The 576,716-nt window shown below is 41.8% G+C and overlaps 8 protein-coding genes and 1 pseudogene across 26 annotated transcripts; 6 read left to right on the top strand and 3 right to left on the bottom strand.

Annotated features, from left to right (window-relative positions):
• Window positions 1-147,516: 147,516 nt before the first annotated feature.
• On the bottom strand, window positions 147,517-155,432 carry S1PR1 (sphingosine-1-phosphate receptor 1). The gene is made up of 2 exons (XM_061633851.1): window positions 154,777-155,432; window positions 147,517-150,565 (listed from the first exon to the last, which is right to left on the bottom strand). The coding sequence occupies exon 2, from the start codon at window positions 150,419-150,421 to the stop codon at window positions 149,291-149,293; it is 1,131 nt and encodes a 376-aa protein (XP_061489835.1). The 5' UTR covers window positions 150,422-150,565; window positions 154,777-155,432; the 3' UTR covers window positions 147,517-149,290.
• A 7,195-nt stretch (window positions 155,433-162,627) lies between these two features.
• LOC133387939 (glyoxal reductase-like) lies at window positions 162,628-255,794 on the bottom strand. Of its 4 annotated transcripts, none has more exons than XM_061633841.1 (8): window positions 255,434-255,793; window positions 220,585-220,833; window positions 209,099-209,200; window positions 189,887-189,978; window positions 185,887-186,069; window positions 184,791-184,850; window positions 178,255-178,373; window positions 163,105-163,193 (listed from the first exon to the last, which is right to left on the bottom strand). In XM_061633841.1, the coding sequence occupies exons 1-7, from the start codon at window positions 255,741-255,743 to the stop codon at window positions 178,278-178,280; spliced, it is 1,092 nt and encodes a 363-aa protein (XP_061489825.1). In that variant the 5' UTR covers window positions 255,744-255,793; the 3' UTR covers window positions 163,105-163,193; window positions 178,255-178,277. The 4 variants fall into 4 exon arrangements, with proteins under 4 accessions (XP_061489823.1, XP_061489825.1, XP_061489826.1 ...); XM_061633842.1 differs by having other exon boundaries at window positions 163,107-163,193; window positions 178,270-178,373; XM_061633840.1 differs by lacking the exon at window positions 163,105-163,193 and adding an exon at window positions 169,207-169,251 and having other exon boundaries at window positions 255,434-255,794.
• DPH5 (diphthamide biosynthesis 5) lies at window positions 255,118-285,669 on the top strand. Of its 4 annotated transcripts, none has more exons than XM_061633847.1 (8): window positions 255,118-255,789; window positions 258,866-259,061; window positions 259,143-259,267; window positions 268,063-268,171; window positions 274,660-274,780; window positions 279,426-279,465; window positions 281,717-281,820; window positions 282,945-285,668. In XM_061633847.1, exons 2-8 carry the CDS (start codon window positions 258,927-258,929, stop codon window positions 283,154-283,156), a joined length of 846 nt encoding a protein of 281 aa, XP_061489831.1. In that variant the 5' UTR covers window positions 255,118-255,789; window positions 258,866-258,926; the 3' UTR covers window positions 283,157-285,668. The 4 variants fall into 4 exon arrangements, with proteins under 4 accessions (XP_061489831.1, XP_061489832.1, XP_061489833.1 ...); XM_061633848.1 differs by lacking the exon at window positions 255,118-255,789 and adding an exon at window positions 255,799-255,944 and having other exon boundaries at window positions 282,945-285,669; XM_061633849.1 differs by lacking the exon at window positions 255,118-255,789 and adding an exon at window positions 255,952-256,114 and having other exon boundaries at window positions 282,945-285,669.
• Window positions 283,246-329,857, bottom strand: SLC30A7 (solute carrier family 30 member 7). 3 transcript variants are annotated; one of them, XM_061633837.1, is made up of 12 exons: window positions 329,843-329,857; window positions 326,886-327,138; window positions 325,813-325,914; window positions 317,528-317,641; window positions 314,952-315,039; window positions 311,927-312,053; window positions 309,638-309,793; window positions 308,083-308,133; window positions 304,918-305,053; window positions 293,475-293,565; window positions 292,210-292,359; window positions 283,246-287,381 (listed from the first exon to the last, which is right to left on the bottom strand). In XM_061633837.1, exons 2-12 carry the CDS (start codon window positions 326,963-326,965, stop codon window positions 287,334-287,336), a joined length of 1,143 nt encoding a protein of 380 aa, XP_061489821.1. In that variant the 5' UTR covers window positions 326,966-327,138; window positions 329,843-329,857; the 3' UTR covers window positions 283,246-287,333. The 3 variants fall into 3 exon arrangements, with proteins under 3 accessions (XP_061489821.1, XP_061489820.1, XP_061489822.1); XM_061633836.1 differs by lacking the exon at window positions 329,843-329,857 and having other exon boundaries at window positions 326,886-327,172; XM_061633838.1 differs by lacking the exons at window positions 326,886-327,138; window positions 329,843-329,857 and adding an exon at window positions 326,109-326,215.
• On the top strand, window positions 327,235-339,871 carry EXTL2 (exostosin like glycosyltransferase 2). Of its 3 annotated transcripts, XM_061633845.1 has the most exons (6): window positions 327,235-327,423; window positions 329,997-330,124; window positions 331,769-331,842; window positions 335,088-335,515; window positions 337,324-337,394; window positions 338,966-339,871. In XM_061633845.1, the coding sequence occupies exons 3-6, from the start codon at window positions 331,838-331,840 to the stop codon at window positions 339,455-339,457; spliced, it is 996 nt and encodes a 331-aa protein (XP_061489829.1). In that variant the 5' UTR covers window positions 327,235-327,423; window positions 329,997-330,124; window positions 331,769-331,837; the 3' UTR covers window positions 339,458-339,871. The 3 variants fall into 3 exon arrangements, with proteins under 3 accessions (XP_061489829.1, XP_061489830.1, XP_061489827.1); XM_061633846.1 differs by lacking the exon at window positions 329,997-330,124; XM_061633843.1 differs by lacking the exon at window positions 327,235-327,423 and having other exon boundaries at window positions 329,934-330,124.
• Window positions 339,872-351,233: 11,362 nt separating this feature from the next.
• Window positions 351,234-510,670, top strand: CDC14A (cell division cycle 14A). 6 transcript variants are annotated; one of them, XM_061633832.1, is made up of 16 exons: window positions 351,234-351,335; window positions 352,757-352,847; window positions 371,627-371,702; window positions 378,469-378,561; window positions 386,552-386,631; window positions 405,802-405,868; window positions 409,773-409,835; window positions 416,033-416,120; window positions 418,646-418,876; window positions 420,473-420,611; window positions 432,326-432,488; window positions 433,857-433,972; window positions 434,470-434,517; window positions 436,798-436,926; window positions 437,599-437,923; window positions 443,179-445,289. In XM_061633832.1, exons 1-16 carry the CDS (start codon window positions 351,311-351,313, stop codon window positions 443,206-443,208), a joined length of 1,764 nt encoding a protein of 587 aa, XP_061489816.1. In that variant the 5' UTR covers window positions 351,234-351,310; the 3' UTR covers window positions 443,209-445,289. The 6 variants fall into 6 exon arrangements, with proteins under 6 accessions (XP_061489816.1, XP_061489813.1, XP_061489814.1 ...); XM_061633830.1 differs by lacking the exon at window positions 351,234-351,335 and adding an exon at window positions 351,702-352,152 and having other exon boundaries at window positions 443,179-445,282; XM_061633831.1 differs by lacking the exon at window positions 351,234-351,335 and adding an exon at window positions 352,333-352,517 and having other exon boundaries at window positions 443,179-445,290.
• On the top strand, window positions 462,168-463,271 carry GPR88 (G protein-coupled receptor 88). The gene has a single exon (XM_061630555.1). The coding sequence runs from the start codon at window positions 462,168-462,170 to the stop codon at window positions 463,269-463,271; it is 1,104 nt and encodes a 367-aa protein (XP_061486539.1).
• LOC133386471 (vascular endothelial zinc finger 1-like) lies at window positions 481,508-501,791 on the top strand (annotated as a pseudogene).
• A 24,372-nt stretch (window positions 510,671-535,042) lies between the features above and the next one.
• On the top strand, window positions 535,043-551,425 carry VCAM1 (vascular cell adhesion molecule 1). 4 transcript variants are annotated; one of them, XM_061630552.1, is made up of 9 exons: window positions 536,352-536,462; window positions 537,192-537,278; window positions 538,575-538,737; window positions 541,635-541,910; window positions 543,928-544,245; window positions 545,404-545,676; window positions 547,170-547,436; window positions 547,625-548,023; window positions 549,894-551,425. In XM_061630552.1, exons 3-9 carry the CDS (start codon window positions 538,683-538,685, stop codon window positions 550,052-550,054), a joined length of 1,749 nt encoding a protein of 582 aa, XP_061486536.1. In that variant the 5' UTR covers window positions 536,352-536,462; window positions 537,192-537,278; window positions 538,575-538,682; the 3' UTR covers window positions 550,055-551,425. The 4 variants fall into 4 exon arrangements, with proteins under 4 accessions (XP_061486537.1, XP_061486538.1, XP_061486536.1 ...); XM_061630553.1 differs by lacking the exons at window positions 536,352-536,462; window positions 537,192-537,278 and adding an exon at window positions 535,043-535,107; XM_061630554.1 differs by lacking the exons at window positions 536,352-536,462; window positions 537,192-537,278 and adding an exon at window positions 536,175-536,225.
• Window positions 551,426-576,716: the final 25,291 nt, after the last annotated feature.

Genomic DNA, 576,716 nt, shown 5'->3' with positions numbered 1-576,716 from the left:
AATAACAACCAATTCCAACCTCCTCTTTCCCCTGCTCTCTGAAGGGAGAATTGCAAACTCAAGGCTAGGAGTAAAAGCAACCCCTCCTTTCTCTAGTCCGTTTTAAAAACAGTATGGCTATAGACTTTTTTTTTTCAATTCATTCTGAAGAACATTTGAGTATACAGATTGAAACACATTTTTCATGCTTTTAGCTAGCCCAACCATTTCAGTTTACCATTTCTTCTGGTGATATTTAAATTTACTAACTGTGCTAATTCTTTTCAGCCAAAAAGTCATGACCAACGAAAATATTTGGTTCTGTAGATGCCTTATTATAAGGTTTTGTTTGCTTGTCTGTTATGTAGTAAAAATGTTTTACACCGGTGATGGGGGATTTCCCTCCCTCCTTTCTCGGCATTTTGAAGAGGGAGGCATAATTTTTGAAGTATTTTTGTTTTGTTTTGTTGTTGTTTATCCTTTACGTTTTATTTTACAAACTTTCTGGAGCTCTTTTTTTCATTTTAGTTTTTGTCTTAACTTTGAACCTGACTAAGACAGCTTCTTCCTGCTCGAGGCACAGGAGGTCCCATGTTTTTCCCTATTAAGCAATTACATCAAAATGCCTTACATCAAATCAGATACTGCCTTTTGCTGCTAGCTTTATCTGCTTTGTAATGTGACCATGCTTATGGACCAGTATAGCCTTTTCCTTATCATCCTTTTCCTGGGCCCACAACGATTTTCTGATTCAGGGTGCAGCCCAACATAATAGAACTGGAGGACATCTCTCTGCAGAATGCTGTCACCACCTTTGGCACAACAAACACCTCCTTTTTTCAGAACATTAACACCCCAAGTTGTGAGGATCTCTGTAAGGCAGCCTTATTGATGTTTCTGTTGTCTGATTTTTCTCTTATCTACTTTTCTTCAGCCAGCGTTCTTTCACCCCTTCTCCTTTTCTAGCCACCTAATTGCCATGAATATTGGCTTTCGACTAATCTTATTCCTTTAATGTGTATATGTTCTGCATCTTTATGTTAAAATATGCTGTTTTGCCATGGGAAAGGGGGGATAGGTAGGCATGTATAGGGTAGGTAGGCATGTACAAGTATATGGTATGTACAGGTATGTACACAATTCAATGGCAAAACAACATTGCAACTTAGAGTTTGTTTATATGAGAACACACAAAGAGAAGGTGTTGTATTGTAGACAATTTAAGAGAGACATCAGAGATCAGTCTTCATCTTCTTTATTCCAGCCACATTCTGCTCCACCCGTTCAAACTCCTCCCCTTCCTGTTATATATCTCCCAGCCTTATTTTACTACCAATCCCAATATGCAATTCCCTTAGCACAATATCACATATCCCCTTTATCTAAGAAAACTACTTCCTAACACCCTACCAAACATATATGTAACACAGCAAACAATAACCAACCTAGTAACCTTCTTTGCTTTAGAAATTACATGACATAGTCTTTAGCCCACACTGGTGGTCGCCTGCTGCATGGCAACTGTTGATCAAGCGGGAGTTCTGGTTGGCAATTTTGTGCATGAGGCAATCCATTAGAGTAATCAGTGTGAACTAGGTTATCAGTAATATTATTCGCTGGATCACCACAATCAGGGGCCAGATGCGTAGCCTGCCCGATTTGGTCAGATGAAGTTGGGTCATGCTGAATAGGGGCCAGATGGCGGGCATTCCATATACGGCCGTCTGACAGTTTATAGGTGTATTTCGCTACTCTGGCAAGTACCTTGAAGGGGAGCGTAAATTGTGGTTCCCCTTTCCGCAGGATGCCTTGTTTCCTGACCCATACAAATGAACCACATCGTATCCCTGGTTCCTTAGCTCCATTTTGGCAATCTGCATACCTCTTATACTTTTGTTGGTTTTGGTGTACTATTTGTTTCATGCCTGGCTGTAAAGAAGCATCTAACTTAGGCATGAGTAGTCCAGCAACATTCAGCTTTGTGCACATCTCCCGTCCATGTAACAATTCAGCTGGGGACTTTTGTGTTGTGGCATGCCGGGTAGATCTATAAACTTGTAAGAAATCGGTGACAAAGGGTTTCCACACTTTACCTTCTAGTTCAGCCATTTGTAGACTTTGTTTCAAACTCCTATTAAAATGTTCCATCTCACCATTTGCCTGCGGATAGTAAATTGATGAGCGCCTGTGGCGAATATTTCTTTCTGACAGGAAAGTTTCAAATTCTACTGAGGTAAACTGGGTGCCATTGTCAGAAATCAGTTCCGTTGGATCTCCTTCTTGACTGAAAACTGCAGAAAGGAAGGTGATAACAGCAGCAGAAGTAGTGTGGGAAGTAAAAGCCAGGCCACTTACTAAAATAGTCTATAAGGGTAATGGCATAATGACAATCAGCACGTGACCTCTCAAATGGGCCCACAATATCAATGGCCAACTTCTCCCAAGCTGAATCAGGAAGTGGTACAGGCTGCAATGGTGGCACATGTGTGATTGCAGTCTTGTCATGACACTGGCAAGTCACACAAGATTTAATAGTATCTTCAACCTGCTTATCCATACCAGGCCACCAATATAAATCACGCAATCATTGCTTTGTTCGTACAATCCCTTGGTGTGTCTCATGGGCCAATTGTATCAATTTCGCTTGTAACTCTGGTGGGGCAATGAGACAATGAGTACCACGGATTACAAGACCATCATGTAGAGACAGCTCATTGCATATTTTAAAGAAAGGCAACAGAGTCTGATCCTCATTACGCATGTGGCGTGGCCATTTCCCTTCAAGGAAGTCCCGCAACTTGCCGTGTATTGGACAGGCCAAACAAGCAGCTGTAAACTGCTCTTTGGAAATGGCTGTCAGGGCAGGTGCAATGAGAGCAACCACTTCTGCATCATCTTCATGCTCACTGTCTGTTGACAGCAGAGGTAGGCCAGATAAACAGTCTGCTGTTACATTCTCAGTCCCAAGCCTGCACTCCATCCTGTATGTGAAAGCCAACAGCTTAGCTGACCACCTAGCAATTCTCATTCCAGCTCTCCCTAAACCTTTAGATGTCAGTAAGGTTGTCAAAGGGCTGTGGTCAGTGTGTAATGTGAATGTGCGACCCCACAGATATGTGCGCCATTTCTCTGTGGCCCAGACACATGCAAGTGCCTCTTTCTCAACTGTAGAGTATGACCTTTCTGCCCCTTGTAATGTCCTGGATGCAAATGCAACTGTCCTTTCTTGTTTGTCTCCATGAACTTGAGTTAGAACAGCCCCAAGCCCATAATAAGAGGCATCAGTAGTCACAATAGTAGGTAATGCTGGATCAAATAAGGCTAGCGCCAGGCTATGTACAATCAAAGACTTCAATGTGTCAAAACTGGTTTGTGCATCTGATGTCCAAGCCCAGGTTGTAGATTCATGGAGCAGCAGAAGTAGAGGTTCCACTATAGATGCGTAATCAGGCACAAATTTTGCATACCAAGATGTAAGACCCAAGAAGGAGCATAGTGTTTGTACATCTTTAGCTGGTGGGGCCTCTGTAACTGCTCTAACATGGTCTGGATCAGGTTTTAACCCATCTTGTGATATAATATGTCCCAAAAAAGGTAGCTCAGTCCATCTGAACACGCATTTAGAAAGGTTCAACTTTAATCCTGCATCAGCTATACACTGTAAAACGGCATGTAGTCATTCATCATGCTCTGCTGGCTTCTGTCCCACCACAATGATGTCATCCAAATAACACTGTACTCCTGATTGGTTCTTAAGGATGAGCAACATCATCTTTTGAAAAGCACTGGGGGGCGATGCTAAACCATATGGGACACACTTAAAATGAAACAACCCATCATGGGTGATGAATGCTGTGAGGTCCCTACTATCTTTATGCAATAAAACTTGATGATAAGCACTTTTCAAGTCAAGAGTAGAGAACACTGTGCCTCCCCCCTCAGTTCAGTGAAGACGTCCTCTATATGAGGGAGTGGGTGGCTATCAATTACCACTGCCTTGTTTGGCTCCCTCAAATCCACACAGAGACGAATACTTCCTGGGGTTTTTTTTGTATTACCACAATTGGAGAAACCCACTCAGAAGAATCAATTGCCTCAATGATGTCATTCTGCACTAATTTTTTAAGTTCCTGTGATACAGCCTCTCTCACAACAAATGGCAACCGGCGCAGCCTCTGTTGTACTGGCTTCACATTATCTCTAATTTTAACTCTGTGAATGAACCCCTTTGCACAGCCCACAGGTTCCTCCCCTCTGTGAGTGATTATAGTTGCAAGTGATGCTGGCTCCATAGTACTGTTGGAAGGTATTGAAGTGATAGTCCCATTCAGTACTTGCATATGCAATGCAACAAACAGGTCTCTGCCCAGAATGGGAGTTCCCTCTGGTACCACATAGAATTCAGCTGCCACAGCATTTTTCTCAAATGCTACTGTTGCTGCTAGACAACCAAGAACTGCAATTGGATTCCTTGAATAACTTATGAGACGCAGTTTAGGTGCTGTAAGTGGTGAGTTACAAAAGTATTGCATGTAAACTGACTTGGGTAGTATGGAAACTGCAGAGCCTGTGTCTAACATCAACTCAATATCCTGAGAAGTGTTTTCTGCAAGGGCAGACACTGTTACAATGCATGTTAATCTATCCACTATAGAGGCCTGAGCAAGATCATCCATGCTCAAAACAGTAACTTCTGGTACAGCAACTTCATTTGTAGGTTGCAAGGACTGGGTACTCTGGCAGACCTGTACAAAATGTCCTTTCTTTTTGCACTGTCTGCATTGAGCTTCCTTTGCAGGGCAGTTGTCATAGTTTGCTGCATGTTGTATTGAACCACAGCGGTAACATTGTACACATTTTGCAGGTTGCAAAGTTTTATTTGCACCATCTTTAACATTGCCCAAAGATCTTTTTGTTTTCTGCAGTTGCAAAGGCTGCACAGCCTGTACAGGTTCTGTCATGCTTTGACCCATTAACTTTGCTTCTGCCACTGCAGTTTCTATCTGGCTAGCAATTGTCATGGCTTTCTGCAGGGTAAGGTCAGGTTCTAGCAAGAGGCGTTCCCTGATGTGAGGCATCCCTGTCTTCTCTATCAACTGATCACAAATCATTTCCTCTGCCATATTTCCAAAATTGCAAGTAACAGCTAATTCTCTTAAAGCAGCAATATATTGATCTGTCTTTTCTCCATGCTTCTGTCCCCGCTGGTGAAATTTATAGCGTTCTGCCACAATATTGACTCTAGGCACAAAGAAATTCCTTAAAGCAGTCAAAGCTGTCTCATATTTATCATCCACAATAGGCAGAAGATTCTCTGAGCTTCTGCTCCCAAACAATGAATAAGTAATGCAAGCTTTCTTGCCTCTGGAAGTTCCTCATCATGAATGGCTAGTACATATGTATCAAACATTCTAATCCAAGAAGTAAATGGAATCACAGGCTCACCCGGGGTTTGAAGGAAAGGTGGTGGGGGAGACAAAGGCAAAAGCACCATCCCACCTTCATCACCAAAATTGTTGTATAGTAGACAATTTAAGAGAGACATCAGAGATCAGTCTTCATCCTCTTTTTTCCAGCCACATTCTGCTCCACCTGTTCAAACACCTCCCCTTCCTGTTCTATATCTCCCAGCCTTATTTTACTACCAATCCCAATATGCAATTCCCTTAGCACAATATCACAGAAGGCAAAATGATTGGTTGTATATTGGGAATGTTAACGATACCCATATGCCCTGGTTTTTGTCCTTTCTTACAATGGAACTCCAGAATCCCATAGATCTTAATCGGCATTCCATATTTCAGATTACACGGCTATAAAACAGACCACATAGCGATCAGGAGAACTCGTGCTGAAGTGGCCATGAGAAGAACACCAAACATGTCCCCCCTATGTTTAGAAACCCTTTCTGCATGTAAGGGTAGAGACACCCTTACTGTTGTGCCAGTTCCAGTGAGTCTCCACCTCTCCAGGTTTGGGCAATGGAAACAGTTTGCAGAAGGCTCAGGCATAGTCAGTGATTGGCCCAATGCTTTGCTTTTCTGTGGGTGGTCCAACTCTCTTTTCTGAAAATGGGGGCATAGTCACACTACAACCATTTTTACTTTAAAACTGGTTGGATCAGCTCAAGTGCATTTTCTAAAAATGCAGCTTCAGGCAGATTTTGCAACTGCTTGTAGATCAATCCCAGGGCAGATCGCAACAATAAAAACACATCATAAAATCAAATTGTAAAAAGAAAATAAACAGCATTAACATTGTCTAGTTCATGTCATCTGTTCCTTCCCAATACAGATACAGTCTGGGATAAAAATCTCCACTTAAAAGACTTGTTGAAAAAGGAAGATCTTCAATAGACGCTGAAAAGACAATAGAGGCAGTGCCAGCCTAATATGTTACAGGAGGGCAGGTGCTGCCATACTAAAGGCCCGATGGATCATATGGAACGGACCTACTGGTGAGATGGTATTATTCAAGAGGTGATGCCATTCAGTCAAGGATCACATTGGCAGTATCATAATGCCATGTCATTGCATAGCTGAAGCAGTGATCTCACCCTGAATAGGCTGCCCAGTGATGCTACATAGCCATGAAAATATCCCCCGTTCTATAATTAGCAACAAGAAAAAGCACCCATTGGTGCCAATGGGAGTTTCCCCCCCATCATTAATTGCAATGCAGGGGGCAATATTCATCAAGTTCATGCACTGGGAAGGGTTAAACCTCCTCTTCCTGCATACTGCAATTCTAATAAGTATTACCTCCCATCTTTAATATTAAACAAACAAAAAACACTGATGTGGATGACCAGCTATGCATTGAGCGGCCCATAGATGACATAGATGCAGATCACAGGTGGCACAGAGAGAAAGAGAATGTATTAATTATATAGAAATTTTTCATACAGAGCCACTTTGCTTCAAAGAGGCATACATAAGAAAAGATCACTGAAGGCACACTGTATTAGTATCTTGGCAAGTAAATTGCCATTATCACTCTGGACTGAATGGGATGCTGCTCAAAGTTCATTATTAAAAACTAAGTTAATAAATCATGAGACTCCTCCAAAACTCACACGCACAATGCCCAGCTTTCAGACAACAATAAGGCACAATTAAGCTGTGCCGGTGCCAACAATGCAAGCCACAATGATGGCCTTTAAACCCCATTAGACATATATCAGAGATTAAAACTGTCCTCATTTCATGGGTAATTATTTTATAGACTTTAATTAGGAGAGAGAAACAACACCATTGTGTAGCTAAAGTCCATTAACCAACACCACAGACTTGAAGACTGCCAGCATTTACGCTAATGTTGGCCCTCAAGAGAGATGTACTGTCCACATTAACATGACGAACATACCTTCATCCAGTCTCAGGATCACTTATTTAACACTGGCTCTTCTTGATCTAGCTGTTGCACAATGAGGTTAACATACCTTGGGGCCAATTGTCACAACCATTTGGTCTGTGGAAGGCTGCGTTGTGGATTTCTGCCTATATTACATTTCTTTTTCATGTTTCTGCCCCCAGCCCCAGGTAGAGTATCATACCCCCAACTAAGTAAGTCCATGCTTTCCCATTTTTCCCCCCATTGACCAATTGAACATTGCTTCAGAACTTGGGTTAATGATTTTTCTGCCTGTTGGTTGGAGGAATTAGAATGCACTGGGCTAGGTGCTGTATGATTTTGAATGGTATTCATATTGCTTCTTGTGTTTCTTATGTTGTATTTTACAGTATAACAATCTGCAGTCCATAGAATACAAATACAGTTAAAAATAAAAATGAATGAAGTTTGTGTACCACTGGTGGTCCACAGACCACAGTTTAGGAAACTAGGTTATCATCTAACTAGGCCAGAACCCCAGGCCTATGGGCCAAATGCAGCTCTCCATAACTCTTTGTCTGGCCATTGTAACTCTCCTCAGGCCTCACCCTTCACTGGCCCCGCTTTGCACCTTGCTTTGCTTGTGCCTGGTTTGAATGTACCCTTGAACTCAGATAATGCCTCTTGTAGGTCTGGATGGAGGAGAGTGAGCGGTGGGTGAATGTGTGTAGAAAGTAGCTCATGGTACAACAGTAAAATTTCCATTTGTTGCTCTGCTCACTTTTGCCTCTGGCCCAGCCCACCACTGACATGTGGCCCTCATAAGCTTGCCTGGAAGGGAATGCAGCCCTCAGGATGGAAACAGTTCCCCACTCCTGTAGTAGGCAATATAAGATCTCCCATGAAGATAGTGTACCTGTCTATCCTTCAGTGTGGGTTCTGACAGGATTTACACAGACCAAAGAAGAAAAAAATAAAAGGGGAAAGTCTTGAGAAAAGATCTTCATAAAATCTTGTTTACTTCAAACCACCAAACAATATTTACATGTTAACATGTAAAGGTCAGGGCCAGGAGCCATGAAAGCCTGGCTGCCCTTGGGCAGCAGATCTGCTGCCGGTGGGGTCGCCCCTTGGGGAGTCTCAAGGGCAAGGGCACTACCCCTTCTATTTTTTTTAACCAATCTAGAGGAGATTGATAGCAGGGAGGGCATATGGCACATGTGTAGTTCCTATGCAGGGTGAGAGTCACTGCAGTGAACTGAACAATAAGAGAAAGTTGCCACATGCCTTCAGAGTGAGAGTGCAACTGGCAGTAGTCTGGCCTGCCCTGAGTGTGAGACGGGTGGGGGGAGGAGATGTACCCTGCATGAAAGATTTTGAGTGGGTCTGACTGTTTCCAATTTTCTTGCAGTCCTACTGGAATAACTGGTTCAGGTAGGTATTGTTGGCAGGCTCTTGTTGTGTCCATATCAGGTGTTTAGGAGCAGTCTTAGTGAAGAGGAACATGGATGATGCCACCCCAATTTCAGTGATCATGCGTAGAGTAAGGTGGTAAACTACCATAGAAGACAAGGGCAAGGCTATCTACACCTTGTACCTTGCTCCCACTCCTCTCATGGACAGGTTCCTCGTTGCTCATCTGCATGCCCACTGGCCTGTGTGTGTTGTTGTTTAATGCCAGATCGGTACACAATAAGACTACACTCATCCATGATTTGATTGTGGATGAAGGTGCTGATTTGGTGTGCATTACCGATACCTGGGTGGGTGAGCTGGGAGGAGTTGATTTGACCCAGTTTTCCCCACCTGGATACTCAATGCAACACCAACACAGGCTGCAGGGACAGAGAGGAGAAGTTGCTGTGGTCTACAGAACTTTCATCTCTGTCACCAGGAAACCATACTGTCTTGAAGCTGGCTGTGAGGGCCTGCACCTGGCATTGGGCCAAGGAGACAGGAAACTAGGGTTGCTGCTGGTGTACTCTCCACCCTGCTGCCCGGCAGCGTCTCTGACCAAGTTGGCAGAGGCCATCTCGGCTGTGGTATTGGAAGGGCCCAGAATGATAGTCTTGGGTGATTTCAATGTCCATGCTGAGTTCCGGCTCGGAACTTCATGGCATCCATGACGACCATGGGGCTGTCTCAAGTTCTAATGCTCTGGCTCAGAACTCTAGTGTTCTGGCTTGGAACTTCATGGCCTCCATGACGACTATGGGACTGTCTCAAGCTGTCACCAGCCCAATGCATAGGGCAGGGCACATTCTCAATTTGGATTTGCTCCAGATGGAGGAAAGTGTGGTTTGAAGATCGGGGGGTGGATGTCACCCCGTTGTCATGGTCAGATCACTTCCTGGTGAAGTTTAGACTTATGGCTCTGATCCTCCCCTGCAGGGGTGGTAGACAGATTAAGATGGTCCACCTCAGGAGACTAATGGAATCCACAAGATTCCTGAATGCCTTAGGGGAGTTTCCAGTAGATAGAGCAGGTGACCCTGTCGAAGCCCTTGTCATGCTGTGGAACAGAGAGGCACATCAGGCTCTTGATACGGTTGCCCCTGAATGCCTTCTCCAGCATTGTGGAGCCCCGTTTCCACCTTGGTACACCAGTGAGCTAAGGGCAATGAAACAGGCTGGACGACGGCAAGAGTGCAAGAGACGAAAAACGTGCTGTGAGGCGGGTCGGGCATGAGTAAAACATCATAACCATGCCTACTGTGCAGCAATGAGGGCAGTACAGAAGGCCCACTTCTCTGCCACCATCTCATCCTCAAGTAGCCATCTAGTTCAGCTTTTCCATATTGTCAGGGGTCTATGGACATCAGCTCCAAGAAATGGAGTTTTAGACACTTCAGAGGCCCACTGTGAATTGTTTGCAAGGCACATTGAGGGTAAAGTTGCTTGCCTCCATAGCAATCTTGATGCCCCATCCACATCTACTGCAGGCCCCAGTGAGGTGTCCAGTGCAACACCTGCTGCAGATTCTTGGGAACAGTTTGAGTTGATGCGGCCTGATGATGTGGACAAGTGCTTGCAATGATGCAACCAGCAACGTGTCCTCTCGACCCATGCCCTTCTTAGCTAATTAAAGCTTGCCGGGGGGTTTGACTGAGTGGATCCAGGGTGTGGTCAATGCGTCATTGCAGGAGGGAGTGGTTCCAGCCACCCTGAAAGAGGCAGTGATCCAACCCCTTCTGGAAAAGCCCACCTTGGACCCATTGGTTTGTGACAACTACTACCAGGTCACAAATACCCCCTTCTTAGGGAAGGTGATTGAGAAGGTTGTGGCACAACAATTGCAAGTACTCTTGGATGAAACTGATTGTCTTGACCCATTCCAGTCTGTGTTCAGACCTGGTTATGCGAATGAATTGGCCCTGGTCATCATGATGGATGACCTTTATTAAGAGTAGGATAGGGAGAGTGACCTCTTGGCGGCTTTTGATACCATTGATCATGGTATCCTTCTGGGCCGACTTGGTGAGATAGGTATTGTAGGCACTGTTTTACAGTGCTTCTGATCCTACCTCCAGGGTCGTTTTCAGAGAATAGCATTGGGTGATTGTCTTTTGGGCCCCTGGCAATTGTGCTGTGGGGTGCTGCAGGGTATCATCCAGTCCCCCATACTGTTTAACATCTATATGAAGACTTGGGAGCAGTCATCAGGTGACTTGGGTCAAGGTGTCAGCAGTACGCTGACAATACCCAGCTCTGTAACATCTGAATCAAAAGAGACTGTGCAAGCCCTGAACTGCTGCCTGGATTTAATGGTGGGCTAGATGAGGGCCAATAAACTGAGTGTGAATCCTAGCAAGACAGAGACGCTGTGGGTTGGTGGTTCCCGAATCCGTATAATTGGTCAGTTGTCTGCTTTGGAATGGGATTGTACTTAGGGTTGCCAGGTCTCCGGTTTTCACCCAGAGACTCCAGTTTTGGGGTGTCCTCTCAGGGTCTCCGTGTGGGTCACCTTAATCTCCAGACTCGTAGCTTTCATCTAAAAAGAAAAGTTAGTCTGGTTCAAAAGATATAAACCAAAATGTCAGGCTCCAGCCCACAACTTCTGTTAGTACCATCCACTCTAATCCCTGCCCTTTCAGGTTTTTAGCCAATAAGTGAAGTCAGGGTTGTGATTGACAAGATTTCTTGACCCCAGGCAGTATCTAAACTCACAGTTTCCTTTTCCTGCTTGTCTCACATCAGGAATTCAATAAATATATAGCTTTCAGCAACATAAAGAGTACTTTCTGTGTACAGAATTGGGACTTGCTTCTGAGTAAACATGCATAGGATTGCACTACAACAGAAGATCACAGCAGGCAGGCATAAAAGTGTACATGCAGGGGGGGGTTAATTACTTGCAAAAATGGCATATTATACATTTTACCTGTCAAATAATTTTTGAACAGAAGTTTTAAAAATTGTACATGCTACAGTGTTATACTTTTCTAATTAAGGAATCAAACCAGTTTAAATTTTACTGGACTGTTGAAGAGGGCAGTTTATTTGTCTTATTCATAACCTGTTTTGAATACCTTCCCAATATGAAATTTTTCAGGGAGTAAAGCTGCAATGCTAATTCCACATACCTGGGAGCTAACCCCATTGAATTCAGTAAGACACTTTTGAATTGACATGGTTAGGATTGTGCTGTAAATCAATGGAACTTTTGAGTGAACATAGAAAATAATTGTATTGTAAATCTTTCTCCCCCTCCGATCCTTTTTTTTTAAGCAGTTAGGCAGGGCTTAGGTGTCACTGCTTTTATTTGGCAGGAAACTAATACTTATTTTTTAAAAAAATGTTCTGCAATGGCCAACTGGTTTTGACAATAAATTATTATATGGGATGTGTGTATTTTTACATATCCAGTTTATGTGTATAAGGAATATTTCCAACAGCCCTGTGAGATAGGGTTGGAAACTAAGGCAGCTCACAAGAAGAAATAAATCCTTTTAAAATTCAATAACCATAAAACAAGTCTAAAATAGTTGTGAAACAGCTTAAAGTGGCATGATTCTGAATTTTGGATTGGGTGAGTGAAGTTCCTTATCACTGAATTGCACTCATGTGCATGCTTCCCTGTCTAAGTAAGCCCCATTGAATACATTGGGATTTGCTTCTGAGTAAACATGCATAAAATTGCACTATAAATATCTTTACAGGTTGTGTAAAGAATAAACATCTTTGACATTCATGCTTATTTAAATATTTATTCTTAGTATGTCTTGATATGTATCTGATTTCACACTATGATTCTAAATTATTATTTACAAATTATTATTTCCTCTACATTGTAAATGTGCCCTTCTTATGGTTCCCTTCTGTTGTTTTCACCCTGAGGGGCAAATTAGGCTTAGAGATGATGCATAGCCCATGGTTACCCAGTAAACTTTGTAGCTTATTTCCATTTTAAAATTTAATTCAAATTATTTATATGCAGGCAAAGTTTATAAGTAATGCAGATCCAAATAATACATTTAAAGCACATCCAACACACATTTAAAGTACATGACTTCCCCCAAAGAATCCTGGGAAGTATAGTTTCCCCCTCACAGTTTCAGTTCCCACCACCCTTAACAAACTGCAGTTCCCAGGATTCTGTGGTGGGATTCATGTTTTTCAAATGTATTTTGAATGTGCTTTAAATGCATGGTGTGGATCTGCCCAAGCATGCTGTGCATTCATTTGTGAATTGACAAGAACAATGTAAAAGATACCTTTCAAACAGGGCCTGTAGTTCAGTGGTAGGGTACATGCTTTGCATGCGAAGGTCCAAAATTCAATCTCTGGAAAAGACTATTGCCTGGAATCCTGGAGAGCCAATGCTATCCCAGGTCATTAGTACATTAGTACCAAATGCCAGGACTCAGTATAAAAGAGAAAAGAAACCCAAGGGCCGCAGTGACTCTGAAATTTATTTATGTATTTTATTTACAACATTTATATACTGCTTTGTTGTAAAAAAAAAAACTCAAAGCGGTTTAGAGAAGGAATTAAAACAATAATTGGCAAAAACATTTAGACAGGTATTTTAAAACATTAAAAATAATAAAACCAACAATGAGTTAAAAACAGATAAAAAACATAATAGCTTCTACATGTCTGGGTAGGCTTGCCTAAACAAAAATGTTTTTAGCAGGTGCCAAAATGAGTACAATGAACGCTCCAGCCTAATGTCAATAGGCAAGGAGTTCCAAAGCGTAAGTACTGCCACACTAAAGGATTGATTTCTTACAAGAGCAAAACAAGTACTATGTGGAACCTGTAACATGGAAAGCACACCTTGAACTTGGCCTAGTAGCAAATCATGCAGATTTCATAGCAGAGGTATTATGTGCTGATAGAGTCTCACTCATGTCAGCAATCATGTTGCAACATTCTGTACTATTTGCAACCCCTGGGCCAGGTTGTGCTGCCTGGGGATTTCTGTGACCTTAGCTGACTGGCTGTCAGGATTTTTTTAGTTTTGGTTTTTGGTCAGGACCCCTGACTGGTTGTGGGATGCTGAGTTTTCTGTCTTACTCATAGGAATCATCTTGTAGTTGGTATGATATTGCATTTAGGAAATCATCACTGTATTTTGTTTTTGTTTTTCTATTTGCATTTCATTTACCTTTAACCTCACTCCCTTACATCCATAGAAGCAGCAACAGTGGTTCCATGCGCTCAGCTCAACTCCCTTAAACCCACCGATGATGCACCTTGTTGGTTGCATGACAGCTTGTTTCTTGCCCAATAGTGGTAAAGGAGAATTCATATACTGGGAAGTGTGGCTGCAATTGTTGTTCCTAAGCTGCTGCGTGTGAAGGTAGACCAAACCATGTGTTTTTTCTGTCTGTCAATTACTCACTGGAATTGTGTTGGCTGTCAAATTGAGTTTATAGCAGCCCACGGGGAGCCAGAAAGGGGTAGAGAATCTTCATACTCTGACTCATTTCTCAGACCACTTTCTGTTGTGAAGGGTCAAATCTGTAAAGAAATTTGGAGCAGCCTGTGATGTTCCTGTATGTGAATGTAATGTAAATATGGTAAGTGCAGGTTTATTATAGGAAATATGGTAAGTGGAGTGAGTGAGAAGGAGGAGTACATGGGCTGTAGAATGCTGGATGATGATTGGCTGTGTGTTTGAATGGCTGAAGGTATAACTGAGAGGATGACAGTTGAGTTGGGGTGGGGGGTTGGACAGGGAGGTTGTGGACAGGGAGGTTGATGTGGAGAGTAAGAGGTGGCTTTTGAGATATTGGATTGGGAGTTCTGAGGCAAATAGTAGGAATTAGGAACATAAGAGAAACATATATGAAACCATATGCTTGTCAATGAAATCTATAAGTAATCTTGTTATTCTTAGTGTTATCAATAAATATTTTCTTGGTTTACTTAAAGCCTTATTCCTCAGCTGGGGGGGGCACAGACCAGAGGGGAGGCAGAGTAACCAAGGCTGAAGAAGAAATAGTATTGAATGGTGGCAGCAGTGAAGGAAGAGATATTGTATCAACATCCAGTACCACAGAGCAACCCAGAGCTGTGAGGTTCATAGGCAAGAGGCTTCAGGGGGATTGGGAATTACCTATACACACAGACACAAGGTATCAAAATAACCAGGAAGAGACTAAGGCACAGTCTAGAGGTTATATTGGATACACAGAGTGTTGGGTAGTGTGGCCTAGCAGGGGGATCTTTTGAGATCTTTGCTAGAGCGGAGAGAGGTAAAAATAAACATGATGATCATGACTGCTGGTAGCCACGAGTGAGAGCAACACAGGTGGTGCCAGGGAAGGACGTCACATATGGTGGCTGTAGCGGTGGGATACGTACAACAGAGAGTCGCTAAAAGTGGTGTGGTTAAAAGGAATAACAGATAAAGATTACTTGAGAGTGACTGACAAAGAGTGCATGAGCTCCAAAAAACATGGCTGAATAAATGAAAATGAAAAGACAGGAGCTGATGGATAAATGCATAACGTTCGATTTACCTCACAAGGGTAAAGGGGTAGATGAATTGCAGGTAGCACTGATAACATTTGCATCAATCCAACACAAAGAACCTGTCAGAGAAGAGACCCTAGAAGGGTACTCAAGTAATCCTGCTTATATAGAGTATTTAAGAGAAAGGTTAAGATGGGAACGTGAGGAAAAAGATAAGGATAGAGAGATTGCAACGGTGAAAGTGAGAATGGAGGCTGAGGAGAAGGAAAAGCAACGTGAGTTGGAGATTGAAAGAATGAGAATGGATACTGAAAGAATGAGAATGGATGCTGAAAGAGTAAGAATGGATGCTGAGATACAAGTGGAAAGGTTAAAATTAGAAAGAGAGAAGTTTCATTCTGATGAAACAAGAAAAGAGAAAGATGGATCAAAAATAAAAGTCACTCCAAAAGACTTTGCTGTATATGAGCCTGGACAAGACCCACAAATTTACCTCAACACATTTGAAAAGGCAGCTCAGATGTGGGGGCTACCGGAAGATAAATATATGCAATATTTATCCAATCTAATCAAAGGGGAATTGGCAGAGATATACCAATATTTCCCCTCAGACAGGCCAGTAACATATGCCGAATTTAAAGAGGCAGTGTGGACTTGGACCTGACTACTTTAGGAAGTTATTTAGAAACTGCCAGATCCGAACAGGGAGGTCTTTTGTAGAATTGGGAGCAAACTCGATGGACATATTTGGAAAGTGGATGGGGAGTGCGAAGGCTCAGTCAGTGGAAGAGGTGAAAAGCCTCATGATACTGGACCAACTATACCATCAGTTACCACCAGAAATAAGGCTCCTGGTTAAAGACCGTTCCCCTAAGTCGGTGCAGGAGGCAGCAGAGTTGGCAGATCACCTTGCCTCAAATAGAACTGGCTGGGTGGGAAAAACATCAAGAGAGTTTAAACCCAGACCAAGTAATAATGGCAGAAGGGATGTGGTACCACAGCGAGTGAGCCCTCCAATAAAATCAGAAGGGCACAGGACACCTCAGAGTGGGTCTGTGTACCCCAAAATGGAGGAAAAACTGCTATAAATGTGCTAGGCCAGGACATCTCCGCTTCCAATGTGAAGTCGCCAACCCTATTGGTAATCCTGCTCAGGGAAGAGCAGTGAAAACAGAACCAAGAGAGGGAGAAACAAAGAAAGTTCAGTTCTGTCAGATAAACTGGACAAATGTACAGGACTTTGATTCAATTCTGAGAGAGGAAGTGAGTGTGCAGGGGGCAAAATATTGGGCTTTGCTGGATACTGGTGCCGCTCAGACTTTATTGAGGCCAGATTTGGTAAAATCTGAGGAAATTTTACCTCAGGAAAAGGTGATAATCCAAGGAGTGAGGGGTGAACCAGAAAGCATTCCAATGGCCCTTATAAAATTAAAATGGAGAGGAAAGGAGGAGACCTGTAAAGTGGGTATCAATGCCCAGCAACAAGAACCAGTGATACTGGGAAGAGATGTCATGGGAGCACAAGGAAAAATATATGTTGTGACCCGAAATCAACTGAGCAAGGGAACTGAAGCCATTTTAGCTGGCTCTGAGCAAAACAGGGTGGAATCTGTGGCTGAGCCTGAGGTCGCCATAGCACCCCCTAGTGAGCCCGATATGAGTGAGACATTGTTTCAAATGGTTTCTACTGCTGAGGCACAACAGTTCAGAAAAGAGCTGGAGAATGATGAAAGTTTAAAGCAAATAAAGGAACAAGCCCTTCCACAAAGAATCCCCTTTACGGAAAATCTGAGGGATCAAATAGTGTGTGAGAATGAGGTACTGTACAGACTGTGGTTGCCTGCTGAGAGAGAGAACTGCTGTGAACCTGTCAAACAGTTGTTAGTGCCTAGCACATATAGACCTAGATTGCTGGATATGGCACATGATGTTCCTTGTTCAGGGCACCTTGGAATAAAAAAGACGAAGAAAAGGCTGACAACACATTATTATTGGCCGAATATTTCCAACGATGTAAAACAGTATTGTTCCTCTTGTCTCATTTGTCAAAAAGTGGGAAAAAGTAGGGTAAAAACAAAAGCACCCTTGAAGCCCCTTCCCATAATAGGACAGCCATTCTATCGAGTGGAAATAGATTTGGTGGGTTCTTTCTCAAAACCTACGAGACATGGCAGGAAATATATACTAGTAGTGTTGGATTTTGCCACTAGATACCCTGATGTTGAAGCCCTAAGATCGGTGGAAGCCCCTGTAGTGGCAAATTAACTGTTTTAATTGCTCTTTGAACTGTTATGCTTTTTAATGGGCTTGCTTTATTGTATATTTTAAATATGGGTGCTTTTAATGTTTTGATGGAATTGTTTTCTGGGGAATTTTCATTATGTATGGAATTTGTAACTGAATTTACACTGCTAAGTAAACTGCTTAGAAGCCATTCTGGCATGTGAACAGTATATAAATCTAATGATGATGATGGATGATGATGATAAGTGGGCAAAAAGTGTTGACACTGACAAAAAGACTGCATAGGTAAAAACTGAATGAAATGGGCAGAGGGTTTTTTTTTTTAAATCATGAGGCTGAATCAAGCTTCATGGTGATAATAAATCTATCCTATCTTTGTATACTTTCTTTAACTTTGTACTATCAGAGATACCCAAACAATAGGAACACAAACAGTTTACACATCCCAAGTCTTATAGGTGCAAGATACTACCATGGGAATAAGCAAGAGAGTGCAAAGGCTTCTGGAACAAAATGAACCCATCTTTCTTCAATATCCAAGACAGCCTGTTTGCCACTGGCAAAGTGAGTGTGAAACACTTTTAAACCATAACTGACTGCAGAAAGTTTGTTGTGGCATATATTCAGTCATGCTTTAAATCCTAGAGGGATCATCTAAGGCAGGTGTGGGGAACCTTTGGCCCTCCAGATGTTGCTGAGCTACAACTCCTATCATCCCTGGCCATTGGCCATGCTGGCTGGGGCTAATGGGAGTTGTAGTTCAGCAACATCTGAAGGGCCAAAGGTTCCCCACATCTGATTTAAGATCACTAAAACCCTCTGACAAAGAAAGAGGATCACACCAAGGCAAAGCAGTCGTAAGAATCAGTTGTTCTTCAGCCTCTGTCAAACACACTTCAAAAAGATATTGAGCCTCTCATATATCAGCTTTCCTCTAACTTGGTGCTCTCCAGATGTTTTTGGACTCCAACTCCCATCATCCCAGACCATTGACCATTCCAGCTGGGGCTGAATCTGAAGGGCACTAAGTTGAGAAAGGCTACCCTATATGCTTTGCAGGCATTATTTGTGTGTAAAAGGTATGTGTGGAGAAGAGGGAGTGGTTGGCTCCTGGGGCCCCACAACTCCAGGTATGTGTTACAGGTTGGCCTGACGTGTGTTCCAGGGAGTCCCACAGCCCTGAAGATACATTTCAGGACTTCACCCTTAAAGGTGCTGACAGGTGCTCACCAAACCTGAACTACCTGACAACTTCCCACAACTGAAAACACCCACCCACCCAGCCACACCCACACCCACACCCACACCCACACACAGGGCTTAGCAAGTAAACATGTGACATAAATAAAGGTGAAACCTGTTGCAGCTGTTTTTCATGATAAATTAGGGAGGGTAACTTGGTGATTTGTTACCAAGGCTGCATTTCCTCAGAGCTCTTCATCTTGTCCTTCTCTCAGAACATGCTGAAGTACTTCTGACACTGCCAGCCAACAGCATATTTTATGCCCACAGATGGTAGAAAGATTTACTAGGAAACTGAGGGGACTGTGGTAGTTTATTGAAAAGCCAAACGGAGAGAAAAGGGCAGAGACCTCTGACGCTGAAGATTGTATTATATGTTATATTAAATATATGTTTTTCCAGTGATACTGCCACACTTTGAAATTAGTCTGTTCGTAAATTAAATTTATGGTGTTCATAATTCTCAGTTGTATTATGAGCCCTGACTTTGATCCAATCCAATATTTTTATAATTCAAACCAAGACTGATTACAAATCAATATATATTCCCTGCATGGTCTGCATGGTTGGCGTGACTCAGCAGCCACACCCTACCATCTTTGTGCATGCTCAGTTGTTTGTGGTTGTAACCCTTTACATTCCAAAAGAAATGCCCCATTTGCAATTGTTTTACTTTAACCCTTTAGGCTGCAATCCAATACACACTTACCTGGGAGTAAGTCCCATTGAATTCAGTGGAACTTACTTCTGAGTAGACATGTATTGGATTGCAACCTTAGTCTCCTTCTTGACAGCATCAGCAAAAAGGCAAGTCCTGCAACAAACAGGCTTTTTTGTGGCTGAATATTAGTCTGCTTCCACAGCTGCTGCTGCTACTACCCGTGGCTCCCTCTCCATGTTTGGCTGCTGTTGTAAACAAAGGAAATCTGATAACAGCCAATCAGCAGAGTCTGCATCATGAAGCATGACATCAGGGTATACAGGCCAGAAAAGAACATTGTATTATACAGCCACGAGAGTGGCTGTATACTATAGTCAGCGGGGATTTTTCGCATTCCGCAATGTTAAATGGAAAATACCTCCCATGCCATTCTGATGCTTCCCATAAGCTCATTTCAAAACATTCCGCAATGTTAAATGGAAAATACCCCCCATGCCATTCTGATGCTTCCCATAAGCTCATTTCAAAACAAAACCTTACATAACTTATAGTCCTGAACTCAGAAACGCTTGCTTAACAACCCTGTCAATTTTCATGGCGATACACAAAACAGTCAGAGAGAATAGACAGTTCAAAGTGTAAAAAGAGAGAGAGAAACCTCAGAGTCCTTTTGGACTTTTTTCTCTGAGAGTTATAATCTGTTGTCATTCATTAAAAATCAGCCATGTTCACAGAGTACCTGTAATCCTAATACTGACGTTGCCCCATACTCTGACCTTCATCTGCTGCAGTTTAAAAGTTTAAAAAATGCCTGGCTGATTTTTAATTAATTTAATAAATTTTGGCTGGGACCCAATCATAGAGCGGATCATGCTCAGTAAGGACCAGCTGTCAGTGTTCTAAAAGCCTCACAGCTGCTGGGCTTGGCTAATAAGAGGGCCACACCCACACCAGACTTGATTTCACTTGAGACAGTCATGGCTTCCCTCAAAGACTCCTGGGAAGTGTAGTTTGTGAAAGGTGCTGAGAGGAGACTCCTATTCCCCTGAGAGAATGGTTTAACAGTCAGCCACTCTGACTGAAGGTCTGTGAGACAAACAGGGCATCTCCTAGCAACTCTCAGCACCCTTCACTAACTACACTTCCCAGGATTCTTTGAGAGAAGCCATGATTGGCTTTGAGCCATGGCTTTGAGAGAAGCCATGATAAATTGTTTTAAATTGTTTTTAAAAGATGTGTTTTTAAATTTGTATATTTGTTTTTAATATTTTTAGTTATTGTAAACCGCCCAGAGAGCTTCGGCTATGGGACGGTATATAAATACACTAAATAAATAGATAAATAAATAATGATTGTCCAAAGTGTAATAGAGGCCTGGTGTGGATGTGGCCAGGGACAGCTTTGTTTTAAATTTGGGTGGGAGGTAGGGTTGCCGGGTTCAGGGCCTGAGACTGATCCTGTATCTTTAGGAGAAGAGAAAGTCAGCCAAGTGCCGGTGTTCTTGCAACATTGTAATGGGAAAAACCACAAGGTAGAATTGTCCCTTACCCCTGCCCAACTGATGTCTTGGTTGGCAGGCCCAGCCTGGTCAGTTTTACCTGTCCTAATCATGATTGCATAGGAGTATATCCGATTCAACTCAATAATCATACAAATGATGAGACCTGCCTTTTCCCTCCTTCCCCTTTCCTCTCCCTTTCTCCTCCCCTCTTCCTTCTTCCGCTTCCCTGCCCACTCCAGCACTCCCCCAGTCAGTTTTACCTATCCTAAGCATGATTGCACGGGAGTAAATCCCACTGAACTCAATAATCAATAAACATGCAAACAACCACATCTATCCTTCTCCCCTCCCCCTCCTGCCTGCTCCCCTCCCAGTCCTCCCCTCTGCCTTTCCACCCCTCCCAGTCCTCCCTCTCCTCCCTTCCCCATCCCCTGTGGTCAGTTTCACCTATCCTAAGCATGATTGCCTGGTGTGTGTGTGTAAATCCCACTTAACTCAATAAGCATGCAAATGATCAATCCATTCTCAGCAAACTTGCACAGGATCCCATTTCTTACCTCCCGGATTAAAAAGCAGGAAAATTCACTAATAGGCAAAAAACCTTGCGGTTTAAGAATGTACCTATAGCCCACAGATATTTCTACCAAACTTTAAAAAGCAGGGAAATTGGGCAGCTATAGTGAATGCACCAGGGGAGCAGGAGACCTGGACTCCTTTCTGAGATATTGTACTGCTCCCCCCTTCAACTTGGTTTGAATTTTAGCTTCCCATCTCATATGTCTTATTTAGAACAGCTAAACTTTTCACAATATAGGTTCCTGTTCTCCAGAGCAAGATTCAACTGCCTACCCTCTGCCCTGCTTACAGGCCACTTTCAAGGAATCCCTTATGTTAAACGCTACTGTATTTGTAATGCTAATACCCCCGAAACCCTAGATCACGTTCTTCTCAAATGTGAGCTATATAAGGATTTAAGAGCTAAAATTATCTCACCACTTACTTTTGGACTCTGTAATAAACAACCAGAACGGATAGTTTTCCATCTCTTGTCTGATAAAAATAAATCCACAACCGAAGCAGTTGCTAAATTCCTATGTATAGCGCAGGTGCTGCGGAATAGACATGTGCAATGCGTTTAATGCTGTTGACACTCTTATTTTATAATTGATATTTTAATCATGTATTTGCATTTGTACGCACAGTATTTGGTAACATGTGCCTCTGAGCATATGGTGAGTGGTGGCAACACCTGTAATCAGCCCAAATAATAGAAGATACATCCCGTGCTGATCTTGTTTTAGCCGGGAGGAAGCAACATTATTAAGACAGTTGATAGAGTTCAGATGGTCACTTTAAATATGTCTGATTTACTTTGCAATTTTAGTGAAGTTTTCTATAGGAAATCATTTTCTTTTGCTTTTGTTTCTATGAATATGTGAAGTACAGCAACACTTTGCAAAATTTATACTAAAAAAACTCCAAACATAATTGTGGAATAATGGCACTGACGTCTGCAAAATAATCTCCAGTGGACCTCAGAAGTGTCTCAATTTGCACAAGATAAAACAGTGGGAGGTGAAATATATTCTAGCAAAATTCTAGGTGTGCTCTATGTTTTTAATTGATCATGCCCACCATGAAGTGGTTTAAACATAGCAGGCTGAAAACATGCATCCTCTTTTTTCCAACAACTAGAGCCATTGCTAAAATAGCAGCATATTGGAATCAGTCTGATTTTACATTAAACTGCAGTTTCAGGTCCAAAACAGAAATAGACCATAACCTCCAGTTTGAAACAAAAAAGGCTGTCTTCACCATCATATGACATTAACCAATAAAAAGGCTTTGAAATTAATAAAAATAAATTTGACACAGATTTCTGGGATGAATAATGAGGGAAATAAAATTTTCTAGTTTAGATTCTCTGTAGAAACATTAGTACCACAGGAAAGAAGCAAAGTAAGAACACCAACAAACATACAAAAATATAATTCTCCATCTTTGGAGATGGCAGGTGTTGCCACCACTCACCATATGCTCAGAGGCACATGTTACCAAATTCTTCCAAGCTACACAGGAAGTGAATTGGACTGTGAAAGACCAACCCAAATGGTGTTTGCATTTTGACAACTTTGTAGGGCAGTACAATATCTCATAGAGGAGTCCAGGTCTCCTGCTCCACTGGTGCATTCACTATAGCTGCCCAATTTCCCTGCTTTTTAAAGTTTGGTAGAAATATCTGTGGGCTATAGGTACATTCTTAAACCGCAAGGTTTTTTGCCTATTAGTGAATTATATATGCCACATTCCCAATATATACTGACAGATGTGTTCCAAAGTACACTCTACGTTCTCTCAGGGTGACTTGGAGGCACAAATGTCCCATATGAGAGTCCACCAAGATTGTGTCCTGTTAGAGGAATCAAATATTGGGGATTTTTAATCTTTGATTCATCTCAGTGAACCAGAGTTTGGAAAGCCGCCAACAGCAAGGATTCCTGGGAGACAGCCCCTCTGTGACCTCTGAGTACATATCTTGCAAACCTGAAGGTATAGATTTCCTGACTCCTATGGAAATTTGGGGAATGTCACCCAGTAAGAACAGGTTCTCCTTTCAAACAAAGGAAATGTTTATGATTTTATTTATTTATTTATTTATTTTATTAGATTTCTAAACCGCCCTATAGCTTTCTAGCTCTCAGGGCGGTGTACAAAAGGTAAAAACAGATTAAAATACAATAAACATGATAACAATACACTGTAAAATATAGAAACAAAATCAAGACAAAGACAAATTAAATAAAATTAAATTAAAATGCCTGAGCAAAGAGGTAGGTCTTTACCTGGCGCCGAAAGGATAACAAAGAAGGCACCAGGCGTATCTCATCAGGGAGGGCGTTCCATAGCTCGGGGACCACCACTGAGAAGGCCCTAGTTCTGGTTATTACTCTCCGGGCCTCCATATGCGTTGGAACCCGGAGAAGGGCTTTCGATGTCAAACGTAGTGAACGGGCAGGTATATAGCGGGAGAGGCGTTCCACCAGGTATTGCGGTCCAATGCCGTTAAGGGCTTTATAGGTAAGAACCAACACTTTGAATCTGGCCCGGAAACATATTGGTAGCCAGTGCAGCTGGGCCAGGACAGGGGTTATATGATCATATTTTTTAATCCCAGTAAGAACTCTGGTCGCAGCATTCTGCACCAGCTGAAGTTTCCGAACCGTCTTCAGAGGTAACCCTACGTAGAGTGCATTACAGTAGTCCAATCTAGAGGTTACCAGAGCATGGATAACTGTGGCAAGGTTCTCCCTGTCCAGATAGGGTCGTAGTTATTTATTTATTTATTTATTTATTGCACTTTTTGACCGCCCTATAGCGACAAGCTCTCAGGGCGGTGTACAACAAAATAAAAACATATTAAAATACAGGTGGGTGTGGGTACAGTACATTATAGAAAACATATGTAAAAACAAAATTAAGACAAAAAATTAACATTAAAATAGATTAACTTTAAATGGTTGGGCTACCAGCCAAAGCTGGTAGAACGCGTTCCGTGCCACCGAGGCTACCTGAGCCTCCAGAGACAGGAGCGGATCTAATAAGACCCCCAAACTACGTACCTGCTCCTTTAGGGGGAGTGTAACCCCATCTAGGGCAGGTCGGACATCAGCCATCTGGGCAGAGAGCTCCCCCACCAACAGCATCTCAATCTTGTCAGGATTGAGTCTCAGTTTATTAGCTCTCATCCAGTCCATTATCACGGCCAGGCAGTGATTTAGATGATAATCTAAAGCCTTTGATTATATGGCCATGTCTAAGACAACATAGTAGAAACCTACTTTGAATTTCTGCTTTGGATCTTGCAGTGCCTCTTCTTGGGCCTCATACTCAAACTGCTGTTTCTTTCTCCTTTTTCTAACCTGTTCCGTCTCAAAGCTTGGTAGTATTTCTAGCTTCTTTGCAATCTCGTAGCATCTATCAAAACTTGTTGAAAACCCTCATCACACCTGCAGCCCACAAGGCAATTTCACTTTTTATGTGTGAAAATAATTCTAATGTATGAATTACTTCAAAAATGATAAAATTCTTCAAAATATAAAATGAAAGTAAAATATTATCAGAAATTTATGATATAACAAAAATTACACAAAAATTGCCCAAACACACCGTTACTCACTCAATGAGGATTGATGGCATGAGTCACATAGCATAACGTATCCAGCTGTAAACACATGTTGCCAACTAAGAAGAATAAGAGATTTTTTTCTTAGCCAAAAATATCACTACATTTCAAAAATAAAAATAAAAATACATATAAAAAGGATAAATAAACAGAATATAGAAATTTTTCATAAGACTTTATAATTAATTATATTCCATACCACTGTTGTGGTATTTATCTGAAAATAAAAAATATATAGTTGCATTTTTTACAAGTGTTGAAAAAACTAATCTGTATAAAACTGTGCCCCTCAAAGGTCAGTACTGCACCCCTCTGAGGTCTGCGCCTTAGGCGGCTGCCTAGTTGACCTAATGATAGCACCGGCCCTGCACTTAGTTCAATGGGGCTTACTCACAGGTAAGTGGAGTTAGGATTGCCTAAAAAAAGCAAGTGTTCTGTCAGAAGCTAGAGCTAGGCAAGGACTGTTTACATTGTTAATTTTTACAAAATTAAGTTTGATTACATTCCTAGTACAATCCTAACCCCATGCCTACTCTAAAGTAAATTCCATTCAGTTTGGTGGGACTTACTCCCAGGTAAAAGGATTAGGATTCCAGCCCCTTAGAAGAAACAGTTGGGGGGGCAGAGAAAGGGGGGAGTTTGCCTCTGTGTCTGCTCACAGTCCAGTCCAGTCCTAGCCATGTTTACTCAGAAGTGAGTCCCAGTGAGCTCAGTGGAACTTACTCCCAGATAAGTGGGGTTGGGATAGGACTGCAGCATCACTTTGAGGGGAATGTAGGAAGAGGTGAAAGAACAACAGAGAGGTAATGAAGAGAGAAAAGGCTTGTTGGGGGGGACCCTAAGACTCTGAAGCAGAACTTGTGTGACCCCTGTGGGCTCAGACAAGTGAAAATTGCTATCTTGAGAGAAGGTGGGAGGATGTACCAGTAATCTAGTAAAGGGGATGAGGAGAAGGACTTAGGAATCTGAAGTTACAGTACAGTCTCAGCCATGTTTATTCAGAAGTAAGTTCCACTGAGTTTAATGGGGCTTACTCTTGAAGTGAAACTGAATATAGAATTATAGCCTTTAACTTCTAAATTCAATCCTTTCCTTTAAATACTAGGTGATTTATCAATAAATATTATAAAATTTATAATGTCTGTTAAATGTTCAATGTGTCATCATGTGACTTATTGTTGCTTGTTACGAGTAGTACACCTACTTTTCAGGATAGTGCCACAAAGATTCCAAAACTTGCTCCAAGCCCCCTGTGCAGGTAATGAATAATAGCTGCTATCACAACTGCAATAATAAAATAACTTAATGGCTAGGTACCACATTGCTCAGAAATGATAGTTATCAATAAATAATAGAAATTTTGGGTAATAGTTATCCCTTGTATCTTAACAACATAATCCCAAGCAGGTTTATCGAAAGTAACTTTCACAGTTCAATGGAGCTTACTCTCAAGTAATTGTGCAAAGGATTGTAGCCTTAATCTTATTTAATGCCTTATTTCCTTTACGTCTGAGGTTTTCGGAAGATGGCGGGCGAGGTCGGTAAGCAACTTGAGCCGCTCCACAATGTTTTCTTTTTTAGACTTCTATAGACTATTTTAAATCATTTTAATTATACTATCTGAGCCTGTTTCTCAGATGGTAATTCTTAACGTGCAGCCTGGTAAAAACCAAAGGCTGCCTCGCCCTGCAATAGCCCTTATCTCTGATATTTCCCTTGCAAGGACCTGGCGTGCTGCCCAGAAGGTTGTTTGAGTGAGCCGGCAGTGAATCCAACCTTGGCTGGGTTCTCTGTGCTTGTTTTTAAGCTGCCTCAGTTTATCTTATGACGTTTTTTATTTATTTATTTATTTGTTTCTCTACTCACCCCTAAGCTGGTATTTGACGCTTTGTCATACAATTTATTTGAAGAGGATATGGTTTTAACGCGGTCGGATTACAAGGCCCAGGGTTTGGCTCTAACAGAGCCGACCAGAAACTCAGCAAAATTTAGACAGACAAAGCTGGAATCTTTTTTTGGACCTAAACTGAAGGAAATGGAATCGGAAATAGAGCAGGAACATAAAAGCCTAGTGGGTAGCGAGTGTATCAAAATCGCTACAGGCAGTTCCTTATCCCCAGAAAAGAGGAGAGCGAGAAGCAGTGCTCATACTATATCAGTGCATTTATTAACCCCTTCAGTTCAGACTCCTCAAGTACAGCCGGAGTCCTCTCAGTCCACTTCTCCCCTAGACTGGTCACTAGACCTAAAGGGACTGCTACATCAGAAAAGTATTAATACATCTCAAGTTAATCTGGCTTCTGAGCTAGAAGAGGCAGAGCTACATTCCAAGTTAACTCTTTTATTATCGGCATCTGAACATCAAACTGCCGAGCTTAGGCAGCATCCACCTTCAAGCTCCTTTATTAGCCTGTCTACTCCCAGAAGCGGCCCCCTTAAAATAAGTTATCCTTCTCCAAATCCTCCTGAATCTGATAACAGCTTACCTCACTCTAAAGACGTTCCGCTTGAGTGCTGGCTTTTGATGCTGGTTAAAGACTTTGAATATATGAAGACCTTTCTGGCGGAAACAAATTCTCTTCTTTCCATTCTAACAGAGACAGCCATCCAGTTCTCCCGGCAATCGGACTTTGTATCCAGGGGATCTCAAATGGTTTCAAAGCAACAAAGGGCTAGAGATGGCCTGGGCAAAAAGCGAAAAAGTGTCCCTAAGGGGCAAATAAAAGCTAAGAAGGCTCCTTTTACTAAGAAACCTAAAAACATCAAGTGCTTAAAATGCAACCGATCCAGCAAGATGAATTTTTCTAAGCTCTGCAAACGGCTGGACGAAATTTATGCGCCCCAAAAAGGCGAGAGACAGAAGCCTCGTGCTCCTCAAGAAAAGAGGGGGAAAGATACTCCACCTACTTTAGCCTCAAGTGAAGAAAAAAAGTCTACATCGCAACCAAGGAAGGAAAACACTACTCCATCCATTCTAACTTCATATGAGGATAAAAGGTTTCCATCACTACCCTTCCATGCTTCACATAATTCTGGGCAGAGCCAGATGCAAGGCGTGCAAGTTCATCACACCCTCAATCTAAAAAAAGTAAAGTCGCATCCAAGGTGGCCTTCTGCTTCCAATGGTTATTAGTACTAAATCGACATAAACTTGTTTTTTATAATTATTGCAAACCAGTTGGACGTTTCTCTCCCCATGAACGCAAAACTTACTTTTTGAGATCCCTGGAAAAGGCCTTACCGGACCTTCTAGCAACTGGAGACATCAGCCAAGCTGAATACTTAGATGAGAACTCCCTTTTTGATCGGATTCTTGTGACTTTTAAATCGGCTCGGAAAACATCACTGTTACTTAACAGGAGATTGATCCTGTCTTCTATGGGCATTTTGACATCAAGATTTTTTGACAATGTTGCTCCTCCTCAACCCTTATGCAATTTTCATTCCTTTTCTTCCACGAAACCGCAGATACCATCTGTTCAGGGCTCTGTTGAGAATTTAAATTCACTCGAAGTTGTCTCTGTGCTCCCTTCTGATCAGCTACTGGATCCGTCCGGGGTCAAGTCATCCGAATTCTTCATTGGAAGTTCGTGTCAATTACAACTTATGGTGCTGTATCGATAAGGACGATCTTTGTAAAGAAGAAATGGAACTGTTTGAAGTTTATAATCTATTGTCCCCCCAGGATCAAGCTGAGATAGTTTATAGCTTACAAAAATTAATCCTGCAATTAAAGCAACTATCAGGTGGCGGCTTGGGTCCCAACCCTCAGGGAGCTAATGCGAGTGAGGGGGAGAGGGCAACTCCATTTACCGCTATGCCGCTGCTTGGGGCCCCGGTAAACAACTTCCATGGCCCTCTCTCAATCACAGCTGAAATTAATATTCCATCTCTGAATACAGCTGAAATTCAGAGCCCTTTAAATATGGGAAACCCTTTCTTTGGGTCTACGAGAAAGCAAGTGAATGTACCTCAGAAAGCTCCTTCTTCTAATGCCCACTCTACCCCCCCTTCTAGGCCTCACATCTCTAATGTTAGTCGAATGGACCCAAATTTAGATTTAATAGACACTTTATGGACTGAATGCCCTCCTTCCGCTGTTACTCATAAAAACCGAAATCCTTTAGTTATAGGCCAGCCCTCCTCCAACCCTTGACTAGAATCTTTAGGTGGGATATCTCAGTTGAGATTCCTTTCCTGGAACATTGCTGGTTGGAGAGCAAAGGAATCAGACCCTTCATTTAAGAAGTATTTGAACAATTACGATATTATTCTCCTCCAGGAAACCTGGAGTCGGGATAATTTGGAATTAGATGGATTTTCAGCCCATTCGATGGCCGCTATCCCAAGTGCTAAAGGGGGGCGCCGTAAGGGAGGCCTGGCGATAATGATTGCTCTAAACCTAGGAATTTGTACCACTGCTTTGGCCATTCTTCCTGGTTTAGCCATGTCCCTCGCCCTTAAGTTCCCCAGTTTTTCTATGATAATAATAAATGTGTATCTCCCCCCTCTACGACAAAAAAAGCTCATAGGCAAAATGTTTGGCGAGCTAGAGGAATACATAGATAAACAAACCCTGCTATACCCTGAGGCAAAAGTTGTTATAGCAGGGGATTTTAATGCAAGACTTGGATTAAATGATAATGCCCTATATGCCCATTTTCATGAAGCTCCTCCTCTCTTAGAAGCATCTCTAGATTTTCCCTCCCGCTGCTCCAAGGATACTGGTATTAATTTTGCTGGTTTGTGCCTTAAGCAATCCCTTTTTAAATTTAATCTTATTTTACTGAATGGTTCTGCTAATGGAGATCTTAACGGTGAATATCCTTATCTCTCTGGGATAGGTGCATCCACAATAGATTTCTTTATCATCTCTCCTGACCAAATCAGCAACCTTGTTTCCTGTTCGGTAGATCATCGCCTTGATAGCGACCATTTGCCGCTGCTACTTCTTCTGAATTGTGACCACTCTTTTTATCTGGAACGTCCTGTTTTAATGCAACTAGATCCTGGCTCCAGTAGTACTCGTATTAGGTGGTCACTTAAATTAGAAATGGATTTGAAGATATCTCTCTGTTCCAAACGGCTTCTTAGCTGTCGTGATCTCCTTTTAGAGTCGGTACAGGGTGAACCTATGTTGGTAGCTTTTCAAAATCTGATCTATGAAGTCCAGTCTTGCCTAGTGTCCCATCTACCGGTAAAGCAATTTGCCTGACCGAACTTATCAAAAACTTGGTATGACAAGGAGTGTGTCACCTTAAAAAAAAGCTAATTCAGAAATACAAGGAATATAGAGGACAAGATCTACCAGCTTTGCTTTCTGAATGCCTCACATTAAAAAGAAATTACAAGCAACTGATTAAACAAAAAAAAAGAATTGCTCAGACCCAACTCTGGCACGCATTGATAGTTGCTTCTAAGTCAAATGACACATCTGCCTTTTGGAAGCTTGTGGCCGGGGGTTGGCCAACTACTCCAAATGTAGTGGATCATCATATTCCAGTCCATACATGGGAAACCTATTTCCATAATATCTTTAATTTAGGGCAAACCAATCTAATTAGGATTCACCCTCCTATAGAAAACCTCCCTCCTTGGTCGCCCGTACCTGTAAAGGAGATAAAATCCCTTATAGCTGGATTAAAACCGCATAAAGCACCCGGGCCGGATAACATTATTCCCGAAGTTCTTAAAGCTAATCCAGAATGGTGGGCCCCAGTCCTGGCTGCTTTATTTACTAGTATAGATCAATCCCTATGTATCCCAGAAGATTGGGGTTGTGCCATCATTATTCCGATCTTTAAAAAGGGCTCGCAAAAGGATCCCGCTAATTATAGGCCTATTTCTCTTTTAAACATTATAAGCAAATTATATGCAGGGCATTTATTGTCCAGGCTACAAGATTGGATGGAACAGGAGTCTATCCTAGAAGAGGAAAAGGCTGGATTTAGGGCATCGCGCTCCTCCTTGGATCATATTGTTGTACTTCAACATCTAGTAGATAAATACATGGTTAGGCCGGGTGGTGCTCTTTTTGCCGCCTTCATCGACTTCAAGGCGGCTTTTGATTCAATTTCAAGAGATATCCTTTGGTCTAAGTTGGAGGCTTCCACTATTGATAGACGTCTGCTTGCCCTGATCCGTGGGTTGCACCATAACACATACGTTCAAATTAGATGCAACCGCGAGGGGATCCTTACCAAATCCATCCCCACGTATAAGGGAGTCAAACAGGGTTGTATATTGGCCCCATCCTTACTTAACCTATATATCAACTCCTTGACTCAGAAGTTGAGACAATGCCCTGCTCACCCTCCCACCTTAGCTAATAAACCTATATCAGTATTATTATACGCCGATGACGTGGTCTTGCTATCGCTATCACCCGTTGGATTGAAACGTCTGTTAAGAGTCCTTGCTTGCAACTGTATAGAAGACCAGCTAGTGATTAACCACAGCAAATCTAAGGTTATAGTGTTTTCTAGAAAGAGAAGGAAGTATCGTTGGCAAGTTAATGGCACCCCCATCGACCAAGTTCCATCCTACAGATACTTGGGAATACTATTTCATAAGTCAGGTCTCTGGAGCTCACAGGTGGAGAGTGCCAGAGCGATGGCCTTAAGATCATCAAAAGCCCTTTTATCCTTTTTTTGCTCAAAAGGTGGTCACTATGTACCATCTGCGATCAGGGTTTTCACGGCCAAGGTAATCTCAAAATTATTATATGGTGCCCAAGTGAGTAACTACAGTTCACACTTACCCTTTGAGATTATTCAAACTAAATTTCTTAGAAGTATTTTAGCCGTCCCCCCTTGCGTTTCAAATGCCAAACTGAGATATATAACAGGTATGCCCTCCATAGAATCGTGGGTCTGGATTCTTAAATTTCGCTACTGGATGAAACTGATTTTTGAGCCAGTTGGTCTTTCCCCCCTTATATTAATTGACAACTTTCAATCCAAATGGAAAAAATCCCTTTTCTTGCAGCTTACTTCTCTTGGCTTTTCTATCCCTTATGTTATATCATTGGGGCGCTCAAAAGCGCTGTTAGCCATCACCCAGAGGATTCTGGATGTGGATTTCCAAAATGTACTATCCTGTCTCGGCCCTAGGTTCGCAAGCTCGCCATCCCTAAAACCATTCATTTCTGCTCAATTTCTTTATCACCTATCTATTCCTAGGTTAAGGAAGGCCTTAAGTTGGCCAAATTTGACATTTTGCCCTCAGCTCTACTAGAGGGCAATTCAATAGAATCCCTCGGACCGAACGTTACTGTCTTTGCGACAGTGGTGCCATTGAGACAGCAGGACACGTATTACTGGGGTGCAGATTTTATACCAGCCTTCGCAGCCATTTTATTATTCCTCTCTTCCAGAAATTTCCAGGCAGAGATAAAAAAATTTTTGCACAATATCTATTAGCGGATATTAATTCCCCCATAACCCGTAAAGTCGCGAATTTTTCCGCAGCAGCCATTGATACACGTAGAGACCTGATGAGTAAGGAACCTTTGACCTAATCGATCCATTGCCTCATGAAATAATTAACTTACCTGTACTATTTTGTAGTGTTTTTGAATATGTTTTAGTGTATTTTTTCTACTGAATTTCTCTGGCTGGTCAATTGACCGTAATAAATCTAATGAATGAATTTACGTCTGAACTTTCTTGCAAAGAGCTCAGTGTGGCATACGTAGTCCTGCACCTCACAAATATATCCTCAGAATAGCCCTATGAGGTAGTTTAGGCTGAGAAGGTGACTAGCCCAAAAGTCACTCAGTGAGTTTCGTGGCTGAATGAGGGTTTGAATCCAGGTCTCCCAGGCCGTAGCCCAGTACTCTTAGCACTACACCACACTGGCTTTTGCAGAACTTGTACACTACAGTACCTCTATAAATCCAATATAAATTACCCACTATACTTCCTTGGTCTTTTAAAACTTATTGAAATCAATGGTAAGGTAAATTCTGTTGTGTGCTTTCTATTTCCTCCTAAAGGTCAAGAAAGAGAAATATAGCCAAAATTCTTCCAATAATTTTATGACATAGGTCAGCAGTGATACATGGGGGGGGGGGAAATGGCAGTGGCACAGAGATGGCAAGGTTGGGGTACTTTGATGGTGTGTGCCCACCTGCTGCAGGATGGTGGTGCCACCAGCCCTGAACTTACAGGCACCTTGCCCCATTCAGTGAGTGACAATGCTGCCATTACTGAGAGAGCACTGCTATTGCAGAGTCTGGGATCCACCCTGTGTTTTACTAGAACCTCAAGAACCACCAACTGCAGCCAGCTGCAAAAGGCATACGTCTAGTATGAAAGGACATGGTGTCTGTGAAGCTGGTGAGCACAGGGTTATCAGAACTGAGATGAGCTCATAGTCTTTCCACACATAGATCTATTCCTACTTTCCACAAGTATTCTTAATTTCAGTTGTCAGATTTCCAAACAGACGTGTGTCCTTTTGTTGCTATTGTTAAACAACTGGAAGCCAGAAGTGCTTGCCAATTGACTACAAATCTCCCAGGGATCTACCAATAGATTACAGTCTATCTTCTGGCCATCCCTGCACTAAATCATTTGTATGACCTACTTGCAGGGTTGTTGTAGCATGGTTCAAAGCAGTGCTTGCAAGAATGAAACTACAATAGCAGAGGTAAGACTCTTCAAAACGTTGCCAAAGAAGGCATTTTTTAAAAAGCAATGTTACCTTCCTACTGTGTATCTAGAAACTGAGACGAGAAAAACTGTGGGTTTGCTCATCTCTCTGCAGCACTTACATTCTATGTAAAGTGTCATACATCAAAATTAAACACACCTGACAGTCAAACACATGATAATGGCTGCCTCCATTAGAAACTGCTGTCAGAAGTAGCTGCATCACATGGTTTTAGGATAACAAAAACCTGCCTTGTAGGATTGTAATGTTTTGTTTATTTATTTATTTATTTATTTATTTATTATTTTATTTATATCCTGCCCTTCCTCCTAGCAGGAGCCCAGGGTGGCAAATACTCTATGGTTAGGATGGTTAGACTTCATGGTTAGACTAGATCAGGATCTAATACTCTAGATCAGGATGGTTAGACTTCAGGTTTTTTGTATTGATTATTATTATTATTATTATTATTATTATTATTACAAAAACCCAAGATCCACCAACCAGAGCAAGCCACAAAATATATGCACTTAGAGTAAAATTCTTAGCCCAGGAATTTGTTTTGAGTTCAAAAATTGAACTGAGCTCACAGTATTTCCACACAAAAATCCACTCAGATTACCCCCCACTTTCTTCATTTCAGCAGTATAATGGCGGGGTGGTCATTTTCTTGTTTTCATTGTGAAACAGGAATCTGAAATCCTCACTGATCTTCTGTGAGCAGGGGCGTCACTACCGGGGTGCGGAGGGTGCGGCCCGCACCCGGGTGTCACCATGAGGGGGGTGACACCCAGAGCCGCCCCGCCCCGCACTGTTGCCCGGCAAGGCTGCTCCAACTCCTCCTCAGAGGCGGTCGGGTGGGCGAGACCAGGAGCAGCGTCGGCGGGGCGAGGGAGGCACGCTGGTGTTCCCAGGCCTTCTCCAGCTGGGTGCCCCTCTGGCGTGTGCCCTCCCAGGGGCATGGATGGGGAAGCTGGCCTTGAGTGCGCGTGCATGAAGCAATCCAGAGGGGGCCGCGAACAGTAAAGAAATTAATTATTTTTTTTTTAAAGTCTTCACTCCCTGGACACTGTCTGCTCCCCACTGCCTCTGCAGATGACACCTCCTTGCTCCAAATGAGAGGGGAGGACTTTTGCTGAAGTGCAAGAGCATCTTTCAGGCGCACCAAAGGCAGGCATCTGCCTATAAAATACATGACACCCAAGGAGGCTGAGGGTGGAGCTACCAGAAAGAAGAGGGAATTACTACCACTGACTGCCGTCTCCTCACACTACCACTGCTGATGATGCCTTTACTCAGAATGAGAGGGCTTTTAGTGAAGCAAAAAGAAGCAAGGCTGCAAGGAAAGGATGCTTTTCCCCTTCCTTCCTGGCAGCCAAGCTGCCTTCCTGGAGGGAGGAGGTCACAAAAAATTTTGAGCTTATACTGTAAAGGGGGTCCCATACTCATAAAGGTTGGGAACCACTGACATAGATCATAAAAAGAGATACTGATGATCACTTTTTGATACTGAGCTACAAACATTTCTACTGAAAAACCATAAAAACCACAGCCCAGAGCTTTCCTGTTTCCCAAATACCAGGGAAGGCTTTCTAGGGGACAGAGTATGTTACAGTGGGAGCAGTAGGCTGGAAAGCCCAATTGATAAATAATTTCCCCCACATTTATATTTTGAGTTCAGTTTTGTGTATTAAAATGCATGATATCCTCAAGAAAGAATCAGGTGTACCATGTTGGAAGAATAGTTTCAGTTCATAATCTTTTAAGCAGCTTGTTTTTGTTGCAGCCCCCTCCTCCTCAAAATATTTTCATATATAAATATTCAATATATTTAGGTCTGCGCTTTCACAGATTAATCTATGAGTAAGTCCTATTAATCTTATAGGACTGTATAGACATGTATAGGATTGTTCCATGAAAACCTACATCAAAAACCATACATACTCCAATAACAGGCAATGAAAAATGCAATATTTCAATAGCTATAATTATGATAGTTACAGGCTGGTATTTTCTTTTTAAAAGTTGATGTTTTGATTTTAAAAACTTAAGAATCTGCAGGAAAAATGAAAAGAGTAAAACTACATTCCTGTTTCTGCCAAAACTCTTTCTATTGAATGTACCCCTTGACAGGAAACAGTTTCAGGAAGTATAACAGACCCAGCATGTCTTGCCTTGATGCCAGTAAAAGGCAATTGCTTCAATGGCACATTTAATAAGTGTCATTGAAGCCATTTTCTTTCCCTGGCAGCAAATGTGTATATAGCAAATTGTACACTCGTTACATGTGAATAACTGTATGAGTGTACAGCCCAGCTACTTGTGTACCTAGGTACATAGACTGTACACTCGTTGAATGTTACATGTGAAGAACTGTACGAGTGTACAGCCCAACTACTTGTGTACCCAGGTACACAGACTGTACACTCATTGACTGTAACGTGTGAACAGGGCCTCTGTGCTGGGGGGACCTTTAGAAAAATGCCCTCTGGTGGGCCCATTCCTGCATTGGTGGTTCCTAGGAGGCTTATCTGGTGACAGCAGCTCTCCAATCAGCACCAGGTAACTGAGTCTGGGAATCCCCATTTTAATTTCCCACAAAGCACCTGATGATACATTGTTCTAGTATAGGGCATTATGAGAAATTTAAATGGTGGTTGCCAGACCTAGTAAACATAATAAAGTAAACATCAGACTCCATCTATACGTACAAAGTAGGGTTGCCAGGCTCAGGACCTCAGAATGCTTCTGTATCTTTAAGAGAAGAGAAAATGCAGCCAAGTGCAGGTTTTCTTGCAACCCTGTAATGGGAAAAACCACAAGGTGAAATTCTCCCTTCCCCCTGCACAACTTTTAAAGATACTGAAGACCTCTTGGAGGCCAGGCAGTTGTGCAGGGGGAAGGGAGAATTCCACTTTGTGGTTTTTCCCATTACAATGTTGCAAGAAAACCTGCACTTGGGTGAAGTTTCTCTTCTCTTAAAGATACAGAAGCATTCTCAGGCCCTGAGCCTGGCAACCCTACTACAAAGACATTCAATTAATGAGAAAGAAATATACTCAAATAAAAATGTTAAAAATAATGATTCAGGCATAATGAAAGTTTTATTATTTTATTTCAAGTTTTATTATTTATTATTTTATTTTCAAGTTAAACACTGGAGAGTTTTCCTACTGGTTTTTATTAGCACTAGGTATCTAAATTTAAGTGCTGTGTTGACCCAGAGCGTTTTAGTCAGGCCCTATCACACACACTGGTTGTTTTTTTTAACTCAGTGGCTTCAGGCTATAAATATGGATTGCAGCAACCTAGACATACTTTTCAGAGAGCAATCTTTGAAACCAAGTGAAGAGTCATAATAGAACTGATGTTAACTAGTACTCAGGAAGCATCTCTGTTGAGAGCAGAATCATGAAACATTATCTGCAGCCTCTGATGAAACTGTTTGTCTGACAAGAGGAGAAGGCAAATTATCCAAACAGATCTGGTTCACACCATTCACTCTCTCTCCGCTCCATCAGTGTATTTGCCACTTTTAAGTGAGGAAAGCAGCATGGCAAAATAACTACAATTTCCAGTTCCTAACTACATCTCTGCTGACACAGACATTATCTTCTGATGTGGTTTAAAGAAAGAAAGGAAAAATCAAATGGAAGTTTTAAAAAAAATCAGTAAAAAGATATACTTTCGAATCATCTCTCCTATGATTACAAGAATGATACAAATAGCAATTGATGATTCCTATTTTCTTCCTGTAAGAATAGATAGAAAGTATCTTTTATGGTTTGCTGGTTTGCTCAATCATATACTGTTGATGCAAGGGCATTCTGGGATAGGCCAATTGTTCCTTATAATGTACCTACACTGAAGTGAAAGTTTTGCTTCATAGGGGACTCAGAATTACACCACAAAATAGTTTTGAAAAACTCATTGAGAAAATAATAAAGGCAACGGTAAAGACACATTGTGAAACTCAATAAATATTCAATAAAAGTGGTGACCCATTCAGCTTTGTCTCCAGCCCAAGGATGGTATTCAGTGCTAGTCCTACTCAGAATAGAACTGTTGAAGCGACTGAGGTTCATTAATTTCAATGGGTTTACTCCAAGTAGGACTTAGTTAAATACAACCCCAACAACACAATCCTATGCATGCCTACCCAGATGTAAGCACCAAAGAGTTCAATGGGCCTCACTCTCAGGAAGGTATGTATAAGATTGCAGCCCAAGCCTCTCATTCTCTGCACTTAAGGTTGTATGCAATGTTAGTTCTAGTAAGAGTAAACCATTAAAATTAATGAACATGACTAACTTAGGTACATTAACTTTAGTAGGTCTACTCTGAGTTGAACTTAGTTGGATACAAGCCATATTTATTAAGATTATATATATACCGCTTAATATTTTTAGGAAAATTTCTAAGTTGTTTACAAGTGTCATAAAATATTACAAATAAAAATCAGAAAATAAAAAATGCTTGATTTTTTAAAAAATGCATTAATTAAAAACAACATTATCACCAGCTGAAGAGGATAGCCCTCCTAAACATCAGGGAAGCCCTGAGCAGTTTCTAAGCATGGAGAGTGGGCGTGGTAGGGCTGTATTGCTGGCTAGGGTTGCCAGGTTCAGGGTCTGAGACTGATCCTGTATCTTTAGGAGAAGAGAAAGCCAGCCAAGTGCAGGTGTTCTTGCAACACTGTAATAGAAAAAACCACAAGGCGGAATTCTCTCTTCCCCCTGCACAACTTTTAAAGATACAGAAGTCCTCTTGGAGGCTGGGCCTGGCAACCAAGAGGTCTTTTGTATCTTTAAAAGTTGTGCAGGTGGAAGGGAAAATTCCACCTTGTGGTTTTTCCCACTACAGTGTTGCAAGAACACCTGCACTTGGCTGACTTTCTCTTCTCCTAAAGATACAGGATCAGTCTCTGGCCCTGAGCCTGGCAACCCTATTGCTGGCCCTGCCATGACATCATGCATAGAACTGGCCACACCCCTTGAATGTCTGCATATTAGCAGGGATGTCCAAGGGGCAGGGCCAAAGGTATGCAGGATGTCAGGGCTCCTGCTGCCACCTTCACATGTAGAAGCTTCATGTAGAGAAGAAGTCATCAAGGCTTCTGTCCTCCATTTTTCATATGAAAGGCTCATCCCCTCCATTTATTATGCACCTCGGGTATCTTCATGATGGGACACACACACTGGGAAGGAGGGCAGTGGGTTCTCCACCAAAAAACAACCCCACCTTCTACATGGCTTTGTCGGCTGGCTAGCAGTAAAGGTGATAGGGAAGAACGCCCAAGCTTCCGGTAATCAGAAACATGCATTTATGTAAAATGGAATTAACAGAGGCAGTGCTGCTAACCACAGCCACCATTTATTCTAGAAGTGTACAGCAACCACATGATTTGCCTTGTAACCATAGCATTTGGAAGCAGCCCGATCTTTTTCAGGTTCTCTTTGTGTCATTCCAGTTTCATTCATCATTCAAGTCTGAATCTGATCTGTTAAATCCAAAGCTCTGTTTCACCTCTGACTATAATGCAGAATCTAAGAATGGCTATAACTTTTTCCCTTTTCACATAAATGAATGAAATTTGCAGGCAAAGGATCCCCTCCAGATTGAGTTAAACCTGCCAAATATCTGTCAGATCCATCCAGGGTTTTCTGTGTGTGTGCAGAGAAACTTTTTAAAAAAATTAAATCTCCAAAGTTTTTATTTTCTGTCAGAATTCAATTCAAATTGCATGCACAGTCACACCTTCTGAGGAAATGAAGCTTACCAATTTTCAGAAAGATAGGTGCAGCGGTTCTCCTGCAAGGGCAGACTTTACCATTTTGGATGGGGAAATAGAAAGCAGGTTCCCGCCCTAGTTTAAAAACTGGGGGCATGAGGGAGATGTTCCTGGGTAAGAAACCTGCCAAAGTTCAGATAAATAGATCGAAGGGTATTGTGTTAGGTGATTTGACCTTGTTATAAAAACTTGAAAAGTCACTACTTTATCTCATTATCCTCTCTCCTTCCTGAAAGTACTTTCCATGAAGAAAAAAGAGAGAGCGCTATGATCTTTGCTTTTTATTATTGTTGTTGTTGTTGTTGTTGTTATATTAATGAGGAGAATGATGCCCCACATGAAGAACAACTATCTACTTCAATACTCCTCTCCCAAATTACTGTGCTTGGAGTGGGGGGGAAATCACTCTGATGAAAAACTAGCCCAATTAAAAGCTAGACCTGTCTGTCAGAACGAAAGATCCATCCCATTTCTCCATCCCCTTACCTCTCAAGTTCTAAGTGTTTTTCTGGTCAGCTTGGTTTCATTTTGGGGGTGGGGGGTAGGGAGAGACAACAAATGTGTATATTTTGGAGAACTGAAGTCACAGAGCCATTTGGAAGCTTATTTATTTATTTTATTCAGCTTATATCCCGCCCGACTAGCAAACAGCTCTCTGGGCGGCAAACATAGAAACATATACAATAATAAAATTACAAGATCAATATAACAAATATAAAAGTACATCATCTAAAATACCAATTACAACATTTACATAAATAACTTAGATTAAAATGCCTCAGAGAAGAGAAAGGTTTTAACCTGGCGCCGAAAAGATAATAGTGTCGGCGCCAGGCGTACCTCCTCGGGGAGACTATTCCACAATTCGGGGGCCACCACTGAGAAGGCCCTAGATCTTGTTACTACCCTCCGGGCCTCCCTATGGGTCGGGACCCGGAGGAGGGCCTTCGTAGTAGACCGTAGTGTACGAGCCGGTTCATAACGGGAGAGGCATTCCTGCAGGTATCGTGGTCCCGCACCGTATAAGGCTTTATAGGTTAATACCAACACTTTGAATCTGGCCCGGTAGCATATTGGAAGCCAGTGCAGGCGAGCCAGAACAGGTGTTATATGCTCAGACTGCTTAGTTCTTGTTAGCAGTCTGGCCGCTGTATTTTGTATGTAGCTTCCGAACCGTCTTCAGAGGTAGCCCTACGTAGAGCGCGTTGCAGTAGTCCAAACGTGAGGTTACCAGAGCATGAACCACTGATGTAAGGTCCTCCTTACTCAGATAGGGACGTAGCTGGGCTACCAACCGAAGTTGGTAAAACGCATTCCGTGCCACCGAGGCTACATGGGCCTCGAGTGATAGGGAAGAGTCTAAAACGACTCCCAAACTATGAACCTGATCCTTTAGGGGGAGTGTAACCCCGTCCAGGACAGGGTATGTATCCACCATCTGACCAGAGAAACCATCCACCAGCAGCATCTCAGTCTTATCCGGATTGAGTCTCAGTTTGTTAGTTCTCATCCAGTCCATTGTCGCGTCCAGACAACGGTTCAGCACATCGACTGCCTCACCTGAAGAAGATGAAAAGGAGAAGTAGAGCTGCGTGTCATCAGCGTACTGATGACAACGCACTCCAAAACTCCGGATGACTGCACCCAACGGCTTCATATAGATATTAAAGAGCATGGGAGACAAGACCGAACCCTTAGGGACCCCATATTGGAGAACCCACAGGGTCAAGCAATGTTCCCCAAGTATTATCTTCTGGAGACGGCCCGCGAAGTAGGAGTGGAACCACTGCCAAGCAGTGCCTCCAACACCCAACTCCGCAAGTCTCTCCAGAAGGATACCATGGTCGATGGTATCAAAAGCCGCTGAGAGATCAAGGAGAATCAACAGAGTTACACTCCCTCTGTCTCTCTCCCGATATAGGTCATCACACAGGGCGACCAAGGCCGTCTCAGTGCCAAAACCAGGTCTGAAACCCGACTGAAATGGATCTAGATAATCGGTTTCATCCAATAGCGCCTGGAGCTGGTCAGCAACCACTCGTTCCAAGACCTTGCCCAAGAATGGAACATTTGCCACCGGTCTATAATTGTTAAAGTCCTCTGGGTCCAAGGAAGGTTTTTTCAGGAGTGGTCTCACCACCACTTCTTTCAGACAGCCAGGGACCACTCCCTCTCGTAAAGAGGCATTTATCACTTCCTTGGCCCAGCCAGCTGTTCCATCCTTGCTAGTTTTTATAAGCCAAGTGGGGCAAGGATCAAGTACCGAAGTGGTTGCACATACCTGTCCAAGCACCTTGTCCACGTCCTCGAACTGAACCGACTGAAACTCATCCAACAAAACATGACTAGACTGTGTTCCAGACACCTCATTAGGACTAACTGTCATAAAATGGGAATCTAGGTCCCGACGAATGCATAAGATCTTATGCTGGAAGTGCTTAGCAAACTCATTACAGCGGGCTACCGATGTATCTACCAAGTCCTGTGGGCCAGGGTGGAGTAGCCCTTGGACAACTCTAAAAAGCTCTGCTGGGCGGGAGAGAGATGACTTAATAGTGGCGGCGAAATGTTGTTTCTTCGCCGCCCTCACCGCACCTACATACCGCTCGGTAGAAGCACAAACCAGCGCATAATTGCATTCGTCGGGAGTTCGTCTCCAACTCCGCTCAAGCCGTCTCCTATCTTGCTTCATCGCTCTTAGCTCCGGAGTATACCAAGCTCTACAAAGGAGAGGGCGCGCAGGAGCGATCGTGTCCACTGCCCAGGTCATCTCTGCATTCCACAGATTAGCCAGGGCTTCGACAGGAGCGCCAGTCCTATCAGCCGGAAAATCCCCCAGAGGCTTAGAGGGTCCCTGATCCACCTTCCATTTAGAGATGCCTTGTTAAGAGTGCAGTCCAACTTGGAACCTTGAGAACCAATCACCTCGTAACTTTAGCTATTCACATGATGCACACCCATAATCTATTGTGCCATTCCTTGCTGGAGAAACTGTAACCATCATCATGAAGTCTAGAAGTCAATGTTTTGGAACTGCATTTGAAACAAGTGGATTAGGTTATAGAAACCCTTTTCATTGAATCATAGAGCAGTAGAGTTGGAAGGGGCCTAATAAGGCCATCAAGTCCAACCCCCTGCTCAATGTAGGAATCCATCTTAAAGCATACCCAACAGGTGGCTATCCAGCTGCCTCTTGAACGCCTTTAATTATTATGCTCTGATACAAACAGAAATTTGTTTTTGCATTTTCCTTCCCCAGCATTCCATGTACAGCTGTGGACAATCTGTGACATCTCAACAGCTTATTTTCCCCTCTCAAGTGATAGTAAAAGGTTACATATTGAATAATGAATAAAACGTTTTAACTCAGGCACTGAGCAACACTGAGACATCAAATACTGGATGTGTTCTCTAGCCCTTCCCTCCACCCCTGAAAATGTTGTCTCCTGGGTTTGATTCTCATATACAGAGGGTATCAATCACATCTCACTCTTACAAGTCATATTAACTTGGCTGCCTTCTGCAGAGTGACTCCCAATTTGCAATGGTGCAATAAGAGCATGGAACTGAGCCCCAGATCTCTGAAGAGAAAATAGCATTGGGCGTCCATTGAAATATTACCCCTCATGTTTGCAAAGATTGCTTCCTCTAGCAGTGCAGGACCACCAGAATGTTGTTTGGTAAAATAAATACATAATACCATTATAGTTTATGGATTATTGATGTACTGTAGTCCCTCTTCTACGTAAGCGAACGGCTGCAAAAGCTAACTGGAATTCACAGATGAAGCCATTAGCAATGGCCCAGTACAGATCTTTCTTTTCTGAAAGCAACTACGTGGAATAGATGTAGGGCTGCCGGCAGGTTTGCAAAGCAGTTGGGATCACATGGTGGCACCAGCTGAACAAACTGGTGCCGCCATGTCGGAGATGCACAACATAGCCACTATGATGTGCCCCTTGTTTATTTTTGTTTATTTTTATTTATAAATAGATTTGCAACAAATAAAAAATATAGTAAAAACCATTAAAAATACAGTATAAAGACAAAGCTCAGCTATTGCAAAAACACATCTTAACTGCTAGCATAAGCCTGGTGGAACAGAAAGGTTTTCAGCAGGCGTTTAAAGGTTAAAACAGAAGTTGCCTGCTGAATCTCTGTTAGCAGAGCATTCCAGAGAACTGGGCCAATGACACTGAAGGCTCAATTTCATATAGATGTTAAATGAACCTCATCAAGTTGTGATGTGCTGTGATCACAAAAATCTAGTAAGTGTACATAGGTATGCAGCTTTAGAACTTTAGAACTCTGCAGATAAAATAGGTCATGCCTCAAAGACCCAGTACATTATTCATTCATTCATATTGTGCATTTTTATAATATTTGTGGTAGCTGTTTTACTTTTCTGTATACCACTTAGAGATCTTTTTATATATTAGCAGTGTAGAAGTAGTCTAAATAAATCAATAAATTCTCCTTACAACCTTGTACTTACTACCTTTTCATCCTACCTATCTTCCAAGTTGCTCAGGGCAGCATACACAGCATCCTCCTCTGCCTCATTTTAACCCTCACAACAACCCTTGCTGAGCAAGATTGATTGGCCCAGGTCAGCCAGTAAACATATCTGAATGAGAATTTGAACATAGTTCTCTCCAGTCTAAACCCCACACTCTAACCCCTGCACCATACCAGCACTCAACAGCAGCAGCGCGTTCAATGTTCCAATAAGGTTTACAAACCACGCGGTGGCCTGGCTGTTTAGTTAATTGCCTTTTGTACTCCTTAATTTGGCTAATTTTCCTGAAGTCACTCATCCTTGCTGTTTGGCATATACAGACCAAAACTGGCTTAAGAACAACCCTTCATCTTTATTACACAAGCCAAATGTAGGGATGTGCAATTTACTTGTTTAGCTTTGTGACTCCTGTCATGAACTATAAAGGCAAATTATTTCTTTTTCCCTGAAGAGTAGCAGTAATCAAGAATACAACTAGGTCAACCAAAAACAAGGGCAGACGGCAATGGCTGCCTGTGATGTCGGCAGAGGTCTTGATCCAGCAAGTTTGCAGCTGGAGAGGGGTGCAACTGCTATGCACCAGGGAAACTGAGTATATACTGTAGCTCCTGCATGGGTGCAAAGACAGTTAAGTGCAATGCAGCGGTAAATAACTGGTCTAATAAATTCTTCATACAGTTGAATCAAGATGAGGAGAGAAGTTTTAAAACTTCTCAGCATTCAAACTCTATCCCTAATATTTACACAGTGAACAACATTATTTGAATGGGGTGCAGTTTCAGAACATTATTGATCTGAATAACAATTGGTTAATTGAGGATATTTATATGAGACTAAACAGTTCTTTAGCACATTAATCCTGGGTATTCACCATATAAAGTGACAAAATAATGCCCCATGCCCTCATTGTGGTGGGGTTGCCAAATGGTAAAGGACTTTTGGGAACTAGTCTCTGACATCTCAAATATTTTGAATGGATTGTCAATGCTTGACCCTTAAAACTTGCTTTGAAGGACATAGCAAGGACATTTTGTACAAGGAACTAGTTGTTATTCTCCCAGGTGAGATGAGAATGGAAATTGCCAGGCCTAGAAGTCCTCAGTTCAGCCCACTACAGAACAATGGCACCAAAGAGTATGGCACACATTACTACTGGAAAAACAAATGCTGCAGCTCTAATCAGTTAGGGAACAAAGGATCGAGAACTCCTTTTATGTGGTTTGGGGCATATCTCTCAACACATGAGTACGGATAGTGACCAAAAATGATAATCACCTGCTCAAATCTCCTTCTGGTAAAACGTGAGATAGCAGGCTTAACAAATGTTACCCATCCACTCCCAGAAACATTATTGCACATCAATGTTGTCTGTTGACTGAACAATCTGATTGTGTAAAAAAGATGCACTATCTGATTGTTCCATCTGAATTCCTTTTTGTTCTTTTGAAATTATGTAATAAAGGATTACATCTGGATGGCCCCAGATTGGGAAGGCTGCTCTACCCTAACCTCTCGGCTTTATCAGTTTGCTTTGCATCCTTGTCTTCATAACTGGATGACCCAGTGAGTTGTCTATAGTCCTGATCACCTGAAGCTCTTGCTGCACTTCTGCCACTGCAGATTCCAAATTGCAACGGGAGCCAAATTCTGTGACAACTAAACCCCACTGTAACTTTATAATATTGGGAGAGACAAATTAACTGAACTTGTCTAAATTTGCCAGATGTCCATAAGTTATTTCAATTAAACCAGTATACTTGGTTTGTGTTATTGTAGAACCAGAACCTGGGATTTCCATCTTTCCAAAGACTCTGAAGATACTCAGGTATGGACAGCAAATGGGCTCATGCTTCTAGCAGGGAGAGGCAAATTATCCTGAGTGACAATTTATGGAGTAAACAAGTAATCAAGAGCCAGATACTGTGTCTGGAGTTCAGCAATAGTCACGGACCATATATACACCATACATTTATGCCACTATTATTCCACTTTAAACAGTCATGGATTTCCCGAAAGATTCTAGGAAGTGTAGTTTGTGAAGGGTGCTGAGAGTTGTGAGGAGACCCCTCTTCCTCTCACAGAGCTACAATTCTCAGAATTCCCTGGGAAGTGGGGTTGATTGCCAACTGCTCTGACAATTGTAGCTATGTGAAGATCATAGGAGTCTTCTCACAATTCTCAGCACCCTTTACAAACTACCCTTCCCAGGATTCTTTAGGAGAAACCATGAATGTTTATAGTGGAGTAATAGCGGAGTAAATGTATGGTGTGAATATGGCCTTTCCAGAACCAAAAGCCAAGAAGGATGATCTGCTCAGCTACTGGGCCTGCTAGCAAATAATAATTAAAGTGGTTGAAGGTCTCTAGTTCATGTCTAGGTCTAGTTCAGGGGCAGCCAACATGCTGCATCCAGATATTGTGGACTACAACTCCCATCAGTTCTAGTCAGAATGGCCAGTTATCAGAGATGATGGGAGTTGTTGTCCACTTGGCATTACTTGGCTGTTGTGCTAACAGCAGAATGCAGAATCACAGAGTGCAGCAGAGTCCCTTGGAAAATTTGCAAATATTCATCTCTATTAAAAGAAAGAAAGAAAAAGAAACAAAACAGAGGCATAGATCTGAAAAATAATGAAGCTTTCCTAAAATCTAATTGGAGCCAATTGGAATGGTGATCTCAGCAGTAGCTAAACAAAAACGATCTGGTCCACAAGATAACCAGATCACAGCAACTGATTTAAGTGGTTGAACAATTATTAAAATAATGTAGTAGAGGATTAAAGCATTCAGTTGCACACGGCTACATATTATAGTCATGAGAGTGGCTGTATATTCTAGCCAGCGTGGATTTTAAAGATACAAAAGACCTGATGGTTGCCAGGCCCAGCCTCCAAGTGGTCTTTTGTATCTTTAAAAGTTGTGCAGAGGGAAGGGAGAATTGCACCTGGTGGTTTTTCCCATTACACAGTTGCAAGAACCCCTGCACTTGGCTGACTTTCTTTTCTCCTAAAGATACAGGATCAGTCTCAGGGATTGAACCTGGCAACCCCAGTCAGCCCCTCTTCTGGGGATTGCTGCTCTGTGAGGGGAACAGGGCATCTCCTACCAACTCTCAGCATCCTTCACAAACTACACTTCCCAGGATTCTTTAGGGGATGTCATGACTGTCTAAAGTGAAATAAAGGTCTGGTGTGGATGTGGCCAGGGACAGCTTTAGTTTAAATTTGGGTGGGAGACTGCATGTCCCTGCTGTCAGACCCCCACACTGGTTATTTCTGAAAGAAAAAAAGTGCACTCAAGGACAAACTATATGATTAATGTCATGTGTAGATTAAATTGGCCCCCAGTGGCTCTTTCTGCCTGCTTGTCTTGTGCCTGGTTGAGGCAGGTGACTGGGTTCAAATGCCTTATCTCTTGATATTTGTCCAAGGACCTCCTTAGCCACACATCAGGAAGAGTGCAAGACCTGAAATCTAAGAGCTGTGATATACAGGAACAGTGCCACCATTAGGCAGAAGGAGGTAGCCATCTTAGGTGGCAGATGCTGAGGGAATGGGCAAGGTGCTGGAGGACAGAGCACTGCGTGCCACATGGCCTGCTCTGTGTCCCCTCAGCCGGCCTGCTGCAGTGAGTTGTGATGGAGGATGATGTCCTGTAGCAAGTATTGGAAGCAAGATTCAATAGAACGCTTGTTCAGTACTGGTGGCACGTAATGACTGTAAAAAGACATCCCTTGTCTGACGTGCTCTTTGAGCATCTTGTTCTTTTGAGACATAACAGAAACGTATTGTAAAAGCAGCATTTCAACTGTAAAATTTGATTTCAAGTGTTGGGGTATCATCATTGCTGGGGAGGGTGGGGGGATGTGAGATTCTCTTATGCCATTCTGTTAATCTTATGGATAAAAAAAATATTCTACTACCCTCTGTGTGTGTGTGTTTATTTTTAATGTTGTTTTAGGCTACTTAGACGTGCAGCAGTCAAGGCCAGCACCTTGTAGGTGTTTTTTTTTTAAAAAAAGTAACTGAAATGTAACTGTAGTGATTACTTTTGAGAAAAAGTACTTTCAGAGCAATTGTAATTGTAACAGTAATTACTACTTTTTTGGGCCATGTAATTGTAACTGTAATTTATTACTTTTTTAAAGTAATCTTCCAAGCTCTGTACAATCTAATGTATATAAGTAAATATCTCTAGCCCTACTGAACCAGGAATTAACTATTTTCATAGTTCTTGAAGTACTTAAGTGTCTTTTGTCACAAAATTGTTGCCTCCGCCCACCCCACGGATAGGCCACTCTCTGCCTTTGCTTTTATCCATTTTACTTCTGAGTCACCCATATTCCACTCTGGCAACATTTTTTTCTTAATTTCACAAAACAGTTTTAAGGCCCATAGTCTTGCAGGAAAAAAAAGACCCTTTGCCACGGTAACAAATTCTGAAATATTTTCCTAACTAGCATTTAAAACAAGAGCAGAAGTTCCTGAAACCCAAAAAGGAGATGGCAAGCAGCATTTCTTCTTTTGTTCATATAATTTTCTCCCGGCATTGTCTACTGAACAGCATTAAAAAAAAAAAAAACTTCAATTATCTCCCTAAGCGACCTTCTTTCCTCCTCTGTTGACTGTACAAAAGAGACAGCAGATTTTATTGTGACACAAGAAGACACAAAAAACCCTGATGCACTAAATATTATGTTCACAGCTAATAATTCCTTCAGAGATGTTATCATTTGTGCTGTTAGCTTCTTGGATTTCAAAAGAAATCAAAACACTTCCTTTAAACATTCATTTCTCTGGCCAAAATAAAAATAGCATTTTACGCAGAATGCTTTGAGAACTGCATTCTCTTGTTGATAAAGAGACACACCGACAAGACTCTCAGATGACTGTATCCATTGTCAGACCGGGCTCCTCTCCACCTAGGGGCAAGGACTGAATGAGGCAGCCTGCAGTCAGTAGGAATCATTCTGAACAGTGAGACCCAGAGGTTTTAATAGGGATCAGGGATATCATCAGACTCACTCTAGTCTATTGGTAAAAGGATTCTTTCTTGGCTTCTGTGGATAATCTTCTTATAATTCGCTCCTTTGATCAGAGGTGGGTGGGTGAGTATAATGTGTACAAAGGCTCAAGTCCTGCTTCGCATCCCTCAGATCACCAGTTCAAGACATGCTACAGGTGAAGAGTAATCGGTGTCTGTCATAATCTCTGTTAATTTCCAGTCTGCCTGAAGCTTTGCCTTTCATTGTGGTTAATATGTTACTGCCCCTTTAATTAAAACCAGGAGGAATTCCAGGTAAAGTGAAAGAAAGGGACAAAATCCAGTGTAGTTGAGTGGGTGATCAATGACTGTCATACACTATTTAGGTCTCTGTTGAATTACTGGAGTGGTTCAGTAGCAATTAACTTTTGATTTGTTCACACCACTCTGCAGGGCCGGTGCCAGAGGGTGGCCAGGTCGGGCCCTGGCCGAGCTACCCTGAGTCCCAAAGGGCCCCTGAAGGACCCCTCTTTAGGGTGGGTGGGTAGCGGTAGCTTCCACAATTCATGCAACCGATTGTGGGAGGGAGTTCCAAGGTAACCCCCACTGCCATGCAGATCCGCAACGGCTGCCTGCAACATGCACCTCCTACCTCTCGAAGTAAATACTGGTCACCAGGGCAGCACCAGGCATGCTGGGGCCCATGGAGCTGCAGGTGCAAGTCTGCCATCAACCAAGATGACGGACGAGGTTTCCCTAAGAGACTGATGCCTCCACCACCATCTTGACTGATGGAAGGGATGTGCGCACATAGCACACATGCGTGCCATCAACCAAGATAGCGGCAGAGGCATCAGGCCCTTAGGGAAACCTCAGCCGCCATCTTGGTTGATGGCAGACTTGCGCCTGCAGCGTGTCAGGCCCCAGCATGCCTGGCGCCACCTTGGTGAGAAACATTTACTTTGAGAGGTGGGCGGAGCATGTTGCAGGCAGCCATCGCAGGCATGCGTGGCAGTGGGAGGGGGTGCCTCGGAACCCTCTCCCGCAATCCACACTGTGGATCGCGGAAGCTACTGCTACCCACCCACCCACACTAAGGAGGGGCCCTTCAGAGAGAGGTAGGTGGGACAGGTGGGCAGACAGGCATGTGCCGGGACAGGCTGGTGCCCAAGGGCCCTGGCATGCCTGGTGGTGGCCCTGCCTCTCTCGACTAGAGTATTAGACAAGCATCAGACAGCATCATGGTTGGGGAACCCCAGGCCCACAGTCAAATGCAGCCCTCCAGTCCTCTCTGTCCGGCCCTTGAGACTTTCCCCGTGTGTGTGTGTGTGTGTGTGTGTGTGTGTGTGTGTGTGTGTGTTGTGTAATGTAGCCAACTGTTCAAAGGTCACATCTGTTGCTCTTCTCAATTTTTCCCCTGGCCCACCCACCACTGGCATGTGGCCCCCAGATGATCACCCATGAGGAAATTTCAGCCTCTGGGCTGAAAACATTTCCTCACCCATGTCCTACACAAAACACAGCCATAACTAGCTAAGCTAATCCAACACAGAACCAAATAGTTATGTGTTCTTGGTTGCTCTTTAATGTTATAGGCAGCATCAATTAGGTAATCTCTCATACAAGTATATACAATCTACCTACTCTCTGTGTATGCTAACTATAATTTATCACTGAACTGATACACAATTTATGACAGGAGCAAAGAAGCCTTGTATGACTTAACATCTATATTCAATTTCTGGGGTCCACAGTCTCTCCAACTTTTCATGTCTTTGTCTTCCACCATGTGTACTTATGAATGTCTTATTAAACCACTCATTCACAGAAAATACAGCAGGAAGGCACTATTTAGCAAAGCAATTGAAAATGTTGCCACTGTTACTTAAGTTCCATACCAGATCAAAATGTTTAAGCCAAACGGTGTTTGTTTTCTGTGTTTGTTTTAAAAATCTGAGCAATACATAAAGAGGTTTTTATTATAAGGAATATCCCATCATTTTGCTTATATTGGAATATCTGAAGACTGGGGTGAGGCTTTTAAACATCTTTGCTTCCCCAGGACTGCCATGCATTTGTCACCAGAGCTAGAAGCTGCGAGAGACATTAGCAGCAGTCCTGTGAGGGACTTAATATCCAGTTGCTTCAGCAGTCATTTCCAGGCCAGGAGATTCAGCTATAGAGCAGCAGTTTAGAACACTGGAGAATTTGGGGGGGAGGGGACACTGACCTTTGCCCAGTGTTGGCTGCTGGTGCCCATTGGGACTGGTGGGGTGGATGGTAGGGAGGCCAACCATAGATGGAGCCAGATCCAATGACAACAGAGCCAACTAATTCTGGTTTTGTCCCCATCCTCTTCCCTACTGTGTTCTACTACGGCAACACTGAGACTGAGGAGGAGGAAGCCAACCACCAAAGGCCACCCCCTGATGTGGTTTCAAGGGAGAAGGCAAGCAGGTGGAGGCTGGCTGAGGGCAGGCTGAGGTTGGTAGGCAGTGCCCCATTTGCACTAATGGACTAACCTCCACTGCCTTTGCCCATCTATGATCACATTACTTTTAATTGTACTTTATATTGAAGCCACCTCGAGAACTGTGGTTAGTAGGCATATAAATAAATACAATCAATATTCTGCATGCCAGTTTCTCTCTTCTTCTTATGAAATACCTGTCATGAAATACCACAGTGTTCATCCCTTCCTGTACCACCTTTAGACTGCCACTGGGTGATACATACTCTCCGTGTGTGGTGTGTGGTGTGTGTGTGTGGTGTGTGTGGTGTGTGGGGGGGTGTGGGGGGGGGTGTGTGGTGTGTGGGGGGGGTGTAGGTAGTGTCTGTGGGGGGTGTCTGTGGGGTGTGTGTGGGGTGTGTGTGTGTGTGTGTGTGTGTGTGTGTGTTTTAAAAGCCTGCAAGTCAAAAGCCATAATGTGAGAAAAATATATGGAAAATATACAAAGATGTGACCTTCCACCCCTTCCATTCTTGAAAAACTGTATCCTAGACAACCACCCATGGTCTCTACTTTTACTATTTATTCCACAGCTAACACCAGATGCAGTAGAACCACCAAGGATATGGTTTGTAATTTATTGTTGCTTTGGTACATTTGGAGCCTACCTTTTTTCTGTCATGGAACTCAAGATCATTTACATAGGGTTTCCACAGAGTCTCCCATCCCGGCACTGATCAGATCCAAACTTGCTTTGCTTCAGCAAAATAGCTGCATCATCTACCCTCAGACCATGCCCTGGGACGTGGCATTTATCAACTGCAGAAAAAATCCATTGAGTGGATTCCTCACTCAGTTTAGCTCTGTTTCAGCTTCTCTACTTACTACTCTTTCGATTTCTTTTGCTGTGGGCCAAAGGTCATAGACTACAATAATGACAACAAATCAACAGCACTAATTTCCAATAACTTTAAAATATAAATGTGGCAACACAAAACTACATTTTCTCCCTCACCTCCCCCCCCCCAAAAAGGAACAAGCAGTAAAAATCCAAATGCAAGGCTTTATCAGCCCAATTGCATGAGTCTACAGAGGTCTGAGCACCAGCTGTTTTGTTTTCATAGGAGCAGCATCAAAACACCCCAATGTTTCTGATAAAAATACACATTAACTCTGTGGTAAGCCCACTTACCACTCCCTTATTGGCCCGTTCTTCTGGTCTTAAATCAAGTAATCTTGGATTTGGCTGGAATACATTAATACAAAAGAGAAAGAGGCCAGGTTCACATGGGAGCTAAACTCCAGATTGAATATGAAGTTTTTTCCATCAAGATAGAGTTCCACGGTTCACACACAACTGTCCTCTCTACCTTCCAATTTGCTGTTTTGCTGTTTTACATTCACAGATGTTTGCATGTATTAGTATCACTGTTTCCTTGTGGCCCCACCCCCAAATTTACATATTAACTCCCTCTGGAACATCCCCATCGCTAATTGAGAAGGAGAGGGGTTTTCTGTCAATTTCACGCTAAGCCGGAGACAGTGGGGGGGGTGCAACTGACATGAAATTACTTTTTTGTTGTCAGTTTCATTTCCTCTACACACAGCCCTTTTTTGTGAAGAACAAATAAAATGTTTATAGTGCGCAGTGTGTATATTTTTGTGTTTGTGTGTGTGTGCATGTGCACGCATGCCTTCATCACCGGCGATTGTGAGATATGAGGGCCAAGCAGGGGCTCCTCCACCGCCGCCACCTCTGGGGGCCACCTCCTCCTCCTGAGGGGCCATGAATGAAAGAAGCAGTGGCAGTGGCAGCAACAGCAACAGCGATGCCTGCCTGCTGTGGCCCTTGCCTTGTAGCAGCCGGTGTGTGATAGTGTCAGCCTCCTGGGCAAAGCCGCTGCAGTAAAGGGCACCCAGCAGGGCCGGGAAGGAGGAGGGCGACAAGGATGTCAGCATACGTCTAAGCATAACATACAAAAATACATGTTGAGAGAAGTAAAAATAGCGAGTAAACAGAGCTTCTCACTGGTTTAAAGGACTGAGGGAGGGAACTTGTTTGGGGGGGAAAGTGAGGTAAAGGAAGGCTAGAGCGACCGGAAGTTTGTTCGTCAGCAGAAGGAAACAAAATGATGTCCATAGACAGTGTAGGGGGCAGAGAAAGTGAGGATGTAAAATGGCAAACAACCCCTGCAGCCAAAAACAGTGGAGAAAAGCAATTACACGGCAGGTGGGCACCGAAGCAGGTGCAGATTTTCAAACAAATTTTGGATTTTTATTGCATTGAATTAATCCAGATTTAAAGGCAATAGCAGCTGAATGCACTAGGGTTGGCAAAACGTCGTGTAAATGGTCCAAATTAAAAGGATCTGCAAAAAGCACCAGATCCACGCTAAACCTGCATGTGAACGGGGCCAGAGAAAGAATGTTGCATGAAAAGTCTGCTGCAAGACAGTTTCCAGATCCCAGCCTGAAAGAAATCCTTGTACTTTACAGTTTTGCAGTGAGGAAAGCTCTGTTACCAAGTGCTGGTATAGTTTAGTGTCCATCTAGATCAAAAGCAGTGCTGTAGTATCAGTGCCAGGGAAGTTTCTTTTGTAATGGCTGCTATTATTATTTATTAAATTTATTAGTTGCTTTTCTTCATAAAAATCAAACCAAAGCAATGTACAATAAAAAGATTAAAACTAATATAAAACTAATACAATGAAAATGTTTTTTAAAAACTCAATACATGGAAAAGACGGTGGAACAACTCACTCCTAAAAGAAGCTACAACTTCAAAAACCTTTCAAAAACCCTCCAAAAATGAAGAGCCAAATGCCTGGGAATAGAGGGATGTTTTTGCCTGGTGCCTAAAGATAGATAATGATAGTGCCAGGTGTGCATCTCTGGGGAGAGAGTTCTATAAGAGGGGGGCCACCACTGAGAAAGCACATTCTTGTGTCACCACTCTCCATACCTTCCCTGGAGGGGGCACACAAAGAAGGCCTCAGTTGCTGAATGAAGGGTTCAGCTTGGTTCATGTGGAGACAGTCCTTGAGGTACTGGAGTCATATAAGCCTTTATAGGAAAAAAAACAGCACTTTGAATTGAGCCCAGAAACACATTGGTAGCCAGTGCAGTTGTTCCAAAATGGGTGTTATGTGCTCAATTTGTCTTGCACCAGTGAGCAATCTGGCTGCTGAGTTCTACACCAGCTGTAATTTCCTAACTGCCTTCAAAGGCAGCCCCAAATATAAAGCATTGCAGTAATCTAACTTAGAAGTTACCAGAGCATAGACAACAGAAGTCAGGCTATCCCTGTCATAAGTGGGCCACCAACTGAAGCTGCTGGAATGCACTCCTCACTATTGAGGCCACTTGAGCCTCAAGCAACAGTAATGGATTCAGAAGTACCCCAAAACTATGCACCTTCTCCTTGGGGCAGTATAACCCCATCAAGAGCAGGCCACTTCTCCTCCATCCAGTCTAAGGAACCACCCACTAACAGTGCCTCAGTCTTGTCTGGATTGAGGTTCCGTTTATTGGCACTCATCCAGTCCATTACCAATGTCAAGAATAGCTAAGTTTGAGTTAAAGTTGGTCAAGCTAAAATGGTTCAACCAGAGGGAATTCTGGGAGATTTGTTGATCCCTGGGATACTCTGCTGGAGAAGTCCAAGGCTTTAGTGCCAGACAGGCAATTTGCTAATGTCAAGAAGATGCAACTGAACCTTATCTGTTATCTCTTATCTGCTTCCTGAGATCAAAGTCAGGGAGAGTGGGTATTGCAGATCAGGACCGCTGGGTGGGACTGTCTACCCCCCCTTTATCTTCAAAGTAGTAGTAGTAGTTTATCTTCAAAGAAGGTGATCACAGAAGGGGCACCTAGGATGGCTAATTGGCCCCCTCCCTGTTGCCAGCTAAACCCCATAAAAATGAAGGGTGATCCTTCAGTTACTTGTTCCCATTCCCTTATTCCAACTACTTTGACCTGCCTGACAACGCTGTTGGGAACCAGGCATTTACTGAAGTGAGTATAGCTTGGTTAGGTTTGTTGGGTTATATGTTTGAATCTCTCACAGTATTATGCAAATTATCTCTTGTTTAGCCCAGTTGAGGGCAATCAACTTTAAAGGCAATATATGCTGCTCTCTTTTTGTACCTTTCTTTTCTTTTAAATAAACTACCCTTTTATTAATGGTGTGTATTGCTTGGGGCTTATGACTCAAAATTCAAACCTTGATCACTGGACACTACTGACTACCGTCAATTAGTGTGGGTTAATGCCCTAGAGCAGAGGGTGTAACAATAGATCTGCTCTAGGATCTCTGTTAGTGCTCTGAATTCCCCTTATTCAGAGTGAAAGCTAATAAAGGGGTGGTGGCAGCATACCCCTTCCAGGTTTGGTATTTGGGTGTAACTAATCTTGGGAAGGTAAGAGTTTGCCTGGGAAGCAGGGACCCCAGGGAATTGGGGCTGTTCTCCAAAGCAAAGAACCCCCTTGGGGTGCTGAGGTCAAGGGACCCCTGTGGGGCAATCTTTGACAGCTGAGGCAAGACATTGGTCTAGCAAATCCACTGCCGCACCTGGAGATGTAAAGGAGAGATAGAGTTGTGTGTTGTCAGCATATTGCTGACAATGCACCCCCCATCTCCAGATGACCCCGCTCAGTGGCTTCATGTAGATGTTAAATAGCAAGGGGGATAAAACAAACTCTGAGGAACCCCGCCTGAAGGCTCTACAAGAGTGAATAATACTCTCCAAGGACCACCCTCTGAGTGTGACCATCCAAGTAGGACCAGAACCACTGCAAAGCCATCCACTCTCAAGTCTAGTGGGCTAAGGGCAACTAGGCAGAGTAGTCAGCTCAACCAAGTCCCAAACTAGGTATCATACCTGGCCAGCAGGGAAGGCTTGAAGAATGAATCCCTAACTTCATGATCTATCTGTGTTCTAGACATCGTTTGCTGCAAATGTGCAAGTTTCTTTACTCCCCAACTGCTGAGGAAGATGAAGGTGGATATCCCATTGAATTGCTGACAAAAGGTGGTAGCGATGAAAAATTAGGTTTGCCAAACATACGGTAGACCTATACCATAAAACCCAAATTCTACATGCATAGCTTTCAACATCAAGTGACTAAGGAGAATACATTTCATAGTAGATGAATTCTATTAATTCATCTGTTGACTCAATGCATTTCAGATCTTTTGACTAGTGTGACTAGGTTTTATCCATGTCGCTCGTTTCAACTACTTTTGACTTGTACTATCCAATGGACAAGATCCACATTTTACATAACAACTGTTGACCATCTGAGCAGATCTCTTCACATGCAATCAAGTGCTCTAGCTACCTGACTATCAGTATTTGACAATCTAGATTAGTTACTAATACACTTTCATTCCTATCTTGAACATTAGATGGATACTGCCTAATAACAGCTAAAGGGAAGTTTAACGAGGCAATGCTCTTTAAATAAATACAATATAAAAACCTTAATTAGTCACACTGCAAAACAAAAGTCCTGGGTTTATATTCTCTTTCTTTTCACAGGAAAGGGTCTCATGTGTACACAGTAGACTTTTTTAATATAGCCAATGAACTATTCCCCAGTTAAGAATCAGTCCCATAAAAATACACTTTTCAGAGGAAAGAACTCTTTCTCACCCATCACTAAATTCTACAGAGGCAAAATATCACTTTCTTGGTGAGATAACAGCAACACTAGACCCAGTGTGGGAGTGGGGGAATAAAACTCTTTTACAGAAGAGCTCTGAAACTTCCATACACTTAATGAACTTTGTCCCTGAAAAGATCAATATGAAGAAACTGCTGCAGAAGAAAAAGGATCAATAGCTGAGTGCCTGGTAAATCAGAGGAACCTTTCAAGCATGTGTAAGGTGAACATTTCCAGAGGAGGCAAAAAAAAAAAAAGCAGTAGGGGATATATTAACTTGGAGGAATGTGAAGTGGGAACTTAAATGGATTTTGCCTATGAACTTTTGCTCAGCCACATAGAGTAACAATTCCTTACTCGCTTGAGAAGAACTAGTGACATTTCAAGCAATCATCACACATACTGCTGTTTGCTCAATGGCAAAGAGATGCATCAGGAGCAATCACCATCCATGGAGAAGGGGTGTGTGGAAGAGTCCAGTATAGGGTTGCCAGGTTCAATCCCTGAGACTGATCCTGTATCTTTAGGAGAAGAGAAAGTCAGCCAAGTGCAGGTGTTCTTGCAACCCTGTAATAGGAAAAACCACAAGGTGGGATTCTCCCTTCCCCCTGCACAACTTTTAAAGATACAAAAGACCTCTTGGTTTCCAGGCCCAGCCTCCAAGAGGTCTTTTGTATCTTTAAAAGTTGTGCAGAGGGAAGGGAGAATTCCACCTTGTGGTTTTGCTCATTACAGTGTTGCAAGAACACCTGCACTTGGCTGACTTTCTCGTCTCCTAAAGATACAGGATCAGCCTCAGGGATTGAACCTGGCAACCCTAGTCCAGTATCACCTTAAATGCTAACAAATTTATTATACCATAAGCTGTCATGGACTAGAGAAGGAGAAGGATGTTCTCTGATGGCATCACATTTGCTAATACTTTTTCAGGGATTCAATAACTGGCTTAGCTAAAAGAGAGCTTTGGTTTAACTCCCTTATACGGCATTCTATCTGAAAATGTGCTGAAATAGTGGGATGAAATGTGGCACATGTTCCTACGTTTCAGGGTTAAAGCCCAGCTCAACACACACACCTGCTTTCAAGAACGCCAGGAAAGATGTAACATATTAACATGATATTTCCCCTTTGAGCAATGCAATCTCCCATTAAAATATTTATATTTACAACAAGTCTCCAAACAACATGCATATTTATGTATACATGCAACAATTCTTCATTTGAACATCAAATGCCAGCCAACTCCTGTGCTATTTTTAAGGGTGGGACTGGAAAGATGCAAAACACATTATAGTGTTCTATCTGAAGCAAGGCCTCTTGAACATTGTGCTTGACTAGTGTTGCAGTGTGAATGATGCACTGCACGCTCGTCTAGTATGTGGAGTTTATTCTCATCAAAAAGGGTGTCCCAAACTATTTTTTTTCACAAAACAGTTCTCCACAACAATGCCATAGCTTCATGAAATCACTATGTAGCAAGACAGTAAAGCTTGCAACCTCCTGCCAGCCATCTGAACAGGAGAAGAGGGGGGCAATGTAATTAAAAGTATGAAGACACACATGATGGAAAAGTAAAGGTTAGATTGTAACAGAAACTATAAAGTAGGCAACAGATGATCTTGCTGCCAGGGAAAGCAAATCTCCTTCCAAAGAGAATGATTCTGTAAAACAGGGCCATTGGAAAATATTTGTGGTGATGGCTCCAGATTTCAACCCCAGGGTCACTTTCAAAGCAAAAACCATTGCGGTTGCAATATTTTTAGACAGAGAACATATTTAAAGGTTTACTTTAGCTGGAAGTAAATATATGTACTAGTTGTGACCAGCTTCTAAAGCCTGATTAGGAAGTGAATCTGCCAGACAATGCCTTTCAGCACTCATTTCCCCCATCTCAGAAAATAAATGTGTCTGTCACTCAGTAGATATTGCCTTAGCAGGATCTCTCCCTTTCCATGCTCAAACAGAGCCCTGCTTTGACATTAACCAGACAAGGACAAAGTTAGGCTCATCTCATCTAATAGAGGTATATCTCATTCCCAAAAGTAATTTCATCACTGCCAACTATCATAACTTATTACACAGGTCAATAGTGACCTAGAAAAGCTATTCAGAAGATAGGGGTCTAGCAAGATGATAGGTTTGAGCCTGGATGCTCCAATTCCTTCCATCACACACACACACCAAATTTCCCAGTTGCCTACATAACACTAGCATGCATCCCAAGCTCAAGAGACTGTGACCATGGGGTGTTAGTACATAATGAATAGATTAGCATTTTAGGAATTTTGTACTGTACACTATTTTTCTTTCTTTTTTTAATTAGGCTTTTTATTGATATTACCTGTTGTAATCTAGCCATTAAGTGACTTTGAGTTTTTTATGAAGTGACTAACACATGTAATAACTATTATTATTGTTGTTGTTGTTATTATTATTATTATTATTTTATTATAGGCTAATGTAGAATAGGAATGCAAAGCCATATAGATCAGGCAACTAGAAATAAAAGTGTTTTTAAAAATGTAAGTATGTAAATAATAGCTATTGACAGAAGACTGCTAAGCAGATCAAGCAAGCTTAAATTAAGTTCATGTCACTCTATTCCAGTAGTCTAGTCAGAGGTAGGCCTTCAGCGCCATGCTTAGCTCCCAGATTCTGCTTGCCTCATTTTTATATGAGATCCTCCTAAAGAAGTAAAAGAGTTGCTTTTTATAATCATGGTGTATAGCCAGCCCTAGCCTTCACTCCCCAGATTCCCAAGACTGTTATTTTCCATGTGAATTCAAGACCCACCCAATCAGTTGTTGTTCTCTGAAGGTTACTCACCTGTGGAATATTTTTGATAAGTCTGTGCATGTATGGAGGACTTTACAGAGCCATTTCCCCCATGGAAATGGCACAAATGGCATCAGTTTCCCACCAAGGACTATGGATTTGGTAGTCCTCTCCCTGGCAGGGAACACAAGCTTCACTAGGGCTATGAAAACATCCACCATCTCTGCCGCCAGGGAAGGGAAGGTGGCAGAGGAAGTGAATGTAGATGCTTTTCAAGTGAGCCTTTTCAAGTGTTCAGACCAAGTTCTCTCAAAAGCTCGGTCTCTTTTGATGTGAGCAATGAGATGCTTGTGCATTGCTCAGGACACTATCATGGCACAACCATCTAGAGCCTGACACTTAAAAACTTGTGTGGTGGGGCTATGATTGTTTGCAGGGAATGATTTTGTGAATCAGTTTGTCCGCATGGATCTGTACACAAGAGGGCCATGATCTTTCCAAAGATAGTACTTTCCAATAGTTTCACCATTGCAAAAATCATGGCCAACTCTCATGCAGCTTCCAGATGGAAGGCACAGTTTATGCAATCTTCCCCCACCATGAATCCAATGGCACCTTATCACGCTACAACAAAAGCCAGTGTGGTGCAGTTGTTAGAGTGCCATATAAGCACCAGTGAGACCTGAGTTCTAATCCCTCTTTAGCTATGAAGGCTATTAGGTCACCATGAACCAGACACTCTCTCCCTCAGCCTTGCCTCTCTCACAGGGTTGTTCATAGGATAAAGGCTGGAGAAACCATTCATGCTTCTCTAAACTCCTTGGAGGAAGCGATATGTAATTAATACTAGTGAAAATTTAACAGATAATTGTTAAGAGAGAAGGCTGGTTCATTAGGGTAAATGGGGCATTGTCCCACCAACCTCAGTCTGCCCTCAACCAGCCCCCAACACCAGCCTTCTTACTTACAACCAGACAGGGGGTGGCTCTGCCTATCCTTGGCATCTCCCTGCCTTTCACCCTACCAGTACCAATAGGCAGAGCTTGGAAAAGTTACTTTTTTGAACTACAACTCCCATCAGCCCCAGCCAGCATGGCCACTGGATTGGGCTGATGGGAGTTGTAGTTCAAAAAAGTAACTTTTCCAAGCTCTGCCAATAGGCAGCAACCACCAACAAGTGCTAAACACAAATTTTTCTTTAGCCTGTTTTTATCTAACACTCACGTACAACCTCTTTGTATGTATTCATTTGCTTTATATCCCACTTCCCAAAATTACTCCCAAAGTGGCAATTTTGAGACTGCTAAATGAAGCCCCAAACATTCAGCAAGTCAAACATAAGCAACCACAAACAGGAGTTTCATATTGTTGCATCTCACACTTGTCAAAATAACAACCTTATTATAAAATCTTATACTTAAAACCACACAAAAGTTGCTATATTTAGTATCGCTTTGTGCATGCCACCGCCCCCCCAGCCCTGATGTCAAGCCAGCATTTACAGCAACTTGTCACATTTGTCAGTATAACTTGTTCATTTGTTGTTTGACACCATATAGGCAATGGAGTTTCTATAACAAGCATCATTTCTGTGAAGGTCATCACAGAAAAGGCAGGAAGGATCAGAATGAGAATGGCATAGCTGCAAATCCCATTATCAGTCCAAGTAGATAGAGTGCCCTTTGAGGGTATTAATGATGGTGGTATAGGGAAGAGCGATAGCACTGTGAATATATCAACACTGGAAAGCTAGGAAGTTTTCCTTTTAAAAAAGCTATTGTTGCTTAACTTATTTCCCAACCCGGGTCTTCTTCAGACTCAGTACATTTTAAGGCAGCTCCCATACAAGACGGTTACTACTAAGTAGTAGTATCTGGCACCACAGCAGCTCAATAGTAGGCTTCCCTCACAGTTCTACAAGTTTTTTTTAGTTTTTATTTATGATTTTCCAATGTTACAATATATAACCTGAATACATAAGAGTCAATACAAAACCCCAAAACCCCTTCCCCCCTATCTTTATGACTATCAAAGATAACAGCCTTGGGCTGCTCCTCTGTACAGCTACTTTCTCAGGTACTTCGCTGCCACCATTGATGCTATTTCTCCCTTTTTGTTTATGTTTTGCCACCCTTGCATTCTTGTAATAGCTGTCCAAGAACCAGATGTGTTTAAAAAGGACAAATAAGTTTATTTGTTTAACAGATGTTTCTTAAGCAAGATTGTTTACTTTTCTATTACTATTATTAATTATTATTATTATTATTATATCCCACCCTTCCTCCCAGTAGGAGCCCAGGGCAGCAAACAAAAACACTAAAACATTCTAAAACATCATAAAAAACATCAGAATATATTAAAACAAAACATGTTTAAAAACATATTAAAACAAAACAACTTTAAAAACATCTTTGTAAAAAAAAGCTTTTAAAACATCTTAAAAAGAAATTCCAGCACAGACACAGACAGGGATAAGATCTCTACTTAAAAGGCTTGTTGAAAGAGGAAGGTCTTCAGTAGGCACCGAAAAGATAACAGAGATGGCGCCTGTCTAATATTTAGGGGGAGGGAATTCCACAGGGTACGTGCCACTACACTAAAGGTTGTTATGAATGGACCTTGGACTTCCTCATGAGCATAGCTCACTAGAAATGCAAGTTCCCCTGTTGCGAGGGTAGCAAGACTTTTGCTGGAGTTAATCCTCACGTCATCCCTAAAGTGTGTATAAATCTATCCTTAGCCCAATAACACACATAGAAAGTAAAATAAAGAGTGGTTTTATAAAGAGAAGAAACAAGGAAAAAATTGCAGTGTACAATTACAGTTAATATTTGAACAGCATCTACCTATTCATTCATGCTTTTGGTAATGCTAGATAGACTAAAGCAAAGAAACTAAACCCTACACACACTTCCAAGTCAAGTTCATCCACACAGAAAGAAAAGAAAGAAAGAAACCCAGAAGTTGTATATACCTTTCCTGGAGAGTTGCTGCGAGTCTAAGGCTAAGACAGAGACCAAGGCTCCGCCCTCATGTAACCAGCACTAGATTTGAAAGATCTCACCCAAATCCTTAGCTCTGAAGCTCTGTGTTTGTCTGGATGATGCTGGGGAGCATTGGTAAGTAAGGCAGCCATTGGAGCCCTTCAGAAGAGGAACTGCCGATCCCTTCAAACCCCTTAAACCAGAACTATCACTAGAAGCTAAAATTATGAAACTGAGATTATCATACTTTGGACACATAATGAGAAGACATGATTCACTAGAAAAGACAATAATGCTGGGAAAAACAGAAGGGAGTAGAAAAAGAGGAAGGCCAAACAAGAGATGGATTGATTCCATAAAGGAAGCCATAGACCTGAACTGATGGAGAATTTTTCTCCATGGGATCTTTTGCTGGGGGTCCTTAAAAAAATAATATTTGAGGACACAGGCTTGAAGCAAAAAGGTAGGCCTTATTCTTTACAATCAGGGTCAGCCTCCCAGAAACATCCAGGAGAGACTGCACTGAGACACTGTGTGCAAGCTCTTTTATAGAGTACAGTTACAGCATGTGACAGTGATTCACCAATCTCATGAGTTTCTGCCCACCCAACATCACAGTTCCTCCTCTCTACAATCGTTCCAAACCAATCAGAAAGCATTAGGTAATCCTGCTCCTGATTCCAAAATCCTGTCCATCTTGTTAATATGACCATTGTTCTGCTGTCCACCTTGACTAATGAATTTTCAGGCCAGTAACATTGTGAATGTGCTTTCAAGCATCCCTGTACTTTCATTGTTCTCATTGTTCTGATCGGCCACGCTGACCCAGGTACACCTGGAGATATTTGAACAGGTTCCTTGAGTTATGTTTGCCTCAACTTAGGGTGTTTGGGAATGTATGAGCACCCCCAGTTCTATTCCTTTGCCATAGGGATTCTTATGTCCTTATACTTTCTCAGAAATCCCATTTCCTTACTTATAAAATACATAGCTCAAGAGAGGGGATTATTTAAACACTTGAGCTTCATTTTGAAGTCACACAGACTAAGGAACAGACTGGGTGACTCTGGATAACTAGTATCTTTCAGCCTCAGGGATAAAGAGCAGGCAGGCCACCCCAGAGTACGTTTTTCTTAATGAAAGCACACTTATAAAGTTGTAAATATAATATAACACACTGGGTTATTTTAAAATTATTGTAAAATCTCACTATTTCTCTTCATTAAAACTTCTAATACATTTCATATTTTTCCCTAGATGGCATTCTTGCTCTACACAAGAAACCTATCTCTTTGGATTAAAACCAATATCATATTAATCATTGCTTACCAGTTATATGCTTGCTTGAATTAGAACAATAGACCAATTAATATATGTCAGTCATGCATCAGCCGAGTCTTGGCACCAGCCGAATTTGGCAAGGAAACAGGAGATTGCTGTGACCGTTGCCATTGCGACAGGTTTTGCTTACAGCTCTGAATTAAATGCTAAGATTCAGGGTTCTCTGTCAGCCTGAATCTCAGGGCCTAATAGGCCTGAAGTTCAATGCTTAACTCCTTATGATTATAAAAAAATATGCCTTCTTAATATCTATGATTATGTATGTGTGGATATATAAAATTCCCCATTATTTACAAGATCTGAACAGGGTGGTTCAGGACAGATGCTATTGGAAGTCGCACTAATGAGAGAGAACTGTGAAAAGAAACTCTAGGAACCCTGAGCCCTTTTTACCTTCAAGAGCAATTCCTCTCATACATGCCCCTCATTTCCCTGAGACCGGATGGAAAGGTTCTGCTCCAAGGACTTAAATTCAGCAAATGACATCTCCGGGGGGTGGGGGGTGGGGGGTGGGGGGTGGTTCAGCACTAGATTCAGATATTTTTATTTTAAAAATATCCTAAGCTAGGGGCAGTCAGTGTGGTGCCCTCCAGATGTTTTGGACTACAACATCCATCAGCCTCAACCAGAATGGTCAGTGGTTAGGGATGATAGGAGTTGTAGTTCAAAATATCAGGATAACACCTGTACTAAGCTTTTCATTGTTATTAATGGCTAGGTTATAATTTACAATAGACTGTCTGGGTATAGTGGCTTCATGTTGGGTTTTTAGGCCATTGTGTTGATCCTTGCCTCATTGTCTTATTTCCTCTTTGTTTTATGGATTGCTTTGGATTTTTTATTTGTTGAAGAAAAGTAGTTCATGAATTTTAACTGAATAAAATAAAAGTGAACGTTGCACAACCAGCTGCTATGCTGAAACATATCTTCCCTGATGCCGTGATTATCGTTAGAATTTAGAGTCATTCTCCCCTACAAGTAATTACCTCCTCTAGAGATATTTCAGCAGAGCAGCCCTAATCAAGCTGCAATAGCAGGATATGTTATTAAAATAATAGAAACTACAGCTGTGGATCTTGTTTTCCCTGTATTAAACTTGTGGTTTTTTTTCATGCATGGTTGTATTTACTGGAGTGTAGCATTAACTGGGTGGAGTAAGATGGTCTGTCCCCCTGTTTCATCTGATGGAAAGGCTTCAACCAAAATTGTGCCTGGTAAGTGCACCCTTTGTAAATAATATAAGTTTAGAAACAGCAACCTAATAATTAGGTAGCAGCACTGCTGTACCTCAGTATTTCATTTTACAAGTAAAATGTTCGCTGAGCCTGTCACATTTCACTGTATTCTACACTAAGGTTATGGTGTGAAGGCACATGATGCCACAACCTTCCTACAGGTCTGGGCCTGGTCAGTGCCTGTACAACAGACCACCTAGGAGAAAGGTGTTGCAAACAAGCATTCTCTGCTCTTTGTCAACTACACAGCCTTCCTGCCATCTAACAAGGGGGCAGCTATGATGCTTCTGAAATGCAGGAGATCTTAAAACCGCATAAGAGCCATCCCTGCTGGACTGCAGATATCATCGATCACGGGTGGGGAATCTGCATCCTGATATCAATGGGGGGGGAGAATGGGATGACCTGTCTATCACCAGCTCCAGCCCTGCCTAGAGGAGGTATGTGGCCCTCCAAAAGATTATTCCTGAGGGAATGAGGCCCTTGAGAGAAAAAAATCCCCGCACACACCACAGTAGACAATTGCATCACTGTATAAGCCTCATTGTATGCCCTGCTCTTTCCAGAGAATAACTGGATTTGGAGTGCATTTTAAATGGCAAGAGGAGATGGCCAGGGAAAAATTTGGAGCAGGCAATGGAGCACTAGGCAGGGGGGAGGGGAAGAGAAGGCCTAGCTTATAGGAGTTGCAGTAATTGCAGGATAAAAAGCAATAAGTTGCAGACAGCTCAAGGACAGTCATTAATGAGAGAGGGGTGCTTGGAATAGAGACAGCAAGCCCAGATCCCCCAATATAGACCTCTCCTGAGATCAAGCAAAATTCTTCTATCATCTTCAGAAAACTTCCAGGTTCAGGAAATTCTTGTTTATAATTGATAGGCAGCAAGTTATGCTTAATCCATAAAGGAACCCAAGTGAAGCCTTTGTTAATAACTGGCAGTTTCCAAATTATCCCCAGAAACTATTCAGCAGTCACTGCCAGCAATGAGAAACATCAACGCCATATTTGCAAGGGACTCAATAACCAAGGCAAGGAAAGAGTTCTAATTCATGATTAATATTATTCATAACACACACAAAAAGCATGCAACCACTCCTTGTTAGCGAGATGCAATCATCCACATTGTGCAAACCTTGCTACTCACAGCAGAGTCAAAATGACAAGCTCTCAGCACATTGAGCAACTTGCAGGTGGTGACTTTGCAATAAGTGCACTTTACTTTGATTCAGCCACAGTTTGGCCAAGAGCCTTCGCTGGTGTAAAGTAGCCTTACTCAGCAGACTAAAACAAATCTCTGCCTTTCTTCAACCTCTAAAGAGCTAGCCCTGGGCTCACTCTCTCATTTGAAGGACCTCACACTTGCTAAGGAAAGGACCAGTGGCGTTACCAAAAGGGTTGGGGATTTTTGGAATTCTACTCCCTGCCACATAGGAGCTGATATTCATCCAGAACAAATGGCCATGCGTTGTATAGCATGAAAAACCAGAGTCGGCCATGATGTATGCTTCTATCCATGGGAGTTCTTTTTGGGATGACTGCCACAGAGAACTACACATGAAAAAAGGTTGAGTTGCAATTGGATTTTTCAAGGCAGTATGTGACCCAGAGGAGGAAAAAGCTCCACAGGTGATAAGTGAAGAACTGTTAACCTAGAAAGCAATTGCTCAAAGTTGTCACACCACGCAAGAGTTGCAAGAATCAAAACTGAAGAAGCTTTTTCCCTGCAACTTTAAAAATGTCATAGAAAACAGCCTTTGGGTCTTAACAAGTCCAATTTTTTTTTTAAAAAGAATGACTGAACTTTCTCCATCAGCTTATTCAAACAAGATTGTCAATCTTCTGATGGAACACCCCTGTGATTTTGAAAGGCAGAGTTTTCCCCTATAAGTATTTTCAAGTTTTCCCATCCCCTGTCTCATCTCTATTCAGCATTAAAGCACTCAAATGCTCTGCTTTGTAGTCAGCTCCTTCCCCCAGAACAGCTCATTCCCACTTCTACCCCCAGAATGTGTTGCCCTTGGCCACATAAATTATAGAAGATGACCAACTCTCTAGGCTTTTTATAAATAGCTTTCAGCTAAAGATGCCTGCTCAGTAAGTAATGATACAGCTTTTTATGACTCAGTAGTTACTAGACATAATTATAGTTTTGAATGGAGATAGTAAATAAAACAAAAATTTGACTTTTCAGAGGTGGCAAGCAAGGTGGAAGCAATATACACTGTTGCTTTGGGGGAACTTCAAAGATGAGAGCAGTCTAAGTCAGGATAGGGCCAGCAAAATACCGATTGGACCAATTGGGCCCCACGGTTAGCGGGGGGGCTGTGCTTGTGGGGGAATTGCGCCTTTTTTAACCCTCAAGCTGCAGTGCTTGTTTCCGTTTCCGCTGCTTTGTGAAAATTGGCGCCCACCATAAGGTTCCCAATGGGGCCCTGCATTTGCAAACGCCAGCCCTGAGTCAGGGAGAGCCAATGTGATGTCCTCTAGCTGTTTCTGGACTTCAAGGTCTAGCAACCTCAGCCTGCACGATCAGAGATTACAGAAGCTGTAGTTCAACAGTATTGGACAGCACCACATTGGCTACCCCTGGCTTAGATGCTTGCCTGAGCAACATGTATATTTGCAAGTCACCAGGTACAAATAAATAAATGCTAGAAGTCTCTGGGACTTTCTCCTCAGGCTTCACCCCAAATGTTAAAAAGCATGAGAAAAAAAATATTTATTTATTATAACATAATAGCACAAGGTGGCATACGAACATGACTTTTATCCTCACAACAACCCTGTGAGGTACGTTAGGCTAAGAGACAGTAACTGGCCCAAGTGGAGATTTGAACCCTGGTCCCCAGATTCCGGTCCACTCCAACCACTACACCACATTGGCTCACTTTAGATGGAAATAGCTAAAATATTTAAAATATCTTTAGATAGGATACTCTTCTGTTACAACAGGACCTGATCTTATAAAAGTCCTTGCAAGTCACAAATAGACTCCCATACAAATGTCAAGATAAGCAATAACATTATTTCCCAAGTAATGAAATTGCCACTGCTTCAGCACTGATTTATCACATTTATCGCCTTTCTGTGAAAAAGTAGTCCCCCAAAGCAAAATGCCATCACCTAAGCAGCCAACAATAAAATGAACTCAATAAAAACCAGATTAAAACCATTGACCACATAAATGTATGATAATCATCTGAGTTCCAATTTCTAAAAGTGTAGCAAATGCTTCTCACAGATTTTCCCCATGTGAACTAGAAAACCTTGCTCAGACTCCTAGGATTTTACAGCATGAGTTCCTATGCTGTGAAAGACAGGTTAGACATCCTTTAGCATTACTAACTTATATCCATTGATTACAATAGGTCTACTCTGAGTTTGACTTAAGTGGATCCTGCCCAACAAATCAGGGGTGGGGAACATTTGACCCTCCAGATGTTGCTGAGCTACAACTCCCATCATCCCTGGCCATTGACCATGCTGGCTGGGGCTGATGGGAGTTGTAGTTCAGCAACATCTAAAGGGCCACAGGTTCCCCACACCTGCAATAGGTTTTGGTCATGTATTTGCTTCTATTGGCACTAGGGTTGCCAGGCTCAGGGCCTAAGAATGATTCTGTATCTTTAAAAGTTGTGCGGGGGGGGAGAATTTCACCTTGTGGTTTTTCCCATTACAGTGTTGCAAGAACACCTGCACTTGGCTGGCTTTCTCTTCTCCTAAAGATACAGGATCAGTCTCAGGCCCTGAACCTGGCAACCCTATTCACACTGCATGAAAAACAGCACTGTAAATACCATGTAAAAGAACTGAGGAACTAGACCTCCGAGGAACCTGAAGGAATTTTCTCCAAACACAAATACCCTAAAGAACAATGTAGCCAATAGATTGGCATAATCTTTAAACTATGTGGACTTCAGCAACCTTTGCAGTGCTAGAACATTTACTGATTTATCATTCTTGACAAGCTAGAACATTTCCCCTAATGCCGATTGACACATTGTGGTTGCATCTTTGCATTCCTAGGCTTCCTACTCAATTACCTATTTGTCTGCTTAAATCAAGGGGAAATGGAGGATTATTCTCAACAGTTTTGTTGCTGCATACTGAATAACTAACAGCTGGTTCACATGTTAATGGGGCACCATTTTACAGAAGCCTCCTTGTCTTTGCAGTTGTTCTAGTTTCTGGATCTGCAAGCCAGTACAGGAATCCAGAGCTAGAGAGGCTCCTGCTAGTCCATGCTTTGCCTTGCTCCTGGCAATCCAAGAACTTTCATCTCTACCTCATTCACCAATGGCAGTGTCCTCACACACCCTCAGAGCAGCCCAGCTTCCTCCTCCTCCTCCTCTTCTTTGCAACCGTTCCCTTCCAAAGAGAAAAATTAAAAAACAGAAGATTTTGAACTTCCTGTCATGTTCTGGCAAGGATGCAGAAAATGCCTGGAGTAGACCACTAGTGGCCACAAGCATCTAGTTCTAGATAACCAAGGCTAAATTAGGCAAGGCAGGGCAGCTTCAAGTTCCAACATCCAAGAGAGATATAGAACCAAACTAGACATTATATCATTCATGCAGTTTGCAATAGTGTGAATGGTTGATGTTGTTTTTAGAGTAAATAGCAGATAGCAGAGCCTCTGATCTTGATTAGCAGCCTGGAAGAGGGTGGGTGGGTTTGACCCTTTAGCCCCTGATATGGGTTTGGTATCTACTATTGCATATTGGTGTGGATGGAAGCTTTCTTGCAATGCAAATAACAGGTATAGGGAGGCCAATCTGGACAGGGAGGGACCACAGAAGATGAAATCCTTTCTGCCAGAGTCCTCATTCAGATACAACCACTATCTTCTCTGACAAGGCCTTAGGTGGTGAGCAAGGGGTTTGGGGCAATTAAGGGTGTTACAGAGCATTAATCAGGGGGCAGGACTAGATAATTCCTGAATCAGAGTCCTAAATGAGCTATATCAACAGAGGTGCTCTCTGTCTCAAGAATCACTGTCTGAGGAATCTAGAACTTGACAGAGTCCTCCTCTTATGATCCTGAATTAGTCACATTTTCCTGATGCACATGAGTGAGCAGGTGACAGAACCTTTCTTGTTCACACTGCAGAGGAAGGCTTTAAAGAGCCTTTTGCTTTCATCTTAGTTCAAGGAAAAGCGGATAAGTAATATGGGGTCTTTGAAAACAGAAACATTTACTAAATTGTATTGATGTATGTTTTTCAGATTGTGCTTGTGTATTTTTACATATACATACATACATACATACATACATATCTGTTGTAAGCTGCCTTGATTATTTTATAGAAAGGATATACATTTTGATAATGATGTTGATGCTTGACGTTGACCCATGACAGGGCCTTCTTGATAGCAGTTTCCCCTTTGTGGAATGCCCTTCCTGATGAGGTATGTCGGTCTCCCTCATTATTAACTTTCAGTCATTTGATGGCTGAAAGAGACTGTTCCCAACAACCTTAAAATTATTTAACTGTGAGAGTATGGGATTGTTTTTCATGTTTTAGGTGTTTTTAGACATTTTTAATTGTTTTAAATATGTTTTTATTTTATTTTTAATAATATTATTTTGTCACTTTTGTGTTTGCTGTCTTGAAATCCTTTGCTGTCCTGGGTGAGCTATAAATTGAATGAATGAATGAATGAATATTATGATTATATACCACCATAGGTAGCGTAAAGAAAGTTTGTGGGTCCAAATTGGTCATTTAAACACAAGTCACTTATCTTGGGCATAGGGGCATCTATGGAAATAACAGTGATTAGAAGATCCAGCCTGGTTGGGCAGGTAGGCTATATGACATTTTGATTCCCTCTAATTCTTTGCCTCTGTTATAAAACTGGCAGGTTGTTAAAGTTGGTTTCATATTTTTTTATAAAAACTACAAAGCAGTTCCTTTAAACTTTGTATTGCATTTTAGCACTGAAAGACTGCCTTTAATCTTGCACATAACCAAGTTTGATTGGAGTCTAATGTGGTTTGGCCTTTCCCAATACACTTTTTAAATGAATTTGCTTCCTGATGTCTATCCCTTCATCATTACCTGGGGTACGGTGAGCAAACTGGCAACAATAAGCTGGGAGTGCTCAAGCTCCATAAAAGTATTAGCACCACTTGACACCTTAAATCTGTTTGAGGTCAATGCAATTAAGAAAGAGCAACGCTTTCCTATACCGTATTTGGGAAATGACAAATTGTCTGTAGACTTGGTTCTGGCTCATCAATTCAGGAGCAGTTTATAAGCAAGTGCTTGTAATTTAAAAGAAATTATGGTTTAGTTCATGTTTGATTACACACACTCACGCGCAATAGGGAGATTTGACTTAGACTTTTGCCAATTTTAAGATAGATGGCTCCAAAAGCGGGTTTTGTGTTTTTTTGTTGTTTTTGTAAAGAATACTCTCCAAACACAATGTATTATGCTTCCCTTCTCTCTCTCACACACACATATACACACACTCATGTATTGAGAGACACTGCTGCTTGACAGATATGCCTAATTGTTGACCTGTGGCCAGGGCTGGCCCTACCATTAGACAAAGTAAAGCAGCCACCTCTGGCAGCAGGTGCTGAAGGGAAAGCAGTGGCAGCCCCCTGGCTGTTCTTCCTGGGCCCCTGGACATTCCGCTCTGTTGGAGGATGGAGTGGTGTGTATTCCATGGCCTATCCTGCCCCTCCTCCAATAAGCTAGGCTGCTGCCTCAAGTGCAGCAGGGGATGCTATCCCATCATCAGTGCTGAAGGCCCTACCCTACCTGCTTGATACAATTAAAGCAGTATTGTACCACTTTAAATAGTCATGGCTTCCTCCAAAGAATCCTGGGAGCTGTAATTTGTTAAAGGTACTAAGAGCTGTTAGGAAACCCCCGTTCCCCTCACAGAGCTACAATTCCCACAGTGGTTTTATTATTTATTTATTTATTAGATTTATATCTTGCCCTTCCTCCCAGTAAGTTTAATGATCAACCCCTCTTTCCCAGGGAACTTTGTCACCCTGTGAGGGAAATAGGGGTCTCCTAACAATGTTCAGGACCCTTTATAAGCTATAGTCCCCAGAATCCTTTGGGGAAAGCCATGACTGTTAAAGTGGTATAACTTTATAAAGTGGTATATATGGTGCAGATGTGACCCACGATTCAGCTGCCAGTCCAGTCAGCTTTTGCATGTGGAATGGGAGTGGGGTACCATCTTGTCCTTTACCTCAGGCAGAAAATGTCTTGGGCTGGCCCTGCCTGTGGCAACCATTTTTGATCCTCGTTTTACATATTAAGTGCATAGGAATTGTTCTGATAGTTTCCTGGAGGGAAACACTGTACCAGACAGAGAAAGTCTTATGAATGAGAGAAAATTGGAAATGGATAAAGAAAAATACATGGAGTCTGGAGAGAGAAACAAACTTTGTGGTTGCCTGGCAACTTTTTCACAGCTTCCTGTTCCTTTAAAGCCCAGCACAGAGAAATTACCTAGCGATGCATTTCCTTTTTTCTTCCCCAGACCACTTTTCTTCACACAGCTACATTTCTGGAGTCGCATCAGATTAAAAAGAAAGAAAAAGGCAGCAAACCTATTAGTACCACAGAGGCACTGAAGAAGCAAGAGAAGGACTGGTAACAATAACAGCTTCAATCAAACAGCCAGGGATAACTGGACACAGTCAGGCTGTGGGGAGAGAGGAAGTAAGGGTACAAAGAACCCCAAATCTAGGACCAGGCCTCATAATGCATCCTATAATGGCACACTCCGTGATGTGGGATGTCACATATTATGTTCAATCAAAGCTGACTTGTTTGTATGAACAATATTTTGGAAGATAGAGTCAGCATGTCAAGCAGGCAAATGAACTTTGTTTATCCGTTAAGTGCATTTCATAAGCTCAGACAATGCTGTTTCAGCATCGGCTTGAAAGTTTTTGCTGATTTACTACCAGAAACCAATGTGTCAGCAGAATAAAGTCATTTAACTTTTTTTTTGTTCCTAACACCACTAACGCTCCTGTTCCAATTTGGTTAGAGGACAGATATCACAAACGAGTCTTCAGTTTGGGGTGTTCTGAATCATGGTGAAACACACAGTAATTGCTAGTGTTTGGGCATGCTCATTACTTCCACTGTTCCCGACTCTATCATTTGCTTTAAAAATTAAAATTGGATAATTGCTATATAATTCTTCTCCCTGCTCTGAATCTGTGCAAATCAGAGTAGCTCCAAAGGAGTAGGTGGAAGAGGAGCTTGTCCAAAGTATAGCTCTCAAGAACACAGAATAGACAGTGGGACAGGACAGGGGGAAAAACACTGGACTCAACACTGTAGCCTTATCCAAGCATTGAAATCTGTGCAATTAAAATGTTGTGAGGGGAAGATCAGGGACAAAAATGTGAGGTCCTCTCCTTCCATAACAGGGCCTTTCACCCTCCACAAGTTGGAGAGCTGAATCTTTGCAGCAGGAAGCTTCCTATATTACCCACATAGGAACATAAGAGGCTGTCTCATACCAAGTCAGACCACTGGTATATCTCGCTCATTATTGTCTACACCAGGGCTATGACCTCAAGCCCAGGCTCTGAATTTGGCTTTCTAGTCCTCTCTGTCTGGCCCTCAGAACTCTCCCCAGGCCATGCTCTTCACTGGCCCTGCTTTGCACCCTCTGAGAATTTTTGCCTGGCAGGAATGTGTCCTTGAATTCTGATATTGCCTCTTGCTTGCTTAGATTGAGGATACAGAGGAGTGAGAGAGTGTGCATAGAAAGTAGCCTACAAATGTTAAATTTACATTCATTGCTCCACCCTCTTTTGCCTCCACGCGCCCACCATTGGCAGGTGGCCCTTAGAAGGGTGCCCAGATGGGAACGGGCCCTCGAGCTGAAAAAGGCTGTCCACTCCAGGCTTCAGGCAAGGGACATCCCCAACCTTCCCTGCAAGACACTCTATCACTGAGCCATGGCCCTCTCCCTGATCTTCCAGGATTCAAAATTTCATGGGGAACCTCCAGGAATAAAGAAAGGTCCCTACTACAGAAATTTGCCTTCCCAGCACATGGGAGGTGATGAACTTTGTGACGGAGATGTGCTGGAGCGGCAGGGACAATGGTTTTGTCCTCCCTCTCCCTCCCATTGAATGAGTATTGAACATCCAAAGACGGCTTGTGATGGGATAGGAGAAGTTGTACCTGTGGAACTTCACAGTCTGCTATCAGAAAGCAAAAGCCCCTGATGGAAAACGAAAACTCTGTCTACTTCCCATACTGGGCCAGTCCTTGAAGGAGGCCCAGCGGACAATGTCAGGGCCTTAGCTCTAGATTGTCCTATACCATCTCACTCTATCATGGTTAGGGATGGGTGAGAATTTCGATTCAGTTAGCATTTCAAGCAGCATTTATCAAATTCACAATTTCCAAAATATGAGAACCGAAACACAGCCATCCTTCGAAATTCACATTTATTAAAATTTTGGGATGTAGTTCGCCAACTAAACAACATTTACAAAAATGCATATATTAAGGGAAAGTGTGCATAAAAATGAATACATGAGTGAAAATAACATGCAAAAAGGCATGAAATGATGATAAATAGCTTGCATAAATGTGTACCTTTGTCAAAACTGCCTACAAAAATGTGTTTATTTGGAGAAATTTGCACAAAAATCTTGGAGAATTTTCATGAGGATTTTTTTTAAAAAAAATTGCAAATTGCTGTAGGAATGTAGAGAACTGAATTTAACATTGGAAAAATGAGAAACTGAGAGAACTGAAACAGACAGATCTTTCCATCCCTAATCATAGTAGGGGTCAAAAGGAACAGTGGCACACCTCTGGACTGAAACAGATTGGGGAAATGGTAAGATGAATGAAATGCCCAGTGCGTCGGGGCCAGGGGCCTGGTAAAGTTATTAATTCACACAGAGACAGTCCCAAGGGATGATGTTGGATTGAGGGCTTCCCATGGGCCTCTGATTGGAGAACAGAGTGTCAGACTACATGGGCCTTTGATCTGATCCAGCAGGGCTCTTCCTATGTCCTTGAGAGGGAGAGCACAGTGGGAGAGCTTTAGAAGGCAAACTGGGCTGAAAAGGAAGTATAGGGAGCTTATGGGGCAAATAGGAGGTGGTTGTAGCCTTCTCCCTGACAGCTGCATTTGAATGCACAGAGAGTTTGTCATATAGGAAGCTGCTTTATACAGTCAGTCCAGCCAACTCTGGCAGTGATTCTTCCAGGTCTCAGGCAGAGGGTGATATTCAATGCTAGTCCTACTCAAAGTAGGCCTGTTGAAGTTAATAGACATAGCTAACTTTGGTTCCATAATTTCCATGGGTTTACTCTTAGTAGGACTTAGTTGAATATAACCCAGAGAGGTTTTTCCATCCCCTGCGACTTTATTTTTTTAACTGGAGATGCCTAGGATTGTACCTGGGACATTCCACATGCAAAGCGTGTGCACTGCCACTGAGCTATGGCCCTTTCCACATCATGAATTTTCTCCCATGAGCATCTAATTCTGTCACATACAAGTGGCACAGCAATACATACATCATGTTAAGCTGCTGATGGTATATTTGGTCTTTTTGTGTGCAAAAAAGAGAAGAAGCCCTTCCTTGCTTGCCTTGAAGATGAGTGAGCTAAAGATTATGGATCATCATCAAAAGGATTACTGTTTTAAAAGGCTATTTTTGTTTTCAATACTCATGCTATCACTGCATTCTTTTTTATTTTAACAGGCTTGGAAGGGACTCCTCAAGAAAGCTGTGTCTCACAATAAAGTGGGATTCTAGATTGGCCTGTGAAACAGAACTGCTTTTGCTTGAGAAAATCTCTTTTCATGCCTAGCCTTCTTTCTGTTGTCAGCATTGGAGGGGGCAGAAGTTGTAAAAAGGGAAAGAGAAAAAGGTTTTGGTTCATCTCTCGCTCTTTGCTTCCTTTTTCTTTTTTTCCCTTTTTTTTGTAGAAAAGAGCTCTCTGCTGCACTCTAAACCAGAACGAATAAGATTTCTGAAAAGGAGACAATTTCATGGAGGATACACTTTAAAGCCAATTACAGCTATAGTTCAGCTTGGGTCTCCAAATTCCTCCAAGTTGAATAACTCCTCACTGATGTCTTGGAGAAAGCTCAATCTCTACCCTTCCTCCCTTGTACTCCTCCCCCCCTCCACTTCTTCTTCTTCATTTGGAGGCCAGTAGTTGTCAAAATTGTGACAGAAATGAAAGTTTCAAAGGCCATTTACTTGCAAGTGGTCCCATTCAAAAACAGATCTCACAAGTTAAATTATTTCTCTTTTATTGTCTGTACGTTGAGCAGGTTTTTTAAAAAAAAGTTTGTGCAATTCATGTGAATCAACTTAGATAGTTCAGATTTATTCCAATGTGAAAGGAATAGTAATTTGGTGTCAACCTACCGTTGGACAGAGTGGACATTTGACCAAGACTCCAAATGCTCATATATAGTTCAGCCAGCTATATGGCTTCCATACTCACTGTCTTACTCCAGTATTTCAGTCTCAGTCTTTAGCCAGTCTGTCCTGTGTACAGAAAGAAGCAGTTTGTGGTTGTGTCTAGTACTTGGTAGGAAGTCACAGCTATCTTCTTCACTGCCTCTTCCCTGTTTCCCCACATCAACCAAACAGCCAGCAGTTGAAGCAGAGCTACAGTTCTCCAAATTTTGCAATGCAGTTCTCCAGTTAAGTGTACAGAAATGCATGAATCAGTGAAAATAATATACAAAAATGTGCTATATTAGGGAAAATTGCTTTGCAAAAATAAATGTTAGGCAAAATTGTATGCTTCCCTTTTTTCCCACTTCAGACATTTTTCATAAACCTCTCAAATGAACCACCCCAAGTTCACGCTACTTTATATTCCCTGAATATAAACTTTTTCTACTAGCCTCCTGCTGCAACAATGGTTGTCTTACAGCTGAAAAGGAAAATCTTTATTGACTGTATACACCTGGTTTGATTTTCTGTCCACTCATCTTAGGCTTTGAAAGCATTGATCTATGTCTATTTATTTTTATTTTTTAAAAAACTAATTGAAAGTAAAATGTAATCCATCTATTATATCCTTAAAACAGCAGGGAACTTTAAAAATTATTTTGAATACTTTTATTGTGTTTTGAGCTGGACCTTCACTGCTTATATATATGGTGACCCAAATATGACCTAACAGACTTGAGTTGCTTAGTAACAGCCACAGAGGGTAGATGTTTTTAAGTACTACCAAAGAAATGCGAGTATTTTTTGTACTGAGTGTGTCTACAGCATTACAACTTTCTTTGAAAGGCTGTGATCTGAGCATCTGAAGAGATGCAGCAGGAGTGAACATCAAGTATTCCCCTCAGATGACTATTAGAGAACATAAGTTTGCAGTGGGACTTGTATCAGAGACCATTCTCACCTTTCCACACAACTCTTAAGTCTTCTGTTTCTTCCACTATTTAAACACACCCTTCAGTATAATGCTGGAACTGACCTGGATGGACCCGCAGAATATATTGCAGCAGCCTCAGTTATGTCCAAAGTCTGCAGCAACACACACAAAACATGTATCCTCAACCATAATCTTGGCAGATCACCTATACCGCTGGTGAGCAGATATTTTTCTCCAGCCTTCCCTGATTTTTAGTTTGCCACATATGAAAAATTACAGCCAAACTAATTGAGACAATGGAATTCCATAATCAGATCTCCAATCTCCTTAAATCAAGGGTAGGGAACTGCCAGCCCTTAGGCCACCAGGCCCATGGTGTCTTCCAATCCTGTCCATGACTTCTCCTCCATTTGCCCAGACTCCTTCTCCTCAGCCCCAGCATGATTTCATCTAGCCCACATCCATCCAGCCACTATAACGGGGAGGGAGGGAGAGAGAGAGACAGGCAGGCCCATGCACGAGCTCAGAGGTCCAAAGCATGGAATATAACACTTAGAGCAGAGTAACATCCTTCAGAAAGATGGTGTAGCATCCAGGCTCCATGGCTGGACTTCCAAGAGCACACATATGGCTGCCTGGCAGTCTCTCTTGCTTTTTTTCCCCATCCCACCCCCAAGAAAGAGGTAAAGGGGGAGAAGGAAGATGTCAACCAGGAAAAGGAGCACAGAGTGAAAGGATGAACAGTATGGAAAGAGCTAGGGCTGCAGAACCAGAAGGGGAGTACAAAAGAATGGGGCTAGAAGAGAGAATCAGGAGGCACAGAGAAGCCCACATGGGTGCAATAAAAACAGATGTGAGTGGATGAGGGGAATGGTTGGTGGGGAGTGGTATGTGTGAGGCAGAGAGAGATACAGAGGTGGGGGTTAACTCTGGCTCTGTGTGAGAAAGAAAGAGTGTGGGTGATGATGATCTTAAGATCACCACACACACAAACAAACAGACCTATGTTCTCTCTCTCTCTCTCTCTCTCTCTCTCCCCTGCTTTCTTAAGTTTCTTGAGAGAGAGAGATGGAGAGTGTGGTAGTGATGATCTAAAGGAAGAGGGGGAGTGTGGAGTGGTTCTGACTCCCCCCTCTGCCAACATGTGGCTTGAGGGAAACATTCACCCAAGGGAATGCCACCTTTAGCAGAAAAAAAAGTTCCTCATCCCTGCTTAAATATTTTCAGAAAGAAACCACAAGGGTGTGTGATTTGGACTGGCGCTATGGGGAAGAAGGGGGTGTGATGGACAGAGCTAGGTTCTGCCCTTTTCCATCATTGACCAATCATGAAATTGGAATGTTGAGAAGGGGGAGAATGTAAAAAGAGCACTTGGAGAAACACTGAGACACACTTCACTCATTTATTTTACTACTCCTGCTTTAGGGCAGTCACCTCATGGGCTGTCAGTAACTTTCAAAAGGGTTACAAAAGACAGGTGAGGTGAGACAACCAACTCCAGTGAGGGAAGCATTTAACTAGGGGAGTGGACCTGCTTATACTCACTTAGGGCTTGGAAAAAGGCTGTCACAGGAGGTTACATCTGGACCATTCCCCTCACATGGCTACAATTCCTAGAGTTCTCTGGGAAGAGGAATTGACTGTTAAACCACTCTGAGTGTTGTGGCTCTGTGGGGGAAATAGCAATTCTCAGCACCCTTAACTACAGTTCCCAGGCTTCTCTAGAGGAAGCCATTACTGTTAAAGTGATACGGTAGTGCTTTAAATATGTGGTGTGGATATGACCTAGGTGTCTGTATATGAAAAGAACAATAAACTGTGATATGAGCCAGAGGGGGGCAGATTTTTGCTCTGTAAGTTAACAGCATTTGAGGATGGATGCCTTGCCTTGACATGGTGAGGGGGTTTGAGAGTGCTGAAGATGCTAAGTGCAATGCTGTCAGGAGTCTACACCAAGAGGCTGGACTCCTACCAGGGGCACCTAAGGCGGAATGGTCAAGGCTGAGACACCAGACTAAGATGCATCCAGACTCAGAGGAAGGCAGTGGTAAACCACCTCTGAATACCTCTTACCACAAAAACCCTATGAACAGAGTATCCAAAATGCAACACGAGATAGTGCTGGAAGATGAGACCCCCAGGTCAGATGGCACACAAAGAGCTACTGGGGAAGAACAAAGGACAAGTACGAGTAGAGCTGTGACTAATCACCCCACTGGGTCAAAGCTGAATGGAAGCCCAGAGGCTGATGTGCACAGATGCGAAAGGAGAGTCCGGAGTTGTACAACGTACACTATAGGAACATGGAATGTGAGAAGCATGAACCAGGGAAAGTTAGAAATTGTCAAGCAAGAAACAGAAAGAATCAAGATTACAACATGAGTGAATTAAAATGGACTAATTAAAAGTGAATTGAAATGCACTTTCCATCAGGCAACTACAAAATATTTTATGCATGAAATGAGAAATTAAAAAAAACGAGGTTGCTGTAATAGTGAGAAGTGATGTAGCAAAAGCAATTAGGAGCCAGGTCTGAGCGAGTGATATCAATGAGATTAAACAGGAAACCTATTAACATAACCATCATCCAAGTCTACACTCCAACAACAAAATGCAGAAAAAGAGGAATTGGAGAGATTTTACACAGAAGTACAGGAACAAATTGATCACATACCAAAACAAGATGTGCTGATAATCATGGGGAACTAGAATGCAAAAGTAGGGAACAGAGAAGAACTAGGAATTGTGGGGAAATGGGGATTAGGAGATAGCAATGAAGCAGATGAAAGACTTACTGAATTCTGTGAAGCCAATAATTTGTTTCTTGCAAACACATTTTTTGAGCAACCGAAAAGACGATTGTACACGTGGACATCACCCAATATAGGAATCAAATTGATTATATAATTAGAAGCAGAAGATGGAGACGTTCCATACTTTCTGCGAAAACAAGACCAGCAGCAGACTGTGGTACAGATCATGAACTGGTAATATTGAAAATCAGAGTAAAGCTAAAGAAGAACAGAGCAATCATAATGCCAAAATACAATTTAAATAACATTGCAGAAGAATATAAAGATCAAATAAGGAACAGGTTTGAGGTGTTAAACTTAATTGACAGAGAATCAGAAGACTATGGAGTGAAGTCAGAGACATTATTGTTATTATTGTTTATTGCTGACATTGTATTATTAAAAGATGTTATTGAAAGATGTTGCTGTTGCTTTTTAAACAATGTTAATATTTTGTTATTTAAATTTTTGTACACTGTATTGTTCTTTTCTGATGTGTATTTTGTATTTGTGTTTATTTTTTTGTGAGCTGCCTTGAGGGCCTTTTTGGCCAAGAGGCGGCATAGAAATAAACTGGAACAAAACATAACATTATCAGGGAAGAATGCAAAAAGACAATACCTCTAGTTAAAAAGAGAGAAAGACTGAAGAAACTCTTAAAATGGTTAAAGAGAAAAGGAAAGCAAAAGCAAAAGGAGATAGAAACACGGTCAGAACCCTAAATGCAACAATACAGCGACTAGTACATAGGGACAAAGCGAACTATTACAATAGTTATTATATAGAAATAGAAGAGGACAACAAAAAGGGTAGAACAAGAGCCTTATTCCAAAAGATTAGAAAAATAAAAGGGAAATTTAAACCAAGAGTAGGGATGCTGAATAATCAACAGGGGAACACACTGACTGACAGAGATGAAATAAAAGGAAGATGGAAGCAATACACTGAAGAACTCTATAAAAGAGATGCCAGGATGACAGATTCATTCATGGACGAACTATTATGAAGAACCAGAAATGTTAGAATGTGAGGTGAAAGCTGCTCTTAAAATACTGGGAGGAAACAAATCACCAGGAACAGATGGCATACCAAGAGAGTTGCTACAAGCTAGTGAGACTAAAGCTGTCCAAATTTTGACATAAAATTGTCAACAAATATGGAAAACTAAACAATGGCCCACAGACTGGAAGAGTTCAATATACATCCCAATTCCAAAGAAAGGGGATCCAAGGGAATGCAGTAATTATTGAACTATTGCCTTACTATCCCATGCAAGTACAGTAATGCTCAAGATTCTACAACAAAGGCTGTTACCATATATGGAGCGAGAAATGCCAGATGTCCAAGCTGGATTTAGAAAGGGAAAAGGCACCAGAGATTGTATTGCAAGCATACGTTGGATAATGGAACAGACCAAGAAATTTCAGAAGGAAATCACCCTGTACTTTATAGATTACAGCAAAGCCTTTGATTGCATAAATCATGAAAAACTATGGAATGCTTTAAAAGAAATGGGGGTGCCACAGCATCTGATTGTCCTGATGTGCAACCTATACTCTGGACAAGAGGCTACTGTAAGGACAGAATATGGAGAAACCGACTGGTTCCCCATCGGAAAGGGTGTGCGACAGGGGTATATTTTAATCTATATGTAGAACATATCATACGGAAAGCAAGACTGGACGAAGATGAAGGAGGTGTGAAAATTGGAGGGAGAAATATCAATAATTTAAGATATGTAGACAATACCATACTACTAGCAGAAACCAGTAATGATTTGAAACAAATGGTAATGAAAGTTAAAGAGGAAAGCACAAAAGCAGGACTACAGATGAACATAAAGATAAAGAAGACTGAAATAATGACAACAGAAAATTTATATAACTTTAAAGTTGACAACGGGGACATTGAACTTGTCAAGGATTATCAATACCTTGGCACAGTCATTAACCAAAATGGAGACAAGTCAAGAAATTAGAAGAAGGCTAGGACTGGGGAGGGCAGCTATGAGAGAACTAGAAAAGGTCCTCAAATGCAAAGATGTATCACTGAACACTAAAGTCAGGATCATTCAGAGCATGGTATTCCCAATATGTATGGATGTGAAAGTTGGACAGTGAAAAAGGCGGATAAGAGAAAAATCAACTCATTTGAAATGTGGTGTTGGAGGAGAGCTTTATGCATACCATGCACTGTGAAAAAGACAAATAATTGGATGTTAGAACAAATTAAACCAGAACTATCACTAGAAGCTAAAATGATGAAACTGAGGTTATCATACTTTGGACACATAGTGAGAAGACATGATTCACTAGGAAAGACAATAATGCTGGGAAAAACAGAAGGAAGTAGAAAAAGAGGAAGGCCAAACAAGAGATGGATCAATTCCTTAAAGGAAACCACAGACCTGAACTTACAAGATCTGCACAGGGTGGTTCATGACAGATGCTGTTGGAGGTCACTGATTCATAGGGTCGCCATAAGATGTAATCAACTGGAAGGCACATAACAACAACAAGCTTCTCTGAAGATCTGGGGGAGTGGATTTAGCTGTCTGTTGAAACATTTAAGCTGTGCTTCCATCTGTGCTCAACCCATATATTTGTAACCAAATGCAAAGTCCGAAATTCCAATTACAAATTGCCTATAAGCCTCCAGTGACCTCCTGGCAAAGGAAACCAAACCTGGGTACCAAGCACTGTCCTTGTGGAATTTCTCACTGTTTGAAGAAGCAAGCTGAGTGTTTATCTATATTATATTTTTGTAAGCATCACGTGGGCAAGGCCCGGAGTGGCACTGGTGGGCCTGCAGTGGGGGCAGGCGAGGCCTAGAGCAGCAGGGGTGGTGGGGGTGAGCAAGACCCAGAGCAGTGGCAGCAGGCCTTTGTCGGGGCAGGTGGGGCCTAGAGTGGCAGCAGCAGCAGGCAAGGCCCAGAGCGGTGGCTGTGGTGGGTCAGTGGCAGCAGGCCTGCAGCAGCAGCCACCAATGCCCAGACCAGGGGTGAGGCCGAAGCAGTAGTGGCAAGCACGGCTGGAGAGACATTTCATCCAGTATTTTTAGCTGTCAGTTCAGATTTGGGAAGAGAAATGGATAAGGAATAGCTCTTCTGCACACGATTTAACATCTGACAAGAAGGCCCTGTTGGGTTTTACCATCATCACACAAAGTCTGGGCTACTGGAACATGTGACAGAGCTTTCTTAGTGGTGACACCTCAGCTATAAAAACTATTTTCCCCAAAGCTAGGCTGGTACCAACATTAACTAGTTTCTGAAACCAAGCAAAAATATTTCTTTTCCACAGGCTTTTGAGTGAACAACACTGAGTAAATAATATGGGCCAGGGCACTTAACACATGCAATGAATTTTATGATCAGTTGTTTTGGAATTGTTTTATTTGTGAGGTTCTTCCCCTGTATGTTGTAACCCACACTGAGATCAATTCATGATGAAGGGCAGGATATACATTTTAAAAATAAACAAACACTTAAATTGAAAAAAAGAATGGAATGTACTTGGACTGGAAGCGGTAGTAGCCTCATTATACAAGTATCTTCTGTTTGCTCTTTGTTCAGGGATTTACCAGAACTTAAAAGAACTCACACAACCTTCCGCAACATGGTAGAGAATTGCAATTTGTGAACAAATATGCAAATACTCTCAAAGTTGCCTTTGTCCTCAGGATTAGCATACTTAGATCCTCTTAAGAAAACATGCCAACCCTGTGTCCGTATGTGACCTTGCATCATGGTTAAGCCCCAAATAAGGGACCCTTTAAATTGGAAGTGAGCTGGAAAGATTGAATATATATATATATGCTGAAGAAGGAAAAAATGCCATCATCATATTAGTTACATGGGAGCCTTCACATTTTTTGCAATACTGCCAATTGAGATAGATTTAAAGGAAAATATGCGCCCAGACAATTAAGTATATCTGCAGGAGGAACAGATGCATCAGTGTCCCAATTATGGATAATCCAAGAACTAATGCACTTCCATTATTTTTGATGTTTTATTGGATGAAAAATACCTGTGGTACCAAACACATGCTTCTTTAATTGAGGATAATTACACTGATGACTGTAATAGTCATCAAGAAGAATCCATTTGTGCATAGTTTATCATTACTCCCGAGTCCATTTCAGTGTTGCAGCAATCTAGTAAATTGGTCCATTTCTGCCACTGGAAACCAGTGACGGCTGGTGGCTCCATGTCAGTGGTGCAGTGGAATTTGCTCCGGGTTTTAGTCCAAGGAGCAGATTCCACCATCGTACTGACAGGGAGCCACCAGCGCCACTCCTGGAAGTGCTTTCCTCAACTATTCTGTGTTTGTTTTGCAATGGTCCTTCGCATTTCCAATGCTTTATAGTAACAAATTCCATGACAATGAAGAGAGGGAGAAATGAAACAACACATGTATGGAAGGAAAAACAACTCACCAGTCAAATTTAGGAGTAGCAGTCACCTGGACAAGCTTTATTGCAATAAAGAAAAATTACTGATGTACATCAGGAGAGAGTCAAAGAGTCTTCCTCTCGAACCATGCTTATATATTTTACATATGTCACAGCAAAAAGCACATCTTATAACCATATATAGCAATATCTTACACCCCTTTATGGGTGGTCATCTTACACATTTGTTGCCCCGCCCATCCATGTGCCAGGTAATTGGTACCCACCCCTATCCAAAACCTTGCCATTCTAAAGACCAGCTTGTACCATCTTAAAACACAGCTCATACCAGCTGCTCATGGCTTGACATTTAAACTGACACTCTTTGTGAAATCTTTCGCTTGACTACAACTTCTTGTTTTTCTTATCTTGGTTCAGTTCCAAGCTGCCAACTGGCATCACACAGAACTTTCTCATTTCCTTTGTCTGCAAAATGTACCTTAAGATGTGATAGAAAGCCTCCCAGATAAGCAAATATGAACATATTGATTATAGAATCCTACTTATCAGAAAGGTCAAAGTTCATTATTCTTTCACACATGAAACATGCTGTTTTGAGAACATGCTTAACCTGGGAACTTTTATTTTGCTGGTGCTCTGCAAAAGAATTGTTACCAGTTGCTATTTGCAGAGACCATTTCTGGTGAAAAACAGGCAAAAGGCCCACATCTGGACTGGCACACATGCAACTGCTCTGCTTTTTAAAAAAAGTGGCCATTTTAAGCATGCTTTTTTAAAAGCATAGTTAATGTAAAATCTAGCCTGCACCAGCATTTCAAGAGGAGTCCTGTGCTCTCCCCACAGAATCCTTACAACACGGTTTGCAGACTTCAGATGGTACAGAATGCAGCCACCCAGATATGGATATTGCACCCGCTGCACAGGCTACCAGGGAGTCCAATTTGGCCCATGAGGCCATTTCACCCCAAAGCACACTCACTCGTCCATTAGCTGACATCACTGGGCAACATCAGATGATGCGTGGGGTTCAGTCCTGCTGTGGGGCATGCACTGGCAAAGCAGCCCCCTGCAAACACAAGAATTGAAGTTTCCACTCATCAGCTGGGGAGCAGAGCATTCAATCCTGCTTGGTGGTACTTTGGCAATGTGTGAGGAACATGCTGGCAAAGCAAACTCTTCCCTCCCCCCGGGTGAACTGTGAATCAGTCACCAGACATCATCATGATATCAAATGATGGACAGGTGGGTGACCCCACCCACCTGTCAACGTTGGCCCATGGGGTGGGGGGAGATAAAGATCAGGCCCACAAGGCTTAAAATTTCCTCACTCCTGCTCTACCCTGACAGGCAGTGGCTCTCCAGGGTTTTAGACAAGTGAATTTCCCCAGCCAGAGATTGAACCTGGGACCTTCTACACATCTTGGGCTGCTTTGGAGGAAGATGCGGGATATAAATTTAATAATATAAATAAATAAAATACAAAGCAATTGTTCTAATGCAGAGCCGCAGCCTTTCCCCAAAGTGTCTGATCAGGTTACATTTTTAAAGGTTTTTTAGCCATCTTAATTGTGACATATCTTCCTCAGTGGTTCATTGGTAGGTGTTGCCTCCACACCAGCCCCCAGAGATGTGCAGTGTCCATTTATATGACAGTTACTAAAGGCTCCTGCTTAAGGACCATGGGATCAAGTGGACCACACAAAACAGACAATGAAAATCCCTATCAACATCCTAAGGGAGGTACTGCTGATCCTGCAAAACAAAACAAAAAAGCTGAAGGCTTCACTGAATCATCTGACAGAAAGTTCTTTAAGATTAATTACATGCTATACATAAGAAATACACATACAAGAATAGAAGAAAAATTCAGAACAAAGCACATGAAATATTGTATGTCTCCCAATCCACAGCATTTGCTGTTCCCTCCACATTGTATTACACAGCTGAACATCCATTGTGCTGCCCAGTCTTCAGAAATGAAAATGCCATCTGTTGTCATAGAAGCAACAGAAATTTGTGTGAGGGATACGTAAGGAGTATTAGTGTCTGGCCACATTCCAGTCCTTTAGATCGAGAAATACTGAAGGCTTAAAAGCAACTGAATGCCTGCCAAAGAACCAGATCTACTGCTTCCACAAGCATTTTCAAATATTTGCCAAATGGGGCATTGTTTATTTATATATTGCATGTGTGAATCACCCTTCCTCCAGAAGAAGCCTGGGGCAAAAAAACAATAAAAGACAAACTAACAAGATACATCAGTAAATAAAGTTAAAAAAAAACACAGAGAGAGATCCATAAATGTCTACAAAATAACAACAATAATTAAAACACAGAGATCACTTGTAGCTGTTTAAAACAACAAAGCATGAATCCGTAAAGGCCTTGGTGAACAGGAATATCTTCAGCTGATGTCTGAATGTAGAATGTTAGTTCTGAAGACTCTTGGTTGTGGGAATTCTTGAAGGCAGGTCATAATTCTTTCTGTCCCCCAACCTCCAAATATATATGCCATTCAGATGTTCAAAATGCTTGTATTCATTCCTTACTACTTTTGCTCCTTTCCCCCTCCCTCTTTCCCAACACACTCTGTTAAAATTTAGATTGCAAAAAGCTTTGAAAAGGGACTTGTCTTTTGCTCTGTGAAGTGTCATGTATTTCAGGGGTTGTGGGCCTCCAGATGTTGTTGGACTGCAACTTCCATCATCCCTGACTTGTTGGTCATGTTGTCTGGGGCTGATGGAAGTTGGAATCTGTGGATGTGGAGGGAAGGGGGGTATTTACTTACTTACTCAACAATAATGAAACCCAACTCCCACCCCAATGGTTCTCCTAAATCCATGCTGCTACCACCATTCAGTCTCATTCCCTCTGAAACCTTAATTTATTACTGTTTTATTCACATGTAGCCTGCCTTTTTCCCAGAACTGGGACGCAAGGAGGCTTACAAAAATGTAAACAAAAACAGCTAAAAAAAAGTGATAATTAAAATGTAAAACTATATTTAGAATTTACTTACCAATAACCTACCTGTGGGATACAACTGTGGCACAAAGCCAGTCAGATACAGATATTATGTTTAACAAAGGTGTTTACATTTATTTATTACAAGGTGATTAAGTGCACAAGCTTATCTGGTTACTTTAAAATAGTACTGTATCTTTAAATGAGCATACACTCATTTGTGAGTGTGAACTTGTTACTCTAACTTTAAATACCAATAGCTTATATTCAGCTATTCATGTTATACTAAGACAGCTTTAAGGGAGCAGTTGGTTAGCCTATTAAAACCCTTCAGCCAAATTGTCCTTTTGTTTTCTTCACCCTCATACTGTAACTGAGAAATCTTGTCAGAAGCTTCTTTTGCCAGCCTTTGCTGACCTATTGAAGCACAGGTTTGTCTTGCTGTGTTGTCCTGGAAATCTTTCCTATGGTACTCCTGCCAGTCACCAGAAACCAACATTCCATGCTGCCCTTTCTTTTCTGCTCAGTTCTGCAGAGAAGTTCTCCCCGGTTCTCTTCAGCCTAAGCCAAGTGATTCAGCCGTTTCCAATAAATCCTCAGCCACCAAGCTACTCCATCTGCCTCTCAGGTCGTCTTCTTCCCCAGTCCTCTTCCTCTGCTGCTTTCTTCTGGCTGACTCCACAAGCACCATCAACTCTAACTCCCTCTGCTGAACAGCGCCAGGACACAATCTACTGGCTCCTTTAAGCCAGCCCCAGCCAATCACACTAACTGAAAATTCTAAACCTGCACCCACCAATTGAAATGTGCACACCTTCCACCCTTCTTTTGCTTACTGAGAATTCTAACACCAAACCTTCCTCACAGTTGTCCATTAAGCAACAATTAAACTAACGTTCACTGGGCTAGACAAAAAACTTCTCATACAATAGCTAAACTAACTTTCAACAGACCAAACAGAAAACTTCCCACATCAAATACATGACAATGTACATAACGATACATGTCAGAACTTGGTACACAACACCCATTAAAATTTAATTCAAATAAAAAGGATTTCTTCACAGACTCCAACAACATCTGGAGGGCCACAAGTTTCCCAATCCCTCATGCATACTGATGATGGTATATATATAATGATGGTGATCATAAAAATAACAATAGTGAAGAAATAGTGGAAAGACTGTAAAATAAAGTAAGTATTGAAAGCACAGGCTATGCTATGCCTGAAAAGGAATTCTTAAAAACTGAGCACATTCTTTCAACTCTCACATATAAAAGAAATGTTTCTTGTCTGTTTTCTAAAACCTATAATTAACTCTGTAGTTGAGGCAAGCACTGGAAATAGACGTCCCCACAAGAAAACCAGTTGCCAAGACCCACCACTCCCTGAAGCAGAAGTCAAAGTACTTAAGACTTACCCTTTGATTTATGGCTGCTTTATGACTTCCATAAAATAGATTTCCATATAAATCACTAAGATAACTTGAAATAGTGACCTAAAGCTGATAATGATCAGATTAAATAGCTACTATTGCTATTGATGGCTTTGATAATAGAGAAGGTTTATGTCTGGCAAACCTTTGCTGCCTCAAAGGTGCAGAATAAGTCCAAGGATCATATGAGGTTGCTGACTAGTTTCGCAGGAGATCATTAATGTTGGAGCTTATCTGTTTATATGCTTTGTACAGGTCCATTCTTTTGCCATCCACCTCTAATGCTCTATCTCTAGCTACAGTTTTTACAACAGCATGCAGTTTCCCTCCTCATCTTCTTCAATTAGGTGAGGCAATAAAAACTGAGTAAACTACTAATACTCTGGCTGTGTGGACACAGTTGAAAATGTGTGTGATGCACATTAAAAAAATTAGCCAAAAGTGCTCTAATTTATGTAGTACTGATTGAAGGCACTGCCATGGGGAAGGTGGTAGATTATATGCTTTGCACACAGAAGGTCCCAGATTCAATACTCAGCATCTCCAGTAGCACTAGGAAAGACTCCCCATCTGAAATTCTGGAGAGCCACTGCCAGTCTGTGTAGACAATATTGAGCTAGACGGATCAATGGTCTGACTTTGTATAAAGCAGCTTCCTATGCCTCATCTCACCACAACATTTTTCAGGTAAGAGTTATGGTAGAACTAGACATAATGCTGATTGTAAAACTGCCACTGGGGGGGGAAAGAGCAGCCTCATACTTAGGTCAACTTTGGAATGGTGGTGGACAGGGTAGGGTAGACCCATACAACATTGTGACCCAGCCACTCTCCCATCATGTATTGTGGCCTGCTAGGTGCTTGAAAGCAATCTCAGGCAAGCAGCAAAAAACTAGAGATTTATTGAACCCCCAGTGAACTGCCAAATATGACTGGTGGGCCACAAGTGGTGGAGGGTCACAAGTTGTGCAGGCCTATTTCAGGGTATTGGCCTTCCAAGCATGGAGCAGGGCTGTCTAGGGAGGGAAGAAAGGGTTGCATTTCTTTGAGCCATCTCTCAGGGAAGATTCATCCAGTAATTTTCCTCTATAACAGGGATGGTGAACCTCTGAGCATCCAGCCCCAGCCAGCAATAGTCAAACATGATGGGAACTGTAAACCAACAACATCTGGAGGGTCACAGGTTACCCATTCCTCTACAAGGGCAGCCCTAAACAGTCCGAAAATCATAGGAGTTCCCTGCCCACATTTTAATGAATGTAAGAAGGTTGGGGTGGAGACTTCTGCTGCCTATGGTACTCTTAGAGCCAGACTTTGAGATATAAGGTGGTCACTGTTGGCTTACTGGTGTTTTGTAATTTTTGTGTTTATTTACAAATATACAGGTTGAGCATAGGTACAGCTTAAACACTCCAACAGACAACCAAAGTCCACTGAGCACGGTAACAAAAACCATAGGAATTCCTTCTAGGTAGGAAGGCAGAGAGCACCCTAAGATGCTTACAGAGCCCAAACTCAACTCTCTGTGTTCTGTCAGTCTCCATACTCAAACCACAGCCTGTTGCTCTTTCCACACACAAGCCCCTCATCTTGGCTGGAGCAATGAGAGGAATCTGGATAAGCCATCCCTGGCCATCACCTAGATTCTGGGGCCATCTTAACTCCCATGGAGACACATCAACTAAATATTATGGGCCATCAACACACGTCAAGTCTAAGGTTTCTTCCAAAAGACCTACTCATTGAGCATTATTCCTGATTTATTAATTTATTACATTTATACCCTGCCTTTCTTTTCATGATAGAAACCCAAGGCGGCTTACGTATGGTTCCCAGGCGGTTTCCCATCCAGGCACTGACCAGACCTGACCCTTCTTAGCTTCAGCAGGGCGCTGGCCTCATGTGCCTTTAAACCATAGCCTGGGACCATTTATTGACTCAAAGTTTACATAGTTAAACAATGTCAGCTATTTATTGAGCATTCATTCTGATTGTTTGCAGAGAGGCTAGTTGACATTGCATCACTATTATTCCATGCTTTTCCTGTGAATTTCCCTGTCACTTTCCTTATTGCAAAAATTCTGATTTGGGAGTGGGGGGAGCAGGTTTGTTGTACAAGAGCTCCACATTGACTTTAATTACACATCCTGAAGTTGCTGGTGCGCAATTGAATCCCACCACAAATAGTGACAATCTCAAAGCACCTTACGAGGCTGGCCAGGTATTGCCTCAGGGCAACCCACACCACTGCTCACAGAAATCTGATCCAAAGCCATGTCAAACAGGTTTTATGGGCAGAACTAGAAAGCACACTGATTTGGTTTGTTTATTCATGTGAATGGACTATCAGTTGTGTGTTGGCAGGGCAGACAGGAGTAGAATGTTGTACTCGGGCCAAGAAATGTGTGCTAAAAAATGGACAGAATCTGGATGATATGGAGGGAGAATTAGTTTTCTGTAGCAACAGCTGATACTTGCATACTCTGAAAATAGAGTATCGAGTCACATTGTATGGGCATTATTAAGTGTCATTTGTCATAAGCTACTTTGAGCCACTGTGAGAAAAGCATGGTATGAGTATTCTAAAATGATCTGTTTTTCACACCTAGGCTGCTTTCACACTGCACTTTATTCCATTATTCTGATGATTTCTTACCTGGTAATTTGCACATTATATTTGATCTTTCACACGACGCACAAGCTAGCTCCAGAATTCTAGTGGAAAGTAGTGGAAGTTTAGTGCTAATTTCCGTGATAAATGATAACAGAAATAATCCGTTAGCAAGGCTGGGAACCTGGAAGATTGCAGGAGTTTATTGCTAGCTACAGCCGCTCATGTGACAGGCATCCCAGCATGCAGTGCGTTCCCGCCCTTTAATCATGCGGGGATTTTTTGCCTGATGAATGTCGTACCAGTATTCCAGCATTGGTGCAGATAGCAGCAGCATTTCCCACACACACCCCTGTCTTGATACAACGAAAACAATTTAAAAAGTCAGATCCTAAAGGGAGATGGCTTTCACGGCGACAGGACGAGATCTTAGACCTCCTACACAGTGAGGAACAGTGTGCGTGGGTGAGGGACGAAAACAAGTTGTTTGAAAGACAGTTGTGCAAAATGTCAGTATATTGGCTGAAAAAGCTGTTGTTCCTTAACGCAACAGGTACTGCAGTGTGAAAGAGATTTTAGAAATCAGGACAGAAGTGCTGCCTTTTTAATCCGTTAAACTAACGCAATCAGTCCCATGTGTGAAAACAGCCCTACACTCTGTTCCTAAGTTTCCATTTATGACAATACTCTTTGCAGATACTTTGTTTCTATTGTACCTGAATATGTATTAAAAACATAAACAGGAATCATAGAAAGGGTTATGATACAACAGAGGAATCAGGGAAGTTAAATAGGTCTGTTTCTGCAATAAAAGCTAGCCAGGTGTGTGCATGCCATTCTCCCCCCCCCCTTTTAGAGCACAGAAAATGTTCTTCACTTGAATGAAAGCCAAATAAACTACCCATATGCCAACCATAGTTGTTTTTACTGCAGCTGCCTAGCTAAAATCTGGGCTGTCAGTTGAGAAATCTGGGTTTAAGGCTTCCCTGCGGTGTTAGGTTTATAATTGCTGGAAGGGAAGCATCCAGTGCAATCCTATACATGTCTACTCAGAAGTAAGTCCCATTGAATTGAATGAGACTTACTCCCTGGTAAGTGTGTGCATGGTAAGAGCTATATCATAGCTATTTACATTTCACTTCTGCAGGCTCTAAAGGCAAAACTGACAATAACGGTGCAGCTCTGCCTTCCAACAGAGAAAGGGGTGTCTTGCTGTGTTATACAAAAAACAGATTTTGCAAAAAATCATGTAGGGTTACCAGATGCAGCAGAGAACAGAGTCTCCTGTATATTTAATACATGGATGGGAAACCTGTGGCCCTCCAGATGTTGCTAGACTGCAACTCCCATCAAGGCGGACCCCTGGCCAAGGTTGGGAGAGTCCCAAAGGCCAGACCAAGAAGCCTGAAGGGCCACATATGGCCCCTGGGCCAGGGTCTCATCTCTGTTTTAGGCCATCTACTCAAACCCCCTATTTGATGCAGAGAATCCAGTGCTGGTGCATAGCTGGATGTCCAACCTCCAGCAAGGTAAAGCCCACCGCCCTTTGCGGTAGTTAATCCCATTGTCCTTATGAAGTTTCTCCTAATGTTCAACCGAAATCTGCCCTCCTGTAACTGAAGCCCATTAGACCCACTCCTGCCTCTGGGACAGCAGAGAACAAAGCTTGCCCTCTTCAGCGCAACAGCCCGGTATTTGCAAGGTGCATTCATTGTCCCCCTTCATTCTATTATTCCTCAGGCTATTACACCTTCATCCAAGTCAGGGAAGATGAAACCATACAAACAGAAGATTTTCTTCTCATTGCAAGAGGAGGAGGACGGTCCTAGAAGGTGAGCCAAACTGAAGACATGACACACGTGTATGTTTCATTGCGTAAGTGCTAAAATACCAGAGACCCTACTAAAAGCAACAGCCAGCAAGAGAAAAAGAGCTGATGTCAGGGCTCAGATATATCAAAAGAGCAAACAGACTGCAAACCAACAGCGCGATGTCAAATGAATTGCCGACAGTGCAAGGTTTGGGTTCCTCTTTAAGAACTGTTTTTATACAAGAAGGGTTGGATGTTTCTCTCTCTCTCTCTTTTTTTTTTTTTTTACTGCTTTTATTGTTGCAATATATAACATTTGCTGCTACGAGGTTATTTCTTATTTTAAACTGTGGCATTCAGCTTTGGAATTACTTATAGCTGTCAGGAAAGAGGAAAGAGCACCCTCTGCTGGGAAAAAAACCCCGGTAATTCATTTATTCCATAGACTTAATTTTCCTGTGCGTATGGACGAATTAATAAATTTTATTGCATGTAACCAAAGGCCTTTGCAAAAAGAACCCATCACATCTTGTTCATACATAATCTTTAGCCGTTAACAGAATATAATGTATATTTATGATATCTGTAAAATCTATCATAATTAAAATCCTTTTTAAAAAAAATTCCATGTAATTTTCTAGCTGCTGTGGCAAACTGTGCCACCTTGTAGGTAATGTAATATCAGTTATCTATTACCTATTCTATCAGAATATGCTGAGGCATCTTACCCAAGCACTGTCAAAGAATACTAATAAAAATGTCTCCCTATTCATGAAAATGGAAATGGACTGCCTTCAAGTTGATCCCGACTTATGTGACCCTATGAATAGGGTTTTCATGGTAAGCGGTATTCAGAGGGGGTTTACCATTGCCTTCCTCTGAGGCTGAGAGGCAGTGACTGGCCCAAGGTCACCCAGTGAGCTTCATGGCTGATTGGGGATTCGAACCCCGGTCTCCCAAGTCGTAGTCCACTAACCACTATGCCACACTTGCTCTCTCCCTATTCATAGGGTTGCCATAAGTTGGGATCGACTTGAAGGCAGTCCATTTCCATTTTGATTCAGCATATACTGTAAGGGACACAACAATAAACACTGTACAATATCTTCAACATGCTCACATCCAAACACACATTTTTGCTCCTACCATGGTATACCTTTATGCTTCTCTTCAAGAAATGTGAAAGGCATTACTTGGAAGTTGGAACCTAAGGTGTGGTGAAAGATTTGAAAGATTCTGATGATGCCTCACATCATGAGCTTTCAACTGGAGTGCAATGCTGAGGTCATGCTTGAGAAAGGGACTTTAAGTCTTATAATTGTGAACTGAGTAGAACTCTGGATGATCCTTTTCAAGAAGAATGATCACTGCAGCCTAAGGGAATAGAGAAGCCAATGCTTGCCAAATTTTCTGTTATGAATGTCATGCTACCTTTCAACTTGGATTATATTGTTATGGGTTTGGGGGTTGAGATAAATGATTTCTGTGAGTCCCCTTCCAGCCTCTGATTCGGAACCCTGAAGGTGGGCTCTGCAGCTGAGAAATCTGCTCCACTGATCAAATGAGTCTCTCGTGTTAATCTGATAGAGGGCCAGATGGGCTAATGGGTCTGCCAAGTGTCCATTAACTGGCGAATGGGCCAGGGAGATCCTTGAGGAAGTGGACAAGGTGCTTGGAATGGTGCGGGCGACCACGTCTGCTCTAGATCCTTGTCCATCTTGGCTGGTCAAGGCTAGCAGGACTGGTACCACCGGCTGGGCCAAGGAAGTGATAAATGCCTCCTTGAGTGAGGGAGTAGTCCCTAGTAGCCTCAAGGAGGCAGTAGTGAGACCTCTTTTGAAGAAACCTTCCTTAGACCCAGATAACTTGAACAATTATAGACCTGTGGCAAATATCCCCTTTTGGGGCAAGGTTCTGGAGCAGGTGGTTGCCAATCAGCTCCAGGTGCTCTTGGATGAGACTGATTATCTGGATCCGTTTCAATCCGGTTTTAGGCCTGGTTTTGGCACTGAAACAGCCTTGGTCGCCCTGTACGATGACCTCTGTCGGGAGAGGGACAGAGGGAGTGTGACTCTGTTGATTCTCCTTGATCTCTCAGCGGCGTTTGATACCATCGACCATGGTATCCTTCTGGGGAGACTCGCGGAGTTGGGAGTTGGAGGCACTGCTTGGCAGTGGTTCCGCTCCTACTTGGCGGATCGTCGCCAGAAGGTAGTACTTGGGGAACATTGCTCGACACCTTGGACTCTCCATTGTGGAGTTCCTCAGGGGTCGATTTTGTCCCCCATGCTTTTTAACATCTACATGCAGCCTCTGGGTGCCGTCATCAGGAGTTTTGGAGTGCGTTGCCACCAGTACGCTGATGACACGCAGCTCTATTTCTCCTTTTCATCTTCTACAGGTGAGTCTGTGGATGTGCTGAATCACTGCCTGACCGCGATAATGGACTGGATGAGAGCTAATAAACTGAGACTCAATCCAGACAAGACTGAGACACTGTTGGTGAGTGCCTCCCCTGCCCAGATGGTGGATGTTCACCCTGTTCACACTCCCCTTGAAGGAACAGGTTCGTAGTCTGGGAGTTCTTTTCGATCCTTCCTTGTCTCTTGAGGCGCAAGTGGCCTCGGTGGCAAGGAATGCATTCTACCATCTTCGGTTGGTAGCCCAGCTACGCCCCTATCTGGACAGGGATGACCTCGCCTCAGTTGTTCATGCTCTGGTAACTTCTAGGCTGGATTACTGTAATGCGCTCTATGTAGGGCTGCCCTTGAAGACAGTTCGGAAGCTTCAGCTAGTGGAAAACGCAGCAGCCAGACTGCTGATGAGGACCAGCCAGTCAGCACATATAACACCTGTTCTGGCCCGTTTGCACTGGCTACCTATTTGTTTCCGAGCCAGATTCAAGGTGCTGGTTTTGACCTATAAAGCCTTACACGCCGTGGGACCGCAATATCTTGTGGAACGCCTCTCCCGCTATGAACCTACCCGGTCACTTCGCTCAGCATCTAAGGCCCTCCTCCGGGTACCAACCCATCGAGAAGCCCGGAGGACAGTTACTCGATCTAGGGCCTTTTCTGTAGTGGCCCCTGAACTGTGGAACAGCCTCCCCGAAGAAGTACGCCTGGCGCCTATGCTTCTATCTTTTCGGCGCCAGGTTAAGACCTGGCTATGCTCCCAGGCATTTTAAGCGTTTATGTTATAATTTAATTTTTTTATTTTTTATTTTTTTCTTTAGTTGCTGCTTGTGTTTATTGTTTGTTGTCTGATTTTATTGTTGATATTTTGTATTTTAACCTTTTTGTACACCGCCCAGAGAGCCACTCGCTATGGGCGGTCTATAAATGAAACAAATAAAAATAAATAAATAAAAATCCTATTATTATTGAAACTCTTCAGGACAGCCCCCCCCCCCGCCAAAGAGAAGCTTGTATTTTTAGTTGAGTCTGAGGAAAGGCTGGGAACTAGAGACACGCAGAGAGGCCTGTTCCCTGCACCATGGCTTCAGGATGCCTCCTATAAGCCTTATGGAAAAGCAAAATCTATTGGACTGCTGATGCTTTGAACCCCTCCATCTTATGCTCAGGCTGTGAATGTGTGTAAATAAACCATATTTTATAAAGACACCATAGACTCCACTGGTCTTCTTTCCAAGGAGACCAAACCCTGGGCAAGTGCAGTCTCACCACTCAAAGACTGGAGTGGCATGCACAATATAAAATAGCAGGATCATGACCATCATATAGTAATCAAAGCATGGGCCAGCATATAGCAATCAAAGCATCTTCAAGAGATTAGAGGAGCATCTGTCAGATATAGATTAAGTCTATGTTTGCAACTTGGAATTACGTGCCACTGGGCCAAACCTAGACCATATTGGCAACCACCTAGTCTGTCCATGAGGGAAGCAAATTCCTCCCCCCCCCTTTTTCTTTTTTGGCTAGTGATTCTGCTCCTTTCTTTTCCATGCATACTTCATGCATACTTCAGCTGATCCTGTTAGTCTAGACTCAGGAATTAGCAAGATCAACATTGAATTAGCATGATCAACAGTCCAAATGGAAATTAGTAAAGGCATTCTGGCACAAATACCAATGCTTTCCATGCTTTAGTTTACTGATAAATTGTACAACCAGCAGTGGAGGGAGTTGCCATCCAGATGAGCAACTGATTTCCCATGAAACTGGAGCACTAACTTGATATCAGGTAGAATATTGGGGCCAAACTCTAACCTTGGCATGCAACCTTTCCATCTACAGACCCTTTTTACTTGGAGAAGCATTCAGCTACATGATGCTTCACCTGCATTCTAAAGTAGTGTGGCCCATGAGGACTGTACCATATGGTTTTTATGATTGTTCATGTAATCTTTTCGACTTCCAGAAGAAAAGTGCACTTGGGCAAAATATGTTGATCTAATTACAATTCATTTGTTTCTTTAGAAAAAATTAATGCAAGTTTTCTTTAAAAATGAAACATGTAAGAACATAAAAGGACAAAGATCCATCTGGTCCAGCATCCTATTCTCAGAGTGGCCAACTACATGACTATGGGAAGTCCACAAGCAACATCTGAGTGCACATTATAACATTTTAATTGAGTGACTCAGTCGCCAGTTCCATTTTACCTTTCATACTGACTGGAAGAGCCTTAAACCAGTATGGAAGAACACTGCACGTAAATCCAGTTGAGAAGAAAACTGAACTGATATGCTAGGGCAAACAGGGCTTTGTGGGGCTCTAAAAATGTCAAGTCTTATTTAGCTTCTCAAGTGTGTCCTTATCTGATCTCCCACTCCAAAGTCCCCTCAGGCAAGAAGTGAATCCCAAACAGCATTTTGGTGCTTTTTCGGGTTGCTTTCAACTTTGCTGTAAATTTGTGTTACGTTAATCCCACTCTCCAATCTTCTAGTCAAGTTGAATGGCTTCTCACAGGTAATATAGTAACTCATATTTTCATACGTATAAATGCACAAGTACGTTACTTCTCATCATACCAATTCATTATTTCTGGCCTCGGTTTCATACGTGTGTTCCATTTCCCATTTAGATCAATTCCTTTCTCAATTGTTGAAGAAAAAAACTGCCCTTCCAGGAGAACAATTTGGGAGCAATCCTATCCCCATCTAGAGGGTGTAAACTGAGACACACATCATCAACTTATTTATTGGTTCCCTATAACTCTTGACCATCTTCTTCCTCCATATGGCTCTTGTTCTTTATCCCAGGTAAGTCCTGTCCAGTGGTGAACAGGGTGCATGTACCTTTAGGTGGAATGATCATACCTTTAGGTGGAATGACACACACACGCAAGCAAACAAACTCCCAAAACCCAAACAAGGGGAAAACGGCAGTTACTAGGATTTGATAATGCTTGACAGGAGAAAGAAGATGGTGCTAATTTCCTCCTTTGAGCTCTGCCCTCCCATAAGACTCAGCTTATTGACAGAGGGTAGAGACACACTTACTGTTGTGGCGGTTCCAGTGCATCTCTACCTGTCTTTTCTCAAAATGGGGCCAAACAACGCTAGCCAATCTCATTGGATCAGTTCCAGGGCATTTTTTAAAATTCAGCTTCAGGGAAGTTTCGCAACTGATTGGTAGATTGACCCCTTTGTCTTTCAGGTGTGGCCAATGGAAATGTTTTGTTGCGGGCTCAGGCAGAGACAATGATTGGTCCAACGCTTTGCTATGGGCGGTCTTGAAAGGTCTTGAAGGCAGCAGTGGAGAAGGGTGGTGTGGCCAGCAGAGGGCAGTGTCACTTCAAAAAGCAGCCAGAAAAATCATTCTGGCTGCTTTTTGGCCGGTGTGCCCACAGCCTGAATTGCCTCATACAGATTTCACTTTCATAAATAAACCCATGTTAACAGAAACACAGGACAGTAAAGCCTTGCTCAATAAAACATGAGACTTTGCCATGCTCTCCTGCTTCCCACGATGTTATTGCTAATTCATTTTTAATCAAACCTCTTTTCCTAGCCCATATCTCCAGATATATTTCTTTCCTTAAATGCACCCTTATCCACCAATAAAAGTGTCTCTAAAAGAACAATTTAAACCCTCCCACAGTGCAGGTCCTCAGATACTCTCTTGCTCATCACTAACAGCAGATTTTCAGCCACCCAACTCATCCAATAGGAGAACAGAAGGGCATGTTTGTTTTTGTTTGTTTGTTTGTTTGTTATCTGGGTCAACCATCATCATTGTGATGTCCACCCACCTGTCAAAATGGCCCGTGGAGAGGCGTGGAGGGGTCAAGATCCAGCCAGCAGGCCAGATCCTGTTTCCTATCCCTGATTTACATACACCCTGTCCTACCATCCCTTCCCTTCATGGTGAATGGGCCAGCTGACTTCAAATCTAGTATGTAACATAGCCCCAGATTACCAGAATGGAGACCAGATGGTATTGCCATATAGTGAGCCTTCAGACAGAGGAATGCTGTGATATATGGAAGGTAAAGGTAAAAGGTATCATTTGGCCAATGATCACAGGCTTTCCTCTTTTAGTATTGCTGTTAACCTGAGATGTTAACAGTAATTTTTATGGTAAGCCCTCAAAAGCCACATAACGTACACAGCTCTTGCCTTTTCTGAGGCCTTGTGATAACTCATAGTTCTTACAAAGCAGCTGGGGCAAATGCAGAGCTTGGAAGTAACTAGTTACAAGTAACAAATTACTTGTAATTCATTACTTTTTTGAGTAACGAGTGGGTAATTTCTTTACATTTTGATTGTAATAGAACTAGGAGTAATTTTACTACTTTTGTAGAGAAATTGTAACATTTCCAGAATTACTTTTGGGCATTACTTGGGGGGGAGCAAGGGAAGTCTTCTGCTCCTCTGATTTGTGGATGAAAATCATGTGCCTCCAACTGGACTTCTGCGCAGTGTTGCTCTTTCCTCATGCACTGTGGATGGGTAGGAGGCGACGAGGGAGGAGGCGGAGAGTGAGACGGAGTGGAGTGGAGAAAACAATTATTTTAAAAAATGGATAGTGGTGGTGAAGAATGGAGTGGACGGGGAAAGGATCCGGAGGTCAAGAACATGGATAAAGGAAAAGGAGGCAGCAGCAGAATGGAGATAAAGAACTGTGGAGGTGAAAGATGACGTGTGTGTGTGTCTGTGTGTGTGTGTCTGTGTATGTACACACTGTGTTTGCACTTGGCACACAAAGTGGCCTCCAACACCCTCTCTAGCTACTGTGCTGCATTTGCAGTATTTTAAATTGTTTGCATCTCAGGGGAAAATGTGTGTTTGGGTGAGTGTCCCTTAGTTGGTGGCAGGGCAGGGTCTGGGAGGTGGTTAAGTGAGAGAGATTATGCTGGCTGGCTGAGTGGGGGGGTACACTTGGTTTGACATGCAAAGATCTGAGTAGTGGCCTCAGCCTCCCTCCCCACCACCCTTACCAGCAGAGAGACCACCATTGCTATCTTATGAATAAAAATAATTATTCTACTATCTCTGTATGTGTTTGTTTATTTTTAATGTTGTTTTAGGCTACTTAGATGTGCAGCAGCCAAGGCCAGCACCTTGTAGGCATTTTTTTAAAGTAACTGAAATGTAATTGCAGTGATTACTTTGGAGGAAAAATAAAGTAATCAGTTACTTTCACAGCAATTGTAATTGTAACGGTAATTACTACTTTTTGGGCCATGTAACTGTAACTGTAGTTTATTACTTTTTAAAAGTAATCTTCCAAGCTCTGGGCAAATGTACTTACATGGCTCTCTCTTCCCTTAGGTAAAGTACCAAATGCCCATCTTTCGCAAGAGATTGCTGCGTGCTTTGTTTAGGGTATTAACTATTTCTCTTGAAAATTATTAGCATGGAGCTATCATTAGTGGTAGATCACTCATTCTTTACAAATATAATAGTAATGGAATTGATTATAAAACTGAAGTCCGTTTCATGCATTATACAGTGGTGAGGTCAGATTTGCTGCCATGTATATGCTTGCCCAAGAGCTGCAGCCAATCCCAGCTGCCTCGACATATGGATCTGTGCATACAGTTGTTGCATTCACACTTTACATTTTTAGATATACACTTAAAAGTTGGGAATGAAAATTGTTCAGATTATTATTGACTACATTAGTATCTCAGCCTTTCTCCAAGGAAGCTCCAGTTCTAAGCCTAAGCGTGCAATGATATTCCTGAGGTCTTCCTCTGGCTTCCATGAAGCCTCAGAACACACATGAACAGGCACACACACACACCAACTCACTGCCCCCTTTGTCATAAGATGGTGAGAGTGTTTACCTTTTTCTCCCTTCAAAACGTGCACAGAGCTAGAGAGAGAGAAAGGAGGAAGTTGGAAGAGTGATGCCCTTTCCCACTTCCTCTTCCTGCTCTAAGTTTTTTTCAAGTCTCAGATTGATTCTACTGGACCTGCCACTTACCCAGATCCCATGAAAAAGCAAAGTATGTGTGCACTTACTTTCTTTCTGTCTCTTGGGGGAGGGAATAATCCAAGGGAGTGGGGATAGAAGTGATTGGGGGGGGTGCCCACAGCACTTACTCAAAGATCCAAATTGTCCATGGGTCTAAAAAGGTTGTTAACCCCTGGTTTAGAAGGTTCTCTCCCTCTCCATTTTATCTGCACAACAACCCTGTGTGGCGGGTTAGGCTGAGCGACTCATTTAATGAGTTTATAGTGGAGAAAGTATTTGAATCCAATTGTAGTCATACATTCTGGGCACTGCCCCATTAACTCTCTCCCCAGAAGAATCTCTGTGGTATGAATGTAAAACAGATTTGTTGTTAAGTGAACTGTAATGTAATTCGCTAATAGGCAAAAAAACGTTGTGGTTCAAGAATGTACCTATAGCCCACAGATATTTCTATCAAACTTTAAAAAGCAGGGAAATTGGGTGGCTATAGTGAATGCACCAGGGGAGCAGGAGACCTGACCTCCTCTCTGAGATATTGGACTGCCCTACAAATTTGTCAAAATGCAAACACAATTTGGGTTGGTCTTTCACAGTCCAATCCACTTCCTGTGTCGCCTGGAAGAATTTGGTAACATGTGCCTCTAAGCATATGGTGAGTGGTGGCAACACCTGCAATCAGGACTGCATCTCCAAAGATGGAAAATTACATTTTTTATGTTTGTTGGTGTTCTTCTTACTTTGCTTCTTTCCTGTGTTACTACTATTTTAACAGAGAATCTAACCTAGAAAATGATATTTGTTCTCATTATTCATCCTAGAAATCTGTGTCAATTTTATTTTTATTAATTTCAAAGTCTTTTTATTCGTCAATGTCATATGATGGTGAAGACAGCCTTTGTGTTTCAAACTGGAGGTGATGTTGTATTTCTATTTTGAGTGCATTAATAGTTGAATCTGTAGTTTGATGTAAAATCAGACAGATTACAATATGTTGCTACTTAAGCAATGAATCTAGCTGTTAAAAAAACAGACTTGACCTGCCCAGGATACATGTGCTCAGCCTGCTATCCTTAAACCAATCCACTTAAGAAAGAGTGGGGAGTGGCCAATTAAAACCATAAAGCACACCTAGAAATTTGCTACAATATATTTCACCTCCCACTAGGGTTGCCAGGTCAGAAGCATCCCAAACCCTGTGATTTCAGGGGTGGCCCCCTGTGATGTCACAGGGGTAGGCACCTGTGATGTCATGGGACAGTCTCTAATGATATCATGGGGCGGGCCCCAGTAATGTCATGGGGTGGGCCCCAGTGATGTCATTAATTATCAACCATGGTTGCTTAGAGCATACCACTCAAACGAAAAAAATTCTCTGATTGGAAATTAAGATAGAAATCTTAGCTAAATTAGGGTGTTCCCAATTCCAGCTGAAGTGATGGGATCATTCCTTCTCATCTGCTGTATGGGAAATTGACCTGAAAAATTGGTGAGGAGACAGAATGACCCGTGACAATTGTTACTTCATGTCTGACTTTCTGACCCTCTGACTCAGAATTTAGCAGCCAGGACCTTTAGGAGATTGCAAACTTTTGAGGCTTAATTGGATATTTTCTCAAAGAGATTGTAAGCTTGTTAGCTTAATTAGCTGTTTTCTTTAAAGTAGCAATCTGCACAGGGTGGTACAACCTTGAAGTTTGGGAGAAGTCCTTATCTGTTTAGGTTGGATAGTTGATGTTCTTGGCTCATCTGTGAAAATATAAACATTGATCCAGGTTGGGAACGTGCAACTAAATGCAACTTAGCTGCAATTAATTAAATTGGTTCAATTAAGTGCAACCAATTAATTTGGTATAAACTTCAAAAAAGGTGCTTAACATGCCATGATAAAACCAAGAACATGACTATCACAACAGATGCAAGTAATGAAGTTGTTGCTGAGAATTATCACATAGCCTTTGGGGCTTTTAATTATATAAGTCCCCAAGATTTTTGCCCAAGTGAACTTCGATGCAGACCTGGACCGGTGAGGTGCTGCGTACTGGCCAACAGCTGGGGTCTTTCCATTGTCATTCCCTTGGAGTTCCTGACAACTGAATGGAGATAGTAAACTCAGTAGATTTTGCTGTCTGTATCATTTTGTCTGCTACCAAATAAAATCTTTGACTTCCACCTACCTGAACGTTTATTGCCTCGGAATCCAGAAGAACCCTTGCCACTTGGCAAGATACCTGCTTAGGAAGCCTGGGTAGGGAACATATAATGTAGCCTACTTTCTTCTGGCAAGAAAGGTTAAGTGCCCTCAGGCCAGACCAGTCACCAGAAGGCCATTGTAGGAAAAAGGGAGCCTAGTGGTGTGGAGATGTTAGATGGGAGCACTCAGGAGTAAAGATGGACACCCCTGAAGGCTGCAATTCTAAGTACATTTACTAAGGAACTAAGCCCAATAAAGCTCAACAGGACTTACTTCTGGGTACATATGGTTAGGACTGTGCTGCTGGTAAGGCTTGACTAGGGATCCTCTGAAAATATATTGATATGAAAGCAGGGTTGGCAACCCAAAATTCAGAACCATGCCACTTTAAGCTGTTTTGCAACTGTTTTGTATTTGTTTTATATGGACTTTAAATGGATTTATTTCTTGTTGTGAGCTGCTTTGGTTTCCAACCCTACCTCACAGGATTGTTGGAAAGATTCTATATACACACACACTGGAGATGTAAAAATGCATACACCCCATATAACAGTTTATTGTTAAAACCAGTTGGTCATTGCAGAACATTTTTTAAAAAATAAATGGGTATTAGTTTCCTACAAAATAAAAGCAATGACACCTAAGTAAGCCCTGCCTAATTGCTTAAAAATAGGATTCAAGAGGGAGAAAAATATTTACAACACAAACACAATCGTTTGCTATGTTCACTCAAAAGTCCCATTACTTTACAGCACAGTCCTAACCATGTCTACTCAAACGTAAGTCCTATTGAATTCAATGGGGTTTACTCCTGGTTTGTGGGGTTAGCATTGCAGCTTTATTTCGAGAAATGTATGTAAAGGATTAAAGCTTCATATTGAGAAGGTTTTCAAACAGGCTATGAATTAGACAAATGAACTGCCCTCTTCCACAGCGCAGGAAAATTTAAGCTTGTTTAACTCCTCATAATTAGAAAAGCATAAACTTATGAGATTTTCAGATAACCAGGAAAAAGCAACAGTTTTCTGGATTTGCAATGAGTTCTAGCCTGAAGGTCAACAAATCCCTTGTCAATCACAACCCTGACTTCACTTATTGGCTACAAATCTGAAAGGGTGGATTTAGAACAGCCAGCTATGATCTCATTTAACAGAAGTTGCACGGGGAGCAGCTGACATTTTTGTGTATATCTCTTCAACCAGACCACCTAGAAACTTTTTTTAAAAAAAGCGGAGAGTCCAGAGATTAAGGTGACTCACCCAGACACCCGGAGAGGACCCAAAAAATCTGGAGTCTGGGCAAAAACCAGAGACCTGGCAACCCTACCTCACACTGTTGTATTTTGTGCAAACTGAAACATTCCTCATGTCCGTTAGAGACTATTCTACAGAATAGCCAGTGCCATTATTCCACAATTGTTTTTGGAGTTTTTTAGTGTAAATTATGCAAAGTAATGCTGTACTTCACATATTCACAGGAATGGAAACAAAAGAAAATGATTTATTATAGGAAAATTCACTAAAATTGCAAAGTAAGTCAAACATATTTAAAGTGACTATCGGAACTACATCAACTGTTTTAATATTTTTGCTTCCTCCCTGCTAAAACAAAATCAGCATAGCCCATCTCTTGTTTCTGTTATTTGGACTGATTGCAGGTGTTGCCAGCACTCATCATATGCTCAGAGGCACATGTCACGAAATTCTTCCAAGCTACACAGGAAGTGGATTGGACTGTGAAAGACCAACCCAAATTGTGTTTGCATTTTTACACATTTACAGGGTAGTACAATATCTCAGAGAAGAAGTCAGGTCTCCTGCTCTCCTGGTGTATTCACTATAGCCACCCAATTTCCCTGCTTTTTAAAACTTGGATAGAAATATCTGTTGGCTAGAGGTATGTTCTTAAACCGCAAGGGTTTTTTTGGCTATTAATGAATTTCTCTGCTTTTTAATCCACGAGGTAAGAAATGGGATCCTGTGCAAGTTTGCTGAGAACGGATGAATCATTTGCATGCTTATTGAGTTCGATGGGATTTACTCCCCTGCAATCATGCTTAGGATAGGTGAAATTGACCAAGGGGAGGGGCAAGAGAGGAGGTGGGAGGGGAGAGGGAGGGGAGAGGAAGGGGAGGGAGGGGAGTAGAAAATGCAGAGGAGAAGAGGGGTAGGGCTGAAGGAGGGCAGGATTAATCATTTGCATGCTTATAGAATTCAGTGGGATTTACTCCTGTGCAATCATGCTTAGGATAGGTGAAACTGACCACAGAGGAGAAGGAGAAGAGGGAGGGGGGACTGGAGTGGGCAGGGGAAGAGAAAGAAGAAAGAGGGGAGGGGAAGGGACAGGATGGGGGAGGGGAAGGAGAGGAGGGGGGGAAGGCAGGACTTATCACTTGCATGCTTATTAAGTTCAAAGGGATTTACTCCCATGCAGTCATGCTTAGGAAAAGTAAAACTGACCATGGGAGAGGGGGAGAGGGGAGGTAAGGGAAGGAGGGGGAAGGGGGAAAGGATTGGAAGAGGAGGGGGAGGGGGAGGAGATAGAGGAGTGAAGGAAGGGGAAGGAAGGGGCAAAACAGAGGGAACGGGAGGGAGGAGGAGGGGAGGGCAAGTTTGATCATTTGCGTGCTTTTGGAGTTACTCCTGTACAGTTATGCTTAGGATAGGTGAAACTGGGGAGGGGGAGAGAAAGGGAGGGATAGGGAGGAATTTGGAGGGGAGAGGGGGGAAGAGGCAGGGAGAAGAGGAAATTGGGTGGGTGGGCACTGGGCAGAAGGAAGGCCCCTTTCCTTTCCAAAAGGAAAACATTGTGAACAGTATCACTGCTTTTCAGGGTTTCCCCCACCTTTTTATTCTACAGCAGGCACATATATCCTCCCACCCAAATTTAACCAAAGCCACAATCACACCAAACCTTTATTCCATTTTAAACAGCCATGGCATCCCCCTAAGAATCCTGGGAAGTGGAGTTTGTGAACTAGTAGCCACTGAAAGCCTTGTCCTCAATAAATTTGTTGAATCCCCTTACAAAGCCATCATAAGTTGGCAGCCATTATCACATTTTGTAGCAGCAAATTCTCCTTTGTTATGAAGCTCCTAACGGGGGAAGAAAGGGGGCGGGGGAATAAGCAAGGCCACAGAAAGGTACCATCCTCAGCCCTCCAGTATGACACATGAGAAGCTGGCTCGTAGTGAGTCAGACCATTGTCAATACTGACTGGCAGTGACTTTCCAGGGTTTCAGACAGGGGATATTCCCAGCCCTATCTGGAGATGGCAGGGAGTGAGGCTGGGACCTTCTGCATGCAAAGCAGATGCTCTACCACTGAGCTACGACCTGTAGTTATTCTAATTACTTCTGTGTGGAATTCTACCTTCACCTTCTTTTGTTCTCTGCAGGCCACCCACTGAAGAGTATCTCCTTATCATGTCACTGAAAGTCCATTCTTGGCAGCAGAAATCATCCTTACAGTCCAGTCATATCATAGTCTCTTCTTGCAGCGTCATGTCTTTGCTAGCTGAAATGTGGCATCTCAAGCCATTGTGATACCCCAGCATGGCAGGAAAGTCGTGACTTTGCCCCTCCACTCTTTCGGAGGTTTGAAAACAAAGCCTGGTTCAGTGGCTTGGATTGTAAGATAAATGAAATAAAAGGAAGCTCACGGAAGGAAAGTTTCCTGTTCCCTCCTCCTGCCTCTTGCAGCCAGCTACCCCTGCAAAACAAAAGCTTATGTGGAAGGCTAGGGGGTCCTCCTGAATAATGTGGGATGAGGTATGGGTGGCTCCTAAAGAGAGGAGGAGACCAGAAACTTTCTTTTCATGAACTTCCTTAAGTTAACTTAGGAACCAAACCCAATTTGGGATCATTCCCCCTCCACGACCCATCCTACATCTGGTGGAAGCTGGTGGCTCCGATTTCAGTGGGGCAGTGAATCCCCTCTGGGTTTTAGTCAGAACTTTCAAGGAGCCTACATCGTTCAGACCTCCCCCCAACTGTCTAAAGGTGCTTTTCAGGAGGGACAGGGAACTAAAGGGGGAGGAGGAGAGATGAAACTTTCCTTTAATGAACATCCTTAAATTCCCTTACCTGAAGATCCAAGCCCATTACTCTGTTTAAACGTGCACCAAAAATCAATATTGTGCCTCAGACCAGGTTTTATGTGCCTACTAGGAATGGGGGAGAAATTCCATTCTGTTTGTGTTGCGATTCAAACTTCCCAAAATAATATGTGAATCAAAACACAGCTATCCTTCAAAAACCACACTTCTCCAAATGTTGTGGTGCAGTTCCCCAACCAAGTAATGTATTTAAAAATGTGTCTATTAGGGGAAACTGTGCATGAAAAATGCATATATTGGTGAAAATAACTTACAAAAATGCACTCTGTTAGGAGAAATTGCTGTGCAAAAGTGTGTATAGTAAGCAAAATGCATACTAAAATATTCATGGATTTTTTAGAGCATTTTTTTTAAAAAAATAAAAATCACAAACTGCCACCCTGGGCTCTTACTGGGAGGAAGGGAGGGATATAAATCTAATAAATTAAATAAATAAATAAATAAACTGATGTGGAAATGTGGAGAACTGAACTTAATATTGGAAAAATGAGAAACTAGAAGAAACCAGAATGGACAGATTCATCCATCCCTAGTGCCTACCACCTTCTCAGTTGATGAGCTTATACAAAGAAGTCAGTGGAGAATTAGCACCCTAAATCTCCAGGGTGTCATGTTATTTTTCAATCAAGCCACTGGATTGAAGGCTGTCTGGCTGGTCGATTCCTTATTATTCCCGGTAGGTCAGAATCTTACCTGACGGGGAGAGGAGAGTTGCTCAGAATATTTTGTGGGTTTTTTTCCACTTATTTGCTTTTGTTACAATTCCAGCCTTATAAAAATGCCACAGCTTCATACGCTACATGGATTTGGACCAACCAAGATATCACAAAATGGTGAATAAGCTTCCGAATTCTCCAGAACATTTCTTTAGTCTGGATGTTAAACAAAATTGGGCAAGGGGTAGGTTGGGGCACCAACTTACCAGGCCTGACATACATTTCCCCATCCCAGGGGTGGGGATACAATGGATCCAAACCCTCCCCTGATCTGTTCCCGGAACACCCTCTTTTTGCCATTGCCACCATCAGATCACCAACAGTGGATCAGCAAAGGCTGTCAAGGTTTCCATGTTCACTGTTATATTGATCAGGATGAGACCGAGGATAAAACAGAGCTTCTTTATTTCATAATTCTTAAACAGTAAAACATCTGAACTTGTTCTGTGCTAGGTTTCACCCAGCTCCCCCTAGGTTGTGTAATACCCTCTAGAGAAAGTTAACTGTTTCTTTGCTGTGCATCTAACTTATTTTGTGTGTGTTTTTCTATCGGCAAACATTGTGTAGAATAACATTTAGTCTCTATAATGTTCTGGTTTTCTAATATTAGTCTCTATAATATTCTAGGGACTGGCTGTAATGTGAAAAAAGTCATATTTCCTCTAGATGTCACTCTGTTCAGACTCTCAAGAGATAGGCTCTCTTTGGCAAGTGAAGCTTGCTCACAGGAATTTGTCAGTTCTTTGTTCTCAGCCTTTTGAGATTGTTCTGGCAATACTGCTCTTCTGGTATTTTTCCTGTACTTTTCCTGATTGATAGCTTTATTTGTGTTAGATCCACACATATGCATACTGTTCTGTCCTTTTTTGGTACTAGAACCATTGGCGCACACCAGTCAGTAGGTTCTGTGGTAGGTTCTATGACTCCACAGCAAACCATTATATCCAGTTCTGCCTTTATTTTGGGTAGCAATGGAACCGATATTGTTCTGGCAGTGTGAATAGCATAAGGTACAGCCCCTTCTTTGAGCCTTATCTGTAGTGGTGGTGTCTTCAACATTCCAACTGTACAGGCGGGCCCCGCTTATATGGCAGGTTCCGTTCCAGACCCCCGCCGTAAAGCAGAAATCACCGTAAAGCAGAACCCCATTGAGTATAATGGGACGCATCGTGCAAAAATGCCGCAAAAATGCCGCAAAAATGCCGCAAAAGCGCAAAAATCGGCTTTAAAACGGGGAATGAAAGCCGCCACATTAGCAGAACGCCGGGAAACAAAGCGCCAGGAAGCGGGGACCTACTGTATCAGGAATTTCTGTGGAAAGTTAATCTAAACGTTGCACTAACCCCAACATAGTTGCAACATCTCAGTTTAGGAAGTTATTAGGCTTGGAACAGATCACATAGACATTAAAGTCATAGTCATTGCCTCTATAGCAGGTTCTTGCTGTGAAGTATCCCATGCAATTTAGATTCTGTCCTCTAGGACCAGTTAAAACTACTGCTGTTTGCTGGAGACTAGGTGGGTTAGAAAAAGACTTGCAAACAGACTCAGAAATTATGCTGACATCTGCACCAGTGTCTATTTTAAACTTTATTGAGAGCCCACTGATTTGCAGTGATACTTCCCAAGGATCTGTGGAGTTTTCCACCTGTGTGACAGGACCCAGAAAAAAAATGTTCTTGACTTTTCTGCTGCTCCACAGTTTCACTCACCATTCTAGTGTGGCACACAGCAGCAAAATGACCCAGCTTCTTACATTTGTGGCATTCTGCAGCCTTTGCAGGACAGACTGCTCTTTGTGTATGCCCTTTCCCACATCTTGTGCATCTAGGGGCTTTTATTTGAGCATTAGATGTTTGGCTGTATATTTGTTTCTGGTATTTTGGATTTTGTGGTTTCCATTTCTTCAGGGGTTTCTTAGCTATTTCTTGCAGCCCTTTTAAAGCACCCTGGTCTTGGACCTGTCTTTTTATAAGCTCTGAGTTTCTTATTATCTCCACAGCCATCTCCAAAGTGAGATTGGATTCCATCTGCAGCTGCTGGGACAGGTCTTTATCCAAAATTCCCAATACCAATCGGTCTGAGCATTTCACTCCTGGTGTCCCCAAATGCACATTCATCAGCTTTCTCATGCAGCCATCTTATGTAGGCCTCTGCATGTTCCCCTGGTTTCTGATGTCTCTGGTGAAAGCATGCCCTCTCATGAGTGAGATTTTTCTTTGGCACAAAATATTCATCAAATTTCCCCAGGACTAGGAGATAGTCATTCTGGTCCTCTGCAGTAGCAAACTCAAATGATTTAAATATCTGCTCTGCTTGCTGGCCCATGGCATAAATCAAGGAGCACACCTGAATTTGTTCCTTCTCTTCATTCAGTTTTGTAGCAATGCAGTATCTGGAAAACCTCTGCTTCCAATCTGGCCATGCTGCAGGCCTGGTGAAATCAAAGGCCTCTGGTGGGGAAAACTTTGCCGTTGCTTTCCTTTGTTTTGTTTTTTTCAGTTGTCCCAGGAGCTCTGCTACTCTGGAGACACTATGAGGATTTCTTAACTTCTGACACCATGTTATATTGATCAGGATGAGACCGAGGATAAAATAGAGATTCTTTATTTAATAACTCTTAAACAGTAAAACATCTGAGCTTGTTCTGTGCGAGGCCTCACCCAACACCACAACACTGACTAACTTCAGTAACTAAATCAGTCTAGCTCCCCATAGGGTGTGTAATACCCTCTAGAGAAAGTTAAGTCTTTCTTTGCTGTGCATCTAACTTAAAGACACATTTCACTACATTCACTACATGGGAGATCTTCTGTGTCTATGGACCTTCCTCTCTATGGGCAGAGGGAGAGATCCATCTATCCTATGCCTTCTAGTTGTCCCTGGCAGATTTTGCTGATATTGGTGGTTTGGGTTTTGCAATATTGGATTCATTTTATGCATTGTATGAAGTTTGTATTCCGTGACATGCCTGCCATTCACTTTGTGAAGAAACTGAGAAATATGTTACTAAAATAAAATAAAAAACAAAAACAAGGCAACTACTAAAATATTAGGATGCCTCCATATGGGTGTTTTATTGCGGGTGTATGCAGCAACAAGCATTTTACACTTTCTTTATGGACTTGTAAAGGATTTGCACTGGGCCATCTGCTTCTCCTCCTGCTACATGGAACATTCTAAAGCCTCCTGTGACACATTTGCTAAACACTTTGCCGATAAAATCGAGCGCCTGAAGAGCATGATTCCATACGCCGTGGACACAGGAAGTGGACAAGAGATGGCCAGTGGCATACCAGTCCAGTGGGATCGATTTCAGCCTCTCCTCGCTGAGGAAGTGGACAAGGTGCTCTGTACTGTGAAACCAACCACTTGTCTGCTGGATCCTTGCCCTTCATGGCTCATTATGAGCTGTAAAGAAAGACTGGGCAAAGGGATCAAGGCAGTGGTAAATGCATCCTTGGAAGAGGGTGCAATGCCATCAGCCCTCAAGGAGGCAGTGATAAAGCCCATCTTGAAAAAGTCCTCCTTGGATCCCCAAGAGTTGAACAACTTTCACCCAGTCTCTAACTTACCATTCTTGGGCAAGGTGATAGAGCGGGTGGTGGCCAAACAGTTACAGGCTCACTTGGATGAAGCAGATTATTTAGATCCATTCCAATCGGGCTTCAGGACTGGACATGGAACTGAAACAGCCTTGGTCGCTCTGGTGGATTATATGAGGAGGGCGTTGGATAGGGGAGAATATACCTTCCTCATCCTCCTGGACCTCTCAGCGGCCTTCGATACCGTTGACCATGGTATCTTGTTAAACTGCCTAGAGGGATTGGGAATGGGGGGCACTGTTTTACGGTGGTTCCATTCCTATCTCTCGGGTGGCATTGGGGGATGAGGTTTCAGACCCTTGGCCTCTTAATTGTGGAGTGCCACAGGGTTCTATCCTCTCCCCCATGCTTTTTAACATCTATGTGAAGCCGCTGGGAGCCATCATTAGGAGTTTTGGGCTGCAGTGTCATCAATATGCAGATGACACTCAGCTTTATCTCTCTTTTAAATCCTCACCAGAGTTGGCTGTGCAGACCATGTCCAAGTGCCTGGAGTCCGTGAGTGGATGGATGGGCGAGAACAGGCTGAAGCTAAACCCCGACAAGACCAAGGTGTTGCTTGTGGGTGACAAAAGAAGGCTGGGAGACTTCGACTTGGTGCTTAATGGGGTGAAATTACCCCTGAAGGACCAGGTCCGCAGCCTGGGGGTCATTCTCGACTCCCAGCTGTCCATGGAGGCTCACGTTTCGGCAGTGAGCCGGGCGGCTTGGTATCAATTACATCTGATACAGAGGCTGCGACCCTACCTTCCTATACATCTGCTCCCACAGGTGATACATGTGGGGTTACCCTTGAAAACGGTCCAGAAACTGCAGCTGGTACAGAATGCGGCGGCACACTTAATTAAGCATAGCCGTCGCCGGGATCATATCACCCCAGTGTTAATAGACCTACACTGGCTACCAGTGGTTTACCGAGCCCAATTCAAGGTGTTGGTACTGACCTTTAAAACCCTATACGGTTTCGGCCCAGTTTATCTGAAGGACTGCCTCCAGTATCACCAATTAGGCCGCCTCACAAGATCAGCCACACAGGACCTCCTCTCGGTCCCACCAGTCAAAACAGCTAGGCTGGTGCGGACCAGGGAGAGGGCGTTCTCAGTTGTGGCCCCCACCCTCTGGAACTCTCTCCCTTATGGTCTTCGACATGCCTCCTCCCTGATGGGTTTCCGCCAAGCTCTAAAAACCTGGCTATTCAGGCAGGCCTACAAGAATTTTGGGGTAGATTAGCTTTTTGATATATTAATTGATGTTTTTGATGTTAGATTAATTGATGATTGTGTTTTTAGATTGTATATTGTATTTTATTATTATGTGGTTGTAAGTCGCCTAGAGTGTTCATAGTTCATAGTTTATTTATATACCACTTTTTGGCCAAAAGGCCCCCAAAGTGGTGAACAACATATTAAAACATATTACCAAAAAAAAAAAATTACATAAGAAATAACCAGTAAAAAAATACAGTAAAATTACAATGCAACAAGAACAAAGTAAAAAAAAAACAATTGCAACAAAAACAATGTGTTCTTTGTTTTCAAATGATGCACACAATTAACACAGCAGACATGGTTTTAGGAGAGACATTCCTTCTTTCTCGGAAACTTAATCTGTTAATTCAGACAGATAGGCGACTAACAAATAAAATTTATTATTATTATTATTATTATAAACGTTCTTCATCAGTCCAACATTATTGACTCTGCACTGGCCATTGTTTCCATCCCTGTTCTCTGCCCTCCCCCTTTTTTTAACAGCAGAAGTTAGTTGCACTATGATCCCATGCTGCCATGCCACCTGCTCTTTCCCCCAACAGTCTGCTCTCAGCCAGCCCCTACTTGCCTGCCTCCTTGCTTGCAACAAATCAGGGAGTGGCTTTGCCTGTCACTGGCTCCGGCTCCACTACTACTGTATTGATCTCCTTGCCTTCCACCCTACCATTCCCAATGGGCACCAGCCACCACTGAGTCCTTGCAACTGCAGTTCTTGCCAGCCTCAGCAGTAGCAGCATGGTTGCTGCTCTTCTATCTCCTTCATCTGCAGCAAGAAATCTGCTCACTTCTCCCATCCCTCCCTGCGCCCCATGGTCTGACACAGATGCAGCCCCTGGAAGGAAGCGGGTAGGAAAGAAGGGAGATCCACCTATCAGGTGGGTCCATAGTTGGCTTAGGAATGGTACTGAAAGAGTGCTTATCAATGTTTCCTTCTTGAATTGGGGGGAGGTAACGAGCAGGGTACCACAGGGCCCAGTACTGGGCCCAGTGGTCTTCCACATTTTTATTAATGACTTGGATGAGGAGGTGCAGGGAATGCTCATCCAATTTGCAGATAATACAAAATAGGGAGGGAAAACTAATACCTGGAACACAGAAACAAAATTCAAGGGGATCTTGATAGGCTGGCACATTGGGTTGAAAACAATAGAATGAAATTTAGCAGAGATAGTGCAAAGTTCTACGTCTAGGACAGAGCTTGGAAAAGTTACTTTTTTGAAATACAACTCCCATCAGCCCCAGCCAGCATGGCCACTGGATTGGGCTGATGGGAGTTGTAGTTCAAAAAAGTAACTTTTCCAAGCTCTGGTCTAGGAAAAAGAAACCATATGCACAGTTACAAGATGGGGGATACTTGACTCAGCAATACTACATGTGAGAAGGATCTTGGAATTGTTGTTGATCACAAGCTGAATATGAGCCAACAGTGTAATGTGGCTGCAAAAAAGGCAAATGCTACTTTAGGCTGAATTAGCAGAAATATAGTTTCCAAATTGTGTGAAGTACTAGTTTCCCTCTATTCAACTCTGGTTAGGCCTCATCTTGAGTTTTGTGTTCAGTTCTGGGCACCACACTTTAAGAAGGATGCACACAAACTGGAACAGTTTCAGAGGAGGGCAACAAGGATGATTGGGGACTGGAAACAAAGCCTTATGAGGAGAGAGTGAAAGAACTGGGCATGTTTAGCCTTGAGAAGAGAAGACTGAGGGAAGATATGATAGCACTCTTCAAATACTTGAAAGGTTGCCACCAGAGGAGGGCCGGGATCTCTTCTTGATCGTCCCATAGTGGAGGACATGCAATAACGGGCTCAAGTTACAAGAAGCCAAATTTCGGCTGAACATCAGGAAAAACTTCCTAACTGTTAGAGCAGTATGACAATGGAACCAATTACCTAGGGAGGTTGTGGGATCTCCAACACTGAAGGCATTCAAGAGGCAGCTAGACAACCACCTGTCTGGTATGCTTTTAGTTGGATTCCCACATTGAGCAGGGGGTTGGACTCGATTGCCTTATAGACCTCTTCCGAGTCTACTATTCTATGATTCCATGACAGAGGGAGGAAGAGCTCTAGCTGGTCCCTGCTACTCAGGTGCTTCTGTACCCCCACCAACATACACACCACTAGGAATGGGCAAGAAATTTGATTCTCTTCACATTTCAAGCCAAATCTATCAATTTTTCACTTTATGAAACAAAATAAAGACTGAAACACAGCTATCTTTCAAAATTCGCACCTATTTGAATTTTGCAATGCAGTTCGCCAACCAACCAATGTTTACAAACATGCATATGTTACGGGAAAGTGAGCATAAAAATTAATATATGAATTAAAACCATACAAAATGCATTATATGATGAGAAATTGCTTGCAAAAATGTGTACATTAGTTAAAACTGCCTTCAAAAATGTGTTTGTTAGGAGCAATTCACAGTAAAATGATGAGAATTTTCATGAGGATTATTTTTTTTAAAAAATCGCAATTGCTGCAGAAATGTGGAGAACTGGATTTAAGATTGGAAAAATAAGAAACTGAGACAACAGAAACTGACAGATCTTTCCATCCCTACTTACCACCCTCGTTTTTCTCTCTCCATACATACAGCCCTTCCCTCGCTGCATGTGTGTGTGGGGGGGGCATCCTGTGTTTGGGCTCCCTCCACTTTCATGCAAAAACATATCCCTGAGCAAAACAAAACTGTAAGTGGCTCAGCCACCTGCAAATTTTCTCCTTAACCTTCCTGACACAAGCAAGGCCTCTGGAGCCAGTACCAAGCAGCAAAAGAGAGCGGGCCTGCAGCCATTTTATCTCCCTTTTCAAAATTTAAGCATAACTTAGTCACACTGTGATACCCGGCAGCACCATATTTTCACCTTTGTAGTTTTTATGTTCTGGCTGTGATTGCTGTGCTAAACCATCGCTGGTTCTACAAAAACAGCATCTACAGGATATGGACATGGCTACAAAGAAACAACTTCTGTTCAGCACTGCCATAGTGCCAAGGCGTCACAGCACATCAAAGGCGGTAGTAAAAAAAAATCTGGAACATTTATGGTATGAAAAGTTTCGGAATATTTGTTGGAAGCCATGAACCACATACATATTGCTACTTATGCCATATGACTGTCCCAAAAGACAGGAAGTTGCAAGTGAACTTGAATGTAGGAGCGTGTGTGACTATCCCAATCCCATTAACAGCACAAATAATAATTAATGCACAATAAAAAGGTCGTCCTCAGGGGCCCTTAGTTATGCTATTTCTTGAGTCACAGTGACTTATCCTAGCCACTAGATGGCCTCCTTGTCTTGTGAACTAGATGTTCATTCTTGTGCTAAAACCTTGATCAGACACCAACCTGTTATTTTCCAACAAAATCTACTTTTCTAACTCTAATTATGCATTAATTATGCTGGAGTGCAATTAGTTAAGCACAACAATATTAGACAAGCTTTCTTTGGTCAGTTAATTGCTAGTGTACCATCAATCCATTTGGGACATTTTGTCTAATCTAGCCATTTATTTATTTGTGAGATCTCTTGTAGGTTTTCTAGAACAGAAAAGAGCTAACTGTTTTTCACTGTCTTTCTGCAGAGATGAACTAATAGCTTAGCAGTGCTACTAAGGCATGTGATTTGAATACAAGAGATGAAAAGTTTGATCCCTGGTGTCTCCAGTTATTCTTTAATTCATTTGAATATTTACAGTCTGCTTTTCAGTTCATATGACTTCTCAAAGAAGAAAACAATCATATTAAAAATGCAATTGAAAGCAGCTAAGCAATAATAAAATGGCAATAAATAAAACAGCAGCTTATATCGAAGCTAGAAGCCCTTTATCGAGCATTCTCCCCTCATGCAATCAAAGTTTCTTGTGAGGGGAGAGTGGGGCCATGCTCGCTGGCCATGCCCCCATGTTCTTCCTCCCTCCACTCCACAGTGCCCAATCATTAAGTGGTTCAGAAGCAGGGAGCCTGCACACATTTAGCCTCCCCATGTGATTTAAAACCCTGGCACTCACATAGTGCAGAGACCCTACTTGCCTACAGGAAGAGCCCCACTTCACATGAACCCTCAGCCCTATAGCCAGTCTTGTTAGTAGGGGCAGCCACATTTCTAGGTGGGGCATTAGGGTGCGATAGGCAGGGCCGGCTCCAGGCATGCGGGGGCCCTTGGACATCGCTTGCCCTGGCCCCTCAGTGGGTGAGTGGGTGTGCACATGCATGCATATCAGCCCCCCATGGCCCCCCTACCTGTCTAGTCTTTACCATTGACCTTAATGAAGATGGTGGCCGCGGTTTCCCTAAGGGGAATGAAGCCTCCACCGCCATCTTTGTTGATGGCACAAGTGCGTGCTACGCGCACACATCTCTGCCATCAACTAAGATGGCAGCAGCGGCTTCAGTACCTTAGGGAAGCTGCGGCCGCCATCTTCATTAAGGGCAATGCTAAAAAGCTGGCTGACAGGTAAGTGGGGGGGGCGCGGATCGCAGAAGGGGAGCAGAGGGCCCCTCAGAGGCCTCTCAGGGGCTCCTGTAGCTCCGGGGCCCTCGGGCCAGTGCCCAACCTGGCCACCCTTTAGAACCGGCCCTGGGGATAGGCATATAGTGCCAGCCAATCCCTTTCCCCCCCCACTGGTGAAAAGAATGTAAGGGCCAGGCCAGGGAAATGGAAAGACAGTGACGTTCCCTGTCATTCGTCCTCCATCCAGAGAGTGTTAACTTACATGAATGAAATTTAATCTGCTGAATTGTCTCACCCTTTTTTGAGACATCCCCAGAAATACCAGACTCAAAAGCCTCACTCTGTCTCTGTGTTCTGATTCTTCATGTACTGAACTTTTTTTGTAATGACAGTGACCTTCTGAGCTTGGCTTTGATGCTGCATTAGATATCTTCATTTTAGTTTTCACCTAAAAACAAAATTGTCCATACTGCAAGTTTAGGGAAGGGCAGAGGGAAAATAAATACTTTAGGATGTGTTAACAAACTCCTCCTTGAGAGTTCCTCCTACTAGTCTTGTTCCTGGCCTTTCCTTCCTGGCGGACAATCAAGGGAAAAAAATTTAACTGGCTGCTATGTAAAGGACTAAATAAGTAATTGGAAACTGTGGAATGCAACCAGACTTTTTTACTGGTTGCTGGGTTGATTTTTCTGTACAGAATAGGGTTGCCAGGTCAGAAGCATCCCAAACCCTGAGATTTCAGGGGTGGGCCCTAGTGATGTCACAGGGGTGGGCCCAGTGATCCCATTAAGCATGATATCTTAAGCATCAGTCACAGTTGCTTGGAGCATACCACTCAAACAAAAAAAGTCTGATTGGAAATTAAGGTCCAGCTGAAGTGATGGGATCATTTCTTCTTACCTACTTAGGGAGCCTGGGTAGGGAACATTTAATCTAGCTTACTTGCTGCTGGCAAGAAGGGTTTAAGTGCCTTCAGGCCAGGGCAGTCACCAGAAGGCCAATGTAGGAAGAAAGGAGCTTAGTGTTGTGCAGTGGCGTCACTAGGGTTGGTGTCACCCAGTGCGGTAACTCATGGTGTCACACTCATGGACCTCCTCCCGTACCAGACCATACAGAATCCTTAGTAATGTTTTTTGTACTAATGTTACTCATAAATTGTAGTTCCCGTATATCACTGAATGTAATGGCAATAGTAGTGACATAAACAACTAGCAAAATTAAAATTACACCTTTAAATTACAATATCATACGCACAGCCTAAATGTATTTACACTTACATAGTTTCATGTGGTTAAAGTGAAAATTTGGTAAGAAAACAATAGAATTCGAAGTAAAAACGATTAAGAACTACATCAAAATTGATAATATCGCAAGATTAGAAAGCCTTGACTGTCCCATGGTAGATCACAAATAGTTCTTTATAAGTTCTTTATAAGTTTCAGCTTTGAAAAGCTCCTCTCACAAGAAGTTGGAAAGACTACACACACACACACATAAAAATACACCCAACACAATAGTTTATTGTCAAACCAGTTGGTCATTGCAGAACTGCCTAATTGTTTTAAAAATAGGATTGGAGAAGAAGGGAAAGATTTACAACACAAACACAATTCTTTGTTATGTTTACTCAGAAGTCCCATTAATTTACAACACAATCCTAACCATGTCTACTCAAAAGTAAGTCCTAATGAATTCAATGGGGTTTACTCCAGGTACATGGGATCAGCATTCCTTTACTCCCAGAAAAGCAAGTATTGGATTAAAGCTTTCATATTGGAAAGGTTTTCAAAGCACTGCCCTCTCCAACAGCCCAGGGTCTGACTGCTACACACAAGAGAAAAAAAACTTTAACCCATATTCTTACTTACTCAAACTGAAGACCTCAAAACCACCATTTTGACGTTGTAATGAAGCGTAAGCACTGCCTGGGTCAACAGATCACAAGCCTGGCTCCCCTTATTGGCTACAATCCTGAAAGGGCAGGATTAGAGGCCAGAGCTTGGAAAAGTTTTTTTTGGAACTATAACTCCCATCAGCCCAATCCATTGGCCATGCTGGCTGGGGCTGATGGGAGCTGTAGTTTAAAAAAGTAACTTTTCCAAGCTCTGGCTAAAAGCGCTATATAGATTGGTTAAAAAACAGATTAAACAGTCGCGGGGGGGCCTAACGTTTTGGTGTATATCTCAGGAACCAGACGACCTAGAAACTTAAGTGTTTTTTTTTAAATTGAAGCTGAGAGTCTGGAGATTAAGGTAAGTTAGCTGGGGAGCCGGAGGGGACCTCCCAAAACTGGAAACTCCAGCCAAAAATCGGACACCTGGTAACCCTACTCCTGGGAAGCCACTCAGGCACGCAGCCCAAGAGCAGGCAGGGGATTCAAACCTCCCGCCTAAAATTCACAGCTGATGAGCAGGCAGGCCAGGCAGAATGGGGGGGGGGAACCGCTCTGCAGCCGAAGAGCGGGAGATTCCCCAAGAGGGAAGTGGCTGGTGAGATGGCTGCTGCAGGGCCGGTGCCTTGGGGCGGCTCTGGGTATCACCCCCTCTGATGGTGTCACCCGGTGCAGTCCGCACCCCCGCAGCACCCTAGTGACGCCGCTGGTGTTGTGGAGATGTTAGATGAGAGCATTCAGGAGTAGAGTTGCCAGGTGTTCAGTTTTTGCTCGGAGACTCTGGTTTTTAGGGGTTCTCTCCAGTTCTCCGGGTGACTCACCTTAGTCTCTAAACTCTTAACTTTCCTTTAAAAGAACAATTAAGCTTCTAGGTGGTCTGGTTCAAAAGATATAAACCAAAATGTCAGCACCCACAACTTCTTTTACTACCAGCTGCTCTAATCCCAGCCCTCTCAGGTTTTTAGCCAAAAAGTGAAGTCAGGGTTATGATTGACAAGATTTGTTGCCAAAAGCTAAACTCACACCTTCCTTTTCCTGTTTGTCCCACATCAGGAATTCAGTAAATATATAGCTTTCAGCAGCATAAAGAGTACTTTCTCTGTACAGGATTGGGACTTGCTTCTGAGTCAACATGTATAGGATTGCACTACAACAGAAGATCACAGTAGGATCTTGGTAGGCATAAAAGTGTACATGCAGAGTTTTTTTAATTACTTGCAAAAATGGCATATTATACATTTTATCTTTCAAAGATAAAATTATATTTGCAATTCTAAGCACACTTGCTAAGGAACTAAGTCCCATAGAACTCAACAGGATTTACTTCTGAGTAGATATGGTTAGGATTGTGCTGTTGGTAAGGCTTGACTAGGGATCCTCTGCAAAGATATTCATATCAAAGCAGGGTTGACAGCCTGGAATGCCCTGCCTGCCCTTTTAATCTGGCTTCTTTACAGATTTACAGGATGCATATAAGCCCACTGCCCCATCATACAAGTTCCCATCCTTAGGTGATTCAGCAAAAAAAAAGAAAGCTACTCTAAGGCTGCAAGCCTAAAAACACTTACTAGTTTTTTTACACTTACACCGTGAGACTTACTTCGAAGCACAGAACTGTATTTTATGACACTCACTGTGGCCGGCAGACTAAATTCACCTATCAAGTTTTATTATGTTTAACTCGTACTGATGAATAATTTTTCTATTTCTCGCAGGTTTGAAAGGTTGAATACAACTAATTTTCTTAGACTGCAGCCAAATGAACTCATTTATTTCTGAGGCTGGCAGGCAGGAGCCTGCATGGGATGGCTTTACCACCTCATTCTCACATGAGGAGCTGTTTCTGCAAAATAGCTGCTCTTTCAAATGTTTCTTCTCGTCTGGTAATACTTCAGCTTCACATAGAAACTTTGCACTTTCTCACAGTTCTTTCTTTTCTCCATGTGAAAATGAAGTCACAAATCTAAGAGTATGAATTTTAACCACTTTGGAAATAAATCTGTACACTATCAGCCCCGGGAGAGTGGGGGGAGGTAACCTTTTCTGCTAGGCCTCATAGAATCACCATCTCAAGCAACTTGAATGTTGACCCTTTGCTTAAACCGGTTACATGTTTGGTAGCTGGATTCTCTCTGCGTTCAGAGGACAGATCCAAACATTCAACATGAACTGTTCAAAATCTCAGTAAGGAACATGTGTGAGATACCCATCAAACTGCAAATGCACGATGTGTTAGGGGAAAGTTAATGTGACTGGGGAACATCAGTCTTTTTTTGTTACAGCAGTTATTTTGATGAAAGTACAGCTCTGCATTCACCGATATGCACAGCTTTGGGTATTCTGACATATGCCCACTAATATGGAATATGGAATATGGAATACCATGAAGATGTTCTTTTCTGGGGACTTCTTTCTTTCTTCCTTCCTTATATAGTTACTATCCCTCATGGTTGCTCAGGAGATTAGAAATGCACTGGCAGAACCCAGTGAGTGTTCCAAAACTATTGGGCAGGACTCTCAGTCATCCAATGACTATTGTTTTATACATTTCTGCATCTCCTGCTCACCACTCTCCTCTCTGCAGGACCTTCTCTCCCTCCATTTGCCTGTCCTCCTCAGCCTCTGCTGATCCCACAGCTTAAACCAAAATGTTTGTTTACAAGTGGGAATCTTGGAACTAAAATGATTTTTTCATTAATTACTCCATATATTCTAATTCATTTAGTTTGTATAACTGACTGAAGGCACAAAACCTAATGTTCTGAGTGTGGTATCTATATTCCCCTATCAGCAGCTATTCTATCAGGCTGCAGCAAAGGAAGAGAAAGCTATTCCATCAACTCTGCTGAGAGACTGCTATCATTGGCTCTCCCTCAACTGCAATCTAGCAGCGGCCATTCCATCAGACTGCAGCATTGCAGAGGAAAAGACAAGAAGCAGGTTTATTTCATCCACCCTGAGAGATCAGTTAGCTTAGGTTCTCTCTCAATTGTCACCTAGCAGCAGCAGCAATTGCAATCAGACTGTAGCAAAGGGAAAGAAAGGAAGCAGGGCCTATCCCATCAGGTCTTCTGAGAGATCAGCTATCTTTTGCTCTTCTTCTCCCTCATTTGTCACCTAGCAATGACCATTCCATCAGGATAACTGAACTATTTCTATCCACACTGGATGTTACAGAAAGTGTAACTTTAGGAACTGGTACCCGAGTTTGCTTTTTTCCCCTTCCCTCCCCATCTCTTTTTCCTTTTGTGTGATGTCTTTTAGATTGTAAGGCAGATAGCAGGGCATGTCTTGTTTTTTATTGATCTGTAAGTCACTCTGGAAAACTTCAGCTGAAGAGTATGGTAAAAATGTTTTTAAAAATATCCAGGATTGAATGTCAATATGTTATACAACGACTCAGTGCCACAGATTTTCATCTTGGTGAGTGCAGAAAACAATCAAGATACATTAGGATAGGTACTGCATTTCAGCATGAAATCATATGGATTGCAAAGAGAAATGAGCAGCCTGACGTGAACTCACTTGTCAGATGTTATGGTAATTGTGCTACATTAGAGATTTGACAAAATGTGTTGCATGATGTTGACAAGCAGGGAAAAATACAAAGTGATTGTTCATTTTCCATCTGTGTGCCTGTTGCTTTTCAGGATTTGGGACAATTTCCTTGTTTTTTATTTAGTTGTTTTATTGCAAATGTAATCACGTATTACCACAGTTCCGGTTGCAGTCAGTTACTACATCTGCTGCCGTTTGGAAGCTATTAATCTTTTTTTAAAAAAAAAAATGGGAAAGCAGCAATTTAATTACATTTCCTAATTGCCTTCCTGCCCTGAATGTATGACTAGAAAAATTCTGGCACAGCCTGGAATATCAGTGTCACGCTTTTGCATCAGCTGTGGCTAGGCCACATGGCAGAGTTCCGAAACTCCCCTATGACGTAAGCACTTCAATTACCTCTCAAACTCCTTTTTAATAGAATCTTTGTGCCTCTTTATACATCTGAAAGCCCCAATGCACTTTCTTTTAGAAGTGCACCAGAGCAGCACAGTCCCATAGCTGGGAGGTGTTTTCATATGGGCACCAATTCTATGAGTCAGCAGCTCCACATAGAGATTTGCTTATATGCAAACTGCTTTGCTTGGGAGAAAAGGCTACTGTAACTTCACAAGGCATGACAGTTGTGTGGACAGTCCTTACACAGAAGAGAGGACTGATATAACTCTCCAGTTCTATGAGTAGAGTCATACCTCTGGCAATTCCCACCAGTCACTTTCAGGGACATGTGGGGGTACTGTTGGGCTCACAGCTAGGAGACATTCACACGGCAGCAAAATGGGGAATGCCCATCCAATTGTCATAATTTAAACAAACACAGTGGACTTCTTTTTTAAAGCCTCCACAATTGCCCAGATAGCAATGTCTCTTGACAAGCACCCACATGGTGTTGTCTTCTTGGCTATCACTCGTGACCAAGTAAGATTGTCTTCCAAAATATAGTCTTTAACAATGGATCCGTCTGAATCTGTATCCACCGCCAATGTACCAGACCATGACTAGGGGCTTCTAGATTTCACAGTTCTGCCCCTGTCGCCATTTGCCAAACGCCATGGGACTTTTGTTAGGGAAGACGCCTGTGCATGAATTTGTTTTATGTGGGGAGATCGGTGCACCACGATCAACACACAATCTTCACAGAAAAAGGCTTTGATCCAATGGCATGGGTACCATGACAATTGGAAGTCCTTTATCTGCTGCAGCCTTCATCCGTCTTCACAGCAGTTGTAACGTACACATTGTTATCCTCTGCCTGTTCTGCCGTTGAGGGATCATTCTTTGTATGGTCCCTCTCCCTTGACCTTACCGCCATGGGTGACCCTACTGGGAGTACGTGACTCCCAATGGCATCACTCACAGGGTTCACTGGAACACACACACACACACCGGGGGGCCAGGGCAAGCTGATGCCCAAGAGCCCCCGTATGCCTGGAGCCAGCCCTGGCAACACCTGCAATCAGCCCAAATAATAGGAAGAAGACATGTGCTGCGCTAATTATGTTTTAGCAGGGAGGAAGCAACATTATTAAGACAGTTGACAGAGTTCAGATGGTCACTTTAAATATGTCTGATTTGCTTTGCAATTTTAGTGAAGTTTCCTATAGGAAATCTTTTTCTTTTGTTTCTGTTTCTCTGAATATGTGAATTACAGCAACACTTTGCAAAATTTACACTAAAAATCTCCAAAGATAATTGTGGAATAATGGCACTGACTATTCTGCAGAATAGTCTCCAGTGGACATCAGGAGTGTCTCAGTTTGCACAAGATAAAACAGTGGGAGGTGAAATATATTCTAGCAAAATTCTAGGTGTGCTCTATGTTTTTAATTGACCGTGCCCAGCTTGCCTTAAATGAAGTGGTTTAAACTTAGCAGGCTGAAAACATGCATCCTCTTTTTTCCAACAGCTAGAGTCATTGCTGAAGTAGCAACATATTGTAATCAGTCTGATTTTACATCAAACTGGTTTCAGATTCAACTGTTAATGCACCCACAATAGAAATAGAACATAACCTCCAATTTGAAACACAAAAGGCTGTCTTCACTATCATATGAGATTGACCAATAAAAAGGATTTGAAATTAATAAAAATAAATTTGACACAGATTTCTAGGATGAATAATGAGGGAAATGAAATTTTCTAGATTAGATTCTCTGTAGAAACATTAGTAACACAGGAAAGAAGCAAAGTAAGAAGAACACCAACAAACATACCAGAAATGTAATTTTCCCTCTTTGGAGATGCAGTCCTGATTGCAGGTGTTGCCACCACTCACCATATGCTCAGAGGCACATGTTACCAAATTCTTCCAAGCTACACAGGAAGTGCATTGGACTGTGAAAGACCAACTGAAATGGTGTTTGCATTTTGACAAATTTGTAGGGCAGTCCAATATCTCAGAGAGGAGGTCAGGTCTCCTGCTCCCCTGGTGCATTCACTATAGCTGCCCAATTTCCCTGTTTTTTAAAGTTTGATAGAAATATCTGTGGGCTATAGGTATGTTCTTAAACCGCAAGGTTTTTTGCCTATTAGTGAATATATATATAGAGAGAGAGAGCCAGATTACCCTTCAACTAACGTAGGGGAGGGCTACATAGATTAGAGGCCATCTCCTTGTCCCAATGCAATCAAGAACGGACGACTGCATCTTCATTGCATCAGAAGCAGAGATGAGGGCTTAAGGTGTTGGACTATGACCTGGGAGACCAGGGTTCAAATCCCCACACAGCCATGAAGCTCACTGGGTGACCTTGGGCCAGTCACTGCCTCTCAGCCTCAGAGGGAGGCAATGGTAAACCCCTTCTGAATGCAGCTTACCACAAAAACCCTATTCACAGGGTCGCCATAAGTCGGAATCGACTTGAAGGCAGTCCATTTCCATTTTCATTGTTACCTGCAGCCTCTGGAACTGTCTGCTTCTGGAGGTTTGCTATAGGACAGACGTGAGCATCTGTTAGTGGCATTCACCTCTTTAATTGTGGAGGCCATTTTACTGTGAAATATGGCAACATTTTATTTTGTTATCCTTCTTTTAAATAAAAAACATTAATTTTTCTTGTGCCCCAAGAAGAGGGAAGAATGGCTGAGCATCTGTTGGCAATTGTGCCTCTGCATCAGGAATGGGGAATCTGTGGCCCTCTGGGGGTTAGATGTCAGCTCACTCAGCCCCAGGCAATATGGCCAATAGTCAGGGATGATGGGAGCATCGTGGTCAGTCCAGAAACATCTGGAGGGCCACAGGTTTCCCCATCCCTTTTCTACATGAAAGCAAAATAAAACTGTACCAACAACAGAAAGGCATGACATTAATATGAGACTTCAAATTTGCCAAGAATCTGAGTCTGCTCTCTTGAGCCCTTAGCAATATTTAAGATTAAGGCTCTTCACTATGCCTCAAATCGCAAATCACAAATACTGATTGCCTTAGGGTTATCTTGGATATAATCCAGAAATGACAAGAAAGGAAGCATAAGTGATTCATGCTTCCAGGTGACATTCAAGCCAAGGGAAGTGTGCACCTCCCCCATGGAGAGATGTGCATTCCCCTGACACATCAAGCAGGGAATGCACACATTTCTGCTTCCACTATGATGCAGGTAAAGATAAAGTCACTCACACTGCCTGTCATTACTTCTGGAGAACCTCTAAAGTGGCCCAACTCAATATCTCACAGAGCTTCAAAAGTGTCCCATTCACAGCAAAGGGATAACTGAGGGAAATCTACGGGATGGAGCCCCATACTGAACCATGTACAGAAGGAAGTAATTTCATTGGCTAAACTGGAATCCCTTCAAGGCCAGACACCAATCTATTTATATTATTGTTTCGTCTGCTCTTAACACAGGGGAAACGACAAAATTATATATTCTGCGCAATATTTTAGCCAGCGGCTCTGGAGCAGAGCAGTAGCCCTTAGTAAGCAGCAGCACCCTGCAGTGATTTATCCTTTCTGTGGAAGTTGTCCCTTTTGGTGTGACTGATAAATTCACTCATCTCTTTCTGCCTCTGCTGCAACAGCAGTAACCAGCAAACGTTTTATAGAGTTCTTTAAACCTCACAAAAAAGCTTCACCCACCCCCCAAGTCCCCATGCTTTTGTTAGAGAGAGAGAGAGAGAGAGAGAGAAATGTGCTTTGGTAAATGCTCCTGTCTGGATGAAAAGCTTTGCCATGCAAGAGACACACCAGCAGACTCTGCACTCCCACCTCCCAGCGGTACAAGGGCACAATTGTAATCGGTGAATTCCACTAGGTTGCTGCGAACACAGCAAAACAAACACTTCAAAGGAACATGTTCTCTGTGATTCAGAGATCGGAATTCCAAGAGGATTCTCTTCTGCCAGCACAAGAGGAGGGACCTGAATGGCGGTTGGTGGGGAGTGGACGGGGTCGGAGAGGGCAAAGCGGGTGAGGGGGAGAGAGTGACGATAACAGAATACAAGAAAAAGCAAAGGGAAGTAGAAAAATAAACGGCCAAGCCTGGGAAGAAAGGAGGCAAGAGGTGGGGACAAAAAAAAAGGGCAGAAACAGGAGAGACAGGATGGTAGAACTGCTCTTGAGAGGATAGACAATTTGGCCTACATGCTTTGTTTTACACAAATGGGATGAGCTGATTTCCACTCAACCTGAAAATATTTTACTCCATTTCCTGGTTTCTTTCCATAAAATTGGGGGCCAAGCTACACCTTATGTTAGTCCCACTTAAAAAAAAACTATTTTTTTAGCACTTGCAGTTTCTTCCTGTCCTTGTGCCCCCCCCCAGTACATGGAACAGCTGTACCCACACCATGAGGTACATGCAAACATACATACATACATGCATTTATTTTTAACCTTGAAGGACTTACCAGACCAACGAGCTCATGGCTTTGAGGAACCTTACTGATGTTTTTGTTCTCTCTCTCACTTTCTTTCTCCTTCATGACTGACAGTTTCAAAACTCAGCTGGAACTAATTAGTGTCTTAACAATGTTTTGTCTGCTGCTGCACTAGCATTTCACTATTTTAAATTAAGGAGCTCTTGTGTTTTAGCCATGTAATTTAATGGAAGCTGCTTTGAGAACTCCACTTGTGCCTCAGAGACATGCCTTACAACATTTCACAAATGAAAACAGGGACTTGCTTGCAATAGTGTAGTGGGGAATTCAGAAGTGCAGGGTCCCTTCATGACAGTCATAGTCAAGGCCATGTCCCCCTTTTTTGTTGCTAGGTTGAGAATGAGATCCTGTTAATGCCTTCTCCCACAACAACAGGCATCCCTAGGAGCCAATAAGCATGAAAAAGGAGGGTGTTAGCTACTGAAAAGAGTCTTCTCAGTTGCGGACTCACCTCGTTGCACTCTTATTAGCTCCAATCAGCAGGAAAAGACAAGGAAGCATGTTAGAAGACTCTTCTCAGTGGCTAACACTCCCATTTCATGCAGATTGGCTCATAGGATGCTGGAGATAGAGGGTTCCTGCTGGGACCCTGCTTCCAAAAAAGTAAGGGGTAAGACCCCCCAAGACCCCAGACAACTACACCCCTGCTTGCTTGCAATGCCCCAATTATTACACCAAGGATTGCTGGCCAACCCATCCACACACACAGACATTGCTAATGTTTCTGGTCCACCTTCTGTATCACTGTACTCATTTACTCTCCAACTGCCTACCTTCCATCAATTTAAAAGCTAGGAGGATATTTGTTCTTTAGGTCAAATGTATACTAGAGAAAACATTATTGTCCTCACAAGTGATGACCAGCAGTTCAAAATATACATGAGCAGCTGCAGTATGCAAAATGGCAGGCTGTGCACTACCTGGTGTGTTAAGATTCATGTGCATGCTTTTACATCCATGTGCAATTTGAAGCAAGATGTATCTGCTCCTTAACTCTGAGATGTAACTTCTCAAGACACTGCAAAGAGAACTGAAACTGGAAGAATGACAAGCTTTGTAACATGTACCAAGCATCCTTAAAACAGGAACAGTGGTTTACTAGTACCTTTTAAAGAAAGAGACAGAACTGGAACATATGTAAAGATGGAAAGTAGATTTTAAAAGATAAATATATAAAATTAAATAAATAGATCTCTAGATGAAAGTTTTTGGGCCAAGCTCGAGTACTGTATATTTTCATTGCTTGGGATGACAAAATGTAAAAACCCAAATAAATAAAACATGTTTTCATTTAAAATAATGATGATGAAGCAACAGATACTTTTTAATTTTGTATCATCTGCTTCACAGAGTCTAAGATTCCAGCCTGGAATCCTGAATGATGCTATTCCTTTCAGTATTCCCTCCCCATCTCTCTTCCCATAAGTCACCACCACACACAAACCCTCTCCCTCACACACACACACACTTGCCTTCTTCTAGCTAGCAGTCAGAGCACAGCTCCTCTGAAATCTCTTGAAGTTGGTGGGAAAAGGCTCCACTCACTGAGCCTTTTATGTTAGTTCATCCCATTAAAGCTCTTGTGCTTTATTGTCCTTCTCTGAACCCTCTTCGGGGCCTCAGCGGGTGTTGTGTTTTTTCCCCAACAAGTTTAGTGACAAGCTAAACTCTGTGTTGTTTTATTAATGAAGCTTAACTAGAATGATGTTTGCTAGAAGTTTATTTCAGTTTCCAGGGGCAGGGAGAGCCCGTATTATCCAAAATTGGGGGGAGTTATTTATCTGCCCGCTGTACTTCCTGATCTGTTGCATAATTATTGCCCCAAATGGGAGAATGTTGACAGAAGATGGGATTTGAGAGCTGCAGAATGCAAAGGTTAATGGTAAAGGGTTCCATTTAAAACCCTGCATTTGTGACATATTAAAAAAATAACATCCAAGCACAATCTATCCGAGACGTGGGAACTGTGTAATTTATCAAAATGTGTGGAATGGATTTATTATACAAGAATTAACGTCAATAAAAAGTCATTGTCAGATTATAAACTTCCAATATAATATGATAATATGAATCATTTGAGTTTTGCCAGTACATTATGAATGTCTTATCACAGTTGGATGATAAGTTACTCACAGTTGCTTCAGGACATAACAGAATATTACAGCACTAATGGAAGATAGCTGAGCAAGTTTTATAATCTCAGTTCAAATCTTTTGAACAAAAATTGGCAATAACCTTAAAGAAACCAAGAAGGATTTGGAAAGTACATTAAACAATACTGAAATATGTTTGTTAGGCATTGAGGAGACTGAAGACAAAAATTGGCCCAAAGTTGAAACATTGGTAGTATTCTACAAAAAGATCAAGAAATACTGAAGAACAAATTGAATAAGCAAAACCTTCTATAGAAAGTAATAAGCAGTCTCTAATGTAGGAAATGAATTTAAAGTGCAGAAGAAAAAGTGGACACTTCAATAAAAAGAGTAGATGCAATAATATCAACTTTAGAGATTTAATAGTATCCAACAGTGTCCGTCTGCTGAAGAAAGGACTGCGTTCCTCTGGGAGGAAGGGTGGGGTATTAAACAATTAAATAAACAAGTAAATAATCAGAACAATGAAGAAAGGTAATTTTCAGTGATTCCCTCTCCTCCTTAAAGGCAATTCACTTATACCCATCCCAAGCCTGCTCCAGAGGGTCAGCCAACCCTCCAGGGAGACTGCTGGTGAAAGGAAGAATCCCTCAAATGTCAAGATGTTGAAACTTGACTACTAAATGCAGTCTCCATGCAGGTACTAGAAACGTAACTGGTTTAAAACCAGTTGTTTGTTACTGGGGCAAAGGGGAATGTATTTCTTTTTCAAAGTTATTAGTTAAGAAAGGAATTTGAGGTACATAAAGGAGCAGAGACCTGGAGGAGAATTTTAAGAAAGCATACCTATGGCTAGATTAGGAGTGAGAAACCTGTGTCCTTCCAGATGTTGTTGGACTACAACTCCCACCAGACACGAGGGTCAAGGGTCAGAGTTGACGGGAGCTGGAATCCAACAACTTCTGAAGAGCCACAGGTTTCCCATCCCTGGGCTACACAATATAGGTTTGTATCCAACAAAATCATATTTGCTTAAGTTAGTCATGACTACTCTGCGTATTACATAGTTGAATACAACCCATAAAGTTTTACCATTAAAATTTAAGGGACTTGATCACCCTATTAAAAGGAGCAGGATTACAAAGTCCACAATGAAAGCAACCTGGATATTTTATTGCTCCAGGAAATTCATCATAAACAAATGTCATAGCTCTTCTTAAAAATCTAATTGGGTCGTGCCTTAGTATGTCACCACTGGCTCACGAAAAGCAAGAGGCATCACAGTGCTGGTGTCTAAAAATCTCCCCTTTGTTACAGTAGACAGAAAAAGAGAACCAAAAAGAAGATGCATATTATTAAAAGGGACTCTTGTGGACTTTCATTTGACAATCTGCTCAATCAACACCCCCCATTTCTGGCCAGGTTGTACCTTCTGTAGATACCATGTAGACATTTGACAAATTAGGGGTGGGCTGCTGGATTATTGAGGGTGATTTTAGTTATGTGGTAAATACTGAGATTAAAAGAGTCAAATATCCACATTCTGTCAGATCAAACGACTTTCAGTTGCAGAACTGGTATCAGCGCTATAGCCTGAAAGGTGTGTAGTGTGAACAGCAGCCTAAAATGAGAAATTATAACCCACCCACTAGTACAAAGATCTTATCCTACTGTAGAATAGACTAGTTACAGCTTCTGCATCCATGATAGGCATACTTCAAGGTTTGAAGATAGGACAGTGTGTGTGTGCACATGCGTGTGTGCATGCGTACGTGTGTCCGTGTGTCCGTGTCGAGATCCTACTCGGTGTCCTATAATACTCAATCAAATGTCTGATGGCAATGGATATGATTGGAGATTTACCTACCCTGTTCCTGTGCCTTAAACACATCCTGTAAAAAATTAGCAGGTGAAACACTGTAGCTCAGTGGTAGAGCATTCGCCTTGCATGCAGATGGTCCCAAGTTCAATCCTCGGCATCTCCAGGTAGGGCTGGGAGAGTCTCCTACCTGAAACCCTGCAGAGTCTCTGCCCATCTATGTAAACCAACAGCGGGGAACCTCTGACCCTTGGGCCATAGTTGGCCTGCCAGACCTCCGCACTTGGCCTGCAAGACCATTTTGGGAAAACCATGCCCGCCCACCCTACACCTGATGTCATTCATGACATCAAGTGTGGGGCAGATAAGGGCAGAACTTCAAAGGAACAATTAGAAGTGTAAAGTCAGCTTCTGGTTGTGCCTTTGCTGGGGCAAGGCATACTCCCAATTGCCAATCAGCTGATAAGTGACAGGAGCACACCTTGTTCAAGGAGGGGGAATCTGTTTCCATACTATAGAAACTGCTTCTCTCTCTCAGTGCTGTTCTTTGAAGCCACTCCGCAAGACTCCTTTCCATCTCTGACAACAGAAGTGGAAAGGAAAATCACAGGGAAGAAATTGCACTGAAATTGCTTGAAGAAATATCTGGCCACAACTCTTCTCCCACCCTATTCAAGTGTTCTTCACTCCCGTGTTGAACAATATGGAGGCAAGGAGAAAAGCCATGCCGACCAGGGCTGCCCTTCATGTTGCACAGTCCTCTCACAACATCAACATATACAGAACAAACAACTGTAGGAAGGGAGCCTTTGTGCATATAGCTGTATGTGCAAAGACTTCCTTGGTATCTGGAACCCTTTGCACATACAACTATACATGTGAGGGCCCCCTCCCTACAGATATTCCTGCTGTATGTGCAGACTTGGGAGAGGAACACACAATGTCAGGGGCTGCTTAGTGCAGTGCCACTGTTTGCTCCCATGTTGTTCAACACAGGAACAAACAGCACCTGAATAGGGCTATGGTGCTGTCCTAACAGTACCTTGCTGAGGGGGGAAAGTGCACTTCACCAACAGATCAGTGTTTTTAAAATAATAAAAACTACAACTAAAAGAAAGAATAAGTACCAAAGATGTAAGAAACTTTTTTTTATTAAATTAAAGCTGATAGTCCGACTCCAGAGATAAAGGTAACTCACCCAAATAGAGGACCCCCAAAAGCTAGAGTATCCGGCCAAAATCCAGACACATGGTAACCCTACCCACAAAAGCCATCTAAAGAGGAGCAGGGGTGAGTCAGGCAAATAATGCAGATATAAAATGGTCGCTGTAAAAATCCCACAGCAAAACCTGCTCTTTGAAATGTCATCATGACCTTCAAATAAGAATACATTTTACAAGCCTTGAATTAGTGTGTGTGTGTATGTTTTCAAATTTAAAAACCCACTTGACAAACAACTTTTGCTTTTGAGTCCATCAGCTGCCATTTTTATAGGAAATTTGTATGCTTCTGAAGGCCAAATTAGATGAAATGCTGGAGATCCACAGTTGGAGCTCTAGCTGTTTTCCTTGTCTTCTTCAAAACAGTCATTGGAAGGCAAAAGGATGGGAACTCAGTTCTGGAAGAGTGCATCCTTTCCTTTATGACATTTTCCCAATCTGAATCTCACCACCATTACCAAAAAAAAAAAAAAATGTATTTGCCTTGCAGCATTGTGTGAAAAACATTTAACTATTGGACTGATCCAATTCTACTTGCAATCCACCATTGCTGTTTTGAAGAAGTAAAAGGTAACTTCAGGAAATCACAGTTCTCTCACATCTCCCTCACAGATCTCTCACTTCCAGCAGAGATGTGCAGGCATCCCCACATTTATTCAAATTGTGGTTTTTGAAAAGAAGGTAAATCATTTTTGTAAAAAAAATAAAGAAACAAACGGGGAGATGCAAACTAGCCCATTTGAAATATGTGCTTTTAAAAACAGCTTTACAAGAGCTTTATTTTTAAACTTTGGCTCATTTGTCTTTGGATGTCACTTTTTCATTTAGGTAGTAGTTTGACCTGATTTTCAAAGAGGTTTCGCTACAGTGAAAATGAATATTTCCTCTTTTTATATTCTCATGCCTTGTTAAACTAATGCCAAATTATGTGTGGGTAATATTCTGATAAAGGCTGCAATTCTATACATGCTAGGAAGTGTCCCATTTAACTAAATGGGATTTACTTCTGAACCTATTTGCCTAGGATGGTGAGCAAAGTCATATATTCCCTAATGAGAATACTCAATAGGGAAGCAGTGCATGATGGAACTAAAAATGGTAAAAGGTACAGAATTGCCCTTTAAAAAGATGGCATAAAGTCTTTTACTTTCATTCTTTGAATTCTGCTTCCCATTTTCCTTCCTTCTCTTTCCCTTTAAATCCCAGCCCCCTTTCCTTCATTCCTAATCTCAATCTCCTCCCCCCCCGTCTCTCCCTTCCTAATCCCAACACCCTTTTCTTCCTCCCTCACTTCCTATTTAAGTGCCAAGCAGAGCTTGGAAAAGTTACTTTTTTGAACTACAACTCCCATCAGCCCCAGCCAGTATGACCACTGGACTGGGTTGATGGGCGTTGTAGTTCAAAAAAGTAACTTTTCCAAGCCTCCACTCCCAACATACTGTATTCTAGGCAGAAGGCCATTGATCTATGGAAGAGTACATGGCATACAGGTTGACGTTTCCAGGTTCAATCCCAAACACTGGGAAAGACCCCTGTTTTAAAGCCTGGAGAGTGTAGACTAGGGATAGCCAAGGGGCATCATGCCTTCCAGATGCTGTTGGACTATGTTGGGTATGGAAATATTACTGACTTGATATAAAGTAGATATCGGTTTATTTCCCGATGACCTGACCCCAAACATTCCAGTGGCTAATTGAATAAAAGCCTGATTGAACTGGAAATGTGCTCCCCTCCCATTTTCTTGTGCATATCTATACTCAATGTCTTATATGATGTTACCAACTGTATCACAAAAGAATGCCTATGCTTCATTTACATGGTTGTAGACCTTGACACGCATACTCTTACAAATGTAGAAGATGTAACCTGAGTATTTTCTTAGCTTAATGATTCCACTTGTAACCGAACCTCCCCTGCTCCTATCTATCCTTTTGTTCCTTTGACTCTGAGTGCTTATCTCAAGGTCGTATAAACTATGCAAGCCTATGTCTGAAAGAAGGCAAGATGTTCCTGGCTTTTGTTATCCTAAGCACCCCTTTTACATATCTTAGATATTACTATGTCTAACAATGTTTTCTATTCTTTATGACGTCTGCTCCCCATTTTTGTAACCATTGGGGAAACTATATAAATCTTGTGTGTATCAATAAACGGGGTTCCCACTTCTGAAAGGCAGCTTGCTGGCAGGTTTTGGGACCCCTTTGCAAAGGTAATATTGTGTGTTATTTCCTGGCCTCTGGCAATAGATTCTTGCTCTCAACTCCGCACCTTCCCGGGTGTATGTGAGCTGAGTAGACAGTGACAGCTTGCGTGTTGGGTTTGGACCTAACAAGTACAACTCCCAGCATTCCTGAACATTGGCTGGGCCTGGTGGGGCTGATGTGAGTTGTAGTTCAACAACATCTAGAGGACACTATGTTGCGTATCCCTGGTGTTGACAATACAGAGCTACGTAGACAAGTAGACTTAGTATACGGCAAGTTCCTGTGTACTCCAATTCTGGCTCATACACACCTCTGCCCCCACTAACTTGGCTGCTCAGTGGGCTAGAAAGCTGCTACTGGGCTCAAAATGTGATGCAGGTAGGTGGCCACACAAGCTGCTGCTGAAACATTGCTTCTGTTCTTCTCACTAGGTGGGCAAGAACACTGTGCTGTGCCCCCCTACCTCCTCCTATTTGACTTTGAGAAAGTGAGATCATGAGGGGAACTCCTCAAGAAAAAAGATCGCTGCCTTATACTGAGTCAGTCTATTGGTCCATCTAGCGTATTGTCTATGCTGACTGGCAGCAATTCTCCAGAAGAGTGTATATTCTCAGCTATACCTGGAGATGCTGAGGTCCTTCTACAAGCAAAGCAGATTCTCTGCCACTGAGTTGTGGAGGTACAGGGCTCTGGGGGCAATTTCTGTTTTGCCTGTAAGTTATGCTCAAAACTGGCCTAATCACAAGTTGTGCTGTTAGGCCCCTCCTTAAGAGGCAAATTAAAGGATGCAATTTAGAGACAGCAGATTTAGGGCAAAGGTTTAGCAAAATATGGCACCTCACTAGTTTCTGCTTCTTATGTCACATCCACGCCATACATTTGAAGCACATATCTACCACTTTAACAGTTATGGCTTCCCTCAAAGAATCCTAGGAACTGTAGTTTACCCTCCACAGAGCTACAATTCCCAGTACCCTTAACACATTGCAGTTTCCAGGATTCTTTTGGGGGAAGCCCGGTGCTTTAAATGTATGGTGTGACTCCATTTTAGCCCTATGCATGGACATTGCATTCAGGTTTCAGAGAGCAGAGGCTTTCGGGTGGCATGTCTTGTTTAATATGGTCATAGCCCTTGCCACATTACACACGTCCCCTTGCCAGGACAAGAATAAGCAGCAAATCTGGTCACTTAACTGGAGGACTGTGGAGAACATCTGAGAAGGAGGACCCTCATTAGAGGGCAGTCACCTCAGGTGGTAAAGTAGCAGGCAGTGGTTCCCAACCTTTATGAGCACAGGACCCCCTTTATAAGCTGAAAAAAATTCATGACCCCCTCCCCCCAGGGAGGTAGGCTGGCTGCCAGGAAGGAAGGAAGAAAGGGGGAAAGCAGCCTTTCTTTGCAGGCTTGCTTCTTTTTGCTTCACAAAAAGCCCTCTCCTCTCATTCTAAGTAAGGGCGCTGTCAGTAGCGGCAGTGCAAGGAGACGGGAATCAGTGATAGTAATCCCCTCTTCTTCCTGGTAGCTCCACCCTCAGCCTGCTTTGGCATCTGCCATGTATTTTATAGGCAGATGCCTGCCCTTAGTGCGTCTGAAAGACGCTCTGGCGCTTCAGCAAAAGGCCTCCCCTCTTTTTTGGAGCAAGGGGGAGGTGTCATCTGCAGCGCCAGTGGGAAGCATGCAGTATCGAGGGAGTGAAGACTTCTTTAAAAAATAATAATAAACAATTCATTTCTTTACTGTTCACAGCCCCCCCTGGATTAGTTCGCGGCCCCCCTGGGGGTCCCAGCCCCCAGGTTGGGAACCACTGAGCTAAGGCTATCCTGTCTGTGCTTAATAGCAAATAAAACAATTGCTGTCTGTGAGAGTTGGGGTAGGGGGTGGGGGGAAAGTGTTCAAAAGGAGCAGGAAGCTGCAGAATAGGATGTGCATTCCGGACAGCCAGTGGGGTGGGGTGGCTAGAGCATTGGACTAGCATCTGGAAGACAGAGTTCAAATCTCCACTCAGTGGCAAAGTTTACAGGGCAACCTTGGGCCAATCACTGTCTCTCATCCTAAACTACTTCATAGGGTTGTTGTGAGGAGAACCATGACCATACACCATACATTTATTCCACTATTATTCCATTTTAAATGGTCATGGCTTCCGCCAAAGAATCCTGGGAAGTGTAGTTTGTGAAGGGTGCTGAGAGTTATTAGGAGACCCCCTATTCCCCTCACAGAGCTACAATTGTTAGAGTGGCTTAACAGTCACTGTAGCTCTATGAGGGGCATAAGGGTCTCCTAACAAGCACCCTTCACAAACGACAGTTTGTAGTTTGCAGCAGCACCACTCACAGCACCCTTCACAAAGTACACTTCCCAGGATTCTTTGGGAGAAGCCATGACTGTTTAAAGTGGAATAATAGTGGAATAAATGCATTGTGCGAATGTGGCCCAAGTATGCCACCTGGATCTCCTTGGAAGAAAGTGAGATATAAATGTAGGAAATAAAGAAAATCAGTGTGTAGAGAAGTCATGTTTTCAAGGTCCACTATGAATGTGCAAATTATGCTATTTACATGTAACCTATGCCCCCTTGCATGCAGTGAAGATAGATAGGAATACTTTATAAGAACATAAGAAGAGCCTGCTGGATCAGGCCAGTGGCCCATCTAGTCCAGCATCCTGTTCTCACAGTGGCCAACCAGGTGCCTGGGGGAAGCCCGCAAGCAGGACCCGAGTGCAAGAACACTCTCCCCTCCTGAGGCTTCCGGCAACTGGTTTTCAGAAGCATGCTGCCTCTGACTAGGGTGGCAGAGCACAGCCATCATGGCTAGTAGCCATTGATAGCCCTGCCCTCCATAAATTTGTCTTTTAAAGCCATCCAAGCTGGTGGCCATTACTGCATCTTGTGGGAGCAAATTCCATAGTTTAACTATGCGCTGAGTAAAGAAGTACTTCCTTTTGTCTGTCCTGAATCTTCCAACATTCAGCTTCTTTGAATGTCCACGAGTTCTAGTATTATGAGAGAGGGAGAACTTTTCTCTATCCACTTTCTCAATGCCATGCATAATTTTATACACTTCTATCATGTCTCCTCTGACCCGCCTTTTCTCTAAACTAAAAAGCCCCAAATGCTGCAACCTTTCCTCGTAAGGGAGTCGCTCCATCCCCTTGATCATTCTGGTTGCCCTCTTCTGAACCTTTTCCAACTCTATAATATCCTTTTTGAGATGAGGCAACCAGAACTGTACACAGTATTCCAAATGCGGCCGCACCATAGATTTATACAACGGCATTATGATATCGGCTGTTTTATTTTCAATACCTTTCCTAATTATTGCTAGCATGGAATTTGCCTTTTTCACAGCTGCCGCACACTGGGTCGACATTTTCATCGTGCTGTCCACTACAACCCCGAGGTCTCTCTCCTGGTCGGTCACCGCCAGTTCAGACCCCATGAGCGTATATGTGAAATTCAGATTTTTTGCTCCAATATGCATAATTTTACACTTGTTTATATTGAATTGCATTTGCCATTTTTTCCGCCCATTCACTCAGTTTGGAGAGGTCTTTTTGGAGCTCTTCGCAATCCCTTTTTGTTTTAACAACCCTGAACAATTTAGTGTCGTCAGCAAACTTGGCCACCTCACTGCTCACTCCTAATTCTAGGTCATTAATGAACAAGTTGAAAAGTACAGGTCCCAATACCGATCCTTGAGGGACTCCACTTTCTACAGCCCTCCACTGGGAGAACTGTCCGTTTATTCCTACTCTCTGCTTTCTGCTTCTTAATCAATTCCTTATCCACAAGAGGACCTCTTATTCCATGACTGCTAAGCTTCCTCAGAAGCCTTTGGTGAGGTACCTTGTCAAACGCTTTTTGAAAGTCTAAGTACACTATGTCCACTGGATCACCTCTATCTATATGCTTGTTGACACTCTCAAAGAATTCTAATAGGTTACTGAGACAGGACTTTCCCTTGCAGAAGCCATGCTGGCTCTGCTTCAGCAAGGCTTGTTCTTCTATGTGCTTAGTTAATCTAGCTTTAATAATACTTTCTACCAGTTTTCCAGGGACAGAAGTTAAGCTAACTGGCCTGTAATTTCCGGGATCCCCTCTGGATCCCTTTCTGAAGATTGGCGTTACATTTGCCACTTTCCAGTCCTCAGGCACGGAGGAGGACCCGAGGGACAAGTTACATATTTTAGTTAGCAGATCAGCAATTTCACCTTTGAGTTCTTTGAGAACTCTTGGGTGGATGCCATCCGGGCCCGGTGATTTGTCAGTTTTTATATTGTCCATTAAGCTTAGAACTTCCTCTCTCGTTACCACTATTTGTCTCAGTTCCTCAGAATCCCTTCCTGCAAATGTTAGTTCAGGTTCAGGGATCTGCCCTATATCTTCCACTGTGAAGACAGATGCAAAGAATTCATTTAGCTTCTCTGCAATCTCCTTATCGTTCTTTAGTACACCTTTGACTCCCTTATCATCCAAGGCTCCAATTGTCTCCCTAGATGGTCTCCTGCTTTGAATGTATTTATAGAATTTTTTGTTGTTGGTTTTTATGTTCTTAGCAATGTGCTCCTCAAATTCTTTTTTAGCATCCCTTATTGTCTTCTTGCATTTCTTTTGCCAGAGTTTGTGTTCTTTTTTATTTTCTTCATTCGGACAAGACTTCCATTTTCTGAAGGAAGACTTTTTGCCTCGAAGAGCTTCCTTGACTTTGCTCGTTAACCATGCTGGCACCTTCTTGGCCCTGGCGGTACCTTTTCTGATCTGCGGTATGCACTCCAGTTGAGCTTCTAATATAGTGTTTTTAAACAACTTCCAAGCATTTTCGAGTGATGTGACCCTCTGGACTTTGTTGTTCAGCTTTCTTTTTACCAATCCCCTCATTTTTGTGAAGTTTCCTCTTTTGAAGTCAAATGTGACCGTGTTGGATTTTCTTGGCAATTGGCCAGTTACATGTATGTTTAATTTAATAGCACTGTGGTCACTGCTCCCAATCGGTTCAACAACACTTACATCTCGCACCAGGTCCCGGTCCCCACTGAGGATTAAGTCCAGGGTTGCCGTCCCTCTGGTCGGTTCCATGACCAACTGGTCTAGGGAATAGTCATTTAGAATATCTAGAAACTTTGCTTATGCATTTTGTGGCACAGCACTTTCATGGATTTTTTTTTCTTACAGAGAGGGTCTCTCTTTCATAGTCAGCCCAGCCCACCATCCATCCATGCAAAGAGTACAGGAAGCCTGAGACAATTGCAAAGAGAGCTCACAAACACACACGCTATCCAGTTTGCTGGAATGCAATACCACCTCTCTGAGCTTGTGACCTATCAGGATTTTTGAGTATCCCAGCAACTTTCCCACAAAAGACTATGATGTAAGGGAAGCTGCAACCAATAGCACTTGGTTTCCAGTAAAACACATAACTGCTGAGTGATTCATGCAGTTTGATGGGATACTCTAATAATCCCGACACACACATCCTATCCCTGCTCCTGGCCTGAAGAATAGAAACCTCAAAGCTATGTGGTAAACATCCCGGCAAACTGGAGCTACAGCGGTTTAGAAAGGAAGAACTGCAGGCTGCTGCTGTGTCCAGAACAAAAATCAGGGGCTGAGATCAGAGCAGGAGGGTTGCCCTGCTAGAACAGACCAAGGTTCTATCTAACCCAGTATCCTGTCTTCAACAGCGGCAAGCCAAATGCCTGAGGATGCTCACAGGCAGAACATGCACCTTGGAGGGTGGGGCTGGGCATGTTCGGTAGAAAGAGATTCACCTGGGGCTCCCCCCCATCTCTGCCACCTCCCTAACATACTGTATTTAAAGGCTTGTACCTGGCAAGGGTGCAAGCCAGAGGGTGCTCAGCCAGAGCCTGAGATGAAAGAGGGGACACAGGCAATGTCCGGAGCTACCCAAGGAAGACCACAGACATGCAGGGCTAGTGCCTTGGATGATTGCCCTTGAGCAGATACTGGGGGAAGGACAGCATTTTGGGGTAGTCTTCTGATGAATCTGGGTTAAGGTACTGAAGCCTGTTCTGCTGAGGATAGCAAGAACAGCAGTTGGAATATATTATTGTTCTTAATATTTTTGTGTTAAATATGTAATTTTAGTATCTTTTATTGAATTTTATATTTTACATTGACTTCAGTATTTTACATCATTGTATAGTCTATTTTTGTTTTGTATTGCAAGCTACTTTGAGTAGTATTTTAATCGAAAAGCAGTGTATAAATATTGAATCAAATTGTGTAATAGTAATGCCCTGCTTTTCCTTAGCACTCAAAGGTACACTGTTTCTAAAATAAGGGGAAAGTTTTAATTCAAAGTTCAACAAAGACAAGCTGAAAACGATCACAGACCATAAGGCTGGAGGGGGTGGTGTATGTCTGAAGAGAACTGAAAACAAAACCAGAAGGAAATAGCTGGGGCATAGCTCTGCAGGGGAAAAAATCCCATACTGATACAGGAGAGGAAAGAACCATTCTGAGCCTGTTTCTTTGCAGCGGCCTATAGATGTGAATCCAGGGGCATGGGATTGTTCCATCTCTATTCCTGTCATTTGAGAGCGCTCACACAAAAAATAAACTCCACAGAAACTCCACACAGGAAAAAAAGGGGGCTGTCCCTGTGTTATATCACATCATAATGTTGTAACAAGAGATTCAGCGGTTGTCTCTGGCGTCCCCCAAGAACAGACACTGCTTCTTATGAAGGAACTTGCACTGTTTATTTTATGAGAAAAACAAGTGAGGCTCGGAGCCTCTAACTAAAGTCAGCCATCTTAACAGCAAGGGTTCTTCTTCCCACACTGTTCCTGGGAGGGGGACAGCCACATTTCCAAATATTAACTTGCCACTTTACCACACTTAGCAGTTAAGAAAAGTAACAGAAGAGCGGTGGGCAGGGAGAGATGGCTGTCTAAGGAATTTCAATTTGATATACAGCTCCAGACTTTGCAATTCTACCATATCTGTGCCTCAGGTATGATTTAGTCATTCCTGAGAGCAGAGCAGCCCAAGACGTTTTGCTGCCTGAGGCAGAGCAGTCAATGGTGACCCCCAATACACACCCACCCACCTGTGAAGATGCAAAGTACTCAAGGCCAGCCAAATTATTTTGTCATTCAAGACAGAAAATCCTACAAAAACCTCTTTTTCCCTCCTTGGTAGTAAATATATAATACTAACTTACAAATTTCTGCTTTTTCATGACAGCCAAAAACAGCTGCCTCAGGCCTCTGCTCCACTAAAGCATAGATGCAACAGAATTACCGACTACAGTTTGGCTACCTGTTGCATCTCTGCATAAGTCACACTGCAATGGGGTTGGCAGTAGGCCCAGGAGGGAACAGGTGGGATAGTCCAGTGGTTTCCCCTTTAACAAGAGAGTTTTCAAGCGTCTACTTAGTATCTATGTTACAAAGAGGCAACCCTAATTCCTTTGCCTTCTAGCTACTTGTATATTACTTATATATAGCTATGTATATTGTGGAGGTTTTTTTCTTCACATCTTTGAAAAATAGGCAAATGATGAGGTCACCCTTCCAGTTAAGACCCACTGCCTCAGTTCACCTTGAGGGGAGAACAGAAGTCTAAGAAATAAAATAATTCATAAAGGCCTAAGATAAGAAAGCATTTTGCAGATACAGACCTGACACTTCCCTCCCCACAAACCTTTGTTAAGGATACCAACTAAAAGAAAAGGAAGTGATCAGACATGAAATCATTGCTTCCGTACAGGCAGACAGATGGAGAGAAATCTCAGTCTGTTTCCACTTTTTGTCTTCAGGGCATTTTTGGAATTTCCTTCAGGAAGTAAAAGGTTGCGACCTAAAAAACCTCTTTCAGTCAGGCAGCTCTGTTTCCCACCATGAACTTTATAGAAAAATGACACAGAGCCTAAGAAGGTGCAGATTATCTTTGCAACCCAACTGCATCCTGTACGTTTCAGTAAAATTCCAAGGCATTACCTAGAGAGAGGGAAGTTGGCAGAGGAGGGGGAGAGGAAGAAGCAACATATGGGAGAGATACAGGATCACACCATCGAAGTCCAACTTTCTGAATCCCTGAACAATGCAACTGTAACAGATGCATTTTAGATAGTTTGACATCCGTTGGAAAGTGTGCTTTGAATTGAGATCATATTGAGAAGCACAAAGTATAAACGTTGCAGAAGCATTTTGTTAAAAAAACCAAACAATCAGGCTCTCAGAAACTGCTCAAGTTACCCAATTAATCCAGACTACTGTATATTGCTCTGGGAAAACCTCTACAATTTGCAAACAGGGTAACAATTTTAATAAAATTCTGTCCCTCATTTCACATCTATACTTCTAAAGGTTGTGCAGGGAAGTTGCCACTGTACCTTCCACCTTGTTCTTTCCCAAATCCAGCGTGGTGAAATGGTTAGAGTGTTGGACTATGACCTGGAAGATCAGGGTTCAATTTCCCACTTAGCCATGAAGCTCCCTTAGGTCAGTCACTGTCTCTTAGACTAACCTACTGTACTTTGCCCAGTTGTTGTGAAGATGAAATGGAGAGGGGGAGAGCCATGTACACCACTTTGAGCTCCTTGGTATAAAAAAAATCCTGCCATTCAACCTCTTTCTCTGACTGCTGGGAGTCAAAACTGAATAGTCCCATTTGTTTCATCAGATGTGAGAAGACTGGAGATGGCACTCTCTCCTGTTGCATGTGCAAGGGAAACATGCGGTCACTAGGTTGCAATGGGATAACAATAACAAAGGGGAGGACTGCTGCTCCTTCCTCCCGACACTGGGCAACATGAACTCACCTTAAAGGCAAAAGTAGACACAATGGGGGCAAGCTGGTATCTTTAAACACGAGTTTGCCCAAGTCATGTGTGAAGCAGGGTTAGTGCTGAACTTGGCCCCTGCTGCCCACCCCACAGCCACCCCACCGCCACCCCACCCACCCAGGCCTCAGTGTTACAAGCATGAGGGCTGTAGAGAGCATTTGCCCACCTCTTGTGCTTTAATGTGAACCACAAACACACCCACACACCTTTCCAGCTTCACACATGGTTGAGGCTGAGCCATATTTAACAACATAGGTCTGGCACTGTCCTGTATAGCTTGATCTTAATTGTTGTGAATTTATTTATTTATTTATTTATTTATAGATTTATATTTATTTTATTTATTAGTTAATTTGTATCCCGCCCTTCCTCCCAGCAGCCCAGGGCAGCAAACAAAGCACTAAAAACACTTTAAAACATCATAAAAACAGATCTTAAAATGCATTAAAACAAAACAGCGTTAACATTTTTTAAAAAACAACTTCAAAAAAGGGTTAAAACATTATTACAAAAACATATTAAGCAATTCTAACACAGATGCAGACTGGGATAAGTTTCAACCTAAAAGGCTTGTTGAAAGAGGAAAGTCTTCAAAAGGCACCAAAAAGATAGCAGAGATGGCGCCTGCCTAATATTCAATGGGAGGGAATTCCACAGGGTAGGTGCCGCCACACTAAAGGTCCATTTCCTATATTGTGCAGAACGAACCTCCTGATAAGATGGTATCTGCAGGAGGCCCTCACCTGCAGAGCGCAGTGATCAACTGGGTATATAAGGGGTAAGACGGTCTTTCAGGTATCCTGTTCCAAGCTGTATAGGGCTTTGTACACCAAAACTAGAACCTTGAACTTGGCCCGGTAGCAAATGGGCAGCCAGTGCAATTCTTTCAGCAGTGGGGTGACATGTTGGTGATACCCTGCCCCAGTGAGCAGTCTCGCCACTGCATTTTGTACCAGCTGCAGCTTCCGGACCAACCTCAAGGGCAGCCCCACATAGAGCGCATTATAGTAATCCAGCATGGAGGTTACCAGTGCGTGGACAACAGTGGTCAGGCTAACCCGATCCAGAAACGGCCGCAGGTGTCTCACCAGCCGAAGCTGGTAAAAGGCACTCCTAGCCTTTTACCCTCCTTATATCTCACCCTTCCTCCCAGTAGGAGCCCAGTAAATTACTACTGGAATAAGAGTTTAATTGTTCGGATAGGTACTGGTTCTGGTTTGAATGCTGCCTCGTTGAACAGGTGAGCAAAATTAGACATTCTTGATACGACCTTTTATCCATGTGTTCTGTTTTCCACACAAATATTGATCTGCCCCTTCTGACTATAGAAATAATGTGAATGTTTTCACATGTTTCTGCAAGACCTGCTCCCTGCATTTCTGGCTGATTTCCACCTGACCTGGAAGGGTGGGGCCCTGTCTCTCTCCAGCTACAAAAGCAGCAACTGCTGAAGGGGCCAGAGACCATCTACCTGTGTGAGTTTCTGCAAGACCTGCTCCCTGCATTTCTGGCTGATTTCCACCTGGCCTGGAAGGGTGGGGCCCTGTCTCTCTCCAGCTACAAAAGCAGCAACTGCTGAAGGGGCCAGAAACCATCTACCTGTGTGAGTTTCTGCAAGACCTGCTCCCTGCATTTCTGGCTGATTTCCACCTGGCCTGGAAGGGTGGGGCCCTGTCTCTCTCCAGCTACAAAAGCAGCAACTGCTGAAGGGGCCAGAAACCATCTACCTGTGTGAGTTTCTGCAAGACCTGCTCCCTGCATTTCTGGCTGATTTCCACCTGGCCTGGAAGGGTGGGGCCCTGTCTCTCTCCAGCTACAAAAGCAGCAACTGCTGAAGGGGCCAGAGACCGTGTGTGTGTATGTACCTGCTACTCGGGATGTCTATAGACTACTGGGGTTAGTTGTTTTTTAGTTTTTTGGGGGGTCAAGATTTAATTTTGGAGATTCATTTTTGCTGTTATTTGGACTATAGCATATTTTTGTTAAACACTGTTGTGAAGTGTGTGGGGATTGTTTAATTGTATATTTATTGAGATGTTCTCATTAGTTTGTTGTTTATTATTATTGTTTGGCTACTTATATACTGTGTATATTTATATGTTAAAAATAAAAATGCTACTTATTTGCTGAGAAATTGAAGATTTTTATCTAGGCCTTTTTATAAAGCGTTTGGTTCTCTTATTGTGACACATTTAAATGTTTTTTCTTTTCTTTTAATAATGTTATTTGTTATTTAATTTTGAGAATTGCATTATTGTATTCATGCTTTATGATGTGTTATATTCATGTTTTTGTAAGCCGCCTTGAGGGCCTTTTGGCCATAAGGCGGGATATAAATTTAATAAATAAATAAATAAAATAAATTGTGCTGGTAGCTGGTCATAACTATAGGTATGAAAGAAAAAGGACAGAAGGAATAGCCACAGAAGAACTCGTAGAAAACCCCCAGTTTATTAATGTTTAGAGGTCAATGAAGCTATGTGCAAATTGTACAACCAGTCAGAAACATTTTAAATATTTTTTAAAAAAATTGCACTAGAAATACTAGAAGGCCAACAGTCTTATAAAAACCCCACTTATAAATTCAACCAATATTTGTACATGAATCAGCTGTCCAATACATTACCACAGTAATGCTCTAGGTCACTAGTCTTCAACTGGTGGATCAGGGACCACATGTGGCTCATGCTAATGGAGACCTTACTGTTAACTTCTTTTCAATGTTTAGGTTTGGAATATCCTGCATAAAAAACATGTGCTCTACAACTCAATTATGGCTCCTCCCCAAAGGAGGATGAAAGTTCCTGTGACTTTAACAGTTGGGGAGTAATTTTGTGCTAATATTTTGGGTCTCTCTTCCCCGCACTTTCATGGCAAGTTTAATCTGCTGAAATTTTCTCTCCTACAACTGGACTGAAGTAGTCCTGCTATCCTCATTTTTGCAACTAGTCACTCCTAAGGAAAAAAGAAAAAAGACTGAGACATGCACAAAATAATTAAAACTGGGTCCCACATTGCAGGCTGAGATTAAAGGTAGGGTCCAAAGTCTTGATAAAATTGAAGACGACAGCCACTATGCTTGTTAGCATTATACACATTCAACCCGATGAATTCGGGTTAGAATATATACACACACACACACACTAACAGTTGATGCTGTAACAAATTACATTCAATTAAACACAAATACTTTCTGTGGACATTGAAAAATGATAAACACCTGTCAAAATCATGAATGTTCTGGGATATAAAAAGATCTGGAGCGTGATCCAGTGGAATGTAGACCATTGCCTTGTAGAGAAGACAAACCTTATCCAACTTTAAATGCTTCAAATGCCCCTAAAAGTCATCTCTCAGACTAAGCTATGATAGTATTATGGTGAGGATAAATGAGACAATAGTTGTTGTATAGCACTTCATATACTGAGGCACTATAGAAATTGCCAATAATAAATGTACTTTGTTATTGAGTAGCTCATTTATCAAATCCAGTTCCAAGGTTCAGATGACATTTCCTCAGTTCCAAACAGCCCCAACCTAACTCAAGTGCAGTCCCATTGAATGCAGGGAGATTCAGCTACAGCACATGGTGGGCGGCTGTGTTCTTCAGACTAACCCACTGCAGTCTTCAGTGTTCCAGTTCCCACCGACTTTCAGATGAAAGTCAAGTGCCAGAGTGTCACTTGCACCTTGGCCAATATGTTGAGGCAAAACCCTTAGATTCTCTTTACATTTACCCAGAAAGAATCTGCTGACACATTTGCTGCCCTTGCTGCTCAGTAAGGAGGGGAGGGTGGTAATTCAAAAACAGCATGATCTTTGTTTCATGGGTTCACATTTTTCTTGAGAGGAAAAGAATATTTGACTATACCTTTTCCCTCTGCCCACCCACACCCCTACTCACACTCTCATTCAACAGGCGTTGCTTTACCAAGGTTTCAGTCTTCAGAGTTATGTAGGACATAAACACTTTCAACAACCTTAAGTGGCCTTGGTGCAAACCTGACACCACACAACAAGCTTCCAGGGAGTGAATGTTTTCAAGTGGAAGCCATCCACTTCACCCCTAGTTAAGTGCCCCCACTTTCCCCTTCAGACCTATCTCTTCTCACATATCCTTTCTCTCTTCTTGGCTGGAGACAAGTGAGCAGAACCATTCCATGTGTCAGCCTTCGGCGGGCTCATGCCTCCTCCTCATGAAAGCTCCTAAGATGAGGAGGTGACATTACCCGAAGACACAACAGTCTCTGGAGAGTCGCCCTCATCTTTCTGCGGATGGGAGGAATTGTCAGACCTGCTTCGACTGAACTCAATTCCCCCAATGATTGGCCTCTTGAATTTGGTTCCAGAGTCTGTGGTGGGGCACTTACAGCATGACATAATCTTGACAAAGGCCCTCCGCATCTCCTTGTTGGTTAGCGTATAGATGATGGGATTTGTAGCCGAGTTGAGAACTGCCAGTACTAAGAAATATTCAGCTTTGAGGAGGACTGGGCAAGACCTGACTTTGCATCTCACATCCAGCAAGAGAAGGATAAACAAAGGAGACCAGCAGACAATGAATACACTTAAAACAATGATCACTGTCTTGAGCAGAGCCAGAGACTTCTCGGAACTCCTGGTGGCTTTGGCAGCATTCTTTCGAAAAGTCAGCCTACGGCTCCTTGTCCTTACCAAGATGTAGATCCTGCAGTAAAGAACTACTATAGACAACAAGAGGCCAGTGAACACTGTGGTGCAGAACAGGATATAATGCTTATGGTAGAGGGGCAGTACAGTGGAACAGCTTGGTAGGAGTTTGATGCAGTTCCAGCCCATAATTGGGAGACCTCCTAGTATCACAGAGATGACCCAGCAGGCACTGATCAACAGGAAAGAACGGGAACTGTTGCTGCCATTATGGAGTTTCATCTTAAGCATTGTAATGTATCTCTCAATGGCAATGGCCAGGAGGCTGAACACTGAAGCAGACAATGCCACAAACATGCTCCCTTCTCTAAGAAACCACTGGGCAGGGGTGAGGGTGTAGGTCTTGTGTCCAGATAATAAGAGGTTGGCAACATAAGCTACCCCAGCTAGCAAATCAGAGAGTGCCAAGTTACCAATGAAGTAGTACATAGGCCTGTGGAACTTCTTGGTTTTCCAGATAGTCAGAAGGACAAATATGTTCTCTAGGATGATGAAGCAGCAAATGATGATAAAGACCACTGAAGATACTTTGATCCCAGTGTCCACTTTCTCATTTAGCTTCCCTGTGAAGTTGTAATGCTCAATGATGATTCCATAGTTGACATAATCACTATAGACCTTCATATGGGACCCTGTGGTAGAGTCCATGGTTCCAGCCTGGATCGCAGTTCTCCAGACAGCTGCCAAGAGGTGCTGTGGAGCAGAAATTTCACCAGCTGCCCTGATTGCAATGTCCAAATGTCTGCTGCTCCGATGTCTAGCACCTTCTGGGTAACCTCAGAAACCACAGTCCTGAAAAGCAGGAGACACAGGCAAAAACAGAATTAGTTTAAAATAAACTGTTTTAGGTTATTGCAAGTCAAAAGTCAATGATGTATATTATTCAGATTGTTTTTGGTTAAATAAACCTCATCCAGCATCAGCAGCAGTAAGAACAACTCATATGAAACATTGATACCTATATTAGGTTAGGTGTTATGTTTTAACGCCACAGTAGCAAAGGGGAAGGTAATGCGTAGGACAAACCACCCCAACCTCATATAATTTCAGAGCCTTTGGCACATGTTGCCATCATACATTAATGGTTTATGCTTATAACCATGAAGTCTAGAGAAACTCACTCTCATTTTTCATAAAAGATAATGAGATTTCTGCAGTAAAAACCAAATTATAGAGTTTGCAATCAATCACAGCAGCAAAATTAAACCTTCTGTCCTTGCTTAAAAGGCTCAACACTACGTGACTGAACTAATTAAAAAACAGCCTGTTGACCTAATTTGGGGGGGGGGGAATGCTAGAGACAGCAAACCTGACTTTTGAAATAAGTAAATGGCAGAAAATGGGAATTGCACAGGATTTCTACATTTTATCTGCTGCAAAAGGTTCCCATATAGTTCCACAGAAAGTTCAGTGTACAGCCTTATAGTGCAGTCCTACACATGTCTACTCAGAAGTAAGTCCTATTGAGATCAATGAGGCTTACTCCCAACTAAGCATGCTAAGAATTGCAGCCTAGCCATCTTGGGTTCTTAATGCTCTACCTTAGTTAGATGCCTCAAGTTGTAGAAAGAAAATAGCTTTTGTCGGTTCTGTATATGCCAAAAGTTATAAATGTCCATGAGAACAGGTTGGTAGAAAAGGTTTAAAGGAAGATGTAATTCAGGAGCAGGGAACCTGTTGCCTTCCAGAAGACTGTTAACTTTCAGCAGTCATTGGAAAAAGCTATCACTCAGGGATAGAATATCTGCTTTGCATGCAAAGGTCCCAGGTTCAACCCCCAGCATCTCCAGGTAGGGCTGGAAAATACCCTTGTCTGAAACCCTGGAGAGCCACGGCCAGTCGGTGTAGGCAATATTGGCTAGATAGACCAGGGGTCTGACACAGGATAAGGTAGCTTCCTATGTTCCAGCCCCAGCCAGCTTGGCCAAGGGTCAGGGCTGATGGGAGCTGTAGTCCAGCAACATCTGGAGGACCACCCGGTTCCTCATCCCTGGTGTTAACTAGTAAAAATGGGGAAGTTGCCCTCTATCACCAATAAGAACTGGAGCAAATATGTCAGCAAAAACAAATATCAGTAAAGCTAGAACAAAATTAAGAGAGAAGAGGAAAGCCTCCTGAACATTTCTAATTGGGAGTGGGAGAAAGAGAACAGAATGGCCTTTGGCTACCCTCCTGCAGGCAGCTTGGAGATTCCTGTCCCATTGATTTAAGTAGCCTAACTTGTATGTGTGCAGGATTTGCAATCTACAATTGAATTAGCATAGGAATGCCCTATAAGCTAATCAGGGAAGGGGAAAGTGAAGCTTGTTCTATTCATTTCGTACCATCCATTCAAAGCTGAACTATACTCACTTTCCAACACAGTGAGCTTCATAACAGAGGGCCAGTTCACACATAGAGCTTAAGTGCCCCCCCCCCACACACACACACACAAAGCCTTATCATTAAGCCTGGAATCAATGACTGCAAAGTGATCAGACCTTCAGTTCTGTGTTTATTGAAACCATTCTACAGGCACTGCATCATTTAAACTTGAACACTTTTTGGGGCAACGTTTCAAAAGTTGGGTCAGGCTTGGAACCCAAGTGGATCTTCACCTCCAAAACCATCAATTATCCACCACTATAGCACACTGGCATGGTTGTAAAAAAAGGGAAAGGTGTCGTCGCACTTACGTCTTGCGACGTTTACTAGGCAGACCATATATGTGGGGTGGGATTGCCAGTTCCTTCCCCGGCCTTTCTTTACCCCCCAGCATATGCTGGGTACTCATTTTACCGACCACGGATGGATGGAAGGCTGAGTGGACCTCGACCCCTTTTACCGGAGATTCGACTTCCTCCTTTCTTTGGAATCGAACTCCAGCCGTGAGCAGAGCTTCGGCTGTGTTACAGCCGCTTACCACTTCAAGAATTTAAGAGAACTGGGCTCTTACATAAGCCCTGTACAAATAGTGAGTGAGCGCATGCAAGGAGGAGAGGGGATTGTACCTTCTGTATCTTTTTCAAACCCTAAACATTCTGCTTAAGTTCTAAACCAAACCTATGCGCATACTAATTGTATGCACAATCGGGTGTAGCTGCCTTCTGTAGAGTTCCTAAGCAAGTAGAGTGCACTTATGTGCACATAGCCCATCCATGTTTGCACTCTGCTCAGGCTGGGAAAGTTGGGAACTATGATAGTGAGCACAACTGGAATGTCCCCACTTCCCACATTTATAGCAAGCATCTGTATAGGGACATGAACACTATATAACAGAAAGAGCCCTGAAGAGCATCAGGTCTAGTTGACTATAAAGTGATCTTTCTGAGTCAAACCCTTTTAATAGATCATTAGCCCATACGATTGAAGGTGAGAGCCAAAAAGACCATGAAGGACTTTTGACAGAGCTTTGGATTGGCAAAAGCATTTAAGCAAGCTAGATGATCCCACATACCAAAAGGAAAAAAAGAAACCAAGGACATCAGCCAAAATGAACTGGGTAAAAATTGCTCCTGTCCCCATATGTGGCAAGTTTTTAAACTCTGAGGATAACAAAGCTTCCATTTGTTGGATCCTCCAATAAATGTATTAGTTCTATTCCTTCAACATTCATTCTCATGTTTTGCCTACCTCTAATTCCTCAAAAAAAGGAAGAAAATGTTTTTTAAAAGGAACACCCCCCATTACATACAGAATACCCCGAAGTACTTCGGAGGTGATGGTCCACTTGGGTTCCAAGCCTGACTTAGATTCATACTACTGAAACTTTGGTCCAAAAAGTGCCCCAGTGCCACTGAACTATCCAGTCACTGCCTCCTTCTTGGATTCTGTCATCCTTAACTCTGCTCACAGCCAGAGTTCGATTCCAATGAAAGGAGGAAGTCGAATCTCCGGTAAAAGGGGTCGAGGTCCACTCAGCCTTCCATCCATCCGTGGTCGGTAAAATGAGTACCTGGCATATGCTGGGGGGTAAAGAAAGGCCGGGGAAGGAACTGGCAATCCCACCCCATATATACAGTCTGCCAAGATGTCACCCTAAGAGTCGGAAATGACTCGCACTACAAGTGCGGGGACACCTTTACCTTTACTTTTTAACTTGACACCAAGCACATTGGGCAAGCTTTCTAATCATTACACAGAGCTCAGATGCGAAAGGTCTGCCTGGAAAGCTTGCATGCTTCTCAGCAGAGGAACATAAGAAGAGTCCTGGCAGACCAGACCAGAGGTATTTTGCATATTCAGTTGCTGGGCAGTAAGTATGGAGAAAGTCAAGAGATGAGGCTGCCAAGTGTGTACACCCACTATATACCACAGCATTCCAGGGGAGTTTGCTGCTCCTGATTAACACAGCTTATTCCTGAGCAACTTTCTGCCCCCACCGATTCCTGGTGGGAGGCTGAGTTTTCCTGGCTTACTCCCAGCAAACAGATCCAGGCCACATTCCTCCCCAAAGCCGTTTCCCATGTAATTTGGTAGGCCAATGCCAAGCAGAGGGCGGAAGGCTGCAATCCTGTGCACTTTCCTAGACGTAAGCCCTGCTGAACACAATGGGACTTACTTCCAAGTAAACATGCATAGGATTGCATGGCATGTGTGTTTGAAAAGGCAGAGCCAGTTTCACAAGTGATCCCTTAAGTCCCGTCCATTTCCCACATTAGAAGGATGCAAAGCTCAGTTTGCCAGCGAGCGTGCACACTCAACAGGGAGCTCACAGGTTGTTGTTAATGTTGCATTTAGAAATTGTTGCAACCCACCTTGGGACCTTTGGGTGAAATTAATCATCATCACCACCACCACCACCACAGCAGCAGCTCCCAGCCAAGTGTACTTGCAAGCATTTGCAAACACGTTCTTACCACATTTACACACACACACACACCAAAGCGTCCGTCTAAATTCCAGAGCACCTTACTTAAGAGTACAACCATGCGCCAAGTGGACTTCAGTCCAAATCCTCCCTGGCCACCCCGTCATCCTTTCGCTGCCATCCCACGCCCGCGAGAACCTAGCCCGACTCTTACCTCGCTCAGGAAGGGCACTGGTCTCTCCGGAGGCGGCTGCATCGCCTGCGCTTCGCATCGCGCCTCTTCCATACGCTGCTCCACTTGCATAACAAAAGCCGGGGCTGCCTCCCTAGGTCATTCAAAAAAGCTTCCTTTTTGCAAAGTGGTTCCCACCCCTTCGAGTTTCCTATTATTATTTGGCTGTCCCCTCCCCTTTCCCTACAGAGGAGACTTAAGCTGCTCTCGTTCACTTTAACTCTTGACGAACCTTGCAAAGCACCAGCCAGGGAAAGACAAGCGCTTCTGCGCGGCACCCGCTTGTCTCCTTGGCTGGGTTGATTCCTAGGCGGCAGCCCTTAGCCGGGCGTGGCTGCGGAAGGGTTAACACCTATTTCCTTCCTGCCCGCTGGCTGCTTCCAAAAAGTTTACGTCTGGGTGGAGCGGTTGCTGGCGGGGCTCGTACTCAGGGGTGTCTGCATGGAAGAGGTGGAAGGGGGGGGCGGCGGCGGCGGCCCGGCTTTAAAACCGCGGAGCGGGGTGGCTGGAAGAAGCACCCGAAAGAAGAGTTATCTGAGGAGGAGCACTCCAACCACCGTCTGGCCCCGTCGGGTCTGCAATAAAGCGGAGTCATCCCAAGCAGTCCAGGCTGATTCCTCAGAGGGCTCTTCCCCACGGCAGGGTTGCCCGTGTGTGTTTGTTGTAACGGGACACTGCTCCTGTGCCTTTAACAGCAGCTGGATCCGCAAAACTGTAGGAGTTGATAATGTTAATCTCCATGCTCTCCTTTCTGAGAGTTACACTGCTTTAAAAACCAAGAGCCGGCTTCCCCTTGCTCTCCAGTTGGGATACAACTAACGTTGGGCAGATTTTGTCTATTTGTTTTTATTTAATCAATGTATCGCTTAGCATATAAAAAGTCTAAGCGGTTTCCAGCAATATCAGCAGGGATACACGGGGAAATTAAGACAGGATCAGCGCCACAGGTCAATTATAAGCCATCACTAGTTGGGGCTGAGTGCCAGGTGTACTTCTTCGATGCACTGTCCTGTAAATAAATCTCTCTCTCTGGTCTCATCCAGACCATACATTTAAAGCACATGGCTTCCCCCAAAGAATCCTGGGGACTGTACCCCCAGCTACAATTCCTAACACCCATAACAAACTACAGTTCCCAGGATTCTGAAGCCATGTGCTTCAAATGTATGGTATGGATGTGACTTGTGACCTCTCTCGCTGTCTGACACACACACAGTTGTACAGCGTGGTAATGCAGAGTTTACCTCCCTGGGTTTGATCCTTTTCAACATTCCCTCCCAAGTCTCAAAACCCAAGGACTCGTTGAATTTCTTGAGGGTTACAAACCCTGGTACCACTCTGTTCTCATTCTTATCTAGAACTCTGCTCTTCATCTGCACCCTCCTCCTCATCTGGACCCTCCTCCTCACTAACTTTGGCAGCTTTTTCATTAGACTCCTCATCTTGCTCATCATTTCCAAAGGCATCATTCCTCCTTTCCTACATGGTCTATGACTTGATCCATCATCTACAGGAAGACCTTTAGGGAGGTGACGTGGTGTGTAGTTTCGCTGCTTTCATCCTGACAATGATCTCAGTATGTGAAGAGTCACTTCCATAAGGTATCTTCCATTTCCTTCAGTTTCTTGTACTGCGTCATCTGGATGGTTTTCTTAGGTTGCTAGTGCATTTTCCTGTCACTTTCCTTATTGCAAAAAGTCTGGGGGGGGTTTAGAAGTGTATTTGTTGTACAATAGCTCCAAGTCAACTTTCATTACGCATTCTGAATTTGCAGGTATGTTCTTTGAATCCCACCTGACAATAGTGACAGTCTCGAAGTGGCCTTAATATTCTCTTCGTTTTCATGCAAGATCTGGTGGGGGGTCTCAAATTCTGTGGAAAAGTCATTTAAGCTATCTTCAGTGCAACTGACTAGCTCTCCAACTGCTGTTAAAGGCACAAGAGCAGAGGTGAGTTGAAAAGTTGGCACACCCACATCCAAGGAAAGGACATGTGCCTGAGAATGCCAAGGGGCCTGCCAGTACTTTCTATGCCATTCACAAAAGGTCTCAGTAAATATCCCTTCAAAAATTCTCTTTAACTTTCATCAGCATTTGTTTCAAATCATTACTGGTTTCTGCTAGTATGGTATCATCTGCATATCTTAAATTATTGATATTTCTCCCTCCAGTTTTCACACCTCCTTCATCTTGGTCTAATCTTCCTTTCTATATGATATGTTGGGCGTATAAAATACACCCGTCTCACACCCTTTCCGATTGGGAACCAGTCAGTTTCTCCATATTCTGTCCTTACAGTAGCCTCTTGTCCAGAGTATAAGTTGCACATCAGGACAATCAGATGCTGTGGTACCCCCATTTCTTTTAAAGCATTCCATAGTTTTTCATGATCTACACAGCCAAAGGCTTTGCTGTAATCTATAAAGCACAGAGTGATTTTCTTCTGAAATTCCTTGCTCCGTTCCATTATCCAACGTATGTTTGCGATATGATCTCTGGTGCCTCTTCCCTTTCTAAATCCAGCTTGACGTCTGGCATTTCTCACTCCATATATGGTAACAGCCTTTGTTGTAGAATCTTGAACATTACTTGCATGGGATATTAAGGCAATATTTCAATAATTATTGCATTCCCTGGGATCCCCTTTCTTTGGAATTGGGATGTATATTGAACACTTCCAGTCTGTGGGCGATTGTTTAGTTTTCCATATTTCTTGACAGATTTTTGTCAAAATTTGGACAGATTCAGTCTCAGCAGCTAGTAGCAGCTCTATTGATATGCCAGCTATTCCTGGTGATTTGTTTCTTCCAAGTATTTTAAGAGCAGCTTTTACCTCACGTTCTAAAATTTCTGGTTCTTCATCATATGGTTCCTCCATGAATGAATCTGTTGTCCTGGCGTCTCTTTTATAGAGTTCTTCAGTGTGTTGCTTCCATCTTCCTTTTATTTCATTTTGGTCAGTCAGTGTGTTCCCGCTGATTATTCAACATCCCTACTCTTGGTTTAAATTTCCCTTTCATTTCTCTAATCTTTTGGAATAGGGCCCTTGTTCTTCCCTTTTTGTTGTCCTCTTCTGTTTCTATACAATAACTATTGTAATAGTTCTCTTTGTCCCTACATACTAGCTGCTGTATTGTTGCATTTAGTGTTCTGACCGTGTTTCTATCTCCTCTTGCTTTTGCTTTCCTTCTGTCTTTAACCATTTTAAGAGTTTCGTCAGTCATCCATTGAGGTCTTTCTCTTTTTAACTAGAGGTGTTTTCTTTTTGCATTCTTCCTTGATAATGTCTCTGACTTCACTCCATAGTTCTTCTGGTTCTCTGTCAACTAAGTTTAAACCCTTAAACCTATTCCTTATTTGATCTTTATATTCTTCTGGGATGTTATTTAAATTGTATTTTGGCTTTATGATTGCTTTATTGTTCTTCTTTAACTTTACTCTGATTTTTCGATACATGATCTGTACCGCAGTCTGCTCCTAGACTTGTTTTTGCCAAATGTATAGAACTTCTCCATCTTCTGCTACCAATTATATAATCAATTTGATTCTATATTGACCATTTGGTGAAGTCCACGTGTACGGTTGTCTTTTCGGTTGCTCAAAAAATGTGTTTGCAAGAAACAAATCACTGGCTTCACAGAATTCAATCAGTCTTTCTCCTGCTTCATTTCTGTCTCCTAAGCCCCATTTCCCCACAATTCCTAGTTCTTTTCTGTTCCCTGCTTTTGCATTCCAGTCCCCCATGATCATCAGCACATCTTGTTTTGGTGTGTGATCAATTTCTTCCTGTACTTCTGCGTAAAATCTCTCCAATTCCTCTTCTTCTGCATTTGCCTTTGTAGCAATGCCTTGAGGATGGAGGGGTGTTTGTGTGCATGAATGCAAGCATGTACAAACCTCTGCATTTTGTTGTATAGCTCAGCCTTTGGGTCCCCAGATGTTGCTGGGCTACAATTCCCATCAGCCCCAGGCCAGCATGGCCAATGGTCAGGGTCCAGCAACATCTGGGGACCCAAAGCTTAGGAAAGGCTGGTGCAGCCCACTGTACAAAGTAAGAGTCACATCTGTTGTTCCTCCCATTTTGATTTTGGGCTCCACCAACACCATGTGGCCCCTGGACAGCTGTCCATGAGGGAATGTGACCCTTGGGCTGAAAGTTTCCCCTTCCCTGATATATAATAATTTAGAAAGGAAGTGCTATCTCTTTGCTTAGCATAACTGACAAACATGGTCAGTAACCACAAGATGCTAATATCATACATCTTAGCATCTTAGTATTTTAATATTTTAGTAGTATTTATTCTAACAGGCATTCCAGTATGTGTATAAATATGTTTTAAGTTTTTTAGATTATTAATGTATGTTAAATGGCTGGATATGTGGTTTTAACTGTATCTTGATGTTTTTATTTGTTGTGCACCGCCCAGAGAGCTTCGGCTGTGGGCGGTATATAAATTTAATTAATAAATATAAATACAGGAGGAAATTCCTGTTCTGTTAACTTAAATGGAAAGCTGTCGTGGGCATCCTTTTTGGTAGTTACAACTATCATAGAACAGAATAGCATTCATGCATTTATTTTTTGCAAACCATCAGTTTCAATTGTCCCACACCTCTTTCTGAATGACTCAGATAAAACTACTCTGTCAATTCCAGCAGCAATGGAACCATCCACACTCATGGTTTGGGCTGTTATACATAAGATATAACAAGAGAACCGTTAAATTGCAACTGTCAGAGAGAAGACTAAGAGAATAATTTGAGGAAATCCCTTTGCAACTGCCTCACAATGACAGGCTGGACATATTTTGCTAATTTAGAGAGACAACTGAAAGGAAGTGAGCTAACTGATTGAAAACAAAAAGTATGTTCCTTTCTTTGTGAAACGTGTTCTTGTGTATCCTACTTGGAGGGATTAATATGTCAGAGTGGCATTCCATAATTGAGGGGATGAACTGACTCATAATATGTGGTAATAGGATATAAAGGTTTCATTTTTAGATAATGTCAGAATTGAAATTCTTCTGACGTCTGGACAGAAAAAAGCATCTGAGGCTGTTTTCATGTGAACAAAGGCAAACAACAGCTTTAGATCATCCTGCAGGAGTCACCGGAAAAGAAGTGAGTGTGCCTACTCAGAAGCAAGCCCCATTGATTTCAATGGGGGTTACTCCCAGGTTTTCCTAGGAGTCTCTTCTTGCTGTTTACGCAAACTACTACTTAAATAGAACCACACTTTAAATCCTACCCTTAATTTCTGCACTTTAGAATTTAAATTGAAGAAAGAACTAGAGGATGGGCTATACACCATTTCAGGATTTGTCTGTCCCATCAGAGAGCATATGGCTGTATGACAAAAGGCAGAACCAAGGAAAATCTCTTGGATGTCCACAGTAAACATGACTTCAATAGACATTCTCCTAGGAGGAAGGGGAAGTGGGGTTAGATAACTTCTCTTCAACCTACACATGATAAAGTCAGAGCTCCGATTGACGAATGAGTTGTTTGGACATCAGGCAATAGGGAGCCCTGGCATCCTAGCATTTCCCCCTCCCCTTTAGTGCACTTTTCCTGCTTCTGTTTTACTTCTAGCCCTTGGAATCTCCATAGTTTGTCCTTCCTTTTTCTGTAGCAACCAGGATGTATCTTTCCTGTGGTGGGTTTGTCAGAGATCTGCAAATACTATTTTCTGCAGATAGTATTACATAATAAGTAGATTAAAAAATCTCTTCTCCTCTCCCAGCCCCCACTGGCAAATGCAAAATGTGAGAACTGCAAAGAGGCTTAGGCATGTCTCTCGCTGTGCAAGAACTAAAGAGGCACTAATTAAGAATTCACTATATCGTTAATTTACAGTACGACAGTATACATGTCTGCTGAGAAGTAAATTTCTTTGAGTTTAATGGGGCAACTCCCAGGTCAGGGGGTACAGGATTGGAGCCTAGGCTTTGGTTAGCATTGCAGGGGCAGGGGGAATCAAGGTTAAAGGAACAGCTGTGTGGTAGGCAGAAATCCAGCAGGTGAAGCCTTTTCTAGTATGGAAATAAATTATGGGAAAGACTGATTGAAGCCTTAGAGCTAATTTACGGGGGGACACGACACGTATCCTTATTTAGTACAAAGATGTGTAAATCTAGTTAAAGGAAGTAGGAACTGATGCCTATAACACAAGCACTAAGTGCCTTTTGCAGCTATCTTATACCTCCTTCTATAGCATTATATATAAAGTTAGGCTGAGAACTGGTGATTGGCCCAAGGCAGGAAGTGAGCAAAACCAATCATAAGAGTTTAAAATGTGGAATTTCACATGTTCAGAGTATATGTCAAAGGTGGCAAACTGATTTGTTTGTTTTGCTTGCAGTAAAAAAAACCAGGAGTGGAATGTAGGTGGGAAACTGCCTGTTTTCCTGGGTTTTTTTTTTTAATTATTTCTAGTGTTTCATTACCTCTTTTTTGCCTGTGAATGCTATGCTACAAAGGATACAGTTACAGATGTTTTTAGCAGAGCTTGGAAAAGTTACTTTTTTAAACTACAACTCCCATCAGCCCCAGCCAGCATCCCGTTGGCTGGGGCTGATGGGAGTTGTAGTTCAAAAAAGTAACTTTTCCAAGCTCTGGTTTTTAGTATGTATCAGATGGTCCAAAGGGTTTTTTGCTGTTTTTATTCTAACACGTCAAGAATGTAGCAGTGGAATGGTGGAGAGAAATGTTCACTGTGTGCTTCATAACTGGAGTGTTATCTCTTGGCGTGCTGGTTTTTTTCTAGGGAAATGCAGCAGTGTGTGTGTGGGCTCTAGCAGCAATATGGAGGGGGGTGATTAGTTGCTTTCTCACCTGTTGGGAGAAATATGGGGAGGGTTGGTTGTTGCTGCTGGTATAAACACTTAAAGGATATTTATTATTATTACATTTATATCCTACCTTTCCTTCAAGGAGCTCAAGAGGGTATACACTGTTCCCCCCTTTCCTTTTATCCTCACAACAAGCCTGTGAAGTAGGATAGGTTGAGGACTGTGACTGGCCCAAGGTCATCCATTGTGCTTTACGCCTAAATGGGGTTTTCAAATCATGTTTGCTCGAAAAAGGGAAAATTGCTATAGCTATTTTGAGATTAATAAATAGCCACAACAAATTAATACTCTGCTTGCTTTTTAACAATTTAAACCTTGAATTTATCCAAGCATGAGCATATGAGTTGTTGTAAATCTTAAATCACTTTTGACCCCTTCCACCAGAAATACACCTGGTCTTGCAGTGAATGTAGTATTGCCAGCCTAAGATCGGCTGAAGAAAGGCCTACAATAACATAACTTGCATACAACTCATGAAATTTGAGATATTTGCATGGTTTAGGTTTGGCATTGGAGGAGAGCAGGGCTCTCATGCCTTTAACAGGTGTGTCACAGGCAGAAATTAAACAAGGAACAGCTTTTCTAGTATGGCACTATAATTAGGGGGAAAGCTTCACGTGTTGACATTCTGTCTGTCAGACATTTTATTATTTGTGTGACCCGATTTATTTTTGGGTGCTCCACCTCCATAAGGGTACAAATCTGCATATGACACAACATCAAGTGTATATGCAAATATATGTCTTCTTTTGTAATTGCAATAGAGGGCCCAATCCACATACAGTTCACTGGGCCCAGACTATCCTGTTAGAACCCCTGCTTGGGTACAACTGCCTATTGTTGCCTTTGCAGTCTATGGAACCTCTACAAGCAGAGGAAGGCTTTTTTTCTTCATGCTGCCTTATCTGAACCTTAACTAAGAGGAGGATCTGTTACTTATAAGACATTTGAATTAAAAGAGCGTTCGGGAAGCAAGATTACTATATGTTTAAATATTTTTATTGCCAGCAAATAAAAGACTGTGATGATGTAATAGTAGCATCTGGTTCTGATTTAGTTACTTTTATGCAAAACTGTGTAGATGTTCATTACATTAACCAGACCAGCTAATTTGCACTAGCATCCAATGGCAAACTCCATTTGTCTCACACATGGCTAAAATCACAGGGCTGTATCTCTCTTCAGCAATGCCATTTTAGTTAGATCTAGCTGGGCTTAAGAATGACTCACAGTTTCCCAAAAAAGTATTTCAGTGAGATTGGATGATAGGAACATTGGGTTACTTGAAATAATTTTATAAGAAGACAGGTTCACTGCTTGCAGTTTTCAACGTGTGTCATTCACAGCAGCTCAGGATGCATTAGGCAAAACGGCAGCGACAGGCTTGGGGCAGTTCTGATATTATCATATTTTGAGCCACTGCAATCTGCAACAATCTTGTTTAAGATTATCCTTTCCATAATGGGTAGGTAAGGTGAATCAGTTTTCTGTTAATATTCATGGAGTTTAAAAATTCCATATCTTCTTTTTTCAGACTAAAATCGAAGACCTGGGGAGAACAACAAAAACAAAAAGTAGAATGTTAGCCCATAAAGCTATAATGCTCTTGGTATAGTGCTGTTAATGAAGCCATAGTAAATTCAACCCTAGTCCTGCTTTCTACAGTCTACTACTTAGGCTAAAGAAAGAGAATACTTTTTCAGACTTGAAGGAAGTTCAAAAGAAAGATAGCTGTTCATAGCGTGTATACTCACCACACTTTCACCTCTGGAAAACAGGTTTTTGCAAGGTTTCAAAAACCTGCAAAACAAATTTGACCAAGAGTGAAAGTTGGATGCAAAACACCTCTCAAATCACTTTCAGCTCTCTTAATTACAATGGTCTATCTCCAGCTTTGGTTTGAAGTAACCTTGAATGCCTATTGGCAGAATGGCCCAATATACACACATAAAGTCAATTTCATTTTAGCACAGACACTGTGAGAGCTTAACAAGGTTTCAGACTATAATTGCAAAGGCCATTATTTGGAAACAAATTAGATACCTTTGAAAAAAAACATAGGCCAGCACAAGTGGAAGCCTTCCTTTTGCAAAAGAATGCTAGTTAGTGGTGTCACTACCTCCTCCAAAGCCAACAGACACACAGATAAGGAGATAACAGTGCTGCTAAGTTGCCTGGATGAATTCATAGGCACCCTCCAACAGCCTCTAAGATCTCTTTACCAGTACTTGCCCAAGTGACATTATAGCTTCAGCCATTGGGGGAGGGAGCCTTAGAAATCTTCTCCCTAGAAGCAGGAACAATGTGGTGTGTACTGGCATCATACCTACCAGTGCACAAACTGCATTAGGTGCGCATTACAATGGGTATTGGACATAGTGCAGATGGGCTTAGTTCTCATGGAGGTTGTCAAGCATATGCAACTCCCTCCAAAATGCTGATCAGAACCCAATTCATGTTACCTTGCAGTACAGTTTTTGGCAGCAGCCACACCCCAAAGCTAACAAATTAATGGGTATCACAGTAATATACCTAGATAGCAGTAAAAAGACAGATCCTTAGAAAGAGGGGGGGGGAAGTGCGAGTGTGTAGGTGTGTCCCATTTAAACATCCCTTTAAAGACTTTGCCCTTAAAGAGATTTGTCTCTGGTTTGATAGAAGTATTAGTTGACTCACAAGATGGAAAGCATGGCTTCAGAAGCAAACTATTCAGATGAATCAACTGAAAAATAATCTTGGTAAGTTGAGCAACCATCAACTCTGCAAAACAGCAACAGGAAAACAGCAAAAGAAAAACAAAACAGCAACAGGGAAATAGTAAAACCAACACAAAAAATCCCAGAGAGATGCTCCATCAATAGAGAAGGATGTGTAGCAGAAGCAGATGAAGTGATCCTACAGTTACAGAATGAAAATAGAGGCAATGTTTATAGAATTCCCTCAACCTGGAATTGCATTATTGTCTAATTATGGCCCTCTTTTGATACCTCCAAGACCTTTGTGACTGAGCTCCCTTTTTAAAAATCATAGAATCAATATGCACTACATCAAGAGAAACAACACACAGCCTCTTGAGATATATATAATGAACCACAAGATTTAGTTCAGACGCTGATTTGGCAGTTAAGAAAAGCCCACCTCGATCCAAGGTGCTTGGTAGGCTGCCTAATTTGGTTTGTGGTCTGTTCACTTCATTTTATTCTCTTTTACTACTGGGAAATCAAAACACAGCTACAGTGTTTTTTCCTTTTGACAAAAGTGGATGAAATTTGCAGATATATAAGCCCTTCTAGAGTGGACAAACATCTTCAGTCCACAAACTACATGAGGCAGCCAAGGGGCATAATAGAAATAAAGAGTCTTAAATGTGTAATGTGAATTAATTTTTTTCCTCTTGGACCACTGCATTCCCCCCCCCCAAGTCCACAAATCATGGATGGATGTGAGAGATCTGTGATGAGATGTGAGAGATCTGTGATTCTCTTGACATTTTCATCTTTTGCCTAAAAGCTGCTGCTGGGTGTGGGCTCCAAATTTGATCAGAACAGCAGTGCTTGAAAGGAAGGAGCTTCTCCCTTTCTTCCTGCACACTGCTTCCCAAACAGACCTAACACATTTGTTCCGTTAGCACAAGGATTTCCATTTGTGCAAGACATACCCTGCACCTTCCCCCCAAATCTGCTCTAGAGGATTGGGGAAACCTCCAAAACAGATTGGGGGGCATGCAAGGAAAGGAAGGGGAAGTCCCATTGCACAGCCAAAACTCCTACCATTGATGGAACAAATGTGTCCTGTATGTTTTTCCATTGTGAGGCTAATAGGAGCTTGGGAAGTGGGATTTAGATTGGGGGAAAGGAAGGGTCCTGTCTCCCTCAGTGCTGAGTAGTGCCACTTCCCCCATACCCCAAATAAGTTACTTTTAGGCAAGAAAGAAAATGTTGGGAGATCCAACATTTTCAGACCCACCAGCCCAGCCCCATGTCTTTTTCATCCTAGCACTTTAGAACCAATTCCAGCTTTGCTTTGCCATTGTTCATAATTTAATGAGTTTTTTATATATTTCAAAGGCCAAATGTTGAGAGAAATATTTTATGTTGGGCAAACTCCTATTAGGAAGCTGTACAGGAATACCAAATCTCTCTAAGCTCAACTCCTTACAAACTTGAAGCCTTATCTCAAAACCACAATCTCTTTGGAGGGATATTTCTTATACTTCGATGTACACTGAAAACCAAGCCTTAAATTGTCTTGCATTAAGCCTTAAATTGTCTTGCATTATGTAGTGCAGGAATGAGAGAAAACGAAGTTGTATAAAGATGGGTAAAGCAAGCTTTCCCCCAAAATGTAACAAGATCTCACCAGCCAGTTATGCCCACAAATTCACATTCTCTCTCAGAGGTGCAGAATTTTCTAGAAGCCCCTCTTCTAACACTTGGGCTATGTGCACTAAATTAATGCTGTCCTCATATGGGATAAACACAGAAATGTTGCCCTCCTGTGTCACCCCTCAAGTAAGATTTCTTTGTAAGGACAGAATTCTGTTCTATTCAAGAAGGAAGGACGTGTTTGCTTCCACTCAGTCAGCCTTTTCCTGGTGGTATCCCTTAGTTAAAACATCTTTTGGGTTTGAACAATATTTCGTCTATCTGACCTCCACTGCTTTAAGAAAGGTCTTTACGGCCTTACGCTTTCAAACTATGCCCTCCGCCTTTTTGGAGGGGAGATACGCAAAACGCCCTATTCATCAAAGACTCTATATTTGTGAATTTCCTGAAGTGGAGGACATCGCGCACTATTTACTACAATGTGCGCTGTATACTGAGCCTAGAAGGAAATTCCTTGCCGCCATTTTATACTCCTGGAGATACAGACCACCTTTGGAGCAAACGTGTCCTCTTCTTGCTCCCTCTGATCCATGGGTAATACTTCAAGTGGCAAAATTTGCCTTGGCGGCAGGGAAATTGAGAGCTGGTCATTTAGCAACTGTGGGTATGCGTCTGGAGCCCGCCCCTGACTAGTCTATTTTAACTATAAGCCCCTTGGCTTGTTTTTCTTTTAATGCATTTTAGGTATTGTGTGTGATCTCTTGTAATAGGAGTCTTTTACAGTTTATATGGTTTTATTCGCCTTTTCCTATTTGATTGGTTGTACTATATTGTGATGGCCACTGGCTACAAACAATAAAATTTCCTCTTCCACATTCTCTCTCAGAGGTGCAGAATTTTCTAGAAGCCCGAGAAGTGTGCTCAGTAAGATAGGCTTTCCAAACCAAAGTCTTTATTAGAGCCATTAAGGGTCCTGTTCAACTTCCATAGGACATTTAAAAGAACCAGGGTTGTATTCCACCAATCCTGAAGAGATCTGACAACTTGTAAGCTTTGTTCACATCAGTAAGAGAACTTTCATCCAAGAGAAGAGCTTTGAAAAGACAGAGCTCATGTCACTAGCTTTTCTGTCAGAGTAACACTATGGTATCACTTTAAAGGGAAACAGGCTGATGTTTACCACAGTTTATCAGGCCCATAGTACACATATTTCAACTCTGAGGCTTCTGAACTTATAATTTCTGCAGCTGTTTACTGCCTATATAGCAGCGACATAATTATCTTCTAGCATAAGTTGTGGTCAGGGAAAGGAGCCATAGCATCTTCAGTTCTCTGCAATCAAATGTACAGCTTGGTCAGAAATGCTTTATACATGCATTTTACAGCTGCCATTGGCATTTCTCAACTAGAGAGTCTGAGCTGCTTCAAGCTGCAGTCAAGAAAAAAAGACTGAACAAAACGTGATTAAAAAACAGACTCTACCCTCAGGAAAATCAGACAGGAAACTCTCTAGCTGGGCAGAAAGGGCCTCACCCTTCCCCTTCAACTTTTTGATTTTCTTCTTTATTATTTCAAAGTGGTTTCCATTCCTCTGATGATCAGAGTGGTCTAGCAAAAGATGCTATGTTATGGCCAAAGATTTCAGCTTATCAGGGCCTCTGGCCAGGTGCAAAGCCCCATTAAGTGGGATTTTCCCTGAAACCTAATTTTCACTTATCTGCATAAATAACTCTCAATTTCACTCCTGTTCCAAGGAGAGTTGTGATTATGCAGATCATTTTCTATCATTTCCTCATGAGCAAAAATTTAACTAGAGGCCCCAATGTAGCATCCTAAAGTCATGGTGCCCCACAGAAAAAGAGTTCTGAGCACGCAGTTCTCATGGGAGAATTTCTGTTTTGAAATTGGGGGCATATAAATAATTGTTCCCTGAAATCAGGAGTTAGTTTGGGGGAAGGATAATGTTATTAAAAAAATTCACCGCAGGTGGGGATTGGGCAGGGCTTACTTGTTGTTGCATTATCTTCCCCCCTTCTTGTTTTTTAAAAAATATGTCTAATTCTGCCATCACAGGGAGTGACAGTCGACCTCCTCTCAGCAGCTGCCAACTGTAGTTCCCTATTCCCCACTCCCATCCTCAAATGTTCTGGAAGAGGAGCAGCCAACACAGTGCCCCTCCAGGTGCAGTTAGACTCCAGCTCCCATCAGCCCCAGCCAGCATGATGCAAGGTCAGGGAAGATGGGAATACCAGCGAACCGGCAGGGGACCCTCTCCTCATGGTCCTGCCAATAGATGTAGCCCGTTTGGCAGGGATGGGGGTTCAGGCTTTCTCTGTGGTGACCCCTGGATTATGACAGTCCCTTTCCATACAGCTGCATGTGTCTCCTGCACTGGCATTTTTTTGCCACAAACTGAAAACACACTTGGTTGTCTGAGCTTTAGGGGGGGAAAGTGATAGGGGTATATTATTATTATTTTCTGCTTGCTGGAAGGTACCATAGTTTCACTGCAGCTTTTACAGGAATGTTGTTAATGTTTTACTCTGTTATTAGATTGGATTGTGTATATGCTGCCCTGGTCCCCTTTGGAGGAAGGACAAGGTAAAAATGTAACAAATAAACAAACCAATAAAAATCTTCATCCACTTTTGCCATCACCATGAGCACCTATTGGATATTACATCAAACATCATCTCAGGAACTGACTGGGATGTTTCAGATACAGAGTGAGGGAAGAAGCATGAGTACTTCTTACCATGTTTCCAGGTCTTGATGGAAGGGAGACACACAAACACATCTCCTATGGGAGGATGCACATGGGGATAATGTGCGTCTGTGGAGACATGTGCATATCTATCCTTCGGGCAAGACCCAAATGTACAGTGAGATCCATTCCCATCTCCCTGCCTCTTTGGAACACTGAAAGGAGCTTGAAGAATACAGTTAACTCTAAAGTGCACCACTCTTGAATATTGATCACAGAACACAGAATGAGTACAAAAGCTTTTTTAAAATTGAACCATATGTTCCTACCAACACACCTCTTTAATCTTATTTAAAGGGAACAGTTAGACAGCGCACTTTGCACTTGTGAAAACAACGTTATAGTGCCATCCTATGAATCTTTACTCAGAAAGTCCTATTTATTTTATTGATATTAACATTTCCAGGCATTTTAGGACAGTCTTCAAAGCTGAAATTTAGTTCCATGGGACTTACTTGCAAAGAGGTATGCACAGGGTTGCAGCCTTAACCTGCTTCAGGATGAGAATCAGCATACAACTGATGGATGCATAAGGAAATAATGAGGGGAAGTTACCAAGCAAAGAGAAATGAGATATTTTATATTGGTTCTAATAGATATTATCTTTGGCACGAATTGTAAACACACTCTTCACTTCTGGAAGCCCTCTTTAGCATTGTATTAAGATGACACATGAGGTAGAGCTTCATTTTCCATTTGCACATCTCAAATTCTCTTTTAAAAGCTTTTGGCAAAATGTTTCTGCTTCTAACACAAAAAGGATATGCATGAGTGGTATTGAAATCCTGACAGTGGCACCTTCTGACACTCCTAACACAGCTGAGGAGCTCCTTCTTCCTCTTTTTTTAAAAAATGTCCTCTTTCAGGTTATATAGAACATAAATAGTTGAACTGCTTTATTGCTTTTTAAAAAAAAATATTATATAGGCAGCCTTAAAACACCCATTAGCCTGGGAGCATGATGAGTCAGAAGTGCTTCCAAGTGAACCACACAAGGAAGTTCTACAAATTGGAAGAGAGTTGGTTCTTCCCAGCCACCCACTCCACCCGCAACAGATGTGCCACAAGGCAGGAATGGATAAGCAGGCCTGTAAGCATTTCAGCAGGCTAGTAACTCTAGAAGACATTTGCAAGGCTGATATCATGCTTTAAGGGATGTAAACTGCTTACAGCATTATGTAGTTTTAAGGTTGCCAACCTTTTTTTTATTGCTGCTGCATATTTAAGACGTTAAACAAGTGAAACATTTCAATGCATTCATCATACCAGGAAAAAGTTTAACCTGATCTGCGTGTCCAACGTAAGAACAGAGCCAGTAGAGAGAAATGTTGGCAACTCTAAATTGACAAATCTAAGTTAAGGTTAGAGGTTGGGTCAGTATTATTTGTCAGATGTTGAACTGAAATAGAAAGCCTTTCCCCAAACCATCCTGTGAGCCTAAGCATTTGAACAGACTTAAAATGTGAACCCAGAGCCAAGCCCAACATACTGTTAGAAAGACCACACCAGGGATATGCTGATACAAACTCATTCTTTCTCCCCATCTCTATGAAAAAGTGCTGAAACAATCTTCAAATGCAAATAATTATATCTTTTCAAAGTTAGCTAAAAATATAAAGCTCCGTAAGCCAAAGTAAGTCCTGGTCAAAAGAACCATCAGCAGCATGTCCTTGAAATTCAGCAGCATGACAGAAAGCTTGAGAAAACTTATTTACAAGGTAACAGAAAACCACAGTTTCGCCTCTGGCGAATGTTCCGTTCCTGGGCAAGGTTCTGGAACGGGTGGTGGCCGGCCAGCTCCAGGGACTCTTGGATGACACTGATTATCTTGATCCGTTTCAATCCGGTTTTAGGCCTGGGTTTGGTACCGAAACAGCCTTGGTCACCCTGTATGATGACCTTTGTCGGGAGAGGGACAGGGGGAGTGTGACCCTGTTGATTCTCCTTGATCTCTCAGCTGCTTTTGATACCATCGACCATGGTATCCTTCTGGGAAGGCTCACGGAGTTGGGAGTTGGGAGTTGGGGGTATGCTTGGCAGTGGCTCCGCTCCTACTTGGTGGGTCGTCAACAGAAGGTAGTGCTTGAGGAACACTGCTCGATACCCTGGACTCTCCATTGTGGAGTCCCACAGGGATCGGTACTGTCCCCCATGCTTTTCAACATCTATATGAAGCCGCTGGGTACGGTCATCAGGAGTTTTGGAGTGCGTTGTCACCAGTACGCTGATGACACGCAACTCTATTTCTCCTTTGCATCTTCCTCAGGTGAGGCTGTTAACGTACTAAACCGTTGCCTGGCCGCGATAATGGATTGGATGGGAGCTAACAGACTGAAACTTAATCCAGACAAGACCGAGACGCTGTTAGTGAGTGCCTTCTCTGCCCAGATGGTGGATGTTCACCCTGTTCTGGATGGGGTTACACTCCCCTTGAAAGAACAGGTTCGTAGCTTGGGAGTTCTTTTCAACCCTTTCCTGTCTCTTGAGGCTCAGGTAGCCTCAGTGGCACGGAATGCTTTTTACCATCTCCGATTGGTAGCCCAGCTACGTCCCTATCTGGACAGTGATGACCTCGCCTCAGTCGTTCATGCTCTGGTAACTTCTAGATTGGACTACTGCAATGCGCTCTACGTTGGGCTGCCCTTGAAGATAGTTCGGAAACTACAGTTAGTCCAGAATGCAGCGGCCAGATTGTTGACGCGGACCAGAAGGTCCGCTCATATAACACCTGTTTTGGCCTGTCTGCACTGGCTTCCTATTTGTTTCCGGGCTAAATTCAAAGTGCTGGTTTTGACCTATAAAGCCTTACACGGCATGGGACCGCAATACCTGGTGGAGCGCCTCTCCCAATATGAAACTACCCGTACACTGCGCTCAACATCTAAGGCCCTCCTCCGAGTACCATCCCATCAAGAAGCTCGGAGGATGGTGACTAGAAATAGGGCCTTTTCGGTTGTGGCTCCCGAACTGTGGAATGGTCTTCCCGATGAGGTGCGCCTGGCGCCGACGCTGTTATCTTTTCGGCGCCAGGTGAAAACCTTTTTATACTCCCAGGCATTTTAAAGTGTATTTTTACAGTATTTTATTACTATGTTGTATTCTGGATGTTGTTTGGTTCTCGTATTGTTTGTGTGTTTTTGTTTTTTTGAGTTATTATATTTATTGTATTTATATATTGTGCCTGCTTTTACCTTTTATGTACACCGCCCAGAGAGCCTTCGGGCTTAGGGCGGTATATAAATTAAATAAAATAAATAAATAAATAAAAATAAATTCTCCCTCAGGAAGCAAGGTTTTCTGATTAGCATATCACATAATGTCTGTAAAGAAGGTGTCATGGGCCAAGTTGGGATTTCAACATACTCACCACCTATCAAATTTGCCAGCAAATGCTAAAGGAGACAGCGAAGCAGGGGAAGGGGAAGCAAAAAGCAAAGATTGAAAAGACAATGTTGGGGGAAGAGAGGAGAAAAAATGGCAACCTAAAAATATCAACAAGCAAGAGTCATCAATATGAAATTGACACCGCCTCCTCATATGATTTCCAATATGCATATCACTTCTGTACAGGAAACCCAATGCAGATTGTATGCACACTGTCACAATTGAAGAGAGCACATACATCTATTTTGCCAGATGTACATACATTGTCAAGCCAATAAATAATTGGCTGCAGGTTTCTGGGGCAAGTACACAAGGTGAAGAAGATGTATACACTCAGCATGTGTGATTACATGAAAACACAGCCCATGGAAGGCAAACCTGTGTAGGAAATCAATCATATGTGAAATGGCCCCCACCAATCACTTTTCTAAACAGCTCCACCACCATTCTAAATTATTTGTGAAAGATAGACTTGATTATATTTTCCTTTGTTAGATAAGAAAAATAGATTGTCATCAGCTTGCCACTGCCTCTTTTAATTCTGTTGAACAAATGCAAGATTTGCTAGGGCATAACATCATACTGTATGACTTATTATGCTGGTACTAGCATTGGTATGTCCCTTCATGGCACAGCAAGTCTTCAGATCTTGCTGTAAGCATCTCATGGTTTCTGCCTAGCACCCTATTTCTATGGATCTGCTTAACCTGCAGTGGTAACTTGTACAGCCACAGCAGAAGCTTGCTCATATCCCTTGCATTCCTGTTGCCAATGGGCAGTGCAGTTTTACCCTAACCTCCATGGCTCATTTACCCCCTCCCTAAACTTTGGGTGCAAGAGCTGTCATGTGCTACACAAAAACCGGAAGGAAGCACTTGGCACAGCTAGTTGCTGCTGGTTGCGCAGGGAACTAGACCTTAAATGCCAGCATGAGAGAGGCAAGCTTCCCCATGTATAAATGCTTAAATTACACACAATCTCATGAGGCATATTCTTGATGCAACAATGGATCAAGCTGACAGTTATGTTAGAGAAGGCTTGGCCTCATTTTTTCTTGCTTTTGGTAGTTTAACTCAAGAGTTGCCCCCACCCTGCACTGTGAGGAAGTCAGAGAAATAGCTGTTTGAAGGCAGTGATGGTGGTAGGGAGCTTTAAAAAAATCAGAGCATAACTGTTACTTTCAGTAACTGTTCTTTGAAAGGAAGTGTGTTAGAGAAGGAGCCTCTTTCACATAATTTCCATGTGCCAGTAGCACCTGCCATTACATCCTCCCCATGTGCCCAAATCAGCCTTTTAACTTAGAAGATCAAGTTCTGTGGTGAGCTAGATCCAGTTTTCAGCTAACTCAGGCTTGCCCTACAGATGTTTGGTACTAGAAGTTCAGAGAACCTTCCACACTGTTGCAGTAACTGCACTGGTAAACAGGGCAAAACAGTAAACACAAAATCCCTCTTAAGATGCTTACCCTGGCCAAAGACCCCATTTTTATGACAGGCGTGCCTCAGGCTCACTAGTGGAACATGCAACACAAAACACTGTGTGAGTGTGTGTGAATCACAGGAGTCTTCTCCCTTAAGAAAGAGGGGGAGGCAGAAAGCCAAACAGCAGGAACTTTCCACCCTCCATGCTGACATAGACAGGCATCTATAGGGAGCACCTGCACTGTTACGTTGCAAGAATTTGGTGGGCAGGATCATGACTGCCCTCTCCTCCACCATGGGAACAAGATTTTAGGTCCAGATAAGCTTCTAAGTATGAAGGGCATGCACAGGCTCCCTGGTGAATACAGTGGGGAGATGGGGTTAAGAGTTCCACAGTTCATGTCAGGCATTTAGCAATGTACATCTGTCCTTCACACTGTGTGTGTTTATTGCAGGAAACGTTGGGGTTGCCACAGAAAACAAAACAGACACGAAAAAAAAAATTAGCTCTCACTCTACAAAGAGAATCCAAGAACCTCTTCACAAATTACATGTTTTAGATGTACATCTAAAAATCTACAATAAATGTATGTTTGGAAGTACTTTTATCAACAGCTTATCAATCAGTTAGGATCTGCAGCTCACTCTTGAGTATACACTCCAATTCAAACCTTAGTTTGCAGTCATATAGTGTGTGAAGCAGCCCAAGCTTTACAAGAAGTGAGAGATGGACAAACTGAACTCAATAGCAAAAGTGCCTCTTAAAAGCATGACACAAAACTTAGGAACCTTGCGGTATTCCTTCAAAATGCTTTCAGAATCTTCCAGAGATTCCCTCGAGAGTTGTAATCAAGGGGAGAAACTTTGTCTCCAATCAAAGTGTTAGCAACAAAACTTCAGGGACAAACAACAATGCCAGTTCGTCACAAGCTAGGATAAAAAGTGAGGAACTTTATTTTGTGATATGATTAAAACAGCACAGCAGTGGGAAAACTGCTCCAGGAAGTCCTAAAACAATATAAATCACAGTCATACTTTCCATACCCTTCTAGACACAGGAACTCCTAAAATATCAGACCAGCATGACTGCATACCAAATGCAGGCTGATAATCAAGTGGGCCTGCAGAGGCTGTGCCTAAAACATATCTCTACGCTATATAGACTTCAATGTGTGTGTTTAATAATAGGCTCCAATAACAGTGTAGGATATCACAACTCATTTACCACAAAAGCCAACCTAGATGAAAGCTAAACAAACTTGGAGTAAAACTGCAACAAACCCGGGAATCAAAACATTACTGGTCATTCCCACAGCAGAACCTCAGGAAGAGACAACACAGGTAGGCATCTACCAAAACTTGAAAATCTCCAGTGCAGACTCATTTTGGATGTACCACATAATTTCACTACTGAAGAGCTTTTTCATTAGAACTTGTTCACCCTCTTCAGGTAAAAAATTGCTCTGGTGTCTCTTGACTTTTTTAGGATGACAAAGATGACAGACACCTGACACTTGTTCTATAGCCCTTATTAGATGTTTGATGGTCATGCCAATTCAGGTACACTTTTCTGGGGTTGCTTAAGTACAGGGAGAGGAAGAATGAATTGGAAGGAACACAAGAGAACTCAAATAAGTAGCTGTCCTTCACTGTTTGCAGAGTCTACTGATCTGAAGTTGTTTCTCTCCTGCAAATGTTGGAAGGTTAGCCCACACTGGGGTCAAGGATTCTGGATGACTCTTTCAGTCAGAAGGAGTGTGGGCTTCTTAACTGAAGTCTCTACAGGTTTCTTTTGGTTTAGAAGAAGACTTTCACTTTGGTTTGGTGTCCATCCTGTGATGGCAGGCATGGAAGGGATGACAGGGTGTAAGGAATGATTAATGCCGGATGGCTGTTTCTTGGGAAGACTATGGAAGAGTTTTTTTAACTTTATTCCAATAATTAATTATTTTTAAAAGATAGTGCTGGATGCAGCACAAAAGGACAAAATTTGGAAAAATTAGGGGGAGAAAACTGACACAGAAGAAAAAGAAAAGAGAAGGATCAAAGATAACATCCAAACTCTAAGTTGTTGAGGAGATTGAAGAGTGATGTTGTCAAACTGAAAGAGGAAAAATATGGGAGAAGGGAGGGCTGGGAGGGGAAATACTGTAAGTTCTACCTTTTGCTTATTGAGAAAACTATCCAACATCCAGGTAGATCAACTACATGAACATGAAAAGAAGGTGAGAAGGATGAAACAGAAATATAGAGCAGAATATTGTCAACCTAATTATGATACTATAACCCAGAAAAAGAAGTCAGGTTGCCAATACTGTGTGGAAAAAATCCCCAAATTTCTGACTGGCAAAGGAGATGCTCATCAGCTTTGGAACAGATGTCCATTTCCCAGTGATGTAGCCACTTATTACATCAAGTCATGACATTGGAAGTCAGGAATTAGGATCTACCACAAAGGCTACACAGCTAAAATAATAAATCTGAGGCCAACTTTGACCAATTTGGGAACCTCCACCAGGAAGGCAAACTCATAAGAAGAGCCCTGACAGGTCAGGTCAAAGGCCCAACTAGTCCAGCATCCAGTTTCACAATGGTCAACCAGATGCCTATGAGAAGCCCAAAAGTAGGACCTGAGTGCAACAATGCTGTCCTCACTTGCAATTCCCACCAATTGGTACTGAGAGGCATACTTTTTATTGCTTGACAGGCTCTTGCTGCTGATATGCTTAGTTAATATTGTTTTTATCATGCTAATTTTAATTTTTATATGGGATTGTTCTTTGCTCTTTGCTTTTTGTTCGCCGCTCTGAGTCTCCGGAGATAGAGCGGGTTATAAATGTTTTAAATAAATCAATCAATCAATAAATACTGCTGCTGACAGTGGAGGGAGCTATCATGACTACTAACAAACTGATAGCCTTATTCTTCACTGGCTCCCAGTTGCCATAAACTCACATAGTAGAAATAATACTAAACTAAATGAGCCAAGGATCTGGCTTGGTATGACGCAGCTGCCTGTGTTGGTAGCAGAGCAGCAATGGTTTGAATAGCACACGGGCAACCAGTTTACTAACTGCCAATAAGCGTGCCAGCATTCTCAGAGCCCCTCACTCACAAACATGTGCTACTCTAAACAGCTGATGTAAGAATCACTGACGTAATATATGTTTGTTGGAACATTTAGAAGCACTATCTGACTACTTGATATTATAGATATTTTTATGCTCCTCCCTTTGGGTGAGGAGTAGGACTATATTATTGATAGTATTAAATTTTCCTTTTTTTCTTACTGCTTTGTTAGCCTCTCAGAGAACATACATTTGTGGTGGTGTGGGATATATAGGTTATGTAAATAAATAAACATTGTAGGACAGCCACTTGCCTCCTAGTGGTGTCTGCTTAGTGGAATGGACTGGAGATATTCTGTTTTGAAGTTGTCAGGCTCTCTGGGTCTGAATGTATATTATAACAAACAAGTAAAAAGTTCCAGTTCTCCCTACTCTGTAGATGTCTTTCCTGGAAAGCTGAAGAACGGCCCTAAAAACACATTCCAGTATGTAATTTTCTGGGAGGGAAGGTGAAACAGAAGCTGGCTGCTTTAAGATGGTTGCTGGAAAGGGAGGTGTGGTGGTGTTTACTAGTTCATTTGTACATTTCATTGTCTTAACAGCCTCCATGGGGCATCTTATGGGGGAGGTGTCATTTTTTAGAGGGTTGCTGTCCTTCCATTGGGGGAGGGGAGGTCTTTCCTAGATCTCCCGTTGCAAGGCTGTATTTTTATGGTCCAAACAACAGCATCCTTTCTGCAGAAAAGAAGCTCTGGAACAGTATTCTATCATTTGATACTGGGTTCAGCCATGCAAGTGGTTCTGTTGTCTTCAGTAGAAGTACATGTGTGTGTCAGGCAGGGAAGAGTTGGAGTCAAAATGAAGCCTAACATTTATGTATCCAGCTAAACATAAATTATTCAGTCCAAGATGTTGTTTGTGGTCCAGCATGCATGTAAGATTTCCCCATCCACTTCAGTGGAGGGAGCAGTTCTACATGTGCTTTTCTTTCCATATACACAGTTGCCCTCTCCAGTGAAGTGAATGAAAAAACTTTTGCCTTCTGCCCCCTCATCAAATTGGTGAGTAAGAGACTTGCAGAAATTGGGGAAGAAATTTGTTTTTCTGTGAAACTTACTGTATGCCACTATTAAATACAGATGAAAGTTTTAAAGGTTGTCCTATTTGTATTGTGTCTCTATCACTTGCTTAGTGTGTGCAAAGGCTGCCTTTGTTGACCGTCAGATCTCATTCCCCCTTATTCACCAGTTCAACTTAGCTGCCGCGCTACCACGCAGAGAGGCACTGTGCATCAATTAGATGCCATTTTCTCATCCCTATTTTTTGTATCTGGGACTAGAGATTCAAAAGCTGCCATGACCTGGACAGCCTGTCAGCACCAAAAAAGTCTTCCAAGAGATGCCTGAAAGTCTCAACCGGCACCTTAGTTTAGTATTATTTCTGCTACGCGAGTTTATGGTGACTGGGAATTTTCTAAAAAGAAAACAGAATGAAGCTAACCATATCCCTTGCTTCTCAAGCAGTGGTGGGAATGTATCCCAACCCTAAAGGAGCCACTATAATTATACCCAAATAAGTTGTGCAGCTAATCATCAAGGCAATATTTCATTTGATTTCACATTACGCCTTCAGATACTATGGAACTTACAACAAAAATCCAAACCTTGGCATCTAAACAATTGAGGTTGGGTCCCAGGAAACATGTCTCCCATCATGCATTCCATTTAGAATTGCAACATCGTCTTCTGCTAGTGAAAAATCAAAGACCTAAGGGGAATGTATAAGTGGTTAGTTGAACCCATACAAATGCAACACTAGAAACTACCTGTCTGCTTTTCACATGCTCCAGCATCCTAAATTGTTATTTCATTCATAATTTTGTATCTAGAACCTGTGTGGTACAATAGGTAGAATGTCAAATTTCTGCTTAACGTGGAAGATGTTTGACTTCCTTTGTATAATGTATCTAGGTTCACATGCTTGATCAATTTTGATTTCTTGTCCATCAATGTTTGTTCCCACACTCTCATTCTAATAGAAACTGGGTATGGTTTAATTTCTGGTAGGCTATGCAATTGGACGTGATGAAATTTCTGCCACAGCTATTAATTCCAAAAGCATCTTCAAAATGTAGGGATGTCCATGAATACCTTCTGCCCCTCTCCCCCTATGTAAATCATCACTAATGATTCAGGAGGAATAACACTGAGAAAGAAAACAAAAATGAAATAAGTAATTTAGACTTTAGGACTATTTCATGAAAAAGCTTTATCAGAAAAGACAGAGCTACTACACATAGAATGTTGATGAGACTAGAGATTCTGAGCGAGAGGGGATTCCCTGGCTGGAGATAAAAAAACTTTCCCTCTTCTCCAGGCCAGACAGTCATCTCTCCTGGTAAATACTCTTTCTGAGAAGCACATGTTTAACTCCTGGAACACACCAGTTGGCACGTAAAATTGGTAGAATTGTTCCTTGGGGAGGATAGACTCAGACTACAAGAAGGACTTTTTCATAGAGCTTACTAAGTTCAAGCAGAGACACAGGAGGGGAGTACACGTCATATATGGTGAAAGGCCATTTCCTTGCCTGCCTCCCCCTTCCTTCGGCTGGTTCCCTGAACTGGGAATTCCTGTAAGCTGCGTGCATGGATGCAGGCAGAGCCAGCAATATCAGATCTGCAGCTGCTGTGCCATGCACCTGGCATCTTCTCAAGAAGCCCTTCTATTCCCTTGGTCGTCTCAGAAGCAATAAATCCCCCAGATCACCTTGTGTGTGATTTTAGCACAGATTCAACAGTGGGGATCATAAGCACTGAGTTATTTAATTGGTAGCTTAATCAACTAAAGTGCTGGTTGAATATTTAATTGGCAAGGACCAATTTTAATCAGTGGGACTAAGAGTTCAGGGCACATTTTGCCAGTCCACTACTTTCCAATGTTTTCTGTGTTGTCTTCCCCCATGCCCCGAGAACTGATTTGTGCCGATTTAAAACACACACACACTTAAAAACCAGGTTGTCTAGTGTGAACTGGCAAAGAACTACTGAAGCTTCTCAAGGCTAATTAGAACCTTTGTCCTTGCAGCTTCTGCCTTTAATTGCTTCCTGTTCCGTGTAGCATGGCATTACTGAACACCAATTTTAGTTGCTTTTATCTGCTGCACTTGTCTTCATTTCATCTGTTTCTTTATGCTCATATGTAGATTGTATGGCGCTATTGGTTCATTTTTTGTTAGCTGCCCTGTGTGATGCAAAATGCATTGGAAGGGTGGAATATACATTTTCTAACATAAAAATGCAAGTAATGAGTTGTTTCTTGATTGACCCCCAACAACTGGTATTCAGAGGTACACTGCCTCTAAACAAAGAGGTTCCATTTAGCTATCAAGGCTAATAGTTGTGGCTGACAGACTTACATAAATTAGCTAAATCCTTTTTAAAGCTATCTAAGCTAGTGGCCATCATCACATCTTGTGGCAATGATCCTATGTGTGCTTACCTCACATCCCACTGTATACAATGGGCCGTATATGCATAGGACTGTAGCCTTAGTTCTTCAGATGCCCTTTCTGAACAAGTGGTTCAGGAGTATCTGCTCAACATCTCCCACCTTGAAGACCAATACTACATTAGTTCTTAGCTTCCCTGCAATCTCTCTACCCTCCTTCAGTAACACTTTCAAATCTTTGTCATCGAACAGACCAACTGCCTCTCTGGCTGATTTCCTGCTTCTGATATATTTAAAGAAATGTGTATTTGTTTTAATGTTTTTAGTAATGTGCTCTTCAATTTGCTTGCCTTATCATCAACTGACATTTGTTTTGCCAGAGTTTGTGCCCCTTTTTATTTTCTTCACTTGGCTGAGACTTCCACTTTTTAAAGGAAGCCTTCTTGCTTTTTATTACCTCCTTGACTTGCTCACCAACCACACTTGAATCCTCTTGGACTTGTTTGTACTTTTCCTATTCTGTAGTATACGTTTTATCTGAACTTCAATTATTCTGACTTTAAATAACTTCCAATTGTCCTGAAGAGATTTGACTCTTTGACTGTCCCTTTTAACTTGCCTTCAACCTAATCATTTTTTAGATGTTTTCTCTTTAGAAGTTAAATGGGGGATGGTGGCCTGGGAGAGGGCATTCTCTGAGGCAGCCCCCAAGTTGTGGGATTCCTTCCCCACAGTGGTGTGTCTGGCATCTTCGCTGTACAGTTTTCGGCAAATGCTGAAAATGCACTTCTTTACCCTGGCCTTTTACACTTGAGGTGCATGTTTCCAGGGCCCACCCTATTCCTATGATTATAATCTGTTTTAATTGCTTTAATACTGAATTCTAAATTGTTGTAACCTGCCCTAGGACCTGCTGATGAAGGGTGGGTGAAAATGAAATGGACTGCCCAAGTTGATTCCGACTTATGGTGACCTTATGAAGAGGGTTTTCATTGTAAGCAGTATTCAGAGGGGGTTTACCATTGCCTTCCTCTGAGGCTGAGAGGCAGTGACTGGCCCAAGGTCACCCAGCGAGCTTCATGGCTGTGTGGGGATTCAAACCCTGGTCTCCCAGGTTGTAGTCCAGCACCTTAACCACTATACTACACTGGCTCTTGAAGGGTGGGTAGTAATAATAATAATAATGAGGAGGAGGAGGAATTGATAGTACTGTGGCCAGTGTTACTAAGGAGTTCATCAACACTTAGGGAGCTTCCAGACTGTCACTTTTTTGTGGGTGGGATTCAGTTGCATACCAGCAAATTCAGGTTGTGCAATTAGATATGGCAGTCCTGGGCAACAAACCCACTTCAAAACAACAACAGACTTTTTACAGTAAGGAAAGTGATGGGAAGATGCACTAGAACGTGTGGAATAAAATTGCTTCACATGATATCATATAAACCTCCCCACAAACAAATCAGAATGAATGCTCATTAAACAGCTGATGTCATATAACCTCCCTACAAACTTTATGCAAAACAAAAAGGATGAATGCTCAATAAACAGCTTTCTGAATGTGACCTTAAGCCTTGGTAAAAGATCCTGGACACTATTCAGGGTGAAGTACAGGACTGCCTCAAGTGCAGTCAGACACAATCATTTACTGCAGCATTGTACCATATACCATGATCACTGACTCCACTCCCACCTACCTCTATCAGACTATCTACACAGTACACAATGTTCACAACCTTTATACCAGTCAGTCAAGTCACTTCGTGGTCAACATACCCATTACAAACCCACCTCTTTAAGTTCCTAATTATCCAGACCCTCATTCCCACCCCTGTTGGCAAATCCTCAGGATGAAAGAATATTAGTGCATTACCAAAGAAACTAGTCCCTGCTATCAGATCATTTCTCTTGTCCTCAGTATAACACCTTCCTGTTCCAAGATCCTTAGGGCCAAAACAGACGTTATGTTTATTATATAGTTTGCCCTTGTGTAGTTGATTTTTCTTTAACAAATAGCACTCCCCTATGTGGCAGCTGAGTTTGATTGGTACAATGGAGTGAGGTAAAAGAGAATGGTGTAATTGGAGAAAGAAACTGGGGGGTGGGGGTGGAGGGCTTTAACACTTTGCCCCTGGCATTGCCCTGATCAGAGTCTGCCCCCGTGCCTGCTTTTACAGTGGCAATATTCTTTAACAAACTACTTGCAAGGAGGGAGGGTGATGTGTGAGAGAACTATAGAATGGGGTAAAATCTGATCAAGATCACCAGAAGGGGCAAAGGACCTCCCCCACTCTGCCCCTGATTTGGCTCACTACACTTCTCTACACAAGGGCACATGACAAACAAGTTGTTTAGTTTTGCCCTTAATCTCCATAATTGTCCCCTTTTAAGCTTGGCCAAATCTACACTTGAATGTTAAATATCTTATATTCTTTGGCATTTCAGGGACTAAAGCTAAACTGTGTTCTAACTTTGGTAAGCTAAATCTCCATTTTAGCCATCTCATTTTTAAAATGACAATATCTTTTCTAAATTTAGTTTTAGGTTTAACAGCTCCAGAACAGCAACGAGGCTGGGAACTACTACAGAATTCTTTCATTAAGATTCAACTCTTAGCCCATCATGCGCTTGATATAGTGCACTACGTTTCCTTAAATAACATTCACTAATAAGCAAAAAAACTTGCGGTTTAAGAACATACCTATAGCTACAGATATTTCTATCAAGCTTTAAGAAGCAGGGAAACTGGGCAGCTATAATGAATGCACCAGGGGAGCAGGAGACCTGACCTCCTCTCTGAGATATTGGACTGCCCTACAAAGTTGTCAAAATGCAAACACAATTTGGTTGGTCTTTCACAGTCCAATTCACTTCCTGTGTAGCTTGGAAGAATTTGGTAACATGTGCCTCTGACCTTGGGGGAGGAAGAAGAGTAGGGGAGAGGAGAGAGAAGGAAAAAGGGAGGGGAGAGGAAAGCAGAAGGAGGGGGAGGGGGAAGGAGGGGATTGGAAGGAGAGGGGCAAAGGAAGAGGAAGGGAAAGGGCAAAAGGGAGGTGATGGGAGGAACCAGGAGGGGAGGGCAGGTTTGATCATTTCATACTTATTGAGTTCAATGGGATTTACTCCTGTGCAATCATGCTTAAGATAGGTAAAACTGACCATGGGGGGGAGGAGGAGGGGGAAGGACGGAATCAGAAGGGGATGGAGATGGGAAGGGAGGGGCAAAGGAAGGGTGAAGGGAGGGGCAAAGGAAGGGTGAAGGGAGGGGCAAAGGAAGGGTGAAGGGAGGGGCAAAGGAAGGGTGAAGGAGGGGCAAAGGAAGGGCGAGGGAAGGGGCAAGAGGGAGGGGATAGGAGGGAGGAGAAGGGAGCGTGGATCTGATCATTTGCATACCTTTTGAGTTCAATGGGATTTCTTTCTATGCAATCATGTTTAGGATAGGTGAAACTGACCTGGAGAAAGGGCAGGGAGGGGAGGGGATTGGGTGGGTGGGCACTGGGCAGAGGGGAAGCCCCTTTTCTTTCCAAAAGGAAAACATTGTGAACAGTATCATTGCTTTTCAGGGTTTCCCTCAGCTTTTTATTCTACAGCAGGCACATGTAGCCTTCCAAACCAAAGCTTTCCATGGCAACATCCACACCAGACCTTTATTTCACTTTACACAATCATGTCTTCTCCCAAAGAATCCTGGGAAGTGTAGTTAGTGAAGGGTGCTGAGAGTTGCTAGGAGATGTCCTGTTCCCCTCACAGAACTTCAGTCAGAGTGGCTGACTGTTAAACCACTCTGGTCACTGGAGCTTTGTCAATAGAATAGGAGTCTCCTCTCAGTACCCTTCACAAACTACACTTCCCAGGATTCTTTGGGGGAAGCCATGACTGCTTCAAGTAAAATAAAGGTCTGGTGTGGGTGTGGCCCCCTGATTAGGCAAGTCCAGCAGCTGTGAGTCTGGCTTTTAGAAACTAACAGTTGGTTCTTACTGAGCATGCCCAATGTTATCATTGAGTTCAAGGCAACATTTCTTAAATTAATTAAAAATCAGCCAGGCATTTTAAAAAATTTTAAACTGTAGAAGATGAAGGCCAGAATATGGAGCAACGTCAGTAATAGGATTGCAGGTACTCAGTGAACATGGCTGATTTTTAATTAATTTCAACAGATTATGAGAACTTTGACAGAAAAAAGTCCAAAAAGGGTCTGGGTTTTTCTCTCTCTCTCTTTACACTTTGAACTCTCGATTCTCTCTGATTGTTCTTTGTATTGCCATGAAAATTGAAAGGGTTGTTAAGCAAGCATTTCTGAGTTCAGGACTATACGTTTTGTAACATTTTGTTTTGAAATGAGTTTATGGGAAGCATTAGAATGGCATGTGGGGGTATTTTCAATGTAACATTGTGGAATGCGAAAAATCCACACTGGCTATAGTATACAGCCACTCTTGTGGCTGTATAATAAGAGATTATAATTTTGTTCTCCTCACAACGGTGCCTCCCTCACCTGGCTCCTTACCATTTTCTCTAAGCTTTGTCACTGGGGATGTGACACTTGGGATCAATCAGCTTCTTCTTCTAATTGATTTCTTACACTTGTGTCTTCCAAAGTTCTGGTTCATTCCCAAGTTATGCTAAAGTAATTATGTTAATAGAAATAGACTGGCATAAGAGTAGTGTAAAATAATAAAAAGTCACATCCAAAGTACTAGAATGTATGTACATCTGGAATAAGACAAAGTGTTCTTACCTGACAGTTTTCCTTGACCCTTTCTGGTTTTGTAGACTTTGGAATAGTGACAATGCCATTCTAGAATAAAAAATAAACACAATTTATATTCCTAAAGCTCTGTTTAAAAAAAAACAGAGGGAGGGAGTGGAGGAATGAATTAGAATATCTCACTGAAGTCAATGTATCTAATTAGTGGAAGTTGACAGTGAATCATATCTTTATAATCACTAACCCAAAATTTCAGACTAGTTCTTACAAACAGGCCATGAGATGGTAAACCTCTCTTCTTGACTGTACCAGGTAGGGAAAGCACACTGTTGAAAGCTCTCCCATGCAAAAGTCCCTGCACATAGAAAACTAGATGTCAGAGAGAAGAATTCTAGCCCACCCTTCTCCCCAATGGACTAGTTTTCTATGTCATGTAAGCCCCTATCTGCAATATGAAGTGGCACAAGTGAAGACACAGGTTTATCCTCCCCATCTGCAGTTAGGAAGAGCTAGGCCAGAAAACCAAGTATATCATGTGTCATCACTTTGGTATACTATGCATCACTGAATATAACTGTTTTAGTACTTCCTATATGCAGCTCTAATATTGAAATGACTTGAAGGTATATATATCCAAGGGAGGGATTAGCAGAATCATTCATTCATTGCACATGATTTTGGAAGTCAAGTTTGGGCTTAGTGAAATTAACAAGAAATGCATCACACTACATGCTACTTTGATCATGCCACTGTTTCAGCAGCCAGTAGTGCTACATTGATAGGAAGAAGAGGGTGCCCAGTTTTTGGATACCTCCATGAAGAGACTCCTTGTACCACACTGGCAGGAACAGACACTGTCACACAAAATTGGTCCCAAGACCAAGGTACTTTCAATCTCTCTACCCAACAATAATCAGAACTTCAAGCCTATTACTTTAAATAGAATCAGCTACTGAACAACCTTGAAATATCCAATGTCTGGTGTACTTACAGCACTAAGAGACACTAAGGGGTATGCTTACTATTCTTGGGCAAGTTTTACATGGATGGACAGAAAACTGGCTACGTTACAGACAAGTTATTTTACAGGGGTGGGAACAACAATGCTGGAAACTTTAGAACTTACCTGTATGCTCCAGCGTATACAGATTTGTGCAGGAGTTTTGCCATATTTCTTTGCAAGCTGAACTATGTTAGGATGGCTAAGGGCTTCACCTTTAGCAAGTGGGCAGTAGCCTTCAAAAACAATGTTCCTGTTTCGGCAATAATCCACTAATTCTTGAGGCCTATGGAAAGGGTGGTATTCAACCTTTTATAAAAGAGAAGAAACTTTGCAGTTAAAACCCTCATCAGCTTTTAATCTATTACAACTCAAAGGTCAAGCAACTGAAGTGTTACTTCTGGTCTGGCAGATTGCTATCAGTCCAAAACATATTTTATTGACATTTTCCCCCTCCAAAAAGACAGCAGAATTCTCTTGGGTGGAAACACAGTACTCTGGAAAATTTGTACATTGGTTGCCAATATCTTCAGAACTTACAGAGATGCTACATATTCACCAACTCTTTATAATAATGTTTGAAACAATTTCCTGGATGCATTAGAACCCTGCTCCAAGAGGCAATTACTGCTTCCTCCTCCCCTATCATGTCATATCTACAAGAAACTGAATTACATCTTGTTCTTAAAAAAAGATAAGAAAAAGAGTAGCACAACCATATATGACCTTTTTCTTTCAGAGATCCCACCATACAAGGTACCAGTCTTCGCTTCCTTTGTAAAATTCCAGCTCTTTTCTTGTCAGGTTCACACAAGTGTTATTCTACCACCATGAGGTGATTTCTTCAAGACAGCCTGTGGTGAGATCTATGTGGAGTTAGATCTTGCAAAATAGTCTGATGTGTATTCAACCAATACATTTGATCATATTTGACCTCATCTGTAAGGCTTTCAATCAAACCTTCCATTGGATTAGTTTTGTATAAATCTTAACACAGAGTTACTGGAAGAAAAAAAATCCGCAAGGGGTAGGAGTAACATGTTATTGTGAATGAATGCTAACTTACAGACAACTTAGGGAAACAAACATGCTTGACAACACACACACAACATGGTTGAGTTCTCCTTGAAATAGAAAATTCCATTACTTTTTAAATTTATTTATTCCTATTGGAAGTTTCTTATTTAGCAACTTAACTAGTTCTCAGGTATATTTTTTAGACAAGGTATATGTGTCTCATCTCTTGTATGGACTGATTTATATGGACACACATAGCGCCATCAATGTAAACACTCTGTTAATTGTATAGTGTAAAGCAAACAAAAAAAGCCAGGCCCTTGCCCCAATGGCCTTACACAATCTAAATTTTGGGAGACCAAAGGGAAAGAAGTGAAGGGAGGAGAGGAAGAAGCAAGAGTACTGGAAGATGAACGTAGCAAGCTCTAGAGGACAAAAAAAGTAGGCCAGATGCTGAACCCAACAAGAGGCTCACGGGGGGGGGGGGGGAGTACAATATAGTCTTTGATTTCCCATTAGTCTCAACTAGGCTTGTTTTTGGCTGCTTTGGCACACTTACACTTAGTGTGACTTTTTAAACACACGCACCCTTTTAAATGCATAGTTATAGTGAAATCTTCACTGGTGACTGTGAATAAGAATCCTTAGTGTTAGTAGGGATCAGTGCAGAACTGCAGAATATAAACATTTAATCTTTCACAGGTAAATCAAGAGGTTGGGAGACAGAGGTGGCACATTGTTTCTGGTCAATGCTGGCATTGGAAATCTGTCCTTTAGTTACACCATGGGTCAGGGAAAGGTGACGTTTATTTAAAAGTGGGATGAGGAGAGAGAGTTTGTCATACAGCTTAGCTTGTTTGCACGAATAATCTGCACAGAGGACTTTGGTGGTTTGCTCTGATTGTGTGCCCTGCCCATACCATCCCTTCCTGGTTACAGAGGCTCACTGATGGTGTCCTGCCTCTCAAAATCTATAGTCACTCTCAGGTGGAATATGAGCACAGGAGAAGGTAACAAGCTAGAGTGACAGGTAAGAGGAACAGGTAACAAATATGTGTGAATAAGAGATGAATATAAGTTTACTGATATAGGGCAATTCTATAGCAAAGCTTGGGAAAATGCGAACTATCCTGATGTTACCCTTCCCTGTCACTTAAACACAGAACATTAAGCAAATCAAAAACCTGACATGATTCCTGGATAGAAAAACGCAACTGTCTGCATGTGCACGAATCAGTATAAATTCTCTGATAAAGCTGGTTTACGGACAGCAACACACTTGCAAATGAAATAGCTGTTACACTTCTTCCAGTCACCTAACTGTTTTGCGTACGTTTAATGAAGAAGAAATGATACATTAGTTTAGCCCAATGACATCAACACAGGGAATGTGGAAAATTTCATTCACCCCATGGAGAATGAAGGGCTGCTTCCTGTTTCTCATCTTTAGTACATGTTGTCTTTTCAGGCAACAATAGTCAGGAACAATAGCCTGGCATCTGGTCAATACCGCCTCTTAAAAACCCAAGCTCTCGAAGGCTAGGCTGAGTAAGCCTAAGCCCACTGTGATCAAAAATGACTAGTTGGATGGGAGACAAGGTTCAAGCAGCAGACATATCCAGCTCTTCAACCAGTGACATTTCTTGACCTCTCTGTGGCCTTCTGCACCACATGTTTACATTTGCAGATACACTGTGGAGATCACTCATTTGCTTGCACCTGGCAGGCAGCAGAACATGTCCAGTATTCACTATCAAAAACTTTGAGGAAGAGAAGAGAAGCAATAACTCCAGGTGAAGCTTTCAAATTCACTTAATGGCAAAGAACTAACACTGGGTATTACCTACAGAAGAGAAATGCTGGAAAAGGTATAGAAAAGGTCAACCAAAAAGTGTTGGGAGTACTCTCGGGCTTTTTTTAAAAAGTAGAAAAACAATTATTATGGAGAAGGCATGGTAGAGATATATAAAATTATGCACGATGGGGAGAAAGGGGATCAAGAAGTTTTTCTCTCTCTTATAATATTGTAACAGAATCCCTAGCTCAGGTTTATCCAATGAAACTGACTGGCAGGAGGTTCAGGACAGCTAAAAGAAAGTATTTATTCACACAATGCATATTTAGTTTATGGTAATTGTTTACAAGACAGCTCCCATGGTGTTTGCCCCCAGCATTCAGAGCTTCACTGCCTTTGAACATGGAGGCTCCCATTTAGCTAGCATTTGTTTGTTATTTGATTGTATTTGTTTATCCTGAATCTATTGCCCACCAATCTGATTTGGAAAGCCAGATTTTGTAACAATGTGAGCATTATGTTCAAAGCCTCTCTGTAGCAGGGCACCATGACCTTCAGAGACATCCAACCATGGCATAAAGACATATACACAGATACTGTTTTATATCCCAGTGTAGTGTTTTACAATGCATCATTTACATACAATATTTTTTCCAATTATTATTAGTATTATTGTTGTTGTTGTTGTTGTTATTATATCCCACCCTTTGTCCCAGTAGAAGCCCAGGGAGGCAAACAAAAACCCTAAAAACACTATAAAGCATCAGACATAAAAACAGACATTCAAATTAAAACAAAACATCTTGAAAAACAATTCCAACACAGACGCAGACCGGGCTTGTTGAAAGAGGAAGGTATTCAGTAGGCACTGAAAAGATAACAGAGATGGTGCCTGTCTAATATTTAAGGGGAGGAAATTCCAAAGGGTAGGTGTCACTCTACTAAAGGTCCACTTCCGATGATGTGCAGAACGGACCTCCTGATAAGATGGTATCTGCAGGAGGCCTTCACCTGCAGAGTGCAGTGACTGACTGGGTATATAAGGGGTAAGAAGATATGTCAGGTATCCTGGTCGTGAGCTGTATAAGGCTTTGTACACCAAAACCAGAACCTTGAACTCCCCCATCACTTCCCATCCCAGAGAGAAGATGATACGTGGAGGGAACAGCAGCTGTTGCCATGGGATTTGCCATGACTCTGGATGGGTGAGGTTGGATTCTGACTCTCCCACCCCCTCTATCAACTTAAAGTGTGACTTTAGTAAACCAGTTTGCCTTGTCACAGCCTTCTACCCACTATGCATAAAATACTCACCTGATTAACATGTGGGGTTATCTGGCAGTCTTCCCTTAGTTGCTCCAAATGACCAATAAGAAAATTGCTTACTCCAATAGACCGGCATAAACCTGAACAAAACCAAAAAGGCACTACTTGTTTATAACATTCTGCCATGGGGGCAGGGGCATGGTGCTCTGATTTTAACCAAGTGGCCCAGCTGAAAAGAGAGTTGCATTTACAGGGGATTTAAATTCCACAGACTGACAGAGGATAGATCCGTATATTACAAATTCAAACTCAGGGAACAAAAAGCAAAGCACCCATTTTGAATGGCACACAAGTACTTCAGTGTGTCAAACATGAAAGCAGAGGCCCACTCCTCACCCAATTACAATTTCTGTAATAACTCTGGGAAACCCTGCCATTTAAAAACACACAGGGTCCCATAGACAATTGTCAATATCATATGCCAGCATCATATGCCATGTTAATTTGAATGCTTTTTGTATTCAAGTTTAAGTAGTGAAACATGCCTTGGATGTATCTGAATGGCCCTGGGCAAATCAGCATTAGTCAGCTTTGTTATGGCAAACTCTCAGGACAGCATGGGGTATAAACATAAATAAATACATTTCAAGAAAGAGGAAGTTGTCATCAAGTAAGGGGGAAGATTGCACTTATACCAATTTCTGTGTAACAAAAGTACTGAAGAACATCATAGGGTAAAAAGAAGGAGTGAGCTAAACATCCAGTTGACAGCATTATCTAAGGACACCATTCAATCAAGATCCCTTTAGGAAGCAGTTTTATAATCTAAACACATTGGGGGCTCCCTAGTGGATTCAAGCTCCAGGCTAAATTCTGGGAAAAGCTGATGTAGTGTAAGCAAAGAACAATTGGACTTCACCAGGTTGAAAAGGAGGAAATGGTGTTCTGAACACCCTGCCAAAAAGCTAAAGAAAAGTGGAACATGGGTAGAAGACTAATAGGGTGTGAGTAAGAAAACACAGGGACAAACAGTACAAACCGACTTCTGCTTACAGGCTACTGTTGCAATGAAGTCATTCTGTAAAAACACCGAAACTATACTTAAAAAGTCAGGAATTAAGAGCATGGATTTACAGTGGGCTCTTGCATTTTCTAACAATGCCTGCCATAACAGTGTCATAATTACCTACCTGCAGCTCAGCATACTTTCACAAAATTGAAGTGTATGTAAATCTGAACTACACTGGCAGTCCTAGAAACAACTAAAAAGAAAGGCCCCAGTTTGCTAAAATAATGTGAGAGTAGTGTAAGTGGTTTCATTTGCTAAAGGACAACTGATATAATCCAGAAGGTTAAGGCCCTCTTTTTTCTGAATCCATATCATACCTTTATTGGAAGGGGTGGCAAGCTTTCAAACTGCACAGAACTCTTCTTTCAGAATGGAAATATTATATGGTGCACTTATCAGCCAGATCAACATTTTCAAGCTTCACGGCAGTGCTGGATAAATTGTAATCCTGTGTATTCTACACTACAAAATACCACAATGGATAAGTGTGTGGTCATCTTGCTCCCCTGAATAGTGGGGATAAGGTGATTCCTCCCTTCTCCAGAATATTGAGAAAAAATGTATTGATCAAGAAAAATTTAAAACATGGGTAAAAAGACATGGAAACTGTTTGGACATTTCAGGCGCAGTATACGAGGCTCATGCGGACAGTAACTGAGTGGGGGAAATAAGAACTTTAAAGTTATCAAAATGTTGGGGCTCTGCACTAGTTTTGATTTCGTTTGTAAAGGGTTACATAAGTGACATTGTGGTAAAAGTGCTGGTCCCCTACCCTACCAGTATAACAAAAATAATGTTTCTAAAACAGTTCCAGCACTGTATGTCTCCAACCTTCAATTTGTTTCACCCTCAAATAAAAACATCCCATGCCAGTTCTGAAAAGTGTTCAGGCTTCTCCTTTTGGAGAATTCCTGGGAGACAAAAGTTTTCTTTCTTTCTTTCTGTCTCCCCCTCCCTCCGAAAGGCTTCAGATGAACAACAGGAGGTGGATATCTCCATCACTCCCTAGTTGTGACCTTCCCTAGAGTATCAGACACTGTTGGAACAGCCTGCTGGACTGGATGGAGCTTTCATCTGATGCAGCAAAGATATGAACAGCCAGAGACAGACCATTGGTTCCGAAAGTGCTCATAACTCACTCTTCCCTGAAAGCTCAGGGCACACAACAATATTTTACTTAAACAACAACTCTGTTGTAACAAATATTATAAATATTTTTAAACATGGTAAAAAAATTAGTTTAAAACTGCTATCTCTGGTAGCAACAACAACAACAGGTTTCTTTGTTTTTGGAAAGCCTTAGGAGCCAAAGCAAACAACTGAAGGCCACAGGAAACCTGTCTGAATTCAAATCCTAAAAGATACCTGTAGCAATGTCATTGCATTAAAAAAAAAAGCTATATACTCATACAGAGGCTGAGAGACTTTATCCAGTGAATTCGTGCCAGTGGCAAGATTTGAATAGGGAACTTTCTGGATCACAACAACTTAGTCTCTGAGCACTATACACATTGAGCTGCAAGAGCTGATGTGCTGGATTGTGACTAGTCAGACACAATCTTTTCATTGCTCTTAGAGACTGTGACAGGATATAAAAAAGGAGTCAATCTTATGGTATGATGGTCTTAAGACTAGCAGTACTTTATAGGTGAAGATCAGCACTTTAATGTGCTACTGCATGGAAGCTTGAGGGAGCCAGTAATGCTCCCAGAACACAGAGGTAACATAAGCTCTGTATTCTCTCACTCGTGAAAAGGTGAACAAAGAACAGAAACAAGTTCATCTGAAAAATACAGCATGAGACAATTTAGAAAGGATTATTAGCATACTAATGAATTGGCACACAGCCACTCTATGCTCAGAATCACCACTGATTTGTCTTGTCACAGGAATCGTACATAAATGGAAAAGCTAGAGAGAAGGAACTCCTTGTCCATCTCAAACAGCTGTGTTGTCAAACCCAGCATGCTCACATAATTCCTATTAATGCTAATGGCATTCAGGAATGTGTAATGGGGTGGACACCTACCTTGATCCAGGATTTAAATATAAATTTATATTAACATAAAAGAAAGATTTGCAATTCAGATACATCACTCACTATATAATTTGCATACTAGAAAGGAGCAGCAATATGGCAATGCTTCAATTTTGCTCGTTATATCTGAGTTGCACACACTCATACGCAAATGCAGCAATATACAGCTCATTTAAATCAGTAGTTATCTTACACTGAATGTCCTGAAACCTGGAAAATGTTGACAAATGAAACAAATTTTCTGAATGTCAGTATTCACTATGCCCAACCAACAAGACCCACAAATGCATGAACATACCTGTAACATATTTCAATGAACAATCACATAAAAACATTATTCATTGAAGTATATTACAAGTACATTAATATATTTGTGGTTTGATTGTCGGTTGCTCATGTTACAGGGACTTGTATTTGCATATTGTACAGCATTCACTATGGTCCTATTGAGACATATACTGGTGAATGCCAAAAGTCTCATTCAGGTGACTGTCAACATTTGCTGCTTATCTTTGAGTGTTTAAAAATTCACAAATTTCATCTGGGATTGCCAACACGCACTTGTAGGCATTCATCCTTTCACTGGAACAGATAGATTTTAGACACAACTGCATGCACTCACTGGCACTCCAATTTCTAAGATAAGCAAACAATATTTCAGTAGATATATTGGAAACCTTTGTAATGTAGGTTTTATACAGTTGTGTTAACTTTTAACTACATTGCACATTACAGGTTTCTGTCCAAAGGAGCTTATTATAATCTAAACTGAAAGTCAATTTTGCATCAATCCTAGCAACACCAATAGCCAATCTACAGTGTTTTTAGAGGAAGGGGCAGGTTGAAAGAGAATTATGTACAGAATGCAGGTGGGGACAGACATGAAGATGTCCCAATTCTTGACTTCCAAAAAGTGTCTGAGAATAGCTGTGTTAATCTTGAGCACCAAACTGTCTGACAGGTTCATTTAAAGTAATGATTATGTGATCAATGTGTCCTGTTAATTGGGTTATGACCCTCAACACAGCAGTTTGCATAATTTGAATTTAATCTGCTAGGAAAGGTCAAACTCCTAGAGTTCAAGCCTTCAGTAGAAGAAAAAAAAATTTACTATGATCTGCAACTAATAAACCCATATTCCAAAAGAAGCCTGGACAAAATGTTATTTTAAATTTGAAAGGGAATGGAGCAATGTTGTTCCACTTTGTACTGAAAATCTTAATTGACATTGACTTGAATGACTTATAAGAAGAATCAAAGAAGATACAAATGTATTTAAAATGTAGATTGCTGGTAGATCATTCTCCTGTTATAAGATCACGATCTGATTCCCAGAAGTAGATTTTTCAGTGTTCTGCTCACTTTAGTTTTAGGTGGTGGAACTGGTCCAGCCAAAAGGCTATGGCACGACTACGGGGCGGGTCAAGCAAGTGAGGAGGCACTGGGCAGGCTGTAGCACTGAGTCCCAGTTGAATGCAGCCCAAGGCCCACTGTTTGAGAAACACTGCTGTAGACAAAGCTAATATAGTGATTTAGGACACAGATGATATAAACATCTAATTAGCTATTAAGGCTATTTTACTTATTATGTGTTAAAGAAGACAGGATTATATTTAATAAAACAGATAATTTTCTTTTCACAAAACATCTAAGAATACTGGCAATTTAAATATGTATCCCAAAATACATACACCTAAGCTGTATACTACCAGAGAGATCTATCATTTTGAGTTGAAGATCCATTTTGGAATCTCTAAATATTTAGATTTTTAAAAAAATCATTTCGCTATTTAGATTTTAAAAGTTTGTACACCCATCTTATACCAGGGATACAAAAGACCTCAGCATCAAGGGTGAGGAACTCCAGGTTGAAGAGGATACAGAATTGACACTAGATGTAGCAGCATTACATACTGATATCACAGGATGATAGTGGACAAATCTGACAAATTAATGAAATATACATTCATCTACTCATTTCTTATTTGATGGATATTATTGGGGAGGGCAATTAAGTGTGACTGCTTCCCATACAGTTTTCCAGCAGAGGAGACTGTGGAAATTGGAGTTACATCAATGCAGGAGTAAATCTATACAACTTCAGGCCACCTTTGGAGTGATTTATTCAGGACTTCAAAAATATCCCTGCAGGACCACTCTACTGACTGACCGCAGTTTATGAAATGCATTGTTTCAAGTTTGCTGTTAATGTATTTATCACAGGGGGTTGACTCAAGAATGTTAATGTTCTTTTAACAGCTATGGATGGTCCCCTAAATGGGCAATTCACTGGCACAGAGAGGCCTGAGATGAGTGCTAACGATTGTATGTGAGAAACAGCAACTTTGCCTTTAGAATGGGAACGGCAGTAGACAGAGATCACTGTGTCCAGAGATTGCTTGGAGGCAACTTGGGGTGCAAGATTTCTCTCCATGGATCTGACATGGCTTAGCAGATCTGCTCCTTGTGCCTCTAGTTATGTTTCACTTGTAAATAAAGGAATAGTTTACCATAAGGCACGGTAGGTTTCCGTCACTATCTCATCCAAGGAAAACTAAACCCAACACCACCAGCCCTGGAACCAGTCAGGGAAGCGAGGAGAGTATAATAGTAAGAACATTTTATACACTGTTAGCATTTAATGTTTCATCATACCTTTGGGTGAACTTTGTTTCAGTGAAGGAATAACAGGGCTAGTGCACAGGCCGGGGAGTACATACCATCAGCTGCTGACACAACAAACGATGGCCCCAGAGAATTGTTGGGGCAGCTTCTCTCCCACCTTCCCAAGGATTGCTTAAGAAACACTTGTGTGCCCTGAAGGGAGGCAGAAGTGAGGAAGCCTAGCCTGGAAAGCACACACCATCAGCTCCTAACACAACCATCAGTTGGCCTGAGAGAACTCAGTCTACACTTTTGACCATTTGTTCTAAAATTGTGAACTGTCATAGATGGCATGGTAGGAAGGAGGTCTATAAATGCAACCAATCAATAATTTGATGGTTGTTTATTCTTTATATTTTTCAAAATATCAAATCAGCTTTTTTTCTCAGTCAGAAGAGGAAGCTGAAACATACAGATGTTATTATCTGTTTCATATCTTAAAACAGGGGTGCTTCAGAGAACAGCTCTCGGCAATGCTTGCTATTTTTTATGTAGTTAGTTCATTTCTTACTTCACCATTAGGTCTCAGCATAGGTTACAGCAGATTAAATACACAATATTAAAAACAGTTTAAAATAAATGATGTGACAGATTAGGTTGCTAGGTCATGGCCTCAATTGCTCTTCTTACTATTTAAATAGGCTCATAGCCATGAAGGGGACGTAGCCATGGATTCTCCCACCTTGCTCTTTTCCCTCATCCCATTACATGCTCTCTATTCTCACCTGCTGTGGGGCAAAATGAGAGTTCTGCTTGCTCCAGCAGGCCAGAAAATGCTGGTAGACAATGAGACCAAGGGGAGAAGAGCAAAAGAAACCACAGTTAAAGGCCTCGCATGCAATTGTAGGACTGTTGAGTAGATATGCTACAATATTTTGGCTGCAATCTGGCAACCCTAGTGACAGACAGACTTATGTCAATGAAGCTCACAAGCCAACACCAGAATTAGTAGTGATAGGAAAATGATATTAAAATTAATCAACTAAAGCCTGAGCCTATTTTTGAAATCCCCATTGAGTCATGAAGCTCACTGGCAGATCTTGGGCAAGCCACTCTCTCTTTCAATGTAAACTCTCACAGAGCTGTGAAGATAAACCGGGGATCATGTTAATCATATAGTAAAGGAAAAATGGGGTTAAATAATAAATAAATAAATGTACTATGTAAAAAGTAATAAATGTAATAAATAAATAAATAGATGAACAAAATCTGATTAAAAAATCTGAAAAAGTCCTTGGATTTATCAATCCAAATACTTGCCAATATAATGGCACTATTACTGTTTTGTTCACCTTCTGTTCATGCATGTTTACTCATCTTATGGCTCATGTCAACTCCAATGGAAATCCATTGTATCCCCAATCTAAACCATTGCTTTCTTATATTAGAGAACTTCATGCAGCAGCAGCATCCACATCACCATAGCTGACAACAGAGAGGGGTAGGAATACTGTAAAGGACGCCAATGTCATTTGCAAGCTTTGCAAAACATTTTCAGAAAGGGAGAAGGTAGAGAAAAGGCAGAAAGGAATTATATATGGAACCAACCACTTCACTGCAAGGATCCTACTGCTCCTTCATTTTGGCCCTTTGTAACATTTAACTGTGCACAGGTTTCAGCAGAAATGGCTATTGTATCTGAAAAGAGGCAGCAATACAAAGATGTGTATGTACACAGGAATGTAACACTGATTCAGGTTTGACCAACCAGCTACACAAATCCGTGAGATGAATGGATGACAGAGACCATACCAGTTTAGATATGGCAGGTGGGGTCTCAACAGTTGCCACTCAAATCCTAATCCCTTGCAAACAAGTTTAAAATATGTGCAGCTCATGCATGTTTACTTTGAAACAAGTCCCATTGAGTTCAGTGGGGCTTTACTCCCAGGTAAGTGTATACAGAATTGCAGCCTAATTCAGATAAGATTAACCCAACAGATGAGTACTATACTGCTGAACTGGAAGGCCTGCCTTAAGAAGGCCTCGGAAGGGAAGAAAATGAGAAAACTTTGCTTTTAGCTCCAGGCTCGGGAGGATTCCTGTGCAAATACCACATGGTATGGTTCAGGCAGAATAAAGTTATCTAGTTTATTACATCAAATGCACCATTACTTTATTCTGGTAGATGTATTGGTTCCAATCATAAATAACTTTAAAGCAGTGAGTAAGCAAAGCACACTACTCTCTTTTAGCAGTAATGTGCATGTCTGTGCAAATTCTGCTACAACACTCCACTTAAAAATATACATCTCTACATGCATATGTGTTGTTTTTAATTGTTTTTAATTCTGTATTTTAAAATTCTTGTAATCCACCCTGGGACCTGTGGATGAAGGGAAGGGGGTGATAAATGTTGTTTATTATAATAATAATAATGATAATGCAGCCTTTCCCATGCAGTAGCCTCTTAGATGGTTTGGACTGCAACCCTCATCATCCCCAGCCAACATAGCTATGCTTCCCGGGGCCGATGAGAGCTGGAGTCGGAAACATGTAGAGAGCACCATATGGTTGGCATAGGGTATCCATGTCTTTTATCCTAGCCCTAACAATTGTGCTTCTCATACACAGACTGAAAGGTGTGACCAGTAAGTATACAAATGTAAAACTTTTAAAAATATGTGAAGCTAAATCAGACATATATTTTGTTCGTGTAGGAAATGGGGGGGAGAGAAATTTCTAACTACAAACTAGTAGCCAAACTATTTTTCCCTGGCAACGTGACTGTTGTCTTTGCAGAAGAGTCACAAACTATTAAGGTAATCCAGTTTTCTATCTCAGGCATGGCAGCCTCAGTGGGCCTTTTAGAAGAGGTGGAGTTATGCAGATCATAAATGCTACATTCAAACTTCTGGGGTGCTCCATGTGACATAAGAAAGACAGTGCTGCTGGGATGGCAGGGCCTTTGCTGAACTTAGGAATGTCTGACCTCACCGCCTCCTTGAGTCACGCCAACGTGAAATGTGGCTGAACCCTTTGAACACTGCCACAACGGTTTTTTCTTGCCAAGAAAAGCTTCAAAACAAACTCCATGCAAAGATTAAAAGAAGAAAAACTACACAGAGCAAGATGGACATGCTGATCTCTTACCACAAAGATTCATAAATAAATGGTCTCAGCACCCGAGCTTTGTCTGATTACAATAGCATACCTTATCTCGCTTAAACACTTACATGGGCGTTTTATCAGAGCTTTCAAGTCTTCTTGTATATTAACTGTACCAAGTTCAGAACTTTTGTATAATGATATGTTGATAATTTTACTACCTCATAACAATTTCTTTAGGCCATGTTGACTCATCACAGGAAAAACAAAACATACTGCAGGAACACACTGAATTTGTGAGTTATCCCTTTCTTTCTGACAGAAGCTCTGTATAAAAATGAATAATGGGCAGGCATTCAACATGTGTCGCCTTTCCTGAGAATGGGATTAAAAATATGCCCTGGTTGAATTTCTGTATTACATGCAACCGTAAAAGGTGCATCTGTCACAAAAAAAGGACAATTGTAATTTGTGGGATAGTGCACAATGTAAGAAAACTTCCGGAAGAGCAAGGGTTCTTCATGGCAACAGAAAAAGGCACCAAATTTAAACAGTGTTGAATTTTGTCTACAAAGGAAGAATTTATTTTTCCTTTGCAGCCACAGCTTGAATTCAATCAAGGATTACAAAAGTGTACTCCAAACTCTAGCTTTGCAACCATGGCTTGAGGTTACAATCATCCAACAACATGTGACTTCGTGTGATTTGACAGCCGAGCAGTCTGTTTTATCCATGAGTAGATGCCCACTAGAGCAGAAGATATTCAGTGTGGAATGCCCTCCCCATGGGGGTTTGCCTGACCTCAACACTGTACAGCTCCAGAAGTCAGGCAAAACATGGCTGTTAGGAAGATCCTCGGTGTCAGTATCAGCTAATTCTTCCAAAAGAGGGGAATTCTTCTCAATGAGGGGAAGGGAGACATAAACTTGGAGGTAACAATTGACGAAGGCTTATGCACAGTAACAGGAACTGAGAAAACAGCTCTAATGGGGCCCAACAATAGTCCTCATAAAAATGTAGGAAGGAAGCCAGATCATAAATCATATGGTCTTCTGTGTCTATATACTAATGCCTAGAGTATGGGAAACAAACAGGAAGAACTTGAACTCTTAAAACAGGAGGGTTAATATGACTTGAAAGGTATAACTGAATCTTGGTGGGATGACTCCCATGACTGGAAAACAGCAATTGAAGGATATAACTTGTTCAAAAAGAACAGAAGGAATATAAATGGAGGCAGAGTCGCACTGTATGTTAAAAATACATATCCCTGCACAGAAATACAGGAGGATGAGCTTGGTATCCCCACTGACAGTATCTGGATTAAAATTAATGGGGCAGGGAATAAAAGGAACATGGTGGTTGGAGTCTACTAATGACCACCCAATCAAAGAAGAGATGAGGATGACACTTTTGAAAAACAACTTGCCAATGTTTCAAGGAGGCAACAGCAGTAATGGGGGATTTCAATTACCCTGATATCTGTTGGGAGACAAATTCGGCCAAACATGGTCCCTCCAAAAAATGCCTGCCTTTTGCTGGAGAGAGCTTTCTCCTACAGAAAGTGGAGGAAGTAACTAGGAGATCAGCTATCCTTGACTTGATTCTAACCAACAGAGATGACTTAGTGGATGAAGTGGAAGTTACGGGAACTCTGGGGGAAAGTGACCATGTTATACTTGAATTTTTTTATTTTAAAGGAAGCAGAAGCAAAAGCTGGGAAAAGCCATACCTGTACCCTAGACTTCAGGAAATCCAATTTTAATAAACTCAGAACAATGATAAGTAAGGTTCCATGGCAAGCAACCCTAATGAGAAAAGGAGTCCAAGACAGGTGGGTGTTTCTTGAAAAGGACATTCTAAAGGTACAACTGCAAACAATTCCAACAATGAAAAAAGGCAGAAGACAGCAGAAGGAGCCAGTCTGGCTTCACAAAGAGCTAGGAGATGACCTGAAAACAAAAAAGGACACATATAGGAAGTGGAAGGAAGGCCAGGTGACAAAGGAAGATTACAGACAGGTAGCACGGAACTGCAGGAATGATGTCAAGAACGCCTGAGCTGAGGTAACAAGAGATACTAAAAGCAACAAAAAACTTTCTTTAAGTACATCCATGGTACAAGACAGAGAAAAGAAATGATGGTACAGCTACTCAATGAGGATGGCAAAATGATAACAGATGACAAAGAAAAGGCAGAAGTGCTCAGTTCCTACTTTGGCTCAGTCTTCCCTCGAAAGAGGGTCTATGACTTTCCTGGCAAATGTGAAGTTGAAGGGGCAGGATTGGAGCTTGAGATTGACAGATAAATGTTCAAGAAATACCTAATCACTTTGAACGAGTTCTAATCTGCAGGGTCTGATGAACTGCATCCTAAACTATTGAAGGAACTGGCTGAAGAACTCTCTGTACCACTCTTTGTTATCTTTGCGAAATTGTGGAGGATGGGTGATGTGCCGGTGACTAGAGGAGGGAGAATGTTGTCCCTATCTTCAAAAAGGGCAAAAAGGAGGGACCTGGGGACTACAGACCAGTCAGCCTGACATCAATCCCTGGGAAAATTCTGGAGCAGTCAATCTGTAAGTACCTTGAAAACAATGCAGTGATTACTAGAAGCCAACATGGAGATACAATAACACTCTTCAAGTTCCTGAAAGGTTGACAAACAGAGGAGGGTCAGGATTTATGTATTTATTAAATTTATATCCTGCCCTTCTTCCCAGTAGGATCTCTTCTTGATCATCTCAGAGTGGAGTGGGCTCAAGTTACAGGAAGCCAGATTTCGGCTGAATATCAGGAAAAACTTCCTAACTGTGAGAGTGGTACAACAATGGAACCAATTACCTAGGGAGGTGGTGGGCTCTCCAACACTGGAGGCTTTCAAGAGGCAGCTGGACAGCCACCTGTCGAGTATGCTCTAAATTGGATTCCTGCATTGAGCAGGGGGGGCTGGACTTGATGGCCTCATAGGCCCCTTCCAACTCTACTATTCTATGATTCTGCTGCTCTTCTGTTTTTTTCCTGTATGGGTCGTCCCCTATTCTACTAACCATTTTTGGATGTTCAGGTTCAATGGAAATTGATATATTGTCTACCTTTGTTCTATCACTGCGTACATAGATGTTTTCATTTATTTTATTTATAGAAGTATCTATATACAACTGCATTAAATTGTACCAAATGGCAATCACCCTTGTATATCACTTGATACATTCTGTTGTAGTCCTGACTGCCCCAGTTCCAGTCAGTGCCAGAACTCACAAAATTTCAACTGCTCCATTAGCCATCCCTTCCACTTTCCCTCTCCACACTGAATATGCCTTCAAAGTGCTTCGCTGAAGCTAAACCAGTTTCAGATCACATCTACACCATACATTTAAAGCACTCATACCACTTTTAACAGTCATGGCTCCCCCTCCCCCAGTGCCTTGCCCTCATCTTCTATAGTAGCTCACCACCTCCCCATGGCTACACCTCCCTCTACCCAGGATCACAGAAACTGGGGTGACATCACCCATGTTTCTCTTTACTAAGACTCCTCCTAAACACCTGATAGAGACACAACAAGAGCCAACCAACAAAGCCTACCTGAACCAGTTATCCCAGTAGGCCTCTGTGAGAATTGGGAACAATCAGACCCACTCAATATCTTTCACACAGTGCACATTTACTCCCCCCCATCTCACACCCAGCAAGGGCCACCTTCTGCCAGTTGCAGACTCTCACTCTGAAGGCATCTGGTGACTTTCTCCTACCATTCAGTCCACTGCACAAGCTCTTACCCTGTGGAGGAACTGCCCTCGCCACTGCCAATCTCCTCTAGATTGGTTAAAAAAATAATAAAAAAGAAGGGGGTAGCGCCTTTGCCCTCAGGACTCCTTAAGGGGCTCCCCACGAAGCAACCCCGCCAGCAGCAGACCTGCCGCCTAAAGGAAACCGGGCTTTTATGCCCCCTGAGCCAGCTAGGAGCCGATGCAAGAGGCTGCAGGACTGACTGAAGCCTCTCTCTGGAGTCAGGGTCAGGCAGGGGGTCCCAGTCCTTGCATTTACCTGGGACCTCACCTGACTCAACACACAGCAACCCAGAGGAGCAAGCACCCAGATGCTCAGGTACTCACTCCCAGGGCAGGTCTTCTCCTGTCCCCCAGTGCTGCAGCTGTTCCTCTTAGTACACCCATCCCAGTCAGTAAAGAATGTGCCTTCCGTTATACATAACCTGGTAGCTTTGAGATTAGATTACTGCAATGCACCCAAGTTGGACTAGCTTTTAAAAGCATTCAGAAATTGCAACTAGTCTAGGCAGATTCAGGGACTATTGCAGCCAAAGAATCTTCAGTAAAATAATGAAGCTTTTATGCTCAAGACCTTATGTTACTTCTTTTGCTTAGATTTCAAAAACCAAGTAATTAAAGGACCGAGTGCCTTGCCCAAGGTCACTCGGAAATCTGCGTCAGTGAATAAGCTCTGAGAAAGACATAGAACACTCAGACTGTAATTGTACAAGAAGCATATCACCTCCCAGAAAAAAAATGATGTTTTGTTTCTATACCAAGCTCAGAACAGGCACATTAAAATCCTTGTGGATAAGAAAGAGCTATTTTTCCTAGGCTTGCTATGAGGATATATGAGAGGCTTCACATTTGGCGGGAGGATAACTCCTGTAGAAGGACACATATTATACAAGCAATAAGGTGAAGTAAATGGGACAACTGCCACACAGAGAACTTTGTTTTTTGGGGGGGAAAACTCTATCCTAAAAGATACCACTGAAAAGTGGCATAAAATCTTTTTATTAATTAAATAAATATCTTACCCATATCTTTGCTTACAAACATATTTAGCTTCATGGCACACCAATTAAAACTGCAAATCATTACAGTTAAAAGGAATGCCATGTGCTGCTTGGTTTTGTTTTCTTAAAGAGACAACATCATACAGCATCCCTTATCTGATCGAACAGGGTGTGGTGCAGCAGATATCCCTCACAAACCACAGGAGGAAGCTCTGACCTATGTTAATCTCTATTACTGCATACTGTTACTAAAAAAAAAAAATGCTGCCAGCAATGTAGGCCAAATTCAAAAGTTTCTGTGGTAAAGAAGCTGCTTCCTCACAGGGACGAGTAAGCATCCACTTGCTCAGCCCAGAAATCAACTGGGATGCTCAAATGTTCACATCAAACACTTTATGAGTAGCCCAGTTCCTTCTCATCTGCCCCACTTTCCAGTCTTCCCTGCCAGTTCCATAACTCTTCACCCAGGAGAGGAAGTGGGACCAGGCATCAAACAAAAAAACCTTCCCTAGGGGCATAGGGTAACTCAAATGACGCTAGCCTATCTAACAAAGGCTAAGAAATTTTAAAAAAACCAATTTATTTATTTTGGGTGTTTACACCCCAGTCTTAAAGAAAGTCACAGGCCTGTTTAAATAGCTGGAGCCTACAAACAAAACAGAACTCAGCAGCCATGCCCATGGAACCACCTTTGGATGATATCCTTGGTGTTATTCTTTTGGCAACAAGCCACTCAAGGCAACCACCTCCAACAGCGGCTGTGAACTTGTAGCCTAGACCTAAGCATACCTATAAAGTACCAATAACAGGCTGAGGGCCAGGCAGGGAGGCATGTTTTAGTCATTGGCCAGGCTTTACAGTCCAGGAAGGCCTCCTCAGGTATTCAGATACCAGACTGGAGGGAGGGCAGATGTCAAAGTTCCCCACCCTGCTCCCCTTCTGCCACTGCTATTATACTTCCTCCAAGACATAAAATACTGCTTAAATTACCAATCTCAAAATCCCTCAGATGCTTTGCACCAGAAAAGGTACGCCAACATCAGTGTAGCTTTTTTAAAAGTATTCAACGTTGTAATGCAGTGTTTGGGTATGTTGAAACAGCACAGCAGAACCTTGAAAATAGAGTCTCCTAGAAATGCCCATAATCCTCCTCCTCACATTGGGCTTAGAGGAATCAACAGGGCCATCTACAGCCATATTTTATTCAGGACCTCAGGCATGGATATGAACAGACCATTCAGAAGCATAGTTTAGAACGGAGAGTTATTTAAATAAATAAAATAAAAATGTATGTGGGATTTATTGAAAAGAACATTGGAATGTGAGCAATTCTGATCAGGAGCAGAAATTTCAAGGCTGAGGAAATGAAAGGAAGTGCATTTATTAAATCTGTTTGCTTTTATTAACAAGCCATCAAAGAGAAAGAAAGAAAGAAAAAGGAGAAACTCTTTGGAGTCAAGAGGAAAATAATAAAGTTCTAGACATACTTGATATGAAAACCAACAGATTTAGCGTCACATTTAAGAATAGATAATAAAACATAGCATTTCTATAATGCATTTCAAATATTCAAACCTGGTCTCAGAGCTTGGAAGTAATTCGTTACAAAAAATGAATTATGTGAAATTTATTACTTTTTTGAGGAGTGGGCAATTTTTTTACATTTTGATTGTAATAGAACAGGGAGTAATTTTATTACTTTTGAGGAATAATTGTAATGTTTCCAGCATTACTTTGGTGTGTTACTGGGGGTAGGGAGGAGGGGAAGTCTTCTGCTCCTCTGATTAGTGGATGAAAATCATGTGCCTCAACTGGGCTTCTGCGCAGCGGTGTTTAGGAGGCAACAAGGGAGGAGGTGGAGAGCAAGACGGGGGTAGAATGGAGAAAAACTGTTTAAAAAAATGGACAGTGGTGGAGAAGAATGGAACTGTCCTGTTCAGGGCGGGATTCACGAGGCTGAGACGAGGGTTTTATTAAAGTAATCGATACATCAAAGGCAGCGCACCTCATAGGATACCCTATGCTAACTCACTACAATTTCCTAACTACACTCTAGACATGCTCTGCAACGTGTGGAAGGAGTTGATTCAGCGCCCAATTCTGAACGCGGCAGACTTAAATAGGGAAGGTCTTTGAGCGTAACCTCTCACTCCTGCGCACACATGCCCTCTGCCCCGTCCGCTTCTCCAGACGTCGTGTGCGCGGTGAAGAGGGATGAACATCCAAAACCTCATCGGACAGAACAGGTTCCTTATCGGCAGGTTGGGGAGCATCGGGCGGGAAAGCATGGGGCGTCTCTAGGACCCTGCTTGTTGAAGGAGGAGTTACTGCTTTCTCAGGAGCATCCCTTAACGGTCCCAGAGGTGTGCTTGGAGGCTGAGGGCTGTCTCCTCGGAGGGCAGGGCTATCTGTGGGAACTGACGGGGCGGCAAGCTCACTCTCCTCCTCAAGGTCCGGACTAGCCTCAACAACAACTGGAACATCCAGGCTTTCTAACTGCTGTGGCACCTGAAACTCATGCCTTCCTCCTCCACGCTCCTCATGAGAGGGCCTGGGCTCAACAGGAATGGAGGAAGAAAGGAGCCAGAGGGCAAGCACTTGGATGAAGAAGGAGGAGGCAGCAGTGGAACGAAGATAAAGAACTGTGGAGGTGAGAAACGACGTGTGTGTGTGTGTCTGTGTTAATACTGTGTTTGCACTTGGTGCACAAAGTCGCCTCTACTGTCCTCCCTGGCTATTCTGCTGCATTTACAGTGGGTTTTTTTGCACCCCAGGGAAAAATGTTTGCTTGGATGGGTGTGCCTTAGTTGGTGGCAGGGCAGGGTCCGGAAGGTGGTTAAGTGAGAAAGATGATGCTTGCTGGCTCTGTGTGTGTGTGTGGGGAGTTGCACTTGGTCTGATATGCAAAGATCTGAGCGGTGACCTTTGCCTCCATCCCCGCCTCCCTTATCAGCAGAGAGACCACCACTGCTATCTTATGGATAAAAATTTATTTATTTATTTATTTATTTATTAAATTTATATACCGCCCGACTAGCAATAGCTCTCTGGGCGGTGAACATAAAATAGCATAAAAATACAATGAATAACAAAATAATACTAAAATACAATCAACAATCCAATACAATAAACATTTTTAAAAGTAAATCAGTGTAACTTAAAATGCTTCAGAGAATAGGAAGGTTTTGACCTGGCGCCGGAAGGAGAGCAGAGTCGGCGCCAGGCGTCCTTCCTCGGGGAGACTGTTCCATAGTTCAGGGGCCACCACTGAGAAGGCCCTAGATCTTGTCATCACCCTCCAGGCCTCCCTGTGAGTTGGAACCCGGAGGAGGGCCTTCGTAGCAGAACGTAGTGCACGGGCCGGTTCATATCGGAAGATAATAATAATTATAATTATTATTATTATTCTACTATCTCTCTCTGTTTATTTTTGTTGTTTTCAGCTACCTAGGTGTGCAGCAGCCAAGGCCAGCACCTTGTAGACACTCTAGTTTTTTTAAGTAACTTAACTGTAATTTAGTGATTACTTTTGAGTAACGGTAAAGTAATTAATTCCTTTCAGAACAATTGTAATTGCAATGGTAATTTATTCCTTTTTCGGGCCATGGAACACTAATTGTAATTCATTCCTTTTAAAAGTAATCTTCCAAGCTCTGGCTAGTCTCAAGTTGTCCTTGGTAGTCCTTTCAACAGCCCTGTAAAATAGGTCATAGTATTATCATCCATATATGCACTACTGCATCCGCATATGCAATAGTGGTCTGAGATTGAGAGAACAGTGGCTTATCTAAGGACCATCAAGTGAGTTCTTGGCTTAAGAGAGATTTTAAACAAGGTCTTCCCAGCTCACACTTCTACAGTGCAATCCTGTGCATGTGTACTCATAAAATGTCTCACTGTGGTCAACAGGGCTTATTCCCTAGTAAGTATGTTTAGGATCATAAGCTTAGTCACAATGCAACACAAGCTCTCAGATGAGGAAAATAAGTGAACAATCAAAAGAAACAATGTTAATTAAAAGACTGTTCTTAAACCCCAGGGCTAGTGCCATAAGTCAAATGGGATGATTAAGCATTATCTGAATGTCAACTGAAACTTCAGTGGTTAACCATGCAAGCAAATTATTTAATCATTTTTTCCCTCCTGGGGCACTGCATGTAAACCTCAAATTTATTAACATTTGCATATCACTTCAGAAACACATGGCCAGAGGTTAAACATTTCTGCTTTGCTTGAGACAGGAAAGTGGTGATTTGTAGGGTGCAGAAGGATCCAATGGGAGCAGATAACAGAACACTTAGGACAGAGACTACTTTAATTGGAATGAGATTTATGTGACACTAATTTAAATAATGTGGCTTGGGGGGGATTGTGTTCAGCATCCATGAGTTCTATAATGAGCAAAAAAGCTTTGTATGAGGGTGATAAATTGAGGATGGCCCTAATACACAGTTTTAATTCCTGATGTTTTACTCAGTCTAGATACAGATAAAACAGTCAATCTAAATTAACGCACATGAAGAAGGAAATGGCGAAGCATAGTGGCAAGGGTTTGGGAAAAGAGATTCAATTTAAAACTCTCTGATGCTTTGAAAGTTGATTAATTGGGGGGGCTGAGGTTCAGTTTCTTGTTTAGCCAGCTAGAGCCCTTGTCCTAAACCATCAACACAGAATTGCTACACTGATAAAATCCCCGCCATCACCACAAGCACTCTTTGGCTCCAATTAGTACCTGCTTTGAACAGTATCAGTAAGGCTCAGAGAATTTGCAACTGGAGTACTTGTATTTTTGGCATTTGTCTCCATTAAAAAAACGACGACGAGGCTCGGGTGTTTCTAAGGGAATAAGCAAAACAAACAAGTTCTCACTGAGAAAAGGTTTCTTGGGGTTGCCTCTCCTTCTACCTGTAAGTTCCTATCACACCTTTTGCGCATATGCAGATATGCAATTCTAACTGCACAAAGAGCAGCAGGCCAACTAGTAATGGTGGGAATGGCTCTAGCCCTGATGGGCAGATTCATGGTTTTGTGATGCAGCAGGAGCCATTACTGTCAGCATTCTGTCTGATGACAAGAGCAGTTACAGCTTGTGCTTTCAAATTCAAGCTACTACCCCTTTTTCAGAAACAGGAGGGAGGAAAAGGAGGTAGAAAGAGAAAGACTCCTTCTCTTCCCCACCATCCCCGTCATATGCAGGTCTGCTCTGAAACTGCAAGTATTCGGTCCTCTCTTGGACTAGACAAGTCACTGACAAAGAAAGGAGCAAGGCTTCTCAAGATGCTTAAAGGTTATATCCAAGTGAGTTCTACTCAGAGGAGACCCACTGAAATTAATGGACCTAATTTAATAATACCCATTAATTTCAATGGGTTTACTCTGTATATGACTAACACTGGATACAACCCTAAATATTCAGCCATTAAAATAATATTGCAGGAAAAGTGAATTCTTCTTTCATGGAATAATGCTCCAAAATGGAGCCGTTTTCAGTGACAATGCCAAGGCTTGGCAGCAATGATACTAATTTGCCCCTAGATTCCTGGGAGGAAAAGCTGGTGCAAATACACCCTACGCAACATGATATCCCAGACACCATACTATGCATTTTTGCAACTGTGGAATATTTCAACAACTATCAAAGTCACCCCACCTTTCTCATACAACTCCTCCATAGCTCGCCAGGTCTCTGCTCTGACTTCTTTATTGCTTTTACCAGGGATCTGCGCATCAGGCCAATGCACCAAGTAAAGATCTAAAAAAGAAAGACAATCCAATTTTTCTTTTCATTAACAAATCACCCCAAACATGTTTAAAGAACTATAAAGCTCATAGTGAGAAGTAAATCAGCTGATGAATTGGAAAGTCTCCACCTGTGACCCATTAATACAAAACAGCAAATGGTGGAAATGCAGCTCCAGCACAAAGTCACCTCCTGATGAAGTCTTGAAGTCCAGGTAGGCCCAGTTTCCCAGATGCTCATAGAAGCAGCCATGTACAAAAGCAGCTTTGTGCTGAGCTTTGAGAAACTGTAACATCCCAAGCAGAATGACGTAGCAGCCACGAGAACTGCAAGATCGCTAGCCTGTCCCAAAATGCAGGACTTTTATCCTCCTTCAGAACCTCCATAATTCTGCTTGCAAGCTGCATCTTGGGCATCACTGGTTTTAAGGAAGACTGTGTTTCACCTAGAAAGGTGGGATGCTTCTTTCAATACATACATTCAGATTGAATTTGCAGGTAAATATATTGTTATGGGTTTGGGGTTGAGATGGATAATTTCTATGAGTCCCCTTCCAGCCTCTGATTTGGAATCCTGTGCCTGGGGGTGAGAAACCTACTCTGCTGGTCAGTGGCCAGGTGGGTTAATGGGTCTATCATTGGGTCTATGGTGCTGGTTTTAACCTATAAAGCCTTACACGGCTTGGAACCACAATACCTGATGGAACGCCTCTCCCAACACAAACCCACCCATACACTACGCTCAATATCAAAGGCCATCCTCCGGGTGCTTACTCTGAGGGAAGCTCAGAGAATGGCAACAAGAGAGAGAGCCTTCTCAGTGGTGGCCCCCAAATTATGGAATGATCTTCTTGACGAGGCGCACCTGGCGCCAACACTGTTATATTTTCGGCGCCAGGTCAAGACTTTCCTCTTCTCCCAGGCATTTTAGCACGTATTTTAAATTGCTTTTTAAAATGTAAGTAAGTACCAGGTGCCCATCAACTGGTGAATGGGCCAGGGAGATCCTTTTGTCATTGAAACTCTTCAGGAAAGCATTCCCTCCGCCTCCTGGGCCCAAGGAGAGGCTTGGGTTTTGAGTTGTGTCTGGGAAAGGCTGGCAGCTGGAGGCAGGCAGAGAGACTGGCTCTCTGCACCATGGCTTTAGGGTGCCGCCTGTAAGCCTGATGGAAAAGCTGGATGTTGGACTGCTGATGCCTTGAACCCCTCCATCCTAAGTGCAGACTGGAATGTGTGTAAATAAACAAACCATATTTCATAAAGACACCACAGTCTCCGCTGACCTTCTTCCCAAGGAAACCAAACCCTGGGCGAGCACAGGGACCCCTGGAAATCTCACCACTCAGAGACTGGGGTGGTGCAAAACAATATACAAGTTAGGAGCAAGTATTCTAGCAATAAAAATTGCATGCACGATTACTGTACAAAGAGCTTCTTGAATTCACCACAGCAGAACAGAGAGTATGTTAACCGCCATGTTCCTAGGGTTCCTTAGACACTTTTTCAGTCAGACATAAATTGTCATAATTTATGTAGTATTTATACAACAAGCTCACACAGCTTCAGACCTACTAAGGTGATCATAGCCCACTGTCCACATATTATGTGCTTGTTAACCCCTTCCTTCCCCTCTTTTTGTAGTCCCAGGCAGACAGCAAGATCAGGAGTTACAGCTGTCACACATAACTGGTGGGCTGTGTTTGGCCTGGTGCATCACAAGTTCTGCAGGGATGTCATATAATGCTACCACAGTGGTAATAAAGGGCTGGGCCACTGATTGCAGAGAAGAGATTTGGCCCTCAATACAGCACTGTTCACTTTACTTTTCTACACAAGAGTGAGTGGCAACCATTCATTGTGTTGCGTATCACCCCAATCTCTGAACTCTGAGAGATCTCCAGAGGTCCCTGCGCTTACCCAGGGTTTGGTTTACTTGGAAAGGTAATGGAGATTGTGGTGTCTTTATGAAATATAGTTTATTTATTTACACACATTCCAACCTGAGCTTAAGATGGAGTACAAGGCATCAGCAGTCCTATAGATCTTGCATGTTCCATCAGGCTTACAGGAGGCACCCTAAAGCCATGGTGCAGAGAGCCTGCCTCTCTGCCTGCCTCTAGTTCCCAGCCTTTCCTCAGACTCAGCTCAAAACACAAGCCTCTCCTTGACTCAGGAAGGGGAGGGGACTCTCCAGAAGAGTTTCAATAACAATAGGATCTCCTTGGCACATTCACCAATTAATGGGCACTTGATAGACCCATTAACCCACCTGGCTACTCTATTAGATTAACAAAAGAGACTCATCTGACCAGGAGCAGGTTTCTCCACTGCAGAGCTACCTCCAGGTGCAGGGTTCCAAATCAGAGGCTGGAAGGGGACTCATACATCTCAACCCCAAACTCCTAACACTACCCCCTTCCCTGACAAAGGTCTGTCCCAGTCCTGCAAACAAACAGAATAACAGTTTTTCCTATAAAGAAATAACAGATACAGGTTAGTAAGGCATTGAAATATACATCATCAAAAGCATAGTCATAGTACAGTATCATTTCCACACAAGTACAAAAAACAGTCGATTCCCTTACAGCACTTTTTCAATCAATTACTCTCTCTTTAGGCCACTTCTTTCTTGGAGCTCCCAGTCACAATTCTGCATCCAAACCGCTTACCCAGTCCTCCTACTTGGCAGTGCCCAAGACAGTGAATTCTCCACATGTTTAAACCAGATTACAGCCTTAGCACTGGAACTCCTTTGTCCTGTCTTGTGCCACTACAGCACAGCAACCCTCAAACACACACACATTTTCCCCTTGCTCCCCCAAACAGTCGCACACACACAAAATCTAACAGGCATAGTATAGGAAGTCTTAAACATTAAAACCTTACTGCAAAAGCCTATCGGCATAATTCCTTTAAAAAATAATTAAACAGCTCATATCCCCACAAGCATGCAAAAAGCACAAAACAAAAGTAATGCAAAAGGCAATACTAAAACCATCAGGAAGAATTCCTACAGCAAATCAGTACACAGTCCTATAAGCACAGCCCCCACGCCCAGACCATGCAGTTGCCCACATGGCCCTTTGTCTTGGGGCTTCATGGAGTTCCCAGGCCAAGCTGATCTCTGCTGCTGCCTGCAGGGTCTTGGGACACATCTCCAGGGACACATTTGTTTTGTCATCAGCACATGCTGACTGTAGCCCTCTTCCACTCGCTATCCTAGAAAATGTCCTTGGCCCAGTCCACTTCCTCCCCAGCCCGAAACTGCAAATCATAGTTCTGCCACAAGTCTTTGTCTGGGGGCATCTTCTCCAGGACTAGCTGGCCTAGCACACCCAGGTTGGCAGAAAGAAATCTTCCTCCCTGCTCTCCCTCACCATCTCCAGTGTAAATCATGGGCCCAATCAGAAGCAGGTAACCCTCCCAGTGTCTCTTGCCTCCCAAACTGACAGGGCACTGGGTGCCTCTCACTGCTGGAATTTGCTCAGGATAGTACCCATCACAGGAGCCTGCTCAGCAGCTGCACCCATCATAGGAGCTATAAGGCCATTATGGGGCACCCAAGGGGCAAAGTCACTTGGGGATTTTATCTCACCCCTATCTACAGGTGCTGGAAGCTCCTCTTGGACTTGCACTCCCACCTCAGGCTTCTCCTCCTGCACTTTTTCTTGCACTGCCATTTCTCCAGGTGCTGGCAGGTCCTCTTGCTCACATGCCTCCAACTTCTCCTCCTGCACTTTCTCTTCCACAGCTGGCACACACGGGGTGAAGAAATCTATCAACTGCTGCTCTTCTCCAGCCTCTAGTTCAACTTTCTCCAAGGCCTTTTCTTCCTCCTGCATTAATTCTTAAACAGCAGGCATACATGGAGCAGAGAAATCTATGAGCAGCATCTCTTCTCCAGCCCCTGCCCCACTTTCTTCCGAGGCATCTTCCTCTTCATTTTCCATCCTGTCCTCCTTCAATTCTTGGGGCTTTACTTCCAGCTTTCTGGTATCTTTCCCCCCCCCACCACCCCAGCAGGCTCCTGGATAATCAAGGCCTCTTCTTCCTCTTCCACTACTGACTGCAACTCCTCACAGTCCAAGCCATCCAGCTGCCCATTCACTTTCTGAATCTCTTTAGCCACCCCAGTCTGGGTGCTCTGCAGCTGTACTCCCAGGTCACGCTCAACCCCTTGTAGTGGCTGATCAGGCAGGGCTCTCACCTCCTCACATGGGGTCTCCTTTTTCTCTCCAAAGATGCTTTCAAATATCTTCTCCATCCGTTGCCAGTGCTCCTGGCACTCTCGTTGCCTTTGCTGCTGGTCCTCTTGGTGCTCTTGTTGCTTTTGCTGCTGGCACTCTTGTTGCCTTTGCTGCTGGTCCCAATGTCTTTGCTGCTGGAGCATCAATTTTATCTGTTCCAGGAGGGTTGCTGTTTCTCTCCCCATTTTGACTAAGGCACACCTTGCTCCGAGTGTTGCATGCCACCCCAATCTCCGAGTCATGAGATGCTTACCCAGTGTTTGGTTTCCTTGGAAAGAAGGTCAGCGGAGACTGTGGTATCTTTATGAAATATGGTTTGTTTATTTACACACATTCCAACCTGAGCTTAAGATGGAGAGGTTTAAAGTCTCAGCAGTTCAGTAGATCTTGCTTTTTCATCAGGCTTACAAGAGGCACCCTAATGCCATGGTGCAGGAGGCCAGCTTCTCTACCTGTCTCCAATTTCCAGCCTTTCCTCAGACTCAACTCAAAACACAAGCCTCTCCTAGGCTCCAGGAGGGGGGAGGGTCTCCTGAAGAGTTCAGTTCAGTTCAGTTTATTACGGTCATTGACCAGATAAGTATCCATATATATATACACTTTATCTCCTAGAAAGGTTAAAATATTAAAACACTATATGCAACAAAAATAATAAAATTAATATACCAATTCAGAATATGTTAAAATCATCACAATGTTAGTCAAAATAATTAAAACTTCGTTTGGGAGAAAGCATAGACTACAGGTCTTTTCTAGACATTTATCTAGACATTTTCTCTATCTAAATCCCAAAATGTCAGTTTTGCCATGGATTTAAAGTGCGAATTATTTTAGCTTAAGCCCTTATGGCTACAATATTACCATCATTTTATTAAGGCTTTCCTGCATTTAATGGCTATGACACAGTATTTAGCTACTCTCTCTGTTAAATCATTACAGCGATCTGCTAATAAATATTCCGTATAAAAATCATCAGTTCTACGCGGAAGGGAATTTATAATAGGCGCGATAAGTTGAGATCTAACTTCAGAATAAAAGGGACAATAAAATAGAACATGAGTGACAGTTTCAATTTCTCCATTTCCACAAGGGCATTTTCTATCATTATAAGGAACTTTCTTGTATCTACCCTCTAACAGCGCTGATGGCAAGATATTAAATCTTGCCAGCGTAAACGCCCTTCTCCATTTTGGTATGGTAAGATTGGCTAAATATGGCATAGGTGTCAAAGGTTTTAAATTATACCTATGTTTTCGCATTAACATCAAATGTTGCTGATAATCTATATCTTTAATTCTCTGCAGAATATTTATTTTAGCTTTTACATATCCCAGCTCTAAAATTATTGGTATGGAAAAACCTAACGATGTTATTTTATTTATCAGCATTTGTTTCCAGGTGGATTGATGACTATCCTTTAATATATAAGATACCAACATCTCGGGATTAAACAATAATTTTAACCAACATATAATTCTATGGGCCCAAACATTGGATTCAATTGTTTGTAATCCTGCTTCCAATCTTAAAATAAAATTAGGTATGCAGGAAGGAACAGCCAAGATAGATCTAAGGAAACTGTTTTGTATCGCCTCCAGAGTTGTAAAATTCTGACATGTAGTGACTTGCATGCCATAGATCAATTGTGGTATTATTTTTGTCTTAAAGACTGTAATAATTGATGGTATTATTTGTCCTCCTTTATTATAAAAAAAGGATAGCAGAGCTTTAAGAGTTCTTCTTGCATTCATAACTATCATCTTCCTATGCATTTGCCATGAATTTGAAGCCTGAAAAGTTATTCCCAAGTATTTAAAGGTAGTAACTTGATCTATTAAATGCCCATTTATCTGCCAGCGGTGTTTTGATCTATTTTGTTTCTTTTTAAAGATCATGACTTTTGATTTTCCATAATTTATTTCAAGTTGTTCGTTTGTACAGAATGTCGCCAGCTTTGACAATAGTCGTTTTAAGCCAGTAGGTGATCTCGAGAACAAAATTATATCATCTGCATAGAGAAGTAAGTCTCTTGGTATTTCAGCCATCCTTGGAGGGTGGGAGATGACAGGTGCTAGAAAGTCAACTATCTCATTTATGTAGATATTAAAGAGAAGTGGAGCCAGGATGCAACCTTGTTTGACCCCTTTGAATGTGGCTATTGGCTTTGTAAGATGTCCTTTATTATTACATTTCACTTGAAGATAGGTGTTCTCATACATCCCTTTAATTAATAGGAGCAATCGAGGATCTATATTAGTTTTGCCAAGCTTTTCCCACAATCTAGATCTAGATATTGAGTCAAAAGCTGACTTTAGGTCAATAAAAGCGGTAAATAGCATATTTCCCTTTTTAGTTGAATATTTATCTACCAAATGTTGGAGGATAAGAGATTGATCAGTAGTGGAGCGTCCAGTCCTAAAGCCAGCTTGTTCCTGGGCTAGGATATGCTCAGTGTCAATCCAAAATTTTAATTTATTATGTAAATGGGCCGCATAAAGTTTACTAATTATGTTTAGTAGACTAATAGGCCTAAAATTGGTATCTTTATGAAATATGGTTTGTTTATTTACACACATTCCAACCTGAGCTTAAGATGGAGAGGTTTAAAGTCTCAGCAGTTCAGTAGATCTTGCTTTTTCATCAGGCTTACAAGAGGCACCCTAATGCCATGGTGCAGGAGGCCAGCCTCTCTACCTGTCTCCAATTTCCAGCCTTTCCTCAGACTCAACTCAAAACACAAGCCTCTCCTAGGCTCCAGGAGGGGGGAGGGTCTCCTGAAGAGTTTCAAAGACAATAGGATCTCCCTGGTCCATTCACCAGTTAATTAGATTAACAAGAGTCTCATCTGACCAGGAGCAGGTTTCTCCACTGCAGAGCCCACCTCCAGGTGCAGGGTTCCAAATCAGAGGCTGGCAGGGGACTCATAGAAATCATCCATCTCAACTCCAAACCCATAACAATATATATGAGAAAAATAATGGCACACCATTAGGTGAAGGGGCTTAACATGCACCCTGCCCCAGTGATCATAGTCAATAAATAACATGCCTGCCTCTATGTGCATATCTGCAACATGAGATCTGTTTCTTGGTCACATTAATCCATGACAGAACATTAGGAGAGTGTCAAGGAATATCAGGAACTGGCTTTTTACATTAATAAATAGGAGAGTGCTTTACCAGTCTTACCTAGTTCACCCTAACAGCTATGAAGAGTGGGTCATTATTATTCTCTTGTTAATGGTAAAGATCTGAGAGTTGACCAAAGCTATCTACCAAATTTACAGCTGAGCCTTGAACTTGAGATCTCCAAGGTCCTAATCTAGTCTTCTATCCACTTGACCACACTGGCCTAAATAACTTTCAGTGCATTTTTTTTCTTGAGCAAAGCTGATAATGTCTGCTTTACCACCAGCAGGAAGAACAGCCACGTGAACGCTGGTGGATGGCTGGTGTGCTCCATCATGCCTTTAATGGTAATCAGACACATGCACAAATGGGTGGATTAAGCTGAGGAGTGGATGGAATCTAGAGTTGCTGCTGACAATGCAGTAGTGTGAGCAAATGCTTACCCATCATTTGGAGTGGCTGAATGTGCAACCTCAAGCAACAGCATTAAAAAAACCTTAAAGCAGGAGGGGTCAACCCTCTATTTTTTGCACTCACGTGTGTATAGCAAATTATGCAACAAATGTATATTCCATGAAGTATGAACAGTGTGTGCATACACAGTAGAGAAAGTCAAATGAGAATTGACTCTAGTACTGCTGATCAAAATAATAATTTTAATTTTGCTTTATAAAGTGAATAGGTTTTAAAGAGTCCTGCTGCAGGTTTATGTGCCGTTTTTGTTGCCATTTTGGGTTCATTATGTTGTTCTGTGAGGTTCTTTAAAATCATTTGTGTGTTATTTTAATTGTACATCACCTTTAAGTTACTGTAAACCGCCCAGAGAGCTTCGGCTATGGGGCAGTATATAAGTACAATAAATCAATCCAATCAATCAATCAATAAGGGCCTGAAAGGTGGGCTATACTGATGCAAGCTACATAATTTCAACCCTGGCATACAATTTGTAGGAATAAAAAAGTATTTGAAACTAAGCCTTAAGACTCAAGTGATTCCTGTACTCAGTATTATATACAGCAGAAACTAAAAGCCTATTTCACTGTGCTAGAAGCACTGTAGACCTCAGTCTAGCACTGAAGTTATATACCAAATGCCTAGAATGAATCCAACATTCTTTGGACATGTATCTTCTGTTTGGTACAGACAATTAAACTGAAGTTACATAGTGGTAAATCAGAACCTCAGGTTGGAATGCCAAAAAAAAGAATACCCGAAACAGCTCAATTTTTTTGTATTTTTGTATTTGTATTTTGAGCCAGCCAGTTGTGCTATTTCGAGTCATTGGGTGCCTCATTAATTTTCAGTGGCTGTCCGTTTCCCAGGAGTTTTCAAAGCTTAGAAGAAAAAGCTCCATTCAAAATGCAAGGCGAACTTGACGTAGTTAACAGTCATCAGCATGCTTGTAAGTGGAACTAATATTTGTGATTCCATTTGAGTTCCCAACACAGTTAAAGGGAAGCTGCTAACAACGACCAGAAAGCAAGTCAAAACATACATGGAAGAGAATAAAGTATAATAAGGCATAGTTGGGGCATGTAACTTGTGGTGCACAGTCCAAATCCCAAGGAATGCAGTTTCCAAAGCCAAACATTGAAATTTTATATTTCTGCAATTTTATATTGATTCAATAAGGATGTTCATTGCCAGAACGTAAATCTTGTATGGAAAGAGTGAAAATCACATTTTTAAAAAATGTAAGGAGTGGAATGTATCTGTTAAAGCCATGTTCCACAACTAAATACACATTTCCAGTTTCTCCTGACACTGTCATTTCTTGTGCATTTGATGCAAAACATGCAGATAACTACTGCAAGATAAGTACATGCCCACAGTTCTTTCGAATACAAAATTAGGAAATGAGAAAACCTGTGCAAATCAGCTCCAGGTGTCATCAAAGCTCAATGTTAGACATGTAATATTTTAGTGCAGCTTGTGATTTTATAGCAACAATCTGGAAATGACTCTTGTTCTAGACTCACTTAGATCAACAAGATTCTGGGCAAGTGTACAACTGGAAGCTCACCATTTGCTACAGTGGACATTCATTTTAGAAGGGACTGCTCTGGAGTTGTTCCCTGGTAGATAGTACGTAATGACAATTAACAGATAAGTAACATTCTTGCAATCTCAGAGTTCAAATAAGTGGAGATTTGGTGATTTAAAAAAACAAATAAACAAAATTGGCAGAAATATGGTTTATTTAAGAACCTCTGAACTTGAACTTTGGAGGGGAGGGGGAGCAGGCACAGTGTTGCCAATTTTCTTTTCCCAACTATTAACATACATACATACATACATACATACATACATACATACATACATACATACATACATACATACATACATACATACATACATACATACATACATACATACATACTTTATTTATTTATTTATTTATTTATTTATTTATTTATTTATTTATTTATTTATTTATTTATTTATTTATTTATTTATTTATTTATTTATTTATTGCATTTGTATACCGCCCCATAGCCAAAGCTCAATTTTGAACTCAGAACCAACAGTTTTTGGTTGACAAACCTGTACAGCTATCTAACTGCCTCCGGGTTTGTAGATTATACATCTGGCAAGGTGCAGAAGCAAGCCTCAGGCTCAAACATTCTCTTATTGCATATACAAGTGTAACTGTGGACTCTCACATCAGTTCTTCTCTGCACCATTGCAGAAGCTTGCCAGTTGCAAGGTACTATACCATTGCAACTGGCCAGAGTGTAGTATTGCACCTACTGGCTCAGCAAGGATTAGATGACACCAGTGCCTCACAGCTGCCAATGCTGCCAACTCTGGTCTGCCTTTTCAGTCTGAGCGACTCATTACTCAGACACAAACTGAGCTTCTCTCATACTGAGCTGCTCTCAAACCTGCTTAACTACCAGCCTCCGCCTGGCTCTGCTTCAAGCTTGCCTGCAAACAAGAAGCCCTGACAGTAACCTTTATTGTGATTAAAGATGGACAAGCACCCTCTTGTGTCAAAAAATTAACTGCACTATTTGAGTGTCCAAGTGGAACACTCAAGCAGAGCACCCTGATTCATGTATAAAGATTGAAACTGTCCAATTTCCCCAGCCATCCCACCTCTTCTGTCTCTGCAAGTCCTCTGCCTTGGAGGTCTCTCCTTGGCTGCCAGGGACATGTGGCTTGTAGGCGGAAAGATGGTGCACAGTGTGTTATTTGCTGCTGAGGACAGTCCTATGCTCACACCCTCTGCTGCCAACTATCCCCTCCTCAATCCCCAATATAAGGATAGGGGAGGTCTGGAAAGGAAGGGGGGTTGCAGGTTTCATTTTATAATGCGGCCCAGCACGAAGAGGGCTAGACTCTGTCACTTTTTAAAGGCCTGCCTCACCCCTAATTTGGGGTTTGCATACAGAAATGTCTTAATATATCTCACTTATGTATCCATCTACTTCAAACTAAGGGTGGAGAGACACCCTGACTACTCACAAAGATATTTATATACATAAGCCATATTGCACAATGAGTGAGGATACACAAGTCCATTGTAGTTCTCTTATGCAGCTCCTATTCATCCCAATGGGGTTTGGTCCATATCCTCATCATACATTTAAAGCATATTTATACCCTTTTAACAGTCATGGTGCTCCTCAAAGACTCTTGGGAACAGAAGTTTGTTAAGGGTGCTGAGAGTTGTTAGGAGACCCCTATTCCTCTCACAGAGCAACAGTTCCCAGAGTTCCCTGAGAAGAGGGACTAATTGTTAAACCACTCTGGAAACTGTTCCCAAGATTCTTTGGAGGAAGCCATGACTGTTAAAGGGTATAATAGTGGTTTAAATATATGGTGTCAATGTGGCCTTGGAGAGAATGTCTAGAGGCGTTTGCCTCTTGTGTTGCATTAGATGAGAAATTGGCAAGGCAAGTTATTTTGAAATGGCTTTGAATTGCCACAGGATGCAACAGCACAAAGAACTACAGAGGGAAATATTCATCTAGATCCACTAACAGGATACTGCAAAGAGAATTAGAAAAATGCCATACCTAGATATTCAACACCAAGTCTCTTGCAGGACTCTAAGCAGGCTTGTTTAGTGTTCTCATAGCCATAGTCAGAATGCCAGAGTTTGGTAGTTATCCACAGATCCTCCCGCTTTACACCACTCTCCTTGATGGCCTTCTGCAGGAGCGATTCACAGCCATATCTCTTGGCTGTGTCAATATGACGAATGCCACAATTTTTAAGTGCATACATCACAGCATCATGGGAGTATCCACCTTGATGGGATGTTCCTTGAAAACACAGAAGGCAAAACTTTCATTATTTTGTTAATAAGGTAATTAATGCACATATTTCAAATAGAACTGCAACAGTGATGTGGGGTAGAAAAGATTTTCAGTGCTTTATTTTTCTGTGGAAATTTTTCTATTTTATAAGTTCATTAGGAACAATGAAAGGATGCCAACTGCAAATAAATATTAGGTAAGCTTGGCAGTATTTAAGTTTTTAGATCAGTCTCTAGGACACCAGAAGATTTTCTGATGCAAACCGAAAATTTTCCAATGCAAATTGCCCTAATATGCATAGGAAAACCCACATCACTGAACTTTAACATAACACAAGTGAAATGAAAATAAAACAGATGAAGTGAAAATTGATCCTCCGTGGCGCAGAGTGGTAAGCGGCGGTAATGCAGCCGAAGCTCTGCTCACGGCCGGAGTTCGATTCCAACGGAAGGAGGAAGTCGAATCTCCGGTAAAAGGGGTAGAGGTCCACTCAGTCTTCCATCCATCCGTGGTCGGTAAAATGAGTACCCAGCTGGGGGGTAAAGAAAGGCAGGGGAAGGAAATGGCAATCCCACCCCATATATACGGTCTGCCTTGAAAACGTCGCAAGATGTCACCCTAAGAGTCGGAAATGACTCGCACTATAAGTGCAGGGATACCTTTACCTGTAGGTATAAAATCCCACATTTCATTATTTTGGGCATATATACATATAGCTGTTAAGCTGCTTCACACTAGGCATCCTCCAAATTGCCATTTAGGAAGAGAACCAATTGTTACATATTTCTAACTACCTATCTACAGTTTCTGGATTCGTGGGGGGGCGTGATTAATGTATTTTAAATAGATTATGCTTGCCCTTAAGATCATCCACGGATGGCACATGACCCCAGTCAAATTATCCAGAATTACAAGCTCTATACATCCAGATTGGTGGAGGTGTGGAACTTATTTACATATGTGTTGATTTTGCCCTTCAATACAAAACTTTTGGCTGACTGTATTTGCTGAAATTGCTTTAATTACGGGGCAATCCATTACTATGTTACCAGAGTTAGCTTTGTAAATGTATTTGAAAGTTTTAACCAAGATACGTTGTGCAAAGAATTAATTTTATTACTGTTGGTGGCAGCATGCCTCAAAAATGCTCATAAATGGCATACATTGGATAGGCTCTCAGACTCATGGTATGGCCGAGTATGGATAGTGGCACTGGCAGAGAATCTAACTGCACAGATTAGAAAAGTCAAGAAAGGCAAATTTGAACTTGTTCAATTTATTAATGCCCATGATATACAGAGCCATCCTCCCAGCACACATGGCCATTTATGGAGGTCTACTTTAGGACAATGATTAATCGTTTGTCAATTTCCAAATGTCTAGCTCTTCTATTATTAGATTTGTCTTTTTCCATGTTTCCTGTCTGTTTGTATTTCTGTAAGTTACATAAAAGGTTATTAAAAATATTTTTTTTAAATGGATTACGCTTGAAGTGTAGAACATCATTAGTCAAAACAGTCTTAAGGTGCCTTATTCTTAGTTGGAACCCCATACTATTGATATATGGCTTTCTTTACATGTTACACCGGAAATACAGTGTGTCTCTTTCCAAGTGAGAAGTTGTTTGTGTGAAAGGGAGTCCACACAGTATCGGGTTTCACTGATGTGGCAGTTAAACTCAGCCCAACCCACGTGGATGCCTTTACTTCCCATGCATAAAGGCAACTTGTGGTTTGGTTTCTCAGTGATGACCATGCAACAATTGAAACATGCACTGGGCCTAACTCCTTTGAGAGGAAGCATAAATCACGGAGACAAAGGGTTGGTTCATACATCACTTGATTTCTCATCTGTTGATAATTGGCAGCTGAATGTTTGAACAGATTCCACATAATATTTAGATGACATTGGGTGATATGATAGTTCTGTCTGTAGTTTTAGATCTGTTGACAGGTCATTCATACACAAAAGTCACCACTTGATTATGAACATGCCTGGATGAACCACTCCAATATGAAAGAGATTGCAAGTGTCTGGTTCTCTACAACACTAATGTCATGAGCCATGCTAGCAGGGGGTGGACCAGTGAGCAGGAGGGGGGCACGGAAGACTTGGACTGGGACATTCCAGTCGGGGGAGGCCCAAGTGAGGGGAGGGATGATGAAGCAGCCCCTGCTCTGGACGATCGTGGGTCCCCTTCAGCAGTCCCAGGACAGACCACCAAACTGGCCACTCACTCCTCCGCCTGATGTGCTGCCTCTCCCCATACCAGCGCTTAGATAGCTCTTCCCCCATAGAGGGAGAGGACAGGACAGGACGAGACAGAAATCAAGGCTCTGCCTTCGCCCTGGTCCAGGAGGCAAATGTGGTGGGAGATTCAACAAACCCAGCTCAGAAGGACTCTGTGCTTACGCGCACGCCTCCAGCTGTGACTCGGGCTACATACAAGCAGGGAGCCTGCCCAGCCCTACTTAAGCTGGGTGAGAGGGAAGGGTTAGTTGCTGAGTCAACGCGAAGTTATGCCTAGTTAGCTAGAGAGGGATGCTGAATTCTGAGTAAGTCATAGGTAGATTCAAGAAGCGCACTGAACTGAAACTTTCTCTTACTTCAATAAAAGAAAAAACTACAGCTGTGTCTGAGTTCTTCGAGTATAGGCAGGACAACTACAAACCTAGAAAATTTAGAAATGTGAGCCCGTTGCAGTAAGGTAAGATAGCTGAGCAGAACTTATAATGTACAAACGAGAGTAGGGTTACTTCTTTTTACCAGAGAAACCTACATATCCCAAGGCTCTAAAATGGAGTTTGCACACACACAGAGGCTAAAAGCCATATGCAGTTCATTTCCAACAACAGCACAAATGAAATTATGGTAGCAAGCATCCAATTCAACTCACATGTTTTATTCTGCCTACCAAAAATCCATGTTCTGTAATCAGTTGCACATGATGTACATACAATTGGTTAGTTCTGCAAAACATGTTTTTATTATTCACGTTTTCAAACAGCTGAGAATTTGTAGTAAGGAAGGAAAAACAAAAGGAACTGGATGGCATTGAGAAATTTTTAACATCTCTTCTGCAATCACAAGAGCTAGAAACTTGTCTTTTTAAAACATAAGATTATTATGAAAAGCATACAACACTCTGGTTCTTAAGGAGAAGAAAACACTGTTTTCAACCCCAGAATGCATATTTAAGGCTTCTGAATAAAGGAATGACATTCCAGACAGTCAGTATGCATGGTGGTAAAGTACTATGTATGTGCATTTGTATTACCCTGGTACTCTCCAGATACTGAAATAAGAGTACAGTACGTATGTCAACAGGAGAGGAAGTGGTTTATCCGGAAAAGCAATTAGAAGGACTGCAAAATAAAGAATGTGTGCCCTTAGGGCTAGCAGGCTGCATTTATCTTATAACTTCCTTATATCTATTTTTTCCTGCCAGCAGCCCATTTGCTGCTTCCCAACTCAGGGAAGAGCCCACTTGTCTTTCAACCTTTAACCAGCTCCACACTGAGTTTCCAAGGTCACCTATTTAAAATGCTAAATCTAGTTTTATGGGACCTTTAATTTTTCTGTACATGCTAAAACCAAGGCATGTGCTTCTGAATTTCTGTGATATCGTGTACCCATGTATATGATTTGAAAAATCACATACTATGAAGGCTCTTGCACACTTCCCAACAGTCACAATCATGCCTATGGCTGCTGGTTCACCATGCATACCACTGAGTTCAAGCACCCCTTTCCCCCCTTGATCATTTATCACATATACAGTCATGCAGATATTTTCTGCTATATGAACCAGCCCAGAGAGATGTTCATTTGAGGTGATTTTGTTCTCACAACTTTAGTAGATTTCATTCTACTACCCCAGTTGCTGAGATTGTTTCATTCATTTTGTATAGTTTCCTGATCCTTCTTTGTATTAACAATGTTTGATGTCATCTGCAGTTTGCCTTAACGGACTTCTATTTTTCTGCTGCAAAATAAAAATAAAAGTGAAAAATAAAATAGTGGGGAGGCAGGGGAATGAGATATCTCAACTGGATAGTTTACTACCACATCTTTTTTAAAACTTGTTTTAAAACAAGTTTTAAAACTTTAGCCTTTCACTCATCTTAACACAAATGCACTGATATGCATCTTTTTCAGTTTATTACTATCTCACATGGCTCTGCATAAAATGTTTTGCTAAAATCCAGACTGATTTTTATGTCATGTTTCCTTTGTCTAGAAAGCAAGTTACCTTCTCAAAAAAGAGATTAATCAATTAATCAGATTAATCAAGCATGTGATCTATCTTTAACAAATCTTGCATGCCACTTGTTATGTGTGTAGGGAGAGGAAGGTTTGGATTTATGTGTCATGCCCACTTTTTTGGCCACACCCACCACTTGCATGCAGCCCCCAGGAGGGGTTACAAAGAGGCTTTGTGGCCCTCAGCAGCAGAAGAGCAGCCAACCCTACCTTATAGCAATCCTGTTCAAAATTACTTTCTTTACTAAAACTTGATGAAGAAACATGTAGAAATATTTGAGCCCCCATGACAGTTTATAGCACTTGCCTTCTAACTGAATTTCTTTTAATCAAACTCTCCTGTGATGCACTGTTTTATAGCATCTGTCTGAAGTATTCCTATCCACAGGGCCGGCTCCAGGAATGCCGGGGCCCTTGGGCATCAGCTTGCCCTGGGCCCTGGCATGTGTGGGCGTGCACGTTCGCACGTGCGCGCAGCCCACCTAGGGTTGCCATATTCCAGTTCCACAAATCTGAGCAGGTTAATTTGCATATTATGCAAATTATTTGCATATTATTTGCATATTATGCAGATATTTGCATATTAATATTTGGATTGTCCAGTTGTTTTGTTTTTGTGCCTAGGAATTACCACCAAAAACTGGGGAAAGATGTGAGAAATCTTTTTTTTTAAAGCAACATTTTCAGCCTTAAATGCCTAGACTCTAGTTTCCAACACTATGGAGTACCGTATATTCCGGCGTATAAGACGACTGGGCGTATAAGACGACCCCCAACTTTTCCAGTTAAAATATAGAGTTTGGGATATACTCGCCGTATAAGACTACCCCTCTTCCAACGCACACCAAATAAAAATTAAAAAAACATCAGATTTGATTTCAATATGGTAATTTTAATTCAAATGCTTATGACATGCAGGTACTTAGCAGGAAAACTGTCACTTACAAACATAAGGCTGTTTGTCATCAAACATGTAAACATAAAACAGTGCAAGTGGATTAAACTTTTCCTAATTCACTCTAAAGCTGAAAGGAAGGATAAGACAATAAACCCATGGGAGCTGCCATGCTGTTTGTTTTCTAAGCTGACAACCAAACAGTTTCCCTTTAAAAGCCTTCAAAATCCTCCTGTTCGTCATCTGATATCATAAGTACATCAATGACATCTTGTGATACATTTGTAAGGCAGTCATCGTATGGATCGAATTCCGTATCAGATGGTGTGGTCTCAGCTTCGGCTTCCTCTTCATCTTGCCACAAGTAGTCGTCCTCCATACCATCTAATGAATTTGATATGCCACACTTCTTGAAAGACTTGATTACTGTTTCTGCATCAATATCATTCCAGGTTTTTATGACAAACTTGCACAAAACATCCAACTGTGGAGCACGCATGTTTCCTCCTTTTGTGAATGACTTTTCGCCGCTAACCATCCATTCATTCCATTGTTCTCGAATGCGATCTTTAAATGGCTTGTTTAGGCACACATCCAGTGGCTGTACCAACGATGTCAATCCTGCAGGAATAACTGCCGCATCTGTGTTTAGTCTTGCAAGCCTTTGCTTGGTGCTGGGAGTTAAATGAGCCCTGAACATATCCCACACCAGTAGACTACGTTTTTGAATAAGTCCACCTGGTCGCCTGCTCCATACATTATCAAGCCATAGCTTTACCCCTTCTTCATCCATCCAGCCTTTTTCATTCACATGTACAAAACAACCAACAGGGAACTTGAGTTTTGGCATTGTTTTTCTTTTAAAAATAATCATTGGTCTCAGTTTGGTGCCATCAGCTGTGCATCCTAGTACCACTGTAAAACTGGACTTCTCATGTCCTGTTGTTTTAATTAAAATTGTTTTTTCACTTTTTTGATGGACAGTTTTATTTCCAACCATATCAAAATTCATTGGAGTTTCATCCATATTTCCAATACTACTTAACGCATAGCCATGTTTAGTGCGCTGTTGTATTACATATCGATGGAAACTATTTACTTTGCTATCAAGATCTGCAGGTAATTTTTGGGCAACTTTCGTCTTTTGCCTCAGTACCAAATTATGCCTTCCCATGAATCTAGTACACCAGGATACAGTGGCCTTAAATCTGTTGCTGTGATCTGGGTTAGATTTGGCCCACTGAAGTGCAAACAAACATATTTTATTTCGTGTCACTACATAACCATTTTGGCGATGCTCATTCACCATGTCTGCTACATGTTTTTCAAGTTCTGGCCAATGTGGGGTGCCTCTTCTTAATGCACACTTACCCCTTGGCATACTCTTTAATGCTTTTTCATTTGCTTTCCAGTCCCGAACCATCTTTTCTGTTACTCCATATTGTCTTGCAGCAGCGCAGTTATTATGTTCCATGGCAAAGTTTACAACTTTAAGTTTGAAACTGGCTTCATATTTCTTTCTTCTTGCTGGTGGAGCCATGATGGGGTTTTGACTGTTGGACATTTGTATACTGTACTGTATGTACTGGTGCTATACTGTATGAACAGGTACAGATACTGGTCTTAGAACAGGCGCAGTACACGGCACACGACTGGGGCAGAATGCACTGGCTGATGTACACTGTCACGATGGGGCAGAATGTACACTTGGCGTAAAAGGTAATATTGCACAGGATTGCACAGTATCAAAAGCTTTGGAGGATATATAGCCAAATACCGGTAGCTTTGTATGTAGTCAACAGTCTGACACACTATCAGTTGACCTGGTGTACAGTCAGTGAAGTATCAGCAGTGTTGCAGCAAAAAGAGTCTTTATACTGGTGCAGATAAGCGCAGTAACTGAATAGTTGCCAGGGTCAGTCACAGAGATTGGGTTAGTGAAGTACTTCCTATCTGCAGCACATACACAGGGAGCTGATTACACACAGGTAGCTTGACAAAAAGCTGGGTCCCGCTAACCCCAGCCCGTGAGAGAGAAAAACCCTCCCCTTTGCAATGCTAATGGGCTCTCAGAGAGAGCGGGAAAAAACGGCCATTAAAATGGCGCCCGTAGAAAAAGCGGGAAAATTGAACAAGAATGACGTTTATTTTGCCCAGCAACAACTGTTAAAAAACGTAATGAGCAATGGCGGGCAGAAAAGAATGGCATCTGAAATTTTAACTGTAAAATTAGAGAGAGCCGCCACGGTAGAATACGGCCGCAGGACTGAACAACTTAATCGCGGCTGGTGGAAATATGCTAGAAAAAACTCCGTAAAGGAGGCAGTACAGCCTGTAAACTCCCGTAGCCGAAGAAAATCGACCAACAGGCAAAGCGCAGCCGCGGGCTGAGAGGACTGTCTAGGGCAGAAACAAAGCACCACGGACGAGGAGCAAGGCAGCCCAAGCAAGAGGAGCCGCCAAAAGGGGAAGGCAAAGAGCCGCAGACACAGGCTCCAGACGGGGAACTAAAGCGCCGCCCGTAAAAATCAAAGACGAAGGGAGCCGCAGCCTCAGGCTCCCGATCGTCAGGGCACAAAGGGAGGATCGGTAGAGAAAAAGGGGGTCGGAGGCTGCAGCTGCAGCTCCTGGCCAAGCCGCGTCCCCGCTGAGGCAAGAGACCGCACACACACACCCAGCAAGGAGGAGAAATTAACAAGGAAATTGACACACAAGCAAAAAGAACGTGCCATCCCAAGCCAGCAGCAACCACACACACCTGCACTCTCGACACAAGTAAGGTGGGGTAAAGCGCCGCCCGTAAAAATCAAAGATGAAGGGAGCCGCAGCCTCAGGCTCCCGATCGTCAGGGCACAAAGGGAGGATCGGTAGAGAAAAAGGGGGTCGGAGGCTGCAGCCGCAGCTCCTGGCCAAGCCGCGTCCGCCGCTGAGGCGAGAGACCGCACACACACACCCAGCAAGGAGGAGAAATTAACAAGGAAATTGACACACAAGCAAAAAGAATGCGGCACCCCAAGCCAGTAGCAACCACACACACCCGCACTCTCGACACAAGTAAGGTGGGGTAATAAGTGGTAGATGGTAGACGACACCCGGCGTATAAGACGACCCCCGACTTTGGAGAAGATTTTCCGGGGTTAAAAAGTCATCTTATACGCCGGAATATACGGTATTTATTGATTGATTAAGAGAATTTATATCCTGCCCTTTTGCTGTTAAAAAGAGAGCTCAGCACAGCTTACAAATATAATAAAAACAATAAAAATACACAATCAATATAAAAACATAATAAAAACACAAAATAGCAACAAACATAAAGTAAGTCAGGGCAGCAGCACGGTTAACCATTACATATACAATATATTTCAGAGATGTGGTGGGTGGAGAAAAACAAGCCAAAATGTTAGGAAAAGGAGTCTTTCACACCACATGCTCAGTTCTAAATACTGTTGCAGCAAGTTTTACAAGTTCCTCCAGTATTCCACTGGTGCAGGCACTCAGACATTCAAAGTATCTGTATGTTTCTTAGGTTTTATAAAAGCAGAGCTTTGCTTAACTCAAAATTTCTCAATCACATCTACACAGGTTCCACCTCCATACTCAAAATGAAACTGGGCCTGGAAGTGTGCAACAACCCCACACATACCTTGCTAATTAGATTATCAATATCAGGATGTCTGTCTTATCGGCTACTCTCCTGCTCCCCCACACACACCGGGCATCATGAAAGACCCAGTCCTGGGCTCAGAAAGAAAATAAATATCTCATCCTCTTCAAAGTATTGATAAGCCTCTTGTTTTAATTGAAATAATAATTATAAATTCTTGTTCTTATCACTACTGGGAGTTAATTATCTTGCATATTCTGCTGTTGCTTCTATGGCTGTAACGGAGTGAGGTTAAAGATAAGTGAAATGCAAATAGGAAAAAAAAAACAGAAGGCAGTAACACTTTCCTAAATGTAATACCATACCAACCACAACAAGATTCCTATGAGTAAGGCAAAAAACTAAGCATCTCACAACCAGTCAGGATTCCTAACCAAAAACCAAAAACCAAAAATATGATAAATGAAGAAATATGTATATAAACATGACTATCAAATATATTTATTATTTACACAAACTGTAAAGATATTTATAGTGCAATCCTAAGTTTATTTATTCAGAAGGAAGTCCCAGCGTATTCAGTGGGGCTTACTCAAACAGGGACAGAACTGCAACCTCAAGTGATGAGCAACTTCATTCACACAACCCAAAATTCCGAATCATGCCACTTTACGCTGTTTTGCAACTGTTTATACTTGTTTTATGGTTATTGGATTTTAAATGGCTTTATTTGTTGTTGTGAGCTGCCTTGGTTTCCCACCCTACCTCACAGGGGTGTTGGAAAGACTCCATACACGCACACACTGCAGATGCATAAATACATACAGCCCATATAATAGTTTATTGTCAAACCAGTTGGTCATTGCAGAAAAATCAGTATTAGTTTTTAAAAAATCAGTATTACTTTCCTACAGAATAAAAACTGTAATACCTAAGTAAGCCCTGCCTACTTGCTTTAAAATAGGACTGGAGACAGAAAGAGTTAGAACACAAACATAATTCTTTTTTACATTCACTCCAAAGTCCCATTGATTTTCAGCACATTCATAACCATGTCTACTCAAAGTAAGTCCTATTGAATTCAATGGGATTTACTTTGGGCATATGGGATTAGCATTGCTTTTACAAAAAGCAAGTATTGGGAAGGTTTTCAAAACACTGCCCAAGCTCTGACTCCTGTACACAAGAGGAAAAAAAACTGAAATGTATATACTTACCCAATTTATGAGATTTTCAGATAAACGGGGGGTGAAACCACCATTTTGTTTTCTAGACACTGCCTCAGGTCAATGAAACTGAAACACAATCCCTGATTGGCTGCAATGCTGAACGGGCGGGGTTAAAGCTACAAAGTGCTATAGTACAGTACTGTTTAAAGAAAGATTTAACAGTCGAGGGGGGTGGCTGACGTTTTTATGTATATCTCGAGAACCGGACCACCTAGAAACTTAATTTTTTTTTAAATTAAAGCTGAGAATCGGGCCACGTAAGGGGCTAGCCGGGCGCCGGGTGGCATGCATAGAATCCGGGTAAAACCCGGCTATCCGGGCAATATGGCAACCCTAAGCCCACCCCACCCCCACCTACCTGTCTCCTGTCTTTTACTACTGCCATTAACCAAGATGGCGGCTGCGGTTTCCCTAAGGGGATGAAGCCTCCGCCGCCATCTTTGTTGATGGCACCCATACGTGCTACGCGCATGCATCTCTGCCATCAACTAAGATGGCGGCAGGGCTTCAGTACCTTAGGAAAACCGCGGCCACCATCTTTGTTAAGGGCAACGGTAAAAGACAGCAGACGGGTAAGTGGGGAGATCACAGATCACAGAAGGGGAGTGGAGGGGCGGCTGAGGGGCCCCCTGTAGCTCCAGGGCCGTCAGGCCAGTGCCCAACCTGGCCGCTCTTTAGAACCGGCCCTGCCTATCCATGCCAAAGTCTCAACCTGAAGGCCTATATGGTGAATGCTACCTCTACAGAACCCCTACTACTACAAGTCTTGCCAGTTCAATTTCACTGATTCATTCTTTTGTCACTGTTATGATTGTATGGTTCCATCCCCTTTTGCCGTGAATTCTGTCTTTCCAATGCAAATATTTCTATCATGGTTACCATTTCTGTAAAAGGGGAAGCCTAACAATCTAGTAGTACAATGAAAACGAAATGTGAATAGAATACTCCATCACAAATCAAGCACTGGAAACACAGGCTACTTACAAAACAAGTGCAAGGAATACCAACAAGAGAGGTTGCTACATTCCATCAAACAGCAATTTTAAATTCATGAATGAATCTCATTCCCCTGTTCGTTATCTTTTATATTCAACAATGCTATGGATTTTAACTTTCAGGCACTACTTTTAAAATGATTGTACATATTATCCTTTAGGACAATGACCTAAAGGTGTAAAGCAAAGTTATAGAGTTTAGCTAAGGAGATGCTCATCTTGGTGTTCTATATTCATTTTAACTGTTTCTTCAAGTCTTATATAACACATAAAAAAGATTATACACAATGTATATGGCTGACAAATTACATAATTACTCTATAACTAAACATCAGAGAAAATTAAAGTAGAAAAAAGGGAAGAACAGGAGTCTGGGTAGAAGGTGAGGAGAAGCTAAAGGAAAGTTTTCATGCAAACATTATATAAATATATAAAGTCTGATAATCTAAAATCACAATTAAAAGCTCCTTTTACCATATTGATAAATATTTAACTCATCCCTCTTACACTGCACATTCACCACTGGCTAATTTTTTTTAAAAACCCAACTAATTATTACTCTATTTTTATATTTCAAATTGATGTCCAATTTAATTCTTTTAGCAGTTAATATTATATATTGGATCTGTGCTATCCCTTCCCCTGCTTTGTATTATGTTTGCTCGAAGTATACATACTGAAATTCTACACAAAAACAGGATTTGATAGTGGACACAGAATGCCTATGCCAGGTCTTTTTTCTTTTAGACATTAGAGCAAGGAGCAACCTGCTAGCCATTCTGCATGCTAGCCCTTTCGCCTGTCTTCAGTTGCTCTGTCATATATTTCTTTCCTTTCTAATACCTGGCACTGGTCAGTGTCGGAGACAGGACACTGGGTTGGATGGGCCACCAGTCCCATCACATCAGGTGTCTCCAATCCAAAGTCACTTGTGTGTTCTGAGATATGGAGCAATCTCACAATCAGCCCCCTCCACCCACCCACATAAACCTTGACTTCTTCATTGTATGCACAGAGCTGCTCTCAATACCAAAAGTTAACAGAGAAGCCTTTGTGGAGATCTCCCTGGATCAATGTTGCTCCTTACATATGAAGCCCCTGGGTTTGACCAATTACAATCTTTTTACCCTAACACCAAACATTTCTTCCAGCATAAGGTCCTGCAATTTCAACAGGTCATAGTCCTCGCCCAAGTGCTTAAACATCATTCAATATGATCCATTCTAAGCAATTAAATATTCACACAAGGCGTCTTTATGTTTGGGCCCTAAAGATAATTTATTTTTTTACATTCTGAATAATCTAACCATGTGTGCCTTTATATCATTAGCTGCAAAGACTAAATATGAAATATTGCCAGGAAACTGGTAGATTCAACATTGAGAATATGCATCCCATATTGAAGTGCACGTTGTATTTCTTTTTAAAGGTATGTGTTACAAAAGTCCCTTAGTATTACCTAGACAGTCAGTATCCAGAACCAACATGCTACAGACATGCGAGTAAATGAATGTGTTCATATAATTACACCACGAAGATATTAAAAGAATGCTGAATTATAAAACTACCATAGGGAAGTTACTACAGTAGGGCCCCGCTTCCTGGCACTTCGCTTACTGGCGTTCCGCTAATGCAGCGGCTTTCATTCCCTGTTTTAAAGCCGATTTTGCGCTTTTGCGGCATTTTCGCGCAACATGCCCCATTAAACTCAATGGGGTTCCGGGGGTCCGGAACGGAACCTGCCGTATAAGCGGGGCCAGCCTGTACACTTTTTTCATAACAAACTCTTCTCATTTAATAAGCTGGTGTTGGCGCCAAGGAACTTAGGTTGTAGATATTGTGTCTGTTTGTGACTGGATAGACATTTCCAAGCACGCCAAATGAATGGAGTTCATTCAGAGGTCTTGAAAATGGGCTCAGACCCCTTTTGTGCATAACAGATTCCAGTAAGAAAAGTTAGAGCACATAGAACTACACTTAAAAAAGAAACAAGGTCATTCCGTTACACGATGGAACCTGGATCATTTGTTTGTTACTGCTGCTCTTTTGGGGTATTAAGTATACTTAAAGGAAACAGCTAGTGACTCCAATTTGCAGATTATTGCAGTAAAATTTGATGAAACAGCAAAACAAACAAACAAGCCCCCATTTCAGAAAATACCAAAGAGCTGCTTCATTTCTGGTTGAAATCCACACAGAAAGGATTTGAACAAATACAGCAGGAAAGTCAAAAATTAAATATTGCAGGTGGGAAGTCAAGTGCCATACCTTGGGTACATTCAAGCATTCTTAAAGCTTCTATTAAACCTGGAAGCAACAGGGGACGTGCGTGATTGCCAAGTAACCACACCCAGTTCCCCTTCATTTCTCTTCCAGATTAATAATGAATATCCCAGCCATCAAAAGCTGATTGGAAAATTACATAATTGCCATCAAACCTTAACTGAAAAGTTGCAGTACTGGCAGAAGGGGGGGGTGGCCTCTGGGTCCTGAACACCACCTCAGGGACTAGCTGACAGCCTTCTGAGGATTGACTTCTACCTGTAGGCTGCCAGTTTCCAGTCTTTAATTCAGACTGAGCTATAACTGGCAATGGGAGTATAGCTTTACTTCTGGAGTCTTTTACTTTTCACATTTTCTGATGGTAGAGTATGCAAATTTTAAAATGATTTGTTTGAGTGAACTATTTTTAAGATCTAAAATAAAGTTGCAATCCTATACACACTTACCTTAGAGTAAGCCCAAGTGAACTCAATGTGGCATATTTCTGAGCAGACGTGTAAGATCGTGATATAATTTTGGCTAATTTGCATATATACTAAGGAATCAAATTTGTCTCTTCCCCTCCCTTTTATAAAGCTAAATATAATTACGGTCATTTGTGAAAGCAGCAGCTATATCCTTAGCTCCCACTTTTTCTCCAACATCTGGCTTCATGCTTTTCGTAGTGTATAGTTCTGGATGAAAACCAAACCAGGTTCACAAAAAGAAAAGCCTGTAGAGCACTTTGAAAGTTGAACAATAGCTAGAATTGTATCCAACTAAGAGTAGACGCAGTGAGTTGTATCCAACAGAGCACTAAGTAAGTATCCCCTTAGTGCAAGGATTTCTACTTGCGCAATAGGACTTCCCCCATCCCCCCCAATTCTGGGTTGGGGGAACCCCTAGAATATAATTAGGGGGTGCACAGGGAGAGGTTAAGTAGGAAGTCCCATTGTGCAAGCAGAAATCCTTGAGCTGAATGGGTACTTACTTAATGCTACATTGGATATAATCCAATGGAACTAATTGTCCCAAATTAATCATGACTTAATTTTAATGGCTCTATTCTGATTGGGACTAACAATGGATATAACCCATAAATATGATAACAAGGTTATATTCTATCAACTCTAATTTATAGTTGGTTATACGATATTCTCAGTATATAACCAAAGTGACCACTCTTGCAGTTTTTCAGAGTCTGTAATACCTTACTCATGTATTTTGCTTCTACTGAGAATATCCTATTACCGTTCTTCAATCCTCAGAATTTATTTCCTGCCAAAAAAGCTTAAAGGTTTTTAACTGTTGAGTTTCCTACAGTGCAACTAAGAATTGAAGCCCACGTATTTACAACCTTTATCTATATCCTTCAAAATGTTATGCTTCCATAAAAACAGGATGTGTGCTAAGGAAGCCTATAGCTAGTTATCCAAGACTCATTAACCTTGAGTAAAATTATGTGATCTTATGTTTCTAGCTCTAGTTAAAACTTCAAGAGTATTTGCAGGATCTGGCCATAAAGTGGAAAAGTAATTTATAATAGCGTAAGTGTATTAACGTATTTGGCATTCAGTCTTTCTTTTCTATTGAGTTACCCAACATTTGGACTACACCATGGGAATATTAACTAAACATGGAAAGGCCTTTTAGTTCCACTGTTTTGTTTAATAAATCTGTCATTTTTAAAGCAAGTCTTGTATAAAAGAATCAGACTTCATGTTAATTTTCTTTTTAATAAAAGACAGTTGAGGCACAATTGTATCTGTAGTGTAGCTTATGTTTCAATAACATGGTTAACTAAATGCACAAAATTGTGTTTAATATACACCATGGTTCAGTGTTTCTATCTCTTTGGAACCACATACAAGCTTATAGCAAACCAATGTATAGGAAGTTATTTTTTAGGAAATTGTGACCTATTTAGAAACTAATCACAAGTCGGGAGAATCGCACAACGGTCTCTTTCTGTACGTAAAACTAGTCCTCAAAATATTTGCCTGGAACACCCAAAGAGGCACCCCATTAATCAAGCAAACTTCTTAACAGCATCATAGCGGCTGTAGTTCAGGAGTGGGGAAACCTTTGGTTCTTCAAATGTTGCTAAACTACAATTCCCATCAGCCCTAGCAAGCATGGCCAATGACCAGGGATGATGCAAGTCACAGTTCAGCAACATCTGGAGTGCCAAAAGTTCCTCACATCTGCTGTAGTTCCTCCCACATTTGGGGTTTTGTTTTTTATAAAAGCCTGTTTGTAAGAGTGCTCTATGACACTTTTTGTTCCAGGAATCCATGGGGTTCCTTTGATATGCATCAATGAGAAGAATGACAGGTAAGCTTTCCTGAAAGACCATTTCTCACTATTACTGATCTTCTCCATGATGCGCTTGTCACCTTAAGGTCAGGGTTTGGCTAGCATGCAATGTAAACTGAGTGTGTTCCGAAAAGCACTTCTCAAAGTTCTCTCTAACATGCATGTGCTCTAATTGCTGTAAACCTCCCAGAGAGCTTCGGCTATGGGAGGTATATAAATGTAATAAATAAAATAAATAAATATAGCTGATGTACAGGAGATTCCTCAGTAGCAAAGTCCATGTAGAACATCCCCTTTTCTTCACAAAGCTTTAGGATATTGTCATTGGATGCCTATATATTGGTGCAGCCCACACAGATAATATACTAAGTGTCATACAGAGTGGCAGTCTTGATCTTGCACTTGTGTTCTGAGAAAAGGACATCACCTTGTAAATATATAGGCCAACAACCTGTTAACATATTGATTTAATTATTTCTGAAGGTGGGAAGGGCTCCTTTTCAATATCAATACAACAGAGGTAGCTTTATTGTGTTCTACAGATATAAAATCTTCCAGCATCTTCCAAAAGAGACCACACATTTAACAGGAGTTAAAGTATAGAATATAATTAAAGCAGAGCTCAAATTATGGGTAGAAAGACACAATGATTAAAGAAATCCGTAAGCTCCACCCCTGATTCTCCCAAATTTTACTGTGATACATCGAGTGAAGGCAAAGCTGAGGTCCCTGGCACCTCCATCTGTGCTGGCAGGAAACAAAGCAGGGATGTAGCTAAAAGGGGAATGAGAAAGCCCAATTCCCTTTTCCCATGGCTGCCATATCACTAGCCCAGAAGGCAACAGAGAGGAAGGGAAAATTGCTGAAAACTCTCAGTTCAAAGAACTGGGAAGGAATGCTAGGGAACTGGCAAGTTATACATTGTCTCTCTCTACGGCCTGGGAGGCAAAGGTGTCTTTGGGACTCTGCCGGGAGCTGAGAGGGCTGTTCTTCCCCTTCCTCCCCTGTGATGAGCAGGGCCTTTTGTGTCTGGGGAAACACCAAGAAGGAATTCCAGATTCCCCTTGAGGAAAGAAGGGATTGGAAGGCACTTCTGAGAGGTGAAGTAAGAAGTAGTTCCATTAACCAAATCAATCCCCCCCCCCAGCCCCATAGCTACTGGTTGTAGAAGCTAATGGGGAAATCACTAAAGGCACCCCTATAAGCACTGGATTCATTCAGTGATTCAAGTTGCAGTTTAACATTTACAGAAAGTACATCATCATGAAAATGAAGTTGTGGGCACTTCTTTAGAATACATAATAATTTAGTAATGATTATTGTTGGTTACTGCTGTCTAAAAAGTGATGTCGTATCAGAAGTTAATATTTATTGATCACAATTGAATCCCGCTCTTCCTCCAAAGAGCTCAAGGCAATTTACATGACTTTCTTCCCATTTTATTCTCACAACCAAAGTAAAATAGTTTAGGCTGAGAAAAAAATGACTGCTGCAAAGCCATCTTAGTGAGTTTCATTAGCTGAGCAGGGATGTGGATGTGGATCTCCCTATCTGCCCCACACCCAATTGTTGTCCTTATGCTGTATGATGTGGTATCAAATTGTTATATGTCAGAGACAGTGAGAGACACATTGCTTTAAAACTCTCATACCACAGTCCTATATTTTTATCTCTCCCCCTCCCCCTCCCCCTCCCTCTCTCCCCCTCTCTCCCTCTCTCTCTCCATATATATATCTATATCTATATACATCTCTCTCTCTCTCTCTCTCTCTCTCTCTCTCTCTCTCTCTCTCTCTCTCTCTCTCTCTCTATATATATACTTACTTACTTTACTTTACGCCCCATAGCCGAAGCTCTCTGGGCAGTTTACAGGAACTAAAAACATTAAAAACAAATATACAAATTACACTTTATTGCAAGAGAATGGTGTAGCAGAGAGAGGTGCTAAACTCTGGAAGAAAGAACAGCATGATCATTGGCTATGGACTGTGGAAACACCAAACTGGAGCACAACAAGGTATAAGAGCAATGGAGGGATGACACAAGTCCCACTTGACTTGTCTTGCAATTACGTGATGGGCACACTTTTCCTCACTACCCTATCTTGCATCAGATTACTACTTGCCCCAAAATCAGGAAATAGCTTAGCTATAAGTGAGGCAAGCATTTCAAGCCTGGAAATGTGAGTCTTTGTGCCATTTCTAGTTGTGACGGCACCTATGCCTTAAGCAGTGCAAGACAGTTCTTCTCCAGGGTCAGAATCTGATAGAATAATTCAGACACGTCATCTCCAGTGCATCTTTTACATTTGATTTTTTTATCTGGCACTCTAGATTGTTAAGAAAGCAAGAATAATGGGGGGGGGAGAGAAAGACTAAGAGGAAAAACACAGGGGCATGCATAAGGAAGCCATAAATATTAGCATTTAGCAGTCATAGAGTGAAGATAGTACCTTAGCTATGGTTAATGCATAATTATGTACTTGAAAGTAAGATATTCAATTATACTTCTGGCACCAGAATTACTTTAGAATGCATTTTCTTCAATGAAATCATTGTTTCAGAGGCTGGTACACTCTCCCATGTCTCTGATGTAGGATGTCTGATCGGTTAATTAAACGTTCTTTCTCTGTCAGTCCCCCAACTACCTTCCAAACTTTCTACCACAGCAGTTCTAAGGAAAGGTTTATGGATTGCAGCTACAAGAGTCCCCTACAGCTACAAAATCCAGCAGGAAAAATCCTTCCATTTGTTAACAGTATCACAGAGAATAGCATCACTAGACAACTAAGCAGACAGAGGGCTCAGTTCAAATCCTAGCAGGATAGTGACCAGAATTGGGATGGTGAATTAGGGACATCCTACTGAATGGCCTAAGCCAGGAATGGGGAACCTTAGGCCAGTCCACCAAGCCTCTCTATTTGGCTCTTGGGATTCTTACTGGTCCTGCTTTACAGTCCCCGTTTTTGCCTCACTGAAACGAGTGCTTGAATTCTGATCATGCTTCTTGCTTGCTCGATTGGAAGAGAGTTGCTCTGTCCACTTGTGCATCTGGCCCTGCTCACCACTGACATGTGGCCCCCTGGAAGGTTGCTCAGAAGGAATGATGGTCCTTCAGATTGAAAAACATTCCCTACCCCTTGCCTACACAGATTCTGGTAAGCAGCTCCACATAAATGTAATATGGGAAGGTCAACCCAGGATAGAGTTGCCCAGACAAAAACCTGGAAACATTTATAGCCAGGGCAGAGAAAATCAATAGGATGTCTGGAGGATGGAGAGAGAGAGAGGATAATACTATTTCCTTGGATCACCTCAAGAAGCAACCATTTGCAGAACAAGAGGCTCCTGGATCAAGACCAGGATGAACCTGACAGTCAGCACACAGTGCTACTCACTAAGGATGCAATCCAATACAAGCATACCTGGGAGTAAATCCCATTGAACCCAATGAGCTTACTTCTGAGTTGACAAGTACTGATTGCGCTGTAAGCTATTAACTGCTCCAATAGCAGCATGAAGACTAAGAGTATGCTACACAATGTACTCTTTACAATGACAATTTTCAAGCATGTAACTTGCTTTAAATAATAATAAAAAGTATTGCTGTTTCTCTCTGTAGATCGCAGTCTCTTTAAAGCATTTATCAAGAGTAAAGAGAAGATGTGAAACCAGAGCACAGACCCTGAAAGACAGGTGATGAAAGTCCACTCCATGTAGGAAATTTCATAAACTGTGCTACAGTGCAGCACACTTTTATTTTAATGTCTTTATGGAGAAAGTGCCAAAATCTTGAAGTCTTTTCTTTCACGCAACACTTTCCCACCATTATGAGAACTATTTCTCATTAACAACCAAATTGTTTTCAGATGCTCTGCTATAAGATGTTTCCCTAGAAACCATTTGGTAAAAGACTGTGGCTTTCTTCCATAGAAAATCTCAGGCAGTGAAAAGGCAGATTTTCTGGCATAAATCAAATCCAATTTCCAGGGTTCACTAAACCTTTTCTCCTCAGAATAATGTTTTGTGACTAGATCTGAACAGTTAATAGTGCACGAAGAATTGCTGGTGTGAACCAGTTTTAAATGATTTCCACTCCACTCTTTTTATTACACAGCCAATTGAAATAACTTCCAGTACTTATTATACCTGGATGGATCCTTGGGCTCCCAGTTTTCCTTTTATTCCCACCATGAAATACGAAGAAACCTAACAAAGTATTGTGGAACCTGCTTTTCACATGAGAGAGATCAAAAGAATGCATTGATTCATTACTTTCAGGACAAGACAAATTCTTTTCCTTCTAAGACTAACCTATCCGATTACAGACTACCTGTCTGTATTTGTAAACTTACTCAGTGTATTATTCTGCTGCCTACTTAGAAAACAAGATTTTTTAAAAAGCAGATACAATTATCGTCTCAATGGTAGTATGTGTGAAAGCTTTCCACCCTATGAGGATGCCATTATACCTGTCTAAAATCAGCATAATTGTGTTGTAATTCTGCAAACTGAAGATCTTGAACAGCGAATTCTCAGTAGACTCACAAAGCTACTCTTCACAATATTCCTGGGGACAATTTACAGCAGTTAAAACAGTCTGTTGTACCATTAGTTGTAAACAACTGATTTTCATAAGGAAATACTTCTAGTTTAATCTAGTTCTGTTTATTATCTACATTTGATATTTATTATTGATTGCCTTACGTTGTACATCCCTAGGGTGCAGGATTGCTAACATTTAGAAAAACCACTGAACCTAATGGCCAGTGAACAACACAAATCAAATCAATAAATAATCATGTAACTAGCAAAAGGCCTATCTTTATAATCGGGGGGGGGGCAGTTTCCATATATTGCACAGATTCCTGTTTAGGAAGATACATTACCTGTGGTCGCATGTAACAATATAGTTTAGCATGAGGAGAATGAGCCATAGTGAGCCTCATGCCCATGTACCCATGTCCTTCTCCAGTGCTGCTGCAAGTAGATCAGAAGCTTTCACTTCTTTTTGATTAACCACAGTTTAGAATGACTACGAACCATCTGTGGCTAATCTCAACTATTGTTTGTTAGAAACAAACCAACTTCATATCCCTGGTTCAAGGTTGGCTTATGTCAACAAACTATAGTTATGACAAACCAAAGTTTGTCTGGGTTCGGGCGTCATAACAAGCTGTGGTTAATCAAATCTCCTCTTTCAGGCCATGCCAGAGGAGGAAAGTAAATGCACAAGCTCAAGGCTTGGTGCAGCATGCTCTTGTAATGATAAAACTAGAGTTTATCATTATATCCAAATGCAGACACTGAATTTCGCTCACACACAGAGAGTCCCATTCAGTGGAAGTTACGGCAAATGGCATCAGACGCAGAGAGTAGCTTTGTCTCTCACCACCGCACTATCTCCAAATTTAGCACTTTTCCTCTGCAAGAATAAATGTCAGTCATGTAAGAAAGAAAAGGGGTGCGATCACAGCCACGGCTAAGGTGCGAGCTAAAGTTGTTTCTAGTGGTGACCCAATTTCAGGCAAGGAGCAGGTTTTTGTCCCTCCCTAACAGTCTTGCAAAACCCATTTACTTTGATTCGCAGAATTTACTGAAAGGTGGAAGGCCCTGAGTACAAACCTTCCCTGTCCAACTGGTCAAGCCAAACTAAAATTACCAATTTATTTTAACCCTAAGACATTCATTTTCTTCAGGGGTAGGGAGGGAGCTTATGCTTTAACCTCAAGCAACTCAGAGGCCAATTTATTATTTGATTTATTCCTGTAGAGAATAGCATATAAAAATCTAAAGCAGACCATCTGGCAGGTGCCAGATTGGCTAAGGCTAATCTAAAGGATTTACTCTGCTGCATTAAGGCCGCAATCCTATACACACTTACCTAGGAGTAAGTCCCATTAGTAGACATGCAACGAGTTGTGCTTTAAGTGTAGAAAAACAAGTATATATGCTTAATATATAGTTTAGCATATTAATGCTCTTTGGACCCCCAAGAGCAAAAGGAAAGGTACACAACATAAAAATCAAAACCTGTCTCAGTAATGAGACAGTTTATTAAGTAGTAGTGCCTTACCCATCCTTCCCCCTATAAACTGAGAAACAAGAACTAAGCAAGGCACTTGTTATTCTTCTGTGTCTTTATGGTACATTGTCCATGAATGCACCTTTCTTATATGCGTTATTGGGCAGGGGAGATTGTTAATTCAGTCATCTACATAGCTGTATCCCTTGACACCACACACCAACAAATCCAAGGGGACCACAAAATCAGCATTCTCCCCCTGACATAGCTGAAAGTGCAATGGCTGCAACCCAAGCTGCAGCCCCGCTGTGATGCAACCAATCAAGTCTTCCCGCTTTTGTAAAGAGCCTCTGGCTAAGAAAGCCAGGAATTACAAATGTGGCAAGTGGAAGGTAAAAATAAATTCTACTGGAGACTTCCCTAGATTTTAGAAGTATAGTGGGGAAAAGCCACTCACGGTCATCAGGTTTAAGAACATTAACTGTGTGTTCAAACAGTCCACTGAGCAATTCTCTGCATCAGTCCTTTTACAAAGAAACAGGCAGCGTATGTCTGTGTGTTTTCAACAGTCATTTTCAGTTCAATTTGAAATGCGGTATGGAAGACAAACAATGGAAGCATTTACTTATTTCTATTACTCTTAGGCTGAATAACAGGATGGATCAGAACTGGCCAATCTATGCCACAAGTGGACTAGGCAGTGGCAGGTGGTGACACTTGGACTACAGAATGAGAGCACACAGGCCTGGCTAGCCAGGCCAGCACTCCAACCTGTCTGCACTGCTCTTACTTCTCACCTCAGTAGACTGGAGACAAAACCCATCCACCCACTGCACAAGAGTATTTACTTATTTAAATGTATAGATCTCTTCTTGGCAAAAGCCAAAGCAGGATACAGCAAGAGTTAAAATACAATTAAAAAATGAAATGAAAAGAAAACAGCAGAAAAACAACAAAACAGAGCCAAATAAAATATATTGGTTTGAAGGTATGGCCCCCTTAGCACTTCTTAATGGGCAAGCAGGATCATGTGAAAGCAGACAGCCCTTTAAATAGCCTGAGCCCAAACCATGTAGGCATTAAAGATAACAGCAAGTACTTTGACTTAGGCTCAGAGCCTATGCACACTAAATACCAGTGGAGTCAGGTGGATCCAAGTAATCAGTCTCCTTAGGCAGCCTGGCAGGAGCAACATGAATTGCAGTGTGCACTTGAGTGCCACCATCTTATTCATTCATTCACTGGTGATCACTTGTGGCCGAGCAAGATTGTCTTCCAAGATAAGGTCTTTAACAGTGGGTCCATAAGTGACTGTGGAGGCCAATTCTGGATCCACACAGCCTCCCACAGTGAGGACATAGGGTTCCAGATGGAAGATGGTCACGATGAGGATTTGTTTGACGTGCCTTCCGCTTAGCTCATTTGTCCCGTTCGCCCTACATTCATGCTTCTTCCAAGTCCATAGCACCTTTGATAATAGCCAACCTCCATTTCGGATGATCATGGCCAAGATTTCCCAGTTCTCAATGCTCATGTTACATTTTTTTAGATTCACTTTAAGAAATCTTTAAACCTCTTTTGCTGTCCACCAATATTCCATTTTCCATCCTTAAGTTGGGATTAAAGTAGCTGCTTTGGAAGACAGTGATCAGGCATTCGAAAAACATGGCCAGTCCAGCGCAGTTGATGTTGAAGGATCACTGTTTCAACACTGGAAGTCTTTGCTTCTTCCAATATGCTAACATTAGTCCCGCCTATCTTCCCAAGTAATTTGCAGAATTTTCCAGAGGCAGCATTGGTGGAATCTTTCAAGAAGTTGGGAGTGGTGTTTATTAAAACACCATCTCATACTTTGCTGTTGACTAGATGGTACATTTTCCAAAAGGCTGGATCACCTTGCCCAGCAAACAGTAGAAGAATCAACATGCGTATTTGCAGCCAAATTGCAATCCAACGTTTGCCTTGCAAGGCAAAGGCTGCTTTCCCCAGCAGATTCCAATCACACGCAGAGTTGTACAGTATTTATTTATTTATAAGGTTTCTTACTCGCCCTTCACCAAAAGGTCCAAGTGCAGGTTAAAATAATATAATATACAGTTATAAAAACAGATCAAACAGTTACAATGATAAAAATAAGGAAATCTGTCTCAACCACATCAATAGTAATTCTGCAAAAGTGGCGGGTCTCCCAAAACAACACACAGTATATAGCACTTCAACTGAGCACACAGCCATGCCAAGCTAGGTCTGGGGAAGAGAAGCACTAGCATAACAGTGCCATAACCTGCCTCTAAGCTTGTGCCACATCGTAGCTATAGTATGAGGCAAGAAGGAAGGCCCCTCACACTAGCCCTAGGACCGTTTATGACTTCTTCATTTAAACTTTGTTCTCAAGTTCTGAAAGTTATGCTCAAAACCTATTATTTCATTATTTGTGCTAACAGATGACTTCTAATTTACCCTAGATTATACAGCCACAAGAGTGGCTGTATACTATACCCAGCGTGGATTTTTCACATTCTGCAATGTTAAATTGAAAATACCCCCCATGCCATTCTGATGCATCCCATAAGCTCATTTCAAAACAAAACCTTACGAAATGTATAGTCCTGAACTCAGAAACGCTCTCAATTTTCATGGCAATACACAAAACAGTCAGAAAGAATTGAGAGTTCAAAGTCTAAAGAGAGAGAAAAAACCAGACGCCTTTTGGACTTTTTTCTGTCAGAGTTCTCATAATCTGTTGAAATTCATTAAAAATCAGCCATGTTCACAGAGTACCTGTAATCCTGTTACTGACATTGCCCCATACTCTGACCTTCATCTTCTGCAGTTTAAAAGTTAAAAAAAATGCCTGGCTGATTTTTAATTAATTTAAGAAATATTGGCTGGAACCCTATGATAGTGTCGGGCATGCTCAGTAAGAACTCAGAGGCACATGTTACCAAATTCTTCCAAGCTACACAGGAAGTGCTTTGGACTGTGAAAGCCCAACCCAAATTGCATTTGCATTTTGACAACTTTGTAGGGCAGTACAATATCTCAGAGAGGAGGTCAGGTCTCCTGCTCCCCTGGTGCATTCATTATAGCTGCCCAATTTCCCTGCTTTTTAAAGTTTGATAGAAATATCTGTGGGCTATAGGTACATTCTTAAACTGCAAGATTTTTTGCCTATTAGTGAATAATGAAATACTTTCATTACAGCTCCCTTTCATAAAATGTTATGCATGCTCTCATTTCAAATTAAAGCTTGTGTCCCTTTTTATTTTGCAACCCAACTTTTATCCATATCAAACTGGAAAGTTACCAAAACAGAACTGTTTCAAAAACAAGAAGGAACTTGTTTTCCCCCCAAAGACTCAGTTCTTCCACATGGGCAGAAGAGTGGAAGAAAGGGAAATAGAAGGGATTCAGAAGTGTTATCACACATATCTAAACTGCCCCTCCCCTTCTTTCATATGTTTGAAAGCACCAGTACAATGGGACATTGTCACATATGCTTCCACCTCTAAGCACTGATGAAGGAGTTGACTGTAAGTGGGGAAAGCCACCAAGCAGCAAAAGCAAGTTTCTAGGGAAAGCTGGATGTCCCAGGACAGACAGCATGCCCTAGTCAAAGATGTAGACCCTCCAAATTCACCCAAAAGAATAATTAAAAACCCCAACATAGAATTTTGGTATGTGTGCAAATAGTTGAAATTTGTAAAGCAGAGATTTGGTGGCTGAAAGCTGTCCGCAATCCCCTGATGATGAGCTCACCAGTTTAAGACAGGATGCTTTCCATTTCTTTTTGTTAGGGTTACAAACACTGTATTAGACAAATGCCAAATAATACGTTTTTTAAAAAGTTAAATAAATTTTTGAAGCAGAGCTATTTTACTGAACCAATTTACCAGCAAAATTAGTTGTAAATTAGAGTTCTTTTCCATAAAATGTTAACTTCAGTGGATCACAATAGTTGAGATGAATTGGTGCCTGAAATTACTTATGACTACATTCTGATAAATTCAACTACAGATAACAACTAGGCTTGTGAATTACCCTTCCCTTTTTATTTTTTAAAATATGTATGCACAAGCTATAATTGAGGGAATTGCTCAGCTAACCACAAATCCTTGGCCCCCAGAAAACAAAATACTTGGCCATCTGATTCTTATACTGTAAAATCCCATAAATGTATTCTATCATATCCAGATGCTTTAAACAACTCTCTCCTAAGTAAAAAGCCTCATGAGCCAATCTGTCTTAATCATGGCAAATTCAGGTGAACAGAATGGGTTGGCTATTTATGTTAATAGATTCATTCTCTTTGACTCTGGAATGTGGAAGACATTTAAAATTGTATCCAGTAGTGCCTTTGTGCTGGCAAAAGTGCTTCTGCTAGCACAAGGTGAGGCACACCATTTTCACCAATCCCCCTAGTAACTGCAGCCCTCTATACCATATCCCATACTGTTCCAGAAGGTTCCCCAACCCTTAGAATAAACCAGGGACACAAAGGTCTGCACTGCATAGAAAGGATTGGTAAAAATTAAGTGTCCTGCCTCAGAAGCACTAGTGCAAAGCCACCACTGAATTTAATCCTCAATACAAGCCTCTCTCAAAAAGGTGATACTTGATTTTCTAACTGCTCTCTGTTATTTCAATGGGTTTGTTTTTAAAAATCAAATGATGTCAAAATACATAAAGTATTTCTATACCTCTTTTCAGCAAATGTCTGAACAATAATTATAACAAGCACCAATAACATTCACAATAAACCATGCAAGTCTCCATGGCTGTTCCAGCAACATTGGCTTCTTTCTGAATGCAAAAATAAGGATCCCCATCTGAATCCTAGGACTCATAAATTGAGTTTGTCCCTGCTGCTCTATTTAATAGGGGGAGGGGGAAAACACCTCACCACTCTCTTAATGGAAGAATGCAAGGTATTTTCTTTTCCCCCTCCAGCAACTGTCAACATTCTCCACACACACACAAAAATATAAAAATATGTCAACCATGTCCAGTTTCTTATATTCATAGTAACATATACACCAAGTGCAAGTTTCAGCAAGTCCTTAAGACAACTTCAGCTTTTCAAAATCATGGCTGCTAAACTGAGTACAACAGAGATTCATTGTTGGGAATTCTGGGTTTTACCTGTCCTAGACTCCCACTGATCTTGAGCCATTTCTTCCCATGCCTCAGAATGGTCAGGTTACATCTGGCTGTTTGAGATTAGGCAACATCTCAAGGTCTGAATCAAAGAGATATTTACAGATGGAGTATATGATTCAACACAAGACAGTTAAGAAAAAAACACAGTCCTGTATGTTTCTACTCAGAAATAAGTCCTGTTGCATTCAATAGGGCTTATTCCCAGGCATGTGTCCTAGTTAACTATCCCTGAAAAGAAAAAAACTGTTGTGATGATTTCAGCTAGTTGAAATTAAAACCAAGGCTGGGAATAAATGGACACAAAATTAATACTGGGGGAATGCCAAAGAGGCCAACACAATGAAAAAGGCTCTAAAAGATGTGTAAGGCCTGAGAAAATCTATGCAACAGGATTTATAGATGATGAGAAGCTGGACAAAATCCTGTCGTTGATCAAATTGTATAACACTCAGGTACGCTTACAAAACTAAACAACTGGGTAACTGCAAAAAGAGAAACCATCACTGAACAGGGGAGTCCAGAACAGGAGACTGCCAGGAACAGGGTGCTCATAAAGGGGCACATCTCTGCAAATTAAGGCATTCAAAAGAAAGCAAGAGGGCTTAAACTGCAGAGGGGCTGCACACATACCTGCTCTACCCCCAACCTTCCCACATGGTGCAGAAAGGTCTCAAAGGAGCCTATGAGTCTGTTCAGCAGAATGTTCTTACAAGCCTTACTGCAAGTGGGGACCCTCAGTTATTAGGGTTACCAATCGCAAGGAGGATTAGAAGTACATTGAGCCAAATGCACTCGCGAGACCCTCTGAGATGTTCCTGATTGTAGAAAGTTTGGAGATGGAACCCAAGGACACTGGCGGGGGGGGGGGGGCTCTAAACATAGCATGTGCACATCCACTTCCCCCCAAAAAACCCTCACGTGCTTAAATCCCACTGAAATAAATGGAATTTCAGCAGTCAAAGTGTTTGCAGAACTGTAGTCTGAAACTATAAACTGGAAGCCATTTTCAGACACAGAAGTAACTCACTGGATTACTGCCGTGTTTTTAAACACAAACACAAGATGCATTCTTCAAAAACAAGACCAAGAAGCTTGATACTTCTAATTCATTCTGGGCAACTGGATAAATTTCTCAAACAGCCAGATGTAAAGTGACTTACTGGAGGGACAGGAAGGAATGGCTCAGGATATGTGGAAGAAGGAAGGACAAGGAAAGCCACAAATCCCTGATTATTCCAGTCTCCCAGCTATTATTTGGCTAATTATTATTATACTTGTTATGGGCCTTCAAGTCGATTATGATTTATGGCGACCCTATGAATCAGAGACCTCCAATAGCATCTGTTGTGAACCACCCTGTTCAGATCTTCTAAGGTCAGGTCTGTGGTTTCCTTTATGGAATCAAGCAATCTCTTGTTTGGCCTTCCTCTTTTTCTACTCTCTTCTGTTTTCCCCAGCATTATTGTCTTTTCTAGTGAATCATGTCTTCTCATTATGTCTCTATAGCATGATAACCTCAGTTTCATCATTTTAGCTTCTAGTGACAGTTCTGGTTTAATTTGTTCTAATACCCAATTAATTGTCTTTTTCGCAGTCCATGGTATGCGCAAAGCTCTCCTCCAACACCAGATTTCAAACAAGTTGATTTTTCTCTTAATCCGCTTTTTTTACTGTCCAACTTTCACATCCATACATAGAAATTGGGAATACCATGGTCTGAATGATCCTGACTTTGGTATTCAGGGATACATCTTTGCATTTGAGGACCTTTTCTGGTTCTCTCATAGCTGCCCTCCCCAGTCCTAGCCTTCTTCTGATTTCTTGACTATTGTCTTCATTTTAGTTAATGACTGTGCCAAGATATTGATAACCCTTGACAAGTTCAATGTCCTCATTGTCAACTTTAAATTAACTTTAAGTTACATAAATCTTCTGTTGCCATTACTTTAGTCTTTTTGACGTTCAGCTGTAGTCCTGTTTTTGTGCTTTCCTCTTGAAATTTCATCAACATTCGTTTCAAATCATTACTGGCTTCTGATGGTAGTATGGTGTCGTCTGCATATCTTAAATTATTGATATTTCTCCCTCCAATTTCCACACCTCCATCTTGGTCCAATCCCGCTTTCTGCATATGTTCTGCATGCAGATTAAACAAATAGGATGATAAAATACACCCGTCTCACACCCTTTCTGATGGGGAACCAATCGGTTTCTCCATATTCTGTCCTTACAGTACCCTCTTGTCCAGAGTATAGGTTGCGTATTAGGACAATCAGATGCTGTGGCATCCCCATTTCTTTTAAAGCATTCCATAGTTTTTCATGATCTACACAGTCAAAGGCTTTGCTGTAATCTGTAAAGCACAGGGTGATTTTCTTCTGAAATTCTTTGATCCGTTCCATTATCCAATGTAAGTTTGCGATACGATCTCTGGTACCTCTTCCCTTTCTAAATCCAGCTTGGACGTCTGGCATTTCTCACTTCATACATGGTAAGAGCCTTTGTTGTAGATCTTTAGTATTACTTTACTTGCATGGGATATTAAGGCAATAATTTGATAATTACTGCATTCCCTGGGATCCCCTTTCTTTGGAATTGGGATGTATATTGAACTCTTCCAGTCTGTGGGCCATTGTTTAGTTTTCCATATTAGTTGACAAATTTTTGTCAAATTTGGACAGATTCAGTCTCAGTAGCTTGTAGCAACTCTCTTGGTATGTCATCTGTTCCTGGTGATTTGTTTCTTCCAAGTATTTTAAGAGCAGCTTTCACCTCACATTCTAAATTATTATTATTATTATATAATAAATTATTATTATTATAGTTGTCATATTCTAGATCTTTCAGAGATAATTTAGACAAAGTTGTACTTCACATGTACTTCAAGCATGCAGATTTACTTTGTGAAAGCAGTCTTCCTATGACGATTTTGAATGTCAGGGGATGGGAATTGTCCTGTGGTATCCTCACAACAGCCCTGTAAGATATGCTATGCCAAGACTCTTGCCCAAAGTCATTCAGTTAAGGCTAAAAGGAATATGAACCCAGGACTGCCTGATCTAAGTTCAGAACTCTGTGTACAACACCCCAAAAGCATTCTGGCAGCAGCTAAATACCATTTCACGGGTGCATGCTACTTAACACTATGAAAATTCTATACATTATCATCCAGAAAGTATTTTTTATTTAAACAAAGAATGCACAATAAAAATAGAAGTTTGCTGCTTCACAGCAAGGTAACAAAAATCATTAACGTGTAAAAGTCAGCTTTTAAAACACCAGAGAAGTTAAGGACAGTCTTTTAAGAATATGTACCATGCGTATGAAGGTCCAGAACTGTTGCATGGTGAACAGCTTTGCTGTTACTCGTTTCTCTTCTGTTAGCTTAATAAAAAGTTTACAGAAGTATCTTGCTAAGGCTACAGCTAATCAAATACTTTTTAAATACCAGGAGACTCCAGTTATTAAGTCCCTCACCTCCCACAACTGCTTTCAACAAAGAAGTCAGGCTGAATGCACTGCATGGCCTTCAAAAAGCTAATTCAACTGAAAAAGCTGCTCTGGTTGCTGTATTATTTTTTTCAAACTATTTTTAGCTGTTATTTTGCAATGAAACTTTTTAAAAAGTTTTACAAGGTCATAGAAGCTTTCATAAAGACTAGGAAGAGATTGCTTTTTACTTATTAGGAATAGGTTGTGTAGTAGGGTTGCCAGGCTCAGGGCCTGAGAATTATTCTGTATCTTTAAGAGAAGAGAAAATTCAGCCAAGTGCAAGTTTTCTTGCAACAGTGTAATGGAAAAAACCACAAGGTGAAATTCTCCCTTCCCCCTGCACAACTTTTAAAGATACAGAAGACCCCTTGGTTGCCGGGCCCAGCCTTCAAGAGGTCTTCTGTATCTTTAAAAGTTGTGTAGAGGGAAGGGAGAATTTCACCTTGTGGTTTTTTCCATTACAGTGTTGCAAAAAAACCTGCACTTGGCTGAATTTTCTCTTCTCTTAAAGATACAGAATTATTCTCAGGCCCTGAGCCTGGCAACTCTAGTGCGTAGAGCAACATGTGGTCCTCTTTCAAATGGGTTTCTAAAAGCTGAGATATTCCACAGATTTTAATTAAATCAAGGGCTTTGAAACTGTGTTCTGGGAAATCCTGGAGTTCCTTGGAAGCTTATCAGGGATTCCTCAAGGAGGTTCAGTAATTTTGGATGACTACCCCTGAAAACAGCTTTCTAAATTATACTCAAGCATAGAAACACCTTAAGCATTTAATGTATTATTGACTAAGGTTTTTTCCCCTCCACAAAACAGTGACTACATCCAACTCATTTTCCCTTTCTGGCAGCTTCAAGGATTCCTTCAACACAAAGAAGAGGACCCTGCTCTCTGGGATTTTTCTTAGGACTTCATCAAGCAGTATCTTATTATCTATGGGAATTTTCCCACTGACTTCAGCGGACACAGGACAACTTCTTACGCTTGGGCTCTGATGAGCAGCCAACCGGCCAGTCTTGATGGTAATAAGGGGAGGGGGATGCAGTCTTTTTAAAAAGGAGCAGTGGGATCAGTTCCAGAGACAGGCAAAAGTGTCAATGCAAGGAAACAGTTTTTCACAAATTCACAATATTAACTGCAGTTCTGTGAACAAAATAATCCCTTTCTTCGCTTCTCAAAGCAACGTGGGAAGTGAAAGAACATTTATTTGTTCTGCTTCACTGATAAAGAGGCAAGATTTTTTCAAGCTTCATAATAAAAACTCAGATGCATGAACAGTTAGGAAAACAGCAACCTTCTGCTAATTTTATGTAGTTCTTGAATTCATGCTGCTATGCTGCTCTTGAATCACTGAGAGCTGATGCAGCACAGTGGCTAATGACAAGCAGAGAAATAATGTTCCCCTATCCCCCGTGGCGCAGAGTGGTAAGCAGTGGTAACGCAGCCGAAGCTCTGCTCATGGCTGGAGTTCGATTCCAACAGAAGGAGGAAGTCGAATCTCCGGTAAAAGGGGTCGAGGTCCACTCAGCCTTCCATCCATCCGTGGTCAGTAGAATGAGTACCCGGCATATGCTGGGGGGTAAAGAAAGGCCGGGGAAGGAACTGGCAATCCCACCCCATATATACGGTCTGCCTAGTAAATGTCGCAAGACGTCACCCTAAGAGTCAGAAACGACTCGCACTACAAGTGCAGGGACACCGTTACCTTTTTTTTTTTATCTCTTAACCACAGAGAATACTCCGAATACTCTCTTTCCTTGCCTATTGTACATGCGAATTTCTACCTACCTTTAATTTTTGGAGTTAATCACTGTGTAGGGATTATTAAGATAATGTTTGTGAAGCACTTTGATCACTTGAAATATGCTACATAAAAGCTAATTAGCATCATTCTAATCATTATCATCACCGACATAGATGCTTGGCTGATGAAAGGCCCCTCAAGTGTTAAATCATTAATGCAAGACTGACTAGTATGGAGACATTATATCACATTAGAACAAGTCCTGATGCTTCACTACCAACATCTAAAAAACAAACCCCTCTCTTTCACCCAGAGTATTCTGTACGTAGGGAGAGCATGGGAAACGAGTTTACATAAAAATGAACAGGATTTAATGTTTTGTCACAGTGCTTAGTAAGGCCATCCAAACATTTCCTTAACCAGTTGAGACTCTAGTTTTCTTATTCCTAAGTATCTTCTCAGTTAATAGAGACTGGAGGAATAGTGTACCACTTTAATTCTTGTTTTTTTACATATATTATTCTTGAAAATTAAATTTCTTAAAACGACATATCAACGGAATGTACATGCTTGTATATAACTTCACTGTTGTGGACATGATAGGACCAAGCTGAGCTGGTAATGGTTTTTACTTTCATAAGTTTACAGTTTACTTATGAACCTCAGTAGATCAGTTCCTGATACTGCTATTGTTTTCATTAAACACCCTACATATTTTCCTTTTTTCCCCCTTGACAGAATTAAGTTACATTACGGGCAAGACTTTCACAGGTTCAGCCTTCCTCATTGCTGCATCTTCAAGTTAAAGGAAGCTTTATCAGTTGAATCTATACCTGCCATTCAAGAAAAACAAGCAACTAGCTTGCCAACTTGGTCATCAATTTTGCATCAAGTAAATTAACCTCAGTCCACAAATCTGCATACACTTACTTGGGAGGTAATCCTACTGAACTCAATGAGACTTACTTCTAAGCAAGCATGTCACTAACCATCTGAGAAAGTGAGCAAAAGTTTGCAGTGGGAAAACTACTAAGCACCTTGCATACTAAGAATCCAATCTTCAGAATGTCTACCTGGATGGATTTGGTGGTATTTAGTCCCATTTAAAAATGGATAAGATTATAGTCTAAAATGTTGTATTAACAAGTTTAAGAATTTTGCTTTGTTGCACCTCTCATTAGATTAACCTAATTCTAATTTATTTATTTGGCAATGATTTGGAGACCATAAGAAGAGTATTCAGTGGAATATGCAAACCAGGGTAATGGATTTTTAGCAATAGTTTCCAAAAATTATGCTACCAGAAATAGATTAAAGGCTACTGGAGTCCAAAAGAAGGCACCCATTATGTCTTTATTCAAGGCACTGTTTTGGAGCTGGATTACTTGCATAATTTATATCCCACATCTTCAAAATAAATTTGCCTTCCTAGACTGTAAACAAAATAGTAAGAAACAATAAAAAGCATATGAAATAAACTAACGGTTGATTTAGAAAGCAAATTGAAAAATGTTCTGTGGTAAAAAGACTAACAGTAGAAATTCTTAAAAGCCTGGCAAAACAAATGTTTTGCCTGGCACCTAATTGTAACAACGGTGTCAGGCAAGCTTCTCCATGGAGAGCATTTGAAAGGTGATGGGCTTCCATTGAAAAGATTCTGCTGCATCTCTAAATCAGGTATGATTGGCTCATACAAGCACACATAATAAAGATGCAGAATTACCCACTATCATGAGAGCCTGCCTGTTGGTATCTGCATGAGTCACTACACTGGACCTCTGAGAGCATGCCTACCAGGCTCATTGACTCATGTAGAAACACAAGGGATGGGCCCCTCTGAAGACACCTAGTTCTTACTCTTAAAATGCAAAAAATAAACTTTTGCAAGTGAAACAGTAATGTGTGCCTCCAACTTCAATTTGGCAGGAGAAGTGTACCTCAGCTATCAGACATTTGGGGGGGCACGCTACTTTATAGTATTTTTCTTTTACACTATCGCTATTTTGTGGCATTTTTATTTGAACTTTCCAAGAAGTTTGGATCCTCCCTCCCCTCCCCTCCACATGTCTGTTTGCATTTCTTGTAAGGAGAACCTGTGTCCTTCAGGCATTATTAGCCAAGAATTCCCATCAGCCTCGACCATGGGCCATCGCTAGCTCGGGTTGATCAGAGTTGGCGTCCAACATCACCCAGCGGGGCTGCTTCCCGTTACTGCTTGTACAGTAGGCTCCTGTCGGGCTGGCCCTGTTATTAGGCAGAAGTATCATAAAAGGGCGGCTGTTAGTTATTTTAACGACCGTTAAGTATTTATTACTCTCGTATTTTTACTGCTCAGTAGCGAGAAGCGGTTGTGGGATTTTGTGCCTCAGAGTCAAAATCGTCGGACCGGCCTTGAATACTCTGCACTTTGACTTGGTGGGGGTACCATTTGCTATTCTGCCTCATACACCAAAATGAAAACTGTGCAGCGGAAAAAAGAGAGAGGCTAAAGTGGGTTTATTGTGGGGATGAAAACATGCATGCACTTGGGTCATGAGTTCTCAGCACGTTTAGCACTGTAAACGTTGATGTATTTGCAGCAGCTGCTGCCAACCAAGGCAAGCGGTGGCCTGTGCACTTACCCAGCCCCAACACGGGGATATTTAAGCCATTGGAAAGGGGAACCGTGGACACCCCCACCGCCTTCCCGGACTCCCAAGAACTCATGCTGAGCCGTTTCCACCTCAGTAGCAAAGGCACCATCCACTCGCTTCCTTCATCTCCTTCCCTAGGAGAAAAACTCGCGGGTTGAAACTCGCAGACGCGCCAGGAGCAAAAAAGGGTTGCCCTTCTTTCTCGGCTTCTGATGCCGTAAAACGTCGCAAAACAACAGAGCAGGGGGATCTCTTTGCGGCTGGGAATAAAACACCCAGGAAGCCGAGGTGAAAGCATGGAAGAGCGAAGGCAGTAGATTTAAAAAGCAACTGGCAGCGCACGTGTGAGTCTGAGGGGGAAGGAGGGAGTGGTGGGGATTCTACGCCTCTGCAGCCAATAGTAGGCGTTGTAAGAGCCGGTGTTAAGCAAGCTCTGCTTCGCATACGGCAGAGACGGGCATGTTTATAGGTGTTCATGAATGGAGAAAGGAGATTCTAGGTAAACTCATAGTCCTGTTTACGTGTACATAGAAGGACGTCATTCTAATTAAGCATGTATAGGAGGAGAACAGATTACAAGGTGCATATCAGTCCCATTTTGTTCTCCGTCCACCTTCCGATGAGTCCAGGATACTGTACATGTTTGTTTCCTCCCAACAATCTTGCGAGGTAGGTTAGACTGAGAGAGAATGAGCGGCCCAAAAGTCTCCGATGAATATGAATTTTATGGCTGAGTAGGTATTGCAGTCCTATCCATAGGCGCGACCTGCTTTCGTGCGTTTTTCACACTGGATTTAGCGGTTCTTACTCCCAGGTAAGTATGGTTAGGACTGCGGGCAACCTTACTTGGCTTGCTTTTGAGAAAACATGGGGAGGATCAAGCAGCGGTTCTTTGCATATTCATATGGATATTAGGCTGCAAGTTACTTTCCTGGTAGTCTGCCTGCTTGAACTCAGTAGGACTTTTTTGTTGAGTGGACATGTATAGAATTGCACTATAAGCCCCGGTTAGCTAGATGGAACTTACTTGGAAATAACCTTATGTACGTTAGACTTGAATGTGTGCCAGAGGGAAAATGAAGACGGTCTGTGGAGTGAGGGGGGAAGGACTGTAAAAATGGAAAATGGCCTGCCTTCAAGTCGATCCTGACTTATGGCTACCCTGTGGATAAGGTTTTCATGGTAAGCGGTATTCAGAGGGGGTTTACCATTGCCTCCCTCTGAGGCTAGTCCTCCCTAGCTGGCTAGGGCATGCTCAGCTTGCAACAGCTGCACAAGCCAGCCCCTTCCTTGTCCGCAACTGCCAGCTGGGGGCAACTGGCCTCCTTGGGACTATGCAGCTTGCCCACGGCTGCACAGGTGGCAGGGCACATAACCCCTGAGCATGTAACCCCTGAGCCACTCGCTGTGGGGTGATCTTTAGCTGGCCCTTGACACCCAGGAGACATGAGCGGGGATTTGAACTCGCAGACTCTGACTCACTTTAATAGGGGCATGTTGGACAGAATAGCCTGTAATGGCTACCTCTCCTTTGCCCATCCTGTCGAGGCTCCTGTACTTTCCAATTTTAGAAACTCAGGAGAACATGACAGTGCTGTTTCCAAGAAGAGCTTCAGTATCAGCAGGTGCTGCTTGTCATGCAATGGGGGTGTGTGCCTCCTGAAAGCTTTTCTTTAGCACAACTAGCAAAGCTGCAGGAGTCTCCCCAGAGTGGTGTTTTTTACGGGTGCATCCTGCAACACGTCATTGATGCAATAGTAGTGCATTAGTGATGGATTCATACTGGACCATCCACACATCATTCCGCTTAATTATTTGTTCTGTGATGCATCTCCAATCTGACATTATTCCCTTCTGGAGAGGCACTCTTTTTGCACTATTGTGCCACAGGGCCGGATTAAGCTGAGGAGGGCCCCTAGGCTGATTGGTGTTTGGGGCCCCCATCCCCACGCTTCACCCACCTTTCCATTGTTTTTTGCGGCGTGCGCAGGTTTGCCATCAATCAAGATGGTGGCAGAGGTTTCCCTAAGGAGCTGAAGCCTCTGCCACCATCTTTGTTGATGGCAGCAACGCACGCATGTAGCACGCATGTAGCACGCTTGCATGCCATCAGCCAAGATGGCGGCAGAGGCTTCAGCCGTTAAGGAAACCTCAGCTGCCATCTTTATTGATGGCAAATCTGCGCGCCGCAAAAAACAACGGAAAGGTAGGTAAAGCGGGGGGATGGCGGTCCACGGATGCTTCTGCGGATCACGGAGGGCCTCCTGTAGCTCCAGGGGCCCACGGGCCCTCAAGAGCTTCAGGCCCCTAGGCTTCAGCCTACTAAGCCTGATGGATAATCCGGCCCTGTAAGTGCCACAAAAGTGTGTGTGTGTGTGTGGAAACCAGAATGTTTGTGGTATGAAAAGTTACAGGATTTTAGCAGGAAACTACAGGAGACACACTGATTGAAAATAAAGCAGTATATTCACCCCAAAATGTTTGTAGGTGCAAACAGTATTGGAAGAAGGATCATGTATAACCACCGCAATACCATCATGAGCACAACTTATCATGAATGCACAATAAAAAGGAGGAGGGGGATAAGAAGCTAGTTCCATTGAGTTAGAAGAGACACTCCTAGATATGTGGATTAGATTCAGGATAGCAACCTCAGTCTCCATTTTAAAAAACAACAACAATTCAATGCATGTTTGAAAGAGCTGCCCTGATTGAACTTCTGTATCTGCTAAAAGGCATTGGAGTCTCACCAAGAAAAGGATTAACTCACAATTGGGAAAGATTATGACAAATTATAATATGAAGGTGAAGTGCTATGTGAAGGGTGTCTAAGGATGTTTTTTTTTGCTCCAGGGTTTAATATCCTGAAAGATGACAGGATTCCTGCATGTCTGAAAGCTAATCCTCAAAGATGGAAATAACTCTATTGTTGGGGAAATGAGTTTCTTCCCCAGCTACCCTGTCCGCTACTTTCATAAATACTGTAGGGATTGCCCATTCTGAAAGGGAGAGGGCCTTTTCAGTTGTGACTCCCCATCTATGGAATAGTCTTTCCAGTAAGACTTGCCTGGCGCTGACATCAACATCCTTTTGGCACCAGGTTAAGGTGTACATCTCCCAGGCCTTTAAGGCAATATGACTGTCGTGCTTATTGTTATTTCTGTGCTGTATATAATTTTAGGGGTTTTTTTGTATTGATGGTTTTTTAATTGCATATTTAAATAGCTTAGAGACATTTTCTGTTAGGTGACGAATAAATAAAAAAAATAACAATTCATTATTTTCTTTTACTGCTTATAGAAATGCATAACTATAATTCTCATTTCTGCTGGGGAAAACCTTTCCTACAGTGTTCCATTACCTTGCCAAAGGTGGTATGCTGAAATTTTGTCTGTTTCTTTTGTTTCATCTTTTTGGCAGGTTTCAAAGCCCTCCATCCTGGAACTGACTTCTGTTCCCTTCCTTGAATTAAATCATAACAATGCTTTACTTAATTGGACTTGGACTTGGAGATGCCAAAGATATTACAGTAAAGGGCCTGGAGATAATAAAACAGTGTAGCCGGGTGTACTTGGAAGCCTACACATCAATCCTCACTGTCGGAAAGGAAGCACTGGTACGTGGATGCATCCTAAGTTCCTTGGAGGAATGGTAGAATACAACTTTGGGTGGAATAATACCAACCTTTTTTTCCTAGGAGGAGTTCTATGGCAAAGAATTGATTCTTGCCGACAGAGAAACAGTAGAACAAGAAGCAGATGCAATCCTGATGGATGCACATCAATGTGATGTGGCTTTTCTTGTAGTTGGAGATCCTTTTGGGTAAGAAGAGGTGACCTCTCTAAATAATTCTGTTACGGTTACTGTTTTAAAACTCAACCTTTGCTTTGACTATATGGAAAGGGCTGACTTCCAAATGGTAATATGCTGGCTATGAGCCCATCCAGGGTTTTGGAGAAGTAGGAATGTTTCTTTTGAGTGTAAGAACTGGTTACATCAGTGAGGATGGGCAGAAGGTAGATCACAGCATCTACTGGCAGATCTTTGGGTGATCTGTTTGGAAGCATCAAGTGTATCCATTGCTAGCCCTACTCAGAGTAGCCCCACTGAAATTAATAGACATAATTTAGATCAGTGAGTCTCCCCTGTTCCTTAATTCTTAGCGTATATCCATCCACCCAAGCCACCATTTTATGCCTGGCTCCAGTTAGTGGACCTCAGGGTTCTGCTACGAAATACATTAGAGCCTGCAAGCCTGAAATCTGCCCATCTCAGACCTAAAGCACTGAAAGGCATGCTCACTTTTTGTCTGCACCAAGCCATTCTACAGAGAAAAACACAACATCTTGATGAAAATGTTCTGTAGACTTACATGCTCCCTCCTCCCATCTCCTTGCACAAGATCCTGCCTCTCTGTCACAGTTTGCTTTAACTGTGCTGCAGCTGTACATTTGCCATTTGCACTGACACTAATTATAATGTGAAACCAGGATTTAGAGTGGGTTTGCAAACCCTAGTTAAAAGGGAATCCATTAGCATTGATTGTTGTTTGTATCACACCATAGAAAGGTAGGAAAAATCCAGGTTGGAATAGGGAGGAAGGTGGGAGAGGGAGCATGCTAGCCATGGTGTGCGCCTGGTTTCCTAGCTATAGTTAGTAGATCAAGGAATTTCACATCTGCCAGTGTAGTTACTCAGAGCACATCTTTCAAGTGAACAGAAATCTGTATTTCTATCTAAGCCCATCAACAATGAGGTGACAGCCCTAAAATTCATTGCAATTGCCCAAGCTGCCCTCTGAGAAACAATTCACTTGTATTTTTCCTCTGTGGCTTTTCTTATTTGTTGCCTGAGACACTAAATTGTACTTGTTCAAAGACCATTCTGTTCAATTATTTTTGCACCTGCAAGCCATGTGGTTGCTTTTGAAACTTAATGCTGTGGAGTTTGTTGCACACTTCATGTGTTCCGGTGTTCTGTGGACATCTGGGTCATGACAAATGTCTTATCAGTTTGGTTTATTAAGCCTCTTAAGTTCTGTTTTCCTATTCCCGCTGGAAGCTGCTGCCTTTCTTTCACCTAAAGGCAATCCTTCTGCCCTAGCCAGTCAAGCATCATCAATCTGTAACGTCAAGCCATACAGGCTTTTGTCTCCAGGTGGGGATTCAAAATTAATATTGCCATGTTTGGGGCAGGGAGGGGGGTGCTGGGGAAATGTAATCACCATGCACGCCATGTGAGGGATCCCTCCTTATAAAGAAGTGTATATGCCAAGGAAAAAAGAATAATTGATGTAACTATACCTCTAGGGAACATTAGGAGATAATTCCCCCCCCCCTTTTTTTTTTAATTGAACTGGTACTTAACTGCAGATGATGCTAGGCCTAGAGATTGAAGTCATTATGCCATTCAAGAAAGTAATGATGTTATTAAAATCTGGGTTCATGTTAAAAATGCCCTACTCGAACCTTTGTGCTGCGGTAACAAAAATGTTTTGGGTTTTTTTGCATGCCAACCCTCTAAGTACAATCGTCCCTGCCAAAATTATTTTCAAAACCTTTGTGGGATCATCTCATAATTTCACATTATTTACAGTGTTTTTGATCAGTTTCGTAATAACCAATAATTTACAGTGCAATCTTGCCCATGTTTATTTGAAATAAAATTCCATTGTGTTAAGTGGGATTTGCTGCCACTAAGTATGTTTGAGTGCAGCTTTAGACCTTTCCTCCTGGTCAGCAGCTAGATATCACGGAGGACTCTTATACCCACATTCCAAACTGCCCTGCTTACAATGAAGCTGTCTTATACTGGGTCAGACCTGTGGTCCATCTAGCTATGCTGACTGACTGCAGCTCTCCTGGGCTCCAGAGATGGCTCTTTCCCAACCTTACCTGGAGATGCTGGGGATTGAACTGGAATCTTCTGCCCCCCCTCCCTGACATAACTCTCTTATTTATGAATGTACTAGCACCCTTGCACCTGGCTTTGCTTAAGAATTCCAAGAAATCGTTGCAGTTTTGAAATCAGTGGTTTAAATCATTGCAGTTTTGAAAGGTTCATTCCACCATCTTGATTCAAAGTGGTGTCCGGTTGTATCCAGACATGCTCAAAACCTGCTCCTTGGTTTCAGGACCCAGCATGCAAAATCTGGTTATGATATCTTAATAGGTGTCCAAACGTATAGCAAATAACTTTCCAGTGTGTGTATATATATATATGTATATATGATTAGTGATTTATTATTTAAATGTCTATCCTGGCTTTCCATGCAAGGTGCCCAAGGCCTCTTTTCTCTGGGTGAGCAATGAGGAAGCCAAAGCTGGCCCAAGGATTCCTATTGCTGCTTCCTAACTCGGACCTTATCAATAAAATATTAGCAGGAAAAATAAATCGACATCTGTGTAATAATGTTTGGTCACCTACTGCATGCAGTTCCTTTGGTATTTGTTTTTGTTTGGCAGGAAAATATGAAAGGAATTACATGAATGACTCCAACTGTAGCACTGCTGGAGTTCTAAATCTAATAGAGTTTTCAAAATCAATTCATCGCAATGCAGCGGAGGGAAAAACTGCTGTAGCAGACCTCGGCGGAGGTCTGGAACCTAACCTGCCATATGAGTGGGGCCCTACTGTACTCAGAAGGTCCTAGGTTCAATACCCGACATCTCCAGGTACAGCTGGGAGAGATCCCATCAGAAATCACGGAAAGACACTGCCAGTCAGTGTAAACAATACTGCGGTAGATGGAATGATGGCCTTACTTGGTATCTATTCCTATATCCCTCACTAACGAAGGGGTTTGGAAAATAGAGAGGAGAATATAAATTACAAGGAAAGTATGTGTCTAAGTAGGAATGCAGGTTTGATTTTAAAAGAACAATTCAGATGAAGGGCTGCAACTGAAATAATGTCTAATTCAGGGATCACCAACCTTTTTGGATCAGAGGGCACGTTTCAGATTTTGAGAGAGTGCTGGGGGCAGCAGTCACAAAATGGCTGCCATAGGGGGCATGGCATAGCACAAAATCAGACAGTAGTCATGGTGAAAGTTTTCACATAATTATATTTCCATACTAGAAAAGGCTTGCCCTGTTGAATTTCTGCTTGTTATACAGCTGTTAAAGGCACAAGAACCCTTTTTTCCCCAATGCCAACCCTAAACAAAAGCCTAGGCTGCCATCCTGTACCCACTTACCTGGAAGTAAGCCTCATTAAACACAGACTTATTTCTGATTAGACATGTATACCATTGTACTATAAGGTAACTGTACAGTGAATTCTTAACAAGTGCTCCCTGGATATCAGCTCATGCACAGCACAAAACATGCCTAAGCCTCTTTGCAAAGTTTTCACATTTGCCGTTTTGGGGGAGGGGGATTTTACAAGCCTTGCTGAAAGCAGAGCCAGCATGGCTTCTGCAAGGGAAAGTCCTGTCTCAGTAACCTATTAGAATTCTTTGAGAGTGTCAACAAGCATATAGATAGAGGTGATCCAGTGGACATAGTGTACTTAGACTTTCAAAAAGCGTTTGACAAGGTACCTCACCAAAGGCTTCTGAGGAAGCTTAGCAGTCATGGAATAAGAGGAGAGGTCCTCTTGTGGATAAGGAATTGGTTAAGAAGCAGAAAGCAGAGAGTAGGAATAAACGGACAAGTTCTCCCAATGGAGGGCTGTAGAAAGTGGAGTCCCTCAAGGATCGGTATTGGGACCTGTACTTTTCAACTTGTTCATTAATGACCTAGAATTAGGAGTGAGCAGTGAAGTGGCCAAGTTTGCTGACGACACTAAATTGTTCAGGGTTGTTAAAACAAAAAGGGATTGCGAAGAGCTCCAAAAAGACCTCTCCAAACTGAGTGAATGGGCGGAAAAATGGCAAATGCAATTCAATATAAACAAGTGTAAAATTATGCATATTGGAGCAAAAAATCTGAATTTCACATATACGCTCATGGGGTCTGAACTGGCGGTGACCGACCAGGAGAGAGACCTCGGGGTTGTAGTGGACAGCACGATGAAAATGTCAACCCAGTGTGCGGCAGCTGTGAAAAAGGCAAATTCCATGCTAGCAATAATTAGGAAAGGTATTGAAAATAAAACAGCCGATATCATAATGCCGTTGTATAAATCTATGGTGTGGCCGCATTTGGAATACTGTGTACAGTTCTGGTCGCCTCATCTCAAAAAGGATATTATAGAGTTGGAAAAGGTTCAGAAGAGGGCAACCAGAATGATCAAGGGGATGGAGCGACTCCCTTACAAGGAAAGGTTGCAGCATTTGGGGCTTTTTAGTTTAGAGAAAAGGCGGGTCAGAGGAGACATGATAGAAGTGTATAAAATTATGCATGGCATTGAGAAAGTGGATAGAGAAAAGTTCTTCTCCCTCTCTCATAATACTAGAACTCGTGGACATTCAAAGAAGCTGAATGTTGGAAGATTCAGGACAGACAAAAGGAAGTACTTCTTTACTCAGCGCATAGTTAAACTATGGAATTTGCTCCCACAAGATGCAGTAATGGCCACCAGCTTGGATGGCTTTAAAAGAAGATTAGACAAATTCATGGAGGACAGGGCTATCAATGGCTACTAGCCATGATGGCTGTGCTCTGCCACCCTAGTCAGAGGCAGCATGCTTCTGAAAACCAGTTGCCGGAAGCCTCAGGAGGGGAGAGTGTTCTTGCACTCGGGTCCTGCTTGCGGGCTTCCCCCAGGCACCTGGTTGGCCACTGTGAGAACAGGATGCTGGACTAGATGGGCCACTGGCCTGATCCAGCAGGCTCTTCTTATGTTCTTATGTACTTATGTACTTACTGTGTAGTAGTATTTGCAGAAAATAACATCTAGGCACTACCTGATCTCAGGAGAACCCAGCACAGGAAAGATACTTCCGGGTTGCTAGGGAAAAAAGGGCAAACTATGACGATGCCAAGGACTAGAAAAAAAGACAGAAACAGGAAAAGGGCACTAAAAGGGCAAAACAGCAGCTCGTTGGGACCCCAGTGATCCCTATTGCCTGCTGTCCAAACAACTCACTTATCAGTCACAACTCAGACTTCATTCATTGGCTAAAAATGCTGACAGGGAGGAGCAGGCTGGTTGGCTCATTTCACAGAAATTGCTTAGTGCGTTTTGCTCTATAACTTTCTTTGAGAGGAGACTTACGCCTAGAGACTTACTTTTTTTTTTAAATGAAAGCGCAGGTTCTGGGTTACCTGTGGGGGTGCCAGCGAAGGCCATAGTGGGCACCATGGCACCAGTGAGCACTGGGTTGGTGACCCGTGGTCTAATTCCAGCGCAGTGGCTTATCTCTGAGCAGTTTCGTATTGTTGCTTCTCATGCTAAATGTCTGGAGCTTTGGGTGGGGGGTGCAGCTGGTCTTTGTTTATTGATTTAAACATTTTAAATATGAACCCAGCTTAAACAATGACGGAATTAAAAGAAAATGGCAAGCCCCAAGGATAGCAGAGTTAAAACCTTCAGTGTCGAATAAAAATGTTTTGGCAGCCCAAGTCATCGGGGGGGGGGCTTGTCTCACCAAGCCTTTTTTGGTGGTGGGAGAAGTAACAGGGCCTTGGCTGTATCTCTCCATCTGCAGGCAGGTTCATATGGAAGAAGGGAGGGAGGGGGCTTTTCATTACGCATGGAACATCTTCGCAGGGAAGAAGCAAGATGGGAAGATGAGTGGCAGAAGTGATATGGAGCAGATGCTGGAGATAAGAACAAGAGCTATGTAGGGACAGCTCTTCCGGCTAGGGTTGCTACAGTCCAAGGTTCCCTTTGTTTGCAAACATCTCACCTTTACAGTGAGAACCGAGACAAGGTGCATTATTTTATCAGAGTTTTAAAATGTATGTATCGCACCCTTTGCTCTAAGGTCACAGCATCAGATACTGCACGCAAGTAAAATGACACCACAGAAATAAATCTATTACAAGCCCCTTAAATCCAGTAAGCCAAACAATATTACTCATATCTGAAAACATATAACCATCAGCTTGCTACTCTTGCTCAAAGGCCCAATAGAACAGAAGTGTTTTAAGCTGTCACCGGAATCCACCCAGCATAGGATCCTGCCTGATTTCAAGGGGGAGAGCATTCTGGAGCCAGGGTGCCACCACTGAGAAACCCCTGTTCCGAATCCCAGCCACCCAGGTCTCCACTGAAGAGGGGCTTCCCTGACCAGTCTCTGCTTATGGCCATCACTGTATCAGGAGGTAGCTGGGTCCCCAGCCATTTAAGGCTTTATGTGTCAAAGTCATCATCCTGAATTGGGCTCAGTGACAAATAGGCAGCGTGGGCAACTGCTTCAGGAGCAGTGTTATATGCTCCCAAGGTACCACATTTATCAGTACCCATGCTGCAGCTTTTTGTACTAGCTGCAGTCTCCAAACTATCTTCAAGGGCAGCCCCACGTGGTGCACATTACAGTTGTCAAGATGGGAAGTTACTAGGATGTGGACAACTCTAGCCAGTCTATTCCTGCTCAGGAACCAGCCATAGCAGCAGTAGGCACCCTGTGCCACTGCGACTACCTGAGTCTCCAGTGACAAGGAGTATCTCCAGCCTACATACTTGATCTTTTAGGGGGATTGCAACCCCATGCAGAACAAGCTGTAAATCCAGTTCCCTTGAGCTAGTTTCTAACCTTGACGATTGTCCCCACAAGTGACAAAAATGATAGAAAGGAAGAAGGTTTATCCAGAGAGAGACTTTTGGGTACCCCATTGGGAAACTAAGGGCCTATGCCTGAAAGAGGAGGGCTGCTTAATCATGCTCTCCAACCAGATGCTGTTTCTGTTTTCTGCTCCCCTCCATGGAAGGAGCAGCACTGATCTCAAGTACCTTGGGGAACAGAGGGCAGCTGAAGCCATTGTTTAGGTTTGCATTTCTTATTTAAATGAATGTCCACACCAGCTACGTAATGCGGTAAACATGATCGATGAATGGACAGCAACCTTTACAGAGTCAGCTTTCCATAATCACAGACGTTTAGAAAGAGCTTAGGGTTTGTAGCTGTCTCTGGATCGGTCTGCCTTTATGATTCTCGTAAATGTCATCGTCCCCAAAGTTGTTTCAATGACAGGGCATATAGATTCAGATGAGTGACCCTCTTCAGCCAAACCTAGATCAGTAATCGGCTTTTAACAGGGGCTGTAGTTCTCTAACTAAACCATCAATCTGCACCTTGATTTGCATGCTGTTTGTTCGCTCTAGTCCTGTTCCCCTGACTTCATGCAACCTTTTTGTTTTTGTAAATCCCTCTGAAGAGAATTAAAAAAAAAAGCTAGATGTTTATCTTGCACATGTAGCATATATCTAGCACTCCTGAGGGGTATCGTCCATCTTCTCTGAAGTCCTCCTCAGTAGCAAATGTGAGTGAATGGGTTTTTTTTGGGGGGGGAAACAAGCCTTTTTGCCTGCTAGTGCAAGTGCAGAGCATGCATGCAAAGTTTCTCATTTACAATTGCGCAAAGGCCTGTTTGCACAGTAATTAAGAGGAGAATTGGAGTTATGCCAATGTTGCTCTGTGGGCTGATGTTTCCCAGTCAACAGACGTCTTGCAGTCCTCTGTAAGAGACAAAGAAGAAGTGGAACATTTAGTTAATGGGCAAAAAAAAAAGCTATTAAAGTTAAAATGCAAATTGTGGGTTTTAGGTGTGTGTGTTTTAACCAGCCTGGGAACAGTGCAGTGTTGTTCATTTCGCTTTCAGAGCACCATTTTGGGCACTTCATCCTGTTGCCTCCTTGGCCTTTGGTATGCCCATATTACTGAAGTGTATACTTAGACCTTGCAGCTGCTGTCAACACCAGTGAACTCGCAGCGGTTGCTTTAGCTACATGAAAGTGTACATTTGCCCTCCAGGTCTTTGGTTACAGCAGCGTTAGGTGTGCATTTTGTATGGGGTAATGTGTTATGTATGGTAAAGGAGAAAAAAGTAGAGCCAATCTCAAGATGCCAAAGAGAGAGTAATGCACCTAATGACATTAATAAAAAGTGCATTACCCTTCCATCAGCATCTTGAGAATGATTCTCCATCAGCCTCCTCCCCCCCCCTCAAAAAAAAAACCCTGGTGCCCTCCAGATTTTTTTTGGATTACATCTCCCATTATCTCTGACCATCGACCATGCTGGCTGGGACTACCATGGACTATGAAAAAGTCAAATAATTAGGTGTTAGAACAAATTAAACTAGAACTACCATTAGAAGCTAAAATGATGAAACTGAGATTATCATACTTTGGACACATCATGAGAAGACCTGATTCACTAGAAAAGACAAGAATGCTGGGAAAAACAGCAGGGAGTAGAAAAAGAGGAAGGCCAAACCAGAGATGGATTGATTCCATAAAGGAAGCCACAGACCTGAACTTACAAGATCTGAACAGGGTAGTTCACGACAGATGCTATTGGAGGTTGCTGATTCATAGGGTCACCCTAAGTTGTAGTCGAAGGCACATAACAACAGCATCCCTGACCATCGACAGTGCTGACTGGGGCTGATGGGAGTTAGAGTCCAACAAACATCTGGAAGGTACCAGGCTGGGAAAAGCTGTTTTAAATAAACCCAAACCCAGCCCCTTTGTATGTCTCATAACCCACTGCCTCCTCACTGCAGGGCAACTACGCACAGCGACCTTGTTCTCCGGGCAGTGAAGCTGGGGATCCCCTACAGAGTCATCCACAATGCCTCCATATTGAACGCTGTCGGCTGCTGTGGTCTGCAGGTAACTCTCTTGCACGTGTGGCATCCTGTCATTGAGAAGCCACAGCTCTGTTTTCTTCCCTAACAGTGTTTTTGCAGAATGCAGGAGTGAACATGCCAAACAGATCTTTAGGAAACAGCTGTGAGAAGCTGCACACTTTCTGGCCGGATTTTCAGAATCTATTGTGTTGCTTCCTTTCTCTCTCTTTTCTCAAAGCACTATATAATAACATGATGTAACTGAGCCTCTAAGAAGTAAAAGCTTTCAGTGGATGTGGGTGATGTGTTCTTCATGTTCTAGAAATGAATCTCGTGCTCTAAGAAAGATTCTCTGCAGGGGATGGGAGCTGATATGTTGTGAATGAAAAAAGTATGCTGAGAGCTGAGGAAATCCCCCCAGTTCAGATGTGTGCATTTCTACTTGGAGCTTGGCCCTGGGACTGCAACAGGGAAAGAGCTGAGCTTCAGATACACATGTGCTCCATGCTGGTGGGTTGTAGTGCATATGTCATCATTTGAAGGTGATTGTCAATACGTTTCAGATAAAGAAAAGGAAGTACTTCTTCACCTAGTGCCGGACCAACTCATGGAATTTCAACAAGATGAGTGGCAATGGTTACTAGGTAAGATAGCTTTTAAGGCCATTGGAGAAATCCACAGACTGAAATGGAACCTCCATAATCAGTGACAGTATACCTGGAAGTATCAGGTGCTGGGGGCACATTTGACTTATTTATTTCAAATTGTCGATGCAGAAGTTACTTTCTTGAATTATAGGAATTCAGTGTGTAGGCAGAACAAAATAAGGGCTGGCTTTCTTTTTCTGTTTTTAATTTAAATCTCATCTTGATGCACAGGCTCATACACCATTAGTGAAAAACAGGAAACACCTTTGTAGGGTTTTTTCTTTTTTTTTAAAGAGCATATGTAGTGGCTGAACCTGGTAGTTTGGGTGTGTCAGGGAAGGCTGTCACAGAGTGCTCTCTGAGTTACTTAGAGCTGTAACTTGCCACAATAGGGCCGGTGTAAATAATGGCAGGAGGCGGGAGGGAGAGCAAGAGGTGTTTCTGCCTTGTGAGGTTTTAAGCCAGTTTCATTGACACGGAGGAAAATCCAACTCGTGCTGGTTGAACATTTAAGAGTGGCATCAATCACATTGAACAAGCCTCTCCCATGCTGTGGTAGGTTAGGTTTTTACTACTTTTGTGCCAACCGGTGCTTGAGGAAAAGTTTGGTGCCATGCAGGCTAGATCAGTGAACCTGGCATGAGCAAGGATCCAAATAAGGAGAGTTGTGCATGTAAGCAGGTACATAATACTTGCTGGATTGGGCTCTCAATCCGGCAAGTGACACACACGTGTTGGAAGCCTGCTTGTTGAATGAGATGTGGTCTCTCTGCATCATGCTGCTTTGAATGCAGTGTGCATCCTTTCCCTAACCACAATCTCACTCAACTAACTACCATTGACATTTTGTTTATGCACAGCTGCATAGGAAAAGGTCTTGTGGGAGAGCAGGTCTTATTTTTATTAAAGCAATATTAACCATTTACTAGGGAAATTAGAAAAAAATGCATGCCAGATTTTGCCAAATGCTCCCTGTGCTTGCTGGGCAAAGTAATTTCTGTTTATTGCCTATCAGAGCAAGGGAAGGAACTGATAGCTATGTACTTCAGGAAAATGCAGTCAAGTCTGGGATTCATCATAAGACAGCGGGGGGAAACCTCTGAACCATGGGCCTATTTTGGCCTCTCCATTTGGCCCACATCATGGTTTGGCCCAAACCACACCCACCTGTCAATCACCTGATGACATATGACAATATCAGGTGCCGGAGAAGTAAAGGAACAGTGCCAAATTGACAAGGAAGAATCAGAGCACACTCATGGCATCTGGGGGGCATTAGCCCAGATTTGAACAAAATTAAGCCAGACCGTGATTTAGCTCTCAGCAGCACTACAGGAGTGGGGAAGCAGCAAAGCACCTCAGATTTCAACAGTGTGCACCAGCATGCTGCACATTCACCTTCTAAACCATAGTTTAACTATAGTTTAATGTGACATGCAAACAAGGCCATAGGTTTTACTGGCTGCCACTATAATAATTTTGTCTGCTACTTGTTCATTGATGGTTGTGGTTTAACCGTTTACTGTTTAAAGAAAAACAGAACTTCAGAGACTCTCTTGAAAAGTGAATAATGACTACCTGAAGAAATGTAGTGTCCACTGTTAACAGCTGGTGCAGCAATAATTCTGGGGGGAAAGTATTTTAAAAAAATATTTTTATGCTGCTTTTCCAGACAAAGTCCCTACGAACCAACTTATAACAATTAAAACGACAACTATTAAAAAATCAGCGTTGCAAGACCTAACCAGATAAAACACAGTCAAATCCTCTATAACATTGTATTCCACCAAATAGGATAAAATTAATCGGGGAAGGTCAATCAAAACAAATACTCCCCACCCTTTGTTAACTGCCTGATAAAGAGTGGTGGAGGACTTGAAACCTTGCATGCTATTTTGATTGGCCTAGTAAAGGTATAGAGAGCCAGTGTGGTGCAGCGGTATGAGTGTTGGACTATAACGTGGGAGACCAGAGTTCAAATCCACACACAGCCATGAAGCTCACTGGGTGACCTTGGGCCAGTCACTGCCTCTCAGCCTCAGAGGAAGGCAATGGTAAACCGTCTCTGAATACCGCTTACCATGAGTCGGGATCGACTTGACGGCAGTCCATACTATGTGGAGACTGCAGATACTGCAGTAAAGGTATTGCTCGAATACAGGTTTTGGGATTTTTCTTGCAGGCTAACATGGCTGCCCTTATTTGTGGATACTTTGCAGGGATCCCCCCTCCCCACTGCATTTCATTCATTCAATCGAGTTGGGTGGGGTAGACTTGCATACATACATCTCTTTAGTGTTAAATCAGTTCCCTCTTAATATATATATACATATAGATTTATTCAATTCAGAATTGAAACATCCAGCATGTTTAATGTGCACAAAGTGTGTGGGGCGGGGAGGTGAATATTTCAAGGGGCACAGTCAGGTTAAAAGTTGCATATTGACTTTTTCCTATTTTGAGCAATCTAATGGTCAACTGACAAAAAAATCCTGGTTGTATTTTGTGTTTTGAGTAACCTTTTTTTCAACTTACTGGCAGGGCTATTTTGGTTGTGAAATGCAAAATCTGGATTGCTCATTCTCTTCTGGATTACCTAAGCGTAGTATTTAAATAAGACATTTTTGTGTAATATTCCAAGAATCATTGACTGAGCACTCTGTTCTAGGGACAGGAACATGTAGAAAGCTGTCTTACGCCACTGGTCCATCTAGCTCAGGGGTCGCCAACCTTTTTGGGCCAGTGAGCACATTTAGACTTTCAAAAAAGTGCTGTATGTGGCCTAACACAAAGTGGCTGCCACATCCAAAATTGCAGAAGAGGCAAGGCTGCAAATGGTGTGGGCATGCTGGGCATCACTGGGGGGGAAAGGCAACTATATCAGCTCCCACTGTATTTGCAAACAGAAACTCTTTGTACCTCTGTTCTGCTTGAAATGGATGGGATCCTGGCATCCAGTGAAATGTGGACATGTGTCAGGGGGATGGTCAGTGCAAGAGAGGCTGAATCATTGGAAACAGGAACTAAGCAGAAAGGGCACCCCATCTTTTACGCATTGTAGATTTTTGAGGGGATATTTACTCAGACTTTCGTCAGGTGCCATAGGAGGTACTGGCACCCAAAGGCACCACACCGGCAACCCCCAGTTAGGGATGTCAGAGAATTCTGTCAAACAGAAACGGGAATGGAAATTGCCAAGGTTTGTTATTCATCCCATGTCAGGAACGAAAATCAATCCAGTGCATATGACTGGTATTTGCTGCTCTTGGTGCTTCCAGTCCACCAACGGTGCATAAATGATTGTATTCCCCGCTCCCCATTTGCATTGTGTTCCCTTTGCATTGAAATGAATGGAGTGGAATAATGTCATTACAATGTAACTTCACCACAGTGGACAGCGAGATGAACTGTAGTGGACCAGAACAAGTTCTGAATGCAGGGCAGGGCAGAAAATGAGGCCTTCTCACATAGTTCATTACTGACTGCACTGACTGGCAGCAGCTCTCTGGGTTTTCCATTTTTCTTAGTCCTATATGGGGATGCCAGCACTTGAATCTGGAACTCTCTGTACGCAAAATTTGTACTCTGCCCCTGAGCAATGGCTCCTCCCCAGATGTGTGGTCCCTTTCCCCCCAGTTCCATGGACTTGTCAGGCAATTGAACCCAGGAAATTGAACCAAGTGGCATCAGCTGATTGGCAGGTAAGCATGGTTTGGGGAAAATGGCCTCACAGGCCAAATTGAGCCTCCTGGGTGGGCCAAGATTGGCCTGCAGACTGGAGGTTCCCCACTCTTGCTGTAAGCCTCTGCACCAAATGAAGCTCCCCACCAAGCCTTCTAATAGAGAGCACAATTTTTCTTTCCCTTTCTAATACTTGACATCTTCTTTAAACAACTTTTTGTGCTTCAGGATCTTGGACCCTCCAAATTAAGAAAAACAAACTGACACCAGTTGCTGCCAATAAACTTGGCATTTAAGAATATCATGGGGCAAATCCTCCCAGTGTTGCTCTCCCAGAAACGCATAATTTGTTTTGAACTAGTCTGCTCCCAAATCTCCTCAGTTGAACCATCCATCCCATCTATTCATTATGGAGCTGAGAAAAAGCTTTCTGGCATTCTATTTTCAAGGGAATGTTTTTGGCTACATTGCCAAATTAATTCAGCACCCACACTGGGAATCTGTAATGCAATAATACATTTGAAAATTTTTCAAACCAGAGCTAGCACCATTTATTCCTCAAGGAAGATCTAAGGGAGTCGGTCTTCACCCTTATTCTGCTCCAATAATTGAACATCCTAATCTGTATTAAGCTTGAGATGGTGTCAACACCTAACTCTGACCTAATTAAATTAGCAGGAATAGATTTTAATACCCAGAAACCATACATAGAAAATGGGCTTTCTTTGAATTGAGGTGATATTTACGAAGCTCCAGCACTCTTTGGTACAAAACACTTTATCATAGCTCAACACATTGTGGAGTAAAATACTCCTTCAGGGGCTTGAAAAGCTTGCAAGTTCTTAAAATCCAAAAGCTCCTCATTCCTAAAATCTAAACAACTCAAGAACCAGCTTGAAAAAGTGATAGAGCAAAATTTTATTCTCTCCACATCTACACTGAACCAGTCCCAAGGTTCAGCATAGAACTCCTGAAGGAGTGTTTTACTCTGAAGCACACTGAGGTACAATAAAGAGTTGAGCACCAGAGCCTGTTCTCCTTTTTGTTTTGGTCATTTGAGGTGCTTCCCTTGCTTTTTTTCTTGTGATATTTACAAAGCCCCAAATTTCTTCACCAGAAATTAACATGGGTACCACCTTTGCTCTAAATTTTTTTTAATCTAGTCTTATTGATCCCAGACACCTACAATTTAGGGCTTTTAGCCTCTATACAAGCAGATACTTTCAAATCATTTTTCTTAATTTTTAGGATCCAAGATCCTGAAGCAGAAAAAACTACATCAAAATAGCAGTTATGATTTACCTGTTTTATATATCATTTGTGCAACATTTTTCTCTTACCAAAGTTTGCTACTTTAGATTGAGCACTGTTAACAACCAAACTGTTTTCTGTACAAAAGGCATTAAAACTTTCTCAATAATCTTTTCATGCCAACTTGAGATGTTGAATGAAATCATTAATTGGCATAAAGGAAGAGTGTTCATATTCTTGGAACATATGACTTTAGGTAGGACTAATTCAGTCTGGGCCAAATACCTCTCTACACACACACTTTCATTCATTTTCTGCAAAAGTGCGGGGAATATTTGGGGGCACCTTTGAGCTGTTGAACTTGTAAAAATTTTCATCTTACATTTAAATAGCAGGTGGCTGATTATTTTTCTTTTTTAACAACAGTTAAGAGCCTTGCCACTGCTTCAGCTTGAAATGCTAAGTTCCCCAGGAGCATTGTTAGTCAATAGAGGCAGCCATCCTTTTCCACAACAGCATGATTTGGCATCTACCCATGGGGCATTCTCTCCCAGGAATGAACACAGTTCAATACTTCTGGCACATTCTGATAGGAGTCAGACCGTCTAGGTCACTATTGTCTACACCAGTGTTCTTCAACCTTGGGTCGCAGGACTTCAACCCCCATCATCCCCAGCCATCTTAACCAGTCCAGCAACATCTGGGGACCCAAGACCGAAGAACACTGACTGGTAGCGACTGTCCAGGATTTCAGGCAGAAGTCTTTCCCAGCCCTTTCTGGAGATATGAAGGATTGAACCTGGGACCTTCTGCATGCAAACAGGTGTTTTTCCACTGAGCGACAGCCCTTCAAATCACACAATGTTGCATAACCAAATTTTGTTAATTCTCATGTCTACAATCTAAGTCTGATACATTTTTTTTCATTGTCGCTTCTCCCCGTCCTTGGCAGCTTTACAGTTTTGGAGAAACGGTTTCCATTGTTTTCTGGACAGATATGTGGAAACCCGAGAGTTTTTTCGACAAAATTGCAAAAAACAGAAGAAACGGGATGCACACTCTCTGCTTACTTGGTAAGGACCATCTGTGTATGTAGTCAGTTGTCACACTTAGGTAACTAGTGTTATTTGGAACACCCAGGCCCTATATTGCAAGCTGAGCAACTGACTCGATATGGACTGCAGGATGCCATCCTACCTGTCTGAACACAGAAGCGACAGTATCAAACTGTGGACGCAAGCAGCATGCAGAAAGCTTTTTGCCTTTTGTGTCCTCTGCCTTTTCCTTATCTTCAGCACTGTCATCTTTAAAATAAAAAAGCAAAAACCCCAAACATGTCCTGGTACATAGAAAAATAGTACATTACGGATACGTCTCACCTTTTTTTTTTCTATGTGCAGGTTTTGTTTTTGTTTTCTTCCCTTTGGGGGAGATCTATCCCAAACCTGCTCTTGCAGCCCAAAGTAAAATAGTCTAGGAAAGATCCTGCTGAATGTATAAAATGGCCCTTAGCCCCATTCAAAATTCAGTTGTCTATTAACTCTAAGAAAAAGAAACTGAGCCCTGCCGTACCTGTCACTTTCCTAGCTTTGAAATCTCAGTTACAATCATTATCCAGCTAAAAGGGAGCTTTAGAAGGTCCATTCCTCTTCTAGGGTTGCCAATTTTTTTACTGGCCCTGCTCCTGTGCCATTAACAGCAGTCTAACAGAAGGAAATTAAGCCTTTTTCTGGCATAGTGACAGCGGGGAAAGCTTCATAGCCTAAAATGGTTGCGTACCATGCTGCTCTTAAAAGCACGAGAGCTGGACCAGTAGAAAAGAGGCAATTCCACAGTACTCTGCACCAAGGCAGGATTTATTTTAATCACACAGAGCTTTTTAGACAAAGTCCAGCCTTGCATGAAACCCTCCAGTTGAAAGCAAGGGAGATTAGACAGATGCACACAATCATATATGGAATTTTGATAATGATGAAAATCAGACTGATGCAATTAGCAAGCAGTTAGTTCATTCAGTGTTGTTTAGACGTTGAGGTTGATCCATCAGAATTGATTTTCTCCTGCCTGGCAAGATCCTTGATTATAGCCTAAATTGAATTATTCTCCGCACACTAAACAGTTTTTCTATGAGTTTACAGGATTCAACCATAGACAATTTACTGAATATAAAGAAATATAGGTGGATTCCTACCAGCATAGGGCAACCTTATGGCTTCCATTGCTTTCCTTGATTACAGGTCTGGAGTTTCAAGATTGTGTCCCAAAACATCAAAGTCAAAGGCAATTTCGATGTGTGTGTTGGAAAGAGCTGCATTTTGCCAGCCTATAATAAGTTTATAAATCAGTCAGAACATACACACGCAATTGCTGTAAGAAGAGTCTGGAGGCAATTTATACATCAGGAATTTATTGCAGATGTTCCCTAACTATTGAAATGTATGAAAACCTAGATGGTTGGGAATTTGGAATGCATTTGAAAGAGAAATGGGTTTAAACTCTTATTAAACGCTCCCTCCTATCAGCACTGCAGTAAAAGAAATGTTGCCATAGTATAATATGTCCATTCTGCGTTTTTTGGGTCCTTTCTTTCCCACCCTCCCACCCTTTTTTTAAAAGAACTGTAGGAAGGGAGGGAAGAACACACAAACATTGTTACTTGATTATTTTTTAAAAAATAATAATTGTTGACTTCTTCAAATGATGAAAAAAATCTTACAACATTAATGTTTGGGCCTCTACTGCTCCCCTCTTTCTGTTCTTGCATTTCTTTAGCTCAGCAACAATTCTGTGTGAGGATAAGTCCAGTGAAAAAACTGGCTATTTGAAGGAGACGTTCAAAAAGTTGGTTTAAAAATTAAAATGAACTCAACTGAGTGGTTGGCTGAAGATGTGTTTGCTGGATACAGAGAACAGATTAAATCAAAAAGTTTCATTGACTGAATAAAATTAAATTACAACTGTGTATAAATGACAGTAGAAAGATTAACGAGGCTCGCTCAGTTCCCACAGAGGCAGGATGGGGAAAAAAGCTTTATATTGGCACGCATAACAGTAAGTCACGGGAGCCCCTAGAGCCCATGGAAGCTTTGAGGGCTTAGATTTCTGCTGGGGGGGGGGAGATCAGGGAGGCCACTGATCCACAGGATGCTAAGCCCTCTCACTTTCCTGACATGGCCCAGAAAAGGGACCAGAACTAACCTAGGAGTAATTTCCCTCACAATGAACCCAATAGGAGGAATAAAAATGGAAGAGGGAAAAGTCCCCTCTCCGTGGACTCTCCCACCATAGGATTGCTCTCTTAATACGGTATGTTGCCCAACAATTGTCTTGAACGTTAAGCGAAGAGAGCAATTACTAGTTTCTGGCTTGCTAGTTGAAACATCATCTAATTTTTGTTTGATGAAACAAATACATACTTGGGCTAAGGAGGCATCGGCACAGCTGACCATAAAGATGATCTAACAGAGTTGCCCTGATCTAGCTAAAGAAATCCTATCGGCACCCTTCACTTGCTGAATCAGGGGTTGTGAAGTCAGATGCTCATCCAGACCTGGAAGTCGCTCCATTCAAATGTGGATCCCCCTCTGCATGCTGGTACCACCAGATTGGGGCCGTTGTGTGTGTACGAAAATATTTTGTTAGAGAAGGTCCTAAGAGAGAAACAGCTTCAATAGTAAAACAATAAAGACTTGGCTGGGAAAGGAAGAAAATGTTGTGGGTGACGTCCAATGGTAGGAATCCTTGGACTAGACCCGTTGATTTTCAATGGGTCTGCTCTGAATATGGCTCGGTTGGATGTCATCCATTGTCTGTTAGCAGTCATTTACTCATTATGAGTTAGACTCTTTTTCAGGGTTTTAACCACTGCATATGTCTTGAATTTTCATTGGAGCTTACATATGTTCTTTTCCTGTGTATTGTGCCTGTTCTGTTGTTGTCTGTGTATAACTTGAATGTTTGCATTTGGTGAAAGCTGTACATAAAGTAGTACATCTAAACAGGAGAATCCAGACAGCAAAGCCTAGAAGACTCATTGGGTTGTAGCCAACTAAGTCATACACACTCAGAATAGACCCATTGAAATAAATGGACAACTTAGTCATGACTAAGGTGAAACCCATGAAATCAATGGCCTTTTTACTCAGCATAACCTTGGTGGATGCAACTCATTGTGTTAGGAGGGAAAAAGAAGAAATGGTGATAACTTCGTGCTGCACAATGTTTTGAAACCCTGGTCAATTTATATTTTCAATAGATTTGTTATTTGAGATGGTTACCAAAATCTGAATGCTTCTAAGCTTCGGAGTTCTTTATGGAAAAACTATAAGAGGCATCGCTGCATCTTCAGATACACAAGAGTATGAATTAGTACTAAACTAAATGAAATAAATACATTATCCGAAAATCTTCAGCCTACCTAATTCAATAGGAAAAGGTGACTAATGCAGCTAAAGGCTTGCCATGGGTATGTGCATGCGTGTCTTTTTTTATTATTTAATTGGAGACAGGAAGGCACTGTTAATAGGATATGCATGTTCAGATCCATGGGTTTCTACCCATAGCTCAATCGCTTATTCATGCTGCTTTAAGTTAATACATGATCCATTTCAAGAACTTTAATGATCTGAGTGAAGCATGATAGAAAACATAGTTTTCCACTTAGAAGACAGCGAGAGGAAACACTTTCAGGATTTTATTTATCTCTTCTGTTTATGCAATACTAAAATCAATAGAGCTTGCTTCCAAGTTACAGTCGCATACTTCCCATAGCTTGTGTGTATTTAACAGGCTTCAACTAAAGGATGTTAAGTTCTTGTGTCAATTACAAAAAAGCGATTGCATTAAACTACAAAATTGATAGCACCTTACACAGCATGTATATGTTAATAGTAAGCTCATTCTGTAGCTGCAACAGTACCAGCCATAGTACCAACTGAGCTGAATCAGGAGGTATTAACAGGCTTGGAGGGTACCCAGGGTTTGCAGAAGTACGAAAACTCTAGAGGAGGGCTGTTGGATTGTTTTGGATGGACTGTTGGAGAGTGAAGAAAAGCAGAGAGTGGGGAAATGGAATAGAGTATCCTGGAAGAGATCATGGCTGGTCAGCACCCTGAACATGAACACTCTGCACTGCAACAATTTGTTGCATGTCTTATTTATACCTAGTTATAAATAATGGGTGGTATCTGACTAAGCCATACTTAAGGGTAGACCCATTTCACTCAGTGGACTTAAGTTAGTCACAAATAGGTTTCAGGAACATATTTCATGTATATGTCAATTTTGAGTGGATGCCTATTTGGACATCTGAAGGCCTTATATTAATTTATATGCTTAACCCAAGATGCATGTACTAGTGGGCATGGTATCTATAAACGTAAGCTGATGGTGGTTTATTGTTATTACTAGTAATAAATTATTTTTGTCTTTATTTTTTCTTTATCTAATTTTATTATTTTTTCTTTGTTTTCTTTTTCTTTCCTTTCATTGTTACATTGGTCTGCTCTGAGTATGACTTAGATACCACCCAGTGTCTGGAATACAAAGACGATACATGTGAGAGAGGGAGGAATGTGTGTGTGTGCAAGTTAGAAAAAAAGATAATATTTCTGTATCAAATGCAGCTAGTGACACAATAAAAACGTTCTCAGTCTTAATACTTGTGAAAGTATTTAAGTAATTAACTTCAAGTGTGTGTCCAATTATGTTTCCCTGCAGACATTAAGGTAAAAGAGCAATCTCTGGAGAATCTCTTGAAGTAAGTGGTCTCTTCAGAAGTGTGGGTGTGGTCAGTCTATGGCATCAAACAGTATGAGCAGATTATTCGCAGCTTAGTGCTTGTGTATAAGTAAAACACTTACTAAGAAGAAGCTGCAGAATTACACACGAGGCTAAAAATGGGGTACAGGGAAGGATTCTCTCAAGTCTTATGTTTTGGTGATGGCATGGATGGGGAGCCAGTGGCCCTCCAGATATTTGTTGGACTCCAATGTCCATCTGCCCCAGCCAGCATGGCTAATGGTCAGGGATGATGGGAATTGTAGTCTAGCAACATCTGGATGACTACAGATCCTCCATCCCTGGATTAAGGGATAGATCAACTACAGCGTTAATTACATTTAAGGCCTACCAGGTTCCTCCCTTAACCAGGACGTGAAGCTGGTTGGGAATTCTGTTTAAGTTGGGAAGGTGAACATCAGCACCAGTATATCTCTATAGACGAAAGGAGAGTGTCCTTCCCTGCAGTCGGTTCTTAGTCTCTTAAGAAATAAGACTTGCCAGTGAGTCTTAAGAGTCTTGTCAATGGTTTTAATGGCACTCAGTTTGATTTTGTCCATGGCCAGTCCTGCAGTGGAACAGCATGAAGTGACCTGCTTCAGGCAGCACTAGGATAGGTAAAGGCAGGAAGTGGTGTCTGAATGTTGCAGCAAGACTTTTTTTTTTTAAAGCATTAGCACTAGCAAACGGGTCACTTAGGCTGGGCTCCAGGCAGCAGAATGTCTTTTCCTCACATTTGTGCACCCACCCACTCCCTTTCGGGTGCCTTATCTGGGGGTATGGATGTAGCTCAGTGGTAGGGCACCTGCTTTGCATGCAGAAGGTCCCAGGTTCAGGCTCTGGTGTCTACAAGGCAAGGCTAGGGAAGAGTCCTGCCTGACACCCAGGAGAGCCACTGCCAGTCAGTGTAGACAACATTGAGCTCGATGGACCAATGGCCTGACTTGGTATAGCTTCCTGTGTTCCACTAGTTCCACTAGACATAGGATGGCAAGATAATCTGCCTGTTTCATAAATCAGTTCAGTTTACATGATGTGTCTCCAATAATAAGGGCAGGGAGTAAGGCTAGTTAGCCATGACCTTAAGTAATTTAATCTGTGATATTTTCTTTCTCCCCTTGATTGTTCAGTGATTTCTAATCTGGGTGAGATCAGTTAAATCAACTTCCGTAGTCCTATCTGCCAGCTCCTTTCCACAAGAACCTATTGATCATTTCTGGACACGTCCTCACTTTGGTTTAGATTCACATTCATAGAGTCTGACAATCCCTGATGGAAATTCATTTTGGAACTTCTTCATAAGCTTTGCTTGGCCAACCCCAGAGTTGGCAAACTTTGCAAAAAACAACCCTTTGAGAACTGGCTTTTGGGGCTATAATTATGTAACTATACAGTATAGTAGAAAAATACGGGCTTCCATTCCAATTTGGCACGGGTAGCATACTCTCGGCTGTGGTGGTAGTTACAATAGATACGCAGGGGTCAAGAAATATATGTGATGGTGACTGTGCTGAGGAGGCAGTGCGACATGTGGCACCTCTTTTAGAAGTGGAAAGCATCTTCAGTTTAGTCATGGAGGCTCTAATTCCTAGGTTGAAAGCTTCTGAACAGCCACACAGTGTCTCAGATTCACAGTACACACATACAGTACAAGATACTTTAATCAACACTGACTTGATTGTTAGGAGCTGCTTCTTATGCACACGTGCAGGTCTAGGACACTGAAGTCACTAGAAGAGTCTGCTAGTCATGCATGCTCTTCCTATGGATGTCACATACACCTGGGTTAGGCTGCATAAAACTTTGGAAGGTTAGAAAGGGTTTGTTTTACGTCTTCAGTAGATGACCGTATGGATTAACAGCCACCTGCTTCTCATCAAGGGCTCCCAATAGACCTCTTTTTAGTTGTGTGTTTCTGGCCAAAAACATTGTGGATGAGACAAAACATGAATACACCTGCCAAGGGCTTCTAGCAGGGTATGAACTAAATGGACCTCTCTACATTTGGGAGTTGTTTTGACTGCCACCTGCTTAAGAGCTTGCAAAGCTATGAGTGGCCAGTGTGAATTCAGGACCTTGAATATGACACAACAAAGCAAGTCAAATATTACAATGTCCTATTTTTTTGCAAGCTCTTAAAATAAACTTGGCTTTACTATACTCAGGTACTACTACATGACGGATACAGTGGGACACTTACTGACCCACTAATACACATTTTCTTTCAACAGGGGGAAGAAGGTTTATGAGCCACCACGATATATGAGTGTGAACCAAGCAGCACAGCAGCTTCTCACTGTTGTTCAAAACAGGCGACTACAAGGGGAAGAGCCAGGTATATACATCTGTTCTTTCTGCTAGCTCCCTTGATTAGGCTTCTTTTCTCCAGGCTGCTCCACCATTAGAAAAGTTCCAGTTTGTGCTGGAGATAGGCCATTAAGATTGGCAGGCTAGAAGTTGCATGTAAAGAGGCCAAATATTCACTGTGGTTCATCATCTACAGCAGCCACAAACTCTGTGAACCAGTTGGCTTTTTCAAATGCAAATCCCATATGAACATTTTTTAAAATGAATCACTTTGGCCTTATTCCATTTGCATCAATTGTAGAAAATACTTCCTTTTCTTCACTGAGCTGCTAGAGCCTACTAGTTGCTCCAGAAACAGGTCTGGTGCATTGATCTTGGGAGTGTGTGTTTTAAGTCGGTGGTTGTCATCTGTCAATAGCTCTAGCAGTTGAACTATGGACACTTTCCATAAGGAAGAATGATGCTGAATGGCCAAGTAACAATTGGGTGGAAGTAATGACAAAGTGCTTCCCAAAATGCTAGCTCACATACACTATCCTTCTGAATTAAATGTAGAAATGCTCTCATACCATTTTGGGGCTGTAAGTGTAAGAATTGCTAGAGGAGCCCAACTTCTTGCAATACCTCCATATTTATCACGTTTTATTTACTTTGTAGAGAGCTGTGTTCCACCAACATCTTTCAGCACTGCAACCCTGTCTAAACTTTTCTTGTATATACTCGAGTCCAGGGGGTGGAGAGCAAGATCAATTATTAGGCTAGGAAGCCAAATTAGTCTTTTCAGCTAGGCTGTATTCACTTAATGGGCTTTAAGGCAAAGTTATTGATTTTACCACCTGCAGTTCAGATGGCTTGTAGAATAAGGACCGATTTCCTGAGTTTGTCCTTTGTCAAGTTTTCCATATCCTGTTGTGCAGTACTGCGTACCTATGTGATTTTTAGAGAAGAACCTCTATTAGGTTTCAGAGGACTATCTGCTTAATTCATTGAGGCATAACTGCCCCAGTGCTTTTGTAAGGGCAGCATCTAATTTTTTTTGGGGGGGGGGGGAGAGGGCAGCATCACTTCCTGCATAAACATACTAATTACACCAACCTTTTCCAGTACGCTTCCTTAATATTCCTTGTTTTCTTAATGTTTTTGTTTTTACAGAAATTACAGAAAACACAGTATGTGTAGGCTTAGCAAGAGTGGGTGCAGTGGATCAAAAGATTGCTTCAGGTACTCTACAGGACATGACTACAGTGGCATTAGGTGATCCTCTACACTCCATGATCATAACTGGAACTTTGCATCCATTGGAAGTGGACATGCTTAAACTCTTTGAAGTAGATAAATCCATCTTTGAACACATTGCTGAATAAAGTCCTGTCTACGCTCATGTTGTTAGCTAAATCTTGCTTGAAGATAAGCAGTACTGTGCAAATTGGCCCCAAAAACAAGATGCACAACATTGGAAAAAGAAAAATTTATTGATAAGAAAATTGATCCCAAATATTGTCTCAAACATATTAGCTGTTTAAATATTTAATAGAGACTGTATTCAAGTAGAAAAAAGATGAATTAAAATGTCCAATATTGCACTTAGGGCAAGTCAGACTGGCTACTAACTTTTGTATTCCAAGACCAATTACAGTATACACAATTATCTGTAGTCACATATTAGAATTTACTAAAACATTGAAGTCCTTAAACTGCACTGATACATCATGCATCTAGAAATAGAATAGGCTGATTGATAGCACAGTTCTGCTTTATGTGCAAGTTAGGAAATGAGGTTTCAGCAGTATTTTCCCAGGGTTTCAGAGGGAAGCCAATCCAATCTAAAGCTATGAGTTTAAAATTTTGGCAATAAAATCACTGTGCCCATCGGTCCTTCATGACACACCTCTGGGATATGAAATATGCAAACACTGCTTCTGTTAAAAAGATTTTACACAGAGAATTGATCCCAGACCAAAATAAAAATCTATTCTGATAATAGACAGTGAAAATAGGTAAAATATTCCCCATCCACAGTTGAATTTTTGACTGCCGGAGAGCTGCCGTGTGCTCTGTGCACTTTCATGAGGTTCCATGCCAGCATTATAGGACACCGCTCTTATAGGGTAAAATAGAATTGTTAGAAGACTGAAGATCTGATCAGGGTAGGAAACAGCAGTTAGAAGGGGGGGGGGAACTTTGTAGGATTATTACATTCTACACTTTTTGCAGCAAAAATTCAACCAAAAGCAATTTAGAAAATGCATTACAAGGTTAGCCAAGGTAAAGAACTTTATCTGAACCTGGTTTCATCCAAATCAGATCAGCCATATTTGAAAGAAATAGCACTACATTTTTTCTTCAAAAACGTAATTGTTAATTTTATTTGCACCACATCCCAGTTCTGGGATAACCAACTAATAGCAGCTTAACTGCCGATCTCCGTTTCCTCACATCTGTTCCATATCATTCACACGGTAAAGTGCAGTAAGCATCCATTCTTCAGTGTTAACCATTTCACGTATTCTAAAGCCTAGACCACACAATTAAACCAATCTATTACATTTTCTAATCAACACTTCCAGTATTTAATGTGATCAGAAGCTTTCATTTTTAGAAGTGACCTTATACCATAAAAGATTCAGGAGTGTGAACACTACTGAGGCTATTGCTACCATCTGTAGCAACATCTATTCTATGCATTGGTGTATACTGTAAAATATAACATTACTAAAAAAATTAGTGCACCAACATCTGAACTTAAAGTATAAAGGACGCTTTTTCTTCATATCATACAGCTAAGGGCTTGGCTGACAATAAGCTCCCACTATAATAAACCTCTTCCCCTAATTGAAGACCTTACATTATAATTAAAGGACAAGCATGCTCATTTGTTTATTGAGTAAGCTCCCCACTGCTCTAGAATCTAAGGTTGTGTAAAAGCAATGCATTAATTTAACTTATGCCGCCAAAGTTAGATAAAAGCAAATTTCAAAGCCCCATGTTTGGCAAAGTATGATTTAGCAAGGCTTAGTATTTGTCATTTGGCTGAGAGAAGTCAGAAGTCAATAAAGAGGATTGCTTCCTTGGGTAAAGACCTTAAGCAAATTAACACCGCTAAAAAAGTTAAGCAATTTCCAGTCCCTCGTGTTCAGCAACACCCAGTTATTTAGCCTGTGCCAAGCAAGAGACACAGAAACCTTCATCTCATAACATAAGCAAAATTCTGGCACATGGACAGTACACATGAAAAGGGTCCAATTCTTTCTTACCTTTAAGTAGCGGCTATAACTATATAAAAACCATTTTGCTGAAATGTATTCAAACTCAATGGCACTTCACATTAATCAACACAGAGGTAAATAGTATTTCTGTAGAAAAAATGAGTTTACTATAATGTGTAAAAAAACGGCTTAAGCATTTTCCACAGTGTATGCACCACCTGGGCAATTACTCAGACTGCACTTCTCACAATATTGGAATCACCATGTGGAAAATCACAACACAGAAAGCAGCATTTGTGTGTTTAGGGAAAGGCATGCAGTCTAGCTATTACTGTGTAAATGTAATGGGCCACGATTTATCTTTAGGCCTTGAATTAAAGATCGTGTCAGACACTTGCATTTCTAAATCATCAGTAAGCAAAAAAAGCACAGAGTAGAAATTAAAACAACAGGTAATAGATTACATAACAGAAACAGAGTTAAAAATAAATTTACAGGGGAGCTTATTCCTATAAAAACAGAAGTTCCACACCACAGGCTTTTTAAAGAGAAACTCTATAATGTAATAATACAATTCCATCTTGGGTGTTTCTGATGCCTAATACAACTTCATTAAAAAGCAATGAATAAATCTCCCTCTAGAAAAAGCTAAGCCAATTGTATATTTCACAAAATTGTCTAACCATCTGTTAGCAGCAACCTTTATTTCTCTAAGCAAACTTGTCTTGACACACAATTGTTCATGCGTATGGGGGGGGAGGGAGCCATTCCTTTAAGAGATGGGTGATCAGTTTTGCTGATTAGTAAGAAGGGACCTGCTTCCCACCACACATTCCAGTTCTGATCAATTTCAGCTTCCAGATTAGAAACAGAGATGCATTTGTGGAATCTTTGTTATTCTGTCAGGAAGTGCCTGTTAGGCCTTTAGACATTACACTAGCTTTGCAGGATAAACCCGTGAAAATATACTGTGTCCAAGGTGCTCCTGTGAAGTTTAAAAAAAAGCCATAATTAAGACAGAAAATGAAAGATGATGGCTTTGAACCAATGTTAGCTCAACTATACAGTTTACTAGAAGACTTGCCTTCTTAAGGTATTAAGTGCTGAAAAATTCATTTTGAAATCTAATGCAAAAAAACCCCTTCAAAATATGAAGTCAAATTTAACAAAACCAAATTATATTTCATGATAACATGTACAAAACGTATGCCCTTTATTGCAGATACTGGTTGAACTAGTGGAATTTCTAGAGAAATATTCTTGCTTGATATTCATAAGAACTTAAGACTGAAGAGCCTGTGAATATTAATTCTGAATATGGAATATGAGCAAAAGTTCAGACCATCTGTTGGCTACCATATAAAAAATCTTCATTCCCCAGTTAAAGTAAATCTACCAGTCATAAAGCCTCCAGAATCATTCAACAAAAGAAGAGAAACACATTTTGTGTTTTGAGTGCTTCATTAAAAATCAGTACCTACCTATCTTTACTGCAAAGTTTGTGACAATTCTGCCTATGAAAGATGACATCAAGTGGGGGCATCATATTTCTGCAGATTTTCCTTTTTTAGCAAAAGAGCCAGACACAGTATTTTCTAATTACTGTTAGACTGCTGAAATACTATCAGTGTAAATTTACTTAGGTAGGCAAACATTTTGTAAACAAACTTTGTGTAATCATGTCATCTTTGTATTGAAAATTGAAGAATCACCTCCATGGAAGTTTTAAAATTGTAACAGTAAGAGGGAATCCAACATTTACTATTATGCAATTACACACAAATCACAATATCCTATTGGGTACAAGTAGTGGCCATAAAATTAATAAAAGTCCCCGATGTTTCATATCTGTGCTGGCAGATACTCTGATAGAAAGGCACTCTGAAAACCCAATATGGTTTGGTTCATTAAGTTTGCAAAGTACAAACAGTCTTACATACAGTTATGTTGTAAAATGTCATCCACTGTGACATTACGGACAAAAAAAAATTATCCGCCCTCCCCGTAGTTAACATTGGCTTTATGGGAATGAGCAGTAACTTCAGCAGCTTCACAAAAAGCAAAACCAATGATTGCAATACCACATTATTATTAAGTTTGCTGCAGGAGCAAACTTGGCAAGTAAACCACAAAGGTTTGGAGTTCGTGAAAGTCAATCCCAAGTAGTCCAGGACCATGTGGTCTTCATTTTTCTCTCTTTATCAAGCCACCAGGCAGCAGAGTCTATTCAGTTTTGGACTACTGTAGAGAAGGGAGTGGGTCTCTGTTCCAAAGGAAGTACAATGTCATGACAGTACTAGAAATCTTTGGTCCACAGACAAGTTTGAGATATTTGCTACATAGCGGCAAACTCAATCTGTATATATAACTGTCTCACTCCAACCTGCAAACATAGAAGAGCCATATTAGAAAACAAATTCTAGGAAAGTGTACAGCAAAAGAATGACTTCGACATAAAACTGCCTAGCAAAACCATTTGATTCCTGGCACATTTAGAGAAGTCCATCAAAAATTAATACACACACAACACACAAATTCTTTTGATTAGGAAATTTAAGCGGAATACCAAAGAACTGGTTGGCTAGTTTAGATCAAATTGTATGAAAATCAAATGCACATATGCACAGAGTTCTTGTCGGCTCATGCCCCTTAAGGTTTATTTTATTTATTTATTATTTACTTTGTATCCCGCCCTTCCTCCCAGCAGGAGCCCAGGGCAGCAAACAAAGCGCTAAAAACACTTTAAAACATCATAAAAACAGATCTTAAAATACATTAAAACAAAACCGTTAAAAACATTTTAAAAAAAACAACTTAAAAAAAGGGTTAAAAACATTATTAAAAAACATATTAAGCAATTCTAACACAGACGCAGACTGGGATAAGGTCTCAACCTAAAAGGCTTGTTGAAAGAGGAAAGTCTTCAAAAGGCACCGAAAAGATAGCAGAGATGGCGCCTGCCTAGTATTCAAAGGGAGGGAATTCCACAGGGTAGGTGCTGCCACACTAAAGGTCTGTTTCCTATATTGTGCAGAACGAATCTCCTGATCAGATGGTTATCTGCAGGAGGCCCTCACCTGCAGAGCGCAGTGATCGACTGGGCATATAAGGGATAAGACGGTCTTTCAGGTATCATGGTCCCGAGCTGTATAGGGCTTTGTACACCAAAACTAGAACCTTGAACTTGGCCCGGTAGCAAAAGGGCAGCCAGTGCAGTTCTTTCAGCAGTGGGGTGACATGTTGGTGATACCCTGCCCCAGTGAGCAGTCTCACCACCGCATTTTGCACGAGCTGCAACTTCCGGACCAACCTCAAGGGTAGCCCCACATACAGGAATACCCCATTATATAGACCTTCACTTTACGGACACTCACGAGTACAGACATATTTACAGTAGCACCATTCCCCGTTTACGTACGCTCGCTTTGCAAGAACGGACACTTAACGGCATGATGCCACCGCCCGATCAGTTTCCAACTGCAAACTTTTTCTTAAAATAAGGCCTACTGTGTTTATTTTAGTTATAAATGCATTATTTACATCAGTTATGCCCGTATATGACGATTGCAGTGCAGTATATGCATTGATAAGTGAAAAGAGGTAGTGCTTCACTTTAAGTACACTTTTGGTTTACATACTTGCTCTGGACCCATTGCGTACATTAATGCAGGGTATTCCTGTAGAGTGCATTACAGTAATCCAGCCTAAATGTTACCAGTGTGTGGACAACAGCGGTCAGGCTATCCGGTCCAGGAACAGCCACAACTATCTCACCAGCCGAAGCTGGTAAAAGGCACTCCTAGCCACTGAGGTCACCTGGGCCGCTAGCAACAAAGATGGATCCAGGAGCACTCCCAGGCTACGGACCTGCTCTTTCAGAGTGAGTACAACCCCGTCCAAAGCAGGCAATTGGCCAATTATCCGAACTCGGGCACCACCAACCCACAGCATCTCTGTCTTGCTAGGATTCAGACTCAGTTTATTGGCCCTCATCCAGCCCACCACTGTGTCCAGGCAGAGGTCCAGGGCTTGCACGGCCTCTCCCGATTCAGATGTTATGGAGAAATAGAGCTGGGTATCATCAGCATACTGCTGACACCTTGCCCCAAAGCTCCTGATGACTGCTCCCAAAGACTTCATATAGATGTTAAAGAGCATGGGGGACAAGATGGTACCCTGCGGCACCCCACAGCACAGCTGCTAAGGGACCAAAAGACAGTCACCCAATGCTATTCTCTGAGAGCAACCTTGGAGATAGGATCGGAACCACTGTAAAACAGTGCCTGCAACATCCAGCAAACCAAGTCGGCCCAGAAGGATACCATGGTCAACGGTATCAGAAGCCGCCGAGAGGTCAAGTAAGAACAACAGGGTCGCACTGCCCCTGTCCTTCTCCCGATAAAGGTCATCCATCAGGGCGACCAAGGCCGATTCAGTCCCATAACAAGGCCTGAACCCAGATTGGGATGGGTCAAGATAATCTGTTTCATCCAAGAGTACTTGCAGATCTCTACTCTGTAGTGACAGAAGAAGCTGCACGTGGGAGAATTCCCTTGTCAGGGTTGGAACTCTAGACCCAGCACACACTTCCTTTAGTCGCCCCACCTCTTGACTAGCCTCCTCCCTCACCCTCTATGACATATGGCCCTCAGTGGAGCTTCTCCAGAGGCTCTTCTCTCCCCTGCCCTTTTTCTCAAGCCACTTACCCTTCCCAGGAAGCATTTTATCAGTCCACTCCCTATCCCACACTCTCTTTTCAGTCTCTGTCCCCGGGCTCCCCCCTGTGATGTTCCTATATTAATGTATATATGGTAAGTGTTGGTTGTTTAGAAGATACATGGTAAGTGGAGTGAAAGAGGAGGGGGAGTGAATGGGCAGTAGAATGCTAGATGATTGGCTGAGTGTTTAAAATGGCTGAACGTATCAAAGGAAGAGTGAGAGTGGAATCAGGGGGGAGAAGAGAAAGAGTGGGTTGTTTGGTGGGTTTGAGAGAGTGGTTTACCAGGAGAGAGTGGAGAAGGAGGGGGGTGGAGTTCGGATTAGTATTGAGTAAAACCATATGCTTATGTGCCTTAAGAAGAAATCTTGTTAATCTTGTTAGCTTTGTTATCTTTAATAAATACTTAATTTGGTTTACCAAAGGCCTGATCCTTGGCTGGGGTTTCACAGACCAGAAGGGAGGGTAAGGTAATGACCAAGGCTGAAGGGGAACTGTAACAAATGGTGGCAGCGGTGAAGAGAATAACAATACCAGTATTCAGAGTCTCTGGGAATACTAGTATTAGGACGTGACTGGTGGTTGCCTAGCAGGGGGATCTGTTGAGATCTGTGCTAGAGCGGGGAGAGAAAAAATAAAAAAGGACAGTCCGGACTGGTGGAGTCCCTGGTGGTGCCTAGTGACAGGCAGTAGCCACGTGCAGGTAGGAACCTGACAGGGAGAGCCAGGGAAGGGCGTCACACACACACCCCAGCTTCCTCATATCCTAGAGCAGCCTTTCCCAACCAGTGTGCCTCCAGATGTTGTTGGACCACAACTCCCATCAGCCTTAGCCAGCATTGCCAATGGTCAGGAAAGATGGGAGTTGTGGTCCAACAACTGGAGGCACACTGGTTGGGAAAGGCTGTCCTAGAGCCTATTGAGTCCTCCAGCCTGGGTTTGAAACCAATATAAACTGGCAACTTGCAGAAGCTGGACTACAGCAGGAGCAATTCCCAGGGACTTAGAAATGAGCATTGCACTACACTTTAATTCTCCTATAATAAAAGTAGCCACATTTTTCTTGCATAAAATACTTCAATAAGGTGCATTCCATGTGTACAACACCTAAAGTGACCGAAAGGAGAATTGGCTAGTAAAAAAGATTTTCATGCATATGAACTCCCCTGCTGTTGAGGTTTTCCGTGGAAAAGTTGTTCCTCAGCTTCTTTATGGGGCTGAGATCTGGGGGCATGCTAATCCTTCAGCGCTCGATACTGTCCAGAACACCTTTCTGAGATCTATACTCGCTCTTCCTCAAGGCACCCCCGCCCCCCTTTTAAGGATGGAAACGGGCTTACAATCCATAGAGTCTGCTGTTCATGCAGCCCTGGCCATGTACTGGCTGAAGCTCACTAATATAGATGAGGCTTGTCTTCCTAAGAAGTGTTTTTTGGAACAACTTAAGAGCCCATCTCATAACACCTTGTTTATGCATACCAAACTTCTCTTGGCCACAGATGGGATTAGCATGGAAACTCCTTCTTATGTCTCATCGCGAGTGAAACAGCTTTATAAGGAAAGAATATCCTTATATTCTAAGCGATGGGACTTGTTCTCTTCGTCACTGTCGTCTTTTTCCTACTGGTATCCTCTCTTCAAAACCGCTTTTGGTATTGAACATTATTTTTTCTTTTTAACCACTCCCTCCCTTAGAAAGGCCTTTACAGCGTTACGTTTTCAAACCTTGCTGGGATCGATTCCACTTGGAAGCCCCTGATTGGAGCTAATCCCTGCCAAAAGTGGGGATTGAAATTGGCACCTTCAGCTGATCAGCACTGACTGCAAACCAGGTGAACTGGCTGCACTGAAGAGCTCCCCCAAATGCAGCCAATCCCACTGGTATTTGCAGTCAACACCAATCAGCTATTGGGAGCTGACTCCAGGCCCCTTTCGGCAGGGATCTTTCTTTGCAGTTCCACCCTGGCTGCAAAGGAAGAAATGAAAGGATCAAGAGTGTACTTAAGAGTGCACTCCCAATTATTTTCTTTGAAGATGAGTCATGTGATGTCAGGTGACTGACAGGTGGGTGGCCCCACTCACCTGTCAAAGTGGCTAGAGGAGCTGAAGGATCTAGCTAGCCAACCAGATTTCCTTCCCATTTTTTTTATATGCAAGACATCTTAGTTATTCATACATATACACACTAGAATTGTCAGCAAAAAAACCCCCCAAACTGTTAATCAGCACTCATAAAGGGCCAGAACCGACTTACAGGTCAATAATCAGATTTTCTGTGATTATGAATTATAAGAAACACAGAATTTAGGAGTTTCCTTCAAATGAGCTACACAAAGGAACAATCTTAAACTGATTGCTAAGGGGGGGGGAAGCAAACACAAAATAGGAGAACACCTTGTCATTGTTCCTTGATCTTCCTTTCCACAAAAACAGTATTTCTTCAGCTGTTAGAAACAGTTCTATACTTACATTACCCGGAACAAATAACCCTTACCTGAGTAAAAATGTTGTGAGTTTGGCTTAGGATCCACTTTGCATCAGCATCAGGAGCTACAAATAGTTTCAAAGTCCCTATGTAAACATCAGTACAAAGGGTCCAGAAATGAGGATCATGTAAACTGTAAACTCCTTGCAACTGCTGAACCTAAAATACAGAAGCAGCATTTAGGTTTCTTTTTTTAAAAAAATAAAATTTATAAACAAATTTAATGGTATATTAAAAAGCCAAGGGAATATGCAACTTATGTATATTTCTTTTGTTTAAGCAGAGGTGAAAAAATGCCATATGGAAACATAATAAGCAAGGCCAAATTTCAATCAAAGCTGCTCAATTCTTTTTTCTCTAAGACTACTAAAACAATTCCAAAGCTATCCCTCTGGGAAGAGGGCCATTTCTTCAGCTTCCCTTCCGAAAGTTAGCTTTTAATCCATGCCATACAACCTTTGTACCTTTGTACCATTGAGAATATTACAGTACATCTAAGTCAATATGACCACATTGTATGTATATTTACAATACATTGTTTTAAAAAGAATATGCCTGATTTTATCAGGACTATTTTGGCTAATATAAGAGAGGAAACACATGAAATAAAAAGGGTCTCAGTGCTTACAGCTTGAACACTAAGAACATGTTAGAAGAATTAACTTTCCTGCTAATTTAGTATGCAGGTCATCAGATATTTAAAAATGACAAATCAAAACATTTCCAAGGTATCATATAGGGCTATAATATTCTGTTCCAATGCCTTCTTAGAGCTATTATATTACACACTGAGTGATATCTAAGAAACAGGATACAGTATAAGGCTACAACATAGAACCCTGCACCCAGGGCACCTGATAACAAATCCACTTGGCGCACACATATCTTCAATAGCTTTCAGGCTGTCACTATAGAGACCAGTCTTGAAACATCCAGAGACTCAGGACAAATACTACACATCTGCCTACAACCACATATAACTGAAAGTGTACAACTGACTAGAACATTCCTTCACTGTTCAGCCTTAGACAATGCATTTCCTGAGTATCAAATATCAGCTTGTACAAACTCACTACAATACGGAAAATATACAAAATCGGAAATTTGTTTAACCAGGTTTAGCCAGATTTGTTCTGGTAGGTTACATTTTTTATCATTTCCTAGGAAAACCTGCACAGGATTTCCTGGAGGGCAAGTGTCCTGCAGATGTTAAGACTTTTGCTGTTCCAATACCCAGGTGTGTATTTTAAAAATACAGAAGTAGTTCAACTTACTCTTTGATAGCACTGGGGCAGAGCACTTTCGAGTGAAGGAGGAGTTCGTTGCATCAAAATTCCAATGGACTCTCTCAGAAGTGGAACAACGCTAGAAAGGTTTTTAGAAGTCATTTAAAGGCTATATTTTTTTTAAAAAAAAAAACAAACAGTATACAGAACAATATTTATGCAACACATGCGAATTAAGTACTTCCATCCCCCTACACCCAAGAAGAGATTAAGAGGTTAACATGCCTTTTCAAGCCAGTGCAGTACGAGAATACCACAGAGAACAAGATTTTAAAAAATACATGACAAGTTGAAACTACCGCTGTCAATCAACAGATTTGTTTTTGTTTTTTAGTCAGAAGACCAAAAAAAGCAAGTGAGAGCAACCCAAGACTTTTGAATTTCTCTACTATATTCTCTGAAGCCATCCATACACATCTTGTATTTGGAATCCTTTGGGGACAGTAATAATTCTGATAGAAGACTGCTGTTAAGCAACTCTTAGCCTACATAATATAGTGGGGAATATATAAATCTACAATTAAAACCTTTGTTGAGCATTACAATACGATTATGAGTATTTGAGTTACAATCTAATGTTTGCAGCATTAGGCAGCTGGTTGAGTAATAATAGGATGAATAATTTAATCACAAACAGAACACAATCATCCCAGAAGATTTATTCTTGCAATCTATTTTAACCCTTAGTGACAGAGACCAAACTAGCTGTGAGAAAGTGAGCCCATTAGCTTTTGTATCCGAAAGATGACTTGTGGAATGATACCCACACAGATTCAAACACAAGACTGGGTAACATACTCATTCATCATCCTGTGAGCTGGGTATGTAGTTCTGGTCAAGCTCATTTCAGTATTTGACCAAAGCAGGATGATGACCCACCACAATGAAATGTTATCTTGTCCATATAACCATATGAATCAGTTCAAAAGCCAAGCTATAGGCTCAATACACACATTCAAACTGACCCTTGGGAAACATGTCATAGGTCACACACTGTTTTATCAAGGACTGTGCAAAAGGAGGGGGGAAAGGCCCAATTGTTGCTAGAGATTATATATTTAAGCACAGGAGGAGAGAGTGTATCCTGCTTAGCCACTACATAAATAATTCCAATGGCTGAGGGAACATAATTGTACACTGTAATAGAAATCCATTAACTTGCCCAGAATCAAACAGGAAGCTTGGGGCAGCCAGGCAGATCTTCCATGTACCTCTTCAGTGCCAACACTGCTCCCCAAATTCAAAAGAAGGTGGATGGAGTGTTGGCAAGTCATGACTTGCATTATGCATTTAAAGTTTAAACCTACCAAGCTTAAAAATATGATTGCAGGCAGGTTTGCCAATGCATACAGGAGTAGTGCAAGTTCACCCTTCCATGGCTCTCTCCCACTGCTTCCAGTAGAGTTCAAGACTTAAAAGAAATTGAAAGCTTAGCCATGTATAATTATGCATTGATTAAAATAAGAAATCCTAAACGCTTACACCTTTCATAAATAAGCTGTTTAGTAGAGGAAGACTACTTCCCTGCAGAGAAAAAATGATTCTATACCAAGTTTATCACACAACAGCCTGTGATTCAGCTGTGACTCAGGCACTTTCTAGGGGATGGTTATGGAAAGAAAAACTTCAGCTACAGAACCTGGAGACAGAGGATATCCCATTCCTGAAATCTATATAGAAGAGCTCACAATTTTTTTAAAAAAATCATTGTTGATTCTTTAAACCCAACAACAGTAATTACAATAGCCATAAAAATGTGAAAAACATTCTTGCTTTTGTGTCTGGCTTGGGAAATGTTTTTCTTATGATCCAAGATAATGACGGAGGAGGGAGGGAGGCAAGGAGAGAGAGACCATAAAACAAAATTAGTAGGGACTAGTTCAGCCATAATGAAATGACTTGCCTAAAACAGCCAGCTGTGCATTTCTTGAAATAGTTGAATCCAAGAATTTTAGCAGAGCTCAAGCAGCAAGCATTTGGAAGCAATTAAGAGTAATCTTCTGCTAACTGTAGAAGTGACAATATCATCAAGCCAGTAGACACACCAAGTTCCCATAGTGAGGGAACCTGGACAGCAAACAAGCACAAATTCCCCAGCTTAGGATTTCTTTGGCTCCAATGTGAGGAAGATGTTACTAAGGATATGTAACAGATCCTTACTAACCAGCACTATCTGAATCAAGGCATATTATAAATCTTCAGAGAACTAATCTGGACACTCACAACACTGTAAATGGTTACATATATGTTTATGTGTTTACATATATACAACACGACATATCATCAAGTAATAAAGAGATCATGATTATAAGCCATTTTGATTACCCTCTAACCTTTAATGGCAGTGTTCATATTTAAGCGTCAGAACGTTACCCATGGTTTCTCTCCCTACCTTTTCAACAAATAAATTGAGATTATTACATAACATGTAATAACTGTATACATGGTGAAAAAATGAGCCAGGAAAGATCAAAATTTTAAGGCAGAGATTAAAAGCTTGCAATCCATTCAACAGATCTCACTTCTTCCGTTCCTTCTTTAAGAGCTGGAACAGAAAAGAGAGGAGCATCCTCCACCCTGTCTGGAGCAAACAACATAAGAGCTTCAACTGTAACTTGAGGTGGCACATTAGGTGTTGAGAGGTACTCAGAAAGCTCTTGCCTCATCAATCATCCTGTGGCTCTTATGGACTCACATGCACAAAACCCATGAATTACAATGCTGTCTCTGCACTATTCTCTGGTGCTCTGAATACTCCACAGATTGCTGCTTACTGGCAGAGGACAATACCGAGGAGCCAAACTACCCAGCCAACAGACCCAGCGTCTTTGAGGTGGTGCAGAAGTATTTTGTCCCCACACTTTGGAACACCCAATCAGTGCCAGGCCAGGAATGGAGCAAGCAGAACAAACAGGAGACAGGCTCCAGTGCTTCTTGAAATAAGATAAAAATCAAAGAAATAGGTTGCTATACATTCTATCAAACTATAGAACCATATGAAAGGTACGCCTACAGACAACCAAAAATTAACATAAAAATATTGAAACTTCCATTCTTTTGAATCTTGCAGAGCCAAGTGTGAATACACACTGTGTCTAAATCCCCATGGAACCAATCAGTTACTCATTAGAAAAATAAAACTACTGACTATGTACCTCAACATTCATTGCTGTTGGGGTACATGTTGCTGTTGTTGTTATGTGCCTTCAAGTCGATTACAACTCATGGCGACCTTATCAATCAGCAACCTCCAATAGCATCTGTTATAAACCATCCTGTTCAGATCTTGTAAGTTCAGGTCTGTGGCTTCCTTTATGGAATCAATCCATCTCTTGTTTGGCCTTCCTCTTTTTCTACTCCCTTCTGTTTTTCTCAGCATTATTGTCTTTTCTAATGAATCATGTCTTCTCATTATGTCTCCAAAGTATGATAACCTCAGTTTCATCATTTTAGCTTCTAGTGATAGTTCGCGTTTAATTTGTTCTAATACCCAATTATTGGTCTTTTTCGCGGTCCATGGTATCCGCAAAGCTCTCCTCCAGCACCACATTTCAAATGAGTTGATTTTTCTCTAACCCGCTTTTTTCACTGTCCGGCTTTCACATCCATACATAGAGATCGGAAATACCATGGTCTGACTTTAGTGTTCAGTGACACATCTTTGCATTTGAGGACCTTTCTAGTTCTCTCATAGCTGCCCTCCCCAGTCGTAGCCACCTTCTAATTTCTTCACTATTGTCTCCATTTTGGTTAATGACTGTGCCAAGGTATTGATAATCCTTGACAAGTTCAATGTCCTCACTGTCAACTTTAAAGTTACATAAATCTTCTATTGTCATTACTTTAATCTGTTACATTCAGTTGTAGTCCTGCTTTTGTGCTTTCCTCTAACTTTCATCAGCATTCGTAGTAGTATGGTATATCTTAAATTATTGACATTTCTCCCTCCAATTTTCACACCTCCTTCATCTTGGTCCAATCCCATTTTCTGTATGATATGTTCTGTATATAGATTAAACAAATAGGGTCATAAAATACATCCCTCTCTCACACCCTTTCCGATTGGGAAGGCAGAAATACTAACATAGGAGCCTGCACTAATAGGCATTCCAAAATTTGATGGCAGGCTGAGGACATCTCTCAAACTCAGGCTCCACAACCCAAACTACACCAGACAAAGAAACATTTAATTTTAGTTTTAAGCCCACTTAGGACAAGTATAAATTGAGCACCACACAACAGGCCTTAAAATGAGATTCAAAGGGAATAGGAAAAGATTAACCAGAGGAATTATTCTTTAGCAAAAAGGTTGTAACACTCTCAAACAGAATTGTGGAATCATCAATTCAAGTAACTTATGACAACTCAAATATTTTGCTGGATGACCTCATAAGCCTTTTCCCAAAGCGCTCTGGTGAAGTGTCACCACAGGAGGAGAAAGTCATATCTGTCCATCATACTGCAGACATTCACACAGCTATTCAATAATATGAAACAAAGGCTCACTGCTAGGAAGAATGTGGATCACAGGCAAGGCAGATAATATTCAACAATATTCAAAAAAGGCTTAAGCAACATACCTCAAAAAGTTACTTCTTAAAGAACAAGAATTTGCTATCAATTTTGTAGTGAATGTTCAGGCATATAGCCAAAGATATGCCAAGTTCTCATTCATATACAAGTCAGATCTATGGTGATCAGTCAAACTAAATTTGAGAATGACTCCCTGCAAAAACATTCAAATTGTTTTAAGGCATATTTCAGCTGTGCAAAGTCTTCTCATTATAATTAACTATGAGAATTGATTAATTCAGGGATATAATTAGTGATGTATGGCAGTGGTCCCCCAACCTTTTCCCCCAAGGACCACATGAAAACTGCTGAGGGTCCTGACGGAACATTTACTGTGCTAGGTGCTGTAGGATTTTTGACTGTATTTTCACAGATGCGTCGCGGATCACTGGTAGTCCATGGCCCACAGAACCCCTGAATTAAGGTATCCCACTGCCCCTACCAACATCATTATTTGGGGGACGGGGAAGGGCAGAGTACCAAATGAATATATTGACAGTACAGCAAATAATGTGAGAAAACTATTGTCAGATGTCATCCGCTGGACCTAAAAATAGAGATGCCAATAAAGTTCTCCCAAGCGTGACTCAGGAAAAAAAAAATCAGAGGCTCATAAAAGCTGCCTGAAAGGCAAACTTTACAAACCCATCTTCTGCTGTAGTAGTAGTAATAATTATTATTTCTGGCTTCACTACCTGATAAATACTTTGCACTGCCAGGAGAAAGACCTCTCATAGCTGTTCAAGGCCTTGCCAGCCAATCTGCACATGTTTATTCCAGTCATCCAATATAATGTAATGTGATTTCATCGAATAGGGCATGAATAAAGAGGCATAAGGGCAAAATCCAAGGGTGGAGGAGAAAAGTTGGGAGGGGGAGCTCTGTTCCCCCAGCCTTGGATTTTGCACCTCAAGTCCCCCTACACACAATTTAATGAAGCTCCTTACAGAGGGCCAAAACGTTGCAGGATACTCAGGGTTTTCCGTTATACCTGAGTTAATCCAAGGGGAGTTTGACAGCTGGCCCTTAAAAGTCAGATAAACAGTTTTACCAAGCCACAACTAATACTATGCTAATTTTTCATTTTTTTGAATGTCACGAGTACAGGAGAAAGCTTTGTTTTGAAAGGCAGCACACACGCCAACTTCTCCTTACTATTATTAGCTCCTGCTCCTACTTGAGTAGACTTCATATGACTTGCATAAGTTGTTTACAATGATCCCAATATGGATGATTCAAGATATTAAAAAATGAGGCAATCTAGACAGACCAAATAATCTGGTCAAAGGCAACAACAGACTAGAACCAAATCTAAAGTGTCACATCACACAGACATGGAGCAGATCCTGAACGAACAGACAGAACCTGGATTCTCAAGCAAGTTCAAATGATAGTTTGCCAGTTCTGACGAAACAAAAACTACTGGGCTCAAACCGGGACGCAGGGAATCCCCCACGTGTGTCCTGACTGCTCAATCATAACCAAATCATGGTTTGATGTTACATCCTAATCAATTCTAAGAGACTTCTAAAATAGTAAGTGGTCTATCCATGCTTTTAAATAACAAATAACCGTTCATGAAGTGTGTCTTGGAGATCTGGCTTGGTTCCTGCCATTAATGGCCAGCCCAATAGCAGAAGTACTACACTACAGTGAACTAGCAAAAGAAAACTTAAGAGGCCATGCAACTTGTCTAACAGTTTAGCATAGGAATCACAATCCTCCTGAAATACACCCACCTTGGTAGTTTAAGCTACATCATTTAAAGGCTTTATTTCTTTGCCTACTGAACGTGCAACCCATTCACTCCACCAGTTCTGTATTATGTTTAGTCTGATGTTTCCCCATCCCCACTGTGGCTTAAAAAGTGACTTTCTTGAGAACTCTTGATTAATGTTATTCTGTGTTACACAGTGTATGTACTACAACAGAGCCAACATTTTGACATTTTGGTTGGGTTTAAACGCATATCTATTTATGTGTTGAAGGAACCATCTGCCTGCATAAATCACTGCGGTTCTTGGAGAAGATTAAATTGCAATCTGATAAATTTCATTATTTTATAGCAACCAGCTGGAGATAAAAAGTAAAAAAGTTTGAGAAACTATTTTTAGGTGGGATGTTAACTATAGATTTTGGATAGCTAACCTTAAATTCAACCATTTAAATTTTTACAAGCAATAAAGTGGAGGGTGGTTTTTTTTAGGGTTTTTAAAAAAATTTAAAACGCTGGAGGACAATATCAGGGACTTTGTTTAAGACAACCAGATTTTTCTTCTTTGCACGTATCCTTATAAGAAACCCTCAGTTTCAACTGTTAAATGGGCTCAATTCAGCTCTACACATTTTTCCTACTTATTTTAAACCAGCCAATCTTCTCCAATGTGCAGACGTGCACTATGCATGTCTAGTTCCGCAACTTCTGCAGTGAGATGTTTACACCAATTTGACTTTATGAGCCTTAAACTAGAGACTGACCCAGTATTGTAGTAACTGGAAATCAAATGTTATATATCGGTAAGAAGTACTGCTCCCACTTTCATTTTTGAAGCACCTGTAACATTGACCTATTCAGCTTCAACAGATTCCCCATGATCAAAATACACAAACGTTTGAGCAAGCACTACAATGAAGTTGAAAGCTACTTCACACATACTTGCTTCTTTTCACAACAGACTGCGCTATTACCTTCAATCTACATTCATGGGCTTCAGTTTACATGCAAGGTTCTATGTGCTGTGTGGGAGACCATGTAAACCCAAGGCTCAGTGCCCTGTACAGTCCCATGGATGAATCAGCCCCCAACCAGCTTTTAAAGAAATATAACACATATACACTTTGTTTTAACATACCATTCTACAAGAAGTGTTTCAGTCCCACAAAACTGATAGAGAAGCCCCTGGTTCAGGTGGTAAATCCTGCATCTCTCCTCTTTTGCACATCATAGGTTGGATGAAGACTCAGCAGAGTTCCAGTCATGCGGGAGGAAGAGGGCAGTGCAGCAATTTTCACCGATTCCTCCTTCCCCTTGCAGCCCCCTGAAAAGCTGCTCCAGAGGAATGGAAGACCCCCTTCCTCCACTGGATCCCAGTTCCCTCTGTGAATGGAAGGAGCCCTTTGTCTATGTATTTGGACAAACGTAATCCTGGCAATCTCACTGAAGAGGAAGTGCAAAAACAGGAGAGAAGACAAGTCAAGTCCAGCTACAAGATGGAGTCATAGTTCTCTACTCTATACAAGGTGGAGTAATTATTCTCCCTAAAGATTTTCAATATGGAATGAGGTAAGATCTACAAAATAGAACCTGTCTAGAATTGTCCTGTTGCCCCCAAATCACCCAATGTCAAGTAAAAACAGGGTGCTATTCTATTCTTAAGCACTGGAAGGAACAGTAATCCAAAAACAAATGTGAACCTAGTAGAAGCAGACCAGATGCAGCAAGACAGTGTTACATCAGACAACCTCATTTACAAACTGAACTTCCAAACGTTACATGGAATGTACTAGTTTCTAAGCTTGGTGTCCTTTAGCAATGCTTGCCCCAGCTGGGTAGCTCCTATGGCTAGTGAGTGTTGCCTCCAGAGGACAAGGGAGATAAGTTGGTTCTTTTAAGCAATGTCACTTAGTAGAAGTGTATGGCTATTAACAAATGCAGATGTATTTGCAAAGTTGTGCTTCCATGTCTTACTATACAAAATCCTAGAATAGCCACGATAGACAAATCAGTGAAGTCAGTCCTGAAAAAAGCCTAGATGCCAATTCTTTCCCTTATATCCATTTAGGTAACCCTATTACAACCCTACATCAGATGAACTACTAGAGATCGTTTGCCTACTCATTCTCTGCAATGTGAATCATTACCTTCACCCATAGCTATCACAAAAAGGTATGGGATGGGCCTCTGTAATGTGAGAAATACTTTCATTCATACACACCAGCTGCAATCACAATTCCCCAATACTGGAGAGAGATCTGCCATTAGCCTTAGAATATTTAAGCCATTATTTAAAGAACCTTATAGCAATCTGCATCATTCCACATACAGAGAACCATAATATGGAGATTATCCACTTATTGCACAAAAAGGCCATGTTGCTTCATTCCAGTACAGCATGAATCTGGCCTCAAGCCAAGGCAATGACATTGCACCATCACAGTATCACAACTTGGTCTGATAGTTATGCTGACATTTATCTTTTTAAAGACCCACAGAAACGTGATTCATGAGTCAACAGAAAACAATTCAGACTCTGCTGCCGTCAGCTTTAGACCCCAAAGTTTCTTTCGAGGTGTAAAGAGCTGGGTTGCACTGTAAACCAACACTAGCAGTCAGATTTGGATTTTACCCACCGAGAACGTAAGCTGAACATAGGCCTGAGTGTTTTTTTTTGGAGTGCCTCTAATCATAAAAATTGCTTCCAGGAGGCAGGAGAGTTGTTGCCCTGCAGCCACCTTTTGCCCTTCTCCTCTACCTCTAAACCCCCTCTCTCTAGCAGCTGTCTGCTTGCACTCTTTGTGGTACCGAGAAGCATCTCTTGGGTATCCCAGTCTCACAGAAATTCTCACTTTCAGATCATAGAGAAACAAAATATTACATGAACTTGTTTTACATGCTGAGAGCGTATAAACATGAGCTCCAACTCCGCTTTTAATCAGAGTGAATTATAAGAAGAGATAAGGCAGCCCAAGAAACCCATATTGAAGAAAACATGCACGCTGTTTCCACCTCTTAGTTACATAGTTAGTATAGTTTTCTTACCAAGAACTATATCCTTCATTTGCAACAATTTCCCTTCCCACATAGAAATATCTACATACAGCAGTTTTTGCATGGTATAGTAGCAAGGGCATGACTGATAAGAATTTAAATTAAAAATTTTAAAGCCACTCTCCAGTTTCGTCCTCAAAAGTTAACAAATCACTATATTCTTCATTTCACAGAATGAAAAACTAGACGATTTTGTTCACAACCTCCAACAAGTTAATGCCTAATTTTTATTTGAAAGAAAGCATACTAACAAGAACTTGCTGGATTAGGCCAGCAGCTCATCTAGTCCAGCACCCTGTTTTCACAGTGGCCAACCAGATGCCCATGGGAAGCCTACATCAGGAACTAAGTACAAGAGCACTCTCCCCTCCTGCAGCTTCCGGCAACTGGTTTTCAGAAGCATACTGCATCTGACTATGGTGGTGGAGCACAGCCATCATGGCCAGTAGCCATTGACAGCCTTCTAATAACCACGAGCTCTACCAGAGGTTTTTTGAAGACTCTTGAAGAATATACCAAAGCACCAGCATTCCAAAAGTAGGGGACTGCTCTGCTCCATGCCACCTCCAAAGGAACATTTACATTATTTGCAGCAGAGTATTATATATTCACACCTACTGCAAGAAAAAGGAAAACCTTCTGCTAAGGCCTTGAGTCAATTTAACACATTAAGCCTTCATCGATTACTCATCTTACAAATGCAGATAAAGTTGTGTAATCAGGGAAAACAGACATTTGAGACAACAAACCCAAAAGGTTTTTTTTTTTTGAAGTGCTGTTCCCCTTCTCCCAACTACAAAACACGAAGTTAGTTTTAGTGGGAGTTCTCTTTCCAGACCATCCTTAAGATCGACAGAGTTTTAAATACCATGAATTGAAAGGCAATTGTTCTATGCAGAAGTCCTAGAAATGCATTGAGAAGAGAAGGCAGGATTGTACCCCCCCATCATTTTTACACCTACCCCACCTCCAAGCCTGCCAATGTTTGCATGTTAGATGTCATATGTATAATGGTCTACATACAGAGCCCTACATGTGTGGACCTGGCAGTGCAATCTGTGTACCACGAAACTGAAGTGTACAAATTGTATGATGCAGGCCTACATACAATGGACTCTATGCAAATGAGACATCCAATGCATGGTGGGAAAGGCAACGTTGGTGAGTGCAAGCCCGCCCCCCCCATACTGTATCTGTGTGAAGTAGTTGAACATTTGCATGAGAATCACAGGATTGTATCCAGCATAGCTCTAAGGCATGGTTCTATGAGTGCAAAGATTACCAGTAGCGCAAAGGGACTTTCCCCTCTCCTCCCCCTGTGCACCCTCTAAATCTGATCTAGGGGCTCCACCATCCTTCTGGAGCAGATTTGGAGAGGTTGCGCAGCATGCACAAAGGGAGGAGAGGGGGAAGTGCTGGCAGTAATCCTTGCACTGACAGGATGAGTTAGTTGAATACCACCCAAGGTAAATTAACCAGAAACCACCCAACTATGTACTATTTTGCAATCTACTGTTATATACACATTGCAACCTATTCTACTTCTATTTAGAGCAATCCCTAAAAGCAACAATAATGAGAAAGTATGCCAAGGTTAAATATTTGCCTGGTTCAAAAATCCATAGCCATGTAGAACAGTTTTAAAATAAACTTGAAATGTTCTACCAAAAAACCAGCAAGAAGCCTCAGCAGATAAATACAGATATTAAGCAGCTTTCTATGAGACGTTTGGTGGCTTCATTTGGTAAAGACTACACTGTGTGCCAGCCGGCTAGACTCCACTGAATTTGAGGCCATTCTGCTCCACTTAGTAGTACAGTACATTGCTTATATAAACCACACACAACAGAGAGATGTTTCACAATGTGGATCAGAAAGGGCATTTTAACAAGCCTAAAATACATGTACAAGCAAGACTGGCTTCTGACAGGAGAAATTTTGTTTTAGGTGTGAAAATAAACTGGTCCAAGATGGAAAAAGTAGAAAGCAATAAAGAGAACAGTTGCTGTAATTATAGCAATTGACAATGACGGCTGCAATACTTGTTATGATTCCAAACCCTGGAAAGTAATCATGCATTTCAACACTTACCTCACTCCTATAAGCAGAGCTATCAGCATTGAACAGACAGGGTCAGCTATCATTAAACCATAGTTCTGCATCAGTAATGCAGATATGATTACACCAATGCTTCCAAGTGTATCAGCAACAATGTGTAAAAATACCCCTACAAGAAAATATATATAAGTTCAGAAAATATACTAAAACTTTTTTCCAACATGAATTTCAATGGGCCTTGAAATAAAGACTAAAACACCACACAAGATGCCTGTTATATGATACCCTGTCTCATGTTACACTGGCAGTGGGGATGAACTAGCACATCTCCATCTCATGCTGCAAAAGTAGTGTCAGATGCTTGGAGCCACAAGTGGAATTTACACTCGCTCTTCCCACAGTTTGCAGGTAATACAGTACAGCCTCCTCCCATTTGCATATTACTCAAACAGTACAAGGAGTTGTACTGCAGCACCTCCCAATGCCAAACACACTATGGAAAAGAGTCCTTATGAGGAGGAAAATTTCTACATGAGGTGTAGTTTATTTACATTATTTGTATGCCAACCTCTAACAAAAGTTCTTTGGGTGAGTCACAAGATAAAGACAAATTAAGAATACAACAATGCAAAACTACAGTAAAATAAAACAGAGTACTAAAACAAAATCTCACTACATGGCTATATCCCAGCTTCTCAGATGTTCATCATAGTATGCAAAGTTAGTGTAAATGATTGTCACAGGTTCGAAGGCAGTTTTGAGGGAACAAGGTTTTTATGGAATGCTTATTTTTCCAAATTAAGCTGCATGCTACAGAACATCCTTGGTTACAATATATACAACACAGTCTATAATAATACACCAAGCAAGATAAAAACCTTGAATGCTGCACCCCACTAATTTTTATTAGTCAGCTCCAAACAAAACTTTGCCAGAAGGAAGTTTTGCAAAAACAGTTTAAGATCTCTTCTGCATTTTAGCTGCTACAAATATTTTTCAGTGCCAGCTACAGATTCCTTTGTAAAATAAACTAAGTCCTTGTATAAATATAAGTTACAGAAATCTGAAATCCAAGCCGTTACAGTTCAAGAATACTTAGCACCTATCCAAAAGATAAGCCTATGGATCCCTCTGCTGGTAGCAAAGGGTATAACTGCCAATCAAGCATCAGAAGATACAACAGTATGAACAGTATTTTAAAAGCTTCTCATACTGCCTTAAGTGCTACTTCATTAGAGAGAAGTAGAGATTATAGGATACTCAATAAAAGTTATTTTACCCTAAATGAACAGGCCAGAAGTCTACAACAAAGAAAGGCAGAGTCCTATGACATCAGTATAACAGTACATAAAGAACATCTGGCACCTTCTGCAGGCACACAATGGAAACGCAGATTAGAAAATTGTCTTGTAAAAAAATTAAAGTATAAAACATTACTAAAAACAATCCAACCTCACACACTGGTTTATATTTGTCAGTTCAGTCATAATTAAAATACAGCACATGAAGCTACCAAAAACACACAACTTATATCAAGAATTTAATAACTTTCATTTTACTTTTCAAGCATGCCAATCTCTTTGAAGCTGAAATGCTATGAATTCTATACCAAGATAGAAGGACACATCCATACACACACTAAAGTATTAGAAATTTTGCTGACCACTGGGGGTACCTGCTTCTCTCCAAGCACTGGAAAACACAGATCTGCCTGTTAATGTTGTGTTAATTTCTTTGAAAATGCTCTATTTTATCTGTGGTATTATGACGACTAGAAAGAGATTCAGATAAACATATATATATATATATATATGGGAGCTCAACAGTTACAGCATTTGGGCAAGATCCAACATATTTAGGGTTGTATCCCATGGTGTCCCTCACGCTGACGAAAGGCTTTTTGATCCAGCAGAAGCTTCCTTCAGCAGAATAGGGAGGAAGACAATTTTTGCCAATTCCCGCTCCCCACTGCAGCCCACCATGCCACCCCACACTGTTATGGCCTTCTAAGCCTCTGGAGCAGATCTGAGGGGCACATGGGGGGCAGCAGGGTGGAAGGGGAAATCAGTGAAGTTGCTTCCCCTCTCTATCCTGCTAACAGCACCTTCCACTGGATCAAAAAGCCTTCCATCCACGCAAAAGACACCCTTGGATGCAACCCACAATTCCACCTTCCTGTTTTCTTCTGAACACACTAGTACACAAGTCAGTGCATTCTCAAATAAAAGAGGCCAACTGAACACAATCCCTGAGAGCTTTCAATGTCCCTGGTTGCTTTACGTTTGTCACATTTGCTTCGAGGTCTTTCAGGGAACTCATATTGTGGCAGTTCTTCTATCCTCTAGAACAGTGATGGGAAAACTGTGGCCCTCCAGATGTTGTTGGACTCCAGCTCCCATCAGCTCCAGCCAATACAGTAGGGCCCCAGTTTCAGCGGCCCGCTCTTCGGCATTCCGCTGATATGGCGGTTTTCAATTAGAATAAGGCCCCACTCATACGGCACTTGTTCAGCTTTTACAGTGTTTTTCAGGCTTCTGGCGCCATTTTATTGACGAAGCTCCACTTTTTGGTGGGTTTCACTTTTAGGCGGGGGTATGAAACATAACCCGCCGTATGAGTGGGGCCCTACTATACAGACAATGGGTCAGAGATAATGGGACTTGTAGTCCATCAACATCTGGAGGGCCACCCCTACTTGAATGTCCCAGAGTTACTTCTTCAGCCTTTATATAAATTGTAAACCAGTGGCATCTCATACCCTAGCATAATTCCTACTGTTTCATCATGTAGTTCATATGCCTGTTGGGAAACCAAATGCTATCTTATTTCCCTTGCCCTGTTGATGATGTAACATAAACAGGGTGGTAAAAATATTCAGAATGAATGAGATCACTCACTTGTGTACACATAGATTTTAGCCAGGCAAGGCTGTCACTGATTGATAAAGCTCTTCCGAACAGAAAGACTTCAGACCTGCAAGTTTTACTGGCAACCTGTTTTATTTATGAGCACAGCTGCCAGTTCATTAAAACAGCAAGCAGATATTTGTTTAAAAAACAAAGAAGAAACTGGTTTGTTCATTATTAATGAATTTCAACATAAGGCCTTATATAAAGTTGTTTTTTTCCAGGTCCTCACTGTGCTCTTATTGTTTCATTTCAGCAGACTCAATTTAAACACACTATATTCACATCATACCTTCTAAAATCTGTTTGCTGGATCCTGAAGCCAGTTCAACTGGGTGGTCATCTGTAAAAAAGCAGGAAGGTAAAATTTATTTATCCTCTTAACGTTGTATGTTTTTGTGTAGCAATGAAATTCTATTTAAGAGATCATAGAATTTTCAGCAACTGCTTATACAATAGCACCACCCCAACCAAATGGAATTTGGGAGAAAATTAAGCATAAAATGAACCTAGGACATTTATTAAAAAGAAAAGTATAGAGGAAACAAAAAAGGAGGAAGGAAACAGAGAGAAAACAGTGAATTCGCCAAAATCCAAAGCATTTTCATGTTTTGTTTTAAGGTGACAAGGCAAAAGAGAAAGGTGGAAGGAGCAAATTAACAGTGAAGGTTTAGCCACAGGAAAAGATTTGCTGTCTGCAAACTCAGAACTCAGGACAATGTCAAGATTTCCAAACACTGGGTGGTATCTAAGTGCAGACTGCTACCAGGCTGAGAATCCAGAAGAAAGTCAAACTAAACCTGAACATGAAAACGCTAAGAAATCTGACACAAATTACCCCAAGGTTTTGTGTTATGTGCCTGCAAGTTGATTACAACTTATGGTGACCCTATGAATCAGTGACCTCCAGTAGCATTTGTTATAAACCACCCTGTTCAGATCTCGTAAGTACAGGTCTGTGGCTTCCTTTATGGAATCAATCCATCTAGGAAGCCACAGACCTGAACTTACAAGATCTGAACAGGGTGGTTTATAACAAATGCTACTGGAGGTCACCGATTCATAGGGTCACCGTAAGTCATGATCGACTTGAAGGCACATAACACACACAAAATCATGGGATAATTTGTGTCACATTTCTTAGCGCTGATGGTTAGGGTGAGAGAAGGTGACCCATGATTACCTAGTAAATTCATGAAGAGGTGACTCAGAGTCCCCTCCCCACTTAAATGCAACAAAAGAATATGTTGCCATAAACCTTAAAACAGAACTAACATGAGCCAGGGTTCCTATTTAACCTGGATGTGAAGTCATGGTTTTAAAATGACAGCAAAGAATGTTTCCCACAGTTGCAGACTCGAATGAGTAAGAATATATTCTAACAACATAAAGATTTCTTATACAGGTAGTGGTACTCTTGTGTACACAAGCACCCATTTTATTTTGTATTTGAGAGTATTTTTATTATTGTTGAGGTGCCCTAGGAGTTACGGTAAATTGAAAGGTTGCACACACATATTTTACATAAATACAATATTTTATACCACATACATATGGCACAAATTTCCTATTTACAGCTATTTACCCTAGAACATACACAATCAAATAGAAGCATATGCACACATCACATGCAACATGGGGTACCTACAATTTCTTACACATGAAGGCCCCAGAGAAAATATTACATGGCCAAAATATAACAGTCAACTGTTTTCATACAATCCTTGTTATCTTCCCAAACTGAATGGTCTAGAATCTTTCAATATATCCATACAAATGTTCCACAGTGAATACAAGACGGTATGTACAAGCATTAACCATGACCCTGCTATTTCACACACACTTACCATGACAGTAATCTTGACTATGTGAGTCTCCATGTCCATGACTGTGGTCATGAGAATGGCCATGGCCATGCTTGGAATCGTGACTGTGCCCATGGCCTCCATGACTATGCCCATGGCTTAAAGCCCCATTAAACAGTGAATGGCTATGCTCATGTCCTGCAAAAAGAAATTTGTCAATGTGACTTAGAAAATTTCTCGGTATTGTCATAATTAAAGTAACTGTCCATTTCATTTGTATAGGTAAGACAGAAAGAATAAGACAGAAATGCCCAGAGACGTTTTGGTGCTTGAGGCAGAAAATCCAGATGTCCCCCACCCACCCACCTGTAAATTAAAATAGATAATATGCTGCTTTTAATGGTACCCCAAAAGCTACCACTGAAGTAGGCTGCCTCAATCTGTCATCAGATGTCATCCAACTAAAAGAAATATTAACTGATTAACTATATAAATTTAAATGTATTAATGGCTTTGAAGACCAAAGTATGGTATTTGTTTTTAGTTGATGCATATATGAATCATAGAAGTGGCATTGCCCTTTTTCCTTTGTAGGAGGTGCCATTTCTAAGATGGCAACTACCATTCATAAATACTTACAGCTTTGCCAATTAATTAAAGTCTTTGAATCAATTAAAAATGTGCCCTCAATTAGTTTAGCTGATCAACAGACTAATGCCCAGTTCAGACATAATTATCATGAGCTAATAAGCTATCTTGGTTTCATATCCTGTTTTGTAAGCAGTGATTAAATCAGTTTTCCAGCTCAAACATCAGCTCCATCTCAGGCCAACAGACCATGGTTTGAAATAGTCTGAACCTGACCCTGACCAAAATATAACTCAGCTCCACACTAGTTCAGAACAAAGCCATAGCGTGAAAGTTCATATTTCTACACAACTGTAGTTTCAACATAAGCTACAGCCTGCCTCTATAAGCACTATAACTCCCATGTGCATGACATTTCCCATTCACATATTTCCAGATTATAGCTTTAGGCTGGTATCCAACACTCCTGCTCTGCTCCTTTCCTCTGCAGCCCCCCAACTCTCAAAATTGGCTCCAGAGGGATGGAGAACCTCCAGAGAAGATTTGGAGGGGGGGTGCACAGAAGGAGCAGAGGAAAGAAGTACTGCTGACACTACTTTGGACACAACTCCGTATGCTTACTACACAACTGAAAACATTATTATGCATCACATTTTTAAAATATCCCACATTAAATACAGACAGCAATGAAAACCAGTGACAACTATAGTAGCATACTGTACAGGACCTACCAGGTTGGTCAATAAAAACCAACAAAGCAGGGTCTAATTGTTAAAATGTCAGAATTGATGTCCATTCCCAAGCTAGTTTAGCAGCAGAGGTTTGCACCACAACAACCTCAACCCCACTCATCTTTTAGCTGATGCTAAGAGACAAAGCCTCTGAGTGGCCCTAGGATGAATAACAACCCTTCCTCCTGAAAACCCCTGTGGACAGCAAAGGTATTACAGTCAGAGGCAGTATGCTTCTGAAAACTAGTTGCCGGTAGCCACGAGAGGGGAGAGTGCTCTTTGCACTTAGGTCCCGCTTGCGGGTTGCCCATGGGCATCTGGTTAGCCACTGTGAGAACAGGACGCTGGACTAGATGGGCCACTCTCCTAGTCCAGGAGGCTCCTCTTATGTTTTTAAGGCTTTCACAAAGCTGGTTAAGCAGAACTAATGGTTGCTAACATTGCAACATGATAGCCACAACCCAACTGTATAATAAAAACACAAGATATCCCATGGGGACTTTGAAACCTACGGCCCGCTGCATAATGCAGCATAGTATTGGGCCCTTTACTGTAACTGGAGACAAAGTAATTAAAGGCCCTGTCCAGACTGGATTTTTTTGCGGGTATTCTGCAACATGTTATTTACACAATATCAGTGCATTAGTAGTGGACTTATACTGGACTGTCCACACATAATTCTGCTTTGTTCGTCATTTTGTGATGCTTCCCCAACGTTATTGCATTATTGCCATCTGGAGGGGCATTCTTGCACCATAGCACAACAAAAGCAGGATAAAAAAAGCCCTCACAACATTTGTGATACAAAATGTTACAGGACGTTACAGAACATGCACTGACTGGAAGTGAAGCAGCATGTCCAACCTGAAAAACGTATGCAGGCACAAACAATATTGAAAGTGGGATTGCAAATTACCGTCTTGATAACACCATGAGCACGAATCATCATGAATGCACAATAAAAAGGATGTCTGGAAGGGCGCTAAGATGAATTACTATGTGAGAATCTTACCAGAACCATGGGAATGGCCATGTCCACCATGTTGAAACACAAAAATTCCTACCAGGTTTACAAGAAAGCCAAGTATAGAAACAGGGAGAAGTCTTTCATGATGCACATCAGGAGGCTCGAGCGCTCTCTACAATAACAAAGCAGAAGGTTTCAGTGCAAGTCATTTGCAACAATCATCTATCAATGTTCTCAGGTTATCCTAAATATCTGTGAAATCCATAGGCCCATCCACACACCACATTGAACTACACTTGTTTTAACCCCCTGGGGGTGTAGCACACAGCACATACAAGTCAGAGTCTAGTTTGTTGTGTGAACCCAGCTTGTGGTTTGTTCACACAACATGACAAGTCAGACTCTGGCTTGTTTATACCACGTGCAACACCCATATGCACACGTGTGCTGGAGTGGGAGCTCATTCACAATTAAACTGTAGTTTAAAACAAACTATGGTTTAACATGACATTTAAACCAAGTCATATTTAAAATAAATACAGAGACTAGTCAGTAGATCAGTAAATAGTTTCCCAGGGGCTCACAGCAAAACCTCTCTTAACAGCAGAACTCAGGGTCATCCAAGAAACTGACTTGCAGAGATTTATACCAGATGGACTACTTCTTCAGAAAGTGGATTTATGGAATTTGCTGCTATATCATGTAGTGATGGCCAAAGGGGGGTTATTGTTGGTATGTGCCTTACGACTTATAATGATCTTATGAATCAGCAACCTCCAACAGCATCTGTTATAAACCACCCTGTTCAGATCTTGTAAGTTCAGATCTGTGGATTTATGGAATCAATCAATCTCTTGTCTGGCCTTCCTCTTTTTCCACTGCCGTCTGTTTTTCCAGCATTATTGTCTTTTCTAGTGAATCATGTCTTCTCATGTGTCCAAAGTATGATAACTGCAGTTTCATCATTTTGGCTTCTAATGATAGTTCTGGTTTAATTTGTTCTAACACCCAGTTATTTGTCTTTTTCGCAGTCCATAGTATCTGCAAGGCTCTCCTCTAATACCACATTTCAAATGAGTTGATTTTTCTCTTACCCACTTTTTTTACTGTCCAACTTTCACATCCATACAGAGAGATCGGGAATACCATGGTCTGAACGATCCTGACTTTAGTGTTCAGTGATACATCTTTGCATTTGAAGACCTTTTCTAGTTCTCTCACAGCTGCCCTCCCCAGTCCTAGCCTTCTTCTGATTTCTTGACTATTGTCTCCATTTTGGTTAATGACTGTGCCAAGGTATTGATAACCCTTGACAAGTTCAATGTCCTCACTGTCAACTTGAGAGTTATATAAATCTTCTGTTGTCATTACTTTAGTCTTTTTGACATTCAGCTGTAGTCCTGCTTTGGTGTTTTCCTCTTTAGCTTTCATCAGCATTCATTTCAAATCATTACTGGTTTCTGCTAGTAGTATGGTATTGTCAGCATATCTTAAATTATTGATATTTCTCCCTCTAATTTTCACACCTCCTTCATCTTGGTCCAATCCCACTTTCCATATGAGGCCAATGGGATAATTGGCTTTAAAAGGGAATTAGACTAAGTTCATAGAGGAAAAATCTATCAATTACTACTAGCCATGCTAGCAACATGCAACTCCCGTTGCAGCATGCCTTTGAATACCTGTTGCCAGGAAACAATAATAAGAGAGAGCTATTGCCTTCATATGCCTGCTTTTGTACTTTCCAAAGGTATCTGGCTGTTAAATATGAGAAACAGTATGCTGGACCAACTGGATCAGATCAAAGATCCAACAGGGTTCTGCTTCATGTGTGTATAATGAGCCCTTTGATAAAAATTTTAAGTAATGAAAATTAATGACTGAATATCAAAATAGAAGTCACATCTAAACCTAGTGGCATTAAAACTAGCATCATCAGTGCTGCCATAGCAAAGAAATATGATGCATAGCATAATATTGTGGGTACCAGGAAATGTTCTGAAAAATCTTCTTTTCACAAGATTTGAGAAGGCCTTATTTTAACCCCCAAAAGGAAATAGGGTTAATTTCCCCCAGAAAATCAGCAGTCAATAAGTAGGTAGAGCTACAATCCTACTGCACACAGTTACTAGGGAGTATGTCCCATTAATATCAATGATGCTTATTTCTCAGCAAGCATGATAAGGGCTGCATACATTGTTAAGTCCTAAAAAATGTTCAGTGTTCCTTCAATCCCATAACAGCATTAATATTATTTGTTTTTAAAGAAACACTCTTCCTTTTTGAATGTGTCATTTGCCGTTTTTGGATTCTTGTGATGTGGTCGGTGGCATTTCAAGTTTATTTAATGAAAGTGAGCTCCCCAAGCTTGCATGAAACACTACACACATTCCAAGATAGCAGTTCATGATACAGTTCCATTTTCACTTACTTAAAAGGAGATAGCAACACAATCATTTGCACACAACAATCTATACCCAGTCCAAAAAGTTTTTCTTCTGTTACACTAATTTTGAAATTTAGCCACCTACATATTGATAAAAATATTGCATAAATGCACTGTTCAACAAATGCCTTTTGAAGACTATAGTCCTGTACACTTATATGATAAGCCCCGAGAAACACTGTGGAACTTTTTTAATGGCCCAGGTCACATGACACAGTAAATCAAACTATGGCTTACCACGACTGTGCAAACGTGAGCTGTCTCATGCATCTGCTTTTCTCCTCCTTGGTCCTTTCTGCTCCCGCATCGTACTGAGATAAGCCAAGGTTTTGCTTAGTGCAACATCTGAACCCAGGTTTGTGGTTAAGCTCTCTGCTCACTGACCATGAGCTCTAGCTCAGTGCCACGCAGTAGTTAAAAAGGTTGGAGGAGCAGTGCAGCTGTTGAGTACCTCTCCAGAAGCCCATGTGGTCCAGCAGCCCATTTGGTCCCAGTAAGCCACAGTTTGGCTTACAGCGCCATGCAAATCAGGCCTCTTTCCTACTAACTTCCAAGCAAATAATCACAGAATTACACCGAAAAACTCAGCTTATTCATCAGGACCAATTTATAGCTATAACATACCTCAACACCTTCAGAAAAAACGAAGAAAGCTGTGAAGATCAGAAACAGACCATTTACAAAACCAGCTAGTACTTCTGCTCGAGCATACCTAGGAATACAAAAATAATAGTCTTACTACCACTGTACATTAGCCCACATTCCGCAGCCATTTCATGTTTTGTTTTTTCCAGTAGTTGATAAACCCAATGGCAGCTGGTAGCTAAATAATCCTCCTCAAACTAGTGCAATATTTGAAGCAAGCATTCTGTACTGCTTGCTCCTCAAATGCACATAAGGTATACAGGCTCCACAGCACAACTCTATCACCTTAGAGGCCCCTATAATAGTTTCCCTTTTGCTGAGAAGCAGAGCTTTGTACACTGCTTCAAACCAGCTAGCACCATTCCTTGAGTGATGAGATCCAAGAGCAGGCAGACCATTTCAATAGCAGCACATAAGGCATTGCTGCTCACTTCTCTCATCTGATAGTGGAAGCTTTGCTCCAGAATGGGTGCAGTCTCCCAAGTCCTGATGGAACATGCCTTAGATAGCAAAGCAGTGCTTGACTTGAGTGTTGCTTTTTGCTAGCTAGCACCATTTCACAAGAATCCACCCAGAGAACAGCAATAGCCAGGTCGAAAGCACTGCTGATCACCTTATCTGCAGGAACTTCTCATTTGGCAGTTGCCGCTCCCAGCAGCATATAAAAGCTCACCTCTGGTCTTGCTGAGGTTGAAACCAGACATGTCATGTCTTTGCTAAAAATACACTTGCCAATTTAACTCTAAAGTGGTGGAGGGTCTACTTTCATCATTAAATAGAGTGCATGGGGGATGGTAGTAACTCGCACTCATCTCTTACCTTCCCATGTTTCACTGTTTGAAGACTTTCCTTCTCAGTCCAGCCAGCTCATTGCCATTATCAGAGCTGAGTGAGGAGAAGGAAATTAAAGCAGTGGAACACCGTGGGGCTGAGTTTTTCTCGTACCCCACAGGTTTGATTGAATAATAGAAGTAGACCCCATATGCATTTCATGGCCAAACTAACAGGTACTCATTTGGTAAATGTACACATCTGCTTTGGCCCTGATACTGGGGCAAGATGTGGCCTGACAGATAGTCCATTCCAGTCCTTTAGAATTATGGTGTCACAAAGCTGAAGCAAACAGGTAATCTACCAACCCACTGCCCCAAGCCACCATTGACCAACCAGACACCACAAGCAAGCACACCAAAATGCACACATTTGCCACAGAGCAATAGCTTTCAATAACTCACAAAAAACCTCTCTCAACCCAAGTATTTATTTATTCAGTTACATCCACCAGTAAAACAGAACCAGTGTGCTACCTACCTACAACCCAAGTAGCTACCATGAGCCAGCAAACATGAAGTGTATGAAACTGAAGAGGTCTTTTAATCTAACAGACAATTCTTATATTCTGCCACAAAGGTCTCATGGGCACATAATGCAAAACCATAGTTAGGCAGATTAGCTTCTGCACAAGCAGAGTGCTGGTGCACAGAGATCAAGCACTCGGACTTCACTCTTCCCTTAGTCAAGCTGAGAAACAAACCATGGAGGTGCTGGCATAGCTGTACCAAACAAATCATAATCAGAAAGCCAAAATAGATCTTGGTTTCACTACACAAACCACATAGCTGGTTTAGACATAACACTAAGCCAACCGCTCTATGGATTTGTTTCCCTGCTCAAGAAGAGAACGAGTAAAGCAAAAAGTGTTTGAGCTCCGTGCACCAGTATGCAACTCATGCATGAGCTGCTAATTTGCTTAAGTTTAGTTTACGGCCAGTGTTACAGCCAAACACAGCCACAGTGAACTATCTTGCCCAAAATTACCCTCTCAACAAATGTATTGTAATGCACACAAATATTTTATTTGCAGTAAATATCTTATGTTCACTCATACTTAATGTCTGTTCCTACAACACAGAGCCCCCATTCCTTTTACTGACATAGACAAAAGGATTCCATTACTAGCTTACCAAGCATACACACAGGCCACCAACTGCCACTTGATAATAAATCATATGAGCAAACAACACATATCCCACTACCAAATTGAAAATCAGCCACAGAGTACAGCCTGCTTCCCTATTGCAGGGCTAGGCTGTGGACAGCCAACATTTCAGAAAGATCAAATAGTGGTGCAACCCCCAGCAAGAATCAGAAGCAACATAGCACTAGTCAGACCTTTCAGGAAATTTGTATTCATACTAAACATTCATCATGTATCTTGAGGAAAGAGAATGGCAATTTCAGTTTTTTGGAAGCTAGCGTATGTTCGTTATGGTTAAATGTTCCTGACCCAGCATTAACCAACAGCTGGTCTGACATTATTAGTTTTAGACTTGGCCCCAGTGCCTAAAAGGTAGTGCACTACAGAGTATATTAAATGTACATTTCAGTAAAAATATGTATAACCTAATTCCTATAACCCACTTTAATACAACTCTTAACTGCAGTTCTGCCTTGTGCAGTTTTATTAGAGTATGCCAACATTCTCTCATTCAAGATCAACAGGCATTAAATAGGTTTCTTAGAATATCCATGTTTTATCTATTGAAATTGCTTACCCATAAGAAAAGGCATCATTTGATCTCCACTTTGAAATGACTGACGCTGCCAGTCCAGCTAACAGAGCAGTACAGTCAAAAAACATGTGAAACGAATCTGATATTAGACCTAAACTGGAATAGTAAAACAAAAACAAACACATTCAGTTAGCTACTGAAGGAACCAGACCATACAGTACATTAGATTTTTTAAAAAGTTAATTCTATTAGCAATTCCACCATGTATAGGCTTGCCCATGTTCCTTCGGAGCTGTATTTACTGAAGCTCTACTTTTTTCTTGCTAAAAAATCACTCTGAATACGCATATACAATGTATGCTGTAGCAAAGGTACCCATACACATTATGTAGCTAATTAAAGAACTATATCCCATCAATGAAGAAGCAAACCTACTAAGAGGATCTTCTGGTTACCCCGATAAAGCATGAGGAAAATTCAGTACAACAGGCTACAAGATGATTTAATTTCTTAACCAGAGGTTGGAATTAACAGTGTACAATGGCCAAAAGTAAAATCCCAGATAAAACATTTGTAGGTCATCCTGGATATAAGAGTCAGATGAAAGCAGAGAGTGTAACATAACCACCAACATTTTCTCAGCAAAGGAGGTAAGGCAACAGCTTCACCACACCCTTCCTGATCACCTGGTCTCATCCAGCTACTAGAGTTGGAAAGTTTATGTGTTCACTAATTCTTGGCAAATTCTTTCCTGATTCAGCCCATTGAATGACAGATCTTCAGTAAGCAGTAGAAGACTGGATTATTTTGAAATTCCAACCAGAAATACTAATTTATTATTACAACCCTCTGGTGAGAAATGATACTGCCTACACCCATCTGGATTACGTTTCTGAGACAGTTTTCTGCCAAACGATGCTCCAAGTTACCTACAACTGTTTAAAACATAGAACCAGCAAAACAAGTGTTACTTTTGAAGTAGTTACAAAAGACACTGAATCTGCCTTAAGAGAGCTGGTTTACACAGTCCTGTGTACTTCCATGAGGTAAATACCTATTGTTCTTAGGGACAGTCACATAAAGGTTGTAATATATGAGCTGGTACATCTCCAAATATAGCTTTCCTGTGGTTTGGCTGGTGAGACAGCTGCGGCCGTTTCTGGACTGGGATAGCCTGACCACTGTTGTCCACACACTGGTAACCTCCAGGCTGGATTACTGTAATGCGCTCTATGTGGGGCTGCCCTTGAGGGTGGTCCGGAAGCTGCAGCTGGTGCAAAATGCGGCAGCGAGACTGCTCACTAGAGCAGGGTATTGCCAACATGTCACCCCACTGCTGAAAGAATTGCACTGGCTGCCCATTTGCTACAGGGCCAAGTTAAAGGTTCTAATTTTGGTGTACAAAGCCCTATACAGCTCGGGACCAGGATACCTGAAAGACAGTCTTACCCCTTATATACCCAGTCGATCACTACGCTCTGCAGGTTAGGGCCTCCTGCAGATACCATCTTATCAGGAGGTTCGTTCTGCACAATATAGGAAACGGACCTTTAGTGTGGCAGCACCTACCCTGTGGAATTCCCTCCCCTTGAATATTAGGCAGGCGCCATCTCTGCTATCTTTTTGGCGCCTTTTGAAGACTTTCCTCTTTCAACAAGCTTTTTAAGTTGAGACCTATCTCAGTCTGTGTCTGTGTTAGAATTGCTTGGTAACGTGTTTTTTTAATAATATGTTTAACACTTTTTAAAAAGATGTTTTTAAAGCTTTTTTAAAAAAATGTTTAACGTTTTGTATTAATGTTTTTTAAGGCCTGTTTTTGTGATGTTTTAAGGTGTTTTTAGCATTTCTGTTTGCCGCCCTGGGCTCCTGCTAGGAGGAAGGGCGAGATATAAATCAAATAATAAATAAATAATATCCACAACTGTTGCTGCTTGGAAAAGCTTAATCTTTCTGGCAAGGCTGTCCAATTAAATAGCTCTCTGTTGATTGGTTTGCTTTAACACCAAGCACGTTAAAAAAAGCAAGCATGCCTCAACATTCAATGCCAGTGAAATAGTTATTCACTGATTAATAATCTGCCTACTGAAACAACCATACTATCTGATTTATCAGTGAAAGTAAGTTTAGATCAGCCTAATAAATAAATACAAAAAGGTACCAGCCCATGAAAAGTATTACCAGCCCACCCATGCATGTAAGCCTATGCCTCACATAGCATCTGCACTCCTTCAGGAGGAAGGACAGGCTATAAATTCAATAGATCATAATCATCATCATCCTGCGTTATCTGAAATGATTTGTCAAATAAGAACTATTACTCACCTCAGATAAACAGACATATAATTACTCTTATGGTAAATTTAGCCTAAACCTGAAATCATAGCTTTTAAAGCAGGCCTGTCTGGAGTGACCCATTTTATTTTTATTTTTTTACAATAATTTTTATTCAAATTTTCATAAAACATAGAAAACAAAATCATAAAACATTCAAAGACAAAAAACAAAACAAAACAAAAATGATTAAACAAAAAAAATAAAATGCTGACTTCCCATTTGTCACATATCAAATCAGTTATAGGTCTACAATATATAACAATCCTGTCTCTTAAATCATATTATAAAATCACTTTCCTCCAGTAGTTATCTTAATTAATCATCAAATCTCATAAACATTACTTTATTCTTTCCACAAAAAGTCAAAGAGAGGTTTCAATTCTTTAAGAAATATATCTATCAATTTTTCTCCAAATAAACATGTCAATTAATCCATCTCGTTAATAATTATAATAATCTTATTGTCATAACCATAGTCCAAATAAACATTTCGATTAATCCATCTCATCAGAATCTGTTAGGTCCAATAATTTCAATAGCCATTATTCCATTATCCCTATTAGTTCCATCTTCCATCTTCAATAGTCCTGTTAAGTCCAGTAATTTCAGTGTCCAATCTTCCATTATCAGTATTCCATAATAATCTTGCTGTTGTAACCATAGTCATATAATAAGAGTCTGATGGGAATTTCCTCTATCCCAAATATTTTCTTGCCATCCATTCTAAATAAGTTGCTGAAATACTGTTGTAAAGTCATATCTGTGTTCTTCTTTTTTACAAAATGCACTGGCTCATCTCTTAAGAGTTTTTCCATTGTCACATGGCTGCAGTTAATTCCATAGATTTTCTCTATATCAAGCTCCATCACATCATTCCAGTCCAGAAGATTATCCAAGCCATTGATAACTTTATCTCTAATATCTTCATTAATTTCTTCAGAGATAACGTTAAATTCCAAACAGTAGATTTTATTTCTAAAATCCATAAACTCCAGATCTTTTTCCAATTCCACATTTGTTCCAATCTCCAGGGCTTGTATCTTCCCTTTATTTTTTCTTTTCTCATCTCTGATCTCATTCTCCTCTCTCACAGGATCCCCTATTTCTTTAAGCTCCTGCGTCATTTTGCTCAGTTCAATTTTCAGCTCCTTACTGCCCTGTCGCAGGGTTTGTTTCGTTATCTCAATCTCATCCATTATTTTCTGAAACATAGTTACTTCCAGATTCTCAGCCACTTTCTTGATTGCCATTTTTAAAACCACGAAAACAAAGCAAAACAAAAATAAAGAAGAACCACTTCTTATTTCAGCAACAGTTGGGTTAATATTCCAGGCTTGATGACATCACAGTATAAACAGAGCAACCTGCCTTATCTCTCTATGTTCAAGAATGCAAAACAAATTTAGTTCCCAGCATCAAAACAGTTAGTGGCGTCGTGAAGAAGCAGATTCGTCAAAATAAAATAGACCAAAAAGAGAATAGTCCCAGACAATATAATATTCCTCGGAGTAGAAATCAGGAATAGAAATCCCTCTTCTGTTTATTATCTTTAGAATGCACTTCCAGGACAGCTTTTTGCGACAGAAACAGAGATAAGCTGTTAATTTCGTGGATAACAGAAAAGAGTTATATCTCACCCAGAAGTTGTCCAAAGCCGATCAATCTGACAAATCTCCTTTTGCTGTAACAATTTAAACCAAGTAAAAAAAAATAATAGAAAGAAGGGTGCTTGCCTGTTAGTCCGTTCTCTCTTTAAAGAAAAGATAAACGTATCGCTTAAGCAGATAGAGCTTGTTAGGAAGTCCGTCCGGCATTGTTGGCTGGACCTTATCTCATAAATTAATGAAATCCAGTCCTCCCAACAAAAACAGGCTTTTGAGGTTGATCTCTACGTTTCTCCCTGCCCGGGAGAAATTTCATCAGTCAAAAAAAAAAATGTTCTGACTGATTTATATCTGAATAAGCTTCTTTTGAGGCGGGAGCCCGTCCCAAAAGCAGGCACAAGCGAAGTCACCCTTCCCGGAAGTCCTGGAGTGACCCATTTTATTAAGTGATGTTAAACAGTCCTCTGACTTAAGAGCTGGATTAAAAAAATATGTTAGCATCACCCCATAAAAACATCTGAAGTAAATGGCATTAATCAGTTGTTCTGAAACACTAGCAGACCACATTCTTTTCCCACATGAAGTTGCCAATGTTTTTAGATCGTTATCAAAGGCTCTTCCTCTGCCTTCCATAGGGAGGCAGGTGGTGACCAGGAAAAGCCTTCTCTGTCATGGTACCTTAGTTATGGAATGCTCTCCCTAGGCAGGCTTGCCTGGTGCTAACTCCAATTTTTTTTTTAATTATGGGTGAAGACCATCTTGTCTGCCCAGATCTTTAAATATCAATTTTAGATCCTTTTATTGTTTTGAGTTTTTCTTGGTTTTAAACATTCCTAATACTGGTATCCTATGTGGTGTATTTATTTTATTTATAACCCACTCTGAAAGTCTCCGGACTAAAGAACAGGGAATAAATATTGAAATAAACATAAATTAATTCCAAGTGACTCATAAAATGGTTTAACTCTGAAATTATGTGTTTCTATTTAAACTGTCAAAATTAGATTTCCTCCAATTATACTCAGGGTTGGCCCTGGGCCCAGGTCCTCATGCTCCCTAACATCCCCTCCCGATGCAGGTGACTCAAGCTTAAATAGGCCCGCCTGCCCCAACTCTTGTGTTGCCATGTCAGTGTGCTAGCACACTGTGCACACATGCCTGCCATCACCCAAGATGGCGACAGGGATGAAAAACCCTTGGGACACCCCCGCTGCCACCTTGGGTCATGGTAGGCATGTGCATGCAGCATGCTGATGTGGCAACATAGGAAGCTGGTGCGGCAGGCGGGCCTATTTAAGCCCATGCCACCTGCATGGGTGGGTGTTGCCTGGAAGGGTGGCGCTCCCGCTCTGTGATCTGTGGCTAAGGGTCTTGGCATATCACTTTGGGCACAATCCAACTCACATTTATGCCGGGTGGAAGGCAATTGGATGCGACAGAGCTACTGGGCATGATTAACCCCATGACCTCATACTGGTGCAGATCATTGAGTGGAAGCTCCATTTTCCCAGTCTAAGGAGGGGCTGCAGGGGCCCTTGGCCAGAGCCTACCTGTCGGCCTGCTGGCACCAGGCCTCATCATACTGATTGTTTAGAAAACCCACCCCATCTCCTAGTACACAATTCACAAGAAGCAATATTTATTATGAATTTTATTATGAACATATTATTTGGTGCAAAAATAAGTGGAGCCCCACAGGACATGGAAAAATCACAGTAATGCAAAAATTCACAGAGCAGCTACTCACAGCATAGGGGACTGACAGACAGAATAAAAAATATGAAGAAGCCAGAGACCATATGTACACAAAGATAGCATATCAGACCACAAGGTGCCAGGAGACACAGGAACTCTAATCAAAGTACACAATGGAGGGTATTAAGGGAAGAGTTTAACTGTTGAATGTCATGTATCAAAGGATGCATTGATGCAAAAGACACAAAGAAGTTTTGTCAGTCAAATGTGAAGCGATATCATGATGAACTATATATTAATGTCTATATAAGATGGTTGCAATTTAAAACAAATAAAAATGGAATCACCAGCCCTCAGCCCCCTTCCTCTCTGGACAAGCGTCCCGCTCCCAACAGACTTTCCTGAAGGAAAGGCCAGAGGAAAACATGGTGGGTTGGCTCTGCTACTTGATGGCGTCCAACACCCCCTTCCCCACTGGCATTTTGTGCCCTCAAACAGTGGTTCCTAAACTTTGTTCTCCATGCACCACTTGAAAATTGCTAAGTGTCTTGGCAGATCACTTTGGGTGCAACCCAACTTGCATTTATACCCCGTGGAGGGGAGTTGGGTGAAACAGATCTCCAGCTGAGCCAGCTGGGTTGGCTCAGCTGGGCTACACTGGCGTAAGTCCCCCAGTCTGGCTGAGCCAGGCCTCAGCTGGAAAAAAGGGTCGTGTCGGGAGAGAGGCTGAGGTGAGGAGACTTAGCATATCCAACTCATGTTCGGAGCACTCCTGCAGAGGTCCCAATTCAGGCAAAAATTATGCCGGGAAAAAGGTTGGTCTAAGAAAATAAGCACAGCTGAAGTCAATGGAAAGGGCTTACTCCCTAGTAAGGGTATTTTGGTGAGCAGGCTTTTACTGTCTGGTCCCTGCATGCACCTCCTGGCTGAGCTGGCGTTCAGCTGACCCAGAGGCTTCTGAACGGCCATTGGATGTGGCGGAACTTTATGCTAGCTCCTCTTGCACTGGCACAACTTATGCCAGCTTTCCCTGAGTTGAATTGCTCTGCCCATGATTCTTCCGTCTTTCTGTAGCAATTGTAATGTGCTGTACCAGATGCACTACGATATTTAATTATATTTCATTGCTTACATATTTTATTGTATTACCATTTGAATTCCATAGAATTGGAAAGCCTTCCCTCTAGAATCTTATGGCAAGGCATATTGTCATAACAAGATGCATGGTTCAATATTTCCCTGGGCTCTGCACATTGCTCTTAATCTGTGTATACTGGAAAAGGGGGCCATATTTCCAAAAGCCATCATGCTATTATAGCCCAACTGTTGCTCATACCTCCTCCAACAGCTGCATGTGAGCATTTCAGGACCTGAACTTCAAATACTTTTGCCACTAATACGTTTGTCAAAGACACCAACATGAAAAAAAAACCACTACTGCTGGTGTATGCATATAAACCTTTAAAAAACCAGGCCAAAAATACTGATTAAATTCTATCAATACTTCATCCCTCTCTCAAGTGGTTGCTCCTCAGTTGCCTATAGCATTAACAGCACTTCCCACATATTGTTTCCCTACATGTGCACCTGAACACATGAATGCCATTATGTGCAAAGTATAGTATGCATATTTATTTTGCAACACATACGCTGGCTTGGAAGCCACTGTGGCTTCCCAACTTATGTATCAGTAGCTTCCTGTAGTTCTGTCTCAGTCTTCATCCAGAGAGGGGAAAGCCACGTGTGAAGCAGCTCTCAGTGTGGTGGGCACTAAAATGAGCCTGCCATAAATGGTCTTGAGCAGCTGCTGGCATCATCAGTTTTGGTTCTACAGTCTACTAAATGAGTGAAGGATACACTTCTGGCACAAGCTGAGAGTACACAGCCTCTCAAAAAACAAGGTATTAAATCTATGGCTTTCACAGGATCATACAACTGTCACCCACTACCAAAATCTTTCCCAAAATCTGCAGGAGATATAAATGCCTAGATAATCATCAAGAACCATTTCGGTGTCTTTACAGCTAATGCACTGAAAGTTCAGCCATCATGAGAAAATACGGCAGCATGGTGACATTTTGCCTTGAGCAACTTCTAATCTGCAGTACCTGACCAGTTAAGGTTTTCCTAATCTGCAGCACTATCTATCTTATCTTACTATTTCAACAGTTCTACACAGAGTATACTACATAACTTCTCAGGACCATCAAATCCATCAGATCCTGTATGCAGAAAAGTTAGGCAAACAGTCCCTCCAACACAAACCCTCCAAGCCAGCCAAAAAGGGGAAAGTGCTGCAAAACTTTTTATCCAATACAGCAGCCACAGCAGCCTCCTCCCTATCACAACCCTCCCTTCCTTTTTTTCTTCCTGAAGTTTAAAATCTGCCCTTAACAACGTGTACCAAAAATATTGCTTCTATCAAATAAATATCCACAGTTAAGGCAGTAACTGGTGTCACTCCAACCTACTTCAAAGGAGGCCTACATGAGACAGCCCAAGACCAGCCTTTCCCTCCACCCTCTTTTCCAGGGCCAATGGCTCTCTCAAACTCTCAGCCATCAGCGGAGCTTCTTCAACACAGGCCAGAGGGAGACGTGGCAGCAGCAGCTGCGCTGCACTTGGCGTTTCAATTGGGAAGCACCGCCTCTCTCCTTTTCTCCCTCCCTCCCCTCCCCTTCCCTTCCCCAGTACCTGTTGCTCCAGATGCCATACAGCAGCTCCACGAAAGCGAAGGAAAGGTTGAGGCAGAGGAAAAAGAAGAGATTTCGTGACGTCTTGTCCGACAGAATCGACCTAGAGAGAGAGAGAGAGACAGAGAGGAATGGGCGGGAAAGAAAGTGCAGACGGAGGGGGCGGGATGGGAACGAGAGCGACAGGCAAGCGGTGTTGCCGGTCGGGTTTTCTCCCGCTAACAGGAGAGAACAGTCGCCAAGGTCCTCGTGGGAGAGGGGAGAAGATAGTCGACGTCCCCCAATACACACACTCACACGTGGCTGGCTGGGCGGCCGCCTCTCGATTTGGCCACTACCTAAGCGTCAGTTATAAGTCACCACACAAGCGCGCCTACGGAGAAGCCTCTTCCCCGCGTTCCGGGCCGGCCTCTGAAAGGGGCCACATCCCTGACAGGAAGGCCGGCCTGTCAAAGCAACGCCGCGACCTCCTATCTCATATACACATATGGGGCCCTTCTGGGAGTGTTACACACCACACACAACCTCACCCTAAAACACACACACAACAACCTCCTTGACACACCAGCTGTGGGAAGCGAAACCGCCGCCCCCTCCCCAAAACACAATTGTGTTCCTCTTGCCATTCAAGGTTTTTCCTACAGGCCCCTGGACTCGGCACAAAACCCGAGCCGCCACCACTACAAGCGGTCTCCATACGGCTGAAGTATCCATCAAACCCCTCGCCCCGTAATCGCTACTATGCGGATTCAGGATCCTCCGCCTACAAGACCTTAAGCGGGACCCTCCACCCCGAGCTATTTTCGTCCCCTCACACACGGTTTCTCTTTCCACACCCAATTCCTTTCTCCCCTGCCAATACCCCCAAACCACCTCCCCATCGTTACTGTTTTCGTAAGGGAGGGGGGAAGACTCCTGCTCGCCCACCTCCTGTAGGTGGTACAACCGACTATACCCTCTTGCTAAGCTACTTCATCCTCCACTCCTTTTCAGCCACCCAGTCTTTAAACCATCTCTCTCTCTCTCTCTCACACACACACACACAGGCTACTATACCCCTCGCCTCACTCTCACCTGAACCACCCCGAGACCTTGCGGAGCAGATTAAACTTGGGCGGCTTGTACTCATCGTCCTTGATGGACAAAGGCAGCATCTTCCAGGATGGTGAAGGGGAAGAATCCGAAGTCTAGCCTGGCTAGAGGGGGCGTATGAGTAGTTCTGCTAGCGCGACCCCCTCTCACTCTTTGCCAGGCAAGGCAAGAAGCCGGCCCTCTTCGCCAGCGGCAACTTCCGGTACAACCGGACCAAGGCGCCTCTCTAGTGAGCCTGCGCGGTAGGAGGAGAGACCAAGTTACATCATGAGAAAGAAAGAAAAAAGGGGCGGGAGGAGCCTGGGCTCTTTTCATTCTCTGGAGAGGCGGAGTCACCCAGCGAGTGCTTGTGTAGAGCTTAATCGCAGCCTGGACGTGACATTCGGAAATCTAAGTGTTTATTAAAAAAAAAAAAAAGCTATACACCTCTGAGGTTGTGTCATTCTACTCCGAATCCGCGGCTTGGAGGAGGCGAGCACACTGCATGTTCATTTCCTTCAAGTAATCAAGTGGACTTCAGGTAATTATTCCTTAGCATGTTTGTTTTGAAGTAAATTCCACATCATTCGGTGGAATTTCCTTAGTAAATGTAAGTACAATTGCATCGCTCTGTATCCACTCAGAAGTAGGTCCCATTGAGTTTAGTGAGGTTCATTCAATGGGCAAGGGGTTAGGATTGCAGCCATATGATCTCAGCCTTATCAGAAGAAAGGATTAATCCCTTGCTCTTCACACACAATTCCCTCATAACTGTCAGCATGCACCCGGACTCCCAGTTCTCCTCTATGACACAGGCAGCATGCTCTACAACCCCCAAACAGCACTCAGAGTGCTGGTGCCAGTCCCAGCTGGAATACAGCTCAGGATAGGCCTAATATTTCATTGGCTGGGTGAGAAAATTCAAATAACTCCTGTTCCTGGCCCACTCTCACTAATTGTTCTTGCACAGCTTCTTCATATCAAGGCAAGCTTACACAGGTCCATGAGTCAGGTCTTCCATTTTTCCACCCTTGGAGACCACTCATATACAAAGGAAGGGCCATAGCTCAGTAGCAAACAATATGCTTTGCGTGCAAAAGGTCCCAGCTTTAATTCTTGTGACATCTCCAGGTAGGACTGGAAAGCCCCCTATCTGAATCATAGCAAGTTGCTGCCAGTCAGTGTAAATCAGGGGTAGCCAATGTTGTGCCCTGTAGATGTAGTTGGACTATAACTGTCATTCCTAACCTGACTGTTGGCCACGCTGGCTGAGGCTTATGGGAATTGGAGTCCAACAACATCTCAATGGACCAACGGTCTGACTACTTATTAGGCACCTTCCTCTGTTCCTGTGAAGTTAGACATGAGTTTAGGCATGCCTAACTCTACATAGGATGAAAACTTAATGCCAGCCCAAATCCAGCGATTGAGTCACTCATCTCGCCTTGCAAACTCACCTGACCCAGTCTTTATGGCATTTTCACAAGTGATGTTAAACACTTTCTTGTACTTCATGTATACTTTGTGAACGTTGCTAATGAACTATATAAAGCTTCTAAAGTTACCAGTGTAAATTCTATGTTTGAGTTAGACACATCATGGGAAATGTAAAGCTCACAGCACAATCTGATGCAGGTATTCAGTGGGGCTTAATAAGTGTACATAGGATTATAGCTCAGACTCATCTTGTGAAAACTAGCTTACAAGTTTCGGAAGAGACATTAGTAAATATATACACTTTGCTTACTCCCTCTCTTCTGCTTAGTTCATTGTTTTTCAAACTGTCTTCAAAAGCTCATGGGGTTTCCTGGACGAGAAATAATGGACAAGCTTCCTGAAAGACATCTTGCCCACCACACTTGCTCTTCCTTTGCAGTGTGTATCCTCAGGAGAATACTGGGTGTGTTCTATGGCACACTTTCAGTTTGTGTGTGCACAACATACCTGGCTAATGACTTGTGTAAATTCATGGATGCTTATTGTAGTTAAACAAGTCAATGGGACATTTTTGCTTTAATTAGAAACAAAGAAGCTAATTACATATCTATAAATCAAACTACTGTACATTCCCAACACTGCCTTTAAAATCTGTACATCTCTGCAAATAATTTCCAGAAATGTATTTAAAAACCTTAACTTGCTCCTCTTACACTAAAATATTGTATCACCTTTTCCATTATTGCAGAATCCCAAAATTTTAGTAATCATTTTTTCTTCTTAAGGATTGCACTGGATTTTTCTGTTTTTAAGGATTTGCTTGTATGTTTGGTAGGCAAAAGTAACAAAGAAATATATAACACAGTGAGCATCTTTGCTGCAATTAACAAATTGTGTGCCAAGTTTTGCTCTTTTAACAGGAACAATTGTCTAGTTATCTAATAATGATATGTCTGGTGTTCCAGGGAAAAGATCACTGGTTATTCAAAAGATGACCCTTCTTAGCACCTCTGTCCAAAAAGGCTTAATGTGAAGGCAACCAAAATGGAAATGGACTGCCTTCATTATTAGGAATATAGGAACAGAATGGGAAAGGGCCACAGCTCAGTGGTAGAACATCTGGTTTGCATGAGGGTTCCAGATTCAATCCCCGGCAGGTCCAGGTAGGGCTGGGAAGTGTTCTTGGTCTGAAACCCTGGAGAACTGCTTCCAGTGTAGGCAATGCTGAGGTAGATGGACAAGCTGTCTGATTCAGTATAAGGCAGCTTCCTATGTTCCAGTCTTCTGCCCACTTCTTTACAAGAAACCTTCCCACAACTAACTTCTTGAGTCTGCTCTGCCACCATGTATGTTTCTTGGGCCCATACTACTGCTGGCCTGGCAACATTCAGAGAAGCTCAGGTAAAAAATGAATTTGTCAGAGAAATCGTACATGAGCAGTTTCTTATGGCGGCAACAACAAAAAAACACAAACGTATTACTGAAAGAGAAAATACAGTATATTTCACTTTAAATAAATTTACCTAAGAATCCCGCTCGCCAACAGGCGGGATCTGGAGGAGGAGAACACATTCTTCCCACAGGAAGCACAACGCAACAAAAAGGGAAGAGGTTGCGGGTGTTAGTACAACCCCTTTTGCGTTCCTCTCACGCTGCGATGGATGTTTTCAATTGCAGTTGATTCGTCAAATGGTGCAGCTCTGGAGAGCTGCAGGTCTTGTTCGCGTCTTTTGGAGCCGCCCACGAAATCTCGGCTGGTCTCTTATGCTGATGATGTGAATTCACGCTCGGCCCATTGATTGCAGGTTAGGAGACAATCTGACGTCCTGACAAAAAAGGAACGAGAGTGGTAGTATAATGTCATAACGGGGCGAGGAGAGGCGTTTCATGTTTAGCAAGAGGCGAGATTGTATGAAAAGAGATGTTTATATGTGTACGATTTAAATCGAAGCCGTGCAAGAGAAACCAAGGGTGCAACCCAATATGCACTTTCTTGGGAGTAAGTCCTATTGAACCAATGAAGCTTACTTCTGAGTAGACATGTATTGGATTGCAGCCTAAAGCTGTCGGTTAAGAAAAAAAAATTTGCCTTTAATGGTAGGGTAAGAAACACCATTTCTTTACCTCACTGGCTGTTGTTTTGTGTTTTGGGGTGTGATTGTTGTTCTTGATTAAGGGGGTGGGGGTGGGGGTGGGGGACAGACCTGGGGAAGACTTTTAAGGTTTTGCAATGTTATGTAATAGCCTACATATTTGACTTCATCCTGCTTTGCTCAGGTCATAGGTTCAGGCAGCAGTGGCAGAGAGTTGAGCCCCAACACTGCAGGAGCATTAATGGATATTGCTTTACTATTATTCCTCCCCCTTGGGGGGGGTTGGATTGCCTGCAACCCTTTTTATCTGAGCTGCTTCCTACACAACAGTGGTATATAAGTGTATGTGTGCGATTGCTATTCATATTTAGCCACCCTTAAAATGAAAATCAATGCACTGATACCGAGGTATTCTTCAGCATAAAATAAAAGCATCCATTTGCAAGACAAAACATGTAATGTAATTGAGAAAGATGCATGAGAAGAGAGAAAGGTGGTGTAGCTGCCATATATGCACATCATAAGCCAGAGTTGTGGACTTACTATGGTTCATCAGGCATGAGCAATGCCTTGGTGCACACTACATGATAGCGCTCTCTTTGCTCCTCTCTTAGCACGAGTACGAGAAACAGCCCAGGAAGCTGCAGTCAAGCTTGGATTCCCATTGCATCTGAACCAGGGATCATGGTTTGTTCGTCCCTGACAAGCCAGGATTTCTAGCAAGCCTTTAAAAATGGTTTGTTTGCTTATGAATCTTGACTTGTTATGGAGCAAAGAGCCATGATCGCAGGTTCAGATGAAATGAGAAGCCAAGGCTAATTGCAGCTCCTTGGTTTACTTTTCCCATTCATACCAAGGGAAGAGTGAACTTGGAGCAATCAGGCAGTGTGTACCAGCATGCTGATTGTGAACAGTAATCTACAATGAAACAGCAACCTTAGTTTATTTTGGCATGCAAATGTGGCCAATGGATGTTTCACATAGTGAATTAGGATTGGGAGTTTGATCCTCAACATAGTTGGCTGTAATTGTACACTTACAGTGCCACCCTATACATATCTACTTAGAAGTAAATCCCACTGAGCAGTGGGACCTGCTCCTGGAAAGTGTGTAAAACTGCAGCCTTAGTTACACAATGAGACATAAGCATGTAAAAATGATGGCAGAATTGCATACATTATTTGGAAGTAATAGGAGGGATTTATAAATTCATGACACAATATATTTTCTCTTCCCTGAACGTACATTAGCAAATTTGTCTGGTAAAAGTGTCACCTACATGTTCGCCTGCTCAGTCATTTTATAGAGGCTAGCCTGTGAGAATGCATAACTGTGAATTACTTCATTTTCCAACAGAACTGAAGGCTATCTAAAGCAGAGTTCCCTGCCACCCTAACAAATAACATTCAAGCTTCCAGTGCAGGAATGAGGTGAGTTTTCATACAAAATATATTCCGCTTTTGAAGTATGTTACAAAAGTACTTTTGAGACATTAAATTATTGCCTGTGCTTCTAACTCCTGGAAGAAGAAAACGTTTTTATAAACAAGAATTAGGAAATGATTACTGCAATTTGGTTTGCTGTATTACTGAACCACAGTTTGCCTGCTGGAGCCCTTCTTATGTGCTTTGCTATTGGATCTGTCTTTGTATGTGATAAATAGCAAGGTTAAAAAAGGATTGTATCCAACTAAATTCCACTCAGAGTAGATCCACTGAAATTAATGGACCTAAGTTAGTCATGTCCACTAATTTCAGTGGGTCTACTCTGAGTATGACTAATGTTGGATACAACCCTATGTTGCTAAACATAATTCTGCCTTGCAATCCATGATTCATCATCATCATCCTTCTATCCCGCTCTTCCTCCCAGAAGGAGCCCAGGGTGGCAAACAATGGACAAAACACTGAAAACATCTTTAAAAAACATCTTAAAAATCCATGAATTCTTTATGTCAGGAGTGGGGAACCTTTAGTCCTCCAGCTGTTGCTGAACTACAATTCCTATGAGCCCTAGCAAGCATGGCCAATGGGCAAGGATGATGGGAGTTGTAGTTCAGCAACATCTGGAGCAGTGTTTCTCAACCTTTTTTTATTTTTTTGTTGCTGGACTACAGTTCCCATAATTCCTGACCATTGGCCATGCTGACTGGGGCTGATGGGAGTTGTAGTCCAGCAACAAAAAAATAAAAAAAGGTTGAGAAACACTGGTGGAGGGTCAAAGGTTTCCCATACTTGCAGCAATTCTTAAATGTTGTAGATCTAAGTCTATTACTCTTTGAACAGGAAATTGGGGCTTCTGAAGCCCATAGTTGCCCGCAGCTTCCACAGAGAAGCCTAGCCTAAGTAGCTTCTTCTCCATCTCTCTTATCCAACGAGTGACATAGGAATCTGAAAGCAGTAAGAAGAGATAGCTACCAGGAGCTGCCAGGAAGTGTAACCGTAGCCACCATTTAAAGGCATCAATCCATGCCTTGCATTCGACTGATTGAATACCCACTTCCAGATAAATAGCTGCGTTCCCCACATAGGAAGGAAGGCCCAGTAACTTCCTAAAAAATACAGACTGGACTCTTTCAATTTGGGCATTAAATCCCAATATTCAAATAGGAATACCATAAATAAGTTGGGCCAGAGTCTTGGCTTTGTAAATTTGAATTGCAGAAGGGATAAATTTACCACCTTGCATAAAAAAGAATCTTAGGATCAGCTGCTGACTAAAATTTGCTGAGTCAATTGCCTGTCTTTGTTGTTCAGACCAAAGTCCAGTGCTCTGCGTTTGTATTCCTAGATATTTTATATGGGCAACTTGCTTAATGATGTTGCCATTTAAAGTCCATTTATATATTTTCCAAGCTTTAGAAAAAAACAAAACTTTAGACTTGCTATAATTGATACTCATGCTATTCTCAGAGCAATATTCTCAGAGACAAATAGTATGTTTAGCCCAGTTCTGGAAAGTGATAACAGTACAGCATCATCAGCATACAAAAGTAAGGGTATTGGACAGTTTGGGAGCGTGGGAATCGACACAGCAGAGATAAGAAGCCAAATCAGTTAAAAATAAATTAAAAAGAAAAGGGGCCAAAATACAGCCTTGTCTTACACCTCTTGTAGTTGGGATTAGGTGCTGCTGCAGAGTTGAGTGTCCTAGCAAATATTTTGTGCCTAGTGGCATCTATGGAGATTCTGAGAACATACTATAGGCTATACCGATCTTTGTGTTCCTCAGAGGAGACCCTGCTGAACATACCATGGCACATGGATTGTCCTCTAGAAACCTTGCAGAAACTGGCCTTTTCGGTAGTAGCACCAGCAACCTGGAATACACTCTCGAAAGAGATTCAGGAAGCTCCATTGGTTGGATATTTAAAACATCAGTTAAAAACCTGTCTGTTTACTTAGATCATTTTCTGTTGTTTAGGAAAGTTATCCTATTTAGCTGCTGATTGTGTTTTTAAATAAGGGATTTTTTATCATGCGTTTGTTATTTTCTGATTTTTTAAAATTTGTAATATTTCATGATACTTGTATAAACAAGCATGTAATAAAAGCTACCCTTCCTCCTTTTCCGTCAGGCCACAGTTGGTAAAACAGGATCTGGGTTGGACCACTGCAGTCTGGGGTTCACGTAACAAATGTCCTCCATTCAAAATACTGTCTTTTCCATGAACAGTTATTATTAGAAAAAGGGTTCTAGCTTAACTTCCTCCCTGTCATTAATTGTTGATTGAGGGGCAGGTACAGAGGAACCATGCAAGTCTCCACTTGTATTCTGAAGTGGTCCAGGCCAGCCCTAACTTTGCCACCTCAGTGACAGCTAGCCCTGAGGGTTGGCTCCACCACCTCCTCTGACAGCTCCAAGGATTCTTCAGCAGGTCTTTCTCCAGAAGACCCATCAAGGGGATCCCTATAGCACTGGTTCCAGCACTGGTTGCCTACTCCTTAAGGTCCTTGATCTGTGGAGTGCCTGGTTAGCCCTCTGAGGACTCGTTGTCTGGCACCAGGTCAGGGCTAAGCAGAACAAAGTGTTGCTTTGCATAAATCCTTGATGTGGCAGAGTATTGCTCTGAAATAGAACAATTGGGTAATTTTGCTTCTTTTCTCTCAGAGCGCATTTCTTCACTTATAAATTATTGTTGTTTTTCAGTTCCAAGTTTATCCATTTATATTGACGTACCCATTGCTTATTTTTGAATCACCTTGAGCCTTCATTAATGAGCCATTAAAGCTTCAGTTCCCACATCTAAATTGGATTGTTCTTCTTGATTTAAACGATCATGTTTGCCTAAGCACAAATCAACAATGCATGAGCAACTCAGACAAGTGGCACACGTGGTTCATATATAGAGAAGGAATTCAATTTAAGTGGATTTATACTCAGCATTTGGCGACTGAACTTTTGCTCATATCAGGTCACCTCTTATATCAAGCACCCACTATGCTGCTCATGCATTGTCTGGTTTTTAATTATTATTTTTAAACCACCTTCACAGTCAAACATTCAACAACATCAATATGTTGCAATTTAAGACCCATAGTAAACTCTCCACTGACTTATCAAAATCCATTTGACTTTAATAGATAGTTGATGTTGATCTTGTTTTCTGCAAGGTTTGCCCATGACTGACTCCCCTTCTTCTCCTCCCCACTCCACTTCTTTTTTAATATTAAAGGTTTTATCACACCTGCAAGCTACCTGGAAGAATTATGGGGATCCGGCTCCTTCACTTCTCTTCTGTTGTGGTCCTTCTGTTGCTCCTGGTGGCAGGGGCATTAACTGCTTTGCTGCCAAATATTAAAGAAGATAAAATGCTTAATTTGCGGAGGGAAAGAAAATCCCAGAGCCAGTTTGCCTCGGATTCATTTACTCTCATTATGCAGACGTACAATAGAACCGATCTGCTGTTGAAGCTTTTGAATCATTATCAAGCCATCCCTCATTTGCACAAAGTTATTGTTGTGTGGAATAACATTGGAGAGAAAGCACCTGAGGAAATTTGGAACTCCCTGGGACCACATCCAGTCCCAGTTATCTTCAAAACCCAAACAGTAAATCGCATGCGGAACAGACTTCAGGTTTTCCCTGAGCTGGAAACAAAAGGTAATTATTGCCTTACCCTTCTTCCCCATGCCCCCCCCACTGCTCTAGGGACCATTACTGCTTTGCAACATCATTCCTATTTGGAGGGGGCTGGCTATAATTAAGTGTTGTTTCTCACAATGTAGCTACAGTGTCACATGACAACTTCCATGGGTAAATGAACCATCACAAATCAAAAACTACAAGCAGAATTTCCATATCCCCTCATGTCACCTAAAGCTACTGACGTTGCTAAACTTCGTAGTTATTTATCTTGGTGTATTAACTGTTCCAGCTCGTCATGCTTAGCTGCATTGTGAGACAAGCAACATGCCCCCCAAGAGCCCTGCTCCAGCTCAGAATTTAAACCAAGGCAGTTCTTCCTTTTTGACACCTTGAATGCTGCAAAGTAGAGGGCCAGGTGCTAGGGAAAGCACTTCCCTAGAGTCTAGGACCCTGCAGTTGTAGTGTTCAAGGTCCCAATTAGGAATGGAGCCCTCTCAGAAAAACCTCCAGGGAGACCTTCTCAATATTGCCACCATAAAGTAAATGGGAAGGGAGCAGTAGGGGAGGCTATGACGATCAGTTGGGGAGGGGGGCCTGCAGATAAGGTTGGGGAAGTTGTTCAGATCCCATCACACTCCCACTGATGGTGGGGGTGTCAGATAACTAGTTCTGAATTTTGGAATCTGCCCGTGAAAAAAACAATGAACCTATTTTCTGGAAAATTGCTGAGTTTGCTGAGCCAAATTCCAGATCAATCCAAGGAGTTTTCTCATCTTTGCCTAAAATGCAGGTGCTGATAGCACATTCAGTTGTGAGTCAACAATGAATGAGAACTGAAGTGATGTGCATACACTTGGGAAGCAGCCCTGAAAAGTCAACATTCCTAAGCCAAAGAGCTCTGTATTTGTCCTTTTTTCATGTGAAAGTGAGCCAGTCGCTTCCTCCTCCTCCGCAGTATTCTCACAGTTTCTTCACTGACCCATCCTGACTCCCTTCCTCCAGCATCTACTCTTTCATTCTGCACTCTGTCCTTAACAGTGGTTGCCAACATGCTTCTTCTAACAGCCTCCACTACACCTTCTTTTAACCACTTCTCCGTGCCTCTCAGCTAACCCAGTGCCCCTTTCCCTCTGCCCAGTCTGTGATTCCCCTGGTAACTGTGCCTCAGGCAATCCTTCAGTTGTGGTGCCACCATTCTTCTCGCTATCATCATCAATAGCAATACAAGGCTAAAGCTGGAAGTCCTAAGCATATCTGCTAGGGAATAAGTCCCAATGAACAAAGTGGAATCCACTTCTGAGTATAAATGCTTGGGATCACACTGCACAGGATAGCCATAGGAACTCAGAACTAAGTTCCACTGAATTTAGTGGGGCTTACTCCCATGGAAGTGTGTTATAGGACTGCAGCCTCAGTGTATAATAGCACACAAAAGACTGTTTCATCAACTCCTGTTCATTTTTGAGAACTACCAAAGAGCTGCACTTCAGCTGTTGGCATCCCTTTTTGAGCATCCTGATACATATATTTTTTTAAAAATTGTTCACATAATTCAAACCAAGTTTGCAAGACCTTGAACTTTTTAAAAAGGCTGGGGAAACGCTATTCTGCGAGAGCAAAACAGTTTTTTCTGAGTGAGTTTAGCAAAGCCGCCTTTGGCTTTCCGCATATTGAGGTTCATCTCTTGCCTCACAAAACAACCAGAATCTTCTGGGTTTTTTCCTAGCAAGAGTACTCACAGATTTTCTAATTTGTCATATGTGTTTTGCTAAGTAATGCCTTTTAATGTGTGTGCTCATCAAAATGCATTTTTCTCTGTTCAGCTGTTTTGATGATGGATGATGATACCCTAGTTAGCGCTCATGACCTAGTTTTCGCTTTCTCCATTTGGCAGGTAATATCTGCATTCTGTTTTGCATACCTTGTTTTAAAGTGTATTAATTTTTTTTTTTTGTATTCCTCTATAGCTGCATAGTTATCTAGGAAGCCCCAAGGAACAGAACGGGGCATAGTTCAGCATGGATATGGATATGGTTGTATTGCATGTAACCAGGGCCGGTTCTAAAGGGCGGCCAGTTTGGGCACTGGCCCGATGGCCCCTGGAGCTACAGGGGGCCCCTCAGCCGCCCCTCCACTCCCCATCTGTGCTCTGTGCTCCCCCCACACATCTCCCCACTTACCTGTCTGCTGTCTTTTACTGTTGCCCTTAACAAAGATGGCGGCTGCGGTTTCCCTAAGGTACTGAAACCCCTGCCGCCATCTTAGTTGATGGCAGAGATGCGCGCGCGTAGCACGCATGCGTGCCATCAACAAAGATGGCGGCAGAGGCTTCATCCCCTTAGGGAAACTGCAGCCGCCATCTTCGTTAAGGGCAATAGTAAAAGACAGGAGACAGGTGGGGGGGCTGCGCATGCGAATACAAATGGGCACACACGCTGGGGCCCAGGGCAACCTGATGCCCAACGGCCCTGGCATTCCTGGAGCCGGCCCTGCATGTAACAGTGATTCCAAGAGGTGGATCGGGACCTAATAGAGGGGTGCAAGATCTTCTGCATGGATTTCAAGTCTGCTAGATGTGTGCTGAAGACAGTGGATTAAGTTACACTTCATTGATCAGCATCTGGAATGGAGCAGATTCTGAAAGAGAGAGACACATATATGGGGTTGCCAGCAGGTTGCTCCAGTAGGCTCTCTTATTACATCACATACAGACCATTATTGGAAGGGCCCCTCCAGATGCACATTCATGATGACTTGTGATCATGATACTACCAGGGAGGTCACATGCAATCCTGCTTTCAATATTGTTTGTGCTTACAAACATTTTGGGGGAGTCATACTGCTTCCTTTCCAGTTATTGCATGTCCTGTAACTTCCTGCTGAAATCCTGTAACTTTTTATACCAGAAATGTTCTAGTTTATTTTTGTCCTGCATTTGTTGCACTATAGCCCCTCCAGATGGCATTAATAGACTGCTATTGTGTCAACAATATGTTGTAGAATACTACAATAAAACACCACTCTGGAGAGGCCCAAAATCTTCTGCAAGATCTGAGGCAGGCAACTTCACTCTTTGGTGGTACAAAAATAGGGCCGTGTGCATACAAAACATATGTTTTACCACCAAGCTGGGGCTATACCTTAGTAGCTGTAGATTCAATATTTTTTATTCCAATTTGGCATTGTAGATTTTCGTGGGTATCGTATGTAAATCAATATCCCTTTTGTCCAGTTTATGGGTTTGTGCATTGTATCCATTAGACAGCCTAATCAGATAATGTTTTGTTACCTCATTTTCCTTTTATTCTATTGTATACCTATTATTTGTACACATAAATGTGTACAGTTTTATTGTCTACTTTTCTGCACAATTTATTCCTAATTTATTATAGTATCCTCTGCAATTGTGCTAATTAACAAGGCTCTGAATAACAGTCTTATAAGATCTTCTCTTTTTCTTTACAGCAATTTCCAGATCAGATAGTAGGATTTGTTCCTAGAAAGCACTTGCCCAGCCTTTCAGGAATATACAGCTATGGAAGTTTTGAACTGCAGAGTCCTAGCAACGGAAATGGAGACCAGTATTCAATGGTTCTAATAGGAGCAGCCTTCTTCAACAGTGAATATCTAGAACTCTTTCAGAAACAGCCTAAAGCTGTGCTTGCCATGATAGATGAGACTCAGAATTGTGATGATATTGCCATGAATTTCTTAGTAGCCAAACATACTGGGAAGCCTTCGGGCATGTTTGTGAAGCCGGTAGACATCAGGAATTTGGAAAAAGAGAGTAACACCGGCTATTCTGGAATGTGGCATCGGGCAGAACATTTGCTCCAGAGGTCTTACTGTCTAAATAAATTGGTTAGTATCTATGGCAACATGCCCTTAAAATACTCTAATGTTATGATTTCTCAGTTTGGCTTTCCAAACTATGCTAATCACAAGAACAAAATGTAAGAACACAATGCCAGAAAATGCTTCAACCTGCTTCCCAGCAATTAAAATGGTGAGCTAAGTAGAGAAGTATGTATGTATGGAATCAGTAGACTGCACATTATTTGGAGCTTGTCTCTGCAAAAGCTCTCTGAGGATATGATGTCTAGGTGAAGCATTCCATCTGTGCTCAGCATGCAAAAACTTCATCAGCTGGAGCAAAAACAACAAATAGTCTTGTGGCACCTCAACTACTAACAAATTTATTATGGCATAAGCTTTTGTGGACAACTGTCCATCTCATCGATTGTATGAAGTGCTATCTTGAGTTACAGGTTCATCTCTTTAGTCGACTTTGTCATTTATCCCCAATTCAGTAGCTAGTCAGCAAACCACCTGCAAGAAGATGGATCATCATGCTAGGAATAGAGGTGCATTCACATGATCAATGTTGCTAATGCATCTCCTCCAACAAAAGCTGAAAGTTCACGGAAAAACACATTACTCGCCATCTTCACTGCATATATTTGTGTTAGAATTTGTGACCTAAAAGAAGAAAAGAACCGATTCTTGTATTTTCCCAGCAGTTCTTATTCTTCACAGACAACCAGACCAGTAGTTATTTAGACGTCTGTACACGACTCTTCATTTGCACACCATAAGTTACTCATAAGAAGAACCCTGTTGGATCAGATCAAAGGATCATCTAAGTCCAGCATTCTGTTCTCACCATGGCCAACCAGATGCCTATGGGAAGGCTGTGAGTAGGACCTGAATGCAACAGCATTCTTGTGCTCCCTAGCACCTGGTTCTCAGAGTCTTGCCACCTCTGATACTGGAGGTTGTGCTTCGTTCCTGGTAATCATTAATCTTATACTTCATGAATTTGTCTACACTGCCTTTTAAAGCCATCGAAGTTGGTGGCCATTACTGCATCTTGTGGACGTGAATTCCATAGTTTTAACTATGCACTGTGTGAAGAACGTTCTTTCGTTTGTCCTGAATGTTCCAACATTCAGCTTCATTGGATGACTCTGAGTTCGTGTTATGAGGGAGAAACATGTCTCCTTATCCACTTTCTCTATTCCATGCATAATCTTATACACCTCTTTCATGTCCCTCTCCCTTACCTTTTTTCCAAACTGAAAAAAATGCTTTCCTCCCCTCGCACCTTCAAAATAATAAAAAGAAAAAAATCAAATATTCAAAGCCAATCCCCACATTTTTTGGTTTGTGCAATGTGAGGCATTTCCCCTCCACTCAGTATAGTTGTTTTATCATTTTGATATACTTTTGCTACACTTTGCAAGCCAAGGGCTGCAATGAATTGTTTGCTGGAGTTTTGGATTCTGGCATAGCTATAACACACATCCAAGCTTGTCCAACTTGTGCTTTACTTCCTGTTCTTCAGTTTGAAATGCCCATGTGTCTCCAATGAAAGTGAGCGATCAGGACTAAAATGCAGCTTCAACGTCTGTTCTCTTTCAAAACCTATGGAGGCAGGCTCTTTAGGAATCTTTGCATGGAAATCATAAAGCAAGACACGAAGGTAGGACAAATGAGATAGACGTTATGAAAGGAGGAGGGAAAGTCTTAGCATTCTGGGTCACTGGCTTCTTGTTCTTAAAGAGCTGTGGCCTTGTATCCAGTTACACACATGTAAAGATGGGAGAGAAATTCAATTCGGTTCACACTTAAAGGCAAACCTGCCCAATTTGCACTTTCTGAAACAATACATGAACCAAAACACAGCCTTCCTTCAATATTCACACTTCTCTGAATTTTGCAATGCAGTTCTCCAGCCAAACTGTGTGTAACAAAAAATGCACATACCGGGGTAAAGTGTGCATAAGAATGCATATATTAGTGAAAATATATTGCAAAAATGTGTATATTAGGCAAAGTTGCATACAAACATGTTTGTTAAGAGAAAGGTACACTAAAATGCCGATGAATTTTCAGAAGGACTTTTTAAAAAGAGCAAACTGATGTGGAAATACGGAGAACTGAATTTAAGATTGAAAAATTGAGAAACTGAAAGAAACCGAAATTGACAGATCCATCCCTTCCTACATATGTAGCACTGGAGCTGAGTCCTAAAATCTGGAGAGCCCGTATGTGCACAGTCATGGGTTTTTGCTGACTTATCCCACAGCAACAACCCTGCCCACTGCTCCATAAATATACAACCCACGTTTTAATGTCCACTGTGTTTAAACAAATTTGGTATTAGAGGAAACCTGCTGGACCAAAAAATACATATAAATGGAAATCTCTAGTTGTGCACATGAAGATCTCTTTATTTGATCAGCATGATTAAGCATGCATAACCGTGTCAAATTACAGCCCATAGCTATGGTGCTGGACCTGTAGAAGCTTGCAAAAGTCTAGACCTGGTCTGTATAACATACATCCCCAAGCAACACAACAGAACAGGATGCAAAACCAGGACTTGTATCAAGCATCTGACAGGCTACAGCCAACCTGTAGTTCAAATGCACTTCTTTGTATGGTGTCACAAGTGTGTCTTTGTTCAGCATCATGCAGATATCTGAATGGCTGATTGCTTCCATTAGGGAAAAAAACTTAGTGCTCGGCTCTAGATTTAGCTCTGCTTCCCAGTACATTAAGGGTGCCATATTTCTTATTTATATTCATTCAAATAAGCTTACTTTTATGTCTGAGTTTTGTATTTTTATTTCTTCTGTTCAAGAAATGAGCCAGAAATGCACTGCTTTGTTTAAAATAATTATGTTATTTAATGCAATGGCAACTAGTTGCAGGTGTGGCTGTCTATTGTATTTGGTTAAAAATGTATCCACCCCATCCCCAGATATCTTGTGTGTTTTGCTCTTATATTCATTTGCTGATGGGTTTTTTTTGTTCTTTATTTTCTAACAAAAAAGCAAATAAAGATATGTAGTGATAAATATATTCTCCTTATTGAATAAAAGGACTTAGACTGAAAGCAGGTTGACATATTCTACACCTGTTTGTTTACTAAATAGCCCCACTAAGTTAAGTGAGACTTACTCCCAAATAAATACGTATAGGATTGCAGCTATGCAACCTGATCAGAAATGAGTGATCCCTAGTTTGGAAACTAGAATTGAGCTGCACTGCTCGCATGATAAGTCCCACTTGGGACTTATTCCTGAATAAGTGTGGCAGTGTACATCCCCATGCTCATTCCAACTTCCCTACCATTGAAATGTGCATTCCCCAATCATCTCAATCATGCTGGGAAACAAGACAGACTATTCTTCATAAATAAAAATCAGTTGTTGAGAACTGTGCACAGTGACATAGGTACATGGATTGATGTCACCCTAGCTGGTATGTTCTCTGGGTGGGGACTAATCATGCTTCATTTCAATCAAGGCTTAGCTCTACACCTGTGATAGGAGATACATTAATGAATTGGCCAGGGTATCGCCTATAAAAAAGGAAAACCTTGCATTCGCTGCTAGAATTTTTCCATAAACTTTTAAAAAGCTGGCTCGTAACCAGGAAACGCCTAATGCAGCTAATTCATGTGACCATTCCCTGGATAGCCTTCAAAAACAGGACAATGAATTCCCTTGCATAATTTCAGGGAGTGTTCACCCTTTCCGGGCTTGTAGCTATTTTCTGGAAACTTTCTACATTACGCATGTGTTACTACTCTTGTCCTCTGTTCCTACAGGCTGACAAGAGAGATCCTCTAAGCATGTAAAGAATGCATTTGCTTTACCATGAACAACCACAGAAACAGTGTGGTCCAGTTAGAGTGTTCAGATGTGGAAAATCCAATTTAAAGCCCAGCTTAGCTAAGACATTCAGCAGGTAGCTTTGGCAAGTCATTGTATCTCAGAATAACCTAGCTCACAAGTCACATCATTTTTATTTACTTGTAATAAAACCTCAAATCAGTTTACAAAAAAACTGTTAGGCTAAGGCTGCAATCCTATAATGGTAATGGGACTTACTTCTGAGTAGACATATATAGGATTGTATTGTAAACCACTGCTTTAAGTTCTGCAGAGAAAAGGCAAGATAGCAGATTCATCTAGTAAATCTTAACAGACTAGCCTGTTTTACCTGCGATTAAGGAGCAGTGCTTGTTTGTCTTATAAGCATGGGTCTTACTTAGATGCTTGATCCTCAGCAACAAACTTTTATACAAATAAATGATACACATTGTGGATTAAGCTGGTAAGACTTGGTTTGTTTTGAGGTCAATGAATGAGCTGAGCATAATCCTAAAAGGGGTGGGGGGAGAATGTTGTATAGCCTCTTTCATAAGTCCAGGAAAATGTTTTCCTGTGTAATCCTGTATTTCGTTGGCCCATATTTAGGTATGAAAATAATGGTGGTAGAATTATTTCCTGAGGGCCGCTACTTAAAACAGCTGTCACTATTTTTGCTAGAAAACAAGTTTTTGGGTCTTCATTCAGTATCACTACTCCATTGCTGAATTTTCTCAGTTTGATCAGCAGATGTCACTCTTAAGTCTTTACAGTGTAAACGAAGACCACTGAAGAGGCTGTAGTTGAAGAAGTGTGAGCCAGGGATATATCCACAGCTATAGGATTATGCTCCAAATGCTAATATATAGATACAGAATATAAATATAGGAAACATAAAGGATAATTATCCAAAGTCTAGGAAAAGTCAATCAAGATCGTCATGTAATTCCAAATACTATTTTAACCTGTATATTTAACACTAGAATGTTTCCTTACTGACTTTTAAAAGGTTTTATATACTAAAGTTACAAATGCAGTATTTTTGCCAGTTCAGATAGACAGCAAATTAATCAGAAACAGCAGTCTGCATCAGCTGCTGCTTCAACCAAGTACTGGCTGAATAAACAACATAACTGATGGAGTACAATGATTTATTGCATAAAGGCAAATTGAGGGAAACTATTATTGAAAGAGAGGGAAGTATACTAGAAACGAATTGGAAAACACCACCTGCAACATGCAAGAAATGAACAAAAAAAATCAGGAAGAATTTTCTGATGGCAGTCAACAACTAGCTGGACTTTCACTGTCCTAACTTGACATGTCAGGAGAGTCGTTTACTTCTGTCTTTAGTAGACTTGATATTGTGGGTTTTTCATCTGAGCCAGGTTCACAGACCAATCAGATGCAACAGAAGCCTGGCAGTTGTGCATAATAGGCTGTCCTTAGCTTAACAAACCATATCTTGGTTCCAGTTTCTAACTGTCACTGAGGATGCAGGTGCCAGGGAACTGAAGGAAGAAGGTGAAGTCCTTGATATTTTATCATTTTAATTCATAATTTGTCAGCTGTGCCTAAACTCTCACCTGGGAACAGCACTCCAGGTTTCAGTGTCTTCCTATACCATGGGTTGGGATATTTTCCAGCATTTGTGTTGGACTAATAACAGTTATGGCAGTTACCTGTATTGTTTTTATATCTTCAGTAAATGATTACTATGTCTAAAGGGTGTGTGTGTAAGAATGTACAGGAAGAAAGAAGGGATATTCACAAGATCATATTTTTATTACTTATTCATTTAAAGCACTTATACACTGCCTAATATTTCAAAAAGCTTTAAGTGATGTACAGTCTAAAAACAATATATCATTAAAACAAAAACACAGCCTAAAACCAGTAAAACAGCAATATAGAAATACATAAAAGCAAATAAAACAGACACTAAAATAGGGTCCAATCTCATGGGTCAGAGAAAGCCTGAGCAAAAAGATAAGTCTTCACAAGATACCGAAGCAACTGATGGTTGCTGCTTTACATATGACAGAAGGAACAGCATTCCACATTACAGGAGCAACAGTGGAAAATGCCAATTTTCAGGTCACCACCCTATGATGTTCTGTAGGGTGCGGTGCCACAAGTAGAATTTCCCCAGATTATCTAAGAATTTCCCCAGGGATCTTACAGGTGCACCCAGAGGCAGGCAGTCTTTCAGGTAATCTGGTCCTGAGATGTTCAGGGCTTTATACATTAACAACAAGATCTTGAATGTATATTCAGAATAACCACTATATTCTAGATTTTAATCTTGAAGTACCTTTAGAAATGCTTATTTGTCGACTTCCGGGAAGGGTGACTTAGCCTGTGCCTGCTTTTGAGACGGGCTCCTGCCTCAAAAGAAGCTTATTCAGATATATCAGTCAGTTTTTTCTTTTTTTTTTGACTGATTAAACTTCTCCCGGGTAGGGAGAAACGAAGAGATTAACCTCAAAGCCTATTTTTGTTGGGACGACCAGATCTCATTAATTTATGGGACGAGGTCCAGCCGACGAAGGTGGGACGGATTTTCAACAGCAAGCTCTATCTGTTAAAGCGAACGTTCATCTTATCTTCTAAGAGAGAACGCACTAACAGGCAAGCACCCTTCTTTCTATATTTTTCTTTTACTTGACTTAAATTGTTGCTGTTTAAAAGAGATTTGCCAGATTGATCGGTTTTTGACATCTCACTGGGGAGCCGTAACTTCTCTCTGCTACGCACTAATTAATAGCTTATCTCTGTTTTTGTTGCAAAAAGCTGTCCTGGATTTGCATTCTAAAGATATACACAGAAGAGGGATTTCTATTCCAGATTTTTATTTTGAAAAATATTATACTGTTTTGAGACTACTCTCTTTTTGGTCTATTTTATTTTGACGAATCTGTTTCTTGACGATTGCCATTAATTGTTTTGATCCTGGGAACTGCATTTTGTTTACTTAACTATTGGAGAGATAAGGCTGTCTGCTCTGTTTATACTGTGATGTCACCAAGTTTGGAGTATTAACCCAATTGTTGCTGAAATAAGAAGTGGTTTTCCTATATTTTTCTTTTAAAATGGCAATTAAGAAAGTGGCTGAGAATCTGGAAATAACTATGTTTCAGAAAATAATGGATGAGATTGAGATAACGAAAATTGAATTGAGTAAAATGAAGCAGGAGATTAAAGATATAAGGGTCCCTGTGAGAGAGGTGACCCTGGAAGGGGTCCCTGTGAGAGAGGAGACCCCGGAGATTGGAACAGGGGTCCCTGTGAGAGAGGAGACCCTGGAGACTGGAATAGGGGTCCCTGTGAGAGAGGAGATCCCGGAGATTGGAACAAACGTGGAACAGGAACAAGATTTGGAGTCTATGGACTTTAGAAATAAAATCTATTGTTTGGAACTCAATGTTATCTCTGAAGAAATTAATGAAGATTCTAGAGATAAAGTTATCAATGGCATGGATTATCTTCTGGACTGGAATGATGTGATGGAGCCCAATATAGAGAAAATCTATGGAATTAACTGCAGCCATGTGACAATGGAAAAACTTTTAAGAGATGACCCAGTGTATTTTGAAAAAAAGAACAGAGATATGATTTTACAGCAGTATTTCAGCAACCTATTCAGAATGGATGGCAAGAAAATATTTGGGATAGAGGTAATTCCCATCAGACTCTTACTATATGACTATGGCTTTGACAGCAAGATTATTATGGAATACTGATAATGGAAGATTGGATATTGAAATTACTGGACTTAACAAGACTACTGAAGATGGAAGATGGAAAATGGAACTAATAGAGATAATAGAACAATGGCTACTGAAATTACTGAACCTAACAGATTCTGATGTGATGGATTAATTGAAATGTTTATTTTGACTATGGTTATGACAATAAGATTATCATAATTAGTAATGAGATGGATTAATCGATATGCTTATCTGGAAAAAAAAATTGATAGATATATTTCTTAAAGAATTGAAACCTCTCTTTGACTTTTTGTGGAAAGAATAAAGTAATGTTTATGAGATTTGATGATTAAGTAAGATAACTACTGGAGGAAAGTGATTTTATAATATGACTTAAGAGACAGGATTGTTTTATATTATAGACTTATAACTGATTTGATCTTTGACAAATGGGAAGTCAATATTTTACTCTTTATTTTTTATTTTTGTTTTTTTTTTTCTTTTTTTCTTTTTGTTTAACTATTTTTGATTTTGTTTTTTGTCTTTGAATGTTTTATGATTTTGTCTTGTATGTTTTATGAAAATCTGAATAAAAATTATTGAAAAAAAAAAAAGAAATGCTTATTTGTCCAGTTTAAACACTGTTTGCAGTAGTGGCTTATTTTTTAAAAAAAACAACAGGATAGTCAACTTAGAAACTTCCACTGTACCATTGCCTTTGACTGCACCTGCAGATCTTATGTATCGCTGTACTGTGGAAAACTTCACATTGATATGTGCATATAAAGCTGCTGAGCACACAAAGAGGTCAGGCTATGTTTGGTCAGTTGGCAATCCTATATTTTTATCACTTTAACCACTATAATTGTAAACAAAAATATGAGGTAACTATGGAACACCCCTTCTTACCTAGTGCAGGATTTTTTCCCACAGAAACAAGGCTGCAATCTTGTTTCCACTTACATAAAAACAAGGCCCATTGAGCTCACAAGGGCTTTTGAATAAAAATGAATGCGATCACATTGTATGCTAGGGATTACTGAATATGAGCTAATCGCCTTTTTAATGCCCAAGAAGTGATAGAAAGGGCAGCTGTGTTTTCTACTCTTTCAATTTATGGTTACAAATAGAGTGAGAATGCTAATCTATATTTAATAATTGGGAACATGAAACAAGGTTGCTAGACAGTGCTAATTAACAGAAAACAAAATAAAGGTTGCAATTGTGCGTGTGTCATAACTACCAACCAAAGATTGGACGTGCCAAACACAAAGCCAAAAGAGCAAATCATCGTCTCATTGGCCTCAGTGTTATATTTTTGAAGGGCTTATATGGAGGATTTGTATATAGTATTTCTAATGTTCATGGATATATCCATGCAGTATTTTTCTGGAAAATATCTGACACAGCCTGACAGACAGAACTTGATGGTCCACACCATCAAGTACGTCTTCACATACTTGAGACTAGAGAGCAGCAATACCAGTATTATTAACATGTGTTAGGTACTTTGTTATTCTCACATTCGTACTGTTACAGGTCTATATCAGAAACTTTTCACTACCTTGGTCTTTCATGTTTATATCAGACAAAAAAACAAACCCACTAATCAGAAAGCACAGCATCTGCTGATACCCTGACACAGCCCACTCCTAAATTATCTTTCTGGACTTGTGCTCCAAGCAGCAGTGGGCAACTGGAGTTGGCTGCCATTTTAATTTCTCCCAGTACAGTGTTACTCTGGAACATTGTAGGAGATTGAGTACCTGGGGCCCAGCATTTTAATCTGTCTTGGATTGCTGCTACTGCTGCTGCCTCTGCAAAGTAAAACTACAAACTTGTAACCAGACTTGCGCATCAGCCTCTTTATAACCAGTACTGTGATATGAAACTAGAATTAAACTAGAATTAGAAACTAGGTACCTCACCAAAGGCTTCTGAGGAAGCTTAGCAGTCATGGAATAAGAGGAGAGGTCCTCTTGTGGATAAGAAATTGGTTAAGAAGCAGAAAGCAGAGAGTAGGAATAAACGGACAGTTCTCCCAATGGAGGGCTGTAGAAAGTGGAGTCCCTCAAGGATCGGTATTGGGACCTGTACTTTTCAACTTGTTCATTAATGACCTAGAATTAGGAGTGAGCAGTGAAGTGGCCAAGTTTGCTGACGACACTAAATTGTTCAGGGTTGTTAAAACAAAAAGGGATTGTGAAGAGCTCCAAAAAGACCTCTCCAAACTGAGTGAATGGGCGGAAAAATGGCAAATGCAATTCAATATAAACAAGTGTAAAATTATGCATATTGGAGCAAAAAATCTTAATTTCACATATACGCTCATGGGGTCTGAACTGGCGGTGACCGACCAGGAGAGAGACCTCGGGGTTGTAGTGGACAGCACGATGAAAATGTCGACCCAGTGTGCGGCAGCTGTGAAAAAGGCAAATTCCATGCTAGCAATAATTAGGAAAGGTATTGAAAATAAAACAGCCGATATCATAATGCCGTTGTATAAATCTATGGTGCGGCCGCATTTGGAATACTGTGTACAGTTCTGGTCGCCTCATCTCAAAAAGGATATTATAGAGTTGGAAAAGGTTCAGAAGAGGGCAACCAGAATGATCAAGGGGATGGAGCGACTCCCTTACGAGGAAAGGTTGCAGCATTTGGGGCTTTTTAGTTTAGAGAAAAGGCGGGTCAGAGGAGACATGATAGAAGTGTATAAAATTATGCATGGCACTGAGAAAGTGGATAGAGAAAAGTTCTTCTCCCTCTCTCATAATACTAGAACTCGTGGACATTCAAAGAAGCTGAATGTTGGAAGATTCAGGACAGACAAAAGGAAGTACTTCTTTACTCAGCGCATAGTTAAACTATGGAATTTGCTCCCACAAGATGCAGTAATGGCCACCAGCTTGGACGGCTTTAAAAGGAGATTAGACAAATTCATGGAGGACAGGGCTATCAATGGCTACTAGCCATGATGGCTGTGCTGTGCCACCCTAGTCAGAGGCAGCATGCTTCTGAAAACCAGTTGCCGGAAGCCTCAGGAGGGGAGAGTGTTCTTGCACTCGGGTCCTGCTTGCGGGCTTCCCCCAGGCACCTGGTTGGCCACTGTGAGAACAGGATGCTGGACTAGATGGGCCACTGGCCTGATCCAGCAGGCTCTTCTTATGTTCTTAATTCTACATTGCTTCAAGGTGATAATCATTTATTCCCACCATTTAGTGACACACTAGCTGTAAGAGTGCTGTCAGTTCTGGTTATTATCACCATGGGTTAATGAAGATACACTTGCAACAAACTGTGAGCTACATATAAAGTGCAGCCCATTTGAAACAGTTCTAGCTTCTCTTCACATAGATTTTATAGTATATAGTATTTTCAAGTATTCTTGACAGTAGCTTCTTGCATCTAAACACTTCCTACTCTGTTTTCCATGTATCAGGTTGTGCGTGAAACATCTTTCTCCAACTTTAATGGGATTGCAAAAAACTTCACATGAACTTGTAATGAGAGAAAAAAACCCAGAAGGGCATTACAATTAGTCATAAGCTACATGTAGACCAATGCAGGAAATGGAATTTATGTGTTAAATTTCTTACATTGAGCTGAGTAGCTTTGCTTCTTTTTGTTCTGAATATGCAAACAGAAATAGGTGGTTTATAGCATTGCTTGTTTATTTATTCTGAATATGCAAACGGAAATAGGTTGTTTATTTTCAGTGAAGTGTCTGTGTGGTAATGAACCTCATGTACTGAGGAAACTATGCTTACTTCAGTATTGATTAAACCATAATAACTAGTTTCTCTCATAAGACAAGGGCTGCAATACTATGCAAAATTATGTAGGAGTAAGGCCCTCTGAATTCAGAGGAACTTGCTTCTGAGGAAACATACACAGAATTGCATTGTACATTCCCATCTTCACCCATTAAGAGATAAAGCTATTCACACTTACTTTGGCATAAAGCCCATTGAATATAGTGGGATTTACGTCTCACTAAACCATGGCCAGCACATAGCGACTGTTGTGGAAAGCCTGTTATAAATGTCACCTCAGCCACAAACTCAACACATCCCATTAAACAAGACAGTCTTTGTTCTATCCTTCTGACCTACTCAGTAAGGTATGTGAGGAACTTTGAACTATGCTATATAAATATCAAGCTCCTCTTAACAAAGTGGGAAAATCCAGCCGTTAAGTTTTAGCACCGTTCAGTTCTGGGACTGAAAGTGCTCGGTAAACCTAGGGCAATTTATATTGGATGAAACTTGCTTCTAATTAAATACACACAGGCTCATGAGCCTTTCTTTAACACCTGGAGTTAAATCCGAAGGCGTTAATCCGAGTGATTTTTTTCCAGCACAAGCCCGTGTGTGTTTACTTCGAAGCAAATATCATCTAACGTAATTGAGCTTGTGCTCGATTCCAGCTTCAGCTTATCAATGTTGACTTGGAAGTCACTAGCACGTGAGTTCAATGGGACTGAGTGACGCCGAGGTTTGAGTGCCTCGGACAGCAGCCATGCACTCGGACCTAATAACAGACTGCACTCGGTGGGGCTGGCTGGGAGAGAGACTGGGTTCTTTGAGGCCTTAGCCGGGACGGAAGGATTAGGAAGAAAGGGCAGAGGGAAAGAGACGGGTCTTCGCTTCCTAGGTCTGAGGCTGAGAAGCGGAGGAAAGCGCTTCGGGAGGCGCTCGTCCGACGAGCTTCCTACTTCTCGACCTGAGGCAAAGTGCGTGTAACAAAGCCCTGGTAACGTAGTTGCTACCGCAGCGCCGGATGCTTGGTAACCGGGCGCTACCCCTTTAAGCCGCCGGAGGGCGGGACGGAGGCGAAGAAATCCCTTCCACCCCACCCTCCGGCCGGCTCTGTGCTCCTTTCCGCCACTCAGACTGGTTGCTGGGTCCCGGAGTGCCTCGCCTTCCCGTTTCCTCCTTCTCGCGCGCACTTCCATCCCATGCGGGCGGCGGTGAGGAAGGAGTCTCTGGTGGCTGCAGCGGCAGCAACAGCAGCAGTCCAGACCCAGGCGGGCAGCACCGGCGGTGGCTCCCCTTTTCTTCGGCATGTCCCGCTGTTGGCGCCTCTTTCGCTGAATCCGGCTGGGCGGCGATTTTGCCGCCGCCGCTGCTGCCACCGAAGAATCCGTCACTCCGGGAGGCACTCATGAGTGCGGCGGAGACCACTTTCCGCGCCTCTACGCAGCTCCGCGCTCTCTTTCGGATGGAGCCGACCCCGCCTGTCTCCTCAGAGCAGCTGTTGGGAGCCTCAGAGTTCCTCAAAGGTGACTGAGTGAGCAAGCGAGTGAGAGAGAGGAAGGAAAAAAAGGACCCCTCTCTGGGACTCCCCTTATATGTAGTAAACGGGGGGCGGTCCGCGAGACTCAGTAACGGTGCTCCCCCTTTTCATTTATTGGAGGCACCTGTCCTCGCCTTAGGAGTTAAAAATGCTGCCCTGTGGCGAAGCAAAGTAACAAGTTTGGCTCGCTCCCAGAAAAACGTAAACTTTTGTTCCGCTCGCCGTAGCCTTGGGGAGTGCATGTTTTCTCTTTGGAAGAACAACGAATGCCCCGATCTGGGTGGAGAGAAGGGGAAGGGAAAGGGAAGTGGTGGTTTAGTTACCTGCTCAACTGCGGTAGCCCGATCCTACGTATGTATGCATGTTTGGGAATAAATCCTACTACATTTAGTGATGTGTTTTTGGGAACTGTGACTTCCCAAGAGGTTAATACAGATTATAATGCCGGTGGCGAAATAGGGGCTTTGAAATAATCCTTGTAGTCGATACCAAGCAGTGAGAACTACTTTTGTTGAAATTTAAGATACTACACGGGCAGTTAATTGTCTCGAACTCCTCCCCTCCAACTTTTACTCTCTTTCTCTCTTCAGACCGACTATATTTTGCTACTTTACGGAACAGACCCAAAAGCACGGTAAACACACACTATTTCTGTACGGATGAGGAACTTGTTTATGAAAAGTAAGTTGATTTACGGTGCTGTTTCTTTTCTTTGCCTTTTTCCGTTGCCTCCTTCACCACTCCTCACTTTCGTTTTCGCAAGTGTTGTTTCTTTCAGCCTGTCACCAAGTGATTGGAGTAGGTTGTTTGCTCAAAAAAAAAGGGGGGGGGACAAGACTAAGTGGTGGTCATTTGTATGTTAGCTGTATATGTGGCCAATGGGTTATTTTATAAAGCCATAGAGCCAATTTTAAGACTTATTACATCTTAGTGGAATCCTAAACAGAAAATAGATGCCCTTCACCTCCAATTGCCTGCTTTTTGTAAAATGGGTCCTACTGCTGACCTTAGGTTTTGACCACTGTATATGAAAGATAGCTGGGTCTGTGTGTAAAGCATTATGCTTAAATCACATATCTTTTTTTAAAAAGCCAACTATACTTGTCCACAATTGTTAGGTTACAAGTCTTTTCTCTACAACTTGATGAAAGAGCAAATTATTGGTGATCTACTACCACTCTACAAATCTATGAAGTGTGTGATAGTTGCTAGCAACTGAAAATGTATATTGAGTTTATGTCATTAAGATGGGTTGTTCATGCTTATGGTACGAGAACCTCCATTTAGTGAACTTTAAAAGACAGTTGTTAAAATTATTACTTCAAGCAGCTCTTGTTACTGTCATATTTTTGATTGATATATTGTGATTGATACTGCCTGTTGATCAATGCTTTCTGGATCAAAAGAACTTTGGGTGTCCCCAGAGAATAACACTAACAGAGCAATCCAAGGTATGATAAGCCAGTGGGGAGAGAGCTGTTGGGAAGCTCTGCAGCAACCACTCCCCATTCAGGGGCTGCAGGGCCAGCTGATCACCACCTCAGTTGGGAGCCACGTGTGGAGGCTGGAAAAGCAAAAGCCAGATCCAGCTAATATCCCAGCCAAGGAGTAAGTGCTCTCCATTGACTGGCTTTTAAATTATTTCACTCTGCCAGCCTATTGTCTAGAGGAAGTTTTGCATGGATTGGGACCTGAAGGAGCACCCCAAACATGAGAAGAATGATGCGTAAGTCCCCACTCAGTTCCTCCTCCACACCCCCAAAATGCCCTGTCTTGGGGCATTCCGCCGGCTCTCCATCCACCAGGCTGGGTTTCCCGCCAGACCCCCAGCCAGGTCCCAGTGGTGCCACAGCTGAGCCAGGAAAAGGGACTTCTGCTGGCAGAGCCCAACAGTGGGGTCCACCACATCCAACTCCTCCCAGCATGGTGCAAATACTGGTTGGATTGCACCCTAAGAGCTGTAAAGAAAGTAGTTTTCTTTTTACAAGGCCAACTTTGATAACGGTACTGCATGCCTGTTCCCTGGTATTCCTTTTCCTAATCTAATTTAGCCATGGAGTTTTAACATTGGAAATACGCAAGATTTAGGAGAGTTGGAGGGGAGGGATTTGCAGTAAAGTTGATGCTTAATAATACTAATATAATAGTAGCTTGAATCTAGTTCCATAGCCAGCAGCACTGTAATAAAACACAAATAAAATAAGGGAAAGCTCAAAACTTGTGTACCCTTAATGTGAGATTCATTGTCGAAGTATTTTTACACTCTTAAAAGTAGAATCATAAAATAGTAGAGTTGGAAGGGGCCTATAATGCCATCAAGTCCAAGCCCCTGCTCAATGCAGGAATCCAAATCAAAGCATTCCTGGCAGATGGCTGTCCAGCTGCCTCTTGAATGCCTCCAGCGTCGGAGAGCCCACTACCTGTCTAGGTAATTAGTTCCATTTTCATATGGCTCTAACAGTTAGGAAGCTTTTCCTGATGTTCAGTCGAAATCTGGCTTCCTGCAGCTTGAGCCCATTATTCCGTGTCCTGCACTCTGGGACGATCGAGATGTAAATCTATCACAAATCAGTTTCAAGTAAGTGATACTGCTTTTCTTTCAATGAGATGTAGGCTACAATCTTAACACCACTTAACTGGAAATAAGCCCCACTGAATTCAGTGGGACTTGCTTATGAGTAGACATGGTTAAGATCATGCTGTTAGTTATGACAGGCTTTTGATATATTGTGTCCTAAGCATTCTCTAACAAATATTTATTAGTGAAAGAGAGATTAGACTTACCATTGAAAGGATCTATTTATCCTAGATGGATAGGGATAATTTGACTACCGTTCTATGCTCTGGTAACCTCAAGGTTGGACTGTTGCAATCTGCTTTATGTGGGGCTGCCTTTGAAAACAGTTTGGAAGCTTCAGTTAGTGCAGAATGCAGTTGCCCAACTGTTGACAGTTATGTCTACAGATGCTTAGCCTAGAACCTGTACTTTCCATTGTGTGAGAAAGGAGTATAGAAGGTAAAAATATTTTATCTATCTTTATAATAGGCAAATCATTAACTTCCCTTAACATTGGTGTAAATAGTATTGGGGATCATTAGTACCCCATTGTGATGTGCCTTCAAGTCGATTACAACCTATGGAGACCCTATCAATGAGTAACCCCCAATAACATACGTTATAAACCACCCTGTTCAGATCTTGTAAGTTCAGGTCTATGGCTTCCTTTATGGAATCAAGCCATCTCTTGTTGGGACTTCCTCTTTTTCTACTTCCCTTCTGTTTTCCCCAGCATTATTGTCTTTTCTAGTGAATCATGTCTTCTCATTCATTATGTGTCCAAAGAATGATAACCTCATTTTCATCATTTTAGCTTCTAATGATAGTTCTGGTTTAATTTGTTCTAACACCCAGCTATTTATCTTTTTCGCAGTCCATGGTATGCGCAAAGCTGTCCTCCAACACCACATTTCACTGTCCAACTTTCACATCCATACATAGAGATCGGGAATACCATGGTCTGAACGATCCTGACTTTAGTGTTCAGTGATACATCTTTGCGTTTGAGGTCGTTTTCTATTTCTCTCATAGGTGCCCTCCCCAGTCCTAGCCTTCTTCTGATTTCTTGACTATTGTCTCCATTTTGGTTAATGACTGTGCCAAGGTATTGATAATCCTTGACAAGTTCAATGTCCTCATTATCAACTTTGAAGTTACAGAAATCTTCTGTTATTTTAGTCTTCTTGACGTTCAGCCGTAGTCCTGCTTTTGTGCTTTCCTCTTTAACTTTCATCACCATTCATTTCAAATCATTACTAGTTTCTGCTAGTAGTATGGTATCGTCTGCATATCTTAAATTATTGATACTTCTCCCTCCAATTATCACACCTCCTTCATCTTGGTCCCGTCTCACTTTCCATATATGTTCTGCATATAGATTAAACAAATAGGGTTGTAAAATATACCCCTATCTCACACCCTTTCCGTTGGGAACCAATCGGTTTCTCCATATTCTGTCCTTACAGTAGCCTCTTGTCCAGAGTATAGGTTGCGCATCAGGATAATCAGATGCTGTGTCACCTGCATTTCTTTTAAAGCATTCCATAGTTTTTCATGATCTACACAGTCAAAGGCTTTGCTGTAATCTATAAAGCACAGGGTGATTTTCTTCTGAAATTCCTTGGTCCATTCCATTATCCAATGTATGTTTGCGATATGATCTCTGGTACCTCTTCCCTTTCTAAATCCAGCTTGGACGTCTGGCATTTCTCACTTCATATATGGTAAGAGCCTTTGTTGTAGAATTTTCTCAAAAGTAATCACTACAATTACATTTCAGTTACTTTTAAAAAAAAAGCCTACAAGGTGCTAGCCTTGGCTGCTGCACATCTAAGTAGCCTAAAACAACATTAAAAATAAACACACACATACAGAGGTAGTAGAATAATTATTTTTATCCATAAGATAGCAATGGTGGTCTCTTCACTGGTTAGGGAGGGAGGGAGGCAGAGGCCACAGTTCAGATCTCTGCACGTCAAACCAAGTGCAACCCTCTCCCCAGCCAGCAAGCATAATCTCTCTCACTTAACCACCTCCCGGACCCTGCCCTGCTACCAACTAACGAACACTCGCCCAAGCAAACATTTTCCTCTGAGATGCAAAAAAGTTAAAATACTGCAAATGCTGCACAGTAGCCAGAGAGGGTGGTGGAAGCCACTTTGTGTGCCAAGTGCAAACAAAGTATTCTCTCTCTCTCTCTCTCTCTCTCTCTCTCTCTCTCTCTCTCTCTCTCTCTCTCTCTCTCACTCTCTCACTCACTCACTCACTCACTCACTCACTCACTCACTCTCACACACACACACACACACACACACACACGTTGTCATCTTTCACCTCCACTGTTCTTTATCTCCATTCTGCTGCCTCCTCCTTTATCCATGTTCTTGCTCTCAGGCTCATTTCTCCCTCCACTTCATTCTTCTCCACCAGAGTCCATTGTTTTAAACAATTGTTTTCTCCACTCCACCCTGTCTCACTCTCCACCTCCTCCCTCATCACCTCTTAAACACCCACAGAGCACAAGGGAAGAGCGACGCTGCGCGAAGCACATGATTTTCATCCACAAATCAGAAGAGCAGAAGACTTCCCCTGCTCTCCCCCCCCCCCAAGTAATGCCCAAAAGTAATGCTGGAAACAGTACAGTTATTCCACAGAAGTAATAAAATTACTCCTAGTTCTGTTACAATCATAATGTAAAGGAATTACCCACTCGTTCCCCAAAAAGCAATGATTTACAAGTAACGAATTACTTCCAAGCTCTTCTAATTCCTTTCCTGCAAACTGAGAAGTCTCCCAGCAACATTTTTGTTTTGATAAGATTTGATGCCTGTAACTTACATGCCAAAGAAAAGAAGGGCAGTGACTCTCCTTTCTTGAGTGCATACCAATGCTGTGTTCTCAGACCAGAATTTAAGCCTGAGATCATTCTTTATTATAATAAAACTAAAGATGGTGTAGATAACTGCGAGCAGGTCATCTCCATGTAGACTTTGAAACATCAGTGGTGGGTTTTGTTCTCAAAATATATTGAGCATTGCTTGCTTAAATGCCTATTTTTGGAAAGCTGAACAATCCATAATGATGGGAGCATTGCAAACGATGTTGCTTCCTAGTAGACCTAGGTCTAGAGTTGATCAGGCCCTGGAGTGAATCTAGATATGTAGCCAGGGACATCAATAGAGGCAGCCTCAAAACTGACAGGGCCTACTGCTGCTGACATCAAGAAAAGGAGAAAGTGTTATCTCTGTAGTTAACAAAATGACAGAAAACAGCAGCAATTCATGTTTCATGTAGCCATATTGTCTGTTCTATTCATGCAGTTGTGAAATGTAGTGATTGTTCAGGTAACACATGCTGTGGTTGTAAGTTCTGTGAGATTTGTTGTTACAGCAATTCACAACTTCTGTTGTGAATAACACTGTTGAATATGTACATCCGTTATGCTACACGTATGTTCATGGCACCATGTCTTTTTCTGTAAAACAGTGGGATCAGTTAGACACCCACACACATAGTATGTGTAAGTTTTTGTATGTTATATAACTTTTGAGGTGGTGTTGACCCCAATGACACATCTGTCACTATTTTGTTTTAGTGGAAAAGAGAAAGTCTCAAAGGCCTTTATTTATTTTGTTTGCAAATGGTGTCATGTTTATTAACGCCATTATTTTTTAAGGCTTTCTTGGAGTACATTTTACTGTGATGCTGGATTGGTACAATCCATTTTTCTACTGACAGATTGTTAATACCAAAATAATTGTTGTGACTTTAATGTTTTAAAGTAATGAAATGACAAAAATGCCCAAGAATACCTATATAGTATACTGATCCATTAGCTGAACTCCGCAACATTTGAAAAGCTTCATTAATGCGTATTCCTATTCTAGATAACCCACATTCTTCGTTCACTTTTATATAAAGCTATACTCTTTGTTAGTAGTTACTTAAACCACCAGGAAGACTCCAAAATTCAGTTCTTAGTCATGCAAAAATTGGGGCTTTTGTTTGGCCACAGAATGTCTCTTAAAACCTGCTCTTAAGAATAATTGTGTTATAATCATAGTAATTTAGATGATGATCAGAAGTTTTAAGAGATACTCTAGGTAGCTTAAAATACTCTGTTTTTTTACAACCAATTACCTGCCTCTGATACAACAAAAGAAACTTGTTTGAGGTAGTTTCCTTGTAAACCTGCACTCTGTCCTTGCAGATAAGTACTGAAAACCTATAATCTCATAGTTCTGCTTGGTGGGGAGCACCTATATGCCACAAAAAGACTTAAATATTTAATAAGCTGTTGACTTGGAAGACGTTTTTCTTGCCTTGTATGAATTGCTTACTGCAAGGAATGAAGAATCCTTCACTGTGGAACATAAAATAGTGTGTGGCGACATAGCCTTCTTTTGGGGATTTGGAAAGAAAGCTATCTGACCTTGCAAAATCTGTCCTGTCTGCTTCATAGGTTTATCTTGGTTTGTATGCAGATTTACACCCACCCCTCTGCTTTTTCAGGCTTCATTTTAATTGGCATGAAGTTGTTCACTTAGTTCTCTTTTGAAGACAGATCTCAACACTGTTCTTCTGTTTAGCTTGGATAGGAAGGTCTCAGGGACTATGAAAAGGAAAAAGCCTTGCTTTTTTTCTTTTGTTGACAAGGTGTGCTATCCTCCATTTCCTCTCTAAAGATGGCCTAGGATTTCTGACTAAAAATTAATGCCACCTGACTCAGGGACATCAAGAGACCAGGTCAAGCTTAAGATTCCAATGTCTCTTTATTATTTTATATTTTCCCCGTCATTAAAAAAAAAAAAACCTTTTCAGGCCTATAAAACTGATTTCTTTAATTTTATTTTTATAACCAGAAGCTTGTATCTGGGGTTTATCTTGCATGTAATCCTATTCATTCTGCCAGTTGGCCTTACACTTACTTAAGGATTTAGAAACGTTCCTAATCACAGGAGATTCCTTTTTAATTGTGTTAGATCCACTCTCCAATTACTGGAGGTTGAGTTGGTTTTGTTTTATATGGAGTGACCTCCACCAGCCTTGGTATAACTGGTTGGTGGTGACAACTGTTCAAAGTATGTTTTACACTAAAACAAAGGTCTGAGGAGACTTCTTACTCCATAGGTAACTGAGGCATCTCCACACAAGACTCTTCTAGTCAGCAAATGAATACCCTTTCTGGCTTTTTTCTGAAAGCCATTCCACTGCATGGTCCCTGTTGTCAGCTGCATCATCAGAATTATTGCATGCTGCAGCAGTGCTGGCCAATTTACTTAAGAACTCTGACCAGTGGCCAGCCAGATGCTTCTGGGAACTCCGAAGGAAACAACAGCAGCAGCCATCCCCTGTTGATGCCCCCAGGACTTTAATGAAAGGTATACTGTCTGTGTACATAAACATTATGCTCATCTGTCAAAGCTAATAGACCTCATTTTCAGTGAATTCTTTTAGTGCTTTATTAAAACTATTTAAGCTGGGGGCCATCGCCTCCTCTTGTAGTAAGGAGTTCCCTACATAAATTATGCTTTGTGTGGGAAAAAAACTATTTTATTTTTCATGTCCTCAATTTACTGCCAGTCAGTTACACTGGATAACCTCCAAGTTCTAGAACTATGAGAAAAATCTTGTTTACTTTCTCCATGCATGTCCTTCCACGTGTTTCCTTTAGTGAACAAAAAATTCCCCAGCCCTTCAGTGTTTGATCATATGTAAAAATTCCCCCTGCTTCCCGGACATAAGAACAGCCCTGATGGATCAGACCAAACGCCCATCTAATCTAGCTTTCCGTTCTCATAGAGGCCAACCATAGCCTTTGGGATGCCCACAAGTAGGTCCTGAGTGCAGCAGCACTCTTCTCCCCCACCCTTTGTGATTCCCAGCAACCGGTGCTCAGAGGCATACTACCTCCAACAGTGGAGGTTGAACATATAACCATCACAGCTAGTAGCCACTAATTTATCCTCCATAAATTTGTCAAATTCTCTTTTAAATGCATCCAAGTTGGTGGCCATCACTAATTGTGGAAGTCAATTTCATATGTGTATGATTTTGGCAGTTTCATTTTCAGTCTCTTTCCTAATTTTCTCTTATATGGAGTTTGCCCTTTTTACTGTTACTGCACACTGGGTTGACATCTTCATCAAGCTATGCACTGCAACCCCAAGGTCTTGTTCCTGCTCAGTCACTGCTGGTTCAGACTGCATGAGTAAATATGTGAAATTAGTATTTTATTTACTCCAATGTACATCACTTTACACTTGCTTAAACTGAATTGTAGTTGCCATTTTACTGCCTGGTCACCCAGTTTGGAGATATCTTTTTCAAACTCCTCACATTCCCTCTTTGTTTTAACCAGCCTGAATAATTTGGTATCAGTGGCAAACTTGGCTATCTCACTGCTCAAGACTAAGTACAGACCATTTATGGACAAGTTTAAAAGCACAGGTTCCAATACCTAACTTTGGAGGATTCCACTTTCTACATCTCTCCATTGGGAGAACTATTCATTTATACCTAGTCTCATCTTCCTGTTCCTTAACCTTTCTGGGCTCAATTCAAAATGCTGGTTTTTACCTTTAAAGCCTTGTATGTCTCCACAATACCTCAAGGACTACCTCTCCGCATATAAACCAACCAGATCCTATGTTCCTCATCAGAGGTCCTTTCCTGTATGCCCCACTCAAGAGGAGTGCAAAGGGTGGCCACGCGAGAATGGGCCTTTTCAGTAGAAGACGCCCCCCCATCTGTTTAATGCTGTCCCCATGGAGACATGCCTGGCACCATCCTTAGCAGTTTGTAGGTGCCAGGCTAAGACCTTTCTATTCACTCAGGCCTTTGGTTAATACTTCCTCCTACATTGGTGCGCATTTTTTAGTGGGGTGGATACAACCTGGTCCTTATTAACATACTACTGGGTGAGTTTTTTATGAATTTTGTCATTGTTTTAAATTCTTTTTTGACTTTAAATTGTTTGTATGTATTTTGTCAAGTCGGTTTGAGATTTTTTATTGTATGAAGTGACTGATAAATGAAGTAAGTAATAAGTCTGATTATTCTGTCTCTCTCCGCAAGTTCCATAGGCACATGATATATTTATATATTGGCATAGAAACATAGAATAGTAGAGTAGGAAGGGGCCTATAAGGCCATCAAGTCCAATCCCCCACTCAATGCAGGAATCCAAATCAAAGCATCATGGTACTAACTACTTCATTCTTTTTTAAATGTTCACCACCACCACTGGCGTTACCACAGCACACTGAACTAAATATCTTGCCTTTCATGTTCCACCAGATTGATTGTGACTGCCCAAAAAAACCTCTAGATCTCATTGGTATATGTGATTTCAGATAATTTTATTCATTGAATGAATGAGCATCATATTATGCTTGTCTCAGTGGAAGTTTGTCTGGCATTCTTTTGCCTAGACAACAAATGTAGAGATATCCATTTCGAGCAATCCTTTTGAATATCTTCTGCCAGTTTAGGATTTTGCCGTTCTAAATGATTTGATGTCATCTGTAAACACGGATGCCCCACTGTTCACCCCCAAAACCATATGACGTATGTAAAAGTTAGTACTGGTCCCAATACATATTGTTGAGGGACCCTTGTATCTACTTCACTCCTTTGTATCATGTAATTCTTGGCTTCTGGTTAAAATAAACCAAGAGGACCTGTCCTTATATTATGACAGCTCGGTTTTCTGAAGACTTATTCAAACAAGTTTTTTTTGCTGAAGCTTTGCTTATTCATCCTCAAATAACGAGCTGTTATTTGGTGGGGGGAAGCACTGAATGCAGAAAAAAAACCAAATAGCAGAAGTTCTCAAAATACCGAATATATTGTTGCTAGACACAATTGGGAAACAAGAAATTCCCCCCTCGGAAGAAATCCTTATTGGCACCCTGCAAAAAATATTGCTGTAGGTTTCTCCTGCATTTGGCAAAGAAGGAGGCTACAGCAGCATATTTTTGCAGGGTGCAAATAAGAAGTATCACTGAGGAAGAGATTTCTTGTTTCTGAAACAGGTCAGGGAAATAATAAAATACTTTGGACACTGAGAACTTTTGCTCTCTGGTTTATTCCTTTGATAATGCTAGCCTTGATCATTCTTAATAATTTGATTGGGAAAGAACTTGGGCCAAGACCTGTAATTTCCTGGATCCCTTAAATAAAACAGTGTTACATTGGCTGCTTTCCACTTCTTTGGTAATGAGGTTGGCTTGAATAATAAGCTAAATATTTTAGTTTTAACAGTTTCATACTTAAGAATTCTTAGGTGAATGCCATCTGGCTCCAGTGATTTATTTAGAAACAATTTTTATTGATTAATTAAACCTCACCGTTTATCATAAAAACAATGGCTCGGGTCTGGGTTTCTCCCAAATGTTTTCTGAAGTAGGCTGATGGAAAGGATTCATTTAGCTTTGCTATAGTTTCCTTCTCTATCTCTGGCACTCCTGTTACACCTTTTATTATCTAATAGTTTATCTAATGGTCATGCTGCCTCTCTGGTGTGTTAAACCATTTCTTTATAGTTTAAGAAATGTGCTCCTCAAATTACTTCTTGTCTTGCCTTATCAATTTATATTTGGCTTTTGATACTTTTCATGACAATATCTGGCTCATGACAATATCTTTACTGACAATTTTAATTAAATCTTTCACTTTTAAAAGATTTACTGTTTTAAAATTAAATTACTGTGTTCAAGAGCCAAGGCAGGTCCACTCACGCATGTGGAACATTATATCAATGTGGCTACTGTTTCCATCTTGATTTCATCTTTCTTCAAATCCAAGTGATGCTCAGAAACTGGTCAAGTGTTTTTTCCCCGTAAAGAGGCAATATCGACAAGGCCAGCCCCCTTGCCAGTGAATGCACAGAGTCGAGGGTTCCTGCTTTCTCCCTTCTTCCTTGTCTATATGGAGTCCTTGTATGTCAAACATTAGCTCATCTAAGCTCAAAAGTTATCAACAGCAGTTGCCTTGTGCAGGCGGAAGATAGAGGAGACCCCAATCAAGAATTTTTATGTCTTGAGAGGTATCAGAAATTTTCTGTTTAGAAATCAGACTTCAGACAACAGAACAGTCTTTATAATATATGCTATTTATTCATAACTTGCACACTACAACTAATAAAATGCATTCTAGGTGACCTTAGCCATCATTGCAGAAACAGAAAAATAAAAATATATGTCAGCATGAAAGAAGTTGCTTGATATCCATTTAACATGAAAGTAAAAGACTGAAGGCACATCTTAGTTAAAACAAGTTACAATAGATGAAGGACTGAGTTCAACTCTAAGTCATATTACAGAGCCAAAGTTACAAAGTACATGGTAATACATCACCCATCAGAAGTCATGGATGGAATAGATGGGTGGTTCTCCTGCATCCTTCGACCCTCACTCCAGCAGAGCTGAGAGGTGATGAGTGCTGTAAGATCTGGCCTTTTATATACTTTTTATCAAAGAAGATTTGTTCCCATGGTCTTATCAATTATGCTATCTTCTAGAGGTGGCACTAGTGAACTTTCTGCCTTCTCCTAGAGACAGCAAGAATGCTCATTGTAAACTACTAATAGAATGTTGTAGTGTTAACCATACCATATAAGGAACTTCCTCTGAACAATGCCGATTTGAGTATTGATGTACTGCCTAGACGCCTTATCTTTGTCTTCCAGCTGCTTTCATAGCAAAATTACAGCTTTGGTCAGGAGACAGAGGGGGAAGGGGGGCAGTTTTAAGCTATTCATTTCTTACTATTAGGCTGTTATGCATGAAGCAGACTTTATAAACATATTCTGAGCAAAGCTTAAGCATATTCTAAGCTTAAGCTTATTCTGAGCAATATAAGCAAATGTAAATGATTTCAGCATAATTTATGCATATTTTAATCCATTATCTGGGATGGCCCATTACAGAGGCAAATCAAAACACAACGTACAGCAGATTTACAGTTTGGTTCACAGCACAGTTGGACTGGAACATGGTCTTCGCAGATTTCACTGTCTGCCTGGAAGGCTTCTGTGACATCAGACTGCATATCTGCAGAAACCTCATGGCACTGTTGTACCATACTGAGGCAAGCCCTTAAATGCTGGAGAAACCCAGAATTTGTCAGATTACTATAAAGTCAATGGAGCTGTCCCATCTGGAATTGAGAAGGTGGAGAGGCAGAGGGAGCAGGAAGAGAACTAGGTTTCTTTACCCATCTTCACCTTGCATCCTGAATTCATAATTTCTATAAGCTAAATGATTGAATCTAGAAACTCTTTTAATCCTGAGTTTGATCCAATTTACATTTAATCAATTTGTTAGAAACCACTGGGCTGCTAAGGCAAACACAGAAGCCTGATATGTACTGCATTTATCACCATCCATCAACAAATAATAGTTTAATAGATAGAAAATCTGTTATCTGTTAATAAATAATAGAAACCTGTTAATACTACCTATTAAGTAATTTATCCCTGGGAGAATTATACAGGGATCAATCCAGTACATAATTAACTAATCAACTTGAAAAAGTTGAAGACAGCCTTTTATTACGTTTAGTACTTGAGCTGTCTTCCTGATACTTCTTTTTTAGAACTTGGAATCATGCTGAGCTTTTGTTCTAGATGTAGTAGATTTGTGAGATAGTGTATGTTACTATTTCTGGGTCAGAATTCCCTACCATGCCTGAGCAGCATCCTTATTGAGTATTGCAATCGCCATGAAGGCATGTTCACTGGTGCAGTATAAGCCATTTGTTTATGTGATGGTATCAAAAGGTGAACTCACCCACCGCAGGGTTCTTTTGTAGTTCTGTTAATGTAACATTTGTCATTACAGTAATGCATATTTGTTTGATCAAGGGACCAATCAATCTTATTTTGACTTGTAGAAAGTGTTCCATATTGGAGCTGGTCTTGATCATGTTTGGAAGCTAGTGCAGAATGCAGTTTCCCATTCACTGACAAACACAGATCACCTATTTTGAGATAGTCATGCATCATCAATGTTGTGTTATCTGCACTGGCTACCAATTCAGTGCCCTAAATAGTCTGGGACTTGATCTTTCAGGGATGATCTCCTTCTGTACAAGCTCTCCCCACCAAACACTTTTATTGAGCTCTGATTCAGATTCCATCTTACTAGGAAACTGTCCTCCATGAGAAGCAGGGCCTGTTCAGTGGCATTCCTCAAGTTCTAGAATTCTCTTCTGAGGAAGATACAGCCTGTTCCCTGCTGTCTTTTTGAAGGCAGGTTATGGCTGATGTCCTATACTTCATTTGGAGTAGGACTTGCTTTTGAGTAGGCATGTATAGGATGGGGTCCTAAAAACTTCTTTTTCAGAAACCGCAGGGTTGCTGTTGTCTGTGCTGTTCTGCTTTTTTTTTTACTATTTACTGATCTCTTATTGTATCTAACATCACTGTTTTTACTTCCTTGTATATAGCTGTGAAATTTGTATGAACAGTAGTATATAATTTTAAAAAAATTAAATTCTACCTTAAAAATAGTTATAGCTTCTGCCTGTTTTCAGAAACTGATCATCTGAATCCTCTTAAGTTTTCTGCATATGAAAAAAGACCAAAATTTGTTGTTGTTATGTGCCTTCAAGTTGATTACGACTTATGGTGACCCTATGAATCAGTGACCTCCAAGAGCATTTCTCATGAACCACCCTGTTCAGATCTTGTAAGTTCAGGTCTGTGGCTTCCTTTATGGAATCAATCCATCTCTTGTTTGGCCTTCCTCTTTTTCTACTCCCTTCTGTTTTTCCCAGCATTATTGTCTTTTCTAGTGAATCATGTCTTCTCATGATGTGTCCAAAGTAGGATAACCTCACTTTCATCATTTTAGCTTCTAGTGACAGTTCTGGTTTAACAACTAAATATTGTTCATCTACATGCTGTTTGTGCGTCTTCCTATTAATGTAGCAATAAATAGCACCTGCCTCTTTTGTAGCAATGTTGATTTGATAACTTTGGATATCAAAAAAGTGATTTGTACTGTAACGGCCATGTCTCATTTGCCAACTATTAATTGTCTACTGTAGTTCTGTCAAGTCCAATTAAATATTTTATGATTAAACATCAAAACCTCTCATGCCAAGGAAAATGAATGAGCTTGTATATTTAATAAAAATGAAAAGCTGAACAGGCCAACTATTGTTTTACCTTAAGCCCAGCCTATTGAAAGTTATTATTTGTTATTTTGACATATGTCTTAAATAAATGTATTTGCCCTGCTCAAAAGTACTATTTTTTTACTGTTTATCTTATAATAAAAATGGTGGGAAATGATCTGCAGCCATAGGGCTGCTTTAGTCAGACTGGTAACTAATTAATGAGCTGGAAACTTGTAACTGACTTACTCTTTAAGAAGAATGCTAGCTCTTGTTCTGTTCTTTGCAAGCAGATCTAGGCTTGGCATATCACACTTGACTGGGCAATGCATAATAGGGCTTACGTTTGGTCAGCACATTCTCTGGTTGGTCTGTGTCTGTTTCAGATTGAGGCAGCCCATAAGAACTTTAACTCCTTACGCCTTGCAATTAAAATGCTTTGGTCCTTCTGAAACCTTAACTTCTGCAAGAGCCTAAAAAATCTAAAAAATGCCTTTAAGATGGATGTTAATTTTAAGTCAGTACAGAAACTGAACAGTTGGAAAAGTAATTGTATGTGATCGTGGGCTACATCATACATAATCTCAGTGAGAGGATTCATTTATTACAAGGTTATGTTACCATAGAGCCAAGTGCCTGCCTCTCCAGCAGAGACCATTTGTGCCTTTTGAAGCCAGCAAGTACCAACACTGAAAAGACAAGTCACAGTTCTGTTATAGCTGAACGTGTTTCTGTCTGAAGATGAAAAATGAAAGTTTAGCTGGACCTTTCAACATCACAGAGCTGCTGAACTATAAATGACAAGCTTTGTTTTGGCAGATTTCTTATGCCATTATTAAATTAAATATTGACATGTAAAACACAAAGTAGTCTTAGATTCCAAAAACAGGACTATTAAGAAAATACATGGAATGGCTCTTCAAATTGCTTGGATATCGGTGTCACAAAAAAACCCTTCCCTTTCTTTGTTCAGTCTATAAAGTGCTGCATTTGTACTCTCTTATTGGAACAGGCTGATTCTATACATGTTTACTGGTGGGGGGCAGGGCAGAATTCCACTTCGTTCATTGGGGCTTACTCCCAAGTGAAGTGTGCATAGGATTGTAGCCAGATAATATTAATTTCTATGTTGTAAGCCACCTTTCATCAGTACATCTCAAAATATTTCTCAAGGTCAGCCATAGTCAAGAGTAGGCCCATTTGAATTAATGGACATGTTAAATTTAGGCACATTTATTTCTAATGGGTTTACTCTGAGTAGAATTTAGATGGATACAACCTAGAGTAAGTATGTTTATACTACTTCTTGAGGTGTAAATGGTGTAGCAAGATCATAATCATGTTCTTAGCTTTTTATGTTGAAAAACAAAAGAAGCAACAGCAATCAGCCCTGTCTGTTTTCCTGCCCACCCAAGGCACTGTCTGTTTTAACAATATGCAATACTGGCACTTCCCAGCTCTCATCTCATTTTACAGCCTTTTGTTGTTATGTGCCTTCAAGTCGATTTTGACTTATGGCTACCCTATGAATCTATGACCTCCAAGAGCATCTGTCATGAACCACCCTGTTCAGATCTTGTAAGTTCAGGTCTGTGGCTTTCTTTATGAAATCAATCCATCTCTTGTTTGCGCTTCCTCTTTTTCTACTCCCTTCTGTTTTTCCCAGCATTATTGTCTGTTCTAGTGAATCATGTCTACTCATGATGTGTCCAAAGTATGATAACCTCAGTTTCATCGTATTAGCTTCTAGTGACAGTTCTGGTTTAATTTGTTCTGACACCCAATTATTTGTCTTTTTTGCAGTCCATGGTATGCGAAATCTCTCCTCCAACACCACATTTCAAATGAAATGTTTTTTCTCTTATCCGCTTTTTTCACTGTCCAACTTTCACATTCACATATAGAGATAGGGAATACCATGGTCTGAATGATCCTGACTTTAGTGTTCAGTGATACATGTTTGCATTTGAGGTCCTTTTCTAGTTCTGTCATAGCTGCCCTCCCCAGTCCTAGCCTTTTTCTGATTTCTTGACTATTGTCTCCATTTTGGTTAATGACTGTGCGGAGGTATTGATAATCCTTGACCAGTTCAATGTCCTCATTATCAACTTTAAAGTTGCATACATCTTCTGCTGTCATTACTTTAGTCTTTCTGATGTTCAGCTGCAGTCCTGCTTTTGTGCTTTCCTCTTTAACTTTCATCAGCGTTTGTTCCAAATCATTACTAATTTCTGCTAGTAGTATGGTATCGTCTGCATATCTTAAATTATTGATATTTCTCTCTCCAATTTTCACACCTCCTTCATCTTGGTCTAATCTTCCTTTCTATATGATATGTTCTGCGTATAGATTAAACAAGTAGGGTGATAAAATACACCCCTGTCTCACACCCTTTCCGATTGGGAACCAGTTTCTCCATATTCTATCCTTAAGGTATGTGATATTTTATGTGATTTGTAGGAATAAACTAATGGGGACTGACATGGATATTTTTGAAAGTAGGATAGCTGTAACGTTAGCAAATGCAGGACTAATCACTATGGTATTCATTTTTGTGTCAAATTATTCTGAAGTAGGGGAATGATATCTATTAACTTTATTATTAACTTTATTTATACCCTGCCGTTTTTCCAAATTGGAACTCACAGCGGCTTCCAGATAAAAAACACATACAATTAAAAAACCTACCAAAGTTAAGAGCATATAATACATAAATGATAAATATAGACAAATATAATTAAAAAGTGTAGACATAATTAAAAATGTAGACAGGTATAATTAAAAAATGACTAATTTAAAATAGCATTAAACTGTTTCTGATAATTAAAAAACTATACTCATAAAATCAGAATAATTAAAAAATAAACAGGCAAGAACAATATAACCTCCTTTTAGGCCTATCCTTAGCAGCCTTCGGAATCAAAGGCTTGTTGAAATAAAAAAGTTTTTACCTGTCGACGAAAGGACTGCAAGGAAGATGCCATTCTTATCTCCTTGGGGAGGGAATTCCAAAGCCTAGGGGCAGCCACCGAGAAGGCCCTATCTCGTATCCTCACTAGTTGCGCTTGTGTGGATGAAGGTATTGAAAGAAGGGCCTCTCCTGAGGATCTCAGGGCCCGGGCAGGCGCATAGAGGGCGATGCGGTCTGACAAATAGCCTGGACCCAAGCCATGTATGGCTTTATAGGTCAGCACCAGCACTTTGAATTGTGTCCGGAAACTGGCAGCCAGTGGAGCTTTTTTAACGGGAGTTGTATGGTCCCTGTAGTCAGCCCCAGTTAACATTCTGGCTGCAGCACATTGTACCAGCTGAAGTTTCCAAGCAGTCTTCAGAGGCAGCCCCACGTAGAGCACGTTACAGTAATCTAAACGGGATGTGACTAAGGCATGTGTCACCGTGGCCAGATCGGACGGGTCAAGGAACGGGCGCAGTTGGCGCACTAATCTCAAATGTGCAAAAGCCCTCCTGGCCACTGCAGAAACCTGGGAATCCAAATTTAAAGCTGAGTCCAGGAGGACACCCAAACTGTGAACCTGTGTCTTCAGGGGGAGTATAACCCCATCCAGCACAGGCTGCATCCCTATTCCCTGATCTGCCTTATGACTGACCAGGAGCACCTCTGTCTTGTCTGGATTAAGCCTCAATTTGTTCACCCTCATCCAATCCACCACTGACGTCAGACACCGGTTTAAAACCAAGACAGCTTCCTTGGAAGAAGGTGGAAAGGAGAAATAGAGTTGGGTGTCATCAGCATACTGGTGGCACCGAACTCCAAACGCCCGAACAACCTCTCCCAGCAGTTTCATGTAGATGTTAAATAACATAGGGGACAAAACTGAACCCTGAGGGACCCCACAGGCCAACGGCCAAGGAGTCGAACAGGAGTTCCCCAATACTGCCTTCTGGGTTCGCCCCTCCAGGAATGACCGGAGCCACTGCAGAACAGTGCCCACAAGTCCCATCCCAGCTAGGCGGTCCAGGAGGATACCATGGTCGATGGTATCAAAAGCCGCTGAGAGGTCCAGCAGAACCAACAGGGACACACTCCCCCTGTCCAGTTCTCTGCGTAGGTCGTCCACCAAGGCGACCAAAGCCGTCTCTGCCCCATACCCAGGCCTGAAACCAGATTGAAATGGATCTAGATACTCCGTTTCATCCAGGAATCTCTGGAGCTGGGAGGCCACCACACACTCTATTACCTTACCCAAGAATCTACACACACACACACCTTGTTTTCTACATGAACACAAATGATGGTGGGGATGTTTCTTGATTCTGAAAAGAAATATATCAATTTGGTTTGTTTTCATCATAATTGTAGAAAAGACTAGATACATTTCATTAGTAATTAAGTTGGGTGTTATCTAGGTTTTAATTGCCAACAATATCAGAGATAACAGTATGTCAGTACAGAATCTCTTATAACTGTGTTGGTCATGTGCATCGTGTAAAATTGTTCATTAACCTTTTACCTGGTCATCAGACATGGCCACTGAATATAACTAAAGATGGTCCTACAACTTTTTCTGTATGGATCAGGCATAATCTTGGTGCTATAATCTCCTAATTGTCTCTTGTCTGTCTCACTGATAGTTATAGAGTAGAATGTAGCATAAATTGTTCCTGTGCTTCTAATTCTTATGCCTCTATGTAGGTTTCAGCAGGATTAGAGTTAGTAAGGGATAGTGATACCTGAATAGTGATAGCTGAAATATTTGACAATTGCTTTCAAAAGAACTAAAAGTACACTTTTTTTACCCTTGGTATATATTTCTTCTAGTTTTTATGCAGATTTTGGACCTTTAAACTTGGCTCTGGTGTATCGATTATGCTGTAAACTAAACAAGAAATTAAAGGTAAGAACACTATATTTTCTCCTAAATATGGGTTTTAATGAAATTTAACAACTGCCATAAGTAACAACTGTTTATGATAATTAACAGAATTCTTGACTTTTCTTCCTGAATAAAGAAATTGAAGATTTATATTACAAAGGACATTTTCATTTGATATAGAGGTTAATTGTAATACGTATAAGAAAACTAAAGAAGTAAAAAACAGATTGAAATCAGAACGACTGATAATACCATACTTATAGATAGATACAGAGCAGCAAACTAAATGGACCTTTGGTCTGAATTTATAGTTGCCAGCCTAATGCCTTGGGGAAAGTTATAAGCAGAGTGTAATATAAATACACATCGTTTCCCCAGCAACTGTTAATCATCAATATACTGCCTCTACACATGGTTGTGACTGTTATGGTTAATCACCATAACATTGGTCTAATCTTTTATCTAAATTTCTCTCCAGAAGTTATTAATTCCCATAAGTTCATTGATTTGTTTCCAAAGATGCTTTCACATGAATGGAAAGCACCTCAACTCGCACAAAGCCTCCTGATTTTTGCTTATCAACCTTACCTACTGCAGCCCCCTTTCCCTCCAAAAGGTGTTCCTGAGGTTTGGTAGAGTAAGATCAGTAAGAAATGTGATGGTAAGGGGCTGCAGTATGATGGGGAAAACAGTAAAAATCAGGAGGCCTGCCTTGCATGAACAGAAGACCACTGTGCTTGCACATAAAGTACCTTTGGATACAAGCCATTATTGAAATAACTCTAAAACCATAGTTCATTATTGCAAGCTTAGTGTTCCACTGGTCTCATGTACTTCCCCACTCCCTTCTTCCAGTTTGGCTGTGAAGAAGAGTTTCCTCACAGTGTCACCTGAACCCAAACAGTGTTTAATCTTAACTAGGGATGGAAGGATCTGTCGATTTTGGTTCTCTGTTGCTCATTTTTCTAATCATAAATTCAGTTCTCTGCACTTCTGCAATTTGCAATTTTTCAAAAAAATCCTCATGAACGTTGTTCAACGTTGTAATGTGAATTTCTCCTAACACATGTTTTTGTATGTATATACATTTTTGCAAGCAATTTATCTTAATATAACATATTTTTGTATGTTGTTTTCACTAATATATTCAATTTTATGTACATTTGCCCCTAATTTATGCATTGTTGTAATCATTCTTCAGTTGGAGAATTGCATTGCAAAATTCAGACACATGCAAATTTTGAAGGACAGCTGTGTTTCAGTACTCATATTGTTTTGGGAAGTGCAGATTGGATACATTCGGCTTTAAATGCAAACTGAACTGAATCTTTCCTCCATCCCTAATCTTAACTATGGTTAGTGGAAACAAACTAACTTCAAATTACTGTTTATGAAGCTGGCTTGTTTTTACAGACTATAGGTAAGATTAACCACAGTTCTTCATAAATGGTTCGGATGACATTCTAAACAGCAGTTAATCTGAAATAGAAGTTTCCAGTCTCCTCCTTGCAGCCACACAAAATGAGGTAAGGAGAGAGCATGGAAAGCCAAAGCTTGGCTGGGCTTGTTCTCATAACGTTAAACTAGGGTTAGCATTACATCGGAATGTAGCCATTGTGTTGTGTGAAAAAGTACTTTGCTCATAAAACTACTGCCCATCAATTTCATTAGGCAGTCCTGAATTCTAATTTTCTGAAAGAAAATATTCACTGCATACACTTGCAGATATGCTCGTAATTTTATAGTATTATGTTATGCCCTTAATCTTTCCCCTTACAGTAAAAGGTTCTTGTGTACACTTGCCACATGAGGAGCCTATATGCCAGGGGCCTGTGTGAAGCATTGCTCAATCTCTGGCAATGTGTCCTGTTGCTTCTCTAAATACCACAGTTTCCTAACATAAATGATGGAGGATCTCAAGCAGTATAAGGAAAGGGGAGAACCTGTGCTAGAAATATGTGTAAAAAAAAATGAAAACCATTTTTAAATGTGTTGCTATTTAAAGCAAATTTGTTCAAAGCAAAGAAGATAAAAGCCACTCTGTACCTTTTTGTGAAGTTGATCACAGTTCTCTGGATGAATTTTTGAATTCCATAGTACAAAGGAAAAGATTCACGTTGCGACTGCTTCCTAGTTTCCCAGTAAATGTGAATGTTCTATAATGAGTGTGTATCTATTTCTTTAATCCTTTTCATCTTTCTAAATTAAGGAAACAAGTATTTTTTAGTATCAATAGTGAATATTCTTTGGAAACAAGCCATATTTGCATGTTTAAACTAAAAACTGAACTTCTCACTTAGTCTTCTCAACTATTTATTTATTTATTTATTTATTCGATTTCTTAGTCGCTCATCTGGCTGGCTACCCAGCCACTCTGAGCGACGTACAAAGCAAAAAACATATAAAACATCAAAAACACCAAACACTAAGCAAGAAAGCTAAACAATAACATAGAGACTAACTCAGTTACAATAAGGCTTCTCATCTGTATAGTCCAAGAAGTGCGCCTTCAGATGGAAACTCGTGATGTGAGTCTTCCCACCCTTGCACAAAGACCGGTGTGAGTGATAGTCCATATGCAAGACCGAAAAACAACACCCCCTCTTGATCTCAGCATCCAACATCCAGTACATTCAGGGGGGGGGGGCGCGGCAAACAAACCCCTTCAAGTCGGACTAACAGGGAAGTTCTCTTCAGAAGCCAACAACAAAGGCATTAAGATGTAAATACTGCCGATATTAAGGGCAAGCAGACAGAGGTCAGATGGTAAGATAGTGGCGGCTGCAGGGGCGCTCCCCCGCCCTCAGCATTCACCGAAAGATCATCGCAACAGCATGGTGTTCCCAGGGACAGGCAGCGGCACCAGACCCGCCAAAAGGCCCCAGCTCCAGCCCGGCTCCATGCGACGGTGGCGGCGCCGGCCCGGTGCAGATGAAAGCACCAAGCTGCATCCCGGTCAGGTACGAGGGAGACGGCATAAAGAGGGGGGAGGCTGCCCCGTATTTCCAATATGTTGTAGCCTCCGACAAGGGGCATTTATATAGAAAATTACCCCATAAAAGCCGTCAGTGGTGGAGCTCCCTCATCCGTAGCTGTTGCACCGCCATTTTAGACTAACTACATAGGCTTAATTACGTTGTTAATTACTGAGACATTCTAGACTAGATGTAATGCTGAACTGGTATTGTGGCGCCCAGCTTATGAAATAACCTTCACCCTAAAATAAGGCAAATGCCAACAGAGCTTTGCTTTTAGCACTTGCTAAATTCTTGCTTATTCTTCCAAGCCTCCAAACAAACCGTGAGAACCATCCAAGAATATACTGTCATGAACTGCTGCCAGTTCACACCAGGACTCAATTCCCAAGCTCAGGGCTATTGATCCTGGCCAGACACAACCCATGCCTCCCTTACCAGGGCTGAGTAAACAAACAACCATGCAAGGTAGGTAGACTGCCACCATCCCTTAAACCTGGTCACCTACTCTGGGCCAAGGGGAAACCCAAAGTGCTAGAAATAGACCTGCCAAGGATTCTAAAAGACAAGAGCCAAAGATACACTCGTCTTGGAGCCTTCAGGCAAAATACCCACATATACAGTAGTCTGTGGTTAATTGGCCAAGGTGCTGGATTCAGAGCCAATTACCCCTGAAATGAACACACACTGGTAAATACGAGATAGCTTTATTACAATAAAACAAAAGTGCAAAAAGTATGGCAGTAAAATAGTTCCTTAAACCAAACACCCCCAGGGGCTAGGTAAAATACAGAGAGAGTTCAAATCACAAACGGAAATAACAAAGCCGTCTAGCCTATTCTATACACACAGTAGAGGTAAACCAGCAGAGTAACATCGTTCCACATCTCCTCAGAGATGTATAGCCTGGATAGCAGATGGAATGTGGAACCCCAATTTCAGGTAGCACCAGCAACACTGGGGAACAAAGACCCAGGGTCTTGGTCCTATTCTTTTGAGGAAATGCCCAGCAACAGCCAGGAATTAATTAGCCAATCAGGGGGCTTTCTGATGATGAAATCTTCTGGAGCTTTCATGCCTAACAGCCACACACTCACCAACCTTCCCAGGCCTGTGGCCTTGAAGTACCAGTCTCTGCTGATAAGGTGTTCTTGCTTAGTGCTTAATTAGCAGTTCTCACAGCCTCTCAGAAGCCCCACTTTAGGCAAGATGTTTTCCTCCACAATCCCTTGCCACAGAACCATTTTAGAAACCAGGCATTCTTTACTTATACCATAGTTTGTTCATGGCTTGTTCTAGTGGTATGTTCAGAGAGAAACCAACCATGAGTGCTGGTTTGCAGGTGTGGCAAAGAAAGGAGGCAATTCTCTGAAAGTAATGGTTAATAATTTGTTAAGGCATACACTTTTGTGAACAGCAGTAAGTGGGACTGTAGTCCACAAAAGCTTATGCTTTAATAAATTGTTAGTCTTTCAGGTGCCACAAGACCCCGTTTTTGCTGCTAGGGACTAACACAGATACCTCTCTGGGCATAAATTGTTTTGAGGTCTTAGTAAAGATTTATATAGGCTAATAAATGGTCAAGAGGTGAATTAGTGAAATTAGAAGCAATATAAAAAGACTATCAGTTCCTAACAACCTGAAGCATCCTTCTCTTTCATGCAGTAATTTTTGAGAGTTGGATGGATTGTGCCCTTACTCTTTGGTTTGCTCTATTAATAAAAGATTATTGAGAAAAGTGAAGAATAACACCACTACACAGTTCTCCTTATTCTAGTTAATATAATAGATATGTCTCATAAAAAAACCTTAAGAACAAGATAGCAGTAGAAGTAATATTAATATAATTAGTTGAAATATGCCAACTTCAGGCTGTAATTTATGAGATTGGCTTGTTTCAACTACCCACAGGTAAGCTTAACCACAGTTTAAACTTCATGTGACACACTAAACTGGTTAATCTAAAATGTAAGCAGCAGCAACCAATCTTCACAGCTGTGTTGGGATGAGAGTAGAGAATGAGAAAGCATGCAAGCCTGGGTCTTGCTAATGCTCATTCTTAAAATGCTAAAAAATATGCTTTGGTTTTACTTCCAGATAAAGCCTATAAATTGATATAAACTATATAATCTTGACTATCTACTGAAAGCTTTGAAATAATAATTTCCAGGTATTAAACACTAGTGAAACAGAATGAATATTAATAAGTAGAACACTATTTCTGTTTCATAATATGTACTCTTCTCATGATCAAGCTGATTGATGTGAATGTAATATTGTGAGCCTCTCCTGAGGGAGGGGCACATTGAAGACACTTTGATCCATGGGGTCCATGGGGATTAGGCCCAAACCTGAGTCACATTTACCATTACAAGTCACCAGAGTGAAGTACGTTTGAGTTTATTGAAGCTTTATCCCTTGCTACAGACTGTCACTCTCTTCTCACAGGTACCACGAGGCTCAATCCCCACACCCAGAGTCACAACAACAAGTCCTTTTCAGGGCATTCTATCCATACTTGCTCTTTTCTGGGTTCCTTGCTAGCAGCAGCTACTGTAGAAGCCCCAAGTTGCTACTGTAGAAGCCCCAAGTTTCTCCTGTCTCCAGGGTCCTTGGCAGGCTGGATCTAGGCACTGTTACCCTTGTAAATCTAGTGGCTTTCCAGTATCCTCTCCTTTCTCAGGGGTATAGGGCTCACGCAGATAGGTCCAGCTGTCCTGTGGCTATCCCCTTTGCCCAATACTCTATGGCTACCCCTATCAGTCCTGCAATATCCTTGCCCCAGAGGGTTTGGGTAGTGAGGGCAGCCTCTTCTCCAAGCTTCCTGTATCTTCTGGTTGACAGACAAAGAAGCTTCAGGAGACCCTTGGGATAGTAGCTACGCAGGTTTCTGCTCCTTCTCCACAAAACCCTCCGCTGGGCTGCTAGCTCTTGACTATTTATGCTCAGCAGCTCCAGGAGACCCTCATTAGCATCAGGCATTCTCAGCTGTCCCTTGCCCCTCCCATCTCCTGGCTTGGCTAATGGAGAGGTTGCCCTGATCCCCACAGAAGTGGATTGAGGCCTTCTTAAAGGAGGCATGCTGTTAAGAGCCCTTTGGCCTGAGGCAATCCCCTGTGGACCTTCACAAATATAATATACAAAACTGAATATAAACAATACCATTGTTAACAAGTTCAGTTATTCATGTCCTGATGTTTTTATCGTGTTGCAAGTAGCACGGTTAATCAGACAGGAACTTGAACTTAAAGGGAATAAATGTGTTTGAAGTTACATGTTCATCTCTGAAGAGGACCAAAGAGTATTGAGCACCTTCAGTAGTGCTTCAGTTGGGGAAGGTAAGGATGGCCTATTGTGGTCAGCTAGGGACAGATGAATCTGTCCATTTTAGTTTCTATCACTTTTTCCTTTTCCAATCTTACATTCAGTTTGCCCATTTCTGCATCATTTTGTGATTTGTTTTAAGTCTGCATGAAAATTTGTGTACATTATTGTGCACACTTCTCATAATATTTTCATATTTCTGCACACTATTTGGAGAACTACATAGCAAAATTCAGAGAAGTGCAAATTGCAAATATGCTTGGTTTCAGATATTGGAATGTGAACCAAACAGCATTCTCCCCCTTGCTTAGTGAAGGAGCAGTGTCTTCATGCTCTTTCTGTCATGATTGTGACCAGGGTGTAAGTTGATTTGAAAGAACTGTCAAGACAGACTTGGGTAAACTGATATAACTCAGCTACCAGTATGTTGTACACTTAATTTTTTGGTCCTGTGTTAACCATCCCTTCATCTTTTTCTTTTTAAACAGTCATTCAGTCTATCAAGAAAAAAAATAGTGTATTATACGAGCTTTGACCAGCGGAAACGAGCAAATGCAGCATTTTTGATGGGTGCATATGCAGTAAGTATCACTTGATGTGTGTAGTATGCCTCTTTCTTGCAGGGATTTGCTGACCTATAATTCTCTGACTAAATATAGATCCTGTAAAGGCTACTATCCCTGTCTTTTCGCTATATCCTTCTATAGTCCAGTATTTAAAAGGTGGGGAGATGTTCCCATTCTGTTTAACATTTATCTCTTTCCTGCTTCTGGCTTTAAGTCAGAATGCTGGGAAAGGAGCTAGAAGAAATAGGTACATTTCATGATAGGCTGTGTTCACACTGTACTACATTATCTATTCTTGTGTCTAGCTTCCTTTCACTATCTTTCCTGGGTTCGGAATCCAGACATGGTGGCTCTAGCAATTGCTCCCTGAGTGTTCAAACTATTTATTCCCATTGTCACTCTTCTTGGACCCAAGGGAACCAGGAAGGGAGATTGTTGTATTGTTTCGTTTTAAGCTGCATGCTCAGTTCTGAATTCTCCTTTCTGAAAGGGCAGTGTGTAGATTATAGTGTTATGGGGCCCAAAGGTATACTGGTGAGACAAGGCTAAAATGTATATGGTTGTGTGATTTAAGAAGCATGTTACTGTTATGATTTGAAACATACATACAATGATGCTTGTAGGATATTATTTATGTACATAGTAATACAAGGTTAAATACGAGGTTTGTAGCAGTATTTTTTGAAATAATGCTCTGTTGGGTAAATGGTAATAAATTGCATTTAGTACTTCTGCTATTTAGAAATGCCATGTAGGGAAACTGTGTGGAAATACCTGTGCCAAAAAAGAAATCCTCTTTCTGCCAAGCACACTGAGGTCATCAACATTACTGTGGGAATATGACCCAGTATTAGTAGCTCATACGTCTTAATCTTCCTGTGTATAGTAATAGAAATAAATTGACCCACTATGGAGCAACTGAGCAAAATGCAGACAAATGAAATAGTAGAGCCTGTTCTAGAGGAACACGACAAGTATTTCAACATCATCTGTGTACTGAGTAATGTCAAACGATACTTCTATGGGAACAGTACTAACATGGAAACCAACAATGGTAGGATAGATACTTCACAATAAGGCAGAGACCAATTGCTGAAGCCACCATGTCTAGACTCCCAGGCTAGGGAAGACAGTGAAAGGAAATTAGATACAAGAATAGATGGCTAGACTATGTAGTTTAGAACTTTTCACCCTCACTTTTTGGTTTTGGCACGGAAACAGCCTTGGTCGTCCTGTATGATGATCTCTGTCGGGAGAGAGACAGGGAGTGTGACTCTGTTGATTCTCCTTGATCTCTCAGCAGCTTTCGATACCATCAACCTTCTGGGAAGACTGGCTGAGTTGGGAGTGGGAGGGACTGCATGGCAGTGGTTCCGCTCCTACTTGGCAGGTGGCCTCCAGAAGGTGGTGCTTGAGGAACATTACTCGGCACCCTGGACTCTCCAGTATGGGGTTCCACAGGGGTCAGTTCTGTCCCCCATGCTGTTCAACATCTACATGAAACCGTTGGGTGCGGTCATCCAGAGCTTTGGAGTGCGTTGCCTTCAGTATGCTGATGACACGCAGCTCTATTTCTCCTTTTCATCTTCTTCATGTGAGGCTGTCAGTGTGCTGAACCAGTGCCTGGCTGCGACAATGGACTGGATGAGGGCTAATAAACTGAGGCTCAATCCAGACAAGACTGAGATGCTGCTAGTGGGTGGTGGTTCTGACCGGATGGTGGATGTCCAACCTGTCCTGGATGGAGTTGCACTCCCCCTGAAGGAGCAGGTTTGTAGCTTGGGGGTTCTCCTAAAACCATCTCTGTCACTTGAGGCTCAGGTAGCTTCAGTGGCACGGAGTGCCTTCTACCAACTTCAGTTGGTGGCCCAGCTACGCCCCTATCTGGACAGGAATAACCTGGCTTCAGTGGTCCATGCTCTGGTAACCTCCAGGTTAGATTACTGCAATGTGCTCTACGTGGGGCTGCCTTTGAAGACAGTTCAGAAAATGCAGCTTGTGCAAAATGCAGCAGCCAGATTGGTAACAGGGACCAGACAGTTTGAACATATAAAACCGATTCTGGCCCGCTTGCATTGGCTGCCTGTATGCTTCCAAGCTCGATTCAAGGTGCTGGCTTTAACCTATAAAGCCTTACACGGCTTAGGACCACAATACCTGATGGAATGCCTCTCTGGACACGAACCCACCCATACACTACGCTCAACATCTAAGGCCCTCCTCCGGGTGCCTATTCCGAGGGAAGCTGGGAGTCTGTCAACAAGGGAGAGAGGGCCTTCCCAGTGGTCGCCCCCAAATTATGGAATGATCTCCTTGATGAGGTGCATCTGGATCATGCAAACTCTGGGAGTATAGACTGCTCCCGTTTTGCTCCTCCCTGATTGTTCTGCTGCTATGCTGTGCCTAGCCGTGGCTTGTCTTGGTGTCTTGTCTGAGCCTAGGCTCATGGTTTAGCTCTCCTCATAAGAGCCTAAGAACCACCTGCTTGATCAGGCCAATGGCCCATCTAGTCCAGCATCCTGTTCTCACAGTGAACTTATGTGAACTAACCACAACCTTCAACCAAGGATAGTGCTATGGTTTATGGCTCAGTTTGTCCAGGAGAGCTGCCGTTCCTGTGCTTTTAATGTTCTATATGCATTTTTTATTCTATCTGTTATTAGACAGTGTGTTGTAGAAATTAGAGCATTTGACTAGGACCAGAGAAGACAAAAGTTCTTATCTTCACACAGCCATGAAGCCCCCTGGGTGACTTTTGGGCACTATCTCTCAATGTGCTGTAATATCAGTCTATCTTTGTGTGTTGGATGTTGGTGGATGAAACTTCTATACATGGCTGCAAGAATGGTATTTTTTTGGGAAATCATAAAAGAACTTCAACTTTCCCAGGAAATCTATGGTGCTTTGAAAATAACTTGCAGTATTAATCTACATATTGGCAAACAGGCCAATGCCTGAGACAAGGAGCACCCAAGATTATCCATTTTATGGAATTGAGGTGGCAGATTAAACATCTTTGATCAAGTCTTTTTGATATCTATATAGATTTGTTCCTACACTGCTATGGGGAATTTCTTCAGCAGGTCAAGTAGTCCCATTTGGTATTTCTCAATGGAGTCCAAAGGTAGTGGTCTATTGAATGTGGGGTTGAGCTAGTGTCTCCTGTTCTGTAATCCAACGATGTCATGATGACCTTGGCATCCCCTCTGTCAGCTTTTCTGGTGACTTATGGTGAAAGTATTCCTAATAATAGTAAGCTTAAAAGCCTGTAAAAAATCTGAGCTCTGTATAGTGCTTAGACAATCACTACCAGCAGTCCAACATTCTAATAGATACAATACAAAAGGGAAAAGGAATGGAGAAGGAAGAGGAAAGCAAGTATTGGAGTAGAGTTCTTTATGCCAGGGAGGCAGCAGCAAGTTCCTGGAGCTTCTCCTTGGCTGGTTGATGGATGGGGCCATGGTTGTCTTTCTCTTGCAGTTATGTTCTTCCTGAGAGGCCTTGGCAGAGCGCAGAGCTTGCTTCCCTTTGGGCCGGCCTCTCACAGCACCCTTGATATTGTAAATATCAAAAACAAACCACCAGGTCAATGTAGAACTGTGTGTGCACATGTACATGCTTGGTGGAGCAGAAAGATAATTCTAGAAATAGGGCAGATACTTCTACTTGACTCTGGTTTGACTGGATAGACTAATAATACTGCTGGCTGAGTTAAGGGTACCACTCTCATGGCCCTTTTTAGCATGGACTAATAGTTTGGTATCTTTTTCTGCGGAAAAGACAGGTGCATGCTCTTAATAGCATTTAAACAGAGTTTAGGCATGGAGATGCAGTCTGTGCTATCATTACTGCCAATGGTGAGGGTAAGGATTCTACAGGGATTCGTACTAGGCACATAACCCATTTAAATGTTGTTTCCCACGTATGGGCTATTGTGCTGTGTGTAATTGTGTTGCTTAAATTCGTTTAAAAGCAGCACCACAGCAGCAGAGAGTAACAGCAGATGTTGAAATGCGAATGTGCCAGTGTGTGCGTACGTTTGCCTAAGAAAGCAGGCTTTTACCCTGCATCAGCATCACTGAGACTTAGTAAAATCAGAAAAGCTACTTTATTTATAGAAATACATTGCAGATAGAAAGGCATACCTAGTTCTAACTAAGTTGGAGGTGTAACGCCCAGGTGCGGGAGTTAGCCTCATGCTTGGAGAGAGCAGAGACAAAGGGATGTCTCCTCTCTCCCGGACAGTCGGAGGACAAAGGAGAGGAAAGGGCGGAAGGAGGAGGGGCAGGTAAGCTTCCCTAAAGACGTAACAGTCTAGCTACAGAAGGAAGTCAGTCAGAGCATCACAGGTAAAGGTAAACAAGCCTATCCATCTGGAGGACCCTGGCTCTATCTCCCTTCTGGAGCTTAAACAAAAGAACAAAACAGGAGTTGCTCTTGCCCCACTTCCAACATGGGCTTAAGTCAAGCTTAGAAGTGAGAGAGGTATCCCCAAAAGCCGAGTAGTCCTCCTCCTGTAGAGCTTTTTCATTTTTCAGGGTACATATTTGTCACGCTTACACGACTCCTTATAATCTGTTGAGCTTTAACATTGTTTCTTAGGATTGTAAACTCCTCTTTGAGGAAAAATAGAATTGCAGCCTCACCTGTCTTGCCAAAATAAGCTCACAACGCCTAAGCTGGCTGGCAGACTTAAAAACAGCCAGTACTTATTATTCATTTATCTTTCTCTTCGTGTGCTAGGTTTACTAAGCATCATGCTATTGTTTGAGAAATAGTTTGTTTCTTGATGTTTGTGTTGTCTGGCACATGACATTTTGAGCATTATTAGTTTAGAGGGTTGTTTTTTTACTGTTCTAATGCTAAAATATTAATGTGTAAAATGAGACTAGGCAAACCAACAGACTAAATTTCTACAAATAGAACTTCTGTTGGTAGCTATGTACTCTAAACAGGAACGCAATGTGGTTTGCATATTTGTCTCTTGAATCCAATTCCCAGACACACATTTTCTCTCATGTTACTTTATCTGTATCATTGTAATATGCTGTACAAATGGAAGGTGAGAGTCCCATGCTTTTTCCCATTTTCTCCTCGCAGTGAACAAGCCATGCTAGTGCTACCTAGTGAGGCTTAATTAACATTTTACTTTTTATCAGAGTGTCAAACATATAACTCGTGGAACCTGTATCGTGTAAAGGTGGTGTATTTCTGTTGTTGAATGTGGTTGTAAATTACCTTGAAAAGTGCCTGTGCAACATCCTAAGCATGGAATGGGTTATAATAATAATAATAATTTAATTTGTGGGTCGCCTACCTGGCCAATGGCCACTCTAGGCGACGTACAATTTAACAACAATACATTACATCATAATAAAATACATCATAAAATACAATATAACAATAAAACAATAAAACAGTTCCAGTACAGAGTAGTAGGCTATTGGTCGTAAAAATTTAACCCTCCCCGTAAGTCCCAAAGGCCTGTCTGAAGAGCCAGGTCTTCAAAGCTTGGCGGAATACATTCAGGGAAGGGGCATGTCGAAGGTCATACGGGAGGGAGTTCCAGAGAGTGGGGGCCGCCACTGAAAATGCCCTCTCTCTTGTCCCCGCCAACCTAGCTGTTTTAGTTGGCGGGATTGAGAGAAGGTCCTGTGTGGCTGATCTTGTTGGGCAGCATGGTTGGTGGCGCTGGAAGTGCTCCATCAGATAAACTGGGCCGAGACCGTATAGGGATTTAAAGGTTAATACCAACACCTTGAATTGGGACCGGAAAATAACTGGGAGCCAGTGTAGGTCGAACAACACTGGGGTGATGTGTTCCCGGCGGCGACAGTTTGTAAGTAGTCGAGCCGCAGCATTTTGTATAAGTTGTATACCTTAAGTTTTATTCCTTAAAAACAACTTTTCAGGAAGCTGAGAGAATGAAAAGGAAGTTGGCAAAATAGAAACATTTGCTTATATCATGCTATATCCACTACTGTGGCAGCAGTTAAAACACAGCAAAGTTGTGATGTGACTCTCTAAAGTGATAAAGCATGCAATGCACTATATCTGTTAGTAATGTAGCTTATAAAAGTGGATTTCATTCAGAAGTTTCCTGGCACTGGGTGGTGGGATTTTTTTTGTACCTCTTATTCCTGCAAGTAGTCATGTCATAGACCCTCACAACAAAAGAGGAGATAATTTGACTTCAGGAAGAGTACTAAACGGAAAAGATGAGTATTTTTATTATAAGAGAGGTAGGAGAAAAGTACTGACTAGAACATATGCACTGAAATCACAGGAGGTATTATGAAAACACTTGTAGAACTGAATTCAGAATATTGCAGTAAACTTTGTTCAAAGTGCAGTTCCCTCAAACAGTGCTCAATATGCAGTCCCACTTGTTTCAATGTTCAACACTCTGGGTAATTCATAGTCTTTTCCCCCAAAAGGAATCTGTATTCTCTGGGAAGAAATTTCAAAGCATTTCTGAGATACTTCTAGAAAGCAATTGTGTTAACTGTGTTAAACACACAAAATAGGCAGTAGTTCTTAATTAAAAAAAAACTTTTAAAATGTTTTGGTATCTATATACTTGTTGGACTATAGAACCCTCTGGGTCCAGACACTTCTTTATTCTTTTGTCTAAGAGGGGAAATACCTGTCTTCACAGTAGGGAATGTCCCTGCATGCACAGTCTTATGGAAGAGATGGAAATCCTTATGCACATGGACTCCATGGCTGCCGTAAATTGTTACTTTTATGTTGATGATACAAGATTTAAGGGGAGAGGAGAGAAGGGAGGCGCTAATAACCAGACAGAGATAGTAAGTGGCTTGGAGCAATAGTCATGGAATTTTAGAGCTGGAAGGGAGGGACATCAAAGGTAATTAGTCCAACTCCCTGCTAGCGCAGAACCACAACATCCCTGACAGGTATTAGGTTTTAGCAGGGTGTATTGCAAGTGAAATCATATTGACAGATGTTTATGATTTTGGGTTATCAACATCTTAGATGTATGAAGAAGTTTATATTGATATTGAGCTAGGCAGCAGTTGTAACTTAACTGCTTGCATTCAGTGCGCTCTGCATCTACCTTTTTGTCCATGAGAAAAGCCCGGCCCACAAATGATTGCATTTATTCAGGTAAAAGAGAAGGTGCCTAATGGACATTTACAAAAACATACCCTAAAATATTCTTTACTGGAAAGTGATTTGGGTGCTATGGTGCTTCGATCAAACATTGTACCACTGTACAATATATTGTACCACTGTAATTGGCATTTAGCTTTTCTAAGACCTTATCCCAGTCCATGTCTGTGTTGGAATTGCTTTTTAATATGTTTTTAAACTTTTATAAAAAAATGTTTTTAAAGCTTTTTTAAAAAAGATGTTTAAAGCTTTCTTTAAAAAGATGATTTAAAATATGTTTTGTTTTAATATGTTTTCAAGGATGTTTTGTTTTAATATGTTTTCAAGGATGTTTTGATATACTTTCTGTTTTTATGATGTTTTAGTGTTTTTAGAGCTTTTGTTTGCTTCCCTGGTCTCCTACTGGGAGGAAGGGCGGGATATAAATCTATTATTACATTAAGAGTAATGGGTTGTTTCCAATGATATGCTCAGCTGATGGCAAGAATTCTGTCAGTAGAAAGGTGAGGAAATAAGTTTTTGGTAACTCCCCCTCACACCTTATATCTGCTCCAGAGGGTTGGGGGACTCACCAGAGCAGATCTGGGGGGCTGCAGGGGGACGGAGAAATAGCTATAAAGTGCTTCCCTCTCCGTTCTGCTTTCAGAAGCCTTACCATCTGCTGGGCAACACTATTGTACACCAGTGTCATTTGCCTGGCCTACCAAAGTATGAAAATACTCTTAAGGCTACACAGCAAATGCTAAAGAATTGCAAGTTTCATCCAATTCACATTAAGGTATTATAGTGAGATAAATATATTGTACCACTATAAGTGGCAGTTAGTTTTTCTAAGACAAGGTGTTGCTCATATTGATTTTCTTTGCAGGTGATCTACCTGAAGAAAACACCAGAAGAAGCTTACAGAATACTTTTATCTGGATCTAATCCACCATATCTTCCATTTAGGTATGGCTGCAACCATAATAATACCTAACATTTGTATAGCACTTCCAAGTATTCAAAGTGTTTCACATTGTCTAATTGTACCCCTTACAACAACCCTTTAAGATAAGTCAGTATTTAGTATCCCCCATATTGCATAAGGGGGGACGACTGAGACAGAGAATGGTTTGCCCAATGGCCTCCTACTGAGTTCATGGCAGAGGTGAGATTCCAACCAGAGACTTGCTGACTCATAGTTCAGTCTCTTAGCCATTATGGTACACCAATTCTCATTGCAAGTTAGCTTTAAAGTTCCTTTCCTAAAGATACGTGATTTGAGGCTGGCACATTGTGTTGCAATAGGTGCCAAGCATATCAGTGGGCATGATACATGGATTCTGTTGTGCAGTCTCCTTTCTGCAACATGGCACTCCCACTAGTCACAATCTCTTTTCTCTTTCTTAGTTCTTGTATCTGTTTTTCTGGTTGCTTGTTCCTTTCTCTTGCCACCTGCTAAAGATCGAAAGAGCTGTGCATGCCCTACAACAGATGTGAGGAATGTTTGACCCTCCAGATGCTGCTGAACAACAACTCCCATCAGCCCCAGCAGTGATGGTCAATGGCCAGGGATGATGGGAGTTGTAGTTCAGCAACATCTGGAGGACCAAAGGTTCCCCACACCAGCTATACAATTTTTCTGGTTCCCTACTGCAGACTTCCCTCCCTTCCCCATTCACAATAACAGTGCTCTGGAATATTGGCCACCCCCAAATGCACACAAAAGCACTTCCTACTCACATACAAGATTACTACTCTGTGTGCCCCTCTGTTCAGAGGGTGGCAATGAGAGAACAGGCCTTTTAGGTGGCAGCCTCTCATTTGTGAAAAGCTCTTCACAGGGAAGCTCAGCAACAGGGACAGCTTTTCAACACCAGGTTATTACTATTGTTATTCAATTTATTTATATACTACATTTTCCACAAATACATATGTGGTCAAAGCAGTTCACACAAACAAACAGTTCCAATGCTGTAGCACAACAATACATAATAAAAAGTGTAATCACAACATTGAGTGTGTGTGTGTGTGTGTGTATACACACACATGAAAGTATATATGAGCATAAACCTCAACAATAAAGCTAAAGCAAAAATATTTAAAAACTAACTCCCAAGCTCATATAAAAATCTCTTCTATCCCCCTGACCCTGATGGCTCAGCCCAAAGGGCCAGAAGGTCTTCTGAAAGAAGCTGCTTTTGAAGGGTTGGAGGGTGGGGCAAGGCAGGTGGAAATAGCCCTGGCCTGATTACAGAGTCTCTCTCCCATCATCTAAACAGGTTAAAACAGGTTTTATTCTCCTAGGCATATATTATTTATTGATTGTATTTGTACCCCACTCTTCAGCCAAAAAGGCTCCCAGAGTGGCTTACATACAATCAATTAATACAAGACAGTCCCTGCCTGCAGGCTTACAATCTAAAAACCCCAACACACAAGGGGAAAGGGACAGGCAGGGAAGAGGGGGAAAAGTAAACTCGGCAATCAACATGTTACAATAAAGATTGTTTCTCCTCTGCTCTCCTTAGGGCAAGGTGGCTCTTCAGAAGCCCCTGTGGTTGGCAGTTGAGAGCAGGGAGGGGGGCCCATTAGGAGCTGGATTGTGGCAATTCCCACATTGTTTCTGTTTCTCCTCTATTTGGATATTCTCACTTGTATTTGGGTGCTAGTATTGGGGTTCTTGTGGCTTTTTCAGTTGTGTTGCGTGAGGAAAGAGCATTTTTGTTTGTTTTTATTATTGTGGATGATCACTTTTATTGTGATTGTAATTTTAAATGTCATACATATTTGCGTTTCTATTAATGTTCCTGATGTAACTCACTCTGAGACTTTTTGAATAAATCCAATAATTAATAATACATAAACCCTGCCCAGTGTCTCCTGTTCCTTGCTTGATGGTTTCACCTACATTGATAAAATATGCAAATTAGGTAACCCTTCACTTCAGTGCTCTTCACTGTGTCAGTTTGGTACATTCCTGCCTGTTGAACATGTGCATCTAGTATCTTCTGTACATCCAGATGTGGGCGGGTGTGTTTACAGGTTGGGGTGTTGCTCATGTTTTACACTGATAACATGAAACGTTATAACTATGCACTTAAAAAACAGTGCAGCAAGAAAGACCACTTTGTCTCTCATGCTTCTCTTTCTTGGTACCAGCAAGGCAAAGGCTGCCTCTGTAATGATACTAATGTATCATTTTTGGGGAGAGGGGGTCCTAGTCAATTTTAAATGTATCATTCAGTGGCAAAATGCCCTTAGTAATTTTACACATCAGGCTGGGATAAATGAAATGCAAAACACCAAGAAATATACAGTTGAGCAGTTTCTGTCCTGCAGGTCAACAGTGACACATTAACTGCCAAGTGATAAAGGAAGGGCTAAATAGCCAGAGTTCTCTGAACCATCTGTTATGGATGCTGTATATGAGAGTCTCCAAATATGAAAAGAATGGCTTAAAATGATACAATCTGACTGTTTCCCATGAAATTGTTTATGGGTCAGCTCCATGGCATACAAACTAAAGACACCCAATTTAGTATCACTGTTAAGTATTTTAAATGTTGACAAGAGGTGTGCTCGCAGCTTTACAGAAGAAGCAAGAGAGTCTTGTGACACCTCAAAAACAAATTTATTACGATGTAAGAACTTTCATCCACTTCATCAGAGGCATGAAGTATTACCATAAGGGGCAAGTATATATTCACATGGTATGAGAGTGATTGTAAGCAGTGAGGTCAGAGATACTATCAACCCTATACGTGTCCCTAATCACATGTTATACGCTAACATATTTGTCTACATGTGTAACCACAGAGAGATGATATCTGGTGCACCATAGAGAAGGTGCACTGCACTCATAATTTGAATATTTGGGGGAAATTAACAAGAACCATGGAATCCTAATTTGCGTTCAAGCCAGTTTTTATTGTTACAGGTGCCAAAATGACATTAAAGTGTAAAGTGGCTGGGTGACTTGAATCACACAAATTGAACGTATAGAAAAGAATAAAAAGATTACTTCAAGTAAACCTGTGCACAAATAACCCAAGCCCGCTTTTCCTGGACCAGAAGCTTACATGTAATTTGTTGCTATGATACCAACAGACAGAGAATGGGAATCTTACTGTTAATAAGGAGCAGGAAATAGTGCTGTGAATCCAGTAGGCTGAAATGGCGGTCTAGATGAACCAGGGGAAGTTAGAATGCAAATGACACAGATTTGGCCCATGTGAGGGCAGAGAGACAGAGATTTGGAAAATGAAGGGAAAGAATGCTAACAATTGTATGCTCTAATGAGAGGAGAAGAAAAGGACCAGGTTTCCTGAGTTTCATTGTGACCTGAAAGCTTGGGGTCATGGTGGCAATAGGGGGTTTCTTACAGCAGCTAGGTGTAAGTCTTTGAATGCCTACAAACATTAACAGTCAGACTATAAATCACCCAGACCACTGGTGACAATGGGGAGACAAAAGGCAGACAAGCCCTCATAGATTGCTTTGAGACCCATGATATGCAGCCTGGGTTCCTTAGAAACGTCTCAATATGGTTTCAAAGATACATTCCTTAAGGAAGAACACTTGGCTTCATGTTCCATCAAGGTTCCTGACTAATCTCTAGAAAATAACAAATATGGAAAGGAGGCCAGGGAACAGGGTAGAAGAGTCAAGGAAGGAAGCTTGCTGGGATTGGAGCAATGTGCTGTCATGGAGGTCCCATGAAGATTGAACAGCCTATGCTGAGTGAAGAGAAGATCAACAAAGAGTGAACAATATGGTCCCTTGGGGAAAGCAGTTAAGGATTCCGTTATGTAAAGGGATGGGTTATTACCTGAAACAATAGGCAAACTTGAATCTGTTTGCTTTGAGAGAAAGGGGCTTTCCCAAACCAACATGAGTATATTGAGTCGATCCCAGTTTCCTGCCAAAGACAGCAGTCTTAGCAAGGAGAGGTAAGGGTCAAGAGCCAATTAAGACAAGGAACTGTTAGTCTATACCATACTTTAAAGGATGTGACCAATTGTTTATTAGACTATCAGGGGATGCAGTGGTTGTTAAGGAAATTGGTTTTATTCTTCCCAGGTCTAACTGATGACCAAATAGAGGTGCATCCTCATGTTGACAGGTGGCAAATAGATAAGGTGCAGAGTCAGATATTGGCATACATCCAGAACTCTTGCCCCTGTGAGACTCTGAGGGCCAGTATATCTACTATGATTGAAGATAGCTAGCACACACCAAAGTTTGCTTCCTCTGTCCAAAGCTTCCTGCCTTGCACAAGCACCTGTAAAATTAATAGAACCAAGGAGTTCAGGGACATGCTAGCTAAACCAAGCATCTGAGTAACAATGACGTTCAAATAATGCAGATAGTGAAAATCATATTAAATTAATGGTGACCATTCACAAAGCAGTGTTGATAACACAAGTATCCCAACACTGATAATACACATATGATAAAAACCCATTAACCCAATTCAGGCCACAAGTGATCCAATTCATCAAGACATCGAGTTCTAAGTCAGTGGTTTCATGCTGCAGACTCCCATTGAAGTTCTTTGTTCAAGAATAGCCACCTTAAGGCTAGTAGCAGTGTGTCCTGGGAGACTGAAGTGTTCCCCCATTGATTTTTAAATATTACCATTTCTGATATCAGATTTGTGATCGTTTATTGTTTTGCATAGAGACTGGCCTGTTTTCCAGGTATATTGCAGAAGTGTATTGCTGGCAAAAGAGCAGGTGAATGACCCCTTGATCTTGTGGCTGACATTATTAAGCTCTGTGATACAGTTGCCTGAATTGATACAGGGACAAAATTGGCATCTAGGTTTATTGACAGGTCTAGTTCCTATGTTTGTATCTCTGTTATGTTGACCTGTTGTTGCTGGTGAGTAACTTTCTCAGGTTAAAAGGCAAGGACCACCTGCTATCCAGGGCCTGTGAGAAGGAAATATTGTCCAGTGTGGGCTGTAGATCACTGGTGATATGTAGGAATAGTTTTAGATGGGAGGTATAGGTGAACATAAGTGGTATTCTTGTCTCCTTCTGTTCTGGATCTGTCCTATAGGAGATATTACTAGCTTGTGTTGCTATGTACAGAATAAACAACTATTATGAGGGTCACTGAAAATAAGATTTTCTTGATTTCCCCACCCCCCACCCCATTCCTTTACAAGTTCCTTTTTTGGTGCCATTTACTCAATACCATTTATGTTTCATCTTGTTATTTTATAAACGTGTCTTTGATATTGGAATCCCGTACAACTAATCTTTTAGAGCAGTCTGAGGGGCTTTGTTTTTCTCTTCCTTACTCTTCAGCCCTTGCTCTTGCCTTCTCCCCCTCTGTGTCCACCATCAACATCCTTCATGTGACATATAGCAATAGTATGGAGGGCCAACCCTTTCAGTCTCAACTTCAAATCAGAACTGTGCATCACATTAAAGCCCAGAGCAGCCTGAAGCCTGTGCCTATCAAGAGGGAACACTTACAGCTCTGCTGGCTGGGGCTGATGGGAACTGTAGTCCAAAACCATCTGGGAGTGCACCAGGCTGGGGAAGGTGGCGCTAAAGAAATCACTTAACAAGTTTCCAGCTCTTAATAGCTCAATTTAAGTTGTAGGCTGGGCTTCAAAGCTTTAAGATAATAGCATTCTGAGAAGTTGTCATACAAGCCCTCTTTCCAGCCTTAATCAGAGAAGGTGCAACTGGAGGATAATACGCAGATTTATATACTCTGTGCTAAAAATCAAAATGCAGTGCCAAGAAAATCTGAGTTCTGCATCTTTTATACACTGGACAAATTTGCATTTCCCCCTTCCACTTATTTTGCAGGCTTCTATTTCTCTTAGTCATGGGGAGGTGCACGGGCTATCCAGGCCACTGAAGCCCTGTGCCCAACCACTGGAATCTTAAAACAGGACCCCTTGCTTTGAAACTTTGCCAGACATTATGCACATACTTTCCATCCTTTTATTTGCTACCACAAGGGCTAGAAACCTGTTCGTCTTTTTAAAAATGAAAACAGAGATCCTCAAGATTTTGAACTCTGTGGTCCAAATCAAATGCTATGTTTCTGTGGAATCACAGAAGTACCTCAGTTTGGCTCATAAATTACAATTCATCAACAGTTGTGCTAAAGACTGCTTACTCTCTGCTTTATAGCCTAGATTTTTTTCACAACTAAGACATTAAGCAGATTTCCATCCTTATGTTGTTCATCTCTTATCAGGTTAGGGATTTCTATCATTATAGCAGCTACAATGGTATGCCTTGTGGGGGTTTTTAAGTATGTGCTGTTGCCCATGCCTATCAAGAGACACCAAGCGAGTGAATAAGTCTCTTCCATGGTTGTCTGTTTTTGGTTTTTATCACATTTCATCCAGCAAGTACAGCAGCGTTCTCCAACCTTCTGCCCTCTAGATGTTTTAGTTAAAAATGCCAACATGACATGCTGACTGAGGAGTTACAGTCCAAAACATCTGGAGGGTGCCAGATTGAGGAAGGCTGAAGTAGATATACTTGTGCAAAACTGAATTACCGTGATTTAGAAAATGTAGCACAAATGACTAGCTTGAGTATGTGTGGGATGGTAGGTTAATAATAATTTTAAAAAGCTTTTATAGGCTTGTAACTTCTGGGAAATATATATGCAAGACTAAATTGCACTTCACCACAAACTCTTTTGAGAGTTCCGGGCTTTGGCAGATCTAGTTATATAGAAAAAGTGGGTCCAGCAATAACTTGTCACATTTACCACAGCTTAGGAGCATTGTTGAGATAGACGTGAGTCACAGATACCAATGAATTAAGTTTGACAGATGGTAACAGAAGCTGTTTCTTTGTCCTTATCACAATAACTTTGCATCTTGTTCCTGAAAGTGTAGGAAACAATGCAAGGATTGTGGCATATGGTTAGCAATTTCTGACTGCTGTTTTCATTAGGGCAAAATTGCTGCTGATTTAGTTGCTTAAAGGAGCTGGCTGGATGTCAAGAATCAAAGCTTTCTCAGCACAGAGCTGTTTGTAATACCTGGAGTTTCGAAAGCTGTCAGGAATGTATCCTGAGCTGTAGGCATCAAATATTTAAAGCAGGGACAACATATCAATGGTAGCAATATTATTTTGAAGCCCGCATAACTACTGGAAGTGGAACTCAAACTTGCTACCAGTTTTGGCATTTTCTTCTCCTTCAGTGAGGATAGTGGGTGAGCCTGAAGTCTGTTCCAGTCTGGACATGTGAAGGTGGGAAAATATTAGGGGGAAACAGTTTTTCCCCCTGGGCCTTCACATCTCTATTCAGTCTCTCCCTGAGTAAGGGAAATACATCTCTGAATATAGTTTTAAGGTTTGAATGGAAGAACAAAGATACATATTCCCATTATTTGTCATGATTGAAGTCAGCTTCATGCTTGTCCCTATACTACAAAAATACTTTTTCATTTATAACAATTTTCAGTTTAAGTGACTATGGATACCAAGATTTCTCATCTAGTAATCCAAGAAGGACCAGCTATAGGATGCTATTGCAAGCCATCTTTTGAAAGACAATTATACTATGATATCTACTTAGTGGGGAAAAGTTTCACAAATATTTATTGTAATTTTATTTATAGCAACTTGCTTCTTTTGCTTTAAAGGAGCACTCAGAGCAGCTTACAAATCATTAAATCAAAATTAAAAACAATATTAAAATAACCAAATTTTCATCAAATTTTTGATCATAAATTATCAAAACCAGCAGCAATGACATAAAATATTCCTGCCACCAAGACGCAATTATCAAAACCCGGAACTGACTCTAGAAGACCATCTAATCCTTTTATGGCTGATCATCTAAAATTGATTAAAGTGCTGGCTCTCTTGAGATAATGAACTGTACAATCCAGATGCTGCTACTAAGAAGACGTAATCTCAAGTCTCTTGTTTCCTGCACCTCTTAGGCGGCAGGACAGAATCACTGTGTGAATGTCAGTCTCTTGAAATATGTACATTAGTGTTTGTTCAAATTGATATGATTTCATTTAGCTCAATGACCTGAAAAATCTTAATCTGTTTAAGTTTGGTCGTCGTCATCTAAAATTAATTGATTTTAGTTATTTCCACTCTGCCTTTTTAAGAACTGCAGGGGCAAAATAGTGCTGAAATATCAGTATTCAGCTAAATCAGATATACCATGCAGCCAGGTTCAAATCTCTGTGCATGGTGGAAAGGCGGGAGACAAGATAATGCTGGCTGAATATATTAATACTGCATTTAGGGCACTTCCATTACGTTTTTGGCCACATCACTTTATTGCAGCCAGATATTCTAGCTTAAAGAAGGATCTGTTGCAGACCATTTATAATGGTCAAGGTTTTTCTTTACCAAGTTTCCATATGTGGGAGTCCATAACTCTGATTTATCTTCTAGCCTTTCCCCATCATTAGACGATATAAGCCACTGGGACAGCCTGCCAGAAGTGAGCTGCTGACTATGCAAGTGAGTGAGTCTGATAGTGGACTGCAATAGTGGAGGTTTAGCAGAATCTCTCCAGTGCTGCCTCTCTCTAACCCTTTTATTCCAGTGGTGCCAGATACAATCTCATATGGCTGTTTAGGCCAGAGCAGCAAGCTGAGTAAACACTGACAGGCACTTAAGGACCAATAGGGAAATGCAGTGTACATGCAGCTATCCTTCCTGCCCTAAGTGGAGACACTGGATGTCTTCCAAAGGCAGTCCCTCCCACTCAAGCAGAAAATGATGTATTAATTGATTTTAGTTATTTCCACTATGCCTTTTTAAGGCAAGCTCTCACAAGGTAACATACAATAAAATATTAAAAGTAATACAACAATAGAACATTGTAACATAATGTATGAATAAAAAGAGCAACGTCTATAATTATCAATAAAAAGCTTGGAATACAAAAGTCCTTAGGTCTGCTGAAAGGCTGCAAGAGGAGTGGCCACTCAGAGTTCTTGGTAATCCCAGTGGTAGCCCCACACCTATGGAAAGTCCCTGTCTCTGAACCCACCAGCCTGATCAACTTTAGCAGCAGATTATTATTATTTATTAGATTTATTAGTCACTTGATATCCAAAGGTCCCCAAGCAGCTTACACAATGTTAAAACAAAACAAATACAGACTATAAAAACATAACAATAAACAACAAAACAATAGCGATACCATCCCCACACAACTACAGGAAGGTTTGGCAGCATATTAAAACAAAATGTCATCTCAATCTATCAAATGCCTAGGAGAAATCATGGCGCCAGGTGGACTTCACTGGACAGCATATTCCATAGATAGGGAGCCATAACTGAAAAGGCCCTGTCCCTTGTCACCACCCTCTGAGCTTCCCTCAAAGGGGGGACCTGGAGAAGGGCCTTAGATCAGAAAGCAGGGTTCTGAAGGATAGTAAGAAGAAAGCCAAATATGTGTCAAATGAATTATTCAGAGTATCTTAAGAGCCTCAGTTATATAAGCAGTTATGAACTGCTTTCCCTTATAAAAGGATCAATACAGCTTCCTCAGTGTTAACCATGATTAAGCAAATCAAGGAGCTATGGGATCCCTTCCCCTTGGAGTATGAATTCTTCCTACTGGGTCTACCCATGATTAATGGTTACATATGCAGTGTTAACTGCTGTTAGAGTTAATCATGGTTCCCACTTAACTCAGACCCAGCAGAGAATCCAAGATCCAGAAAGTGAGGGAGGGGAGGTAATACATGATCCCACAACTTGCTCTCAGTTGCTTCACCATGGTTAAGTATATCTGGAATGTTACATCTGCGCTATGCATGGCCAGCCCAATACATTTTTTAGAACTTGAGGCAAAGGACAAGATGGTCCCTCTTCCACCATTCCACATATAGAACCTGACTGAACTGGCAGTTTAATCTTCCTTCAGTGCTGGTGTTGGGATAGCATCCTCCATCTCACATGAAGGCAGTAGGCTGGATTAGTGGATGCAGAACAGGTTGGGTCCCCTGCTACCCAAGGTGATTGATTGCCTCACTCTGGTTAATAGTAGGGCCGGCCTTGACACCAACCTAAAGCAGTTATGCACCTGCAAATTTATGTGTTGGACGTCTTGGAAGGTCTGGTGTTTAAAATGTGACAAGCGTGATAAGTCTTTCTTTAGCTAACTTTGTACTTCTGGCTGTATAGATAAAAACGAAAGCAGAATTTGCAAAACCCACAGTTGCATACATGGCAGAGCTGAAAGGAGAGAAGTCTGACAACTTTTAAAAAAGACTGACACCTCTTTTCTATAACTTGTGATACATACCCTAAGGTTCTAAAGCAGGGGTGGCAAACAGCTGTCTCCCTGCCGTGCGTGTTATGGTCTGATGCCAGATCCCATGGAGGAGAAGGCAAGGCAGGTTAGACATTGCAGGACCACGGGTAACTCTTAAGTGAGCAACTTGCTCCAAAAAAGGTTGGGAGCAGACTGAGGCCTTTAAGTCTCTGTCTCTAGACTACTACCTCTAGGCTCCACCTCCTTGTGGAGAACTCCAAAGCTTTAAAGGGCCAGTCCTGTGGTCTGATATATCTGGTTCCTTAGGCTCAGTGGAAAGCACCCATGAGGGTTGAGGATCTAGCTCCAAGCTCTGGTGTTCCAAGAGGTTCTTCTGGGGAGTCCTATCCAACAGCCTTAGATGCAGTGGTCTCCTGATCTTCAGTAGCTGGCTCAGAGCCCTGAACTTGATCCAACTCCTTAGCTGGCGGCTTTGCAGCCTTTCACTTTTTGTCTGGATTGCTGCTGGGTGTAGGGGTCATGAAACACACACCCCAGCGAAGGCAGTGGGCAACACTGTGTCCTCTGTCCTCTTCATATTGATCACAAGGAGAGCTGAGAGTGCACAATGTCCCTCACCATTGCAGTGCTGGGCTGCAGAGAAGTTTAAATCTCTGTGCCCAGCACCACAATGGGGAAGAATACATCCTTCCTCCTGTTCTTCTGCTGATCTGCACAGATCTCCAGGAGGGGCAGCTCTTAGCATAGTCTGTGCGCATGCATGTATGAAAATGTGAGTGGCCACGCCCACTTTTGGTCACACCCACCACTGGCATGTGGCCCCTAGAGGGTTTGCAGCAAGGCGATATGGCCTTTGGGTTGAAGAAGGTTAACCATCTCTATTCAAGGACAGATTTACTGACAGAAAATGGATTCCATCTATTATTGCAAAACCTCTAGTACTTGCAACATTTTGTGTATTTCATTTGCTGTATGTAGGTGATGTAGGCAGTAACATCTAAAGCAAGGGCTCCCTTGTGGGTTGCCTTCCCGGGTGCATGCCAGGGGTGAGTGCAGCCAGAAGCAAAGAGGGTGGAGCAACAGATGTGCCGTATAAAAGTCAGAGACTTCTACATACACACACACACACTTACCTCTCCATCCAGGCACACCCACCCACCTCTATCCAGGCAAGCAACAGGCAGTATCACAGTTCTAGAACACCAGACAAAAGCACTTTTCAGCCCAGGAGAAACACTTTTCCTCCGCTCCTACTCTGCCACACACACATGCACACACAGAAACCATGAGGACGGCAAGGGGTGTGGCCTGGACGAAGTCTTGAGGGCCAGATTGAGAGACCTCATGGGCTGCATTTGGCTGCATTCAGCCTATGAGATGGAGGTTCCCCACGCCATATCTAAAGGTTAAATGATCTCTCAGTCAGCTTCCTAGTGAACTTTATTGCCTTAAAATTCATCACTAGAAAGTCCCAGACCAGTGCATGGCAAAGTGGAGAGGCAGAGCGGCAGTGCTGCCCACCCTGCTTGCTGCAGCACTGTCACTCACCAGGATGGGGATGGGATGGGGTGGGGTGGCAGCAGGACTGGTTCTGATATATGCACACTTTCCTAGCAGTTAGTGCTACCACTGCCAAGTGGGCACCGCTCTCCCCCCTCCCCTCATGCTGCTACTGTTTTTAAAAAAAACTGCTGGGTAAGTATTCTGTTTTAAAACTGATAGTATCATACGAAGAGAAAGCACATAGCTTTCTGGTGAAATGAGTAAACATCTCCTTTTCTCATAAATTGTTAACATACAAAAAAAATTACCTTTTGGTGCAATTAGAATAAGATGTCTTGATTTTTGAAGGACCTTTTTTGTTTAATAGTTTCATTGACCAGAGATGACCTTTCAATTGCAGTGTAATTTGAATCCCTCCTGGATAATTATGCTGGCAACCAGCCTGTCATACAACAAAGGCTGTGTACAGACTTTTCTTTCTGTGGAATATGTGGGTGGCCCCACAGACCTTAGCTGTACAGATGGCTTACCAACAGGTTGTTCCTATGCTATATCCGCAGAATTCAAAATGAGCAAGTAAGGTCTTGGACATCTTCATTCTCCTTATTAGATGATGTTAATAATTACTGTAAGTTTATGAGTTTGATCACTTTTAATGGGTCTTACATCCCTCTGAAGTTATATAAAAATCATGTTTTTCACTGGATGTTAACAGATACAGTGATTATGGTTAGATCTTTCCTTTTTTTTTTTAGGTATGCAACAATACCATTTTTGGACAGAAATAGATCTGAAATGAATAAACCAGAAGGAAGTTATTTCACAATAAAGAGTCACTTAGGTGAATTTGGGTGTTCCTGGTGGGAGGTGGCAAAATACATCCTACCAACCTGTCCATTTAGCATTAACACTACAAAAGACTTTGATTGTATCCAAAGTCATACTTGGTGCAGAGCCACTGAAATCAATTGGCACGACTAACTTAAGCCCGTTGATGTCAGCAAATGACTTAGTTGGATACAACCTGTGGTATTTTGTACCAGAATCAAAAAGGAGAAAAAAATTCTGACCACTCCTGACCAAGGTAAAATTTGGGACCATCAGAAGACCTGCAAATTTTGTTCAATATATTGTTACACAGAAATCATTTAAAATAAAAAATATATAAAGCTTTTAAGCACAATAATAAAAAATATAATGTGGATTGAAAGATGGGGTTTGTAGGTTTACTTAACATCAGATGGTTGGTTTAGTTATTCTCTTCTGTCTTTCATTCCACAGTGTATTTTATTATGGTGTTCAATAGCTTTATATTTTACTATAGTTTTAAATGATTCAAGTGCAACAATATATTAAAATTTGCAGTTCTTTTGATGGCCCTGACTATTTGCACATTGCATGTCCTTTATACACCAGTCTTAGGGGAAAATGATTGGAATACTGATGCATCGATATCTGTCATGTCATTTACTTAATATTGCATTCATTAAGGATTTTTGCAGTACAAGCCTAGGAAACAAGGTCATAACTAAAATATGATGAATGTGATTTTTACACTTCAGTTTTCATTAAAGGTAGTTATTATACAGTCTCTCAATATAACTGCCTAGTGTCCTATAGTATCAGAGACTGTTAGCACATGAAAACTTTTATTTTCAATAGTAGTCTGTATTTTCACTTGTTTCTGTGGAAGGGATATACTGTAGGGCCCCACTCATACGGCAGGTTAGGGACCAGACCACCCTGAAAAGTGAAAAGCGCCGCAAAGTGGGACATAGCTCGCGATCAGCTGTACAGTACAGCTGTCACTCCCCGCACTATAGCTGATTGCGCGCTATAGCTGATCAGCTGTAGTGTGGGGAGTTTCAGGGGCCAAGCGCTATCAGCTGGAGCTCCCCACGCTACAGCTGATTGCCCCGCTGGTGCCTTATTAGCAGAACGCCGAAAAGCGAGGCCCTACTGTATGGTGTTGCTATAGCTTTTTTAATAGTGTATGGCAAAGACTTCCTGGGCTTGCCTGAACTTGCTGGATTCCTATGCAAAGGAAAATAAAGATGAGCCACTTTGAAAGCTTGCTTTCAAGAGCCATACATTAGTATTAGCAATTAGAGTTTTGACAGCTTCCGTGTCTCTAGAAGCTTTTCTGTCTACTTAATTTCAAAATATTCACTGCAGTTTTATAAGCTGTTTTTGTGACTCTTTCAGCATTTGAGAATCAGGGCAATCTAGCTTCTTGATGGAGTTACTAAAACTCCTCTCATTGTGTCATACACAACCCTCCCAATAAACAGTGGTGGTGGCATTGACTGCTATTAAGCTAATACCACTTAAACAAGATCTTCCCAGCACAGCTTTTATTCTTCCCACATGTTCATTGCCAATTGTATTTAACATTGTTTTATTTTTAAACACATACCAAATGAATGATAGCTTATAGCAGCTGCGGACTGCATTTTCTTCTGGGCAACCTCTTGAGGACCACATGCCTGTAGTGGGTAGAGCCAGAGGTAAAAGTGGGCAAAGCAACACATTTAAATTTTACCTTTGTACACTAGACTAGTTTCTACCTGCCCCTCACTATTCTCCAACAGGGCAAGCAAGAGTTATTACCAGAGTTGGACACATTCCAGCCAGGCAAACGCTCAAGGAGCATGTGAAGCACAGCCAGCCAGGGGTGTGGCTGAGGAGGGCAAGGTGGCCTGAAACTCCTGGGGGCCAGATACATAGGCCTGGAGGGCCACATTTGGCCCCTGGGTCTAAGGTTCCCCACCCCAGACTTAACAGTTTGTAATGCCTGAAGCATTGAGCATAAGTTTTTGTTAATGTTTCTGTGGGAGAATAAGCTGTCAGCAGGAAAAAGGATCTATCCATGATAGATAAGATCTCTTGTTACAATATAAAACGTGGATATGGCAGCAGTATTAGGTGCCTTATCAGACAAACTGAATAAATGGCTATTGTGCGCACAGGTATAAAGCCAGTCTGTATATACAAGTGGGAATGGAATGCCTGGAAGAAAGTATCAAGACTGATTTTGAGGGAAATGGCATTTTCTCATTCTCAATTCAGAATCACTTGTGTTCAAACTAAGATACAAACAGCGATTTGGATACAAAGTGATTTGATTTGGTTACCTTTCAATTAATAGAAAGCATGGCATAAAACAAAGCATTCTCTCAATTCTTCAGGACTTGCATGAAATTCCCTCATTTGTATACTCGTGTAAAAAGGCAAACCACAATAATTCTGCATTCTATTTTTGTTTCACTTATTTTCTTTTTTTGGGGCACAGAGTCTGCAGCAATCTTAATAACACCTTGCACAAAGTCAGGTCTTGTGCTGGTGGGAGGCAGCATCACCTTAATATAGCAGTCTGTCTGGGGACAGAGCTTTTGTATATATTCTTCCATAAAGCCAAAATTTATCACCCAGAATTGTACACTTTCAATGCCAAGAGAAACTGGACTCTGCTTGTATAAACTGTACATATTTCTGCATGAGTATGGGTTTTTGTTTGGTTTTTTACTTAGTCATAGAAAACCACAGACTGTTCGTGCTCCTTTCCCCCCCTGCTCCTTGGCTTATAAGATTTCTCTAGCCTCTTCTGTATTTGCAGTTATGACCACTAGAAACTGGCTTTTTAAAGTGAAAGCTGGCAGGTCTTCAAGGTACTGAATTGAGTGGGCCACACAATTAAGCAGAAGAGCCAGTGAGGTGCTGAGCAAACAGCCTTGGCTGAAGCCAAGAGATATTTTCATATATTTTTCTTTACATAGTGGTAGAAATCATAATGATCTATGCAATGAAAAAACACAGAAGATCTCTCTCTCTCTCTCTCTCTCTCTCTCTCTCTCTCTCTCTCTCTCTCTCTCTCTCTCCACTCACTCACTCTCTCTCTCTCACACACACACACACACACAAAAACACACAAACGTGAAGAGTGTATATAAGTTTACTGTTGACTTTGGATAACTATCCAGAGTTTAACTTCAGGGTTAACTTAGTTGGAAGCTGTTACTCATGACGGCTCAGCTTTGACCCTAGACCTGCAGTATTTAGTCAATTTAAAAAAACCCAAAACATTTAATCATTTTTTAAAAAAAGATTCACTTGATGAATTGGACAGCATACTTTCAAGAAATAGTTTTTATGTAAGCTCTTAAATGTTGCCTATATGTCATATTAGAAGAGGTGTTTCCCCCTTTCTGTCAACGAGTGAATACCTCTTCTAAGATAATGGTCTGCTGCAACCTATCTTCTAAAACTAGATAGTAGCTGCATTCAAATGACTGAAATATGAACATGCCTTGCGCAGCCACTTTCCTTTTCCTTTTGTACAAGCAAGTGAACAACTCAAGAAATCTTTAATTAACTATAGCTTGCCATTACATCCGAAACAAGAAACTGTGGTTGATAGCTTCCAGACAAGTGAGGATATGAAACCATGGCTTTACATCTTGACTTATTTGAAAGGCATAAGTCAGTTTCCTGTAACAGGAAACTATAGTTAACGAAGGACTTCCTGATTTGCTAGCTTGCTTGCTCATGTGAAAAGGATGAGCAAAGCAACTACATGTGAGTATAACAGCATCTGCTCATATATTTATTTAAGGCATTGATACCCACCCTTTCGCCAGAAAGGCTCTTCCCAGCTTACAAAAATCAATACTGAGATAGGCCCTGCCCTCCTGTTTGCAAATTTAAAAGACATGACACACAAGGAAAAAGGAATGGGGAGGAGGAAGGAAAAGCAAGCTCCAGCATAAGTTTGTAAAATTACAGTTCCTATAACACAGTTACATAGTTCTGCCTATGCAGATTCTGGTTGTCTACAAGAGCAGCAACTTATCAACTGACATTAGTGCTCGTTCTGGCTGTCTTGCCCTTATGGTAAAGAGCAGACCATTCCCAGATGCCCTCCCCCCTTTGATCAGATCCAGGAGTGGAGCAATTGGCAGTGTTGAGGACAGGAAGACAGGGCAGCTCCTGCCACACAGTTCTTCTCTCAGACAGCTGACTTGCAGGCAGTTAGAATTCTTTATTACTTAGTAGCTTATGAAGCTGAGATATGATCATCTGAAATGAATACAGCCAATATTTTTCAGAGTCATATTATTCCTAAGCAGATTTGATTAAAACTCATGACTAATCAAGTAATGATTTCTTGTCAACCTTGTAGAGTCCATCAGAGAATGCACATGTAGTGCTTTCCCTTATTGAGTAACTGCAGCCTGCTCTTGCATCTGGGGTTCTGGATGGTAGACAACATTTAGATTTTGCATTTAAATATCAAGTTACTGTTTAAAGCAAATTCACTCAGAGCCCCTTGAAGAACTACATCCAGTTGTTAATGCGGTTGAAATGTATCTTTGTACAGTATTCTTTTAGCATTGCATACCTTAGCCTGGTTATGGCAAGGAGAGGATAACCTAGCCCCAAGAGCCTCCCTGAAATGCTGCACTCCCTGCCTCCCACGAACAACATCAGGGCAAGGGGGAGACCAGGTGGCCCCCATCCATTGGCCAGTGAAGCAACAGCGGCACCAGTGCTTCCTTCCTCTTGTTTTACCATTCTTTTTCCATTTGTTATAATAGCTATTAGTTTGGGAACCTCAGGCAAGAACTGCCTTATCTTTTATGGCAGTCTCTTTCTTAGAAAATTTTAGGCACTTTATAAGTTTGTTGTTATTCCTTAAGTCTCATATTTGTTCTTACCAAGTATCTAGTGTTTTCATTGTTAAGCCCAACTAGACTGCCCAACACACAGTCAAGCTCCACTGAATAATGAATTATTAAACAGAAATCTATATTTAGATTTGGACTCTCAAAGCTCAGGAGGTCATGTTGTCAGTTTAACTTTTCCCACACAGACATTTCAGGCAAGCGTGAGACACAGACTTAAACTAAGTAGCCGACATATGATGCATTTAGAAAAATCTGGTTTTTGCTGCTTCTATGAATAAACTTCCCCAGAAATTCCATACCTATTCTAACACCAATCTGATCTAAATACTTATTACAAAAATTCATTAAATAAAAAATTACTGTAAGCAAATGAAAGATTATGCTACAACACACAGGCAAGATTACGCTTTGTTTGTGACACTTCTCTCTCTTTTTTGCAGCAGTAAGTAATATATTTGTGTCAAAGAGAATATGCAAATAGCACTTTCATTAAGTTTGGTCTCTTGCTGTTCCGGTGTGTGTGCGTGTGTGTATGTGTTCCCATATTTATAATGGGAAACTGCAGAGTATATAAACTAGAAGTGTAAAGTGAATTATTCTCCCGGCTACTTGTGCCATACCAGTGTAGAACAGCTCAAACTGTTGTTGCCATGGTAGTTCTTAGTTCCCAGTCACAATGTCCACCCTAAATAGATTAACAGAGTACCTATTTTGAAAATAATGACAAAATACTTATAAAAATAATTTCAAATCTACTAGTAATTGCACTGCTTTTATATCTTCAGTGCTCTTTTGATAAGTATTTATAATGCCAACAAATGGGATGGTAGTATTTTTTTTAACCAGAGAAACAGAGAACTATAATCTTAATTCATTGTGTTTTGAAAAGCTAGCCAGGTATGCTGGATGTAGTCCTGATTTCGAGGAATCTTATATCTACATAAGACTTCATAGAAACACCCAAAATCAAAAACGAAAATTACTTGTTAATCCAAGTGAATGTAATAGTCTGAAAAGTTGTTTAGGTGGCATGTCACCTACCTTCTCTTCTTGCTGCTTTCTACTTTCTTTTGTCCTGTGTTCCATCCAGTCTATGAAGACTGGTATTAAAAACAGTAGCATTAAATACACTTGAAAGGTGGCTGTAGGAATAATTCCATAAGCATGAATTATAGTAAAGTGTCTGGTGGTATAGTGATTAATTTTTTTTACTAAGGTCAGGGAGACCCAGGTTCAAATCCCATCTCAGCCATGAAGCTCACTGGATGACCTTGAGTCACTATCTCTCAGCTTAACCTATCTAATAGGATTGTTGTCATGATATAATGGAGGAGGGGCGTATTTGCTTTCTTGAGTTCTTTGGGGAAAAGGTAGGCTATAAATGTAGTTAATAATAATAATAAATACAAAAATAAATTATTTTATGTTTGAAGTCTGCTCTTGGAGGTCGCTGATTCATAGGGTCACCATAAGTCATAGTCGACTTGGAGGCACATAACAACATGTTTGAAGTTTATCCTATTAACATTTTAAATGAACATAAGTATCTTCTGTATGTTGAAGAGAATTGTTCGTTCTGGAGCTTGCATATATAATCTTTATGTTAACGTTCAAATTTTAGAAATCTGAAATATTATCTGCCACCCTTTAGTATGATATATAGATTTTTTATATTCATTGGTATATATCAGCATTTCTCTTTTCATAGGGATGCCTCATTTGGAAACTGTACATATAATCTAACTATTCTGGATTGTCTACAAGGAATAAAAAAGGTAATGCAACAAAATGCATTTGAAATAAAAAGTATATATTTGGCACATGCAAACCTAGGATGAGACTTGCATTCTATATTGAGGCTGTGAACTGCTGATGAGTGTACTGTTAAGTTTTAATAGATTTTGGTGATGACCCACAGTGATGCCCTCATTGGGCAGATTAATTAAACTGCTACATCAGCTAGTCCTAGTATCTTGGGACTTAAGTTTCCACCCTGGCATAATTTTTGGCATCCACACATGTGACCATGTATGTGTCTTAACTCAATACTTACTTCCTCCCCCTCCTCCAACTCCTCATGAAATCCATTTATAGATGGGGCGGTGGGAAATGTTTTCTTCTCTTTTCCCCCTCCCCTCAAGCTAAACCCTGGATTGCAGGAAGAGGATTTGGAGGGGGGGAAGGGGCAACAGATTTCACAGGCCCTTAACTAATAAAATATAAAACTGAAAGCTGAAACTTGGAGAAATGTATGAAAACTTTTACTTAAGGCATGTTTGTCAAGATGTGCCTGAATTTTGTCTGTTTATTAACTGTTTAAAGCGATCTCTCAAGATGTAAAATGGCAGGTACCCATTCAGCTTTTATTATTATTATTATTGTGGTGGTGGTGAGGGTGCTGATGATTATGAAAATATGAACATACAAAACATCATCATATAAATAACCTATCTTTTAAATAAAAGAATTAATAGCATATATATAATTTATAATTGAAATTTACAATAATAATAATAATGCAAGCCAGACATATAAGTGAAAATAAAAGGATCAACCATATATAATTTTGACATTTCATATTAAAGTGATTTACCAATAAACTCCACTTTTCAATAAACTTATCTGGTGAACAGCCTTTTTAAAACTTGTATGATACAGTATGTAAGGTTTTTTGGGGGGGAAGCCACAGTCCATACTCTTGCCGGGATACTGAAGGGGTTCCCAAGGATTTCAAAGATGCTGTTATCACTTGTGTTACTATAAGTAATCTGTTCACCATTTCAGAGTCCTCTTGCATGATATATTTTTTCAAATGTGATCCTTCAAATATCCTTGAAGCAATCCTTCTGATAATCTCTTTTATTACATCTGTAACTTCTTGCCAGATTGATTTCTCAAAAAGGTCCGTATTTGTGTAAAAGTATACTGTCTGTATCTCTTACTTGAAAATATTGGAGGGAAACTAAGTCATATTTTGAAAATTTTCTGTATAATTTCTCGGTCTTTCTGCTGCATCAACCTGGAGCTACCACAGCAAAAAGAGAAGGAAAATACTATCCCATACACCCCCACTGTTTTGGCCAGTGAGAGCAGCAGGGCTTTGAATACAGTGATGGCTTTCCCACTCCATTCAGCCCCACTCTGCCTGGGAGTTAGGATTGCTCCCTAAATTTTGCCTTTAAATTATACCACACATCCAACATCCTTTTAACTGTCTCTTTAAGGATAACACCTGTTTTTTTTGTGTTTTTAAAACCAGAATAAATTAACTAAAGGCATTTTCAGCCTGCTCTGTGCTTATGACTTTATCTAACAGAAACAAATAGTCTTTCATTGCCAGTCTAGAAGCATAATAACAATAAATATAATCAGGGCCAAAGGGCGTCCAGATTGGGCCCTGGCTGAGGGTCCCACAGCCCACAGAGGCCCCTCAAGGGCCCCTCGTTAGGGTCAGGAGGGTCCCTGCCATGGATCACAGGAAGAGAGCTTCCAGGCAGCCCACCTGTTTGCTCATTCCACCTACCTTTCTGCTGTGCGCACTGTGTGTGCTCAGGGCTGCCATCAACCAAGATGGCGGTGGAGGCTTCTTAAGGGGCTAATGCACCTACCGCCGTCTTGGTTGATGGCAGGCACGTGTGCACATAGCATACCATGCATGTGTGCCAACCAAGATAGCAGCGGGGGTATCAGCCCCTTAGAGAAGCCTCCACTGCCATCTTGGTTGATGGTAGCCCTGCAAGTGCAGCAGCAGGATGCAGGAGAGAGGTAAGTGGAACAGACAGGAGCTGTGTGCCCAGGTCAGACTGGTGCCCAAGGGCCAGTCATGCCTGGCTGCATGGGTAAGGGTGCTGGGGCCCAGGGCAGGCTGGTGCCAGCCCTGAATATTATATAAATAATTATCTTGTAATGCTAGTTCCCCATGTAATTTAGATCTAAATAATGCTTTTTAAGCAACTCTTAGATGTTTAACATTCCAGATACATTTGAAAGTAACCTTCTGCCATGGTTATACAATAGCTAAGTCAGACCTCTGTGGTAAATTTGAAAGGTAATAGAAACATTTTTATTGAAGCTATTTTATCTAATCAAGGTAAATGAATCTAGTATAGCAATCTAAATCTTTCATTGAGTCTTTTAATCATTTCTGATGATTCTCCTGAGCTATCTGATTTATGGTTTTTTGAAGGTTAATTGTTAGATATTTAATTTATTTGTATCAGGAATATAATATTTTAACAATACTATCTACAGTTTGTTTCTGTAGATTAATTCCAAATCATTTCTTTATGATTTATCTTATTACCAGAAATTATTTATGGTTTATCTTATTACCAGAAATTACTATAATTCAAAAAAAATTGGAACATGGGGACAAATTATTCTTCTGATTAGATACATCTTCATAGAGACATATTTTCATTTCTTGGTTCTCTGTTTGAACCTCGGAGCTATATCTGTTTGATTTAACTGCTATAGCTTAAAGGGTCAATAGCTAAGGAGACCAGGGAACCCTTGCTAGGTGCCTCTTTTAAGTTAAGTTAAAGAGGACCTGAAGTTATGCCATTAGTTATTATCCTTGTCATCAGGGCTTTATACATTACTCTACTTCATCCAATAAAATTTGCCTTAGTTGAAAGCTCCTTAAGCATTCCATAAATATATCCATTCCGTGTGCTCAAATGCTTTTTCTGCACCCAGGAAAGAAACTCATTTCTATTTAATTTTTAAAAAAACGATTTATGTTGTTAGTCAATCTTTTAATATTTGTTCACATTTTATGACCAGATATGAACCCCATTTGATTTTCATCTATGTAGTTACTTATCTTAGCTAATATAGATGCCCAACATTTAAAATCCTGCTTTAATACCATAATTGGCCTGTATAAACTGTATTTGGGCTCTTACATAAACTAGGTATGTTTGAGCTCTTACCTGCTTTTGAGATTAATGCCCTTGCCTCCTTCCAAGCTTTTGGCATTACCCTGGTTGAAATACATGGTTTATTGTATTAAGTAATGGTTCAGACACCAAGCTTTCATTTTTAAAAAATATTCATGAGGTTATCCATCAGGTCTGGTGATTTACCTTTTTTATCTTTCCGTACAGTCTGTTTGTTTAAATAAACTAGGGACTCTAGAAATAAACATTCTCATTAGAAAATTTAGGAATAGAGAGTGATTAAAAATCAGTTCTGTATCTGAGAGAACAGATGAATACAAATCTTGGTAAAAACTGTTTAACAGTACCTTCTGAAGAATTTTCAATTTTGTTACCATATGTCATTGATGGATTTAATGTGCTCTGTTGTTCTAACGCAGATAGTTTTGCTAAGAGTTTACCTGGTTTATTGACAAATTTAAAAAACCCTCTGGTTTGAAAAGTTATTCAAATTAGCTATATCATATGTTCTTCTAATATGTCTAAGGCCCATTAATTTTTCCTGCTTTGTGTCCTATTTCTGCTTTTTCAGCTTTGTAGGATTAATTGCTCCTCATGTTTGTTTCTCTGCTTTTTTAAAAAATTAGATGTTTAGGGTTTTTTTTAGAATAATTCCTCTGATAACTGCCTTACTTGCATCCCATATATTTGACCAGTTTGGTGCCCATTCAGATTTAAATGGTTCAAAATTATCTCCTTTGGATGGTTGCATGTGAGCTTGACATCTGTTTCTTTCCAGGCCTTACAGTATGGATTTGTTGACTTCAAGACATTTGATGCAGATGAGTATGAGCACTATGAGGTTTGTGCATCTTTTGAATTGAAGTGTTTACTCAAATTTAAACATGATACTTGCTAAGCACAGCTAGATCTACTTTGCTGAGTAGCTTGAGCTTTTCCTAAATTGAATGTGCTGCATAATTGGTGCATTGCTAGTTTCTTTCTAAATTACCTTACAGTTGTTTTCTTATAATAAAAATATAAAGACGGAAAAGAGGAAAGTTGCTGAATGCCGTGGCATAATCTAAAAATCTAAAAACCTTAAAACTATGCAGGTAAGAAGCCAGCAGGGGTGTGGGGGCTTTCCAGTGTTTTGCACCGCCTGCAGCATGTATGACTATCTGCCTGTTGGACAGAAGTCGTGGGTGTGCTCTCGGTGCAATGAGCTCCTGGCTCTCCGGGAACAACTTCATTTCCTTGAGGCCAAGGTGGCGGACCTGGAAAAGCTGAGAGAGGCAGAGAGGTGTGTGGAGGAGGCCTTCAGGGACGTTATAGCTGTGTCCCACTCCAATGATGATAGCTCTCCTGCTATCATGGAGAACGATGGTCTCGGGGAAGGAGAGCATCCAGCTGAGGAAGAGGGAAATGATCCCTTAGAAGGGACCCATTCCTTGGGGGATGAGCAGCTATCCTCTTGTGCCGAGGATATATCTCCAGGGGGTGGAGGGATCCTTGTAGTGGGTGATTCAATCATTAGGAACATAGACAGTGGGGTGTGTGATGGGCGTGTAGACCGCAAGGTGTTTTGCCTGCCTGGTGCGAAGGTTGCGGATATCGCCCGTCGTTTAGATAGTTTGGTAGACAGTGCTGGGAAGGAGTCAGTGGTCGTGGTGCACGTTGGCACCAACAACATGGGGAAATGCAGCCGTGAGGTCCTGGAAGCAAAATTTAGGTTGCTAGGTAGGATGCTGAAAGCCAGGACCTCCAAGGTGGCTTTCTCTGAAATGCTACCAGTTCCACGCACAGGACCAGCCAGACAGGCCCAGCTTCGCAGTCTCAATGCGTAGATGAGACGATGGTGTTGGGTGGAAGGGTTCGGATTTGTTAGGCACTGGGGAACATTTTGGGACAAGCCGGGCCTGTACAAAAGGGACGGGCTCCACTTGAACCAGAATGGAACCAGACTGCTGGCACTTAAAATTAAAAAGGTAGCAGAGCAGCTTTTAAACTGACTGAGGGGGAAAACCCGACAGGAGCTGAGAAAGGTCCGGTTCGGAATAACCCTCCCCCCTGGGATAAAAACCAAAGAAATGATGAAATTTTAAAAGGGGTAGGCCTAGAAGTAGGCATTGTGAGAGCAGGGGCACAGGATATAAATTCAGAAGAGCAAAATTACCACAGGCCTAACCACAAGTGCCAAAGACACTTGAAGAGAGACACTGCTTACAAGTGCCTGTACGCTAATGCTAGGAGCCTCCGAACCAAGATGGGAGAACTGGAGTGCTTGGTCTTAGAGAAGAGCATTGATATAGTGAGCATAACCGAGACCTGGTGGAATGGAGAAAACCAGTGGGATACGGTTATCCCTAGATATAAACTATATCGGAAGGACAGGGAAGGACGTATTGGTGGCGGAGTCGCTCTATACGTGAAAGAAGGCATTGAATCCAGCAAGCTCGAAACCCCAAAAGAGGCAGACTCCTCCACAGAATCGTTGTGGGTGGTGATACCGTGCCCCAGGAGGGACTTAATACTGGGAACGATCTATTGTCCCCCTGATCAAAATGCTCAGGGAGACCTGGAGATGAGATATGAAATTGAGGAAGCATCCAAACTAGGAAATGTGGTAGTAATGGGTGACTTCAACTACCCGGACATAGACTGGCTGCATATGTGTTCCAGTCATGACAAAGAAGCAAAGTTTCTAGATATTCTAAATGACTATTCCCTAGATCAGTTGGTCATGGAACCAACCAGAGGGACGGCAACCCTGGACTTAATCCTCAGTGGGGACCAGGACCTGGTGCGAGATGAAAGTGTTGTTGAACCGATTGGGAGCAGTGACCACAGTGCTATTAAATTAAACATACATGTAACTGGCCAATTGCCAAGAAAATCCAACACGGTCACATTTGACTTCAAAAGAGGAAACTTCACAAAAATGAGGGGATTGGTAAAAAGAAAGCTGAAAAACAAAGTCCAGAGGGTCACATCACTCGCAAATGCTTGGAAGTTGTTTAAAAGCACTATATTAGAAGCTCAACTGGAGTGCATACCGCAGATCAGAAAAGGTACCGCCAGGGCCAAGAAGATGCCAGCATGGTTAACGAGCAAAGTCAAGGAAGCTCTTAGAGGCAAAAAGTCTTCCTTCAGAAAATGGAAGTCTTGTCCGAATGAAGAAAATAAAAAAGAACACAAACTCTGGCAAAAGAAATGCAAGAAGACAATAAGGGATGCTAAAAAAGAATTTGAGGAGCACATTGCTAAGAACATAAAAACCAACAACAAAAAATTCTATAAATACATTCAAAGCAGGAGACCATCTAGGGAGACAATTGGAGCCTTGGATGATAAGGGAGTCAAAGGTGTACTAAAGAACGATAAGGAGATTGCAGAGAAGCTAAATGAATTCTTTGCATCTGTCTTCACAGTGGAAGATATAGGGCAGATCCCTGAACCTGAACTAACATTTGCAGGAAGGGATTCTGAGGAACTAAGACAAATAGTGGTAATGAGAGAGGAAGTTCTAAGCTTAATGGACAATATAAAAACTGACAAATCACCGGGCCCAGATGGCATCCACCCAAGAGTTCTCAAAGAACTCAAAGGTGAAATTGCTGATCTGCTAACTAAAATATGTAACTTGTCCCTCGGGTCCTCCTCCGTGCCTGAGGACTGGAAAGTGGCAAATGTAACGCCAATCTTCAAAAAGGGATCCAGAGGGGATCCCGGAAATTACAGGCCAGTTAGCTTAACTTCTGTCCCTGGAAAACTGGTAGAAAGTATTATTAAAGCTAGATTAACTAAGCACATAGAAGAACAAGCCTTGCTGAAGCAGAGCCAGCATGGCTTCTGCAAGGGAAACTCCTGTCTCAGTAACCTATTAGAATTCTTTGAGAGTGTCAACAAGCATATAGATAGAGGTGATCCAGTGGACATAGTGTACTTAGACTTTCAAAAAGCGTTTGACAAGGTACCTCACCAAAGGCTTCTGAGGAAGCTTAGCAGTCATGGAATAAGAGGAGAGGTCCTCTTGTGGATAAGGAATTGGTTAAGAAGCAGAAAGCAGAGAGTAGGAATAAACGGACAGTTCTCCCAATGGAGGGCTGTAGAAAGTGGAGTCCCTCAAGGATCGGTATTGGGACCTGTACTTTTCAACTTGTTCATTAATGACCTAGAATTAGGAGTGAGCAGTGAGGTGGCCAAGTTTGCTGACGACACTAAATTGTTCAGGGTTGTTAAAACAAAAAGGGATTGCGAAGAGCTCCAAAAAGACCTCTCCAAACTGAGTGAATGGGCGGAAAAATGGCAAATGCAATTCAATATAAACAAGTGTAAAATTATGCATATTGGAGCAAAAAATCTTAATTTCACATATACGCTCATGGGGTCTGAACTGGCGGTGACCGACCAGGAGAGAGACCTCGGGGTTGTAGTGGACAGCACAATGAAAATGTCGGCCCAGTGTGCGGCAGCTGTGAAAAAGGCAAATTCCATGCTAGCGATAATTAGGAAAGGTATTGAAAATAAAACAGCCGATATCATAATGCCGTTGTATAAATCTATGGTGCGGCCGCATTTGGAATACTGTGTACAGTTCTGGTTGCCTCATCTCAAAAAGGATATTATAGAGTTGGAAAAGGTTCAGAAGAGGGCAACCAGAATGATCAAGGGGATGGAGCGACTCCCTTACGAGGAAAGGTTGCAGCATTTGGGGCTTTTTAGTTTAGAGAAAAGGCGGGTCAGAGGAGACATGATAGAAGTGTATAAAATTATGCATGGCATTGAGAAAGTGGATAGAGAAAAGTTCTTCTCCCTCTCTCATAATACTATAACTCGTGGACATTCAAAGAAGCTGAATGTTGGAAGATTCAGGACAGACAAAAGGAAGTACTTCTTTACTCAGCGCATAGTTAAACTATGGAATTTGCTCCCACAAGATGCAGTAATGGCCACCAGCTTGGACGGCTTTAAAAGAAGATTAGACAAATTCATGGAGGACAGGGCTATCAATGGCTACTAGCCATGATGGCTGTGCTCTGCCACCCTAGTCAGAGGCAGCATGCTTCTGAAAACCAGTTGCCGGAAGCCTCAGGAGGGGAGAGTGTTCTTGCACTCGGGTCCTGCTTGCGGGCTTCCCCCAGGCACCTGGTTGGCCGCTGTGAGAACAGGATGCTGGACTAGATGGGCCACTGGCCTGATCCAGCAGGCTCTTCTTATGTTCTTATGTTCTTAATCTCCTAATGTAATTAGAGGATAAATCCTGCATGTAATTGTGCAAATGTCATTCTTTTAAAAATGTTATTAAAACTAAGTGAATAAGAGAAATGAGAAGCACACACGTGTGCGCACACAATTTCTCTTGTTCACTTAGCCCTTATAGGGAAATGTATTATTTGGGTAGTTGTCCAGTGCTTAAATGCCTGGTATTTAGCTTGTGGAATCTGTCTTGTTCTGAGTAATAGTTGTTGCTTGCCTGAAGTTTGGGGCTGTGTCTTTTTGCAGGGCAAGTAATGTCACTTCTATTTGCCTTGCACAGTATGTTTATGTGTTCTAAATCTGAAACATTGTTTGAAGAGGGTACTTGGAAATGTGTATTTAGTACATGTCCAGTCAAGTTTCTCCAGCAGGAAGCGTTGGTAGGTGGGTTAACTAACAGTTACTCTATGAAACCCTTGCGCTACTTGTTAAATATTAACTTTGGGGTTAAGTTGTTTGAAGAATCTGGCAGTTCCAGAAACAGTGTCTCTTGTTCTTCAAAGCAGTTATTAGGAACCAATTTTGCTTCTTTTCTATGTAATCTTTTTTAAAATTGCTGCCGCCTTTTCATCTCAACTCCTACAAGCTACTAAGAATGAAAGTGTCTCTTTATTCTTTTTAACACTTATAGAGATGGAGCTTCATGCTGTATCCACATTAAAATACTGTGGCCAGGATCCAAAGAGCTGTTTAAGGTCATACAAGAGGGGGCCTAGACACACCCAGTCGAATTCTTAACTTCTTTTGCCTCTCATGCCCTATGACAACCCAATTTTGTATATCCTGTGTTTCAAAATTGGCTCAGCTTGCTATGCAGCATAGGGGCTTGCTGTTGCTGGAAAAGCAAGTCCCAGTGGACTATGGAACTAGTTTTACTGTTCTTTGAATCCTGTGCAGTTCCACTAAATGTTGTCTTCCACACCCAGTTAAATAGCCTAGGCCTATTAATGATCTTGGAACTGTGTGTGTAAATGGAGGATTGTTCCACAAATTACCCAGCAATGAGCTTGAGTTTTCCACTGAAGCCAATACTGGCTATGCTGTGACTAGCGGACCTGCGTGATGCATTGAGGATTTTATTAAGAGTGCACTTTAAAATGTAAGATGAAACAGCCTTTAATACATTATTATGGTACTCCCAGTATCTGGACTTGAAATGGGTGGGATCCAACATAGTTGCTCCATTCATGGAAGGAGAGGTGCACTCACAGAAGGACCACTTCTGTGAGTGGAAGTTCTTCCATGAATGGAGCAGCTATGTTGTATCCCATCTGATGACTTCAGCTGACTGACACACATCTCTGCTTCATAGTAAGTTACTTGGCATAATAGGAGGATGATTCATGAGAATGATAGTTAGCCCAAGATAGCAGTTTTACATATTACACAGGAAGCTTGTGTTTACTGCATTTCAGAAACATCAACGCTAATTGGTCTTAATTTTGTCTTCCCTTAAGATTAGTTTTGCAAGTCTTAATTATGTGGCAGACTTTCATTGCCTTTGTGAGCACGAAAAAGAAATTGTCTGCCAGCTCCTACTGATGATTCATCAGTAGAGGTAAACAGATTAAAACAGTTTTTTATCCTCAGCAGAAGCACTTTGGGGAAAGTTTGAGCAAACCAAAAAAATCTTTCCAAAGTAGATAGTCCTCAGAAGCTAAATTGTACTATGTCAATACAGCTATCTCTTATGAGCCAGACAACTAATGACTCTAAAGCTTTGCAAAAGAGGATGTTGTTCAAAATCTGTTGTGAAGAGATTTTTTTTAAAAAAGTCTTCTTGCTTTTATTTTTCCCTAGCGAGTTGAAAATGGTGACTTCAACTGGATTGTCCCTAGAAAATTTTTAGCATTTAGTGGACCACATCCAAAGACCAAGATTGAAAACGGTATTTGCTTGTCCTTGTGCTTTCTATAGAATTGTATATATTTCATACGACTAGTAAATTAACTGTGATCCCATGATCCTCATGTGAGAAAGGTGGCCCAAGATCCCCCATACCACATGGAGATGTAACCCTTCAGAGAATATAATGCTACTTATGAAAACAATAGTGTTCCTTTCAGATAGATGTTTAATGTAAGGTAGGGGCTGCTTGTGCACACATACTTTTCACAGCATCCATACAACAGTGTTGGCATCAAAATACACACTTGTATTCCCCCCCCCCCATTTAGCCCAGTTTTTACCTTTTCTGTTTTTAAAAAATCTATTGCCAATGACCTGTTTACATTGTTAGGCCCCACCTGGAAGCACCCATAGAATCCAAATGCAAATTGTTTCACTTCTGCATTTTTGATTTGATCAGATGAAGAGAGCTCGTAAGTGCCTGGGGAAGTTGACGAAACTTCCCTCTTTCATTCATGAAACTGGCACTTTTCATGAATTGCAAGGTTAATTAAAGATTTATAAAGTTAACATCTAGGGGAGAATGTGCTGCTTATGAGGATTGTTAAATCTAATAACTGAAAGAGCACCGGGGGAAAAGAATAAGAGGGACTAGCCAAACATGTGTAATACATAGATAATGGTCTTTCATTGTTGTAAAGATTCCTGAATGAATGAATGAAACTTTATTTTTACCCCGCCCTTTTTCCAAACTGGAACTGAGGGCGGCTTACAAATAAAACTACATGTAGTTAAAAATATAGAAAAACATACAATTAAAATACAATTAAACTATGCGCAACCTTAAAACCGTAAAAGGCACTTAAAAATCTAAAAACAATTTAAAATAATACAGATAATAATGTAAAACAATAAAACAAGCCTTGTAAAGCCCAATTCTAAACACCTTCTATCCCAAAGGCCTGTCGGAATAAAAAAGTCTTTACTTGCCAACGGAAGGATGGCAAGGAGGGGGCCATTCGTGCCTCCCTAGGAAGGGTGTTCCAGAACCTAGGAGCAGCCACCGAAAAGGCCCTATCTCGCATCCCCACCAATCGCACTTGTGAGGGTGTTGGGACTGAGAGAAGGGCCTCTCCTGAAGATCTCAGGGCCTGGGCAGGCTCGTATAGGGAGATACGGTCTGACAAATTCCTGAGGCTATATTTGAAGCATTCTGAGTACTTGGGAAACACGTTGCATAGTTAGTTCTTATCAATGAGGGCACTTCTAGGGCAGAGAATACATCAAAATGATCTGCCTCCCTATGCAATCTTCATAAGTGAAATCTAGCCACCCAGTGTTGCAAATTAAGGACTTTGTGAATAAATAGCCAATATGTCTAACTTCTGATTTCTTTAAATATGTCTTAAACCTTTAGCATTTCGGTAGCTACAAAACTATAAAACAATTATCTTTACAACCTATATAAAAAGAAAACTGGGGGGGCAGCATATAATAGAAGAGCATGCATATTTTAGTGTGTTTCTTGATACAGTTCACTGATAGAAGAAATAGGAAATACTTTAGTTATTATGCCCCAAACATTGACAGCTCTAAATGGTACTCTCTAACATTCAGACTTCTGTATGTTGTGCTAACCCTTGTTTTAACTAAGTCATTTCATGGTGATTTGGAAGATGTAAGAATGCTGCCTTCTGAACCGCAGCTAATCAAAAAAGGAGGTTCTTTACCCATACTTTTATCCTTTAGTACTATGTTAATTGTTCAGCTTCTTACAACATTAGCTAGTGTCATTCATTTGTTACTCGTTCGCACAACACTGTAAGCCAAATTATGTCTTGGCAAGAATCTGTGGGCTGCCGGAGATGAGCTCACGGCAGCTTTGCCCTCTCTGGTCTTTTTTACTGCTGTGCCAAGATAAACCAAGGTTTGGCATAGCGTGTCATCCAACCCTCGACTTATGGCTCTCTGCTCACTTACCACAGGCTATAGCCAAGGTTTGGTCTCAGCTACAACTAATGGATAGAGAGGAGAAAGCTTCATGTAAAGACCAAGAAGAACCAAAGCAGCTGCAAGCTCATCTCTGAGAGCCCGTACATTTGCAATCTTACTAAGCTATATTTTGACTTAATGTGTCGTGCAAACCAGGGTTCTGTGACTGGAAATTTAGTTACAGTAGGGCCCCGCTTATACGGCGGGTTCCGTTCTGGACCCCCGCCGTAAAGCGGAACCCCATTGACTTTAATGGGGCACGTTGCACAAAAATGACGTGAGAATGCTGCAAAATGCCGCAAAATCGGCTTTAAAAGAGGGGAGGAAAGCCACCGCATTAGCGGAGCGCCAGGAAGTGGGGCCCTACTGTACTACAGTTTTAAGTCATTCAGCTTTACATGCTTGAACAGATTTTCTTGGTAACATTTCCTTTCTTTTGTACAGTGTGTTGATTACATTAGTAACATTCCTTTTTAAACCATATGCTTTTAAACTATGGTGTGCTTTGTGCAACTGGGAAGTTTTTAGAGATTGTATATAAGCACCCAAGCGTTCTTGCTCTTCTTGTTATAGGCTACCCTCTCCATGCACCCGAAGCCTATTTCCCATATTTCAGGAAGCACAACATAACAACAATCATAAGACTCAACAAAAAAATTTATGAGGCAAAGCGTTTCACAGACGGTGGATTTGAGCACTACGACCTGTTCTTCATAGATGGAAGCACACCGAGTGACGGGATACTGCAACAGTTCTTGAACATCTGTGAGGAAGCAGAAGGTGCCATAGCTGTGCATTGTAAAGGTGAGCTTCATATGACAATTCCAGAGGTATTGTGTTCTGGCATAAAGAGGAGTAAATAATCAAATTTGAAAATTGCATCCTCAGATGTTAACTTAATTTTAAAAATGCAGCCTTGGCTGAAATAGTTAAAATAACAAATGCTTCAACTGTGATTTCAAGCAGAAATGCCATAATGGTTCCTGCTGTGTTTTATGCAGACCCTGTTTTAATCCACTGAGTGATGCTGTTGCCTCTCTTTTTGGCAAACACGTCTCTTCAGAATTTATAAAAATTGCCTTGTATAGAACATGCCATTCTTGTGCTTGTAGGATAGCAGTGATAAATTTTGCCACTTTTGCATGATGTGCCCTGCTATCCCAATTCAAATAAAATTATTTTATTTGGAAAGCAGAAAAGTATTGTCCTTCTCTCCATGCTACTGCTTTCTTATTAATTAGCTGATGGCAGAGGGCAAGGTACTTTAATGGCTTTTGACCATTTTCTTTTTTTAAAAGCCAGTTGGCTTCTCTTCTTGGGCCCACAGCCAGTCTAGAAAGCTATGCATATTGCATTCTCCTTGTCCCTCTTCCAAAAGAAGAATATGCATGCTTCTTTTGAATTAGAGCAGACAATGCAAGAACGAAGCTATTTCTGTGTCAACCTCTCAGGCTGACCCAGGTTAACATTACAAAAAGACATTTCACAGTGGGATGTTTCTCAAAGTACTGAGCTAGTGAAAGAATCTGGAGAGATAATGATATTAGACACCAATTGTTGTAGTATTCTGTTAGCTGAAGGTTTCACTGACATTTTTTCCTGTGCAACACTCATGATTGTGACTTCACTACAATCCTAAAAACATATTCACGATATGAATGCATCCTCAGGAAATCATATTCTGCTAGTAGAGGTGAGTAGGATTAGCTGTGTTGGTGGCTTTTTTATTAGAAGCACATCTATTCAGAGGCTGAAATCCTAATAAATCATGCACTAAAATGATTAGGGTGAGGGAGAGCAATCCTAATAAATCATGCATTAAAAATAATGTTTAGGATGGAGCTACACTGAGAATGAACCAGAAATGGAGCTGAATAAATGCCACTCTGCATGATGACATCCTTGGGCTATGAGTGGCCCATTAGTGGCAGCTAATGATGTGTGACTGAAATATTGCATGTCCTGAAATACTCATCCCATATAAATGATCTTCCACATTAAAAGAGAGGGATAACTTAACAAGATGATGCCTTTTTTTGTGACATCTCCATGTCAAATAGTTCTGCCTTTTACATATGCTTTCAATTTGACTTATGTAGCAAAGCAGAATACCTTTGTTTAGTAGATTATCCAGGGCAGGAATAGAAAGGGCACTGGAGCTTAAGATGGGCTTTAGCAAGGCTATGAGGGATCTAACAGGATGTTTTACTGTGATGGATTCATGATGTTTAAAATAGGCATTAGCAATCTTCTTTTGTAAAATTCTAACACATGGCACAAGAAAACAAGTTTAAAATATAATACATTTAACATTATTCTTCAGTATTCTTAAAGATGCATAGCTCTGTATCTAAGATCAGTTTTATGTCTCTTCCCTCCCACACCCCACCCCTTATTTAGCTGGGCTAGGAAGAACAGGAACACTGATAGCGTGTTATATAATGAAACACTATAGATTCACACATTCTGAAGCCATTGCCTGGATACGAATGTGCCGGCCAGGTTCTATTATTGGACCCCAGCAACATTTTCTTGAAGAGTAAGTATGACACCTGTACTAATCATATAATTTGCTGTTCCACACCACACACTTTTCCCTCTCTATAGAGCTTAGCAAGTCTTTTACATAAATGCCAGATTAATAGATTTCATAGAATTCTCTAAGCTGAAATTGTGGGTACAATTGCTGGTGTATAACTTCATTAAGGGATAAGTCTGTGCTCTTATTTGTTATGGCTGTAATGTATTGTAGCTTCAGGACATGAGTTAAGAAGTTGTAAAGTAGTTTAGTCCTTCTGCATGACTTTTTGGCTGAGCATAGTGAGTCAGTATTTTGTGTGCATCTGTAATGTGACATCATATTTGATAATTAGGTCCCAGGTATGGTCTGAAGGCACATAAGGCCAGCTCCCTGCTGAAGCTAAGCAGGGTCAGGTCTGGTCAGTGCCTGGATGGGAGACTGCCTGGGAACCATATGTCGGCTGCTTTGGGTTTCTGTTACGAAAAGAAAGACGGGGTATCAATGTAATAAATAAATACTATGAACTTGAATGCACTTGACTTATTTCAAAACGGAATGCTGGCCTTTTCCTCTCACCAGTTATGAAAGGGGGGTCTAAAATATGTTTATTGCATTCACTCAAACTGTAGTATTAAAAAAATACTAGGAGAAGTAGTAAGGCTGCCCATCTAAGATGATAGATTGGCCATCTCTGTTGCCTTGTGGGATTTGTGTTAATGGTAGGGATGCTTTTGGTAAAGATATCATAGTGACACTAAACGTTTCAGCTGGGTCAGGGGAATATGTCAGCAAAATACAAGGTCTTTTCCACACCACACATCTTCAATATTTCACCATCATATTTATCCCTCACACAAACACGCCATATTGCTCATGAAACACACGTACAGGCATGCATCACACAAGGGTAAAGGTGAGCGCAATGTTTTCTGTTTTAATTTTATATTGTTGTTTTAATGGGGCATGCTGCTTTGAGTTTTCTGAAGGGTAATCTAAATATCTTTTAAATAAATATGCACCACACAGTCTGATTCTCAATACAAAAATGAATTAGTATGTATATGGAATGTCCCCTTACCGTTCTCTGTGTTACCAGTGCCATTGAGATTGCTTTTTTTATGAGTGGTGAAATCACCTGAAGCCTCCCTCTCACACGCTCTAGTTTAAAGTTGAGAAATGATCTGAAATTGTCCTCTACAATTATGCTCCATACACATGGTCTAAATGGTGCTGCCTCCCACTCCCACTCATTCTTATCTTCCTAACAGTGATTGATTCATTGCTGAGTTCTTACTTTGTATTAACTTTTATAATGAAGTAGTTGAAAATACTACTTTTATTGTGAAGTTATTAACATAGGGTGACATCCAACATCACACAAGCGAGCTTCCCCTTCCTCTTCTCTCCTCTGCAGCTCCCTGTGTATCCCTGAAATCTGTTCTAGGAGGGTATCCCAGCCCTTCATGAGAGGATAAATCCAGTTTGCCAATGGTGTCCATTCTGCTGGTAGATGGACACCATTGGGTTTCACCCATATATTTTTCCATCCTTGCTTCAGACCAGGGAATTGATGGCTTTAATGTGTTGTCAAAAGGATGCCATTCTTTCACAAACCCAGAATATTTTCCCCTTGCACCACATATATAATTGTGTGTACAGCTACTTTGTACATACAACTAAGTAGCTGTACACACAATTATATATGTGGTGCAAGGGGAAAATATTCTGGGTTTGTGAAAGAATGGCATCCTTTTGACAAACTTCACGTTGTGCAATCTCTTCCCACAGGGTTTGAGCTGCCCAGATGAGAAGCAGGATAGGATCAGAATCACCAGTTGCTGCCTAAGCCTTGCAAAGCTGTCAGTTTCACCACTTGGGCAGCCTTATGAGAGATGAACATTACACCTTAGTCTGCAATTTTAATTCTACTTACCTGACAGTAAGCCTCATTGAATCCAGTAGGACTTGCTTCTGAGTAGACATGGCTTATTCATTGCAAGTTGCTCTCCATTGATTTATATGCTATAAAACACAATCTTGTTTCTGAACTCAAGACTTTGTGTGTATCAGATTCCCCACTTCCCCATTAGCATGTTTTGAAAGTACTCCCACAATCTCATTCCATAAAAGCAGTTTGGTTGATATCCACTCTTTGCATTAAGTGATAGTTTTCCAGCATACATCCACCAGGGGAACCGAAGGATCTTTTAATCCTGTATATATGCTAGCAAATATATCTTTTTCCTGGACTATGACATTTCAGGTTGAAGAGAGTTGATATATGCTTGAATGATTTACCATGGAGTTGGAAAAACCCTGCATATTAAAAAAAATATTAAGGGAAAGACCTCTTTTGACATGCAGAGAAGTTTGTTTTAATGGGTGAATATTCAAAACAACCCACACACACACTTGCATCACTAAATGGTGCAGTCCATTAAAAACTTTACCACTTGATTTGAGTGAATTATCACCTGGCTCTAAAAGCTATTTGTGTTGTGTTCCCAGAGTGGGTGTGATCTCCATTAAGAATCCTTCCCACACTGCAAAGGTAAAAAGTGAAACCCCAGGACAAAGCTCCTCTCTGTACCAGTGTTACCTTGCCCAGAAACTGAGGCAACCTTGACATGGAAACGAGGCCCGTCATTGGTAATGAGAGACCTTTGGGATTGTTAATAATTATTTTAGCCTTGCCTTGAATCAGCTTCACTTGGCTCATCCATATCTAGGCCCCTACATTGACTAGGCACTAAGTTACACAGTACAGCTTCATGCAAGGGTGGGGTGGACTCTCTCCAGGCCACACACTCCTCAAGTGCATTTGCCTGGCTGGAATGTGTCCTTAAACTGTGGTGATTTCACTTGCTTGTCTGGAAGGGGAGGAAGGAGAGACGTGTGGAATGGGTGTGTGTAGAAAACTCGGATTTTTGCATGCCTGGAATGTAACATATTGTACAAAGGTGAGAGTCATATCCATTGTTCTGCCCACTTTTACCGCTGGTCTCACTTTCCACTGGTTTGCCCATGAGGGGCTGCGGCCCTTGGGCTGAAAAAGATTCCCCACCCCTGGCTTAATGCCACCAACATCTATATGGCCATTTCCTCTGAAAACAAGTCACAACATTTTAGCAGTTTTGACCATGTGGACTGCTATGGAGAGATACTTTGGGATGAGCTCTGTGAAGCTGACTGGGTTGACTGGGACCAAAGAGATGGGAGGGAGAGAGTTTTCTTTTTCCTTTTCTTCTGCTTCTTTTCTTGTTGTATCAGGGGGGAAAATTAATAAGCACATTAAAAGATATATATATTTAAGCAAAAGGTGCAATAAGTCATATGTTGTATCCAGTTAGTTTATAAGATTAATAGCACATTAAATTATTCCTAGTTACTGAAATGTATAGAGCTAGAAAAGTTGAGATCATACTGATTTTAGCAAGACGAAATGTACGCGTTTAATGTCCAGGAATGAAAACATGAGCAGATTGGCAAATCAGCTGAGGAGGAGGTTTATCCTCTTTGCTAAAGGTCAAAGTTTAAATGCCAGAGATGAACAATAGTTGCTGTATCACAAATAGATGTTTCACCCACTGGTATCTCAGCTGTTTTAAATATTTTAAAAAACAAACTTTTGTTCAGTTTTCCTGCGTTAACACAAATAACTGTCTAGAACAAACATTTAAAAAAGTGAACTTTGGTCCCAGTTCATGCTGCCATTTTTTGTAATGTTTATAGGAAATAATAATTCTGACTCATCCTTGATCTTGGATCCTGTATGGGTTTTTCCCCTCCTCAAGAGTTACAGACCGAATGGAGATCAAAAACAATGCTTTTGCCATAGATTAGGTTTTAGTATTGAGGGTCCTATATTCCTGGCTATTGTGAAATTCCTGTACCTCCCTAATTTTGGGAATTAAAAAGTTTAATATATTAATACCTGGTTCTTTTCGTAGTGATACTCTCTCAACTTTGCAGTCCCTGAATCTCAGTATGAAACAGAAGAATAGCACTCTAAAGTGTTTGAAATGGGCTAGAACATACTTTAGTTTACAGTAGGAAACGTTATAATAGTGACACCCATGTCCAGTTGGATCATGCATGACCAAGGCACACTGAGATTTTGGATTTCTGACGCGGCGTAGGTGCAACTTCCTCTCCTCTAAAACTCCATGAAAGTCTAAGGCATAGATGGAAAGATTCAACAAAGATTGAATTGAATTGAATTTAAACTTTATTTTTACCCCGCCCTTTTTCCAAACTGGAACTCAGGGCGGCTTACAAATAAAACTACATGTAGTTAAAAATATAGAAAAACATACAATTAAAATACAATTAAACTATGCATAACCTTAAAACCGTAAAAGGCACTTAAAAATCTAAAAACAGTTTAAAATAATACAGATAATAATATAAAACAATAAAACAAGCCTTGTAAAGCCCAATCCTAAACACCTTCTATCCCAAAAGCCTGTCGAAATAAAAAAGTCTTTACTTGCCGACGGAAGGATGGCAAGGAGGGGGCCATTCGTGCCTCTCTAGGAATGGAGTTCCAGAACCTAGGAGCAGCCACCAAGAAGGCCCTATCTCGCATCCCCTGTTTTCAGAGGGCCTCTCCTGAAGATCTCAGGGCCCGGCCAGGCTCGTATAGGGAGATACGGTCTGACAGCCTGGACCTGGGCCATATAGGGCTTTAAAGGTCAAAACCAGCACTTTGAATTGTGACCGGAAACAAACTGGCAGCCAGTGGAGCTGTTGTAACAGGGGAGTTGTATGGTCCCTGTAACCAGCCCCTGTTAACACTCTGGCTGCAGCTCTTTGTACCAGTTTAAGTTTCTGAACAGTCTTCAACGGCAGCCCCACATAGAACGTGTTACAGTAGTCTAAACGGGATGTAACTAAGGCATGCATCACCATAGTCAAATCAGGCATTTCCAGGAACGGGCGCAGCTGGCTCACTAGTCTTAAATGGGCAAAGGCACTCCTGGCCATGGCCAAGACCTGGGCCTCCAAGTTCAGAGCAGAGTCCAGGAGCACACCCAAACTGCGAATCTGTGTCATAAGAACATAAGAAGAGCCTGCTGGATCAGGCCAGTGGCCCATCTAGTCCAGCATCCTGTTCTCACAGTGGCCAACCAGGTGCCTGGGGGAAGCCCGCAAGCAGGACCCGAGTGCAAGAACACTCTCCCCTCCTGAGGCTTCCGGCAACTGGTTTTCAGAAGCATGCTGCCTCTGACTAGGGTGGCAGAGCACAGCCATCACGGCTAGTAGCCATTGATAGCCCTGTCCTCCATGAATTTGTCTAATCTTCTTTTAAAGCCATCCAAACTGGTGGCCATTACTGCATCTTGTGGGAGCAAATTCCATAGTTTAACTATGCGCTGAGTAAAGAAGTACTTCCTTTTGTCTGTCCTGAATCTTCCAACATTCAGCTTCTTTGAATGTCCACGAGTGCTAGTATTATGAGAGAGGGAGAAGAACTTTTCGCTATCCACTTTTTCAATGCCATGCATAATTTTATACACTTCTATCATGTCTCCTCTGACCCGCCTTTTCTCTAAACTAAAAAGCCCCAAATGCTGCAACCTTTCCTCGTAAGGGAGTCGCTCCATCCCCTTGATCATTCTGGTTGCCCTCTTCTGAACCTTTTCCAACTCTATAATATCCTTTTCGAGATGAGGCGACCAGAACTGTACACAGTATTCCAAATGCGGCCGCACCATAGATTTATACAACGGCATTATGATATCGGCTGTTTTATTTTCAATACCTTTCCTAATTATCGCTAGCATGGAATTTGCCTTTTTCACAGCTGCCACACACTGGGTCGACATTTTCATCGTGCTGTCCACTACAACCCCGAGGTCTCTCTCCTGGTCAGTCACCGCCAGTTCAGACCCCATGAGCGTATATGTGAAATTCAGATTTTTTGCTCCAATATGCATAATTTTACACTTGTTTATATTGAATTGCATTTGCCATTTTTCCGCCCATTCACTCAGTTTGGAGAGCTCTTTTTGGAGCTCTTCGCAATCCCTTTTTGTTTTAACAACCCTGAACAATTTAGTGTCGTCAGCAAACTTGGCCACTTCACTGCTCACTCCTAATTCTAGGTCATTAATGAACAAGTTGAAAAGTACAGGTCCCAATACCGATCCTTGAGGGACTCCACTTTCTACAGCCCTCCATTGGGAGAACTGTCCGTTATTCCTACTCTCTGCTTTCTGCTTCTTAACCAATTCCTTATCCACAAGAGGACCTCTCCTCTTATTCCATGACTGCTAAGCTTCCTCAGAAGCCTTTGGTGAGGTACCTTGTCAAACGCTTTTTGAAAGTCTAAGTACACTTTGTCCACTGGATCACCTCTATCTATATGCTTGTTGACACTCTCAAAGAATTCTAATAGGTTACTGAGACAGGAGTTTCCCTTGCAGAAGCCATGCTGGCTCTGCTTCAGCAAGGCTTGTTCTTCTATGTGCTTAGTTAATCTAGCTTTAATAATACTTTCTACCAGTTTTCCAGGGACAGAAGTTAAGCTAACTGGCCTGTAATTTCCGGGATCCCCTCTGGATCCCTTTTTGAAGATTGGCGTTACATTTGCCACTTTCCAGTCCTCAGGCACGGAGGAGGACCCGAGGGACAAGTTACATATTTTAGTTAGCAGATCAGCAATTTCACATCTGAGTTCTTTGAGAACTCTTGGGTGGATGCCATCCGGGCCCGGTGATTTGTCAGTTTTTATATTGTCCATTAAGCCTAGAACTTCCTCTCTCGTTACCACTATTTGTCTCAGTTCCTCAGAATCCCTTCCTGCAAATGTTAGTTCAGGTTCAGGGATCTGCCCTATATCTTCCACTGTGAAGACAGATGCAAAGAATTCATTTAGTTTCTCTGCAATCTCCTTATCGTTCTTTAGTACACCTTTGACTCCCTTATCATCCAAGTGTCCAATCGCCTCCCTAGATGGTCTCCTGCTTTGAATGTATTTATAGAATTTTTTGTTGTTGGTTTTTATGTTCTTAGCAATGTGCTCCTCAAATTCTTTTTTAGCATCCCTTATTGTCTTCTTGCATTTCTTTTGCCAGAGTTTATGTTCTTTTTTATTTTCTTCATTCGGACAAGACTTCCATTTTCTGAAGGAAGACTTTTTGCCTCGAAGAGCTTCCTTGACTTTGCTCGTTAACCATGCTGGCATCTTCTTGGCCCTGGCGGTACCTTTTCTGATCTGCGGTATGCACTCCAGCTGAGCTTCTAATATAGTGTTTTTAAACAACTTCCAAGCATTTGCGAGTGATGTGACCCTCTGGACTTTGTTTTTCAGCTTTCTTTTTACCAATCCCCTCATTTTTGTGAAGTTTCCTCTTTTGAAGTCAAATGTGACCGTGTTGGATTTTCTTGGCAATTGGCCAGTTACATGTATGCTTTATTTAATAGCACTGTGGTCACTGCTCCCAATCAGTTCAACAACACTTACATCTCGCACCAGGTCCCGGTCCCCACTGAGGATTAAGTCCAGGGTTGCCGTCCCTCTGGTCGGTTCCATGACTAACTGGTCTAGGGAATAGTCATTTAGAATATCTAGAAACTTTGCTTCTTTGTCATGACTGGAACACATATGCAGCCAGTCTATGTCCGGGTAGTTGAAGTCACCCATTACTACCACATTTCCTAGTTTGGATGCTTCCTCAATTTCATATCTCATCTCAAGGTCTCCCTGAGCATTTTTATCAGGGGGACAATAGATTGTTCCCACTATTAAGTCCCTCCTGGGGCACGGTATCACCACCCACAACGATTCTGTGGAGGAGTCTGCCTCTTTTGGGGTTTCAAGCTTGCTGGATTCAATGCCTTCTTTCATGTATAGAGCGACTCTGCCACCAGTACGTCCTTCCTTGTCCTTCCGATATAGTTTATATCTAGGGATAACCGTATCCCACTGGTTTTCTCCATTCCACCAGGTCTCGGTTATGCTCACTATATCAATGCTCTCCTCTAAGACCAAGCACTCCAGTTTTCCCATCTTGGTTCGGAGGCTTCTAGCATTAGCGTACAGGCACTTGTAAGCAGTGTCTCTCTTCAAGTGTCTTTGGCGCTTGTGGTTTGGCCTGTGGTAATTTTGCTCTTCTGAATTGATATCCTGTGCCCCTGCTCTCACAATGCCTACTTCTAGGCCTACCCCTTTTAAAATTTCATCATTTCTTTGGTTTTTATCCCAGGGGGGAGGTTTATTCCGAACCAGACCTTCCTCAGCTCCTGTCGGGTTTCCCCCCTCAGTCAGTTTAAAAGCTGCTCTGCTACCTTTTTAATTTTAAGTGCCAGCAGTCTGGTTCCATTCTGGTTCAGGGGGAGTGTAACCCCATCCAGCACAGGCTGAATCCCTATTCCCTGATCTGCCCTTCGACTGACCAGGAGCACCTCTGTCTTGTCTGGATTTAGTTTCAATTTGTTCGCCCTCATCCAGTCCATCACTGATGCCAGGCACTGGTTCAGGACCAGGACAGCTTCCTTGGCTTTAGGTGGAAAGGAGAAATAGAGTCCCTTTCTCACCAGTACAGGGAAAGGGGGGGGGAAGCACCTCAAACAAATAAAGCGAGGAAGGAAAACAGGCTTGGGTGCTCACCAATGCAGAACTCTTTGGGTAGAAACACACTCGCTGTTCTGCTGGTTCCAGTGCATCTCCACCTTTCTCTTCTGAAAATGGGGGCACACAACACTAGTCAAACCCTGTCCCTTTTTACTGTAAAACCTGGTGGAATCAGCTTGAGTGCATTTTTTTTACTTTCAGCTTCAAAGGGATTTCGCAACTGACCAGCAGACCAACCCGTTCACCCTCCAGGTGTACCTAATGGAAAAGCTTTGCTGTAGACAACTAGTGTGTTCACAGCCTTTATTGTAACTTGAGTTACAATAAAGAGTGTTGCATCAGTGAACACCAGAGCCTGTTCTCTGTTTGTTTTGTTCCTTTTCTCATCAGCATCAGGAAAAGTTCCATGTATCCCTTTTTTTTTTAATTGGGTGCATGGAATTCTCCTGTACATCTGGAAAAAACGCAAAGGTCTTCACTTGCATGAAGTTTGTATCATCAGTGAACACTAGAACTGCTAGATTTGGGTTCTTATCTTGTCTGTAAGAACTCTGCTAATTAGAGTAAAAAGATAGCCATTGCAGAAGCGTGGTGCACAGGCATTTGAACTGTGTGGTCTCTATTCTTTAGAATTGTTTCTCAATTGCTCCTACCCCAAATACTCTAAATAATTCCCTGTTAGGAATCGGTAATTGTACAGCAAAATGCCTGTTATTGAACTTCCAAAATACATGTCTTTTTTTTAAAGTGGAATATCCAAAGGAGACCTGCAATCTGTCCTTGGTGATAATGGGCTGAAGTAAAGTTAGATGGTGTGTAAAAATGTAAATGTACTGCCTTCAAGTCGATCCTGACTTATGGCAACCCTACGAATAGGGTTTTCATGGTAAGTGGTATTCAGAGGGGGTTTACCATTGCCTTCCTCTGAGGCTGAGAGGCAGTGACTGGTCCAAGGTCACCCAGTGAGCTTCATGGCTGCGTGGGGATTCGAACCCGGGTCTCCCAGGTCATAGTCCAACACCTTAACCACTACACCACACTGGCTCTCAGATGGTGTGTAGGTATGCCCAATTGATCTCTGAACCTGACGGAGGAAATACACCTCAGCTTCTACCCAATAATACTACTTAGGTTTCCAAGTGGCCAGTGAAAGTTTGTAGTGTCTTGTGTGTGGAAGAAACCTTGATTACAACAGCATTAAAAACACTATAAAAAAGAGCTTTGTTTAGAAACAAAAAAGTGAAATGAAGGGGCACTGTTGTAAGCATGTTAAAATACTGTCGGTGAATGTTAATGTGAGGGGTATGAATGCAAGTGGAAACTGCAACTTTAACAATTGCCGTGAATACCAAGGAGCTGGGAGTGGAAGGCACCATTGCAAGGGTGACTACTTCTTGGCAGTCTCCTAACAATAAATGCTAGAAAATCATTTTAAACAGTTGTTCACATGCACGTTGTGATGTATGAATTAGAAACTCTAAAGGAGAAACATGCATTTCCTTGATACTTAAAAGGGCTAACATATAGTTCGCCTCCTGTTCTTTGTGTATATGTGACACACATTCCCAGCATATTTTTTCAAAAGTTAAGAGCTTGCACCATCAGCAGTGTAATCTCAGATCACACTTAATTATACTGGATATCAACTTCCTCTCTCTAAGCAGAAATACTCCCCCCCCCCAAGCTTTCTAATCCTGACCTATTCACCAGTTATGTAACCTCCCTGTGGAAGCTTTTCTCTGACTCAGAGTATGTGGATAATACTATTTCTTTTGGCTCATGTCCAGAGTTGTCACGCTTAATTCCACTAAGCGAAACTGCAGGAAAAGATTGCTCATGGAGGAAATCAGTAAATTTAGCATAGGAAACGGGAAAAAACCCAAGCTGAAATATTATTGTTTATAAATGAAGGAAAAGACAATGGTCACTTACTAATATGGTTGTGTTGACTTCTGTAAGGATGGCTGATCCAAGTAGGTAGGAGAAAATCTAGTTCCTTTCTTGTCTACTGCTTCATCAAACAGTAGCATTTTTAAGGAGCAACTTCTTTTTTGTCATCCTTTAGTTCTCAGAGTCTAGGTAGATTTTTCTTGGAAAACCAGGTTTAAGGCATTCTTTAAAGGCATGGTAACTATTTTTTTTAGATTTGCCATATTTATATGTGCATAGTTCATTTCATGAAAATATTTTTTTTAAAAAATTTTTTTAAGGTTTAATGAGACAATAATTTTTTTTTGCAGTTTTCTACTCAGTTTGAAAATGCTTTTCTGGTTGTAATGAATGTCCCTGATCAAAAGTCTAAAAAACCAGCAGATCCAAAAAAGACTTCCAGATAAACTGTTTAAAAATAAGCATTGTATACATTCTATAGTAAATTATTTCCTGTGCTACATACAGTATGTGCAGCCAAGTAATTTTAGTTGAAAGCCATAATTCCTGGACTGGAGCAGCCTGGTTATAGTGAGCCATCTGATGCCAAGCTTTAATGCGCTGTTTGTGGGGCTTCCCTTGAAGATGATCCCAAAGCTGCAGCTAGTGCAAAAACCTAGAGAGTAGGCTGTTGAGTGGCGCATCCTGTAGAGATCATATTACAATTATCTTGAAAGAATTGCATTGGCTGCCAATTTGCTACTGAGCCAAACTCAAGCCAAACTCAAGGGGTTAGTAATAATTTATAAAGCCCTATATAACTTGGGACCTAAATATTTAAAAGGAGTGTCTCCTTTCATACTGATCTGCTTGTGTGTTAAGATTACTGACAGAGGCTTTTTTGGTTGTGTTGCAGCTGTAGAAATCTAGGAAAGGGCCTCCTCTGTGGTGGCACCCTGACTATGGAATGCCATTCCTTCTGAAATATGGCTGGCACCAACTCTTAGGAGTTTGGGGCAGCAACTATGAAGGCCAATTTATTTGACAAAGCTTTGTAGGATATTGTCATTGTTTATCACTATTGATTCTGCTGATGTCTTTACCTACCCTTGTTTATGATATTGTGGTCGTTTGTGTTTTTAATTTATTTTATTGTACTTCACCCTGAAATTGCTTTGCAAAGAACAGAAGGCTTAAATATTTTTAAATAAGTATTTATACTGTGGCTTTGACATGATTTTGCCCGTATTAATTTTGTTTTCATTACTTTGTTACTCTTAAACAGAAAACAGTCAATGTTGTGGCTCCAAGGAGACCTCTTCAGATCCAAACAGAAGCCAAGAGGAATAGATGAAGATAGCATGAGCAGAGTTCTGTGTGGCTTGGATGATATTTCCATCAGTGGGACTTGGAGTAAAATAGAAAGTAATTTGGATAAATATGTAGAGGTAAAACTTAACTGGAATTATCTCCCTAACATCAAAGTAGAAAAACAGTAATTAAATGTTTGTGAAATATAATACTTGGTATTCATATAGCACTTCTGTGTGTTCAAAGCACTTCACATATTTTACTCATGTAAAAATGGGTCAGTATTATTATCACTGAATTACAGGTTGTGGGGGGTAGAAAGAGGCTGAGGCTGAGAGAGAGAGCAGCTTGCCTAAAACGACCGAGTAAGTTTGTACAATCGCTGAGAGATGAGCATCATCAGTATACTGCTGGTAATTAACTGCAAATCCCCAGGTGACCTCTCCAGCTGGTTTCATATTGAAGTTAAATATCATGGTGAACAGTATGAGACCATAGCACTAATGCCAGGGGTTCAAGCAGTAATCCCTCAAAACTACTCACTGGAATAGCTCTCTTAGTCATTATGCTAACCCCTAAAATATACTTAGGGTTATATCCAGCTAAGTTTTACTCACAGTAGACCCACTGAAATTAATGAAGCTAATTTCAACAGGTCTGCTTTGAGTATGACTAACATTGATGCAACCCTTAGTGCTTTCCCATCACATTTTTGCTTGTTTTCACCAATAATAAACCAGAGTTTCCAGGTTTGATTATAACACAGTTGTAGCTCACGTTCTTCATAATGAAGCCAGAGTGGAGGAGCACTTGGGCCCAGCTTCAGAACTGAAGTTTATGAAGTCAGGACTCATTATCCAAATGCATACTTGATGATCTTGCATCTAATGTTAAAGAGATGAGAAAGCAGCAGCCCAGTGTCTGGCATGCATGATAATTACCAAGTTAATAGTCCTGCTAATAGCACAAGGCACATTGAACCAGACAAGAAGCAAAGCACCGGTGTAGTGGCACTATGTCTAGCCTTTGTTTTGTTAACTAATGTGATGGCACTACATTGTGCCGTTGGCCTTTCTTTGTCTGGGAATCTAGAACAGGATAGGTCCAAGCTTAATTGAGGGCAGGTGTCCTTTTGCTTTTATAATCTGAGCTAAAAGTATAGAATCCCTGGTCATCAGCTTTTAAATTCCATCCTGTTAGATGTGCATGTGATGCACCCAGTTGTACCTATTTTTTATGAATGGTACTTTTTTCCTTTTTAGTGTGTGTCAAATAATATGGAAACATTGTGGGCTGTGCCTTCTGAGAGGGTTTTGCGGGAAATGATGACATGAGCCTGTGAGTCAATCATCAAGTTATATGAGTGGTTGAAGTTGGCCCAAAATAATTTGGTACAAGAGGAAAAGGGGTAGTGGCTTCTGCTTCAAATGGTTGGGCCCCAAATAAAGTAAAAAAGAATCTGTTTTAACTCCCCTTAATTTTGTTGAATTGTACCTATTTTCTAGAATGAATTGGAAGACAATGTAGAACAGGAAACCAAGAATGGTATGACACAGGGAGACAAACTTCGTGCCTTAAAACTTCGGAGGCAGCCACGTTCAGCTACAACAGGAGCTCTTAGGTGATCCATTCACATTTCTCCTTATGTTCAGCGAGTGATGGTATTGCCTTGTAGTTTAGCAGAGGGTCTTCTACCGATGCTTTTAAAAACCTGGTTTCCCTGATTTTGCATGTTAGAGTGATAGACTCTAGGCTTTGACCGTTACACTGCATTCTTCCAAGGAGATGGATTTTAGTTTAATGAAGAAAGATGTGTAAAATACCCTAACCCTGTTGAGCTCCCTCCCTGGAGAGACACATTGGACAGGAACTCAGCCTTCATGAGCATGAGTAAAATACTTTTTTAAAAAAAGTTTTTGCTGGACTGGGAGAGGACTCTGGGGAACAGTCTGTTACTTGTTTTTAGTAAACTCCTGTCTCATCAATACGTAGCAATCCCATTGTTTTCTTTAATTAGATTATACACACACACAAGTCTGGCTGTATAGCATGGTAGAAATCTAATAATAAATCCCATGTCTTCAAAGCTTTTGATGTAAAATGCCTTTGATTTTCTAGGGTTGAAGATACGAAACTGCACACCAGATCCAGATCCCAGCCTTTCAGGTATTTGCTTCCATAGTTTACAGAGAAGCCATCTGGGTTACATTTTCATTACTACTTATCAGAGCTTTCACCTTCTGAATGCTTTTCTTCCTTTAATAGTGATTGTCCCTGTAGTTGAGTTTGTTAGAGCCCCTTCTCATGTCACACTTCTTGTTCAGAGAACAGTTCTTGGAATTCACTCCCATTAATAGTCTTGTGCAGCGGGAAAGATTTCATACTACATTTCCTTGCAAGCTTGCCATGGCTGTGTTGAATGCCAGGAGCTGCTTAGCATAATTGTGTCTGACTCACAAGTAAATATGTATATAAATCTTTCATCCTCTTAAAATTATCCCGCACTGGAAGTGATTTTGAGCATCATTCCAATGGGCAAAAATTGTATTCAGAAACCTGCCCTGACTCATCTACTTAATGGCATGAAATGTAATCCTCTGTACAGATAAGTGGGTTTGCAAGTCAAGATCAGTAGGCCTCTGAATGTGATTCTCAGCAATGATGTAGTCATTGAAACCAGCTCTCTAAAGCAGGGATAGGTAACCTGTGGCACTCCACTTATTACTAGAACAAAATTCCCATTGTCTCTGATCCTTGACCATGCTGGCTGAAGTTGATGGGAGCTGGGAGTCCAACAACATCTGGAGGGCCAGAGGTTTCCCCATCCTTGCTCTCTAAAGCCTGTTCCATGCATTGTAATATACATTCTCTTGGCTAGATCTCCATGAGGCAAATTGTCTTTGTGAGCAGTTCCCCTTATGGCTTGATAACAAAAACCTCTGAGTGGGGTGGGGGTTGAACTTCTATGGGTACATGCTACATGAATTATGTGGGAGCCTCCTCATCCAAAAATATTTATTTTGATTTTATTTATTTATAGAAATAATTTATACACTTTTCAATTTAACAAAAGCAACAAGGGGATTAACGTTTTGCATCAAAAACAGAGAATACAAATCAAAACAAAATAGGCAACATTTTTTTAAAGTGGGAGTACAGCTCTAATGGCAAGCAGTACGCAACTAAAATGTGATAGTCAGGGAGCCCCAAATACCTGCCAGAAAAGTACCAGATACCAAAATACTAACAGAGATAGAGTGAGGTAAGCTTCTCTAGGGAGGTAGTAGGTAAGAACCAGCATTCTGAGTGGAGTCTAGAAGAAGAGAACTTGTGAAATTGGTGTTATATTTTGGCATAGCCTGCCTCTTAATGCTTTGGTAGTCCTTGTTCTATGAAACTCCTCTGCAGATTTCAAGCCATTTTAAAGGCACCCTCATGGAGAGTGGACTATGGTACTCTAATCTTGATTTCACTTTGGTATGAATCACTCAGGTCATCCTTGTCCAAGAAAAGGCATGGCTTGCCAATCAGACAAAGCTGGTAAAATGCATTTCTGGCTGCTGTTGCCACCTGAACATCCAAAAAAGCACAGCATCTAAGAATATATCCAGATTGTGGACTTGAATATTAAAGGTGCAACAGACTGTATGGATTAGTCCATACACCAGTTCACAGTGCTTCCATTTTGTCCGGATTAATTATCAGTTTGCTTGCTGAGCATCACTGACTTCAAACAACTAGCGTAGGGTTTCCACTGTCTCCCTGGGATTTGATGGGGATCTGGGAGAAGATAGTTGCATATCATCAACATACTGGTGTCACTGTACCTCAGATCCCCGGATAACCTCCCCTCATAGTTTTGTGTAGATGTTAGATAGATAGATAGATGGGAGATTAAAGGGACTCCTGTGGTACCACGCAAGCCAAAGGTCCCCAGCTAGGGTAGTAGCTTCCCAGCAGCACCTTCTGAAGTCTACCGCAGCATGTAAGTCTAGAACCGCATAAAGCAATACCCCCACATCCCACTCTAGCAAGTCAATCCCAAAGGATACTATGGTTGATCATATTGAAAGCCATGGAGAGAAAGAACCATCTGGAAATCTAACTGTGTGATTGAGTTACAAATGCATTTCTTTTTCACTGAGTTGTTAACAAAAGATTTGGGTTTTTTTTTAAATTTAGAAAATTACCAGGGAAAATCATGTTGGAACCAGCACTAGGAGTCTGCAAGCTGCTGAGTGCATTCCTCTAGCACCTGTTCAAATGTATGGAAACTCACAGAAATGAAGTTTTAAGTGAGCAGATAATATTGCAACTTGACATTCTGTGAGGGAAAATGTTTTCTACTTGTGCAAGAAATTTCTAGAAATGCTGGTTTAAGTGAATTTTTTCTATTTGAATTATTAAACTCAGATCAACATGTTATCTTTTTTGTTCTTCTTTTAGATTAAATACTGCAGCTATCTCTCAGGGGTCCATATCTCCTTTGAAGTCCTCCAAAGTGACGGTAGCTACATCACCTGCAGCAAAGAGAATAAGCAGACACCCTCAGTCCTCAAGCCCAAATTTTAAAAGGTATGCCTTACTCTGTTCTGTCTTTTCATTTTGGGAGGGAGATATGAGAGAGGTTTGAGGAAAATATTGGATCTAACTGCGTTTCTTTTGTTCACATCTTGGTCTTTGTGCTTAAGGGTACTAGTCATTCTAAGACATTGTGGCTTTATCCTATATTTGATATGTTGTTTTGAACTCCTGATTATGGTAAAGTAGTATGATAATCTGGACAAGTGGTCTTGAGTACTAATGAAGCTGTGGCTGTGATACTAAGGGCCCTATATTAAAAGGTCCACATGCAGCGTTTTCTATAGAGTTTTCCCCTTAGAACCACCTTGCAGCTGCTTATAGAAAATAGATAAATGGTAAATGAGCCAGCTAGGAGCCTGAAAGTTCCAAATATCCATGTCCATCTCTTGCACGTGGTTGTGCGTATCATGTTCACTTATTATTCCCAGGTCATTACAACTGTTTCATTATTGCATCAGTCCTTATCTTAAATGCTTTTCCAGTGGTTGTTTCATAGTTTCCATTATGAGAGAGAATGAAGCTGTGTATTGCCATCACTTAATGTTGTTATAATGGTTCTTTGTCATTTACTCTCCCAGTATTTTTTAAAATATGTCTTGCATTAATCATCACGTGTATGTACATTTTGTGTATGTTTTTACCCCGTATGTATTTTCCGTTCAGCATTTCCATAAACTCCAGGCTAGCCAGTTCTCTAGGGAACCTGTATGCTGCTTCAGATGATGCCGAGAGCAAACTGACATCATCGTCCTCTAGGACAGGTTATTCTGTAAATCAAATCTCCAGTCATTTGAATGGCAGTTCACAGCTGCCTGTCAGAAATTACCATGAGCAGAACAACAACCTGTACAACAGGAGCGGCAGTAATGCTACCAACCTCAACAGCTATGCCAATTCTCCCAGCATCCTGACAGACGAGTACAGCACCTACAGATCCTTTACGGGGCTCGCTGCTTCTCCAGCAAGATACCTGAGTCGTTCAATTCCTGTAAGTTCACAGCCACAGCAGCTCTCCCAGGAACCTTACAGAACCACCTTTCAACCAGACCTCTCTCAGAAAAGTTTCTAACAATTCTAGATGCCCCTTTCTGGTCTTTTCCTATTTAAGATATACAAATAACATCTTTGCATTTTTGCTGATATCCTCTAATCAAAACCAATCAGCTCTTTACTTCTGCTTCTTCAGAGTTTGTAATTGAAACAGATTCTTTAACTCTCTAACGTCTTCCACGATTACACCTTTCTTAATTAGTCTGTCCATTTCAAATCACTCATAATAAAATACTGAAAATGTAAGCCTTGCATGGTAGTATAAGATCTTCCTGATTCATTAGCTGTATGTAAAGAAAGTGAAAACAAAGTTAAATAGGGTATAGTGTTATCACCATTAAAAGGATCAGTTACATTTGTAAAAGGATGTAACAGCCTCAAAAATGAAAGTTTTTAACTTACCCAAAAAACAAACCTCCTAACTTTTGTATTTTCCAAAACATTTTTCTTATTTATGGTAGTTCCTATGTGTGAATAAAGTGTGCAAATAAAGTACATACTACTAATGTATAGCATTAAACTTATTTTCATTATATTTTTGAAAATTTCAGACAGATAAGAAGTTGGAAGTCAGTCTATATTTATTTTACGTTCCATAATTATCTTCAAATTTTACCTTAGCCTTTCCCAACCAGTGTGCCTCCAGATGTTGTTGGACCACAATTCCCATATTTCCTGACCATTGCCAATGCTGGCTGAGGCTGATGGGAGTTGTGGTCCAGCAACATCTGGAGGCACACTGGTTGGGAAAGGCTGCCCTAGCTTCTTAGAAAATGGCTTAATGATCTAGTCCTGTGGGAGCTCTCACCTCAAAAGGCAGCACTTAGGATCAGGCTGTAGAATTAACTGCCACTATTAGAGAATGTTACAGTATCTCCAGCCCAAGCCTGCATCCCTGCAGCTACTTTGGCTGGTATGATTTATCTGTCATAAAGGTCATTTTAGTTTAGTGGAGAAGCATTAAAATACATGCTGACTGCTTCCCAGAATTGAGAATTGGGTTTCTTCATATTAATCTGTTCTTGAAAATTTGTATCATCCTGCTGAGAGTGTCCAGCAAACAACATCTTGCTTCACTTTGAAAAACTTTCTCTTCAGAGATAATTATTGAATGGTTTATGAAATCAAACCAACCCCAGGAGTTTATTTTAAAATGTGTTTATAGCAATTGCCATTCTTAAAAAGTGCATTTGTTTTTATATTGACTCTCTTGTGTCAGCGCTTTGTATAAAACACTATAAAATGGCAGCCATTTTTAGAAGGTGTAGAAGGGAGGCACAATGGCTAAAACAGATCATTTCTCAGTGCTTTTCCCTGGCATGTTACTTTAAGTTGCAGATGTTTTAAATTACATGCTGGAGTATTCTGCTATATGATAATGCTGGGGTAAATCTTCTGAGTGTTTGAGAATATAGAGAGGTGGAAAGAAAAAAATATAGCATCTTTTTGTTCAAATGTTAGAAATTATACATAACATTTCTGTGATCTTCATTAAGCAAGATTGGATCAGACAATCAGTTCATCAGAATTTACAGGATGATCCCCACAAAATATGGTGCACAAAGAGTGTAGAGTGCAGCACCAATTTACCAGTATAACCAGTAGAGTCCAGTAGCGTTTTAGCTTGCGTATCAGTGCCAGTCGCCGACCGAAATAATAGACCATCAGCCAAGTCTTTAAGTAAACAAAACTTTACTGTTTTCACACCGTGCTCCGTCTCTTGCTCACCAACCAACTCTATAATGCTTTCCTATTACCCCCACTCCTCTGTGTGCTCATTGAAGCCTTTTTATTGCTGCTTCACTTATCAGTTACAGCTGCAGCCTGACCTTGGGCATTTCTGCCAAGTGCTGTCAATTACCGGCTTCACTGTGTCTTTAACTCCTAACAGTCTTGTCTGGAACTGGCTGTGTTGCCCACCTAAGCCTGACAAAGAGATCTAGTGTGTTCTCCATATCTTCTGTGTTGTTAGAAACTAGACGTACCTAGCCTACATCATCATAGCCCTGTTAGGTAAATGGATCTTTTCACTCGCTACCTGCAACTTACTGCAGAATTTGAAAAAAAGGACTTGACTGCTTATACACCATACCTTTAAAGCACATTCCCCCACCACAAAAGAATCCTGGGAAAGGTTGCTAAGGGTGCTGGACATTGTTGCTCTGTAAGGGGTCAACAAGATCTGAACAGGGTGGTTCACGACAGATGCTATTGGAGGTCACTGATTCATAGGGTCACCATAAGTCGTAATCGACTTGAAGGCACATAACAGCAAGGGGTCAACTACAGTTTCCCGGATTCTTTTTTTGGAGTGGTGGTGGGGAATATGCTTTGAATGTGCTTTAAAGGTTTTGGATATACGTAGCTTATATGAAGAATGTGTGTATGCATATGTGCATGCGTGTGTGATAGAGAGATGTCTGAAATGGGCTGAGGGCCATACTGAATGTATTCATTTCTAAAAGATTATGAAAGTCAGGTACAGATGCTGGTATAAATACTGCATTTGACATTGAATGGCTTTTATTTACTTTGCTCAGAATAATTTCTCTTTTAATGTAAATGCTTTATATAGTTGGAGGTGTCTCTTAATAGGCCTTCCCCTCATTTGCATGACAACTAATACTAGGTTTATTACATTTTATATATAGGAATCTGCATACATAATACTATATTGGTTTTAAATGTAGATAGCAACATGCTTCATATTAGCAATATCATTATAGTAATCTAGCACACACTTTAGGATAAACGTTAGAGCCAATTTAGGTCCTGTATTTGTTGGCAAGAAAGTTGAAAACAAATGAGTTCTATATCAAAGCATTGATCTTAGCCGTAAGTGTGTTGTTTTTTGCTACATCGCTAATTTACTTCACCTAGACTTGGAAATAGCAAAGTTGACTGGAAGGGGAAATGTGTAGATGCAAGAAATGCAGGACCAAAAATTGAGTCTTCATGTAGTCTGTATCCTATTCCATTCTGTTCATCCAAGTAAAAACTAGCGTAGCTCTTCGTTATAGGAAGGTTTCTGAAAAAAATCAAAAGCATATAGAAGGTTATTGTAGCTATGAAGAGTGAAGGAAGGCAAGATTGGCATTTTGGGTTCCAAAACAGAAAAATCTGCCACCTATCTCTGGCAGTTCGTAAGTGGATTTCTGACTTTCGAAGCATTTCTTACTTGTGCAGTATTCATAAGTGCCTATATTTACATAATTGGTATTTGGCTATGGTGTTTTTTCTTTTGTCAAATTGCAGTGAGAAGTTCTAATGTTGAGATACACAGCACAAGTAAGAGCTGATTCACACTTGCAAACTGCACATTTTCTTCACATGTTTATTTACATGGGCACAGCACACAGCCTGCCAGCAGCCATTTCCATGATAATTGATAGGTCTTTCCCTCAGCTGCTGAGGTTGCTATTGAACAATGTGGTGCAAGATGGTGGACGTGTTTTTCTATATAGGTACACACATACATGATCAAATCGAGAAAATAATCCAGGCTTGTATATGTAAACCAGCCTTGGGATTCTGATAACATGGAGTGTATTCTTTGTAATATTTTTTTTTTAAACTTAATCTAAATGTTTTCTTCAAACTAGTGATGGGAGAAGCAGTAAAACAGTAATGTTAGTTTACAGTTCTCGTAACTGAAGCTTTATTACGTTGAGCTTTGGACCATCATAAACTTGTGTAGGCTTGCACACAACTTTCTCCTTGTCAGCTGTCTTAGCAAAATTACTCCTGCAGTTGAATGAGGTCTGTCAGTGTTATCTGCCTTAGCTGGCTTGTGGATGGAAGGGTTTCTAACTTTTTTACCTGGAGGCAAGTCCCATTGACTTCATGGAACTTACTGCCAGGTAAGTAAGCTTAGGTTTGAGATGTACAACAAGCAGTATTGTAGTTAATAGTTGTACCAGTTGCAAGAATGAGCAGGAGTCAAAAATCGTAAGCTGAAATTCACTTTCTCGTATTGGAGAATTCTAAGTTTAAAGGGACAGTGTTAGTACAAATACTGGCAAGTGATAAACACAAACTATGGAACAGAATTTTATGACATCCTCTTAACTTTCTCTCCACCTATCTTTGCTGTTTGCAATACTATACATATTCATTTGTACTTCCTCCTGCTCCTCCCCTTCTCAAAAATGTATATCTAAGATATTTCAATGTGTTCTAAAGTGTTCTGCTATTTCATACAAATTAGCCATACTCCACTCACTTTCTGAACAAAATAAAAAACTGAAGAGTACTTTTCATTGTTGAAGCTAAAATGAATGCAATTAAACAACAATAACTGCAATTTCATCTTATCACTTCCTTAGATGAATTGTAGAGGTGATTATGACTGTTTCCTTTGTTTTAAAGCACTTAAGGCAAAAGGCAGCTAGAATTCTTCATTAGTAACAACAATCAAAATGTGAAGTATTATAGAACAAAATTTGTCCCTTTAAACAATTGTCAGCTGCTCCCCCAAAAAACCACCCAACATTTATCTTTCATTGCCATAACACAAAAGAAGAGTTTACTGTAGTAATTCCATTACTTTTTGTGGAGCATACTGGTGAGCTATAGTATGTTACAAGAAATAAATTCCTTATTTAAAAGCTCCCATAAGCCTAAGTATCCTTCCAGTCCAACCCTACTGTTAATTTCTGCTATGTCTCTACACTGGATGCAACTGGTGTCCTGATACTAAAGCGGAGTAGAATTAGCAGCCATCAGGGGAGAATGTCCCTTGTGTGTCGGTATGAGTTACTTTCCTGGGTTTTGTTGCCTGATAGGAGAGGAAAGACCAGATCAGTTACTCATGCAGAAACACGGGGGTGGGGTGGCGGAATTCCTTTCACAGCAGGTAACTCTTACTCTTTCACACACTAAATGTAAACTTTCTTGGTTGTTAAGATCATAGTGTGCCTCCAGTTTTAAATGGCGATGTGCCTCATTTATCAGACATTTTGGGAAACACAATTTTACCGCTTCTCTTTTAGTCCTCTACATGCCCATTTGTATTGAACTTTTCATGGTGTAAGCACATTACATTTGTTTCTTGGCTATGCCTTAGATCTTTTTAGTCAGTTTTTGATCATAATGGTGTTGGTTTGATATGAAAAAGGTCTGTTGTATGTTGCTTGAAGCTCAATGTGTCTCTAACTGAATCTTAACACTAGTTTTTGTTTCTCACCTGCACAGTCCCTTCAATCTGAATATGTTCAGTACTAAAGCCTTGTTGCTTCGGTGAAATCTGGACAACCCTTAAAAATCAGTTCTCTTCAAGGAGGAGCAATGTTGAGGGGAAAACAACCTGCCCAAGGGGACAAGACCTCTTCATACATGATTAGAGCTAAAGACACTAAAATCTCTGAATACCCAGAGACCTCAGTTAGTGGCTACTACAAATGCACTGGAGTTAAAACTTCTGAATAGTACAGTTTTGTGTACAAGAGCAAGATTTTAAAATTGAGAATATTTCTAATGAATTTTAGCAATATATTTGTAATTATGGTTCTGAATAACAGTGTTATGTGTGTGTGTGTATATATATATATTGAGTAAACTATTTTGTTTATATATGTCTATAAATTGTGTAAAAAGTAGGCTATATTTTGATTTAAGCTTCCCTTTTTTATCCCCAAAATGTCTATTTTTAAATATACTGTTTTACATTTCAAACATTAGCCAGGATCCAGAGAAGGCCATGGGTGCAGACCACTTTTTGCACACACATGGAGGAGAGGGATTTGCTAATAGATGGCAGCCCTTCTCACCTCATGGGGTTTTCACATCCCAGAGGGCCCTTCAACTTTCATAGGGTGCAACGAGGTGCTGCTAGAAGAGGGGAACTGAAAAGTCTGTGTGCGTATTTGGAAGCAACCCATGCATGCCCCTTGATCCTGGCCATTAAGAAGAGAGCTGCTTGCTTGTTTTATTTTATGCATCTATCACTGTGGCTTCAGTTTAAATATTTTTAATTAGTGGGGAACAAGTTACTATCAACCTCATTGTTTTAATTTTGAATGCTAATGTTTAAAATGAACATTTTCAAAAGGATATTGAATGTCTATGAAGTAGGCCTATTCTAGCATCCTGAATTAGTGTCTTTTCCGTGGAAAGGGAAAGTAATTTTAAATAAATAAGTTGTTATCATATTCAGCCCAATAATCTGTTCTACAACGCTGTTCTGTTCTTAGACTTTTATGTTTCTGTATTTTCCTTTCTGTATAACTCATCAGTTCTACAAACTATACTGTATCAGAATGTAAAGCCAGGATTAAATATTTGGCTATCTGTAGTAAGGAAAGAGTTTTGTGCATCGCATGCGCTCTCTGAATTTATAAGAGTTGCACTTCTTTTGATCTTGATTTGATTGACCTTTCACTGCTAGTTGCAAAGATTTTGTTACCGCAAATTTAGATATGGAGGCAGGAGTTGCACATTTTCACTATGGATTGCGGACGGACTGTTAATCTCTATAGTGTACTCTTTTCCTTACACATTCAGCCATGCTGTCCTACTTACTATACCGGTAAATGCTGTTGCTATTGTCTCATGCCATTGAACTATTTCAAACAATGCTTTTGTGACTCTTCACTAGAACCCTTCAAAAAAAGTTTTGAAATAGCTGCACTTCTGATACTCACCTCTGTCTGAGGTAGTGTCATTCAGAATGCAATAACTGCAAAAGTGAAGTGATAACATGCATTTCACTTCTAATTTATATTATGCTAAGAAGAAATTGCACTCATTAACCATGTTCAGATGATCATATCTTGGCTTAATAGGCCACACGCAGCCCCTTTGCTTGTCTCAGCAGTGCAAGCAATCAAACTCAGAAATATCTAACCATAATTTCCTACTTCATTCAAATCGGAAAAACTGTGTGTAATAGCTTCAGAAGATGTCACGGTATTAAATTAACAGTTTGAAGTTAGTTTAATATCTTTTCCTATTCCAAAGCTGGTAACCATGGTTTCCCAGTTCTCTTATTTAAAACAAGACATAAGTACTGGGAATGTGTTTTTATTTTTTATTGGGTTCGTATTGAGGAAAGATAACTATTAATGAGTTTTTTAAAAATATTATTTTGAAGAGAAATTGCCCTAATTATGATGGATAAATTTGATTGCAGCTGTTTCAATCAGTGAATTCAATCTTTTCATTATATGTACATAAAATATACTGTGTATGAGTGAGTGATAGGCAAATTCTAAGGTAATTCTACCTCTATAAAGTTTGACATGTATTTTGTTACTACCTTAGTTACAAGAAAAGTGTACTATTTTTAAAAAGTAGAAATATAAATACTAATAGATAATAAAAGTCAAAATCATGCACAACTTTTATGTCTTTGTTTTAATCAAATGCTTTGATGCCAAAAACTTCTGTTTCAGAGAATGTATTTCAACGACCCCTAGCCTTCTATATCCCTCTTCCCCCGAATTCAAGCCCTCTTTCATATTGGCTGTTACTGTGGATTCTTTTGCTCTTGTAGCTACCGCCCCCCCCTTCTTTTTTTGACTGATGGCCTTTCCTTTTTCTGGATGGCAACTTTATCTTAGTGGGCTTCATGAAGGACTTATTTATTATTTATTTATTTTATTTGTATCGCGCCCTTCCTCCCAGCAGATCCTCAGGGCGGCAAACAAAAGCACTAAAAACACTATAAAACATAATAAAAACAGATATTAAAATACATTAAAACAAAACAACTTTAAAAACATTTTTTTAAGTTTTGAAGATTTTTTTTAAAAAAAAGGTTTAAAAACATTTTTTAAAAAAAGGTTTAAAAGCATATTAAAAAGCAATCTCTGGACTTCTCCCAGAGTTGTTTCCAGTGTTAGTTCTATTCAAAATAGACCCATTGAAAGTAAGGAATATGACCAGTTTTGGTTCATTAATTCGAGTGGGTCTACTCTGGGTAGGTCTTAGTTGAATACAGCCCTCAGTCTTCCTGTTTCTGGGCTACAGCTGAGGCCAGCCTTATTTATTTATTTCCACCCACTGGCAACATCTCTCCTAAGACAACCAGCATTTGTTTTAACTAGTCCTCCTTTCAGTATTGCTGTGCTTCATGTGCACGGATGTTCCTGTTCTCTTGTGTTTTACCAACATACTGGGGATAAACGTGAGAAAGTAGAGTGTTTCCTCAGACAGAGTAGGAAAGCCCTGTACAAGCAGAGCATGGGCAGTGGCGGGTGTCTGGTCTGGAATTATTACAGAAACGTTGGAAGTGGAGATGGAGGGCAAAAGCAACTTTTTAATGTAGATTTGGATGTTAAGTAAATTTATTTTTCCATTAAAGCATATATTATGGAATTCCCAAACAATGCCTTCCCATTTCAGTTTGCTCATAACTGCCTGGCAAACACAACACAGTAAGCCAGGTGTGGGGAATCTTTGGCCCTCCAGATGCTGCTGAACTACAACTCTCATCACTCCTGGCCACTGGCCATGCTTGCTGGGGCTGATGGGGTTGTAGTTCAGCAGCATCTGGCGGACCAAAGATTTACCTGGACTGTGGACTCCCAGCTGCTTTGCTCCTCCCTAGTCCTTTGCTTCCTTACTACACTGAGCTAAGCCACGGTTACTCTCTTCTCTAAGTGTGTGTAAATAGAGCTTTTTGTTTTATATTTTATAGTGAAATGAAATTCTATTTTTTCCTCTGAAACATTTTATACCATTAACAAGATTTCTTGTCTGGCATTTATTTGTGATTTAGTCCTATTCCAGAATCTGATAAAAGGATGCTACTTTTCCAGCAAGGATATAGTTATGTCTATCCTCCCATGGACATATACTCCAAGTTGTTTGTTTATGAAAAGCACATGCCAGGTTTTCCATTATTACTTTTTTATTTATTACATTTATACCCCACCTTTCTTTTCATCATAGAAAACCAGGCATTGTCCCATCCAGGCACTGACCAGACCTGCTGGCCTTATGTGCCTTCAGACCGTAGCCTGGAGCAAATTCATTTCTTGCTGCTGTTATTTTTCAACAATCAGTAAATTAACTAGAATGTTGTGAGTTACTAGGGGACTACTTTTTCAAAAATACACCAATAAAAGGTGACGTTGAAATTTATGCTCAGTTGTTTCCTTCACAACTTGCATTGTATACCTCCAGTATGTTTGCATGTGTGCAAATGGACTGCCTTCAAGTCAATCCCGACTTATGGCTACCCTGGTAAGCGGTATTCAGAGGGGGTTTACCATTGCCTCCCTCTGAGGCTAGTCCTCCCCAGCTGGCTAGGCCCTGCTCAGCTTGCCACAGCTGCACAAGCCAGCCCCTTCCTTGTCTGCAACTGCCAGCTGGGGGCAACTGGGCTCCTTGGGACTATGCAGCTTGCCCACGGCTGCATAGGTGGCAGGGCACGTAATCCCTGAGCCACTCACTGTGGGTGTATCTTTAGCTGGCCCTTTACACCCAGGAGACACAAGTGGGGATTTGAACTCACAGACTTTGGACTCTTAGCCAGGGTCTCCTCCCCACTGTGCTATAACAGCTGTCCACTGTGCTATACCAGTGCTACACCAGGTTGCTGTGTGGAAACCCACATACAAATGGCCACAACTCTCTAAAATTTAATTCTTCCCTGTGTTCCTCCAGCATTGCCCTGAGGCACTTGGATACCTGTATAAGCTTTATTGAGTGGTATAGTGCTTCTATTATAACATTATGGAGTGCCCACACTGATCTTGCTAGATCCTTGGTCTGTCATTTGGACTACTAGTAGGCATCTCTTGAAGGGTCCTGGGTAGCTAACATCATCCATGTGGTTCTACAACATCAGTCTTTTTGTCCCATGTGTTCCTTCAATACCAGAGGTTGCTAACTGCAAATTACAGAGAAGGCTACAGCACAGCTATTCTAACCTGGTGTCAGTAATGCTGTTTTCATCCTCACTGTGTGTGGTCAAATAGCAATTGCAGAAGGACCTTAATGTTGGGACTTAATAGCAAAATAAGATAAAATAATATTACCACGGAAAGTAATCAAAATGAATAAAACTGCAGATAATTTAAAAAGGACAGGACAGAAGCAATAAAACAATCTTGGTGCCCTTAATATTGCAAATGCCTGCTGCCACAAAATTGTATTTGTCTGCTTTTAAACAAGCATCATTGAAAAGGCCAAGCACAACTCCCTGGGAAGGCTGTTCTGTAATCTGGATGGCGTAATCGAAATAGCCCTTTCTCTTCTCCCCACCAACCAAACTTCTGAGAGTGGTGGGTCATAAGACAAAAATGTTGTGCAAAGTTCCCAAACAGGTTTAGTTTAGTTTAGAGAAAGTTTTTAGTTTAGAGAAAAGGCAGGTCAGAGGAGACATGATAGAAGTGTATAAAATTATGCATGGCATTGAGAAAGTGGATAGAGAAAAGTTCTTTTCCCTCTCTCATAATACTAGAACTCGTGGACATTCAAAGAAGCTGAACGTTGGAAGATTCAAGACAGACAAAAGGACGTACTTCTTTACTCAGCGCATAGTTAAACTATGGAATTTGCTCCCACAAGATGCAGTAATGGCCACCAGCTTGGATGGCTTTAAAAGAAGATTAGACAAATTCATGGAGGACAGGGCTATCAATGGCTACTAGCCATGATGGCTGTGCTGTGCCACCCTAGTCAGAGGCAGCATGCTTCTGAAAACCAGTTGCCGGAAGCCTCAGGAGGGGAGAGTGTTCTTGCACTCGGGTCCTGCTTGCAGGCTTCCCCCAGGCACCTGGTTGGCCACTGTGAGAACAGGATGCTGGACTAGATGGGCCACTGGCCTGATCCAGCAGGCTCTTCTTATGTTCTTATGTTCTTAGGTTCAAGTGGGATAAAGTGATTCCTGAGACACCATGTCCCAAAACATTTAGGGCTTTTAAACTTTTAGTTTAGGTTTTCTTCTGTAGGTGGTCAGACAGCAGCATAGATACCATAAATGGCACACATACAACATAAGTTTCTTGTGGCATATCCAAGCAGAAGCAAGAGAAACTACAATCCTGGCTTGTGGGGTTTTTTAGTGCTGTGCTGCTTCCTTGCTTAATAGATTCAAGGAGAAATTACACCCAGGCATGAGTGGCTGTACATATAACCGTAGTGTGTGCTGGACTAGCATTATGCTGTTTTTCAAACTGATAGCACACTTGCTAAATACATAGGAAGCTGCCTTATGCTGAGTCAGACCACTAGTCCATCTAGTTCAGTATTGTCTACATTGACTGGCAGCAGCTGTCATATTCAGCTCTGATGCCAGATCCCATGGAGAAAGCAGTGAGGCAAGGTTCATTAAAGGTTGCTGGACCATGGATAGCTCCAAGTGAGCAACTTGCTCCAACAAAGATTAGGATCAGACTGAGGCCTTTTAAGCCTCAGTCACCAAGACTATCTCCTCCAGGCTCCACCTCCTTAAAGAGAGCTACAGAGCCTTAAAGGACCAATCCTGTGGCCTGCAGAGGGTCACTCCTCCGCTCCATAGCCTCCCTCCTAGTGTACTCCCTGCACTGCTGGACTGATGATATGAGGTAGAAGGCCTCGGATTCTTCAGGCTCAGAGGAAGGTGCTCGTGAGAGTCCAGGCACTGGTAGTCTATATGCCCTGGTGGTCTGGGAGGTTCCTCTGGAGGCTCCTGCCCAACAGACGCAGGTACACTGGTCTTTCTGTGTTCAGCAGTCAGCTCTGAGCTCCAACCTGACCCAGCTCCCTATCTGGTACCCCTGAAGCCTCCGACTCATGCCCAGTTCACTGCTATATTTAGGGGCATGATACTGGTTCTCCAAGATTTCAGACAGGACATTCCCAGCCTTAACTGGAGATGCCGGGGTTTGAACCTAGGACCTTGTGCATGGAAAACAGATGTTCCACCACTGAGCTACAGCTCTTCATTGTCTACGGCTGCTTTTTACTCTTTCTGAAAATGATCCTGAAGAAAGTAAATGATATTTAAAACAGACCCCCCAAAAATCTTGCTATATGGAATTTTGTCTTTCCTTCTAAGTGCAGGGCAGGCTGGTATCTTGGGGAGGGGAAGATGAAGGAAGAGGTGGGAGCAGCACGAAACTGTATTTGTCAGGCTACTATTTCAGAGTTTAAATGCTGTTGCATTTCTTAAAGGGCTTGTAGTTATTGTTGCCCATTATCTTTCTAAGGCAGCATACCAGAAATGACTAATAAATCAAGCTGGCGAGCTCCTTTTTTGAACTAGCAAACCGAAGGAGCATGAAAAGATGGCGTTGTTTAGAGCTCGTGGGTTCAAACCTTGTTCCATGTTCCAATGAACTGTGGGGATGGCAGGAGGCAGTTTTTAACATCAAAAGGCATGGGTGACAAGAAATTCTATTTCATTGATTCACGAAGCTTTCGTTTGTTTGAAATAGCTTTATGAGGTCAGGGCCAATTCACACTTGACATGGCGTGCATAAATGGGCAGCTGTCCTTACATCAGTCTTTGCAATGCCAAATGCTAAAAGCATTAACTGGATATGTGCAGCTGGAAGTGTGTCTGGGAAACTTAGCCAGTTGAGCTTCCTGGTTCAAGTTCAAAGCGAGTCCCTTTAAGTTTACAATGTCATATCAATTGCACCCCTTACGTTGTTTGTAAAATATATATATATATATATATATATTTTTTAATGCAAGGAGATGTGATGGACATTCATGAATTGCATAGACCCTGCTAGTCATGTCACTTTGGCACACTTCCACTGTGTGGTTACAACAAACCATCTCCACAATTATAGCATTTAGCTCTGCAAACCACACTCATATTGGTGCCTTATATCCGGTCAGGTCCAATATTTATTGCTTATGGCACAAAGGCCTTTGCAAAAATGCAAACAGGCTCAAAGGTAAGTCATGACCATTTATAGCTATCTCTGAAAGCACTTTTGCATGGCTCCTTGCAGCAACCAATGAAAAAAGAGATTATACAGCCACGAGAGTAGCTGTATACTATAGCCAGCGTGGATTTTTCGCATTCCGCAATGTTAAATTTAAAATACTCCGCATGCCATTCTGATGCTTCCCATAAGCTCATTTCAAAACAAAACCTTACAAAACTTATAGTCCTGAACTAAGAAATGTTTGCTTAACAACCCTCTAAGTTATGGCGATACACAAAACAGTCAGAGAGAATAGAGAGTTCAAAGTGTAAAAAGAGAGAGAAAAAACCCAGAGCCCTTTTGGACTTTTTTGTCAGAGTTCTCATAATCTGTTGAAATTCATTAAAAATCAGCCATGTTCACAGAGTACCTGTAATCCTATTACTGACCTTGCCCCATACTCTGACCTTTGTCTTCTGCAGTTTAAAAGTTAAAAAATGTCTGGCTGATTTTTAATTAATTTAAGAATTTTTGCATTGAACTCAATGATAATATTAGGCATGCTCAGTAAGAACCAACTGTCAGTGTTCTAAAAGCCAGACTCACAGCTGCTGGGCTTGCCTAACCAGGGGGCCAGACCCACACCAGACTTTGAGTTCAGTTGAGACAGTCCTGGCTTCCCCAAAAGGATCCTGGGAAGTGTAGTTTGTGAAGGGTGCTGAGATGAGACTCTTATTCCACTGACAGAGCTCCAGTAGCCAGACTGGTTTAACAGTCAGCCGCTCTGATTGAAGCTCTGTGAGGGGAACAGGGCATTTCCTAGCAACTCTCAACACCCTTCACTAACTACACTTCCCAGGATTTTTTGGGAGAAGCCATGACTGTCCAGAGTAAAATAAAGGCCTGGTGTGGATGTGGCCAGGGACAGCTTTGGTTTAAATTTGGGAAGGCTACATGTGCCTGCTGTAGAATAAAAAGGTAGGGGGAAACCTGAAAAAAATGATACTGTTCCCAATGTTTTCCTTTTTGAAAGGAAAGGAGCTTCCCCTGTGCCCAGTGCCCACCCACCCAATCTCTTCCCCTCCTCCTCCTTCTACCCTGCCTGCACCTTCCCCTGGTCAGTGTTGGACTACGACCTGGGAGACCAGGGTTCGAATCCCCACACAACCATGAAGCTCACTGAGTGTCCTTGGGCCAGTCAGTGCCTCTCCACCTCAGAGGAAGGCAATGGTAAACCACCTTTGAATACCACTTACCATGAAAACCTTATTCATAGGGTTGCCATAAATCAGGATCAACTTGAAGGCAGTCCATTTCCATTTCAAACATGATTGCACAGAAATAAATCCCATTGAACTCAAAAAGTATGCAAATGATCAAACCCACCCTCCTTTCTCCTCCCTCCTATCCCCTCCCTCTTGCCCCTTCCTCTTTGCCCCTCCCTCCCTATCCCCATCCCCTTCCAATCCCCTCTTCCCCCTCCCCTTCCTCCTCCCCATGGTCAGTGTTACCTATCTTAAGCATGATTGCATGGGAGGAAATACCATTGAACTCTATAAGCATGCATATGATCGAACCTGCCCTCCCTTCCCCCTCCCTTCCCCCTTCCTTTGCCCCCCTCCAATACGCTCCTTCCCTTTCCTCCTCCTCCTCCTCCTCCCCTATGGTCAGTTTTACCTATTCTAATCATGATTGCATAGAAGTAAATGACATTGAATTCAATAAGCATGCAAATGATCAGACCTGCCTTTCCTCTCCTTCCCCTCTCCTCTCCCTTCCTCCTCCCCTCCCCTCTTAAGAACATAAGAACATAAGAAGAGCCTGCTGGATCAGGCCAGTGGCCCATCTAGTCCAGCATCCTGTTCTCACAGTGGCCAACCAGGTGCCTGGGGAAAGCCAGCAAGCAGGACCCGAGTGCAAGAACACTCTCCCCTCCTGAGGCTTCCGGCAACTGGTTTTCAGAAGCATGCTGCCTCTGACTAGGGTGGCAGAGCACAGCCATCATGGCTAGTAGCCATTGATAGCCCTGTCCTCCATGAATTTGTCTAATCTTCTTTTAAAGCCATCCAAGCTGGTGGCCATTACGGCATCTTGTGGGAGCAAATTCCATAGTTTAACTATGCGCTGAGTAAAGAAGTACTTCCTTTTGTCTGTCCTGAATCTTCCAACATTCAGCTTCTTTGAATGTCCACGAGTTCTAGTATTATGAGAGAGGGAGAAGAACTTTACTCTATCCACTTTCTCAATGCCATGCATAATTTTATACACTTCTATCATGTCTCCTCTGACCTGCCTTTTCTCTAAACTAAAAAGCCCCAAATGCTGCAACCTTTCCTCGTAAGGGAGTCGCTCCATCCCCTTGATCATTCTGGTTGCCCTCTTCTGAACCTTTTCCAACTCTAGAATATCCTTTTTGAGATGAGGCGACCAGAACTGTACACAGTATTCCAAATGCGGCCGCACCATAGATTTATACAACGGCATTATGATATCGGCTGTTTTATTTTCAATACCTTTCCTAATTATCGCTAGCATGGAATTTGCCTTTTTCACAGCTGCCACACACTGGGTCGACATTTTCATCGTGCTGTCCACTACAATCCCGAGGCCTCTCTCCTGGTCGGTCACCGCCAGTTCAGACCCCATGAGCGTATATGTGAAATTCAGATTTTTTGCTCCAATATGCATAATTTTACACTTGTTTATATTGAATTGCATTTGCCATTTTTCCGCCCATTCACTCAGTTTGGAGAGCTCTTTTTGGAGCTCTTCGCAATCCCTTTTTGTTTTAACAACCCTGAACAATTTAGTGTCGTCAGCAATCTTGGCCACTTCACTGCTCACTCCTAATTCTAGGTCATTAATGAACAAGTTGAAAAGTGCAGGTCCCAATACCGATCCTTGAGGGACTCCACTTTCTACAGCCCTCCATTGGGAGAACTGTCCGTTTATTCCTACTCTCTGCTTTCTGCTTCTTAACCAATTCCTTATCCACAAGAGGACCTCTCCTCTTATTCCATGACTGCTAAGCTTCCTCAGAAGCCTTTGGTGAGGTACCTTGTCAAACGCTTTTTGAAAGTCTAAGTACACTTTGTCCACTGGATCACCTCTATCTATATGCTTGTTGACACTCTCAAAGAATTCTAATAGGTTACTGAGACAGGAGTTTCCCTTGCAGAAGCCATGCTGGCTCTGCTTCAGCAAGGCTTGTTCTTCTATGTGCTTAGTTAATCTAGCTTTAATTATACTTTCTACCAGTTTTCCAGGGACAGAAGTTAAGCTAACTGGCCTGTAATTTCCGGGATCCCCTCTGGATCCCTTTTTGAAGATTGGCGTTACATTTGCCACTTTCCAGTCCTCAGGCACGGAGGAGGACCCAAGGGACAAGTTACATATTTTAGTTAGCAGATCAGCAATTTCACATTTGAGTTCTTTGAGAACTCTCAGGTGGATGCCATCCGGGCCCGGTGATTTGTCAGTTTTATATTGTCCATTAAGCTTAGAACTTCCTCTCTCGTTACCACTATTTGTCTCAGTTCCTCAGAATCCCTTCCTGCAAATGTTAGTTCAGGTTCAGGGATCTGCCCTATATCTTCCACTGTGAAGACAGATGCAAAGAATTCATTTACCTTCTCCGCAATCTCCTTATCGTTCTTTAGTACACCTTTGACTCCCTTATCATCCAAGGCTCCAATTGTCTCCCTAGATGGTCTCCTGCTTTGAATGTATTTATAGAATTTTTTGTTGTTGGTTTTTATGTTCTTAGCAATGTGCTCCTCAAATTCTTTTTTAGCATCCCTTATTGTTTTCTTGCATTTCTTTTGCCAGAGTTTATGTTCTTTTTTATTTTCTTCATTCGGACAAGACTTCCATTTTCTGAAGGAAGACTTTTTGCCTCTAAAGCTTCCTTGACTTTGCTCGTTAACCATGCTGGCATCTTCTTGGCCCTGGCGGTACCTTTTCTGATCTGCGGTATGCACTCCAGTTGAGCTTCTAATATAGTGTTTTTAAACAACTTCCAAGCATTTGCGAGTGATGTGACCCTCTGGACTTTGTTTTTCAGCTTTCTTTTTACCAATCCCCTCATTTTTGTGAAGTTTCCTCTTTTGAAGTCAAATGTGACCGTGTTGGATTTTCTTGGCAATTGGCCAGTTACATGTATGTTTAATTTAATAGCACTGTGGTCACTGCTCCCAATCGGTTCAACAACACTTACATCTCGCACCAGGTCCCGGTCCCCACTGAGGATTAAGTCCAGGGTTGCCATCCCTCTGGTCGGTTCCATGACCAACTGATCTAGGGAATAGTCATTTAGAATATCTAGAAACTTTGCTTCTTTGTCATGACTGGAACACATATGCAGCCAGTCTATGTCCGGGTAGTTGAAGTCACCCATTACTACCACCTTTCCTAGTTTGGATGCTTCCTCAATTTCATATCTCATCTCCAGGTCTCCCTGAGCATTTTGATCAGGGGGACAATAGATCATTCCCAGTATTAAGTCCCTCCTGGGGCACGGTATCACCACCCACAACGATTCTGTGGAGGAGTCTGCCTCTTTTGGGGTTTCAAGCTTGCTGGATTCAATGCCTTCTTTCACGTATAGAGCGACTCCGCCACCAATACGTCCTTCCCTGTCCTTCCGATATAGTTTATATCCAGGGATAACCGTATCCCACTGGTTTTCTCCATTCCACCAGGTCTCGGTTATGCTCACTATATCAATGCTCTTCTCTAAGACCAAGCACTCCAGTTCTCCCATCTTGGTTCGGAGGCTCCTAGCATTAGCGTACAGGCACTTGTAAGCAGTGTCTCTCTTCAAGTGTCTTTGGCACTTGTGTTTAGGCCTGTGGTAATTTTGCTCTTCTGAATTTATATCCTGTGCCCCTGCTCTCACAATGCCTACTTCTAGGCCTACCCCTTTTAAAATTTCATCATTTCTTTGGTCTTTATCCCAGGGGGGAGGTTTATTCCGAACCGGACCTTTCTCAGCTCCTGTCGGGTTTCCCCCCTCAGTCAGTTTAAAAGCTGCTCTGCCACCTTTTTAATTTTAAGTGCCAGCAGTCTGGTTCCATTCTGGTTCAAGTGGAGCCCGTCCCTTTTGTACAGGCCCGGCTTGTCCCAAAATGTTCCCCAGTGCCTAACAAATCCGAACCCTTCCACCCGACACCATCGTCTCATCCATGCATTGAGACTGCGAAGCTGGGCCTGTCTGGCTGGTCCTGCGCATGGAACTGGTAGCATTTCAGAGAAAGCCACCTTGGAGGTCCTGGCTTTCAGCATCCTACCTAGCAACCTAAATTTTGCTTCCAGGACCTCACGGCTGCATTTCCCCATGTCGTTGGTGCCAACGTGCACCACGACCACTGACTCCTTCCCAGCACTGTCTACCAAACTATCTAAACGACGGGCGATATCCGCAACCTTCGCACCAGGCAGGCAAAACACCTTGCGGTCTACACGCCCATCACACACCCCACTGTCTATGTTCCTAATGATCGAATCACCCACTACAAAGATCCCTCCACCCCCTGGAGATATATCCTCGGCACAAGAGGATAGCTGCTCATCCCCCAAGGAATGGGTCCCTTCTAAGGGATCGTTTCCCTCTTCCTCAGCTGGATGCTCTCCTTCCCCGAGACCATCGTTGTCCATGGTAGCAGGAGACCTATCATCGTTGGAGTGGGACACAGCTATAACGTCCCTGAAGGCCTCCTCCACACACCTCTCTGCCTCTGTCAGCTTTTCCAGGTCCGCCACCTCGGCCTCAAGGAAATGAAGTCGTTCCCGGAGAGCCAGGAGCTCATTGCACCAAGAGCACACCCACGACTTCTGTCCAACAGGCAGATAGTCGTACATGCTGCAGGCGGTGCAAAACACTGGAAAGCCCCCACACCCCTGCTGGCTTCTTACCTGCATAGTTTTGTTTAAGGTTTATTACGTCAGTGGGTTGGAGACTGCGGTTTAGTTGAGGTCAGGGAACAGACGGGCAGATTGGGGGTCCCTGGCCTCCTCGCCCTGCTGCCGAACTCGCTCTGCTGCTTAACTTGCCTTGACGCTTTGTCAGCTGGGGCCTTGATGCTTTGTCAGCTGGGGCTCCCTCTAGCTCGTGGAGCAGGCTCCCTCGCTAGGGTGCTCTGACTTTATATGTGTGGCTGGTTCCTCCCAGCTACTGCTGCCAGCCAATGATGTGTTACTTGAGGCTGATGGCTATCAGCTGGGGCTTAACTCTTTAGTATTCTCTCAGGCTTCCTTCCTTCCTGAGCGAGGGGCGGGGCTGTTTAAGCTTTTGGCTGCTTTTAATCTAATCAAGGGGCTGCGCCTTCCAGGCAAGTCTTTTGTGTTTGTTGTTTTCCCACCTAGAACAGCCTGACCTTTCTTTAACCTAGGGAAACAGAGCTTGTGGTTGTGTTTCAGGAAGGCTAAAGCTGCCCTTTTTAGCAAGGACTGAGCTGACTCTCTCCCTGTATGTGTCGGTGGAGTTTCCTTTTTCCCCTTCTCTCCGACTGGAATTTAGCCTTGTTTACAGTGTCCCCTGAAGCTTTCCTGCTAGTGTGGTGTTGAAAACTAGCTTTCTATAGGCTTCCGTCTCCTAGGATCTGTCTCCTAAGATATAGGTTCTTTCAGGATTTGGCTCCTAGCTCAGGGTGACCTTGGGCTGCCCTTATTACTTATTGCTCTGAGCTGTTTTACTTCAATTAAATAATGGAATAAATGGGAGCTACTTACCCTCTTTTCGCTCTGCTGCTTAACTCGCCTTGACGCTTTGTCAGCTGGGGCCTTGACACTTCGTCAGCTGGGGCTCCCTCTACCTCCTCCCCTGCCTACTCCAGCCCTCCCTCCCTCCTCCTCCTCCTCCTCCTCCCCCCATAGTCAGTTTTAGCTATCCTAATCTTGATTGCACGGGAGTAAATCCCACTGAGCTCAATAAACATGCAAATGATCAAACCTGTCCTCCCCTCCCCCTCCTGCCTACTTCCATCCGCCTCCTCCCCTCTGCCCTTCCTCCCCTCCATCCTCTTCCTCCCCTCACAGGAATAGTAACAGGGGTTGAAATGGGGTCCAAATGTAAAAGACAAAATAAGATATAATGTGGAAGATTTTCTGTCTCGGAAGTTCCACAAAGGCATCTACCCAGAGCCAGAGGAGTCCAATGATAATTGGTTTATCTGTCATGGCTGGTGGTATAATATGAAGTTATATCCATTATTTGTACACCAAAACCTGGGCCTCCTCCAGATGTTGGACTCCAACTCCCATCAGTCCCAGCCAGCATGACCAATAGTCAGAGATGATGGGAGCTGTAGTCCAACAACATCTGGAGGGTCCCAGATTCCTCATCCCTGTTGGGTAGTAGTATAAAACAATAGCTTCTTTAGGCATGTGAAGGGTCTTTTCCTCTCACCATGGAATATCTGCAGGTGAATCCCCCAGATACAAGATTATTGGTATGGCTCTGGGGGAGAAAAAGTGACTCCCAGGAAGGCCTCTATTCCAGGATTAGTCAGTTTTATACTGTTTCAGTCTACTTAAACAATCAAATTGTTAAATGAACTGTAGTTTTGTGAACTCTTTTGTATATTATTTTTGGACTGGCTCATACAGAATGTACATCAGTTGAGAACTCCACACTTGACTCACAGAATAGATGCAGGAATCCAAAGTGATAAAATTATTCAGGCAGTTAAATGGCCACACCAGTTTAGATGGCAGGTGGCGACATTTTTTTAAATGTTTCTCTGTGTGAAAACAAACAAACCCAAACCCAAAATTCTGAATAAAAAACTCTAGCACAGCAACAAAATAGGTTGTATCCCACCTCCTGCTTTGTGGCACAAGTGTTCTACCAGCAGCTTGTCTTCATATTAGAATCTTTTAAAAATGTAATCCACCAGACAGGCAGAGTGGACTCTTACCAGTTTAGACAGCTGATGGGGCAGGGCAGGTGGATTTTATATATATATAATTTCAGAATTAAAGAAATATCTGAACGGTATACAGAAAGATGAAGCCAATCACGAAACATAAAAACCAGCAACCGTTAAAAACTGCAGAGATAAAAAAGACTCAGTTGGGGAAAGGTTTTCAAGAAACGATGAAAGCATAAACATGTTACGTCTGGCTTCACTCCTGAGGATAGAGAATTCCAGAGACTTGGTGCCACAATGCTGAAAGCACATGCCCATGTCATAGAATGCTTTACTGCAGGGGCTTATGGCACCATGTGACACCATCACACCAGACATAGTGAGGCTCTTTGAAAGCTTGGATGGCTCTAAAAGTGGATTGAACCCATGCATGAAGAACAAGGCTGTTGGTGGCTACTAGCCACAGTGGCTATGTTCTTCCTGTACTGTAGAAGGCTGTATACCTCTGACTACCACTTCAGAATGTTTTACACAGTCAAGACTGTTCACCGTATGTTGGTTGACCTGAGCATACACAGTGAGTCTCAGACTAAGAAACCAGGATTAATGCATGTATATGACACAAAGCGGTGGTTGCAAAAATCAGTGGGAGGTGGAATGGATTGCATGAATCCTTCCATAATTAGATACAGAGAGCTGAATAAATAAAAATACCTAGCTTCTAAAATGCTGCTGCTTGGGTTATTTTGTTCCTATCTGGTACTTCTTAATTAATTTAATAGTTTACATACAAAAGAGATTTTTAGGCTGTCCTTCATTTGATTAGTTTCTGTATTTATTGTATTTTTATCTGTAAACACCCCTCTGGTTTTGTGTGGATGGAAGGCAATCTAAATGTTTAATAAATAGTTTGTTTATTTATTTGCAACAGCGGCATTCAAGGAAATAGTAAAAAAAAAAAAAAAAGTAGAAAGTCTCAATAAAATATACACCAAAAAATAGAAGAACAATATTTTACAAATCAGTTCCATGCTGTAAGGCCTGGCCAAGTGAAAAAAAAATCTGCCTGGTAGCAAACATTCAACAGTTGGCTCCAGTGAACCTCCCTTGGAAGGGCTTTCCAAAAATGGAGTGCCATGATTGAGAAGACCCTCTCTCTGGATACCACCCCCCACAAGTTCAGGTGGTGGGGGCATCCAGAGAAGAGCCTCACAGGATGAACATAGTGCTCAGGCAGGCTGGTGTGGTAGAAGGAGGTCCTTTTAGATACCAAATCCTAAGCCACTGAAGGCTTTATAAAGCCCTAGCACATACCATAAATCATATCATCATAAAATTTATTGCGGTCATAGACCCATACAGAAAAAATACATACACAAGTAAAAAGTATTGTAGTACATGAGTAGAAAAGTATAATATACTGTAAAATGGAGATAGTAAATATTTAAGTAAAATATGACAGCAGGCTAAAAACATTCTGGGACATTCATGATAAAATTTGTGATCGTTTAGCTTGGGCTGCGTGGACAAATTTGGCAACAGACAGCATAGAGATCCTATTCGAGCCCCTCAGGAGACACAATAATAAATGCTCAGAAGATTGGTTGGAAAGATTTTTGATGCATGGAAATAGATATTTCTTACGTTCAAGGGAGTATAATGGGCAGTCAAAGAAAATGTGTGAAAGTGTTTCTATGCCACCCGTCTTACAGGGGCAAATGCGTTGGTTATAAGCTGTACCCCGGTATCTCCCTTCCAATAATGCTGAGGTTAAGCAGTTGAATCTAGCCTTAGTGAATGCAAATCGGTATTTTGGAACAGTTAAGAAGTCCAGGTAGGGGGCATATTTCTGGGAGTCAAAGCTCAAGTTGCAATACAGGGGAGAGCAAACTTTGGATGCTGCAGCAAATGAGCTATGTACTGGGCCCAGGAAAAGAGATTATTTGGTTCTGGTCCAGTTCGACTTGCAAATAAGAATTTGCTCAATAGATGTGTATCTTCCCATGCACGCTGAAACCCATGTTGAGGCTGATCAAGGAATCCAGATGAGCTTCACAACAGGGATGTGTATCTGCATCAACGATTCTTCTGCACATGGGTCTGCTGTGTTAGATTGGGGCTTTTATCTTCGGTACACCACTTTGGGTATTTTCAGAGTAAAGACAGGGAATACATTTCATACATTTTAATGAACAGCTTTAAATGTAAGTGCCTCTCTGTCACTATTTTCCCTTAGGAAAAGCATGATGTATTCATCCTGTTTGTACCCAATTCAAAGTCTAGGATGCCTTACATTTACAAGAACAGGTTCCAGCGCTGGATGTGAGGGAAATCGTATTGTAAAAATATAGGTGCAAACATATTAGAGGATCAGCACAGTAATATGATGAAGATTCTGTTGCCAAGGGGAGCAGCATGTATTAAGCAAGAGCGTTTTTGAAAATTGCCACTAAAGATCTAAAATTAGATTTATTTTTTAACTACAGAAACATAAAATCCTTCCTCATAACAGTACAGACGAAGAGGACTCAGGGACAAAGAAGTACGAGCAGAGGAGTTTCTGTCCAACCTGGGCTGGATGTCAGTGATATAGAAAAGAGCCAGGAGGAGGCTAGAGGGAGAAGGTAACTGTGATAAAAGGAAGGTGATATGAAAACTACGGTGGATGGTGATGGGGGTAGGGGGGAGAAATATCAGTCTAGGCAATTGCTGGCTTTTCAGTGCAAGCTGGGTTTTTCTCCCTCCCTCCCTCCTTCCCTCCTGCACTCACAAGCCTGAAACCTGCTGAATAATTCATAAAGATTAGAAGCACCAAATTTTCCCAGGCTGATATAGACAGTGTGCATCCTGTAAAGCAAGAGAAGAAGCTCCAGGTCTTCATATAAGCTGCAAATGCTCTTGAGGCCATTGCTCAGAGGGAGTCCTGGTATTTCCACAGTTGAGGCTTCCTTTCTTCTGCCTTGGCTTGCCTTGCCTGCTTGCTCGCCTGTCTTCGGGCACTCATTGCTGCCTGCGCTTGACGACCAAGAGACTCTAACTTCATTGCGGGCATGGAGAGCTGTTTAGTTGCATTCCTGCAAGCTCTAGATCTTTTCTTTCTGCTTGCCTGGCTTGCATGGACCAGCCTCAGATCATCTAGCCAGCTTCATCTTTTGCGATCTTGCATGCTTGGAATATGCCTATATCCTCCTCAGTTCACTCTCTGAAGAATCCCCATATATCCCTTCTTCGACCTCTGCTTTGACCTCTGGATCTGGCATGGTCTGGGATGTTTGTGTGTTTCCATGGGATCCAGTCTCTGCCTGCCTGTTTTGAATATCCCTGTCTGCATTCTGGGACATTGTGCATGTTTTGGACCTTTCTGATGGCCTGCCTCAGCTCTCCTGTTGTGTACTGTATAGTAGATTAATCTTCATTTCTTCATGGCTCAGATTAGCCATATCGAGAATTGAGCAGTGGTGAGATTTATCTGGGAGTGGAAAGTGCCTAATTTGTGTGCAGCAGGATGCCCAACACCTCTTCCTCCTTCTCTTCCTGGAGTTCCAGATCCTTACAACAGCTGCTTTGCGAAGAAGACTCCCTGGGGACTAGAATCACTTTGTCTTTCTTCTACTTGCTGTTAGCTGTCTATGGAACCATATCCAACATCATGGTCATATATCTGGTCTTCACCTTCAGGAAGCTGCGCACCACCAGCAACACTTTCATTGTGAATGGTTGCATTGCTGACCTGAGCGTGTGTGGCCTTTGGATGCCACAGGAAGCAGTGCAGAGACTGCTACCCTCTGGCTCCCCTTCAGCACACTCAGAAGTGTACCGCTTGCTCCGGGTTGGGCTTGTAGGTCTCGGTCTCATCGTCTCACTGCTCTCCCACCTCTTGGTGGCCCTCAACCGGTATGTCCTCATCACCAAGCCACCCATCATGTACCAGGCTGTTTATCAGCGGAAGCACACAGCCTGGATGATTGGCTTGTCCTGGGGGTTTGCCCTCCTCCTCGCCTTGATTCCACCAGGGCTACAGACGTGGTGGGCCAACCAGCCAGAGTCTAGAAACGCCACCAGCAGCAAGAGCGCGAACTACACAGGACTGCTGGTAGCCCTGGCTGTTCTCAGCCAGACAGTTCTCCTGCTCCACTGCTACATGGGAATTGTAAGGAGGGTGCGGGGCAGCGTCAAGCGGGTCAGTGTCCTCAACTTCCACCTGCTCCAACAGCTCCGCTTTCCAGCTGCTCCATCAGCTCCCCGCCGGGCACGACGCTTGAGCAGCATCTCTGTCTTGCTCCTCTGCCTTGCATTTCTTCTGGCCACGCAGCCCCTGGTGTGGGTGAGCCTGCTGGGGTTTTTCTTCCAGCCCATACCACGGGAGCTGCAGATAGCGAGCTGGCTGCTCTTCTGTTCTCTCTCTGCCTTCAACCCACTGCTCTATACTTGGAAGAACGAGGAGTTCCGGCGCTGCATCCGCCTGGTACTACCTGGAGGGGAAAACCCGGCTGTAGCTGTGGCTGCAGCAGCGGCCACTACAGCTCTCCCCACAGTGTCTCTTCCATCTCAGGAGCCATTGCAGCTGGGCACCAAGATGGAAAGCATGGGGAGCTTAGTACTTCAGTGACTGCCCTCCTACCTGAGAAAATTCATGCACTCTTAAATGAAAAGGTGCTGGGAGACATTGGTCTATCACACAAAGTGCTTCCAGATGGGGGCTTCATTTTGCAAATGGGTCATTGAGATATCTCAAGCAAGCCATTGGCAACAGGTTTTTGTTTTGTTTTGCTTTTGAATGACCTGTTTTATTGATCATTCGGCCTGATTTGTTTGCACAAAGTTTGTGGAAAGGCTAGACGGCATTGGCGATTTACTGAGCAATCATTCCGATTTGTTTGCAGGGAGATTAAATGACATTGCAACGAGCAAATATTGCCCCACACTTTCTGGTGATTTTCTCCAATTTGGGAGGGAAAGCGGATTTGTGTGAGAGCTCCAAATCAGCTTTAATTGCGCAAACTGAATTTGCTGGCATGTGATGGAATCCCATCCAAAAATAGCAACAAAGTGTCCTTATCAGATTTCCCCTGTAAAGGAAAAATCTGGATTAAATGGGGGCAGGGAATACAAACTGACAATTTTATGCCAGAGACGTGTGGATGGCGCTGCAAAAACCTTGCATGCATGAGGAGCACCAATCTCACAATAACCACTTATCTGGAAGCACCCACAGAATGACTCACTGAACTGCACTGTCCTCCACTCCCTAAGGAGAGGCTTTTTAATGCTACCATAGAGACATCTGTCAACTTTAAAAAGTATATATTTGTATCAAATTGCTTTCACACTTTGTGGAGTTTTTTCAGTCCAGCTGATGAAAAGGTCTTACTATATACCTCAAATATTGCCTGTTAGGGTCTTAACTCTTTTGCCTGAACATTTTCCATTCCTTTCTTGGCTCACAATGGGCTAACAGAGACTGGCTTGTAAAAAAGAGACTGCCTTAGCTGATTGATAAAGAGCACTTGCTTGCCATGGATAAGGTCCAAAGGATCAATGCCTGGCATCTCCATTTGAAGTATTTTTAAATGCAGAGGGAAAGAATCTCTGCCTGAGCCCCTGAAAAGCGGTTACCAGAGCCAAATGAGATTCCGCTCCTTACCACTGTTGTTCCTTTCTGTTTCTCTTAGAAAAAAGTGCATGATCAGGGTTGGACAGTTTTTATTTATTTATATCCCACCCTTCCTCCCAGTAGGAGCCCAGCAGAGAATCCTGGACACTAGGACTGCTGGTGGTAGCATCTTTCTACTTGGCTTACTAATTGTGGGTTTTTTCCAGCATGCTCAAGCCAACAGTCATCTAACCCTCAGTTCATAGTTATCCAAAGCAGATGAGTTGGAACAATCTCTCTCACACACAATACCCATCATTATAATAATCCAGGGGGAGAGCACAGAAGGGAAGTTAAGGCACCTGCTGTGGTGTATTTGGATGAGGAAAGTGTGGGTTCCCAAAATCTCTACTCAGTCAAAATCTCACTGGGCAGTCTTGGGCTAGTGGTCACAATGGGTTGTATCCAACTCAGTTCTTCTCAGGGTAGACCCATTAAAATTCATGGACCAAAGTTAGTCATGTCCATTCACATCAATGGGTTTACCCTGAGTATGACTAACACTGCATAGAACCCTAGGAGCCTAAGCCACATCACAAAAGGCATGGGGTCTATGTGTGTGGCATGCAACCTTAGTGGTTCTGTGCATAGGCTGGGATCGTAAGGCCTTCTCCTAAGGTCCCATCTGTGGAAGCCAAGCTCCCAAATCTTATGGGGTCATCACAACAAGGACGTCTCTGAAGACACATGTTTACCTTTAGTATTTTAAAATACCTTTACTGTTTTACTGAACAGTAGCCATATTTTTGCATATGAAAAAAATTTAAGCACTGTATTTATTTGATTTCCTCCCAGTAACAGGGAACACTATTGGTGTTGGGCCACATCTGTCCCTGATGCTGTTCACACACACACATGCTCTCTCTCTCTCTCTCTCTCTCTCTCTCACACACACACACACACACACACACACACACACACACACACACACACACACACACCTGTCACCAATTGCAGCCCATTTACCTTGGGAATTATGTCTTATAAAAAATGGAAATGGACTGCCTTCAAGTCGAACCCGACTTACAGTATGAATAGGGTTTTCATGGTAAGCGGTATTCAGAGGGGGTTTACCATTGCCTCCCTCTGAGGCTGAGAGACAGTGACTGGCCCAAGGTCACCCAGTCAGCTTCATAGCTGTGTGGGGATTCAAACCCTGGTCTCCCAGGTCGTAGTCAGTCTACATCTGAAACAGCTGTTGAAGAAACAGAGGCAAAAGACACACACCAAAAATATCCAAGGGCCTTCAGGTTTCTTTCTCCCCTAGTTGCAAAATCTTTTAAATGGCATGCCTCAGACTTTGAACATGTGAAGCATTGTAATTTTCTAAATGGTATTTATAGAGCACTGTCAGTCTACAAAGCTCTTCTTTACAGAAGGTGGTTACTAGATCTAGGGCCTTTTCTGTGGTGGCCCCCGAGTTGTGGAATAGCCTCCCCGAAGAGGTACGCCTGGCGCCTACATTATTATCTTTCCGGCGCCAGGTAAAGACCTTCTTATGCTCCCAGGCATTTCAATCATTTTAATCTTTTTATCTTTTTAATCTTGTAATACTAATCCTTTTATCATCTTATATTTTGTTTAATTGTATTTTGTTTTCATTGTGTCTTATATGTTTTGTGATTTTATTATTATGATGTATGTATTTTATCCTATTATGTTTACCGCCCTGAGAGCTACTTGCTATGGGCGGTATATAAACGCAACAAAAGAAAGAAAGAAAGAAAGAAAGAAAGAAAGAAAGAAAGAAAGAAAGAAAGAAAGAAAGAAAGAAAGAAAGAAAGAAAGAAAGTATCATAAGCCAAAAGACAGGCTCCTGCCCACATGGACTTTACAATTTACATTCTGACAGAGAGGAGAACCGCAGAGGGTGGAAGGAAAAAGAGCGCCAATGGGAATGAATTGGTGCACATGTCTTTAGAACAATATGCCTTTCCCTTCGCCGACAGCTCAGAGTTTAAGGAATAGCATTCATATGTGAGAAGGCATGACTCTCACATTATTGAGGCCCAATACTGCTGGTGGTCTGTTGTGTTGTTTTATTTTTCTTTAGAACAAGTGCAATCTGCAACAAAATGTTGCAGTGTGAAGTGCTCCTCTTTGGGGTTTCAGCCAGCCATACTGTCTTCCAAACACTCCAATTCATCCCCTCCCATTTTTTCTCCCTCTACCACCCCCCATTCTCTCTCAACAATCAACATTCCATGGCCACTAAGCATGCTCAGTCCCTCATTGGATTGTCTTGGGGACGTTGTTCCCCCCTTATTTTTTTCTAAAGTTTTTTGTACTTCTGCAAACTTTGGCATTCCCCCCAAAGAGGGAACCCCTCTTGTGGATGGTTGGCACTATTTTGGCTACCTATGAGTAGGCACTTGGAAAATTAGTTTGCTGTTAGGATTTAGACAGATGGAACAAACTGAACTATCATCTATCTGTTGTAAATTGTCTTGAGTCTTTACTTGTCTGTCTCTTGAACTGGCTAACAACAACAACAACAAAGTCACCTGACCTTCAGCTAAAACCATTTAAAATGTTTATTTTTAAGTCTAATGTAACTACCTCTCTGTCTGTTGTAATAAAAGCTTCCCACCATGATCTTCCTGTATAAAGGTTACTATATCCTAGCGTTGTATGAGCAAAGTTGCTTCTAGTGCCTAATTTGCCATTGTTCAGTTTCTTGGGTTTCTCTGCTGACCTGTTTCTTGCTTTTCCCCTCTCAAAATATGGTTATGTGTCAGCAGTGGGATTCTGAGTATGTTTGAATAAAAGTGAAACATGTTTTATTTATAATCCCTGCAAATGTCTGATAAATCTCTGATAAATGTCAGCACCAATCCAGCTAAAGCTTATCATGACTAAGGCTATAGTTTGGTGCACACTTACTTGTAGGTAAGCCCCACTGAATTTAGTGGGACTAACGTCCAAGTAAGCATGCATGAGGTTGGGCTGCATGTTCACTGGCATCCACATCAGTTGGGATGTAGCAGCCCAACCCTATCTATATTTACCAGGTTCCTCTGTATTCAATGGGACTTACTCATAAGAAGATGTACATAGGATTGCAGGTTTGGTTATGGCTAATGTTATCTGGATAGAGGTCACCATCAGCCTCATTCTGGGTTATGGTGGCTCTTAGTCCATAGATTAGGATCTCCAAAGTCCCATTGAAAGTTTACAAAAGTGAGTATGTAACTGCAAACTGTGCTCCATTGATTTCTAAGGGCTCATCCAGACGACTGCAAAATGTGTAACATGACCGCTTTGTGTTCTTATTATTTTTTGGTCGTCCTGATGACGCCGAGTGCAAAAGCGCGTTTTCGCGCAGTTACATCCGCTTTCGCACAACCACGGAAAATGCGATACACTTTTTAAAAGCGTGAATCATCCACGGTTCCTTCGGCCGCTTGGACGCAATACCACGGATTTAAGAGATGATGCTGTTGCATGGGCAGTCCTGGGGCGGTTCCCCAGTCCCCCTCCTCTTTTCCAGCCAATCCCGTCCTTTGCACGTTTGCGCTTGTGTGGAAATGTCGCCCGGGAAAACGTGGCCAATCAGTGCTGTTGGATATACTGCGCAGGTGCAGAAATGCAGGTTTGTGCAGAAGCAGGAAGTCATGGTGGAAAAGCTGTTTAACCGTTTTGGATTAACGTGATTGCAGAAATGCAAGAAAGCATATTTGTGAAAGCAGCAGAAGGAAGGGGAAACTGGAAGGGGAAACACAAATCACTTTTGCGCCCAAATTATGATATACTTGCTGGGGCTTATAAATGGCTGCAATAGGGAGTGTTTGGCAAGCCGAAAAGGGAAATATCCAAGAAGCCGCTTGCTAAATGGAGTAACTTTTCTGCTTTACCACGAATGCGCATTTCTGCGAGACTTGCCAAGCAGATATGCTGCTATAGGTGCTCTGTCACAGAGCTATAGCCTTTCGCCCATAGCAACGGAATTAGCTGCGATCCTGACTTATGGCTAACTGTAACCAGAGGGAGTGTTTGGCAAGCTGAAACGGGAAATATCCAAGAAGCCGCTTGCTAAATGGAGTAACTATTCTGGTTTACCATGAATGCGCAGTTCTGCAAGACTTGCCAAGCAGACATGGCGTTGTAAAGTGGGGGACACCGTAACCATAGGTGTTGTTTGTGTGCGATGAGAAGCTGGGTGGGCTGTGGCGTGTTTTTCTCCTTTGTAGCCGTGCACCCCCCATCCCCAGATGAGTGGCTGGACAGCTTCCCCCCTCTCTGCTCATCAGCTGTGAATCGGGTTTGTGTGAGGTACTTTGGCGGGAGGTTTGAATCCCCTGAGTGAATTCCTTGTGCTGCCCGATTCCGGCTCATCAGCTGTGAAGCAGGCGTGCTCACGGCTTTTAGGGGGCAGGTGCGAATCCCCTGCCTGAGTGGGTTCTTTGTGCTGCCCGCTGCCCTTTCATCAGCCACCTATGATTTTGCCCAGGGCCCCACAGGCTATGGGAGGACTCGTGGCCCCCTCCTCCAAATTCGGTTTGGGCCATGACCTCCATTGCGCCCACAGGAAATCCAAACGTTCACGCTTCCGTGTTCAAGCACGCATGTGGAGAACTGATAGCAGTGGAAGGGGAGAGGGGAGCAGACGTCATATTTTCCCAATGAATCGGAACATAGTGGGATGTGTCGGGGGCATGGACAGGAAAAAAGCGAGAAGATGCCGCATGTTCGGGCTGCGTGTGCGGCCGATAAAAAAGCGTGTTTTTAATATCAGCAAAAAGCGGGAAAGGAGTGGGAAAAGGGGCAAGTGAGGACTCTCAGCTGACAGAGCAGGTATGGAAAACCTGGATTATCCCGCTCCGTCTGGATGAGCCCTAAGACACTTGGGTGAACCTAACTTTCTCTTGATTGCATCTATTATCTGATGCTGATTGGTAGATGCTGACTGCCCAGTGAAAATAAGCGGAGCCTTTTAGGCAAAGATGGGGAACCTTGGCTCTCTAGATTTTGCTGGACTTGGCACCACCAGCCCCAAGCTGGCATGGCCAATGGTCAAGGATTATGGGAGTTGTAGTCCAACAACATCTGGCTACTCCTACTGATAGAGCTAAAAATTATAGGTTGACGTAGGTTTCTGCGGAGCTTTGCCAGCACTAAGCAAAATGTTAGATGGGGTAGCCATCTGGTCCCTTCCATCTTATGACTCAAGTCAATAAACTTCTTGAATCAATGGGGTGAACTGTTTTTACAGGTGCAGATTTACCAATTCTGCCTGTGAACAGATACAGGTATTGTCTTCCCTAATTTGGAATTTTCCAGCCTGCTTGAACATTGCACTCTCCCCATAATGCAGAGGCTGGTGACAGCTGACAGTGGGTAGGCTGCAAAGTGAAGCCTGTAAGGGGGCATGCTGTGAGCTAGTACAAAACAGCTTTGTCTGAACACATGTCATTGTTTGTCCTACTACAGCAGATCTAAAAAGTAGGTTTACTGTACTCAGTTCAAAGTTGTGCTCTCACGCCTTCAGTAGTTCTTTAGAAGGAACAATCTGAGTTGGGCTGCTTTCACACATGAGGCTGATTGCGTTAGTTTAACGGATTAAAAAGGGAGCACTTCTGTCCTGATTTCTAAAATCCCTTTCACACTGCAGTACTTGTTGCATTGTGGAACAGCAACTTTTTCAGCCGATATAACGGCATTTCGTGCAACTGTCTTTCACACAGCTTGTTTTCGTCCCTCACCCACGCACACTGTTCCCCACTGTGTAGGAGGTCTAAGATCTCATCCTGTCGCCATGCAAGCCCTCTCCCTTTAGGATCTGACTTTTAACGTTGTTTTAATTGTATCAAGATGGGTGTGTGTGGGAAATGCTGCTGCTGTCTGCGCCAATGCTGGAATACCAGTACAACGTTTGTCAGGCAAAAACAAAAAACCCACGCAACTAAAGGGTGGGAACGCATTGCATGCTGGGATGCCTGTCATGTGAGTGGCTGCAGCTTGCGAAAAACTCCTGCAATCTTCCGGGTTCCCAGCCTTGCTAATGGATTATTTCTGGTATCATTTATCACAGAAACTAGCACTAAACTTCCGCTACATTCCACTAGAATTCTGGAGCTAGCTTGTGTTTTGTGTGAAAGATCAAATATAATGTGCAAATTACCAGGTAAGAAATTGTCAGAATAACGGAATAAAGTGCAGTGTGAAAGCAGCCTTAGGTCTAGCTTTCTATTAGACAAAGCCATGGCAGGAGAAACGGCAGGAGCTGAGATTCTACTGGATCAACATCATTTTTTAAGGCTTGGAAGAATCCTGTCTTGTACTGCGTCACAACATTGCAGTAATAATAATACTTTGCAAGTCATACATCTTGTTATGTTACATTGCAGTATCTTTCCTGGCACCACCATTCTACTGCTGGGGCAATTTCCACGGTAAAATTAAAAGCATGACATCTGAATAAAAAACATTTAGAGAATTAGAATCTCTATTTATTTATTTATTGAATTTATTAGTCACCCATCTGGCTGGTTATCCAGCCACTCTGGGCAGCGCACAATATAAAACATCCAAATACACTAAAACATTTAAAATCTCGAACCAGAATAATAAAACCTAACCCACCCCAAACGCCTGCCTGAAGAGCCAGGTCTTTAAGGCCCGGAGGAAGCCCATCATAGAGGGGGCATGATGGAGATCATTTGGTAGGGAGTTCCACAGGGTAGGGGCCACAATTGAAAAAGCCCTCTCCCTAGTCCTCACCAGTTTGGCTGTTTTAACTGGTGGGATGGAGATAAGGTCTTTTGAGGCTGATCTTGTTGGCCAGCATTGCTGATGATGCTAGGCCCTTTTTAAGGGTGCAGGAAGAGGAACAAAGGCACACACAGAAAAAGGCAAACATTTGGAAAGAGTGAGTGGGGCTCTGAGCAAAGACATGATCGACCACTGATAAACTGCATTGGCAAGATCCTCCAGCACAGAGTGATATCCAACCTCAGCACAAGTCCACATCTTGCCAGAGTCCAAGCTGCCCAGGCGCCTTGATAACATAAACCTTAAATTCAACCTGCTTGTGTGAGGAGGGCTGAGGCTCAGTGACAAAGTATATGCTTTGCATTTAGAAGGTCCCAGCTTCAATCCTTGGCATATCCATGTAGAGGAGAGGCCCCGTCTGAAATCCTGGAGAGCTGCTGCCAGTCAGTGTGGATAATAATGAACTAGATGGACCAATGGTCTGACTCAATACAAGGCAGCTTCCTCTGTTCCTAGTAGCCAACAGAAAGAATGTAGGGCAAGGATAACATGATTGCCCTGGAGAGGGTGTTTGGGGCTGAATTCAGTTTAATTCAGTTTATTTCAATGTTTTTTTTTTCTTTTTTATAGTAGATATTAGGATTGCCAGATTTCCGGCCTGGAGACTCCGGGTTTTTGAGGTTCTCTCTGGGTCTCCGGGTAAGTCACCTTAATCTCCTGACACTTAGCTTTCGTTTTAAAAAGAAATTAAGTTCCTAGGTCTGGTTCAAGACATACACCAAAACATCAGCTGCCCCCCTGCAACTTCTGTTAGAAGTCAGCTGCTCTAATCCCTGCCCTTTCAAGTGAAGTCAGGGTTGTGAATGACAAAATATTTGCTGACTTCTAGGCAATAGCTAGAACGCATTGCAAATCTTGAAAACAGTTTCCTTTTCCTGTTTGTCTGCACATCAGAAGTTGAGTGAGTTTATGATATGTTATACTTTTCTAATTATAAGGAGTCAAACAAGCTTAAATTTTACTGGGTTGTTGAAGAGGGCAGTTTATTTGTCTAATTCATAGCCTGTTTTGAAAACCTTCTCAGTATGAAATTTTAATCCATTACCCACTTTTCTAGGAGTAAAGCTGCAATGCCAATGCCAGATACCTGGGAGTAAACCCCAATTGAATTCAGTAGGGCTTACTTTTGAGTAGACATGGTTGGGATTGTGCTGTAAATCAATGGGGCTTTTGAGTGAACATAGCAAAGGATTGTGTTGTAAATCTTTCTCCCCCCACCCTCCAATCCTTTTTTTTCAAAGCAACTAGGCAGGGCTAACTTAGAATTATTATTAGAATTAGAATAGGGTTGCCAGGGGCCTGAGAATGATTCTGCATCTTTAAGAGAAGAGAAAATTCAGCTAAGTGCAGGTTTTCTTGCAACACTGTAATGGGAAAAACTGTATCTTTAAAAATTGTGCAGGGGGAAGGGAGAATTTCATCTTGTAGTTTTTCCCATTGCAAGAAAACCTGCACTTGGCTGAATTTTCTCTTCTCTTAAAGATACAGAATCATTCTCAGGCCCTGAGCCTGGCAACCCTAAAGTAGAATTTATTGCCTGCCCTTCACCCAAAGGTTAATGCTTTTATTTGATAGGCAACTAATACTTTTTAAAAAAAAAAATCTGCAGTGACCAACTGGTTTTAACAATAAGCTATTATATAGGGTGTATGTATTTTTACATCTCCAGTATGTGTGTATATGGAATCTTTCCAACAACACTGTAAAGTGGGGTTGGAAACCAAGGTAGCTTACAATAAGAAATAAATCTGTTTAAAATCCAATAACCATAAAACAAGTATAAAACAGTTGCAAAACAGATTCAAGTGGCATGATTATGATTTTTGGATTGGCTGAGTGAAGTTCCTTATCATTTCAGGTTTCAGCCCTGTGCACGCTTCTCTGTTTGAATACACTGAGTACACTGGGACTTGCTTCTGGGTAAACATGCATGGGACCGCACTATAAATATCTTTACAGGTTGTGTAATAATAAACATCTTTGACATGCATGCTTATATAAACATTTCTTCATACTGTGTCTCAAAATGTATCTGATTTCACAATATGGTTGTACATTATTATTTCCTTGACATTTTAAGTGTGCCCTTCTTGTTTGCACCCTGAGGGACAGATTAGGCTGAGAGATGGTGAGTAGCCCATGGTCACCAAGTAAACTTTGTAGCTGATTACCATTTAAAAAAATAATTTAAATGATTTATACACAGGCAAAGTTTATGAAATAATGCAGATCCACACAATACATTTATTATTATTATTATTATTATTTACATTTGTATACCACCCCATAGCCGAAGCTCTCTGGGCAGTTTACAACAATTAAAAACATTAAAAACAAATATACAAATTTAAAAACACATTTTTTAAAAAACAATTTAAAAACACATGCTAAAATGCCTGGGAGAAGAGGAAAGTCTTGACCTGGCACCAAAAAGATAACAGTGTTGGCGCCAGACACACCTCATCAGGGAGATCATTCTATAATTTGGGGGCCACCACTGAGAAGGCCCTCCCCCCTTGTTGCCATCCTCCCAGCTTCCCTCCTAGTAGGCACTCAGAGGAGGGCCTTAAAGCACATCCAACTCATCCAGCTCATGACTTCCCCCAAAGAATCCTGGAAAGTTTAGTTTCCCCCTCACAGTTACAGTTCCCACCACCCTTAACAAACTACAGTTCCCATGATTCTGTTGTGGGATTCATGTGCTTCAAATGTATGTTGAATATGCTTTAAATGCATGGTGTGGATCTGCCCTAGGTATGCTGTGCATTCATTGGTAAATTGAAAAGAACAATTTTAAAATATAATTTTTAAACAGGGGAAGGTCTGTAGCTCAGTTGGGATATGCTTTGGATGCAAAAGTCCAAAATCCAATCTCTGGAAAAGACTATTGCCTGGAATTCTGGAGAGCCAATGCTAGTCCATGTCATCAGTGCTGAGCTAGATAGTACCAAATGGCCTGAGTCAGTATAAGACAGGTTCCTTTGTTCTAAAAAAGAGGAAAGAGACCCAAGGGCCACAGTGACTCCAAAATTTATTTATGTGCTTTATTTACAACATTTATATACCACTTTATTATAAAAAAGTGTCAAAGTGGTTTACAAAAGGAATTAAAACTATCACATTATTGGCAAAAAACGTTAAAGACAGATATTCAAAAACATTCAAAATAATACAACCAACAACGAGTTAAAAACAGATAAAAAGCATAATAGCTTCTACATGCCTGAGTAGGCATGCCTAAAAAAAAAATGTTTTTAGCAGATGTCGAAAAGAGTACAGTAAGGCGCCTGCCTAAAGTCAATAGGCAGGGAGTTCCAAAGTGTTCCAAAGTCTATCTGCATTCCATTTACCTCTGACCTCATTCCCTTACATCCATAAAAGCAATAACAGTGGTTCCATGTGCTTAGCTCAACCACCTTAAACCCACTGATGATGCACCTTGTTGTTTGTATGATGGTTTGTTTCTTGCCCAAAAGTGGTAAGAGAGAATTCACATACTAGGAAGTGCGACTTCAATTGCTGTTGTTCCCAAGCTACTGCCTGTAAAGGTAGACTAAACCATGTGTGTTTTCTCTCTATCAATTATTACTCACTGGAATTGGGTTGGCTGTCAAAGTGAGTTTATAGCAGACCACAGTAGGCAGGAAAGGGTAGAGAATCTTCTTAATTCTTACTCATTTCCCAAACTTCTCTCTGCAGTGAAGGGTCAAGTCTGTAAAGAGGTTTGGAGCAGCCATGTTAAAAGGCAGGCAGGGTATTTCAGGCAGGGGGTTGCTTACCCTACTTTGATATGGATAACTTTGCAGAGGATCCCTAGTCAAGCCTCTCCGACAGCACAATCCTAACAATATCTGCACAGAAATAAGTCCTGTTGAGTTCTATGTGGCTTAGTCCTTTAGTTAAGTGTGTTTAGAATTGCAGCCTTCAGGAGCATCCATCTTTACTCCTGGGTTCTCCCATCTAACATCACACTAGGCTCCCTTCTTCCTACAATGGCCTTCTGGCTAGATTAAATGTTCGCTACCCAGGCTTCCTAAACAGGTGAGAAGGAATGATCTCGTCACTTCAGCTGGACCTGGGAATACCCTCATTTAGCTAAGATTTCCATCTTAATTTCCAGTCAGAAAATGTTTTTTTTTTAGAGGTATGCTCCAAGCAACTGTGGTTGCTGCTTGACATATCATGCTTAATTACATCACTACCCCCCCCAAAAAGCTCAGGGTTTGGTGTGCTTCTGACCTGGCAACTCCAGTAGATATTGATTACAAACTTACTGTTTTCTTCCCTCTCCTTCCCATAGCCCACCTTTTTTCCATCTCCCAGATGTTTTAACGATTTTCACAGTGTGCAAAATTACTACAATTTGATATTTACAGAAAGAGATAAAGTGAGTGAGGAGAGAAATAGAATGAAAAGGAAAGAGATGAGAGAGAAAAGAGTTAGGAAAAGGAAAGGGAAGAAAATGCAAAAACCAAGTTTGTTTACTCCATATATATCTCAAGGAAATGTTCCCTCTTTTTGTAATTTGATGTTAAAAATCTTGTTGTGGGCTCTTGGTAATAAGAGGCTGTGAATCAAGATGTTGATGCTCAGGGTGGTCTGTTGGGTGCCCTCTTCACCTAGCAGATGTCCTGGACAGATTTAGGGCCAGTGACATTGCTCTGGTCCCAGTGAAGGGAATGGAGCTGATATCAGCCAAGATGAGGCCTTGAACAATACAGTGTACACTATGTAATGAGGACATGTGAAGGCTGCCTGTAAGAATCTGCAAAAGATTCCTTTTTGGTGTATGTTACAAGCATGTCTTTTTTTGAAAAGAAACAAGAGAAGGAGGCTAAAACAGAACACTACCGGTGATGTCTGAGGCTGAGCTAAACCAGACAGGGACAAATTACTTAGCTCCTTTGAAATTCTATGTATTTATTACTAAACACCCTAATCCTATTCCAGGCCCCCAGGCCCACTTTATTCTAACCTGCTCCTAGCTAGAGATGAGGGAGACATTCAGTTTGGTTTGGATTTTAGTGTGAATTGTTGTCGTTGTAGTTGTTATGTGCCTTCAAGTCGATTATGACTTATGGCGACCCTATGAATCAGTGACCTCCAGTAGCATCTGTCATGAACCACCCTGTTCAGATCCTGTACGTTCAGGTCTGTGGCTTCCTTTATGGAATCAATCCATCTCTGGTTTGGCCTTCCTCTTTTTCTACTCCCTGCTGTTTTCCCCAGCATTATTGTCTTTTCTAGTGAATCATGTCTTCTCATTATGTCTCTATAGTATGATAACCTCCGTTTCATTATTTTAGCTTCTAGTGACAGTTTTGGTTTAATTTGTTCTAACACCCAATTATTGGTCTTTTTTGCAGTCCATGGTATGCGCAAAGCTCTCCTCCAGCACCACATTTCTAATGAGTTGATTTTTCTCTTATCCGCCTTTTTCACTGTCCAACTTTCACATCCATACACAGAGATCAGGAATACCATGGTCTGAATGATCCTGACTTTGGTGTTCAGTGATACATCTTTGCATTTGAGGACCTTTTCTAGTTCTCTCACAGCTGCCTTCCCCAGTCCTAGCCTTCTTCTGATTTCTTGACTATTGTCTCCAGTTTGGTTAATGACTGTGCCAAGGTATTGATAATCCTTCACAAGTTCAGTGTCCTCATTGTCAACTTTAAAGTTACATAAATCTTCTGTTGTCATTCTTTTAGTCTTTTTGATGTTCAGCTGTAGTCCTGCTTTTGTGCTTTCCTCTTTAACTTTCATCAGCATTTGTTTCAAATCATTACTGGTTTCTGCTAAGAGTATGGTATCATCTGTATATCTTAAATTATTGATGTTTCTCCCTCTTTTCACACCTCCTTCATCTTGGTCCAATCCCGCTTTCCGTATGATATGTTCTGTGTACAGATTAAACAAGTAGGGTGATAAAATACACCCTTCTCACACTCTTTTCTATTGGGAACCAATCAGTTTCTCCATATTCTGTCCTTACAGTAGCCTCTTGTCCAGAGTATAGGTTGCGCATCAGGACAATCAGATGCTGTAGCACCATTTCTTTTAAAGGATTCCATAGTTTTTCATGATCTGCACAGTCCAAGGCTTTGCTGTAGTCTATAAAGCACAGGGTGATTTTCTTCTGAAATTCCTTGCTCCGTTCCATTATCCAACGTATGTTTGCCATATGATCTCTGGTGCCTCTTCCCTTTCTAAATCCAGCTTGGACGTCTGGCATTTCTCGCTCCATATATGGTAAGAGCCTTTGTTGTAGAATCTTGAGCATTACTTTACTTGCATGGGATATTAAGGCAATAGTTCAATAATTACTGCATTCTCTGGGATCCCCTTTCTTTGGAATTGGTATATTGAACACTTCCAGGCTGTGGGCCATTGTTTAGTTTTCCATATTTCTTGACAATTTTTTGTCAAAATTTGGATTAATGCAAATAGGGTTGCCTTATTCCAGTCCCACAAATCCAGGCAGGCTAATTTGCATATTGTGCAAATTATTTGCTAATTATGCAAATTAAGCATATTAATAGTTGCATTATCCAGTTTTGTTTTTGTACTTAGTAATTACCAACAAAAAGTGAAGGAATATGTGAGAAATCTTTTTTTTTTAAATGTACATTTTCAGCCTTAAATGCCTAGGCTGTAGTTTCCAACACTATGGAATATTTATTCCTCTATTAAGATTTATATCCTGCCCTTCCACTGTTAAAAACAGAGCTCAGGGCAGCTTTCAAATGTAATAAAAACAATAAAAGTGTAACTTTTCAAGAAACGTTTGGGAACCCCTGGTATAAGGCATCTGCCTATGTTCCTATGCTGCTCTCACCCCTCATTTAGGTGCCTGGGATGCGGACATACCTCTTTACAGTTATGGAAAGTGATTCTTAATCATGTGTTATCTGCATTAGGTCTCCAGACACAAGGTTGCATAGGTGTTTATGGGCGTGTCCATAAAGTTTTTTGTGAAGTTCAAGTTCTATATGACATCATTTAGTAAATGTGCTTAGGATCACATCAATGGCATTTCTGAATATGTACTTTCACACAGACTTTGGTTTTCCATAAAACAGTGCTTGTCCAAGCCATTACACTTGGGGGGGCACTACTTGCACACCCCTTCCATAAGCACATCAAGGCTGGATACACACCTTAACCAAGACACAGACAACAGGGCGCTCAAAACAAAGACAAAAGAGTGTGTTTTTGTTTTCTGAGGAGGGAGCTCTTCCTTGGGAAAGTATTATTATTATTAGCATTATTATTAGCATTAGCTAATTGGGTGGAAGCTGCAGACACTTTAAAGCAAAGGAACAGGAAGACATGCAGGTTGCTGCTACTGCTGCTGCTTTGCTCTGGAGGTGACTCCCCCCATCCCTGGTTGCTTGGTTGGGGGCTGCGGTTGGCCACACACACAGTGGGCTCCCAGTTTCAGCCTGGGACTTACTTCAGACTTTTTACAGGGACTTTTAAAAAAATTGCAATGTGAATCCTCCAAAGCTTCCCCCACCCCCTGTTTTTTGTCTCCTCCCTCCCTCCTGTTCATTCACTGCCAGCACACAGAAGCGCTGCTTCAGACTGGTCTCCTTACCCTTGCCTCCATCTTAGTCTTATTTCTCTTTCTCACTCTGTGGCTCCGGCAATTAACGTTTCCTTGAGCTCATTTCTGCTTGGCAGCAGCTGCTGCTGCTAGAACGAAGCCCCAGGCTCTTCCCAGGGAGGAAAATGAATTGTTCATGATCAACTCCACATAGACAGCATGTAGGGAGAGCCTATGCATGAACAAAATACCTCTTTCTTCAGGGAACCAGTACCAGTGAGAAATCACCACATGTAGACTCTTTCTCAAGAGCAGTTGAACCCAGGTACAGAGGGCTTGTACCTAGATAAAGAGTAATGTATGGAAACCTCTTATCAGAGTTGTTGTTCAGCAACATCTGAGGGCCAAAGGTTCCCCACGCAGGCTCTGGAGCTAGACCTCACAATGGTAGACCTTTCCCTTTATGGCTCTCTTTTTTTTCCACCTGTTTCTCATATACATGGAGACAACAGCACATTGTGTCTCAGCCACACAACAAATCCCCGGCAATGTCTTCTCACTTGCAAATCAGCCTAATGAGGGAGTCATTTGTATTAGAGAAGGTGCAGAAGGGAAGGGAGTACTTCACCTTTTCCCTGAAGATTCCCCTCAGCTCTTTCTACCTCTGTGGGCTTCCAGTGAGTGAGGGATAAATCTGGAACGCTTGTGAGGGCAAAAGCAACTGGAGGAGGGTAGCTTTCAATGGGAAAGCATCTAGGAGGGAGAAGGGTTTAACGCTGGTGCTTTATGCTTGGATGTTTGGGAAGAGCTGCTGCTTTCGGGAAAAGGTTGTCATTCAGTGGCAGAGCATCAGCTTTGCATGCAGAAGGTGCCAGGTTCAGTCCCCAGCACTATAGGAAAAGCTGGGAGAAACCCCCGTCTGAAATCCTGGAGAGACACTTCCAGTCAGTGTGGACAATACTGAGCTAGATGGACCTATGCTTTGAATTTATGTGAGTTTTATTTTTTATATTTTGTTTTCTTTTTAATGTACAGCAGCAGGGAACAAACAAATAAATTAAAGTCAAGAACACCTTTCCCTCCTGTCCATTCTGTCACGCATTCTATCTGTTGCGACAGACACTCTCAGGTATTGAGATCAGCAGAGGGGGGCCTTTTGGCAGTTCTGCCACCCTTGTAAGCTTGGAAGGTGGTAGCCCGGGAAACGGCATTCTTGGTGATGGCATCTAAGTTGTGGAACTCCCTCCCCACCATGGTGTGTCTGACAACTTCATTGTACAGTTTTAGGTGAATGCTGAAGTCGCACCTCTTTACCCTGGCCTTTGATATCTGAGAAATATATTTTTAGGACCTATTTTGTGATTTTAGGTTGTTTTAAAAAAAGGTTTTAATGCTGAATTTTAAAATTGTTGTAACCTGCCCTGGGACTTTTGGGTGAAGGGTGGGTAAATAACAACAACAACATATAATGCGGATCACTACCTCATGAGGGTGTTTTGCAACTGAGGAAAGCCTTCAGGGCTTTCTTACATGGAATGGAAAGTGCAATGCAGGTTGCCCTTTACAGCAAGAATGTGCAAACTTCACCCTCTTATCCTCAATAAGGTTTTTTAAAAACAATCAGCCAGCCCCCCGTGTTATTAATATGCAGCAGTGCAGTTCTGCTGGGTCGCACCAGGTCAGTGTCACCTTACTTTGTGGGGGCAGGTCCTTCCTGGATCTCTATGTCTCCACCGCTACAGCCGATCAGCATGAAACCCCTTTCATGCTGATTGGCTCCTACCAATGTCTGTCCATTGCGTGAGAGGAGAGACATCAGAAGAGGAAGGAGAAGGGGGGCAAGGACCAAAGATCACAACAGAGTGAGAGAGGGAAGTTTACATAGGAGGAGGGTAGACAACTAGTTATTCGCTTTCTTTCATTCTTGAGGGTAGGGTAGAAGTTCCCAAACTGCTCAGGCTGCTACTGCTGCCTACCAGCCAGAGATGGGTGCCTTCATCTCCCCATGGCAGGGGTTTACTTAAAAAAAAGTTTGGGAGGGAGGGAAGGAGCAATGGGGAGGGATGCTATTTCTGCATGCTCAACCTGCTGTTGCTGTGCCTGCCTGCCTGCCTGCCAGCGGCTAGTGCCTCCTTCATCCTCTGCTGGGGCTAGCTGGAGTGGGGAGTAGCAGCAGGGATATTGTTCCAAGCTCAGGCTGCTGCTGCCCACCAGCCAGTAGCAGGCAACTCCTTAAAAGGTTGGGGAGGGAAGGAAATAGCAGCAGGGGTATCCCCCTGCTAGGATTGCTTTTTTAAAAAGGTTGGAGAGGGAAGGTCAGAGCATTGAGAGGGTATTCCTGCATGCTGAAGCTGCTATTGTCTACCAATAAGGTGGAGCCGGTGGCAGGTTCTTCCTTTGCCCCAGGGAGGAACTTTTCTGATGGGGAGGTTGCTCAAGTACAGGTGCGGGTTTATGTGATTGAGAGAATTATGTTTGGGTGAAAGAGGGAAATACTCATTCGTAGTGTGTGTGTGATGGAGGGAGGGACATCTATATGTTGTCTGTGTGCATCTGAGAGAAAAGCAGGTATATACTTGTGGTCTGTTGTGGGGAAGGGGTACTTGAACAGAGAAGGAGAGTTCTATGGTTAATGTGTGTGTGTATGTGTTTGTATGAGAGTGAAAGAGAGGGGGAGGTCTGTATGCATGTGTGGTGTGTGAGACAGAGGGAGAGATGCACCTGGACAGGGAGGGAGGGAGGGAGATGGATAGACAGACAGACAGACAGACAGATAGATAGATACAGACAGGTCCCGCTTATATGGCAGGTTCCATTCCAGACCCCCACCGTAAAGCGGAGATTGCCGTAAAGCGGAACCCCATTGAATATAATGGGGTGCATCACACAAAAATTCCACAAAAGGGCAAAATCGGCTTTAAAAACGGGGAATCAAAGCTGCCGCATTGGCGGAACACCGGGAAGCGAAGCGCCAGTAAGCGGGGCCCTACTGTATCTGTGGTTGTGTTTATGTGAAATGTGTATGAGTGAGAGGAACCGGGAAAAGCATGTGCATCTGCGGGCTGTATGTGTATGGTGAGTGTATGTGTGTGCTTTGTATGTATGCAAGAGTGTGTGGGATTGGCCACCTTGTATATTTTCCCTGGTAGCAGAGAATGCTCCCTGATGTTGTTAGGTAACAACAGCATCAGAGAGAGAGAGAGAGAGAGAGAGAATCAGTGTTGTGCAATTGCAACAAACAGGACCAGCAGGCCATGGCACTGGCTTCACAGGGTAAGTATGGGGGGGGAGCAGCAATGGCTCTTCTCTCTCTAATTTTGTCCTATGCCATGCCCCCATGGCAGATATTGTGTGCTATGTCAGATACCCCATGGTGGCCATTTTGTGACTGGTGCCAAAAATTATAAATAATTTTTAATTATTTATAACTCAGAGTAATAATCATCATCTATAAAATTTTAAATATTTTGATATCTATTTTTGATAGTCTATTTTTTAAATTATTTTTATCATCAACTTTTTATTATCATTACAAATTGATAGGGAGGTGGGAGGGGCAGATAAAAGGGGGGTGAGGCTGTGAGGGCGTGTGGCATAATTCATGAAGGGACCCTGCACTTCAAAATTTGCCACTACACTACTGTATGAGTGGCATTTATATAGTACTTTTTGAGAGTCCAAAGTGCTTTTTGCATACATTATCTCAGTTATCCTTGCAACACCCCTGGAAAGTAAGCTATTAGTATTATTTGCACTGTTCGTTGCTCTGTGCTCCGGACAGGAAGAAGGGTGGGTAGGATATAAAAATACTGAATAAAATAAATAAATAATCCCTGTAAACAGATCAAGAGCAGGCTGGCAAATTAGTGGTTTGCTGTATGGCCCCCTGATATATTCATGACTGGGGTGAAGCTTTGAACTGGGGACTTCTCGGGAGAGAGGGGAAAAAAGAGAGAGAGATTAGCAAGACAACATAGGCCAACAGAAGGTTTTAAGTCAGGGCTAGATACCCTGTGGCTCTCCAGACATGGTTGGTCTTCACTTCCCATCAGCCCCAGCTAACACGGCTAAAGGTCAGGGATGATGGGAGTTGTAGTCCAGCAATATCTGTAGAGCCAGTGGCTTCCCAGCCCGCTTTTAAATTAAGGACAGAGAAAGAAACCTTACTAGAAAGAAAAGCATGTGCCAAGCAACACTTTCCTAGAGGTTCCCCCCAACAATAAAGACAGTGGAGCTTTGGATAGTTTAATATATAAAGGTGTGGTATATCTAGTGCTCCAGAACCAGAAATAGGTGCTTCAGATGACCTGTTTATAGAGCATGCATCCTGATTTGCTTGCTTGGATAATGTCCAGTCTTTACTGAGCATTCATTCTGATTTGTTTGTGAGGAGATTATATGACCATGAGCATTCACCCTGATCTGCTTGTGTGGTAGTTATACATCTTCCCACTAATCAGTTGTATATCCCACACTTTTTAGTGCATTTCCCGCATTGCTGGTTTAAAAAAAAGTCTGTGTTTTTTTAAAAAAAGTTAATTTGTTGTGCCAGAGCTTTTGAATGCACTTGAGCTGTGCAAGCTTACATTTCTGGTATGCAAGTTAACTCCTCCCACAGAATACTGACAGTGTGGAGGTGACCACAGGTACATCTTCGCTTGCAGAGTGGGGAGCACTGCATGTACCAACCACAGCAACTCTGCCTTCCCTTGGTAAATGTTAATCTAAAGCCTTTCTTTCATTTACAGTATTCTATTCTTTTTTTCTTCACAGTGCACTTATCTGTTGGGAGGCAAAGTAACCATTTCTTGCCTTTTAACGTTGTTTCTATGCAATGCTCTCCTTTTTCTCAGAGGCTGCTTTCTTTATCTATGAATACTTTAAGAAGCAAGCAAGCAAACAAATGGAAAATAGCAAAATCTAACCACTTTTAAAATGGAAGGTTAGGCAGCATAATGTCCAGCTGTAACCATACTTCAAAGTTGGGAATAAACAACTAAGCATCTGCTCAGAATCCAATATTATGTGGAGATGTGATCGTTCTCACTGTTTGGGAGCTATTTATAAAATGTGCATTTCTCGTTTTATCTAGTAAACACAGACATAGCAGGAACCACTGAAATGGATGTGTTGAACTTTGATACGTTCCTAACCACGATTAGAACTGGAACGGGCAGCTGGATTTTCTGACACTGAGCCTCAGTTCTCACATGTTGTCTGTAGCATTTAGTGATAACCTGCATATGTGAATGAGGTCTCACAGTTGGAACGTCCAAGCCATCATGCCCAATGGACTGGTTCACACATCATCAGAAGCCACAGTTTGTCTTAAACCATAGTTCAATCATGAACGTGCCTCTCCCCTTCCACACAACTTCCACATGCACAGACACACACACACGTGTGTGTGTGTGTGTGATGTCTGCATAGCCCAAATAAGCCAAATTATGGCTTGTTGTCCAAATCTAGATTGAGACTTGTTTGTTTCAAACAAGCCATGAGCACTAAGCCAGAAATAAACCAAGATTTGTTCCTGGGTTCAGATGACACGACAGGCCTGTTTGGCTTGTTTGAACCACGCAGGGACCCATATAGCAGGGAAGAGGCACTTTCACTATTAAAACATGGTTTGATATAATTTGTGAGTTATCATGGCATGCAAACAAGTTATTAATGTCCAAACACAATGTTCTTCCATTAAACCAGTTTGCATGGTCATCCAGTGTTGATAAATCATGTTGTACATGTAGGTGTGAACACATGAAAAATGGGAGGGAAATTATTTTCAGCTTGCATTTAAAGTTGAATCTACTTTTCACACTTTCTGAAACAATATGTGAACTGAAACGCAGTTGTCCTTTGAAATTTGCACTACTTCAAATTTTGCAATGCAGTTCTCAACCATGTAATGTGTACAAAATGTATATACTAGGTTAAAAGTACAATAGCAGGCAAACATGCATTATATTAGGGAAAACTGCTTTGCGAAAGTGTGTCTATTAGGCAAAATTGCATATAAAATGAGTAAATTAGGAGAAATTTGTCTGACAGTTGCTAGATATTCATGAGGAGTTTTTTTAAAGAATGATTTGCAAACTGATGTGGGAATGTACCGAATTTAAGATTGGAAAAATGAGAAACTGACAGATTTCCCCGTACTTAGAACGCACCTTTAGATTTCCACATCACACCATTTCTGCCTCACATCATCATTTCTGAGGTGCAGATTAAGTACAAGATGACTTATCCCCTCATTTTTGCTTGGATAAAATGGGCCATTCAACCAATCTGCACTAGTAAAAGTGCATTTGCCAAAAATCATTGTAGTCCTGTCTTGTCTACATTATTATTAGTTGCTCATTTACCTCAGAAATGCAGCATCAAATCCATTTTCCCATTTTCTCAACATAGCCAGTTCTGTAGCCCGAGGCTTGCTAGGATCTTTTATGACATAAAAGGCTATGCCATTAGAACAGCTAAGGGGGCGTGACACGTGGGCGGCTGACTCATTTGCATGAGTAACAAAGACCCACCGTGACATCAGAAGGCCTGTGGTGAACAGAAATAGTTTGCTCAGTTTTGGGGCTTGCTTGCCACAGGCAAGAGCAAGATGAGAAAGATAAGGAAGGTAAGCAGACAGAACAGAGGCAAATAAACAGCCAAGATAGGAAGTTTGGTGACACAGCCCACCTGTCTGGAACGAATGATCTCAGATAGCATGATTAATTATTGTTTTGTTAATACACAAAAGCCTTGTGCTTCGTTGGTGTTTTTTTAAAAGTTTTTAAATTTCATCTTGTGGAAGACAAGCTGTTAATCTAGGCTGCCATAGGCCAGCTGGCTGTTTATGTTTTTGCCATTTATTGACAGTAGCAGAGAGAGATGAGTTTCATTCATGTATTGACAGCAACATGTAGGAAAATCAAATCCATTATGCGATAGTGCAGGACACAGAGTCTGATCCATATCATAGAGTTGGGCTAGAGTTGCACACACTGCCTGGCTTCTGCATTAACTTAGAATTTTTCATTTTTCACCATCTGAAAGCAAAATCAGTTTGCAAAGTGAAGAATACGGACTCCTGCCTTTGCTTGTACAATATTTCACACTGCTCTGCTAAAAATCCAGTTATGCTAAATTCCTGACCTTCTTCGTTGTTTTCTATGCATAGCTGTCACTTCTGCCCAGAGGGAATTAACAAATAAATTTAAAGTACACCTTGAAAGCTGGGTACCATTTATCCCACAGGGAAGAAAAAAAACTTTCAGAATTAACCAGGAAGTTTCTTCTCCAGACAATGAAACTATAGCTCTCTAGTTCAATTCTTTGGTCTACAGATGCAGAATAAAACACAGAGGTAGGATAATGTAATGCGGGGCCTGCGTGTATCACATTTTTGAATGCCTTCTGACACTTCCTGAAAACAAATCCAACAATTCAACTTTACTTTTCAATTTGCTGGAATTCTACCTTGTTTTTTTAAAAGAAAAAATAATCCAGGAGTGGATCATGTCCAGTTTAAAGATAAAGCAGTGTACTAAGAGAGCATAGGAAGGTCTTGAAGTTAGCCATCAGCTGTTAGCACCGGGACGGCAGACTAATCAGCTTCACAGGTCACCCGGTCACAGTCTTACCCACTGTGATGTATTTCTATTTGAATCACCGCCAGTTATTTCGTAATGTGCTCATATACATAATTTAGCATATGCACATTTTAAACAACTCTCTGTCCTCTTTTTAAAGTGGCTACCCTAGGTAATGACAGCAGGACAGTAATGAAAAGTAGCTAGCACGTGATGGAGGTGCTGCAAGAGAGAGATCACAATATAATTCAATACAATACAACTCAGGTTGTCAGATTCAAAGCCAGAGAACATTCATAGACCTTTCAATCTCTTGATGAGGCAAGAAGCAAGGTAGCCACAGCTTCTGCTCCTTACACAGGGATGGGAGGTGGGAAGAAATTTGAGTCAGTTCACATCTAAAAGTGAACCTACCTAATTTTCACTTTCCAAAACAAAATGCAAACTGAAACACAACCATTCTTCAAATTTGCACTTCTCTGAATTTTGCAATGCCATTTTCCCGCCAAGTAACACTGGGAAAAAAATGCATACATTAGGGTAAAGTTTGCATAAACAAGGCTGCACTTCTCTGAGTCTTCAATTAGTACTCCTACGGAGCAACCAGCAATTGGTACTAGAAGTGAGAGCTCTCCCCCATGACAGTTAAGAACAGCCCTGGTGGCTGAGGCCAAAGGCCCATTTAGTCCAGCGTCTTGTTCTCACAGTGACCAACTAGATGCCCACAAGCAGGACCTGAACACAACAGCATTCTCCCTACTTGTGATTCCCAATAACGGGCATTCAGAGGCAGACTACAGGTAACTGTTGACAGTCTTGTCCTCTATTAATTAGACTATACCTCTTTTAAAGCCAACCAAGTTGATGACCATCACTATCCCTGTGGGAGATAATTCCATAGTTTAACTAGGTACCGTGTGAGTAAGTTCTTCATTTTTTCTGTCGTGATCCTGAATGGGACCTTCATATTCTGGGGCAGAATACCTATCTTGACTTATGAAGTTCTAAGGTGGGGGTCCACACATTTTGGTTGCTGGTCTTTATTTGCAGGTGTCACATTCTGCCTCTGCCTCTTCTCCCTGAGTGCAAGTTGAGGTCAGAGATAAGGGAAGGGACAATTGCCAGAGGGGGGAACACTTGCCGTTGTGACCCAGTTTGTGAGCAGCGGTATAGTTAGGTAATTTTAGACTCTGGACTGAATGCCCTTCCTTACCGTGTGGTGAGTAGGGATGGAAAGATCTGTCAGTTCCAGTTCCCTCTTTTTCTCATTTCTTGCAGTCTTAAGTTCTGTAGCAATTTGCATTTTAGGAAAAACAAAACAAAATCTTCATTAATATTCTTCAGCATTTTACTACAAATTTCTCCTACTAAAAACATTTTTGTATTCAGTTTTGACTTGCACACATTTTTGCAAGCAATTTGTCCTAATGCATTTTGTATGCTATTTTCACTAACATTCAGTTATATGCACATTTCCCCCTCATGCATTCATTTTTGTAAACAATGGTTGGTTGGAGAATTGCATCCAAAATTCAGATAAGTGCACTTATTGAAAGATAGATGCGTCTCGGTTCTCATATTGTTTTGGAAAGTGTGAATTTGGTATATTTGGCTTTAAATGCCAACTAAATCAAATTTCTCCTCCATCCCTAGTGGTGGTGGTGGGGAGAAAGTTTGTTCCTTTTTTAGATGCTTACTTCAAAATGTGGTAAGCCGGCCCAACTGCATTTGGGGACCCTCCTATTTATTTTGCTGAGTGGAGCTCTGGACTTCTGTTTCAAAGCCCTGCCCAGCCAGTATTCGTGGAACCTCACTCACAGGATAACCTGGGACTATTATCATCTTCACATCCTTTGCTAGATTCCAAGGTACCTGGAAGGCCACCCTTGGAAATAGGTTCAGACTAGAATGGATGGATCTTGGACTGATCTAGCAAGCCAGTTTTTGTTCTTATGGTCTCTAGTTCTCTGATGATGGCTGTGGCATCTTCATCCCTTCCATTAGTTCATTGTGTTTTAGATAATCTTGGTACAATACAGCACCCAAGAAGGATCCCCCACTCAGCTAAAGCAAGCAACTGCAAGTCCCACAATTTAATTGATATGAATATATCAAATATAAAAAGTCATACAAATGTGTAAACATAGAATATACACACTGCTTTGGAAAAACTGGGCTTTTCACCAATTTTTCCATAGTAGTATGTATATTCTGTGTTTACATTTATTTTATATATTTGAATTTGAGATATGCACATCTATAAAGGACTGGGTCTTGAAGTTGGTTACTTTTGCTAGATAATCTTGGGCCATGAAACAAGTAAATGACCTCCTTCCTGTACAAGGAAACCAGACAATTCTAAGTGACTAGAATATGTTTGAGTCAATGGAGGCATTTTCTTGATAACTATAAGGAGTGCAGCTAGATGGCGATGTTCTACAGGTAGATTATACACATCAGGTTGACTATATTGAATTTAAGGGCTTATCCACATGGGAGCATTTCTTCATAGCAAATGTACTACTTTTACTGCCTTAATAGGTTTGCAAGGTCCACACTTCATGCTCAAAGATAGCTTCAAATCCTTTGTTTTCCATTCACACAAGTAGGCATTTCTCTGCGAAGGATTAGTGTTGCAGTTTCCTTGTGGCCCCACACTCTAATTTTACATTTTCACTCCCTCTAGTTGCTCAGTTACTGGGCATGTGCAAATATTTTTTACCTGCACAGTATTTCCACTCCCTCCTGCCTCCACCGCTTCCTGAAGTTTGGGAGTTGAAAAGAAGTGTGGTCATCTGCCCCCCTTTCTCCACTGCCCCTTGCTTTTTCTGAGTTAATTTTTCCCTGCTGGAAAAACAAATCAATATAATATCAATATTTTAAATAGAATATCAATATCAATATTTTGAGAAAATATCAATATTGATAGATATTGATAGATATTGATATTTTGAGAAAATACCAATATTGATATTTGTAGGGCACTACAATATCTCAGAGAGGAGGTCAGGTCTCCTGCTGCCCTGATGCATTCACTATAGCTGCCCAATTTCCCTGCTTTTTAAAGTTTGATAGAAATACCTGTTGGCCCCTCTGCTCTAGTTTGTAATATCGTTTTTCACTTTCTAACTCAGGAGTCCAAACCTGGCACCCATGGGTACTATGACACCACAAAGTCCTTCACTGCCACCCACAGGTGGCATTCCAGATGCTGAGTTTTCTTTAAAAACAGAAGTGTCTAGTCCTCCAGAAAGAAAGTCATGAAGCACAATGTGCAGGTACCCTCTAAGTGATTTGTGTGAAATGAGCCAGCCTGGCTGGTCCTGCTTGTCAGTATTATTGGCCAATGAGTGAAGTCAGACCTTTGAATGATAAGTGAGATGTTTGGACACCATGCAATAAGAATGCCCGGGGTCCTAAACAGCTGCTGTTTTTCCTGTTTAGTCCACTTTAGTCCTTGGAATCTCTGTAGTTTGCTCTTTCTTTTTCCCTAGCCACCTGGATGCATCTTTCCTGTGCTGGGTTCACCTGAGATCAGACAGTGCCTGGAAGTTATTTTCTGCGAATACTACTACACAATAAGTGAGGGTGAATGTTAAAGAATCCCCCTCCTTCCAAAAGGCAAATGTGAAAAATTTGCAAAGAGGGTTAGGAATGTCTCCTGCTCTGTAGGAGCTAAACACTAGCCATGCATTATTAATTTGTTGTATAGTTAACTTAAAGTGCAATGGTATACATGTTTACTCAGAAATAAGTCTCTTTGTGTTTAATAGGTCTTGCTCCTAGGAAAGTGGGATCAGGATGGCAGAAAAAGAAAACTTCATCTTGATTGTACTCTCTCTATTTTGGTGTCATGCCATTCCACCACCACCCCATGGTGGCTTTGTTGTATTATGTTACACCCTCATTGCAGCCATTTTATGACTGGCACTCACAGAACTCTCTCAAAATTCAAAATGTGCCAACTGGTCCAAAAAGGTTGGTAATCCCTGGTCTAACTTGTTCCATTGGTTTTAATATGGCTCAGTGATGGCTAACTTTAGCTGGATCAGAGTAATTTTTAAAGCTGGGATTGAAAAATAGCAGGATACAAATGTCCCTAAATATTGTCTGTTTTAAGCTGAGAAATACCATTCAGGCCAAGTGCTAGTGGCTGACTAGGTTGAGCACTGGCTGATGGTTCAAGGGGTTTAGAAGGACCCCTCATTGTGCCACTTTTCAGTGGGAGTGGAGTTCAGGTCCCATCTGCAAGTGGCTGCCTGCCATCTTAATTTATTCAAAATGCAATGCCTCAGCATATAAATCTGTTCTGCCCGAAGTTGAAGAACTCAGACTCAGACATGGTTTTTTCTTTTATTGTAGTAAAAGACAGCTTCAGTTCAGTGCACTTCATGAATCTATATACACTTACTCAGAACTCAGCATCTCTCTAGAACTAGCTAAACATGACTTCACAACTCTAAGATGTTGACTCAACAACCGCTCCCCCCCCCAGTCAGCTCAACTAAGGCTGGGCGGGCTTCCCGCTTGCGTGTGCCAACTGTCAATGTTGAGGGTGCACATGTAAGCGAAGGCTCCGCCTTAACTGAGTCTGTTGAATTTCCCACCTCATTCGCCTCCTTGCACGAGGCGAAGGCGGGGCCTCGGCCAGCTTCTCATCTTCCCACTCTGATGGAGGGGGGCTGCTAACTGACATCCTGGGTGCGGGGACTGAGAGGGCACCTGGCTGGGGAGCAGCTGACGGGCCAGGTTGAGATCCCACAGGGGTTGTGGGGGCTGAGCTGTTAAGGACTGGAGCCGGGGGCCCTTCTAAGTTTGTTTTGCCACTAGGCCCCTCCCCAGGTTATTCATCCCAGTCCAAGTCCTCATCTTCTGCCTCTCTCTTGTCTGTCCATCCCCTCCCAGCAGGGCTCCCAACAAGATATTTGGAATCTAAAGCCTGGGTAGGACTATAGATCTATGATGGATCCTGACTCCCATTCTAAAGTAAGGACTGTTGCCTGACCGCCACTAAACCATTTGTCCAGGGGCCTAGTGAGGAGGGCGAGCCCCTTCTGAACCTCTGGGGCCATTGGCAAGTGCCCAATCTCACTGACCACAAGCAGGAGGCAGTAGCAGGAAGAAAAAAATGTTGTGCAGTCATGGCAATGTTGTGCAGTGGGGGTGTTGGCAGATGAGGGTTCATTGGCAGCACGGTGCTGAGGGCCCTGTGAAGTCTGGTGCCAGCCCTGACCATGGCAAAATTCAGTCTTCCTGGCATTGTATAATTCCTTCATTTAGTGCTATCGCAGCACAAAATAACTGTACTTGCAGTACATCAGCTGCTTATCTGACCCAAAGAGCAAGCTACTATAAAAAATTGTTGCCAACTAAGCACTTAAAAAAAAAGTAGATCTCTTATAAAGCTAGTTTTATGCGTGTCCTGAAGTGTCATCTGCGGCATTTATCTACTCATCAACAGTAGTTCGATTTTCTTTCAAAAATCTGCTCAAGATAATTATAAAGTATACATTCTTTTGCTATATGTACCAACTGCATCTGGTATAGAGGCTGGAGACAGACAATCCCCAGAGTTTTGGACAAACAAAAGACTCTGCCAACATTTAGTGATTAGGGATGCAAAGATTTCCTTGCTAAATCTATCTGTTTCCTGGAAATAATAACCATGCACACACAATGTTCCTTTCACTTCTTTCACAGTTGCCGCCACTCGTAAAATGTTCCTTTTGCATCTCCATCTGCTGCAATTTATATGGCTTACTGGCTATTTTTCTATTATTATCATTATCATTATTAAATTTTATTTATACCCGGCCTTTCAGCCAAAGGCCCTCAAGGTGGCTTACAAAGAAAAATAAACACAGGTATAATCATTCAGACCATGGTATTCCCGATCTCTATGTATGGATGTGAAAGTTGGACAGTGAAAAAGGCGGATAAGAGAAAAATCAACTCATTTGAAATGTGGTGCTGGAGGAGAGCTTTGCGCATACCATGGACTGCAAAAAAGACCAATAATTGGGTGTTAGAACAAATTAAACCAGAACTGTCACTAGAAGCTAAAATGATGAAACTGAGGTTATCATACTATAGAGACATAATGAGAAGACATGATTCACTAGAAAAAACAATAATGCTGGGGAAAACAGCAGGGAGTAGAAAAAGAGGAAGGCCAAACAAGAGATGGACTGATTCCATAAAGGAAGCCACAGACCTGAACATACAAGATCTGAACAGGGTGGTTCATGACAGATGCTCTTGGAGGTCGCTGATTCATAGGGTCGTCATAAATCATAATTGACTTGAAGGCACATAACAACAACATAAAAATACAATATAAAAATACAATAAAAGCAATACAATTTACAAGAATTAAATTAAATAGCAAATAACATTATAATAACAAATAACATTAAATAACAAATAACATCATCATTATCGGCACCGCCAAGTAAGAGGAGGTGATGTTAGCGGGGATGGCAGCTCCCAAGAGGCAGAAGGGCAACAGACATTTGTTACAGCGAAGCTGTTTGCTGTTTCAACGTTGTCTTCCTCTCCATGTCCTCGGGCTCGCTCAGCTGTTCCTCCCTGGGCTTCTGCTGGTGGTGGTGATGTGTATCTTCAGAAGGAGCCTCTTCCCCTTGATGGCTCCTCTGTAGACTTTCTCCTTTTGTGGCTCCTTTCAATTTTTCTTTTAGCATGACTGAGCAACCTGGCAATTCATTTAACTACTTAGTTGGTTCTCAGCATTTACTACCACACAAAACACCTGAGCTGGTATTAGCAGCTGCACCCTAGCATGGAAGAGCATCGGCAGGAGATGATCAGAGCCAGATGGCTCCTCAGGACCCCTGGGCCTGGGCTCTACTGTTTCCTGCAGAAAGCTATCCACTGATTGTTTCATCAGCAGACTGAAAAGGGAAATTCCTCCTTTCGTTTTCCTTGTGTGTTGCAGAGCTTGGAAGATTACTTTTAAAAAGTAATAAATTACAGTTACAATTACTTGGCCCAAAAAGTAGTAATTACCGTTACAATTGCAATTGCTCTGAAAGTAACTGATTACTTTACTTTTTCTCAAAAGTAATCACTACAATTACATTTCAGTTACTTTTTTAAAAAAGCTCCTACAAGGTGCTGGCCTTGGCTGCTGCACATCTAAGAAGCCTAAAACAATATTAAAAATAAACACACACACACAGGGGGTAGTAGAATAAAAAAAATTATCCATAAGATTAACATAATGGCATAACAGAATCTCACATCCCCCCAAGCAATGAAGATACCCCAACTCTTGAAATCAGATTTTACACTTGAAATGCTTTTATAATATGTTTCTGTTATGTCTCAAAAGAACAAGATGCTCAAAGAGCATGTCAGACAAGGAATGTCTTTTTACAGTCATTACGTTGCCACCAGTACTGAACAGGCGTTCTACTGCGGCGCTTGAAGGCATGCCTGTGTTGTGCTGCAAAAAACACCGCAGCACACGTGGAAAGCCATGGAGTGATGACACTTCCCTGCTGGGAGACCTCAGGTACCTCACCAGTTCCTCCTCAGCAGTGTCCACTGCTGACTTCTTGCCCTGGGGCAGAAAGTTAAAGAAGTCATCTGCTAAGTCATCTCCTTCCTGGTCTTTATCTGAAGACTGATCACTGTCCTCATTAAGTACACCCATCTTTATTTCAGCTTTCAACAAGGCTTCCATTGTGTATCTAAGAAAGAGAGAGGATATGTTAACACATATATGTTAGGAAACCATCATCTGCTCTTCATTTCCTGATGCTTGTCATGTCCCCTGGTTCAGGGTCCAGCCTGAGCCTGTGGATGATGACATGGAAGGTAGGAAGGTGACCAAGTCACCACACTCATGGGGCAGCACAGCAGACCCTTAAGGATTACCTGCAGCAACCCAAGGTTGTGATGAGGAGCCCCAGGAAGAAAAGGCCCAGCCCCTGCCTACCACCTTAAGCCCTCTGATGCCTCCCTTGAGACAACATTTCCCTTGGAGTAATCCACCCAAAGGGCTTCCCTAATGTTCTTACTTGTTGGTATGGGTGGTGGCCTGACACGATTCCAGCCGATCTAGTTTGAAGCGAGGGTGTACGCAGGCTGCCAGAAGAAGCAGATCCCTGCCAGATCCCTACCTCTCAAGGGTTGTCTGCTGCTGCTTCAGCATTTTGGGAGGAGGGGTCTCATGCATTGGTTCAGGAAGGCCACGTCTCCTTGCCTTTATTGCTTCTTCAATTGCTCTCAGCTTCTCAGGGTGTGCCCTCTGAGGAAGAAGAACAAAGCATGAATCCAAGAAAAAATGGAAGAGGAACTTCACAATTTAAACATAAATAGACAATGGACACTCTTTGAGGACCAGCATGACAAAGGCTTACCTCAAAATGTTTCTTCACATTGGATGAGGGGGAAACAGCTGATCTCAGATTTTTGATCCTTGGAAGGCAGTAATTGCATCGTACAACAACATTTTTCCCACTCTGGCTCACAAATGTACAAGCTTTCTCAAAGCCAAACCATGGTACTTGCTGTTCTGCAGATGTGGCTGTGGGCAACTGGCACTGCTTCATGCCCTCCTCCTCCTCGTGGACAGGGCCTCCTTTCTGAACCTCACTTTCTAGTTTTGCCTCCTCAGGATCAACAAGCTGTGACGCAAGTGGCCGCACTAACTGACTGCTGCTCTCAGCAGCAAAACCTGCAACAGGCGTCTCTGTAATAAACAAGAGATAATGCTCCTATGTGGGTGAACTTCAGCTGTGATGTGCCCCCATCTCTTCCCCATGCTGCAAGATCCCCCAGTCAGAGTGGAAGTAAGCAGGTCGATAGCACAATTAAAAGAGATCCTATTTGCATCATTTTTGCTCACTGAATAACCCTGCCTGGGCCAGTCTAACCTACTATCTCACAGGGTTGTTGTGAGAACAAAATGAGACTAGGGTTCAAATCCCCACATAGCCATGAAGCTCACTGGGTGACCTTGGGCCAGTCACTGCCTCTCAGCCTCATGAAAACCCTATTCATAGGGTCACCATAAGTTGGAATCAACTTGAAGGCGGTACATATATTTTTTATTTTGAATATGATGATTATGATAATAAATATGCAGCATTTCAAATTAATTCTGTATGAGAAGCATTCCATGCCAAGCTTGGAAAACCAAGGATGAGGTATAAAATGTAGACAAAAATACTTTTGACAAAATGCCGTTTATCTTTTATCTTTTATATATATGAGCCTGGGTAGGGAACATTTAATCTAGCCTACTTGCTTTTAGCAAGAAGGGTTAAGTGCCTTCAGGCTAGGGAAGTCACCAGAAGGCCACAGCAGAGACAAAGGAGCCTAGTGTTGTGGAGATGTTAGATGGGAGCTTTGGGGAGTAAAGATGGAGGCTCCTGAAGGCTGCAATTCTAAACACACTTACTAAGGGATTAAGCCCCATAGAACTCAACAGGACTGACTTCTAAGTAGATATAGTTTGGACTGTGCTGTTGGTAAACCTTGACTAGGGTTCTTCTGCAAAGACATCCATATCCAAGCAGGGTTGGCAACCCCCTGCCTGGAATACCCTGCCCTTATCTTTTAATGTGGCTGCTCCAAATGTTTTTACAGATTTGACCCTTTACTTCAGAAAGAGGTCTGAAAAATGAGTAAGAGTAAGAAGTATCTTTTAAAATTGTTCTTTTCAATTCACTCTTGAATGAACATCATACCTAGGGCAGATCCACACCATTCCTTTAAAGCACATTCAACACCCATTTGAAGCACATGAATCCCACCACAGAATCATGGGAACTGCAGTTTGTTAAGAGTGGTGAGAACTATAACTGTGAGGGGGAAATGACACTTCCCAGAATTCTTTAGGGGAAGTCATGCGCTTTAAATGCGAGTTGGATGTGCTTTACACATATTGTGTGAATCCGCTTAATAAATTTTGCCTGCATGTAAATTGTTTTAATTAATTTTTCAAAATGGAAATAAGCTATAAAGTGTAGTGGGTGACCATGGGCTACTCACCATTTCTCAGCCTATCTGCCCCTCAGGATGAAAACAATGGAGAACCATGACTACCCCAAGGCATACTTAAAATGTAAAGGAAGTATTGTACAACCATAGTATGCAATTGGATACTTATAGGGACACAGCATGACAAAACTGGGTGGAAGTAAAAGTTCTACACTTAGGAAAAAGAAACCAAATGCACAGTTATAAGATGGGGGATACTTGGCTCAGCAGTACGACATGCAAGAAGGATCTTGGAATTGTTGTTGATCACGAGCTGAATATGAGCCAACAGTGTGATGTGGCTGCAAAAAAGGCAAATGCTATATCAGGCTGCATTAACAGAAGCATAGTTTCCAAATCATGTGAAGTATTAGTTCCCCTCTATTCAGCACTGGTTAGGCCTCATCTTGAGTGCTGTGTCCAGTTCTGGTCTCTGCACTTCAAGAAGGATGCAGACAAACTGGAACAGGTTCAAAAGAGGGCAACAAGGATGATCAGGGGACTGGAAACAACGCCCTATGAGGAGAGACTGAAGGAACTGGGCATATTTAACCTGGAGAAGAGAAGACTGAGGGGAGATATGATAGCACTCTTCAAGTACTTGAAAGGTTGCCACACAGAGGAGGGCCGGGATCTCTTCTCAATGATCCCAGAGTGCAGGACACAGAATAATGGGCTCAAGTTGCAAGAAGCCAGATTTTGGCTGGACATCAGGAAAAGCTTCCTAACTGTTAGAGCCATACAACAATGGAACTAATTACTAGAGAGGTAGTGGGATCTCCGACACTGGAGGCATTCAAGAGGCAGCTGGACAGCCATCTGTCGGGAATGCTTTGATTTGGATTCCTGCATTGAGCAGGGGGTTGGACTTGATGGCCTTATAGGCCCCTTCCAACTCTACTATTCTATGATTCTATGAAAATATTTATATAAGCATGACTATCAAATATGTTTATTTATATAACCTGTAAAGATATATATAGTGCAATCCTATGTTTGTTTACTCAGAAGTAAGTCCCAATGTATTCAATGGGGCTTACTCAACCAGGGAAAACTGCAGCCTCAAGTGATAAGGAACTTGTTCTTTTAACAAGTCCTTTAAGTTGAGAGCTTATCCCAGTCTGCGTCTGTGTTGAAATTGCTTTTTAATATGTTTTTAAACTTTTTCTTAAAAAAAAGTTTTTAAAGCTTTTAAAAATGTTTTTAAAGATGTTTTGTTTTAATATATTTTAAAGTCTGTTTTTTTATTTTTAAAGTGTTTTTAGTGCTTTTGTTTGCTGCCCTGGGCTCCTACTGGGAGGAAGGGTGGGATATAAATAAAATAATAAAAATAAATAAACTTCATTCATTTTTTAAAAAAATGAGTATTAGTTTCCTACATAATAAAAATTGTGATAAACCCTGCCTAATTTCTTTAAAAATAGGGTTGGAGGGAGAGAGATTTACAACACAAACACAAGTCTGCACTTTACTCACAATCATGAAAGGGCGGGGTTGCAGCCAGAGCTTTGAAAAGTTACTTTAAACTACAACTCCCATCAGCCCCAGCCAGCATGGCCACTGGATTGGGCTGATGGGAGTTGTAGCTAGAGCATGATCTGTTTAAAAAAAAGTTGTGCGGGGGGGTTTACGTTTTGGTGTATATCTCGGGAATTAGACCACCTAGAAACTTAATTTTTTTTTAATTGAAGCGGAGAGTCCAGAGAGTAAGGGGTGGTAGCCAGAGAGCCGGAGCCCCCCCCCCAAAACCAGAGACTCCAGCCGACAACACACACACCGGGGCACACACACACACAAATCATCGTCACTCACCTCCACAGCTCTTCGCCATTCTGCTGCAGCCTTCTTTCTCCTCCGTTGTTGTCCTTGCCCTGGCTTTTTTCTCCGGCGTCCATTTTTTCCTCTCAGAGTCAGACGCTAGCAGGCTCCCCCTGCCTATTCATCTCTTCCCTCGTGCCTCCTAACACAGATCACGAGGGAAGAGACAGTCTGCGCAGAGGTCCAATCAGTGTGAGGCACATGTCTTGTGTTAACCAATCACAGCCAGGAGCTGACTTCCCCTTGTTCCCGCCCCCAAGTAACGTCCAACCTAACGTGGAAACATTAAAGTTGAAGCTGAAAAGTAGGGAAATTACTATTCGTTCTATTACTTGCCAAATGTAATGGAATTACCCACTCGTTATTTAAAATTGTAACGAATTAAAAGTAACTCGTTAAAAATAACGAGTTACTTCCAAGCTCTGGCGTGTTGTATATCTAAACAACTGAAGCAAGGCTCCAAGCCATAGCCGCACCTTAGGGGACCTTTTGACAAAGAGAATATCGCCAGCAGCAGAGATCAAATCAAAAGAGAAATGGACCTTACAAAGGCTTCAAGAAACATTTGCATGTAAAAATATATACGGTTGTTATATGAGGCCGGGATAATGTTTACTAGGAGAGCCTGCATTTATTTATTTATTTTTACACTGTATCTGGATGTACATCTCTATATGGTAGTCTTTGTACATATGACTGGGACAGGGCTGGAGCAGTGGGTTTTGCCAGGAGCTGCTAAAAAAAGGTCCAGTGCCATAGGAGGAGAAGAGGAAATGTGTCTCTGGGCAGGCTAAAGATGTTAAGCAGGTCTGCCAGGCTCCCACATCACAAATTATAGAGAGCTAGTGTTGACTTGCCCCAGAGAGACCTGAGTTCAAATTCTGATGCAGGCTTGGAGCTGACTGGGTAGCTTTGGGCACATAATGTTCCATCAGCCTAACCTCCTTCATGGGTTTATTTTAATGATAAAATGATTAACTGCATGTATGTTGACCTCTGAACTGCTTGAAGGAAGTGTGGGACATCAATGAGGACTATGATATTATTGAGGAATAGGGTTATGTGGTGTGATTAGAAATACAACTGTCGTGACTAGCAGATCCTAGATCAGGGGTGGGGAACTGGATTGAGCAGGGGGTTGAGATCCTTACCTCCCCCACCTCTGCAGGCCAGCTTTAACAGGTGGGCGGTCTTGGCTTCAATCCCCTGGTAGCATTTTGATTGGTGCTGAGAGCGAGCTCCTGACAGCACACCTTCAAAGAACCCCTAGATCATGTGACTATTACTACATTTGCACTTCATTCTTGTTTTCTATGTACAGAAAGAAGATCTCTGTGTGTACACACACACAAACATAATAGGCAAAAAAACTTGTGGTTTAAGAACATATATATTTCTTGTTATGTGCCTTCAAGTTGATTACAACATTAAGAGTCGAATCTGAAACTGCAGTTTGATGTAAAATCAGACTGATTACAATATGTTGCTACTTCAGCAATGACTCTAGCTGTTGGGAAAAAACAAACTTAGCCTGCCCAAGATGCATGTTTTCAGCCTGCTATGTTTAAACCACTTCATTTAAGGCAAAGTGGGCATGGTCAATTAAAAACATAGAGCACACCTAGAATTTTGCTAGAATATATTTCACCTCCCACTGTTTTATCTTGTGCAAACTGAGACACTCCTGATGTCCACTGGAGACTATTCTTCAGAATTGTCAGTGCCATTATTCCACAATTATTTTTGGAGTTTTTTTAGTGTAAATTTTGCAAAGTGTTGCTGTACTTCACATGTTCACAGAAATAGAAACAAAAGAAAATGATTTCCTATAGGAAACTTCACCAAAATTGCAAAGTAAATCAGACATATTTAATGTGACCATCTAGGCCAGCCTTTCCCAACCAGTGTGCCTCCAGATGTTGTTGGACTACAACTCCCATCAGCCTCAGCCAACATTGCCAATGGTCAGGAAAGATGAGAATTGTGGTCCTACAACATCTGGAGGCACACTGGTTGGGAAAGGCTGATCTAGGCGATGCCCTGTTCCTCTCACAGAGCTTCAGTCAGAGCAGCTGACTGTTAAACCACTCTGGCCACTGGAGCTCTGTCGGGAGAATAGGAGTCTCCTCTCAGCACCCTTCACAAACTACACTTCCCAGGATTCTTTGGGGGAAGCCATGACTATCTCAAGTGAAATCAAAGTCTGGTGTGGGTGTGGCCCCCTGATTAGGCAAGCCCAGAAGCTGTGAGTCTGGCTTTTAGAATACTGACAGTTGGTTCTTACTGAGCATACCCAACACTATCATTGAATTCAAGCGTTTCTGAGCTGAGGACTAGAAATTTTGTAAGGTTTTGTTTTGAAATGGGCTTATGAGAAGCATCAGAATGGCATGGGGGGTATTTTCAATTTAACATTGAATGTGAATGCAAAAAATCCATGCTGACTATAGTATACAGCCACTCTCGTGGGTGTATAATATATACACAAACTTATTTTCTCCGCAATGTGCACATTTTGTATTAAAAAATCCTCATGATATTTCATAAGCATTTTGTCCTGAGAAGAACCATTTTGTATGCAGTTTTGACTAATGTAGCCATTTTTGCAAGCAATTTCTCTTAATATAATGCATTTTGTATGTTATTTTCACTAGTCTATTCATTTTTATGCACACTTATGTCAGTACAACTTTGAGAAGGCTATAGAGTATGTACTATTTGAAGCTGCTAACCTGTGCCAAGAATCCACTGCTGCCACTATGCCTGTGATATAACCTCCTCAGTGGCATCAGTGTCATGGCTCCGTCAGAGGACTCCTCCGATGAGGATGACTCAGGAGTAACAGCAGCAGACCCAGGAGCAGCAGACCCAGAAGGAGCCACGGAGGAAACTCCTGAGAATCCAGCTCCTTCTCCCCCTCAGCTGCAGAGCACCCCAGATACAGCAGAGGCCCTGCAGCCAGACGCAGACAGTGAATAGGATACTCCCCCCTCACCTGCAGAACGTAGACAGCAGAAGGTCAGGCAGAAGAGAGGCCGGCCTGTCCCCTTAAGGCCCAAACGCTGAGGGCCCACACCTGCTGTCAAACCTGCTCCTTATAAGGCACACCTTGGCTTCAGCTGGTTGCTGACTGCAACGTTAGGCGTGGCTTCATGTATTCCTAGTTTCTTTGCAACGTCTCTTGGACTGACCCCTTGGCAATTGATCCCGGACCTCTACTGACCTCGCTTCTGGACTTCTGACTCGGCAAGTACGCTTCGGACAGGCCTGGCCCTTACCAGGTTCCCTCCTCATAGGCCTGGCAGATTTACGACCAGACTGCCAGCTAAGGACTTTCCTTCCCTGCCAACGACCCAGGAATTTCCAGCCCCCACCAGCACTGCTGACTCAGTGCAGAGCTGACAATCTGGGACAATCACCAACCCAGTCACAGTGGCTGCTGCAATTAACATGAGGAGCCCAGTCAATGTATGGAATGCAGTTAACATCTCCAGCCCCATGAGCCTAGGCCACCCTGTTACTCTTACCAGTCCATTGTCTATGACGGCTCCATTAACAGCCACCACACCTGTTAATTTACCAACTTCAGTAATTGCTTCAGTGAACATAGCATATCCGGTCACAATAACCTCACCCATGAACCTCCTGACGCCAATGACGCTAGCTGGGCCATTAAATATAGCGATCAGGCCAGTAGACAGGATGCCTTTCCTTCCACAGGCATTGCCAACCTCTCCCCCTTGGTAAACAAACAAACAAAAACTCACAGCAGTATTAAAAAGGAACTTTTGCAATCCACCACCTGCAGTCTGATTTTATTCAGGAAACATTTTATCATATAAACTCCTGGTCATGTACAGCTGGCCTAAGTCAACCTCTGCTGGGCAGCACTGGTTCAGAAGTACTTCTGCCCCAATGTTAAAACTATGCAACCACATAGTATGTTGGACAGTTTTTGAGAGTTCGAATCCCCACACAGCCATAAAGCTCACTGGGTGACCTTGGGACAGTCACTGCCTCTCAGCCTCAGAGGAGGGCAATGGTAAACCATCTCTGAATACTGCTTACCATGAAAACCCTATTCATAGGGTCGCCATAAATTGGATCGACTTGAAGGCAGTCCATGTCATTTTTCAAGCATAGTGAATGAATCAAAATCCATTTTATTAGCCTGATGATAAAGAGTGTTCAGTTAAACAAGAATGTTCCAAATAGTACAAATCTTTTAATAGCCTTTCCATAAGGAAAAGGCTGGCACTTGTGGCATATGGTATTACAGAACTGTGCTAATATGGAGGATAAAGAAGATCAGCTGTTTTATTTGTTTTAATGGAGATGAAGTTGATAGATTGTGTGTGCCTCCAGACTGTCACTATTTTGCAACAAGGATTCGAGTACATATTAGAAATTTAGATTTGCACAATTAAAGTAGATTAAAGTCCTCTGTGCCCCAAGCATAACATTTAAAAAAAACCCAGACACTTCGTGGTTAGGAAAATGACGCAAAATGTCCTGAAAAGTGTGGGATGAACTAATGATTAATGGGAAGATGTATAAACATCCTAGAAGCTAATCAAGATGAATGTCCATTGTTGTATCACTGTCCCACAAACAAACCAGAAGGAATGCTCAATGAAGACCGTTGATAGTAAGTTTTTGTGCAAGCAAATCAGGATGAATCCTCAGTATACAGATTATCTGGAGGAGCCTTGTGTTACAAAAAATGGCAGAGTTTACCCCAGCATGCCTTTTCAGATTTCAGTGGGATGATCCTATGGCATGGTCTGAAGGCACATGAGGCCACCACCTTGCTGAAGTCAAGCAACTCTGGGACTGACTGGTCAGCACCTGGATGGGAGACTAACTGGGAACTAACATGTGCACTACCTTTGGTTTTATGGCAGAAGACAGGTGGGATATAAGTGTAAGGAAACAAACACATGACTCTCAACAAAATTTCAAATTAAATCTCAAACAAAGTATTTTAAGCTTATTATTCATTGCTTTAGTTTATATATGCATGTCTACTAGCAGGCCAGTCCTACTATTAGACAGAGTGAGACAGCTGTCCTAGGCAGATGCTGAGGTAAGAGCATCCCCACAGATGATCATCCTGAGCCTTCCTCTGACTGTGTCCCTCTGCTAGCAGACAGAGCTGTATGTGGCATGTGGTCTACCCGATGCCCTCTAAGCTAACCTGCTGCCCTCAGGTGTGGTGGTGGTCACTCTAGAAGTAAAATTCAGCTGCCAGACAGGTCAGCTTCTGTATATGGAATGGGGAGGGGGTTCCATCATGTCCTTCATCTCGGGCAGCAAAATGCCCTGGGCTGGCCCTGTCTACCAATACCATAATGATTACAGAAATATCAGCGCAAGTCAAATAGTCTATTGCGGAGCTTGGAAAAGTTACTTTTTTGAACTACAACTCCCATCAGCCCAATCCAGTGGCCATGCTGGCTGGGGCTGATGGGAGTTGTAGTTCAAAAAAGTAACTTTTCCAAGCTATTGTTCTACTATTTTTTTTTAATAACAGTAGATATTTCTAAGAAATAATAGCGTAGGGTCTGAAACAGAAAGGAGGGTGGCAGTGGCCCCTTCCTACTCTTCTTAAATTTTAGTCTTGACCTGAGGAAAATAGTAAATGAGAGCTATGTGCCTCTGTATTCTATAGTGTCATTATATACTTTATTCACTAGATGGCGCTGGACTTGGCTATATCTGGGTGAAGCTACAAGTAACAGGAGTCTTCTGTTCCTGTTTAAAGTTTTACTGAAATAAATAAAGTTATTCTCTACTGTACTGACAGCCTCATTTCCTAGGAATTCTATAAAGAAAAATAATATGTTGTCTGGAAAAATGTAAATGTACTGCCTTCAAGTCGATTCTGACTTATGGCAACCCTATGAATAGGGTTTTCGTGGTAAGCGGTTTTCAGAGGACCATTCCCTTCCTCTGAGACTGAGAGGCAGCGACTGGCCCAAGGTCACCCAGTGCTCTTCATGGCCGTGTGGGGATTCGAACCTTGGTCTCCCTGGTCATAATCCAACACTCTACCACTACGCCATGCTGGCTTTCTTGCTGTCTGGAAGGGGATAGAATAACCAGATTTTCAGTTGGGTATACTGAAATGGAAATGAGAGGACTTAACAACTGATGGAAAGAGACTGAGAGGAGATATTTTTAAAATGTTAGAATATCTTAAGAGATTTAAACAATGGTTTCTGACACAATGTGTTTAGGCCGACCCATTGAAGTGGCTTTAGTTCTTCTTTCTCTAGTCCTTCATGATGATGAGTCACTGGAAAACTGAGTTTTGGAACCCAGAAATTTAGAATATTTTCAGATTTGAGGGGTTGCTGGATTTATATTGATCTGCAATTTCAGAGTAACTAATAGCCAGCTATAACTATTTATTAATAGCTAATAACTAATAGCTATGAATCATAGTATGAGCCCGGTGATTGATCCCCAAGGCACTTCACTCCCATTCCAGCAGATTAGCCCATATGCATGGTCGGTCACCGGAATATTTTGTCACAAGTACAGCCTGCAGTTTTCCATTGTCATCTTCCAAATGTGATGTGTTTTGTGATATTCAGGATTCAAGCTTCTAATTAGGTCAACTGTTCTCTCTTGTCACAGCAGATCTTTGTTTCTTTTGAAAGTGAGTGAGCAGTAAAATGACCCACCCCTTGGCTTCTATTGGCTGAGCTGCTCTTATAAGCCTCATTCACATATTATGCTTAATATTCCCATGTATTTTAATATACCAAGCGTTCAGAACCCATTAGGAGGTCAACATTGTGCCAGCCTACAAGGTTTGAACTCACTCTGAACTAAAGCTGCCATTTTGAAGCAACACCAGGATGAGTGACATATTGATTTTATTTATTTTTTAATTACATTTATATCCCATCCTTTCTCTAAGGAGGTTCTTCTTCCTTGCCCAAGTTATGCTCTTTTAAGTACTGTAGATCTCTGTGAAAGAATTAAGTGCATGCTTTGCAATATTTCCCATTGAAATCAGTGGAACTTTAAGCTCTCAACAAAGCTGTCTGACTTTATGACATACGTTTAGGAAATTGTGCACTATGTACAAGGAAGACCTAATGCTTCTAGGGTTTCCTTCTGTGGAGGCAGCTGTGCTATAAAATAAATTATTAACAGGAGAAGGCAGTGTCTTCCGCCGCCACCACCAGCATGCACACAAACCACTTTGCTAAGTTATTTATCACAGTTTTATCAGGCCCTTCCATGAAAGGATCTGAGGGCAGTACATATAGACCCTCCCCCATTTTAGCTTCACAACAACCCTGTGAGGTGGGTTAGACAGAGAGTCAGCGGATGGCTCAAGTTTAGCCAAAATGCATCATTGCTGACTGGGGATTTCAACTTGGGGCTTCCTACTCCTAGTCCAACATCCTAACTATGATTACACCACCCTTGTGTGGCTACTTATAGAGAACTGAAACCAATGGCTAAAGGGTTGCATTAGCTGTGTGTACATTCACCGCTGTGGGACTATGCAAGGTATCCCCTCCCTCTCAATAATAAACAAATAATCCAAATAATCCAAAATCTGATTAATTGCAGTCTAGCCACTCCAGTACTGGGATTGCACATTAAGCAAGTATACATGGCAATTATAAAAATATCATCTGTGCCCACTGGTAGAAAGTGCTTTGACACACCGTAGCTTTGGTGCTGGGATCTCTTGGCCCATTTATTTCTTGTATTAGTTTGACCTTTATACACTAGCGGCTGAAATGTGTGAACTCAGGACTTGACTGAAAACTGCAAGCTCCTCTTTAATTGCCAGGGGCTTGGAGCATCACAATTTTAATGCATCAGGGCTCAGTCAGATCATGCCTTGTAATTCAGTTTTATATTTGAAAGACAGAAGTGACTGTGGAGACAGAGTTCTCTTTTATTTCTTGTGTTTTAGCTTCCAGGTAAGTATATAGGATGCTGGCTCAAGCAAACAACTTATATTATTATTATTATTATTATTATTATTATTATTATTATTATTATTATTATTATTATTATTATTATTATTATTATTATTAAATGCACACCCTGGCTTTCTTCTTAGATCAGAGCTCATAGTTAGGTATACTTTATTGACTATTATTCGTCACTGTTAGATCTAAATTTGTAGAGCCAGCTCTGTTTTATGCATAATTAGAATCCAATTCTAAGCATGTTTACTCAGAAGTTTCATTGAACTCAATAGGCCAGTTCTTAGTAAGAGTGCATAGACAGGACTGCAGCCCAGTCTAATAGTTGTGTTTAATAATAAGTTATCAGCTTGTCTCTCTCTCTCGTTTATGTATTTATTAAATTCATATCCTGCTTTTCCATGTAGTGGTTAAGGTGTTGGACTACAACCTGGGAGACCAGGGTTCGAATCCCCACATAGCCATAAAGCTCACTGGGTGACCTTGGGCCAGTCACTGCCTCTCAGCCTCGTGAAAACCCTATTCATAGGGTCGCCATAAGTCAGAATCGACTTGAAGGCAGTACATTTACATTTTTTAACACCCAAGATGGCTAACAGTAACATTTGACATAGTAAAATAAAAGCAGTCATAACAAACAGCCACACTGTTACTTATTTCTGAGATGTATATACTGTGTCCCCTCAAAAAGTTATTTTTTGTAATGAAAGATTGTATGCTGATGAACAGCTCTTGTACATTGAATTGAGTAAACTGGTAAACTTACGCATGCTTCTTTGAATGATTTCCTGTTAAGTGGAAGAAGCTGGAGTTGGCCTGCTTGTTAATCACAAGGGAAAGAGAAAGGAATGTGCGAAAAGAGAAAGAAACCATTTTAATATCTTGGGTTACTGTAAAAGTGTTTGTAGGACTATATTATACAATTGGTGAATTATGTAATTTGTAAGTTTTAATGTTTGCATTTTGTGTAAATACGTTTTCATGCATTTATAAAATGCAGTTCAAATAAAATATGACAAAGAGAAAGAGAAGCTCTTTCTGGATTCTGTAAGAGGCTGCTCAGTGTGTTTTCTCCCCAACAATCAAAAGCAGCGGGGAAATTTCTATGGCTAAGTCACAATAATATAAAATAGTTCTCACACCATGACATTAAAAAAGAAAGACCCACACTGGCATATATCATAAGCATTACTTCTTTGTGGAATTTATCAGTCTGCGTGCCAGCTGGGGGTGGGGGAGATATTTGGTTCTTTTCAGATTTTAATGCAAACCTACCTAATTTGCACTTTCTGAAACAATTTTGTGAGACAGTTCTCTAACCAGATAATGTGTTTAAAAATGTATACCAGGAGAAATGGTGCATAAAAATGCATGTATTTCAGAAAATAACATAGGAAAATACATAATATTAGGGGAAATTGCTTGCAAAAATGTGTAGATCAGACAGCATTGCATACAAAAATGTGTATATTAGGAGAAATTTGCACTAAAATGCTGGCAAATTAACATGGGAATTTTTTAAAAAAATTGAAAACGGATGCAGTAATGTGGAGATCTGAGCTTAACACCAGATAAATGAGAAACTGAAGGAAACCAAAATTGACAGTTTTAGCCATCCTTACTAGTGTTGGTGTGAGTCCAATACATGGAATCATGTATTCAGGGTTTAGTATATGGTAAATGTCTGCGAGTGCCTTGAGGGGCCATTTGGTCTGTGAATCTCTAGCAGTGGTGCTTCTATATTGCTGCTTCATCAATCAAAATTATAGTTAGTTGGTGGTCGGTAAATCACAACTGTGGATTCTACACCATCCTCATTATTACGATAATGTTGAACCCTGAGACATGTTGTAGTATTATCGTAGAGCTTGGAAAAGTTACTTTTTTGAACTACAACTCCCATCAGCCCCAGCCAGCATGGACACTGGATTGGGCTGATGGAAGTTGTAGTTCAAAAAAGTAACTTTTCCAAGCTCTGGTTATGTAATTACCTTTCTTCCTGGCTATGCATTTTATATGTCCACTTCTAGTTAGGCAGCCCTACTGAACTTGAGCAGATATCCATATTTAGACAATGCCTGTTTCAGAAACTGGATAAATCAAAATAAAAAATGGTGCCTCTCTCATAATACTAGATCTCAGGGCATCCAATGAAACTGAATGCTGGAAGATTCAGGAAAAATAAAAGGAAGTGCTTGTCTACACAGCATGTAGTTGAACTGTGGAATTTGATCCCACAAGAGGCAGTATCATGATGGCCAGAATGTTGGATGGCTTTTAACAAGGATTAGACAAACTCATGGAGATAAGACTAACAATAGTGGTATGTGCCACCTCCATTGTTGAAGGCAACATGCCTCTGAATATCAGAAGCTGGGAATCGCAGGTGGGGAGGGTGCTGTAGTGTTCAGGTTCTGCTTTCGGGCTTTCCATAGACATCTGGTTGGCCACTGAGAACAGAGCGTTGGACTAGATGGGCCTCTGGCCTGATCCAGCAGGGCTCTTCTTAACATGATTTTTTCTCCTTTAATACATTTTCAAGATATACATTCTTTAATGAATAGCTTGTGCAGTAGTTTTAAAAAAAATTCTATTTATTTATTTATTGAATTTATTAGTTGCCATCTGGCTGGTTATCCAGCCACTCTGGGCGACGTACAAAATAGTTCTAGGAACTTTAGTATTCCTCAGGACCTTATCAGGGGTTTCTCATTGAGAAGATCAGTAATGGTGGAAAAGCTGCTCAGAAAAAATGGAAAGACAGGCACATTTCATTCATCTGGATAACAGCCGAGAGGCATGGCTGATGCCCCATGCAAACTGATAGGCTGTGTTTTGATGCACCCAGAATCTCTGTGGGTTCCTTCAGAATGTCAATATTTTGCAGGAGGGATTTAAGCACATACTGGAACTTTAGGTTTGCGAATTTAAACTGGATTAAATTAAGTGGATTTTATCGCAGATTTTTTGCAGTTTGGAAAGTAATGGGGAAATGCATTGAAAAGTATGAGATGAAAGAATGATTAATGGAAAGATGTGTAAACACCCCACAAAGAAATCAAGATAAATGCTTATTGCCATATAATCATCCCATGAACAAATCAGAATGAATGCCCAATAAAGACTAGACATAGGGTAGAGACACACTTACTATTCTGCTGGTTCCAGTGTGTCTCCACCTCTCTTTTCTGAAAACAAGGGCACATGATGCTAGTCACACTCCACCCCTTTTTACTGTAAAACCTGGTGGGATCAGATCAACTGTTGTTTTTTACAAAAATTAAGCTTCAAACAGATTTCGTAGCCAATTGGCAGATCAATCCATTGCCCTTCCAGGTGCAGCCAATGGAAATGATTTTCTGTAGGCAACTAGTGTGTTCACTGCCATAGTCTAACCTTATAAGCTTTGTGCAAGCAAATCAGGATGAATGTTGAATAAACAGGTTGTCTGGAGGAGTGCAGTCCCTGTCTGTTGATATTAAATATAGATATTTTATGTTCTAGAAAAAACAGGTGCTAACAAATTATAAATCAGCAGTTCAACAAGGAGCCGACCTAATTAACCCTTCCGCCAAATCAATAAGGAAGCATTCAGTATTTTTGATAATTGTATCATAAATTTGGGGAAATGTGATCCCATTAGGGAGTTGCCAGTAATGCTCTGAAGTTAATAATGTTGTCTGTTCTCTATTCTTCAAGATTTTAGAGGTCAGTACAAGAATATAAAGGTGACACAGAATTATTTTTTGTAATGTTGCCAGAAGCTCCATATTGGAAAAACATGCTTTTTAAAAACTCCCATGCTGTTGCATCCTGTAAGATGAAAAGCTACCCCAGAGAATATCAGTAAATATAGAAGCCAAACCGAGAAATGATTGCATTTGTGAAAGTTTCCTTTTGGGAAGGTTTAAACTGATATTTCTAAGTACAAAGGACAATTAAATAACTTCTCCAGACCCTGGGTGTTGTCAAGGAAGACAGAAACGTTCTAGTCAAGAGAATATACTGCCAGATGTGAAATCTCCATTGCAAATTTAACTTCAGCTGTCTAAAGGCTGCAATCAAGAAGCTAGATCTCAAGATGAGCCTGCCATCTGCAATATAGGATTTTAAATGTATAATGCAAGCTTGTTTTTTACTGGGTTTTTGTAAGGATTACTGAGATAGTGTATGTGAGAATCATTGAAACTTTGGGTAAAAACACTATAACAGCACAATCCTGTTCATGTCTACTTAGAAGAAGTAAGTCCCATTGAGCTCAGTAGGAATTACTTCCAGCCAAGCAGGTACAGGATTGCAGCCTAAGACTATTAATTATTAGTATGTTTATGGGCCAATACACATACAAAGCAATAGTGCAAATACTTTATGGGGATTCATTTAATATTTCAGGACTTTGTCCCAACATCTCTGTAAATAGCATTGCTATAACTGAAAAGAGAATCCTCATTTGTGTCCTACCTCCCAAACTTTGTTTGTCTTTGTTTGCAGAGAGAAAATATCAGTACATTGTGCATCGAGTTGTTCATTGTGTGTGCAAAGGACAATGATTAAACCTTGTTTCTTTCATCTTAGGATGGCTGGAATGAAGAGTGCCATGCAATTTGAAAGGACTAATGGGACGCTGCCAAAGATTACAAGATGAGAAACCGTTCAGAAGAGAAGAGAGACTCAAACTTTAACCGTTAGTGGGAATGGGAACTCTATGAAAGCAAAAAGACTAGATTTCTTTAAATTAAAACTGAAAACAAACCTAATGCATTGAATTGGCTTTTTTATATATAAGGGAGATTCAGGCTGCACTCCAGAATCTAATCCACTTGTCTAGGAGTAAGTCCCATTGAACTCAAAAGGACTTGCTTCTTAGGGCCTCTCCAGATATCCGTTTTATTGTGCACTCATTATGATTTGTGTTCATAATGGTATTGAGGCAGTGATATATGATCCTGCTGTCAATATCATTTGCACCTGCAAACTTTTGGGGCTGACATGCTGCTTCATTTCCAACTGGTCCATGTCCCAAAACAATGAAGAACCAGATGCAAAGCAGGAGGGTGGGGCTCCTTATGTACCTTTTAACAAGTGTAGAATAGGAAATGTCAGCAGGTACAACTTGCAATGCAAGGCAGAGAACAGCTGTACTTGCAGTAATTCTTGGCTTCACACAGACATTAAAAGTACTGGGACCTGGAGCCTCCTGTGCATTGGTCACACTAGGCCAGAAGCTTTCAATCTTTTCACCTTGAGGGCACCTTTTCCCACATTGATTTTTTCTGCTGAAGACTTCTTGCATCGCAGATCTGGAATCCCATGCATTGCACAAGATTCTGGGGCACATTCTAGGGGGCATACACTCAGTTTACATGGAGCACTGGCAATAAGGCTTGCTGAGTCACATTGTTGCCCTGTACAAATGAGAACAGCCTTCCCCAACCTGGTGCCCTCCAGATGTTTTAGACTACAATGCCCACTATAATCATTAGCCAAGCTAGCTGGGACACCAGATGGGGGGCTGCACTTAGAACATATTCAGTGCTCCCCTGTGGCTGCAAACTGTGGGGCAAAATGGTTAGGAGAGTTGATGTGGTATCACTGAACATCTCATTGAGGACCCCCTGATAATTTTCTTTAAAAGCCACAACCCCATGTAGCCAATGGGTGGTTCCCCTAGTCGAGTATGCTTCTCTAATAGCCATATTCTCAGATGTTGCAGCACAAGGTATCAACAAAGTGGTCCAGTCCCTTCCAGTTTTGCAGATTAAGGCTGTGTGACATCATCGTGGGAGACAGGAAAAGGTTGGGAGACATAGACCTGGTGCTAAATGGGGTAAAATTGCCCCTGAAGGACCAGGTCCGCAGCCTCGGGGTCATCCTTGACTCCCAGCTGTCCATGGAGGCTCAGGTCTTGGCAGTGAGCCGGGCAGCTTGGTATCAATTACATCTAATACAGAGGCTGCGACCCTACCTTCCTGTCCATCTTCTCCCACTGGTGGTGCATGCCTTGGTCTCCTCTCGCTTAGACTACTGTAATGCGCTCTGCGTTGGGTTACCCTTGAAAACGGTCCGGAAATTACAGCTGGTACAGAATGAGGTGGCGTGTCTGATTAAGAACAGCCGTCGCCGTGATCACATCACTCCGGTGCTAGAAGATCTACACTGGTTACCAGTTGTTTACCGGGCCCAATTCAAGGTGTTGGTATTAACCTTTAAAGCCCTATATGGTCTCGGCCCAGTTTATCTAAAGGAGCGCCTCCAGCATCAACAAATATGCCGCCTGACGAGATCAGCCACTCAAGACCTTCTCTCGGTCCCACCAGTTAAAACAGCTAGGCTGGTGCGGACCAGAGAGAGGGCATTTTCAATTGTGGCCCCCACCCTCTGGAACTCTCTGCCTTATGATCTTCGCCATGCCCCCTCCCTGCCAAGTTTTCGGCAAGCCTTGAAAACCTGGCTATTCAGGCAGGCCTATAAGACCCCTGGGGTAGCCTAATTTTATCTGCTATAGCTGTGGGTGGTTTTAGTTTAATTTTAAGATTTTTGGTTTCTATGTGTATTTATATGCTGTATTTTACTTGATTTTGTACGCCGCCTAGAGTGGCCGCTCGCGTGGCCAGATAGGCGGCCTAGAAATAAAATTATTATTATTATTATTATTATTATTATTATTATTATTATTATTATTATTATTATTATCCTTAAGCTTTTCAGCTCTGTGGTTCTAAAACAATGGAGAGAGAGATGCCCTCTAAGGTACTACTAGTCCAGATGGAATGGTTTACAAATGTCAGGTGTAGCAAGAGGCAGATTGGATATGGATTTGACTGTGCCAACAATATTTGTTATAGCATAAGCTTTCGGGACTACAGTCCCCTTCATAAATGCATGAAGAGTTATCCTGAGTTGCAAGTACACATATACATGGTTGAGATATGGGAGAATTGTCAACAGGGAAGTCAGAAAAAAATGGAATGCAGAATGCTCTCCCTCTAGAATTTTTTCCGACGATTTCAAGTGAGAACAGTGAATCACCTGGTATGTTTTTAGTCTTCATTGTTAATCTGTCTAATTGTCGTTTCTCAGGAAATATGCGGCTATGAGTCATTTCAGTTTTCTTAGTGTGGTTTTCAAAGAAAGGGGTCAATTCCTTTGCGGGGCAGATTGCTGGTTCAAGATGGCCAGTTGATGTTTCAACTCAAGAATCTCTCTTGAGGAGGAGGAGGAGAGGGAGGATCTCATATTCTGAGATCCTACCTAATGGATCTTGTCTATCAAATCCTGATCCCAACTTGTATCACACCATACATTTAAAGCACATGGCTTCCCCCAAAGAATCCCAGAAACTGTAGTTTACCCTCTTACAGAGCTACAGTTCCCAGCATCCTTCACAAACGGCAGTTCCCAGGATTCTTTGGGGGAAAGCCACGACTATTGAAGTGGTATAAGAATGCTTTGAATGCATGGTGTGGATCATGGACCCCTCTCTGAAAACAGTGAAGTATTGAGATCCTGTAGGATAGGGCTCAGCAAATAGAGGCACCTGGGCCAAATTTATCCTTTTGAAAGGTACCATATGCCCCCAGTTGACAAACTGGAAACAAAATATGGAGTGGGGATGGCTTCTGTGACAAGAGAAGCTGTCAGCTGCCCACTGAAAGTGGGGGAAGGAGTAAGGAGTTGGGGTCTAGAAGCTCAAATTCTGACTTCTTTCTCAAAAGGCCCTCTAGTAAAACTCGTTGCTGATAAGTTAATGTAGACTGCTGGGTAACCTGTATCATCCTAAAAGTGCACATCCTATTAAAGGTCCTTAATATACCCTGCAGTTGTCTTTAAGCTGAATGAAGTGTCAGACAAAACTGATAGAATTCTGGACTGTACTATTTCAGATGCAGTCAGGCGGAAAAACATTTTTATTGCTTTCCCTTAAAAAAAACCACAACCCTTTCTGCATGTTGGAGAAAGAGGACTATGTTAAGCTCCCCTCTTTCCTCTCATATGCTAGTTTACTACATTTATGTTTGGAATTTTTTTATGACATAGGGAAGCATTCCTCTCACCCATAATCTGTAATGGTACAATGAAGAAAATTACTACCACTGTTTACTGCCTTATCCTTCCTATATAACCTGTATGCTAATAGTGAATAGTTTATCTGAATTTGGATCCTTGCATAACCAAAATGTCACCAGCTGCTCACAAGATGGAGGTATGAACAAGTTTGGGTGAACCCCAAGGCTAGCAAAAGTAGATTTTCTTTTTAGTGGGGAAAAAACCTTAATAGGACAAACCCATCCATCCCCAAATAGCTCAATGAGGCTGAGTGCCAGGGCGGGGGGAGAACCAGGTGGAGCAAGAATGGAATAGTGTATCTTGGAAGATGGCATGCTGTCTGGAACCTGAACAGGAGCACTCTGTACAGTCCCAGTCTTGGTCTTCTGTGTAATCTGCAATTGACCAGAGCAGTGTGCTGAATTTGATGACTCTATACTTTATTTTGCATTATTTTTCTATTCCTGATGGAGCACTGATCCAAATCTTTATTAAGCAAATCATCTGTGGCTATGAGAACTCTTACCTTGTATTTTTAGCAGGATTCCACACACACCCTTCATGGGTCCAGTTTTAACTTTTTCTCTACAATGGCATTCTGTTCTGTTTTATTTATTATTTATTTATTTAATTAATTTGTATCCTGCCCTTCCTCCCAGCAGGAGCCCAGAGCGGCAAACAAAGCACTAAAACACTTTAAAACATCATAAAAACAGATCCTAAAATACATTAAAGCAAAACAGCATTAAAAACATTTTAAAAAACAACCTTAAAAAAGGGTTAAAAACATTATTAAAAAACATATTAAACAATTCTGACACAGACGCAGACTGGGATAGGTCTCAACTTAAAAAGTTTGTTGAAAGAGGAAAGTCTTCAAAAGGCACCGAAAAGATAGCAGAGATGAATGAATGAATGAATGAATGAAACTTTATTTTTACCCCGCCCTTTTTCCAAACTGGAACTCAGGGCGGCTTACAAATAAAACTACATGTAGTTAAAAACATAGAAAAACATACAATTAAAATACAATTAAACAATGCACAACCTTAAAACCTTAAAAGGCACTTAAAAATCTAAAAACAATTTAAAATAATACAAATAATAATATAAAACAATAAAACAAGCCTTGTAAAGCCCAATCCTAAACACCTTCTATCCCAAAAGCCTGTCGGAATAAAAAAGGTTTTACTTGCTGATGGAAGGATGGCAAGGAGGGGGCCATTTGTGCCTCCCTAGGAAGTGACTTCCAGAACCTAGGAGCAGCCACTGAGAAGGCCCTATCTCGCGTCCCCACCTATCGCACTTGCGAGGGTGTTGGGACTGAGAGAAGGGCCTCTCCTGAAGATCTCAGGGCCCGGGCAGGCTTATACAGGGAGATACGGTCTAACAAATAGCCTGGACCTGGGCCGTATAGGGCTTTAAAGGTCAAAACCAGCACTTTGAATTGTGACCGGAAGCAAACTGGCAGCCAGTGGAGCTGTTGTAACAAGGGAGTTGTATGGTCCCTGTAACCAGCCCCTGTTAACACTCTGGCTGCAGCTCTTTGTACCAGTTTAAGTTTCCGAACAGTTTTCAAAGGCAGCCCCACGTACAGCGTGTTACAATATTAGATGGCATCTAATATTCAAGGGGAGGGAATTCCACAGGGTAGGTGCTGCCACACTAAAGGTCAGTTTCCTATATTGTGCAGAACGAACCTCCTGATAAGATGGTATCTGTAGGAGGCCCTCACCTGCAGAGCGCAGTGATCGACTGGGCATATAAGGGATAAGACGGTCTTTCAGGTATCCAGGTCCCAAGCTGTATAGGGCTTTGTACGCCAAAACTAGAACCTTGAACTTGGCCCGGTAGCAAATGGGCAGCCAGGGCAATTCTTTCAGCAGCAGGGTGACATGTTGGGAATACCCTGCTCCAGTGACCAGTCTCTCCACTGCATTTTGCACCAGCTGCAGCTTCCAGATCAATCTCAAGGGCAGCCCACATAGAGCGCATTACAGTAATCCAGCCTGGAGGTTACCAGTGCGTGGACAACAGTGGTCAGGCTATCCCGGTCCAGAAATGGCCGCAGCTGTCTCACCAGCCGAAGCTGGTAAAAGGCACTCCTAGCCACTGAGATCACCTGGGCCTCTAGCAACAAAGATGGATCCAGGAGCACCCCCAGGCTACGGACCTGCTCTTTCAGAGGGAGTACGACCCCATCCAAAGCAGGCAATTGACCAATTATCCGAACTTGGGAACCACCAACCCACAGCGCCTCTGTCTTGCTAGGATTCAGAGTCAGTTTATTGGCCCTCATCCAGCTCACCACCGAGTGCAGGCAACAGTCCAGGGCTTGCATGGCCTCTCCCGATTCAGATGTTACAGAGAAATAGAGCTGGGTATCATCAGCATACTTCTAACACCTCGCCCCAAAGCTCTTGATGACTGCTCCCAAGGGCTTCATATAGATATTAAACAGCATGGGGGACAAGATGGTACCCTGTGGCACCCCACAGCACAGCTGTCAGGGGGCCGAAAGACAGTCACCCAATGCTATTCTCTGAGAACGACCCTAGAAACAGTGCCTCCAATACCCATCTCACCAAGTCGGCCCAGAAGGATATCATGGTCAATGGTATCAAAAGCCATTGAGAGATCAAGTAAGAACAACAGGGTCGCGCTCCCCCTGTCTTTCTCCCGATAAAGGTCATCTTATGTTGGGTAGGCTGACTCAATGGGCAATTAATTCTTCTTGAACAAATCATCTGCATTGGTAAACCAAGCAGATACATATTATTGATTCACTAATAGGCAAAAAACCTTGCCGTTTAAGAACATACATATAGCCCACAGATATTTCTATCAAACTTTAAAAAGCAGGGAAATTGGGCAGCTTTAGAGAATGCACCAGAGGAGCAGGAGACCTGACCTCCTTTCTGAGATATTGTACTGCCCTACAAAGTTGTCAAAATGAAAACACCATTTGGGTTGGTCTTTCACAGTCCAATCCACTTCCTGTGTAGCTTGGAAGAATAGGGTAAGAATTGGAAGAATTGGCCTCTGAGCATATATTTATTTATTTATTTTATTTTTATTTATTAAATTTATACCCCGCCTTATGGCCAAAAGGCCCTCAAGGCGGCTTACAAAAGAAAATGAACATAACAATACATTAATAGAACATAATACATCAATAAAATAATACAATTCTCAAAATTAAATAACAATTCTCAAAATTAGATAACAAATAACATTATTAAAATAACATTATATAGTGAGTGGTGGCAACACTGCCGTCTCCAAAGATGGAGAATTATATTTCTGTATGTTTGTTGAGGTTCTACTTACTTTGCTTCTTTCCTATGTTACTAATGTTTCTATAGAGAATCTAATCTAGAAAATTTTATTTCCCTCATTATTCATCCTAGAAATCTGTGTAAAATTTATTTTTATTAATTTCAAAGCCTTTTTATTGGTCAATGTCATATGATGGGGAAGACAGCCTTTTGTGTTTCAAATTGGAGGTTATTCTCTATTTCTCTTTTGGGTGCATTAACAGTTGAATCTGAAACTGCAGTTTGATGTAAAATCAGACTGATTACAATATCTTGCTACTTCAGCAATGACTCTAGCTGTTGGAAAAAAGAGGATGCATGTTTTCAACCTGCTATGTTTAAACCACTTCATGGTGGGCATGATCAATTAAAAACATAGAGCACACCTAGAATTTTGCTAGAATATATTTCACCTCCCATTGTTTTATCCTGTGCAAACTGAGACACTCCTGATGTCCACTGGAGACTATTCTGCAGAATAGTCAGTGCCATTATTCCGCAATTATTTTTGGAGTTTTTTAAATGTAAATTTTGCAAAGTGTTGCTGTACTTCACATATTCAGAGAAACAGAAACAAAAGAAAATGATTTCCTATAGGAAACTTCACTAAAATTGCAAAGTAAATCAGACATATCTAAACTGACCATCTGAACTATCTTAATAATGTTGCTTCCTCCCTGCTGAAACAAGATCAGCACAGCACATGTCTTCTTTCTGTTATTTGGGCTGATTGCAGGTGTTGCCACCACTTACCATATGCTCAGAGGCACATGTTACCAAATTCTTCAAAGCTACACAGGAAGTGGATTGGACTGTGAAAGACCAACCAAATTGTGTTTGCATTTTGACAGATTTGTAGGGCAGTACAATATCTCAGAGAGGAGGTCAGGTCTCCTGCTCCCCTGGTGCATTCACTATAGCTGCCCAATTTCCCTGCTTTTTAAAGTTTGATAGAAATATCTGTGGGCTATAGGTATGTTCTTAAACCGCAAGGTTTATTGCCTATTACAGTAGTGAATTTCTCTGCTTTTTAATCCGGGAGGTAAGAAATGGGATCCTGTGCAAGTTTTCTGAGAATGTAATGATCATTTGCATGCTTATGGAGTTCAGTGGGATTTACTCCCCTGCAATCATGCTTAGGATAGGTGACACTGACCACAGGGGGTGGGGAATGTAGGGGGAGAAGGGGGAGGGATGGGAGGAAGGGCAGAGGGGAGGAGCGGGATGGGAGCAGGCAGGAAGGGGAGGGGAGGAGAATCCTGGGAAGTGTAGCTAGTGAAGGATGCTGAGAGTTGCTAGGAGAGATGCCCTGTTCGCCTCACAGACCTTCAATCAGAGTGTCTGACTGTTAAACTAGTCTGGCCACTGGAGCTCTGTCAGGGGAATAGGAGTCTCCTCTCAGCACCCTTCACAAACTACACTGCAATATTTCTTAAATTAATTAAAAATCAGCCAGGCATTTTTTTAACTTTTAAACTGCAGAAGATGAAGGTCAGAGTATGGGGCAAGGTCAGTAATAGGATTACAGGTACTCTGTGAATTTGGCTGATTTTTAATTAATTTCAACAGATTATGAGAATTCTGACAGAAAAAAGTCCAAGAGGGGTCTGGGTTTTTTTTCTCTCTTTTTAGACTTTGAACTCTCTGTTCTCTCTGACTGTTTTGTTTTTCCCCTTGAGAATTTAGAGGGTTGTTAAGGAAGCATGTTTGAGTTCAGGACTATAAGTTTTGTAAAGTTTTGTTTTGAAATGAGCTTATGGGAATCATCAGAATGGCATGGGGGTATTTTCAATTTAACATTGTGGAATGGAAAAATCCACGCTGGCTATAGTCTTCAGCCACTCTTGTGGCTGTATAATATGATATAATCTACTATATATTTTGGAAAGTTGTTTATCTATTCGCTATGCATTTGGACACTTCTAAAGATAACATAACCAAACTTTCCATGATGGGCCCAGAGATCAAGGACCATTCTCTGCATGGATACAGTTGAATACCATTTTGAATTAAGATGGCAGATTGAACCTTTCAAAACTGCACTGATTTTAACCAATTTTTTCATAATTGTTCCAGAGATCATGGAGCAGGTTTTTATCTGTCTGAATACAACTGGATGCCATTTTGAATCAAGATGGTGGACTGAATGCAGAAGCTGTGAAAAAATGCAAATTCCATGTTAGGGATCATTAGGAAAGCTACTAAAAATAAAACTGCTGATATCATAATGTTGTTGTATAAATCTATGGTGTGGCCACATTTGGAATACTGTGTATAATTCTGGTCACCTCACCTCAAAAAGGATATTGTAGAATTGGAAAAGGTTCAGAAAAGGGCAACCAGAATGATCAAGGGGATGGAACGACTCTCCTTGAGGAAAGGTTGCAGCATTTGGAGCTTCTTAGTTTAGAGAAAAGGCGAGTCAGATGCGACATGATAGAAGTGTATAAAATTATGCAGGGCATGGAAAAAGTGGATAAAGAAAAGCTTTTCTCCCAGTCTCGTATCACTAGAACTCATGGATATTCAATGAAGCTGAATGTTGGAAGATTCAGGACAGACAAAAGAGAATACTTCTTCAGGCAGCACATTTAAACTATGGAATTCACTCCCACAAGAGGTAGTTGATGGCCACCAACTTGAATCCCTTTAAAAGAAGTTTAGACAAATTTATAGAGGATAAGGCTATCAATGGCTATTAGCCATGATGGCTGTGCTCTGCTATCATAGTCAAATGCAGTATGCTTCTGAAAACCAGTTGCCAGTAGCCATAGGAGGGGAGAATGCTCCTACACTTAGGTCCACCTTGTGGGTTCCCATGGGCATCTGGTTGGCCACTGTGAGAACAGGATGCTGGACTAGATGGGCCACTCTCCTAGTCCAGGAGGCTCTTCTTATGTTGAAAACTGCACTGATTTTAACCACTTATTTCAAAACTGCACTGACTTTGTATTCTTAGAATTCCTGAGCAACACCAGGTATGAGGCTGTTTAATATAATATAACATAACATAATATAATATAATACATCAATATCTACATTTACCATCAGGTTTTAAGAAAAGATTAGAGGTCAGTACTCCAGCTTTGAGAGCCAGTGTATTTTAGTGGTTAAGGTGTTGGACTATGACCTGGGAGACCAGGGTTCGAATCCCCACACAGCCAAAAGCTCACTGGGTGACCTTGGGCCAGTCACTGCCCCTCAGCCTCAGAGGAAGGCAATGGTAAACCCCCTGTGAATACCTCTTACCCTGAAAACCCTATTCATAGGGTCGCCATAAGTCGGAATCGACTTGAAGGCAGTCCATTCCCACTCCAGCTTTTCCTGGAGCAGAAAATGGTTTTGGAGCTGCACACCAGAATACACTTTTGCAGGTGATTTATACATGTATGTACACTTGATGTTGCAGCCATGAAGGGACAAATATGCGTGCATGAACGTACCCTGAGAAGGCATCTATGGCTGTCATTGTTTACTATGACTAAAAAAAGAGTAATCGTGAAAATTACAAGTGTTAATTATCTTTCTTCTCGTTCTACCCTGGCAAGAGTTGGAAAGTGATTAGCTTAAAGAAGGTCCCTAAAACTACCTTGGATTTGATGGAAGAGAAAGATATTTGTAGCTTAAAACAACAGAGAAAGTTCAGTCTCCAAGGTTGTCACCTTCTCCTGGAATGGCATCTGCTCCTGGCCATTGTCATTGGTGGGATCTTGGATCATACAGATCAGTGGTCTTGCTGACAAATGACAATCTCTTCCAGCCCTAAGGGCCAGTTTTCCCCTCCCCCCGAAGCCAACTGATACCAGTTCAAATGTACACCTTTATCCAGACAGAAAGCTATAGCCAAGTCAGTGCACCAGTGTTCTTTTCAACTGCCCTTCGAGGAAATGTGCAAGGACAAAAGCAGAACAAGAGCTTCCTTTAAGGGATATTTACCTTTGCCATAGCAGCACATGGGTCAGAACAATAGCCAACTGTAAAATGCAAAGCAAAGAAGTCAAAGAGAGCAAGGAGGGTCAACGATCTGATGGTCAGAGGAAAAATAACAATGGAAATCTTGTGTATGTCAGTAACTTGGTTGGTAATTTATAAATAAAACATCTCCTCTGTCTGTTTTGCTTGGACATCCTGGCTTCTTCAGTGTGTGCCCTATGTGATAGTCAGGTTGTGAAAGAGACTATAGGCAGGATACTGTTTGACATGGCACAGTATTTGGAAAACAAAATGCCCCCCCAATGTTTAGAAGTGATGATGGATGGTGCTGAAATATGAAGTGACACCTTCCACCCAATAATATGCCTAGAGTTAAGAACATAAGAACATAAGAAGAGCCTGCTGGATCAGGCCAGTGGCCCATCTAGTCCAGCATCCTGTTCTCACAGTGGCCAACCAGGTGCCTGGGGGAAGCCCGCAAGCAGGACCCGAGTGCAAGAACACTCTCCCCTCCTGAGGCTTCCGGCAACTGGTTTTCAGAAGCATGCTGCCTCTGACTAGGGTGGCAGAGCACAGCCATCACGGCTAGTAGCCATTGATAGCCCTGTCCTCCATGAATTTGTCTAATCTTCTTTTAAAGCCATCCAAGCTGGTGGCCATTACTGCATCTTGTGGGAGCAAATTCCATAGTTTAACTATGCGCTGAGTAAAGAAGTACTTCCTTTTGTCTGTCCTGAATCTTCCAACATTCAGCTTCTTTGAATGTCCACGAGTTCTAGTATTATGAGAGAGGGAGAAGAACTTTTCTCTATCCACTTTCTCAATGCCATGCATAATTTTATACACTTCTATCATATCTCCTCTGACCCGCCTTTTCTCTAAACTAAAAAGCCCCAAATGCTGCAACCTTTCCTCGTAAGGGAGTCGCTCCATCCCCTTGATCATTCTGGTTGCCCTCTTCTGAACCTTTTCCAACTCTAGAATATCCTTTTTGAGATGAGGCGACCAGAACTGTACACAGTATTCCAAATGCGGCCGCACCATAGATTTATACAACGGCATTATGATATCGGCTGTTTTATTTTCAATACCTTTCCTAATTATTGCTAGCATGGAATTTGCCTTTTTCACAGCTGCCGCACACTGGGTCGACATTTTCATCGTGCTGTCCACTACAACCCCGAGGTCTCTCTCCTGGTCGGTCACCGCCGGTTCAGACCCCATGAGCGTATATGTGAAATTCAGATTGTTTGCTCCAATATGCATAATTTTACACTTGTTTATATTGAATTGCATTTGCCATTTTTCTGCCCATTCACTCAGTTTGGAGAGGTCTTTTTGGAGCTCTTCGCAATCCCTTTTTGTTTTAACAACCCTGAACAATTTAGTGTCGTCAGCAAACTTGGCCACTTCACTGCTCACTCCTAATTCTAGGTCATTAATGAACAAGTTGAAAAGTACAGGTCCCAATACCGATCCTTGAGGGACTCCACTTTCTACAGCCCTCCATTGGGAGAACTGTCCGTTTATTCCTACTCTCTGCTTTCTGCTTCTTAACCAATTCCTTATCCACAAGAGGACCTCTCCTCTTATTCCATGACTGCTAAGCTTCCTCAGAAGCCTTTAGTGAGGTACCTTGTCAAACGCTTTTTGAAAGTCTAAGTACACTATGTCCACTGGATCACCTCTATCTATATGCTTGTTGACACTCTCAAAGAATTCTAATAGGTTACTGAGACAGGACTTTCCCTTGCAGAAGCCATGCTGGCTCTGCTTCAGCAAGGCTTGTTCTTCTATGTGCTTAGTTAATCTAGCTTTAATTATACTTTCTACCAGTTTTCCAGGGACAGAAGTTAAGCTAACTGGCCTGTAATTTCCGGGATCCCCTCTGGATCCCTTTTTAAAGATTGGCGTTACATTTGCCACTTTCCAGTCCTCAGGCACGGAGGAGGACCCAAGGGACAAGTTACATATTTTAGTTAGCAGATCAGCAATTTCACCTTTGAGTTCTTTGAGAACTCTCGGGTGGATGCCATCCGGGCCCGGTGATTTGTCAGTTTTTATATTGTCCATTAAGCTTAGAACTTCCTCTCTCGTTACCGCTATTTGTCTTAGTTCCTCAGAATCCCTTCCTGCAAATGTTAGTTCAGGTTCAGGGATCTGCCCTATATCTTCCACTGTGAAGACAGATGCAAAGAATTTATTTAGCTTCTCTGCAATCTCCTTATCGTTCTTTAGTACACCTTTGACTCCCTTATCATCCAAGGCTCCAATTGTCTCCCTAGATGGTCTCCTGCTTTGAATGTATTTATAGAATTTTTTGTTGTTGGTTTTTATGTTCTTAGCAATGTGCTCCTCAAATTCTTTTTTAGCATCCCTTATTGTCTTCTTGCATTTCTTTTGCCAGAGTTTGTGTTCTTTTTTATTTTCTTCATTCGGACAAGACTTCCATTTTCTGAAGGAAGACTTTTTGCCTCTAAGAGCTTCCTTGACTTTGCTCGTTAACCATGCTGGCATCTTCTTGGCCCTGGCGGTACCTTTTCTGATCTGCGGTATGCACTCCAGTTGAGCTTCTAATATAGTGTTTTTAAACAACTTCCAAGCATTTGCGAGTGATGTGACCCTCTGGACTTTGTTTTTCAGCTTTCTTTTTACCAATCCCCTCATTTTTGTGAAGTTTCCTCTTTTGAAGTCAAATGTGACCGTGTTGGATTTTCTTGGCAATTGGCCAGTTACATGTATGTTTAATTTAATAGCACTGTGGTCACTGCTCCCAATCGGTTCAACAACACTTACATCTCGCACCAGGTCCCGGTCCCCACTGAGGATTAAGTCCAGGGTTGCCGTCCCTCTGGTCGGTTCCATGACCAACTGGTCTAGGGAATAGTCATTTAGAATATCTAGAAACTTTTTTTGTTTTCTAGAAAGTTTGGTCTATAAGAGAGCATGGCTAAATATTCTTAAATGTAACTGGCTCCAGAAACACATGCTTCACAATTATCCTGAAGTACTGTGCTTTTCAAGTTTTAAAAAAAGAAATTGGCATGAGGGAAAGGGTCTGGCAGATGTGCAAAGAGCTCACATCTGCAAAAAACAGAACTTAGGAGCTCTAAATTGACTACTGCACTAGATGCGTATCTGAAAGTATTTATAATGGCTAAACTAGTGTGTTGATTCTGTTATGTAACTCAAAGTATAATTTGGCCCCAACTCAGGGAATTAAGAACACATTGATATTCTGAAATATTTTCATACAAAAAAGATCAAATGAGTCACCTTGCTAAATTGAAATATTCTTCAGAATCATTCAGCACTCAGCCAGATAGTGCATGCCAGCAATTTCACACGCGCATCACATTTTTTCAACTTGCCTCTTTATCTCCAAAGAGCACTCTGCACTCTGATAGAGGGTGACACAACCATGCAAAACATTTTTCTTCAAATATGTGTATCTGAATACAAGGACTGTCGTCTTTGATGCCCAGTCAAACAAGCCCTTGAAAGGGAAACTCAGTCACAGCAGTTCATGTCGCAATTCACTTGGCTTGTCTACAAGATTCGGCTGCCTATATTTCTTATCAGGCGATTAGCTGCTCATTCTTGAGTGGTTCCCCCCCCCTTTGCATTAAAGCACAAGTTATGCACACTAAGGGGAACCTATCCTAAAAATATACAATCTCGATAAAAAATACCTGTAACAAGAATGGTTGGACAACAGAACAATCTGCAACTGAGATTGTTGAGTTTCCAAGGCTGTAATTCTATGCAGAGGTGCTTGGGAGTAAGCCCTGTTGAGAACAACATTTATTTCCAAGCAGTGCTTCTGTGGTAAAAAAAATGAGGTGCTGGTACTCATATCTTGATAAAAATGTTGTGGGTGCTGGCACAAAATGGCCACTGTGGGCAGAAAAGAAAATAGGTGATGGTACTTGGTATGTCATGGGCCCCACAATTCCAGCAGGGTCTGGGTTAGAGTGGCAGTGTTTGACAGATGAGGAGGAGGAGGTGGAAGAGGGGAGGAGGGAGGAGAAGTCTTAGGGGGGAGGACCCAGCCCCCTTGCCGCAGGTTGTTAGGGATGGGGTGACAGCGGCATTGGCTTTTGTCCCTGCCCCCAGAGGCAGACTCATCACTGGGTACCAAGGAAGCGCTGACTGGACAGGAGGGGCTGCAGAGCAGGAGGTGCCCAGGAGGTAGGTCACTGTTTTGTCAGCAAGGACTCAGCACCACTTCTTCTGGCACAAGCAGTGCACAGCCATCCCGTACCGAGATGAGAATCCTGCGAGTGAGCTCACCATGCCTTGCCCTTTTAAAGCTAAGCAGAAAGAGTGAGGAGACTTGTTGGAACATCTTTATTGCCACTGTCCAGTATTGAACTCCAGATTCTGCACTTAGACTCTTGAATCTGAACCTTACATAAACCTGTATTGAGCTTTCCTAAATTATACAACCACGAGAGTGGTTGTATACTATAGTCAGCATGGATATTTCTCATTCCACAATGCTAAATTGAAAATACCCCCTTCCCATTCTGATGCTTCCCATAAGCTCATTTCAAAACAAAACCTTACAAAACCTTTAGTCCTGAACTCAGAAATGCTGGCTTAAGAACCCTGTAAATTTTCATGGTGATACACAAAACAGTCAGAGAGAATAGAGAGTTCAAAGTCTAAAAAGAGAGAGGAAAAACAGACCCCTTTTGGACTTTTTTCTGTCAGAATTCTCATAATCTGTTGAAATTAATTAAACATCAGCCATGTTCACAGAGCGCCTGTAATCCTATTACTGACCTTGCCCCATACTCTGACCTTCATCTTCTGCAGTTTAAACGTTTAAAACATGCCTGGCTGATTTTTAATTAATTTAAGAAATTTTGGCTTGAACTCGATGATGTTGGGCATGCTCAGTAAAAACCAACTATCTGTGTTCTAAAGCCAGACTCCCAGCTGCTGGGCTTGCCTAATCAGGGGGCCACACCCACACCAGACTTTGATTTCACGTGAGACAGTCATGGCTTCCCCCAAAGAATCCTGGGAAGTGTAGTTTGTGAATGGTGCTGAGAGGAGACTCCTATTCCCCTGACAGAGCACCAGTGGCCAGAGTGGTTTAACAGTCAGCCATTCTGGTTGAAGCTCTGTGAATGGAACAGGGCATCTCTCAGCACCCTTCAATAACTAAACTTCCCAGGATTCTTTGGGAGAAGCCATGACTGCCTAAAGTGAAATAACAGTCTGAAGTGGATGTGGCCAGGGACAGCTTTGGTTTAAATTTGTGTGGGAGGCTACATGTGCCTGCTGTAGAATAAAAAGGTAGGGGGAAACCTGAAAAAAATAATATTGTTCCCAATGTTTTCCTTTTTGAAAGGAAAGGGGCTTCCCCTCTGCCCAGTGCCCACCCACCCAATCTCTTCCCCTCCCCTTCCTGCCCCCCTCCTCCCCCCGCCTCTCCCCCAGGTCAGTTTCACCTATCCTAGGTATGATTGCACAGGAGTAAATCCCACTGAACTCGAAAAGCATGCAAATGATCAAACCTGCCCTCTCCTCCTCCTCCCTCCTGTCCCCTCCCTCTTGCCCCTTCCCTCTCCCTTCACCCCTCCCTTCCCCTCCTCCATCCCCTTCCAATCCCCTTCTTCCCCTTCCTCCTCCTTCCCGTCCCCTCTGCCTTCTGCCCTCCCCCTCTCCCATGGTCAGTTTTACCTATCCTAGGATTATGACCTGGGAGACCAAGGTTCAAATCCCCACACGGCCATGACACTCACTGGGTGACTTTGGGCCAGTTACTGCCTCTCAACCTCAGAGGAAGGCAATGGTAAACCAGCTCTGAATACCGCTTACCATGAAGACCCTATTCATAGGGTCACCATAAGTCGGAATCAACTTGCAGGCAGTCCATTTCATTTTCAAGCATGATTGCACAGGAGTAAATCCCATTGAACTCAATAAGTATGCAAATGATCAAACCTGCCCTCCCCTCCTTCTCCCTCCCATCACCTCCCTTTTGCTCCTTCCCTCCTCCTTCCTTCACTCCTCCCCCTCCCCTTCCAATCTCCTCCTTCCCACTCCCACTCCTTCTGCTCCCCTCTCCCCCTTCTTCCTTCCCTCCCCCTCATCCCCCCCCATGGTCACTTTTACCTATCCTTGCCATGACTGCACAGGAGTAAATCCCTTTGAACTCAGTAAGCATGTAAATGATCAGACCTGCCTTTCCCCTCTCCCTTCCTCTTCTCTTCTTCCTCTCCTCCCCTCTTCCTTCTTCTTCCTCCCCTGCTCACTGCAGGATTCCCTCCCCACAGTCAGTTTTACCTATCCTAAGCATGATTGCACGGGAGTAAATCCCACTGAACTCAATAAACATGCAAATTATCAAACCTCCCCTCCTCCTTCTCCCCCTCCTGCCTGCTCCCCTCCCCCTCCTCCCCTCCCCATCCCCTGTGGTCAGTTTCACACATACTAAGCATGATTGCAGGGGAGTAAATCCCACTGAACTCAATAAGCATGCAAATGATCAATCCATTATTTCAAGCTACACAGGAAGTGGATTGGACTGTAAAAGACCAACCCAATTTGTGTTTGCATTTTGACAACTTTGTAGGGCAGTACAATATCTCAGAGAGGAAGTCAGGTCTCCTGCTCCCCTGGTACATTCACTATAGCTGCCCAATTTCCCTGCTTTTTAAAGTTTGATAGAAATATCTGTTGGCTATAGCTATGTTCTTAAACCACAAGGTTTTTTGCCTATTAATGAGTCAATATCTCAGTTTCTTGAAAGAGAAACCTTGTTGAGGTGTTTTAGGACAGAAGCCAGGACCCTGTACTGGTGAGTACTGCCACAAAAAAGCATTGCTTCCAAACAAACATTATCTGGCTTCATCACTAAGACACTTTTGGTGGTCCCCCATGCCCCTAATGCTTAGACAGCCTATGCCAGGGACTGAGCCTTTAGCGTAGCAGGCCCTAACCTGTGGAACTCCTTGGCAATAGAAGTTTGGAGGGAGGTATCCCTGGTTTCTTTTAGACATCTTTTTAAAACTGTACCATACAGACAGGACTTTGGAACATGACTTTTTTTTCATCAATCAGTTTATTGACATGATATTGATGTTTTTCATATTATTGTAGTATTGTGTTCCTATGTTGTATACTGCCTTGTTATATTTCTTATAAAAGTGCAGTTTATAAATATTTAAATAAATAAGCAAATGTCCTTTAAAATCTCTGCCACAGGTTTTTTTTGATACAACAAACCTTATTGTGGAAACACTGGGGTGGACAAAATGATTTAGATAAAAACCCCAATTTTATTTCTAAAATTGTAAGGTTCTTTTCTTTCTGGTTGTCTGCTCAAAACTCATAGCCTGTGTTTCCCATCATTCAACAAGACGATCAAGATATTTCATCTATATTTAATTTTTTATTTTATTTTTTCAGACTGCATTATTTACAAGTTCTTACGATATTCTGGCAGGCATGAACTTGGGACCTTACTGTTAGCCAAGATACAGTGCCATTCCAAATGTCTGAATATGCTTTCCTTGCAAACAAAAATGCTTTATCATTAATGAGTTGAAACAGCAAAGCCTCTAACATATAGAGATGGAGGTATTTTTCAAATGTGAGAACTGATGATTGGATGAATAACAGGACCAAATATTTCACATCAATCAGTAAGACACAATATTATTACTAGCTAGCTGCCCACCAAATGATGGGAATGCATAAGGAAATGTAGCCATACATAACAGACTGTCACCAGGGAGATGGGTAATGTCTGTGTGAATATCCTTTTCCTGTTCTCCACTGTTTGGGCTAGGGCTGGAAAGATCTGTCAGTTTCGTTTCTCTCAGTTTCTCATTCTTCCATTGCTAAATTCAGTTCTCTACATTTCTACAGCAACCTCCGAATTATTTTTTTTAAAGTCCTGATGAAAATTTTCCACCATTTTAGTGCGAATTTCTCCAAATAAACACATTTTTGTAGGCGGTTCCGACAAAGGTACACATTTTTGCAAGCCATTTCTCATCACGCCATGCCTTTTTGCCTGTTATTTTCACTCATATATTAATTTTTATGCACACTTTCCCCTCATACATGCATTTTTGTAAATATTGTTTAGTTGGTGAACTGCAGCCCCAAATTCTAATAAATGCAAATTTTGAAGAATAGCTGTGTTTCGGTGCTCATATTATTTCAGAAACTGCAAATTTGATAAATTCTGCTTGAAATGTGAACTGAATCGAAATTATCACCCATCCCTAGTTTGGGCTACCTTTCATTCCCTTAGTAGCAGGTGAAGTTTCCTCATATGTTGTCATTTTCCTTTGTGACAGGGCTCCTATGCATTTAAGACCTGAAATTGTAACTCCAGCTGGTTTTCCCCATGACTTCAGTCCCATCCACGCTAGGGCCCTTTGGCTGAAGAGGCATTGCTGTTCTGCTATCAGCTGGAAATTTAGTTAAAATTGTGATTCCATTTGTTACTAATTCATTAATAGGCAAAAAAACTTGCAGTTTAAGAACGTACATATAGCCCACAGTTATTTCTATCAAACTTTAGAAATCAGGGACATTGGGCAGCTATAGTAAATGCACCAGAGGAGCAGGAGACCTGACCTCTTCTCTGAGATATTGTACTGCCCTACAAATTTATCAAAATGCAAACACAATTTGGGTTGGTCTTGCACAGTCCAATCCACTTGCTGTGTAGCTTGGAAGAATTTGGTAACGTGCCTCTGAAACATATGGTGAGTTGTCATGACAGCCATGTTGTCTGTGAAAATGTTCACAGTGTGTGTAGTTAAATGTATGGCGATTCCCTTAATATCAGGGTCCTTTCTCATTGTCTTGGCCAAGGGTACCATGGCCAGGACAAACACGAGGGGCGACAAGGGGCAACTTTGTTTAATGGCTCTGTTTATAACAAAGGGCAAGGTGTCTAAGTCTGCTATTCTAGTTATTGCTTTCTCCCAGGAGAATTAATATTCTGTTAAATTCAAAAAGTCATCTCCCATATTCATTTTTCTAAGAATGTCATAGAGAAAAGGCCAAAACAGCTTATCAAAAGCTTTGCTTGTCTCGAGTGACAATATTGCTATTGGTATGAGTCTCTGTTTCCTATGATAAAAAGCATTCAGAATTCTTCTTATGGGGTCAGTTATGGACTGTTTTCTAATAAAAACTACCTTGGTCTTCATGAATGCAGTGGGGCACTAAAAGGCTCCGCCTTCTTGGCTAGTACACTTGTGGGTTTTTTTGCATCTATATTTATTAAGGATATTTGTTGCTAACCAGTTTGGAATGTATTGGGGGTGATAGGGCTGGATATGCGAGGTGCAGTCAGTAGAAAGCTGGTACCCATTGGGAATGGTAGGGCACAGAGAATGCAGAGAGGCCATCAGTAGGTGGAGGCAGAACCAAGGACAAGGCAGAGCCAACTCATTCTAGCTTCTGCTGTTTTTAAATGGTGTTGTACTTGAGAGGGAAAACATTTTTAGCTGCTCCTGATCTTGATGTTGATCTTTTAATTGTTATAATGTTATGTTTTTAACACCACAATCCTATACGTGTCTACTTAGAAATGAGTTCAGTGGGACTTACTCCCAGGTAAGTCAGTATAGGGTTGCAGCCTTAGAGTCTTGTAGTCTGCCTTGTGAGGGCGGTATGTGGATTTAAACTCTTTAAATTAAATACTTCCAAGAAGTCAGGAGCTCATATACATTCACCAACAACAACAATAAATAATACAAATAAAGGAGGATATTGTATATGTAGGCTCTTACCATATATGGAGCGAGAAATGCCAGATGTCCAAGCTGGATTTAGAAAGGGAAGAGACACCAGAGATCATATCACAAACATATGTTGGATGATGGAACGGACCAAGGGATTTCAGAAGGAAATCACCCTGTGCTTTATAGATTACAACAAAATATTTGATTGTGTAGATCATGAAAAGCTATGGAATGCTTTAAAAGAAATAGGGGTGCCAAAGCATCCAATTGTTCTGATGCGCAACCTATACTCTGGACAAGAGGCTACTGTAAGGACAGGATATGGAGAAAATGATTGGTTCCTAATTGGAAAAGGTGTGAGACGGGGTGGCTGCATACTATATCCTGCGTGGATTTTTCGCATTCCGCAATGTTGAATTGAAAATACCCCCCATGTCATTCTGATCCTTCCCATAAGCTCATTTCAAAACAAAACTTATAGTCCTGAACTCAGAAACGCTTGCTTAACAACCCTCTAAATTTTCATGGTGATACACAAAACAGTCAGAGAGAATTGAGAATTCGAAGTGTAAAAAGAGAGAAAAAAACACGCTCCCAAAACAATATAAAATATTCTTAGATATCAATATTTTAGAGGCTTTTTTAAAAAATCAATTTTCAAAAATAACAGCAGAAAATCACTAAATAAAAATCCAACCTGCATCTGCAATGATAGAGAATAAGTGTATTAATGGAAAATTCGGTACCAAATCTGAATTGGGCAGAATTCTAGCACATCTCTACCCTTGTCACACACCCTCTTTTTTTCTCCACTTCTTACACCCCTCACCAGCTCTCCTTCACCCCCTCCTTGAGTAGTTTTGCCTGGCTAGGGGAAGGGCTGTAGCTCAGTGGGAGAGCATCTGCTTTGCATGCAGAACGTCCCTTCAATCCTTGTATCTCCAGGCAGGACTGAGAGAGAGACTCCTGTCTGAAAGCCTGGACAGCCACTGCCTGTCAATGTAGCAAACCATACTGAGTTAGATGAACCAATGGTCTGTCTAGGTATAAGGCAGCTTCCTATGTTCCGAATGTATCCTTGAACCCTGACAATGCCTTTTGCTCACCTGAATGGATGAAAGAGAAGTGGGCATAGAAAGAAACATATTGGACAAAGGTACATTTTATGTGGTTGCCCCACCCATTCCTGGTATGTGGCCCCCAGACGCTTGCCCAGCAAAGAACACAGCCTCCAGATTGAGGGGGGGGGGAAGGCTCCCAGTCCTTACTTTAGTAGGTGGCAAAAACAGGGGCTAGCTGCAGCTCTGATTGACAGTAGCCTCCCTATCTCCAGATGCTATTTGCATATTTTGATTCTCAAATATAACTGGATTAGGGTTGCCATCTTTTTCGGTTGGCCTCTGTTGCTATACCTTTAATAGCAGCTTGCTGTGTAGATGTTAAGAAGTGAAAATGTTGGTCTGGATACTTAAGACAAACATCATATGCTGGTTTCTGCAAATCCAGCTGCTGTTAAAGGTACAAGAAGAGGCCACATTGGGGTTTTCCTGGTCAGCTGGCAAACCTAAAGCTATGTTGTTCCCTTTCTCTTGCCTGAGCTCCTGTGTCTTTAACCACTGCCAGAAATACAACAGATAAAACTGCTCCAGGGTAGAAATGAAGTGAGGCAAAAAAAACCCTCATCACTTGGTTTCTGCCTCCTATGGATTAGATAAAGGCAGAGGAGCATTGCAAGAAAAAATGGTGGCAACCTCAGTCCTCTTCCACCACCGCCTCCCATTTCTCTATGCAAGTTGGGACCTTGCATCCTAGCAGTTTGAAGGCTGATCTGTAATAGAGGTGATGGAAGTGTTGTGTGTGTGTGGGACTGCCTTCAAGTTGATCCTGACTTATGGCGACCCTATGAAGAGGGTTTTCATGGTAAGTGGTATTCAGAGGGGGTTTACCATTGCCTTCCTCTGAGGCTGAGAGGCAGTGACTGGCCCAAGGTCACCCAGTGAGCTTCATGGCTGTGTGGGGATTCGAAGCCTGGTCTCCCAGGTCGTAGTCCAACACCTTAACCACTATACCACACTGACTCTCGATGGAAGTGAAGGAATCTAAACCAATTAAAAGTTTTATTTTAAACGACATATTTTACTTGAAACAATATTTATGCTAGCCAATTTGATCTGAAAACAGGATATAGACAGAAGGTCCAATTTTAGACAGAGCATTGTTAACTGGAGTCATGCTCATTTTCACGTTTTAAACTTGGGATTTCCACAGTATGTGGTTGGTGCCAACAACAGGATTTATTTGTTTCTGGCTGTTGTTTTTGTTTGGTGGAGCTCACTTGGTTCCTAAAGTTTCATTTCACCAAACGAATCCTTGTGGCAGGGAAAACAGACAACAGCCCATGTTGAGCACTTAAGAGATTAATTGCTTTCTTAACTCTCTCCCACCGCAAGCAGTTGTTTAAAAGTGAACGTAAAAATTGCCGAAGTGAAACCCTGAAAAATGTCAAAAAAATGAGTGAATGTTGTTGATTGTGGTTTTGTAAAAAAAAGAAAAGAAAAAATAGTGAATGTTCAAATGTTGCTATTTAGGTTTTGATTAGAAGTTCAGAACAGAAATAAAAGCTCTGTGAGCTCTGACCGACGATCCATCTAGCCTAAGTGATAGGAAGCTTTTTCAGGCCGGGGGCCACATTCCCTTCTGGGCAATTTTCTGGGGGCTGCATAGTGCATACCAGTGGTGGGCAGGGCCAGAGGAACAAATGTGAATTTTACCTTGGTATATGCTAGTTCCCAAGCAAATCCTTTTCTGGCTTCGATCCAGGCAAGCAAGAAACATTATCAGAGTTCAAGGACCCATTCCAGCTAGGCAAAAATACTCAAGGAGGGGACAAAGCAGGGCCAGTAGGGGGGGAGGAGTTTGGGCAGCTGAGCACTGCTGGGCAAAGTCCCAGGGAACAAACAAAGAAGCCTGGAGAGCTGCCTTTGGCCCCTGGGCCTGAGCCCAGCACTTGCTTCCCACAGTTACCAACCAGATGTCTCCTTCAGGAAGCCTGCAAGCAGAGCCGCCTGGTGACAAGGCCTGCCACAGTTGCTCCCCAGCAGCTGATATTCAGTGGTACACTTCCTCCAAATATGGAGGATCTGTATGGCCATTCACAAATAATAGCCACCGGCAAGCCTCTCCACTTTGTCTAATCCCCTTTTAAAGCTATCTAAACTAGTCAATGTCATTCAAATTTGCCATCGCATCATTTGGCAGCAAATTCCAGAAATTATGTACAGCTAAATGAATCCTAGGTGGAATGGGGTCCTGTCCTGATTTTACTGATCAATTTCATCGGATGAGCCAACGTTTGAGTGGTATGATGGTGGGGGAGGCTTCTTTCTGTCTATTGTTTCCAACCCCCACAGAAGTTTAGGCACTTCTATCATACTCCCCTTCATTGTCTTTTCTTTGTAAGATAAAGCACCACACAGCCTTTCTGCATAGGGAAGGTCCTGTAGCTCAGTGGTGGAGCATCTCCTTCGCATGCAGAAGGTCGCGGTTTCAATCCCCAGCATCTCCAGATAGGACTGGAAATGCTCCTTGCATAAAACCCTGAAGAGCTGCTGCTAGTCAGTGAAGACAATACTGAGCTAGGTGGACTAATTTATCTAAGGCAGTTTCCCATGTTCACACCTTTGCCAGTGTTATGATATCCTTTTTTAAATGGGGTAACCCGCTATGTGACCAAAGTTTATAGGACTCCCCCACCCATTTCCCATGCACTTTGGTTTAGTTGTTTCTTATTCCTCTATTTCTTTAAACACTAGATGGAAACCTTTTTACTTAATCATTCCTTGAGAGGCTCCCCCCCCTTGGAATTTCAGAGCCCCCAACACCGAGTTCTTGTTATAGCAACAGGCAGTGGTGGTTGATAGGCTGTAAGGCAGGAGGCTAACAGTAGATGGAGCCAGAGACAATGACAGGCAGAGCCCTGCAGAGTTCTACAGGTATAACACTAAGGAGGAGGAAGCTGACAGCCAGTGTCATCCTTGGACTGGTTGTAAGGAAGAAGACAGACAGATGGGAGCTGACTGAGGTTAATGGCGCAGTGCCACATTCACCCTAATGGACTATGTCTACTGGGAACAGGCCTATTGCTAAATCTACTGGTCATTCTGCCTATGTTGCCTTCTCATTCCCACTCCTTTTACATTCCATTCTGATGTATGCAGAAGATAGAAATTTCCCTTTATTTGTAAATGAGAGAGGATTTATGAGAGGTTTGAAGATGGTTGCCCAATGTGGTGGAAAAGGGGAAATCTTAAATCTTCCAGCCCTTTTAGGAGAAGGGCTGATGAGAGATTCAGCCTCAGCCCTTCTATGAAATGGAGCAAAATTAGGCAGGATACCAACTTTGCACCAAGTTCTGTAGCTGTGCCTTTAAGAACAGATCAGACATTAGCAGGTAATCATGTTTATTCCTATGCTGTGAAACATTTTTCATCTGCTCATTTGCTGAGGTTAAGGGCATAAGAGCAGACCAATATGTTTCTATCCTGATTAGCTGGCCTACATGGTAGGGAAGTATATTGGAAGTAAGGATAATGAGATCGAAAGTAAAATAGAGGCAAATGGTTTGGATTTCTTCTCTATACACCAAAGTGGAATTTTTTCATTTGGTTTCTATTTCCTACAGACAGCTTCATTTCCTGATTCCGTTCTGCTACTGAATTTTTGAACTAACCCTATTGTTTTCTCTGGGAGTGTCTTCCAAGTCTAGACTTAAGTAAATTTAATTTAAAGCTATAGTATTTCTTGGAGAAGAAAATCACAAATTCCTTTGGTAAAACAGTGAAAGAATTATCTTTAATTTCCAGCTTTTCTCTGATAATTAAAGCAGACCGCTCATGTCTTTAACAATAATGTAACAATATACCAAGCCGATTAAACTTTGTCCATTCTTTTGGAGCGTATTCAATGTTAGTTCCACTCAGAGTAGACCCACTGAAATTAATGAACATGATTAATTTTGGTTCACTAAATTCAGTAAACATTCGTTGGATGTGACCTTTTACCCCTTTAAAACCGTCACTTGTGGCCAATTTCTGCAGTTGCTATAAATTCAGGGCAGCAGGGAAGGGGGTAGTGTTGGCATTACATTTTTATGTATTTATTTATTACAATTATGTTCCATCTGACATCCAAGGAGTTCAGGTCAGCAAACATAGTTATTTCCTCTCCCCCAATTTATCCTCATAATAACCGTGTAGTGTAAGTTAGGCTGAGAGATTGCTTGGCCCAGATATCCTTGACCCTTTTGGGTCAGTGGGCACATTTTGAGTATAATCAGGCTGCTGTGGTGGTTAGTCCATTCATATGATGGATGCTGCAGTGGGTGTGGCCAGTGACAAAATGCCCATTTGACAGAAGGCAAATTGGTGGGACTAAAAGGTAAGTGACTTGGGTCATACCCACAGCATACATTTAAAACACAGGGCTTCTTCTCAAGAATCCTGGGAATTGTAGGTTGTCCCTCACAGAACTACAATTCCCAGTGCCCTTCACAAACTACAGTTCCCAGGATTCTTTGGTGGGATGTTTTAAATGTGCTTTAGTAACCTGAGTGTAAGGGGATGTGTGGTAAAGGCAGTGCAAGGCAGATTCTATAGGTTGAGGAATGTTTTCCTTCTGCCCAGTTTTGGAGGATTTTAGAGGATTTCATCTGAAAGGGCAACTGAGACAAGTCAGTATGTTTAGAGTCTTAATGTGACACTGCACTCTTTGGAGTGGATTGTACAGAGTTGGAAGAATGGATTCTGAGTATTATGAGTTCTGTGGGGTGGTGGAAATAGTGCATCACGTTATTGGGGATTGTGTGAGATGTGGACAATAGAAAGCCTCTCCTCTGTAGGTTTAGGGACTTAGGAATTACAACCTTGTCTGTGGGATCAGCCCTTCAGGATGAGAATGGACTTGGTGTTGGAGATTCTTTGGCAGTTTGTTAAGGTGACAAAGCTCTATGAAATGCTGAGTGAGATGCGCTGCATTTTTTTTGCCAGTTGGTGGCGATAATAGGGCCTTTCTTTGGCCTTGATTCACCATTAAACTGAAGAAGAAGAGTATAAGGCAGAACTGAGGTTGAGCTCCAGAACTCAAACATATTCCTTTCTTCTCCAATAGATCACCCATTTCACAGAACGGAAAACTGGTGAAGCTAAAGGCAAATATAAGCGGAGCACACCCAGAAAACACCAATAAGGCCACCCAGTGAGTTTCAAGGCTAATTGGAGTTTTGAACCCCAGTATCTCAGGCCCCAGTCCAGCACTCTAACCCTTGTATCACATTGGCTGTCAAATGCTTCACTGATGAATAAAATGGCTTATCCAGTTCCCTTCTAATACTTGACATAATAGTAATTATATGGAGCTTATGTAGTGTTCAAAGTGCCTCATGTGCATCTCTAGTTGCAACTATCCAGAAAACAAAAGAATCTTGTGCCATTATCTGCAGCTGGAGTTTGCAAAAAATCAGCAGGCCGGTGACAATTTCATGCAACGAAAGCTGTCACTTGCTATTGTAGGAGTGGGGAACCTCAGGCCTCTCTGTCTGGCCCTTGGGACTCTCTCAAGGCCACACCCCATCTCCTCAGGCCACTACTGGTCCTACTTTGCATCCTGCTGGAGTGTTTTTGCCTGGCGGGAATGCGTCCTTGAACTCTTGCTTGACTGGATGGAGGAGGGCAGTGTGTGGAGAAGCAAATGACCAACTGTGCAAAGGTAAAATGTACATATGTTGCTCTGCCCACTTTTGTCTCTGGCCCTGCCCACCACAGGAAAGTGGCCACTGGAATTTTGCCCAGAAGGAAATGTGGGCCTCAGTCTCAAAAAGGTTCCACACCCCTGTGCTAATGGGTACAGGTCAAACTACTGTTACAGGAATATGAGCAAATAACAACAAAGAAGTTGGCAACCTTATCTGAGTGATCATTACAACAGCCCTGTAAAGCTGGCCAGTGTTCTTATTCCCTCTTTGCAGTGGGGATGGTGGTCAGGTACTAGAATTGAGTGAGAGAGAAAGAGACTTAAGGTCCTTTATGGCTTCGATTTGAACCATCGACATCAAGACTGAACTGTTCCTCTATCCTTCCACTGCATTGCTCGATTTGTATTTAACATTTTTTCACTAGAGTGAGCCCTAAAATTATATGATCGTTTTTCTCCTGCATGTAAATGTATTTACTCTTCCTATCGTCCCTTCCTCTCGTCCCTTCCTCTTCTCGACTGAGAGCCTTGTGCTGTTTTTTTTTAATGCTATCATTGGACACTTTCTGTAAAAAAACAAGTAAAATATAACTCGGAAGCAATAGACAGAGCCAAGTTCAGTGAGCAACTCAACTCCTCCTCACTGTGGTGGGCCCTCTCACTTTTCACTCTTATTTTATGGGGTTTCCCACAATGGAAATTCCAACTTTCTTCTCCCACTCCTTCCCAGTACACCCCCACCCTCTTCACTCTATATAAAAAGAAAGAGATGGAGTTTCCTCACACTGCTTTCCCTTTCAGAGCAAACACTTTCAAAGCCTTGGCTTTACTTCTGAAGGAGAAGTGGGCAGGTTTGGGGACTGGTTTCCTTTTCCATCTCAAAATCAGCTCAAGAACAGAGGCAGCCAAATGTCAAGAGGAACTTCGTCAATGATGGTCCTTTTCCTCATGGCTATCTTAACTTGTGAGTTGTGTGTTTTGCTTTAGTGTTTTACGGGGAATGAGAAACCTGTGCTTTTAAACATATACTAACATGTCTAGACTTGGAGGTTGTTTGCATCCTGCCATTCAAAAAGTAACTTGTTTAATGTCAGGTATATTTTAAAAAATGAATTCTCATTTTGGTTGTAGCTTAGTTCATGTCAGGCATGTTTTTAAAAATTGCATGCTCACTTTGGCTCTGTGATGCTCTTATACTGTTACCTTTATAGATGAATAGTTTTAGAAGGTTAGCATCACTTGTGCTAGGAAAAAGCTGACTGTAATTATAAATCTGAATCATTTAGGTGCAGAAGAGTCCTTAATAAACTTTAAGCCGCAATCCTAATAATACTAAAACCCACTGAACACAGTGGGACTTAAGTTCTAAGTAAATATGCATAATAAGACTGTGCTGCTAACCTGATCCTGTCTGTGTTTACTCACAAATAATATGCAATCCCACCCAATGAATTCAGTGAGACTTACTCCTAGGTAACTATGTCTACTGATAATGCCATTGAATTAAATCAGGCTTACTCCAAGTAGAGTTAGGTTTGCAGTATAAATCTTATTGAAGTCAGTGGGGCTTATTCCCAGGTAAATTTGCATAGCATTTGCTGCCCGAGTACTTATGCACAGATGATGTAATTTTACCAATGCTGTTATGGTTGAATGTAAAATCAATTTTTGTGTTAAGTGTATCAAATGAAATGGATTATATAACCCCTTTGCGGCAATTATTCACCTATTATCAGTTGTTTAAAATAATTGGTGACAGGTGGGTCTTCAATTATTAGCAAGTATCAGCTTGTATTGGGTTATATCACAATTGTATACCCAAGCACAAACATCTGAAACTCAATTCTGACTTGAAAACAAGTCAGTATTTGAATAGTTGTAGCCTGATCCTGTGTATATTTGTTTGGAAGAAAGTGTCACTGATTTGTATGGGACTTACAGTATTTCCAGACAGATGGACTGAGAACTGTGTTCTTAGAAGCGTGAAGGTCATAGTAAGTGGAAGGGCCAGCAATGATCAGCTTAATTTTTCCAAACAAGTCATGATCAGCTTAATTTTTTCAGTTATCTGCCCGCAAAATCCATAAACCAGTTTAACATGTGAACAAGTTACTGATTTCAGTGGCACTAAATTCTGTTAAAGCTCCTACACTCTAATCTGAAAAATGTTTTTATTTCACTGGCATTTATTTCAAAGTATGCACTTCACACACAACACAAGCCTAACCATGTCTACTCAGAATTAAGTCCTGTTGAATTCAACGGGACTTTCTCCCAGATAAGTGGGGTTAAGATTGCAGTGTTCTCCAGTGAAACACATTTCCGAGTAGGGACGTACAAATCTTGTCAATTTTGGTTTCTCTTAGTCCCTCATTTTTTCAATCTTAAATTCAGTTTTCCATATTTCTACAGCAATTTGCAATTTTTTAAAAAAATCCTCATAAAACTCATCAGCATTTTAGTGTGAATTTCTCTTAATAAACATATTTTGTATGCAGTTTTGACTAATATACACATTTTTGCAAGCAACTTTCCTTAATATAATGCATTGTTCATGTTATTTTCACTTACACACACACATACATGTTTATTTGTATACATTGTTTGGCTGGAGAGCCATTTTCTGGTAATACTGAAGAAGTGCAAATTTCAAAGAATAGCTGTTCTCATTTGTTGGTTTGAGAAGTGCAAATTTCTCATTAAAATGTAAACAAAATCAAATTTCTCCCCTTTTTCTACTTCTGAGTGTACTTGCATAAGATTGTGCTATGAATTATTCCACTTAGACTAAATCCAGATGTTATTCATGATTAAGTCCCATTAAAAGCAATGGAGTGGACTTCCACTGCAACCCTACACATATCCACTTTGAAGTAAGTCCCATTGAGTTCCACGAGACTTGCTCCTAGATGAGTGGGTATAGGATTGCAGCTTCAGTCATTACTGACTCTTTCTTGATGGGCTCCATAGTGTGAACTCCATCCATGACACCTTATATAGGTAACAATCCCAACTTCTGTTTGTCCAAATGCTACATCAGAGTTCTGATTGTTTAAAGGTTTTAATACTCCCAAGATTATTCAGATATATTGTATCCATAGCATATGTAAGCACAGTAGTACTGCAAGAAAGCAGCTTGAAAAATCTTGTAACATGAGGATGAGGAACCTTTATCCAGGCAGAGGGGCACATTTCCTCATGGACAACTTTCCAGGGGCCACATTGTAGTGGTAGGAAGGTGGGACTGGGAACAGAGTGGGTGGAGCAATGGAAGTGACTCTTATCTTTGTACATAGGCTACATTTCAGCCAGAGGTTTCTGCACACACAGACACCCCCCCTCTCCAACAGGCTAGCAACAGGTGTTAATGATACTTCAAGGACACATTCCAGCCAGACATAAGCACTTGAGGGGATGTAAAGCAGCGTCAGTGAGTAGTGTGACCTGGAGAAGGCCCTAGAGATGCTGGGGACCACATTCAGCCCCAGGCCTGAGATTTCCACCCCATTATGATTTCCCATATGGGTTGGTATGAGAGAGAGAGACAGTAATGGTGCAAGTGTGTATCCACGGTATTTTTTGTCTGCCAGGTTCTCCCGACCACACAGATGTGTGCCAAGTCCCAAAAAGGTTTTGTGATGACTTCTGCTAATACATTTTCCAGATCCATACCAGGGAAAAATGTCCTGCTTTTTGCTGGCATGGTTTTTGGAGCAGCTTGCTGAGGCCCGACCATCTGGCTCATTTGGACACATGTCCCTTGCCCACATGACACTGATGGGGAATGCCATATGGGAAAACATAAGCCAACTGAAAGTGAATAAATTCCCCCTGAGTGTGTTTCCTTCTCTCGCCTTTCAGCTGAAGCATTTGAGGTGCAGGACATTGTGCCAGGTCATGCAGTTGCTGCACAGATCGGTGAAAAGCTGGAGCTACGGTGCCGTACGACGGGCTGTGCGTCCCCCACTTTCTCCTGGAGAAGCCAGATTGACTCCCCATTGGGTGGGAACGTGAGCCACCAGGGGAACAGCTCGGTCTTAACGATGAAGGTTGGCTTTGAAAATGAACAGAGTTATCTCTGCAATGCTAACTGTGAGCAGGTCCGAAAACAAAGGACAGTCAGGGTTGACATTTATTGTAAGTAATTCTGTCGTACTCAATAATCCCATTTCAATCTATAGATTATAATGCTGGATGACAGGTTGTTGCTTTTAATTGCACACAACTGTAGATCCAGAATTTTAAGTGTTCATTGATCTACATATGGGTACGGTCCCATTTTATCTGTGCTGGTATGTAGGGGTTTTGGTTCCCCCCCCCCTCCGAAAATAATCAGATTACAGAGATAGATGGCATACTGATTTGTTCAATGTGAATAAACTGAGTAGGGTTCTCCCACTTTGGGGGGTTGTACCCCCTCCCCTAAAAGGTTCAGGTAAGCAGTCTGGAGTGCTCAGTAGATCCAGGTTTGTACGCAGAGGCACAAGTAGCCTTTAGAAGCACAGAGCATCTTTTATCAGTTTTGGCTGATATACTAACTGCAACTCTATCTGGACAGAGAAAGCCTTCCTACAGTTATCCATGTTCTGGTAAACTCCCACGTGGATTACTGCAATGAATTATATGTGGAGCTGCCCTTGAAAACAGTCTGTAGACTTCAGCTTGTCCAAAATCGGACAACAAGGTTATTAACGGGGACTAGCCAATATGACCGTACCAGTCCAATGCTGTTCTATCTTCACCAGCTGCCAGTCTTTTTCCAGGCCCAATTCAAAGCGCTGGTTTTAATCTTTAAAGCCTTTAAGTGGCTTGACAGGTTACATGAATCTGGGTACCCCCAACAATAAAATGCATCAGGTTTCATTTCTGGATAGAAGAGTTTTCAGCAGTTTTGCCCAAGTTATGGAATGCCCTTCACAGAGATGCTTGCATAGTCGGCATACTCCGCCCTCTCCTACTGATGGTGTGGGTAGGTGTGCTTCTGAAAACCTTGGGACTTCCCTAAACCTGCTGATAGCTCACTCCTTGTCTGTGGATTGTGTCATTTTGGCTAGATAACAGCTGGTGTTTGGAGACCTGAGTTTATTATTCATACATGTTTTAGTTAAGTCTATTCTGTGCGCATCTGAAAAATGTGGAAAGCAGAAAGAGGGTCAGATTAAAATCCTGAATCTATAAGAAGAGTCCTGCTGGACCAGACCAAAATCTCATTTAGTCCAGCATCCTGTTCTCACAGTGGCCAACAAGATACTGGGAAGGCCACAAGCAAGGCTGAAGCACAACTGCTGTGTCCCTACTTGTGTTTTCCATCCCAGCAACTGGTATTCAGAGGCATCCTGCCCCCAACAGTGCAGGGAGAACACAGCCACCATGGCCAGTAGCCACTGATTTCCTTTTCCTCCATGAATATGTCTAATCATCTTTGAAAGCCATCCAAGCTGGTGGCCATCGCTGCCTCTTGTGGGAGCGAATTCCATAGTTTAAGCATGTGCTGTGTGAGAAAGTACTTTCTTTTGTCTGTCCTACATCTTCCAATATTCAGCTTCATTGGATGGCCCCAAGTTCTGTTAAGATGAGAGAGGAAGAAAAAAAAGTCTCCTTATCAATGTTCCCCACACTATGCATGAATATATTTGATTGGTTATGGTGAACACTGCCTGCAGGGAGATTCACCAGCACGAGCCTCGTTGACATGAGCAGGAACTGCTCAAGGCACAGTCAAACTCTTGGACAGCTTCCAATCCATTGTTGTCATTGAGGTTTATTCAGGACACTGTCCCAGAATGGATTGTGCATTATAATTAACATTGCTGTGTACTGTAGCAATGTTCCATGCTGCCTTCTAAAGACAGGGAGGAAGGTGAGGCATTAATCTTTTGAGAGAGATGTTGTTTAAGGAGGACTTGTTCAACAAACATGCAGAATTCAAAAAGGTCCTTCCATAAGGGAAGAACTCCCATATGAAAATGCTCATATTGCTGCTTCACATATCTTCAGCCATGGACTAGTAAAGGTATGTCTTAGCTTGTGAAGCAGCTCATATTCAAAATCTTAAGACATCTAAATAATTCTGCATTGAAGGGGCAGACATAAATCCAGAAGTTGTTTGAGCATCTCTTGAGTATATATTTTTCTCTCCTGTGTACTATTTTAGCATTTCCCAGTGATCCTGTTATTGAGATCAGCCATCCACTTGTTCTTGGGAAGCCAGCCACGGTTACCTGTATTGTTGCTAACGTGTATCCTGTTGACCGACTGGCAATATCTTTGAAGAAAGAAGAGAGAGATTTGAAGAAAGGAGAGTTTCCTCAAGAACTCAATAATTCTGTACAGACAAAAAGTGTGGTTACTACCTTTAATCTCAGTAAGGAAGATACTGGAAAAAGAATCACATGCACAGCTGAACTGCCAATTGGTGAGATGGAGTCTGAGCCCAAAAAGAGACAGAGTACGCGAATACTCAACGTTAACTGTAAGTGTATTGAGGTTATAGGGCTTCAGGGCCAAGTTCCATACACATTTGGGGTTCAAGGCTCAGGGTGCAGCCTTAATGGATTATCCTAGGGCTCATATACTCCTCATCAGGAATACCACACAAACATAAAAGACCAAGCATATTTGGTTTGTTACATTTTTATCCTACTTTTCCTTCAAGGAGCTTGGGTTTTTGTATATAGTTCTACCCACCCACCCCCGTGCATTTTGTCTTCACAATCTTGTGCAGTAGGTTAGGTCAAGACATAGTAACTTGACTTCATCCATGTGGGATGCAGAACTGAGCATCTTGAGAACTGCATTTTTTTTAAAAAAAACAAACTTGTCCTTGTGGTTTAAAACCGGTGATGTTTCAGAAGCTGCAGGGGGAGGTGTCATAATGTCCAAAAGTCATTCTGTAAATGGAATCAACATGCAATCCTTCTCATGGTGGTTCAATATGTCCTAAGCACATTCTTCCAAATATGAATCTATGGGTACCAAAAGTGTGGTCACATGTGGAGGCTGTACTGGGATTTGTGTCACATCCACACCAGTGGTGGCTGGTGGTTCCATGTCAGTGGGACAGTGGAATCTGCTCTGGGGTTTTCCCTGAACTTTCAAGGAACTGTCCAAGCTACTGAAACCTATCCCCATAATAGGTTCAGCACCTTGGATAGCTCATTAAAAGTTCAGACTAAAACCTGGATCAGATTCCACTGCCCCACTGTCATGGAGCCACCAGCCACCACTGATCCACACCATGCATTTAAAGCACTTACAAGCACTTGACTTTAGCATGGAGCATCCTGGGAGTGTAGTTTGTTGAGGATGCTGGGAATTGTAGGTCTGTGTGGTCAGCACCCTTAACAAACCAGAGTTCCCAGAATTTTCCATGGCTGCTAAACTGGTATAAGGGTGCTTTAAAAGTATGGTGCGGATGTGACCTAGTTTAGGTTTTTACACATATATCACTGACAAATTTAGTAACATGTGGGAAGAATTTTGATGATCTAGACATGAAAATAGGCCTGTTGCTTTTTAAAAAAAATTGTTCTGTGCTGTCCTGGCTCTTGATTTGGGGGTTGTTTAATGTAAGACATCTAACAACATACACTAAAGCTAGCTTTGCAAATGGTTGTTTCTCCTCCTGCAGATGCCCCCAAGTCTCTAGCCTTTTCCATCTTTCCCTCCACAACAGTGCAAGAAGGGGAAAATGTTACTTTGAGGTGTTTTGCAAAGAGCAATCCAGCTGCCAGGGTCATCATAAGGAGGAAAGTGGCCAGTAAAGATGTAATCCTTGATAGCCAGGATCAGAATGGAGTAGTCTGCATCCCTAGAGTGACTCCTGATGATGCTGGAGACTATGAGTGCGAAGCAGAGAATGAGTTTGGCAAAGCCAAAATGACAGAAGCACTAAGTGTGAAATGTAAGTTTTAATAATAGCAATGCCTAGCATCTATGTTACATTTCTAAGTGTTAAAAGTAGTTTGTGCCCCAAGCCTGTAAGACAGCTCAAGATTCACCAAGCCCGATTTCTCCTTGCCTTTAGTTATGCTTGGAGGAAGACCCTGTTTTGGAAGGCCTTTTATTTGATGATTTCACTGGACTCCTACATATTAGCTACTCTGTTTCTCATTGTTGTTTTAAAAAAGAATGTTGTGATGAATTTTAATTTCAATTATATTTCATTAGTTGTATTGTAAGCCACTTTGTGAGAACCTTTTGCTTTGAAAAGGGGGCTATAAATATCTGAAACGGATAAAGAAAAATAAATCCCCATATTGCAGATGTAGGGCTGAGGTTAAGAGATTTGTCCTAAGGCCATCCAGGACTTTGCAAATCACATCTCACATCCTTAGCCACTATACTACACCAACTCTTGGATAAAGTGCATCACCGTTGGTTGTGCTGCCCAGATAATTCTTTCAGGCATCTGTAGTGTTTATATAGCACTGTCATTGTCAAAGTGCTTTGCTGAGTCACATAAGCAAATATACTATCTAGACCAGCCTTTCCCAACCTTTGGGTCCCCAGATGTTGTTGGACTACAGCTCCCATCAGCCCCTGTCAGCATGGCCAATGGTCAGGAATAATGGGAATTGTAGTCCAGCAACATCTGGGGACCCAAAGGTTGGGAAAGGCTGATCTAGACTGTGACTTGGACTGTTTGGGGGTGTGGGATGAGACAAGAAGAGTAAGGATAAGCATGTGATGGATGTGAGTAAGTGCAGTTATGTTTACTTGAAGACCAAAGTCCAGCTCTACATCATATTTCAAAACATAATACTGAATATAGTATAACACGTATCTAGAAAACATGGAATTCCCTCCATCTGCACTCCTTCAAGCAAAAAGACAGGTTCCTAGATGGCAAATCCATCAGTTGCACAAAGAAAGGGTTTGATATTTCCATTGCACATTCTGGAATGACCAATCCCTAGTTTTGGCCCAGGATATTGGGCCATATCAAATGTCACAGCTCTGCATGTGCAACAGACTTCTGTGTTTGCAACAGAACTTCCTCTTCCTCCCCTGTACCCTCCAGCCTTCTGTGCACCCTTACAAATCAACTCCGGAGGACTGGGGACCCTCCAGAGCAGATTTTAGGGGGGGCACAGGGGGAGGAGAGGAAATGGAAGTCCCATTGCACATGTGGAACTCCATTCACACAGCTTTGGACGCAACCCACTGCCTAGTCCTCTGACCAGAAATTGAGATTGTGCCATTTTGATTCTTGGAAGTACAATTGCTTGGGCAGCAGAACTATGGAAGACATGGAAGTTTGGAAGCTATTTGAACCATACTTCTTTTGCAAAGTGGTACAGATCTTCTGTGCCCATTGCTGCCAAGAAACAGTTTTAATATGAAGTTGACTGCATAACATGTAATCAAGATTACACTTTTGTGTTTTGTTTCTAGATGGACCAAGGAATACAACAATTGACACCATTCCTTCTAGCACAGTGAAGGAAGGAGAAGCTGTAACTATGACTTGTTTTACCGATGGGAATCCCACCCCAAGCGTTTTCTGGAAAAAGCATCTTGCAAGTGGAGGCTCTCTGATTATTTTGGAAGGTGCTACCTTAACCATAAAAAAAGTCAGGGCTGAAGATATGGGGCATTACGAGTGTGAAGGAGTTAACATGGCAGGAAAAGAAAGCAAGACTGTGGAATTAATTGTTCAAGGTACATAAAGGTTTACAGTAAAACAAGTTCTGCTTTTTTTCTAGAGCCAGATTGTACTCTTTTTTTTGGTTAAAGGCAGATATTCTCATTTGATTTCAGTATTTGACCATAGTTGCACAGTATAACTCATCCGTTTTGATAATTGGATTGATTATTAATGCCACTAAGTATTTCCCCTTTTTCTTCAGTCTTTTCACCATCTACTCCAGAATTGTCACCATCTACTCTGGCATTAACAGATCAACCTGAAGCTGTTACTGAGGTGGAAGATTTCATTATTAACAGTACGACAGATCAACCTGAACCTGAACCTGTTACTGAGGTGGAAGATTTCATTATTAAGAGTACAACAGATCAACCTGAAGCTGTTACTGAGGTGGAAGAGCTCACTGTTAAGAGTACAATCTATAATACTCAACAACAAGAGACTGACAACAAAAAAGATCATCTGGAAAACAAAACTTCCCTAGCCCCAAAGGATACAATCTTTACCTCGTATGCAGCATCCAAAAACAGTACAATCACATATGCAGTGAAAGTTTTTGGTGATGCTGGAAATGGTACACAAGAGATCAAAACAGTTATAGGTAAGTAATTCCCGCACATGCACCATTGCATAGCAGCACCAAATGATGCGTTGTTCATGACATGGAGAAGGGTCATAGCCCAGCGTTAGAGCACATGCTTGGCATGCAGAAGGTCCAGGTTCAGTCCCTGGAATCTCCAGGCAGGACTGAGAGATCCCTGTCTTGAACCATAGAGAGCTGTTTCTGGTCACTGTAGATTTATCCTCCTCAAACATGTAATCCAACAGCATCTGGGGGTTCAGCTCCCATCACCTCCACCCAGCATGGCCGTGGTCGGGATGATGGGAGTTGCAGTCCAGCAACATCTGGGGATCCAAGGCTGGTGTAGGCAATACTGAGCTAGATGGATGCAAGATCTGACTCCAATAAGGCAGCAGCCTATATTCCTTTGACAGTTTGTCTCACCTGTATTCTGCCCTTCCTTCAGGGAGCTTAGAACACTGTATGGATTTTCCCCTGCCCCCACAACAACCACCCTATACTGTAAAGTAGGGCAGGGCAGGATAGCCAATGTAATGCTCTCCAGATGTTGTTGGATTTCAACTCCCATCGACCCCAGCCAGCGTGGGCAGTGGTTGAAGGTTGTGGGAGTTGTTATCCAATGACACCGAGACAGCACCACATTGGCTACCCCTGAGTTAGTCAGAGAGCTGTTGACTGACCCTAGGTCATGCAGTAAATGTGATGGCAGAAGTTGATGAGGACCTATTTATTTATTTATTATTTGATTTATATCCTGCCCTTCTTTCCAGCAGGAGCTCAGGGCCACTTGAACCTGGGTCTCCACAATCCACAAACCCTGTCAGTCTGTGTAGACAGTACTGAGCTAGATGGACCAATGGTCTGGCTTGGTAGAAGACAGCTTCCTATATCCCTATGTTGGACTACAGCTCCCATCATCCATGAGTCCTGACCGTTGGCCATGCTGGTCGGTGGGGCTGATAGGAACTGTAGTCTAGCAGCATCTGGAGGGCACCATGTTGGCTGCCCCTGATGTAGGGCATGACAGGAAACGTCCCAGTTACCAATGCAATACCAAAGTGTTAAACTGGGGTATCTTTCAGTGCACATTAATACTTGGCTATCCTGGTTGTCACATCTGGGTACATCTGGTCTGTTCTGGTGTTTCCCAGGTGCTGCTAATTATCTCAGACTGAAACTAGAACACATTACACAATTTAATGCCATTTTGAATAACTGTAAATACATTGCACTGCATTGCATTACTTCTAAGGCTCATGTTCTCCTCTATCCATACCATGCATGGGACTGGGCTTTTCTCTTTATTGTGTTAATTTGATTGCTGGAATAAAAGATGCTGCTAGGCCACCAACCAGCTTGCGTTTTTTGTAATGGGCAAAACAATGAAAGGAAGAGAAAATAGAAATGCCATGTTTTCAGCAGGTGTTTGGGTGTTTTGTTTTACTCAGGAGGATCTCTAAATCAGAGCTTGGAAAAGTTACTTTTTTGAACTACAACTCCCATCAGCCCAATCCAGTGGCCATGCTGGCTGGGGCTGCTGGGAGTTGTAGTTCACAAAAGTAACTTTTCCAAGCTCTGCTCTAAATATGATGCTCTAAGCAATGGAGTGGGAGGAGGAGAGATGTTAAATTCATAAGGGAAGAAAATGTATTAGGACAGAGGTAGGCAATGTGGAGGCCTCCAAATGTTGTTGGACTACAGCTCCCATCACCTCAAGCAAGCGCAGCCAAAGGTCAGGGATGATGGAAGCCATCCTCCAACAACTGTCTGGACAGCAACACATTGGCTACCCTGTATGAAGATACCTTTTCCTTAAGGTAGCACTATTGATGTAGTAGCTTAGCTTTACTCAGCTTCTGCTATTTCTCTTTTTCCCTGATTTTTGCAGCCAGAATGGAAGAGCCGGATTATGTGATTCCTGTGATCATTGTGGCTTCTTCGTTAGCCACAGCGGCAGGTCCCATGGCAGCCCTATTGATTTACATTTCTAGAAAGGCAAAGATCAATGGATCCTACAGTCTCATAAGCTCACTGAAACCAAAAGTATAAAGAGAAAAATAGTAACTACACATCTTCTGCAACTTTGTATAATGTTGTATATTGCTATGAATCTTTGATGGCCTTTCCCGTCATAACTCAATGTGCAATGCATTGATAAACCAAAAATATGCACTTTCATGAGAACCCATGTGGTATAGTGGTGTTGGACTAGGACTGGGAAGACCCAGGTTTGTCCTCACAATCATAAATCTCGCTGGGTTATCTTGGGCCAGTCAACCTCTCCGGTTAACCTACCTCACAGCTTTGTTGTATGGATAAAATAGGGATAGGGCTATGTGTTCTGTCCTAAGATCCTTTGTGGAACTGCAGGATTTTAAAATGTGATACAAAAACAAATCTGAGGTTTTATTTAACTAAGGAAGGTTGGGGGAGACACCATCTATTAACAACAGGATCACCATTTATTTTCACAGAAGGAAATCCTAGAAGCATCCAGCTATCCTTGCAGAACACATGTCATAAAGTCAGAGTTGGGGAGGGGACTGCAAAACCTGCAATCACCCTATTAGTTCTGTACATAATAAATTTATTCTGCAATTAGTGGGATAACTGCCAAATGGTTTAGAAAGCAAAGCGGTGTGTTTGTATTATCGTGGACTGTTTTCTTTTCGGTATGGAAAAACAAATCCAACTGAAGTTAGGCATTTTTAAAGACCCACTGTTTTCAGTGGCGGAAATTTTAAAGCATGCACTTAATTCTCCCATTGAAATCAACTGTACTTTAACTTTGGCCGAATAGATTCTTTGGGGGAAAGACACAACAATGAAGTTTGTATAAAACTGGCATAAGTTTGTAGTGTCTAGATAACATCCTGCAGTTTCATTCTCTGTGTCTGAATAAAATTAAGGCTGCAACCCTAGGCACACTTAGGATGCGAGTTCCACACTGCACTCAGTGGGACTTGCGTCTGAATAAATGTGTTTAGGAATTAATCATGTTGCAGAGCATCCTCCACTCATTTTAAGTGGCACTAATAAGAGTGTGTTAAAATTTGGGGAGAGAAAATACCTTTTAAACTATAAAACAACTGAATGGATTTTTAGTGTCAACTTTGAGGGATGCTGTCAGCTGTACTTTGACAGAAGGAATTCCCTGTACAACGCACACATGAAACTCTTACTTAGTTTCCACTGGAGTGATATTTCCTTTCTTGTAAAAGGTTTTTTTTTAACACTATCACCTGTTTCATGTTCTTGGTACTTTGACTTCTTGTACAGTATTATTTAAATCTGTTTGTAATAACAGAGTTTTCTCCTTTGAATATAGAATATTTGTGTTTGTATTACCTTTGTTCCTTGTTCCACTAGACAGCAAAGTAGTCAAAATGTTGGAACTAGATGTATTATTAACTTTGTAAATAAATGGGCTTTTTGTTGCCTTGTAAGGCTCGTTGTATTCTTGTGGAACTTGCCAAACTTCATAGCATGTTTTATGTGTTTGCTGTAAACCATGATTTGCTTAATTGCAGTTGTCCCCAGCACTGCAGCTGTTGGCTGAAGTGCTTCCTATCAATCATAGGAAATCAGCTAGGACTAGGAGCTAGTGGCTGTAGCTGTAGTGCTACAGAGTGCCTATTGTCTACCTCCAAGCAGTGGTGGTTATATTAATGGCCTTTTCAGTATGAGTCTACAGTGCAGAGGATGAATTGTGTGAGAACTCTAGGGGAGAGTGGTAGATAGACTGGTGAGGGGAAAATTCATATAAGGATTCTTAGAGGCCCAAAATGTAACCAGTAGTCACACGGGAGTCTGCAGCATTTTTTCCAGGTTGGGGGCAAAGTATATACATACATACATGACTAATGTCGGAGAACAGGTCCACTGTTTCTGGTTGATACGATGACTCAGAAGTGACAAGGCCTGGTTCCTGATCTACTAAGCTGCGTAGACCTGGACTCTATAAAACTTTTACACCAGCTTTACCTTGCTGTTATTTCTTAGTAGGTAGACCTGGCATTTGATGATGTCTTTTCATTGGCAATTGAAAATCCCCATTCCCCCTGGATCCCTATAACTCCCTCTAGCCCTTCATTAATTGCACTGCTGATACTTCACACACTCCATATTTTTCTAAACAGCAAGAGCAACACAACAAAAGACTGGATAACTACACTGCAGAGTTGTCATATGCTACCCTCTGTCCCCCCCCCAGCAAAATGGGGCTGTAATAACCCACACTGTCTGAGATACAGCCCTCCTCCCCCCACTTACATCGCCGTTTTCCTTCCCAAGGAAATCCTAAAACGATTAACAGCAAACAATATGATTAGCACAAAGTAATCAATATGCAAACAGCATATGTCAAAATATAAAGTCAAAGCCATATTCATGTCAAAACAATAATATAATAAATCAATGAAGAATGAATTCAATAGCAAGGATCCCCCTCTGGGCTGTGATGTTCTCATATTTAGCTTTATTTGTACAATGATGAAAGCTGCTTCCCGCACCACTGGAGAGTTCTTCTGACTATTCTTCTATGATTTACTTTCTCTGTAGAAGCATTGGCAAGGATTTTTTTTAATGTTTAAAAACTCAGGGAAGTTTTTTTTTTTAATTAAGACCTGAATTAGAAGACCCGTCTTTTGTTTTTGGATAGATGCATTACTGCCCAATCACAACTACACGAAGATCCTAGATTTCTGAATTGTTTTCTAAGGGGCACCAGAATTCCCTTCTCCTCCCTGGAAGATTTTTGTTTTAAAGATGGCTTCAAAATCAACCAGGAAATTTCTTTTCCAGGTAATGGGGGTCACTAAGACATCCTTTCCCACAATGGGCTAGTTCTGCTTTCCTAAATGTCATTGCTTTAACTTCATTCATTGGCTAAAAACACTGCAAGACTGGAGCAGTCTAGTTTTGCACAAAATAAAATGGCAAAAAAGTATCTGCATATTTTGCCTTCTATCTCAGATTCTACTGTGGCAGAAACCTTTTACTTTTTTTAAGGAAAGCTGGGAATCCAGGGGTTGTGGTTCATTGTGGGTTGTGGGGGGAACTACCTCCCTTATTATCCTGGCCTGCAGATGCCCATTTGTGGGTTGTGGGGGGAACTACCTCCCTTATTATCCTGGCCTGCAGATGCCCATGAGTAGTCAGTCACTCAGAGAATCCTTTCTTCAGCGGCAATCAAGGCTAACCCTACCACAGCCCATGGGGTAGTGCAAGACCACCTCAGGCAGTTGTCAAATTTATTTATGGGGTCCACTTGGGTTGTCCACCTTAGTTCCCAAACACCTTGGACCAGCCCTAATGAAGGCTCTGTTTAGGGAAGGAAATGGCATTTCCGGACAGGCTTATTGCTCCATATATTTTGCTGGTGACCAGTATTGGAATGTCAGATATCATCTGTGTGATTCTTGGGCTGATCACTGCCAGTCTAAACATTCTTGTCTGTTTAAGGACAGGGAAAGCAGGAGCCATTGTGCAAAACCAGCGATCATTGCTCCAACTTCCCTCTTCCCCAGGAAGCACATACATCTTCTGTGAGAGCTTCTCTTCTGCCAAGATTCTAGCATTGATTCTCAATAGTTTTTGACATACCCCGTGCACACATACATTTGACAGTTTGTTTAGAAAGACAGGAATGCAGCCATTTCTTTTCATTTTTGTATGTTTTTGCTGTTTCTTCTCTGCCGGTGCCATGCTATCACGTACACAGTATGAGTCAGCAAGGGCTCTTCCATCCTCTGGCTGAGTCTGAATTTATAAATTCCATTAGAAAGCTCTCTGGGAGAAGTTGGGTTGATGTTAAATTGCCCGTGTTCTTTCGGTAAATGCAACAGGGACACTTATACCCCTCTTACAGACTATGGCAGGGGAGGAGCCAAGGTAGAGGTTTATTGCATTCTGTCCCCTATCCAAACGTCACCCTAAAACAACACTGTTAAGACTAAGAGACTGACATTTTTACTATAGGCCCCTCTAGGCTGTTTTTCCCCCCAGCTGTGTTCTGCAGTACGTCATAGATGCTATAATAGTGCATTAGTGATGGATTTATACTGGACTATCCACACATGACGCAGCTTTATTAGTGGTTCTGCGTTGCTTCCCCAATGTTACTGCACATTGTCATCTGGAGGGACACTCTTGTGCCATAGCTCAACAAAAGCAGAAGAAATAAAACCCTGGAACATTTGTGATATGAAAAATTACAGGATTTCAGTAGCAAGCTTTCCTTCCAACTTTCCCCCAATAAACCCTGCCGTATATGTGGGGGGGGGGAATACTGGGCCTGCATGAGAAGGCAATGCCAGCGCAAGTGGACAGCTCCTTGAAAGTTCAGACCACAACCCAAAGTAGATTCACTTCCCTGCTGACATTGGAGCCACCAGTCTCCCCTGATCAGGGCTCCCAATATATTGAAATTCCCCACCCTACCAACTTCCATGTTTCCTGCAGAAGCATGACAGAACTAGCAGTTTGAACAGACAGCTCACCAATCCTCCTGGACAATTTGACCATCTTCACTTGGATCACACAAAGAATAGATTTTAAAAAATTGGGGGGAGAGAGTCAAGAGTGAGTCGGCTTCCAGACTATTATTAATTTGCAAATGGGATTCAATGTAAACTGGCAAATTCACATTGTGCAATTAAAGTGGATTTGGCACTCTTGCACAACAAACCCTTTCCCCCAAAAACCCAGACTTTTTTGTAGTAAGGAAAGTGGCAGGGAAATGCACTGGAAAGTGTGAAATAATGTCACATAACCTCCCCATTAGGGATGGGGAAGAAATTTGATTCAATTAACATTTAAAACCTAATTCACACTTTCTGAAACAATATGAGAACTGAAACATAGTCATTCTTCAAAATATACACTTATTTGTTTATTACATTTATATCCCACCTTTCCTCAAGGAGCTGAAGGTGACGTAAAAATATGGTTCTCTCCCTCCCAATTTTATCCTTATAACAGGTGAGGTAAGTTAGACTGAGAGGCAGTGACTGGCTCAAGGTCACCCAGTGAGCTTCATCGCTGAGCAGGGATTTGAACCCTGGTTGCCCACGTCCCAGTCCGATATTCTAAACACTACATCACAATGGCTCTCTCCAAACGTATCCAAATTTTGCTATGCAGTTCTCTAACCAATGTTTGGAAAAATGCATATAAGGGGAAATGTGTATAAAAATGAATAATGTAAGGAAATAACATACAAAAATGCATTATATGACGAGACGTTGCTTGCAAAATGTGTACACTAGTTAAAACTGCCTACAGAATTGTGTTTATTAGGAGAAATTCACACTAAATTGCTGAATAATTTTCATGAGGAAAATATTGCATTTTGCTGCAGAAATCAACTGAATTTAAGACTGCAAAAAATGAGAAACTGAGGGAAACGAAACTGACAGATTCTTCTAGCCCCACTCCCCACAGACAAATCAGAATGAATGTTCAATAAACAGTGGGTGTTACATAACTTCCCTGCAAACCTTCCACACACAAATCAGGGCAAATGCTCAATAAACAGGTCATACCACATAAGAAAAACATGAGAAATGAATAAGATCAATCACTAAAGGTTATTAGGCCCAGTATGGTTGGCCATGTTGGCAATGACACCACCAAAGTATCCCATAACTTTAAGAGCGGAACCAAGCAGGGTACTTAGAAGGAGCCTCAAGCTTTTTGTCACAGACTAGCTACAGTTGCTACAGCTGGTTTGGTTGCAGATGAGTCAGAACTGGGTTGCTTTACATCTCCTTAAACTCTTCTTTCACATTGTTCCTCTCATGGATGGTTTATATACAGATGGGGAGAAATTTGATTTTGTTTGCATATTAATGAGAAACTACCTAATTCACAATTTCAAACCAATAGGCAAACCAAAACACAATTATCCTTTGAAATGGGCACTTCTCTGAATTTTGCAATGCAGTTCTTCAGACAAACAATGTGTACAAAAATGCATATATTAGGGGAAAGTGTGCATAAGATTGCATATATTAGTGAACATAAAAAGTGCATTATATTCAGGGGAAATCCTTCCAAAAATGTGTATATTAGGAGAAATTTGCATTTTTTAAATTCACAAATTCCTGCAGAAATGTGGAGAACTGAATTTAAGATTGGAAAAATGCAAAACAGATAAAAATCTAAATTGACCGATGTAGTATATCCATGTCTAGGCATTCCCTCCCCTTATATATTAGACAGGTGCCATCTCTGCTATTTTTTCAGTACCTACTGAAAAGCTTCCTCTTTCAACAAGCCTTTTAAGTAGAGACTTTATTCCAGTCTGCTTCTGTGCTGGAATTGCTTTTTACATTTATTAGTTGTGTTCACATCATGGTGAAACAATTTTAGAACTGCTGAGATTACCAGCAGTGCAGACCTATAAAGGTCTACTCAGAAATAAACCCTATGGAGTCCAGAGTAACGTATTTCCAAGTAAATGTGTCAATCCACTTTAGACAGTTGTATCAAACTAAGATCTACTCAGAATAAACTCATTTAAATTAATGGTCCTAAGTTAGTTGTGCCCATTAAATCTGCTCTGAGTATGACTAACCTGGAATGGAACCCAGAATCTCAACCGGGGGGGGGAGGCAAATTTGGATCACTCACTTTCAGAAATGTATGAATGCACCGGCAGATTGATCAAATTATTCCAAAAGTTGCTTTGTTGATGGCCTTGGCCTGATTGACTTCTAGAATGAGGGGCTGGTGTCAGCTTTTGGGAAAAGTTATTCATTGGACTGCATGGGGTTCTGTCCAGATAGATGGTTACTTATATGGGTATCTATAGGGCAGCCACTTAAACATTACCAAAAAGAGAAAATGCAGTCCCAAACAAAAAGACACAAATGTACCTATGCTAATTTATAGAGAGAGAGATGCAAATTTAGAAATATTTACTATCACTGGAATAGAAATCCAGCACATTAGTGGGAAGATGGTGACCAGGTGATCTTGGTGCCCACTCGGTCTGCTTTCCAGGTGCTAACTGTTGATGGCCAACTTCACAGCCCCCTGCTCTCCCGTCTTCTGGCTCAAACAGAGGACTGCCCTCTAAAATAGGTCACATCATGACCACTGTATTCTGATTTTCTTTTGCTCTCCTGCAAAGTTTTCTTGTAATTGCCCTTACCAGTCAGTAAGTGAAAGTGTTGGTCCCCAAAGTGAAGGAAACCAGAAGATGGGAATTTGAGCAGCATTTCAACACTGGGATGATTGGCTGGATTTTCTAGATAGCATGTCGAAGGGAGAGAATGCAGGGCGAGGAAATCTGTTCTGCATCTCTACACGCTGTCAGCAGGGAGAAAAGCAAAGGGGGCAAAAACTGGCAGCTATCCTATCAGAGTGAAGGTCTCCACTGAAAGTTTGAAATATATGAAGAGAAATTGCCCACAGTGGTACCGTGCACTGGAGATTTCAGGAGTGATTTATATTTCAGCCATCGCCAAACATTTTTTATTCTTTGCACAGATAACATCAGCAATTGTGAAAAACTGCAGCATAGTGAATTGTTAGGAAAAACAACATTATGTTTACATTATGTTTACATTATGATCATCAGATCTGTAGGAAAGCTATTTCTATGTTTTCCTGAGAAAGGATAGCCCCCATCTTAAAGCCTTGGCTCTGAACAAATCCCAGCTCCATGGGACATATGAAGCTGTCTTCTGCCAACACAGACCATTGGTCCATCTTGCTCAGTGTTGTCAGCTCTACACCAACTGGTAACAACTCACTAAGATTTCAGGCAGGAGTTTTTCCCAGCCCATCCTGGAGATGCTGAGGATTGAACGTAGGGCCTTTTGCCTGTGAAGGAGGGGCTCTCTCACTGAGCAACAGATGTTCCCCTTAAGGACCTTAACAGATACTTAGATGATCACTAGCCTGGCACCATAGGGCAGGATCAGATCAGATCAAGGTCAACCCATGGAGCCTTCTTTAGGTATCTCCCCCCCCCCAATTCTCCTAAGGCTGTTTGCTCTAATAAGTTGATCCATGCCCTCTTGCATATGCGCCTACAGTATGTGGGGATTCCCTCAGGTTTAACTCCCTCTTCTCTTGCTGAGTGCATGTAGTTCTGAGGAACACTGCTACAGTACCTGGAAGGGGAAACCTACACATGCCTCCCATGTATGGATGTAACATCCCTGCTACTCTCAGAACATTAAGACTGCAGTCCTAACCTCACTTACTCAGGAGTAGGAATAGAAGGATCTGTCAGTTTCAGTTCTCTCAGTTTCTCATTTTTCCAATCTTAAATTCAGTTCTACAGCAATTGGTGGTTTTTCTTAATTTCTCATGAAAATTAGTCAGCATTTTAGTATGAAATTCTCCTAATAAACACATTTTGTAAGCATTTTTGCCTAATGATCACATTTTTGCAAGCAATTTGTCCTGATATAATGCATGTTTGTGTGTTATTTTCATTAATATTTTTATTTTTATTCACACTTTCCCCATATATCGCCATTTTTGTAAACACTGTTCGGTTGCAGAACTACATTGCAAAATTTGGATAAGTACGAATTTGAATTTGAATTTGAATGGATGGCAATGTTTTGGTTGTCATTTTTTTTGGAAAGTGTGAATTTGATACTTCGGCTTTAAATGTGAACTGAATCAAATTTCTTCCCCATCCCTACCTGGGACTAAGCTCCATTGAATTCAGTAGGGCTTACATCTGAGTAGTCATGGTTAGGCTGCGGAGTCCTGGGGAGAAAGTAGATGTCAGGATCTCTCTGTAGCAAACATCAACAGACCTCCTATTCCAAGTAATTGCCAGGCATATTGTAGTGCACTCAGCTGAGAGGGATTTAGAGGATTCCATGGAACCTTATGGGGGTAGATTACATAGCTGCATAGATGGGAGGGAACGGACAGTGTCCATAGTCGATTAACTAGTAAAGGCCAGCTTTAATTGGTGGAACTGAACATTAAGGCCACACATTTGTTTGTTTTATGCTATTTTAGTTCTGGTGGATATGGAAAGGAAAATAATAACGCTGTTTTTTTGTTCAAGGAGGGAATTATCAGTAACTTTAGTTTAGGAAATTAATTTCCTTCAGCATCTCCAAACGGCTCCTATATTGAGGCTTGGATGATATGCACTTTATTTAAATATAATTGATTTAATTGGCAGATGAGGAATGAGTGGCAAAATCTTGATAATCAGTTGTCAGCCCAACTTTTTAATTTTATTTTAACGTATTGGAAGTTGGATTATGTGGCAAACTGTCCAAAGCTTAGGAAGTCCTTAACAAAAAGATAATAATCACAGTATAGTCTGACCTATTGACAGCACTCGAGGGAAACAAACCACCGGAATAATTTAGGTCTTTAGCCTAAATCAAATATATTTTGAAAGAAGTTGATTGTTTCCAGTTTTCCCACAGGAAATTTTCAATGTGGCAAAACTGGATGATACTGACATGAGTTTACAATTTTTGCGGGGTGCCTTATCTAAACAGCAGCTGAGTCATTAATACAACAATGCTTCTATGGGAATATAGACTTATAAACTATAAATATGAATTAGCTTATGTTCCATGTCAAAGGGTCATATTGTCTGAAAATTAAATTGTGCTACTGAGAAAGGAGTGTAAAATAGATATTCTTACTTTTAAAAGTTGAATAAAAGGTAAAGGTGTCCCTGCACTTGTAGTGCAAGTCGTTTCTGACTCTTAGGGTGACATCTTGCGACGTTTACTAGGCAGACCATATATATGGGGTGGGATTGCCAGTTCCTTCCCCGGCCTTTCTTTACCCCCCAGCATATGCCGGGTACTCATTTTACCGACCACGGATGGATGGAAGGCTGAGTGGACCTCAACCCCTTTTACCGGAGATTCGACTTCCTCCTTCCGTTGGAATCAAACTCTGGCCGTGAGCAGAGCTTCGGCTGCATTACCGCCGCTTACCACTCTGCGCCATGGAGGGTGGCGCAAAATAATAGCTGTGTCAAAAATAATTTTCCATAAAAAATCTGGACACCGCCCACCCAAAATTCCTTTTAAGTTCAATTGATTTCAAATGGAGATGATTGAATATAAGATGTCTATTTTTGTATTATTAAAGACAAGATTTAATTTGCTTTTTCAGGGATTTGGTATAGCCAATGTTAATTCTCAGACCACACCAATTGAAGTTAATGGACATGGCTAACTTAGGCCTATTCATTTCAATGGGTCTACTCTAAACAGAACTTAGTTGGATACAACCCATAGTCTGGTTCACAAGGTTTTCCAGCATCTCACCAAAACTATGGGTCAGGATTAGGGGTGGGTGAGAAATTTGATTCAGTTTGCATTCAAGCTAAATCTGTCAAATTTGGACTTTCTGAAACAATATGAGAACTGAAACACAGCCACCCTTTGAAATTCACACTTTTATGATGCAGTTCACCAAAGAAACAAAAATGCTTATCTTAGAGGAAAGTGTGCATAAAAATGAATATATGGGTGAAAATAATATACAAAAATGCATTATGTGACGAGAAACTGCTTGCAAAATGTGTGCATTAGTCAAAACTGCCTACAAAAATGTGTTTATTAGCAGAAATTTGAACTAAAATGCTGGAGAATTTTCATGAGGATTTTTTTAAAAAAAAAATTGAAGATTGTTGCAGAAATGTAGAGAACTGAATTTAAGATTGTGAAAAAAGTGAGAAATTGAGAGAACCATAATGGACAGATTTTTTCATCCCTAGTCAGGATCCAGCCAAAGTGAACCATCATTGCTTTCTATATGACAGATGTACATGTTTAAGATTAAATTTGGCTAGATTATAATCTGTATTTTTGTTTGGCCACAATTTGTGTCTTAATTTTGATTTTCCATCAGGTTAGCTTTCATGAACATATCTTCTGACCTCCTTCTCCATGTTTTTACTGTGCCCTAAAACATGTCTGAAAACAATAGAATGCAATACTAGGAGGTACGGAGGAGAGATTCAATTCAGTTCACATTTAAAGCTGAATCTATCAAATACACTCTTTCTGAAACAACACGAGAACCAAACACAGCCATCCTTCAAAACCTGCACTTATCTGTATGTTGCAATGCAGTTCTCCAGCCAACCAGTGTTAACAAAAATGCATATATTGGAAATGTGCATAAAAATAAATATATTATTGAAAGTACTATACAAAAATGCATTATGTTGGGAGAAGTTGCTTGCAAAAATGTATACATGGTCAAAACTGTATACAAAAATGTGTTTATTAGGGAAACATTGCACTAAAGCCTTGAAGAACTTTCTCAGGATTTTTTTTTATTTGCATCGTGCTGCAGAAATGTGAAGAAATGAATTTAAAATGGGAAAAACCAGAAACAGAGAACCGAAATTAAGCAATCCTCCCATTCCTAGATACTAGTAACAATATTTTTTTAACCATGAAGTCTAAATCAGCAGTGACCGCATTTTGACTGACTACATAGTTACTATATGCTCTAATTCATTTTCTCTCATACCAATCAACTATGTATGGATGTTTACTCTGGAGAGCCACTTAAAGGCTGTCTTTCCAAGATGTCTACGCATAAGAGAGTGTCTGTGAGAAGTCTGACAGTAAAACAGAGTAAGCCTCTTCCAATATCATATCAAGACATGCCGGAATGATGATCATGTGATTTGGAGCTGATATCTTTCATTTCCAAGTGACAGAGAGCAGAACTACCAGTGCTGGTGGGCTGTCTATTGATCATTATGCATCGCTGTTATGCAGTTTAATTGCTGGAAGAATGTATTTGGATAAAAAAGAAGCTCTGCCGTAACCCAAGGTTGTTTGAAGTGTGAGGGCTTTGGATCACCATTTTCATTAGAAACAAGATGGCCCCTATAAACAATGGGTTGTATTCAGTGTAGTATGAAGGTGAATTTTCTGTCAGTGCAAGGATTTCTGTTAGCACAACAGAATGGGCTCCCGCTTTCTTTCCCCCCACGTGCCTCCCTTAATGTGTTCTGGGTTCCCCCCCCCTTCCAGCACAGATTTGTGAATATGTTGTGTGTGTAAGGGGAGGAAAGGGGGAAGTCCCATTGCATTAACAATAATCCTTGTACACAGACAACTATTTTGCAGAATACCACCCAATATTATTTTCTTCAATTTACTAAGATCCTGATCCAATGATTCTTGCGAGATGGGTTGATTTTTTTAAAAAAGTAGCCACCATATCGAACATATCCACCACTCTATGCCCAGCAGAGAGGGAAGGGTTTGTGAAGCACTGATCTATCCCCCTCTCTGCCAATATATGGGCTGAGGGCACTTCCAGGCTGGCACTAATTTTGCATGGGATTCAATTACATACGGGCAAATTCAGGTTGCACAATTATAGTTAATAGGGAAGTCTTGCACAACCCGCTTGCATGATAAAGCAAGTGATTTGAAAATGCACTAGAAAGTGTGGGATAACACTTGCTTTGATGCAATGTCATCTAAGCTCCCCACAAACAAATCAGAATGATTGCTCATTAATTAGTGACCGTCATCTAATCTCTCTGCAAACAAATCAAGATGAATGTTCAATAGCTCATCTTGAAGAGCCCATTTTCACAACAGTATTTATTTGTAAATTCATTGCATTTTGCACACAAATCTGTCAAACATTGCTTTTTAATATTCTTTTAAGCCTCACTTTCAGCTCACCTGTTGTTGTTTTTTAAAAATAAATATTACATAGCAATCATTCATGATTTTGTTTTACAACCACTATGATTAATTGTATTGCTAATTTTCAAAAAGTGCAAATTCCAGTTTTGAAAAATGAAATGGCAAAGCATACTGTAAGCTAGCCATGCTGCAGAAGGCAAACTCATGGATAATCCCAGTAAGTGTTTCTCAACCTGATGATTAAAAACAAAACATCACACATTAGGGCACAATCCAACTTGTATTTGCACCAGGCTGGGGGAGTTGGATGTGGCAGACCCCCAGCTGAGCCGGCAAGCTCCTAGCACCTCCATCGGCAGAAGCCCCTCGTCCTGGCTAAGCCACTCAGGTCCAGGACTCTGCCAGTTCAGCCAGGGGTCTGCCGGGGAAGCCCAGCCTGATGGACGGAGAGCCAGCGGAAGCCAATGGAAGGCCCGAAAATGGGGCATTCTGGGGGCTTGGTAGAGGAGGAGGAGGGACTTCTGTGGCATCCAACTCCTATTCAGAGTGCTCCCGCAGGTCCCAGTGCAACTAAAATTCCCACCAGGGGAAAGGTTGGTGGAGTAAAATAATGACAATGGCAGTCAATGGGGAGCATAATAGCTATGCATAATGATCAATAGACAGCCCACCAGCACTGGTAGTTCTGCTCTCTGTCACTTGGAAATGAAAGATATCAGCTCCAAATCACATGATCATCATTCCGGCATGTCTTGATATGATATTGGAAGAGGCTTACTCTGTTTTACTGTCAGACTTCTCACAGACACTCTCTTACGCGTAGACATCTTGGAAATGGTAGAAGTATTTGTGGGAGCTGACGTTTACCTTCTGGTCCCCATGTGCAGCTCTTGACTGAGCTGACATTCAGCCCGTCTGGAGGCTCCTGAAAGGCAAGTGGATGCCATGCAGCTTCCTGCTGGATTCTCTGCTGCCCCCCCCCGCCTCCCGTGACTGGGATTGCTCTGCTCATGCTTAGATTCTTAGCTGAACTATTTAAACCTGGATGTATTCTCCTAGGCATTACAGCTTTCAGTACATGTCATTTTCCTTTGGCTATATAGCGCTGTGCTAATAAAGATCAGGCCACCCAAACTGAGAGCATGTAGGCCTCTTGAGAGAAATTTGAGGCTACAGGCACTCTGTTTTCTCAATTATAGTCACCCAGCACTGTCTCTTCACATAGTGCTACTCTTTTCATCATGACTGACAGGAACAGCCCTATCATTAGGCAGAGTGAGGCAGCTGCTTTAGGCGGCAGATGGTGACAGGCAAGGAACAGTGTCAAAGAGCTGAAGGAGAGAGCTGCAGCCTCTAACCTAGTCTGTTGTCCTCAGGTGTGGTAAAAGGCACTGCTCTGCCAGCAGTGCAGAAGTAAGTTTCAACCACCAGTCTTGACAGCTTCTGCACATGGAATAGTGGGGATCCCATGGCCTCAAACAGGACCACGGGGTGGAATTTGGTGCTAGTCTCACTCAGAGTACACCCATTGCACTTTAGATGTGACTGATGTTCATTAATTTCAATCCGTCTGCTCTGAGTAGTACTTAGATGAATACAACCCATAGGAAGCTGCCTTATCCTGAGCTAGACCATTGATCTGCTTAGCTCAGTATTGCCTACACTGACTAGCAGCAGCTCTCCAGGGTTTCAAGCTGCAGTCTTTCCCAGCCCTAATTGGAGGTGTTGGCAATTGAACCTGGGACCTTTCTTAGGCAAAGCAGATGCCCTACCACTGAGCGATGATGATCCTTCCATTAAAATGTCTTGGTCCAGCCCTGGTGCCAGCTTCCAGGCAGGGAAGGCAGCTTTCTGGGACCGAAGTTTGAAGGACCAGCAGACCGCAGACACAATGAGACATCTCTTGTGCTGGGGAGGGTGGCTTATGGATCATGGATAAGATGTGAGCAGTATGCCTCTCTCTCTTGCAGGGACAATGTCCTGCTACCTGGACACAATGCTGCATTGTAAACAGGCAATGTAAACAGAAGTGCTCTGCTCACATTACTTCAGTTCCTAAGCTCCTTCCTGTTGTCTCCTCTACCATCCCAGTATTTTGAAGATCAACAGGGAATGGGGGAGATTGAGAAAATTAACCATCGGGATGCTCTTGCCTTGTGCCCATGAACTGTTTTGTGCTGGGGGGTTGTTTTTTGTTTTTGTTTTGCTTTTGCACCCTCCTCAAGGATCCTGTGCTTTGGGAGCATACTGCATAAGTAGACAGAGAGGCACATTTTGTATGGGAGCACCCACCTTCACTGCTATGTATTGCTTTTGCAGAAATACATCAGCCAGATCTACTCCCTGTGCCAAGTGTTCATGCTGACACTGCAAACAAAGGGCAAAAGAGTAGAAATCATCACTGTGCCTGATCTCCTGAGTCTGTGTTATTGCTGGCTTTGAAGGGTGGTGGATATGCAAGGACCAGGACATGCACCTTCAGTGAAAGAAGGGATGTGTTAGCTTAGAACCCACAGTGCTAATCAGTGGAGGCTGGTCGCTAGGGCAAGGTGGGGGAAAGCCCTAGCATTATTATGTTTTCTGCACCACAAAATCCAAGGATATAGCCCTCAGAGTCATATTCATAAATTCCTTATTGTTAAGAGACTCCCCACAGTCTGTTCTGCCCGCTACCCATGGTATAAGTAGAACTGAACATTTGCAGGTGTATCTAGATATTTGATGCCGACTCCTAAAATGTGAAATTTCTAGGTGTTCAACTTTTGTCCTCTAATGCTCATCTTTGAGCACTGCTTAAACGTCCACTGAATTTTTGCAAGGGATGAAGGTAGGAAGCAGGGCCAGCGCGAGGCATGCCGGGGCCCTTGGGCACCCGCCTGCCCTGGGCCCCAGCACACACACACACACACACACACACGCACGCATGCATGCACGTACATGCATACACACATGCACGCACACCCCACCTATCTGTCTCTCCTGTCTTTTGTGGCTTGGTTGATGGCATGCATGGTGCTACACGTGGCATCCCTGTCATCAACCAAGATGGCAGCAGGGGCATCAGCACCTTAGGGAAACCTCAGCCACCATCTTGGTTAATGGCAGCCCTGTGTGCACAGCCGCAAAAGACAGCAAAGACTGCGCAGCCATAGAAGACAGCAAAGACAGGTAGGTGGAGCCAGCGAACGGGCGGGCGGCTTGCAAGCTCCCTCCCTGCGATCCGCAGCACCTACCCTTTGCCCTCGGCCAGTGCCCGACCTGGCCACCCGTTGGCACTGGCCCTGGTGGAAGAAAAGCAGAATAAATTGACTCTGATTCCAAGGAACCCCTGGCTGTGCTTCCCATTAGCTGTCCTGCCCACTGTCCCACCAGCTCCAATGATCACCAGCTGCTGCTAGTGCTAATAAATCACTTCCTTCACACGAGCCTTGTGCTGATGTTAGGATTTTTAAAAAACAACACAGCGATCAGGTGTTAGTTCTCCCCTAGGTAAATTATGCCAGCCAAGCTTGAAAGATCGGATTATAAGAGCACGTGAATACAAATTTTGAAATCAAGTTAAAAATAAGCTGTTCCCATGGGGACTAGAGATGATGCTAGCTCACTCCACCTCTCTATATTTTTATGCTTTAATAGAGCACAATGGTGACAGGAGACCCAGTGCTTTCCTTAATTAATGCTCAAAGGTGCAAAAATTCTGGAACAGAGAGTCCTGGGTCTGACATTGTTTCCTTGCTCTTTGGCAGGGATAAATATTTTTTCTTTACTGTAGAAATCAGCATTTTCTACCATGGGTGGTTCACGCTTACCTTGAGGCCTAATGCAAGCTCCAAAAGGACAGTAACATTGTTAAAACAGAATTCATTCCTGGAGCAATATTCTGAGCACTTTGAAAAGGACCATTTAATAGCAAAGTTGAAAATTGTGGTTAATCTGGCAGTCATTAACTTCTGAAAAATCATTGGTTGGGGCTGGAAAAAATCCAAATGGATTAGTAGGGTGGCAAGAATAAGTTCATACCAAGACACCAGCATGGGATACAAATAGGCCACAACTTTATTTGAATTATAGCAGGAAGTGGGATTGGCATGGCAGCGGAGCAAGGACTTGATCTTCATTCCAACAGCCCCTGCAGTTTGAATGCCGTCCCAACCTACCACATGGGAAATACTCTTGAGAGTTACTCAGCATCAGACCCTAAAATGACGCAGGCCAAACATCTGGGATCCTGCTGCGCAACCAGAGGGGAGTAGATGGGAGGCCCGGCCCCTTCCAAGCTAGGAACGTGGCTGACACTTCTCCCCCTTAAACCCATTATGGGGTGTTTGTCTCCCTTATGTTTTGATCCTCCCCAGTGCCATTTTGCCACAAGGGTGTGTGTGCGAAGCAGCCAGATAGGCTGCCAACCCCATGTAGTGCTGCAACCAAAGTATCAGGCTGACGCACAAGTTGCCAAGCCATCACTGCCCTCTTCAGATAGATGGACACCAATTGGGCAAAACAGGTCCGCTCAATTGAACTTTGTTGATTGGGTGACAAACCGTCAGGCCACCCAGGGACAACACGAAGCATGCCAAGGCCCTATTCACCTTCCTCCCAGCAACACCTGGTCTTGGGGGCTCCCAAAGACCCTGCCAGTGATGCCGCTGCAACCAGGAGGACCACCCAACAGTCATGCTTGGGTTTCTTTCTGCCAAGCAGGTGAGATCAGCCTTGACTGCCAACTTTCGGTCTCGGCCCTTATGGAAAAACAAGGCATTTTCTTCAAGGTGCAGAATTAGCTGGTCAGGGGAGGTGAGGGTGCAATGCCAGATTTGACCCTGTACCAATGGGTGTAGCTCTTCCCACTTCATTCTCTGCCTGGAGTTCAAGGAAATGTGTGCAGATGGAAAGAGGCCAAGCTGCCTGGTCCCAAGGGTGGCCCTTGCATGCTGTTCCCCCCAATGTACAATGCTGTGGCTGATGATCCCTTGTGTTTTTGGCCTGTAACAGAATTAGAGATTATTGGTCCTGCATTGTTCTTGATGGGGGCGGATATAACCCTCAAATGCGTGTTAGCTGAGCACCAGCGACTTGGATCTGTGTGTAGACTCCCAAGCTGCAGTAGAAGTGGCCACCCCTATTCTGAATGAGTGAGTGCTGTACTCGCCTGGCGATATGCCCAGTTTGGCTATGCACCATCTCAGGACTCCAGCAAATTGATGCCTGGTTAGGGGAGAGGTGTCCTCATGAATGAAGAACTGCACTGCACCAGTTGGCCTAATGCGCAATAATGCTTGTGTGTTGAGAAGCAGGCAGGGACTCTTAGTTGGGGAGGGTTGGAGGAAGAGAGAGGTACTCCTTTCCCTCTGATCAGTCTTGGACTGGCAGATGTTGATGGTTATTATGGCTCCTGTGATGAAAACATTACATCAGTAAAGGGCCGTGTCCAATTTTTTACCCCTGGATGCCACTGTGAAGTCACTTACCTGTACTGTGCCAAAGAAGCTAATGTGAATCCAGCCCAGAACGGAGTTGTTTTGAACTCGGACCAGCATACCATTGGTAGCTCATTAACAAGGCATGAGAGGAGGATACAGTAGGGCCCCACTTTTTGGCAGCCCGCTTTTCGGCATTCCGCTAATACGGCGGCTTTCAGTTAGAGTAAGGCCCCACTCATACGGCGCTTGTTCAGCTTTTACAGTGTTTTTCAGGCTTCTGGCACCATTTTATTGATGGAGTTCCACTTTTCGGAGGGTTTTGCTTGTAGGCGGGGGCCTGGAACGTAACCCGCCATATGAGTGAGGCCCTACTGTACAAGCAATGAGGTGTTGTATTTCAGGATGGGATGGATCTCACCTTCCTCAACCTTTGAGGAGCCTGCTGGCCCTGAAGGACTTGCCGTGGTCTGGTGTCTGGGAAAGACACTGGGGTAGACCCGAAACACGAGGGTAAAGTCTGGGTCTTGGGGGCTAGAACATGGGTCCTCAAAGCTGCTAGATAGCTGAGGACTGTGACCTCGGAGGACAGCCATGCCTCTGGCAAGTCCATGGGCCCTAGTGAACTCAACAAGGACTCTCTAGCTAAGGTATACAAATTGAATGTGGAGGGTGCAACAGAATTCCACTCTCCCTGAATAATGACATCGTCCTAAGCTCCCACAGGGCCTCCGGGAATAGTTCTGGGCCGACAGCGGCCTTCAACACCAAGAAGTGAAACCGTTCCTCCTGAAAGTGAGACAGAGCATCTGCAATGTTGATTTTTACACCTGGAACATGACAGGCTGCAAAGGAGATGTTAGCTCCCAGCACAAACTCATGGACCAGGCACATGACCGTCTCAGAGCATGAGGACGCCTTGTTAATCTCCCGACTACAGCTTGGTTATTGCACCAGAAGCAGACCTTTATATTACAAAAGTCCTCCCTCCAAGGTAAACGGCTACCAAGACAGGGAAAACCTCAAGGAAGGTAAGGTCACACACGACCCCATTGGTGGTCCAAGAGTCTGTCCATTTCTTGGCACACCAGTAGCCATTGAAGTAGATCCCAAACGCAGGCTACCGGAGGCAAGTTCAGGGAACATGGGGTTTGCAGTCCAACAGCATGTGGAGGGTCACAGTTTCCCCACCCCTGCTTCTGAAGAACAAAGTCTGTAATAGCTTCCCTCAACCTGGTGCCTTCAAGATGTTTTGGACTACAGCTGTCATCACCCCCAGCCAGCATGGGGGAGGTTGGTTTATTACCTGTGTGTGTGTGTGCGTGCATGCGCATGCATGTGCACGAGAGATGGAGAATCGACTCCCCTGTCCTCAATACATGGTACCCCTGCCTCCAGTTTCGGCAAGCCAATAATTCCTTCTATTGTCACCTTCACTTAAAATTGTCACGTTCCTTCTGATGACAACGAATCAGATAATGACCATCTGGACAGAATTTCAGATCAACCATAGCCATTTCTTGGAAACATTAACTTATTTATGATCCGTCCTTGGCACTCGAGCAATATTAAAGATAAACCTCTCGGCTTCCGCTGAACACCTGTGGTGCAAACAGCATGAAATGAGGATTGGCACAAACTACATAAGCAAACCCAGAGCACATTTATAGAGCAGTACAGAGATGTGTCACTTCTTGTGCTGAGCAGAAGGTTAATATATTCTCTACAGCTGCTTTAATCCTCTTTATCCTAATTCTGTACAGACAACATAGTTACTTTGGGATTGGATATGATTAACTGTGCCTCTTAAGCTAATACAGGAATGTTCAGAAGTAAGAAAGAAAGTGACTTACCAATATTAAAATGTGTTGTCCTTCATATTTTTATGACTAATTAGTTTGTACAAACTGTTTGTACAAATATATATGGCATATTTTATTGCTTATAGGCAAAGACGATCACAAACCAAAATCAGAAGTAAAAACAGATTGTCAATTATAATAAAAGGCATAAAAACAGATCAACAGCCCGTAGGAAGATATATATACTGCTGCCCTGGGCTCACTTTGAGAGGGCGGGCGGGATATAAATTTAATAATAAACAAACAGGAATGGTAAAAACTCAGTATCTTCCCATAGGTTTAGAACAAATAAAGTATGGTACTACTTCTACTAATATTAAAAAAATTAAATCCCTGTACCAGCTTCACTGAAGTTTTACCAAATATTTAAGACTCAAAAATGCCTCTAAAATGTTTAATATAAAATGAAATCACATTCCAGCCCAAAATAAGCCAGTTCCATGGGAGATGTTTATACATTTAACTCTCCTGTTGAAATCAATTGGATTTAAAACTTCTGCTGGATTGTGGGCTACATGATTTGTGAAGCTAGGTTCGTCATTCCTCTGCCATGTTTACACAGGAGATTTTGTTTCATTTTGTTTATGAAAGACCACTTGATTCATGTAAGTATTTAAATGGCTACCACAGACCTTGACCAGCTACAGCAGCGAGATTTACGGGATAGAGAAGGGAACAACATTTCACATTTTGCAAAATCAATCGTAGAATTGTATGTCTGGCAAGGATACCCTGTAATCCAACTCGGCTGGTCGAAGCACGTTCGTTTCTTCCTGAACATTCCTAGCATGTTAGCTGAGAGAGGTTGACAAAATCCAATGGAAAGTAGGCTGCCAGATCGCCTCCTAAAGGAGGGATGGGAAACCTATGGCCCTTCTGATGCTGTTGGACCCCAACTCCCATCAACCCCAGCCAACATAACCAATGGTCGGGGATGATGGATGTAGTTGGTTGTAGTCCAAACAATATATGGAAAGCACCATGTTGGTTATCCTTGCTGTAGGGCAATGAATTAAGAATCGACTTCTCTTGCCCTCGGCCCATCAGGAGATATCTAGGAGGTGTTTACCAGCAGTCTTCTGCACATCAGGCCCACCATGTGAAAATGTCTTTGACACTGCCGCAAACTATCAAAGAACTGTTTGACAGTGGAATAAGCTGCCTCAGGAAGTGGTAACTCTCTTTTGCAGAGGGAATTTAAACAGATACTCAACAACCATGTCAAGGAAGCTGCCTGCATTGGAGATCGGGCATTGTGCAAGGGGTTGGACCAGGTGACCCCAAGATGCTTCTAACTCTCTGATTCTATGAAAATTACATGGTAGAGGTGTTTAAAATTATGTACGATATGGAGAAAGTGGATAGTGAGAAGTTCTTCTCCCTTGCACGTAACATTAGAATCTGTGGACATCCAATGATGCTGAATGTTGGAAGACTTAGGGCAGACAAAAGAAAGTATTCCTTCGCACAGTGCATATGGAATTCACTCTCACATGAGACAGTGATGGCCACCAACTTGGAAGGTTTTAAAAGAGGATTAGACAAATTCATGGAGGAGAAGGCTATCAGTGGCTACTAGCCATGATGGCTATGCTTTCCCTTTACAGTCGGAGGCAGCATGCTTCCGATGCCAGTTGCTGGAAACTGCAGGAAGAGAGAGTGCTCTTGTGCTCAGGTCAGGCCTGGGGGAGCAGGGAAATGGGGGCACCACTCCCTCTAGGATTTTGGGGGGGAAATTGTCTTCTTTTTAATTTGTGACATGACTGACAATGACAACCTTCATTTAAAGAATATCTTGTTTTAAGAAAAGGAGCAATTTAAGAATAGCACCCTACAAAAAACCTGAGTGAATAAGGCATGGTGAGCACACAATAAAAGCCCCATCTGGAAGAGCCCCCCCCCAAAGTCTGCTCACTCAAGACTTTTCCTGACTGTGAGTGAATTTTTCACGATCACAATCACCCTATAATTACTTAAGTGATCATGAAAAGAAGAGCCTGTATAGAAACATGACCCCTAAAGAGTTGAACGTTACAACTTTGTATTATGGGCTAGAGTTAGACTCCACTCCTTGGACTTTCCTTTGCTCTGCTTTTCTGTTCCAGTTTCAGTTGCGCTGTCTACCAAGCCAGTAACAAAGAAGCATGGTTGTTTGCTTGCAGTAAGAAGTGTTTGTTCATTCTGCAGTTATTATAATGAATAGCGAAGAGTTGGGTGCTTATTGCTAAAGGGTGAAATAAAGAGATAAAGTGATCTGAAAAAAATGGCTACCCTTTATTCTTTAAAGCACTCACTATACTTAAAATCATAGTGGCTATTTTTCTTCTTTTTCTTGATTACTTGATTGCAAAGGATGAAAACAGCCCTAGTGGAATAGAAATATTGCTGTGTAACACAGAGACAGATCACAGGTGAAAGGGGACAGTAGCTGTAGGCAAAGTCAAGCTTTTGAGTCTAGCATTCGCAGGGATCTCTCAAAAAAGGATGAGACAATTCAACAGATTAAACTTCATGTAAGATAACACGCTCTCTGGATGGAGAAGGCATGACGGGGAAGGGCACTGTCTTTCCCTCCCCCTTGCCTGGCCCTTACATCCTCTTCTCCAGTGAGGGGGATTGGCACAATGGGCCTCCCCCCCAATGCCCCACCTAATAAAGGAGGCTGGCTACAGGGCTGACTCAGGTCCTGCTTGTGGGGGGCTTCCCATAGGCATCTGGTTGGCCACTTTGAGAACAAGATGCTGGGCTAGATGGGTCACTGGCCTGATCCAGCAGGCTCTTCTTATGTTAAAACTGGAGACAGAACTCAAGGCTTCTCAACCAACCAAAAGATACTCTGTGCAGTAAAAGCCAATCTGTGCCAGCAGACGCCTGTCAAGATGTAGGATTATTTAATCTTTAGAATAGCCCAACCTCTTTGTTTCTCTGAGTGCTCTAAAATAAGGCATTGGCTACATTTTAAAAGAGAAAATCCCGGATCCATGTTATGCTGAACATGACCAGCAAATGCCTTGATCGGGGGCGGGGGTCAATTTGCACATGGAACAAAGCTCCTGCAAGCAGGTGTCTGCTACATGTGCTGGCAGCTGTTTCAAAGGGGTAATGTCTTCTTCATCCAGGTGCATAGCCTGCACATGGCGATGGGACCCTGTCCCAGGATCCATACGGAAAGAGGCTCCTATCCAGGGATCCATGAGTACAGCGGCTCCCAAGGTTTCTGTCCCTACACTCACAGACCTCTCTACCAATTCCCCACCTGTTGGGTAGGAGCAGAACACAGTGTAGAGATTTCTCCAACTCTGGAGCATGAAGAAGACGAGGACAACTCACAAGCACACAGTGGAAAGTTTTTGAATGCAAACACGTTTCCTCCCCCGAGCTGGATTTATGAAAAGGGCACTTGTTGATTGACTATAATTGATGAAGATGTAGAGCAATCCTGGTTCAATTAAAGCCAGTCTGGTGTGGTGCATGTAATTATCCCACTCAAGTGTACACATGATTTTAAAAAGGCTTATGTGATTAACACTGACATCCCTATCTGATTATTTGCATCATCTCCTTTATTAGTGAACTGACGTGGTTAGGCTGGAAGTGACACAGGGCCACCCAAAAATAAAAGTAGTGTTTTCCATATATGTGGGGGAAAGCCCCGAGTCTTGCGACGTTTACTAGGCAGACCGTATATATGGGGTGGGATTGCCAGTTCCTTCCCCGGCCTTTCTTTACCCCCCAGCATATGCCGGGTACTCATTTTACCGACCACGGATGGATGGAAGGCTGAGTGGACCTCGACCCCTTTTACCGGAGATTCGACTTCCTCCTTCCGTTGGAATCGAACTCCGGCCGTGAGCAGAGCTTCGGCTGCGTTACCGCTGCTTACCACTCTTATACATTTAAAGCACTATTATACCATTTTAAACTTTCATGGCATCCCCCAGAGAATCCTGGGAACTGTAGTTTGTTAACATGTGCTGGCAGCTGCTTCAGGATTTGTCAGGAAACCCCTATTCCCTTCCCAGAGCTACAATTCTCAGAGTTCCCTGGGAAGAGGGAGGGATTGTTTAACCACTCAAAACTGTAGCTGTGAGGGGAATAGGAGTCTCCTGACAACTCTCAGCTCCTATAACAAACTACAGTTCTCAGGACTCTTCAGGGGAAGCCATGACTGTTTAAAGTGGTATGATAGTGCTTTAAATGTAAAGTGCAGGTTACAGGGCCCACTTGCCCTAGAATTCAAAAATGAAGTCTTTGTTTAGGTTGTACTGCTATAAACTATCTTGGCAACTAATCTTCACACTTCTTTAGAAGGGCGAAACAGCACTGAAAGTCACTTCTTATGAAAAAATGAGGCTCAGGGAAGTTGACTATATAGTCATCTCACTCATCTTTGAATATTAGGCAGGCACCATCTCTGCTATCTTTTCGGGGCCTTTTGAAGACTTTCCTCTTTCAACAAGCCTTTTAGGTTGAGACCTATCCCAGTCTACGTATGTGTTATAATTGCTTAATATGTTTTTTAATGTTTTTAACCCTTTTTTAAAGTTGTTTTTTTAATGTTTTTAACACTGTTTTGTTTTAATGTATTTTAAGATCTGTTTTTATGATGTTTTAAAGTGTTTTTAGCGCTTTGTTTGCCGCCCAGGGCTCCTGCTGGGAGTAAGGAAGGGCGGGATACAAATTAAATAATAAATAAATAAATATAGACTAACATTTTAACTCAAAAGTATTTTGATCAGCAAAATTGTGACTATTTGATTACAAATCCCCCTGAACAAGTATAAAAATCACTCATACCGCTATGTGGCACAACACTAGACCTGAATCCAGCAGGCCTAACCTCTGGTTTTTATGAGGGCTCATTTAAAAAACAACCGCCCCCTTTTTCAAGACAACATAATTCAACTTCATAAAAGCACTTTCAGTTTGCAAAGCATGTGTCTGCAATCCTCACAAAACTAGGTCCTAGTACAGAGCAAGACTTGCCGAACGCCATTAACAAAGCAATTCTGATTACAGAAAGCCACTGTTGCACTGCTGTAAGCCCTATTCCAAACTCTGTTCAGGAGGAATTTGACACCACCCTTTTTGCTGGGTTGCTAGGTCACCGGATGAAGCTGAAAGAGGTTTGGAATAGGTGCAAGGCCCCATTGTCCAATCCCACCATGCCATACCCCCTTTTTGGGAGTTCGGCAAGCGTACCTTCTACCAGCTGAGAGACTTATGCCAGCACAGGCCTCGCTGCGAAAGTCCAAGACCCACCAAATCCAAACACTCTCATCCCAGTGGATCTTGGGTCTGGATTGCGCTGTTCCTGTTTCAGTGGCAGAAATGAAACTTTAATCCAAGCGACCCACATCAGCTCTCCAGTTGTTGAATTACATTAGCAGCTCATGCTACTTTCTTTGAAAGCAGATACCCAGAATGTGTGCTACTTTTCAAGCTTCTCAAATAGTAGATCAATACATTTAGGGCTTTAGAAATCATCAGTAGAAATTCAGGGGGATATATGCTATCTTGTTTTTTTTTTTGCAGGAACAACACCCCTATCTCTGGAGCTAGACATTTCACAATACAGAAAAAGGAGTTTAAGAAGTTATCTGCTGCCCCCATCAGGCAATCCCTAACATTAGAAACATGGCTGAACAGCTTTTCCTTGCTATTAAAGAGAAAACCAATCCAGCCCAGCTTCTATCTTTGTACTGTACAAGGACACATTTGGAAAGAGATTACTGCTAAGCAGACTATCGGGTAGCTGGGAACACAAAGTACAAATCAGTTAACACCCGTGCAATCAGGCCAGTTCCTGGAAGGCGCTTTGCTTGGAATTCTGCCAGCTGAGCCCCATGTCACAGAAGTGCTGCTACAGAGGAAGTTATCCTCCCTCGCCTAAGTTAGGTTTGATCTTGCCACTAACAGGGTGCATTTTCTTCCAAATATCCCTACACATGGGCCCAGATGTACAAAAAAGCATAACTCATCTAACTGAAATTAATATAGACATCACTCTGCCTACTCTGCCGTGCAAATTCCAACTTTGCAAACTATAGACAACACAGGAGAGGTATACGATCAGTCTTTTTAAAACTGAAGAACAGCAGCAGAGGTTGATCTCTAGAGTAGGAGTGCACAGCAGAGGCCGGGGGGGGGCACACGAGAGGCTGCTTCATCTTTTCCTGTCATTCTGTTTTTCTCACTCAAATATCACCTTTCCCAAGCTGCTTTTCTTCTTGCAAGAGAAAATATGCAGGAGCCAGTATTCACCCAGAATTGAACAGCTTCTGTGACACCTTGATACTTCTTCAAAATCATTGCTCTTGCTCCAAGATATTTACATAGCTGTTTGTTTGCTTTTAAGGGTACAGACATGCTTACTGTTGTGCCGATACCAGTGTACCTCCACCTCTGCTTTCTGAAAATGGAGGCACATGATGCTAGTCAAACTCTGCCCATTTTTACTCTAAAACTCTGGTCGGATCAGCTTGTGTGTTGTTTTTTAATTCAGCTTCAGGCAGATTTTGCAACTCATTGGCAGATCAACCCATTTGTCTTCCAGGTGTGGCCAATGGAAATGCTTTGCTGCAGACTCAGGCAGATACAGTGATTGGCCCAACATTTTGCTGTGGGTGGTCCTGAAAGGTCTAATGTGAGCAGTGGGGAAAGGTGTGGTCAGCAGAGGGCAGAGTTGCTTCAAAAAGCAGTCCGAAAAACCATTCTTGCTACTTTTGAAGTGACTACCGTGTCCTTTCTTCTGCTTTTATTTTTTGCACTGGATTGCTGCTTCCAGAGGGTGTTA

Source organism: Rhineura floridana, chromosome 6 (assembly GCF_030035675.1).
Source record: "Rhineura floridana isolate rRhiFlo1 chromosome 6, rRhiFlo1.hap2, whole genome shotgun sequence".
Taxonomy (NCBI): domain Eukaryota; kingdom Metazoa; phylum Chordata; class Lepidosauria; order Squamata; family Rhineuridae; genus Rhineura; species Rhineura floridana.
Note: the sequence above shows the minus strand (reverse complement) of the source record. Positions and strands in the feature narration are given on the sequence as shown.

Coding starts and splice junctions, on each gene's coding strand:
- S1PR1 (XM_061633851.1), bottom strand. CDS start 150,421: ATGGACTCTACCACAGGGTCCCATATGAAGGTCTATAGTGATTATGTC.
- LOC133387939 (XM_061633839.1), bottom strand. CDS start 255,743: ATGCTTTCACCTCGGCTTCCTGGGTGTTTTATTCCCAGCCGCAAAGAG. Junction 184,851..185,886: donor GTATACGCTGGAGCATACAG/GTAAGTTCTAAA, acceptor TTTTTATTCTAG/AATGGCATTGTCACTATTCC. Junction 163,194..184,790: donor GGGTCAAGGAAAACTGTCAG/GTAAGAACACTT, acceptor TGTTCTCCCCAG/GTCTTCGATTTTAGTCTGAA.
- DPH5 (XM_061633848.1), top strand. CDS start 258,927: ATGCTTTACTTAATTGGACTTGGACTTGGAGATGCCAAAGATATTACA. Junction 274,781..279,425: donor GCACACTCTCTGCTTACTTG/GTAAGGACCATC, acceptor GTTTCCCTGCAG/ACATTAAGGTAAAAGAGCAA. Junction 281,821..282,944: donor ACTACAAGGGGAAGAGCCAG/GTATATACATCT, acceptor TTGTTTTTACAG/AAATTACAGAAAACACAGTA.
- SLC30A7 (XM_061633837.1), bottom strand. CDS start 326,965: ATGCTGCCTTTGTCCATCAAGGACGATGAGTACAAGCCGCCCAAGTTT. Junction 305,054..308,082: donor CAGCAAACAGATTTTAGAAG/GTATGATGTGAA, acceptor ATTTTCTTGTAG/GGGTATTTTTACACATTGTT. Junction 287,382..292,209: donor CTCACAACATTTTTACTCAG/GTAAGGGTTATT, acceptor CTATGTTTGCAG/GTTGGAGTGAGACAGTTATA.
- EXTL2 (XM_061633846.1), top strand. Junction 335,516..337,323: donor CCCTGAGCTGGAAACAAAAG/GTAATTATTGCC, acceptor TTCTCTGTTCAG/CTGTTTTGATGATGGATGAT. Junction 337,395..338,965: donor TCGCTTTCTCCATTTGGCAG/GTAATATCTGCA, acceptor TTTTCTTTACAG/CAATTTCCAGATCAGATAGT.
- CDC14A (XM_061633829.1), top strand. CDS start 352,035: ATGAGTGCGGCGGAGACCACTTTCCGCGCCTCTACGCAGCTCCGCGCT. Junction 432,489..433,856: donor ATTTGGATAAATATGTAGAG/GTAAAACTTAAC, acceptor CCTATTTTCTAG/AATGAATTGGAAGACAATGT. Junction 433,973..434,469: donor GCTACAACAGGAGCTCTTAG/GTGATCCATTCA, acceptor TTGATTTTCTAG/GGTTGAAGATACGAAACTGC.
- GPR88 (XM_061630555.1), top strand. CDS start 462,168: ATGCCCAACACCTCTTCCTCCTTCTCTTCCTGGAGTTCCAGATCCTTA.
- VCAM1 (XM_061630551.1), top strand. Junction 541,911..543,927: donor AGTCAGGGTTGACATTTATT/GTAAGTAATTCT, acceptor GTACTATTTTAG/CATTTCCCAGTGATCCTGTT. Junction 547,437..547,624: donor TGTGGAATTAATTGTTCAAG/GTACATAAAGGT, acceptor CTTTTTCTTCAG/TCTTTTCACCATCTACTCCA.